This window comes from Chiloscyllium punctatum, chromosome 20 (assembly GCF_047496795.1).
Source record: "Chiloscyllium punctatum isolate Juve2018m chromosome 20, sChiPun1.3, whole genome shotgun sequence".
Taxonomy (NCBI): domain Eukaryota; kingdom Metazoa; phylum Chordata; class Chondrichthyes; order Orectolobiformes; family Hemiscylliidae; genus Chiloscyllium; species Chiloscyllium punctatum.
In genome coordinates this window covers 79746788-80323503 of record NC_092758.1, presented here as the reverse complement: position 1 = coordinate 80323503, position 576716 = coordinate 79746788, and the positions used below count along the sequence as shown (strand labels likewise).

The 576716-nt window shown below is 44.0% G+C and overlaps 1 protein-coding gene across 8 annotated transcripts; it reads right to left on the bottom strand.

The window, feature by feature from the left end:
* Positions 1-109046: 109046 nt before the first annotated feature.
* ebf1a (EBF transcription factor 1a) lies at positions 109047-565468 on the bottom strand. Of its 8 annotated transcripts, none has more exons than XM_072591112.1 (18): positions 565451-565468; positions 564648-564766; positions 563833-563989; positions 563226-563289; positions 562524-562579; positions 558093-558166; positions 544352-544420; positions 345922-346003; positions 314825-314966; positions 277737-277867; positions 260768-260894; positions 188383-188471; positions 135816-135881; positions 134469-134646; positions 128453-128632; positions 122944-123138; positions 121961-122023; positions 109047-112234 (listed from the first exon to the last, which is right to left on the bottom strand). In XM_072591112.1, the coding sequence occupies exons 2-18, from the start codon at positions 564737-564739 to the stop codon at positions 112203-112205; spliced, it is 1797 nt and encodes a 598-aa protein (XP_072447213.1). In that variant the 5' UTR covers positions 564740-564766; positions 565451-565468; the 3' UTR covers positions 109047-112202. The 8 variants fall into 8 exon arrangements, with proteins under 8 accessions (XP_072447213.1, XP_072447214.1, XP_072447218.1 ...); XM_072591113.1 differs by lacking the exon at positions 565451-565468 and adding an exon at positions 565177-565194; XM_072591117.1 differs by lacking the exon at positions 565451-565468 and having other exon boundaries at positions 564648-564852.
* Between the last annotated feature and the right edge of the window lie 11248 nt (positions 565469-576716).

The window sequence follows — 576716 nt, the reverse complement described above, 5'->3', positions numbered from 1 at the left end:
ACACACAGCTCAATACACCACATCTCCATCAAACGCCCTCCTCTCCATCACCCTCACACACAGCTCAATACATCACATCTCCATTGCCCACCTGCCCCTCTATCACATTCACATATTGCTCATTACACCACATGTACATCACCCAGCCTCCCCTCTATCACACTCACACACAGCTCAAATCACCACAACTACATCACCCTCCTCTTCCTGTGCACAGCTCTTCAGCTATTCAGCTCTGGTAAGCACATCATCTATGTAATTACTGATATTTTGACCTCAGCCTTTTGGGAGGTTACGTATAATCTCAGGAGATCCTGTCCCCGGTAACCTGTTTGAGGCGATGATTTTCTGCAGTGTGCCAGCAGCAACAGAGCCCATGGTGTGACATGGCCACATTTGAAGGTTTTCAGATCAGCCATGATCTAATTGAATGGGAGAGCAAACTGAATGGGCCAAATGGTCTTAGAACCAATCCTTATACAGTTACAACAGCTTGGCTGCAGGAATTTTGGTCTGTGGTGTGATTTCCTTTGACAATGAACACAAATTTCCTTTATTTTAATACAAAAATACACTTTTGTTCACATGCACAGATGTGCCAACTCTTTGGTACAGTACACTTTGATATCTGAAATCTCTATTTAATAAACCGTATTTGTTACCAAACACGATTACCCAATGATTTTCATAAGTAGTTTGGATAATCAGAAGCATACGTCCAACCTGCAGACTTAGTTTTACAGTTTTTGACTGAAATGTACAGTCAATTGCAAACCAAATACCCTTAAAACATTAACTGAGAAGATCTAAATACCAGTTAGAGATCAAGTTAACAATGGCTTGGCAGAATGAGGGGGAGAATATATTTTGTATCTGTGGTGTGATGTCTGTGATTGCCGATAGAATTGTATTATTTGAGGTAGATGTGTGTTGGTATATTGCGAGTGCTACAGCGGTGATAGGAGTAATGCACTGATAATCAAGCCCCACTATTCTAAAAGTTTCACATTTGTAGCAGTGTTTAAATGCAATCACCAAGAAGTCAATTGTTTCCTTTTGAACTGATATCCAAAATAAATGGGCCTTTCACCAGGTTTCTTCAATAAACACAAAACCATTATAATACAAAACTTATGCTTAAAACAAAAGTCAAAGCTGGTTAATGTTCAAGTTATAATCCAAAATTAGAATCTCTTAATCTTGGAGAAACACATTCAAACATATAAAACATCACCGTGTCTGCAGGAATGATTTTTTTTTCAAAGGAAAAACAAAACACTCTTGTTTTAAAGCAGAAACAGAAATTGCTGGAGAAACTCAGCAGATCTGGCAGCATCTGTGCGGACAAAGCAGAGTTAATGTTTCGGGTTCAGTGACCCTTCTTCAGAACACTTATTTCGTAGAGTTATAGAATCCCTGGAATGTGGAAAGAGACCATTCAGCCCACACCAACCTTCTGAACAGCATCCCATTTATAGACCAAGACCCTCACTCTATCCATGTAACCCCACATTTTCTATGGCTAATACACCTAGCCTACACATCCCTGGACACTGCAAACAGTTTAGCATGGCCAATCCACATAACCTGCACATATTTGGACCATAGAGGAAGCTAGAACACCAGACATGGGGGGAAACCACACAAACTCAACGCAGACAGTCACCTGGAATTGAACCAGGCCCCTGGTACTGTGAGGCAGCAGTGCTAACTACTGAGCCACCATGTTTGTTATGATGTCAGGAGTCGGTGTTGGATTGGGGCGGACAAAGGTTAAAATCACACAATACCAGATCATAGACATAGAGTCATAGAAATGCACAGCACAGAAACAGACCCTTCGGTCCAACCCGTCCATGACGAAGGGATATCCCAACCCAATCTAGTCCCACCCGCCAGCACCCTGCCCATATCCCTCCAAACCTTTCCTATTCATATACCCATCCAGATGCCTCTTAAATGTTGCAATTGTACCAGCCTCCACCACTTCCTCTGGCAGCTCATTCCTTACACGCACCATCCTCTGCGTGAAAAAGTTGTCCCTTAGGTCTCTTCTATATCTTTCACCTCTCACCCTAAACCTATTGTCTCAAGTTCTGGAGGCTCCCACCCCAGGGAAAAGACTTTGTCTATTTATCCACTCATGCCACTCATAATTTTGTAAACATCTATAAGGTCACCACTTTGATGCTCCAGGAAAAACATCCCCTCCCTGTTCCACTTCTCCCTATAGCTCAAATCCTCCAACCCTGGCAACATCCTTGTAAGTTTTTTCTGAACCCTTTCAAGTTTAACAACATCTTTCCGATAGGAAGGAGACCAGAATTGCACAACAATATTCCAAAGTCCTCCACAGCCGCAACATGACCTCCCAACTCCTGTACTCAATACTCTAACCAATAAAAGAAAGCATACCAAATGCCTTCTTCCTATCTACCTGCAACTCCACTTTCAAGGAGCTATGAAACCGCACTCCGAGGTCTCTTTATTCAGCAATGCTCCCTAGGACCTTACTATTAAGTGTATAAGTCCTACTAAGGTTTGCTTTCCCAAAATGCAGCACCTTGCATTTATCAGAATTAAACTCCATCTGCCAGTTCTCAGCACATTGGCCCATCTGATCAAGATCCCGTTGTAATCTGAGGTAACCTTCTTCACTGTCCACTACACCTCCGAATTTGATGTCATCTGCAAACTTATTAACTATACCTCTTAAGCTCACATCCAAATCATTTATATAAATGACGAAAAGTAGAGGACCCAGCTCCGATCCTTGTGGCACTCCACTGATCACAGGCCTCCAGTCTGAAAAACAACCCTTCACCACCAACCTCTGTCTTCTACCATTGAGCCAGTTCTGCATCCAAATGGCTCGTCCAACAGGCTTATTTGGAGGCACTAGTTTTCAGAGCGTTACTCCTTCATCAGGTTGCTGTGGAGCAGGACCACATGGTTCCAAATAAACCTGTTGGACTATAAACCGGTATTGTGAGATTTTTAGCTAAACCTTCTTTGTTCTGTGTTTTACTAAAGGATAGATGCTGATGACTTCACACAATCCACCGAGCTTCTTGTTGATGAAATCAAATTGCAATTACATACCAATGGAAGATCTTTTAAATACATTTTTCAATTAAATTGGAGATTATACTAGATCCAAGTCCCTGGACAGTGGGCACATTGATTCAGTAATCAATGTCTTTACTGATTCTGGATCAATGAAGCACATAAGGCAACACTTCTACTGTACTTCAGTACAGCTGACAGTTAGCTAGTTTTGAGAAGATTTGTAGCTCAGGTTGAGGTCCTGGATGTAGGTTTGCTCACTGAGCTAGAAGGTTGGTTTTCAGACATTTCATCACCATACTAGGTAATATCATCAGTGAGCCTCCGGTGAAGCACTGGTGGTATGGCCCATTTTTTATTTATGGGTTAAGTTTCTTTGGGTTGGTGACATCATTTCCTGTGGTGATGTAATTACCCATTCTTTTCCTCAAGGAGTGGTCAATGGGATCCAAGTCAATGTGTTTTTTGACTGAGTTCTGGTTGGAATGCCATGTTTCTGGGAATTCTCGTGTGTGTCTCTGTTTGGCTTGACCTAGGATGGATGTGTTGTCTCAGTCAAAGTGGTGTCCTTCCTCATCTGTATGTAAGGATACTAGTGAGAGAGGGTCATGTCTTTTTGTGGGGAGTTGATGGTCATGCATCCTAGTGGCTAGTTGTCTGCCTGTTTGTCCAATGTAGAGTTTGTTACTGTTCTTGCAAAGTATTTAAAAACGTATGGTGATGAAACATCTGAAAACAAATCTTCCAGTTCATCAAACAAACTTACATCCATATGAAAGTAATAAACTAAATTAAATAAATAGATGGTCTGACATTACAATCAACATTTTTCTGCATCTATGATCGACAGAGGGTTCTTTGGGTGAAAATCCGTAGCTCCCTGAAAGTGGCAGCACAAGTAGATAAGTTGGTAAAGAAGGCATGCTACATGCTTGCCTTCATTGGGCAGGGCATTGAGTATAAGAATTGGCAAGGCATGCTGCAGACATCATACTATTGGAAGGATGTGGAGGCTTTGGAGAGGGTGCAAACGAGGTTTACCAGGCTGTTGCCTGGATTGGAGTGCATTAACTGTAAGGAGATGTTGGACTCAACTTGCAAGTTTACTTTGAGAGAATCCTGGACTAGAACCCCCAAGTCTCTTTGTGCTTCAGACTTCTGAATTTTCTCCCCATTTAGAAAATAGTCCATTCCTCTATTATTCCTACCAAACTGCATGACCTCACGCTTTCCCACATCGTACTCCATCTGTCACTCCTTTGCCCACTCTCCCAACCTGTCCAAATCCTTCTGTCGCCTCCCCGCCTCCTCAATGCTACCTGACCTTCTACCTATCTTTGTATTGTCTGCAAACTTAGCCAGACTGCCCTCAGTTCCTTCATCTAGATCATTAATGTACAATGTGAAAAGTTGTGGTCCAACACTGAGCCTTGTGGAACATCACTTGTCACCGGCTGCCATCCTGTGAAGGACCGTTTTATCCCCACTCTCTACTTTGTACCAATCTTCTTGGCACCTTACCTCTAACACCATGGGTCCTTATCTTACTCAGTAGCCTCCTGTGCGGTACCTTCTAAAGGGGTTTCTTGAAGTCCAGGTAGATAACATCTATTGACTAACCTGCTCATTTACTTCCTCAAAGAATTCTAGCAGATTTGTCAGGTGTGACCTTCCCTTGATAAAACCATGCTGACTTTGCCCTATTTTACCAAACACTTCCAAGTATTCAGCAGTCTCATCCTTGACATTGGATTCCAGGATCTTACCCACGACTAAAGTTAGGCTAATTGATCTGTAATTTTCCATCTTACACCTCAGTGCAGGTCTTATTTCAGTCTTAGCTTGTCATATGCCTCAATCTTAAGGCCACTAGTGACATGATGTTCATGATGTTCATGTTGTTCAGAGAATTTTCTTTAAAACTTCCATACTGCACCACCCCACCACCCCACCATCCCCCACCCCCATCCCTCCTCCCACCCCCACCCCTTGCTGTGAGTTGCAGGAGAAGCTCCTGTGAAGGCCTGGTTTTGGCACATGTTACTGCAATGTAGGGTCAGCGTCCCATAGAAATCACCCCCAGGTTCACAGGAATCTTAAGTCCCTTGTGATCTGCAACCTTACACGACACTGAATAGATGAAGATTAAGGTCCTGTTTCTGTATTTTAGTTCAGTGCTGACATGAATAAGAAACTCGCACAATTGGACGATCAAATTATTGGCACAAGTTTGTCATAATTCTAAGTGTGGCAGCCAGTTCTGGATTCTTGCAGATGTATCTGCTGCTTACTATTCAGAATCTTTCCACAGGATGAAGCCATTCAGTCCATCTTTGTGTGCTAGCTTGTCAAGTGGAGCTCTTCCATTCATTTGCCTCAATTTTATTTATTCTTCCTCTTTCAATAGTCACTTATATTGTAAATCACTTTTGTCATTGCACAGTGTCTCAGGGATCCTCACAAGAGTGTTAGGAGACAGGAGAACATTTGCTTGGGCAGTGGGGTTGGTTGTATGAAAAAAAGCTGGGGGAATGGGATTAATTGCACAGCTCTGTCTAAGAGCCAGCACCATTATGATGGGCAGATTGGCCCTCACGCATAGGTTCAGACTCTAAAAACAATCTGTTAACATGCCGTGAACATATCCTTTACAAATACTCCGAGTTGTACAACAACGTCTGACATTTTCATGTTCCGAAAAATATTTCCTTAAAATTTCCAGCCAACATGGGAAAACATTGTGATTTTAAGCAAACGTGCAACCTGTAAGAAAAACATGTTCACTTTATTGAAAACAGTCAGAATGCATCTGAATGTTGTCACTTTGAAGTATAGTTTCCTCTGAACATCACTCGTGTTTATTTAAATGGTAGGGCTGGAACCAGTGTGGAAATTTAATTATCCGAGATCGGCATTAAAACTTGAATGTGTCTTTGCAAGATATAAGCTGAGGTGAGGGAAAATTCCTCAATGATTTGCAGCATGAGTTTGATTCTGATATCCATCCCAGTGCAGGTTAGAATGATGGAGATTGGCAGCTCTCCCAATGGCTCCCAATTGGATGCCCCAGTGGGTGGAAGTAAGCCACACTAACTGGGTTCAAAGAGGCTCCTAATGCAGGGAGCAATACTGCTGCCCAGGTGGACTTGGGCACAGAGTATTGACAAAGCTACAATGCCCAGCACAGGCAAACAGCCATCCTGTGCTCACTGTTCTGGATGGCACGTAGATTTTACATAGACTTCCTACAGTGTGGAAACAGGCCCTTCAGCCCAACCAATCCACACCGACCCTCCCAAGAGCATTCCAACTAAACCCAATCCCCTATTACTCGACATTTATCCCTGACTAATGCACCTAACCTGCACACTATGGGCAATTTAGCATGGCCAATTCATGTCATCTGCACATCGTTGGAGGAAACTAGAGCACCCAGAGGAAACACGCACAGACACGGGGAGATCGTGCAAACTTCACACAGGCAACCGCCCGAGACTGGAATCAAACCCAGGTCCCTGTTGCTGTGAGGCAATAGTGCTAACTACAGAGCCACTGTGCCAGGTTGAGGTCACAATGGGCTGCTGGCTCCCTTACAATCAGTAAAACTAAACAAGGAGGTGCAGATGCTGGAGACTTGAAATAAAATTGGAAATTGCCAGCAAAACTCGACAGGTCTGGCAGCAACTGTGGGAAGAAATGTGCACTGGGTGCTCTGGTTTCCTCCCACTGTCCAAAAATGTGCAGGTTAATTGAATTGGCCATGCTAAATTGCCCCATTGTGTTTAAGGATGTGTATTAGTCAGGGGAAAACGGCACGTAATAGAGTAGGGGAATGGGTCTGGGTGGGTTACTTTTCAGAGGGTCAGTGTGGACCTGTCGGGCCAAATGGCCTTTTCCCACTCTGTAGGGATTCTATGATTTAATGCGGAGTTAACATTTCGAGTCCAGTGACTCTTCATCAGAACTGATAGCAGTGAGGGATAAGTGGCATTTATGCTGAAGACGAAGTTGAAAGGGGTGGAAGGGTAAGGGGAGAGCTGAGCAGATAGGGGAGGTACACCTCAGAGCGTGAGACATATGAAAGGGATAGGGAAGCAAGGAGATTGGGGATAACGAGGCAAGTCAGAAGAAAAACAGAATAAGTGATAATAGCTAAGATTAGAAGAAAATGGGCGAGCTGTGGTGAAAGCAATTCGTATAATCCTGTAAAATCAGAACGAACTGCCGATTCAGTAAATCAGAAACAAAAACAGAAGTTGCTGGAAAAGCTCAGCAGGTCTAGCAGCATCTGTGAAGAGAAATCAGAAATAACGTTTCAGGTCCAGTGACCCTTCCTCAGAGCTCTATAATGTGATCAGAAACCAAGTAGCATGTGAGAATGGGTGACTGTGTTAAAAGCAGCCCATTGTTATAAAGGGACATGGTCTAGGGTGGGTAAAAGGCATCTAAGGATGGAAACAAGTTATTGAACTCAATGGTGAATCCTAGAGACTGCAGGATCCCCAAGTGGAAAATTAGATGTTCTTCTTTGATCTTGCACTGAGGCTTGCTGGAACACTGCAGAAATGTTGGCGTGGGAACACAATGGTGTGTTGAAGTGGCAGGCAACAGGAAGTTCGGGGACAATCTTATTGGCAGAATGTAGGTGTTTTGCAAAGCAGTCATCCAGGCTGAGTTTCATCTCCCCAGTGAGGAAGAGACCGTATTGTGAGCAACGAGTATTGTAGACTAGATTGAATGAAGTGCAAGTAAGTTGCTGCTTCACTTGGAAGGTGTGCGTAGGACCATTCCCATCAGCTCCTCATATCCCCCGTTGCACCTTCCTCTGCAGAAGGTGTAGCTCTTGCCTGCCTACTTCCACCCTCCTCACCATCCAAGGTCTCATATTCCTTTCATATCTCTCCCTGTTTCTGGGCTCCATCTCCACCTATCAGCTCACCTTCTGCCGCATCTCCAACTTGATCTTCACCACAGCTGCCACTTTTTTCTGGCGACTAACTGTTCTGATGCAGACTCACAGATCTGGGAAACGTTAACTCTGCTTTTTTCCCACAGGTACTGCCAGATCTGCTGAGTTTTGTCAGGAATTTCTCTTTTTGTCCCTTGCAATCAGGCCTGGCTAGACTCAGCACCTTCAGGCAAATGTGAGAGAGGGGAAAAGCACTTGAACACTATTATTGAGCTGCTATAGCATCAAGGTATTTGCGTGATGATTAAGTGAGACATATTTATTACACGATTCACAGACATGTACACAGCTGCTTGTTTCCTTATATCCTACTCTCTGATCTTCAAGCAGAGCTAACTGTTCTTATATATAATATATACGTTTTAAAATCATTTTAAAGTACTGCGTTGTTTCATTTATTTGTAAATCTTCTGTTCATAATTTTGGATACACAACATTACATTACCAATTAGCTTTTGCCGTGAATTGAAATGTCTTTCATTATAATTCAATGATATTTAATGGTGCATTGTAAATTTAATTAATAGAAATAAATATATGATTGATTCTAGAGACACAAGCATCAATCAGTTTGTCCAAGTGATGAATAAATAAATTAGAAACTGCTGCTATTGAACAAAAGAGTACTGTGCTGGTCTCCGTCCTTATTTAACTACTTAAGTGCTGCTTTCCTCAACTTCTTATCACTTGCTCTCTGCAACCTTACAAACTGCAACTGGGACCTGGTTAGAGTGCTTTGCTTGTGCGTTACAGGCTGCGATTGAGAGGCAAGATACAGCCAAGCTTTCCCTCACAGTAGCTACCTATAGCTACCTCACTGGAAATGATTTGGAGATGCTGGTGTTGGACTGGGGTGTACAAAGTTAAAAATCACACAACACCAGGTTATAGTCCAACAGGTTTAATTGGAAGCACACTAGCTTTCGGAGCGACGCTCCTTCGTCAGGTGATTGTCAGGTGACAATCACCTGACGAAGGAGCGTCACTCCGAAACCTAGTGTGCTTCCAATTAAACCTGTTGGACTATAAACCTGGTGTTGTGTGATTTTTAACTTTATCACTGGAAATGATAAGGGACATTGATCAGACTTCGGCTCGGCCACAAAGTTTCCACCATTTAATGATCTTTAATGGTGCCATCCCAACCTCTCTCAGGAAAACGGGGGTGGGGGGTGGGGGGTGCGGGGAATGGGGTGCTGAGGAACAGCAAGACTCCAAATTGCCTTTAATGGAAACCTAGAGAATTACATGAGGGAGGAAGTGCTGAAACTTCAGCAGAAAAGTTTACTAAAAGGGAGCAAGGTTAAAGAATTGGGCTGGATGGATTCTTTCAATGCTGTAGATTCTATATGTCATGCTATGCATCTACCAAGCAACACAGGACCTCTGTCATGTGCAAAGGGGTTGTTTGTGGGTAAAATGAGAATGGAGAGAATTTTACTTTGTTCAGAAACCAAGCTGTGCACTGTAGTGGAATAGAATGTAGGCATAGTTTGAGAGAAGGATTTAAGTCTATCTAGGTTATTCAATGGATGACTTTCTCCATAATAGTGTAAGATTAGGAAATTATTCTGTTTATATGAGAGAGATTATTCTTTTTTATATGAGACAGTAATACTAGAAAAGAAGGAATTCCATTAAGGAATTTGTATAAAAAATATAAATCTAAATGTGAAGGTAATGTATTAGAACATGACAGAATTAGGCTCAACTCTTATAAGTCCCCGAATGCCCTGAATTAGCCGCTGTCCTTCTGGTTCCAAGGAGTAATTTAACTGCAAGCTCCAGTAGAAATGATTTACTTGTACTGAAAATTGAGAGTCGCTTTCTGCATCCCCCTGTTCCAGCTCTCTCTTTCTCTCCGCAATGTTCTAGGACAGCAGAGTTCTTCACATCACCGTTCTCCTTCAGTGTTCTCAGCTGTGGCTCAGTTAAGATACTTTCACCCATCCCACTGCAACCGTGTGTGCACTGGGTTTAGGCTAACGTCTCCCAATGCAGGAGTGAGGGACCTTTTCACTTTCAGAGGCAGTGGGCATCCATCGGATCAGGCATGGTACCCAGGCCCAGTCTGCTCAGGCAAGTGAACATTAAAGATCCTACTTCGAAAGCCTGGTGCAGTAGTGGGTGTCCACCAGGGCAACCTGGTCAACATTTATCCCTCAAACGGCATCACCAAAAATAGTCAACCTCATTATTTTGGCAGCTTGCTGTGCATAACTTGGTGGCTACACTGAAAGAGTTAGCCGGGTTTCTGTTTACAGCTCATGACCTCAGTGCGCTGAGGAAATAGGGTCACCTGCTGAGGAGAGGATAGAGTGGAATATTGTGTGCAGCTTTGGTCTCCTTCCCTGTGGAAGAATGGTCTTGTTCTTGAGGGAGTGCAGTGAAGATTTCCCAGGCTGATTCCGGGGCTGGCAGCACTGACGTACGAGGAGAGATCGACTGGGTCAGGATTGTTTTCACAGGAGTTCAGACGAGTGAGGGGGAATCTCATAGAGACTTACAGAATTCTAACAGGACCAGACAGGGTAGATGCAGGGAGGATCATGGGTGTGTCCAGCACCAAGGGGTCCCTCCTCGTACGTCAGTCTAGCCAGCCCTGGAATCAGCCTGGGAAACCTTCACTGCACTCCCTCGAGAACAAGACCATTCTTCCTCACTGAAGGAGACCAAAACTGCACACAATATTCCAGGTGTGGCCTCACCAAGGCCCTGTATGACTGGAACCACACATCCCTGCTCTTGTACTCGAAACATCTCACAATGAAGGGCAACATACCTTTTGCCTTCTTTACCACCTGCAGCCCTTGCATACCTACCTTCAGTGACTGGTGCACAAGGACACCCAGGTCCCACTGCACATTCCCTTCCCCCAATTTATAGCCATAGTTAGCTTCTGCCAATGAATAGGAGTAAGATTTAGTAAAGAACGCACAACCTGTGCCTTGTACTTTGGTAAAACCTATGTGCATATAGAATTGCTTCAAAATATGTTGTAAATTATTTACTTCTAACAGAAAAATAACAAAAAGCACCACAAGGAAATGAATATCATGGAATCCCAGATTAATGTAGTACATAGGAGCCTGTTTGGCCCATCAAGCTTGCTGCTCTTTGGAAGATCAATCCAGTTCGAATCCATTTCCCAGAATGTTTTCTCCTTCATTTATTTATTCATTTCCCTTTTGGAAATTTCTACTGAACCCACCTCTTCCTGTGAACTCCATATCCCAGATCAGGTGCATTAGAAAGTATCCTATGGTGATGTTTACTCACAGTTCTGAACCCATGTTACAGACAAAAAGTGTGATGAAGCACTGGAGACAGTCTGAAAATAACTTCACAGGATGAAACCAGACCTAATATCTATCAGAAAACACTGAGCACAAGCGTGCTACACTCTGCAAAAAGAGATGGTGTTCAGCTAAAGATCATTCAGATTATGAAGGCATTTGAGAGGGTGATGGTGGACAAAGTATTTCCACTTGTCAGGGGCCCTAACCATGTCATAAATATAAGATAGCAACGCATAAACCTGGCATTTTCCCAAGGGACCACTCCTGCCTCCTGCTGATAATTGCTCCTTTTGCCATTACGTGGTACTGGGTAAGGGTTGCTTGAGAGGGTTCACTCCTCCCAAGTCTTTGAGACAAACACAGAGAATGCTTGAGAAGCTCAGCACATCTGGTACTATCTGTGGGGGGAGAATCAGAGGTAACACTTCAAGTCCAGTATGACACTTCTTCAGAACTAAGAATATACCACCACAAAATAACTACGAAACTGACACGGCTCTAAGGTAACAAGAAGGTTGACTATGTGATAGCAATAAATATATATTTATATAGATCGATAGGCCCTGAGGGAACTGCAGCTACTGTAGAACTCAATGCCTCTGTGTAAAAGCTTCATGACCCTGGGGCAACCTTGCAATGTTTTCATAGAGCTGCACATCACTTGATATAAATAGCACAATGTGGGCAGAGTTGAATTGGAACTCGTTGGAAGAAAACAACAGGACTGCAACAGTTGAGACTGGAAGACTCACAGCAGCACATGGATATGATCATTTGAGAAGATAGATTAATCCTTACCTCATGTAATGATGAGTCAGATCCTGGTGAGCCTATGAATACCATGAATGCAATGCTTAGTATTAATATATAATAGTCTACATTGAACTCTAAGCTTGAAGACAGTCCTTGACTTTGACTTCACCTCAACCAGTCTATTGCAAACCCAATCCCAGAGTGGCATTAAACCACAGGACAAAACACAGAATGTGTGAGACAACAGTAAAAAAAAATTCACTCCTTTTGAACTATTGTCTTGTATAGCAACAAATCCAGTAGGGGATTCAGGAGCACCTTCTTTACCCAGGGAGTGGTTAGACTGTGGAACCTACTGCCATGAGAAGTAGTCAAAGAGAAAAACCAAAGTCCCTTAATGAGGAAGCTAGAGAAGTATATAAGGGGCAAAATAATATGCTGATGGGGTGAAATAAAGACAAGCAGAGTGGAAGCTTGCCTTGTGCATAAACGCTACCACAGACCTATTGGGCTTAAGGGCACATTTCTGTATCTAAATATCATTTGATGCACAAAGCAGAATTCTGCTGATAATGTAATCTGCAGTTTAAAATAAGCCATCCCATGAAGATCATAATTCTTGAAAGCTTGAGTTGACTTCTGAGTTTACTTGTTACGTGTTCAGGACAGCGAACTGACTGAAGAAGCCTGTGAGGCCTCAGTTAACAACAAAAGATCACTCTGACAGGGGGAGGAATATGTGGCACTGGGAGTTTGATTGCTGACCATGTGAAGGCATGACCCAGCCCTGAGCTGGCCAGCCCATCACCCTGATTAATCTGACTATACAATGGTCTACACCAGGCACATCAGTTAGTAGGAAATTACTGTTACAGTTAGGGCAGGTGCCAATTCATTTTGAAACCAAGAAATGGCTTGCCTTCTTTTTGGATTTGTAAACAAGCTGTGATTTTCAGGCATTTTTCACAAAGTGCAATGTCTGAATTACAAGATGCATTTGATGGGGAAAGAGGGAGTCATGAAATAGCAGGCACAAGTCAATGGATTTCAGGCTGCACGTTCTTAAATTGTAATCTAATCTTGAGTTCAGAGGATATTCTCATTCTGCATAAACTTCATGCCCACTTAAAAAAAACATGCACAATGATATTTGATTTCCCCATTAAATTACAGGCTTGCAATTCAGTTTCAGGTATCCATTATTCAACATACATTTCATTGAAATTTGACATTTTAGATTCCTGTGTCTCCCTACCTTATAATGCTTTAATCTGACTGAAAGTCACACTGCATATTCCCTGCAGTTAGGTCAACGCTGTACAAAGTATATAGATCGCTTCCACTATTATTGTTTTATTATGCCTTGCTTCTGGCAGAGGCCATCGCTAAATATAATCCTTTGCTTGTTGACTCTGGGTAAACACAGCCTGAGAATTGCTGCCAATGATGTTATTTTGCAATATTACAAATGTGAGTCAATCCATGACTGTTACAGCAGCATCAGCCCATTTACAATGAATGGAGTTACTGTCTCTGTCAAATTGCTGAGGAGGAAATTTGATATGTGCACATTAAACTTTTGTGTGATAATATTGAAAGCAGCATTTTATCAGTGTGCTCATGATTCAAGAATTTCGCAATCAGGCTCTCACACAGATATCCTGCAAGCATAATCATCAACTATTTAGTATTCCACATCCCTTTTTTTAGATTCTAATGATCAAAACTGCCTTTTTATAGAATGCCAGTGATAATTTCATTTCCTGTTTTTTCTTGGAATTCCAATGGACCAAGTCACCCTCCTGAAAGTATTAAGCACTTCCTTTCGTATGGAATTCGAAAGGTTTTTCATCACTTCATGTGGTGCAAATATCCACTGTGCAGTCCCACACAGAACTATTCCCACCAGAGCCTAAAATCTCAGTGGTTATTTAATATGAGTTTTTGTAAAGCATAGCGGGGGAAATCCCATTTCCTCATGTTGGATAGACAGTGATGAGAGGATAGCAGTTTCAATTTCATATTAATATGGTGCAGGGAGAGGTCAAGAAAAGTGTTTTTAATTCAGAGTACTGTTAGAGATTTGAACATTTTGCCAAAGGAAATAGTTGAGTTAGATGCCATTAGTTAAGGAAGATTGCACAAACATGTAAAGCTTAAGGAGGTATTGAGTCAAGAGAAGAGAGCAGAGGGGGCTGGATTGTTGTCGGACAAAATTGATGCAAACATCTTCTATACTTCATATTCCTTGCATAGAATTATAACACAGGCCAATACTACTCCAAATATGAACCTATCAAAGTTACCTGCTTCTGGTTGATGTATAATCCCGAAATGGTTTAGGTAAATTGGCCATACTTAATTGTCCGTAGTGTTTGGTGCATTAGTCAGGTGTAAATGTAGGGAAATAGGTCTGCGTGGGTTGTTCTTCAGAGGGTCAGTGTGGACTTGTTGGGCTGAAGGGCCTGTTTCCACACTATAGGGAATCTAATCTAATCTAATATAGGCAGTATCTAAGCACAAAATGTTCAATTTCTTCAGAGTTTATTACTGAAAACACTAAGATGTATGTTGCCTACTTGATGTTAAGTTATCAAATATAAGAGATTAAAAATAAAAAGCAGTCTAAAGTCCATATTTTCCCTGAAGGGAAGAATAAGACAAAGTTGGTCATTTACAATGTCTCCATTGACTGATTGTTCACCACTTTCCCTCTATAAGCTTCTGCTCAAACCACAGAGAAACCTGTCCATAATCCAGTTGGTAACATCTTACCTGCAAATTGGAAGGTTGGTTACTACATAATATCGATGAACAATCCAGTAACGCTCAGGGAGTGCAGCATTGCCGATGGTTCCAGTCTTCAGAAAAGATACAAGTTGACTTCTGGTGATTTGGATAGATTTTGAAATCAACATGAAATGTCCTGGCCAGTTTTTCTTCCTGGAAGAATATCAGTAAAAATAGAATCACCGGTCATTAATCTTATTGCTGATTGCCAGAACACGATGCCTCCATATAAGAGCAAGGGCTAGATTTGAAAGTCATTCATGGATGTGACATACTTGAAGGTATTTCCATTAAATGAGGTTCCACAGAAAGACAAATCACTTTTGTTCAAGGCTCTTGTTATGGGAATATTTTTGTGTTGGCAAGATGAAAGACATCAGCATTTATATCACCTGTCTTTTTTATACCTGATTTGGAGATGCCGGTGTTGGACTGGGGCGTACAAAATTAAAAATCACACAACACCAGTTTATAGTCCAACAGGTTAATTTGGAAGCACTAGCTTTCGGAGTGCTGCTCCTTTGTCAGGTGGAACTGATGAAGGAACAGCCTTCATCCTGATACAATCATTGAGCTTCTGAATTTAACAGTTTAAATCCTTCATAACATTTTCCTTCCCTTTTCCTTTTACCTCTTTAAGCCCTCTAATTCTCCAAAAAGTCAGCATTCCTCCAATTCCTCATGCATCTCCGAATTCCTTTGCTTTCCCATTGGTAACTATGCCCTTAGTCATCTTACCTGGGCAGCACTGTAGCTCACTGCTGCCCGACAGCACCAGAACTGCACACAATACTCTAAATGTGATTTGACCAGTGTTTTATATAGCCTCAGAAATACATCCATGCTTTTATATTCAAGTCCTCTTAAAATACATACCGTCATTTTGTTTGCTTTCCCAACTACTGACTCAGCGTAGAGGTTTACCTTGAGAGAATCCTGGACTGGAACTCCCAAGTCCCTTTGCACTTCAGACTTCTGAATTTTCTCCCCATTCAGAAATTCCATCTTCTCGTGACTGTGTGGAGTTTGCACATTCTCTCCATGTCTGTGTGCCCCAGTTCCGTTTCACAGTCCAAAGATGTGCAGGTTCGGTGGATTGGCCATGCTAGATCGCACCATAGTGTCTAGGGAATGTGCAAGCTAGGTGAACTCGTCATGCTAATTTGCCCCATAGTGTCTAAGGGATGTGCAGGCTATGTGGATTGGCCATGGGAAATGTGGAGTGACAGGGTAAGGGTAGGATAGGGAGGTAGGTCTGGGTGTGATGCTCTTCGGAGGATTGGTGTGGACTTGATGGCCAAATGGCTTGTTTCCACAATGTAGGGATTCAATGACCAAGATTAGAGTTTCCACTCTAAGTCTCTCTCTCCTGCTTTAGTAATTACTCCTCTGACTAAGCAGTAGGTCATTTATTCTAATGTCTCCTTCCTTAGAATGGTGTCTATCTGATCACGTTCCTGAGCTTTAAGAGGTGCCATAGGAATGCAAATTATTGCTTTGCAAAAGGCTGGGCTACCTCACTTCTGGCAAAGAAGTCCTTCTGCATGTCATTCTAATTGAATAAATCAAACTTCAAAACCCCTGAGCTGTATCTGTCAATTGAAAAGATTCTGTGCTAAAAGTCAAGACTTCAGTTGTGGGACAATGCTGTCACTTTAACAAGGCTATTTTCTTCTTTTTTTTTCAAGAGAGGTTGTAAAGGCAGAGCCCAGATTAACAAAGGTGGTCAGTTCCCCCAATTCAGGTTTTCTCTAGTTTCTTTTAGTTGTAACAGTTAGAAGCCACTGCAGTCCAGAAAGGTTCCAAGCTTCAGCAGATGATTCCTGACTGGTTTTCTCCCTGAAATCTCTTTGAAAGTTTTTTTATCCTGCTTGTATGAACCTGTGATTGAATTTATCCATAGCCAAGGGGTGTATTTATGCGATGTTGCAGGAATTGACGATTCAAGTTGAAGGAACTGAGGGCATTCTTGCTATCTTTGCACATGATACAAAGATAGGTAAAGGACCAGGCAGCATTGAGGAGGTGAGGAGGCCACATAAGGAATGTGACAGTTTAGGACAGTGGGCAAAGAAGTGGTAGATGGAGTGCAATGTGGGAAAGTGTAAGGTCATGCACTTCGGTAGCAAGAATACAGGTATGGACTATTTTCTAAATAGGGAGAAAATTCAGAGATCTGAAGTGCAAAGAGACTTGAGAGTTCTAGTTCAGGATTCTCTCAAGGTAAACTTGCAGGTTGAATCAGTTGTTAGGAAGGCAAATGCAATGATGGCACATATTTTGAGAGGACTTCAATATAAAAGCAGGGATGTACTTCTGAGGCTCAATAAGGCTCTGGTCAGTCTACATTTGGAGTATAGTGTGCTCCATATCTCAGGAAGGATGTACTGACCGTGGAGCGCATTCAGAAGAGGTTCATGAGAATGGTCCCAGGAAGGAAAAGCTCAACATATGAGGGATATTTGAGGACAGGATCTGTATGCGATGGAGTTTAGAAGGATGATGGGAAATGTAAGTGAAACTTGCAGAATACTGAATGGCCTGGACAGAGTGGTTGTTGGGAAGATGCTTCCATTGGTAGGAAAGACTACGACCCAAAGACATAGCCTGAGAGGAAAGGGAAGACCTTCTAGAAGGGAGCTAAGGAGAAAGATCTTCAGCCAGAGGATGGTAAATCTGTGGAATTCATTGCCACAGAAGGCTGTGGAGGCCAGGTCACCAAGTACATTTAAGACTGAGATGGATAGGTTCTTGAGTATCAAGGGGATCAAGGGATATGGGAGAAAGCGAGAGAATGAGGTTGAGAAACTTATTAGCCATGATTGAATGGCAAGGCAGACTCGATGGGCTGAATGGCCTAATTTCTGCTCCTACGTCTTCTGTTCTTATGGCCTAATTGGCTCAACTCCTTTGTTAAGTTGCTATATCAAGTCGGTTGAGTTTTCAAATCGTCAAATTATTCAAAATTCGGTTTTCTTTTGTTCAGCTGTAGTAGTCAAATAAATTCTGGTTTCCTTAAAGCTGAGTGGTTTGACCAGCTGCATCACACCTGGAATATCCACTGTCTTCGAAATAAGAAAACGTTAGGGTCTAGGCTTAAAATATTTTGAGAGGGTCTGGCCAGTCTATAATAGTTGAGACTCATGTGCGTCACTGTAACATTATATTCTTGCCATACAGTCCTTGCAAGGAGTGACAAAGTAGATCATTGCCCAAGTTCAGCAGAGAATGACTTTCAATGTACAACAAATGCAGAGACAGGACACTTAATGCATCGGGTGCCAGTGAGCATTGCCTCACCTCGTCCAGCCCAATCAGCATTCTATTCAATTCTCTCTCATGTATCTGTGCCATTTGTTTCAATTTCTGTATTCTGTGCATCCCACAGTCCCTCTGAGTAAAGAGGTTTCTGTTGATTTCAATCCCAATTTTTTTTAAATGCATTAACAGTCTTTATTATTGTCCATCCCTACATGCTGTTGAGAAGGTGGTAGTGAGCTGCTTTCTTGAACCACTGCAGTCCATGTGGAGTGTAGGGGCATCCACAATTCTGTGAGCGAGTTCCAGGATTTTGACCCAGTGGCAGTGAAGGAAGGGGGAATACAGTCCCAGGGCAGGGTGCTGAGTGACTTGACGAGTTTATTGGTTGTGTTGCTCCAGTCTTTCTGCTGCCCTTGACCTTCTGAAAGAGGTCTTGGGTTTGGAAGGTGCTGTCGAAGGAGCCTTGCTGAATGACTTCAGTGTGTCTTGTAGATGGCATATCCTGCTGCCACTGCAGCCATATTATCAGATTCATGGATCTAAAAATCCAAACCACCTCCACAAGTTATTACAAAAAGGACAACCTTTCACGAAAAGATTTCTCAACGGAGCTTGAGAAATCCGTCCGGCTTTCAAAAAAGAAGTGTCTGTTGTTTAAGAGATCTCAACCTCTTTCAAACAGCTTTATTTGTGTAAATGGTATCTGGTGAGTTTGGCCTGTTAGAGAACAACATCACGTAGAGTTGTATCTATAATTGGACTTTAAAGCAGGCAGAGAATGGAAAGCAGAGTAATCCACCAAACTGTTTAGACTTTTATCAAAATGCTGCATTATTCAGCTGAACAAAAGTCTTTCAGAATGCAAAAGTATTCTATTTATTAGCTCAGAGATTTGCATAGAAGGTGGAATAAATCACACAAATGAACATGCACAGATTATACACACTTTGTATATTTATACAGCAACCTTGAGTTCTGATTCATGGATGTCATGATACTAATGTGCAGCTGCCCACTCTTACTCAATGCTTCACAGTGAAGAGTGGGATAGAAAACACAGGGGTAAAGCCACAAAAGCCCCACTGGCTCAAATGCCATGTTGTAATTAGTATGCAGTGCATCTAGAGCTCTGAAGATTTTGCTTTCATTCTCCAGTGAAGATTGGCATCTGCTCCACATCCACCTCCCCACCATATCACAGCACATCAGCAATAGTTGATACTCCTTCATATGTTCTTTGAATTGTCACAACTTCACAGGTATATCGTGCCAAATATACTTCTGGGATTTAAAAGGTTTAGCAAGCATCTTGGTAATGCTATTTCCAAGAGTTGCACAGAAAATATTCCGCAGCCGGAATCTTATTCACAGCGTTGCAATTTCCATTTCATTGAAGTACAGAGCAACCACTGAAGCGAACAGAAAATTCCTCACTATTTGAGACTTTGACCCAGTCCTTTGCCATTCCTCTGCATTAGAAAATCCCAATTGTTACCTCCATTCAGTGAAGCTGAATATTGTGGAGCCTCCAGGAAGGGAAGGGAATATATTGACTTAAAACAAGCAAGAAGAACTTGTGGTGTTCGTAAATTAACCCTAAAGTCAGGATAAGTCTGATGATGAAGTTGGTTTAGCTTATTATGCTTAGTTTGCATTTTTAGAGTCACTGCCTGAGCTAGAATGCATACAGGCAAGGACACCTTCTGAAGAAATGTGACTAAATGATAATTTTATTCTTATCAAAGTCATCACAATGTCCTATGAAAAGTGCTAGTTCTGCAATAAAGGAACAGAATGTTAGGGAGAGTAGACATAGTCTCTCCTTCCTTAAGCAGTTTCTGAACTACAATGTCATTGCTTGAAGAGTTGAAAACATGAAAGGTTATTTTCCGCAATCAATCCCTGAAAAATTGCCCTTGTCTACTTTTTGGGTATGGGTTCTGTAATCAGAATTACTAGGCGGGATTTTCTCGTCCTCTGTAGCCAATTCAAGTGTTAGCCAAGATCGATACAGATAGACTCCTGTTAGTAACATGGACAATTCTTCAAGTCATCTTCAATTCAGGAACACAAGAAGGTGCCAGATGGTCACACAGGCAAGAGCAATCAAAGAGAGAGATTCCAAATTCAATGATAGACTTTAGAAACAAGATACCCTCAAGGCAAAGAAACTTGGTAGCAAGAAAAACTTCTGAAGCTAAAAGGAATCACAAAAAATTGTGAGAAAATACTGGAGTTGCCACAACCAAAACATAAATGTGGACGTAAATGTAGGCTCAGGTAATCAAATCCTCCATGTAGCACAATGCTTCTCTTAATAATGGGTCAGTGGTGAGCAAGTGATGAAGGTTACATCATTACATGTACGAAATGTGTTCAGTATAATTGATTTGCCCTGGAAGAATAGGTAGGAATGTTTGAAAACAGGTGTGCTAGGTCCATTGGAAAGAAAAAAAACCTGCATTTTTATAGCAACGTTCCCAACCTCAGAACAACGCAATGCATTTTGGTTTGTAAAAGGACTGCAGTCCGTAATCAACTTAATCTTTTATTGGTTCCGCACTTTCTTCAGTCTCACCACTAATGACAAAACCTTTAACACCAACTCAACGCAGGACCAAGAACAAAGCAGTCAAAGGTAAAACGTCCTCTGTTCTCCCAAAAGCAAACATTGGCAGGTTATGTCAACCAATAGGGACCTTGCATCAAGGGGTTATAAAGAATCCCTACAGTGTGGAAACTGACCATTCGGTCCAACAAGTCCGCACCAACTCTCTGAAGAGTAACCCACCCAGACCCATTCCCCAAATTTGCCCCTGATTAATCCACGTAACCTACCCATTCCTCAACATTATAGGCAACTTAGCATGGCCAATTCACCTAACTTGGACATCTTTGGATTGTGCGAGGGAACCCACACAGACACAGAGAGAATGTGCAAACTCCACACAGACAGTCGCCTGATGCTAAAATCAAACCTGGGTCCCTAGCACCATAAGGTAGCAGTACTAACCGTGCAAAGTTGAGGTTGAATTGAGATTGTTAACACTTTAAGAATAAGCCAAAAAAATGTTTGCACTAATTTAGAAGACAAAAAAATTGCATTGCTACATTTTCTTTTCATACTGATCACTGCAGAAAGATTACCAAAACCTCAATTGTGCTAGAGTATTTAAGTATGGATCACTGGTAACGCAGTTGCCTCTCAATCAGATGGTGTGGTTTCATGTCTAACTTAAGCATGTCATCTCTGCTACACTATTGTTTGAGGTGCCATTTGCTTCATGGCATGAGGGATGTTGACTGGTTTTGAAATTTGGTATTCTTGCATCTGTTCTGATGGTAGCAAGGCAAAAAACTTCTCTTTCCAGCAAGAGTCATGTTCTGTACAATAAAGTGACCGTGAACGATTAATCTCCAAATGACATTCTTAAAGCAATCATTCTGAGCAATATTTCATGGCTGTTTGTGGGACCTACGTCGGCACAAAATTGTTATATTTGCAAACTTTGAGGAATTTATTAACTGTAAGGTGTTTTAAAATGTTGATACCTGTTTGCAAATAAATACAAGTTGTTCGTTCTTTCTATGATTGAAAGACAGTTTTGTACAGAAAGCTATATATAACTGATCCATTTATATCCTGTCCACATTTGCATTTTTCTCTATCTGTGTGCATGCAAATAAAGTAGTGAAACAACCATTCCCTCTCGAAACAAGGTTTCCATCACTCATTCGATCTGTACGTCTACATCATGCCCCAACAATATGAAATTAATAACTGCTTACTAAGCAATGTTTTCAATCATGCAGCAATTGATTATGGCTCAGGGTTAGTTAGTCACAGAATAACTGTCAAAATTTGACTTTCTGATCCATTGAATACTCACTGTTTAAGTAATTTTAGTGATCTGAAAACTAAGTCAGGATGGTGAGTGGCTTGGAGGGGAACTTGCAGACAATAGTGTTCCCATGTATCTGTTGCCCTTGGATTTCTAGATGGAAGTGGTCATGGGTTTGGAAGGTGCTGTCTAAGGGTCTTTGTTGGATTCTGGAGTGTATCATACAGATAGTACACACTGCTGTTATTGAGTAGTAGTAGAGGGAGTGGATGCTTGTGAATGTAGGCTTGTGCCTATCAAGTGGGCTACTTTGTCCAGGATGGTATTAAGCCTCTTGACTGTTGCTGTCATCCAGGCAAGAGGTGAGGATTCCATCACACTCCTGACTTGTGCCTTGTAGATGATATACAGGTTTTGAGTCAGGAGTTGAGTTATTCTCTTCAGGTTTCCTAGCCTCTGACCTTGCCTTGTAACCATCATATTTATATGGCTAGTTCAGTTCAATTTCTGGCCAATGGTAGCCAGAACGTTGGTAATAGTAGGGGAATTAGTGATGGTAATGTCTTTGAAAGTCAAGATGTGATGGTTAGACTGTCTCATTGGAGATAGTTATTGCCTGGCATTTGTGTGACGCGAATGTTACTGCCCGCTACTCGCCCATGACAGCCATGTTCAACCTGCCAAATGAATGGAGCAATTCCCTCCTGCAGGATGTGGAGGTGCTGGTGTTGGACCAGGGTGGACAAAGTCAAAAATCACACAACACCAGGTTATTGTCCAACAGGTTTATTTGAAATCACAAGCTTTTGGAGCAATGCTCCTCCGTGAGGTGCAGTGAGACATTTCACCCTGACACAGAGTTTCTAGGGAGCATCAAAGGATCATACAATTGGTGTAAGTGGGGTGAACAAATCTAAAATGGCTGATGGAGAACTCTGTCAGAAAGGAAATGCAAGTTTCGATTGATTAAGATGCAAATTCAGAAACTGTTTTCAGTCACTGACCCGAGATAATTAAATGCTTTATCCAGTAAACTTTCCAAACTTCAATCAGATAGAGATGCAAAAGGCGACATCTCAGGTCAGACACTGAATCCTAAGTGTGAAGCCCTCGTTCAGAATCTGTCTCCGAGTTTGAACTCAGGCTGGTCTTGTTCCAAAAGCAGGAGTTTGTAAAATGTCACACTGTGACTACAAATTGTGTGTGTTTCTTTTAAACAAAATAGAATGTATCTATTAGAATAGAATGCAAATAAGCAAACATCTTGGATGAAGTTAAAAATCACACAGCACCAGGTTATAGTCCAACAGGTTTAATTGGAGGCACTAGCTTTCGAAGTGATGTTCCTTCAGGACAACCACCTGATGAAGAAGCAGCGCTCCAAAAGCTGGTGCCTCCAAATAAACCTGTTGGACTATAACCAGGTGTTGTGTGATTTTTAACTTTGTACACCCTAGTCCAACACCAGCATCTCCATATCTTGGATGAAATGATTCACCCCACAAATTAATATACATGTGATCCAAAGTCAAAGGCAGCAACATCTACACAGGAGCAGACAGGCACAACAAAGGAAAGGATTCTTGCTTCTGTAATCAGAGGCAAAGCTGAAACCAGGGAAGATGATGGCATGAGGAGAAAGTGAGGACTACAGATACCAGAGATCAGAGCTGAAAATGTCTTGCTAGAAAAGTTCAGCAGGTCTGCGCTTTTCCAGCACGATGATGGTATGTCCCTACACACCTCACTTTCTTCTCAGCTCGCACCTTCTGTTCATTTACAAGTTACAGGTTATGCAAGCACACACCAAATACGTTTATCTCCTTCCCTCACTCGCAATCTTCCCTGTGCTTTAAAAAGTCCACTCCATGCTTTGAGCTCTAGATTACAGCACAGTCAGAGAAACAGAGAAAATAGGAACAGGAGTAGCCCATTCAGCCTTTCTAGCCTGCTCTGCCACTCTGTCTGATCATCCAGCCCAGTATCCTGTTCCTGGTTCCTCCCCTTACACTTTGATCCCTTTACCTCTAAGAACTACATCTAACTTTGTCTTCAAAACATTCAATGTTTTGGTCTCAACTATTTTCTCTGGTGAGAGTTCCACAAGCTTCCCACTCGCTGGTGAAGACATGCCTCCTCATCTCAGTCAACACCTGCTTCCTTTTCTCTGAGTGCACACCCAGGCTTAACCAATTGAGCACAGTGAGCATCAACGTGAGCAGTTGTTTGCGGAGCCCAAACCGATTGTCCTCTCTCACAAGGACAACATGCATTTTCCAACCACTGCCACTCTGCCATTGCGCTGCCTGTTGTCTACCAGTCAGCCCAGACCGTCTATGCTCAAGTGAAGTCTAAAGCTTAGCCTTCAAGACTCAGAGCAGTTCTATGCGAGCCAACAGCCCTCTGCCCACCCCAACGAAGTCCTGCATTTCAGCAGCTGTGCTGCACCCTTGGCCAGGCACTGGATCACCCAGGACAGGCAGTGGTTCTCCCAGGATGGGCAGTGGTTCTCCTAGGGCAGGCAGCGGTTCTCCCAGGACAGGCAATGAATCTCCCACGATGGTCATTGGATCTCCCAGGGCAGATAATGGATCACCCAGGGCAGGTAATGGATCACCCAGAATGGCAAGATTGAAATTCACAAGGGCAATTAGATCATGTTTGTATGAAAATAATCTTTTGGGTGAGGTTTATTTGGAATAGCTGCAATGTAGTGACAGTTGATTAGAGCTGTAAAGCTAGAGGATAAAGTAGAGGGCCACAGATAGAGACCCTGCCCTGAGTCTAGCTGATTAACCAATGGCACAGGGGAGTTGGAGGTAAGTGACAGTTGTTGCATGAGGATGGTGCAGGGCAGGTGAACACAGGAGATCACCTGGCAAGAGAAATTACAAGCAGTAGGAATCTGATTGAGTCCAGCAGGGTTGCTCTGAAGCCCCAATGGTGATTGGTGTCAGAGGGACAGTAAGCTGTGCCTTCATTGTACAATGTGGTTTCGGATGTTTTGCCAATGGAACCACATTCCAGATGGAAGTGGGATGTGCTAGTTGTGTCATCCCTTCCTTCTCTTGCTCCTCCTTCTCTCACTCCTTCTGCACTTGCTCCTAATCCTTGAGGACAAGACCTACATTCTCTTGTAAAGGATACAAGATACCAGCAGGAATTGGGACACTGTCCAGATGATTGCTGGTGAACTCTTCCATATCATCCTTCAACTATCTCAAGGATCTACTGAGTGCTGTTTGTCACTCGGCCACTTATGGTTGGGTTGCAGAGTGGGGTCATGAGCCAGCACATGTTTAGAGACATTCAGAAGGGGAAGAGACTGTTCAGCTCATTACTGCTGGCCTAGTCATTAAGCACATATCTCGTCTGGGTCCCCTTTCCCAACGAAAGGCCCATCACCTAGCACACTGTGGCAATTCAAGAGCTCATTAAATGCTGTGGTGGTTCCTGCCTTGACCATCCTCCCTGGCACTGAGTCCCAGATACCCAGCATCTTCTGATAAAAAAAACTTTCCTTCATTTCTCTCGAAACCCCCCGCTCTTTGCCCTAAGCCTATGCCCCAGATTATTGATATCTATAGTCAGGAGGAAGGTTTATCCCTATCTGCCCTGCACATGCTCCTGTATCTATGCTCCTCATAATTTTGTATACTTCAATGAAATCATGCCTTAGACTTCTCTGTTCCAAAATAAACAAATTCCCCTGCAGCTAATCTCTTCATAGCTGACTCACTCCAGTTCAGGCAATATCTTGATGAATCTCCTTTGCACCCTCTCCAGTGCAATCACATGGGATGGCACGGTGGCTCAGTGGTTAGCACTGTTGCCTCACAATGTCAGGGACTCAAGTTCGATTCCAACCTTGAGCGACTGTCTGTGTGGAGTTTGCACATTCTCCCCATGGCTGTGTGGGTTTCCTCCAGGTACTCTGGTTTCCTCCCACAGTCCAAAGATGTGCAGGTTAGGTGAATTGGCCGTGCTAAACTGCCCACCGTGTTCAGGGATGTGTAGGTTAGGTGCATTAGTCAGAGGTAAATGTAGAGTAATAGGGTAGGGGAATGGGTCTGGATGAGTACTCTTCAGAAAGTCTGTGTGGACTTGTGGGGTGAATGGCCTGTTTCAACACTGTAGGATTTCTAATACTAATCTTCCCATAGTTTGGTGACCAGAGCTGCACACAGTAGCCTAACTAATGTTACATCCAGCTCCCTGCTCCTATGTTCAATTTCAAAGATGTGGCATAGAGCGGATACTCTTTGCCATTCAGCGGCTCCACTTTGGTTTGATGTGGTGTCTCAGATTCTGAGATTAGAGTGGACTAGTGCAGAATTAAGTCAGCATGAGAATGGTCATGCACCCTCTGCACATTCAGGGATGAAGCAACACGTAGTTTCAGTAAATCTCTGCATTCATGGTGTGATGCCAAGTTTGTAGATTTGCAAGGATTCCACTAACTGTACACAGAAGGGAACACAGTGAACCTCCCTCGCCTGGCATTGAGATGATTAGTCACCTCCCTTATGAAAAGTAAATGGGGAGAAGTTGGCTACGGCATCTGTTCCAGCCAGGAATAATTCTGATGTGAAGACCTTCTGGCCTGACCATAGCTGCCTTGCTTTGAGGTCCCAAGTTTTTTCCAAGATCACCATGGTGATGGAAAATGCAATTACTTGGCAAACGCAGGAGGTACGGTTAATAAGTTTGCAGATGACACCAAATTGGAGGTGTATTGAACAGCGAAGAAGGTTATCTCAGAGTACAACAGGATCTTGATCAGATGGGCCAATGGGCTGAGAAGTGGCAGATGGAGTTTAATTTAGATAAATGTGAGGTGCTGCATTTTGGAAAGGCAAATCAGAGCAGCACTTATATACTTCACGGAATGGTTCTAGGGAGTGGAGGGCAAAAGTTTAAGGTGACAGAGGAAAGATTTGAAAGGGACCTAAGGGGCAACCTTTTCATGCAGAGGGTGGTGTATGTGTGGAATGAACTGCCAGAGGAAGAGGTGGAGGCTGCTACAATTACAATGTTTAAAAGGCATCTGGATGGGTATTTGAATAGGAAAGGTTTTAGGGATATGGGCCAGGTGGTGGCAAATGGGATTAGAGTAGGTTAGGATATCTGGTCGGCATGGATGAGTTGTACCGAAGGGTCTGTTTCCTTGCTGTACATCTCAATGACTCTATGATTCTATTTGCTCCCCTTTAGAGATAAGAGACATACTTCGGGCCCTGGAATGATCAGGCCTCCTGTTGAGGACTGTCTGTCTCTGTTTTCTGTGAACCTTGCCCTTTCCTGTGTTGCCTCAGCTCCATCTCCTGAACTTGATGCAGGCCACAGGATTTGGTCCCTGGGAGCATGTGACCAGGCCACTCACCGTCTGAACTCGGGCTTTCTTCACGATGCGGCACCCCTCCCACTTTCACCAACTTTAACCAGTTCCCCAAACCACCACCTCCTTCCGCAAATCCAATCCGAACCAGGAGACATTCATTGGCAACTGACCTGCCAGAGATGGAGAATGGTTTCAAATCGCATGTTACACATTCATAAGCACCAGGGATCAGGCTGCAACCTTCCAGTGCACACTTACAAAGCTCTCACTAATGGCCTCACCAGAGTGACGTTTGGCGTGACCCACACTGGAAGAGAGTGCACACATTGGAGATGTCATCTTAATGACGAGTCAGCAAGCATAACACCAAGAATAGAGGCAGAATGAAGTCTGATCTCGTAGCCTTTTTGCACCTGGAGGGCATCTGGATTAGACATGCTAGTTAAAATTTCCAAAGATGGAGAGTCATACAATTCCTCATTCTGAATAGTGTGTGCACCTCTTTAGCCGAAAAGTATTGAGGTAATTTGGACCTGTCCAGTTGCAACCCTGAGTGAGATCAATTTTCTGAGGGCAGGTCAGGACAGGGCATGAGATCTTCGGTGTTTGTTCAGCACTTCAGGAGACATTGCATTTCCTCAAGTCCTGAGGGCTTGTAATTAATGTTACAAAACATGTAAATTTACGACAGTGTATTCTTTTTAATGGTTTCAGTGACATTTCTGTACAGTGAGCTTAAAAAGTATGAAATGGAGCCACCAGAATCTTAGTTCTGACAACATTCCATATGAACACAAAAAAAATTACAGAGGCAGGTTTACAGAGCTTTACAATTGGTCTGAGTCTTTGACAGGCACGCTTACAAGTTAGAGATAGAGAAGGTCAGAGACAGAGTGACAAATCATTGCCACAGTTTTCTGATCCAGGCAGTAAAACATTGAAGAATCACCCACAATATTGCCGCTTTATGCCCTTTATATTTTTTTTTATTCATTTGTCAGTTGTACAAACTGATTCAGAGGAAGATTCAATCAATTATTAATTGTAAAAACACAGCAGGAAGAAATTCGCCTCATCTCTGTGTGACAGAACTTTGATTGTAACAGGAATACCAGGCACGTATGGGACAGAATCTTGAATACAGATAGAGGATATCCGCAAATTCCTATATACTGGACGTCATGAGCACAATGGAAGGTGTTCATGTGAACCAATTTACAATTTTGCCAGCGGTTGGGGTTTCACTCCTGTGTTGACACTGGGATAATCAGCCATTGGAGGATATACTCTCCAAGCACCTGACATTGAGAATGGACAGAGGAGGAATGGAGTGTCAAAATCTTATCCAGAGACAGCTAGAAAACATATTGAAGAGACACCAAACAGCAAGGAAAACGTGCATGTGTTTGGATAGAATTTGCTATCCTGCCAGTTCTCAGTGGTTAGTTGGAACGAGTGAAACCTCTGTCTACCCTCTTTGTGGTTGTGGGACCCCTCCAACAACTTTGTGAATCTCCAAGATATGAATGTGGTCTGACTCCTACGTGCTGAACCAACATTAATATGATCTCAGGCTTCACTCAGTAGAAAGGCATTTGTCTTTCAGTCCGAAGCTTTTGGTTCAAGCCACATTCTGGTGATTTGAACATGTAACCCATTTTAGACCTCCGCACAATTAGAGACAGAGCTGTATAATTGGAGCAGTCTGAGATGTTAAACCATGACCTTGTTTGTCGTCTTATGAGAATAGAAGGACTCCATGGTACGATGCGGAAGGAAATATCGATCCAGCATCCTGACCAACTACTCCAGACGATCTGCAGACTGATTTCCCACAATCACAGAATTGTTACCACAAAGGAGAAGCCTATTCGACGTGCCTGCACCTCGTGCCAATATCTTGCTTTATCCCCATATCCCTGGTCACCAACTCTATCCAAATGATCATCTGAAGCCCTCTTGAGTGCTTCCACCACACTTCCAGGCAGCCCATTCTGTACCCCAACTTCACAATGTGTGAAAAAGTATTTTTTCCCATTGCAAATCATCTTGAACCTTTAACCTCTTGTTCTATTACCACCAGGAATAGTTTCCCCTATCGTCTCTATCCAGTCCATACATGATTTTGAGAACCTCAATCAAATCTCACTCGATTTCGTTGCTGCTTGTGGGAGCTCGCTGTCTACTGCTGACTGCTGCAATTCTCTACATTACGTCGGTGACTACCCTTCAATAGCATTTCACCGGCAGCAAAGGCTCTGAGGCCTTGAAGGGTGCTATGGCAATGCAAGTTCTTTCTTCTTGCTTTCTGATCCCAGGCAACTTTCTCAAGGTGAGTCCTTCCATGGGAGATCTGCCATGGAGAGTACACCTCTTCTTTAATTCCCCATGACCAGTGACTGGCTGAAGCTCATGCCCTGTTGCTATTCACACTCCCTCCATTGGGTCTGTCCACATTATTAAGGTGTTTTACACAAGAAGTGTCTAAAGATGTGCAGGTGAGGGGGACTGGCCATGTTCAATTCTCCATACTGCTCAGGAAATGTGGCGATCAGATAGTGAGGGGTGGGTCTGGATGTGATGCACTTTGGAGGATGTTGCAGACTCGATGGGCTGAATGGCCTCTTTCCGCACTGTAGCTATTCGATAATACTATGATAAAGCCTTCACTCCAGGAGTGAATGGGACACAGAGTGCATGTTCTAACCCTTGCAGCTTTTCACTTGCCTGTTGAATTGGATACAATGGTCCCTCCAATGCCTGGCATCTCTGGTGCGAGTGCCTATTAAAGGACGCAAGTCAAAACTTCAAACCGGGGAGGTCAAGCCTTCTTCGGGTACAAACCTGAGCTTGAGTTGCCGAAGGATCGGAATGCATTACTGTGTGTTCTAGTTTACTTAAACCATGAAATATAAATTGGCATTAGTCTGTACTGAGATTCAGTTCTCAGCACATCTGCTGTTGTCTGCACCTTCATTTAATTTGTGTACTGTGGCAATATGCTTGATGAGCCATCTGTTCCCACATCCATTTTCTTTCTGCTGCCTTTTTTTTATTACACAATCCCAGTTGTTTAGTCGAGTCCTTCATACAATATTTATCACACATTGACTGCAGTTAGCACTCTTTAGTTATGTTTAAACAATAGAATGCAATATTCCGATCTGCTGGAATTAAGGCATTACTGCAGTAAATGCTTTTACTTACTGCCCTGGAGGGATCGCTGTAAGCTCTGAGCCTCAGCTGCTGGTCGCAAAACATACGGCAATCAGTACAGCTCAATACTTCACAAGCATGCCTGTTCCACTCAGCCCTCTGGCTCAGCTACTAGCACACCCCCCTCTCCAATAGGCAGTAGTGTATTCAAGTCTCACTCTGTATCTTGCCTATATTAGCTATGCTGAAAACTCAATGCAGCGTTGAGGGAGTGCTGCACTACCACAGTTGCAGTTTTCAAGTTGAACTGAGCTGCTTCCTGCTCTCAGAGGCAAACATTAAAGATCCCAATACCCTGTTCATGGAGAAAGGGAGTGGACTGGTGCCCTGACCAAACTTTGACCCTCTCTCAAACCCTTAGTCACATCATCTGCTCATGACCACAGTGCAGTTTGCAGTGTGGCTTCAAATTGCTGGCCTTAAGGTGCTTTGGGACGTTGGGAAAGATAATGTGTGAATGCAAGTCACTCCTTTCCTATACCAACAGTTGAGAATGACATTGGGATAACTGACTGAGAGTGTTGAGCACCAGCACAAGTGACTGAGCAGGAAATGGTGCCTGATTGGGTGATGGCCATCAGTCAGTGGGTAGCAATTGCAGAACAAAGTCAGAAACCCTCCAGTTAGGGCACAGCAGGAAGGTCAACTGGAGGTTGAAGAGAATCTGGTACATTAAACATGAGGCATGAAGAAAAGATTGGAGTGTGCAAATGAAACGACTGCGCTCTCAACAGCCCGACCAGGGGAACAACTGGAAAAGGTCCCCTGGCAGCTGTAGAGATTGACAGATGCTGCAGTGAGTAGGTCCCAGCTGTTCTGCATTGACTACCAAAAGAGCCATGAGAGCCAATGTCAGGGATTTTATTGTTTTACATTGGACCTTCTCCTTTGATTGTTACACCTTTAGGAAGCTTACATGAGCGACATCTTGGCATCATGGATTTGAACAGGACGGCATTACTGTTGCTGAACCCAGGCCTTATGTCATGTAATAATTGTCAGCAGTTAGGTGTGTATCTAGCAGCTGATGCTGTCAAGGAACTACAGTCATGTAGTACTAATGTATACAATTCTCTCTCCCCAATTAACCAAGACCATCTGGAGTTGAGGAACGCATGCTTACATTGCACCAGCAAACCACAATGCGCAAAAGCAAGAAATGCAACCAAACCATTGGGACCCCGAGAAATCGTTAACCACCACAACACGTGTTGAGGGGGTCAATTTTGGGCAAGGTCATTGTGATTTTGAGGCCTTTTTTTCAATCCAGCAGGTAAACTGCAGATGTAAAAAGGTTGTCATGTGGAGTATTCAGACCCTTGGGCCTCACCAGATGGCTGGACTGCAACAATATAGGCAGAGGTGGATCAGTGAGGTGACAGCGAGAGTGGACGCAGTTATAACACTAAGGCAGGATGAGAGTAGCTCCGATTATTCCAGGGCAGGGAGGAGGGGGGAAGTGCAGAGCGTTCCCTTTATGTTAATTTTTCTGCTCATTTTTCCATCTAAGCACAAATGCAAATCAAAAGAGCGCGCTTGTGAACTGTGCTTTTTTTAAACCTTAGTTCTTTTCAGGGCTCTGGGCTTTGCTGGCAAGCCCAAAGTTTGTCCGCATCTCAACAAACTTGCTGTAAGCACAGACCAATAGAAACAAGTTATATCTGACAACCTCCGAGCAGCTCTTGATCAACATCTCTTTCAAGAACACATTAAGTTAAAAATCACACAACACTAGGTTATAGTCCAACAGCTACCTGATGAAGGAGCAGCTCTCCGAAAGCTTGTGCTTCCAAATAAACCTGTTGGACTATAATCTGGTGTTGGGTGATTTTTAACTTTGTCCACCCCCAGGTCAACGCCGGCACCTCCACGTCAAGAACAAATAAGATACCGCCAAGATCCAGCTTCAATAGCAGATATCAAATGGCAGGAGACTCTGTAGATAGATTCCTTTTATTTGCATTTGTGTTCAGTTGGAAAAATGAGCAGAAAAATTAACATAAAGGGAAAGCTCTGCACTCCATCCCCATCCAACCCCCGGCCTGGAATAACCTGAGTTATTCTCATGCTACGTTAGTGTTATAACTGCGTCCACCCTCACTGACACCTCACTGATCCACCTCTGGTCTTTATTGTTGCAATCCAGCCATCTGCTGAGGCCCAACAGCCTGACTAGAGTCATAAAGTCATAGAGATGTACAGCATGGAAACAGACCCTTCGGTCCAACCCGTCCATGCCCACCAGATATCCCAACCCAATCTAGTCCCACCTGCCAGCACCCGGCCCATATCTCTCTAAACCCTTCCTATTCATATACCCATCCAAATGCCTACATGGCAACCTGTTTACGATACAATAAGAACCATGCAGCTGTGGAAAATTATGAGAGCCAACTTATGATAAAACTGTCATTAGCCTCTTTGATTAATCAATGCCTGAACTTCTTCAATCAAAAGTTGCTCCAATCGTAGAACAAGCAGTCCAAATAGCAGTGGGAACAAAGAAGCAAATTTAACTCAGCTCATGATGAAAGGTCATTGACCTGAAAACGTTAACTCTTTTTCTCCCTACAGACGATGTCAAACTTGCAGAGTTCTTCCAGCTTTTTTTTTGTCTTTTCTTTCAACATCCGCAGTGTTTTATTTTGATGTGAGAAATAATGATAACAAAATCCAATGGAATGAAAGAAATGAGGCCCATGAATGATACAACTGAAACTATAAGACCTGAAGAACTGACTAGGAGAAAGTGAGGATGGCAGATGCTGGAGATCAGAGTCGAAAAGTGTGGCGCAGGAAAGGCACAGCAGGTCAGGCAGCATCCGAGGAGCAGGAGAGTCGACATTTCGGGCATAAGCTCTTCATCAAGAACTGACACTGAGCAGGGACATAGAAACGCACTCCACACCCCTGGGCAAAACTGGATGTTTTTCAGCTCTGATGTGGAGCAACAAAAGGACCTGGCAGGAACACTAGTACTGCAAACATTGCTGTCCTCGAGCTGCCCCTCATTTGATGAAACTCAACCAGCGCACTCATTTGACAATCACACCTTAACCAACGTGGCCCCATGTCACCCAGCTCAAAGCTGTCCTGTCCCAGACATTTTGTGTAGCAGATATGTCAGGTAGCAGGACAAAATGGGAAGTCAGATGCAAATAAATAAGTTTTAAGTGAATGCAAAAGAGACCAGTAACAGAAAACCTTGACGTTGCTAACATCCCGAAGAGCATATGCATATTGACAAATCTTCCTGTTTCATGGTGTAAACTCTGTGGGTTCAGGCAAGGGAGATGCAGGCTGTACAACCTTTTTGTGTTAACTCATGGGATTAGATTCCTTACAGTATGCAAACAGGCCATTTGGCCTAACAAGTCCACACCGACCCTCCGAAGCTTAACCCACTCAGACCCATTCCCCTAACCTATATTTACCTCTGACTAATGCACCTAACACTATGGGCAATTTAGCATGGCCAATTCACCTGACCTGCACATCTTTGGACTGTGAGAGGAAACTGGAACACCCGGAGGAAACCCACGCAGACACAGGGAGAATGTGCAAACTCCACACAGACAGTCACCCAAGGTGGGAATCAAACCCGGGTCCCTGGCACTGTAAGGCAGCAGTGCTAACTAGAAGAACTATCAGAATCAGACACATTGCTGTGGGTCTGGAATCACATGCAGGCCAGGCTAGGGGAGGACCCTAGTGAACCAGATTTTTTTTTTAAAAAGTGACAGTCAACTATTGTCGCCATGAGTCTAACTCCTCATTCCATTTGAACTCAAGCCCCAAGAATATTGACTTGAGATCTCTGGATTACAAGTCCAATGTCGAAAAGTGTGGTGCTGGAAAAGCACTGTGGGTCAGGCAGAATCTGAGGAGCAGGAGAGTCAACATTTCAGACATAAGCCCTTCCCAATGAAGGCTTTATACCCGAAACATCGACTCTCCTTGCTCCTCAGATACTGCCTGATCCACAGTGCTTTTCCAGCACCATATTTTTCGACTCTGACTTCTCCAGCATCTGCAGTCTTCTCATTCTCCAACAAGTGCAGTGACATTGCCACACACCAACTGCCCTTTTATGCTGGCTTTGACTGCTTTGATACTCATTACTAATATCGTCTGGATATCAGAGTACATATTCAGAGTACACAACAGCTCCAATAATGTCTGCTCCAGATGCACCAAACTGGGCTGTGGTGCAACATCTGGGAGACTGGGAAGATGAAGTTGGGAAGATGTAGTCAGTGACAACTGGGAGCTTTGAACCTGCTTTCACTTTCTTCACCTTTGTAGCTCATACAGGCTTCCTGATGAACAATAAACTGGTGGGCACATCAGCGGGAAAGCAAAGGATTGAGGCTAGCGTTTCGTCAATGCCACGCGAGACTTTGTATTCAGAGTGTACAATCCATTAGCGTGAACCACCTTGCAATCATTTGATTCTGTCTGCAGATGAACAGGGCTGAAGATGTCAGTGCAAAGACCTGAAATTTCATCTCGGTCATACCTGAGCAGAGCTTGGAGCCTCCTGTGTGTCTTGATGAATGAGAACCATTCAGATAAGAAAGTGCTAAGTCAGCACTGCAACATGAACATATTATGAGCATGGCATCATAATCCTGCTGCAATTTATCTCGGCAATAAACAGTTCTTCTTCCCTGAAATATACTTCTTCCTTGTCTTAGCTAACAAGAGAGTCTCTATCTGGGTGCTCATAATCAGCTCTGAGGAGCAGGCTGGAGGCATGGGGGGTTGGGAGGGTGGTGGCACAGTGGCTCAGTGGTTAGCACTGCTGCCTCACAGCGCCAGGGACCCGGGTTTGATTCCAGCCTCGGGTGAATGTCTGTGTGGAATTTGCACATTCTCCCCGTGTCTGCGTGAGTTTCCTCCGGGAGCTCCGATTTCCTCCCACAATCCAAAGATGTGCAGTTTAAGTGAGTTGGCTATGCTAAATTGCCCGTAGTGTTCAGTGATGTGTAGGTTAGGTACATTAGTCAGGGGTAAAGTAGAGTAACAGGGTAAGGGAGTGAGTTTGGGTGGGTTATTCTTCGGTGGTTTGGTGTGGTCTTGTACGGCCGAAGGGCCCTTTTCCACCCTGCGGGGAGTCAATGAATTCCATGGGAGGCACCACATGTGGCAATTGCGGTCTTGCCACTTTGGGAATAAGGTGTCATCCTTCAGTTGTCATCATGGCAGTGTCCCTTTGTACAGTTCTACTAGAATAGACTCAGTCAGCTTACCAAGGTGCTCACTTGCACTGAGTGACTGGGAGACCTGAAGGTCAGATGCTAATGCCATGGCCATTATAAAAGTGCACCAACAAAGGAGGCACAGAAATCCCCAGCTTCTGGGATCCACCAAACACATTGCCGCATCAGGTTTGGTGAGTCACTGAGAGGGTGAGCGGTCCAATATAGGAGTGCAGAATTTTCACCAAAGTTCTATTCCAGTAGAACTGTACAAGCATCTGATTTGGAGGAAAGTCTTGCAGTTGAATCTTACACTCCTACACAATAATGAACAAGAGACTGTCGTGACATGCACAACGAGTTCCCAAACAATGGGACGTAGGCTCAATTAACGACAGGAGCAGGGCAAGGTTACTGAGGAAACCCTTTGTTCAACATTAAATAGAACCATTGTCCCTTTAACACTCACCTGAATCATGAGACAAGACACGAGGAACCTCACATGAACTGAAGGAAGGGTCCTAAACTGCTTGGCCACTACCCTGCAATCCATTGACCACCCCCTAAGAAAAAGAATAGAAAATGACATCACCGTAGGAAATTACATCACCAACCCAAGGAAACCCAAACATATAAATAGAAAGCGGGCTACACCACCAGTGCTTCATTCAGAGGCTCACTGAAGATGTTACCTAGTATGGTGACAAAACGTCTGAAAACGAATCTTCCAGCTCAGCAAGCAAACCTACATCCACTGCCTGCATTGTCCTTAACACTTTTGGCCCAATTTTGGAAATGTGGAAAGTCCTTAGAAGTGAAATTAATTGCACTGCATATAGAACCACTGTGAAGTTAATGAATTATTCATTGGTAATGGTGCACCAGTGACTTTGGGAAGAGGTTGCTTTGTGCAGTTATGCCATTAAGACACAGGAGTTCCTCCAGCACAGTGTGTTGTATCGATTCTACTTGTCCATTTAAAATTAAAAGAATAAAAAATTTATTACTTTATGATTTTTATTAATGACACAAGCTTTCTTTCTTTGGTTCATGACATAATCTAAAGCCTTGATTAGATTATGGAATTTCAACTCATGGCCTTAGCCATTATTTCATATTTATTCAAGGAACTCATGAAGAAGTATTATTTGTTGTTGTGGTATTGTTTATTGTTTGTTAAAGTATTGAAAGGGCAAAAGGTATATTCCCAACTCCCCACAATGCTAGTCTTAAAGTAGACTAATCCGTACAATGTTAAAAATCACACAACACCAGGTTATAGTCCAACAGGTTTATTTGGAAGCACTAGCTTTCAGAGCACTTCTCCTTCATCGGGTGGTTGTGAGACAGGATCATAAGGCATTTATAGCAAAGTGCCTGCTCCCCCTCCTCTCTTGCCTCCCTTTCTATCCTTCCTATAGCATTTTTATCCTGGAACATTAAGCTGCCAGTCCTGCCCATCCCTGAGCCTGTTTCTGTAATTACTATGATATTCCAGAGCTACGTTCTTAACCATGCCCTGAGTTCATCTGCCTTCCCTGTTAGACCCCTTGCATTGAAATAAATGCTGTTTCATTTATCAGTCCTACCTTGTTCTCTGCTTTGTCCTTGCCTGCCCTGACTGTTTGACTCGCTTTGGTTCTCAATTGTACCAGTCTCAGATTGATGTCTTTTCTCCCTGGGTCTCACCTTACTAGTTTAAATCCACCTGAGCAGCTCTAGCAAAGCCTGCCAGTATATTAGTCCCCTTCCAAATTAAGTGCAATCCATCCTTCTTGTACAGGTCACTCCTACCCCAGAAGAGATTCCAATGATCCAAAAATGTGAATCCTTCTTCCATCCACCAGCTGCTCAGCCATGCATTCATCTGCTCTCTCCTCCTAGTCCTGCCCTCACTAGCTCATAGCATCAGGAGTAATCCAGATATTATTACTCTCAAGGACCTCCTTTTTAAATTGCTGCCTAACTTTCTGCAATCCTCCTTCAGAAGCTCATCCTCTTCCCTTCCTATGTCGTTGGTTCCAATGTGTACAATGACCTCCTGCTGGCCCCTCTCCCCTTTGAGAACCATGGGGAAAATTCATGGTGAAAAACCTTTGGGTTTTAAAGTTTAAGAGGTCCCCACTTGTACCAGTTGTACCAGTGCTGGGCAGACTCTTTCACTGGGACAGGAGGTTGCAAGAGGAGCTACTTCCCTGCAAGTCAAGAGCTGGAGAGGTATTTCTGTATTTCAGTGGCGGAATGGCCAAAGTGAGGCTCTCCGCTGTCCTATTTTAAGTGAGACAACTTGCTATGATGTGAAGGTGAACCCTCCTACTAATTAAACCAAACACCCAGAAAAGCTCACCCTAGCTCGTAATCTGTTAAAAGTATAAGTGACATAGAATCCCAAATTCCACCATTTAAAGAAAAAAAACTCTTTATACTTTAACTCTAAAAGTGAACACTAAAACAGCAACTATTTACAGCTCTAAGCTTCCTTTCTCTTAATGCTTGTTATCTACTGCCCACTCTATAACAATATCCTGTTCTGATAAAAACCCACATCAAAATTACATCAACTTAATTTCAAAACCACACAGCGGCTGACGTCAGCATCTGCCTCCCTCTGGCTGAAGATTTGCCCGGGTCACCTTCGATCTTTTGCTGCAAAGGTGTTTCATTTGAGTGTGTTGATAGAGAGTGTCTTGCTGGCAGTTACTCTGGCCATGGCAGTTGGCCGCTCTATCTAACTGTCAAAATGTCTGCTTCTTTCTAACCCCAGCATCGGATCATTTCATAGAACATAGCATATTACAGCGCAATACAGGCCCTTCAGCCCCCGATGTTGCACCGACCGGTGGAACCAATCTGAAGCCCATCTAACCTATACCTTGCCCCTGCATTAATTTTTTTTATATCAAAGGATCACAGCAGTGAGGCCAGAAGTGGGGACTCTGGGAAGTAGCAGTTTCAGAGCTGTGTAAAGGCTTCAGGATTCCATATGAAGGAGGAGCATCTTCCAGTCAGCACACTTTTATATGATGTAGCAAACTCAGAAAATGTTGGAGAAATTCAGCAAGTCTGGCAGCACCTTCTTCAGAGTCATACTGTTCTGGAAACATTAACTCTACCTCTGTCTCCACAGATACTGCAAGACCTGTTGGGTTTCACCAGCATTTTTAGATTTGGTCCAGATTTCCACCATCCACAGTATTTTGCTCTTATTTTCACACAGTAGCTGATCATGCTCTGGTAAGACACGAAAGAAAGAGTTTGTGAGAAGATTTGTAGCTCGGGTGCTCATTGTTGTGATTCTGTTCGCCAAGCTGGGAATTTGTGTTGCAGACGTTTCATCTCCTGTCTAGGTGACATCCTCAGTGCTTGGGAGCCTCCTGTGAAGCACTTCTGTGATGTTTCCTCTGACATTTGTAGTGGTTTGTATCTGTCACTTCCACTTCCGGTTGTCAGTTCCAGCTGTCTGTTGCAGTGGTCGGTATATTGGGTCCAGATCGATGTGCTTATTGATTGAATCTGTGGATGAGTGCCATGCCTCTAGGAATTCCCTGGCAGTTCTCTGTTTGGCTTGTCCTATAATAGTAGTGTTGTCCCAGTTGAATTCATGTTGCTTGTCATCTGTGTGTGCGGCTACTAAGGATAGCTGGTCGTGTCGTTTCGTGGCTAGTTGGTGTTCATGGATGCGGATCATTAGCTGTCTTCCTGTTTGTCCTATGTAGTGTTTTGTGCAGTCCTTGCATGGGATTTTGTACACTACATTGGTTTTGCTCATGTTGGGTATCGGGTCCTTTGTTCTGGTGAGTTGTTGTCTGAGAGTGGCTGTCAGTTTGTGTGCTGTTGTGAGTCCTAGTGGTCGCAGTCGTCTGGCTGTCAGTTCGGAAATGCTCCTGATGTATGGCAGTGTGGCTAGTCCTTTGGGTTGCGGCATGTCCTCGTTCCGTTGTCTTTCCCTTAGGCATCTGTTGATGAAATTGCGGGGGTATCCGTTTTTGGCGAATACATTGTATAGGTATTCTTCCTCTTTTTGCAGTTCTGGTGTACTGCAGTGTGTTGTGGCCCTTTGGAACAGTGTCTTGATGCAACTTCGTTTGTGTGTGTTGTGTTGTATGTTACCATACATCAAGAGCATTTCCGAACTGACAGCCAGACTACCTGCGACCACTAGGACTCACAACAGCACACAAACCAATAGCCACTCTCAGACAACAACTCACCAGAACGAAGGACCCGATACCCAGCCTGAGCAAAACCACCGTAGTGTACAAAATCCCATGCAAGGACTGCACAAAACACTACATAGGACAAACAGGAAGACAGCTAACGATCCGCATCCATGAACACCAACTAGCCACGAAACGACACGACCAGCTATCCTTAGTAGCCACACACGCAGATGACAAGCAACATGAATTCAACTGGGACAACACTACTATTATAGGACAAGCCAACAGAGAACAGCCAGGGAATTCCTAGAGGTATGGCACTCATCCACAGATTCAATCAATAAGCACATCGATCTGGACCCAATATGCCGACCACTGCAATGGACAGCTGGAACTGACAACCAGAAGCGACAGATTCAAACCACTATAAATGCGAGAGGAAAGATAACAGAAGCGCCTCACAGGAGGCTCCCAAGCACTGAGGATGTCACCTAGACAGGGGACGAAACGTCTGCAACACAAATTCCCAGCTCGGCGAACAGAGCCACAACAACTAAAGAAAGAATTAAGGAGTATGAGGTATTATTTGGAGCATTCAACATCTACGTTATCCCCAGAAGAAATTCAGTGACGAAGCAGGAAGGATTTAATAAATTGTCTCAACATTTCAGCAAATCAATAAAAGCTTTTGTAATATTTTTAGCATGTTTATCAGGATGATGTGAGAAAAGATGAAGTATGGATTAATCAGAGAATGGAAGCTGGGAAGGTGTCAGACTTACTTCAATCCAAGGAGGATTTGTAATGGACTAGACCAGAACCCCAAAATATATTATAGCAATAGCCTGGAATCTAACTTTTATTTAAAAGGGCAAGTTTAAGGTAGTGTATACCAGACGTGATCCGATTGGTCCACCACTTAGCTGTAATCGAAACACATTTTATTCTTACAATACAGTTAAAATACAACAAAAAGGAGAATTGACATAACTTTGCTTTATTGAAATGCTTATTGTTGGTCTGGACTAATTGGACCGAAGGGTCTGTTTCCATGCTATATAGTTCTATGGCTCTCGGTCAGCAGTTCGCACATTTTTCACAAAACCAGACGCCAGCAGTGGTACCTAGTAAATACCCATGGAGCAACACTCAAACTTTCTGCTTACATTTATGACACCAGTCAGTCAGTATTGCCTTAATAATGTGGGATCTCTTCTGCACTCAAGATTTTTCAAAGTGAAGGAAAATAAGGAGTCACATGCCACATGGACATCCTAGGATTCCAGGGACATACTAAAGGTACGCTAGAACTCTAGCCTTTCACACAATGAGAAAGCCAGGTCTCTAGAACAGAGACCCAGCCTATTTGTACTTGGGTGCTACATGTAATTTCCTTTCTCATTTGGTAGTATGGTCAGCAAAGTTCAAAAAGATACACTTCGCCACAACAGTAGCAGGAAGAATCCCAAATAATAATGTGCTAATTGAAATACAATTAATAAATATCGGCATTGAAATATGCCAAATTGCTGATCTAAATAATACAATATTTTTTCTTGCCCTTTTGGTTATGAATCAGAGCTTTTACAATTCATATGTTTATATGCCGTAAATAGTAGTTGTGTCCAAAAGATTGAATGTTTTCAAGAAGGAGTCAGACATAGTTCTTAGGTCTAGAGGGAGCAAAGGGAATGGGGGAGAAAGTGGGGACAGGGACAGAGTTAGATGATCAGCCATGGTCATGTGGGTAGCAGAACAGGCTTGAAGGCCTGACTGGCCTACTCCTGCTCCTAATTTCTATCTTTCTTTATATCAATGCTTTGGATGAATAGATTGAAGATATGGTTGTTAAGTATGCCTGATGACACATAGATAGGTAAAAAATGTAAGAGGACATAATTACAAAGGGATGTGGGTGACTTCAATAAGTGGAAAAAGATAATGTGCAAAAATGTGAAGAATAAAAATGAAACATATTATCTCAATGGTAAGTAGTCTGAGATGCAGACAGATCTGGATGTCCAAATGAATGAATCACAAACAGTTCGTGTGCAGATACAGTATGTAATGAGGAAAGCAAAGAAATGTACTTAAAGACCCTCATCACTTCCAGCATGACCTTCCAAAGGACAGCCTGAGAACCTAGGTGGGCCTGGCCATGACCCTCTCATATCTTCCTTCTATTTATTCGCTTATGCAAGCAAATGCAGTGAAGTTTGGATGCATACTGACTCCTGTTGGGCTGAATAGGGAGTGGGGGGTGGTTATACCCATTCCCCTCCCCCAGCTTTCCCACTGTAAGAGGGTCTATTTCGATGAACTCCTCTCCAAATATCTGGCTTGCTGTTTGTTTACAAAGAATCTTTGGAGTGATAATGGAATGCACTAAAAACAATGGATTGGGATTGGGATTGGTCACCTGAGTTAATACCTCCTCGGTTTTTGGTTCATGTCAATTGTCCCTTGTTTGATGATGCAAAAATAGCTACACTTCAAACAAAGCACTCCATTGGCTATAGAGTACCTTAAGAACTCTGATAGTTGTGAAAGGTGCTATATAAATGCAAGCCTTCTGATCCTGCCCCTGTGAAGTGGCCCAGCGCATTTTACTGTGCCAACGATGCTATATAAATACAGATGTTGTTGCTGTTATTACCCTAGGGATAATCAGTCTGACAGCAACCAGTCTCACCAATTCAAAACAACACTCAGAAAGACTCAAGAAGCTACAACCCAAGGCAATCCAAAGCAGCCCTCTTCATTGCCACCACTTCAACATCCACTCCGTCCACCACTGACACACAGTGGCAGCAGTACACCCCATCTCCAACAGGTTACTGCAGTAAATCACCAAGCATCTTTCAACAGCATCTTCCAAACCTGTGATTGCTACCATCCAGAAGGACAGGGGCATCAAATGTCTGAGAACACCACCAACCTCAAGTTCCTCTCCACATCACTCATCATTCTGACTCGGAAATATAACACCATTATATCAGGGCTTTTTTTAAAAAATATCGCATCACGGAATCAGTGCAGTGCAGATAGAGGCCACTTGGCCCGTCGATTCTGAACAAACCCTCCCATGCAGGACCAACACCCCCCAACACACACAAAACCCCACACTAACTGTGGCTAATCCACCTAACCTGCACATCCCTGAACACAATCTATAATTTCCATTGGCTAATCCACCTAACCTGCACATCCCTGAACACAATCTATAATTTCCATTGGCTAATCCACTTAACCTGCACATCCCTGGATACTATGGGCAATTAGCATGGTTAATTCATCTAATCTACACATGCCTGGACACTATCAGCAATTTCCTTGGCCAATCCACCCTTACCTTCACATCTTTAGACTGTGAGAAGAAACAATAGACAATAGACAATAGATGCAGGAGTAGGCCATTCTGCCCTTCGAGCCTGCACCGCCATTCAATATGATCATGGCTGATCATTCCTAATCAGTATCCTGTTCCAGCCTTATCTCCATACCCCTTGACTCCACTATCTTTAAGAGCTCTATCCAATTCTTTCTTAAATGAATCCAGAGACTGGGCCTCCACTGCCCTCTGGGGCAGAGCATTCCACACAGCCACCACTCTCTGGGTGAAGTAGTTTCTCCTCATCTCTGTCCTAAATGGTCTACCCCGTATTTTTAAGTTGTGTCCTCTGGTTCGGCACTCCCCCATCAACGGAAATATGTTCCCTCCTGCCAGAGTGTCCAGTCCTTTCATAATCCTATACGTTTCAATCAGATCCCCTCTCAGTCTTCTAAACTCAAGGGTATACAAGCCCAGTCGCTTCAGTCTTTCCGTGTAAGGCAATCCTGCCATTCCAGGAATTGACCTCGTGAACCTACGCTGCACTCCCTCAATAGCCAGAATGTCTTTCCTCAAATTTGGAGACCAGAACTGTACACAGTACTCCAGGTGTGGTCTCACCAGGGCCCTGTACAGCTGCAGAAGCACCTCTTTGCTTCTATACTCAATCCCTCTTGTTATGAAGGCCAGCATGCTATTAGCCTTCTTCACGACCTGCTGTACCTGCATGCTTGCCTTCATTGACTGGTGGACAAGAACACCCAGATCTCTCTGAACAGCCCCTTTACCTAATTTGATACCATTGAGGTAGTAATCTGCCTTTCTGTTCTTGCCACCAAAGTGGATAACCAGACATTTATCGACATTAAACTGCATCTGCCATGCATCTGCCCACTCATCTGCCCACTCACCTAACTTGTCCAGGTCACCCTGTAATCCCCTAACATCCTCATCACATTTCACCCTACCACCTAGCTTTGTGTCATCAGCAAATTTGCTCATGTTATTGAAACCAGAGCACCCGAAGGAAACCAATGCAGGCATGTGGAAAATGTGCAAACTCCACACAGACAGTAACTCAAGGCTGGAATTGAACTCAGGACCCTGGTGCTGTGAGGCGGTAATGCTAACCACTGTGCCACAGGCTGGCTGAAAACGACTTGAACCTTCCTTTCCAACACCTTTGAAGTAGCTCACCACCACTAACTCCAGGAAAATGACAAATGGACAACAACTGCTGACCTTCCCAGTGCTGCTCACCCCCAAAGAAGGAATTAAAATTCAGCATGTATTCATTACGGCCATATCTTTGATTGCTGTCCATTCTCAGAAGCCTTTGTTCGCCAAATCTACCTCGTTTTCCCTGGCATCACCTACAGCAACATGACGTCTGAATGCCAAGAGCCAGCATTCCTTGCATCGATGGACAGGCACATTCCATTCACTGCAGACTCTCGCAACCTCAGCTTTAGATCATAAATGTCTGGAATCATAAATTGGAGGCCGAGCTCATCTTCTCTGCCGGGGTGGCAAATTGCCGGATCAGGGACTGCCAATTCTGGAAAGGGCGCGATACCTGCAGGTGAACCACTTTGCCCACCCGAGTTGGAGACACAAATTGCTTCTGTCATCTCCTGCTCTATTTTGTTTCTTTACCCAGCTTTGAAAACATGGAGATCACCAGAACCTGGCGAGAGGTTTTCTCTGACATCGAGAGTTAAACTATTTTTCTGAGGGATGTACTTCAGAAGTTTTCTTTTGAGTCAGCTCTGCTGCCAAGCGAACAGAAGCAGGGTAGGAACCAAGCAGGTACTGACTCTGGCTTCAGAATTAATTGTGCAGCTCTTCCGAAGCCAATCACAATATCAGGCTGGCTCTGACACATTTTTCAATGGGTGGCCTGAATTTTCACTGTAGCAGAGCTAAGAATATGAATGAGGTATCTGAAATATGTGCTACCATTTAGTCATGCTCTCAGTCACAAAGTGCGTGTGCAAGGGAGAGAACAAAGTTAGCAACTTGGACTGTAAATCCCCAATGACATTGAAAGTAATGGCCATGGAGAATGATGTTAAAGAGAGTTTAAAACTGGGCAAAAGTTGTCTGTTTCCATTGCTGTTCAGAGTTTTCCATCCATTCTGAAATGTATGCACTGCTCTTAACAAAAATTTAACTTGCACATGTCAACATTCTAGGCTGAGAAAATGCCACGTTATCTGAGGATGGGACTGAAAATGACGGGGAACATTCATCCTCACATTTATGTTTGAATTAAGAAAGACTAGACTGGTCCCTAAACTTAAAAGCACCTCTGAACCTCAGTATCAATTAGCCATTACTCTCGGGGAGTGAGTGGAAGAGCTTTTTCATTCAGTCTCATATCCTTATGAAGAGCAATGAACCAAAGGATCAAATATACAAAAAATCTTGGTCCACTTTGGCGGTAGGGTAGCGCAGGACTCAGTGGTTAGCACTGCTGCCTCACAGCGCCTGGGGCCTGGGTTCGATTCTAGCCTCACGCGACTGTCTGTGTAGAGTTTGGATATTCTCCCTGTGTCTGCGTGGGTTCCTCACACAGTGTGAAAACAAATGTGAAGTTTAGGTGAATTGGTCATGTTAAATTGCCTATAGTGTTCAGGGATGTGTAGGTTGGGTACATTAGTCAGAGGAATAGGTCTGGGTGGGTTTACTCTTCGGAGGTTCCATGTGGATTTGTTAGGCCAAAAGGCCTGTCTCCACACTGTAGGGATTCTATGAACTGCAATGATAAAACCAATGGACCAGATTTCACTTTTTATAACTGTTAGTTTGGTAATAATTCACATGAATTTGCAAAACAACCATGATTAATATGTATGATAAATTGCACATTAAATAGCAGATGCAACAAAGATGGACCACACAGATTAACTGGGCTGTACACTCAGCAGATACAGCACCAATTTCAGGTCCAGGTCATTCTGCTATAATGCACATTTTGTCAACGCAAATTGGCTATAATATGAATGACGAGTTGCGGAAGCTGTTTGGATAATGCGAACTTTGCATTGAACAGGTAGAGCAATTTTCTATTAGCAATCTTCCACAGCATGATTTTCTGCAGCTTAAGATTGCAGAGGAACACAGCTGTCAGGTTATAGCAGGACAACCTGTACAAAGTTCTTCCAGATGCTGGTCTCCTCCTGGGAGACGTTGATATAGTGATAATAAGCCTACTGTTCTAGTCTAGTGGCTCAGACTAATGCTCAGGAGTATGGGTTCAAATTCCCTTATAGCAGCTGGTGGGATTTATATTCAATTAATAAATGTGGAGCTGATAACTAGTCTCAGCAATGGTAGCCAGGACAGCTATCATTGGGTGTTCCATAAAATCTCACCAAGTTCACTGCTGCCTTTTAGAAAGGATATCCAGTATCCCTTATCTGCCCTTCCTTTTTACATTACACTCTGAAATGGCCAGGCTGGCTATTCAGCCTGTGAGAGACAAAAAGAGTGCAAATGCTGGAATCTAAAGTAGACAAACAAGAAGAGCACAGCAAGCCAGGTAGCATCAGGAGGTGGAGAAATCAACGTTTTGGGTGTAACCCTGTTAAGCCTGTGTTGCCATTCAGTATGATCACAGTTGATTCTCCACCTCAATGTCTTTTCCTCACAGACTTCCTCTATCACATTACATCATCAATATTTAAATATCTGCTGATATACTGAACAACTAAACTTCTACAGCCCTCTGAGGTAGAGAAATCCAAAGATAAACTCAAGAGCAATTGAAGGTCATCAACAAAGGTAGGCTTGGTCAGTGATGCCCACATCAGTGGAACAATAAAGAAATAAGCTTCCTCAGCTGGAATTCTTTATCCTTTATAGATTCCCTACAGTGTGGAAACAGACCATTTCGCCCAACAAGTCTACACCAACTTTCCAAAGAGCATTCTAAGCAGACCCATTCCCCTATCGTATTACTTTACATTTCCCCTGAATAATGCACCTAACCTACATATCCCTCAACACTATGGGGTAATTAATCATGGCCAATACACCCAACCTGCACATCTTTGGATTGTGGGAGGAAACCCAAGCAGAGACCGGGAGAATGTGCAAACTCCACACAAACAGTCACCCAAAGCTGGAGTCAAACCCAAGTCCCTAGCACTGTAAGGTAGCAGTGTTAACCACTGAGCCACCATGTCACTCAATCTTGTTGCTCAAGATTTAATCATTAATTCTCATTTGACAGCCATCAATCAATGTTCCACAATGTACAATCTTCAACAAAACTGTACACTTCTCCAGATTATCTTCATCTCAGTCCATGACAGTTTTCATGGTATGCTGCCATCAGTTTTTGATGCATTCATGGGATGTGGGTATTGATGGCTAGACCAGCATCCATTGTCCATTCCTAATTGGACAGAGAGTAGTCAAGAGTCAACTGTATTGCTTTGGTTCTGGAATCACATCTAGACCAGACCAGTTAAGGATGGCAGATTTCCATCCCTAAGGAGATCAGTGGACCAGATGGTTTTTCTGACAACTGTCAGTGATTGTATGGCTTGCCTTTTTTCCTTTTGGATATCTTTCCCTGTATTGAATTCAAATTTCACCATCTGCTATAATGGACTTTGAATCCAACAAAGAACGACAGAAGATTGATACCAAAAAGTGAAAAATTAGAACATGAGAGAAAGCTAGTCAGAAATATGAATATAAAAATAGACAGTTTTTTATAAATATTTAATTCAGAACAGAGTTACCAAAGTAAGCATTGATCCTTTTGGAAGTGAGACTAGAGAATTCAGAATGGAAAATTAGAAAATTGCAGATAATTTGAAGTGGTATTTTGCATTGGTCTTCATTATAGAGATACAAGCAACATCCCAAAAGCAACTGTCAATCAGGAAATAGAAGGGAGAGAGGAAGTTAAGAAAAATCACAATTACCAGTGAAGTGGTACTGAGTAAATTGTCAGAGCTGCAGACTGAGAAAGCCGTAGTCCTGATATACTTCACCCTAAGCTCTTGAAAGAAAATATTTAGAGAAAATAGCTAAGTTAATTTGGAAAAGTGGCCATGGGTGTCAAATGTACTGATGACACAAGGATAGGCAAGAAATAAGTTATGAAGAGGACACAAGATGTTACATGAAGGTATTCATAGATTAAATGAGGAGGCAGAGATATAGTAAATGGATCATTTATTTGGAAAAATGTGAAGTTGTCCATTTTAGAATGAAAAGGCGGGTGTTTAGAGATTGTGGAACTCTGAGAATCAGTGGGTATCCTCCTGCATGAATCCCAAATGGTTAGAATGCAGGTACAGCAAATAAATAGGAAAGCTCAAAGAACGTAATAAGTTATTCTGAAGGAATCAACATTTCCCACATTGCTTCCATTTACTATGTTCTTCCCCATCCTCACCAAACTACCCTATCTCCCTTTTACAACATGTCTGTGTCTCGCGCACAGTTTACTTTTCCACCCTGCATTATCAGCATGCTCCGAAACATTACATCCACATCATCAAAACGTCAATTGGAAATAGCTGAGGCCCCGCTCTGACTTTTGCTTCACTCCATCAGTTTACAGCCATCCAACCTGTAAATCCACCAAGCTGTTCCCAGATTTTATTTCTTTTTCTTTAACCAATTCTCTATTCATGCTCACATACAACCTCCAACCACATGAGCCCTAATATCATGTAACAAGCTTTGCATTTTAGAAGTATGCTAGTTGCATCCACAAAAACTTGTTAATTATAATTTCATCTTCATCTTGTAATTTTCTAAGTGTCCTGTTGCCACTTCCTTAGTAACACATTTTAGCAATTTCCCAGTGACAGATGCCAGACTAACAGACCTGAAATCTCCTTCTTTTCTCTCATCCTCCTTTCTTAAAGAGTGCTGCTACATTTTTTTACATTTCACAGAATCTGGGTATTTTTCGAATATCACAACTGGTATAACCACTTTAACTACAACAACCTCTCTTTTAGAACTGGGGAAAGAGGACTTCAGGCCAATATCAAATTAACCATGATCTTGTTGAAAGGTGGAGCAGGCTGTAGGGATAGAATGACCGAGAATCATAGAATCCTGACAGTGTGGAAACAGGCCCTTTTGCCCAACAAGTCTACACTGACCCTCCGAACAGTAACCCACTGAGTCCTATTCTCCTATATTTACCCCAGACTAATGCACCTAACCTGCACATCCCTGAACATTATAGTCAATTTAGAACAGCCAATTCACCTAACCTGCACATCTTTGGACTCTGGGAGGAAACCCACACAGGCACAGGGAGAAGATGCAAGCTCCCAACAGACAGTCCTCCAAGGCTGGGATCGAACCTGGGTCCCTGGCACTGTGAGGCAGCAATGCTAACCACTGATCCACTGTAGTCTACTCCTATCCTGAGCTATTCTTGTATGTTCTCGGATGTTCTGGGCACTTAAGTCCAGGGAGTTTGCTTGTTGTCAGCCCCATTAATTTTTCCATACCTCTTTCTTTATTAATAGTTTCATATTCCCCATTATAAATCCTCCTGCCCCAGCCTCCAAAGGCTGTTTATTTATTTCAGCTATTTTCTTCCTCTTTGCATTCTTGTAGAAGCTCTTACATTCTGTTTTATGTGTCTTGCATTCATCATCCTTTGCTCGTATCTTGAACTCTCCCTACCCTCAGGATCATCACTCCTCCTAATAATACTTTAAGATTCTTCTTTCAATTTAATATCAACTTTAGTTACCCATGATGGATCATGACTTTTTTTTTATTTCTCAATGAAATGTATATCTGTTAACAATTATAATTGTTTAAAATTAGTTTCCACTGTTTATCTATCTTCATGCTTTAACATAAATTCCAAATTTCCTTGTGAACTTGCATCTTGTACATTACCATTTCAATTGAAAGTCCAAACGGATGTCTTCTTTTTGATTTTGTGTCTTTATTTAATTTTAATTCTATAGTTTTGAATTTACATACATCATTGTTGAATGCTGTCGAATTATGATCACTCTTTCCAATAGAATTCCTTAATGTGAGAACAACTCTGCCTCATTTATTGAGGCAACATTTAACATGGTCTCTTCCTGCTTGGTTCATTATATCTTGCCCAAAGAAATTGTCAAGAATGTATCCTGTGGGCTTTTCCTTCAAACTATTTTTGCCAATTTAAGTTGTAAAATCTAAGTGTTAAGTCTCCCAACTTGTGGTTGCATGTTCCACTGAATAATTATTGATTAACACAATATCAAACTGTAGTGCTACTCTTAAGGGGCTATCAATTTCACCCACCAATGTTTACTGTCCATTGTTATTTCTGGCCTCCACCTTTCCTGATTCTATTTCCTTGGCTTTCTATGCCAAGATTTTTCGTCACAGCAGTCCTAATGTCACACCTTATCAGGACTGAATGCTATCACCCCCTGAAGAAGGGCCACCGGACCTGAAACGTTAACTCTGCTTTCACTCTACAGATGCTGCTGAGGATTTTTCCAGCAATTTCTGTTTCTGTTGCTCTCCCACTTTTTAAATTTGGCTCTTTGAATTATCAAGTCCTCTAGCATATTCAGCTCCCTGGAAAAACAATCAGATATTGGACAATGTTAAAGACTAGATTGGACTCAAATTTTATACTGGAGATATTTATAGTGGAATATCACGCAAGTTAGATACCTCGGTGTCTGGAGTCTTGTTCAGAAAACCATTTCAGAAAAATAACACAATGACAAATAGCATGCAGTCCTTGCCAGAGAATTTTGCGAAGTCTTGTGCTGCTTGCATTCTAAAGCAATAATCATTCTGATTATTAAGTGTAAGCTTCGAAATATGGCTCCTCTTATGTATGGGCTGGTGCCTCAAGGTATTGACTGATCTTTGGCAGTATTGTATGGATTTTTAGACATGATGCTATCTTCTTTGGGGCACATGGGAGACGGGGAGAGTGAAGCCCCTCACCTACCTCTACACAAATCCATTTGACTTGTTGGAGCTGCACTAATTGGGAACAGGTTCCATTTCTCAGCTGTACCTATGATGAGTAGAGAAAGAATCGCCAAACTAAACAAACCAATGATTCTTTCATTAATCTGCTCAAACTGTATGCAGTGTGTATCAGCATGCTGAAGCCAAAGCACAAATATATAAGTGTAGACTAAGCAAAAGATGGAACGTAAAAATGCTGTTACAAGAAAAGACATTAAAAGCAGATGTAAAATTCATCTTGTTTGAGATTAAGTGAGGAATCAGCTCAGGTTTACAAGACTGTTTTTCAATTAAACATGAATAGGTCACTTTAGAAGCTGAGAGTACTGTGCAGGTAAACTGAACGATTGAGCAAATTATTCCAACAAGCAGTTATGTTACAAGAGAATAGATTAGAAGAATTGATGACCTGGCACGCCAGATGAAAGACGTAGGCGAGGGGCATGAAACAAGAACAAGCAACGTTATAGATACAGATCAGCTCCATCAGCCTCTGCACAGAGAAATATGGGCTTGTGTTCCAGCTGCTAATTCTTCATCAGTACTAATTCTCAGTTCTCACAAAAGCTGCCCACCCAAAATAGTAACCTGTTTTTACTCGTTCAATTACTGATGGATGGTTCTGCACATCCAGCTTTCACGAACCTTATTCCAGATTTTCAAAATGTAAATTTCGATAACACCACAGAGCAGCGGGTGCTGGGTTAGGGGGCAGGGATGAATGATTAATCAGTAACCTTTGTTACTGATACAGGCAACAGGCAAACATCATGCTCAATTAAACTATTGCAGAACTCAATAAGCAGTTCATTGTTGAATCGCTGCATGCCTGAGGAAAGCGGGTGGAAAGCCATGAGACATAACGAGAACTCAAGCTAACCTGGTTGGAACCAAAACTCTTGAAGGGAAACTGCCTTTTGGATGGAGAGGATCTAGAAACCGTTTCAGAAGTTGGGCTGAAAAAGAAGAAAACGAAAAACAACTTGGGAGAGTAGACCGCAGGCTCTCTGATTCAGCATAAGAAGCCTGGTTGGAGTGAATAGACAGGAGTCGAGAGGGTCATCGCACACAGATAGTGGGGAGAAATTGGGCATTGCAGATGCTGTCGGTCAGAGTTCAGAGAGTGTGGTGCTGGAAAAGCACAGCCGGGCAGGCGACATCTGAGGAGCAGGAGAGTTGACATTTCAAGCATAAGATCCTGATGGAGGTTCCTGATGAAGGGCTTATGTTTGAAATGTCAACTCACCTGCGCCTCAGTTGCTGCCTGACCAGCTGTGCTTTTCCAGCACCACACTCTTTGACACACAGATAGCTGTTCAGTTCAATGTCACTGGTAGAAACTTAAAGAGTTTGATAACCTTCCACATAATATCTTGCCAACAAAGTTGAAATCCATTGAATCCAAGGCATAATGACACAACACTTAAGCAGCTGGCTAAGTGACAGGAAACAGAGAGCAGAGGCGAGTGGTCTTTCCTTCATCTGGAATATGGTTCAGTAGAATCACATGAGGTTGAATGGCAGGGGACCCACCTACAAATTTGCATTCAGAGGATCTTCAAGGTGGCTGAGGAAGCCCCTATATAACCCAATTTGCTCTCTGTCAAAAAAAAAAGTGGGAGATGCGTGAAAAACGTTTTTGTGTTTCAATTTTTTTCACACCTCACAATAGCCTGACCTTGTACAATAAACAACATTTTTAAAAGGTTAGGCTTTAGCTCTGGGAAAGCTGAGTAATCTTCTCCTGGTTAGTGTGATGTCTTCAGATGAGTGTAATGCAGCCTGCCATGGCGTCAATGGAGTCAAAGGATCTGATGATTCTATGATTCCATGAAGTATATTTTCCATGTTTTTGTGCCATAGTGCAAATTCCCGGAGCATCTCAATGGTCTTCGTGAGCTTCAGCTAAGGAAACAAGTGTGTGGAGAAAGTGAGGACTGCAGATGCTGGAGATCAGAACTCAAAATGTGTTGCTGGAAAAGCAAAGCAGGTCAGGCAGCATCCAAGGAGCAGGAGAATCGACGTTTCGGGCATGAGCCTTCTTCAGGAATGAGGAAAGTTGTCCAGCAGGCTAAGATAAAAGGTAGGGAGGAGGGACTTGGGGGAGGGGGGTTGGAAATGCGATGTGTGACTAAGTGGGCATTGATCGGGTAATTCAGGTTGTCGGGGTGAGAATCTTCCTTTGCTAATATTGACATATTTTGTCCATTTTCCTCATGTATGCCCCAAAAATGCTAGCACTATCTGGATAGTTTTACTCAGCCTTATTTCATGTGAGTAACGTTTTGACATTCACAAAGCACTTGGTTTCTGGACATTCCTACCATGCCGTCCAATTTGATGCAGACCACAGCTTGACTTTTCACCATTACATATTTCATCAGTAAATGTTAAATAGTGATCTGGTAAAAGATGGTAAAACAGTCTGCTCTCATCTCCACTTAAACATGATTCAATGTATACATTTGGGTGAGAGCATTTTGCAGCCATTGTTTTTAGGCTTGCCTCATGATTTCACTCTGGGACACAGGCTAAGCCCATTCCAATCATTTCATGCCACAAGTGTGCCAGTCTGGAACCTTCAGCTTGTCATGGCATTGGATTTCCTGTTATGCCCATAGGAATGGCTGACAGCTTCACCATTACTGCTGTTTTCAGATACAGACCACGGAGAAAGCTGGAGAAACTCAGCAGGTCTGGCAGCATCCGTCAAGAGCGAAACAGTTAATGTTTTGAGTTTGGTAGGCCTTACCTTCTGAACTGATGAAAACTGGGGTTTCAGCTTATCCAAATTGGACTCGGCACAGTTTCGCTGATTGTACTGATAGTCTGAAACTGGTGACACTAGGACCATTGCTTTTCTTGAGAGATATTAATAAACTAGACTTGAGTGCGCAGAGCACAATTTCAAACTTGCACAAAACGTTCGGCACCTCTGCAGAGGATAATGAGGGTTATCACTAGACAAAGGCTGAGGGAATGGAAATAGAGCGTAGGCAAGTAGGAAATGAGGAAGATGGGAGAGGCAATAGACAACATTAATTAAAGAATACAACACTTAAGATGGGTACAAAAGTCACTGAAGATGGTGTAGCAGGTTGAGAAACTGCTTATAAAAGTACATGGGATCTTTTACTGAAATAGAGACATAGAGTACAACAGTATACAAGGTGGTGGTGAGAAGTCCTTATTGTGCATTGAGCATTGCCTCCAATTCAGGGTGCCACACTTTAGGAAGAGTGTAAAGGCATTATAAAGGGTGCAGAAAGATTTTGGAGGATGGTTTCAGGGATGAAGGACAATCAGTAACATGGATAGAGTGGAGAGTCTGGGATTATTCTCCTTAGAGAAGAGGAGGCTGGAAGGACATTTGTTGAGAGGTGTCCAAAATCATGAGGAGCTGAGATAGAGTCAACAGAGAGAAAGCATTCCCTTCAGTGCATTGAAGGGAACCTAAGGGGCAGCGTTTATACACAGAGGGTGGTCCTCATATGGAATGACTTGTCAGCAGAAGTGGTTGAGGCTGGTACACAAACAGCATTTAAAAGGCATTTGGATAAATACCATGCATAGGAAAGGTTTAGAAGGATGTGGGCCAAGTGCAGGGAAGTGGGGTTAGCGTGGACGGATATTTTGGTCAGCATGGACCAGTTTGGGCCAAAGGGCCTGTCTCCGTGCTGTAGGGTTCTATGAGTCTATGAAAGGACTAATAAGGAATGGACGCAGAATTGACGTGATTGCCATAGAAGCAATAGCAATATGAAGAGAATATTGTTACACAGAGCCTTGTTAGGGTCTGCAATGCACTCCCTGACAGTGTACTGGAGGTAAGTTCAATCTAACTTTCAGAAGAGAATTGGATAAGGACCGAAAGAGGAAATACTTGCATATCTAGGGGAAGAGACAAGCTCTGTTGCTTTGCTATTGTGCCAGTATGGTCACGGTGGGCTAAGTGGCCTCCATTGTGTCTCAATCATTCAATGACTTCACATGCATTTGCTTAGAATGTTTGTTTCAATGTTGTGGGTGAGAGGATAGGCTGAAGGTCAGAAAGCAGACAAGGCAAAGTGTGGAAACTAGATAGTTACAGTAATCTACAGGAACTAGTTACTGATGCACTCCACAGCCATAGAAATAGTTTTGAACTGTTGTCATTATCATAACATAAGAATCAAAATCATAGAAGTGTTATGACACAGAAGGAAGCCATTTGATCCATTGTGCCTGCACCGGCTCATAAAATGTACATCATTACCTAGTGAAGAGTGTGGTGCTGGAAAACCACAGCAGGTCAGGCAGCATCGAGGAGCAGGAAAGTCGACATTTCGAGCATAAGCCCTTCATCAACGTTGATTGTCCTGCTCCTCGGATGCTGCCTGACCTGCTGTGCTTTTCCAGCACCACACTCTCCACTCTGATCTCCAGCATCTGCTGTCCTCACTTTCTCCTAGTACATCATTACCTGGTGTCAATCTCCTGACTTTTTCCCATACATTTTCTATATCGATCCAAATAATCAGCCAATGTCCTCCTGAATATCTTAATGAAATCTGTTCCCGCCAGGCAGTGCATTCCATACCCTAACTAATCCACCTAGGAAGGTTCAGTTTCAGTTTGAGAGACAGCACCTTTGACAGTGCAGCACACCCTTTGCATTGTACTGGTGTACCAGCCTGGATTATGTGTTCGCATCTCTGGTATGGGGCTCAATCCCACAATCTTCTAATTGGCAGGCAAGGGTGCCATCCACATGCGATAGTGAACATACCTCGGGCTCCTTGGGGACAGGGCAGTATGCAAACTCACTGCATTACCTGACCTGAACATCATATTGAAGCGCTTTCATTTGTCTGGTGAGGTAAAGCTTTTACAGACTGGTTACACAAGGGACCTCACTGAGACTGCTTGTCTCATTGAAACACTTTACTTTTTCATCCGATGATAATGTAAGCGTAAGTGGTCAAAAAAGCTTTGAGTTTAGGAAATTGCTTTTATAGAGTGGATTTCTGCGATAAGTGCTTGACTATTTACCTTGTGTCCAGATGGTTATGAGTTCAAATCTCTCACTGTCCCTTACGGCAGGTTGTGTGCGAGTAAGGATAAGTGTATTTGACATACATTTTCCATCTGGATTAGAACAACTCAGGCCTCTCCATCCACAATTACATGATTATTAAAATCCCTTTTCTCTTATAAACAAAGATAAATCTTAAAGCTTAAGGACTCTCCATAAACCAATGTATGGGAGGCCAACAGTGAGACACCAAGTGGAGAGCTACAGACAGCAAACCATTGGAGTTTGAAAGTGACTTGCTTCGGTGCATTAGTGAAAAGCTGCATTTGCTGGAACTGCATGGGGCACCTGTGCAGATAATCGCATGGATGTTCACACCACTGTCAGAGATGTCACTTCCTGCCTCAGTGGTTGTTCCTCCATCACTGTAAACCAAATAGACCCATGAACACAGTCAAAGGGAAGAGGAATGGTGGCAGCATCATTATCGCAGAAATACCACAGTTATGTGTTTTATTGGCACACTCAGGAGACAACAGCCCAATGAAATTATCACTCAACCTTTTCATCTTGAAGCTCAGCTAATGCTCTGTGGACCTGGGTTCAAGCCCTGGCCATGGTAAATAGTGGAATTTGAATTCAGTAAGGAATCTGATATTAAGGATTTAACAATGACCGTTGCTGAGTGTTTGGGTGGGAAAGCAACCATGTGCCTCATTTAAGGAAGGAAATCTGCCATCCTTACCTGGTCTGGCCTAAAAATGACTGCAGACACACAGCAATGTGGTTGCCTCTTAACTGTTCTCAAGGCAAATAACCTCTGGCCTTATCATATGATATCCATATCCCTTGAGTGAATAAAAAATAACTGTATCAGATCGAGGGCAGAAATGTCAGGGTGAGAGTCATGTGGGAGATCAAAATGACCAGTGAAAGGCAGTTTGCACTCTTTATTATATCAAGCAATTTTTGTTCATATTTCAGGCGTCCTCTCTCTACAAAAATGGCAATTTCCTGCATTGGCCCATCCAACTGCAAGTGCCCCTTACGTGACATTGGGCCAGGGTTGGACCCCCTTCAGCAAGGAATGTGCTAAGGTGGAGCAGCGAGGAATTATTGCAGGGAACGCAATGAAAAAGGTAGTGGGGAGGCAACGGCCTAGTGGTATTATCGCTAGACGATTAATCCAGTGACTCAGATAATGTTCTGCGGACCTGGATTCAAATCCCACCATGGCTGATGGTGTAATTTGAACTCAGTGAAATCTGGAAGGAAGTGCCTAATGATAACTGTGAATTGATTGTTGGGGGAAAAACCCATCTAGTTGACTCATGTCCTTCAAGGAAGGAATCTGCCTACTTGCAGAACGTTTCAGAGAACACCTCCGGGACACCCGGACCAACCACCCCGTGGCTCAACACTTCAACTCCCCCTCCCAATCCACCAAGGCCATGCAGACCATAGGCAGGTTGTGTGCGAGTAAGGATAAGTGTATTTGACATACATTTTCCATCTGGATTATCGCCAGACCATCGCCAGACCATAGCAACATGACGGCTGGAGGAAGAGCGCCTCATCTTCCATCTAGGAACCCTCCAACCACAAGGGATGAACTCAGATTTCTCCAGTTTCCTCATTTCCCCTCCCCCCACCTTGTCTCAGTCTCAACCCTCGAACTCAGCACCACCTTCCTAACCTGCAATCTTCTTCCTGACCTCTCCGCCCCCACTGCCACTCCGGCCTATCACCCTCACCTTAACCTCCTTCCACCTATCGCATTTCCAAAGCCCCTCCCCCAAGGACCTCCTCCCTACCTTTTATCTTAGCCTGCTTGGCACACTTTTCTCATTCCTGAAGAAGGGCTCATGCCCGAAACGTCGATTCTCCTGCTCCTTGGATGCTGCCTGACCTGCTGCACTTTTCCAGCAACACAATTTCAATCTGCCATTCTGGCCTACATGCAAATCCAGACCCACAGCAATATGGTTGACTCTCAACTGCCTTCTGGGAAATTAGGGATGGGCAATAAATGCTGGCCTAGATGGTGACGTTCTCATCCTGTCACATCAAATCATTCCACATTGCTTCTTAGTGAAAAAGTTATTGTCATGGTTGCGATTTGAGAAAATTGGTTGCTGATATGAGCATAGCGAGCTCAGCATTTTCCAGTCTGTTTAGTGATGCTGCTTGACGGAAGACATTGGCCAGAGCAGAACAGCGCCATAGGATCTCTTATGTCAACCTCAAAGGATTGACAAGATTCAGTCTGAAGTCTCATATGGAAGATGATACCTTTGACAGTATAGCCCTTCCTCAATACTGCACAAAAATCTCCAGTTCAGTCTATGGAGTGAGCCTCCTGATTTCCCCAGCAACACCCACTGGGAGCAGGATGATTCTGCCAATCTAGAGGAAGCTTTGTTTGCCTGTCTTTTCTCCTGTCCTCATTTCTGATGGTTGGGACATGGATTTCCATTGGATTTGGCCACACTCATGGACAACATACTGCAGTAGTTTGCCATTACTTTCTTCAGGGTGGCTAGTCAGGAGACTTTCTCCTACTTTTACTACCTGCCATCAACCACGATGGAAGGATTTGGTTTCTGATAATTGCCCTGTTTAGTAACATGACAGACACAGCTCCCAGGGCCAAAAGTGCTGACATGGGACTTGAACCCCTTCATTTCTAGCCCACAATATTCACTGTAGCACAGGGCCTCCTTATCAAGGCTTAAAATTAACCAAATTCTTCAGCTCAGGCATCAGCTCAATGTGGTTACCTGCCGCCTCACATTCTCAGTTATTTTAATGATGCTGAGGATGACTTCTACATCTTCATGCCAACTCTTGTACAATTCCTTTCATTACGATTGTGAAGTCATCATTGTTATGCCAACACAGTTAATCTCCTCCATATTTGAATGTACTTGGTTATGGGGGGGGGGGTGACCGGTGGGGTGGTAGGTGTGTCCTGTAAGAGACTGGGAATTTTGTGTGAGCCTTGATCTAGTCAGAATCTGGAAATGAACACTTTTCACGTGTGAGGATGCTATTCCTTTAATGAGTTTCCGTTGTCCTTTTTTTTGTCAGAGTGGTCATAAACCCATAGCTTCCAAAATGTCTGGGGTTATCTACATGAAGAAGCTTTTAAGTTTTTAAGCAAACAATTGTACAATGAAAGGAGAGTGGACAATTCTCCCAGCTCACCTTTTTTCTGGTTTGGTTTGGTTTGACAGTCACAGAGTCATACAGCACGGAAACAGACCCTTCGGTCCAACCTGTCCATAACTACAAACTAAACCAGTCCCACTCACCTGCTCCTGGGTCCCTATCCCTCCAAACCTTTCTTATTCATGTACTTATCCATTTGGTTTTAGTAGTCTGGCTGTTCAGAGCTGCTAGTCAGTTGTTAGCCAGGAATCCAAAAGAAACAGCTACATAGATGAAGGTGTGCCATGCTGAATCTCTCTGCCATCTCTCTCTCTCTCCCGGAAGATCCTGTGTTTGATTTTACTTTTTTTTTGCCAAGGGCTGTTTATGGGGATTGTTGCAGGAATTTGGAACAGCATCGTTGATGCTAGGCTAGTCTCTTAGATTATTGGATAGGATAAGTTATCCTATATTCTGTTCTTTTTTGTTTGTCTCTCATTCAGTACTCTGTAAAGAAATTCTGTTTTGAATTAGATTCCCCACAGTGTGGAAGCAGCCATTTGGCCCAACAAATCCACACTGATCCTCCAAAAGGTAGTCCACCCAGAACCATTCCCCTACACCAATTACATTAGACTCCCCTAACTAATGCGCCCAACCTACATATCCCTGAATACTATGGGTAATTTAGCATGGCCAATTCACCTAACCTGCACGTCTTTGGATTGTGGGAGGAAACCAGAGCACCTGGAGAAAAACCACACAGACATGGGGAGAATGTGCAAATTCCACACAGACAGTTGCCTGAGGCTGGAATTGAACCCAGGTCCCTACCACTGTGAAGCAGCAGTGTTAACCACTGAGCCATTGTGCCTCCCACAGTGTTTTGACCAGCCACATTACTCCCAGAATGTCCACTTTATCCCTGCTCAAAACAACCAGAACAATTAGGGTCTGGGCTACCTTCTTGAAATGTTTGGATGGGGTCTGGCCTGGCCCATAACACACGATTCAATCCCTTGTCTGTGCTGTATTAGTGGATCCCATTCAAGGAGACTGACGAGCTGTAGAAAAAGTTGCAGTCTTCCTAAGCTCAGGGCAGAAATGGTATTTAAATAATTAGAATCCATACAGTGGAGAAGCAGGCCATTCAGCCCATCCAGTCTACACCGCCCCTCTGAAGAACATCCCTCTCTTGGTATTTTAGGGACAGAATCAATCTTGGCTACAGTGACATGTCAAGCATGTGTGAAAGGAATAGTCACTTGTACAGAGTATCAAAGAGCAGCCAGCATCTGTACCTCAATAAGTTTGTAATTTGCTCATGGGATTTGGGTTTTACTGACAAGGCCAGCATTTATTGCCCATTCTTAATTGCCCTTGAGAAGGCAATGGAGAATTCTTGAACTGCTGCAACTTATATGATATAGGGACTCCGACTGTGCTTGTCAGAGTGGAGTCCCAGGATTTTGATCCATTGATAGTGAAGGAATGGTGATACAGCTCCAGGTCAGGATGCTATGTGCCTTACAGAAGAACTTGGTGCTGGAAAGACACAGCAGGTCAGGCAGCATCTGAGGAGTGAGAGAATTGATGTTTTGAGCATAAGGCCTTCATCAGGAAAGGGCTGATATCTGAAACATCGACTCTCCTGCTCCTCGGATGCTTCCTGACCTGCTGTGCTTTTCCAGCAACACACTCTCAGACTTTGACCTTGAGCATCTGCAGTCCTCACTTTCTCCTCTTTACAGAAGAATCCTGATGAAGGGCTTATGCCTGAAGATACTGCCTGACCTGCTGTGTCTTTCCAGAACCACACTCTTGACTCTGCATCTGCAGACCTCACTTTCCCCTACTCCATACAAGAAAATTCATGCAGTTTGTCTTTCAAAGATAACGTGAGCAAGTAATGTTGACTCTTTATAATATTTACATCTCTGTTAGTTTGTAGACTGTCTTGACTGACCTAGTCTCTTCTAACATTGAAAGTAGCACAATAGTGATTGATTATGATTTTTGGAGTCCATCATCTGATATTAAAACCTGGTATTTTCATGGACCAAAATAGTTGTAATAAGGGGGAAAATGCTAATCTAAAATGGCAGCAGTAATCAGCTGAGCACACATGTCAGCATGAAACCAACATGGAATAAACTACAGGACGGAAACTAATATTATCATGTTATTAAGAGGCGCCACAACTAGTCCACCAGGTCAGGCATGAAGAAACCCTCATCTCTTCAGTTTACTGGTGTTACCAGCTGCCTCCTGACCAGCTGTGCTTTTCTAGCACCACGCTTTCGACTCTCATCTCCAGCATCTGTAGTCCTCAGCTTCTCTTTAGTATCCACATTTACGATAAGTTGTACAAATTGGAAATGTCAGACACCAAGCATGGAAAGAACAAACTCATCCACAACTTGGGAGTTGAAATTGTGCCAAAGTTGCACCTTCCTATCTCCGATTCTGCAAATGGAAATTGAAGCAAACAATTGGTGGGCATCATGGTGACAAAGCTGAAGTGACATTTGAAAGCATACAGAAATTTTATCTTTACACCAAAAACATCTCATAATCCAAAATCTAATTTTCCTTCAAATATACATAAGAATAGAAGTGTTCATTCTAGGTCATGGGCTAATGTTGTTAACATCTCCTACAGCTACTTAGGGCATACTTAACCTTATACAAAATGGTGTGGTTTCAGTATCTGGAACCCATCTGCTTCAATGACGACCTGGAGGTTTTTTTTCTGTTAACATTACCTTCTATTTGTATAAGTGTGCTTACATTTAATGCTAGGCAAAAGTGAGGACTGCAGATGCTGGAAATCAGAGTCTAGATTAGAATGGTGCAGCATCCGAGGAGCAGGAAAATCAACATTTCGGGTAAAAGCCCATCATCAGAATGAAGGTCACGCCTCAGCCTCCGACGCTCCAAGGAAAACAGCCCTAGCCTGTTCAGTCTCTCCCTGTAGCTCAAATCCTCCAACCCTGGCAACATCCTTGTAAATATTTTCTGAACCCTTTCAAGTTTCACAACATCCTTCCGATAGGAAGGACACCAGAAGTGCATACATTTCATGCTGACACACTAATCTCTAGAATGCATAATGTTCATTAATTGAAGGTTGCTTTTTACTCTATTATAAAAATCTTCACTGAACCATTACAATCTAAAGATCTAAATTCACTCTAACCCCAGTAAGGTCCACTGCACCTCCCACAACTTTCAAACAGCCACTCTTCACAACCAGTTCAAAGACAGAGCTGAAAATGTGTTGCTGGAAAAGCGCATGAGCCCTTCTTCTTGAAGAAGGGCTCATGCCCGAAATGTCAATTCTCCTGCTCCTTGGATGCTGCCTGACCTGCTGCGCTTTTCCAGCAACATGAATGCAGTTTAGATTCTTGACCCCTGTAATGACCAGATGTTAATATTCAAAATATTCAAAATACTTCAAAATATTTTATGATGGTAGCCTGGACCCTAATGTTTTCTTATTTTAAAGATAGATGTGAGGTGGGTGCCCCAGGTGTGATGTAACTGGTTAAACTACTCCACGTTAAGCAAAACAGAATTTATTTAAACTCTGTAGTTAAAATACAAACAGAGAGAGAAATTCAGAACAATTAATTATTGGTAAACTTAACCCAATAATCAAAACAATGTCCATTATTAATTATCTGTTCTAATATCGTAACATCCCATAAACGCGTCCCTTGGCAAAAATGTAAACTCAGACACCTTCTTACATGCAGTTTTCTTATCCAGGAGGAACAGCATGAAGAAAGATTTCAGTAAATGGAGCAGCTAGGAATCATGTTACTAATGATCCAACTCTACTGGGACTCAAACAGCTACTTCTGACAGCTACAGCTAAAAAAAAAAACTGGAAAACCTGATCCGGGAGAACTGACCACTCCCCTTCCATTGTTACAACTGTTTTTAGAAAAACATAAAGACCTGCTCTGATTGTTGACTTAGGCCATCTCCCATAGCCACTTCAGCACCTCTGTCTTTACAACCTCGCTTCAAAACAACAAAATAACCTCTTTAAAGTGATGGCATCGTCACACTCCAGATGGAGACAAAATCACCTCGCCTTCTGGGGAGGGGCAACTTAATTGTTAAATGTTTATCTTGATGGTAAGAAACTGATTTTTGACGTGCAGCCTGGTGACGTCACCACACTCGCCATTATTCTGGCAGCAGGAGTCACATCCGTAATTTGTTGCATGTTAGCAAGTTATTTTCATATGATGGACTTTGGCACAGAGACTGAAGAAGACCAGACATCAGTCCTTCAAGATCCTATGCTGTTTTGCCCATTTGAGACCATCATTGTGTGTGACACTTATATGGCATTCCTCCGTATTAACCCTCTCATACCCCCTGTCTGAAACATAGGCTTTGATGAGGAATTGAAATTGTGCATCACTTAGTATCGTATATAATCCTCGCAGTGTGGAAACAGGCCATTCGGCCCAACAAGTTCACACTGACCCACCGAAGAGGGCCTTGCACCTTCCTATCCCAGATACTGCAAATGGAATTTGAAGCACTCACTGTGGGTGTCCTGATGAAAATGACTTAAAAGAGTAGGGGACACTGTCTGAGACTCTTGGTCTGTGTAACATGCTTCCTTTTAATGGATGGCTGGTGCAGAGGAGCTTGTATGGGGTCTCAGATAGTTACTGAAGGCGTTAACATGTGCAGCTGCCCTGACAGAAACAACATCTAGGACTCAAAAGTGTTAAATGAATGAGGCCTGTATTTAGTAAGCAGCCTTGTGCTTTTTCAGAAAGAGAAAGGTCGGAGAGACAAAGAGAGGGAAATTTTTAAAAAAACAAGCATTTGTACCACTTATGTTTCTTTAGTCTAACCCACCAGGAGGCTTTTATGTTCACCCGGCTCCAATTCTGGAAAACTACTGCCTCAGTTACTTTGATGGTGTCAATAACAATTTGCAAGCACTGACTAAAGTAGTCAGTAATTTATTTGTTGAACGCTAAGACCTGGGGTTTTGGTGCTGCTGAAAGCATTTCCACCTTGTTTTCTGTTGTTTGTTGACAGGCTGATTTCCCTCTGGGCACTTCCATCTGCGTGCGCCTTGTTCTTCATCCTGTGTCTCTTTCCTCCTTGCTGCATTGCTCCTGTGGCCTCCCTCCCTCAGTCCCAGGAGCCTCCCATCACCCTTCTGCTTTTTACTAGCTGAAAGGAGAGCCCTGCTGCTGTCACTCACTCTGCAGCTATTAACCCCCCACAGCATCTGATCTGTCCCCTTGGGAGAACCCTCGCCTCAAAAAAATATTTCCAGGACCCACTCTTAGAGGATTTATTTTCCTTCTCTCTGAAGTCAGTCCTCTGGCACATCAACGTCAGATATCCCCTAAGACTGTTTCCAAACAACATGAAATACTGGTCAAAGAACCAACTGAGCTACTCATATTGTAAACCTTTTATAATATAGACACTGAGATTAATCTTCCCTCGGTGCTGTGGGGATACGAAAGATTAAAATGGGCCAGACGGAATCATACAGTGTTATATGTTTCACTGCTGGTGATTAATTCAGCAAGTCTGTCCTCTGTCCTGGTTGAAGCCAGACAGTTGTTAAGACCCCAACTGAGTGGCAATGTAGGCTTAGAGATTCTAACTACAAAGCCAGAATGGGAAGTGTCGGGGGCTTGGCACCACGAATTTGAGGTGGTACTTGATATTGCCATTTGCTGGGAGGTCACAGGGGTGGTTCTGCTCCCCCTGCTCTCATCCCCACCTCAGTGTCACCCTCTTCACCCGCAGGACAATGTGTCCTAGGCCTTTGCTTCTTTACGCTATCAGTTATATTCTTAGCTCAGAAAACTCCACTTCCTGTTTAGCCTTTGCTTTTGTTAATCATTGATTTTCCTGGTGCTCCACACTTCCACCCTCTTTGTGAGGAAATGCTGCCAACATCAGATTCGTCAGACTTTAAATTCTCTTATCCAAAATTCTGCCTCTGGCATTTTCACACCACAAACCTCAGCCAAAAGGATCTCTGTCTGTCTGTCTATCTATCTGTCTATCTTGCTGTTTATCTATCTATCTATCTATCTATCTATCTATCTATCTATCTATCTATCTATCTATCTATCTATCTATCTATCTATCTATCCATCTATCTATCCATCTATCTATCTATCTATCTATCTATCTATCTATCTATCTATCTGTCTATCTACCTGTCTATTGGTCTATCTGTCCATATATCTATCTGTCTGTCTATCTGTCTACCCATCTATCTATCTATCTATCTATCTATCTATCTATCTATCTATCTATCTATCTATCTATCTATCTATCTATCTATCTATCTATCTGTTGGTGTATGTATCTATCAATGTCTGTATCCATGTATCCATCTATCCATCTATCCATCCATCTGTCTATCTATCTATCTCCCTGTCTATCTGTCTATGTATCTATCTGGCTCGCTGGCTGTCTATCTATCTGTCTATGTATGTATGAATGCATGTAACCATCTATCTATCTCTCTATCGATCTATCTATCTATCTATCTATCCATCTACCTATCTATCCATCCACCTGTTTGTCTATCTGTCTATGTATCTATTTTTCTGTCTGTCTATCTTTCTATGTATGTATGTAGGTATGTATCTATCTATCTATCTATCTATCTATCTATTTATCCATCCATCTATCTGTCTGTCTGTCTATCTATCTATCCATCTGGGAACGTCACCTCAGTTGACTGCAGAGCTGGCTTGCAATGCAGAGTGCTGCCCTGGTTGAAGTTACTATGAAGGTCCCATCTTCTCAACCTTTCCCCTTGGTTCTCCAATGACAGAGCAGTTCTATGTTCCTCTGGGACTACCATGACTCTTTGATTTATACTATTATTTTTCTTAATTATAGAATTCTCAACCTAATCATACCTATCCTGCTAAATTCCAGGTTCTGTACAATATTTTCTAACACATAATTTAACACTTATAACCTTCTGGTACACACTCTCCGAAGCCAATTGTAAGATGTGGTGCCCAGAACTCTACCCAGTACTCTAGGTGTGAGCCAACATGGGCTTTTGTATAGCCACAGGTTAATGTCCTCACCTTGACACTCTACCCCAATAATTGTACAGCCCAACATTAAGATTTTAGGTCTTACTTTGATCCAACAACTATGTTTTAGTCATCTGTGTCTGTGGAATGGAGAATTGTATATGTTATGCTTTTGCCCAAAAGAGGGTGAGTAATATTAGATTACTTACAGTGTGGAAACAGGCTCTTCGGCCCAACAAGTCCATACCGACCTGCAACTCACCCATTCCCCTACATTTACCCAACACTACGGGCAATTTAGCATGGCCAATTCACCTGACCTTCACATCTTTGGACTGTGGGAGGAAACAGGAGCACCCGGAGGAAACCCACTCAGTCACGGGAAGAATGTGCAAACTCCACACAGTCAGTCGCCCGAGTCGTGAATTGAACCCAGGTCTCTGGCGCTGTGAGGCAGCAGTGCTAACCACTGTGCCACCGTGCCACCCACTGCTTAATCCAGAAAAAAAAATTGTGGTGACTTGGACGATTCATAAAGGAATGCAAACATAGATTTGTTAAAGACAAACCTACCTTAATTAATCAATCTGAGTTTTTTTTTGATGAGATAATTAGGAGGATTGTTAAGGGTATTGCAGGTGAAGTGGTTTATATGGATTTCGAAAAGACATTTGTTAAAATACCATCCAATAAACTTATCAGCAAATTTGAAGTTTATGGAATCAAGGTAAAGTTACGGCCTGAATGCAGCGTTGATCGAGTTTATCTTATCCATTCATGGGGTGAGTGCTTTGTTCATAAGGTCACCATTTTGTTCCCATCCCTGCTTGCCCTTGAAAAGGTAGCGGTGAATTGTTTCCTCCAACCATTCACCAAACGCTGACCTGGACTAGACATATGAGTGATGTGGCTACAAGAGCAGATCAGGAGCCAGGAATCCTGCAAAAACTAACTCACCTCCTGACTCCCATTTTCTGATGAAGGGCTCCTGCCTGAAACATCAATTTTCCTGCTCCTTGGATGCTGCCTGACCTGCTGTGCTTTTCCAACACCACTCTAATCTTAACTCCTGACTCCCAAAGCCTGCCCACCATCCATAACATGCAAATCAGGACAGTGGTGGAATACCCCCTATAAATCACCACTTGCCTGGATGGGTGTAGCTCCAACAACACTCAAGAAGCATGACACCATCCAGGACAAAGCAATCTGCTTAATCAACACCACATCCACAAACATTCACTCCCTTCACCAACAATGCTCAGTAGCAGCAGTGTGTATCATTTACAAGATGCACTGCAGAAATTCACTAAGGTTCCTAACACAACACCTTTTAAACCTACAACCATTACCATCGAGAAAGACAAGGGTACCAGATACATGGGAACACACCCATCCGCATGTCCACCTAACTTGGAAGTATTGATTTGGAGGTGCTGATATTAAACTGGGGTGTACAAAGTCAAAAATCGCACAACACCAGGTTATAGTCCCACAGGTTCATTTGGAAGCACGAGCTTTCAAAGCACTGCTCCTTTATCAGGTGGCTGCCTTGAGGAAGAAGCAATGCTCCGAAAGCTAGTGCTTCCGAATAAACCTGTTGGACTAAAACCTGGAGTTGTGTGATTTTTAACTTTGACTTGGAAGTATATCACTCTTCCTTCAATGTCACTGGGTTAAACTACCGGAACTCCCTTCCCAATGGCATCATAGGTCTGTCTCCAACAAATGGACTGCAGTGGATCAAACAAAGGGAATTAAAATTGTCCCTGAATTTGCCTCCAGTTGTGTGCGGGGAGGGGGATGTTGGTTAACAGATCAATCTGGTGAGCATCCCTCCCGGCCCCATGATTACCCCACCAATAAATCCACACGTCCGTGGCTTCAATCCACATTTGCCATCTAGAATCAGAGTCTTAGAGCAGTAGGAGGATATGTCCTCAGTGTTACTTATTTTGATGAAATAAGTTAGTATCCTCATCGAGATTTCATTAGAAAGCCAGTGGATGCCCATAGGAATACAAGATTATTTTTAAAATGGAGAAGGAGTAGGCCATAGGGTCCCTTGCTCCTGATGCATCATTCTGATCTGTTTATAGCCTCAACTCTACCTTCCTGCAACCCCTCCTTCCCGAATAACTCTCACCTTCCTGGCCGATCAAAAACCTGTCTAACTCAGCTTTGAATATATTCAATGACCCCCACCCCTTCCCACCACCACCACCACCCCTAACCCCCCAACCCCATGCAATGCTCTCAAATAAACAGAATTGCAAACACTAGCCCTTCTCTGAGAAAAGCAATTCCTTCTCATTTCCAACCTCAATGGGACAGCCCTTATTTTGAAAGTAGTGTCCTCACATACTATGTTCCCCCATATGGGGGGACATTGAAACCTATATGCCAACTTGTGTTTGTACAATACCTTTAGCAAAAGAAATTATGTTTACAGGAACAGAAGTATATTTACACAGAAACAACAAAGGAAACATTAGGATGGGTGAAATTTACTGAGTAAGAATAAAAATCACTCAACACCAGGTTATAGTCCAATGGGTTTATTTGGAAGTCCTAGTTTTTGGAGCACTGCTCCTTCATCAAGTGATTGATGAAGGAGCAGCATTCTGAAAGCTAGTGCTTCCAAATAAACCTGTTAGATTGTAATCTGGCATTGTGTGATTTTTAATGTCATCCACCCCAGTCCAACACCAGTGTCTCCATCTCCTGAATAAGACCGACAGGTCATTTTTATATATTCAGCTGTGATCTCTTCTAGGGAAATAGCACAAAACGCAGTTAATGTGGAAAAGTGCCTTCAACCAGTTTCTGTTTCGGGTCTTACTCTTTCTGTTGTCCCAACCACAGTAAGCTGCTGACCCAGACCCAGCCTATCTCAGTTCACTAACTCTCGACTGTCCCCCTCATCGACCCAATATCCAGTACAAGCAGCAGATCAGTCAACAGCATTTGACAACAACAGGTGCAGAGCGGGTAAGCAGTTGCTGAGAAACAGGATTGCAATATGAGAGACCCATTTTGTTCACCTGCTCATCTCTCATTTCCTTCAAATCCAAAGACTGCCCGTTAAGTTTGCTCCCTTGGGTGAATACAACAAAGTCATTGGGTTAACCTAAAACCTTTCCCTTTAAGGCCTTCAGTTGAAAGATGATTTCAGACCCTGCATTCCCTTAATATTCCATCTAATTGGAGTCTTAAATTCCTGTCGGTTCTCTCTCTGTTCTGTTTGAGGCCAGCCACTAGGGATGGTCGGGATTAACATGAAAGCTTAATGGTTTAGAGCAATGCTTTGTGTCCTGAGTGAGGAGGTGGTATACAATCAAAATGATTCTGAAGAACCAATGTTGTCCCCTTCTCGGAGACCCCAGGACTCAGGGTGTGCTTCATCAGGTTTGTATCATGGGTGGGTGAAGGAAGAATCATTGTTGACCCACGATAACCTGAAGAAGTCCTTGCCATCCTGTAGAATCCTCCCGCTCCCACTCTGCCAAGGACATGCAAGTCCTGGGCCTCCTCCACCTCTAGATTCCAACCTCCTGATGCCTGGAGGAAGAACACCTCATCTTTCACCCTGGGACCCTCCAACCACACAGCATCAATGTCCATTTCACCAGTTTCCTCATCTCCCCTCCCCCCACATTATCCCAGATTCCATCCCCAATTCGGCACCACCCTCTTGAACTGTCCTACCTGTTCTGCTTCCTTCCCACTTATCCGCTCCACCCTCCACTTCGAGCTATCACCTTCAAACCCCATTTTCAGCTACCTATTGCATCCCCAACTATCTTCTCCCCAGCGGCACCACCCACCTTAGGACCCCCCACCCCCCACATTCCTGATGAAAAGCTTATGGTCGAAACGCCGACTGTCCTGCTCCTCAGATGCTGCCTGACCAGCTGTGCTTTTCCAGCACCACCTTTTGATCCTGTTGATCCTGATGAATGCACCTAAAGCAAGCCCTCTGACGTTATGCATCTTCCTGACTTCACGTACATACTGCACTTAAAAAGGACCTTACTATCACTATTTCTGAAGACAACTCGATGTACAAATACAAAATGTTCTTTTATACGTCAAGGGGATATGATCTTCATTGTTTGGGCGCATCCTCAGTGTAATCTTGAAGTGCTGTAAGATGTTGAAAATTCAGGGTGGCGATCAATCAACAGGAAACTGGAAAACATGTAAAATGGGATGGGTTTAAATAAGTGCAGAGACTGGGGTTGGTGAAGGGTATGTGAGGGGAGAGCAAACAGGATGCTCTGTGAGGCAAAAAGCAGGAAAGATAAGAGAATGATATTGCAAAGCAAAAGCGACGGCTATTGAATCAGTAAAAGGTTGAAAGATGGGTCTAGTGGTGATATAAATAGGAATGACAGAATCTTTAGCTGCTGCTATCCAAACGATTATGGGCAAAGGTCATGACTTACAATTGCTTTCTTCAACACTGACTCCAGAAGATTGGACAGTGTCTAATCGAAAGGTGAGGTACTGTCCCACAAGCTTAGGTTTGTTCTTTATCTTCCATTGATCCATTCTGTTAGACGCATGAGCTGAATCTCAATTAGTCATTACATCCATTTGTTGGTCAGTACCCTCCTTGCCACACCTTAGGTGCTCTTCAGTTGGTTGAGAAATGTTTACCCGTTTGGACTTCCAAAAGGTTGTTGCAGTACCTGTTTGGAAGCTCCAAGTCAAAATGGTATTCGTTTCCTCTATTAAGACAGCTCTATGTTGTATTGTTCCATTTGACTTGCAGTTTATGACCGTCTCTGGACAGTAGTCTCTCTTCTGTGTGATCCCCATTACTGCAAGGGACTGTACTGCAGAATGCAATGTGCTGTGGCTATTAAAGGGAATGAAATGCTCAGTGAGACAATTTGCAAAAGTAGATCACTTCCTGACAAATGTTTGGCAAATGTTTAACTTGCTGAATGGATTTGAGGGGCTGAATGGCCATCTCAGGTTTATGCTCCTTTTATGTTGTTTAGTACATTGACACCAGATCCTGATCATTCAAGAAATAAACATAAAGCAGCCACTTGGTGTGTTATCTGGATTAGTAGCTGCAATTTGATCTGATTTACTGATGATACAGTTGTGTCAAGTTTGTGATGAGGAAGGGGCAGTATTGTTTGGGCCCAAATTTGTCTTCCAACATGGTGTAGGAGAACCAACACACAGATGAGGTTTCAGCTTGCTGATATTGAGACAAAAGCCAGTTTGTTGAACACTCAGGGTGCACTTAGCCTCCTGGTGGGTCACACAGTGCCAGAGGGGCAGCTCCAATGCAGATAAAAGCTGGCTGAATGTCAGAGAGCAGTCTGTAGGGTATGGAGATAAGAGGCTGGTTTCGTCAATGCCTGCAACTCCAGAGGGGCACTGCCATCAGACCGAAATACTCCAATATCACCTGAGAACCCAGCGAGAAGGAATTCCCAACTCTAGAATTTCCATGGCAGAGGTAACAGGGTGCATTCATTGCATATTGCCTCAAAAACTATTCAACTGAAAATTTATCAGTAACTTTTCAATATAAAGGCACTTTGAAAAGAAAAACCCCTTTGATTTGAAGGAAAAACTACAGCTACCAGCCCAACCAATGAACTCCTGGAGAAAGGAGCTGAATCTATTTAGAAACGCGAGTGGGTATGAGAAAGGTAGACATAAAAGATGCAATGAATTATGGTGTATTCGAGTCCCTCAGCTATTCGAGTCACTGTTCAACTACCATTGGATTGGAACTGGCCAGAGGTGAGCAGTGCAGGTTGTGAGATTTCATTTAGGAATCAAAGTTTTGCTTAATTATTGTTGTAAGTCAGAGAGAAGCCTGACAGGGCTTTACCCGTTGTTGGAGATTGACCAGATGCTGATTATCCTCCTCAAGAGACTGAGTTGTGAAGAAGGAAGTGGAGACTCACGAGAGGTCAGGTTGCACATGGTCTGAAGTAACAGCCGGGATAATTGACTGACCTTTACTCATCCCATGCTTTCTCATTAAACCAATGCACCCTCTGCCTTCTCGGGGGATGTAAAAGATCCCATCTCATTACTTCAAAGAAGAGCAGAGGAATTCTCCCAAGAGTCCGAGCCAACCAGCCTCACCAGTTTATCAGACCTTCATCTCAACACTGTTCATGGGAGCTTGCTGTGTACAGATTGCTCACTATTTTTTGTATATCAGAGTTGTGGTAAAGTACAAAAGTACATCATTGGCTGTGGAATACTTCAGGGTTCTGAAAGAAAAGCTCTCTGTTAAAGTAAGTTATTCTTTCTTAATATTTGTATGTCTTTTATTGGGCTGATTTTTGGATTAAAATGCACAAGCTTCCAATATTACATACATTATCAATCATTTACACTGACACCAGTATAATATGTGCATCATACATATATCACAAAGGAATTTTATCCCATTTACACAGGAGGCATTCTTCATTAGTAGTAATTAATAAGTTATATATTTAACTAATTATATCATGACAAAACTCCACTGAGACAACTTGCTTTGACCTCAATAATACATAGTGGAGCAAACCCATTCTAAGAATAGGATTTCAGGCTAATGTTCACACCAGTTGCTGCATTCATATGTATTAAAGAGAGAGAAAAAAAAATCTGCATTTGATTGATAACATGCAATCGAAATGTCACTGCAGGCACAGTTGCCTTACAATTCTCTCTTAGTTGCAAAACTGTTTGACTGGACTACCCTCAATGGTCAGAGGACTGTCTCATGGAATATACATTGTTGCCACATTATTTATGGGGTATCCATTTGTTGCCAGCAACTCTGGGCCGGGAAGTCGACTTCTTCCTCTATTGACTCTCCCTTTCAGGAGTAATTTTAGTTTTCAGATGAAGACAATGGAAATATTAAATCCCAGGGACTTGGGGGAAGGATGTAGGTGATGTTGGTGGTAAGAGGGACACAGCTTGCAGACTGGGCTGCCGGTTGACTTGTGAGCATCTTAACCCCACTGATCAAAGTTAAAATGACACGCCTCACCCCCTCACTTAGTGACTGTATTTTTGTGCGATGTTTGGCAAAACATAGATCGGTGTTTCTTCACTTTAATGGCTTCACTTCCTAAAACCGAAAGCACCTACAAAAGAGGTCACATGACTATGGCAAATGATAGTGTCGTTGACAGAAAGTGTCATTTCAAAGGGAATTGTCTAATAATCAGTCGCTCACCGGGAATTCATAAAAGCAGTGGAGATGTTTATTTAATGTTGTAACCACATTAAAGTGATAAAACAGACATTACAGCAAACTAACTCATTTCTGTAAGGGCTATTTGCAAATCCAAAGCAAACTAATTGGCAGGTAGAGTATGGTTGGACCTCAACTTTTACAATTTACATAAATGGCATGATTGAATGGAATGAAGGCACGATTACTAAATCTAAATCTGCAGATGACGCAGAGATAGTACAAAAGCTAGTTATGAAGATGTTAGGAAGCTCCAAATGATATAGATATCAATGAGTAGGCAACGATCTGGTAAATGGAGCTTTATTTGGGAAAAGACAAAATTGTTCATTTCATCTTGAAAAATAAAAAAGAAGCATATTATCCAAATGGTGAGAGATTGCAGAATTCAGAGATACAGCGGGATCTGGGTGCATGCAACTACTGCAAGTAATTGGGAAAGCTAATAGAATGTTATCATTATCATGAGAGGAATCCAGTGAAAAAAATTGGGAAGTTATGCTTTCAGTAATGCAGGGTACTGGTGAGACCAGATCTAGTGCATTGTATACAATATTGGTTTCCGTATTTAAGGAATAATGTAAATAAGTTAGAAGTAGTTCAAAGCTTTCCTTGACTAATACCAAGAATGGTCAATGTGGTTTATGAGGCAAGTCTAGATAAGCCAGGCTACATCCACTGGAAATTGGAGGAGGTGACTTCATTCATAGAATCCCTATAGTGCAGATAAAGGCCATTTGGTCCATCAAATCTGCACTGACACTCCAAAGAGCATCCTGTCCAGACCCCCACCCTATCTCCACAATCCCCTATTTTTCATGGCTAATCCACCAAACCTGCACATTCCTGAACACTACAGGGCAATTTAGCACGAGCAATCCACCCTAACCTGCAATCTTTGGATTGTGCGAGGAAACCGGAGCACAGGGAAGAAACCCACGCAGGCATGGGGAGAATGTGCAAACTCCACATAGACAGTCACCCAAGACTGGAATCAAACTCAGCTCCCTGGTGTTGTGAGGCAGCAGTGCTAACCACTCTGCCTCCGCGCTACTAAAAGCATTGATATATGTAAGATCCGAAGGGGTTTTGACAGGATCAGAGTGGAAAGGAGTTTTCCTCATGTGGGAGAATCCAGATGCAGAGGCCACTGTTTAAAACATAAGGGATTGTCACTTTAGACAGAGATGAAGGCAGGTGGGGCTAGTCTAGTTTGGGATTATGGCCAACAGTGTTTAGGTGGAAGTGTCTGTTTCCGTGCAGTATGACTTTACGACTCTATGTCTATGATTCTCAGATGTTTTTGAAACTCCTTCCCTCAAAAGGTCAGTGGAAACTCTCGCTGAATATTTCCAAGCCAAAGGTCGATAGATTCTTGATGAGCAAGGGGCTGGAAGGTGAGATAGGTGGGAAGGTGGAGTGAGAGACTAAACCCGATCTTATTGAATGGCAGGGCTGCAGCAAGGGAGTGGCGCTTACTGATGCTCTAGGTTGAATATTGGTCAGTTTCCTCTCACAGATGAGATGGATTGACAAAGCGATAAAAATGAACATTTAAACAAAACCTCCAAAATAACATGGAAAACAGGTCTTGATGATATTTGCACTAATAATCATTTTTAGGAGATTTTCTCCCTAATATGGAAAATATACGCAGATATCCAAAAGAATCTTTTTTCTATTTTATCATCTTCTCCCTCACCTTCATCCACCTATTGTTTTCTCAGCTACCTTCCCCCCAACCCTATCCCCCCCTTCCATTTATCTCTCAGCCTTGACCCACAAGCCTCATTCCTGATGAAGGGCTTATGCCCGAAATGTCGACTCTCCTGCTGCTCGAATGCTGCCTGACTTGTTTGCTTTTCCAGGACCACACTCTCAACTCCGATCTCCAGCAACTGCAGTCCTTACTTTCTCCTTTCTCATCAGACACACAATTATTCCTTGTTAGTATGGTAAGGCATATCTAGAGCTGTGCTGAAAGAGACAGGGTTACAATTCCCGTCCAAGGAGTATGTTTATTTATTTTGTGATGTTTAAGTGGAAGCCACATCAATACAAAAGGGAAATAAGAAGATCGTATGCTAATCGGGTCATATAAAGGCAAGTGGAGGGGGCTAATGGGGAACACAAACATTTGTCCACTGTGCAAGTGTGTGAACCATAGAGTTTCTTTATAATATTGAGCTGAATGGCGGGATATTAAATAGGCGGATGCAAGGTAAGGGAGAGAAGAGGGAGCTGGAAGTTTGTAATTGTAAAGATGCACTGAACAGGATGGGGCTCTATCTCCACAAAGAAAAACTGAGATGGCAAGAGGTTGATTTTCAAAATACCAAGGGCTGCTGTCGGGAAGGTGCAGAGAAGATGTTTCCATTTATGACTGGGAGAACTATAATTCCAATACAGATTTCAAGAGCAAGATTTTGCCAGAGAGTTGTAAAAATGTAGGACTCACTAACACAAGGCGACATTAAAGTGAATGATATTAGACTAGATTAGATTCCCTACAGTGTGGAAACAGGCCCTTCAGCCCAACCAGTCCACACCGACCCTCCGAAGAGTAACACACCTAAACCCATTTCCCTCTGACTAATGCACCTAACACTATGGGCAATTTAGCATAGCCAATTCACTTGGCCTGCTCATCTTTGGACTGTGGGAGGAAACTGGAGCACCCGGAGGAAGCCCAAGCAGACACGGGGAGAATGTGCAAACTGCACACAGACAGTCACCCAAAGCTGGGATTGAACCTGGGACCCTGGTGCTGTGAGGTAGCAGTGCTATATAGGTGTATTTAATGGGAAGCTCAATAACTACATGAGGGAGAATGAAACAGAAGAATTGAACAGATTCTCAGAATTGTTAAAGTGCTGATGTAGGGTATTTGGCCCATCGTGTCTGTTCAGGCTCTCTGAGTGAGTATCTCATTCAGTGCCATCCTGCTGTCTTCCCTCTCCCTTGACTTTGTATAGAGTTTCCTTTTCAAATAATCATCAAATTCCCTTTTGAATGTTGATAAAGTGGGATGAGGAAGGAAGGAGGAGGCCAATGTGAAGCTATATTTACTGGTGTTAAAGAGTTTGAGCTGAACAACCAGTTTCTATCTGTAAGTTATATGCAATGTAAAGGCAAGGCATGAGGAGAGGTCAATGTTTTTGTAGAAACAGGTAGGCTGATATCCAACTTTCCCTCATTAATCAGCAGCGTTGGACTCTCCGCAGGGTGAGTGAAGCATCCTACCTTTTGCAAGAAGTTAGATTTCCACATTTGCAAATTGGGATCCCATCACACGCACAGGGAGCACCAGATTACAATAGTTCGAGGTAGTTCAAGAGCAATGTCTCCAGGCAGTGCATCTGAAGACAGTTCATCAAAAGGAGAGAAGTGGGAGCATTTATTTTGTGCCGGATGAGGTCGCAAGAGGAATGTGGAATAGAGAGGTTCCAGGAAGGAAATCCAGAACTGAGGAGGCAAGGCATGGCTGCTACTCGTGAAGGGATTAACGTGGATACACAACAAGTTGGGATTGGAGGAGTACAGAGATGTCAGAGAGCTAAAACGCTGAAGGGATTTACAGAGATTGGGAGGAGTGAGGCAGAGAGAGTATCAGTTCCAGGAGTGAGCATTCTGGAATAGGGCAGCATGGTTGGCTCAGTGGTTAGCACTGCTGCCTCATAGTGCAGGGACCCGGGTTCGATTCCAGCCTCGGGTGACTGTCTGTGTGAGTTTGCACAGTCCCCCCATGCCTGCGGGGGTTCCCTCCGGGTGCTCTGGTTTCCTCCCACAATCCAAAGATGTGCAGGTTAGATGAATTGGCCATGTTAAATTACCCATAGTGTTAGGTGCATTAGTAGGGGTAAATATAGGATATTGGTCTGGGTGGGTTACTCTTCAGAGGGTCAGTGTAGACATGTTGGGCTGAAGGGCCTGTTTCCACACCATAGGGAATCTAATCTAAAAAAAGACAAGTTATAGAGTAATACAACATGGAAGCAGGCCCTTTGGCCCAAATCCATCCATGCTGACCCATGGTGCCCACTCAGCTAGTTCCAGTTGCCTGCATTTGGTCCATATCCCTCTAAGCCCTTCCCATCCGTGTACATATCCAAACATTTTTTTTTAAACATTGCTTTTGGACCTGCCTCAGCCACTCCCTCTGGCAGCCCATTCCAGAGACACACCACTCTCTGCATGAAGAAGTTGCTCCTCAGGTCCTTCGTAAACCTTAAACCTAGGCTCTCTAGTTTTCAATTCCCCATCCCTGGGAAAAAGACTGCATGGATTCATCCTATCTATGCCCCTCATGATTTTATATACCTCAAAAAGGTCACCCCTCATTCTCCCACATTCCAAGGAATAAAGTCCTATCCTGGCCAACTTCTCCCTATAACTCAGGCCTACTATTGCTGACAACATCGTCATAAATCTTCTTTGCACTCTATCCTGTTTAATTCTGGTTTCCCTTGAACCGGGTGACCAAGACTGTACATAATTCTCCAAGTGTAGCCTCGCCAATGATTCATACAACTGTAACATAACATCCCACTCAATGCCTTGACCGATGAAGGCCAGTATGCTAAATGCCTTCTTCACCACACTGTCCTGCTGTGATGCCATTTTCAAAGAACTATGTACTAGTAGCAAAATCAGAAGTCACAAAAGAATGACAATGACAGTTCATTTTCCAAGTGACAGATGGTGGTCCTTCCTGATATTTTATCAGGAAATCCACATAGTTTCAGGACATCATGCAGAAGCAATTTTCTATGAATGTTGATGATATAGTTTATTGTCCAAGTTAACCCAGGAGCTGACATTTAACTGGAAATAGGGTCACATCAGTGCAGCCAAGGTGTTTTTATTTGTCACTTTTATAAGAAGACTATGATGTTTTTGCACTGTTTAAGCAGTGATAAGGGATTGCATAGTATGCAGTTTGGCACGCATTGAGTGTTTAAGACTGACTTGCCCAGCAGCTGAAGTTGCCTTACTGGAGCAGAGTTTACACTTTGGGTCCATCAGGAAACTGACCAAAATGCACTCAGAAGCATTCTTGTCTGATTACAGTTTAAGGATTCAATAAAATCCATTTGTAAAATCGTGAATGTTAAAATCTGCAATGAACCAGCATCAGCAGAAACTTCTTGCATGTCTTAGACTCCTTTCCATATAAAGTATTCTTTAGTGTACTGATAACCCAGTGCAATTTTATTCATACCACTGAAACAAGTGTTTATCTCCAAAACTAAACTTCCTAAATGAGAAGTCCAATTTAAAATCACAGAAAATATCTTTTTTAAATATTATTTACTAGTTAAATTAGTGCTTACAGATCAGATTCTCAATGAATTTGATGTGATGTGAAGTGGATTTTTTTAAAACCTATCTCTGAAGCTTTCTGTGCCAATGAGGAATACAATCAGTGGGTCGTTCTCCTATAACGCGCATTTCTGAAATGCGATTTGGCTGTAATGTGATTTGTGAATTGCGACTCTTTCTTGATAGAGCAAACTCCCATTCACTGATAAGCGATTCCCATTCCCAGCACTAGGTGTCATGGTGTGCAGAGGACAGGACTCCGCATCGGCATCACGTGGTCAGTCACTTCACGCGCTTTCTGGTGAAGAGCTTCATCTTTATGAATGGCGAAGCACGCTGGATGGGCCAAATGGCCCACTCCTGCTTCTATTACGATGAAACTGTGAAGTGATTTTAGTGTTAAAGTGTATTATTCCATTAAAATATATGATTTTTAAATTTCCTTAGGCTGTGCATCGTTTGTGTTCGGCTAAGTATTATTTTTATTTTGACTTTTATTAATATTGTTGGTTACTCACACCGACCCTGTTTTTCCCACAGCCCCATTATTTATTTTGCATGATTTTCAATAACACAGTGTCACACAGGAATGCAGTTACCGCGTTATATGAGTACAGGGCAACCTCTATTATCCGAACGACACGGGCAGGGAGTGTTTTGTTCAGATAATCAAATGTTTGGATAATTGAATGGTCAGATAACACAGTTTACCCAAGCATCGGGACATTGAGATCTTGTTCGGATAATCCGAAATTCAGACAATCGGTGTTCGGATAACCAAGGTTGCACTGTACTACCTGTAAGCTGACTGAATAGTCAACCAGCAACTCACTCCACACGCATATCGATCTGGGTGCTGAAGGGGAGTTATTAGAGACGTTAACTCTGTTTCTCACAACTCAGATGCTGGACCATCTGCTGAACATTTCCAGTACTTCGTTTTGATTTCAGTAACCCAAGCTTTTTGCTTTTTCTAAAATCAAATCTGTTGTTTTAGTAACCCAGAAACAAAGTAACACTCAGAATAAAGGGAATAGGTCAGTCACTTGCTTGGATCTGCTCTGCTAGTTAATTAAATCATGGCTAGTTGGCTTCAGTTCCTGCCGTTCAACACTCTTAACCAACTTAAATTTATTGACCTTGGTCTCCAAAGCTCTGTTTGTCCCGGTCTCCCGCTCTGAGTCCAGTTGGTGTTGGAATGTCACAGTGTGCATGTACGTGCATGCAACCATGTAAGAAATAGTCTTTTCTGTAAGCGCATCTCATTCGCTTGCAAATTAATTTTTTTGATGTTGTTTCCTCGCATACCGTACAGAAGCAAATTAATCAACAATTGACTCCAACATGTGGCTCGAAATTGCAGGTAGTTTTGCTCTCACCACAATCCTGACTCCAAGAAATGGGATAAGCATTCAGTTTTGCTGCAATATTTGAGATCTGATCACTGGTAATGTAGGTCCTGAATTATTTGCATTCTGTTGTCGTTCAAACTGGCAAATGGACTCTCTCCACTAATCACAACTCGTCGGGTGAAGTCGTTGCTTTTCCTGTAACATATATAAGAAAAATGAATATTTCCGCAACAATGGTGGCTTGCGTGACCTAGGGATGTCCCAAAACACATCAGACAATTAAATACTTTTTATACTTTGGCCATGTGGGAAATGCTGCAGCCAATTTGCTCAGAGAAAGCTCTCATAGAGAGTGAAGTGATAAGTCAATATCAATTTCAGTGATCAGTTGAAGACAAATGTTAACAAAACATCAGGCAAAAACTATTCTTCTTCAAATAGTACTTATCTGACAGGGCAAGAGAAGTCTTAGTTCAATACCTTATGATAAAATTGGCATCTCTGATCATACAGTGCTCCCTCAATGCTGTGATGTCCTAGTGGATTTGTTTTAATTCATTGGATGTGGCATCGCTGGTTAGGCAGCATTTATTGTCCAAACTAAACGTCCAGAGAGCAGTCAAGAGTGAATCATGTTGCTATTGGTGTTATGAAGGTATAGAGGTGTACTGTACCTTGAAGAGAGTTGAAAAGCTAGCAAGGACTTAAGAAAGCACAGAGAGTACGGAACAAGGAAACAATGGAACATTTGGTCAAAACAACCAGAGCAGATAGGTTGCCATGAGACAAAAGCAAATTCAAATTTGGCCAATCAGTTTGAATTATGCCCTAAGATAGGCAAACTCCAATCAAGTTTGAATTTAGTACTTTGATAATATTAAAATCAATGAAATGATCCAATGTTTTGGGGTATAAATATTAGACATTTTGAACAGTTAGCCAGAATGGCAAAGAACAGCTAGCGCCAACAACTAGAGAGAATGCTTGCAGATAGCTCTGCTCTCTTAAAGGTACCTTTATCTATCAACGACCTGTGAAGCAGAATCCTTAAGAAGAAGAAAAGAAGACAGAGGAAAATCCATAGAGGACACTCGGCAAAGCTGACTGGTTTTGAAACGTGATTTGTTTTGTAAATCGCAAGCTGGAGTTTTATTGGACTAACATTGTAGAGAGGAAGGTACCAGATAAGTTTAAGAGAAATGAGTTGTAAATAGTTGTTAGTTAATTATTCTATGTTAGACTTAAAGAAAAAAAGTTGTTAATTTTACTTTAAATAGTGACTTTAGGGATAGTTCTTTGCCTCTCGAATTTTAACAAATTACAGCACAGGGTGAATCTTTTCTGTGTTGCTAGTTTAAATTAGCAGAGGGGTTTACCCCATGTCGTAACAATGGTTCTGGAGTCACATGTATGCCAGACGAGGTAAAGATAGCAGATTTCCTTCCCTAAAGGACATTAGTGAAGTAGGTAGATTTTAAATATCAGTGGTCATCATTAAGTCACTTTATTTCAGGTATTGATTGAGTATAAGTTTCACTATCGGCTACGAACCTGTGACGTGAGGACATTAGGTTGGGTTTCCATTTTATTGGTCAGGTGATATTATCACTATAACGCTGCACCTGCCCTCAAGCAGTGGTCAAAGTCTCTGGAATGGGAATTGAAACCTCAATATTTTGACACCTCAGTAAATGTGCTGCAATTGAACTGTGCTAAGAATGGTGCTTGTAAAGTAAAAATGCACAAATGAAATACAAAATAAGTCCAGAGTGAGCCAAAACCACTCAGCTCAGAAAGATCACTCCACCCAGAGGCCATCCTGTTACTGGTCCATCGAGCATGCCCCTTCCACACCATCTGCTGACCCCATTCCAAAGGATAACTGGCCTCCATCTGAACCCTACTTCTGTCGAGTTCAACCTTCAAAAAATAAATTCAAACATCTCCAAACCTCAGTCCACCTTCAATTGAATTGAGGAGATTTGTATTGTTTAGGTAGTAGATATGGAGGCATGGTAATAGTGAGAGTGCAGTCATTACAGTTAAGTTAAAAATTACACACCAGGTTATAGTCCAACAGGTTTATTTGGAAGCACTAGCTAATGAAGGAGCAGCACTCCAAAAGCTAGTGCTTCAAATAAACCTGTTGGACTATAACCTGGTCTTGTGTGATTTTCTTAACTTGGTCCACCCCAGTCCAACACCAATGCCTCCACATCATGGCTAGCATCATTACAGCTGTAATTTCTTCCTCTTCCAGGTCCTTCATGGAACTGAAGAATAAACACAAATGTTTTTGACACATTACTGTCGAACTCCTTTGAAGCTGCTCAGGTTGGAGTGAAGGAATTCTGAAAGCATCCCAGTTCCCTTAGAAAAATAACACTTGCATTAATTCATTCTAAGTTTATTTTTCCCTTCTTAGAAAGATTGTTCATGCCATGCAAGGCAGGTTGCCAGTTGAAGTCTATGGGGTATTGAGTCATGAATTAGCTCCAAGCCCGTTGAAGGTGAATACGGCGTTTACCTCCCACATTGAATTAAATTCCCATAACTGTAATAATAAAATGAGGAAAAGATTCCATTTGCAGTGGGCGTAAGAGACCTACAGGCCTTGTCCAGGTCCAGAATGTTGGCAAAAGTTTAGCACGACACTTGCAAAAAGCACTTGAGAAATTTTGTGGCTAGAACCAAGTGCAGTCAATCAAAACAGAAGAGGAAGAATTCTTCCTCTATTGTGTGTGATTACCCAAGGGGAAATGGAGAACCTGGCTACAATCATCTTGCTGAATGCTGAGAAAGCACTTACAGTGGGGGATTGGAACTATTTGCTCCCCATGCTGAAAACTATTAGGGGGGTTTTATATATTCAGGCAACAAGGCAATCGTGTGCTGTCTCTCTGGGAAAACCATGAATTACGCCCACTCTTTCCCCACAGCTCTCAAATATTTCTTTCTCCCCCATATAAGAAGAGATCTGGTTTCTTCCTGAGCTTCTGTCACCATTTCACACAGTGCAGTCCAGTTCAAGGAACAACAAGTAAGGAAAATGATTGGATGCTATAATGGTCGGGTGTCCTATTCACCACGAATAATAATGGAAGTATGTCCAGTGGGATGAATATGAAAGGGCACATGAAGGACAAGTGAAATAAGATGGGCAATGTGATAATACTAGAATGCTGGAGTAGATTGATGGTTGATATCAAATGGAATCCAAAGTTCCTCTGAAAGTTGACCGACTATCAAAAAGTTATTGGAAGAGACATGGGTCCAATGTGAGACCTAAATGAAGGTAGATTGGTGGAGGAAGTAGATATAGCAAAGGAATACCTGGCTATACCAAGGCAAAGGGGTTTGCTAAAGCTCCTCTGAATGACTAGATTACCAGGAGGCGGGATGGGGGTGAACTGAAGGTACTCAGATAGGTGACATGAGCTTCAAAGAAATTAAGTGAGCTGACCTGGGAAGGATATATTCTCCATTACTGTACATGGCAAATGAAATTAATTCTATAAAGTGTGAGACGATACGTTTTGATAGGAAACATGAAAGGGAGAACACATGCTAAATAGTGCAATCTTAAAGGGAGGTGTAAGAATATGAGACATGGACGTGTTTCTGTACTAGCTTTGAAGTGATATGCAGGTTAGTAATGTACACATGACCCTGGATTTTATAAATAGGGAATGGTGATCATGGAATGATGTTAAACCTATATAAAACTAAAAATATATAAAAGACATGGATAATGGATGACATAAAATCAATAGATTAGAAGAGCTATGAAGTTTGGATGTTCTTCAAATTGGCCACTTGTTACTCTTTGACAGGATGTGGGCATCGTTAGTTAGTCCATATTGCCCATCCCAATATGCCCTTGAAAAGGGATGTAATTCATCCTATGTTGCTACAAAGGGCAAAAATTGCAGATGTACATATTGCAGTCTTCAAATCTCCTAATCCTTGCTGAATGTGTCTTGCTTTAGGAAAGGTATGAAGACTTTGGGGATGGCCCAGCAGAGGTTTACTCGACTAGTTCCAGTGATGAAGAATCACAGACACATGGATGGGACATAGAAACTAGACCCCTCAGAGCAAAGAAGACTGAAAGGAGGTTTGACAGAGGAACTCCACCTCATGAATGGCTTTGATAAAGTGAGAGTCTCTAACAGTAATGGTTTGATAAGCTGAGGTGACAAAACTAAGGTAGGTATTGAAGGAATTGGAGTGGTGAATTATTTTTAACCAATGATTGGCTTCAGTATTTGCCTTCAAAAGAGAATTGCATAAATATTTGAAGGTGACAAAATTGCAGTGTTTGGGAAAAAAAGGCATTAAATCAATCACTCTGCAAAACATGAGCACAAACCCAATAGACTGAATAGCTTTCTACTCTATTACACTATTTTAAGACTCCATGATTGTGCTAGCTCAGATAACGAGGGATGAGTAAATAGTTGATAGATATAGCATTTCAATATTTGACTATGATTCAGTTCAGAAATGTCATATACAGTATTCAACCAATTTAATACTCCCTGACTCATTGTAAAGTTCTACTTTGGCTTCATTTTTTCATAGTTTTAGTTACTGCAGTGAACTTGTACGTTTACTCTACCTTTAGTCTTTAGACCTCATGGTTTCCTGCCCTCGAACACCTGGACCTAGGTTCACCCATTCCATTTTTATATGTGTGCTTGCAAAGTTGGCCCAGAAATTAGCACAGGCGATCATTTTAGTAACAGTCAAAGGTTAACCCAGATCTGAAACCTTGCAGCAGCTGCCCACCCTCTACAAGGCACAGGTCAGGAATGTGATTGAATATTCCCCACTTGCCTGGATGGGTCCAGGCTCAACAACACTCAAGAGCCTCAACACCATCCAGGACAAAGCAGCCCACTTGATTGGCACCATATCCATAAACATTCAGTAGTTCCACCACTGATAATCATTCGCAGCAGTGTGTACACCCTAGAAGATACACTGCACAGACTCACCAAAGACACTTAATCATTATCAGTAAAGTGATGGAAGGTGTCATCAAGCAGCACCTGCTCACCAATAATCTGCTCAGTGACGCCCAGTTTGCGTTCCACCAGGACCACTCAACTCCTGACCTCATTACAACCTTGGTTCAAATATGGACAAAAGAGCTGAATTCTGGAGATGAGGATGAGAGTGACAGCCTTTGACATCAAGGCTGCATTCAACTGAGTGTGGAATCAAGGAGCCCTGGCAAAACTGGAATCAATGGGTTATCGGGGGCAAACTCTCCGGTGGTTGGAGTCATAACTGACACATGGGAAGATGGTCATGGTTATTGGAGATCAGTCATCTCAGCCTCCAGGACATCTCTGTGAGAGTTTGACAGAGAACAATCTTCAGCTGCTTCATCAATGACCTTCCCTCTGTAATAAGCTCAAAAGTGGGGATGTTTGTCGATGATTACACAAGGTTTAGCACCATTCATGAATCCTCAGACCCTGATGCAGTCCATGTCCAAATGCAACAAGATCTGAACAATATCCGGTTTAAGCTGAAAAGTGGCAAGTAACATTCGCGCCACATAAATGCCAGGCTATGACCTTCTCCAATAAGAGACAATCTAATCACCACCTCTTGACCTTCAATGGTGCCACCATCACTGAATCCCCTACTACCAACGTTCTGGAATTTGTCATTGATCAGAAACTCAATTGGGCTCATCACATAAATGTAGTGGTTACAAGAACAGGTCAGAGGCTGGGAATACTGCAGTGAATAACTCACCTCCTGACTCCCCAAAGCCTGTCCACCATCTACAAGGCACAAATCAGAGTTTGCCTGGATGGAACAGCCCCAGAAGCACTCAAGAAGCTTGACACCATTCAAGACAAAGCAGCTTGATTGACATTGCATTCAAAAGCATCCACTCCCTCCACAACTAATGCTCAGTAGCAGCAATATCTACAAGATGCCCTGCAGAAATTCACCGAAGGTCCTCAGACAGCACCTTCAAACCCAGGACCACTTCTGTCTGGAAGGACAAGGGCAACAGACATATGGGAACACCAGCACCTTCAAGTTCCTCTCCAAGCCACTCACCATCCTGACTTGGAAATATTTTGCCATTCCTTCACTATCACTGGGTCCAAATCCTGGAATTCCCTCCTTAATGGCATTGTGGGTCAACCCACAACAGATGGACTGCAGTGGTTCAAGAAGGTGCCTTCTCAAGATGACTGACAAACTGTGGGCGAGCAAGCCATGCCGGATATAAAATAGTAAATACAATCAAAGCAAAGGTCATGGTTTTCTCAAGATTCACCTGAATATTAGTGACATTGTTGATTGTCAAATCTAATTTAAACTCTGCAATGGATTTCCATTCTTCCCTTTCAAACACTAACATTTGGACCTTCCTCGAAAGCTGTTCTGTTGAGGATTACCTTACAATTACACACATGTGGTAGTTCATCTTCATCTGCTAGCCCCTGGATTCTGGAAACTGCTCTCCAATACTTGGTCAAGTACAACTCCAGCTTTTCATAGACAACTAGCTTCACCAAGGCAGCCCTTCCCTGTTCTTTTCTTTCTATCCCTGTTCTTCTCTCTTCTTTCCCCTGTGCTCTCATCTTATTCAGCTTCACAAGCAAATACCGCTTGTGGGCTTACCAACCTCCACTCTCTGCTGCACTGAAGTTATTAATGGCTCACAGAAACAGAGATCGCTGGAGAAACTCAGCAGGTTTGGCAGCACGTGTGGAGAGAAAGCAAGATTAATGTTACAGATCTCATGAAGATTTATCTACACTCGACGGTTAAAAAGCACACAACACCAGGTTATAGTCCAACAGGTTTATTTGGATGCTCTAGCTTTCGGAGCGCTGCTCCTTCATCAGGTAGCTAGTGGGGTTATGATTCTGCCCCACTAGCTACCTGATGATAGAGCAGCACTCCAAAAGCTAGTGCTTCAAAATAAACCTGTTGGACTATAACCTGGTGTTGTGTGCCTTTTAACTTTGTCCGTCCCAGTCCAACACTGGCTCCTCCACATCATTGTACTAGAAATGTTTCCTTGCTCTCTCTCTGTGGATGCTGCCTGACCTGTTGTGATTTCTAGCATTGTTTGTCTTCCACATAGCTTCCAACATCTGCGGTAATTTGTTCCCACATTAAAGCCTCCGATCCTGTTAACTCTGCTTTCTCTCCAGACCTGGCAACTTTTTCACACAAGAGGGTGGTGCATGTATGGAATGAGCTGCCAGGGGAAGTGGTGGAGGCTGGTACAATTGCAACATTTAAAAGGCATCTGGATGGGTATATGAATACGAAGGGTTTGGAGGATATGGGCCAGGTGCTAGCGGGTGGCACCAGATTAAGTTGGGATATCTGGTCGGCATGGACGAGTTGGACCAAAGGATCTGTTTCCATGCTGTACATCTCTATGACTCTATAACTCTATGACCTGGTACTGCAAAATTCCTGTTTTTAGTTTCAGATTTCCAGCATCTGCAGTTCTTTGTTTTATTTTAGTATTAATACCTTGTTGTCTTCTTCCGAATCTGTTATGGTTTCCCAGACTTTCCAGAGTCCTGGCTCCAACACCTTGCCGTATCAACTTGCTTGTCGGACTTCTGTAGCTGTAATTGTGCTAACCTTTAAAAACCTATCCTGTGTTCTTCACAACTGAACAGCAGCAGCATTCTGCATGGAGATTGCTTCTCTCTCTCCTTCTTTGGACTTTTCTGCATTTTCAAATTTGTGCATGATACAAAATAAGTGGAAATGTGTGTTATGAGAAAGATATGAAGCAGGATTTGGACAGACTTAGTGAATGGGCAAGAACATTGCAGGTGGATTATAATGTGGGAAATGTGGGGTTATCCACTTTAGTAGGAGGAACACATTTGCAAAGTTTATCTATAATATTATGAGTGGAAAAAGTGTAGATGTTCAAAAGTAACGAGTTATCCCTGTCAATAACTCACTGAGCATTAACATGTAGGTGCAGCAAGTTAATAGGAAAGCTAATGGAATGCTAGCCTTTGTTGAAAGAGTAGTGAAGTTTTGCTTCAATTGTACAAGAGCTCGGTCAGTCTGCACCTGGAGTACAGTGTGCAGTTTTGGTCTCCTTACTTCAGGAAGGATATTATTGCCACAGATGAAGTAAATGGAAGTTCACCAGGCAGTTTCCTGAAATGGTGGGACAGACCAATGAAGGGAGATTGGGAAAATTGAGCCTGTATTCTCTTGGGTTTCAAAGAATGAGAGATAATCTCATTGACACTTAGAAAATACATCAAAAGATGCACAGGGTAGATGCTAGTAAGATGTTTCCCTTGGCTAGGGAGTCTCAACCAGGGAACACAACTTAAAAATAAGGGAGATACCACTTTGGGCCAAGGTGAGAAGGAATATGTTTACTCAGAGTGTTGTGAACCTTTGGAATTCTCTACCACAGAAGGCTGTGGAAACTTAGTCTTTGAGTCTGTTTAATGTAGAGATCGATATATTTCTGGTTATCAGTGGTGTACACGGTTATGGGAAGGAGTGAGTGAGTAATTTCATTATCCATGATTGTACTACTAAATTGTGGGGCTGAATAGGTTGTTCCTATGATCTCTCTCTCTCTTGATCCCTCTTCTCCCCTTCCCCATAGTTTTGCTCACCAATGACCTGTAACTCTTGAACTGTTTTTCAGTGATACTTGACTTGCTTTCAGTCAAACCTAGCAACGTGTGCCACCCTTATTCCAAGACACAACTGAATTTGGCACCCACTAAAATTCAAATGTAGCAACTGCCTGTCCCTTAAATGTTATAATGTTCATATCTTTCTGGCTTACACACTACAAATTGCATAAAATCTCAGCAAAAAGAGGATTTCATCATACTTTGCACTTTGAAATCTCCAAATACCTGTAAATGATGATATCACATGCACTTCTTTTTCCTAAATATTTGTAATAGAAAGCTTGAAAACAATCAGAGCGATAAACAGGATCTAACAGAAGTAGCAGAAATTCTAGAAAGATTGTTAATTACCCAAATGTGGATACTGATTCAGAATAGAAGTCTTGAATTTGAACACGTTTATTTCGACAGATTCTTTTTAATGGTGTGGGGAATGATTTCCCTTGTCAGGCACTCCTGCCAAACTCCATGCCCTGAGCAACCTATTGTCAAAATATTTAGTTGAAAAAAAATGAAACCCATACCAAGAGTGAATCTTTCTATGAAGTTTATGTATATTTGTTCAAACGGTCCATACCTTACAAAAATAGAGAAGAAAAAACAGGCACCAGGCCACCCTAGAGTGGCTAAGGGATAAATTATAAACAGTGTTCAGGGTTATTAGGAGTTTTGATAAGCGTATTTAGAACATAGAACATAGAACATTACAGTGCAATACAGGCTCTTCAGCCATTGATGTTGTGAAACCAATCTGAAGCCCATCTTACCTATACTATTCCATTTTCATCCATATGTCTATCCGATGACCATTTAAATGCCCTTAATGTTGGCGAGTCCTCCACTGTGCGAAAATGAGGACTGCAGATGCTGGAGATTAGAGTCAAGATTAGAGTGATGCTGGAAATGCACAGCAGGTCAGTCAGTATTTGAGGAACAGGAAAATCAACGTTTCAGGCAGGAGCCCTTGGCCCCGAAATGTCGATCTTCCTGTTCCTCAGATGCTGCCTGACCTGCTGTGCATTTCCAGCACCACTCTAATCTTGAGTCTTCTACTGTTGCAGGCAGTGCGTTCCACACCCCTACTACTCTCTGAATAAAGAAACTACCTCTGATATCTGTCCTATATCTATCACCCCTCAGTTTAAAGCTATGTCCCCTCATGCTAGCCATCACCATCTGAGGAAAAAGGCTCTCACTGTCCACCTATCTAACTCTCTGATTATCTTATGTGTCTCAATTAAGTCACCTCTCAATCTTCTCTCCAACGAAACAACCTCAAGTCCCTCAGCCTTTCCTCATAAGATCTTCCCTCCAAACAACCTCCATAGAGTGGAACTGTTTTCAAAGACAGCAGTGCTGGAGAGATAGAGAAAGTCATAGATTAATATAAGCAGCAAAACAGCAAGAGGGGAGCTGAGGGGAAAATTTATTTGGACAAAAAGGTGATGCAGTCTTTATCAACTGAATGACCTCTTCTGTACTTCATTATTCCAGAAAGCTAACTTCCCATATGTTTGGCAAAGACATCAATGCTGTTACCTGTTCCGACAGTGGGTGATCGAAATACAAGTTACTTTCCTGAGACTAACCAAAGTGGTTTACTTGTTAACAGTGTTAAATTCCATTACAAACCTCTTTCCAAACATTGTTTTTTTCCCTTACAATATGCAAAATCTAAACAATAATGAAAGAAAGATTTTTCGGGGGATCTGCCAATATAAAAATAGAAACATTCACTTAATATTTCCTGAGAACAACTATAGGTCATTTATTTTTCTTTCCTATGATTTTTTAGTGGAAATTTTAAATCCCTCAAAGTCTATTGGAATAAAAATGTAGAATGATCCATTCTTTTGCAGATCTGGAACAGAAAGAATTAGCTGTTCAAGAAACTTTCCCGGACTTCAAACTCTGAAGCCACACCAAGTTGTGTTCATTCATTTACTCATAAATCTACATTGATATCTCAGGTTAATAACTTGCAAAGCTTGTTTCCAAATCCTCCAAGGCCTCCCCTGTCCCTATACCTACTTGTAGCCCTATAGCTATCCAGACTTCCACATTCTTCCAGTTCAGGCCTCTTTAACATCACAGCCATTCAATTGTTGCAGCATTGCTCACCACATCTTCAGCTACACAGAGAGTCGAGAGTGTGGAACTGGAAAAGTGCAGCAGGTCAGGCAGCAACCAAGGAGCAGGAGCATTGACGATTCAGGCAAAAGCCCTTCATCAGGAACGTTTTCAGTTACCTCTTACCACACTCCCCTAACCCCAGGGTAACTTCAAACTTACCTCTTTGACACCAATTACCTGGTTTAGGAAGAGACCCCAGATAAGGTTACCCAATTCAGTCTAGTTTGCACAGGTTACCCCAAACTGTATGGTTCCAGGAAAGGGGCAATGAAGGGGCTTCTCATTGTTATTCCCTCAACCCCTCAGTTGACTGCAACAAAGGTTAGTTCAGAAAGAATCCCTTCTATTCTGAATACATTTCCCCAGACCGAATGAGCTTGTGTCTTAAAAGGAGCCAATTTCATGAATTGAGAAGGTACTAATTACTAATCCCAAAAAGATTAGGGAAGATTACAACACACTGATATGCAGATTTGAAATAAGAGGTGAGCTTAAAAGGATAAATGTTTTTTAGAAAAGAATGGGTTGGTCTCTGAACTGTTTGCAGGAAGTGGATGATTGAATGCTGCAGGAATTGCACATAGGTTTTCAGAAGTGCGAATGTTGATTTTTGACATTATTTGTTTTGTCGTCTCATGTAAGCTCCTTTGCCTGGCTCCATTTATCTACTGGATAATGACACTCAGACTGCGACTAATGTAACTAGGGGGATAGTTCTTCCAATGTGATTTCTCAGTACACTCACGCTTGAACCCAGGATGGTTTGCAGGAGTGTTCAGTGCATTCCAGCAGAGTTGAAATTGGATTTTAACCCTGGTTTTGTAAATTCCTGGAGGCTAAAGCAGACATGCCTGCAAGAAGTGACTTACTGGTGAATGGCGATAGGCATTAAGACTCCCTTATTTGCTCATTTTGTTCAAGTTGTTTCTGTTTGAAGTTTGCTTGATAATTTACGTGACATTGCATGGGCTTCACTCAAGACTTTGCAAGACAGTCACTGAATTAAAATCAACAGTTTATCTGTACCAACCTTCCTTTTAGACAATAGACAATAGACAATAGGTGCAGGAGAAGGCCATTCTGCCCTTCGAGCCTGCACCACCATTCAATATGATTATGGTTGATCATCCTTAATCAGTATCCTGTTCCTGCCTTATCTCCATAACCCTTGATTCCACTATCCTTGAGAGCTCTATCCAACTCTTTCTTAAATGAATCCAGAAACTGGGCCTTCACTGCCCTCTGGAGCAGAGCATTCCACACAGCCACCACTCTCTGGATGAAGAAGTTTCTCCTCATCTCTGTCTTAAATGATCTGCCCCGTATTTGTAAGCTGTGTCCTCTGGTTCAGCACTCACCCATCAGCGGAAACATGTTTCCTGCCTCCAGAGTATCCAATCCTTTAATAATCTTATATGTCTCAATCAGATCCCCTCTCAGTCTTCTAAACTCAAGGGTATACAAACCCAGTCGCTCCAGTCTTTCAGTGTAAGTAAATTTTAAAGTAATTTTTAAATTTCACAAATAACATGTTTTGGAATTAATCATAAAAGATGTTTACCCAATAAATTGAGGTTCTGATCCATCATCATAAAGTCTGTTTTATATTCTGCTTCTCTAACTAATTTGCCTGACACACCTATGAAACATTTTGGAATATTGCACTGTGTGCAAGATGTTACATTTTAATCCAAGATGCTGTTGCTCTTCCAGTTTCAAAACTTTACCCACTTATCATAACAGATATGGTTCTTCATTCTCGATGGTAGTACTCATTGTGCCATTCTGGGACTGTGGATGAAAATACACATGCTCATGCACACACTTCTGACACTGAATGTGTTTAATAGACCCCATCCTATACTGAGCTAAGTTACTCTCTGCGAGGGAACTGCTGAGAGATGTAACCAGTTTTTGAGAAGATTTGCAACTTAGGTTGATGATAAGTATTAAGTTAGCTCACTGAACTGGAAGGTTTGTTTTCAGACATTTCGTCACTGTACTAGGTAATATCAGTGAGAATCTCCGGTGAAGTGCTGGTGGTATGTCACGCCTCTCTATTTATAGGTCTTGGTTTCTTAAGGTGGGTGATGTCATTTCCAGTTTTTTTTAATGGAAGGTAGATAGGGTCTAAATCAATGCGTTTATTGATGGAGTTCTGGTTAGATTACTATGCCTTTAAGAATTCTCGTGCATGTCTTTGCTTCACCTGTTCTAGGATGTGTGTGTTGTCCCAGACAAGGTGGCATCCTCCTTTGTCTGTATATATGGAAACTAGTGATTGTGGCCACCAAAAGACATGACCCACTATCACAAAAACAATCACAAGAATTCTTAGCAAATCCGATCTACCTAATATGATGATGTTACCCAGTATGGTGACGAAATGTCCAAAAAACAAAACCTCAAGCTCAGTGAGCTAACTTACATACTTAAAGTTAACCAAGCTTAAGGAGACAATAGATTAGCCAGATTTCTTAGATTGTTGCCATCTCTGATATCCTCTACTGGAAACACATATATCTGTGTACATCTACATTCAATTAGGCATGTGCTTCTGTAAGTGTGTTGGGTGAGGAGTATTGACCTAGTTAGAAGAGATAGGTCACCATCTGTCACTAAAACTTTACATTGGTGTCGCACCATATTATATTTCTCAGGATGTCCCCACATGTTCCACATACAATAATTGAAAGTGCAGTCACTGTTGCTAGACAGTCAGATCTCAGCAATTGAACCTAGGTCCCTGGCGCTGTGAGGCAGCAGTGCTATCCACTGAGCCACTGTGCTACTTGGACACTGGCCTTCGAAGCCAGTAACTTCAAGGCAAGTCAGGGAAGGTCAAACAATGCTGGCAACACCCCCGTCCCATGAAAGATCAAAACCAATTGCAGCGTGGGCATGGTTTGATGCCAGCACTGTCCTTATGATGCTTTCCTCTCCACCTCAACCCCTCTTAAACTCACATTATTGAAGATACAATCAACAGTAAAGAGGAAATCCTCCCCCTCCACCCCACCACCTCCCCTCCCCTCCCCGCCCCAACCATCAGTGTCATGTAAAGGGATCATCAACTAATTTCAAGTTCGCTTCTGATTGATGTTCACTGGATCTTGCCACAACTGTCAAAGCATTTCAAGCATTGCTTGAAGTCACTGAAGGCTGCAGGCAGTGCTGAAGACCTTTGTCCTCATTACAAGATGCCACATTAATGTTGCTGGAGACAGGTGCAGGAGTAGGTGTCTCTCTCACTTCCTTGGGCTACAGCAGGAGAAGGAACAGAGGAGACACAGAGCAGGATAAGCTGCTGGAGGAAGGCAGGGATAAAAGGTTCTCACCAGACATCCACAAACCCCCTCCCTTGAGTAATTCTCTTGAATCTGTGTGTCAGACATTTACGCTACAGTAAGGGACTTCTAACTGATCCGCATTAGGCAGAGCTGTGACCTCAGGGTTGAGTAAGGACAGTGACGATGAAAGTGAGAGGGTTGTGAATTTCAATATGTCTAACGACATCCAAGCTGAAGCACTTAATTGTTTTCCCAGTTTGCCATCCACTATAAGTTTATTAAGATCTGGTTTTTTTTCTCTCAGAACTGAGGATCACAGTGTACAAATAGTTAAAATAACATTGCAATTCAAAATCTGGAACAATATTGTTGGCACAAAAAATGACTGCCAGCTTTTATTTTTGGACTGCAGCATATAGACAGATCAATGACTGTTTCACTACCTAGTGCTCATTGTTAAGTACTGGACTGTGCAGCAGCCAGCCAGGCATTCCAAGTATCATGGTTTGTTTCTATTAGTTCCTGACGTTCCTCTTCCAAGGCTTCATATTTGAACCTTTGAGGGAGAGGCGTCATTCAGCCAAGTTATCACAGGAAGGGTTAAATCTTCCCTCCCAGGTCAATGCAAAAGATCCCAAGACACGACTTGCAGGAGAGCAGAGAAGCCCTCACTACTTGTGCTGTCAATGTCTATCCCATAAATAGGATAACGAGGACCAATTATCTAATGAATAGTTCATTGCTGGAGCCAATTCTGTGTACATTTTGGCTCAAGCATTTTCTACATCATAGCAGTGAATACATTTCGATTCCAATGCTTTAAGGCGGCCAAGGTGCTACATAAATGCAAGGAGTTACAAAAATGCAAGCTTGCTCATTTTTGATTTAGTTTGATCTTTCATTAAAATTTCACATCTGAGATCAACTTTAATTCCGGTGGTTCGAATGAACAAGCCAATAAACAGCATAAAAGCTCTCTCTCCACGATTAGGCAGCACTTGTTAAACAATCGTAAATGCGTTCACATCTTCGCCAACAAAATGATCAGTCGAGCTCATAATATGTTATGTTTATGTTTGTCTTGAACTACCATTATTTTCGTTGTCTTTCATTAGCCAAATAGTACCATCGGGTATTTTACTGGTATCTGTTTTTTCTCATTTTCATGATGTCAATGTGCACTGGAATTCTCAGACTGCTGCAATGAGTTTGGAACGCACCTTTCCTGGGTTATTAGCCCAGGACCTCGGATCATAAGTGCACACTGTGCCCAGTGCTGACCTGCTGAATGTCCAGCTGCTCTAGTGAGCACAGGAGAAGCTGACCACCCACCAGCACACACTCCCTCACTCCCTCCCCACCCCGCCACACGCCCCACCCACCACCACAAACCAAGTCAGTCCACGAGTCAGGGATTCATTTAACACCCTTCAATCCAACTCACCAAGGGTGATCAGACGTCCCAATTTGGCCGAGTCCCCTTTGCCAGCACTTGACCTATATCCCTCTAAATTTTCCTTTTGATATACCCATCCAGATGCTTTTTAAATGTTCTCATTGTACCAGTCTCCATCACTTCCTCTGCCAGCTCCATACACTCGTCACCCTCTGCGTGAAAATGTTACCCGTCAGGTCCTTTTTAAATCTTCCCCCCTCACCTTACACCAAAGAGAAATCTAACAGATGAACGTTCAGTTGAAGAGCCTTCATTAAAACCTGAAGTCTTAGTCCTTAACTCTGTATCAATACTTTCCAATATTGTAAGACTTGACACACACCCCATATGGGGAGATGGTGGTATTCTGGTATTGTCTCTGAGCTAGTAATCCGGACATGGGAGTAAGGAAGAGAGAGTCAGGTTCTGTTGCAGACTAACTGAGAGATTGCTTGTCTCAGGTGACTCCTATGCAGTTTGTGACGGGCAAGGGGTTGGAATGTGAACTTGATGAACTCTTTCTCTTTGAAGCAATTCCTTGCTTCCTGACCTGCTGTTTTTATTTTGTGTTTTCAACAATTGCAATTGGTTTCTCTTCCCCTTTAGAGGATAATTCTTCCAGATTAATAGTGCTAAACTTCGATCTTACCCATCATACGCTTAGCTGATTCCTCACCATGTGAAAGATAATCAAGCATGTCCCTTGTTACTTCATATGGAATGTATTTTTCAAATAGAATCATAGAATCTTTGAAATATTTATTAGAAGTAAACAATTTGGCCCATTCAGTCTACACCAACCCTCTGAAGAGCTGATTAACATTGATGGATAAAGCAGGATTTCTTTTGGCATGTAGAAGCTCATGTAATTAATCCCACTCACTGAACCAGCTGGGTTGTGATGCTAGCCATGGCTCCAACCACCTTCTCGGACTCTCTACATTGGTTTATCTGCATCTCTCTACTCTCCACAACAGCATGACCACCAACAAAATGCAACAACAATGGTTCAACAAAATGCAGAGTCAAGCACTTCTGCCATTAAAAAGCACGTGTTTCCCAGCTCTCCCTAACCTCTCAACCTAGCATCTATTCGCCATGAATCTCCTGAGCTGTGAGTTGGGGAGGGTGGGGTGTTACCAAAGGTTTTGCAATATTAATATTTAAGCCGTCATTTAGCAGCCACCCTCTTGCACTTTGAAGCTTGTCATGGGCTGGGGCTGAGGAATCTGACCGGCTTCACTCTGCACGCATGTGGGAATCCAGTGTGGGACCTTCCATAACTCAGGTACTCAGGGTTCAGCAGACAAACACAGCAGGGAAAAAGTAGGACTGCAAATGCTGCAGATCAGAGTCAACAGTATCGCTCTGGTAAAGCAGGGAAAGTCAGACAGTATCTGAGGAGCAGGAGAGTCGACGTTTCAAGCGCAAGTTCCTCATCAGGAATGTCTCTGCAGAGGAGACCACATCGAGAGCAGCGGACACAGCAGATGAGGTGCAGGAAAATCTCTACCAGATGTGGAAGAATCCGTTGGGGTCTTGGAGGAGGTGAGGGGGATAGGTGTGGGCACAGGTTTTACACCTTTTGCAGCGGTAGGTGAAGGTCCTGGAAGTGGAGTGCGGGTTGGTGGGGAGCAAGGACCTAACGAGGCTGTCGCGGAGGGAATGACTCTGCAGAATGCTGATAGGGGTAGGGAGGGAAATAGATCTCTGGTGGTGGGGTCTGACTGCAGGTGGCAGAAATGGTGGAGGATGATGCATTGTATCCAGAGACTGGTGGGGTGGAAGGTGAGGACCAAGGGGATTCTATCCTTGCTGTGGTTGGAGGGGTGGATTCAAGGGCAGAGGTATGGGAAGTGGAGGAGATCAGCACAAGACACTACTTAGAACCATTGAGAGCAAGAGTAGTACAATAATGGTTAGCCGTGGAGAGTTTACTCCAGTGTGCAGTGAAACAAGCTTCACTTCGATAATGAGCTTTCCTCTGCGATTGGTCCATTGGATATTTGGACTGTTTTATGCTGAGACAAGACAGAAAAGTTGGCATAGCAGTCTAGTTACTGCTGATAATAGAGGGGCCTAGACTTTTAATGTTGAATGGAATGAGGGTCTATTAATCCTCCATAAGAATTTGTATTCCGTTTCAAAAACTAAGACAGAAATTAAAAACTGGCAGCAATGGAAGTGACCATGAAACAGTTAGGTTGCTATAAAAGTTCAAGAGATTTGTTAATGTCCTTCTGGGTCACAATACTGTCATCCTTACTTGGCCGGCCCATTAAGTGACTCCAATCTCATATCAACACATTTGCCTCTGTGGTGGCTCAGCAAAAGAACTCAGTTATGTGAAGAGACACAATCTCGCCTTGAAGGACAAGTGATGAATGGATTGCATCCCGAGTATTTTTTTTTGAATTATGGTAAAGAATTCCATTCCCTATTATCCACCATCCCAGGATAAACATCCAGATTCCTGATACATTTAAAAAGAAAACAAACAACAATCTTCAAGAATTGATCGCATGTGGAGCTGCTTGTGTGAATAGTTTATATTGAATGAATGATTTATATATTTAAATTAAATATGTTGTGCAATGTTTGGGGCAAGGATTAACACAGTATGATCTAATGTTATATGCCACAAACCAGAAACTGATTAAACACAGTTCCTTTTCGCAAACAGTCTAAGGATGATGTGCCTATCTTAGCAAGCTGTTAGTCAATAGGACAACTAAATGAAGCACATTTTTGTAACTATACTTATCCACTGCTATGAAGAGGTGCTATCTAAAATATTCATTTCAAATATTGTTGAAGGAATATATACTATATCTTGATTTTTTTTGGAATGAACAGTTTGCAAAGTAAGTTGGAATTGCTACAAGCAGGGAAATGCAAAATTTGCAAAGATCACAAAGTGCTTGACAATGTGGGTGCAACACTTTGACAGAGAGGTCACATGACCCAGTTATTGGGTGTAATAAAACTGCCTGATCTAAACACAGACAGGGAGAGGGATCATTTGCCTGGAGAAACACATATCCTTTCTCTGCCTTTTCTCTTTTCTCTGAAAACTCTTCCATCAAAGTTTGCAAGTTGAAAACTGACTGGAAGACCTCATCACCATGAGTGATGTGTTCTTGAAGGATAATTCAAAATCTACACCACCATCTCATCCTGAAGGTCTCGACCTCCATTAGCAAAGCTCAATTATGCAGATGCTGGAAATCTGAAGCCACTTCAGAAAATGTTGGAAATGCTCAGCTGGTCTGACAGTATCTGAACAGAAAGAGAAACAAGGTTAATATTTGAGATTGATGATTGTCCTCCTGTAGAACTCCTGACAAATCTTTTCATCTCCTTAAAATTTCAATTGCCGTCTAGTCTCTCTGTCTCCAGTGAAAAGGTGAATTTTACATCAGCACAAGATGTGGTCTTTCTCTCCAAATTCTCTTTCCAGCTCTTTAAATATAGAAACACATTGTTAGGAGTGATCCGAAACTAATTCCCTGTTCTCCCATACACCAGTTTCTTCAAATGGTCAAACAATGTTCATCTTTAAACTGTCTGACGATCTGGACCACAGCACCTCTATTATGCTGCTAAAATTTGTCGAATTAGAGAATCCCAACAGTGTGGAAGCAGGCCATTCAGCTCATCAAGTCCATACTCACCCTCTGACGGGCATCACAACCCATCCCTATAACCCTGCATTGCCTATGGCATCTACCTAGCCTGCATATCTTTGGGCTGCGGAAGGAAACCAGATCACCCAGAAGAAACCCACCGAGACACGGAGAGTGTGTGCAGGCTCCACACAGACAGTTACCCAAGAGTGGAATCAAACTTAGGTCCCTAGCACTGTAAGGCAGCAGTGCTAACCATTGGGCCACTGTACTGCCCTGAAAAAATAAATTTTCTTCTATTCTCTCTGTTCACTATTCCAACAGCATTGAATGCCGAACCAAAGGAATTAGCATTCCCTATTCATTCTAGCCAGATACTTTTAATTTTTTTTAAACATACTGAGTCACTCTTTCTTGGCCCTCCTTGTTCAATATCACAATCTCCTCTCCTAACTTAGGGCATCGACCTGATCAATCTATGCTTGTGTGCATTCTGCACAATAAATGTTTTGCCATAAAAGGACATGCAAAGCAGTGTTACATATGCCAAATGTCTTTTGCTTTAGAGGCATAGCGTTTTAATTTTAAAAGTTTAATTCTAAAAGTAAGGACAGTGAGAAAAAGAAACACCTGGCAAACATCCAGAGGCTGACTGAACACACAGACTTACATTAGTTACAATTCAAAATGTGATTTGTGCTTGTTGGATAAAGTCACAATAAAGAAGATAATAGAGAATTCCTACAGTGTGGAAACAGGCCCTTCGGCCCAACAAGTCCACACTGACCCTCCAAAGAGCATCCTACCCAAACCCATTCCCTCATCCTATTACTCTACATTTACCCCTGACTTATGCATCTAACCTACACATCCCTGAACACTACAGGCAATTTAGCATGGCCAATCCACCTAACCTGCACATCTTTGGATTGTGGGAGGAAACCAGAGCAAACTCACGCAGACACAGGGAGAATGTGCAAACTCCACATAGACAATCGCCTGAGGGTGGAATCAAACCTATGTCCCTGGCGCTGTGGGACAGCAGTGCTAACTACTGAGCCACCATGCCACCCCCGACCAAAACACACTGATAACAGCACATGAACTAACTTAGCTAAAGAGCTGGAGCAATGGCATCTGCAATTAATCGCAGTAAAAGAGATTTTGTTCTTTATACAGTTCCCAACATTTTTGAAATTAAAAGATAGACCATGGGCATTTCTACCTGGGAACAAGGGCATGTGTGCCAGATCACCATGGAGGTGAATGGCCCTTTGGGAGATGCTTTGTTTTGAGTTTTGAGTTTATTGCTGTAAATTCAGTTCAGGAATACTCAGAAAGTTGATGATTGGGAAAGCATCTCAGAGACGACATCAGCTTTGGATATTATATATCTCCTCAAAAATCAAGAGATAAAGACAGACCAATGTCTGAAGTAAAGTAGATCTACTATCCAAGAAACATCGACAAAAGGGCGGCACCCTCACTATGCTAGGGTTCTAGGTTTGATTCCATCCTCGGGTGACTGTCTGTGTGGAGTTTGTACGTTCTCCCTGTCTCTGCATGGGTTTCCTCCCGCAATCTAAAGATGCGTAGGTTGGGTGAATTGGCCATGCTAAGTTGCCCAAAGTGTTCAGGGATGTGTAGGTTAGGTGCATTAGTCAGGGATAAATGTAGAGTAGTAGGGTTCAGGGGGTGATATGAATTTGCAGGGCCAAATTGCCCATTGCCACACTATAAGAATTCTATGAAAAAATGGGAGCTCATGTTGAAGAGAAAAAAAAAAATCAGAAAGGGGAAGAACCACTAAAAAATTTATCTGGCTGCAAGGAGGAAATCTACAGCAATCCTCTCCAAAAAAGGTAGCACACCTGGTCACACTTAGAGATGAGGACGCATTTAGATTGGTTGCAGTTTGAAACCAAAGCAGTGAACCATCAGAAATCGGAGCTGGTTTCTGATATGTTAAAGCAGGATTCACAGAGAGGCCAGTGGTAGAGCTAGGGAGCTCAGGCCGCGAGGTCAGTACAGAAATTAGAGTGTTGCTTGTCCTAGAAATCCTAACACCACAACAGTGACTAAATTTTGAAAATATTTTGGCACTTGACTTGCTTGTCAAATGCTTTGAAATTTCCTGTTGTTGTGGAATGTGCAATATAAATGTAAATAGTTTCTTTCAGACTCGGTAAACAATATTGTCCCTTTAAAAACACATATCATTACATAAAATGAATTGATCTTGACAGAAAGAGTTATTGAGATTTTGTCTGACCACACATTTTTCTCCCTTTCTAGTCTGTCATCACTTTCCCAAGCCCTCTGGGTGTTTGCCAGTACATTCCAAAACTTGTATGTTTTAAAGCTAGTCCCTCCCCTCACCTCCCCCATCTCTAAAAAATGGCTGCCTGTTTACATGGAAGTGGCAGCCTTCAATGTGCTAGTTAACTGTACAGGTTTTACAGGGTTCAATGCTGAGGGGGGTGTGGATGGGGGTGGGGGTGGGGGTGGGGGTGGGGGGGGTGGGGGTGGTGGTGATGGTGTTGGTGGGATCACCATTAGAGTGGACATTACACTCCCTCTCTATGGCAGCCCTTAACAAGCTAATGGAATTTCAAAGCTTCAGTCTTAGAATCAGATAGTGCAAAAGAGGCCCTTCAATTCATCAAATCTGCACCACCAAAACTACACTAAACCGACACTCGTTCTCCTTTCTAGCACTTTAAGAGTTCATCCAATCGATATTTTAAAATGGTGAGGTTGCCCACCTCTAATATGCTCAAAGGCAGTGCCTTCTAGACCCCCATCACCCTCTGGCTAAGATGAATCCCTGAACTGATAACTGGGATTTACTGAACTGTCCAGTGATGAGAGATTGATTTGTGTGGTAGCGCTTAGAAGGATGAGAAGGGGATTTGATTGAAACATATAAAATTCCAACAGGCCTGGACAAACTAATTGTAAAGAGAATGTCTTCCCCTCATCAGGAAGTCTAGAACCAGAGGACACAATCTCATTGGGTAGAATATTTAGGATTGAGATGAGGAAATATTTCTTCACTCAAAGAATAGCGAACCTCTATCACAGAAGGTTGTGGACGCCACATTTTCCAGATAAAAAATAATTAGTTTTGAGATAAAAAAAGACATTGGGAGAAAGCAGAAATATGTCATTGAGGATCCACCACAATAATATTGAATGATGGAGCAGGTTTGAAGGGTCAAATGTCTTCTCCTTGCTCCTAGCTTCAATGTTTCTATTACATGGCAGTGTGTATTCTCAAGCCCTGCTCCTCTGCAGACCATCTCTGCACTGTCTGTGATCCCACACCTTCTAATTTAGAGGGTAGAGCATCACCACTAAGCTCAGACTGTCAGCCATAAAGAATGGTATCTGAAGTGCCATTTTCTCCAATTTCTCTAGCTGAAAAACACTTGGGTGCAAAACATGAGGATAAAGGAACAATGTCACACTTTAGCAGATCACTGGGAAGTGGGTATATTGTCCCTGGGTTGATTTATCAATTGAACATCCACAAACATGGCACTACATCAAGCAGATGTTTACTAAACTCAATTTCCCTGTCACCATCACTACACTGAGGCTTCAGCTTGTTTAATACATTGAATGGACACCAAGATCCCTTCAAATGCATTTCTGACTTCTATTTTGTACCAGGTACCATCACATCTAAGTTCCTCTTCAAGTTGCTTGCCCTACACCACCTTAATTTTCACTGGATCAGAATCTTGGAATTATCTAATATTACTGTGAAGTGTGGAATGCAGCAGATTATACAGAAGACCCACTGCCATTTCCTCTGTGCCACTAGACCGGTTACCAAATGTCAGCTTCACCAATGCTGTCACTCATGGGTTAAAGGTAAATTTCTGTTTTTAAGAGTCAAACTAAAACTTACTGCCTCTCCATGAGTTTTATCAGGACCTGCCTGACAAGCAGGATCATCCATTGAAAATGTGTTGCTGGAAAAGCGCAGCAGGTCAGGCAGCATCCAAGGAACAGGAGAATCGATGTTTCGGACATCAGCCCTTCTTCAGCAGGATCATCCAGTCTGATTGGCAGATTCCTGAAGATTTCATCCCAGACTTGCCCTACAATCCTGCATTGGTCACCCGACATCTCCAACCTCATGAGGCAATGCTTTCACATACCAATTAGAATGGGCACAATGACTGGTTGCTACTTGGTTGAGTCATTCTTGACTGACAGTTATGAAGACCTTCGAACAGAACGTTAAAAAGCCGGCCAAAAATATTTGGAATTAGAACTGATGAGCTGTTCAACTTGGATCCTTCTGTATTTATTATCTCTTCCTCGCAGACATCCTCTGCTGGTTCATACATATATGGTAGCCTCAAGCTGACAAAACGCACAATGCCATTTTCAAAATGCTAGTCAAATCCATTTTTATATAGTCAAAAGTCTACAATGAAAATTAAACAAACTAAATACCCCTCTACAATCTTCCCCTGTAGGGTTTGGCAGTCACACTGTATTTCCTGAAAATGCAAAGACAATACTAGGGAGTTGACAAGTGTTAAAATTAAAAGACAAAGCATCATAAATAGACTGGAACCCACTGAGAAGCTAACCAGAATGAAGGTAGCGAAGAGCTTGCCCCTTTTCAATCCTCACTAGACAGTTTCATTTATTTGCCTCTTCATTCCAACCTAAGATTTGATGGTTCCACTTTTATTTACTGTCATTATAGGCATCAGGATATCCTCTGATGTCAGATGGAACACCTACATCTCACTCACTAAGACAGCCCTCCACAATAACTGCTCCATTTCTCATGTTAGAGACTTTCAACTGTTCCTAAGCCTTTATAAGCCCACATTTAACCAGGAATTCTGTGCTGTCTGCTTACCGACAGATGCGCTTCTGACAGAACGCCTAATCTTCACAATAAAAGCTGGAAAAAATCTGGCATTTGAAGAGCCAGTCAGAGAGTTAGTGTTTCAGGTTGAAATTAATTCTGAGAACAGGATTCTGAGTCATTTCGGACATGAAATGTTTAACCCTGTTTTTCTCTCTAGAAAGAGTCAGAGTCATAGAGACGTACAACACAGAAACAGACACTTCAGTCCAACTCATCCATGCTTACCAAGATATCTTAAATGAATCTGGTTCCATTTTCCAGTATTTGGCCCATATCCCTCTAAACCCTTCCTATTCCTGTACTTAGCCAGATGCCTTTTAAATGTAATAATTGTAGCAGCCTCCACCACTTCCTCTGGCAGCTCATTCCATACATGCACCATCCTCTGCGTGAAAAAGTTGTCCCTTAGGTCCCTTTTAAATCTTTCCCCTTTCACCCTAAACCTATGCCCTGTAGTTTTGGACTCTCCCACCCTAGGAATAAGACCATAGCTGTTCATCCATGCCCCTTATGATTTTATAAACCTCTATAAGGTCACCACTCAGCCTCTCAGCCTCCCATGTGCCATGACCAATGAAGGCAAACACTGCTTTCACCATCCTGTCCATTGCAACTCCACTCTCAAACCTATGCCCTTTGTTTTTGAACTCCCCTACCCTGGGCGATAGACCCTGGCTATTCACCCTACCCATGCCCCTCCTGAGGGACATGCCCAGCATTTCCAACATGATTTAATTTTGGACTTCCAGCTTCTGCAGCATTTTACTTTGAAGAAATCTTGGTGACTATGTAACTCTCGGAAATATCCCAAAGTGTTCCAAGGAGGTTGAGTGACGATTGTTGCAAACTAACCTCTGTATTTTCGACACAGCAATGAACAGAATAACCTGGTTCTGATGAAAGGAGCTGTTTCATTTGGGAGGATCTGGTAACACCTGCCCACTCCCTCTTTGCTTTCTCAGAACTGCGGAAGGCACAAGATTTCCTTCTGCTACTTCTTGTGCAATCCCAGCCTTTCTCCGGTAGAAGGTTCATAACTTTGGCACTAGCAGCGAACACAGAAAAAATATCCCAATATGCATCAAACATTGGCAACCAGCTGAAACCAACCCCTCCCCTTCAAGAACTTTCTCTATCTTAGTGGACTATCTTAATTTCACTTTTAGCTGTTCATGGTGCCCGTACTTTTTTTTGAGCTTTTCGCCAAATTGTTTGGAGAAATTTCAACAAACCTCCTTTCATCATTTAGATAACTTCCTTTGGACCCAACAGGAACAGACCCAGCTTCCTCAGGCTTTTCTTTTCAATTCCCAAGACTTGCTACCAACTATATGAGCCAACAAACCACCCTCTGCAGGGCAATTACTTCCTCCCTTAGGAACAGTGGACAGACCACCACTGATAAGATCTCATCAGATCATTACAGCACTTTTCTTTAGATCTATCTAACTATGTTAACTATTTGAATATTAGTTCTTTTTCCTATTTTTTGGACCTTTGAAACCACAAAAAATACATTTAAATCAGCTCCCAGTATGAAAGTTTGATTGGTAAAATTAACATGACTGTCATCTAGAAGTTTAATGACTTAAATAGCCTTGCTGCCTTTGTGAGTCCAACTCTCCCTTCCCCTGACTTTAACTCCATACACATCTCTTATTTCTTTGTTCCATCACTGATGATCATAGTGATGCGGTGACTCAGTGGTTAGCACTGCTGCCTCACAGTGCCAGGGACCCAGGATTGACTCTACCCTGGAGAGAGACTGTCTGTGTTGGTTTCCTCAGGGTGTTCTGGTTTCCTCCCACAGTCTAAGAATGTGCAGGTTAGTTGCATTGGCCAGGCTAAATTGCCCACGTAACCAGGGATATGCAGGCGAGGTGGATTACCCATGAGCAGGGTTACAGGGATAGGGTGGGTCTGGATAGGATGCCCTTTGAAGGTTCGGTCTGGACTTGATGGACTGAATGGCCTGCTTCCACACTGTTGGGATTCTATGATACCTTCAGTCACAAATGCTACATGTGATAGAACATCCTCACTGGATCACTTTGCTTCTCCAGCTCCTTCTCATCCTTCAGGATCCACATTAAAACCCACACCTTTCTTCATCCCTTATATCCTTAGCTCTGTGTCCTTTTTTCTTTGAAGTCTGTCTCTGTGAAATAACTTGGGATGGTCTCTTAGGTTTGGGCTAATGGGCTCAAATAATTGCTTTGAGTGGACTTCTAAGAACTGTTAAAACTTTATATAGACACTTTATACCTGTGTTTGTGCGTATGTGGCATGTCACACTTTATTATTTCACAGTTCAGTTATATTACATGTTATAAGTATTTTGTTATGTTTATAGTGGCTCCTTAATGCTGATCTCGTGATTATGTTTCCATTGAAATGTGATGTGGCTGCGCGCAAAATTAAACTTTTTTGTTAAGGCCGAATAATGGATTAAAAAGAGGGGAGCTTATTTCCCCCTCCTCATCTGGACACAATAGATTGGAAAATTTATTTTCTGTTAAAACTGTGGGAAACCAGTACCAACCTATCCCTGTTGGATAACTGTTAGTTGAGGATGCAACTAGACATTAACATGCAATGAGAGATCATGAAGAGATTGTTACAGAATTTGAATTGGGCCAGTGTAATTTTACAACTTACTGCAGTTTCGGTGATAGTGGAATAACTTCCAAATGACGTGATGTGCAGGAGATGGATTTGAGGATATTCTCAGAGCAGCTTATATTTTAGTGATCTCCTTGGAATCACCTTGGAATCTGCAATCTCCTTGGAAACTATCACTCATTTGGAAATCTCAACCAGACCAGTGGTGAGTTGAATACAGCGAGAAAGTCACACAGAGACAGAAACAGACAGATAGATAGCCAGACAACGAGGCTCATTGTTGAGGTAGAGTGGAGAGAGTTTTCCTCTGTGTTTATCCAAGCTATGCCTGACCTGAGGCTGAGATACCAATGTCCGGACAGGAATATCTGTCCCAACCATCACTTAGTGTGATATGCTTACCACATCATTCAGTTATCGGGCTGAATTTATTAGTTCTGAGGAGCCCGGACCAGGCTGTGCTTATTGCCCAGCCTGATTTGTGATGTGTTCACTTCCTGGCAATTGTTCTTGCGCACTGAGTGTCTTGCTTGGACACTTCAGTCAGTTGGTTTTCAAAGCCCATTGGTGTCGACCTTTGCCCCTGGAAAATATTACAGTCAGCCAGTTGGATTTTCCTCAGATGCTGGGAATGCAGAGGAAAGCTCTGAAGAAGTTTCCAAGCAATGCCCTTTCTCTTCTCCCAGCCCATGCCCACCCAGAATGACAAACATATTTAAATTTTGCCACGGGGAGTTTTGAACTTTCAACCTTTGGATTTGCTGGTCAAATAATCAAACCATGAATAGATATATAATTTTCAACTGGTTATTTTCCAAGCAAAAGTGACCTCTCACTTGGTTACGGGGCACCATTGCGAAGACCAAAGTAGGTCATTAAGTGGCTTTGAGTCAGTCAGTTAAATCAGAGTTGCTCTGCAACTTAACCTTAGCCAATGTGCTTCATTTCCATTACGCTTCATAACAGAGGCTACCAGAAGCGTTCATTGAAGGAGATGGTGGTATTGTGGTAACGTCACTAGATTCAATATGCAGAATCCTGGTTTAGTGCTCTGGGAGTGTGCAGTTCATATCCCATCACAGCAGCCAGTGGAAATTAAATGCAATAAATAAACCTGTGAAAGTGAAAGTTTGTCCCATGAATGGTGACCATGGCAACTATCATTAACTGTTGTGAAAGCCCATCTTATCCACGGACACCCCTGTAGGGAAGGAAGTCTTGAGCTCCACGTGTTGCTAGACTTACCTCAATGTATTTGCCACTGTAAAATTGCTCAGGATGCCACTGCATTCAATTCAGAATGGAAGATGGTGGGGCAGTGGTCATACAATATCATAGAATTGCAAAAGTGCAAAAAGAGGACATTCAGCCTATCGACCAACCCTCTGAAGTGCTTCCCATTCAGCCCCATCCCTATCCCTGTAACCCCATGTTAACCATGGCTAATCCACCTCGCACATCCCTGAACACCACAATCTTTTAGCAAGGCCAATCTATCAAACCTGCATACCTTTGGACAGGGAAGGAAACCAGAGCAGAACAAGGAGAGAATATGCAAACTCCACACAGACAGGCACCCAAGGTGGAACTGAACCCAGGTCTCTGACGCTGAGAGGCAGTAATGCTAACCACTGAGCCACTGTGCTGCCCATTGGACTGGGGACATGGCTTTGAATCCCATCAGAACAGATGGTGAAATTTGAATTTGAGTAAAATCTAGAATGAAAGAAATAGCCAGACTAATGGCTACCATGTAACCATTATCAATAGTCGTAAGGACCTAATGTTGTTTCAGGAAGAGGAAATCTGCCATCTTTACCTGGTCTGGCCTACATAAGACTCCAGAACCACAGCAAATTGGTTCACTTTTAACTGCCCTCTGGGCAATTAGGGATGAGCAAGATACACTGGCCTAGCCAGTGATGCCTATGTCCTGTGAATGAATAAAAATAAATGTGACAGAATGAAGTAATGTTGAGGCACAGTTCAGGAACACGTCAAGAATTGAACACAGGTGTCCAGTTTCACAGACAAGAAGTAACTTTAATTAAATATTGTGTAAGTTGAAAAGTTTTTTACAGCTCAAATTTCTGCAAAAAATTTATAACAATCTCTACAGTAGTTTGTTTGTCTAACCATTTATCTGTACAGTGTGTCCAACAGTTCACATAAAGGAATTGGAAGGCAATCAGTTTAAATGAGACTACGGCTGACATTGGCAACTGGGAGGCATTGCTTCACATTTTCCATCACCCAAGCTTTCCTTTCCATTTCAGTGTTCACGTCTGAAGTCTCTAGTCGACTCCTTTACATATCGTCCATCACCAGTGCTTACACAATAGCTGATATCAAACATGTATGCACTAGTTCAGCCAAGGAGACTGAAAAGAGGTTTGGACAAGGACAGTTTATCACTTGGTCAAAAACGGCAACTCTTTTTGCTTTAACCATTTCCCAAGCATCAGCTTTTGCTTGTTCTCATTCATCCCCTAAGAAAAATCCTCAAATTTCTTCATTTTGCTTTGCTTCTCACTTCGCAAGTGAGACTCCAGGTGTCCTTGTAAAGCCTTTGAAATATTAGACTGGGAGCTTGACATGACTGTAGCACTTGTCATACCCTGTGGGGGTCATATGGCAACAAAAGAGGTACATTTCTTAGGGTAACAAAACAGTTAAAATTGTGCTTTTTTTTTAGAAAACAAACACAAATTCCTCATTTTAACAATACTTAACTGTACGATTTCCCTTTCTTAATTTTTATTTTTGAAATTTCAGGTTCGGGTACCTGAAATGAATAAGCTTTGTATTGTTAAGGCATCCGAACTGCTGGTTTATAGAATTTTGATTAATGTCAAAAAGAGGGAGCGAGAGAGAGAGAGAGAGAGCGCGCAAAGAGAGAGAGAGAAATACAAGCAGGTGAAAATTTTATTTTAAATGATATTTTTCTTCCCTGTATTAATGCAGAAAGGAAGTGGCCATCGCCCAGAGTGGAGAGGATACCCCATGCACATTCCTATACTTAAAACAGCGCTATCTTTCAAAAGCTGAAAGAAACCAAAATTTTACCATCTTAAAATCTACAGAAGTAAATGCTATTGAATACGATGCTGCTTTTCTCTGCCACATAACATTTTTTAAAAAAAACTTGACGATTCAGTTCGACTTACAAAAAAAAATATAAAAATAGACGATGGCTTTTTTCTGACATGACCTTTTTAAAAAAAAAGAGAAGGATGATCCAAACCAATACTTAGCACAATATCGACTCAATTGAAAAGAAATGCAATATGATATATTTATATATATATAAAAGGCGAACAAAAACTTTTAAATCACATTTAACAAGTTCTTACTCAGGTACAATTGCAAATGGCTTAGTCTGTTGACACCTCCCATGTCTTAGCGCACGTACACATTAAAATTAACCCAGGGAATAAACAAATAGAGGGAAAAAAACACAATCCAAACAAAGCAATGTACAAATTTCCAGAGATAAATACATTATTTATAAGCATATTTTACAAAAAAAAAACACAAATCTCATTTTTAAACCAATACATGTTTTAATTATGCAAGGATGTGCAAGCAGATGAAAGAAATGAATGGTAGTGAACTCCTTGCAGTAACAATAAATGGGACGCAAAAAAAAATACGTTTATGCAATAAAATTCCTTGTTAATATTGGAAATTGTATTTAAGACATTGAAATGTATAAATATTTAAACAACAACTTTGGCAAAAGAAAAATTCACAAAAAATCTACAATATTTATAACTACATACAAACACAATATAGCGGAAAATTATTGGATAATGCATCATCAGACCCCTGATGGATCCTTGATAAAGTACATTAAGAGCATTCTCAATACAGTGCTAATAAAATAGCAATTTTCAAAAAAAAACTCCCCCTTCATGTTCTGTCTCCACACAGCACTGGTACTTTTGATTCTGTCTACCTTTCAACCCCTGCAAATACAGCAGCTAAATCTATATTGCATGTTCCAAAGTCCTTCACAATGTACAAACCCTTTCTTTTAATGAAGTGCTGGTTGTGTTATCTATAGTTGCATCTCATTTTCCTGATATTTTTTCTGTTCAGGAAAGAAACAAGACAATGGGACCCTACCGAAGCCATAGCGCGGGCATTGGGTCAGGTGCGGCAAAAGCTGGCTGGCATTGGGATTGGCAACACAATGAAGAAAGTGTAAAGAAAAATCCAACATTACCAGCTGATGCCGTTCCTTCATGCCTCCCCCCTTTCCCTCACCCTTAAGGGACAGATATAAGTGACTGAAGCCATTTAAACAGGGCCAGTGCATCCCTTCGGAAAGAACCTACAGTTCCAACCCCTTATATCACAGCATCGAACTGCTCCTGAAATAGCTCCAGGGTTTGGTTTTGCCTTTTGGGCTGTCCCACAAGGCAACTTATTCCTAAAATGTCAACCATCATCATTAAAACATGTAGGTTCTCTGCGTGTAAATCCTAAGTCCTGTTTTGGGTTTTTCTTTTCTATCTACAGTTCAACCAGCCCACAAGAAGAGGACTCTCCTATGAAACAGCATTAGCACTGTAACAGCTGATGCTGAATTTGGACACAGTTATATCCAGACTCAACATCTTTCAATCCATTTACAGTTAAAAACCGCACTGGCAATTCTACTGGTTGTAACCAACTATCACATTCTAAACTCTCTACGTTTTTCCACTTAATAATTATCGCTACTCGGTTCATCCACCTTCAAATACTTTTTAATTTCTCTCAGTCAAATCTTTATAAATTAAGTATCACATTCTGTTACAGCGTTCCTTCCAGAACTTTCTGACTCTAAAAGGCATTTTTTTTGTTAAAATGAATAAATTGGGTTTAAGCATTTGGAAAAAAGTGAACATTCGTCAACATAGAACAAACAATTTCTTTTAGTTTTCCCACTCAAATATATGGGACCTAACATGTAAATTGCCACCATGCATTCAATTCATCAGAATTGGCAAGGTTGAAGGTTTTACAAAGTGTTACTGTGATTGTTTAACTCTACACAATCCCTCTCTGAAAGGCCTGAGTTAAAAGTTCCATTCGTCTGTGGGACTTGCATCTCATCTCCTCACGGAGCACAAAATTCATCGCAATTGTCAACATATAGATGCAGTCTTCAAGGCATGGGATCTATCTACATTGGAGGAACTATCATGCCGGATATAGCTGTAAAACATAAATGGGGAAAACAGACTTTTATTGAAAAGGGAAAGACACAGTCAGAGCATAAGACAATAAACTCAGAAGAACATGTTTATATTGACTTATTTTCTTTTCTCTCTCTCTGTGCTGCTATACTAAGGTACTGAATTATACTTGGGTAGTATTCCTTAGAAACCATCTCACAAGTGAGTGCTGGCAGTCCATTCAATGTCATTTAGTACCCCATCCCACTGCGTCTAGTCCATGTGGGGAACAGAGGGCAATATGCCACCAACAGCTACAAGATGAGTGGTCTGTGGCCTTAGTTTCTCTGGTTGCGATCGGTTGAGGTGAGATGTGAGGCAGCAAAATTCCAGAGTCTTAGGGTACACTTTGAACTACTACAATAGGATGGATGGTCCTTAGTTAAACTTCTCTTCTGAAGCATAGCAGAATGAAGTGACCCCTCAAACCGCAACTGGAAACTATAGCAGACACTCAACTGCCTCCTTTCAGTCACAATTAATCCACCAGATGATTTATTCCTCAAAAAGTTCCAGTCAACAAGCTTTGTGATAATGTAGTGTCAAATAATGTGTTTGGTCACAAAGTATTACTGTGCAGCAGGAGACCATTCAGTCCATCGTGCCTCTGGTTTCAATGCCAATTTCCTGCCTTTTCCTCATATCCCTGCAGACTATCCATAAAAGTCAGCCAATGCCCTTTTGAATTCCCAATTGACTCTTCTTTCCCTCCCACCTTTAACTCACTGTTGAATGAGACAAGGCATGAATTAAAACTCTGTTCTGTGATCCTTTCAAGTTGAAATAGCTGCAATTGGAAAATCAAAAGGACTATTAATAAATCACAGTGACTGTCCGCTGGTATTAATAATTGTCAAGAAGTGGAGGGGCCGGTGTTGGACTGGTGTGGACAAAATTAAAGATCACACAACGCCAGGTTATAGTCCAACAGGTTTATTTGGAAGCACTAACTTTTGGAGCGCTGCTCCTTTATCAGTTAGTTGTCCAATGAAGGAGCAGTGCTCTGAAAGCTGATACTTCCAAATAAATATGTTGAACTGTAACTTGGGGTATTGGACGATTTTTAAAATAATAATTGTCGTGGTTCCTGATGTCCATTTCAATGGGAGAGCTATTAAAAAGGCAAAATCAGAACACCAGCAAACTTATTTAATCTAGTTATTATTGCAAGTTATAAGGCAGTATCATGTAGGAAGGTGCAGAGTGTTACTGAACCAGGTAAAACAAGTTCATCTGTTCAGTCAAATGGTCTCGGTCAAGCTGGTAACTGGGCTATAGTGGTTTTTGTCAAGGTTTGTCCTGAGCAGCTGTGTGTGCAGGACTCTGTGCTCTACAGCCTGTTCCCTGTAGCGCACACTGAGACAAACACCTAGTTCACTGATTAACTCGGTGAAAGACGCTCTTTGGTCTGCCTGAAACCTGTTGGTCTTCCAGAGCAAGGAGTTGACTTTGGCAGAGTGTTACAGACAGGCACGTTCCAAGGACCAGGACTTATATGCTGAGGGGCGTAGCTTGGGTTAGCTGCTGCCGAGGTGTAGTGGGGTAAGACCACTGTCTGAGGTCTTTCTACCAAAGCTAAACGGGGGTTCAGTGAGGACTTTCTCAGTGCCCCATATGGATGTCAATATAATCTCTTATAAGTGAGAAATACCTTGGGGTTTTTGCTTCGTTCTGAATATGCTAAGAAGAGAGCCGCTCTAGTGACGATATCTGTAAAGATATTTTTATGAATAAAGCATATTTTTGAAATTTATAAAAACGGTAATGGGACTATCTCAATCAGCATCAGACCAGAGAGGGGAAGGAGGCCTGAAGATATAACTGGTTTTCAGGTGATAGCTTGTCAATCCCAGAGTTGACACTCATTGGCTGGCTCAAATAGGGCGAATGGTGAGTCAGGGTGAGGCATCAACATGAAACTTCGGGAAGAAAAGGAGGCATTCTTCAAGATTAAAAAAAATGTAACAAAAATAATCCGAATCAGAATAGAAGCTGACTCTGGGGAGCCTGCTGAGGTGTGATGAATTGTGTTAAATCTGCGGCTTCCTTTTTAAAGAAGGAGAAAGTGAGGACTGCGAAGAGCTTGAAACATCGATTCTCCTGCTCCTCGGATGTTGCCTAACCAGCTGTGCTTTAACATCACACTTTTATGTGACACCCAAACCAAGTAAGCTTGAATCGATTATATGCCAACCCACCATTCTGAGGGACAGACAAAAGCTTGGGGCAGTTGCCACTAAGGTGCAGTGGGGAGACACCACCGTCTAAGGTCTTTCTGTTAAAGTTAAATGAGGAGGGGGGGGGTCACCCTCAAACAGATAGAAATGTAATCTTGTGCAAGCAAGGAATGCCTCTGAAAGATTTCCTCTCCTGCTTTGAAGAACCGGATGCCCTATGTGTTTCGTTTTGATGTGAACCTATGTCCGAGGGTCGAGAGGAGCTGAGTCTGGAAACAAGCTGAGGCCTTTACTCCTGAGGGAACTGGCCTTGGTGACAGCTAAGAAACAGAGCGGCCCAGTGAAAGAACCTGCCCAAATCCCACCAGTGACGGCCAGCAGCCTGCTCTCCTTTGTTTTGCAGCTGGAGCTCCTTCCTCACACCTCACCTCCCCTCCCCCGCCCCCCCACCACCCCCTCAACTCTTTTGGCATCTGATATTTGTTTACCATTTCAGCTCTATCAGAATCTCCCATCTCTCAGCCCTGGTGGCCCACAGACGTCAAAGGACAGGAAGGTGTTTTTTTTCTTTCTGGTTCTCACCACCATTCCCCTCCCCCCACCACCACCACCCCCACTTTCCTAATTTAATGAAAGTGTAACTAGAAATGGCAGCAGAATGAGATGGTAACGGAGGACTTCTAGACTTGCTGCAAATTGTTTCTGCGGTTCTGGAGTGCGGCTCCGACCAATTGAAGGAATGTGGTAGCTCTCCAGCTTATTCATGGTCACAATGTCTTACTTTTGTGACACATCTCTGCTCATTTTGCTCTGCAATGAATGGATTTTTTTCTGAGGATTGTTCACTGCTAAAGTCTGATTGTTTCCTCCTCTCTCTCACTTCCTGCTCTTCCAAGCATGCACCCGCTTAGAGTAATAGACTCATAGAGATGTACAGCATTAAAACGGACCCTTCAGTCCAACTCATCCATGCTGACCAGATATTCCAGCCGAATCTAGTCCCACTTGCCAGCACCCGGCCCATAACCCTCCAAACCCTTCCTATACATATACCATCCAGATGTCGTTTAAATGTTGCAATTGTACCAGCCTCCACCACTTCCTCTGGCAGCTCATTCCACACATGCACGCCCAATGCATGAAAAAGTTGCCCCTTAGGTCTCTTTATATCTTTCCCCCCTCACCTTAAACCTATGCCCTCTAGTTCTGGACTCCCCCACTCCAGGGAAAATACTTTGTCTATTTATCTTATCCATGCCCTTCACGGTTTTATAAACCTCAGTCTCCGATGCTCCAGGGAAAACAGCCTTAGCCTATTCAATCTCTTCCCTTAGCTCAAATTCTCCAACCCTGGCAACATTCTTGAAAATCTTTTCTGAACCCTTTCAAGTTTCACAACACCCTTCCGATAGGAAGGAGGCCAGAATTGCACACAATATTCCAAAAGTGGCCTAACCAATGACCTGAACAGCCACATCATGATCTCCCAACTCCTGTACTCAATACTCTGACCAATAAAGGAAAGCATACCAAATGCCACCTTTGCTATCGTATCTACCTGCGACTCTACTTTCAAGGAGCTATGAACCTGCACTCCAAGGTCTCTGTTCAGCAACACTCCCCAGGACCTTATCATTAAGTGTATAAGTCCTGCTAAAATTTGCTTTCCCAAAATGCAGCACCTCGCATTTATCTGAATTAAACTCCATCTGCCACTTATTAGCCCACTGACCCATCTGATCAAGATCTCGTTGTAATCTGAGGTAACCTTCTTCACTGTCCACTACACCTCCAATTTTGGTGTCATCTGCAAACTTACTCACTATACCTTTTAAGCTCACATACAACTCATGTATATATAAATGACAAAAAGTAGTGAACCCAGCACCAATCCTTGTGGCACTCCACTGGTCACAGGCCTCCAGTCTGAAAAACAACCCTCCACCACCACCCTCTGTCTTCTATCTTCGAGCCAGTTCTGTATCCAAATGGCTAGTACTCCCTGTATTCCATGAGATCTAACCTTGCTAATCAGTCTCCCATGGGGAACCTTGTCGAACGCCTTACTGAAGCCCATATAGATCACATCTACTGCTCTGCCCTCATCAATCCTCTTTGTTAATTTTTCAAAAACCTCAATCAAGTTTGTGAGACGTGATTTCCCACACAGAAAATCATGTTGACTATCCCTAATCAGTCCTTTCCTTTCCAAATACATGTACATCCTGTCCCTCAGGATTCCCTCCAACAACTTGCCCACCACTGACATCAGGCTCACTGGTCTATAGTTCCCTGGCTTGTCCTTACCACCTTTCTCAAACAGTGGCACCATGTTTGCCAACCTCCAGTCTTCCGGCACCTCACCTGTGACTATCGATGATACAAATAGCTCAGCAAGAGGCCCAGCAATCACTTCTCTAGCTTCCCACAGAGTTCTAGGGTACACCTGATCAGGTCCTGGCGATTTATTTATCCACTTTTATGCATTTCAAGACACCCAGCACTTCCTCCTCTGTAATATGGACATTTTCCAAGACATCACCATCTATTTCCCTACATTCTATATCTTCCAAGTCCTTTTCCACAGTAAACACTGATGCAAAATACTTGTTTAGTATCTCCCCCATCTCCTGTGGCTTCACACAAAGGCCGCCTTGCTGATCTTTGAGGGGCCCTATTTTCTCCCTAGTTACCCTTTTGCCCTTAATTTGTAAAAACCTTTTGGATTCTCCTTAATTCTATTTGCCAAAGCTACCTCCTGTCCCCTTTTTGTCCTCCTGATTTCTCTCTTAAGTATACTCCTACTCCCTTTATACCCTTCTAAGGATTCACTCGATCTATCCTGTCTATACCTGACATATGCTTCCTTCTTAACCAAACCCCCAATTTCTTTAGTCATCCAGCATTCCCTGTACCTACCAGCCTTTCCTTTCACTCTAACAGGAATATATTTTCTCTGAATTCTTGTTATCTCATTTCTGAAGGCTTCCCATTTTCCAGCCGTCTCTTTACCTGCGAACCTCTGCCCACAATCAGCTTTTGAAAGTTCGTGCCTAATATCGTCAAAATTGGCCTTTCTCCAATTTCGAACTTCAACTTTTAGATCTGGTCTATCTTTTTTTCATTTTACTTTATAACTAGTAGAATTATGGTCGCTGGCCCCAAAATGCTCCTCCAGCCACCTGCCCTGCCTTATTTCCCAAGAGTAGGTCAATTTTGCACCTTCTCTAGTCGGTACATCCACACACTGAATTAGAAAATTTTCTTGTACACACTTAACAACTTCCTCCCCATTTAAATCCTTAACACTATATCAGTCCCAGCCTATGCTTAGAAAATCCCCTACTGTAACCACCCTATTATTCCTACAAATAACTGAGATTTCCTTACAAGTTTGTTTCTCAGTTTCCCGCTGACTATTAGGGGGTCTATAATAAAATCCCAATAAGGTGATCACCCCTTTTGTATTTCTCAGTTCCACCCAAATAACTTCCTTGGATGTATTTCCGGGAAGATCCTCCCTCAGTACAGCTGTAATGCTATCCCTTATCAAAAACGCCACTCCCCCTCCTTTCTTGCCTCCCTTTCTGTCCTTCATGTAGCATTTGTATCCTGGAACATTAAACTGATGTGGTAGGTTCAGTGTATAACCATGGTTAACATGGGATTATGGGGATAGGGGGATGCTCTTCAGAGGTTCAGTGCAGACTTGATGGGCCAAATGCCCTCTTTCGGCACACTATGCTTTCTGCATAGAATGTATTATAGATTCAATGATATTAGATTGATATTCTACAAAGGCATTTCCAATCATTTTTAGACAGTGGGAGGAAGAGTCGATAAAAAGTGGCGCTGGAAAAAGCACAGCAGGTCAGGCAGCATCTGAGGAGCAAGAGAGTCAACATTTCACACATAACCCTTCATCAAGTCCTTATGAAGGGCTATGTCCAATACATCGACTCTCCTGCTCTTCAGATGCTGCCTGACCTGCTGCGCCTTTTCCAGCACCATGCTTTATCAACTCAGACACTCCAGCGTCTGCAGTCCTCACTACCTCCTGACTGGGGAGGAAACTCGCAAAGCCGGGGAGAGAACACGCAAACTCCCTCAGGCAGTCACCCAAGGCTGGAATCAAACCCAGGTCCCTGGCACTGCGATGCAACAGTGCAAACCACTGCGCTGCCCAACTCGTGATGGATTTCTGGGAGGCCAAGCTGCCTTCACAGAATAGTAGTAAATAATTGATGCGCTGATACAAAATATCAGTTCAATGAGTCATTATGGAGCTTTCACTTTGAGGCATTGAGGGCATACAGCAGACTGAAAGATCTCGCTGAGGTGCAGACCAAAAGGACACAAACACAAGACAAATTTGGTAAGTGAGTCTCCTAATTCATAACCATAGAATCCATACAGTGTGGAAACAGGCCATTAGGCCCAACAATTCCACCAAGACCCATTCCCCTACCCTGTTACTGTACATTTCCCCCAGACTAATGCACCTAACCTACACATCCCTGAATACTATGGGCAATCCACCTAAACTGCACATAATTGAACTGTGGGAGGAAACCAGAGTACCCGGAGGAAACCCACGCAGACACTAGGGGATTGTGCAAACTCCATACAGACAGTCACCCGAGGCTGGAATCGAACCTGAGTCCCTGGTGCTATGAGGCATCAGTGCTAACCACTGAGCCACCATGCTGCCCTATAAAGGAAGCTATGAAGAGCCTGCACACAGCCTTGCAGTTAATTAACACGTGCTTCCAGTTCTAAGTCTGTGAAGTTCACATCATTGAAACTCTGCGATATTTTAGTCAGACATCCAATTTGGACGGATACACCTAGTCATCACCTCAGGTGGACAGTGTAGGTCAAAGCCACCACAGCATTAGCAAGAGGGACAATATTCTCACACTGACTGCATCCCCCTCCCCCCTGTCACACACCCACCTTAATTCCATCCCAACCCACTTTTACTTGACTTTTTCTGTCCTGTTTGATATCTTTAATCTGAAACAATTACATAAATCAAATCTCCGAAGACAGATCTTTATCAGAAAATTCCTGCGGGCTTTCATTTTCTTCACCGCAACGTCGAGAGGAAAACAATTTCAAACCCCAGGATGGCCTCACGAGCCCACACGCAAAGGTAGCCTGCTGCTGATCCAGTCTCTCAGCACTCTCTTTCGCCTTTGATGCTGACGAGGTACAATTTCTTTTTAAAGTAATTGTTTCCATCAAAAAAGGATGTTTGTTTGACCGGGGTGGGGGGGTGGGGAGGCGGGGTTCATTAGAGAGGCAAACAACTCCGTGTCATGAATGTAATGTCCTCTCCCCCTCGCCGCTCCCAACATGCCCAAACCCTCCGCCATCTCCCTAATTCCTTCCAGATAAGGAAAATGGCTTCCCATTGTCAACTCGTGTGAATAATCAGTCCCTTGTGTAAGAGTTGAGGCACCATTTGGTGGCTTATTTGAGCACAGGGATGAACTTGAGGGTGAAAACCAACCACAAGGTCTTCAAAATCTGCGTTCTCCAAACAAGCGCCACACATGCACCTGCCCCCAGGGCTGTTCCAGCGTTCATTTTGATTCACCCCACCCCCTCCCCCATTTTTATCCAACAGAACCGTGACTGTACCACTGCGTTAGAGCTACCCTCTCCTGTTCATGTCTCAGGCTATTGGGAGACACTGCGTCACTGCCATTTCGTAAAGGACAGAATACGTTCCCCTCCAACAATACCTAAAGCCAGTTTCCGAGGTCACCTGATGGTGCACAAAACGGCTGCCATGCTTTTGATGTGTCATCAGTGGCTGCAAAGTTTTTTGGGATGAACAGAAAGGTGCTACATCAATGTAAATTTTGCTTTCTTGTACCCCAACTAGCCCGAGATTAGCTAACAGCACAGATGTGCCTGTACTACTTACAACTGAGCAGACTCCTGCCAGTGTTTAAATGCATCAACAAGGAGCAATATTGTAGGAGTCCTTGTTGACATCCTAGCAACATTAACCAGGGAATTCAAAATGGACACAGACAGTTCAAAAACAACTTCAGCAAACAGGATTCCCACGATAATCTCTTAGACTCCAACATGTGGAGAGTCAGCAGTTAAGAAAACCTTTGTCTCAAAGTCTTGAAAATCTGACTTTGTCTCATTGTGTACAGTATGAACAGTATAGCTGCTGTTCACAAAATTATGTGACTGTCAAGTGAACGTTATCTTTTTAATTACAGCACTGTGCATTATGAATGAGCATCGTATTTTTGCGTTCTCAATAGTCACATTTTAACAATACAAGCCCATTGCAATGCAATGAGGTGGTACATGTAATGCTTCCCACCACCCCCCTCAACCAGGTTCTCATCCTGCCTAAATCCCCTTCCTCAGCACCTGCCTACGCAACCGACTGATCTCGCATGGACTCCAGACTACACTCAGTCCATCACAATTTGGACCTGACCAGGGCAACCACTACCTGCAGCAAATCCAAAGCCTCGAGAAATGGTTCTCCCTCCAGATCCTCCATTAATTCTAGCCACCCGACGCCTGGAAGAAGAACAACTCATCTTCCACCTTGGGACCCTCCAACCCACACAGGATCAATGTGGATTTCACCAGTTTCCTCATCACCCCTCCCCCCCACCTTATCCCAGATCCAATCCCCCAACAAGGCACTGCCCTCTTGAACTGTCCTACCTGTCCTTCTTCCTTTCCACCAATCCGCTCCGCACTCCTCTCCGACCTATCACCATCACCTCCACCTTGATCTATTTATCGCATCCCTAGCTACCTTCCCCACAGCTCCACCCCTTCCGATTTATTTCTCAGCCCCCTTGCCCCCCCCCCCAACCCAAATCCTGATGAAGAGTTTATGCTGGAAATGTTGACTCTCCTGCTGCCTGACTGGCTGTGCTTTTCCAGCACCACATGTTTTGACTCTCATCCTGCTGTTTAATCATGAAGTGAACCACATCTAAAATCCAACACTGTTCTCATTCAACATTTCCCCAACTGCATCCTCCAGAGTGGTGGGAGTGGATCAGAGGAAAACAATCCAGACTCAGCACCTTGACTTCCCATCGCAAACTCCGTGACCCCCTGGTCCCAGATTCCACCTCCGTCTTCCTGGAGGGCCAGAGAGCAATTGCAAAGCTCAGCCACGGAACTCACTCCACACCCAGGAACGACGTCCTGGTCAAGACCTTTGAACCGGAGTCTGTGTCGCATGCCGCCTCCTCAAATCGGTTTGAGGAACCAAGAGCAACACAAGTTGGGGGGAATGTGACAAGTCTTCAGCACCCTTTCTCTGCCCCACACCTACAACTAGTGAGACTTGGGCGCAGAAAATTAACATGACTACCCTTGCTGTGTTGGACCCATAGTGTGTTGGACTGTGCCTCTCAAATGACATCATTCAGCTAATCATACTTTGAACAAATCTATGGCAACAGAGTCAGCGAACAAGGTTATTAGTTGGCGTCTAGTGAGTTGGAAGACAGAGGGAAGTTGGTACTAACATAATTCAGGAGAAGGCCAGACCTTGGAGAGACCCTGGTTGCTAGAGTCCACAAAAGACTGGTCTAACGGTGGGAAGAGAGTGGGAAGGAGACAGGAGAGGGGGCAGGGTTGGGGGAAGAGAAAAAGAGATGGTGGTTAGTGATTTCCAAAGACAAGAGATACCATTCCTGCCATTCATTCATTGTCAAACAGATAAAGCCACAGAGACAGGACAACACACGGACAAAGATGCTGACTTGGGCTTAATTGCACTGTGTTAGCTTTACAATTGTGATTTGCTTTCCCTTCTCTTTCAGGGTGACCTCTCAAAAGATCCTGCTTGAGAAATGTATGTGGCAGTGTTGGCATTGGAACTGTTTTGAGTTGATCCCAAAAGACAGCACTTTTTCCATATTGTCCAAGCCCACTGAAATGTTGTTGCCTTTACCAACCCTTGAGAGAGTGGACGGTGACTTAGGTTTAGCATTTATGAAGGCTCCTACTCTGCCAAACACACAAGAATTATGTACAGCTGTCAGTCAGAAAGTTAATGGTGGGGTCTTTCAGGGTTAGCATTATGGCTACGGCATTCCTGATCTTCCTCGATTTTAATCATCCAGTCTGTGTGCTTGCGACACAACTTTCACATTTCCTCCACAATCAAGGTGGACAAAATGGAGTCTCGTGGGGTGGGGTTTATGAGGAGGATAGTGGAGTGAAACGATACTTTAACTCTAATCCAACGGGAAGGTTGGCTCATGGAGATCGTGCATTATGTGACCGGGCTGTGTTACAAATATTGCAAAGCTGAGGAGAAACCTCCAACATTAGACCCAGGGGCCCTGCTACAACAGCCACTCATACACGCATCCCGCCCTGTGAGAGTGTTTGAATGCGGACTGAATTTTGCTTGTTTTTATTTTTGTTTTGTTCTTCTGGTAGACGCTCAGCCTGACCGCACTGACCGAAATCAGCCTATGGCCTATCGTGTACGTGAGCTCACCTTGGAGACTGTTAGCGTTGGCGCTGGTGCAGGTCGGAGGAGGGGAGGTCTGTGGCCTCACCACCGGAGCGAAGGCGCTTTTTTGTTTCACTGCAGAGACCATATTGGCTGGCGAGAAAGAGAATATGCCAGAGGTACTGCTACAATTTGAAGGAAGGCTGGTGGAGGAGGCCATGGTTGGACTGGACGGCACTACTGCAACAAGAAAGGAGGAAATATGTCAACCATTTGGGTGCCATATATATATTTTGTTCATATACATATATATCTCTATATATAGGTATATGAATTTGTAACAATTCATCGACTTTTTTCAGGATATGTAGTCAATGATGGAGCAAGACAATTTGAGTCATTTTTTTTTTTAAGAGAAAAAAAAGTAATTGTGTGACCACAGCTGGATAGAACGATTGGTTGTATCTCCACTGGGTCACTTACCTGGCGACAATGGTGGCTTAACCCTTTCAAACCCTGAGTTTGCTGGTTAACACCTCTTTTTTTTTGAAAGGTTCGTTTGTCAGCCACGGATGTGGCACGGTTGACAGGTCGAGGATGTTAAAACAACCAATGAAAGAAAGGTAGGACTGGGGAAGGGAGGGGGTGGTGAATCTTTTTAAGTTATTTTTGTCAAGAAACACAAGAGCAAAGAAAACTATTGGGGGCGGGGGGGGGAGCAGGGAGGTGAGGTCTGGGGAAATGGGATTGGACGGGCAGATCCAGTCAATGTAGAAGTGCCAGAAACAGTCAAATGCCATTCACCTCACACCATAGTGTAGTTACCTCAATAGGCACAGCGCCTTCGCTTGTTTTTTTTTAAAATGCACAAGTGCATCATTTTCTACGTTGAGGGATTGCTTTGGCATGTCAATAGTTTGCCTGCAGTGTGCATTCAGTTTAGACATTTCCCCCACCATCCTGCTGCTCCCATGTCTCTTCCGTGGCCCAGCTTGATTGTCAATGGCAAGGTGTTTTCAATCAGACAGCACACTCGTGGGTACAAGAGAAAAGAAGTCATCGATTGATGAAAATTAGAGCTAGGCAAACCGCAGCCAGAGATAGAAAAACGTCTTCAGCTAAGGTCATCTCAGCTCCTTGTAATGCGAGCAAAGTGCTGCTTGTTTAATCATTACTTACGCAATTAGTTTATTGATTGAATTAAGAATGACGCCTTTTAATTAGAGAGTCTGACTGAGATGGGACAGGTCAGGCAGCTATGAGAAATAGTGAACTATCCACCAACCTCCCCTGTGTTTTAAGGAGACAGTGTCCCCCTTTTGGCCAGCCCGTAAGAAGCAGTGCTCTGAACTCCCTGCAGCTGAACACCAACCCCTTCAGCTGTGAAGTTCAATCGAGCCCAAGAGCAAATATCGAAGTGTAACAGATCAGCTGTAGTTCCTATGCTTGGACATTATAGAAAGCTGAAGCATTGAGTTACACTGAACAGGCTCCATTGTAGAATTACAAAACCATCAGGTCACTGACACCATTCTGTTAACGTGCAGCTCGGCTCTACATTTTTACTTGGCATTAATCAACAAGGTGTTCGAAATTGAGTGCTAATTTGATTTGGAAATTTCAAGGAATAGCAATGAGACTCCCTTGGTCGGTGTGTTTATGAGGGGATCTAAATTGCTTGCTTAGGTTTTGTGATACAGTCAGTTCTGCTATAAGGCAGTAGTTCCATTGTCATGCAATCCCGTGTTATAAGAAAATCACAATATTAGCACCATTTAAACTGACAGGGCCGGAATCACATTATAACCAATACCCGCTTTAACACTTCACGCTTTAGAAACAGTGTCCCCAATTTGACAATCGCGTCACAGCAAACACGTGTTAACAAACGTGCATTACAGCAGAATGACCTGTAGTTTTATTATAGTGATAACCCAGTTATTTTAAATGGTTGCTAAACCCCTAATGTTGCAGGTGAGGACTCGAACATTTAACAAACTCCTAGTCACAGTGCAGTGCATCGGAAGACAATACATAAAATAGTAAACATTCAACACTGACAGCAACAATGGAATGAAAATGGTTTCTGCACATTACTTTATCAATGAGCCCTTCTGTGTAAGCTGAGAAATTCCTGAGAGGTGCTGCACAATTTGATAGTACAAGGAGGTCTCCCTGATGTAGCAACGGCAAGGAATCATCTGAATCCTTCCAGAAAACTTGTCCCATTTTAACATAAGGCCTGAATGTTTACTGACATTACTGGTGAGGATAAATAATTTGAGATGACATAGGCTGATGGATGACAGGAAGGTAGGGCCAACAATGCTTGAGAGCCAACTGAGTATATGGAGCGATAAGTCTTTTCCTATGATTTTCAGGTTTCTATGTAAAATGATGCTGTCACCTGTTGATACACTTCATTGTGGCTCATTATTGCTTCTTCTCTAGAGGGTAGGATAGTTCTCCAATACTCCACCTAACATCTGCATGTAATACACTCACACACATGTAAATCATCAGAATTCAATGATTATAGAGTTATATAGCATGGAAACAGATCCTTCGGTCCAACTAATCCATACCAATCAGACATCCCAATCTGATCTAGTCCCATTTGCCAGCACCCAGCCCATACCCCTCTAAACCCTTCCTATTCAATTACTCATCCAGATGTCTCTTAAATGTTGTCATTGTAATTGTACCAGCCTCCACCACTTCCTCTAACAGCTCATTCCATACACGCACCACCCACTGTGTGAAAAGGTTGTCACTTAGGTCTCTTTTATATCTTTCCCCTCTCACCCTAAACCTATTCCCTCTAGTTTTGGACTCCCCCATCCCAGGGAAAAGACTTTGCCTATTTACCCTATCCATGCCCCTCACCATTTTATAAACCTCTATAAGGTCATGCCTCAGCCTCCAAAGCTCCTGGGAAAGAAGCCCCTACCATGCAACAGCTTGCCATTCTCTAACTTAAACTCCACCTTCCATTCCTCGGCCCACTGGCCTGTCTGATTAAGAGTCCATTGTACTCTGCAATAATCTTCTGCACTGTGCAAAACACCACTTATTTTGGTGTCATTTGCAAACTTAGTAACCATACCTCTTATATTCACACTCAAATAGTTTATATGAATGACAAAAAGCAATGGACCTAGCGCCGATCCTTGTGGCACACCACTGGTCACAGGCCTCCAGTCTGAAAAGCAACCCTCCCACACCACCCTCTATCTCCTACCTTCAAGACAATTTTGTATCCAATTGGCTAGCTCTCCCTGAATCCCATGTGAGCTAACCTTAATAACCATTCTACCACACAGATCCTCGTCAAACACTTTGCTGAAGTCCGTCGAGGCAATGTCTATTACTGCTCTGCCTTCATTAATCTTCTTTGTCACCTCTTCAAAAAAACTCAATCAACTACATTGGTTGAAATGAACACGTTCAGCACAGAATGGGAATATTGAAAACCACATTTGGTTTTTATCTTCCTTACAGATCCAGTTTTGGCCCTTAGTTATTAGATCCTGAGTTCAGATTTTCTAAAGCCTACTACATGTTAAGTTAATCTCACCACTGGAAGTCAGAGGATGATACAAAATAGTTCTATTGTAGTCACATATTAGTAGACAAGATCAACTCAATGCTGAGTCTTTGCAGGTCTCACTACAAAGAGTGCAATTGCTGACTGCTGGATGAACAAAAGGACTGATTTTCAGGTGTGTGCTGTCAGAGAGAAGGCCTGGCTGGTGGGTGGCCACAACTAGACACACCTCCTTTGTTCACTCATGATTCATTCAGTCGTAACTACAAGCTTAGGGTGACTTCATTTCAATCCCCGACCCTGCATAATGTTGAACAACTCTGTATTCTACCTGTTGAGGTCATATGTGAATGTGTGAGAGGAGAAGGTGTATCATGGTAACTCTCACTATAGTCATAGTCCAACACCCATGCTAATTCCTTGGCCACTCAGGTTCAAATCCCAACATGCATTTAGTGGGCATTAATAAAACCTGGAATTGAAGTTTGATTCCAAATGGTGCCCACTGACTTGCTCTAAACATCCAATAGAAATACTTTTGGGAAAGGAAATCTGTCAACCTTGCCCCATGCGGACTGTATGTGATTCCAAACCCACAATAAATTCTGAAGATGAATCATACTGTACTTGCAATGTCAACTCTGTTTCTCTCCACCGATGCTACCAGACTTGCTGAGTTTCTCTAGTATTTTCTGCTTTTGTTTCAGATTCCCAGCGTTCACAGTAATTTGCTTTTATCCTACAGTAATGTTGTTGGTTCTTAATTGCCTTCTGATGGCCTTGCCAAGTCATACTATTGGAGGGCAATTCAGGATGGGCATCAAGTGATGGCCGTGCATGAGAGAATATTTTTTACATGTTAAGTCTCTTAAACTAAGGTGCTTTATCTTGTTCACAAAATTGTTCGAATGTTTATTGCAAGAGATGGCTGTTAACTTTGCAGAAATTCTGGTATTGGACTCTTTTTCTAAATCCCCTACTAGCCCCTATTGCTCAATCAATCCAAAATATAAACTCTGTATTCTCTCCAAGAGGGTTGCCCTGACCTACTGAGTATTTCCAACATTTTCTCATTTTATTTCAGAAGTCCAGCATCCACAGGGTGTTTTGATTTTCCATCCCTCACATCCATGTCCGTTTTTAAACTGGATCAACAATTTATTTGTCTCGATTGAGCTGGGTCATGGTTGAACAGGTCAGGTCCTAGTGAACATGAGTTGGAGAAGCAGTCTGAATCTCTGCACCACTCGCAGGAGAGAAGGTCGCCTTTTGCAAACAGACTCACACCCAATGTTCTATTAGACTTGACAGAACAATCAAAACTCGATCTAAATCCTCACTGAGTAAATCTATACCTGAGGTTGCAAACACATGCCTTTTATCTTCCCATTTTACCGACAGTCCCGTGGATTTTTTCGGAATTTCCTCAGGGATTCTTCTGATCCCCACAGGAAACTCCCAGGGATTGTTCTGAGCGGATGATTGCATGTAAATGCTGATCTGGTCCCGAAATCAGTTTGAGTTAACCGTCTCCAGTCTGGAGTTACGAGGAATGTATCTCATCTCTGCACTACTTCTGTTCTGAATCTGTGATAAAGTGCACCATTTGGAACACAATGTCCTCAATGGGACTTCCTGGTGGATAACCTTCTAGCTGAGAGCTTGGCTCTTGCCCAAAATTGACAAGAAAGGTTCTACTTTAAAGTACAAATGGTTCGGTACTATCTATCAAAGTTCTCAATTCAGGCACAACATGGTTCCCGATTAAGTAACATGATCCCCTTGCTTGAAATAGAAGAGAAACTTTACTTTAACAGTTGAGCCAACAATATAATTGAGTGAGAAATACAGAAAAGATGTTGGGTGTGTCCATTGTGCATTGTGGGGGTCATAACACTAATGCCGCTTCAATTGAGTGAGTACCCAGCAAGAGAAGATAATGGACAGATGGTGCGGCCAATTCTAATAAGGGTAGGGTCTGGTATGTGCCTGTTTTTTTTTACTTACTGGCATATGGTGAATTGGCAGCAGATCCATTGAGAAAACCTGGAGAGCCACCCAGGTTGGACATCCCAGCGTTCCCATATCCATTCATACTCGTTGTGACAGAGTTATAGCTTGTCTGCTGTGGGGTGGAGCTCGGCACATATCCATGAGGAGATACACTGCTCGTGTTGCGAGTAAAGCCTTTATTGAAGAAAGGATACAAAAGCACACATCGTCAGTATCTCTCTCTCTCTCTCTCGCAGTTATTAGTGATCTCAGCTATATTCTTGTTCTTTGTTACTTTAAAGGGCTGGTAGCTAAAACACAATAACGTTGATAAAATTGACCAGGCATCATTTGTTAATTCATAGAATCCCTACAGCGTGGATCTAGCCCCTTCAAGTCCACACCAACCCTCCGAAGAGTATCCCACCCAAACCCATTCCCCAACATTTACCCCTAGCCTACACATCCCTGACCACTAGGGGCAATTTAGCAAGGCCAATCCACCTAACCTGCACATCTTTGGATTGTGGGAGGAAACCAGAGCAAACTTGGGGAGAATGTAGAAACTCCACACAGACCCGAGGCAGGAATCAAACCTGGGTGCCTGGTGCTGTGAGGCTGCAGTGCTAACCACTGAGCCACTTTGCCATTCACAGAACTGCCACAATGCAGAAAGAGGCCATTTGGCCCACCCAACGCACTGAGCATTTTGATCTACTGCCAACTGTCCAGCGTCTACCTGTTCATATTGTTTTTGATAAATAATCATTAAATGCCTTCTCCAGTAACCCATTCAAAGCTGCCTTAGCCACACTCCCAACCCATGCATTCTAGTCACTAACAACTCACTGTGTCAACACGTGTTTTTTTTCCCTCACTTCGCACTTGCTTCTTTTACCAAATCCTGTAAACTTACTCCCACTGGTTCTTGATACTTTCTTGTAAAATGAAGAAATGAACAGTTTCTCCCTATCTGCTCTCTCCATCATGATTTTGAAAATTTCTATCACATCTCTTCTGAGCCTTCTCTCCAAGGAAGTCAGTTCCACCTTTTGCACTCTATCCTCATAACTAAAGTGCTTCATCCCTGGAACCATTCTTGTGAACCTCTTCTACAGTTTCTTCAATGGGTTCACATCCTTTCTATACAGTGCTTTCAGAACTGCAGGCATTGATATAGCTGTGGTCTAACTCATGTCTTATATGAGTTCACCCTAACCTATTTGCTCTTGATTTGGAGGAGCCAGTGTTGGACTAGGGTGGACAAAGTTAACAATCACACAACACCAGGTTATAGTCCAACAGGTTTATTTAGAAGCACTAGCTTTCGGAGGGCTGATCCTTTGTCAGGTGGTTGTTGAAGCAGCCCTCTGAAAGCTAGTGCTTCCAAATAAATCTGTTGGACTATAACCTGGTGTTGTGTGATTTTTAACTATTTGCTCTTGTACTCTTATGTCTCTGTTAATAAAGTCTAGAATACTGTATGCTTTATTAACAGCTCTCTGTACCCGTCCTGCCACTATTAACAATTTGTGTACATCCAACTCATGAATAGGTCCAGGTCTCTATGCATCTGGTACTCATTATTATATATTGTCTCTACATTTTATGTGTAAGGCACTTGTGACACCTCATCTGAAGTACGGAGCACAGCATTGATCACCTTGTTGAAAGAAGAATGTGAAGACATTGGAGTTCAGAGAAGGCTGGCTAGTCCCAAAGCTGGAATGGGTGGACTGGTTCATGAGCAAGGGCTGGATTTGTGCCACAGAAGTACAGAAGAGTAAGAGGTGACTTCAGTTTTAACACATCAGAGGGTACTTGATGGGAGAAGGTTTCTACTTGCAGGAGACTCGGGAACAATGGGTCACCATTTAAAAATAAGGAGTTGTCTATCTAAAACAGTTAAAAATCACAAAACGCCAGGTTGTAGTCCAACAGGTTTATTTGGAAGCACTAGCTTTCAGAGCAGAGCAAGATCATATCCAAAATAGAGCTGAGGTAATATCCCTCAGAGGGATGAGGAACACTCTTCTTGGAAGCCGAGAGCTTTTTCATTTTTTACTAAAAGCAGCGGTGGACGGATTCTTGTTGAGCAAGGGTTGGAAAGATGATCTGGGGGTGGGTAGGCAGGAATATGGGTTTGGGGTTGAATGGCAGCCTAGAGGGGCCGAATGGCCTACTTCCTAATTCATGTGATCACGTGCAAGTCTGAGCTCAGTCGCATCACAAAAAAAGTGCCAAGAATGGAAGAGTTCAGAGGGAGACCAATCGAAGTAAAACACACTGCAGTCACACATCGTTATTGTAGAGAAATAGCAATACTGATGCTACACAGGCAGAGTAATTACTCACTGCCTAGCTACAGCAGACTTGTGAAGCAGCATCTAATATACCACGTTAGGTACTGATCAATCCTTCTCTTTGGAGTTTAGTGAATCCTGACTTTTCCCCAGTTTTATATATAAACATTTGAAATGTTCTAAAATCTATTTTGAAGTTGCTGCCTGGGTTGATGTTGCTATTCTGTAACCCCAGAATGTCCGGCTGGAACTTCTTTCCTTTCCTTGGCATTAGGCTACAGTGGACTTGTCTATTTAAACGGAACCATTTTCACGACTGAAAATGATGAATTGGGGTATGCAATTGCAGCAAAGCAGAGACCCTCCCTTATGAAAAGAGAGGAAGAAAGCTGTTCTTCAACCAAGATCACCCCAAGGGATGGAAGAATGGAATTAACTTATGCTGTTACCCTTTAGTTCAGAGAGTGGTTTCAAATCTCACCTGGACAGCTCTGATGGGAGTTTCTCCTCTCTCGATCCTGCTTTTAGTGGATTAAGTTGAAACAAGTTTGAAAATTTCTCAACTCAATCCTTTTTGTGAAGCCCGCACCCCCCGTTCACAAAAGCGATTTGACACTAATTAGCCATCACCTCCAAACAGGGGTGTCAGATGGAAAAAGGACATTTGTCCTGGCACAGATGGACTGTGCCCTACTGAGGTTACCACTGAGGCACATCAATGGGCTACAATAGACTTGACTCTGCTCAGAGTTCTGAGGAAGGGTTGCCGGACCCGAAACGTTAACTCTGATTTCTCTCCACAGATGCTGCCAGACCTGCTGAACTTTTCCATCGATCTCCAGCATCTGCAGTCCTCACGTTCTCCCTTTTCCATCAGTGCCTTCTTTGGCTCTGCTTTACAACTCTGGCTTAGATAGCATTCATTTTCACAAGCAAAGTAATTCACAAAAGGAAGCTCCTCATTCATGTCAAATTTAACATTTGTTTTAAAAAAAAGAGAATGCAACATGGCATAATTAAAAACGGAGGAACCTCAATTATCTGAAGGACACGGGCAGGGAGTATTTTGTTCGATTAATCGAATTCTGGATAATCGAATGCCGGATAACACAGTTAAGGCGCGCGTCGGGACCTTGCGATCTTGCCGGATAATCCAATATTCGGATAATCAATGTCGGATAATTGAGGTTCCTCTGTATTCAAGTTTGAGAAGATGGAGCTGTATCTCCGAGGATGGGAGTTTCCTCATCAAAGCTGTCCTTGATGAAGGGATTAACGGGTTTGTCTTATGCGGGAAGGTTGAGCCGAAATCACTGGAGTTTAGGAGGATGAGAGGCAATCTAATTGAAACATAGAAAATAACTGAGTGGACATGACAGGGCAGATACTGAGATTATCTCCTCATGGGGCAATTAGAAACAGGGGACATGGCTTAAAGTTAATGGGCTTCCAATTGAAGGCCTAGATGAGGAAGAATTTCTTCTCTCAGAGGGTCATTAAGTTTTGGAACTCTCTTCCGCACAGAACAGTGGAGGCTGTTGAAGATATCAAAGACTGAATCAGGCTGTCAAGGGTAATGGGGACAACAAGTAGAAACGTGCAGTGAAGGCCAGATCAGATCAGCCAAGACATTACTGAATGGGAAAGCAGGTTCAATGGGCCAAATGGCCTTTTCCTGCTGGCATTTCTTATAATCTTATGACTGTCGACAAATTGTTGCATCGTGATTTAACATCATGGAGTGGAGAAGTGATGTTAATCAAGGAGATAGGAAGATATCCATCAGAACCCACTAACGTATTCAGCCTTGACTGGTTTATTTCCTGGGATGTTTGCATAATTGGAGCATCCTGGAAGCCAATGTGGTCCAAGGAGCATATCCATGGACACCTTTGTATCTTTGGTTGGTAGTTAAGAAAGACACAAATGTCCAATTCCCTCAATTTCTGCTACATTGGGGATTCCACAGTGTCCCTCAGCAAAATCCGCATTGATACTTCGGAAAAAAAAACTATTGGCTAATGGAAAATCCAAGCCTATCTTTACAGGCAGTTTCGCTGCTGACTATAAACTTGTCCTTGTTTTTTTGCTGGCGATGGCAATATGGGGCTGCCCTTCAGTTTTACATTTTAGCCTCAAAATCTAGTGAGGTAAAGAGAGGGCTATATAAAGAAAATCACTAAAAGTCAGTGTTTATACGGAGCATCGGTAAAGCCCCAGAAAGGAAGCAAGAGACTAAAGGCAGTTAAACTAAATAACAACCTACAATTATTGACACGATTCGCAAGCACCATGATCACATTCCAAAAGTCGTGCAAATTTTCACCAAATCCTGTCGAGCTATTTTAGTAGAAAGATCTATTTATAGCATTTGTCAACAGAAAGTGTTTACAAAATGCTCACTGCTAAAATTAAATCTTAAAGTAGCACAAAACTCTACTGTAATCAAGTAACCACCTTTTAAAGTCAGGTATTATGCTAAAGTTTAATCTGTGCTCCAAGGGGTGTATTGATATTACTGCATGTAAAATTTCTATGCTACAGTATGGACATTATAATGACCGTATGTAGGGTATTCAGTGTACAATTTGTATGATTACTGCTTACAATAGCATCTAATATGTGCTTTAAGTGATACATTACAAGCACTTGTATAAAGTTATGTTATACAGTATAACTGTTTAAAATTATCCATTTCACTAGTAACTTGCTAGTCATTAACAAGACAAAACAACCGAGCCTAAATCTCAGGGAATACAACCTCCAGATCGAATCTTGAGAAAGGAAATTGCTTTTGCTTGCACATTCAAGAGAAAACCATGTTAGAAATACAGAACAAAGAAGAATAATGGCACTGAATAAAACCACTTGGCCCATCTTTTCCCTGCGGTCTAAAGAAAGAATTATCCTTCCAGCTCTTCACTCTAGAGCTCTGGAGGTGACAGCACCTCAAGGGAGCTAATGCTTCATGTTTCTTTTTAAATGCTATGACAGTTTCTGCCTCTACAACTCTCTCAAACCAGGAGTTCCAGAACCTAAACTGAATGAAACAATTTCTCATCAATTCCCTTCTAATCTTTCTCCCAATTACTTTGAACCTATATCCCTTGGCTATTGACTGCTCTGTTAATTGAAATAGGTTCTTCCTATCCACTCCAGCCTGGCTCCTTACCAGTTTACTTTTAGCACATGCACTTAACATCCCTATGTCCTCTACATTTCTCAGAATCCCACCATTTATTGTATACTCCCAGACGTGTCTGTCCGTCCCAAATGCATTAGCTCACTCTTCTCTCAATCGTTTTCCATTTGCTATCTTTCCACCCACCTGACCTGATCATTAGCATCTAACACATATACATTGGCGTGCTCCGTCGCTGTCAGTCATATGATCAGTTTCTACTTCATTTGTCAACATCTTTATGCATGAACCTAATCATTGGTATAGATAATGAACAGCAAGGGGCCCTGCATTGAGTCTTGCTACACTTATTCACTTCCACCCCCACTTCACCACCCCTCAGAAATAAAAATGTGAGCATATAATCACAAAACTGATTTTGACTTTCTGTAAAAATGGGCAACCTGAAAATTCTCAGTGGCAGTTTGTGGAATCACTTCCTCCAATGAGAGGAGTGCGCAAGATGGAGCTGTTTTGGAAGGTGGGAGGGGGCGGGGGGGGGTGGTGGTGGTGCGAGACAACTCTATTCAGTGTGTCAAAGCCTTACCTTGATTGGCAGCTTGAGAGGACTCGGACACATTGACTGCCAGCTGCCCACTGAAGGAGTTGACCCCCATCATCCCTGCATGGACGGATGTGTTACTGAGAGCTGGGAGTTGGTTGTGGTTCCGAGGCACACTGTACAGGGCCTCTGCAATGTCAGCTGCTCGCTTCAGGATTATTTCCTGCCAGGCATTTTGAAGAAAAAGAAAAGTTGTTAGCTGCAAGCACAAGAGAAATAAGCTGACTGCCAGCAAGGTAGAAAGTATTTAAAACAAAGATATATTGGTGTGCAAAAGCATTAATCAGTCGCACTGTTAACCTCCTGACCTTATTCTTCCCCTCACCAGGTTTTGTTTCCATACCATTCATTGGCTGTCAAGGTCCCTAAGTCTCCGATATCCGTCAGTCTGAGGCATATTCACAAGCCTGGCCCTCACTCCCACATCCCTCAGAATCCAGCCCCTCATCCCCACATCCTTCGGAATCCTGTATCTCACTCTCACAGCCCTCAGAATTCAGCCCCTCACTCCCACATACCTCAGAAAATTGTACCTCACTTCCGTACCCATCAGAATCCAGCCCCTCACCTCCACATCCCTTAGAATCCAGCCCCTCAATCCCACATCCCTCAGAATCCTGTATCTCACTCCCACTTCCCTCAGAATCTAGCCCCTCACTCCCACATCCCTCAGAATCCTGTATCACCCTCTCAGCTCCCTCAGAATCCTGCCCCTCACTCCCACATCCCTCAGAATCCTGGATCTCACTCCCACTTCCCTCAGAATCTAGCCCCTCACTCCCACATCCCTCAGACTCTAAACCCTCACTCCCACATCCCTCAGAATCCTGTATCTCATTCCCACATCCCTTAGAATCTATCCCCTCACTCCCACATCCCTCAGAATCCTGTATCTCACTCCCACATCTCTCAGAATCCAGCCCCTCACTCGCACATCCTTCAGAATCCTGTATTGCCCTCCCAGATCCCTCAGAATCCAGTCCCTCACTCCCACATCCCTCAGAATCCTGTATCTCACTCCCACATCCCTCAGAATCCAGCCCTTCACTCCCACATCCCTCAGAATCCAGTCCCTCACTCCCACATCCCTCAGAATCCAGTCCCTCACTCCCACATCCCTTAGAATCCTGTATACCACTTCCACATCCCTCAGAATCTAGCCCCTCACTCCCACATCCCTCAGAATCCTGTATCTCATTCCCACATCCCTCAGAGGATGCCCTATCCCTCAATCACCCAGTGCTACGTATTCAGATTCCTCCTTCCCACATTGCCCAGCCCTTGCTGCCAATGTGTTATCCTTAAACAATGAGATACAGAGCCCACCATTACCTGGTTGTTATGTGGCATTCCATAAAGCGCCTCCACCAAGTCAGCCGCCCTCTTTAGTATAACCTCCTGTGGAAGAAAAGGACAATTGGCAATCAATCATTTTGATTCACGACTATTCAGATTCGTGGATCATTTTGCATCTAAGTGACACAGTGAGAATGGATTGGCTCCAGATCCAAGTCTGGTGCCCGTTTGGCATCAAATCAGATTTTATTCTCTGCTCGACATCACACACAGAACCCCATCAGCACCCACATTTCTGCCAGACCTTTCTGAGATTGTTCCTGCCCCCAAGACACATTCACAAGCAAGGGGTTGGGTCTGGATTCCTGAGTCGTTTTCCCCATATTTAGCAGGAGGATGTAAAAACGAGCCCGAAAGCCGCTGTAACCGCCAGTTGGGCTGACGGCAGCTACGTCAGCATAGGCCCGGGGCTGGCAATGTTCAGGCCTGCTTGACTTATCGACACTCAACAGGCTGATGGGAAGCCACGAAGCCAGACAAACAGCTGCCCTCCCAGCCTGTGTGCACGTGTGCATTCTGCAGACAAAGCAATCCAGACTTATTATTGCAGAGTACAGGCAATTGGCTGACAATCCCTTTTTTTTATCAATGGAATAACTCCCCGTGGTTTGAAACACTGAACTGCTTAAAATTAAAAGGCCAGTGGGGACTGTATGAGTGGTTATTCATAATTGCGCCTACATTTTAATAGATGTTTTAAAATTATTGATACGTTCACACAAATGCATGTATATCCTGATTTTTCAATTTAACATCCAATATATCTTCTCTTTATAATTTACCTTTTTGTTTCTTTTGTGATCACTTTTGGACAACTTCCTTGTGTATTAATATTCCCCAGCATTACAAGAGGTTGCATTTCTCGATATGCAATTGCACCTTTTCATCTCCAGGGTGTTATTCTGAAAGGCAGTCACGGCTATCCTGTGGTCCAACACAGCGTGGCATGCACAGTAAGATCCCACAAACAATGAATATCTTTAATATTGCTGAGAGAGCTCAGTCGCACCAGGGGACCTCCTTGCTCTTCAGGTGGTGCCACAGATCATTCAAGAGCAGGCAACAGACAGGGTCTGCCTTTCACATTTCATCCGATGTTCATTCAGTATCTCTGACAATGCAGCACTCTCACAGCACTTCACTGAGAAGTCAGAATAAGTGCTGCATTGCCAGAGTAGAACTTGACCGACAGACTTGGCACCACGTGGTGGAGCATCTAGTTACGTGCCAGGCCTTACCTCTTGCCACTCCAAATATCCCCCCCCCCCCCCCCACCCCCCACTACCACCATCACTTCAAATAGCCCATCCTGCTGTCATTTACCCCATGGTGGTCTGGCAGAAACTGGGCCTTGGGTGGATACACTAATAATAGCAGCCAGAAACTTCCCAGACTTCCCAGGCATTAACTGACTGCCAGTTCCCAGGATTCGATGGACTGAATGGCCTTTTTCCACACTGTAGGGATTCTATGGTTCTATATCGGGTGTGTCGTATCTGCACCAGTATCAACTCCATCTCACCACATTCCTCCCACCTCTCACCACCACCACCCCCCGCTCCCACCCCGGTCTTCCATCCCACTTTCATCTCATTCTGGTCCAGTTAAGTGTCCAACTGGCATTTGCTGTGCCCACCTGAATACAGGCAACGTGGGTCTTAGAAAGCAAACTGCCTCCATTAAATGCCACCCAATTAAGTTTTAAGCGAGTTTATCCAGACAAAAATACAAAATCAAAAATACAAAATCAAACACTCCAGTTCTCACGTTTAAACAAAACAGATCTAAGCTCTGTCACATTATCGGCTAATGAAATTCAGAACAACAATTCCTGATATTGAACTGAATAGTTGAGATGAATTCACAGAATGCCCTTGCAGTGAACACTGACAAAATACTGGCAGTTGTATTTACACACGTTAACTTTAATAAACGCATTCCCAAAGACAAAATCACCTTTTGAAACAAAAGCATCCTGCTGTCGATTTCACCATCACGTACCCTGGATAAATCAGCTCCATTTTATACGACAGGTTAGGATCAACAGAAGAGACAATTCCTCTTGTCCCTGTCCGGTTAAGTAAGAATTTCCACTCAGTTTGTGCTATTGATCTGCAGAGCTCCTGAGGAACAGCAACAGTACGGCTACTGTGTTGGACCTATATCTGAGGAAAATATTGGCAGCAACACCTCCTTCAACCCTGTTTAACTGGACTTCTCAACAAAGCCTTTCAGTGTCATTGTGACAGTTCTTTGATTTTGTTTTGATTTATTTTTTGTCACATGTACCTCGGTACAGTGAAAAGTTTTGTTCTGTGGGCAGTACAGGCAGATCATACCTGCATTTGGGACAGAACAAAGAAAGCAATGTTACGGCTGCAGAGAAGATGCGCAAAGGGCGAGGTCAATGATACATTTAAAATTTGAAAGGTCCATTCAGAAGTCTCGTATCAGCAGGGAGGAAGCTGTTCTTCAATCTGTTGGTACATGTGGATAAGTTTTTGTATTTGCCCGATGGATGAGGTTGGAAAGGAGCCTTTGACAATGTTGGCTAGACAACATCACACAAAATGGCTACCCCAAAGCTGCATCTTAAAGTCGGCTAAGAAGGGATGATTGAAAAGCATCAGTAATCATTCATGTATCATCCCTTGTATACCCCTTGTATAGGGGTCAGGATAAAGGAAGAATTCAGTCACCTCATTCCAAGAGAGATGTCGGTATAGTGGTCACATCACTATTATCCACAAGCACAGGGAAGTAAGTGTGAAAACTACCAAGGCAGCTGCAGGAATTTAGATTCAGTAAATAAATGTTAAATTGTTTCAGGATTTGAATCCACGAACTTACTGTCAATTTTCACAAAAATTTGATTCTCTAGTGTTCTTTAAGGAAGGAAGGAAATTCACAGCAAAGCACTTGACTCTAATCATTGATAATAGTCTGGCAAGCCACGCTGGTCCAGGACAATTATGGATGAGCAACAAGTCTTGCCGGCAATGTCCCATGAAAAGTAAAGACTGAAGAAAATGCCCTTTAAGACCCAACACTCCCTATCTCTTCTTTAAGACCCAGAAAGACTTTCTGACTCAAAGAAAAACCCTTATCCTAAACAGCTCATATTATGATTTCTCCTTCCTGCTTTTAATAACTTCCTGATACAAATTACTACATGCTGCAGTGGGTAAATTGCTTTTAGCCATTTAGAGCGACTGTATTCGCTACTAAACAGCTTTTGGACAGCCCCGGTCCCAAGAGCACAATGAACTTTGTGAAACCTCTACCACTTTGGATGTTCAGGCAAGACTATAGTAGCTCATCTTGTATCATCTTTCAAACACCGAGCTACTGCTGTAATTTTCCCACATAAAACAAATCATTGCTGAGAAAACAGGCACCTGTTGTGAAGCTGCTGCCTTGTCCTCATCAGAACAGGATCACAAGAACACCTCGATGAGAACAATAATTTACACTAACATATCAGAACAACTTATAAGACTGTCTACTGCCTCATTAAACAGGACTGGCAAGATCAAGATCTGGATTGCACTCTCAGCTTGCTCTTTATATTGTTCAGGTATTTATACTATCTATATCTCTTTAATACAATGCAATTTTTCTTCTTTGTTTCCTCTATTTTTCGGGTTTTTAAAATTCTTTAACAGAATGAGTGCATCGCTGGTCAGGCAGCATTTACTGTCCATCCCTAATTGCCCAGAGGGCAGATCAGAGTTAACCACTTTGCTGTAGGTCTGGAGTCACAGGTAGGCCAGACCAGGTAAGGATGCAGTTTCTTTCCCTAAAGGACGTTACTAAACCAGACGGATCTATCCGACAATTCGCAATGGATTTATAGTAGTCGTTAGATTCTTAATTCAAGATATTTACTGAATTCAAATTCCACCATCTGCCATGGCGGGATTCAAACCCCGTTCCCCAGAACATTACCTGGGTCACTGGATTAACAGTCTAGTGATAATACCACTAGGCCATGGCCTCCCCATTTTGTAACTAAGAGTTGTGCCTAGGCACTTTGTACTTAATATGGTGCCCTGTGTTAGCAACAGTGTACACTTTTCACTGTACTCCTGTTCTTTTGTAACTTGAGTACCGTGGCAATAAATCTAATTCTAATTCAAGATTACATTGTTCTTTGATTACAGTGGGAATAGTATGACACAAATCAACGGCGTCAAGTGAGGGTGATGCAACATGTTAAATACAGACAAATCATTTCCTCTGAAGGGGGAATCGAGAAAAAGGCAACATCACAGTCAAAACTAAATCCAGGCCATTTAGGATTGAAATCAGAAACATGATTGCAAGGAACAGACATCTAGAACTGTAGAAATCTAGAAAACAGACAGTCCACCAGAAGGAACCCAGGGGTGGGCAACAGGGAGACCACAAATGGGCAGGAGATAGGGCAGGGAGCTGGAACAAACTACAGGTGTGGAAAGAAAGATGGGCAAGGAGCGTGCAGGAAAAAGGTTTTCTGGTTGCAATCCGTAGCACATTCCAGGAATCTCACAATGTGTGCGGCGCTGCCCAGCAGGTATTCTTACGTTTTGTGGAGACCCTGGTCAACTGACCTTTCTACAGGGCACTATGCTGCAAGGTTTTTTTGTGCACATTGAGAGATGAAAACCAAAGTAGGTGAGAGCAGACACTTTAGGCAGGTCAGTGGGTAAAATACCAGCAGTGAGCTGAACAGGGGAGGTGCTGGAAGGAGGTGCTGCAGGGATGTTGGCAACTTAGGAGGCAGTGTGTTATTTAGAGTCATAGAGATGTACAGCATGGAAACAGACCCTTCGGTCCAACCCGTCCATGCCGACCAGATATCCCAACCCAATCTCATCCCACCTACCAGCACCCAGCCCACATCCCTCCAAATCCTTCCTATTCATCTATTCATCCAAATGCCTCTTAAATGTTGCAATCGTACCAGCCTCCACCACATCCTCTGGCAGCTCATTCCATACACGTACCACCCTCTGTGTGAAAAACCTGTCCCTTAGGTCTCTTTTATATCTTTCCCCTTTCACCCTAAACCTATGCCCTCTAGTTCTGGACTCCCTGACCCCAGGGAAAAGACTTTGTCTATTTATCCTATTCCATGCCCCTCATAATTTTGTAAACCTCTATAGGGTCACCCCTTAGCCTTCAACGCTGCAAGGAAAACAGCCCCAGCCTGTTCAGCCTCTCCCTGCAGCTCAGATCCTCCAACCCTGGTAACATCCTTGGTCTCATCAATAACTGAAGCAGGATGTCCTTACCTTTGTGTTCAATTCCGTTCAAAATAAAGGATAGTATTGCATTTCACTTTTTAAGCAGGATTTACAAGGGGTGGAGGTGATATGGTAGAACATGAGCTGGGAGGGTGTAATGTGGGAGTGGAGGTATCGCCTGTTGTCAGGAGTAGTCTACAGTCAAGTGGATAGGGGTTCATTAAATGACCACAATTGGACTGACAGGGGCAGGATGGGAAGGTAGGCCGGTGTAGACACAGATACATGGGTTGGGAGGGGAACCTTGGTTGCGGGTGGTGGATGGGAGAAGGAGGGAAGATGTGATGTCTGTGGGTCAATGGGATGAGATACTGAGAAGGAGATAAGGCTGGAAGTTACTGGCTCATCATTAACCTTTCATCATGCCAGAAATTGAAGCGGCGCAATAGAGAAGAAAATGGCCACTCTCTGAGCGAATGGGGTCAGCAACTCGTGACTGTGGTGGGAGGGCATCACAGGGCTATTGAAAGGGCCGCTCCACAGCAAGGATCCTCCCTAGAGGTCGCACAGCTGGCAAACTGTTTGACAGCTACACCTTTGCGTACACTGAGAGAGCCAAGCATTAGAGATGTTGAACAAGGAAGGACAAAGATGTCACCATGAACCATGTCGGCACATTGATTCCCCTGCTTGCAGTGGGCTATCAGCGCAGACTTTGCCTGTGGTCGTGACCTACTGACCGATGGTACAGAAATGCTTTTGGTGCCTACTCATAGAGACTCACAAATGCAAGAAAGTTAATACCAAACACATGAGAATGATGTACAGGCCTTTTAATGGGGAATTATCAAACTAGTGGGCATTTGCAGGAAGAAAAAGCATAGAGTCATCTCAAAGCACTGGGTTCTAGTGGAACTGAAGAGAAATACTTATTTAAAAGTAAGACTGCTTATATGCAATTCTATAATAAGCATGGTACCAGAGGAACCCAGATAAGGAGATGCTTTCAGTCAGAAATGCTTCTTCTCGAGCTATTTCTTGTTGGAAAACTAAAATGTTTCAAAATGATATTTACTGACTGCCTTGGGAGGATTTGCAGTTTCTCCCTCAAAGATGCTGTCACTCGCGGAGTTATGGAATCTGGCCTTATTCACGTGACCCCTTGTCACTTGAGAGCCCAGAAAGTGAGTATCAGAAAAGTACTGAGGCCTGGAGGGTGAAACGGTCCAGTTTAGTTCACGTACACAGCCTTACACACATCCTAACACAGTCAGACACAGATACATAGATATAGACTCACACACAGAGACATATACAAACATGCATTCCTGAACATAAACAGGCACACAAATGTACATATGCAAAAACCCATAATGTGGACTTGCATATGGACATCTATATGGGCGCACACATATGTGCAGACGTAAATACCAAATCCACGCTAACAAGCACATACAGGCTCACCAGATACATGCAAACACAGACACACTTACACACATGTACACACATACATAAAAACAAACACAGGAACTACTGGGGAGAGGGGGAGGCTGGAGGATCCTGCTCTGTAATTAACATCAAGTGTGCCTTCTGTGTGGTAGTAACCAGGACTTGCCCTTCTCTCCCATTCTGCAGACTCTGCCACACAAACAGAGATTTCTAAAAGAACTCAGTCGCTGCACCTTTAAGTGAGGCAGTGTGTGAGAGAACGGTGTTTGAGTCTGAGCAAGTCTGGGCCGTCAGGCACAGCAAATGTTACAAATAACACTTTTCACAGTCTGTGTGTAAGCAATGCATCAAAGCATGAAGATAGCAGTAAAAGACTTATAGGATTTATTCTATATTCGAACAACAAGAACATTAATTATAGTTAAAATTCACCTCATATAAAATAATGTAGTCACTATAGGCAACTTAGTAGTTATGGCCAATTTCCAGGCACTATTTAAGTGTTTGTATATATAAAGGCCCCTAGAAAGAAGGTAAAACACTTTAGTAACATAATTACATTCATTTAGCTGTCAACGTCAACATTTTCAAAAATCTTTCAGTCTATTTTCTGATGACAAGCTACTGGATTTTTAAATCCTGAACAGTACACAGTGAAATTGTTAGCATTTCCACTAACAGCCACTTACAATTCAAAGAGTTCTTTATGCATATCGAATGGCTGATGCTTTCTGCCTCTTATTTCTTTCAATTTCTGTGATTAGGGGTGCAACCTCTCTGGCACGCACCCCCACTGCCCCATCATCTTAAAACAAAACGCGCTCCCCTCCCCTCACACCAGTGACCTGGAGCTGGTAAGTGTCAAATGCCCTGCCGACTGCTCCTGGCCCAAGTGCCCACTCTCCATCAGTGAATATGGCAGTGCGTTGCCATGTGACTGTGCACACTCTGCTGTGGGTGAGGAGGGGGTCAGTGCCAATGCATTCAGAAAGCTTGGTTGGGCACCCAGTTGACTGCATTGTGCTGGACCAACCAGCACCGACCATCTGGGCCACGCAGAACATCTTACCCACTGCCCAACCTGGACTCAGTACCCATTGCCCAATCAAGAAATACCATCCATTGTCCAACTGAAACATGTCGCCTGGACAAACGTCATGCACAACCAACTGAAACGCTTTAGTCACTACCCAACTAGGACCATGCTGACTGGACAAAGCAGGAGACACTCTCCGATCAAGAAATGCTATCTGTTGCCCAACTACCTCATGCACCAACTGGGATCATGCTACCTGCAGCAGAACCAAGACCCGCTACCTGGTACCAACCAGGACAAGTTGTCACCCTGGGTAAGAATGGTGCTTTCCACTTAGTTACACATGCTAACCACGGCATCCCCCATCCTGTTGCTGTTGCCACAGAAGAAAGGCAGAAATTCCTAGCTATTAGCTTTTGAGCCACTGAGGAAATTATGTAGTAGATAAGCTGGACGCTGGAAGAACACAGCCGGCCAGTCAGCATCAGGAGGTGGAGAACTTGATGTTTTGGGTGTAACCCTTCTTCAGACATTGACTTCTCCACCTCCTGCTGCTGCCTGGCTTGCTGTGTTCTTCCAGCCTCCTGCCTGTCTACCTTGGATTCCAGCATCTGCAGTTTTCTTTGTCTCTAATTGAGGAAATTATGTCAGGGCTTTCAAGCTGCAGTGGCCACAAGGTTGTATGAGGATGGAAAGCTCAGGGAACACAGGGACCTGGTAGATGTCAATTGATTCCCTCGCCAATCTACAGTTGGGCTGCACAAAGTGCGGTGGGTAATCCACTGGCAGCAATGACAAGCTATGGCGAGGTCTGCAAAGTCGTGATTCTGCTCATGTACCATTCCAGACCTTGGTACTAATGTGAAAGGAGAGCCCACACTCAAACTGCTGACAGATGCCAATTAATCTACAGTGTTTTTTCGTGTGTGTGTGTGTGTGTGCGCACACGCAGGTATATCATATACACGAATAACATTTTTGCATCTTGGAGTTCTCTACCACAGACTCAGGCGACAGGGAGGAGGAACAGAACTTCATTCGAAACAACTGAAAAAGACAGCAAGCTTAGAAGGGTGAGGCTGATCGCTCATTGTGACTTGATTCAAGTGACTTTGCATCCTGTGGTTGTCAGATAATGAGCACTGGAGTTGAAGGCGAGCAATGCAGTTCTATCCTTTTCTGATACCTTCTCCTGCGCACTGGATACTGGCAGACTGGAGTAACTCTGGATGATTCATTATTGCCCTTCCTACTCCAAATGAGTGGCTGCACAGCCACTATCCACAGTCGCTTGTTCCACAGAGTGAAACCCTTTTGTACTCTGCAAGCAAGTGAGCTCCATTACCTATGTTCTGCCTCATGTCTGCGCTAACCATGAGCATTAGAGATTTAACATGTGCAGAATAACACTGACATAACAATTCCCCACACAGAAGACCATTGCTAAGAAAGGCTGATGGAGGAATAGTCCCGTGCTCTCCACCTCTCTCAATAGTTATCTCAGTCTAAATACACATTCTCCACTTTTTGTAGACATCATACATTATGTAATCACTGGCGAAACAGACATGTTTAGTTTAACATTTGTGATTGTAATACAGTTGAGAAGCTGAGAAAGGAGGGAGAGAATCAAATTTGGAAGTGCCATTTAGGATAAAATGCAGTGTAATTGCTGATGTCAGTTTAGGCTCTGATAGTAACTCTGTAAGGCTTGTCTCACGATGTGGTTCAAATCCAAGTTTCCATTCCAGAGGCCTGAGTGAGTTCTCTTAACACCAGTGCATTAATGAGGGAGCAGCGCACAATTCAAGGTGCTGTCTTTAAGATGACACACTAAGGCAAAGGCCCTGTTCACCTGCTGACAAGGAAGTTAATTATCCCCAGACCACAGTTCCAACAAGAGCAAGTTTGTTCTTCTAATGTCCTGGCAATAACCGACGGGCTCTTAAAAAAAACAATTATCTGTCAATTTATCTAACTGCTCTTTTGGAGACTGTGCTGTGTACAGATCCTGGGAGCGTGGTGCTGGAAAAGCACAGCAGGTCAGGCAGCATCTGAGGAGCAGGAGAATTGATGTTTCCGGCATAAGCCCTTCATCAGGAATCCTGATGAAGGGCTTATGCCCAAAACGTCGATTCTCCTGCTCCTCGGATGCTGCCTGATCTGCTGTGCTTTTCCAGCACCACATTCTTAACTCTGATCTCCAACATCTGCAGTCCGCACTTTCTCCCTATATAGAGATCCCACCAGGGATGTCGTGAGAAGGTGACTGGCACTATATAAATGCAAGGTATTTTTGTTTCATTGACCATTGTTCCATTTTCCTGTAAGTGGATGAAAAGAACTCATGCTTGTTATTCCTTAGCACTCATTAAGATGTTAAAGCAGAGTGGGTTCTGGGAGAGGCCGTGCTGTAAAATTATGTAGCAGCTTTTGGTAAATATTAATCATCTTGAATAAATTAGTTCAAGGTGTATTATCGGGAAGACCTTTTGAGCATTCATTTTCTAAAATATGAGCATTTACACTGTGAAGACATGAGTTAAACCTCTAAAAGTGTTCTGAAACTGAAAATACCCTCACGCCAGGTAATTTGTCACGACAAGTTCAAATATCCACTGTTAACTTTTGCAGAAATGATTGGTGCAAATCTCCTGGACAAAATATCAACAGCTTCTCCCAAAAGCATGGCTGCATATCAATAAAGGTGCAAGTCGCATTTCAAGGAGGTTGGGTGGGATTGAGCAACCACTTGGGATGTCTTACCGAACATCAATATGAGCACTGAATTGTCAAATTAAGTGAAAACTGTCTTGCTGGTGATTTTAAATTCTCAGTAAGGGAATGAGGAAAAGAAGCTACAAGACATTTCTTTCCACACAGAATTGTTAAGGCATAAAGTGCTTTGCATGTGGCAATATTAAAGTAGAGGCGATGCATCTTTTAAGAGAAGGCTCAATAAATACTTGAACCTTTTTCATAGATTATACTTGATAAGAGAATTTGAGGCAAAAGGGTGAGAGTTGCTGAATTTTTGATGCAATACATTTTTCTTTTTGTGAAGTCACCTTTTTAACCAGAGTGAGCTTGTCTTACAAACTGCTCGAAGAAGAATCACGTTTCAATTCAGAAACTTTAATTGTCTTAAAAAAGAACTGCGGATGCTGTAAATCAGAAACGAGAAACAGAAAGCTCAGCGGGTCTGGCAGCATCTGTGGAGAGAAGTCAGAGTTAATTGAGGAGTGCTGAAGAAGGGTCACTCAACCCGAAACGTTTCCTCTGACTCCTCTGCACAGATGCTGCCAGACCTGCCGAGTGTTTCAGCAACTTCTGTTTCTGATGCTGTTGTGGCCACCTCGAAGTGTTCTCGATTCTGTCATCTCTAGCAATAAAGCTGGTTCTGCCTTTTGTGTCAGATTGAGACCCTGAGGTTTGTGTTTTACACAAAGCCGGGCTGAAACCCCAGCAGAGTACTGACGGAGTGTTGGATTACCCAGTGATTCAAGTTAACACCAAAGTCTTAACAGCTCCAACAGGGAGAAGAAAACGCAGGAAATTCTGGAGTCTTGACCAAGCTCCTGTCTGTCAACGTCAACACACCGCTGTTTATAGCTTAGTTTCTGATGCAGAAAAGCTGTTGCCTAAAGAACAGCACGGTTGCTGGATTCTGTGCATTTACAGTGCGGTACAGTGGAGCTACTGTTTTGACCAGGCATAAAAACAAAAGCATTACTTGAACTCTAACCATCAGGATGTCACCCAAGTGTTATACAGGAGCCACTCCCTCCCAGGGCACATCCATGTTGGGGAAGATGGAATCCAGAATCATACTAGGTGAAAGTGAGGACTGCAGATGCAGGAGATTAGAGTCGAGAGTGCGCTGCTGGAAAAGTACAGCAGGTCAGGCAGCATCCAAGGAGCTGGAGAATCGACGTTTCGGGCAAAAGCCCTTCATCTCTGCTGAGTCCTCATCCCAGATCATGCATCATGACCGGGAGATGGTTCACCCTCTCTGACGTATGCCTGGGCAACTCTGCTTGTGGCAGAGCATCAAGGGCCATTGTGCAGAAAAAGCAAGAAGAATCCTGCGAGAAAGGGACTGCAGCTCAAGGGACCATTGTGTGTTGAGTTGCAAACACAAGCCCTGGGCCTCCTTAAAGCCATAATATTATGTGAAATGGAATAGCAGAGTTAGACGCCAGCCAGTGCAATTGAGAAGCTTGGGAGGTGATGGGGGGGGGGGGGGGGGGGGGGGCGGCGGGGGATAAAAATCTTTCATGTACAGTAACAGCCATTTGGGTGACATCACTGGGTCAATGGCAAACACAATTACAGCTGGGCACAGTGCACTTCATTTAGGTCACAGAAATTTATCATCTATTTTAAATATGGATTTCAGATAATCACAGCACTTAAGCCAAAAGAATATTCTGTGCATTATTTATTACCGAATTTTAAACTAGAGCTGAAAGGGTAATTTTCCATAAATTTATAACACTGGTTGACATTTAAATACGTTTTCATAACTTTTCAAATGTATTTTAAAGACCAGTTATATTTAGATGACAGGGTAATACAGGGACAGATGATAGTGCTTTATTGCTTGACTTTAATGAGCATGTGAAGTCTGTCACTGTCCTTGGCAATGCAGCCCTTACATAGTAAAGTTAGCATGTTAAATATCAGCCAATATTCTGCCTTTTACAGCACTCAAATTAGCAATAGTTTGAGAGCGAGATGCTCAGTCAGTTACAGCTCAAGTGGGTAAAGAATGACAATTACTGCCAGCTCTCTGACCACTCCATATTCCTCCCCTCAAGCTCATATCTTATTATGTCATATTCATAGATATGGGAAGCAACTTAAGGATCCATTCTCTCATCATGACCCGCTAGATTTTCTGTTCCATTGTCCACACGACACACACAGACATACATGTGTGTGTATATACACACACACACACACACAATGATTCATTCTGCTATCTTCTTCTGGGAGATGGCTCTTTAATATTTCGGACGGAGTGAGATAATTTTCCTCTTGGGTGATCTGCACATTAATAATAACACTTGGGCTATCAACAAAACAAAGAATCCTTTGAAAAGCAAAAAATAAAAATGTTTTATAATTGAGTAGTTAAAACCATTGTGAAAAAAAAACAATTCGAAAGTAACTACAAACCTTTTAGTGAACATTTCAACTAAGCTTTCTTCAGACTCTGAGCTTCTGGTTAATACCTGATTATCTGACTACATCATTCTACACAGCTCTTGTTAAGTGAATAAAATACTTTGTCTGTTTTATTACCATCTATAAGATGGGATATTACAATTATCAGCAATCATTCTCTTTTACATATCCAAGACTTGTCATCTTTTCAGAATATTTTAAGTAAATTTAGTCAAGGCAGATGACAGTAGTTCTGTGCAAATCAACTGCCATTTATTCATTTATGAGCTCTTAAAAATTACACCGCAGTACTCAAGGCAGAACTACTTGGAACTTATTCAGCAGGGGAGAGGATTCTCTCACATGAACGCTGAGGAAACAACTGACAGTTCGAAGCAGTACTCAAGTTGAGTCAAAGCTAAAGAATGGGCAGCAGAGTTAATGGCCCCCAGGTCCGTAGCCTTGGCAGAGTCTGACCACTGGCTTCAATTTGAACTGAGACATGAAGCCAGTTTAACTAAATGAGTTAATGCATCAGTCAAAATCACAATCTGAGGAATGGCACAGGGCAGCACAAGTTGCTGGAGTAATAACCTCAGCGAGTACGGTCACTAGCTGGAATCGTTTTGATAAGACATCGTGCTGATAAGAAAATACTAATGCATAGTATTAGGTGCATTAGTCAGAGGGAAATGGGACTGGGTGGGTTACTCTTCAGAGGGTCAGTGTGGACTGGTTGGGCTGAAGGGCCTGTTTCCACACTGTAAGGAATCTAATCTAAATCTAAAACCCTTTTTTTTTTATTACCCTTGTAAAGCAAGGAGACCATGGAGGCACAGAGAAGCTGAGGGGAGGCACGAAACACCTTCGTTTATTATTTTGTTGGTTAGGAAATTGCAATGCAGGATGACACTGCGTGTTATATTGAAAGTCATAGTCAGGGCCCCTAATGACTGTGCCAAGCAATTGACAACAGCAGTGGAGCAGTAAGACACGCAGGGAGGATGACAGTGAATGGGTGCAGCATTGGTTTGGGCAATCAGATTCAAACATAACTTTCAAAAGCCACTTAACATTTGCATGGCAAAATGGGAAGGACAGGGAGTACAGGCTAATTGGATAGCTCTTCTAAAAACTAAGCTCAAAGAAAGATGGGCCAAACAGCCTCCATCTGTGCTGGCTCATTCTGCAAGACAAGATTGTCGAAAGGAATGTTGACCCCACAGTGGTTTTGATAAAATAGAGAAAGTCTTGAAAGATTCCACTGCAGAGCAGCATACTGAAAGAAGGGGAGGGATGGAAAAATTCATAGAATACCTACAGAAAGTAGGCCATTCAGCCCATCAAGTTCACACTAACCCTCCAAAGCTCATCCCCCCAGACCTATCCCCCTACAACACCCATGGCTAATCCACCCAACCTGCACACTATGGGCAATTTAGCATGGCTAATCCACCTAACTGTACACCTTTGGACTGTGGGAAGCAACCGGAGCAAACCCACGCAGACAAAGGGAGAATGTGCAAACTCCACACAGACAGTCACCTGAGACTGGAATCGAGCCCAGGTCCCTGGCGCTGTGACGCAGCAGTGCTAACCACTGAGCCACCGTGCCAACCTTCGTACATTTCCATGGGCTGTAGGAGGTGGAACGAAAAGTGCTTGGTTCGCTCACTTGCAGCACACTGTCTCTGTGCTTCCAATCAACACTGGATTCTTTTGCTGCTCTTTTGCCACCTTGTTATAGCTGCTACAGTTAATGCTAGTGGAAAGATATCAATAAGAGGAGAGCACGAGGGGCTTCACACACCCAATTGGCATGTTGTAGAGAGGCTAACATATAGTCAGTTCCAGCTCAAATTGTCAAGGCCCACTGCTCACAGAATCGGTATCTTATTTTATTGAAAACACAAGAAAGTCCGAGAAATGTCCCATAAAACATACAGACTCTGCCACTCTGCCGAGGAGATAAAGCTACACTATTCAACCGTGATCTCAGTGCAGACTTTCTGTGCTGCTCTTTTGTCACCTTGTGATAGCTGCTGCAGATTACTCGGACAGATTTTCACCCCTGACTCCTGAGAAACAACGCAGCTTCCAGCCAAGACAGAGCGGCAGTGGATTAATAAGTCCAGTTTTACAGCTTAGATTTTCCTAACCGGTGAGTGGCCTGACAAAATCCACACCCTGTCAACTTCTGTCTTTTGGGAGATTGGCATGATGTGGTCACTCTGCCAACATGTTATCATCGTAATGATGAATTTGACTTTTGTATGAGGTGAAGGAGGGGGGGGGAACACACACCCAGTTGTAAGATCCACCTAAGTCTGCTGCTGTACCTCCCTCCCCACTCCAACATGGCAGACGCTGCAACTACTGTGCTGCGCAGAGATAAAGATCGAGTTTTCTTTACCGTTTGTCAGATTTGAAGAATCTGCTGGAAATAAAATAGAGTCATGGAGACACACAGCACAGCAACACATCCTTCGGCCCAACTCAGCAAGGTGACCAGGTTTCCCAAACTAAACTAGTCCCATTTTCTTGTATTTGGCCCACAGCCCTCTAAACTCTTCATATACCTGCCCAAATGTCTTTAAAATGTCAAAACTTTATCTGCATCTACCGCTTCCTCTGGCAGCTCATTCCATACACACACCACCCTCTGGGTGAAAACGTTGCCCCTCAGGTCCCTTTTAAATCGTTCCCCTTACACCCTAAACCTATGCCCTCCAGTTTTGGACTCCCCTACCCTGGGAAAAAGACCATGGCTGCTCACCATATCGATGCCACTTATGATTTTTTAAACCTCTATAAGGTCACCCCTCAACCTCCTACGCTCCTTATAACTCAAATAGTCCAGTCTCGGAAACATCCTTGCAAATCTTTTTTGCACCCTTTCCAGTTTTATAACATGCTTCCTATAACGGGGTGGCCTGCAGTATTCCAACAGTGGCTCACCAGCCACAACATGATGTCCCAACTCCGATACTCAATGCTCTGACCAATGAAGGCAAGCGTGCTAAATGCCTCCTTTACCAACCCGCCTGCCTGCAATGCCACTTCCAAAGATCTCCAAAGTAAGATTGAAGACTCTGGGAAGCAAGCAGTATAGCACAAAACCCGCTTGATGTAAATGTGACCTGTACCCTGTTACATCGACTTAAGAAACAACCCATCCCTTTAATTCTGTAACATTTTTTTGGTTGGATCGGGGAGGGGAAAGTTACAGGAGAGCTACCACAATGATGTCCAGTGATGGTGGTGGTGAGCTTTGCTGCTCTGGGTCTGTCAGAGCTAAAGTGAATTTATTGCAACAGATTGCTTTTTTTTTTGTTTGAAGTGGTATGGGAAGGGCAACAAAATGCTGCTGATCCTTCTTTAAATGGAAGCGAATCGCACAAAGGTCCATCGATGAAAATGTGTTCCAAGCCTCCGAGTGAGGCCATCTCTGGTGACAAACTGAGGAACCAGCCAGCGTTTATAACACGAGTCCAAGCCTTAACATCTCCTGAGGTACCAGCATTGGCTTGGTTGTTAGCAGGCAGCCCATTGACACGCAGTGTAAAGGGCTAAGTAACACTACACGTGCTCTATGTTTCCTGAAGAGATTTTAAAAACACAGAGGCTGCTGAGGGTGGGGGGAGTTTGGGGAGGGAGTCTGGGAGGGGAGTAGTTGCCGGTGATGGTTGGGGGTGGGATTTAGTCTCACTAATGGAGAAGGGTACTGGCAGAGGAGAGGTTGTAGGGTGCATGCCATACAAGGGAGCTCTGCTTGTAAAATATGACAGATTCTTCACGCGGCTTGCATTCATTAGCAGTTTTATCATCATATAATGTTCAGTTTAAGCCCTAACTCAAGAGCAACGAGACAGCCTTTTGTCTTGTGTGACAGGAGAGGGTGGTAAATGATGTCATGGTTCCTGGACAGTCCAGCTGCCCAGTCCCAGGCCCTGAATGAATTCTTGAGAACTCCAGTTTCACTCATGGGTCTTTAGTTATTGTTCAGGTGTCAGTTGCACTGCCCGGCTTTTGTACACATTTGATGCTCATGGAGGGAGTGCTGGGTATTGATGATGACCTTTCAGTTGAGACCTGTATCAGCAGTTTCAGGTGGTTGTTACAGATGCAACACCTTAAGTGTAAAAGAGGGAACAAAGCCTTCTCATATCCTGGCCAATCTTCCTTATTCTTCCACAATAACCACTGCAGACGGTCATTCACATCACCATCACCAAGTGTCCAAAATCGGCTGATCAGTATATCAGGCTTATGCCTGAAATGTCGATTCTCCTGCTCCTCGGATGCTGCCTAACCAGCTGTGCTTTTCCAGCACCACACTCTCGACTCTGATCTACAGCATCCGCAGTCCTCACTCTCTCCTGCCAAGTACATCTGCCTGACAACAAATACTCAACATGCTTTCAGGTGAGGTACTCTGTGGAACAGACTTGATGGGCTAAATGGCCTTCATCTGCCTCTTATATCTAATCGTCTCTGAGAGCTCATGAGCTACCTGATAACGCAGTGTGAAAATACCAGTCTTTCCTTCCTTTTAATGTTTTCTCATTGCATGTTTTCTTCCCTTTCAAACTGATGGTTGTAATCTAATCTGTAAGGCACAGGAGCCAATACAGTGGAAGTTTGAGCCTGCATTGGAGGCATTTCTGAGCAGGTTCAGACAATTAATTGCAGAGAGAAAAGGCTTGTTTTATGAAGAGACCCATTTTTACCTAAGTTTGGAAGGGTGAGAGTGAAATAACTCCATAGAGGTCAGTACCCCATCACCAAGTCACCCTTTATTTACACATGAACAGTCCTTGACTTTAGTACTGCCTCTTCTGAGTCAGCTGAGCAGCAGCATCTCTGACACTCCCCTTCCTACCTGTCAGCCAGGGCTCCCTGATTGGACCAGATGACCAGCCCCAGTCAGGGAACTCCTATTCAATGAGGTCCAGATGACTGACCACGTTACAGTCACTGCGAGAAGAGATCTGATTGAGGTATACACGACGCTAAAGAGCATTGACAGAGTCAAAGTAAATTGGATATAACCCCCTGTGGGACAATCCAGAACGAGAGGTTATAGATTTAGGGTAAGGGCTAGCAGATTGAAAACAGGAGGAATTACTTCTCTTAAAGGGTTGTGAATCTGTGGAATTCACCCCCACCCCCAACCCCCAAAGTTAGCTGGATGCCGGGACGCTGAGTAAGTTTAAGGAGGAGAAAGACACATTTTTAACTGGTCACAGGTTAAAGAGTTACGGAGAGTGGGCAGGGAAGTGGAGCTGAGGCCGAGATGAGATCAGCCATGATCGTATTAACTGTGGGACTGGCTAGAAGGGCTGAATGGTCTACTCCTGCTCCTCATCCACATACTCCACTTACATATGCACAGCTGGTAGACCCTGAATTGAATGTGAATGTTAAAGGGTGGGTGGTGGGCACACAGGGCAACAGCAATCACATGGCAGGAGCGGGCAGGAACTGGTCAAGTCCGCAGTCAGGAGATTGCTCTCAGCTCTGGGTTTCTATACGATACCATCCCCTCAGGGCAAGCACACAGACTCTCCAGGCACAGAGAAGCTCAGCTTACCTCAGCTTAACTACCCCAAACCCCTCATAACTCTGTATCAGATGCCCCATTGCCCCCACACCCCTCCACAGTCCAAACACCTCCTTGGACCCTCTGTCCCTGCTTCTTAAGGGACGTTGCCTTAAGTAAAGCAATGTCTGTCCAAGGTCTTGCAGCTACCGACAGTCTAGTTCTGCCAGGATTCTCCTGCTCCCCTCTCCTTCCCCTGTTCAACAAAGAGGACCACTCAGCTATGTTCCGAATGGGCTTCCTCTCCAGGTGCCTGACACCTTCAATCAGGCACAAGTCAGGGACCGTCCCTTTGTTGTTGGCCCAATATTGGAGGTCTTATTACATTTGGGGATGCATTGAGCATTTATGGCTCATCAATGTGTGGAAGAAAGGTTCTTGACATTGGACTCAGAGTCCTGACCCACTCCAGGTACGCCTCTGACTCAATCCCAGAGACTCTACCCACTGTTGAGAGCAAGAGGTGGAGGAGCCAGTGTGGGACTGGGGTGGACAAATCACACAACACCAAGTTATCGTCCATCAGGTTCATTTGGAAGCATTAGCTTTCAGAGCACTGCTCCTTCAACAGGTGGTTGTGGAGCAGGATCATAAGACACAGAATTTTTGGGAAGAGATTAAAGTGTCATGCAACTGAAATGATATATTGAACAGCCAAGAACTCAGCTTCTGCCTATTTGAGTCACCCCACCCACAATGATTCCTCCGCTTAATAGTCCAGTTAATAAATACAAGTACTGCTGGTGCTAAGTCAACGCAGGGTCAGGTTCTCGTAGGCCGCTGAGCCACACAGATGCACAGTTACACAGATTGGTTTAACTGAGTGCCACAAACCAAAGGAGACCTTGTGCTTCCTTAAGTGCAGTAGTAAGTGTCTGTAATGGTAGACACGTACGACTAGACAGAGCCCTGCTCAGTGTATTGACGAGCACGGAGCTCGTGTGAAGCCAAGGAGTTGTCTGTCGGGGGGAGCAACTGGGGAGCCTGAGCGACACGCTCAAAGGCCGAGATATCAGTGACATCATTCTCGGCCCCGACCACTCCCCCAACATTTCCTCAATTGTCGGAACGGCCTGCAAGAAAGAATCGCATTTTCCCGTGGACTGGGTGGCGGAGGTTTGCTGGCCCATTACACCAGCTGGCTGAACAGACGCTGCCTTTAACCCTTCAGGTCCTGCACAACAGGCAAAAAAGAAGGCAAACACCCAGCAGTAAATGGCACACCAAGACGTCCTTTTTTTCCTCCTCTTGTACGCCATCATTAGTTCTGTGCCATCCTGCCAGCTGGATTTGTATATGGGGTGGCCTGTGTAGGGGGGAGTAGGTGGGAGGGGAGGGGATGTTTCATCTGCACCCCCACCCCATTTAAGAAGCCTTGGGTGGTTTCCAATAGCAACAGCTATTGTTAATACCATTTAGCTAGCACCCAAACAGCCAGAGTCAAAGGTAACGTGCCCACAAGTTATTCCTATACAACAAATAGAAACTTTAAAATGGCATACACCCTCCCATTCCCATTTAAGAACAGTGACGTGAGTGATTCAGAGCAGAATCGACATATGCTGTTTGGATGTCTCTCAGGAGCAACAATGAGGCTAAGTGACATCGGAGGCTGAGGGGTGACCTTATAGAGGTTTATAAAATCATGAGGGGCATGGATAGGATAAATAGACAAGGCCTTTTCCCTGGAATGGGGGAACTTGAGGGCATATGTTTAGAATGAGAGGTGAAAGATATAAAAGGGACCTGAGGGGCAATTTTTTCACACAGAGGGTGGTGTGTGTATGGAATAAGCTGCCAGAGTAAGTGATGGAGACTGGTGCAATTGCAGCATTTAAAAGGTATCTGGATGGGTATATGAATAGGAAGGGATATAGGCCACGTGCTGGCAGATGGGACTAGATTGGGTTAGGATATCTGTTTGGCGTGGATGAGTTTTTGTGCTGTATGACTCTATGACTCTATTTACACTCTTACCAGGAGATCCACACAGTTGTATCTCTTTTCAGTACCTCCACAATGTGATCTCCTACACCACTGCTGACATAACTTATTTACAGCTTTTGTATTTGTTTCTTTATATTTTTAAATAATAATCCTTTACTCCGTGCACACCATGTAACTGGTTAAATGAATTAGGTGGGTAAAGCAGATTCACAAGCTGTTCACGTCTAACATAGGCGTGCCCTGTGATCACAAGATAAATACATTTGGCAAAGACCACCCAACCCATTCTAACTCAGGCTCCCCTTCTCAGTGCCAAATAGCACTGCAAGATTATGTCTCTACTAGTTAACCAAGACCACTGTGAGCATTCTTGAGATGACAAAAGCTCTTTAAACTCTAACTTTAACTTCTGACAGAGTCACATATAGGCCAGACCGGGTAAGTATGGCAGATTTCTTTTCCTAAAGGGAATTAGGGAACCAGGTGGATTTTTACAACAATTCTTGGTAGTTGTTATGGACACCATTACTGAGACTACTTCCACATTCTAGAGTTATTAAGTGAATTCAGTTTAAAAGTGACTGCTTTGTTCAAGGATTTTTCAGGTTTACTGCTGATTATTTTTAACAGCTTATACTTTAAATTGCTTTTATACAAATCAATTGATATTAATCAATGCGTTTGTGAACCTTGATGACAGGAGATTTGTTCAGTATCGGGTTTTCCAGAAAGGGGCTGGATTGTAACCTTGTGCAATTTCTACTCATCTCGACACGCCAAAACCTATTACAAAACAGAATAATGACTTTTTAAAATTATACCGACGCGCTCAGTCTCACTTTTCCATCCATGCAGGGAGAAATATCATCTCTCTGGTGGTGCATCATCAGCTACACTCTCAAATGATGTAGGGTCCTAATGCTGTGACTCCTCCAGGCCTGAATACTCCAACATGGATTTACAGTGCTCTCTTAACTCATTGATCTGCTCTGAAGTTAGCAATGCCTGTCCAAGGTCTTGCCAATTCGTCACATCCCAGTTGAGATGCCATGTCACAGAAGAACTTAGCCCTTGTTCCCTGTCATTAAAGGCTGTTTCCATTCGTTTTACACAGGTAACCTCTTAGACTACAAACTGAACAGACCTTTATTCCTGGGAAAGTCAGGTATCATCACAATTCAGTCCTAAACCTGCTCCCCCTAATCTTGAAGCTGTGCCTTCTTGTCCTAGTTTCACCTGCCAGTGGAAACATCTTATCTATTCCCTTCATAATTTGATATCTTTACCCCTCATCCTTCTGAATTCCAATGAGTATAATCCCAGTCTACGCAGCCTCTCCTCAGAAGCTAACCCCCTCAACTGTGGAATCAACCTAGTGAACCTCCTCTGCACCCCCTCCAGTGCCAGTACATCCTTTCTCAAGTAAGGAGACCAAGACTGCACACAGTATTCCAGGTGTGGCCTCACCAGCACCTTGCACAGCTGTAATATAACCTCCCTACTTAAAACTCAATCCCTTTAGCAATGAAGGACAAAATTCCCTTTGCCTTCCTAATTACTTGTACTTGCAAACCAAGGCCTATGCTGGACTCGGGCCTTTTTGATATTCTGTCGTGAACAGCAAAACATGAACCAGCCTCAGTGAAAGCGGCGCTTCTCACACATCTTAGTGACAATGTGCAGACTTTGAATTGATGGTAGGAGACACTACCATCGCCAACTACCACTGTTCAGAGCTGCTAAAACTGCCCATGTGGCTACCTCCCCTATCAGCGTGGACAGACCCTCAGGTTAGTTCAGAATGACCCCTTCAGATCAGACTCTTGTACAGCATTCCCCACTTTCACTGACGCCATGTTTACAGCTGATCTCTCAGTTTGATTTGCAATAATTTACTGAGCCTGATGTGCTTTAAGTGCAGGACCTGCTGTGTAAGCTAATGGTGCTGGAAGGGGTCATGTTGAACACTGCATTGAGTTTTGCCAATTATGATGATTTTATATCGGAAAGAGGCATATCTTCTTAGCATTCCATTGATGCAAACCTGTGTCTAAACTATGTCAAAAAGTGGGGTAAAGGAAAAGCACAGCCAGTCAGGATGAGCAGGAGAGTCGATGTTTCGAGCATAAGCCCTTCATCATACCCTGCTCCTCGGATGCTGCCTGACCGGCTGTGCTTTTCCAGCAACACACTTCTTGACTCTGATCTCTAGCATCTGCAGTCCTCACTTTCTCCTAAATTCAAGCTAAGCTACCTTGCATCTGATTGCTGTCGTGCAACAAACTAGAGCTTGTTAAGACAAAAGCCAGTTAATCCTCTGCCACTACTGGCCAAACAGGCCTTCAGATCCAGTCAAGGAACGTGGAATGGTCCCAGAGCCACTATACAGAAAAATACCACATGGTGATCAATGGGGAGCATTACTGTTTAATATTATGAGGTAGAATGGTAGGAAAGTCCATTGGATCTAAGGGGAGAAATTTCCGGAAGACCAAGTGAGTCAAAGTATTCAAAGATTTGCCATGTTCAAAATCAGAGTCAGCAGCTGCAAGTGTTTGAACAACCAAGCAGTCAGCAGGAGTTTGAAAGAAGGCTAACAAGGGAGAAATGGCAATCCAGGCTTAAGTCTTAACTTCCGATCTGGTAAAGACGAACAGCTTGGGCTAGACAGAGCTTCAAGATTAGTCTGAATTGCCAGATACAGATTCCACTGGGAAATCATGATCTGTAGGTTTTCCCACTTAAGAGATACAGCCAGGAGATGAATGTATGTGAACTCCACACATCAAGTTAGAAGTCCCATTGGGTAAGGAGAAGCACTTCAAATCACTGGCACGAAAAACAAGCTGAGGTAACTGAAGATAAGCAAAAAGGGAGTTCTTAGTCCATGGTGGACATTGCTGCAGGAGGGCTAGCTACAGTCTGGAAATTAAAGGCTATCAAAGTAATTCAGGCTGAGGTTACTGCACTAGTAACCAGAAAATCAACAGGCCAGTTTAAAAGCAAGAACAGACAGACTCTCACAGAGGAAGGCAATTATGAGACTGGTGAGGGCATAACAAGAATGGTACATTCAGAACTTAAACGATGGTTCAAAGTAGACAATGTTTATTCAACCACTAAAATGGAAATCATCTATTTTAATTGCAAAAGTGTGGAAAAACCCCAGTACGCAGATCAGGATTACTAGTTAATAGAATTTAACACTTTAAAAGAGAGAAGTGTAGCATACCTAAAAAACACAGATTAAAAGCCTTATGTCATGGAAATAAAGCAGCATTTTTTTAGAAGTAAAAGTTTTAAAGGGAAAGAGATTACAGCAGCATTGAAATACTGAAAAATTTAGATGCTTCAAAGTATGAAAAACAAATAATCTAATCACGAAGACATGGAAGAAGAAATAATATCTGTAAGCTATAATATGAGAGAAGGGCCAAACAGAACACAGGATTGGACATCTTGGAGAAAACAGTTCTTAAGATATTAAGTTGCTTCAGACTTAAACACTGACTCTCAGTTGAACAATTAAACACCCAATTACATTCAATGGGACCTACAGCTGATGATGGCGTACACTGCCAAAATAAAGACAAAACACATATTTTTGAAGAAATTCTGTTTTTAATAATATGCTAATCTGAGAACAAATAATATTTTTGGAAGAGCAAGATTTAACTCAAGAGTTCAGCATTCAGAGCATCCATAGATAACAACTAAAGATCTCTACAGATCAGACAAAAGCTGCGGCTACAGAGTTTTGAAATCAGAATTTATAAGAGAAAATGTTATTTTGGGAATTATTAATGAGGCTATGCCAAACTTATTACAATTCAAAAAAGATCTGATTTTGGAGAAAGCTATTCAGATCATACTGGAAGAAGAATCACAGACAAATCCTAAGAGGAGAAGGGCAAATTTATCACAGAACCTATCCACTTTGCAAGGTATAAACATGCCAAAAGTACATCTATAAAATCATGGGCCACGTCTACAGGAAGTGCAGAAGTAGGATGTAGTTTCACAGCAGAAAATGTCAAAAGCTTATCCGTACAAAGATGCAACAGTCACCAACATCCTTGAAGTAGGTGTTCACTTCGATCCAAGAGAGATTTAACAGGTCAAGAGAAACCATGTGATGCCAACTTTATTCAATGAGAAATGAGTCAAACAACAACTAATCCAGGAACAAACCACTGCATTCCAATTGGTCAAATCATAGAATCTTTACAGTATGGAAGCAGGCTATTCAGCCTTACAATTCCATACTGACCCTCCGAAGAGTAACCCACCCAGATCCATTCCCCTACCCTATTACTCTACACTTATCCCTGACTAATGCACCTAACCTACACATCCCTGAACACTATGGGCAATTTTGCATGGTCAATCCACCTAATCTGCACATCTTTGGACAAGGGGCTACCAACAGAAGATTTCACTGAGCCTTCTGAATTCACGGCCAAATCCACCAAAAAGGAAAAATATCTATTGCCATTATATCTGTTGGTATATGAGAATTATTTCATACTGCCTACAGGAAGGAAATTTGTGACCATGCAGAACTGCTTTCCATTCCTGTCTTCACTGAAGAAGCTTCTGATAAAAATCAGCTAAGTCAGAGAGCAGAAGCAAATACAACCCACTCAAGCTCACTGAGAAACCTTTAACTAAAAAGCCATCTCCACAACAAATAGCTGCAGCAGACTTCACATTCGATGTTAAGTGATGAGGCCAGATAAAGTGAAGAAGTATATTTCAGTTCTTCGTCTTTCAAAGCAGAATTCTCAGTACCTTCCAGAGATAACAACAAGTAATGAGCAATCCTCCAGAAATTCCAGTATCTCTGGTGTATGAGTACAGCAAATACTAAGAGAAAATGAGCATCTCCAACCCAATCAAGTTGAAGTCAAGAACGCACATACTTCAACACAAGATTGAGAATAAAGAGCCATTATCCGTAATGGAAATTCATGAGATTAACTTTCAGGTGCTGTCATGAAGCAACTATCTGATTCAGCACATAAGTTTCTTGATAAAAGAAATTCACAAGAGTAAAGGTCTTCCTTTAATACATAAGGTAATGGGCCAGCCACGTAGGTAGCAGGAACAACATTCCCATGAAGGACATCCAAGAGATTGACCATGCTTGGTTGGGAGGCGGGGGGGGAATGCTGGAATTAGTAGTGAGGAGATGCTATAAAATGTCATGTTTCGTAAAGGCTTAATGTTGGAGACTGGACTAAGCTTCACCCAATGTGATGGTGCCATGCAGACTTGGGTGGGAATAAGGCAGAACATCTGAGAATCCCCTTATTCCCTTGTGAGCAGATTTACATGTGCAGGCCCCTTCACAGACCCTGTATGTACGTCTAATGAATGGATATAACTCACACCTAATTGTTAACTTTCAATAAACACATCTTGATGCAACTCTAGTCTCTTCTTGTTCAGACTCCAAGGGTTCAGAAAAGATTTGCAAGGATTTTGCCAGGGTTGGAGGGTTTGAGCTATAGGGAGAGGCTGAATAAGCTGGGGTTATTTTCCCTGCAGCGTCGGAGGCTGAGAGGTGACCTTAGAGAGGCTTATAAAATCATGACGGGCATGGATAGGGTAAATAGACAAGGTCTTTTCCCTGGAATGGAAGAGTCCAGAACTAGAGGGCATAGGTTTAAGATGAGAGGGGAAAGTTTTATAAGGGAGCTAAGGGGCAACTTTTTCATGCAGAGGGTGGTGCACGTATGGAATGAGTTGCCAAAGGAAGTGGTGGAAGCTGGTATAATTACAACATTTGAAAGGCATCTGGATGGATACATGAATAGGAAGGGTTTAGAGGGATAGGGGCCAAATGCTGGCAAATGGGACTAGATTAATTTAGGATATCTGGTTGGCATGGACGGGTTGGACCGAGGGTCTGTTTCCAAGTTGTACATCTCTATGACTCTATGGCTCACTGGTGTTCTTCCTCTACCAATGTTAACCAAATGGGCCCTTTGTCAGGGTGAAAAGAAAGAGAATTGGTGACAGCATCCTTGAACCAATAAATGTCACTGTTACACTGATACCACTATACAGGCAAATCCAACAGTCATTTGCCAAAGTCAGAAGTCACATGACACCAGGGTATAAACCTTCGGGACTACAACCTGGTGTTGTGTGATTTCTGACTTTGTCCACCCTCATTCAACTCTGGCATCTCCACATCAGTTGGCAAGTCTAACAAACAACAGATAGCCAGTTGATATGGATATGGTGATGTCGATTGAGGAAACCGTTTGTTATTAGAACATCAGGACAAATATACCTCCCCACTTTGAAGAATGGTGTGAGGACTTTGGTATCAACATGGGGACCAACACAGCTGCTTTAATTTCTCACCCAAAGAAAAGCCTCTTCAACAATGCCATAAATCCCTCAGGACAGCAGGGAAGAGTAAGCCTAAACAATATTTTAAAATACTGTCTCTCAACATTCAAACTCCGAGGTGAGAACACTGAACTACAATTGGACCCTTGTCTGTTCAGACTGTTGTCTCATATGGTCTATCCAATTATGTTCTGCCTAACTCAAGATGTGAGATTCTTGAGCCACGTACAGAGATTACAAAGATCATTTAGGTCTGATTTACCTATGGAACCGCTCCTGCTGGGTGGGACTGAATGACCTCTCCTATGCTTTAGAATGAGAGAAAGGCTACCCACACTCAATTGCAGACCAATCCGCAGACAAATCACCAACTGGGTCTTTCACGCAGGCTGCTACGAAAACCAATCCCTCTGACCCAGAGGCAGGAGATCATCTCTGAACCAGCCATCACTCCCAAGGATGTAAAAACACCACTGGATGCCCACCCAGAATTTACAGGCCGTACTTCAGTCTCTATCACAGGGACTTTCTGGAATGGGGTTCGAAACTTCCGCCTACCCAGTCAGAGGTGGGAAATGCCGCTGAAAAGACACAAGCTTCCTTAGCCAACCCCTTAGTTGGCACGGTGGCTCAGTGGTTAGCACTTCTACCTCACAGCACCAGGGACCTGGGTTCGAGACCAGCCTCGGGCAAGTGTCTGTGTGGAGTTTGCACATTCTCCCCCTGTCTGAGTGGGTTCCCTTCAGGTGCTCTGGTTTCCTCCCACAATCCAAAGATATGCAGGTTAGGGTGAATTGGCCAGGCTAAATTGCCCATAGTGTTCAGAGGTGTGTAGGTTATGTGCATTAGTCAGGGGAAATATAGAGTAATAGGGTAGGGGAATGGGTCTGGGTGGGTTAAGTTTCAGAGGGTCAATGTGGACTTGTTGGGCCAAACGGCCTGGTTTCACTGTAGGGATTCTATGAAATATTGGACTATGTGATTTGGTAGCCCTTACCCTGGAAGCAGTACCAACAGGAAGTTAAAGTATGAAAGTTATGTGACCAGGCACAAAGGAGAGCTGTTCCTAATGAGATTAATTATTTCAACTCCTGCTTGTCAGTCATCCAGAAATTTTAAGAAAACTAAAAAATCAGTAAAGGGGAAATGTAGGTGAATGGGTCTGGATGGGTTACTCTTCGGAGGGTTGGTGTGGACTTGTTGGGGCAAATGACCTGTTTCCACACTGCAGGGATTCTATGATTCTTCTTGCCAGCCTGTCAGAGAGAGGGGAACTGGCCCAGGGCTCCTCTCCTCAGCTGAACAGGGATGTTCCTGAAGATTGGACATGAACAAGAGACTGGGAATTGTGAGCTCATGCCTTTAAGAGTGGAGGAGGTGGGGGGGGGAGAATAAATTAAAGCTGGAAAAAGCGAGGGAGCCTCTGCATATATGTAGCCTTTAACACATCCTCAGGCCATCTGAAAGTGCCACACGACCAGTGAACTATCTTTGAAGGGCACTCACTGCTTACAAGTTGAACAGTTAGTTACTGATCTTCACTGCAATGTCTGGGCTGTGCCTGGCTGTGAGTCCTAGTTAAAGGTTGCATGGCACACAAAAATAAAATCAACAGAGGCACAAAATGATGAAGAGAAACTCTGGTTCCTATTATTGATGCCGATGAACTAACATAAAAGGAGGCCAATCCCTCGCACTGCCTCCATAAATTGAGCATTTCCAGATAACCGCAGCTCATAAACCTACTTACCTCATTTCACCACATGCATTGTCAATTTAAATATTAATAACCATCTGATATATAATCCAGATAAATCATTGCTCACTAATGGCTTGCCGGGATGTACTTGCTCAGGACTTCATCAGTAATTATTTAACAGGATCCTCCATTACGTAGCCATGAGTGACCTGGTCTCTTTTTCAATTAAATACTCTGATTACCAGCAAACAGCCAGAAGGCAAGCTAGCTGACTGCAGGTCAAGAAGACTCGGTTTCTGTACGCGCTCTCAATGATGTTCTATCGCTACATAATTCATAAATCATCCATCTGTCTCAAAGGTAACTTACTCCCCTTAAGTCAATAACCCCCCACTGCAAATTACAACATACAAAACTCTGTAAATTGCTTGGTCAAGTTCCATTTGCCTGATTCAAGCTATGTAATGGCAATGAGTTAGTGCCTTCGCATTGATAAACATGTACTGTTTGAAACTTCATTCTCCAACAATATTGTCACATTTTTCGTAATGCAGTGGGACTATCTTTGATTATTGCCGTTTGCTCATTTGCACTAATATTGTCTCAGTGAAGGTTAAATTAAGCAGCCTCCAGAATATCATTATCATTTGATCATCATTGGTTTCTCTTTGTTGTATGGAACCAAGTGATCTTTAAGGAATGCACAAGAAGTGATTCTCCATGTTTTATTTTGGTTAAAATATAAACACATTTTACCTCAATTCCAGTCAGGTTAGCACTCCAGTAAGGTCGGAGGCAATGTTGCAAATGAGGAGACAATAGTCTCGTGGTATTATTGCTGGACTGTTAATCCAGAAACCTAGGCAATGCTCTGAGGACCTGGATTCGAATTACCCCAAAGCAGGTGGTGGAATTTGAATTGACTTGAAACAAAAATCTGAACTTAGGAGTCTAATGATGATCATGAATTGATTTTGTTGGGGAAAATCCATTTGGTTCACTAATGCCCTTCGTGGAGAGAAACTGTCATCCTTGCCTGGTCTGGCCTACATGTGACTCCAAACCCAGAGCAATGTTGCTGACTCTTAATTGCCCTCTAGGCAATTCGGGATGGGCAATAAATGATGGCCTGGCCAGTGGCTCCATTTGCCTGGCCAAAAAGAGTAGGCCGGTCTCCTATTCCCAAGCATTTTGTTAAATGCCATCTCGTCTGTATTCCAGCCTGTAGTCCGAGTCCTGCTCACCTGTGCTGACCTGCAGGAAGCTCCCCCACCCCCACCCCCAAATACCGTTTCATTATTTAAAATTCACATCTTCCTGCTAACCTTGCCCACTCCCAACCCCTTGTCTCTGATTTTTGTAACCACAATTACCACTCCTCCCATCCCACCTCCCTTCTCTGCACCCATACCCTCAGCAACCCCCTCTCCCCACCTCCTAGACATCTCTTAGAGCCTGAACTCTGGCCTTTTTCGTTTATTCCCCTCATTGGAATCAACACTGGTAAACACACCTTCAGACACCCAGATCCTAAGTCGGTCACAGACAGTGCAGGGCTTTGAGCAAGCAGATAAATGGGTGGTTTTATATTTCTCCGACACCATATCTGCTGTTTTTTGCTGCTGGTTCCTTAACTTGCTACCTCCTCCTCAGTCGCATTTAATCAATACTCTCTCAATAATATTAAGTGCTGCTATGTCGACACTCAAAGTCTTTCAAGCCATGATTTGTTAAATATAGGTCAGAGAGTGTTTTGCTTTCAGGTCATTGATTTTCTCTGGAATACTTGCAATTGTATTTAACAAAACTAAACACAAAACATGTTTTTCCTGTCAGGGAGAAAAAACACAACACATTAATGAAGCCAAAAGCAAAATCTTGCAGATGGTGGAGAGCTGTAGATAGAATGCTGGAGAAACTCAGCAGGTCTGTGGGCAAGGAGAAACAGAGTTAATGTTCCAAGTGCAATATCAATTTCCTTCAGAAGTGAAAGGTGATAGAAATGTGACTTGGGTTTTCTGCCACTGAGAAGGGGAAGCCAGGAACAATAATAGGAAAGGTCTTCAATAGGATAGACACAAATGACCAAGATGCCATTGAACAAAGGAACAGCTTTGGTTATCAAGCAGCATCAAAGCATTAGCACGCAGTCAGTGTTAATGGCCGAATAATCAAAAGCAATGTATGAAAGACGAGATCGAGAGGAGCAAACGAGAGGAAAACTGAAATAAATGCGGGACAGAATTCACGGCCTGAAATCGCTGAACTCAATCTTTGAATCGAGAAGACAGTGAAGACTGCAGATACTGGAGACGTCAGAGCCAACTATCTTTCCCCTCAGCCCCACCACTCCCCACCCCACCCCCCCAAACTTATTTCTCAGCCCCCTTCCCCCTCCCCATTCCTGATGATGGGCTTATGCCCAAAACGTTGACTCTCTTGCTCCTCAGATGTTGCCTGACCTGCTGTGCTTTTTCCGGCACCGTGCTTTATTGTATCTGAGTCTAGAAGCTTGGAAAGGACCTAATCGGACAACGAGGTGCTGTTCCTCCAGCCTGTGCTGAGCGTCATTGGAATAGGCCAAGCTGGGGATCTTGCCTGAGGACTGAGTGCTTCGGAGATATCCTCCTCTCCCACTCAGCAGGGATACCCTCTCCCCCACCCCAAGTGACAGGGTCAATCCAATTCCCATCCGTCCACTTTTCCCTTCCTTCCAAGAGCAACAACGGAATTTCCTTTACCCTCACTTTGCATCAGCCTCACCCAATTCTGGTGCCTTCAGTAAGATGCCACCACCCTGTACCATCTCTCTGCCTCTCCAGCTCTGGCTGGTCACTGTTCTCCCCATCCTCTGTCTTCAGCTGCCAGCTATGCCTCATCTCCCCACAAGCCCCATGCAGTGCTCAGGCAGCGTTCATACCTCTGAGCCAGGAGGCCCAGGCAGAGGCTCCAGAGGTGTGTCGTAACATCTCTGAACAATTTAATTACAAACCACCCAAGGGCCATCAAAGGACAGCAAAAGATAGCCAGCATTAAACTGACAGCCAGCATTCTTGTTCAATCATAGAATCCCTACAGTGTGGAAACAGGCCCTTTGGCCCAGCAAATCCACACCAATCTCTGAAGAATAACCCACCCAGACCCATCCCCTTATCCTATATTTACCCCTGAATAATATACCTCGCCTACACATCCCTGAACACTATGGGCAATTTAGCATGACCAATTCACCCTAACCTGCACATCTTTGGATTGTTACGGGAGAGTCATCAAAAATTCAGATAAGTTGCAGATCTTTACACTCTCCTAGCCCATGTTTAATAAAATATTGTGTGTTTGTGTATGCGTGAGTGAGAGAGAAAGAGAGAGAGAGAGAAAGAGAGACCATGACTGAGTGAGTGCGTATGTGTGTGCGTGCATATGTGTGTGTGCGTGTGTATGAGTGTTGGATGAGCAGGAACATTGATCATCACTGCAAATGTGAATCGTGATTTAAGCTCAGGGTTATTCTACCTAGTTACGTGCCACTTGAAGCTTAAAATCTGTGACTTGGTGCTTTTTTTAAAAAGGAAAATAAACCCCAGCTGGGGTTCAATGAGAATCAAACTCAACTTGATCGCAGCTGTGTGAGAGGGTCAGTTTGTTTCTTGTTGGCATCACAAGGGGGGAATGTAGAATTGGGCACCAGGTCTGCAGTGCCAGGCCTCGTGAGAACTGCACCATCAGTGCAGCAGACGCACGCTAATGAGCCAGTTCGGGTCCTCAAATGGCTAATTAATGAGCCACCCAATGGTATCTTGCTGGGATGTTACCAAATGCAGAGGAACTTGGTGGTGAAGCAGTTGGGGGGGTTGGGGCATGGCTCCCTGTTAGGTCTGCTGTGCTAATCGAAGACCCCAACCTCATCTCCTCCCCATTCCCAAGGTATTGCCACTCTCTCCTGTTTTCCCCACCCCTGAATTCCCTTCCCCATGCTCCACCCTGCCTTGCTTCCTTCCTGGGACAGCCCTGCTCCCGGAGATGCTGTCAGGGTATAGGAGAGATACCAACTGGAGATGGGAGCCCCACTCCAGCAGTAGACTTCAGGCTGATTCACGGTTGATCACCAAAGTGGGGGAGGGGTGGGATGGCCAGCCCACAGGGGTTGTGGGATGGGCAGTCGAGGGGAGGAGTAGGATGCACAGTTGAGGGAGGGGTTGGCACGGCCTGACGAGGGGGAGAGGTTGGGACTTTTACAGCAGGGATTGGTGATCCCAGCCCCAGAGTAATGTTCAGCCCCAGGTGAGGGAAAACATCCGGTTACACAGAATAGGGAGATAGACAAATCTAGAGGCACGATATTCCTCAAACATATAAGTGGGTGCAGCCACGAGTACATGAGACTGTGAGTGTGTGTGTATGTACAACTTTGCACAAGTGAAAGGAAGTATGTTTATGTGGGTGCGTGAGCGTATGACTGACTGTGTGTATGAGCGTGAGAGTGTGGGTGAGTGTAAGTGTATTTGTATGAGTGTATATAAGTGAGGGGATCTGTATGTGTATAATTGTGATTGAGAAACTCTGTTTGTTTGTGTGTGCACGTGTGTGTACAATCATTATATACAACTAAACTTAAAGCCTAAAAACAATTGTTAAGCTTTCAGTGGATTGAACTCCAAACAGCCTATTACCCCATTTCAATCAGTATTAACATGTTTGCTTTAAACTGAAGTAATGACATTATAAACATTTATTGGCCAAATATCCATAGTCATTGCTTTGCGGTCCATTCTCATTAATTCTCTCAAACAACAATGGCCAAAACTTTCTAACATCTACTGCATCCCTGTCTTTCTTGGATGACTTAAAGGCAACTCATCATATGCACATTAGTAACAAAGCCTTCAATTAATTGTTTGCTTTAAATGAATACAGAAGGGTAATTGGACTCTGCTTTCTCTCCACGGATGTTGCCAGACCCGCTGAGATTTCTCCTGTGAACCCACTTTCCTGAAGTGCTGCCATTTCTCACATTTTCATTCCAGCTCCCTGAGCAACAACAACATTGTGTGTGCCAGCAATTCAATGAGGAGACCTGAAGCCAGCCAATGTTGGACAGTGTTGTGTTGGTCTATCACACTGAAGCCAGGCTCACTGCACGGGAAGGGAGTAAACTGTATGGACTAATCCTGCCTTCAACAAAGAGGAAAATGGATCCTTCAAGATGCAACAGGCAGTCTTCAATAATCCTCACACCTGTGCACTGCAGTTGAGTGGCACTTTGCAACAGTGACTGACAACGGTCTGCTACTGATTGGTTAGATTCAGCACAAAACCTTTTAATACAGCCCACCCCTCAAGTTGGTCAGTGAAAGGATTGGGATTTTAACTGTTCCTATCCCAGCGTGTAGACTAATGTCCCTGGAGGTGAAATGTTACAAGTGACTGTTCTCTTTAATCAACAGCTCACATGAAGTACAAAGTGCCAAGGCAGTCCATGAAGATCACAAGTAGACCCTGGTCCAGCAGGAGTAATGAGGCACTCAGGACTCAGATCCTCTCTCAAGTATAAGTGCATTGAGTATAAGGGTTGAGAGGTCATGTTGCAGCTGTAAAGGACATTGGTTAGGCCACATTTGGAATACTGTGTTCAATTCTGTTATAGTAAAAATGTTGTGGAACTTGAAAGGATTCAGAAAAGATTTACAAGGATGTTGCCTTGTAAGGGTTGAGGATTTGAGCTACTGGGAGAGGCTGAATAGCCTGGGGCTGTTTTCCCTGGAGTGTTGGAGGCTGAGGGGTGACCTTATAAAGGTTAATAAAATCATGAGGGGCATGGATAGGATAAATAGGCAATGTCTATAGTGGAGTCCAAAATTAGAGGGTAATAAGTTTAAGGTGAGAGGGGAAAGATTTAAAAGATACCTAAGGGGCAACCTTTTCACGCAGAGGGTGGTGCGTGTATGGAATGAGCTGCCAGAGGAAGTGATGGAGGTTGGTACAACATTTAAGAGGCACCTGGATGGGTATATGAATAGGAATGATTTAGAGGAATATGGGCCAAATGCTGGCAAATGGGACTAGATTAGTTTAGGATATCTGGTTGGCATGGACGAATTATAACGAAGGGCCTGTTTCCATGTAGATCTCTATGACTTTAATTGGCTGCTCAAATCCCCCACTGTGTAGGCAATTGGAAGCCAGTTATCAGCAATGGAGCTAAATTTAAATGGTGCATAGTCAGCAGATATTTTGAACACGTTTTCCAACAAACTGATTCAAGGCAGCTTATGCGTCCATTTCTATTCATCCCAGGACGAAGTGATGACAATGTGCTGCAAGCACTCCTTAACCAAGACTCTCTCAAAGTGACTGGTAAAGATCACACAACAAGATGATCAGAGAAATTCTTCTCATATTCTGCCCCTCAACAAAATCATCAGAATTATCTAGACATTAGCTCATGGCTGTTTGTGGCTGTTCGGGAACAATTCAGCCATTTTCTCATTTACTTCATTTCAACAGCGATTACACTTCAAAAGTATCTGATGGGCAATGAGACACTTTGGAACATTCTGAAACTGTGAAAGGAGTACTGCAAATTTATGTTCCACTGTTCATTTTGTTAGAATGCTGGGGGATTCAGGTTACCTTACAGAGGTTTACAAAATACCAAGAGGCATAGATAAAGTGAATGGGCAGGTGTCTTTTCCTTTGGGTGGGGGTTTCAAGACCAGGGGGCATATTTTTAAAGTGAAAGGAGAAAGATTTAAAAAAGACATGGGGGCATTTTTTTTTTTACACAGTGTGTGTGGAATGAACCTCCAAGAAAGTGGTGGATGCGGATACAGTTACAACATTTGAAAGATGTTTAGATAAGTACATGAATATGAAATGTTTGGAGGATTACGGACCAAGTGCAGGCAGGTGGGACTAGTTTAGCTTGGGATTATGGTCAACATAGACTGGTTGGAACAAAGGGTCTGTTTCCACTCTATGACTCAATCTTTTTAGCTCCAGATGAGAATTGCTCTTTCTAACAGTTTCTGAATTGTAGCCTCTTTAACCCTGGTAACATCCTAATATGTCTACACTAGCAACATGGTGGCTCAGTGGTTAGCACTACTGCCTCACAGCGCCAGGGACCCAGGTTTAATTCCAGCCTCGGGTGACTGCCTGAGTGGAGTTTGCACATTCTCCCTGTGTCTGTGCAGGTTTCCTCCCACAATCCAAATATATGCAGCTTAGGTGAATTAGCCATGCTAAACTGTCCACAGTGTTCAGCGATATGTCGTTTGGGTGCATTAGTTAGGGGAATGGGACTGGCTTGGTTACTGTTCGGTGTGAACGTGCTGGGATTCCGTGATCTACGGGCTGTTTTTAAATTTGAGTTTAAATAGCACCCATCCATGGGGCACCTATAACTCGACCAAGTAGGCCAGGTGTATCCAGAGTAAAGTCTTGTTTAAGTTCAACATTGCCCTCTCTTACTTAAGCTATACCCCCAGATACAGGTCAAGGATTTTGGTTGCTCTTTTATGGCGTTATCAACACGTTGACCTGCGCTTATATGCAGCATGGGATTCACTACTCCCTCATTCCCGTTCACACCACACCATTTCAGAAGTGATTTAATTCCACATTCTCACTTCTCGCTCCCCTCCACCAACGTTCTTATTCATATTGACCATTTACAAACACGACCATCCATGTTCTGAATGGGCAGTGCATGACTCAGCTCATATCACTGACTTGCTAAGTGACTTTGAACTATCAGTTTAAATCAAATGGGTAGGTTGCTGATTTTGACCTCTGTTCACCCGGTAAGTTACGGGTGTCAGCTCAAGGTGGGCAGTAAGATGCTAGTCCAACCACCTGATCTACTTTATGTGCCCCTGCCTTCCCAGTTCCACCCTTGTCATAAACACTTGCTGTAAATTCTGTGTCTTAAGATCCTGCTACCTGATGAAGGAGCAGTGCTCTGAAAGCTTGTACTTCCAAATAAACCTGATGGTCAATACCTGGTGTTGTGTGATTTGTAACTTTGTCTGCCCCAGTCCAACACCGGCTCTTCCACATCATAAACATGCATGGCATGGGTACTTGAAATCAAGCCTCAATTTGGTGTGGGAATCATAGTCACATATTAGATTAGATTCCCTACAGTGTGGAAACAGGCCCCTCAGCCCAACCAGTCCACACCAACCCTCCGAAGAACAACCCACACAGACCCACCTCCCCTCTGACTAATGCATCCAACACTATAGTCAATTAGCATGGCCAATTCACCTAACCTGCACATCTTTGGACTGTGGGAGGAAACTGGAGCACCCGGTGGAAACCCACGCAGACACGGGGAGACTGTGCAAACTCCACACAGACAGTTACCTGAGGCTGGAATCGAACCTGGGACCCGGGTACTGTGAGGCAGCAGTGCTAACCACTGAGCCACCGTGCTACTCCAAATAAACCAGTATGGCAAGGCTGACGTGTTTTCTTCTCTACAGAACATTAGTGAACAATCTTGGAAGTTGATCATTTAATAGCTTTCGTGGTCACTTCTGGTTCCACCAGATTTTATTTAAAGAACAAGTTTCAGTGGAATTCTAACTTCCATATCACTGGATTATTAGTCTTGGCTTCTAAGTATTCAATCCACTAATATGACTGCTACACCAGCCAGCCCTCTACACTGAACTGTCTGTCCAACTACTGGCCCACCCAGTCAACACATCTACTCTCGCCCGCATCTCTTGTTACAGATTTCACAGCTCTTTCTAAATTTTTCTGTCAACAAATGTCAGTTGTTGATCCTCAAGTCACTAGCATTTCAAGGTGCTTTTTTATTTAATGGAGAACCGAAATGTTGAAGCCCAGGTGGAACGAACAACCATCTTCAGACAAGCATCTACCCATTTGGATGTCAGTGACCAAACCCTTGAGCTTCACTTGATGCCAACATTGTAGATGCTGTTCCCAGGGAGCCAGTCTGGCTGGGAACTGTGAGAAATTTATCTTGATATAGTGGGTTACAAAACTTCACAACTCAAGGTGAGAGACATAGGGAGAGGGAGAGACAGAGAGAGACAGAGAGACAGAAAGACAGAGAGAGAGAGAGACAGAGGCAGAAAGAGAGAGACAGAGAGAGAGACAGAGAGAGAGAGGTATAGAAAGAGAGAGAGAGATAGAGAGAGAGAGAGAGAGAGAGAGAGAGAGAGAGAGAGAGAAAGAAAATGTGGCAAAGTGGGTTAACTAGAGTTTGTAGCATTTTGGAAAGTATAAAATGTGGCCAGTCACTTCGACATGTATTAAGCCATTGATAAATGCACTTCATATCCAGCGCAAACTACAGCTTTTCCTCCGCATGATTAACTCCTTCTAAAAATATATTTCAAATGATATTTATGTATATTAGAAAGGGCAGAGATGAACAGGGAAGCAAAGGTATATTTAGATTAACCCTTTTCTCTCCAAGCTGGAGTCTGGAATATTTATCTTTTCTGTCCCTCACTCGACTCTCTCCCAGAAATTTAAGTGCTGTACTTTGCCGAATTGTCTCCTCTTCAATGATAAGTCAACACGTTATATTTATATAGTGCCTTTAACATAATGAAACATCTCAAAGTACCTCACAGGAACATTTCAAGTGATACATAAGGAAATATTAGGTCAGATGACCAAAAGCTGAGTCATAGAAAGGGAGGTTTTCAGGATTGCCTGTTTTTTAGATTAGATTACTTACAATGTGGAAACAGGCCCTTCGGCCCAACAAGTCCACACCAACCCTCCGAAGAGCAACCCTCTCAGACCCATTCCTCTACGTTTATCCTTTCACCTAACACTACGGGCAATTTAGCACAGCCAATTCACCTAACCTGCACATCTCTGGACCGTGAGAGGAAACCTGAGCACCCGGAGGAAACCCACGCAGACAGAGGGAGAATGTGGAAACTAAACACTGACAGTTGCCTGAGGCAAGAATTGAACCCCGGTCCCTGGTGCTGTGAGGCAGCAATGCTAACCACTGTGGCATCGTGCTGCCTTAATAAAGTTAAATGAAGGTAATGAGGTTAAGAGGTTTAGGAGGGGAATTGCAGAGCATGGGGCCTAGGTATTTGAAAGCATGATGAACAATGGCACAGCAATTAAAATCAAGGACGTCCAAAACACCCAGAATTAGAGTGGTACAGATAGCCTCAAGGTTTGTGAGGCTAGAAAGAGTACAGAGAGTGGGCCATGGAGAAGTTCAAAAACAAGGGTGAGAATGTCAAAGTCAATGCATTATTTGACCGGGAGTCGATGTACGTGAGAGCATGGGGCTGAGAGGCGAACATGACTTATACGGTAAAACATTAGCAGCTGTGTTTTCGATGACCTCAAGAATATCGATAGCAGGATATGACAGAGCAGTCACAAGTGTGTTAGAATGGGCAAATCTAGAGTTAACGTAGACAGGAATGAGGATTTCAGCAAGCGTTGAGATGGGGCAGGAATGAGATTGGGTGACGTTAAAGAGGTCATACTGGACCAAAGAATATGAGGAGAGTCCTGGCAGATTCCAGCATGTCCCTGAGACAGGTGAAAGGGTGCTAACTGGTGCCTTAACTTGGCTTCTGGTCCTTTTATAACCAGAAGATTATAATCATTAATAGAGCCAGTCCAGCCCAGACTGCGTGGCTTGTATAAAATCTGGATTCAATTGCCTTCGAGTTAGGTTTTCATTTAAGAGGTTTGGGCAATTCCAGAAAGTGGAATGTGTTAATTGGAAAGGACAGGAGAGGTGAACCACGTAGCCACATAATCTCCCACATTATAATGGTGACTAGACTTCAAGAACTACTTCATTGCCTGCAAAGTGCATGTGAAAATGTCTCGAGGTCCTGAAAAATGCCTTATCTATCCACGGCTATCTTTCCTTCCCTGACACAGCATCTTTTCCAATACAGTCCATGGTCCTGGGGTAGCTCAATGATATACAGCTGGTACCAGTGCTGTTGATGGCGGTCATATTTCATCGAGGAACTTTCGGTCTTGAGCCATCTACTTAAAAAGCAATTGGTATTACAAGCAGCATTTTTTTCTTCACCCGTTCATGGAAGGGTGTGGGCGTCACAGGCTCAGATAGCATTTGCTGCGATCTCTAATTGCCCTTCAGCAGATGAGTAGAACTGCAGTCAGTTCTGCTATAGTCCCATTCTCGTGCAATCCTGTGTTATAGAAAATCGCTTAATAGTGGCACCATTTAAACGAATGGGGTCTGAATCGCTTTATAATCAGTACAGACTTTAAAAGTTTGCACTATAGAAACAGTGTCCCCAAGTCGCCAGACACATTTTCGCGAATTTGCATTAATGAAACATGTGTTATCGCAGTATTGCAATCCTTGGTGCACAGGTACATCCACAATGCTGTAAAGGAAGGAGTACTAGGATTTTCACCCAGTGAAGGTAAAGAAACGCTGATATACAGTCAGACCCCATTATCCGCGGATTCGGTGTCCACAGTTTCAGTTATCTGTGGTTTACCGTGGCCTGAAAGTATGACATGGAGCACTCTGGGAATAATTCCAGGGGGTTGCCAGGGAGGTAAATTTTCCACAGTTTTGGGCATCCACGGTAGGTCTGGGAATGTAGTAGTTGCAGATAGAGGTGGGAGGGGGGACACCTGTCATTCCTAGTCAAGATGGTGTGTGGCAGATTGCAGGTGGTTTGTCCTATAGGCAAACGGCATTAATGCCTTCTACAGCTCCAGCTTCATTTTGTCTTCCTGTTGGTTTTGTGGATTTAAGTCGCTTTGTTGCTCTTCATTCGGCTGTGGAGCTTGCAATTATTCCCTTGCTAAGGGGAAGGAACTGCCCCAAATTCTGCATCGGTCATCACGTTTAGTGTCTCTTGTTTCCCGTCAGGTTGTCCAAATGAGATGTGGCCCAGCCTTGATGGGCTGAACGGCCCCTTTCTGCACTATATGCTACTACAGAATGGGAGAGTGGGATCCTCCCAGCAGCAGCAGTTGGCTGCTCAGGAGACATCATCCTTGAGCAGGAGTACTGTTGGGAGCTCCTCTCGCTAAAGAGCCACAATGCTGCCTTATCAGCCCCTGACAATCCGACTCAGCCAGTGGACCGCCGGCCTTGCACACCAGAGATAAGACTTCAATCTTCACAGCTTTCACACTGAAGCCACCAAATCAGCCAGCTTAATTTACTGACATCTGCACATTTCTCTTTTCCCGTGGCAAAAATCGCTATATAACCAGAGGTCGGGAGAGCCTCTGTCACTCAGACTGAAGAAAGTGGAACATCTCTCTCCTCGACAAGTTTGCATTAAGTGCAGAATTGAAAGGTCGCAGGGTCAATACCCTGCCTGCACGACGTTAACTGATCCCCAGTCAGGGGAAATGCTGAGGTTGGGGGAAGGTGGGCCGATAACAGTGCATTCCAACTGGCACTCACTGGCAAGGTAGAGCAAAGAGAGAATGCCAACACTGGTTTTAAAAGCACAGAGTCCAATCTGGGAGGGGAGAGGGGATGAGGACATAATTGGATATATTGACCAATACCATCCTGCTCTCCCCCCTCATCTTGTTATCTCACACTCAATGAGAATGGTTACCAATAACAATGGGCCTACTAAGACTCAATACTTTCAAAGAGAGTGAGATGGGTTCACTCTGCAGCAAAGTGACTCCACTGATAGACATGTTTCACGTGCCTCTGCTAACGAGCTCTGACTGCAGCCCAGTTCTTCACCGATTTGTTGGTAATGATTTTTTAATTTGCCTCTGTACACTTTTCCCCCACCCCCTCCCATCGCCAGCTCATAAATAATTGGGGAGCGGGATGCAGCCAAACATTGCACTGGAAGACTTCCCTCACATTTCCACTTCCCTTATTCTTTTCTCTTGCAGAATGCTGGGCTAATAGCAAAATAACAATGGAGACTAACACGTAGCCATCAATTTCAATTTGGCAAATGCTTGCCAATTGCGCTAAGTGAATAGGTGCGATTCACACCCTCAACAAAAGTCACACAAGACAATAAAAGCAGCCTGCAGTATGAGAAGGTTACCCTGATCTATGTTTAAGAGTAATTACGCACTGTGCCCTCACTGCTCCAATTACAGACACTGTCGCTGTTGATATTCATGACGAGTTTGAATCATTACCATTGTAAAATATTCCAAAAACAGAAGCCATAAGTGATCTGCTGGAGTGAGACTGCAAACAATCACTTTAGCTAAAGCTGGAGGGAGATTTAATTGCATCAGACCTCGTCATTTACGGAACCACACAATGCTGGTGTAGTTCCTGTCACACTGATGTTTAAATGTGGCTGACACAGAAATTAGGAAGGCTGGAATATGTTATGGGAGTGCAGTTGCCATAACTACACTGCCAGCAGCTGATGCTCCTAAATTAAGCTTCAGGAGAGAAACAAGCTTCTCATCTGTCCATCAAAATGGATACAGGTCACATCAGAGTTCCCCATATGGAGCCTCGGAATATTTTGTTGGGTCCCATATGGTGAGGGTTTGGGGGGGGGGGGGGGGGGGGTGTGTTTAAAATGAGCGAGAAATGGGGAATGATTCAATTGCAGGTTGGGACATGGCTGTTTGTGGACAATTGTGAGCAGTCTTTCAAAGTAGCACAATGGTACTTGGAAGTTTAGCCTTTATAAGCAGACTTAATTGTGGAAAAACAGCATTACAGACTGTAATTTTGTTCCAAAACCTTCCTCAACAAATAAAACCAAGTTACTCAAAGTTCTTGTTTTAATATACTATGACATGAAGAGGTTGAACTGCAGATCCCTGTCAGTAAGATCTTTTTTTTTAAAACAAGCCAAAAACGTGCCTTTTGCACAGGTCCCTAGAAACAGAAAAGGCCATTCAGCACCTCGTGTCCCTACTTGATCAGACTGTGGCTGAGCTGAATCTGAATTTCGATCGACCCGTTTAGCTCCACACTATTTGATTCCGTCACCGAATGAAAATGAAGAGTTCGGTCGTCAATGCTTCAAGACTTTTTACTAGTCTTTGAGGAAAAAGATCAGATCAAGAGCTCATAATTTTCACAATGCCGCAGGATGCCCCTAATGCCTTGTGGCAGATGCAGTTCTTTTCATTCATGATTCTCTTTCAAACAGTATCCATTCTAACTCTTCTTCCTGGGCAGTCAAGTGAACTTGCTCTTCATGATCCACCCTGGCAGCTTCTTGAGTTTGATGTTTCGATCACCACTTCTGCAGCCAATTGGAATTTTACCATCTTTCTCTAAATCCTCATCAAGTAAGACTTTAAAAAGAATTCTGGATGCCCCACTATTTAAAGTTAGGGGTCTGGTGTCGACTGTAAAATGGGGGCAGAGGAAATACACAGAGGTGGAAGTTCTCAATCTAAATCCTCCTGAAGTGAGCAACAATCATAAGGTGATATCTATGAACCAACAATAATTTTCCACAAGGAATAGTTCAGATGAATAGCACAGTGACACTTAAGGGGAAGTTAGATAGTCACTTGATGGGGAAAGGAACTGCTCATCCTGATGGCTTGGTTGAAGCTGAGTGGGTAGAGGCTAGTGTAGATAACAAATGCCAACACAGAGCTATTGGGCCAAATGGCCTGATCCCAACTTGTACATTCAATGCAATTCAGTGTTTGTACAAGCAGCTCCCATAGAGATGGCCTATTCTTGGTGCTAGGATGAAACATAGAGAGAAAGGTAGTGTTGACGAGATGGGAGACTGCAGAAGGACCTGGACAAGCACAGCAAGTGGGCAGACGGGACACAGTATGGGAAAGTGTGAGGTTATGCACTTTGGTAGGAAGGACAGAGACAGATTATTTTCTCATCTGTAGCACAAAGGGACTTGTGAATCCTAGTTCAGAATACTTTTAGGTTAAAATGCAGGTTCAGTTAGGAGTTGGAAGGTAAATGCAATGTTAGCATTCATTTGAAGAGGGCTAAAATGCAGCAGCAGTGATGTACTTAATGCTGAGGCTGTATAAAGCTCGAGTCAGGCTGCATTTGAAATATTGTGACATAGTTTTCGGCTCCATATCTAAGAAAGGATGTGTTGGCCTTGGATGAGGTCCACAGCAGGTTTACAAGAATGAGCCCAGGGATGAAGGGCATTTGAGGAGAGGTCAAGGATTCTGGGACTATACTCGATGGAGTTTAGAAGGATGAGGGGCATGTGATTCAAACTTACAGAATATTGAGAGGGTTGGATATAATGGATGTCAGAAGATGCTTCCACTAGGAGGAGATACTAGGACCTGAGGGCACAGCCTCAGGGTGAAGGGATGACCCTTCAGAACTGAGATAAGGAGGAATTTCTTCAGCCAGAGGGTGGGGAATCTGTGGAACTCATTGCTGTAGGGGGTTGCGGAGACCAAGTCGTTGAATGTCTTTAAGACAGAAATAGATAGCTTCTTGATTAATAAGAAGATCCAAGGTTACAGGGAGAAGGCAGGACAATGGGGTTGAGAAACATATCAGCCATGATCAAATGGGGGAGCAGACTCGATGGGCCAAATGGCTTATTTCTGCTCCAGTATCTTATGGTCTTATCACAACACCTTGGAGCACGAGCTGACTAACAGTGTCATATTCTCCAATGTAACCACAGTAAACTAGTTTTTGCAAATACAAAATATTAAAGAGCGAGTCTCTAATTACTTTGTGCATTTGATGACTTTCATTAGCAAATTAATAATTCAAATGCCCTGACAATGTATAAATTTTAAGTGGTGTAATAAACCAGATGTACAGTTACAAAACATGTGAACCCTTGATGTGTCATAACCTCACAACATACTTACATACATCTAAATACGCACATATATTCACTATATATATAAATGGTTTGGAGTTTTATATCTATATACACATTGTATAAATTATATTCTATATAAACACACATAAAAAGTTGTCACTGAGATTACAACTTCCGCTAGCAATTATCAAATAATCATTTGGTAGAACAGAACATTGCTGAAATAAGCTATTTTTAACTGTAATAAGCTGTACTCATCAGGACAGCCAGCAAGAATTGTCCTTTCACATTTCTCTTTACATAAGCAGTTCTTGCAAATTTTCCTATGAATGCACAATGAAAAACTTCAACAACACGTCTCCTGTTCTTAGCAGTAATTATTAACGCTTCAGTTCAGCACTAACAGCAATAGTATATAAACTTTTGGAATGATATTTGGCTGAACATGAGTTTTGCAGGCCCAAAATAACTCATGGAAGTGGAGAAAAATAGAATTTGGAAATCCTTACTATCAAGCATTTTTGGGACACTGGAATTGTGAGAGTGTTCCTTCATCAGTAAAGCCCCATGACAATAGTGCACGTGCATGTCATACAAAGGTATCACAATCAGGACAGCTATCAAAGCTGCATAGAAAGTAATTTCAAAAGATGCTCTTTACTTTATCTGTTTCTTCCTTTAATTCAGCAATGTGTTTTGTTTAATCAGTTGGTGCTAATGACATAATCAAGGGAATTTGCTTGGAGAGTTGCCCAGCAGTGAAAGGGAAGAAGCTGCATTAATATACAGTCAAGGAGCATGGAAAACCTCACATTTCCTGCGTTAATGACCACGACTCTGTTGATGTCAGTTTCTCTCCCTTGTAAAATTTACCCCAGTAATTCCACACATCCAACATTATCAGCAAACTCGTAATTACACACCGGTTCTACATGAATTCTCCCTTAGTTTAAAAATCTAATGAAGGACACATTAATGTTAATTGCAGAAAATTTTGGAAATACTTTGTAGATCAGGCAGCATCTGTGGAGGGAGAAACAGAGGTAACATTTTGATTTGGTGACCTTTCAAAATAATTAGTTCTGATGTAAGGTCATCAGCTGTTCACAGATGCTACCTGGCCTACTGAGTCCTTCCAAGCATTTTGGCATTTTTCCTTCATATTTCCACTTATATTTAAGTGTACATATGCAATGAAATATATTTCTATATAGATGAAAAGAAAATGTCTTGGCTGTAGTGTATTACGTGTTGTGACATTTGGATTAGGCTACAAACTACAATAATTAATGTCAGTCCCATTTCAAATCATTACCATCTCTTCAATGCTTGTATCTCTCCCCTTCCCCTGGATGCATAATGGAGAGTGTTTATCATTTTGGTGCATTAATATCTAGGTGAAGAAACAATGCAGACGAGTACAGCAGAAATAACAAAAGGCGAATTAAGTTCCTTTATCGGCCAGGATGCGTTGACAGTGCAAGCAACAGAAGAAGTTGTGAACTGAGATGACAAATTGCAAAAGGCTTTATCTTTGTCTCTGTCACGCAAGACATCTTGAGGGCAATTAGAACTTGGCACATGGAAGCACGCTGCCTCACTTTTTATACTCCAGTTTTACCCATAGTTGTCTTTGATTCTGAAAGCAGACAGTGATTGTTGATCAGTGCCTGCATGTGAAACACACAATAAGGTTGGTGGTAACAGCAGAAATCCGTTCCTTAACAGTCAACAGCAAATGTTGGAGATTTGAATTGACAAAAATAAAGTGAACATATGGTTAATGGGGGATGTGAAGGGGTGTTAACTGAATACAAGCTCCTAGTCTCCTTCACCCATGTATCTCAGTTCCACCATTCGTGTTGACCAAGAAAACCATCGGGAACCCTTTCCATTTTCCCAATGACTTGCACGAGTAACAATCTGGAACAATATCAAATGACAACTTTGGGATGCAACGGGCTCATATCTTCAAGAACTTGCCACTAACTCTCCAGTGTGAAGATGATATAACACAGCCAGGCTGCATTATGGAACATGGACAAAAAAATGGAGAGTGGCAAGGAAGAGCAATAACCTACCGGCTAATTATCAAACTCTTAAGTGTGTGGATCTGTCACCCTTTGGTAGTGGTAGTGCCTCCTTGGGAGCAGCAAGAAGGATTGTCGACCATCAAGTGATTGGAATCAAGTCAATATCACCTGGAAAAGGTAGGCGTCTCTACCGAAACCAGATAGATGTCCCAGGAACTTGAGATCTTTGATGGACCAGGAATGAAAGCTGGAGGGATAGATAAGGAAGCTGAAACTGGAGCTAGGCCCCTGAAAGGATGATGGCAAGAGCACTTCCTTGTGAGCTGTCTTTGGTAAACTGCTGAGGCACGGGATCAGTGGAAAATTGCAAAAAAAACTGTGATCAAGAAACAGAAACTTGCCACTAATAAATCTGGTGGGAGAATTCAAAAGAAACATTCTTCCCCACAGGATAGCTGGCACTTGAAACCTGCTGCCACATGAAATCATTGAGATGAAGCAGCTGTATTTGCCCAGGATCCAGAACAATGGATTTGGGAAAAGAGGAAGAGGAGGTTCTGTTAATGGGATGTTGGATGAAATGAAGACAAGGATGAAATGAGGGTTGTGTAGGGAATAAGCACAGTCTCAGAATGGTTGGGTCACTGCTGCATTCATAAGCCGTTCTGCATGGATAATTTGTTAACAAAGTGCAAGTATTAAGAAAGGCCAGTTAACTGAAGCAGACATTAATTATCCCCTGGAAGAAGGCATTCCTTCTTATTAGATTAGATTAGATTAGATTACTTACAGTGTGGAAACAGGCCCTTCGGCCCAACAAGTCCACACCGCCCCGCCGAAGCGCAACCCACCCATACCCCTACATTTATCCCTTACCTAACACTATGGGCAATTTAGCATGGCCAATTCACCTGACCTGCACATCTTTGGACTTGAATCTTGAATACATTACAGTTCTGCTAATTTCTCCAGGTCATAGGTGGTAAATAATTGAGGCCCTAGGACTGATCTTTTAGCACTCTACTACTCACACAAAAGGAGGTAGCTCCAGTTGCCAAAGTCATGGGAACACACCGAACATCCTGCATTAGTTAAGTCGTTAAGTGTGACCATTAGACCCATATATACTTGAAGGTCAATAACGTTTGATTACCTTGAAGGTCAACCTAAGCTTTGGACTACATCCTAAATTGGGTGAGTACTGACTATGTGAGACAAAGAACTCAACATTTATTCCAACTATGACCCTTAAATATTTCCCATCATGATCCCATCTCATTGCCTGTCTCTCTCTTCTGTATTTCCCATCAATATCCGAAATCGGTGACTCTCTCTCTCTTGTTTTCCATTGCTATCCCATCCCAGTGACTATCTCTTCTGTTTCCATCTCTTTCCTATCCTAGTGACTCTCTCTCCCACGATTTCCATCATTATCCCATGCCAGTGACTCTCCTACTTCCCATCTCTTTCCCAGTCTCTCTCCTATTTCCCATCACAATCCCATCCCAGTGACTCTCTCTCTTGTTTCCCATCTCTTTTCCATCCTAGTGACTCTTATTCCCATGTTTTCCATCACTATCCCATTCCAGTGACTCTCCTGCTTCCCATCCCTTTTCCATCCAAGTGACTCTTTCTCCTATTTCCCATCACTATTGCATCCCGCTGCCATTTTGAATCTTCACTAACCAACAACAGTCAATGGCTCTGTTTATCAGACATCGAATCTCTAATGGGATATCTTTTTTTATAACACCGGTGTAAAATTCTTTGACAGGTGACATTAAGAAAAGGTCATGTATCACTATACACTACACAGACTATGCAAATTGAATCAAAAATGTAGCAGCCAGATTAGCTGAGGTAAAAAGTATAAGGTCACACAAAGTCAGTCAAGCTGGAAGTGCTGAAAAGATGCTTGTAATTACTCTTTTTAGTCTATTAACTATTGTTGTTCTATCAGGATTCAGGGGTATATGAAAGCCATGGACATGAAGTACAAGATAAAGTAATGTGTATTTACTACTCCCAGAGGATCAATTTGCCTGGTATTTTGCAGCTTGGAAGAGCAAAACACACAAGCGCTGTTCGCCTTTCTCTCCACTGAATTTTGTCTTTTATCAAAGATTATTCAGAAGACAGCCACGACACCGGGTACAATCCATCCACTTGGAACAGAATCGCTCTGTGATTCCGCTGCCATGTAGCGATCAAATCACTGCCTCCTGACACAACATCGGAGAGACCCTGTATCCTCTTGATAAAACCCAGGAACACGCGAGGATCAAAGCCTCACCTGCCAACTGATTTTTCACGGAGGCGAACGCGATGCAAATTTGTCGATGGGATCTGACGGAAATTTACCCAGCCCTGCCCCTGTACAATCACTGCATGAACTGCTTGACAAGTAAAATATGTCTGTCAGCTTGATATGAACTGACCCCTTTTTTTTTCTCTATCTATTCATCGCATTTTGTTTCCTGTCAAGCGAGTACTGCTAACTTTAGCGTAAGCTATAATTCACTCGTAATTCATCCTGGGCACACGGGGGATTGGGCTTTTGGACAGAAGTGCAGCTCAATCATACAACAGACCCTGATGTGTTTGAGTCCAGCTTCTCTGAGGCCTCCCAGTTCATTGCTGGCAATTGGGTTAGTTTGTTTTTAAATTAAAACATTTAAATGTTTATTTCCCCTGTGGGCCCTCGCACACAGCAAAACGAGGGTTTGAAAACGATTACATTATACTGTTTAATAAAATATATATATCTTCTTACTGGTTGCTCCTCTAGTCTATGAATGCCTAATAGCAGAGTGCCCTTTCGGGCCCCTTCTGAGTATCCCACTGCAGCACGGAGGGACAGCTGTATTGTCAGAGATGCCTCACTTCAGATGAAACATTAAACTAAGGCCTTGTCTGGATGCAAAAACTTCCATGCCGTCATTTTGCACGTGGTTTTCCCTGAATCCTGTCCAATTATTTCACCCTCCGCCTCAAACTGATTGCAATCGCATTGGGAGATGCACCAGCACTGGGCAGCTCCAGCTTTATAAACGTGACTGTGCTTTAAAGACACTTGGTTCCTGAGGAGCACCTTGGAACATCCGGGGGGAGGAGGGGGGATCATGGAAGGGGCTACGTGAAGGCAGGTTCTTTGCTTTCTTCCTCCTAGCACAGCACAGAGCCAAAAGGTTTGGAGGTTCCAAGGAAAGGTCTAGAGGATGCAAATTCCTTGGAATTCCTGGCTGTTAACAGGGCAACTGGAATTAAGTGCGGCTAGTTAGACCCAACACAAGCAATGTTCACAATTGTCCAGGCAGTCATGTGGCAAACAGACTGCGCTCTAGTTGTAGAACACCTCTCGCTTTTGGCCCATTCACGGAAACAGAGGAAAGGCGGGTGGTTTGCCAGAGTCTGCCACGATGGCACCTTGGTGAACAGGAGACTTTGGGCGCAGCTGTCGTCCAGGGTTTTCACTGATTTCCTTGGCATCCCTGACATGGTCAGTATGAGAGCCAGCGCTGCCCAATACTTATCCCTTAGCCAAACATCACAAGGCAGACAATTAGGCTGTGAGAGCTTGCTGAATACAAATGGGCGCTGTCCCGTTTCCCAGCAGCGCAACTGCTGCAAAGCACTTTGGGCTATACTGAGCATGTGGATGGTTCTATCAAAATGAAACTTTCTTTTAAATTAAAACACGACAGTTACCAGCGACCTCCAAAGTGAAGACGCTTGATTGGATGACAAAGCACCATTAAAATAAACAGATAGGTGGGTGCAGTTTTGAGAGCCCACCAAGAGGGGTCACTAACAGGTTAAACACAGCATCATATCCCGAAGGCACCTCGTGCTCAACTTTCCCCAGTCTCGTCTGAAGCAACTGCTTCTGAGGTCCAGCAATAACAATTTGGAACTGACAAGGAGTGGTTAAGATGAACAGGAGAGTCCAGCCTTATGCGGCTGGATAAACATGTGAAGGAGGGATTGAGTGGGAGAGTTTGCCATTAAAGTGAATGAAGAGAGTGGTAGAAGGTAACTACGATAACAGCAAATGGTCTGAGGTGTACCTTTCATTGTATTCCCCCCCCCCCCCCACTTATTATTAAGGAATGTGTATTGCTTAAAAAACAAAATCTCTTTCCAGATATCTTGCGTTTCTACATTGCAGTTTCCAAATGCATGTCATTACTTTGTCCTGTTGTACACAAGTGTTGCTCCTGAAACGTTTACCCTTCTTTCCTTGTTACAATACTGACTGTCCATTCATTTACAATCATCAGCTTCTGTTTCTCTTTCACAAGTTTTTGTTGCCTCCGATTCCTCAGAGTGTATAGTGAGCAGGTGTTCAGTCCCAACTTTTATTCAGTCAGCCAGGATAACCTTGTATTTTAATTGTTGCTCTAGTGTCTTTCCGTAACTTCAGAAAGAGCTTGACACAAACGTCTTGGGTGATTAAGTGGAAGTCAAAAAAAGGTAGTGCTGGAAAAGCACAGCTGATCAGGTTGCATCCGAGGAGCAGGAGAGTTGACATTTCGAGCATAAGCTCTTCATCAAGCACATTCCTGATAAAGAGGTTATGCTTGAAACATTGATTCTCCTGCTCCTGGATGCTGCCTGACCTGCTGTGCTTTTCCAGCACCACACTCTTCGACTCTGACTCTACAGCATCTGCAGTCCTCACTTTCTCCGAGTGATTAATGGAAGGTTTGTGAATCATTCCCTCTCTGTCCCTCTCTGTCCCTCTAGCCCCGGCTTCTGTCACACTCGGAATGGATTTCTCTGGTACCTCATGGTTGTCGCGTGCTGTCAAGCTTTGTGACCAGGAAGGGCTGAGCTTCTGACCTTCTGTAATGCTTAGCTCGCAAACTGGGAGTCAGCATCATCATGGCATCAAAGGAAGACATTCTGCCCATTAAGTCCACTCCAGCTCTCTGTACAGCTATCCAGTCTGTTCCATTTGCCCATCCTTTTCCCATAGCCATGCAAGTTGACCTCCTTTAAGGGACCATCCAGTTTCCTGTGCAAATCACTCACTGACTCCGCCTCTACAGGGCCCATGTTGACAGTGAAGCCCAGGTCATTACAGCTCACTGTTTCTTCACATCCTTAAAACTCATAGCTCAGAACTGAAACTCTGTCCTTGTATCACCAGCCAATGGGATCAGGTTTTCTTTGTCGAATTTGTACGTCTCTATCAGGCCACGTCTCAACTTCATTTGTTTCAAGGAGAAGATGCACCAACCTCTCCAATTTCATCTAACCTTGTTGCTAAAATCCCTCATCCCTTCTAGCAAATTTTCTCTGCGGCCCCTGTAGGACCCTCACACCCTTCCTATCATCGGATGGACCGGAAGTCACATACAGACCCAGAGTTCATGCTGAAGCCTGGCGATGCCAATAACTCATCACCACTGCCTTCCCTCGAAGCTGCGCCACTTGTGAGAACAGGGGGTCAGAGAATGACTAATGTCTGTGGCTGAGCATTGGCAACCAGGGCTCCCCTCTGGCAGGCATGGAAGATCCCAAAGTGCTCCTTCAACCAAGAACAGGGGAGTTCTCCTCAGCATCCAGTTCAACGATTATCCTGTAACCCGTGTCGATAAGATGGATTATCCGCGCAGTGTCACAAAGCTGTTTGTGGGATCTGGCTGTGCTCAAATTCACCTCCACCCCAACCCCCACCTTCACCGCATTACAGCATCGACTACTGTCAGGAATTAATGGAACCGTTGGTGCATTTTGGGATATCATGAATGTCAGGAGAGAAGAATGGGATAGAGCATTGACTGTAATGGATAGGTTTGCTGGACGGTTGGTTTGCCAATCAGTGTGATGCCTACACCATGGGTTCAATTCCCATCACCAACTGGGGTTACCATGAAGGACTCGCCTTCTCAACCTCTCCCCCTCACCTGAGGTATACTTGTCCTCAGGTTAAATCACCACCAGTCCTTCCTCTCTCTCTCTCTTTCTCTCTCCCGCTATGATCTGGTAAGACATGACAATACCATGGGTGTGATGTTTTATAGTGACACGACAATACCATGGGTGTGATGTCTTATAGTGAAGGGAAGAATTAATCTTATCTTCAACACAGATACAACACAATAAAAAGAGAAGAGTTTTATATGCCACATTTTGCACCAACAATCTCATTTATGCTTGGATATTCCTGTCAGCGCAAAGTAACGTACCAATCAGGCTTTTGATGCTTTAGTGCTTCCAAGTAACTTACTGAAAAGGGTTTAAATATGTAACTGACCTTTGGCAATCGTTCTGGGTCACCCGGATGTCTGGGGATCACCTTCTGCAACCGCTGGAAGCCATAATCAATGGTGGGCTCGTTCAGAGCTGTGAAAAGGAAGCAGAATTGAGATCAGTGAGCATGCCAGCACTAAGACACCAGAAATGAGACTTACACAATTAGGCAACAAAGTGGCAACTAGCCAAGGTTCCTGCGACTGACTCCTGCGAGGCTTGACCTGTGATCATCCTCATGGGCCAGGGACCTTAATCGTTTGAACAGGCTCATGCATTTAGAATGGTCACAGAATGGAGGTACATGAGGAACACTGACTACCCTCCCTGAGGAACAGCCAAGACCAACTGAAGGGGTCTCCTCCTGTTGCCGTGGACAGTTAACAGTGAATTGCTGAGCAGTGTTTGGATGCTTATAATTCCTCCTCTCACTCAGGGTACTGAGGGCAAATGAGCCACACCCCCAAATTGTTGTGCTGTTCAAAGATGTACCAATAAAGCTGGAATGTCCCTATGCTCAGTACTACACAGTACAATCCATGAGGGAATCGGTTTAGCTCAGATGCCTGGATTGTTGGCTCACAGACCAATGTGACACCAACAGCGTGGGTTCAATTGCCATCACCGGTTTGAGGTTACCACGAAGAACTCTCCTTCTCAACCTCTCCCCCTCACCTGAGGTCTGGTGGCCCTCAGGTTAAATCATCCACCTCCACCCCCACCACCCACCACCCACCACCCACCACCATCCTCCCCCGCCCACCCACCCACCCACCCCCAGTCGCTTCTTTCTGATAAGAGAGTAGCCGCTATGGTCTAGGGCAACACAACAATTAACCTTAAAACTGTAGAGGGAACATTATGTTCTGTGTTACTCCTTTAAGAAAAACGTTGGGCTTAAACAGAGAATCAAGGTTTTACACCACAACTGTGATTTCAAAGTTGTGCCACAGCTTCTAAAAATTCAAAAGCAAAACACTGTGGACAGCAGAGATCTAAAATTAAAAACAGAAAGTGCTGGAGAAACTCAACAAATCTGGCAGCATCTGTGGAGAGAGAAACAGAGTTAACCTTTCAAATCCACTTTGATGACCTCATTCCAAAGGAGAGCCATACCAGACTTGAAATGTTTATTCTGTTTCTCTGTTCAAAAATGCTGCCAGACTGACTGATTTTCTCAGGGACTTGTTTCTTTTTTATTATTTTTGAGCATTCAAAGTCTGCAAAATGAATTATGCAATACTTTGAATTAAGTGACACAAATAACAACAGCAAGATGTGCTAAAGAAAAGTATCAGAAGAGCTGACTGGGACGATCTGGAAAGCAGCCATGAAGATCTGTTAAAACCTGTTAACACATCTTAGCGGATAAAGTCACTGCTTTATACAGCGTCAAGTCGAACAGCAATCCCATGTTTGACTCACAAGTCAGCGCTGACTGAGCTATGGCAGAGATTTCAGAACCACCTTGGCCATTGAGAACTACCGCAAGTCAAAGATACTGCTCCTAATTCCTGCCCGTCGTGTGAAACTGAATGTGTGTCAACATTGGAGGACAGAATTAGGCTGAGTTCACAGTACAAAATCCCACTGTCCCTCACTGCTTCTGTGGGACATCAGTGTCCACTACAGTTAGGGGTCAAGCCGATTTACCAGTGGGTGAGGAAGGAAGATTTAGAAGTAAAGAACACAGAGGAACTTCCATTATTATTCAACAATAACCTTTTTTTTTCAAATGACAATCCATAGAGGAGTATGATTAAATTAAATATCTATACATAAATATTAAAATACTCCACTGTTAGAAATAAGTTACAAAATTTCAAAAGAAAGGAAAAAAAAATCTTTGTAAAATAAAACGTTGACAGGTGTGTTCCATTTTCAGCATTAGGCATGGGGCTGCCAGAACCCCCTACCAACAGCTGCTACTGTTACCTCCAACATCGCCCACCCATTCGCCCCTCCCCTCGAAAAAGTGAAAAAGCAGCAGCAGGGGATGGGGGGGGGGGTTCAGCTCGACGCTTAGGAAACAGCATAAAAGAGCTGTAATAAGTCTGGGATGACAAGAGTGGTTAGAGGACATTTACATCTGAGCACCTTGAATTCAGTGCATAATTGCACCACTAAACCCCTTAACTTGTCATCTGCCAAAAAAAAATCCCAAATTGTTGTCAGTCATCCGCCACGCGGTACTCATCCCAGCAAATTCCCGAGTGACAGGGCTTCAGCTATGAGCACTGCAAGTGACGCCTTATCAGAACACTCTATTCAAGACAAGTAAGTGGCCGTTATCCCACTCAAATCAGCTTAATGATTAAGGTTTTGTTCAATGTCAGGAAAAAACAGCAATTTGAATATAAACATGTCTTCATGACATGTAAATCATCAAAGTTGAATCTATAGAAAGAGAAAAGCAGCATCCAATGTCCCCGGCCTCTTTAATCTTATTTTGATTTTCTTTTTTTAATCTCACTGTTGTGTTGAGCGACTGGGGTGAGCCAGCAGAAGGCTTTTCCCAAAGCACAGCAAAATGAAAGCTTTTGTTCATCATCACCTTCAGGTTCACCCCATGGACTAGTCAGAGCCAGACGACCAGGTGGCTGTCTGTCTGGAGTTTGTTTGACATTTAAGGCTGGAAGTTCAAACAGAAGTCCAGGTTTTTGACTCCCTGCTAGCTTCTATGAGTGTGCATGTGAGGGCGTGTGTCTATGTGTGCATGTGTTCTATCTGCGTGTATTGTGTCTATGTGTGTGTCTGCATGTATCTGTGCATGGTCTGTGTGTGTTGTGTATCGGTGTGTTGTGTCTATGTCTGTGTGTATCTATAATTGTGTGCTTATGTCTGTGTATGTGTGTGTGTATGTCCACGTCTGCGTGTATCTGTAATTATATGTCTATGTCTGTGTGTATCTCTGTGTGTTGTGTCTATGTCTGTGTGTTCTGTAATTGTCTATGTGTCTGTGTGCCTATGTCTGTGTCTCTAATTGCATGGCAATGTCTGTGTGTGCACGTGTCCATATGTGTGCACGTGTGAAAGAGAGAGAGATGCAGACATCTCAAGAGTGAAGGTGAAATCTCTGATCAATCCTCAACAGTAACAAGGCAGAAGGGGGAACCCAGAATGACTTTGTCTGGGTTGTGAGATCCATTCTCTGCCCTGCCCCAGAATGTGAACAACAATCAGATTAAAGAGAGCGACACAAATTTAAAATCCAAGTCGGGAGTGTCTGCGAATTTCTTCTTCCCAACTTCTTGCAAAGTACCTGACCTGGGGTGGGGGTGGGCGGGGTGGATAGGGAGTAGTAGTGTCTAATCTCAGGGAGGCAGAAAGGTTTCTGCAATTTCACACAATATTTACGCCCCAACCAAAGCCAGAGAGAAACAGGTCATTACAGTTGCTCAGGGGAGCTTGCTGTCCATAAATTGACTGCTGCATTTTATTTTTTAAAATAGCAACTGCACTTTTAAAATATTTAATCAAATGTGAAGGGCTTTGGGAAGACTTGAGATTGTGAATTGAACTGTGTAAAATGGCGAGCCTATCCTTTATTTTTGGCATTTTAAATTATTTGGATTTTCCAAAAACAGCAGGTTTTTTTTGGTCAGATCTAAGCTATCTGACTTGGTTCTGCTGCCTCACTACCCTTATGTGTTTATCTGCATGTTATGCTCTCAGCAGAACCTACAACTTTCCCTTCACCCATTCGGACTTGGAAATATATCACCATTCCTTCAGGGTCACTGGGTCAAAACTCTGGCACACTCTTCTTAACAACATGGTGGGTCTGCCAATAACAAGTGGACTATTGAGGGTCGAGAAGGCTGTTCATTGCCAACTTCTGGAGGGCAATTAGGGATAGACAGGGCCACATCCCATGGATTTTCTCCCATGGTGCATTGCAATCTGTTTGTCTAACGAACCAAAGTAATTTCAACAGCCTGGACTGTCAAGTACAGCAAGTTATTGGGAAGGCGGTCAGAATATTAGCCTTTCTCACATAAGGGTTTGAGTGCAGGAATAATGAAGTTGTATGAGATCTTGGTTAGACCGCACCTTGAGTCTCGTTACCTCAAGAAAGATACTATTGCCATTGGGCGAATGCAATGGAGGATCACCAGATTTGTTCCCTGGAAGGCAGGACTGTACAGTGGAAGGAGCTTGGCCAACACGTGGCCTGTAGAGTTTTGAAGAATGAGAGGTGATCTCATTGTGACCTACAAAACCCTTAAAGGGATAAACAGGGGTGGATGCAGGTAGGATGCCCATTCCTAATGAAGGGCTTTTGCCCGAAACGTCGATTTTTCCTGCTCCTCGGATGCTGCCTGACCTGCTGTGCTTTTCCAGCACCACTCTAATCTTGACTCTTAAGCTCCAGCATCTACAGGACCCACATCTGCCTGTGTCCCCAGATTGCAGAGTATAAAACAAGGTGACGCAACTTAAAATTAAGGGGGATGCCACTTAGGACCAAGATAAGAAGGAACATTTTGACTCCAAGGTTTGTGAACCTTTGCAATTCTGTCACCCAGAGGTCTGTGCAAGCCCAGTATTTAGAGTGGAGGTTGATACATTCCTGATTATCAATGGTCTACAGGGTTATGCAGACAAGCTGGGCCTAAGGTAATGAAATATTCAATCAGCCATGATTGTATCAGATGGTGGAGCAGGCTCGAAGGGCTGAATGGCCTACCCCTGTTCTCCTGTCAGTTAAGCAATCTGTTTAGACTGGGAAGCTCCCAGCTCTCTGCTGAGTTGACATCTCTCTGCCAGACAGTGGTGGGAAAGGCACAGTTTGGAGGGTGCAGAAGAGAAACAGACCAGCTCCTGAGTAACACAAAGCCATCAACAAGCCGAGCCCCTTCAGTGAATGCAAATGCAACAAAAGCACAAAATTGATCTAAAGCTCCTTAAATGAATAGGGCACTCATACAAGAAACAAGATGAGAGCATACGTTATCGATCTAACGTCCCTACTGGAACCTGACTGCATATATAACAGGAAGCGTGGACCCAAGCTCAGCTTGACTCCCGTCTTTCAAATACATGAGAATATTGACCACTCAGGTGAGGCTAGGAAATGGTATGTGAGCTATACCAGCTCCTGACACAATGTTGCAGGATATTCAGCACCCAAGCTTCAGAATAACACATTCAAAAGAAAGCGTATGTTTTAGAAAACCATAGGCTTTTGACCAGCTCAGTCTGGCTGGTCCAGACTTCGAGAAGGCAACTTGATCACGTCTTGATGTTAAGCGCTTTCACCCCCTGGTCTGTAAGTCACAGGTTCACATCCCACTCAGGAGGTCTGAGCTCAAAGCCTTGCCACCATGTACATCCCTTTAGCCGACTTCAATCTCCATTTCATTCTTCATCGCCTCAAGACAATGGCTCCCGCTTCCACATTGCCCATCCAATGCTGCTGCCGTTTGCTGTGCCTCTCAACCCTGGCAGAGTTTTTGATGGACTGCGTCTCAAAGGGGGTCACAGCCTTAGTCAGACCTTCCACTTCAGAGTCACAGATCATGGTTCAAAGTCAACCTCAGGACTCATACCCAATAGGTGTGCTGTCAGAGCTGCCTCATTCTGAGGTGACACTGTGGAAACCCAGGTGGACAAAGACATTTCAAAGAAAGTTCTCCAGGACAGTATTAATCCCTCAAGCAACATCACGCAAACAAACAATCTGGTCATGATTTCACCGCTATTTGGCAAAAGTGCTCCCCACATTACGGCAGAGTCAAAGAATTGTTCTGGCACAGAATGAGGCCATTTGGCCCATTGTGATGGTTCTATTACCTTGTGCCAACCTCCTGCCTCTTCCCTTGCTTACCATCTCTATCGAAATAATCATTCAATCTCCTCAGCATTGGAGCAGTGATTGCATGTCCAAAGAAACTGCAAAGCACTTTTGGGTGTCCTGAGGTTTTGAAAAGTGCTACACAAATGCACGCTCTTCCCAACGATTGCTTTGAGCTCCCTGTACACATCCCACAGTAAAAGCAAAGCTATACTCTACAGCCCTCTGTTCACGTGAACCAATTTTTTATAATTTCGCAATAATGAATCCTAAACATGTCAACAGAGCTTCAGTTCTTAATCAAAAGATTGTCTGATTTGACTTGGGGAGGAATTTGTTTTCTTGAGTTGTGCTGCCAAGAGTGGCAGAATGATCGACACTTCATATAAGCAATTAAAATAACTTGTTTAAAAACTCCACTGATCTAGTAGCCCATGGGCATTAAACAGTACACAGCCCTGAATTGCAAAATGTAATAAAGTGCTGCACACATGGAGTGCTTATCCTGTGACACATATTAATGTCATTCTGCAGGAAAACAAATATGTGCTGGGCCGGGTCACTGAGCAACGGGATTGTCCCGGCCTCCCGTTCCTCATTCTGTAGCAGGATGGGGAGAGGGGGACCAGGCTGGATTGCCCTGAAGGAATGTCCAGCAGGAAGCGGGAACATGCGGGCGGCAGTGCGGTGTCCGTCAACACAATCCAGGCAAAGGCACAGGCAGCGCAGAGCTGATGTGCCAGCTGTCCCAACAAGTGAATCTGGCCAAGATACGGCCTGTAGAACCTTGAACAATGAGAGGTGGGAGTGTGTACGTGTATGTTTGTGTGTCTGTGTGTCTGCGTGCATGTGTTCTGTTTCTGTGTGCGTTGTGTCTATGAGTGTGTATGTCTATGTTTGTGTGTCTATGTGCATGTGTTCTGTCTGTGTCTGTTGTGTCTATGAGTGCATACATCTATGTTTGTGTGTTCATGTGTCTGTGTGCATGTTCTGTCTGTATGTGTTGTGTCTATCAGTACCTACTTGTGTGTGCATGTGTCTATGTGCGTGTTCTGTGTGCGTTGTGTCTATCAGTGCGTACATGCATATTAATGTGTGCATTTGTCTGTGTGCGTGTTGTGCCTATGTGTGAGTCTGTGTCTGTGTGTGTTGTGTCTATGTGCATCTATGTCTGAGTGTATCTGATTTTGTGTATGTGTGTGTGAAAGAGAGAGAGATGCATACATCTCAAGAGTGGAGGGGAAATCTCCAAGATGGCAACATCTGAGGGAGTGGTTGTGATTCGCCTTTGTCCAAGAACAGACGCACTCCTGGATGTTTGATCGATTCTTTCAACAGTGAAGTGGTTGAACTAACGAGTCTACTCTGCTGGGACCCCAGACAATCACTCAATCCTCAGCTGAGCAAAGCATGGGACGGGGAAACACGCTTGCCAGCTCTACCTGCTCCTGACCAGGGTGGCCAGCTGTGATAAGCATATTCCTGGAGATCTCATCAAACAATGTGTCCATTCCCCTGGCCCACTCTAGCCAGTACCACCCATCAATCCTTCAATGAGAAAGCAAACAGACTCATGACCTAACTGAAGAGTACTTGATTGTCAACAACCGAAAAGCATATTGAGCCCATGTTTTACGCCTGGTCACGAGAAAAGTTCAAATAAAATGGCAAAACAATCTCTTCCAACTAAACAACCACAGCAGTATCATAGGGGCAGTACAGTGGCTCCATGGTTAGCACTGCTGCCTCGCAGTGCCAGGGACTCAGGTTCAATTCCAGCCTTGGGCGACTGTCTGGGTGGAGTTTGCACATTCTGCCTGTGTCTGCATGGGTTTCCTCCCACAATCCAAAGATGTGCAAGTTAGGCAGACTGGCCATGTTAGCTGGGGTAGCCATGGGAAACGCAGTGTGAAAGGGAGAGCAAAGGGAGGTGGGTGTGGGTGGGATGTCCTTCGGAGAGTCGGTGTGGACTCGATAGGCTGAATGGCCTCCTTTCATACTGTAAGGATTTGTGGAGAGCGGAACAGAGTTCACATTTCAAGTCCAGAACAGCTCTTTGTCAAAGCAGTCTCTCCCCAAAGGTGCTGCCAGACCTGCTAAGTTTCTCCAGTATGCTCTGCGCTTGTTTCAGATTTCCAGTATCTAAGGTATTTTGCCTTTACGTCCATTTTAAAGGACCCTGTAATTTTTCTCCAGGATTGCAGCCAGTGTCCTGCGTCCAGTGGATTAACTTCCACTTCTGGGAAACTCCAGACTAATCCTGGAGTATTGGCTAAACATAGAGGAATTATAAACTGAGAAAAACACAAAACGCACACAATTCACCTCTTCCCATCTCGTGCTTGCACAGTACAGTGACAATGAGTGGAGTAGTTGACATATCCAGCACTTGCTAAGTATCCATTAGTGTATTAGAGGCTCAGAAAAATACTAAAGACAACTTATTGAAGAAGAACAATGGGGACCTAAGTGGTCCAACTTTTAAAACACACTGCTCTTAAAATCCACCTCAAATTCATCTGCAATGTTGCGAAATGCCATTTTCTGAAGTGTGTAACGATGTATTTGAATGAACTAATGCTAATTCCACCTAGGGTTTCCCGGGAGGCCTAATCCTGGCAGAACCTCCCAAATATCTTCCAATCACACTCCTGATGGCGGGGAAGGTTGAGAGGTCAGGTGGCAGGCTGCAGTCCCAGCAACGGCCACCGCACGGGATGGCACTGTGATGACTGGCGAGCAGCCAGCCCACAACACCCCCCCCCCCCAGCCCCCCTGATCTCCTGACAGCCCGGGGGCAGGGGTGACGTGAATGCCCGTTGTCTAGGGGGGGAGGGGATCATCAGATGAAGGGCAGGATGGGCCTTAGCCTATGATGTATTCCACAGTGGAACAGCTTACTGATGAAGCTTACGCGTGAATGAGAACCATTTGAGTGAGATGCCAGATCTGGTGTCCATAGAAATCCACCTCAACCTCCAGCTCACTGGGAATCTGGACCTTCCTCTCACAAAAGGTTACAGGTGACAGGGCAATGCAGTGTCTAAATTGGCATTTGTTGGATACGGGCATTTAGTGTTATGGAATTAAGGCAGGTAAGCGAGGGTGATTAACTACAATCTAGTTGGCTGGCAGGCTGAGCTTGAGGGGATGAATGGCCTCCTGTCCCTACGTTCAGGATACAAAGGGAGAATACACAGAGTCAAAATTAATTTTATTCGAAGCGGGCTGGGCGTATTTTGTTTGAGATTGTCAACGTTGAAATATAACTTGTGCTAGCTGATGAGAGAGACTTTTCGTTTGACAGGGTACAATAATTTTTCATCCTTGATAGCTATACCATATCCTGAGTACAATATAAACCAACTAACAATTTGGCAGGGCCAATGGTGAAGTCGAACCCAGGAAACAATAGTGACTTGTTAGCCTGACATTTGTTAATTCAATACATGTGATAATCTGGCACATTCTCATAACATCTGCATTATTTCCAAACTGGAATGAAACAGATTGCCTTTCTCTCCCCTTCCATCCCCCTAATATTTTTGGCTGATCCACTTCGAAACTGCCAAAATAACAGAATTTTTCTAAACATTCAACATTATTAAGAGGTCCCACTGTGTCAGAGGGGAAATTGGAAAAAAAAACGAATTTAGACGCATCGTTTTTCTGTTGAGGGGTGCAGTACAGAAGCGAGTCTGACTTACACTACTTGGCTGTCGTGCGCTGTAAATCATCCTAAATCAGGATTTCGATTGCAGATTAGTGCAGTCTGTCACAATGTGTCCTGGCATCAGGTGGTGCTCAGATTTCCAACTCCATTGGAACGTAGTTGAGGTCCTGTTCTCTCACAGGATTGGATTTTACAGGACCAGTCAGGTGAGCGGGCTCGATGGGGTGACATTGTGGTAATGTCACCCAGCAGCCCAGGCTAATGTCATGGGGGAGATAGGAAGGACAGCAGATGCTGGAAGTCAGAGTCAATGAGATTTGAAACTGGAAGAACACAGCCGGTCAGACGAGCATCCAAGGAGCAGGAATGTCAATGCTTCGGCCCAATGCTTGTGCTGTTTCAGCTTCACATCTACTGACTCTAATGTTACGGGGGCATGGGTTCAAACCCCACCCCGGAACATGGTGAGATTTAAACGCAACAAAAATTCGGATTGAAAGCCCGCCTAATGCTGATTGTCGTAGAAATATGGGCGGCACGGTGGCAGAGTGGTTAGCACTGTTGCCTCACAGCGTCAGAGACCCAGGTTCAATTCCCGCCTCAGGCAACTATCTGTGTGGAGTTTGCACATTCTCCCCGTGTCTGCGTGGGTTTCCTCCGGGTGCTCCGGTTTCCTCCCACACTCCAAAGATGTGCAGGTCAGGTGAATTGGCCATGCTAAACTGCCCGTAGTGTTAGGTAAGGGGTAGATGTAGGGGTATGGGTGGGTTGCGCTTCGGCGGGGCGGTGTGGACTTGTTGGGCCGAAGGGCCTGTTTCCACACTGTAAGTAATCTAATCTAATCTACTCTAATCTAAAAAAAATCCATCCACTTCACTAATGTCCCTGAAGGAAGGCAATCTGCCATACTTATCTGATCTGGCCTCCATCGAACTCCAGACCTACGGTAATGTGGTTCACTCTCAACTGCCCTTCTGGGCAACTGGGGAAAGGCAATGGATGCTGCCAGTGAGGCCCACATTCCATGAGCATAAGGAAAAAAAAACGTCTCGCATAAATGTCAAATATGGCACGATAACATCAGGTTAATGTCATTACACCAGCATTCGCTATCACTGGGGGGGAAGGCGGTGTACCAGTCAGAAGCTCATCCATTACTATCACAAACTGACAAGCTATTGAGCCTGTTAAAACAACCAAGTGCATGGAATTGTTTTGTTGTCTGAATAATACAGGTTGCTCTGCTATAACGTGATGGTTGTGTTCCTCTACAACCCAGCGCTACAGAAAATCCCGCAATAGGAAACCGCTGTCGAAGATCACTGACAGAAAATCACTGTACCCATTCAGTGGGGAGATCGTGTTATCCAAACAACGTCCACAATCCGTCAATCATGTTATAGGCAATCGTGCTGACCAAAAGCGCGCTATAGCAGAGCAACCTGTATTATTCAGGCATCAGACAGGAAGTGTGCTGGGAGTGTGGTACAGCACATGTGAGGGGCTAGCAGAAGAGAAGAGGAATGCCACGAGTTGGCTGCACGCCTTCACAGAGTCTGCGGGTGAAGGTGGCAGCCTCTGTAAGGTTCCAGGCATCACCTGTCAACTTGTTTTGAACTTGCTCTTTGAAATGCAGGCAGGTTCTGAGAGGCGGGGGCTTTACATTTGTAACCGTGCTCGACATCCTGTTCGTTGCACCCACCCTGCACCCCACCCACACCCCCCTCCACCTCCTCCCCCCCACCCGTCTTCTCCATAATGCCCAGACTCCCAAATTAATTCCACCTCAAGCCAGTGACATCCCGTTGCTCGACACATCCATTACTATGGTAACATTCCACTGCCCATCAAGAGCAAAGCAAACACATCGTTGCCTGCCTGGTCAATTCTCAAGTGTCAGTCAAACAGCCTCCCTTCCTCACATCTAATGTTGTTAAACTCATTAATAAATGTTTTGAAAATAAATAATAACAATCCGCTTCTAAATGCCCATTCTCTCTTGTTGTGCCTGGAGATCGATGTTTAATACCAAGAGACTCCAGAGGGTTGGTAACCCTGGGAGGCATTGACAACTCAGGACACGAGCTTCAGTCAGATGAGGTCTCCAATTTCAGCAGGAGGGTTGCAACACACTGGTGATTCCAAAGTCACCGATCTGCTATCTGTCCCAGAAGTCACCAACAGTTTTGCCTGCTTCATAAGCAAAGTTAAGACAACGTTGCTGGATCCATTCAAATTCACATCAGTGAACCGAGGGACCCGCAATGAAACCCAGGAAAGAATCTTAAAACACATTAAAATTTCAACATGGAAAGGTTGCTCAGTCGAACCAGGCCCCGATAACGTTTATTCATCAAATCAGTTCTGGTGAAGTGTCACTGGACCCACAACATTAACTCTTATTTCTCTCCACAGATGCTGCCAGATCTGCTGAGCTTCTCCAACAATTTCTGCATTTGTTTCAGATTTCTAGCATCTGTGGCTCGTTCAGTTTTCAGTCCTTTGATGATGTTTATTCATCATTTAAGCAGTAACCCTACCCTCATGTGATATCCTCATCCCCGTATCCCCTTTCCACTTCTATCTTGCAACTACAACATTGATACAATGTCTGTTTCAATCACTAACCCTAGTAGTGTATTCCACAAGCATCAAAACCTTCTGTGTGATCAGAGAACTAATCAAACAGATCAATTTCTTCACGTCCTTATATTCTCACTGCAGGCAGTGGAAGTCTTGTGGTTCAGTGATAGTGCCCCTAACACCAGACAGATGCTCTGGAGTCAAGTTCCACATCAGGACTTGTTGACTGTGAAAGTATGTTCATGAAGCAGTCCACTGGGTTAACAATGAAATCCTTTGAATATTTACCAAAGTGATTGAGGTCATGCTTAATTGAAATACAAGGCGTCTCTGAGTGAATTGATGTTGCGTTGTCCTGATTGCTTCAACACCCTTCCAATGGTTGTTTCAGTATCATCCTTCTTTTCAAATCCCTCCATTGCCTCATTCCTCCCTATGTCTGGAAACTCCTCCAACCCTCGAAGTTTTGCTCATTTGCCAAGTTCTCGCCTCTTGCTAAATTCCAGTTTGAATGCTCCAATGTAGCTCCCACTCAGCAAACTGGAACTTAAAGCGTTGAAAATCTCTATCTTTCACCCTTCCTTTAAGACATTTCTTAAAACTGAGCTCGTTTGGTCACCTACCCTAATATCACCTCTTCCTATTCATTCGCAGAATGTGGACATTGCCGGGAAGATCGCCCATCACTTGTTAGTCTTGGGAAAGTGCTGGGGAGCAAACTGAAGAGCTGGTCTTTCTAAGGAGGTACCCTCCAAGTGCTGGCTCTCCAGAATTTTGATTCAGCAACAATGGTTTGATGACAAATATCATTTGCTAACGCTGCTGTGGAGCACCTTGGGACCTCTCAAAAGAGCGATAAAAACACAAGTTGTTCATAAAGCCTAAAATCCAATCAGTTGTGGTATTAATCAAGTTTTGCATTTTCTATTCTCGTTGCTGTAAAATCCTGTTTTCCCCTAATTTGATAGCCTTACCCACTCCATGTGCTACTTCTAATGTCTTATCACCTCAGATCCTTATAGCTTTTCACCTTATGTGGCTTTTCCCACTCAATGTGTCATTATCACCAGTTTTTTTTAACCACAATGCACCACATGTCGAGAACTAGGCTGGGGTAGAGGCTGGAAAACGAACATCAAAATCGCAAATGGTGGGTCACACAGATGCCTCAGGGTTTTGCTTGCTATCTACCTCCACAATTCTTTTATAGTAGCTTGCACAGGATAACAGATATCACTCTATACTCGAGCATTCGCAAACGCATACACATCGTGGATGGACAATGGTTTCTGACATCAAGAGGATGGGATCGAGCTAGTGTCAGTTCACAGTGATGCAGCACTCTGGCTTGAGGGACCAGGCAGTCTTTTCATCTTGCACATCGGAGTCACAAGTCCAGTCACTTGTTGCCCCCTGACCCTCAGCAGATCTGTTCTCCAAGTCTCTCTTCTTGGTGGGTGGAGCTAAGAATCGACGCTGCTGCCTCATCATCCATCCTACCCAGTGCAAAAGATTAACCCTGCAAAGGCAATCCAAAGCAGAAAGCAAATGAAGGCACTTCCATTCCCTTGAATGCACTGACGGCCCCCATGGCTGTGGGTTCCCTTGTGACTTTCATCCTCTTTCCTCTCCAGTAGATCCTAAACGTCCAGTAGATCCTAATTGAAAGAAGAGCACAGAACCTGCCCCCAGAGTCTCGGCCATTATTTCCTCATCAAAGTAAAGGTAAAGTCACCATGATTCTATCAGACCAATAGGCTGCTATTTCATTAGAGAAAGAGAGAGAGACAGAGAGTGACAGAGAGAGAGAGGTGGTGGTTTAACCTGGGGGTCACCACATCTCAGGCAAGAGGAGACATCAAGAAGCAGTAATCTCAGCTAGTGCAGGAATTGATCCAACATGGTCGACATCACAAACTGATCCCCCCCTAGTTATTCATCAACCAACATCATTAGTGCAGATTACCATTTTGCTGTTTTGTGGAAGCTGTGCACAAAACTAATATTACAACAGCACAGACAGAACACCTTAACAAGTAGTTAATCAGTCGCAAAGTGTCTTTTGACGTCTTCAGGTCACAATAGGTGCTACAGAAATGCAGGTTCTTTCTACTTCTCATTAAAGTGGACGTTATCAACACTTTGCACCTTGACAGTGTGAGGCCCCTGGCCCAGCGATTCCAATATACATCCTTCAGTCTGTCTTCCAAAACACAAAGCCCCAAACTGCACAATCCCACATTCGGGAATTTGTGAGTGCAAATTCACGTCCCATCATTCCCAGCACTGTGTTGCCACGAGCAATGTCTCCAGAAAACTCATAGTTTGGGAATGTGGCACTCAATAAAGAAAGTTCTGGTGAGAAAGACCAGTTTGGAGGAACAGCCAAGTAAGGACTATGTCCTACGACGTCAGTGAATGCTTTAAAGTGCTGAGTACCCACATAGAGAGCTTAATAATATCCTTTTCTGTGGACAAAGTTGCTGATGTTCAAATGTACTTCTCAATTAAGGGGAAAATAGGTTGTGGCCATTTGTTAAGTTTAAAAATGACCTTTAGCTGCTGGCATGTTCACTTCCTGCACTGAGTCCAGTTCCTTGCAGGTTCCAACGTCAGGCCACTGGATAAGTATTGGGGGCTACTAACAGCCTGACTCCACATTTCCAATCTGCTATATCCCAATTAACATCCTCAAAATATTCCTGCTGATATTTGGCATGGGTTTTCTTTGAGGGGGAGGGGTTGTGGGCTGTTTAAAGGGATATGAACTATTTAATGAGTAGAAAAAATGCGCAGCTCTTGAAACAAAAGACTATTGAATTTCTCGCTCTGTGGGAAATAAGTAATTCTCTTTTTTTTGTTATTTTTGCTATAAAAGAATCTGTCCTTTTAGATGAAAGGATAATGCTGGTAATTAAATTGGGTAAAACAATCCAATTTGAAATTTTGTCTTTTGGAGTCTTTTGGTTTGTTTCCTTGATTTAATTAGTGGTGTTGCTCCTTTGATCTATAAAGAACTAGTTTGTTATGTTGTGAAAGCTTGTATGTTCAATGTGAACATGCAAAAGTGTTCATATCTCCCACCAGATGGCCCGGATAGTCTTCATTGTCCCAGTGACATCTGTTTTCTATTGTCAATTGGATGCGTGTATGAGGGAAATTGTTCAGTTTGTCTGGGAACCTATACATCAAGAGCAGAAGTGTTGGTTCTGACATGTAAAATGTACAAAGGGCTTCACACAGTCCAGGGCTGCTTTTTGAACACACAGTTACTGAAGTGAACAAGAGTTAGGAGGCAAGAAGTAAGTACAGCCTGAGGATGAACAATGAATTGAGTGGAATAGAATGAAAAGAGATTGGATTGACAACCCCAAGACAATCATTTAGCTATGTAACAATGACTGCCAACTCAATCAGAAGACATTCTTACAAAGATCTACAAACATATCATGCACTTTCCCATTGTGCAGACATTTGTATTTGCATTGTGTCGTTTATATTGGCTACTCCATTCAATTATTTATTTGTGAATAAATGCATTGTCTTCATTGCTAAGAGTATGTTAGCTGTACTGAACCTAATAAATCAGGACGGTTATGTGATGGATAAGAAGCAAGGAAATTCAGAGGCTCCAGCTCATAACCACCGCAGACTGAACCGAGCAGTAAGTCAAGATTAAGTTTGGCTATGATGTCTAACATGGCTTGATATCTTATCAACGTTCACTGTTAACATTCACAATAAAAACCTAGTGTTACGTAGCTTTGCATTTTTGAAGCTGCTTTGTACTTGTCTCCAACTTCCTGCAGCTTTGAGGATTTACAAGCCGTCTACCAACCCCCCAGCACAGGGCCTGGGCACAGCAAACCTTTCAGAAGATAGCTGGATGTGGCAGCTCAACCATACCGAGAGGCAAGCCCCAGCTTGGAGTGATAACACTGAAATGGCAACCACTGCTGGGCTCGGGTTGTCCATGACCCAGGGAGTGATGAACTTGTCTTCTCAGTCCTGGATCTCCAGACACTGGGTGAGAAAAGAGTTTTGACTGCAGTGCCTTCAACATGACAATCTTCCTGCCCTCATTATCAGAGTCATAGCGATGTACAGCATGGAAACAGACCCTTTAGTCCAATTTCTCTATGCCGACCAGAACCTAATCTAGTCCCATTTGCCAGCACCCAGCTCACATCCCTCCAAATGCGTCCTATTCGTATACCCATCCAGATGCCTTTTAAATGTTGTTAACTGTACCAGCCTCCACCACTTCCTCTGGCAGCTCATTCCATACACTCACCACCCTTTGCGTGAAAAATATGTCCCTTAGGTCCCTTTTATATCTTTCCTCTCTCACCCTAAACCTATGCCCTCTAGTTCTGGACTCCCCAACCCAGGAAGAAAAGACCTTGTCTATTTATCCTATCAATCCTCCTGATGATTTTACAAACCTCTATAAGGTCACCCCTCAGCCTCCAATGCTCCAGGGAAAATAGCCTCAGCCTATTCAGCTTCTCCTTTTCGCTCAAACCCTCCAACCCTGGCAGCATCCTTGTAAATCTTTTCTAAACCCTTTCAAGTTTCACAACATCCTTCTGATGGGAGACAGACCAGAACCAGAACTGCACACAATATCAGAGAAAAAGAAACAGATGTTAAACGACTGCGGAATGCTGGCTCAGCTGCAACTGGGGAACTGGACATAATTCTGGTCACCACACCTTTGGAAGGATCAGAAGTCTTCAGGGAGGGAGGCAGAAAGGTTTTGGGAGATTGGATTGTGGGATTGAGGGATCAGCAAAGTGGATAGATTGCAGAAACCAACATTTCTCTTTGGAGAAGGAACAGTCAGAGGGAGATTCAATAGAAGGCGTTCAAAAGCAAGCTGTGGGCAGAGCAACTGTTCCCATTAAGTGGAAAGTAATTAGCAAAAGACAAAGGAGGAAAAACAATTTTACACAGCGAGCGGTTCTAATCTAAAGCAAACTATTTGAATGTGTGGTGGATGCAGATTGAAAATAGTGGCGTTAGCGAGTTTTGAGGAGATTTGTAGCTCAGGTTGAGGCTCTCGCTGAGCTGGAAGGTTCGAAAAAGAACTGGATGAATCATTGAAGGGAAGCCGTGCCAACAGTGGACCAAATGGACCTCCTGCCGTGTCACTGCCATCCTTGAAGGAGGGCTACACCTGAAACGTCGACTTCTCCATCTCCTGGTGCTGCCTGACTTGCTGTGTTCCACCAGCCTCCTGCCTGTCCACTTGGGATTCCAGCATCTGCAGTTTCTTTGTCTCTAACTATTTTTGATTCTACAGCAGATTTAAGAATGGGCGACTGGGTGAGGAGCCGGAAGGCTTCTGACATCCGTGGAATTAAACACCGGTGGGGGGCAGTGAAAGCGGAGAGCAACAGAAGTTCTGAAAAATCAAGCTTCACCCACATTCTACTGGGCTGAGAAAGGGTACCCTGAAGTTAAAAAAACAGCCACATGGGAGCATCGTTCCACTCCTCACCAACATGGGAGACTCTCCTTGATACACGGCGAGTTGAGGTCTATTTGCAAACTGTTAGAATCAATCTGGCGCAAAATTGCTGCTGTCGCTTTAACTTTAACATGCTTCACTTGGGAGCGCCTATCTCAAGTCTTCCTCTGACACAACCTCACTCAGGCAGTTGTTGCATCGGCTGGAGTCTCCCCACCCTCTGAGCTCCCTTACGATAAACGCAAAAGCCATTAACTTTCCGTAGGTCTTGTACCCGGTAAAAACAAAGATCAGAATCGTTCCAGGATGAACAGGCCTCCTCCATATCTCTCTCTATCCCCTGTGCATTCAGTCTGAACAGAGACCCCCAGAAGTTTTACAGATCTGCAAAACGCAGGCCAAATCACTATCAAATTGAACCAATTTGGAAAAAATATAATAAAGGATTGTGATTCAGTTTAGCTGTGTGTTCAAGGGGAAGAGGCACGCTTTGGTAGAGCATCATTAGAGAGGTCAGCCAGGGGTCAAAGCATCCTCCTGTGCAGCCAAGAGCAGGGGCGAAAAAGCACTTTATTACTTTTCCAATGAAAACATGCCCTGTTCCACTATTTAACACGATCATTGTCTGCACTCTATTCAACAGTGACACTACCTGTAATAACTTCATCAAAAATTAGATATAAAAGAGTAGCAGAAGAACATGTGTTCCCATGGTCTCACAGCTCACTGAACATTGTGACAATATACTTATATCAGCTACCTCGCCTCGAAATGAGCCCAGCGTTGGTTTTGCTGGGGCAAGCCAGAAGATAAATGGCATTGATTTAAAGCATCTTGTTCCCCGCATGCTTGGATTTTCAAAGCACGCATTTTCCCTGTACCCTGCCTTGTAGCTCACTCGATTACATTCGAGGAACTGATCTCTCTTTTTCGGCGGAAAATGAAAAGGTCAGACAATAAGACATGGTTTACTGGAACTCACACACTGCAGAGAAGCAGATCAGATAACTGCTGTCAGACATAATGGGTCTGAAATTTCTACAACCGACTGCTTTACGATAATGCAAATTGAGGGGAGGCCATTATACTGCGATCGAGCCCTCATTACTAAACCTATGAACAATGCGTAGTGTTTCTAACAGGACCACTGAATACCAGCACCCCCTCCCGAGCCCCCCTAACGCCACTGATGGAATGAATGAAATCTATAGAGCACAATATCAGAGACAAGCTTGCAGTCAATGAATCTGACTGGGTTTATGACTTCTGCACCTTACATTAATGCATACTGGCATCGGGCTGTCGGGTAAATATTAAAAGGAAGAACTCAAATTTACACAGTGCCTTTCACCTCCTCAGCAAATCCCAATGCTTTTCACAGCCAATTAAGCACTTCTGAAACGTGGACAATGTTGCCTTGAAGGGAGCAGGGGAGAGCCAGTCTAAGCATCGTAAACTCTCACAAGCAACACACAGATTTGTTATTTAACGCATCAGTTGAGGGATAAATGGTTGCCATGTTAGTCGTGTTGGAAGGGCCACTTCTCTTAAGGTACCAATGCCTGGTAAGTAAGTGATCGTTCTGGGAAACAGTAACCCTTTATGTCGCCAATGACTGGAACACAAGGTAAAAGCCAAGTGCACCCATGGAGTAGCTTGGCATCGTAATGGAGCACTGTAACAGAGCACTGTAATGGTGCATCCTGTAACTGAGTATTATAATGAAGCACTACAACGGTGCACTATAATAGTATTATAACGGAGCAATGTAATGCTGCACTGTAACAGAGTATTATAATGGAGTAATGAAATGATGCACTATAACAGAGTATTGTAATGGAGCACTGTAATGGTGTACTATAACAGTATTATAATGGAGCACTATAATGGTACACCATAACAGATTATTGTAATGGTGCAACATAACAGAGTATTGTAATGGAGCACTATAACAGAGTATTGTAATGGTGCAATATAATATTGTAATAGAGCAGTGTAATGGTGCACTATTACAGAGTATTAAAATGGAGCACTGCAATGGTGCACTATAGCAGAGTATTGTAATGGAGCAGTGTAATGGTGCACTATAACAGAGTATTAAAATGGAGCACAGTAATGGTGCACTATAACAGTATTATAATGGAGCACAGTAATGGTGCACTGTAACAGTATTATAATGGAGCACTGTCATGATGCACTATAATAGTATTACAATGGGGCACTGTAATGATGCACTATAACAGTATTATAATGGAGCACCGCAATGGTGCACTATAAGAGAGTATTGTAATGGTGCACTATGACAGTATTATAATGGAGCACTACATTGGTGCACTATAACAGTATTACAATGGAGCAATGTAATGTTGCACTGTAACAGAGTATTATAATGGAGTAATGAAATGGTGCACTATAACAGAGTATCATAATGGAGCACTGTAATGGTGCACTATAACAGTATTATAATGGAGCACTATAATGGTGCACCATAACAGATTACTGTAATAGTGCAATATAACAGAGTATTGTAATGGAGCACTGTAATGGTGCAATATAGCAGAGTATTGTAATGGAGCAATGTAATGGTGTACTATAACAGAATATTGTAATGGTGCAATATAACAAAGTACTGTAATGGTGCACTATAATAGATTATTGTAATGGAGCATCACAACAAAGCAAAGTAATGGTGTACTATGAGAGAACATCATAACAGAACAGGCAACAGAATTGGCCTTCTTCAAGAATGAAGTGGAAGGTGTTAAAGGAACAATCATTGGCTGTGCTTTCCCTGCTGTAGACTGTCTCTCAATACTCACTCTGCTCACACAGGCTGGTCATTGTGCATAGATCCATCACAGGAAGATAAAGCAGGTGTAAAATAGCATCACATTTAGCAATCCTCAAAGAGCTGTGACCATGCACCAGTGCAGTGCAGCCAGGTCAGCTGTCCCTCAGAACCAGCATTATTGCCTCCAGGTTCGAGGTTCAAGTTTCATGTGTAAGGTCTCAGCTAACACTCCAGTGCAGCTCTGAGGACATATGTCTTTCAAGTGAGATATTCAACTAGGAGCCTGATTGTGGTCTCAAGTGGATGCAAAAGATCACATATTACTGCTTCTAGGTACAGCAGGGCAGTTATCCCTTGTGTCTTAGCTAATTTGTATCTCTCAACAAACATCACTGAAATTATTATTGTTTAAGGGAGTTGCTGCTTGCACACTCATCCCTATGGTGTTCACATTGTGACAATGTCAACACCTCAAATGTCCTTCATTGCCTATGGTGGTGGTGGTGGGGGGGAATGTGCTCTGAAAGGTGCTATGCAAATGCAAATCATCTTTTTCTTTTGCAAAAGGCTCAAATGCCCACCACTGGAAGTCTCAGACCTTGCAGTAATACAGCAATCTGCAAGGGAGTTCCTCAACAGCCCAGTGAGATACTGTAATGTAAAGCACCAAGTCACAGAGGCAGCAGGGGTTCGATGCTCAGGTTGAACGAAGTTAGCAAGGCTGTAGCCATTGACCACAGTTGTGTAATGGAGCACTGTAATGGTGCAATATAATAGAGTATTGTAATGGAGCACTGTAATGTGCACTATAATAGATTTTGTGAAGGTAGAAAACAGGAGCAGAGGAAGGCCATTCAGCCCCTTTCGACCTGCTCTGCCATTCAATATGATCATGGCTGATTCCTTTATATTTCAAACTTGGCTTTCTTGTCAAACCTCAATAAGCTTGGATCCACTTGTCCAGCAAGAACCCATCTACCTTTGAAACATTCCAAGTCACTCGCCCCTTACGCCACCTTCTGAAGCAGAGTTCACACCTTACAAAAAGAAACCATTTCTCCTCATCTCCCAGTACTCTCTCAGACGCTGTCTCCTGCACAGACAGTAACTGAGGAACAGTATGTGATGCTGAACTGAAATCTGGAGATCCTGCATTGATGGCCTGATGCAACACACACACACAGTTAACACCAGAATCTAGGTCACAGCCACCTGGCAGAGTGAAGGCTTGCTCAGAAGTGATGTGGTTTGGTATTTGCATGTTGTTCCTCAATTTTCTCCCGCTGTTCCCCTCTTCCCTCCCCCTTCACCATTATCTCATCTGCTTGCAGTCTGCTGGTGAGGCTGTCAAGACAGCTTGTAAATGTAACTGTTTTCAGCTTCTTACACAGGGAAGGGGGTTGATGTGGTCAGGAACCACTGAGCGGCGATAAGGCAGGCTCAGTTTAAGTATATTTCTCAATGCTGCATTTTTGCACTGGTCATCATTTAGTATAGTTCCATTGACCAGAAACTGAGACATACAGGAATGCAATAACATGACAACTATCGCTGTAATCTTGGCAGTGGTGAACTAATCACCCACAGATTAAGAGTTCAAATCCCACTATCGCTGTTCAAAAACTACAAATTTTTTTTCTTAAAAAACTGAAATTAAAAAGCTGGTTTAACTTCAGTCAACGTTTTTAAAGCTAAGGGAGTTTTTTTTTAACAGTAAAGGAATTGAGGGTACAGTGAGAGTGCGGGGTAAGTGGATCGGATGCCACAAAAAGATGAGCCATGATCTTATTGAATGGCGCAGCAGGCTCAAAAGGGCTGTTCGGCCTACCCCTGCTCCTAGTCCTTATGTTCTTTGTGTAACAGTGATGGTAAAGCTGTCAGATTTTTATAATCGAAAATCAAGCTGGTTCACTTGAGGGAACATGCTTTTTTGACTCAGTCTGACCAACATGTGATGTCAATCCAAACTAACGAAGCTCGCTCTTAACCACTCGCAGAAGAGGCAAAACAAGACATGTCAAACAGTTTGAGAAGGTCCCACTACTGTCTTCCCAGGACAACTGGGAACAGGCGATAAATTTTGGGCCTCACCCACATTTCAAAATTTATTTTTTTCTTCAGTTCCCTTCTCGGGTGGGCAGATAGTCTTCAAGGAGGAGGAAGAGGAGGAGAAGGAGGAGTGGGTGGGGTCATAACAAGTCCAATTCTGCTCTCACCCAGCTTCCAATGGGGGTGACTGGAAAGTAATGAGGAATGGGAGACTGGACAGTGATGAGGAACGGGAGTCACAAGACAGCCACTGGAATGTGACGGGGAGTGGGATTCACTGGATAGTCACTGGAATGTGATGGGGAGCAGGATTCACTGGATAGTCACTGAACATTGATCAGGATCAGGATTCACTGCATAATCACTAATTATGATCAAGAGCAGAGTGTACCAGATACAGATAAGAAGCATAATGCACTGGATAGTGACCACATAGTAAAGAGGAGTGGGATTCACCAGAATGTAATCAGGAGCAGGAATCACCGAAAAGTGATGAGAAGTGACATTCACTGAGTAACAATCATCGGGATTCATTGGACAATGATCAAGAATGGGATTCACTGGATAGCAATAAGAGAGGGATTCACTGGATACTGATCAAAACAGGGATTGACTTGACAGTGATCAGGAATGGGATTCACCGGATATTGATCAGGAGAGGGATTTCCTGGTTAATATCTCTTTCCTTCCTAGCCTGGCCTTCTGACAGTAATTACCTGGCCCCTACCACTAAGCCAGCAGGAATCAGCCGACTCTTGCCAGGATTCATACTTGATTTCCCTCAGGTTGTTTTAATAGATCGAGTGCTTTTGTTAGGGGACATCGATTTGACTGAGTGAGATTTATTGACCTGCTCTCTGCCAGCCACTGGGTGTTCTTCAGACGGAGAGGGAGTCTGTGTAACTGTTTTATGTTTCAGAGACCATACCCAGTGCTCACTGCGTTAAAGTCTCACTCATTTTGAAGGAATGCACACAAGCACCAGTCCCCAGTCACCATCACTTCACTGAATACCTGAGAAATGGCTGTTTCTGTTAAGTGAACACAAATGGAAAATCAGAACCCATTTCTTATCTACAACCCTTCATGTAGAAATATAACCAAACCACCCTGTTAAAGACATATTGTTCCTTGAACCATATATACAAGTCAGCTTTTGTGTAATGTATTTTGTGTAATTCAATTATTTTAGGAATGTCTCTGCTTTACAGTTTTCCTGAGTGTTATAAAATGCCTTATAAGTTGTCTGTGACATTACAGTGTAAATCCTCCATTTATATCGGAGGATGATGAGTGACTGGCTCAGGGCAATTTGACCAAGGTCTGTAATGTCATGAAGGGGGACTCAATTCTGTTTCCATGGAGCAATCATTCCCACTGGATAGGACAGGACAGATCAAAGGCTACGCTGACAAATCAGGCGAGGACAGATCCGTGGAATTTCTTCATCCGAGGACACGTCCACCTCGATCAAAACTTTAACCTGCACCGACAGAGTAGCCGGAGGGGAGTCGTAGCCCAGTCAGTGAAACAGGGAGGAACTGTACGGGGCACATCACAGAGGTAACAATGTGAACTCAATGGGCTAGAATAAAGAGATCAGAGTCCCAATCGGAAAAGTGAAAGCAACGATGAAGGCAGCAAAAAAAAAACCCACTGTCAGCAGCAAAAGCAACGTCAAAATTCTTCTGAGTCATCCTCACTTGTGCAATGCAGGGCACTCATTGTTCAATAAGAGCTTTCCTGTCCAGTAACAGGGGCGATTATAAGACAAGTGGCTGGGCAGCCTCAACACTCACTGTGCTGGCCCCAGCTTATATTAAGATGGATAAGGTTGGCTTTAGGTAAACATGTGCTGCAGTTTGTGCTGGCTGTGTCTGTTTGCTCAGTTTATTGCTATTGATTTCCAGCTTCTTTGCAATTTGGTCACTAGCCAAGCAGATAATTAAAAAAAAAGGACCAGTACTAAAGAACTTGTATGTGAATTTGATCTGATTTCAAATTTCGTACAAAAGGAATAACAATGTTGACACCATTACGCAGGCCCTGTTATGATTAAACAACGTTGGTGTAAATATGACAGGATTTACCGAATTCCCAAATGTTGCGTCAACCCAGTCTCAGAAGCACATATATATATATAAAGCTGCACAGGGAATCCCTCACATACTCACCCAAAATACAATTCTACATAAGAAATAGGAGAGGAAGTAGGCCATTCGGCCCTTCAGCTGGTCACCATTCAACTACACCATGACTGATATTTCTCAATGCTTGTGTCTGCACTATTCCTGTATCCCTTGATAGTTTTAATATCTAGAAATCTGTCAGTCTCTGACTTGAACAGACTACATGATTGGAGCAAAGAATACCAAAGATTCCGCATCCTCTGAGCAAAGAAATTCCTCCTCATTTCAGTCCAAAGTGATTTGCCTTTTATTCTGAGAATGTGTCCCTGTTGCTTTTAGACACTTCCACCCCTTCCCCACCAGACAGAGGAAACTTTGTTGCCACATCCACTCTGAGTGCAAACAGCGAGGGCTGACATGCTGTTTGACCATGGTAGCCATCACAGCTGTGCTCCCTCCGGCAGGGAGATGGTCATCCCTAGTTATTTTCTACCCTCTCAAATACCAGTGAGAAGGGACAAAAATCGCCATTTGGTTTACCCTCTCGGGTCTATAAATCTCATATGATCGACAAAGTAAGAATGGTTTCAAACATATGGGACTCCTAATCAAGGCAGTTGAGCATCAGCTGTAGCTCAATAATTTTTTTTAACCATTCACAATGAGAGGGCATCACTGTCTAGACCAGCATTTATTGCCCATCCCTAATTGCCCAGAGGGCGGTTAAGAGCCAACCACATAACTGTGGGTCTGATTCATCATTCCTGATGAAGGGCTTATGCTTGAAACGTCAACTCTCCTGCTCCTCGGACATTGCCCGACCGGCTGTGCGTTTGCAGCACCATACTCTTTGACTCTGATCTCCAGCATCTGCGGCCCTCACTTTCTCCTGGAATCACATGTAGGTCAGACCAGGTAAGGATGGCAGTTTCCATCCTCAAAATGAATCAGATGGGCTTTTCCTGACAATCGACAATGAATTCATTAGACTCTCAACTCTAGATTTTTATTGAATTCAAATTCCACCATGTGCCTTGGCAGGATTCAAACTCATGTCCCTAGAACATTGTGTGGGCCTCTGGAATAACAGCCCAGCGATAATACCACTAGGCCATCACTTACCCTCGACAATTGAAAGTTGTGGATCCTGACCCTGCTACAGAAAGGAAGTGTGTAATCTACGCTGATTTTTCAGATCAGTGCTGGCAAAGTGTGGCACTGTCAAAGGTATCGCCTTTCAGAAGGGGGCATTAATGAAAGCCCCTTTTGCCCTCTCAGGTGAGCACAAAGATCCCACAACAGAAGAAGAGTAATTTGTGGCAGACAACACTTATCCCTCAGACAGCATCTAAAGCGTAATCTGGTAATTTATCACATTGTTGAACTTTTTGATACTCTAACTGACCATTGCATTTCCAACATTCCACAGATGACTGCAGGTTAAACCTCCTCGGCTGGCAAGCACTTTGGGATGTCCCAAGGATTTGAGTGGTGCTATAGAAAAGCAATTCTTTCTTCTGCACCCATCAACACTTTTGAGAAAGAGCCAACTGTGTCTGGTTAAAAACAGGAAACATTAAATAATTTGCATTGATGTAGCACTTTACCCTGTTTCTCAGAAACATCCCAAAGCACCTACTCAACTTCATGATTTAGACACTGGCTACAGGCAAACACAGCAGCCAGTTTGTATCCAACTGACACCACAAGCACGCAATAAGGTGAATGATCTGGCAATCTACTTTTTTTTGCAGTTGAGGGATAAGCAATTATTGAGAGTTCTCCCTTGCTCCTCCCAGCTCATGCCAGATATGTCAGTCAGAGAGCTTCTGCCAAAATAGCTCACCACCACGTGAGCCAGTAAACATATTCATTGAGCAATGTGGTGGGTTCCATGGTTAGCACATTCTTACAAGTCTGCAGCTTTGAGGGATCATTTTGTGTTTGCTGCAGACAGCAATTCGGGTCATTCATAACCCATGAACTAACCATGGGTTTCCATTCATAAAACTGCAGGCAAGCACTTTCGCTTCCCTGTCAGGGTCACCATCCCTACCAGTCCTGGGTGAATGGTTAAAATAATTCAGTGATATTAATAACTTCCAAGCTACTTTGAGCAATATCCTGTAATGCTATTTTGAAGGTCTAATATTGGATACAAAAGTTCTCAAAACAGTGGTCAATGGACTGGTACATGTCTGGAACCTAACTTCCTATTATCTTTTTAATGGAGGTCCATTATAAGTGGGGAACCAAAGAGCCAGCCTTGGTGAAATGTTTGCACAATCTCAGGAAGTCCCAAAGCACTTCACAGAAAATGAAATACTTCTGAAGTATTGCAACGTAGGAAGCATAGCCCTAGTGTGTTCAACAAGGTACGACAAAAATGAGACATGACCAAATCACTTTCTGTTATATGGCATTTCTTTTCCAGGGGAAACTGCTGTCCAGGAGACTGGGGATCTTGCTGCTGGCCTTCTTTGAAGTAGCACCATGGGATCTTTTGTATCTCCTCTGGCTAGCAGGTAAAGCTTTAGCTAAATACCTCTCCCAAAACATGGCAGCTCTGAGAAAACAACACTGCCTCAGTGCTGCACTGAAGTGCCAGCCTAGATTGTGTGCTCAAGTCACTGAAGTGGGTCTGAAACTCAACCTTCTCACTCAGACGAGACAGTGCTGCCATTGAGCTGAAAACAGGCTCCTCTGGAAGCAGTGTCAGTGTGTATGGTCTGTTTGTCTGTGTGAGTCTGTCTGTGGTGTGTCTGTATTTCTGTGTGGAGTGCCTGCCTGCCTGTGTGGTGTGCGTGTGTGTGTATATCTCTGTCTTTGTGCATGTGTCTGTCTGTCTGGGGCATGTTTGAGTGTGTGTGCGTGTGTGTCTCTGTCTCTGTGTGTGCCTGCCTGTCTGTATGTGGCATGTATGTGTGTGTCTCTGTGTGTGGTACACGTGTAGCTGTGTATGCGCCTTCTGTCTGTATGTGGTATATGCATGTCTCTCTCTGTGTACCTGTCTGCAAGTGGTGTGTGTGTGTTTGTATGTTTGTGTGTGCCTGTATGAATGTATGTGTGTGTGTGCGTGTCTCTCTCTCTGTCTGCCTGTCTGCATGTGGTGTATGTATCTTTGTGTATGCCTGTGCCTCTGTATATGATTTGTGTGTATGTTTGTCTCTGTACCTGTCAGTACATGGTGTGTGTCTTTGAGTGTGCCTGTCTGTATGTGGTGTGTGCCTGTATGTCTGTCTACATGTGATGTGTGCGCCTGTCTGTCCACATGTGTCTATGTTTGTCTGTCGTGCGTTTGTTTGTCAATTGATCCAAACTTGTAATTGTCAAACTGTAACTAGAAATAGCCATTAATACTCAGAATGGACTCTCAGCTGGGGACAGTGCAATGTGGGAATCATTAGAAAGACAATGCTGCGATAAAGAGACCATGGTCGTTCTGTAAGACCTGACTGAGTCAGAATGAGGAATGACTAACACTACTGGATACAACACCACTGCTACCACGGTTTGTATCGCCTGCTCTTCGAGGGGCAAGAGGTACCGCCCACAATCTGGATGTCAAATAAAAAGACAGGTCAGGTCAGTCCTTTGTAGCTTGGTGATCTGTTTAAGTTCACCTTTCGGACACAGCTCACCTGCAGAGGACACCCAGCTCCTATTGCGCCTATGTTTCCACCAAGGAGAGAAATCTCTGGCTCTGCTAAACTAAAGAGGAAGTGAAATTCTCACCGGCCACTTGAGTTGAAAGATTTTCACTGCTGAGCTCTTAGAATGTGGAACTGTTGAAACCGCATGCGTATTTATAGCCAGCCAGCTTTGTTGTTTCAACTGTGTTTTTTTTTACTGCTGCCGCTTCCCTCATAAATTAAAATTTCGGAAAGTGAAGTGCCAAGTGTGGTTTCAAGGCTTTCACTTAGCTTTACGTTGTTATTTTTGATGTCAGTGCTGGAATTAAAATTAGCAGGAGGTTTTAAAAATGAATGGCCTTTCCATTAAAATGAACAGAGATCCAGTTGTGGGATAAATCTGGCGTGCACATCGGTGTGTCCCGAGATAAGGTCTCACCTTAATGGTGGAGGTGGGGCAATCTCAATGAAACCCATAAAATTCCAATGGGCCTAGACAGTGTAAACGCAGCAAGGACGTTCCCCATGACTGTGGAGTCCAAAACCAGCGGCCACAGTCCAAGGATATGGGCCAGGCCATCTAGGACTGAGATGAGGAGAAATGTCTTCACTCAGAGAGTGGTGAGCCTGTGGAAGCCTCTGCCACACAAAGTGGTTGAAGCCAATGAACATTTTTTTAGGAAGGAAATAGGCTAAAAAAGGTCAAAGGGAGAAAGTGATAGGAACAGGTATGGAGTGAGATGATCATATTGAAAAGTCGAGCAGGTTCAAAGGGTGGAATGGCCAACTCCTCAAAGAATCATAGATTCCCTACAGTGTGGAAACAGGCCCTTCAGCCCAACATGTCCACAGTGACCCTCCAAAGAGTAACCCACTCAGACCCATTCCCCTAGATTTATCCCTGACTAATGCACCTAACCTACACATCCCTGAACACTATGGGCAATTTAGCATGGCCAATTCACCTAACCTATACATCCTTGAACATTATGGGGCAATTTAGCATGACCAATTCACCTAACCTACACATCCCTGAACATTAAGGAGCAATTTAGCATGACCAATTCACCTAACCTGCACATCTTTGGATTGTGGGAGGAAGCTGAATTACCCGGAGGAAACCTGCTTCTGTTTTCTACGCCAGACCACCCAGAGCTGGGAAAGGTGCTTGTGTCTCTTCACATTCAGCTCTGCTCACAGGTACTCCTAGGGATCTAATCTCTCGGCCTCCAGCCACAAGACCCAGTGAAAACAATCTTTCTCTCTTCTTTTACTTCAGTTCCCACTGAGGGGAGGTACATGGACGCAGACCTCTCTCCATCACTGCACTCAAATGGTCACTTACAGACACACCCCCATCCACCACGGAATGCCACCTTTCAATGAGCAGTTGGTTACAAAGGTTCCGTATAAAGGCAAAAACCTTTTGAGAGGGTGGGGTTTTTGATCCTGATGCCAGCTACAGTGCACCAAGGGCTTGTCTCCTCGCCTTGTTCTGTCATAAAGTCACAGCCTTGAGCTGGGAGTGCAACCTGGAGGAGGAGGAAGAGATGCCAGGAGCAGTGAATCACTGAGCACTTGACCAAACAGTCCTAGACTGTTCTGAGCTCAGCCAAACCAAAATGTCAAAACCGATCTTAGCCTCAGCTGCAAGAAGGGAACCAGTCAAGAATTTATCGGGCCATGACAGGAACCAGCTCTGACTCTGGGCAGCTAGTCTGCCGAGGTGCAGAAAATGAGGACTGCAGATGCTGGAGATCAGAGTCTAGATTAGAGTGATGCTGGAAAAGCACTGCAGGTCAGGCAGCATCCAAGGAGCAGGGAAACGTCGATCTTCCTGCTCCTCGGATGCTGCCTGATCTGCTGTGCTTTTCCAGCATCATTCTAATCTAGACCCCAAGAAACATTATTGGCGGACTCAGTGTTTTTTGTCTTGCTAACTCATTGCATGTTTGGTCAGAGAATGTCTGTGGGAGTGGAGCACTGGCAGCACTTTATATTGAACCAAATTGAGAATTATACAGCTGACCTAGTGGATCATGCTAAACCGAGGTGTTGCCCAGCAGTAAAAAGATAGAGTGCAATTTTCACATTCCAAGAGAAGGCAAAGAGGGAAAATAATTGGGCACGCTGTGCCTTAGACAGAGATTCTTCCCCCTCTTCTCTCCGCCTTCCAAAGCGAGTGATGAGCAGGAAGGTCAACTGGGGATCAAATTGCCAGCAATTAAAGCCCTTCAGTTGTCAAACATGACTATTTGAGAGCCTCCTCCCTGATTTCCTCCACGTGACTGGCTTCCTGACTGGGTAACCAAGGCAACCTGCCTCGGTTTTGGGAAGGGAGGGGCCCATTCGCCCCACTGAGACCAAAAGCCCTCACGAGAAGCAGAGTTAAAAAATACTCGTCACCTTGCCATTGGATCCACCTCGATGGACAATCTTTGGGATCCAGTGGTTGCCAGCCTCTGATTGGCCAGCAGCTCCTGGCAAGCCGGGATGTCACTGTGAAGGCCAGAAGTAGGCCGGGATACTCAGTAAAGCTCACCAGTCAGCTCTAAACCAATCACCGAAGCACGATTCGGCAAGCCTCCTCAGTGGTGGAAGTGCCGAGTCAGTCAACACATCCTTCCCCGTGCTTAGGCTGAGTCAAGGAGAATCTTAGCTAGAGACTTCACAGCCGGTCAATACATTTTCAGAAACGCAGTGCAGGAAACGCAGCCAATCTCAGCTCTGTCAACTTCCACAAATAGCAACATGACAATGACCTGATTGTTCACTTTTTTTTTTAGCAAAGTTGGTTGAGAAATAATTCCAATACAAACAAAACAGTTCACATCAGGAAGTGAAGAACAACCAGTTGAGGTAAGACTCAGGATGCCAGGTGAAAGTTTCCATGCTGATGTCATTACCATTGTGTTTCAAACACTTTTCAAGAAATGGTTCATCCACAGAGAAGATAGCAACAATTAACGTCATCGGCCAGGTCAGTCTAAGCTGTCAGCTCCTCAGATGAAGCTCACATTCTGTTTCAGACATTAGGCCACATCCATGGAGTAAACACAGATCACACATTGCAAATCCCCATCACTAACTGAACTGTTTCTCAGGCTACTTTTGCATCACATCACTGCAACCAGTTCAAAAAGAGTGAATGAAGCTTGCTCCTTCAAGAAATAAAGCCATTTTTCATGCAGCTTTGAAGAGAACTTGTGAAGCCCTCAATGCACAGGTATTAGTATTTATAACAACGGCATGAGTCTTATCAGGACTGGATGGTGGGGAAACATTCAGTCCTAGAAAACAATCGGCTGCAAAGGAACTGCCAGTTTCACTGTGAAAATAAAACGGTTCTTCCTTCCCACTCCCATGTCATTAACTGTCATGCGCAAGTGTATGCAAAGTCAACAAATTTCTCAAACAAAGGTTTGGCATGGAATTCGTGAAAGGATAACTTGTGAAGTGAACACAGGCCAATCGTCTCAAAAAAATCACCAAAGAAATTCACCAAAGATCCTTAGAGAGCACCTTCCCAACCCACAAAAACTTCCACCCAGAAGGACAAGGGCAGCAGGTACTTGGGAGCTCCACCATCTGCAAGTTCCCCTCCAAGCCACCCACCACTCTGACTTGGAAATACACCGCCATTCCTTCACAGTCGTTGGGTCAAAATCCTGGAATTCCCTGCCTACCGGCATTGTGGGTCCTCCCACAGCAAGTGGGCTGCAGCGATTCAAGAAGGCAGCTCACCACCACCTTCTTGAGGGCAACTAGGGATGGGCTATCAATGCTGGCCAGCCAGCGATGCTCAAGTCCCACAAATGAATAATAAAATAAATCTCATTATGAAATTGCTCGAACCTTTCCTTACTTTGTCCCTGCACCATCATTTTGTTGTCATTGAGTCTGGAGATAGGGAATGGAAAAATCAACTGCAGTTCCTTCTCCTGGTTGTTACAGAATCCCTACAGAATGGAAACAGGTTCTTCGGCCCAACAAGTCCACATCGATCCTCTGAAGAAAAACCCACCCAGATTCATTCCCCTACTACTCGACCTTCATACATGACTAATGCACCTAACCTTACACATCCCTGAACAGTATGGCAATTAAGCATGGCCAATTCACCTAAGCTTCACCATCTTTGGACTCTGAGAGGACACCAGAGAACCTGGAGGAAACCCAGGAGATTGTCAAAACCTCACACACACAGTTGCCCAAGGCTGGAATTGAACCTAGGTCCCTGGCACTGTGAAGCAGCAGTGCTAACCACTAAGCCACCTTGCCACCTGGGGCAGATTTCCCATTCCCTGGAACTAGGGGATGGAAAATCAGCCACAGTTCCTTCTCCCGGTCATTATCCTCTGACCGTTTTCGGCAAAGGTGTTTATATGAGTGTGAGAGTGTTATGCTGAGGTGTGCTGAATTGCTCCCCTGTATTCAGCTTACCCATGCACCACAGTTACTTAAAGGGTCACTAATCCCATCCAGCCAGCAGTACTGCCGGCTTCCCTGATGCTGGATTATAACCAGACGTATCGCTTCAACAGCCTGGACAGAATAGACATTGGGAAGATATTTCCATTGACAGGAGGACAAGGACCTGAGGGCACAGCCTTAGAGTCACAGAGATGTACAGCACAGAAACAGACCCTTCAGTCCAACTCATCCATGCCAACCAGATATCCTAACCCAATCTAGTCCTACTTGCCAACATTGGCCCACATTCCTCTAACTCTACCTATTCATATACCCATCCAGATGTTTTTTTTAAATGATGTAAAGGGAAGACCCTTTAAAACTCTCTTCAGCCAGACAGTGGTGAATCTGTGGAAGTCATTGCCACAGAGGGTTGTGGAGGCCAGGTCATGGAGTATATTTAAGACAGAGATAGATAAGCTATTGATTGCCAAGGGGATCAAAGGGAGAAAGAGGGAAAATAGAGTTGAAAAACCTATCAGCCATGATTGAATGGTGGAGCAGACTCGATGGGCCGAATGGCCTAATTTCTCCTCCTATACCTTATGGTCTTCCTTCAACCCCATCACAAGTTTCGCTTGAGTTTTAGCTTTGAGTCAGTGCTCCGCCCCACTTTCATTTGAGCTGACTTAATATTACAGACAAAGCATTTCACGACTGGCTGAGCAATGGGAGTGCAGTCATCGATGTCCTGCAAGGAATGCACCACTCAACTTGTGCAAAGGCGTACAAACAACAACGCGAGCATCACCAGATAATCTTTATAATCATGCCAGTAGAGGGATAGACATTGGTCAAGGAAAATAAGGGAATGCCTACAGCATAGAAAGGTGTCATTCAGGCCCTTGTGTCCAATGCTGGATCTCCAAAGGATCTCTTTGCCTCTTGCCAGTGCCCAGGCTTCAACCATGTGGCCCAGCATATTCAAATCATTCTTTCGACTCTTACCCTCATACCCTTGCTAAATTACAGCACCAGTCTGAACATTCCAGTTGACACCAAAGACATGTTGTATACAAGGTTAACAGCCTTGTTCTGTTTCAGATTATACCATGTAGCTCTTTTTACCTCCACCAGAGAGAGCAGACAACACCTTAGTTCAACATTTCATCAAAACAATGACATATCTTGCAATATCTCTGCACTGCATGCAAGTATCGGCAGAGATTTTGTGCTCAGGTTTAAAGGGGCCTAAGCCGACAAGTTTAATGAGATGAGGCCATTCAGCTCACTGCTGCTAAATCACCAGGGCAACACGGTCACCATGGCAGCATTCAACAAGCCTGGTGAGGAAAGTTGTGCAGCACTAGATTCATTTTTGAGGGAATCATTGGAATTTGGAAAGTGCCAACAGATTGGATAATGCTTATTTTACTGTCGGTGTTTAGATTAGATTAGATTCCCTACGGCATGGAAACAGGCCCTTCGGCCCAATGAGTCCACACCGAACCTTCGAAGAGTAACCCACCCAGACCCATTCCCCTACCCTATATTTCTGCCTGACTAATGCACCTAACGCAATGGGCAATTTAGTATTGCCAATTCACATCTTTGGATTGTTGGGAGGAAACCGGAGCACCCGGAGGAAACCCACACTGACACAGGGAGAATGTGCAAGCTCCACACAGACAGTCATCCGAGGTGGGAATCGAACCTGGATCCCTGGTGCTGTGAGGCAGCAGTGCTAACCACTGAGCCACCATGCCATTTAAAAAGGGAACGTAAGGAAAGGTATCATAAGTCAACCATTCAGTCTATCTAACCTCCTCGGCTGTTAAATAAGACCATGGCTGATCTGATTGTGGCTTTACCTGCATTTTCCTGTCTATGCCCTGTAACTGTGACTCCTTTGTCAGTCAAAAATCTATCTAACTCAGACTTGAATATATTCAATAATCAGGGTCCACTGTCTTCCGGGTTCAAGAATTCCAAAGCTTAACAACGCTCCCCGGCTGAAGAAATTCTTCCTCACCATCAACTTTAATGGAAGACCTCTCATCTTGAAAATGTTCTAGATTTCTCCAGGGGGAGGAAACATCCACTCAGTATCTATGCTGTCACGTGACACTTAAGAAGCTCATATAAAGCAGCCCGTTTCTTTGGCATCACTCTCTCCACCAGCAATACCCGGGAGCAGCAGTGTGTACCAGCTGCAAGATGCACTGCAGATGTTCAGCAGTGCTTCTTAGACAGCACCTCCCAAGCCCACTGCCACTTCCATCTAAAAGGGCAAGGGAAGCAGATTCATGAGGACATCCCCAACCTGTAACTTCCCCCCAAAGCCACTCACCCTCCTGATTTGGAAATATGTCATCGTTCCATCATTGTTGTTGGGTCAAAGTCCTGGAACTCCCCCAACAGCAGTACAGGTGCTGACAGCATAAGGACTGCAGTGGTTCAACCAAGACAGTTCATCATCACCTTCTCAAAGGCAATTAAGGAGGGACGATAAATGCCAGCCCAGCCAGTGACACCCATGTCCCATTATATCTTTTATAAACCCCCCTCAGTATTTTATATGTTTCCCTATTCATTCTTCTAAACTCCAAAGAGCAAAGGCCCAACCTATCTTCATAAGACAATCCCTTGAACATAGAGAATCAAGTCAGGGAACCTTGTCTGAAATGTTTCTTTAAATAAGGAAACCAAAACTCTATTCCGATGCGGTCCCACCAATGACTTGCAGAATTGCAATAAGCCTTCCGTATGTTTATGTTCCACACTCTGGCAACACAACTGAATCAATCCAACTGCAGATCCATTAGTCTTAATTCTATTATTTTGCATGGGACTGAAGTATAAGGAATAAAGTTGAGGATTAGCTACACAGATATCAGCCAGCTTGGAAGAAGAAAACACGTCTGGCCCAACCTCCTCGATTTTACTGAGGACGAGACAGTTCTATTTGACGGCTGAAAACTGTACAATCTTGTGTACTTAGGCTCCCAGTAGGCATGCGATAAAGGTCAACACAAAAAATTTCTAATTAAACTCAAACTGGCGGAGATTCCAAGCAAATGTTGGCAACGCACAAGGAACTGGCTGCCATTTAGAAAGCAACAGGTACTGGTTAAATGGACACTGGTTAAATGGGTCCTGGTTAAATGGACATTGGTTAAATGGTTACTGGTTAAATGGTTAATGTCAGGGTCGATGAATACACAGCAAGAATGTCCAGCTTTTATTTACATTGACTCTGGTCACAAAAACTCAGCGCAAATTTGTTACAGTTAGAGACAACGCTGAACTAGGTGGAGCTTTCTTGTGTTATATCCAGACATTGGGTGCGGTGCCCCAGATTGATACAGTTCCAAGTAGGTTATCCCAAATCAATAGTCTCCTGGCTGGGGAGGGGCCGGGGGAATGAACTTGGTTAGAGACAAAACTCTGCAGATGCTGGAATCCAAGGGAGACAAGCAGGAGGCTGGAAGAACACAGCAAGCCAGGCAGCATCAGGAGGTGGAGAAGTCAACATTTAGGGTGTAACCCTTCTTCAGGACTGGGGGTGGGTGAAGAGGGAGCTGCAGATAAAGGGGGTGGCAGGGGCAGAACAATGAAGTGGGGATGGTTGAAGACAGGTAGAAAGTGCGACCTGGTTGGTCAATTGGAGGAATGAATCTGGTTGGTGGCTGGGAACAGTAGAAGGGAGAGGGAGAGGCTGGGAAGGGAGTCGAGGGATGGGAAGGCAGGTTGAGTTCTCCAATTTCAAATAACCTCCCTTCCCATCCTCCGACTCCCTTCCCAGCCCCTTCCCCTACCTTTCATTCCTCCCATCGACCAACCAGGTCGTATCCTCTACCCTATGTTCACCCATCCCCACTTCACCACCCTGCTCCTGCCTCCCCCTTTATCAGCAGCTCCCCCCACACCCACCCCCAGTCCTTAAGAAGGGCTACACCCAAAACATTGACTTCTCCACCTCCTGAGAGGGGATGAACTGGCGTTCTTCTTTATTCACCCACCTCCTTGGTTGGTTGCACCAAGATTCATTTGAAAATGGATCCATTCCCTTGGACATAGCTTTCCCCCAAGCCCAAACAAACTTTTGTTTTAAAAATAGCCTATTTATCTGGGTTTTCTCAATTCAATTTGGAGAAAGTGAGGACTGCAGATGTTGGAGAGTCAGAGTCGAAAAGCATGGTGCTGGAAAAGCACAGCAGGTCAGGCAGCATCCGAGGAGCAGGAGAGTGACGTTTTAGGCATAAGCCCTTCAACAGGCTTTTTCCAGCATCACGTTTTTTTTCAAATTAACAAATAGTGGGTTCATTAATTATGATAAGAACTAGAACCATTCACATGTACAGAGATTATAAAGGGAGGTGATTCTAAAAAGTGCAGGTTCATTGCTCCTTGAAAGTGGAGTCGCAGGTAGATAGGATAGTAAAGAAGGCATTTGGTATGCTTTCCTTTATTGGTCAAGAGTATTGAGTACAGGACTTGAGAGGTCATGTTGCGGATGTATAGGACATTGGTTAGGCCACTGTTGGAATATTGCATGCAATTCTGGTCTCCTTCCTATAGCAAGGATGTTGTGAAACTTGAAAAGGTTCAGAAAAGATTTACATGGATGTTGCCAGAGTTGGAGGATTTGAGCTATAGGGAGAGGCTGAACAGACTGGGGCTGTTTCCCTGGAGCATCAGAGGCTGAGGGATGACCTCATAGAGGTTTACAAAATCATGAGGGACATGGATAGGATAAATAGACAAGGTCTTTTCCCTGGGGTAGGGAGTCCAGAACTAGAGGGCATAGGTTTAGGGTGAGAGGGGAAAGATTTAAAAAAGACCTAAGGGGCAACATTTCATGCAGACAGTGGTACGTATATGGAATGAGCTGCCAGAGGAAGTGGTGGAGGCTGGTACAATTGCAACATTTAAAAGGCATCTGGAAGAGTATATGAATAGGAAGGGTTTGGAGGGATATGGGTCAGTTGCTGGCAAGTGGGACTAGATTTGGTTGGGATATCTGGTCGGCATGGACGAGTTGGACAAAAGGGGCTATTTTCGTGCTGTACATATGACCTTACTTCATTCAACATTGTGCATTTGCCAGTATGCAGTTCAATGTGCAGCCCGTCTCCCTACTTGCATAATTAACCCACATCCCTATTTGCATAATTAACCCACAGGGTGGCACAGTGGCTCAGTGGTTAGCACTGCTGCCTCACAGCACCAGGACCCAGGTTTGATTCCAGCCTTGGGTGACTGTCTGTATGGAGTTCGCACATTTTCCCCGTGTCTCTGTGGGTTCCCTCCGGGTGCTTCAGCCTCCTCCCACAATCCAAAGGTGTGCAGGTCGGGTGAAATGGCTGTGCTAACATTGTCTAGATTAGAGTGGTGCTGGAAAAGCACCAGGTCAGGCAGCATCCGAGGAGCAGGAAGCTAATGTTTAGGGATGTGTGGGTTGGGTGCATTAGTCAGGGGTAAATATCGGGGGAGGGGAATGGGTCTAGGTGGGACACTCTTCGGAGGGTCAGTGTGAACTTGTTGGGCTGAAGGGCCTGCTTCCATACAGTAAGGATTCCAATTCAATCCATCTACGATCCCCAAACTATAAGTTGATTCTTATTTTCAGTGTCATGCCTATTTTAGATTTGCAGCAGATCTGTGGAATTTGTCAAGATTTTAATCATCAATCCTTCGCAGCTATTAATTATTTTCAAATCCATTATTAGCCACCTCCCACGCTACTCCTGTAATCTCCTCCAGCCGTTCAACTCTTGGAGGTCTCTACACTATTCTAATTCTGGCCTCTTGTTTATCCGTGGCTCCAATCACATGCTCCATTGTCACACAGCCCTACCATGAAGATAGTATCAACTCCCTTCACCTCTCCACTTTATTCCCTTCAATCCTGCCTCTCAGCTGTCCTGATACCCTGTTATGTAATTCCAGTGAAGTTGTGCCTCCTTCCCTAAAGGGGAATTTTCATCTATATCCACACTTTCATCCATATCAATTCCGTGTATAAGAAACAATAAGGATCCCAGTACTGATCCTTGTGGTACAGCACGGGACAATGGCCTCCAGTCAATTGAACCCTCTGTGTCCTATAGCTAAGCCAGTTTCTGATCCATCTCACCACATTTTCCTCAATTCTGTGTGCTTTAACCTTCTCAATCAGTCTCTCACGCAAGACATTGTCAAAAGCTTTGCTCTAATCTATATAAACAAAATGTCTTCACTCAGCGGATGGTGGGAATCTGAAATGCACTGCCCCAGAAGGTAGTGGAGGCTGGAAACCTTACAACCTTTAAAAACAAAATCTGGATGAGCACTTCAAACAACATAACATTCAAGGAACTTGGACAAGTGGAGGAAGTTGGGATTAGCATGTCTTGCATTGAATCTCTGCAGGCCATTCGGCCCAACAAGTCCACACCAACCCTCTGAAGGATAACCCACCCAGACCCATTCCCCTACCCTATTACTCAACATTTCCCCTGACTAATGCACCTAACTTCACATCCCTGAACACTATGGGGCAATTTAGCATGGCCAATTCACCCTTACCTGCACATCTTTGGATTGTGGGAGGAAACCGACGCACCTGGAAGAAACTCACGCTGACACAGGGAGAATGTGCAAACTTCACACAGACATTCACCCAAGAAGGCTGGAACCAAACCTGGTTCCCTGGCGGTGTGAGGCAGCAGTGCTAACCACTGAGCCACTGCGCCACCCTTTAGGGGTAATGATGTTGGCTCAAACTTAATGGGCAGTATACGCTGTGTGACTCTATGAAAAGACGGGCTGCCAACTGGCTAGCTTTTACTGCAATCAAATTTCATCTGATACCATGGTGGGATGTGAACCCATGCTCACAGAACATTATCCTTGGGCTCTGGATTACTAACCAAGTGACCTTACCACTACGCCACTCTCCTGGGGTGGGAAGGCCGCTTAGTGGAGTCAAGAGCGTGGTGCTGGAAAAGCACAGCAGTCAGGCAGCATCTGAGGAGCAGGACAGTCGACGTTTCGGGCTTTTGCCCTTCAGCACCTGAGCTATGAGAGATGGATGCCTGTCTGCTCCTTTAACGTGAAGCTAGTTCACAAACTGTTAGTGGGACATTGGCTTATGGGAAGAGTCCGTGGCTGTGATGTGATGTGCAGCGCGCGCTGTGTACTGTATTGACTGTGAGCATCAATTGACCATACTTTATCAGCGGGTGGGTGGGGGTGAAAAAACAGTCAAACTTTACAGAAATTACAATTTCAAGGATCCGCAGAAGGGCAACGCAATCACATGGATCAATGCTCATAGAAATTTCATGAACACTGATCCACTAAGAACACTGTCAGCTGCCTTCGGCTCATATTTCAAGATAATGACCAGCAAGGAAGCAACACTGGCCTCAGGGCAGCTACAGAATAAAGTCTCCCCACAAGTGCAAACATTCGCCATGGCCCACTGTGAATTGGAGCCTTTTTATTATTATTTATCATTACAATATGTTTGGAGACTGTGCACGTCACAAATGGTAAACATATTGGCACTGCGTTATTTTCTGCACTGGACACTGCTATAAAATAACTGATGGAATCTGGAAATATAAAGAGGGCTCCATGGTAGCCGACTATTTTGCTCTGATCCAATCTCAGTGCGATCTCATATACTAAAGCACTGGATCAATACACAAAGAGGAAAGCCTGATCGATAAGGCTTGAATTATTGCTTCATTTTTCTTCTTATTATAGATGAGTTGTGTTATTTTCCCCCGATCAATATTTTACAACCTTTTTTTATCAATTTCTCCATAAATTTTGTGATTAGTTTTAACTGTGTATTCCGACAGGACAAATAAGCCCGAGTTGGAGTTTTCTCCCCTCCCTCTTTTTTTTCAAAAGACGTCAGGAAGACTTTTATGAGTCTGCTGAAACTCAGGTTGTTCTGTGGCTTGTTGTGCTGTATAACTGAAAGCCTGCTTTCTGAGAGATTAACTCACCCACCCCCCCTCAGACTAATGCCAAAGCCCCCCCAGTGAATGTTCGATACAATTAAAATGCCCCAAACAAGTTTACTTTCGTAACATACAGTTTGCAACCTGCCTTAACATGTAGCTAAGTCTCTCAACCGCAATATAATGTTTTTATTTATTCTTTCTTGGAACACAAGCGTCTCTAACGATGCTGGCATTTGTTTTCTGTCTCTAAATGACCTTTACCATGCGAGGCTGCTTCAGAGGGCACTGAAGAGGCAACTACATTGCTGTGGGGTCTGGATTCATACGGATGCCAGACCAGATAAGGATGGTAGATTTCCTTCCCTAAAAGGAATGTAGTGAACCAGGTGGGTTTTACAACAGTTTATGGCATTTGGCATTAGTCATGACAATGTTGACTAGCTAATGTTGTACTCCAGAGGTAAGTTCCGCCAGCAATTGTGACAGGATTTGAACGCATGCCCACAGACCTGCCAGTCCAATGACATTACCACTTTGCCACTATCCGATTCATTTATGAAGTCGGCAATGATCCTCGGGGCACTTTTCTTTATGCTTGGTGTCCTCCTTCCACCAGACAGGCTTCCCCAGCTAACAGGGAGAAAATGAGGCCTGCAGATGCTGGAGATCAGAGTCGAGAGTGTGGCGCTGGAAAAGCACAGCAGGTCAGCCGGCATCTGCGGAACAGGAGAGTCGACGTTATGAGCATAAACTCTTCATCAGGAATGTTGATAAAGGGCTTATGTCCGAAATGTCGACTTTTCTATTCCTCAGATGTTGCCTGACTGGCTGTGCTTTTCCAACGCCACACTCTCGACTCTCCCAGCTAACAACCAAGACACAAGCCTATGGCATCCCAATAGAGCCTCTCTTCCAAATGTGCCTTTCCTTTGGCAGCAAGTCAACGTCCGCTCACACTCCGACAATGAGTAATCCCAAACCTGGCTCTTCCCTCACCTGGCAGCCAATGGCCATCCCCCCCTCCAGTTCCACCCCAACCCATATCGACTGATAAATCGGGGGTAAAGTTTAATCGCGGTCCCTCGTCCTTCTTATGATTTAGCCATCACTTGGCTATGAATTTCAGGGTGACAAGGTTTACTTCACCTTCATCAGTTCATTCATGGGAACAATGGGCTTCGCTGACTGGGCCAAAATTTATCACTCGCCCCACGTTGCCTGGAGACAGTGGTGGTGAGCTGCCATCTTGAACTGCTGCATTGTAGACATACCCACAATGCAGTTAGCGAGGGATTTCCACAATTTTGACCACATCTACACAGAAGAAACTTGCTTTTGCTTTCTATCTGACGTTAGTTACAGGCTGTTTTGAGTCAATTCAGGTTCAAGTCAGCTGCTCTAAGGTGGCCCTGATTTGATGGTAATTTGCCCCGCCATTTAGAGTTACCATAGAATAGCTAGTGCTTGGAAAAGGAGGCAAAAATGATGCAGTGAGGAGCACCGGCACTGAGGCTGGGGCGAGAGTACACAGGCGGAAGAGAGAACAACTTTCCCCTGCATCTTTCCCTCAGGTAGTGGAGTCCAAAACCAGAGGGAATAGGTTTAAGGTGAGAGGGCAAAGACTTAAAAGGGACAGAAGGGGCAATTATTTCACACAGAGGTGATGCGTGTATGGAATGAGCGGCTGGTACAATTACAACATTTAAAAGGCATCTGGATGGGTTATACAAATAGGAAGAGTTTAGAGGGATATGGGCCACGTGCTGGCAAGTGGGACTAGATTAGATTAGGATATCTGGTCAGCATGGATGAGTTGGACCAAAGGGTCTGTTTCCATGCTGTGCATCTCTATGATGGGACTAGTTTAACTTAGGATACTGGTCGGCAGGGGTGAGTTGGACTGAGGGGTCTGTTTCCATGCCGTACAGCTCTACGACTCTATCTGGCCCTGCTCAATCCAATCTTTGACTGCCTGAGGGTGAAAGGATAGATTTGGTTCACTGACATGAACACCTTGCTCACACCGAGGGGAAGGAAGGTACGGGGTCCACCATCTCAATGCAACCCACTTAACGCGATCATGCCATTTCAGCCAATAGCAAAACGCCGCCCCCTCAGATAGCCGTTGCGAAATATTGGATCGTTGAGGGAGTGGTGGGGTGTGGCTGTGATTAGAAGCAATCACAGGCGGGCAGACATAAAAAAAAAGAATGGATTGTTAAAGAAACAAAAACACTTAAATTGGAAAACGTCCTTCAAATTTATGGAAGGCCAAAACCCAGAGGGCTAAATCTGGATTGATTTGGTGAAAAAGCATGATTCAAGATTTTACAGTTAACAGCCTATTGCATACATTAGCATGCTGCTTGTGGAGCTTAGAATCCATCTTCCCTTCACCTCCCCCCAGTGATGGTCTGTTGACTAGAATCCATTGAGCTGAATATTTTTTTTGTGCATGTGAATATGGAAGAACTTGATTACTTCCCAGTCAGTTCCTCCGTGGCTTTTCATCTAGTAATGATGAATAGGATCCAAGTAAAAGTACATGAATTGGTCTGTCTGATTCTGACTGCACATCCTGTGGTTTGACTTCATTTATGTCAGACTAATATACCTACTGAATACAGGATTAAAAATCTACATGCACAAGCTCAGCTGTGGCTTCAGCAGAAAAAAAAATGTAATTTGGGCATTCGAATGGGACCAATAAATCAGAAACCCTTAGCTGGAAGTGGTTCAGAAAAGTCTGTTCTGAACGGTTCTGACTAAAAGTGAGGGTGACTTCCCCCCGCCCCGTGTTTCACCATCCCTTTCCAGGCAATTACCCCTCACTAGGGGTCAGGTGGCACACTGCAATCACACACACAGAAGAATCATAGAATTCTATTGTGTGAAAACAGGCTCTTCGGCCCAACAAGTCTATACCGGCCCTCCGACGAATATCTCATCCAAACTCAATCCCCATTACTCTATATTTACCCTGACTAATGCACCTAATCTACACACCCCTGAACACTATGGGGCAAGTTAGCATGGCCAATTCACCTAACCTGCACATCTTTGGACTGTGGGAGGAAACTGGAGCACCCAGAGGAAACTCATGCAGACACTGGGAGAATGTGCAAACTCCACAGAGTCACCCACGGCTGGAATCGAACCCAGGTCCCTGGCACTGTAAGCCACCATGTCGTGCACCTTTCCTTCCTTTAAACCCATCATATAACCGAACAATCTCGCTTTTGAAAGGTTCAGTTGAACCACGAAGCCTCCGGGTCTTGCAAGAGATGGGTGCACTGGAGAACTCAGAGGAAACCTGCACAGACATGGGAAGAGCATGCAAACTCCACACGGACAGCCACCCGAGGCTGGAACTGAACCCGGATTCCTGGTGCTGCGAGGCAGCAATGCTAACCACTAAGCCACCGTGCCACTACAGTGAATGAGGCCTTTCAGGCAATCCAGTCTGCACCAGTTCTATCTCCCTAGCGCCAATCTCCTGTCTTTTCCTCCATTTCCATCCACCTCACCAATGACTGATTTGCGCTAGGGACCACCAGTGACACAGGGGTTTAGTAGTACACAGTTATGTGCCACCTCCCCCCCCCCCCCACTCCTCGTGGATACCTGTAGCGGGTGATGCAGTACAACAGGGAGCTCAGTCTACTTTCCACTCCAACCGCCGCCTCGCACTCACGGAGGTCAACTGCAGCTTTTCTCTGCCATCAGTCCAGCTGACATGGTTAAACCAGCAACTGGAGCCTGGATCAGCGACCATCCTTTCTCCCTCCAGTAAGACCCCCTAAGCCCAGCAGACAATTAAACCTGCCCCGTTTACTCCACATCTCAACGCCTACCTCAGGGCAAATCCACTGAGCAGCCAGTGTCACAGCCTAATCCCAGGCCGTGGTTCTGGTGAAATGATGAATGGCAGCGTTGACACTGACTGTTATCTGCTTGGCTGCGGTCAGTATTTTCTCCTTTGTGAGGATTTAAATGATTGATCTCCTCGCTGTGCTTTGCTTTATTAACTCCCTGACTAGTGAGGTGGGGGTGGGTGGGGGGGGGGGGGGGGGGGAGGTGGTAGAAAGGGAAGGGCATGAAGGAGAGGCCCGTGAGCCTTTCCCAGGCCAGCTTTCCCTCAGGACAAGAGCTTCACTTAATGAGTGGCAACGCCAGGAGAACCCAACACTCGCTAATTACCCAAGACGATGATTAATTCCAAGACTTTAGCGCCTGATCACCAGTGAGCCGATATGAAAAAGCACTCCACTGACTTATTCAGGCCCTTTGATAAAAGTAGACTACGTTGGCTTATGGTTTCATTTCTCTCTTGCTCTCCCTGCTCCTTCTCCTACAATGGTATGCATCATTCCACACCAGCCTTCTTTAATTTCTCCCACTAATCGGATGTCGGCCTCCAAAGTAAACACAGTTCTGATCCAAGGATAACTCTGAGACCAGATGGGGAATTTTAACCTTGTGACTCTCACCACCTCCACAGTACTATATTCCCAACCTACCAGTCAGACAGGCTGCAGATTCAGACAAATGCATTTGCCCATTACTCACTCACTGTTGTAACTGCGATCAAGCCCCCGTATTTTTCCTTTCCATATTTTTTTCCTGCTCTCCTCAACGAACTAATGCAGTTCCAAAGGACCATTCTTCTTGTGAGGAAGTTACTCTTCAGAAGACTGAAGGGCCTACGTCTACTCTTACATCTGCTGGTCTTACAAGATTATTTAAAGTTAAAAATCACACAACACCAGGTTATAGTCCAACAGATTTATTTGGAAGCACTAGCTTTTGGAGCGCCACTCCTTCGTCAGGTAGCTAGTGGGGCAGAATCATAGGACACAGAATTTATAGCAAAAGAATATAGTGTCATACAACTGATGCAGTGTATTGAACAAACCTAGATTGCTGTGATGTATCGCATAGTCTTATGACACTATGATCTTTTGCAATAAATTCCATGTCCTATGATCCTGCCCCACTAGCTACCTGACCAAGGAGCAGCACTCTGAAAGCTAGTGCTTCCAAGTAAACCTGTTGGACTATAACCTGGTTGTGTGATTTCTAACTTTGACCACCCCAGTCCAACACCGGCACCTCCATATTAAGATTATTCAAGGTTAAATTAGGCAAATTTTTGATCACTAAGGATAATAGGGAAAAGGCAGGAGAGGGGAGGTGAGAATGTTGAGATGAGCTGTGATCACATTAAATGGTAGGGCAGACCCGATGGGCTGAATGGCCTACATCTTATGGTCCAAACCCCTTTTGGTACCTCAGCCAAGTGGCCATATCCCATCCGCCCAATGCAAGGTGACTCAGAGCAGAGGATGCACCGTTAGAGTTTGATCACCAACCTGACGAAGCCCTCCCAGCCACATGTTCTAGCAGGGCTCTCGGATTGACAGCTGGGAGTGAGAATCCATGCCCAAATTCCCTGCTGTAGTAGCCCGGAAATACAGAACCCAACACACTGTGACCCATGACTCCAACCCTAACTGACTCTGAAGGGCCAGTATCGCAGACTGTTCACTCCATGGCAGAAGGCTGTAGATGGAGAATACTTGTCTCTTTTATCAAATAGATCTCGTTTAAGATTGACAGGAATGACATCAGTTGGACAGTTTATTGTAGGAATCATAGAACATTGGTCTCCAGTCAAAAATTGAGTGAAAACAGCAACAAAGAAAGGATAAAGGATTGTATCCCACAGCTTCTGGTGCTATGGAGAATTTCACCTGGGTGCACATACCCATTACAAATACTGACGTTGGTGGCACGGTGGTTCAATGGTTAGCACCGCTGCCTGACAGCACCAGGGACCTAAGTTAAATTCCAACCTTGGGTGACTGTCTGTGTGGAGTTTGCACATTCTCCCCGTGTCTGCATGCGTTTTCTCCGGGTGCTCCAGTTTCCTCCTACAGTCCAAAGAAGTGCAGGTTGGGGTGGATTGGCCATGCTCAATTGCCCATAGTGTTCTGGGTATGTGCAGGCTAGGTGAGTTAGCCATGGTAAATGTGGGGTTACAGGGATAGGGTAAGGGGCTGGGTCTGGGTGGGATGCTCTTTGGAAGGTTAAATGGCCTCTTCCAGCACTGTAGAGATTCTAAAACCAAAGACTCCCTGAAGGTACTGCCCTACACCCTGGGATTCACTGAAATAATTGTCACTCACCCGTACGAAACAACAGAAAATAATGGGAAATTCCAGGCATCCTCTGCAATTATTCATGAGTCCCTAGGATCCCCAGAAAATATTGATGAACCTCTGGGGAGACCTGGAAAATAGAATGACAACTCCAGAGACTCCTTGCCTTGCAGGCTCTTCGCCAGGGACATTCTGTAAATACTGACACAATTCCGGGCGATTCCCTCCCCGTCTCCGTAAACGATAAGACTCTTCCAGAGGTATCCTGCACTACATTCCCCAGGATCTCCTGGATAGGCGGACACTGTTCCAGGAAAATCGCATGTTGCCAAAGAGTCCCAACACCTGGCGGTTCAATAGGTCCCTCAAAGCTGAGATCTGGTGAGAGGTATATCACCTGGGATCTGCTCTGGGATCTCTCTGTAATAGAGTGGGCCTTTGGTGTGAACAATTTGACCGTCCACTGCAAATGGAGAATCTGGTTAAATAACAGCATGCAGGAGTTATAGGCTATCAATCAGTTAACAGACTGATGAAGTTATCTTCAGTGCTTGCAGAAGTTAGTGTTTATTTTGTTATCGTGGATGTGCAGGTGGAATCTCTTTAATGAAAGAAGCCAGTTTTAGTCTCTCAACGCTTAAGTCTCCTCCCCTGGGCTTATGGTCAAACACTCCAGCCTGTTACACACATCCTGCCTCACAATTTCCCCACCGAGAATCCACTGACCGCACTCTCCGCACAGAATTCATTTACAACCCTTATCACCTCGTCACCTTTCCTTTCCTATGACCAACTCCCCATTAAAACTGCTGCTCTTGAAACATGTCAAGCTTCTGCGTAGAGACGAGTCTGTTTGTGGAACCGACGGGGAACTCCTGAGACATTCAAAGAATGTGTACAGTTCTCTTTTTCTTAATATATATAAATATATACTAGGAAATTCTGCTTTCAAACTGCGAGAAGGAAGAGTTTAATCTCTTCAGAGTTTCAAACATTGCAGTACAGGGGTGTCCCCCACTCGGGCAGGGAGTTGAATGGAACAGGAAGGTCCCAGTTTGTACCCTGGTGTATACTGCCTTGACAAACCTCAGTCAGACTGATAGAGTTCACTGCCCCTTCATTCAGATTCCAAAACAAGAGTGTCTGATGTTAATATTAGACTTCAGAGTGAAAGCAGGAAGCCCCTTCTTCAGGTGCAATGGAACACTCACCTCTGGCAAGACCCAGAGGCTTGGGAGTTCAACTGAACCTTTCAAAAGTGAAAAGTCACACAACACCAGGTTATAGTCCAACAGGTTTAATTGGAAGAATGATGGAACAAGTAGAGAAGGACATTAAAAGATATGGAGCCAATGTGGGAAAATAAAACTGATGGAGATCAACTGAAATACAAAAAAAAAACTCAATGGGCCAAAGAGTGCCCTGTTCGAATGATTTTTGCTTAATCACCACCCAGTGGTTTCTTCATTTGGCAGTTCAAGTTATAGACCAAAGTCTAACCTAACACAATATTTCTGCGCTTTCAGTGGGCAGTACCTGTTAGGTGAACCTCCCATGGTATTACTAAAAGGAAGAGTAGAATCCTAGAATCCCTACAGTGTGGAAACAGGCCATTCGGCCCAACAAGTCCACACTGACCCTCTGCAGAGTAACTCACCCAGACCCATTTCCTTACCCTATTACTCCACATTTCCCCTGTCTAATGCACCTAACCTACACATCCCTGCACACTATTGGGCAACTTAGCATGGCCGATTCACCTAACCTGGAGAAAGTGAGGACTGCAGATGCTGGAGATCAGAGCTGAAAAATGTGTTGCTGGAAAAGCGCAGCAGGTCAGGCAGCATCAAAGGAGCAGGAGCATCGACGTTTTGGGCATAAGCCTTTCTTCACCTGACCTGCACATCTTTGGACTGTGGGAGGAAACCGGAGTATTTGGAGGAAACCCACGCAAACACGGGGAGAATGTGCAAACTCCACACAGACAGTTGTCCAGGGCAGGAATCAAACCCGGATCCCTGGCACTGTGAGGCAGCAGTGCTAACCACTGAGACACAATGCTGCCCCAAAGTAGAGAGAATTTACCCAAGCAGTAAAATTCTTCTCAGCAACTTGACCAATATTAATTCCTCAACCAGCATCACTTGTTTAAAAAAAGCAGATGGTCATTATCATGACAGAAATTACATAGAGCACTTCCTACAACATGCTGCAAATACTATTCCTATTGATTGGCTGAACCGCTTTCAAAGATCATACAGTCATGAAAGGAGCAAGCCATTTCCAACCGACCACCATTAGAACTGAAACCACGATTCTCTACTTTCTCCACTTTTGACCTGGGCATCTTTAACCCAATCTCAGAAGAACAACCCCTTGCGCCAAACTCTGAACCAGATTAGTGCTGCGAAGTTGAAGTGAGACTGTCCAGATGAAGAAGATGGGCCAAACGGCCTCTGTCTCTGCTCTATCAGTGATCTAACATGGTGACTGTACAGCCTGGAGAGAGTGAGTCTTTCCACGTCATTGATGTGAAATAGGCTTCGATCCCAGAGACCAGGGTGAAAGGCCAGTGTAATAAGCCACATACCACTTAGTCCCTGAGAGGAAACATCTCAATAGCCACGATAATGACACTGATTAGAACATTTTAACAAGCGTGCACATACAATGATTTATACTTTAAATGCTGCTTTACATTAATATAATAACACAGGAATTCTTAGGATTTTTTTGAACAAGCATATGTATGCCACTAATTTAGAAAAATGCTGTTTAGCATTTACAACAATAGCAGAGTTTAGGGACCTCTAACAAGCACATGGCGTGCAATTTGTAGTCGAGAGATTGTAGCAGTCTATGAGTAATGAGGTTCTAACCTGACCTGCAGAGGGGGACAATAACAGGTGAGAACTGGCCCATTAATCTGCTGCTTAATTGCGCATGGAAAAAAAGTGCACTTAAAACAAGCTTTGCCCTTATCATTACACAATTAACAGAAGTCTCTCCCACAGGAATCAATGAGGTAAATTTGTTTATATTAAAAGAAATAACTCTTAAAGGGGAACATACACTTAAAGCAGCACTGACTGTGAAACTGCCTTCACAGAAATTGTTTCTCACTCGAATTTCTTTCTCTTCCTGCTGGGTTTCTGAGGTGCAGTCCTTCTCCCAGATGGCTTTTTGTCCTGAAGCTAAATGATCCAGATTAGTTGACAATGAGGGGGAGGGGGGAACGATCAAGGCTGATCAGCTGACCCATACTCCGATGCTGGATAGTAAAAAGGAGCAAGGAATCCAAATTGGTTTCTTTACAGTCTCCAAACCTAAGGCAACTGAGACCGATACAGTGCAAAACAGGAATGGAGTCACGATTTCTCAGTCTGTACGCCTGGCATTGCACGGGATGATACCTATCATCGAATGATAGGCGTGTGAATGAGCCACATGGAAAAAACGGCACTTTCTCCCCTTCCCCATATAACCTAAGCCTGCTTCCTGTGCCCGTAACCCCACGTCACCACTGTCCAGTGGGCAGCACTCCTGTCTTTGAACTGAAAGTTTGTGGGTTCAACTCCACCAGCAAAGCTTGAGCTAAACATTGTTGAACGTGCTGTATACTTTATTGAAACAGAAATTGCTGGAGAAACTCCAAACAGTACTGACGAAGGGTCACTGAGTCTGAAACGTTAACTGTGCCTCATCTCTACAGGTGCTGAGAGCTTCCCTGGCAATTTCTGTTGCAGATCTCCAGCATCTGCAGTTCTTTGTTCTATTATATACTGTACTGTCATGTCCTCACAGTACTGAGGAGGGTGTGTATTTTCAGAAAAGATATTTAACGAGGCCCCCTCAGGTGGATGTCAGAGATTTCATGGTATTGCTTTAATGAAGAACATGGGAATTCTCCCTAGTATCCCAATCTATATTTATCCCTCGACAAAATCACAGAAAAGTTAACTTCTGGAGTCCTCCTTCAATTCTGAAGGAGAGTCTTATCAGACTCTAAACATTACCTCCACAGATACTGCCAGACCTAACTTATAGAATCCCTACAGCGTGGAAACAGGCCCTTTGGCCCAACAAGTCCACACCGACCTTTGAAGAGTAATCCACCCAGACCTTACCTTATTACTCTACATTTCCCCCTGACTAATGCACCTAACCTCCACATCCCTGTACACTGTGGGCAATTTAGCACGGCCAATTCACCATAACCTGCACATCTTTGTGACTGTGGGAGGAAACCGGAGCACCCGGAGGAAACCCACGCAGACACGGGGAGAATGTGCAAACTCCACACAGTCACCCGAGGTTGGAATCAAACCAGGGCCCCTGGCGCTGTGAGACAGCAGTGCTAAGCACTGAGCCACCATGCCACCCCCGTTTCCTCGGGCTTCTCCAGCATTTTGCAGATTTCCAGCAGTGTTTTGTTTTTAATTATAAGAAAGTAATTATCCAGTTATCACCAGTTGATGTGAATTGTTGTCATACGTATTTTGTTATAAAATACAGTGAAAAGTGTCATATAGAGTCACTACTCTTATCTTGCTTTGGTGTTTGAATTGGCTGCTGCACTTCCTGTGTTACAGAGAGTAACTTCAAAAGTACCTCTCCAGCTAGAAAGATCTCTGACCTAAAAACCGAAAGAACTGCGGGTGCTGCAAATCAGAACCAAAACCAGACGTTGCTGGAAATGCTCAGCAGGTCTGGCAGCATCTGTAGAGAGAAATCAGAGTTAACGTTTCGGGTAAAGTTGCCCTTCCTCAGAAGATTTTTGAGATGCCTGCTGATTACAAGTAGAGTCGTGGAGTTCTACAGCACGGAAACAGACTCTTCGGTCCAACCTGTCCATGCCGACCAAATATCCCAACTCGATCTCGTCCCAAAAGAGAAAATGCTGGAAAATCTCAGCATGTCTGGCAGCATCTGTGAGGAGAGAAAAGAGCTGACCCTTTGTCAACACCTGCCAGCACCCGGCCCATATCCCTCCAAACCCTTCCTATTCATATACCCATCCTGATGCGTTTTAAATGTTGCAATTGTACCAGTCTCCACCACTTACTCTGGCAGCTCATTCCATACACGTACCACCCTCTGTGTGAAAAAGTTGCCCCTCAGGTCTCTTTTATATCTTTCCCCGCTCACCCTAAACCTATGCCCTCTCGTTCTGGACTCCCCGTCTTTGTGAAGAAACATCTTTCATTAATAGTCTTCTCTCTGTGCCAATGATTTAATTCCCCTTTTTACTTCCTTGGGTTTTCAGATTACCAACGGAGTTTGACCAGTCATTTTCTGCCAATTCTGTTCATTTCTGAAACTTTGAGTCAAACAGCGCCTTTGTCATTAGGGGATGTTCATGTCACTCATCTGTGACTGTACAGTAAAAGTGCCACGTTATGAATCAGCCCCTCATGAAAACAGCATAATACACAGACATGTTGGCTACCCTCTCCGCTACCCAAACAGACACTTTCTCTGGAAGTTGAGGTTAAATGAGGTTTCAGGTTCGAAACCCATTACAGCCCATCTAGCCTGGCACTTTGGTGGGTTGGTGAGAAAGTGCTGTTTTGTCAGAGGTGCCATTTTTCAGATGAGATGTTAAAGTCACACCTGCCCGTTGAGGGGATATTAAAGATCCCAGGATATGATTGAAAGTAGAGCAGCAGTATCCTGTTCAATGTCTCTTCTACATCCAACAACACAAAACAAGAAGCAAAATACTGTGGACGCCGGACGTCCGAGGTTTGGAAAGTAAGCAGAAAATGTTCAGTGGGTCAGACAGCATCCGTGGAGAGAAATGGAAATAAAGAGTACATGTTGGTGAGCTTTCTGCAGAACTGGAAAATGTTTTGGATGCTTAAAATCTCAGCTTTTCCCCGTCCTGGTGAAAGGACATCAAGTTATATTTTAACCATCACTCGCTCTCTCTGCAGACGTTGCCAATCCTGCTGAGTAGTTCCAGCATCTTCCATCTTCACTATCGAAGCAGAGAATTTGGGAATCATTCTTTCATAGAATCCCCACAGTGTGGAAAAAGGCCATTTGGCCCAACAGATCCACAACAAACCTCCGAAGCGTAAACCCACATGGACCCATTCCCCTACCCTATTACTCTAAACTTACCCCTGACTGGTGCACCTAACCCATACATCCCTGAATGCCATGGGCAATTTAGCATGGCCAATTCACCCTAACCTGCACATCTTTGCAATTGTGAGAGGAAACCCACAGGGATAATGTGCAAACTCCACACAGACAGTCGCCAGAGGCTGGAATCAAACCCGGATCGATGGCGCTGTGAGGCAGCAGTGCTGATCACTGAGTCACCATGGGAGGCTTGTGACATCTGACTGCGCTCAGAGTGACAGCCATGTTCTATGTTGAGAACCACACTTTCAAAATACATCATTGGCTCTGAAGTATCTTTTAGAATGTCCGCACAGTGCAATCATGCTGTTCTTTCTTTGTCTCCATTGAAAACATTTGCTATCTCCCCAAAAAAATGTCAACTTTTGAGAGGGGACTTTCCCTGGGGCCTTTGGAACAGCACTGTCAGACTCTAACACAGATGAGAAGCCCACATGGGTTGAAGGGGGGGGGGGGGGGGGGGGGGGAGTGGTTGGGAGAGTGGTTATTGTTCACTCTGTGATTTCCCCCCCGGGCAACCAAATACTCGTGAGAGGGTGGACTTGCCATTAGTGGGTACATTCTTCAAGCTGAAGGCCCAGACTGAGGCCAACCAACATCTGGGCAGGAACTGCTCCAGAGAGGATGATGGGAAGAGATGAAGGGACCACAAGGGAGGGAGAGAGAGCAAGAGGGAGGAAGACAGCATGGGAGAGAGCAAGGGATAGTGAGAGACAGGGGAGAGAGTGGTGGGGGTGGGGGGGGGGGAATGAGAAGGAGGAGCAGCCCTTCGAAATGGTGGTGCCCTCTTTTCGACTAATGTTTATTATTTTACATTGAAAACAAGCAATGGCTGACACATTGCAGTGGGATGGAGTGAATCCGCTGTCTCTCTCCAGGATGGCCTGGGCCTGCAGCCTGTAGGCCACTCTGACCTGTCTGGAGTGATAGCCCCACGGTCCCGTGGTACCAGGAGACCATTTCTCAAGCAGTGAAACTAGCCCCTACCAGCTGCTGGCAAACCCCAGCGCGGTCTCTTCACTTGGGTCTTGAGCACCCCTTGAGAGCTGGCTCTTTGCCACCTGTGGGCGGGTAGCGCTGACAATCCCCCACCTCCAACCATCTGCACTCCAGAAAAGAGTGGAGGTGGGGTTAGTGTCAACGGAGCCAAGGCAATTGCCACAGTGAACGCTGGGACTATCTTTAGAGCCCACCCACCCACACCACGTGACCAACCTAATGACTCAAAGTCTAGCCTCATTTCTCCATCAGCTTTCCTTTCCCCCTCACGCCACCAGTCTACGCTGCTTTACGATCTGCAGTGTGACCTACTTTGGACCAAAGCTGTTCGATTTGATCTCGTCCCTCCAGTCCTTGACTGGACTGTCCTCCCATAGAGGACCAACCGTTAAAAAAATGACGATCCTCAAATTTGTGCTCAGTTTGATTTGACCGCTAGCGTGAAATCGGGCAGAATTTTATTTTCTCAGCCTCCATTTTAGACCAAAAGGCTAAAGCAGGAGAGGTAGTGTTACAACAGGACCGGAAACACCAAAGATATAAGCTCAAGAGCTGCAGCTAGAATAGAACCTTTCAACACCGGCTATTTTTACAATTAGTTCTTACCTAAAAGTAGTAACAATCTAAAGGAAACTTGCCCCATAGGAAGCCACAAGACTATCATTATGCTGCCCGGTGTTGTGTCACATAGAGAAGATGCAAGTGCTTCACGGTTAACAGAACATCAGGGGCTAACCACACACGCACACATCTGTAATGGGTACTTGGGTTTTTTTTTTAAAAAAGCACTTCTTCACAACACGTGTAGCACATGTGAGAAACGAGCTGCTGTGCTTGAGGAACTCTGATCTTTCAACCGTCCCGCAGAATGCCGGGAGCCCGGAGCGGGGGCAGGGAGCGCTGGTAGCCAAATCGCAGCCGGCCGCAGGTCAAGGAGAGGACCCCCCCAGTCTGTAGGTCCTGAGATGAACTGGAGAAACCAACCTCCCGCTAGGGTCGAAGGACAAGGTTCAAGTCCCACCTCAGGAGTTGCTTACCCACTGACAGTGTGTCGTAGCCAGGTCAATTAGGCCAGTTATCAAGCTCCAAATCTTGCATCAAGCCTCCAGCCCGTGGAAAGAGCAGGAGAGAGACCTGGTCAGCTGGGACTGTGTAGTAGCTGTGGTGTAACAGGGCCAGGACTGTGTCGCAGCTGCGATGTAACAGGGCCGGGACTGTGTCGCAGCTGCGATGTAACAGGGCCGGGACTGTGTATTTGCTGCGGTGTAACAGGGCTGGGACAGTGTCGTAGTTGTGGTGTAACAGGGCTGGGACAGTGCTATAGCTGTTGTGTAACAGGGCCGGGACTGTGTCACAGCTGCAGTCTAACAGGGCCAGGAATGTGCCGTAGCTGTGGTGTAACAGGGCCAGGACTGTCTAGTAGCTGCGGTGTAACAGGACCGGGAGAGTGTACTTGCTACAGTGTAACAGGGCCGGGACTGTGTAGCAGCTGCAGTGTAACAGGGCCGGGACTGTGTCGTAGCTGCGGCCTAACAGGGCCAGGACTGTGTAGTAGCTGTGGTCTAACAGGGCCAGGACTGTGTAGTAGCTGCGGTGTAACAGGGCCGGGACTGTGTCGTAGCTGCGGTCTAACAGGGCCAGGACTGTGTAGTAGCTGTGGTCTAACAGGGCCAGGACTGTGTAGTAGCTGCGGTGTAACAGGGCTGGGACTGTCTAGTAGCTGCGGTGTAACAGGGCCGGGACTGTCTAGTAGCTGTGGTGTAACAGGGCCGGGACTGTCTAGTAGCTGCGGTCTAACAGGGCCGGGACTGTCTAGTAGCTGTGGTGTAACAGGGCCGGGACTGTCTAGTAGCTGCGGTGTAACAGGGCCGGGACTGTGTACTTGCTACGGTGTAACAGGGCCAGGACTGTGCCATAGCTGAGGTGTAACATGGCCAGGACTGTGTTGTAGCTGCGGTGTAACAGGGCCAGGACTGTGTAGTAGCTGCAGTGTAACAGGGCCGGGACTGTGTCGTAGCTGCGGTCTAACAGGGCCAGGACAGTGTCGTAGTTGCCGTGTAACAGGACCGGGACTGTGCAGTAGCTGCGGTGTAACAGGGCCGGGACTGTGCAGTAGCTGCGGTGTAACAGGGCCGGGAGGGTGTACTTGCTGCGGTGTAACAGGACTGGGAGGGTGTACTTGCTGCGGTGTAACAGGGTCAGGACAGTGTCGTAGCTGCGGTGTAACAGGGCCGGGACGGTGTAGTAAATGCGGTGTAACAGGGCCGGGACTGTGTCATAGCTGTGGTGTAACAGGGCCAGGACTGTCCCGTAGCTGAGGTGTAACAGGGCCAGGACTGTCCCGTAGCTGAGGTGTAACAGGGCCAGGACTGTGCTGTAGCTGAGGTGTAATAGGGCCGGGACTGTCTAGTAGCTGCGGTGTAACAGGGCTGTAAGGGTGTACTAGCTGCGGTGTAACAGGGTCGGGACTGTGTCGTAGCTGCAGTGTAACACAGCCGGAACTGTGTCGTAGCTGCAGTGTAACAGGGCTGGGACTGTGTAGTGCCTGTAGTGTAACAGGGTCAGGACTGTGTCGCAGCTGCGGTGTAACACAGCCGGGACTGTGTAGTGGCTGCGGTGTGATAGGGCCGGGAGTGTGCAGTAGCTGCGGTGTAACAGGGCCAGGACCGTATAGTAGCTGTAGTGTAACAGGGCCGGAAGGGTGTACTTGCTGCAGTGTAACAGGGCTGTAAGGGTGTACTAGCTGTTGTGTACAGGGCCTGAACTGTGCCGTAGCTGCGGTGTAACAGGGCCAGGACTGTGTCGTAGCTGCGGTGTAACAGGGCCGGGACTGTGTACTTGCTACGGTGTAACAGGGCCAGGACTGTGCCATAGTTGAGGTGTAACATGGCCAGGACTGTGTTGTAGCTGCGGTGTAACAGGGCCAGGACTGTGTAGTAGCTGCAGTGTAACAGGGCCGGGACTGTGTCGTAGCTGCGGTCTAACAGGGCCAGGACAGTGTCGTAGTTGCCGTGTAACAGGACCGGGACTGTGTCGTAGTTGCCGTGTAACAGGACCGGGACTGTGCAGTAGCTGCGGTGTAACAGGGCCGGGAGGGTGTACTTGCTGCGGTGTAACAGGACTGGGAGGGTGTACTTGCTGCGGTGTAACAGGGTCAGGACAGTGTCGTAGCTGCGGTGTAACAGGGCCAGGACGGTGTAGTAAATGCGGTGTAACAGGGCCAGGACTGTGTCGTAGCTGCAGTGTAACAGAGCCAACACTGTCTAGTAGCTGCGGTGTAACAGAGCCGGGAGGGTGTACTTGCTGCAGGTGTAACAGGGCCGGGACTGTGCAGTAGCTGCGGTGTAACAGGGCTGGGAGGGTGTACTTGCTGCGGTGTAACAGGGTCAGGACAGTGTCGTAGCTGCGGTGTAACAGGGCCGGGACGGTGTAGTAAATGCGGTGTAACAGGGCCAGGACTGTGTCGTAGCTGCAGTGTAACAGAGCCAACACTGTCGAGTAGCTGCGGTGTAACAGAGCCGGGAGGGTGTACTTGCTGCAGGTGTAACAGGGCTGGGACTGTGTCGTAGCTGCGGTCTAACAGGGCCGGGACTGTGTAGTACCTGTGCTGTAACAGGGCCGGGACTGTATACTAGCTGCGGTGTAACAGGGCCAGGACTGTGTCGTAGCTGCGATGTAACAGGGCCGGGACTGTGTCATAGCTGTGGTGTAACAGGGCCAGGACTGTCCCGTAGCTGAGGTGTAACAGGGCCAGGACTGTGCTGTAGCTGAGGTGTAACAGGGCCAGGACTGTGCTGTAGCTGAGGTGTAATAGGGCCGGGACTGTCTAGTAGCTGCGGTGTAACAGGGCTGTAAGGGTGTACTAGCTGCGGTGTAACAGGGTCGGGACTGTGTCGTAGCTGCAGTGTAACAGAGCTGGGACTGTGTAGTGCCTGTAGTGTAACAGGGTCAGGACTGTGTCGCAGCTGCGGTGTAACACAGCCGGGACTGTGTAGTGGCTGCGGTGTGATAGGGCCGGGACTGTGCAGTAGCTGCGGTGTAACAGGGCCAGGACCGTATAGTAGCTGTAGTGTAACAGGGCCGGAAGGGTGTACTTGCTGCAGTGTAACAGGGCTGTAAGGGTGTACTAGCTGTTGTGTCCAGGGCCTGAACTGTGCCGTAGCTGCGGTGTAACAGGGCCAGGACTGTGTCGTAGCTGCGGTCTAACAGGGCCGGGGCTGTACCGTAGCTGAGGTGTAACAGGGCCGACACTGTCTAGTAGCTGCGGTGTAACAGAGCCGGGAGGGTGTACATGCTGCAGTGTAACAGGACCGGGACTGTGTCATAGCTGTGGTGTTACAGGGCTGGGACTGTGTAGTACCTGTGGTGTAACAGGGCTGGGACTGTGTACTAGCTACGGTGTAACAGGGCCGGGACTGTGTACTAGCTACGGTGCAACAGGGCTGGGACTGTGTACTAGCTACGGTGTAACAGGGCCGGGACTGTGTCGTAGCTGTAGTATAACAGGGCCAGGACTGTGTCGTAGCTGCGGTGTAATAGGGCTGTGAGGGTGCACTAGCTGCGGTGTAACAGGGCTGGGACTGTGTAGTAGCTGCGGCGTAACAGGGCCGGGACTGTGTCGTAGCTGCAGTGTAACAGGGCCGGGACTTTGTAGTAGTTGCAGTGCAACACAGCCGGGACTGTTTAGTGGCTGCGGTGTGATAGGGCCGGGACTGTGCAGTAGCTGCGGTGTAACAGGTCCAGGACTGTATAGTAGCTGCAGTGTAACAGGGCCGGGACTGCGTACTAGCTGCGGTGTAACAGGGCCGGGACTATGTAGTAGCTGTGGTGTAACAGGGCCAGGAATGTGTCATAGCTGCGGTGTAACAGGACCAGGACTGTGTCATAGCTGTGGTGTACCAGGGCCGGGACTGTGTCGTAACTGCAGTTTTACAGGGTCGGAACTGAGCCGTAGCTGCAGAGTGACAGGGTTTGAACTGTTTAAGGAGTGGGTCCTTACAATCTGCAACTCTCATCCTGAAAGCTAGATTCAACGGCAAGTTTCAAAAGGCATACATTTGAAAAGCTGAACTTCCCCGGGCAGTGAGGACATAAGGATCGATCTGCTTGGACTTCCAGAGAGCCACTCTGAGCCAAATGGCCTCCCACACTAAGATTCTCATAGAATTAGTACCTATTACAGTGTAAAGAGTAAAGTAAAACCAATTTACTTGGAGAGTCAGGGTCGAGTCGTATGCGACCTGGCCTCTTCAACTGCACTGACCGGGTATTGTTACAACAACCAAAAATGATGGAATTACAGCAGAAACAACCCCCAATGTTCATTACTGTGATCTACAAAGTTGGGCTGTCAATAGAGAGTGCTCAGAGCCTGTTAATAAACACAAAGTGACAGCAGCACCGTCTTTGACCAACTCGCATCACGGCTGTTTCTTGTGGTGACCCGTGGCCCCGTTCGTTCCTGGAATCGTGGAAATTCCAGCTCGGATTTCCACAATCCCGAGACTGACAGCACAAACAAAAAAAAAACACAAGCACTCCTCGCAAACTTCGTTTTGAAAGAGAAAGGGCAGCACATTCCTATCCTGAAGTTTGAATCACGAATACTGGAATAGTTGGTGTGTGGCAAATGATTTTTTGCTTTTATATATGAACAAATCTGATCTCAGCTGTGTCAGTGTGTGGAGGATGTGAATTTACCAAGACTGCCCTGAGATAAGGGACTGAGGGAGCGCTGCAGTGGATGCGCAAGTGGAGATGGCAATGTGGTTCAAAGGAGAGCAAGCCAGCATGAAAAGCATAGAGAGATCCTGGTCACTATTTAGTTACCTCTGCTGGGAAATCTCAGTCAAGGCAGGCTCAACGGTGAAGGCTTTCACAGTTGAATCACCTCACTTAAGCATGAGCAAGGCAGTTTTGGGGTTGCACTAACACTGAGAAAGCAACGCAGCAACAGAGGAGGAACACAGTATATGCATTTCTACGGACTGCACAGAAGGAGCTAATGGCCCACCTGATCGAGAACAAGCCTCCTCCCATTCCGTCTCCCTCTTCCCACCCTGTACCCTTTTCCCTATCCTTCTGCTTCCTTAGAATCCATGATTCAACCAGGCAATAAACGTTGGGATTGTCAGCGACTCTCATGTACAATCTCCCCAAGAACTGGCAAACAGGAACGGAGGGCTTGGAAGTTAGAGTAGGCCATTCAGCCCTTCAAGCCTGTTCTCACCGTTCAGTGAGATCCTGGCTTCACTGACTGCAGTCTCAGTTTGACATTCCTGTCTCCGCTCGACATTCCTGTCTCCGCCATTACTTCTCATAACCCTGGATTCCCTTATCAATCAGAACCCCATCTAACTCAGCCTTAAACAAATCAACTTAGCACTGAAGAAAAAGTAAAGACATGTCAACTAATTTTATACCCTTCAGGACAGAATTGCAAGAATGCCAACCCTCAAAGGGAGAAACAATTTATACTACATGAGAAGAGGGTTCTGATTGGCAAAGGTGTTTTGTTGCCAAGGAGAATGCACCAGAGAAGGATGTGGAAGCATTGGACAGGTTGCAGAGGAGATTTACCGGGATGTCGCCTGTTATCGTTAGGGAGAAGAAGGTTGAGAGGTGACTTAACAGAGACATACAAGATGATCAGACGATTAGATAGGGTGGACAGTGAGACCCTTTTTCCTTAGATGATGATGGCTAGCATGAGGGGACATAGCTTTAAACTGAGGGGTGATTGATATAGGACAGATGTCAGAGGTAGTTTCTTTACTCAGAGAGTAGTAGGTGTGTGGAATACCCTGCCTGCAACAGTAGTAGACTTGCCAACTCTAAGGGCACTTAAATGGTCATTCGATAAACACATGGATGATAATGGAACAGTGTAGGTTAGATGGCCTTCAGATTGGTTTCACAGGTCGACACAACATTGAGGGCCTGTACTGCACTGTAATGCTCCATGTTCTAAATCTTTTTCATCTTTAACTCTGAGCCAGCTGTCCTCAACTGCTAAGCCTTTATTCAAATTCAAAATGGGAGAAATATCTCGCACAGATTAGTAACAGGTAACCCTCAACAATTTTAACGGGACATTCACGTTTTTGTGTTGGAAGCAAGTAGCCATTACATTTCATCAGAATGTTTCTTACTGAAGGTAAGTTCTCCAAACCACTATCACGGACCTGATAGGCTGAATGTAACCTTTATCAATCACTGCCAGACAGACTACACATAACTGTTGCCTGTGGACTGTTGAGAGTATGGAGTCATCCACTGAGACAGGGACTAGGAGGAATCTTTTTCTCTTTGAGGGTAGTGAAACAGTGGAATTTGTTACCACAGAAGGCTATCAAGGCTGGCTTGTTAAGTATATCCAATGCTGAAATGATCAGTAAGGGGATCAAGGGAAAAGGCAAGGAAGTGTACAGTGGCTCAGTGGTTAGTACTGCTGCCTCACAGCACCAGGGACCCGGGTTCGATTCCAGCCTCGGGCGACTGTCTGTGTAGAGTTTGCACATTCTCTCCATGTCTGTGTGGGTTTCCTCCCACACAGTCCAAACATGTGCACATTAGCTAAATTGGCCATATTAAATTGTCTATAGCATTCAGTGATGTGCAGGTTAGGTGCATTAGTCGGGGTAAATGTAGGGTAAGGGGATGAGTCTGGGTGGGTTACTCTTCAGAGGGTCGGTATGGACTTGTTGGACTGAATAGCCTGTGGAGTCTATGAAGAGGAGGAGCTCAACTATGATCTTCTCATGGAATGGTACAGCAGACTTGATGGGCTGAATGGTCTACTTCTGCTGCTATAGCTCATGGTTTATATAATTGACATTCTGGCCATCCCACCCACCATGGAGGGAATCAGTGGGGCTGAAAGCCGGTGAGCAGCTTGACACAAGTCACTGACAGAGTGACACTTCTGTGCAAAATCAACGGAACAAAATCCTATTCTTATCAAATTCCACAGATACAATGCTACCGTCAGCATATGGTCTGATAGCTGGGTGGCACAAGAGTAGGAGCTGCCAAAGCCTTACTGCCACACCAATACACCAATGGCATTGCCACAGGGACATCAACCAAATCACCACCTCTGCCACCTCTTAGGATACTGCCAACATTTCTCTTATTCACTCATAGATGTGGACGTCACTGGCTGGGCCAGTGTTTATTCTCCAAACCTATCTGCTCTTGAGAAGGTGGTGGTGAGCTGCCTTCTTGAACCACTGCAGTCCATGCCCTCTAGGTAGACCCACAATGCTGTCAAGGAGGGAGTTCCTCAGCAAGGATGAAGGAAAGATGATGTATTTCTAAGTCAGGATGGCGATGGATAGGTACTTGCAGATGATAGTGTTCTCATGTGTCTGCTGCCCTTGTCTTTCTAGGTGGTATTGGTTGTGGGTTTCGAAGGTGCTGTGTGAGGACCCTTGGTGAATTTCTGCAGTGCATCCTGTCGATAGTACACACTAATACTCCTGAGTATTGATGGTGGAGGAAGTGGATGCTTGTGTATGTAATGCCAATCAAGCGAGCTGCTGTATCCTGGATGGTTTCAAATTGTTTGAGTGCTGTTGGAGCTGCACTCATCCAGGCAGATGGAGAGCATTCTATCACACTCCTGACTTGTGCCTTGTAGATGGTGGACAGGGTTTGGAGAGTCAAGAGGCGAGTTAATCACCGCAGTATTCCTAGTCATTGACCTGCTCTTGTAGCCACTGTGTTTATATGGCTGATCCAGTCCAGTTGCAGTTTCTGGATGTTGATAGTAATGCCATTGAATATCATCAGCTTTGGTTAAATTCCCTCTCACAGGAGATGGTCATTGCCTGGCACTTGTGTGGTGTGAATGTTACTTGTCAGCTCAAGCCTTGACACTCTGCAGGTCTTATTGCATTTGGACATGGACTGCATCACTATCTGAGGAGTCACAAATGGTGCTGAACATTACGCAATTATTGACAAGCATCCCACTTCTAACCTAATGATGGAGGGAAGGTCATTGATGATGCAAAGATGGTTAGGCCGAGGACACAACCCTGAGGAACTCCTGCAGAGCTGTCCTGGAACTGAGATGACTGACCTCTGTGCACCCAAATCATCGATTCGATGCTGCCTGACCTGCTGTGTTTTTCCAGCATCACACTCTCAACTCTGATCACCAGCACCTGCAGTCCCCACTTTCTCCTGACCTCTGGAAACCACAGCCATCTTCCTATGTGCCAGGTATGACTCCAAACAGTGGACACTAATGTTCTCCCAATTCCCACTGATTCTAGCTTTATGAGAGCTAATGGATTGACACATTCAGTCAAATGCAGCCTTGATGTCAAGGGCTGTCACTCTCACCTCACCTCTGGAATTCAGCTCTTTTGTCCATGTTTGAACCAAGGCTGTAATGAGGACCTTCCAACACAGTAAACTGATAGGGCAGTAATTGGCCGGGTTGTATTTGTCCTGATTTTTGTGGATGACATACCTGGAAGTTTGCCACATGGTTGAGTAGCTGTCAGTGTTGTGGCTGTTTGGAACAGCTTGGCCTGGGAAGCGGCAAGTTCTGGAGAAAGAGTCTTCAGTATTATTACCGAAATCTTTCAGGGCCCTGACTCTTAGCAGTATCAAGTATCCTCAGCCAATTCTTTCTTTCATCACTTGGAATGAATTGACATGGAGGAATACTAATTTATAAACCAAAGAGGGAGGATGAATGGGAAATACATGGGAATCAGTAGGAGGTTTCCTTGCCCATGTTTGACCTGAAGCCATGAGACTTCATGGAATTGGAGTCAATGTTGAGGACTCCAGAGCAACTTCCCTCATGATTGTATTCCACTGTGTCACTGCCTCTGCTAGGTTTGTTCTGCTGTTGGGATGGGGCTTAGTGCTGCTGGAACATTGCCTGTAAGTTATGATTCAGCGAGTCTAACCTTGTCAGGCTGATGTTGACATGTCTCCCATTTTTGGCATGAGCACCCCCTGAAGTTAGTAAGGAGGGTTTTGTAGGGCCAAGAGGACAGAATTTGCTCTTGTCATTTTCATTGCCTTAATCAATGCCAGATGCTTTGTCTGGTTTCATTCCATTCTTTGAGATTCTTTTCAGCTGTTAGATTGAACTGAATGGCTTGCTTGGCCATTTAAGAGTCACCTCTAGGCCAGACTAGATTTCCAATGGCAGATTTCCTTCCCTAAAGGGGGATTAGAGATGGTCTTCAGAATTGGACTTTTAATTCCAGACTTCTTTGACTTTAAATTGCATCATCTGCTGTCATGGGATTCGAACCCAGGTCCCCAGCACGTTGTCTGGATTACTAACCCTGAGGCTTGTCCCAGGCTGCTTTGAGAAACAGAGCCCTGTCTCCACTGCAACTGGCTGGCCAAGGGGTACAAGTTAGACATGCCTGTCTACGGTGCACCCTTTGTCTAGGAGAAGGGACCATCCATTTCATGTGTACACGTTTTGAAAAACCCCAGGAATTTAGGGAAATGTGTTTCAGATGAACCTGAGAGGTAGCTCACAGATTAGATGAATACAATAGAATAGAATAGGAAGATAGATAGAATAGGATAAAATAGGAAGATAGATAGAATAGGATAGAATAGAATAGATAGATAGACAGACAGACGGATAGATAGACAGATAAGTTAGTCGCAGGGTATATTTTGATCCACAACAGTTAAACCTATTTTTTCCTACATGAGATCTGAACACAAGCATTTAAGCAGTATAAGGTGACAAGCAGTTCTAGAAGCAAGGAAAACACGGCTGACTGTGCATTGAACAGTCCTCTAGACAATAGTAAAAACCAAAAGTTGTAGATCAGTTTTCTCTCTCTCCCACACTACACCATCCCGCCCCCCCATCTCCCTCTCCTTCCTACTCACCCTGCCCCCAACCCCCCCCCCCCCCCCCCTTTAGGTCAAACGAACAAGCAATGCTTAAGTATTTTAGCTGAAGGCTTAAGGTCTCTCCCCTCTGAGAAAACACATGGCCACTGTGGTTTTATAATATGTCCCAGAACATTGAGTTCGCTGTGGAACATTGCAGAGAGAGAGAGAAGGAAAAAAAACACTCCAGTTTTCTGGAATGTTTAATGGAATGTGTTTGGATCAGAACTTCCAATTGGTCTATATCCTGTAGGAGTATAATGAGGCTTGTTTAAAAAAAAATCAGAGTACGAATTACGTGGGAGTTAAAACAAGTTCACATGGGAAATATGAATGGCCTGCACACAGACCTTGGATAGCTCTGCTGAACAGCTAGTTGGGTTGTTATTCAAAACCTACAAGGGACCAATAAAGTCAATTAAAAAACAGCAGTCTACTGGGTGGAGAATACGACAGGATTTATGCTTCATGCACTTGCGAGGCTAAAGATTTTACTATTAAACTGCATTATTTCCCCTGCCGAACAGAGACAAAGTACGCGTTTCCCAATTTTCCTTTTTGCAAAAATGCTGACTGTCTTCATTAAATGGAGCAAAAATTGTTTGGGGATTTCTTGAACTCAGTGTGAAACCCCAGCTAAATGGTTTGTGACCATTTTCTTTAATTTGATGTTAGAATGATTGTATTACAAACAAATTTTTCTTCCACGGTCATGCTTATGATTTTCAATTAGGTGCAACACCAGTGTAGGCACACAGCAGTCTGCAACCATCCTATTGTGCAGGGGGGTAAGGCCCACTAAAATACTCCTTTCAGAGGTACGGCAACAGCTACCCACCCCCTCCTCTCCCGCACCCACCTCAAACCACACCGCGCCCACCACCAACCAATACAAAGCACAATTCACCAACTGGTCTTTCTCAGCGATGGTGACACAAAGTGCACACAGACAGACTGGCCAAATCTTTTCAGAGGTTTAGATTTCCTGTGGATGTAGTTAAGGACAGCACCTTCACTTGGATTTAGCTCTGTTGGGTTTCTTCCTCAGTCCTTTCAACTGTGTCTTGCCCCAAGTGGTTGTTGTCATTTTGGTTGGCTCATCCTGGACAAGTCCACTTCCCAGATCTTTCAGATGAGACGTTAAACTGAGGTTTACATCCTGAGCTGGAATCCGTGGTCTCACCCTCTCCTTAACCCAGAAAGACTGAGCCCTTCCTTTCTTCATTCATGGGATGTGGGCATCACTGGCTGGCCCTAACTGCCCTTGATGTGGAGGAACCATGTTGGACAAAGTTAAAAATCGTACAACACTAGGTTGAAGTCCAATAGATTTATTTGGAAGCACTAGTTTTCAGAGCGCTGCTCCTTCATCAGGTAGTAGGAGCAGCACTCTGAAAGCTAGTGCTTCCAAGTAAACCTGTTGGACTATAACCTGGCATTGTGTGATTTTTAGTTAACTGCCCTTGAGAAAGAGGTGGTGAGCTACCTTCTTGAACCACTGCAGTCCACCCACCCTGCTGTTAGGAAAGGAGTCCCTAGATTCTCACCCAGCGACACTATGGTGATACATTTCCAAGTAAGGATGGTGAGTGGCTTGGAAGGGAACTTGCAGGAGGTGGTGTTGCCATGTATCTGCTGCTGTTGTCCTTCTAGATGGTAGCGGCCATGGGTTCGAAAGGTGTTTCTGAAGGAGCCTTGGTGAGTTATTGCAGTGCATCTTGGAGATGGCACACACTGCTGCTGCTGAGTGCCAGCGGTGGAGGGTGTGAATATTTAGAAATGGGGTGCCAATCAAGCAGGCTGCTTTGTCCTAGATGGTGTCGAGTTTCTTGAGTGTTGCTGGGGCTGCACTCATCCAGGGAAGTGGGGAGTATTCCATCGCATTCCTGACTTGTGCCTTGTACAGGCATTGGTGAGGCAAGCGGTGAGTTACTTGTCACAATATTTGTCTAGCCCACTTTCAGGGGAATGGTAACCCCAGGATGTTGATTGTGGGGGTTTTAGTGATGGTAATGCCACTGAACAACAAGGTAGGATAGTTAGCTCCTCTCTTGTCATTCCACATAAATGTCAGGCAATGGCATTTATGTAGAGCAAATATTACATGTCACCTGTCAACCCAAGCCTGGATACTGTCCAGGTCTTGCTGCATTTGGACATGGACTGCTCTGGTAGCTGAGGAGTTGCAAAAGTTGCTGAACATTATGCAATCAATCCCCGCTCTGACCTTGTGATGGGAGCAAGGTCATTGATGGAGCAATGGAAATGACTCTGTCTAGGACACCACCCCAATGAAGTGAGGTGAAAATGGGTACTGCAGATGCTGGAGATTAGAGTCAAAGTTTAGAGTGGTGCTGGAAAAGCACATCAGTTCCTGCTCCTTGGATGCTGCCTGACCTGCTGTGCTTTTCCAGCATCACTCTAATCATGACCCCAATGAAGTGAGGCTATCTAATGTTTCCAGTGTTAGCAGTGGTTCAGTTGGCATCTCTATTCCCTCTGAGACAATGGAGGTTGTCAGTTCAAGACCCCCAGTTAAACATGAGACCTAGGCTGACACTCCAGTGCAGCACAGAAGGAGCGCTGCAATGTTAGAATTCTGTCTTTCAGATGAAACGATGAACCAAGGTCCCACCTTCATTCTGATGTGCATATGTAAAGAAGACTTTGAAATACATTCACGGAGCTCTTGGCCATATTCAGCTCAATAGTTACTCCTCCATCAACATCACAAAGACAGATTATCCCATCGCTGTTGCTGATAGTAGATTGCTGTGCGTAGATTGGCTGCTGGGTTTCCTATCTTAGAACAATGGCTACACTTCCAAAATATGTCACTGACTGCGAAGTATTCTGGGATGCCCTGTAGTCACTCAAAGTGGTACATGAGTGCAATCCTCTCCTTCTTCCTTCATCACCATAGCACATGTACCTGGGACTAATCGAGCCTGGATGGCTCAGTTCCACATGGGAAAGTGTGTAATTACTGCACCGCCACTAGAAGGAGTGAGTTGACCACTTCCCCCTAACCATCAGGAAACACAGTGCTTGATGTGTGACACCTACCTTGATGTCTTATTAACTATTTCTGGCAGATGTGAATAGTCTTTGTGACATAAAGCCTTTCTAAAGCCAGCCCAACTGTGCGTCAGAAATCCCTTTCTCCCTGGCCAGGCCAAGTAAGGAAAACGGAATTTCTTCCCTAAAAATACACTGGTGAACCAGATGGGTTTTGACATCAACAATAGTTTCATATTTCTTGAATCCGGGTTTATTATTTGAATATAAATTCCATCCCCTGTTGTCGCGGGATGTGAACCAATGTCAGCAGAGAACTAAAATAGAACAAGGAACTGTGCATGCTGTAAATCTAAAACAAAAACAGAAATCGTTGAAGAAATTCAGCAGGTCTTGCAGCATCTGTGGAGAGAAAGCAGAGTTCTGAACTGGACTTTGAAACATTAACTCTGTTTTCCCTCCACAGATGCTGCCAGACCTGCTGAATTTCTTCAGCAATTTCTCCAGCAATTTCTGTTTTTGTTTCAGATTTACACCATGTGCAGTTCCTTGTTCTATTTTAGTTCTCTGCTAACATTATTTCAAATCCTTGCTACAGAGTAAACAGAACTTTGGACTCGAAACGTCAACTCTGATTTCTCTCCACAGATGCTACTAGGCCTGCTGAGTTTTTCCAACAACCTCTGTGTTACGTTTCAGTAGACAACTAACCTGGTCCTCTGGATTACAGGTCACAGTCTCAGCTTCATCCCCCTCGATTGATAAATAATTCGCAGAATAATTCAATGTGCTTAGTACCCTGTCAGCAGGTATCAGCCCTTGAACAGACCTTTCTCAACATCCACTTTGATTGTACAGTCTCTGGTTGCACCACATCACAGTTTAAAAGTCCCCGGACAGGTGTTTTTCTCAATATGCAAGGACAGTATGTGTATTTCCAACCTCACTCTCGGAATTCAGGTCTTTCCGTGAGTCTAGATATAGTGCTGGACATACTCCAAACATGTGCATCATGTCCCACTGGCCTAAGACTGTACCAAAGTGAACGAATTATGTTTAGCCTACCTCTGCCTGTTTGAACGACATCTGATATATTTTTAATATTGTGATTTTTTGCAAATTAGGAAATTAAAATCTCTATTTGTTTTAAGAAAGACTGCGAAACTTAGCTTTTGTTTCTTCATAAATAAAAATAATAATAGTCTTATATTTATGCCAGTGTTTAAATTGTACTGACGGCAGGCCTAATTTTATCTGCAATACAATTATAGGAACTATTAGTCAAATACTTTCATTACAGCCCATAATTGGCTTTTTATTTGTGTAATCATGTATGAGAGATTCCAGCACTATTAAACTTAAAAGTCAGAGTGATGGCTTCACGTTCCATTGAATTAACCCTTCACCCGCTGCATTTCTCACCATCAGAACGTAGTCTTTCCAAACAGGATCGCTGTTTTGCATAATTTGCGATGTCAGTAGAAGGGATCTGATATCAGCATTCTAACCGATGTCTGTCATGTCCTGTACGTGTCCACATGCTGTGCATCAACAACTGTGTATTCTATGTATCCGTTATGTGCACATACATGTATGTGCCAGTACATGCCGCTTGCGTGTTTAAGGTATCTGAGTGTGCATATGTCTTAGTCCATACATTTATATGTCATTGTGTGGGCTTTGCACTTGTGTTATGATACAACATGAAGAAGTCCCACAGTCTCAGTGTGTTCAGAAGGTCTTTGGGGAGACAGGAGGGGTGATGGCTGATGACACTGCCCTCTGTAAGCTCAATGACCTCTGGCAAGAAAACTAAGTTCACAGGAGAAGTAGGTCTTCACTGCTGGAGGGCACATTTAACCCAGGATTGCCAAACCTATGCAACGGGAGTGAAGGGTAGAATCATTGAAACTTACAGGCCAGAAGGCGGCTATTCGGCCCATCATTCCAGTGCAAGAGCATTTTGAGCAATTGAAATGGGCAAGGGAGGAGTTTCAGGGTATATGGTAATCTTCACCAGACCCACCCCACTCTGGACTATTGATATGAGGAACTGTTAACCCAACATGGTGACTCAGTGGTTAGCACTGCTGCCTCACAGCACCAGGGTCCCAGGTTCAATTCCAGCCTTGGGTGACTGTCTGTGTTGAGTTTACACATTCTCCCAGTGTCTGCGTGGGTTTCCTCTGGCTGCTCCAGTTTTCTCTCTCAGTCCAAAGATGTACAGGTCAGGTGAATTGGCCATGCTAAATTGCCCACAGTGTTAGGTGCATCAGTCAGAGGGAAATGGGTCTGGGTGGATGATTCTTCAGAGAGTCACTCTGGACTTGTTGGGCCGAAGGGTCTGTTTACCATCTGTAGGGAATCTAATCTAATCTAATCTAAGAAACTGAGCTCAAATGGTGAGATGAGTGGGACATTAAACATCAATATCCCTCAGCTCTGGCAGTTTCTGACTCCAGATCACATGAGTCCTGTTGACCAAGGGAAGGATGAAACATCACAAGGAAATTTCTCCAAAATCAAATACCGAGGCTGACTCAGGATCTAAAGCTGGTTGAAGCAGCTATCGATATGTTGCTAGTACCTCTAATCCAGTAACTCAGTGAGAAGGTATGACTGTCAAAGATTGTTTCCTTTCCCTCATCCAGGTACATTGAGGACAATGTAGTGCACTCTTGCCATTAACTAATACACAGCACACTCGGGATCAAACCTGGTAACTGCCTGGATGACGTAGCTCAAATCCATATGGCATAGTTATCTGACTCATCGAACTAATCAAGAAACCAATAGGTCCAGGGATGATCCAGCTAGATTTTTTTAGGACACTTAACTCCTTTGACAGCCTGTGGAGAGTTACATTCAATTGCACTCTTTCAAAAGCTAGGGGATGAGCTCTACATTTTACATAGCAATAATCCTGAAGGGACCAGAAACACTAATATCTCCATGTGATAAACTCTGCACAGGCTACATCCAGATACTGCTATAATCCACACTCGTCACAGCCTACCAATGCCACAACAGCAATGGTGCAATTTCCTTTTATTTTCAACTTGTCTGCCTTCCCCCTTACTGCCTCCTGGTCCTTGTTCCTTTTATTCTTCCATGGGATGTGGGTGTCAGTTTGATACCCATCCATAACAGTAGGGTGGCTCAATGGTTAGCACTGCTGCCTCACAGCGTCAGTGACCCGGGTTCGATTCCAGCCTCGGGTGACTGTGTGGAGTTTACACATTCTCCCCATGTGTGTTTGGGTTTCCCCCAAGTGCTCCGGTTTCCTCCCACAGTCCAAAGATATGCAGGTTAGGTGAATTGGCCATGCTAAATTGCCCATAGTATTCAGGGATGTTTGGTTAGGTGCATTAGTCAGGAAGAAATGTTGAATAATAGGGTAGGGGAATAGGTCTGGGTGGGATTCTCTTCGAAGGGCCAGTGTGGACTTGTTGGGCCGAAGCGCCTGTTTCCACACTGTAGGGACTCTATGATTCTAAAGTCCCTTGAATAGAGTGGTTTGCTCTGCCATTTCAGAGACCTCTTAAGAACCAATTACGTCACTGTGCATCTGGAATTACAGATCAGTCAGATCCAATAAGGACAACAAAATTTCCTTCCCCAGAAGGACATGAGTGAGCCAGTTAGTTTTTTTTTACAATAATCAAGAATAGTTGTCACGGTCACCATCAGAGATTGGCATTGAGTTCCAGGTTTATCAACCAAATTTACATTCTACAAGTTGTCAATATACAGCCAGTTCTGAGAGTACATGGAGCTTAAACCCCCTCCCCTCCCAACCCACATACATACAGCATACTGTAAGAAAACAGGCCCTTCAGCCCACCTCATCCACGCCAACAGGTTTCCTGATCTAGTATTATTTGCCAGCATTTGGCCCATATCCCTCTAACCCTTTCCTATTCAAGTATCTGTCTAAATGTTTCTTAAACATTGCAATTGTACTCACCTCTGCCACTGTAGGCTACCCTCTGTATGAAAAGATTGCCCCTCAAGTCCCTTTTAAATCTCTCCCCTCTCACCTACATGCTCTAGTTTCAAACTCCTCTACCCTGGGAAATAGGCCTTGGCTAGTTACCTTCTCTATGTCCCTCATGATTTTATGAACCTCTATAATATTATTCCACAATCTCCTACACTCCAGAGCAAAAGGTCCCATCCTATCTAGCCTCTCCTGATAGTTCAAACCCTCCATGTTGGTAACATCCTTGTATATTTTTCCCAGTTTAATAATATCCATTCTACAGCTGGGCGAACAGAATTGTGTACAATCCCTGAGAAAATGTCACACTGGATAGTGAACCTTGAGAAGAGCAATGCTTGATCATGGGAAAGGACAGTGGACAAGGCTAACTCTGTCTTCATCCACTTTCTAAATACACAGGCATCCCTGTAATGGACTGATCCTGGAGAGGGGGGTATTGATGGAGGCCACAGAATTTCCATTGTGGCTCAGCATGGAATGGTGTGTGCACTGATTCAGGATTAAGCCTTGGGAACTTGGCAGTTCCTCCGGAAGCAGTGCACTTCTCACCCGAGCCACTGGGAACAGCCACCTCATGCTCAACAGCACCAACCCACTGACGATGGTTATAAAGGATCACAGGAGCACCACCATTAGATTCCAGATCACCCCAGTATGCAGGATTCCTCACCTGTGTAGATGAATCGGCCTGGAGTCCCTTTGCAGAACTGCTTCGACTTGTAGGACAGTGTGACCTCCACCACGCCGGGGATGTGCCGAGGAGGGGTCTGCACTCGAATTGCGTGCGGGGTGATGAGCTGCAATAAAACACAGTAACAATGCCATCAGACTATCAGGTGATGTTCTTTAGCAACACTTCAGTGCCAAGTTTCAGTAAACAGGGCTTTCTCAAACCTGCAATAAATGTGTCACTGCCCTAATACTCTGTTGATAGAATGCACATTAAAATGTACTGACAAGAGTATTAAAAGTGTTTTACAACACAGTTGTAAAGCAATTAACTCTGTATTCTCCTGGCCTGATGCAGCTTGGCTGACTCCATGCCCTGAACATAATATGCAACAGGGATAAGATTCATAAAAATGCCTTAATACAACTGGTTACTTTATTTTAAAATACATCTTTGAGGGGAAGAAGTTGAGGGGATTGATTTCCTTTTGTATATGATACCCATTACTTCACACTTTAGCCTGCGTAGGCCACTCCTGCTGCCCTTCAGGACTGTTTACAGAAGCTGAGAAAGCCCCACTAGATGGTTAACGTCACAAGGCTGTGAGCAACTGCTGACGAGCAAACTTGTATGTGCCCAGATGTTAAAGTCCATTCTGAGTCTGACCAGCAGTTTAATCTGGATGGATTGGGTCGTGAGCAGACCAATTAAAATTCAAGCAGTAGACGCTCTGTTGCCTGCCTGGGTAACATCGCCCACGCTCACTCGCGTAGACAGAGGGTCAGAAGGTTTCTCTATTAAGATATTGTATGGAGAAACCAAAACACAAAATGAATCAAGAAACTCAGCCGACAATGCAGCTGCGTTTCGAATGAACCTCATGTTCCTGTTTCTGTTAATCGATGCAGCAGATCCCTACAAACATCTAGCCACTATTTTAACACAATCCACATCTCGAGTGTGGATGAAGGAGACAGGTCTGAAGCCTGTTGCACATTCTTTGCCTGATGAAATCAGCAGAGTATAAACTTGTGGGAGTTTCGGGGAGTGTAACAGGTGCACAGCCCTAATCCTTCCCACTTGTTGGGAGAGGGTTAGATTAATACCCGAGCCGAAATCAAAGTGAAACCATCGATTCTAATTATTAGTTCTGAATGTACTTTTCACAAATTGAAATTTATGTTCTCAATCTGGCTGGGTTAATGTCAATGTAATAATTAGGGTTGATAATATTCTCATTTTAATATGTACCAAGGAGCTGCAGATCTCCCATGATAGTGTTCATTCAGACTCGGAGATTGGCTGCTTTATAACAGTATTGTTGTGAATACCCAGCAGGGGATAACAGCAGGGCCACTGACTTACAAATTTCATCTATATTAAATGGTGATCTGCATTTCTTTCTCCTGGGGCTTCGGGGACTGAAGTCTAAAAATCTGTCTTTTACTCCTTCAAATCTATCAATGAGTTACTTTACAAACATATTATTTTGTCTATGCATTGCTAAAACTGCAAAATCTCATGCAAAATTCAGCAGTTTTGCTTAGATGGTACATTGCATGATCATGGGCTAGTCAATTAAGTGGAGAGAAAAAAAACAGGAAGTCTTTCCTCATCCTAATTTTATGTCTTTAGCAACTCTCACACAACAGAACCCCGCAGAGGTTGAAAATCTGAAACAAAAACAGAAAATCCTCAGAGGAAAATTCAGGTTTGGCAGTGTCTGTGCGAACAGAGAGACAAATTTAATGTGGCCCTTCATCACAACTGGGAAAGGTTAGATTAATACTCTATCCTGTACAGGCTCCCCAGTTATAGGAAGGATATTGTCAAACTGGAGAGGGTTCAGAAGAGATTTACCAGGATGTGGCCGGGTGTGGAAGGCTTGAGTTATAAAGAAAAACTGGATAGGCTGGGACTTATTTCACAGGAGTGTTGAAGGTTTGAGAAGTGACCTTCATAGAATCCCCTACAATGTGGAAACGGCCATTTGGCCCAACAAGTCCATGCCGACCCTCAGAAGACCAACCCACTCAGACCCATTCCACCACCTTATTACTCCATATTCACCCCGAACTAATGCACCTGTTTATAAAATAATGACAGGTCCAGAAAGAGTTGATGGAAGCTGCCTTTTCCCCAAGATGGGGAATTCCAAGACTAGGGGGCACATTTTTAAGGTAAGAGAAGAGAGATTGAGAAAGAAGATATACGAGGCAAATTGTTTTACACAAAAGGTAGTTCACGCGTGGAATGAACATTCCGAGGAATGCAGGTACAATTACAATGTTTAAAAGACACCTGGATAGATACGTGGATAGGAAAGGTTTGGAGAACTATGGGCTTAGAGCAGGCTGGTGGGACTGGTTTAGTTTGGGATTATATTCAGCATGGACTGGTTGGACCGAAGGATCTGTTTCCGCGCAGTATGACTCTTTGAGTCTGGTGACAAAAGATTGAGCAAGGACGTGTGGGCCAATGATAAAAGGAGGGTCCATGTTTGGGTGGAAAGCAGGACAGACCAAAAGACAGAAGCGTTGGTACTCCAGAGGGAACAGAGATGGGCCAAGAACAGAAATGAAGAAACAAAAGATGTGCCTGAACTAGGTAAGCTGCTGAACCATAGTATAAAGAACCCAGAGAGATAAAGAAATGGAAACAAATCTTTACAGTCTGAAATTCTGGATGCAAGTTTGCTCGCTGAGCTGGAAGGTTCATTTTTCAAACGTTTTGTCACCATACTAGGTAACATCATCAGAGAGCCTCTGGTGAAGCACTGGTGTTACTGCCTGCTTTCTATTTGTGTGTTTAGGTTTCCTTGGGTTGGTGACGTCATCTTATATGATGTCATTTCCAGTGCATGTGATGTCACTTCCTGTTCTTTTTCTCAGACTCTAAATTGTTGAGCTCAATAAGTGTCTGACTATAAGATGAAGTGCTGTTCCTCCAGATCATGTTGACTTTCACTGGAATAGTGCAAAAGACTGAGGTGTGGGGCATAGAGAGGTCAGCACAAGAGAAAATTAATATAATAGGCTACGGACCTTTCAAGGGTAAAATCAAGAGATACTTTGGCTTAGGAGATTTTACACTCGAGGCAAGTGGAGAGGTTTAGGCCAAACTATAGGAATGCTGAGAGGTGAGGGTCAGGGGGTTGTGTGAACACTATCCAGACTGAGGGAATAGTGATGGGGGATGCAGGGAAATGGTAACTCAGGGGCTAGCGAGCCTGTGGAAGGAGGCTGCACCCTGGAGGAAGCAGGGGGGGGGGTTGAGGGGCAGCAGACTGTGGGCTCCAACCAAGGAAGCAGAGTATATGCTGGTTATGCGCAAAAAAAAATCAGCAGCAATCTGAAAAATGGCAGAGATACCACACAAACCCCAGGGTATGGGAGAACCACCTCAGATACAGGGTAGTCCTAATACACCAAGGAAGGCTGGACATACTGGTGCAGTCAGAAGAGAGATAGACAGAGAGAGAGAGAGAGAGAGAGAGAGAGAGAGAGAGATGAGTATGCAAGGGTCCGAAAGGTTGGATGATGAGCAGTATATTCAGCACTTCTGGTTATGTGAATGTCATAAGAGACTTGGAGGTGGGAGGGACACCTTTCAACCTCAAAGGAGTAGAACCAGACATTGAGGCCTCCCTACTAGTAACAATACCTATCGCATCAACATGACTTTTTCCTCATTGCTTTCATGAAATAAGCCACACATTAGGCTGCCAAATAGCTTGTACCATGGGGGCAGCTCCGGGGTTAGCACTGCTGGCCACACAACAGGTTCAAATCCAGCCTTGGGCGATTGTCTGTGTGGAGTTTGCACATTCTCCCATAGGTTTCCTCCGGGTGCTCCGATTTCCTCTCACAATCCACAGGTTAGGTGGATTGGTCATGCTAAATTGCCCATCAAGTCCAGGGATATGCAGGCTAGGTAGACTAGCCATGGGAAACGCAGGGTTACAGAGAAAGAGTCGGGAGGTGGGTCTGGTTGGGATGCTTTTCAAAGGATAGAGTGGACTTGATGAGCCAAATGACATGTTTTCACACTGTAGAGATTCTATGATGATACCAGAGTGGGCGGCCTTGCTAATTCCAAGGAAGAGGATAGCGATCCATTGTACAACATGGGCCAGTGGTGAGCATCCTGTTTTTAACTAGAGAGCAAGTAGTGGATGCCTTTCAAATACTCCAACACGGAAAAGAAGGTTGCTGAAGCAGATAGACAATAGCGGAATGGGCTGGTCTTCCAAGAACCCTGTGGAAGAGAGAATCTCAGCAAGATTCCACATGGCAGAATCTACAGTCAATGTTAAACAGTATTTCAGTCCCAGTGAGAGGTGTGCAGCACTGAGTGGGAGCGACAATTCCCATGGATTGGAATTTATTTGGTACAGCCATTAAGAGAATGGGAATTGTTTCTGAAAGCCAAAGGCAAGTGTGGATTCATTTGGTACAACTGTCAAGGGAACAGAATTGTTTTGTTTTTAAAGCTGCAATTAGTGGGATTTATCTGGGAAAAAATGCAAGCAGAGCAGGAATTATCCACTTGGCTAATCAAAAAACAGAAATCCCCTATTTCAAATGCAAAAACAAGGAAAAGGCTTTTAGTGCAACACTTATTGCTATCCTGCAGAATTAAAAGCACTTAAACCAAGGGTAAGGGATATTCACAATAGGAAGACAGAGCAGCAGGAATAATATTGCAGGAAAGCTATCATTTCAGAGGTGGCCAAATAGAACTACAAATGGACATCTTGCAGAAAATAACTCTCAAGATATAGAACAGTTTCTGATTAGATACTAATTCACAAGTTACTGAACAAGCTAATACACAGTCATATACACAGTTAGGCATTTAGCTGATGATATTATAGCTCATCAAGTTGCAAAAGAAGCATCAGTCACTTTTGATCAAGTTGTGCGGTTTTTGGCAATTACTTTAGTCTTAAAACAAATTAAATCTTGCTGTTTCAAGAATGTTATCAAAAAATTCAGCATCAAGGAGAATCTAAAAATTATTTTATTTCCGATCTCTACAGATGACTGGGGAAATTAGCTTATAGTCAGAATTCACAAGAGACAGAGTTGCTGTTAGAATTGTTGATGAGTCTTGGTCAGATTTATTTCAGTCAAGGAAGATCTGACTTTGGAGAAAATTACACTGAAAATTACACAGTGAAGCTGAAGTCTGAAAGCAACACAGATGAATCCTAATAGGATAGGAACGACGTTATCACAGCCAATCAGCTGAACCTATTCAGTTCTTAAGCTACCAAAACTACAAAGGCACAGTAGAGAGAGTAGTCAGTAGAGAAAGTAAACCCATTTGAATGCTGTGCAGTAAGGAGTGTCACAGGCATAAACAGTACCCAGCTATTTAAAAAATCTAAAAAAATCTATATCATTTTCAAAAGATAAAGTGTCAGAGCAGCAAATCTTCAAACAGCTACTGACCAGACATTCATGAAAAAGAAAAGGATATAATAGAAGCAAAGCCAAAGGCTTTAAACCAAAAGTGAAAAGAAGGAGGTGACTCAGAACTAGCCTTTTGGCAAGAAGGTATTTATGGCACTAATTTTAAGCTTGATCCAGGCCGAGTGTCATTATATTATCAGACAGTGAAGGAACACTGTTTACAACATTATATACTGCACTGTCATGGTCTAGGAGTATACCACCTAAGATTAAAGGTATGCTACAAGCAACTCTGAAACACAAGTAGTTTCGGGCAGTAGAGAACATATATGTACTCACTCTTAAGAAAGAATGTACATGTTACCCTCAACTTACTTCAGAAGATCAAAGAGATTAACCAGCAAAGATTACAAGATCCTCTGAACAGGGTTCTACATCATTTACAGGATTGGGGAAACTCAACAGCGAACACAGTATCACACAAGGAGCAATGCTAAACCATTGTGACATTTATCAGACAATTCTCTCGTCTGAATTCTGAAAGAAATCTATTCACTTTTTGGGACACATTGACAACAATGGCACACCCACAAAAAACAAAGGCCATTGAGGAGCTTCCACTCCAAAATCAGTTCAGGACCTGCGAAGATTATTTTTTAAAGAAATAGAAAACCAACTGCCATTTTGTTTGTATAATTTGGTAAAACAGAATGGCGGCCACACCATAAGAAAACACAGATCTACACCAGGAATGTACTTTTCACAAAATCAAGGGCATGGTGATATTCCCTGCTGTCCTGGCCCACTACAATCCATCCTTTCCAATCATCCGATGTCATGAACCTGCACGTTATACCTCATGGGCATTTTAGAAACAGACATCATAAACAATGAGGCTCTCTCGGTCTCATGGGCTTGTGAGAGAGTTTCAGACTACATGCTCAGCCTGAAAGTGCTCATAGGGACAGACCACAAACTCGATAAAGGGTTGGTAAGGATGCCTCCACAGACAGAGAGCTTCAGACTCTGCCTCATGTGGTCCACTTACAAGTGCAGGAGAAACTACAGATGATGATGGATGCACTGTCCAGAATAACAGGCAAGGTGGATCTTGTTCATAAAGTTGAGTCGTACACTCAGTCCATGCCACAAAAGGCTCCGACAAATAGGAACAGAGAAGAAATAGAGAATATATCATGTCAAAAGTTGGCTAGACCTCAGGCCCAATGGGTTGGCCATGGAAACCCATCTTAAGACCTAGGAGCATTTCACCATCATAGAGGGCTCGCTGGTGTTTGATGAAAGGCTGAGCATTCTAGCTTCACTGCAGGAAGATATTTTGGTTTAAGATGGATCAGGGACACCTGGGAATCTCCAAGTGCAGAGCTTGTGGTGGTCAGGGATCAGAAAAATGGTTGAGAATCTCATAGCCAACTGAGAGACTTGTGCTATCCAGCAACCACCCAATATAATATCATACAAACTCTGGCAGGAAAACACCTATGGACCAGGAAGGAGTAGGACAGAAAATGGAGAACTCCCTCATAAGTCTGTGTAACAATGTCTGCCATATTCATGTGATGACCAGGGCATCTTCATGTTTGACTACCAAGTGGTTTACAACAGAATAAACAGGGTCTGTGTATGTGTAAACAAAGCACCTTTTCTCCTAATTGGAAACATAAATGAGTTAAACTCTTAATTAAACTAAGAGGCATTAAATGCAAACACGTCTTGCAGTTAATTATCTGTTGGGCTAGGCTGCTGTGGTGTATTTTTAGGAACAAGAAATTGTAATAATAGATTGCATATTTTCCCTCTCTTGTCTGATTTTGTAAACATTCACTGATAGTTTTAAATACATAGAATTATGCATATTGCAACTCATTTTCCCCTTTTCTCCACAGAGGTGTCAGCTGGGATTTTCCTCCACTGTCCCACCCGAGTGTGTTTCCTGAATCCTGGTGAAGTGAGGAAAACAAGGAGGAACACAACCCTCACACAGAACAATCGCCGACTTCCACCTTCATAACACTGTTCAGCTCTGTCCCTGCCTCAGCCCGTCTGCTGCTGAGGAGCTCAATTGTCCCCTTGTGACCTCGAAACTTGACAAATGCCCGTCCTCCAGTCTGGCCTCTCCATTTCCCACAAACTCAGATTTCCGTCCCAAAAGGGGATCAGGGAACCAAAAGGGTTTTCACAACAAGCAACAGGACAGCCGCTATTACAGGGAAGAGCTTTCAATAGTGGATTGGGTAGTTGAATTTCTGTTTAACCGTGGGGGGAATGGAACCCATCTCCCCAAAGTGTCAATTGGGACAGACAGATTACTCGTCCAGTAGCATTAGCACGACACAGCCTGCTATTATATTTGTGTTGATGACTCTTTGTGCATTATGAATAAAGGGGCCTTTTTCCAAGGTAACAGGGAACACCAGCCATTGCTAGCATGCACCAGTATCTTGATAACAGGTGATCAGCTTTCAACATCTTCAACATGAAGAGGCTAATGCTCAACTTCAGCTCCCAGCATAGGACATGTCAGCCATACGTCCACTGCTGGAGTCTTGAATCAACGGCTCTACTCGGAACTCAATTGCAGCAACAGAATCCCAGGAAGAAATGTTTTAAGGATGTTCTCAGTGCATCCCCAAAAACGTCAAGCCTCCAGGTGACACACAGGAGAGCCAGTCCAGGCCTGAGCAAAGCAGGGAACAGGAAGGCACCGAGTACATCAAGAGATTTCAGCGGGAATGTGCAGAGGCAAGAGTCTCGGACCCGGTATTGGACTTGATCAGCCTTCTCAGCAGCTCGCTGAGCCAGAGTGGAACCTGGTCGTCCTTGATGTGGGGAGACTGATTAAAAAGGAGACGTCCAGAAAGTGCCGAGTGAGAGTCAGGTCACCACAACAGGGAGAAAACAAAACTGCACAGAAGGAAGGGAAACCTCAACTGACAGGGCAGCATGTGGACTGATGGGACTGTGTTTATTCAGCCCATTTGATGTTAATGCCCTGTCTGCATTACAGGGGTCATCTTAAAATGATCTCATAAACGTCCACCTCGTTACTGTCAGGTCATCAACTCTCCAGGAATGCTCTTGGGTGTCTCAGAATATCAGGCCCCAAGATCTCCTTTGCATTGTTTCTAAATCATCTTTAAATGGCAGAAACTTCTCCCCTTCTGAGACCAGACCCATTACCCGACAGTGCCATATACACTCCCCGGTATCAGACCCATAACCCCACAGTGCCATATACACTCCCCGGTATCAGCCCCATAACCCGACAGTGCCATATACACTCCCCGGTATCAGACTCATAACCCGACAGCGCCATATACACTCCGCGGTGTCAGACCCATAACCCCACAGTGCCATATACACTCCCCGGTATCAGACCCATAACCCCACAGTGCCATATACATTCCACGGTGTCAGACCCAAAACCCGACAGTGCCATATACACTCCCCGGTATCAGACCTATAACCCGACAGTGCCATATACACTCCGCGGTGTCAGACCCATAACCCAACAGTGCCATATACACTCCGCGGTGTCAGACCCATAACCCGACAGTGCCATATACACTCCGCGGTATCAGACCCATAACCCGACAGTGCCATATACACTCCCCGGTATCAGACCCAAAACCTGACAGTGCCATATACACACCCCGGTGTCAGACCCATTACCCACTGGTGTCATATACAATACATTAACTATGATCTGAACTGTTAATCATCAGGGTCAGATCTATTAGCTCCATGTACACCATGATTAGACCTGATAGCCACTAAAAACAGTCCTGTATTATTTGTCAGTCCTATGTCCATCAAGATCTGAACAGTTACCCACTAGTGGCAGAGCTGCTTCCAGAAGTGAAAGTCTTAAAGATACCAGGAACATAGCTACCAGCCAGGAGAGTCAGTCTTGTTCCAACCAGGGTCAGACCTGTACCCACCAGGATCAGACCTGTACCACCAGGGTCAGACCTATACCCACTACAGTCAGACCTACACCCTACAGGGTCAGTTTTAAACTCAACTACACCCACAAGATCAATCCTCTCCCCAGTAGGGTCAGATGTGTTCCCACCGGGGTTAAATCTATTCTTCACTTGTAGTGGACCTGTGCTAGTCTCTCACTGTACTTCACTCACAGTTTAAAATGCTCTCTCTCCACCCAGCTTGGAAGTACATTGGTAATAATTATACTGCTGGCCATTTCTCACAGCCTAGTGTGGAGAGCATTACCCATCACAACTGACTGAAAATCCCGGTGATAAACACTGCAAACATATTTCCTACAAATGAAGTAATGTGAGAAATTGAATTGATAATCAGAACCTTTCCAGAATGTAATTTGCAAATCCACTTGAGACACTCTGTCACAGTTGCTGTAGAGGCCCTTTAGGGTGCGACCATCAGCATGTATGTAACACTTAATTTAACTGGCCGATCAGTATCTGGGGACCCTGTGATCAATATCAGCCTGGCTAAGATACTCCTTATCAGTCTTTGTACAGCTTGTGCTGTCAGATAAACAAGCCCTTATCAGGTACAAATTTAAGCATAATTAAATTTAAATTGAAAACTTGCCTGCTGTTCAACCTTCCTGATTCCCCTCTAGCCAAATTTACATCTGCGGGGCTGGGGGAGGGGAATTGTCTCCTTGTCCTCCCCCACCCACATCCTGAACTCTTACCCGGGTACAGTCTCAAAAGGCAGTCATCAAGAGATGCCCTCTGGCATCTCATCCAAGTTTCCTAACTGATAGGTGCCAATCCAGTCACTAGCAGCTGCTATTCGACTGTGGGAAGCATACAGACAAGGCCTTAATCCCGCACCAGGAGTAACATTTTAAAACTTGGGTGGGGTGGGGGGAACATTCCTGACAAAGGGTTCATGCCCGAAACAGCGACTCTCCTGCTCCTGCCTGTCCAGTTGTGCTTTTCCAGCACCACACTCTTCGACTCTGACCTCCAGCATCTGCCGTGCTCACTTTCCCCCAGATCAAAGACCCGCTTGGCACCACAGTTTTGTGACAGGCCTCTAGGGGAGCTAGCGGGACACATCTCTCCAGGTCCAGCACCCATTGCAAAGCGATAATCCTGATTCCTCTGGGACCTAGGTGGCATGATGAATAACCAGCTGCTTTACAACACAGCGCAGACAATGTCCCCAAGCCCCTGTCTTCCAGCGCCCTGCCATCCGAACGAAGCACAGCTGAGGCCATTATTGGGTTAGCAGGACACCTAACAATGGCAAACTCTGCCTGGACATATCCCATGGTATAACGTCTAACTGCTCCGCCCCCCACATTCTTGTCTTTGGTCACTCAATACATCAACCTTCAAATGGAATGCAATCCCTGATTCTTCATTATCCTGATTGGATGGTTCCTGCCTATCTATCAAGCCCACCTCCAACTCACAGAAATGGAAGTAAAATGATTACATTTCCCCCTGCCTGCAGGATTATTCTCTCCTGGTTTCGGACAGCAGTATCCCAGAAATTAATTCATAACTCCTAAAGAGAAAGGTTTGAAATAATTGTGAACCATGAGGATAGCAACAAATGTATTGGTGGGATGTGCTAACAGATAGCAGAGTTCAGTGTGGAGAAATGTAACCTGATTCATTTTGGTAGACAGAATATGGAGAGATTATACAAGGAGATGCATGAGCAGAGGGACCTGGGTCTATATGTACATATTGTAGATAACAGAAGGTATTGAGAGACTGTATGTAGCGCAAATAATAACCTAACTTTTATTAATAGATGAACAGAGTACAAGAATAAGGAGGTTATGTTAACTTGTCAAAGACTCTCACCTGGAGTACTTTGTCTGTTTCTGGGAATGCTCTTCAGAAAGAATCTGAAAACACTGGAGAGAACTAAGTTAGCTCACTGAGCTGGAAGGTTCATTTTCAGACATTTTGTCACCATGACTAGGTAACATCGCTGGAGACTCTCACTGATGATGTTACCTAGCAATTGTGACAAAACATCTGAAAGCAAGACCTCCTTGCTCAGCGAGCTCACTTACATATTTTTCATCAACCTGAGCTACAAATCTTCTCAAAAATCGCTAACACTGGAGATAGTTCAGAAAGGATTCACAAGGATGGTTCCTGAAATAAATAACCTCAGTTAAGATGATCAATTGGAGCAGTTAGAGCTGTTTTCCTACAAAAGAAGGCTGAGAGGGAATAGGAAGGAAGTGTCAAAATGAGGAGGGGTCTGGTCAGAGTTTAACCATCCAGAATGAGAGCGCGTAGATTTGAAGGAATTGGTGAAGGAAGCAAACGTGATGTGAGGAAAAATCCTTTATACTAGTAGTTAAGGTCCAGAGCACACTGCCTGAGAGAATGGAGGCAGACAGGCTCAAGTGAAACATTCAATCGGAAATGAAAGAATGTGAATTGATTATTGGGACAGCAGCACAGACAGAATGTGTCGAATGGCCTCCATCAATACTGTAACAAGCCTGTGATTCTGTGACATCAGGGCAAGCCTGGAGGTACACAAGGTGTGCACATACACACAGACACACACACACACACACAGGATGCTGCACATGTCTTTACACACCATGTGTCTTTGAACACACAGAAATGAGTACACACAAAAATATTAAAGTGAGGGACACAAAACATCAGTTACTCCAACAAGCCTTCTCCACACCTATAACAGTTGGGTGTCTGAACAAGGCTTCCATCCCCATAGTCATGTGTTCTCCTGCGGATTGTAGGACAACTGCATAAAACTGTGAAGAGCTAGTTATCGTTTTCTTAACAAGTGAAGCTGTGTGTGTTTCAGTGCAGTTTTGGAGCATCACGCTGAGCACCTCTGAACAGAATGTAGTTTGTCGAGCAACTTATCTCATAAAGGTGTTGTTCTTTCACATATTGGTGGGGATTACTTCTCGGACAGCCTCTTCCTTCCCAGTGGAAAGAGCCCAGAAATACAGCACAGGAGGAGATAATTCAGCCCATTCATGCTGGCCTAAGGTATCTCTCCAGTCTAACACCACTTTCTAATTCTTGATTCACACCACTGTGGGTAGTGGCATTCCTGCTTTTTAAATGTAATGAAGCTTTCTTCACCAATTGCCTTTCCAAACAACAGGTCCCAATTTCCCATCACTGTCCAAGTGAAAACATTGCTCCTTTGACTCCCGTTAATGATTTTGACAATTACTTCAGCTCTACGATCCCTGGCTATTGACCTCCCTGTTGAGGAATTAGGAGTTTCCTATCCACTCTGAGCCACTATAAGTCTCAATTAAATGTCTCCTCTGTTCCAAAGAAAACAATGCCCAGCCTATCCAGTCCTTCCTCCTCCAACCTCCAGCAATGTCCTTGTGAGCGGGCTTGTTGGACTAAATGGCCTGTTTCCAGGAGCGATAATACAATAGAGTCACTTCGCCCCTGCGGCCGGGCAATGAGTCAACCCTCGTAGGTAACACTGAGCCCGAGGGGAAAAGTCCCAACAGGTAAAAACAAATAAAAATAAAAACGCCACGTACGTGAGTTTGGTTTTTGGGGAACCTGGTCTGAAATATAAAACATTCTACTGGTCAAAAGTGATCTTGAACTCACTGCATGGAAAGTTCTGGAATACCCATTTCGCCATTTGTGCTGGGACGTGAGGAAACCTGAGAATCAATGTTATATTGACTGTAAAATGATTCACTTTTTCTGTTGTGTGAAGTGGGCAGAAAAATATACCTGAAATAATGGTCATTCACTGGCTGAACAACACTTATTAACAGCAACAGTTTGAGGAATGTGTAAGTAATCAGCACTTCTGCCCAATTTAATGAATACTGAGCTATAATTTGCATATGTCTCAATTCTAACAAAGCCAATAAAGGCTTGGCAGCATCTAGAAGTTCAGGTTCCCGGGTGTTATAATCTGAAACCCTTCCAGGATCCACAGGGTTAAAGAGGTCACCTCTAATATAAATAATACAAAATCACATCTAACCCCTTGCTGCTTAGGCTGGGATATTGAGCCATTCAAGCCTCCCTTTTGTTAACATATGGTGCTGGGTGGGCCCCAGGCTTAAGAGCGAGAGGTGAATTTTGTCGGTCTGAGGTTTTACAGGAACGGCCAGAGGGTGTCATTCAAATGGAAATTGCTGCCATATGTCTGCCTCCACCAGCCTAGGGGGGTGGCCAGAGAGACTGAAAGAGAGTGGGAGACTGACAGACAGGGGGACAGAAATGCAGGGGGAGCAAAGGACAGAGAAGTTGAAACAAAAATGGGATGAGAGAAGGAACAGTCAAAAAGGACAGGGGAGGTGGGAGAAAAAACAAAGAGGCCTTACAGTGTGAGAAACAGAAACGAGGGGTAAAGAAAGAGATAGCGTGAGAGAGAAGGGGTATTAAAGAGTGGATAATGCCAATCATAGGGATGTACAGCATGGAAACAGACCAGATATCCTAACCTAATCTAGTCCCACTTGCCAGAACTTGGCCTATATCCCTTTAAACCGTTCCTATTCATATACCATCCAGATGCCTTTCAAATGCTGCAAATTGTACCAGCGTCTTCCGCCTCCTCTGGCAGCTCATTCCATTCCACTCTGTGTGAAAAAGTTGCCCCTGAGGTCCTTTTTATATCTTTCCCCTCTCACCCTAAACCTAGCCCTCTAGATGTGGACTCCCTCACCCCAGGGAAAAGACTTTGTCTATTTACCCTGTCCATGCCCCTTATGATTTTATAAACCACTAAAAGGTCACCCTTCAGCCTCTGACGCTCCATTTCGCCTTGCTTCAGAATGCTGGAAATGGGGTTGTTAGAATGATAGGAGTAGGTGCCCACGCCAGCACTGGCACCAGATCCGTGGGGAGGGGGGTGGTTTGGCGGTTTCCTCAGACTGGTACATGACAATCTGACCAATGTTGTGAAAGTGACAGTAGTGCCCATGGCAGGGTGGGGCAGGTTGCCCTCTCGCTGGCACATTGAAACATGTTGGCTGATTGCTCTGGGATCGATTGCCGATTGAACACTGTACAAAGGAGGCCACACACGGCAAAACATTTGGCAAGAAGACTGGCTTTAAGCTGGCCGTGCACTTCTGACCTCACAGGCATAGAAGCAGTAGGTCCAGAGTGCACTGTGAACAAAACATTCACTCACCAAGGCCCTGACGAATATCAGCAACAAGACTGTTTGCTCCACAGTTGTGCCTAGTCTTTATTTTTTAATTACTAATCAGGTAAGCAATCAGCCACATCTGGATTTCCAATCAGCCACACACAGTTGTTGGCTCGTACAATGGTCGACACAGGGTTAAATAGCTTAATTTGGATTCCAATCTCAATGCTAATGCTGGAATTTCCTCCCTTTGGTGCTATCTGAAACACACATCTCCTAAGTTAATATTCTACCATTCTATTTAAGTCAGACTGGATTCCCACCTGGGAATGAACAGGATGGCAAAGTCTCGCTCACATCTGAACTCCACTAAGGCGCTCTTGTCACCAAGAGATTGCAGACATGTGTGGAGTGCCATGGTGGGATTCGAACCCAGAACATTAGCCTAGGGTTCTGCATTATGAGTCCAGTGTCGTATCCACTAATCCACACCTCCCTTTCTACTCGCAGGAGGATCCCAGGATCCCCGTAATGTGACCGACTGGACTCCCCATCGGACGATCCTGATGGGGAGCTTTGGGAAAGCCTTCCAGCGGGAAGATGAGCAACTTCACTGGAACTGGCGAAGGGAGCTTCTTCCCACAACCATGCAACAAAGCTGCGTTCCGGTTGAGTCTTACCAACCCCCAATGGATGCAGCCAATCCTGGCGGTCACATGCACACTCATCATTCACAACTAATTGCTTACGGGGTCGATGCAATCTGAGGTTATTTCCCGTGAAGGGGAGAGCCCTCCTGTAAAGAGAGGTTCCGATAAACAATGTGTCTTGCTTGCCGCAATCTACTGCTAATGTGACATTATAAAGTTAAATGCCACTAAAGCTCCAAGTGTTTCTTATTAGTGTTATTCGAGTAATTGTTTCTGGATGCAGTGCCAGCATTGAGGCTTTGAGTTAAGCTCTCCCAAAGGCTCACTTTGCATCTTCACTGCCCAGTTCATTGCTGGCAGTCGGAGCAGAGGTCTAAAAGTCACCTCAGTGCCTTTGAGCTGGCATGGGCTGGGAAGAAACATCGGTCAGGGATCTTGCTTCCAATAATTCCTGCACATGTCGGATGAACCAGGGGTGCAGGTTTAGCTGTGACAGCTCCTTCAGTCGCACAGCCTAACTCAATTCCACGCTTCCATTTGAAAAACAGATGCTTCGGGTGAAGGACCCAGAGCTGGGATAGCCAGGGACCCGTAGTCCAGCCAAAGTCAATGATCTCAGAAAAGTGAAAGATATTGGGGTGGGGGTGAAGAATGATTAATCCAAATGCAGTGCCTGTTCTGTCCTTATGGCAAACGAGTAAGTCATGTGACATCCTTCTATCCTCTCCTCCTCATAAACATATTAAATCGGGCTCAATCATGCCATGGAATTAGATAGGTCTTTCAGAGAGATAGCAGCAATAGGGAGAGGTTGAATAGGCTGGGGCTGTTTTCCCTGGAGGGTCGGACGCTGAGGGATGACCTTATAGCTGATTATAAGATCATGAGAGGCATGGATAGGATAAATAGACAAGGTCCTTTCCCTGGGGTGAGGGATTCCAGAACTGGAGGGCATAGGTTTAGGGTGAGAGGGGAAAGATTTAAAAGGGAGCTAAGTGGCAACTTTTTCATGCAGAGGGTGGTGCGTGTATGGAATGAGCTGCCAGAGGAAGTGGTGGAGACTGGTAAAATTACAGCAATTAAAAGGCATCTGGATGGGTATACAAATAGAAAGGGTTTAGAGGGGTGTGGGCCAAATGCTGGCAAATGGGACGAGATTAGATTAGGATACCTGGTCGGCATGGATGAGTTGGGCCGAAGGGTCTGTTTCCATGCTGTACACCTCTATGACTCTAAGTACAATGGGACGAATAATATCCTTTGCTGCTACACCATTTGAAGACCTAAAAATAAACCATTAAACAATGAGGAAGAAACAAAATTGAAGGTGCACTGCTCAAGGTGTGTAACCCTTTCACAATATCCATGGCACAGCACCCACTCTGCCAACGGCTGACATCTTTTCTCCTGCTGTGCCACAGTCCGAGCTGCCTGTGTGTATGTGTGTGTGTGTGTGTCTGTCTGTCTGTCTGTCTGTCTGTGTGAGAGAGAGAGAGAGAGATGCTTCCAAGTGAGCCTTTGGGAGAACTTAACTTAAAATGTAGAAGCTGTCACTGCATCGAGAAACAATCACTCGAACAGCACTAATAAGAAACACTTGGAGGCTTTAGTTGCATTGAACTTTATAATGATCACTGTCACATTAGCAGCAGACACAGGCGGACAAGCTATGTATTTATTGGAGGCAACTCTTGCAGAATTACTCTCGCTTTCATATTAGGAACCTAAGTCAGCAGAGGATCAGAAGCCAATGATCCCTACTAAATTGCTGGTATATGCATTTCCTTCACGTACCTCACTCCAGACCAGCATGGTGCCGAATATGACTTGCAATCCGTCAAAGAAATTATCTCCAATGATGATGACAGTGGCTCCTCCAGTAGTCCAGCCCTCGCTGGGACTGATGGCTTTGATGCAAGGGGTGGCTGTTGAGGAAGGGGAGAACAAGAAAGGAGAATAAAATCAAGCTTCAACATAAAAACATTAGGGGGCTTTCAACCAATTCCTAAAGTCACCGCGCAGGAGAAAAAATATGTAATGCAGTCTAATGATGTGAGAAATCTTAGCAGGGCTTTAGTTATGAGGCTTAGGTGATTCCCTATAATTGAGGTGCTGGGCTTAAACTCTTAACTCTTGTCCAAACAAAAGCCATGAATTAACCTTAATTCCACACTCAGTGGAATTTCCATTGGAAAAGCCCAAGATGAACCGATGCCCTCTGCAGAAAAGCTAATAAAGAGTAAGTATTATATTACTGTGAATGTGTAACTGGAACCACCAGGGTTGTAGGGTTCAAAATCATGTTGGTGCATGGTTCAGAGGAGCTCTCTTATTCTTAACTGAATCACAACTTCCAGGACCAGCTGGAATCAAACAGAGGGGAAAGGGTAGAAAGGGAAGTTGGCAAACTCCTGAGAAGAGATGGAAACGAGAGGTCACATTTTCTGGTGATTAGTATTTGAGAGGGTGGACGCTAGGAAATTGTTTCTGTTAGGTGAGGAGACTAGGACGCTTGGACACAGTCTTAGAATTAGAGGGGGTAAATTCAGAATAGAAATGCGGAGACATTTCTTCAGCCAGAGAGTGGTGGGCCTGTGGAATTCATTGCCGCAGAGTGCGGTGGAGGCTGGGACGCTAAATGTCTTCAAGGCAGAAATTGATAAATTCTTGAAGTCACAAGGAATTAAGGGCTACGGGGAGAATGCGGGTAAGTGGAGTTGAAATGCCCATCAGCCATGATTGAATGGCGGAGTGGACTCAATGGGCCAAATGGCCTTACTTCCGCTCCTATGTCTTATGGTCTTAACGTGGTGCTGGGTTACCCGTATCCAAAGGGAGCTGAGCGATCACTGTTGCATCCAGTTCAGGGGTCTGAGGAGGTGGAAAGGTGGAGAATTCAGTGGGTACTCATTTCCCAATCACCCATGGGGTAATCGCTACCGCAGAAAGCGTGCATGTGATCCACATTGAACAGTTGGATTCAGCTCTACTGTTCCCCACTGGTTGTGGTGCTGTAAACTGGGCAAGAAACAAGAGGGCAGACAATCCCTTTGGAACCACTAGCCTTCCTCAAGTTGTCATCACCCAAGATCAAAGTTTTAAAATGTTTTAAAAGACTTGAGAATTTCAGAATGGGAATGAGACTTATGACAAATGTATTCCCTCTAATTCCAGGAGCAAATGGACTGAGTCAAAGCAACATGGGTCTTAGGAGCAGAAGTGAGCGATTCACTCCTTCAAGAAACTCATAACTCATCTGATTGTGATTTCAACTTTACTTTCCTCACTGGCCACCATAATCCTGAACTCCCTCATCTATGGAAAGTCTACCTCAGCCATGAATAAAATCAATGAGCCAGCCTCCAGTGCTTTCTGAGGAGTCCACAACGCAATGCGAGATTTTGTTCCACCACAACTCTCTCCGAAAGGGAGAACTCTCATGTTTGAACGGTGGCCCCTTGACCCGGTCTCCTCCCACAAGGGGAAACATCCTTTCGGTATCAGCCCTCCCAAGTTCCTCGGGATCTTACATGATTCCATAAGATCTCCTCTCACACTTCTAAATTCCACTGGAAACAGACCATTTTTCATAACGGGAAGCTTTTCATCCCGGGAATGAATCGAGTGATACGTGTCTGTATGCAAATATATTCTTTATCAAAAGAGGAAACCACCAAAGAGCTTGATTAGTTGATTTGCAATGCAGAGTGACACTAACAGTTTGGGTTCAATTCTCACACCGGCTGAGGTTACCATGAAGGACTCTCGCTCTCAGCCCCTCCCCTCACTTGAGGTGTGGTGACCCTCAGGTTAAATCACCACTAATCTTCCCTTTCTAATGAGGAAGCAGCCAGGCATCTAGGACTATGTGACTTTAACTTTGATCTCACCAAAGCCCGGTACAGCAACATCATTACATTCCCATTCCATTCCATTCCATAAAAAGGACCAACATTCTACGTGCCTTCTTTATAACTTGCTGAACCGATGTGAGATTCGGATACCGGGACACCCAGATCCCACTGTATCACTAAGCTGTGCGATGTCACTCCATATAAACAGAATTTTCAATTCTTCCTTGTGAAGTGGAGAAGTTCTCATTTTCCCACGTTACGTACATCATCTGCCAAATGTTACCCCATTCACTTCACCAGCACTTTGCATATTCTCTACCGCCTCCTGACCATTTACTTTCCCACCTATCTTGGTATCATCAGCAAATTTACCTACCGTACACTCCGTCCCTACATCCATTTCACCAACAAAGTTTGTAAATAGTTGAGGCCCCAGCACTGATCCTGGTGGCACTCCATTAGTTACAAGTTGCCGACTCCTCAAAAAAAAATCTCAATTCTCTGTTTGCTGTTCAATAACCAATCCTTTAGATATGCCAATATGCTACCTTCAATATGACGAGCATTTATTTTGTGTGATAAACTGTGATTCAGCACCTCATCAAAACCCTTTTGGAAATCTAACTTCATCACATCAATAAGTTCCCCTTTATCCACCTTTTCTGTTACTCCCTCAGAGAATACTAATCAATTAGTTAATTACAATTTCCATTTCACAAAACCATGTTGACTCCTATTGTAGTTTCTAAGTCTCCCTAATAATTGATTCTAGCAGTAACCCTGTGACAGCTGTTGGACTAACTATTTCTCTAGTCCACTCTTCCAGATGAATTTCCAAGTCTCAGTATCAACTCAGTCGGCATGCTCCTGACACAGTGTTCAAACACGTAGGGCATCTGTCTGCTTTCATATTAGTACAGCTCCTTTATCACACTGTGAAACTGTAGACTCACTCATGTTCCAGTGGGATTATAATTCGGCTAGTCCTAAAGAACCAGGCATTTGTTTAGATTATGGAAGTTAGTCAAGGCACTGTGTCTGTATCCAGATAGGATTTTCATCATGTTAAGAATAGTGAAGAATTGGCTATGTTAAATTGTACCACACCCTGTTCCCAAACAGCAGGGCTGGGCAGAACTAGCAGAGATAAAAACAAGAACTTTATCCTAACCATGCCTGGTGAAAAACTGGCACAATTATATTAGAGAGATAGAGCTGTACAGCATGGAAACAGAACCTTTGGTCTAATCTATCCATGCCGACCAGATAACTGAAAGTGATTCAGTCCAATTTGCCAGCATTTGGCCCAGATCCCTCTAAACCCTTCCTATTCACGTACCCAACCAGTTGCCTTTTAAATGTTGCAATTTTACACAATACCTTCTCTGGCAATTTGTTCTAACCACGCACCAACCTCTGTGTGAAAAAGTTGTCCCTCAGGTCCATTTTAAATCTTTATCTTCTCATCTTAAAACTTCACCCTCTAGGTTTGGACTCCCCTACCCTGGGAAAGAAGATCTTGGATATTTACCCTATGTCCATGTCCCTTATGTTTTTACAAACCTCTAGAAGGTCACCCCTCAGCCTGCAACACTCCAGGGAAAAAAGTCCCAGCCGATTCAGCCTCACCTTATTGCTCAAACCCTCCAATCCCAGCAACATCCTTATAAATCTTTTCTGAACCCTTTCGAGCTCATCTTTCTTACAGCAGGGAGACCTGAAGTGAACACAGTATTCTAGAAGTGGACTAACCAATGCCCTGTACAGCCGCAACATGACTTCCCAATTCCTATACTGTAATCAAGACACTAACCAATGAAGGCAAGCATATCAAATGCCTTCTTCAGCACCCTGTCTTCCAGTGACTCCACTTTCAAGGAACTATGCACATGCACCCCATGGTCTCTTTTTTCAGCAACACTCCCTAAGCCCTACCATTAAGTGTATAATTCAGGATAACCTGCCTTACCAGAATGCAACATCTCATATTTATCTAAATTAAACTCCAACTGCCACTCCTTGGCCCATTGGCCCATCTGATCAAGGTCCCATTGTATTCTGAGATAACCTTCTTCACTGTCCACTACACCACTAATTTTGGTACCATATTCGCTGACAAGCCAAGTACTATTAAATAAGTTTCACTAGTGCATTTAGAAAATCATTGAACATTTAGACAAAATCAATATACTTTTGCAAATGAAAAATCCATTCGACAAGTTCATTACAATTTTCTTGGGGATATAGCGAGCATGGCAGATTAAGGGGAACCAGTTGATGCAATATACTTGGGATTTCTAAAAATATTTGCTAAAGTTCCGTACAAACACAAGGTAAAGACTCATGGAAGTGATATATCAGCACAGATGGAGGACTGGTTAGAGGAAGAAAATAGTAAAAATAAATGTCTCATTTTTCAAGTTGGCAGGTTTTAACTAGGAAAGTGTCACAGGGCTCAGCGTTGGGGCCTCAACCATCTAAAGCTTACATTAAGAACTTGCATGAAATATGGATATTTGCTAACCATACAAAATTCAATGGGAAGGTGAATGTTGCATAATATATTGAAGGAAGGATACACTTGCTTTAGAGACAGTACAGCAAATATTCACCAAATTAATCCCAAACACGATGGTCATCCAACAATGCAAGACCAAGTAAACTGAAGCCTGAATAAATGAGATGTCTTCTCATTGAATCACACAAGGTTTAGAACAGACAGGACAGGCTACATGTTGATGGGTTCTGTCTGCGGGCTGGACAATCGAGAATGCATGGGCACTTTCTCAGGAGAAGAGGCCGATCATTCAGGACAGAAGTGAGGACAAACTAGTCATGAATCTTTGGATCTACCTACTTCACAGCATGGTGGATGCTTCTTAATTCAATATGGACGGACAGATTAGTTGTCTCCATGGGAATCAGTGGAGGAGAAGCAAACAGGAAAGTGGAGTCAGGTCGGAAAATACTGAATGGAGAAAACCAGGGCCATTCACATTCAACCCACTCCGGCTCCTATTTCTGTCATCATCTGAAAGCCGTGGAGGCTGGGGCGTTGAAATTACTCAAGGCTATTACAATTTTAACAGACAGAAGAGTCAAGGGTTAATGGGGAGGGGGTGGGGAATCAGACAGGACTTGAGATCACAATCCAATCATCCATGATCTATTTGAATTTCAGAGCAAGCTCGAAGGGCCGAATGGCCTGCTCCTACATTCTTATATCCTAATCTTCTTAACTAAGACTGACTTGGATTTCTACAGCACGCTCCCAATCTCAGTATGTGCCAAGGCATTTATAGCCAATTAAGTACCTTGGACGTGCAGCGACTATTAAAACTTTGGAAAGGAACAGCCAATTTGTGCACAGCTAGCTGTGAGATAATGACCAGATTATCACCTTTAGAGCAGTTTGTTGATGAATAAATATTAACCAGGACATGGGGGAGAACGTGCTGTCTCCTCTTCAAAAGTAGTGCCATGGAATCCTTTACAATCATCAGAGAGGACCTCATTTTATGTGGCATTTTAAAGACCTGAGTATCAGTTCATTTTGGCTGCTCAGCTCTCCGCAGAAAGACTTGAACCTTGTGTACAGGAAGGTATAGCGTTCTCACTGGCTACACAACCATGGCACTAAGTATAACCTGGCGACAACTTTATTAACACCTAAGTACAGGCTGAGTGTTCTCATGCTGTGAGAGAGACAGGGTGAATCATGACAAAGAACTAATTTCACTGGCGGATCTTGCAAATCTACTGAATACAGTTTGCCAAAAGCAATTTTTGACTCGATTGATACCAATAGCTGAAGAAGTCATTGGATTGCTGCTAATCTCAGTCACTTAGTCACTCCAGCTCATTTTGAAGAGATACTCCTGACATAAAAAACAAGTTTAAAATCACGCTTAGCTAACCTTTTTAGTTAAACTCTCCAATATCAGAAACTGAACTGAACTAGCCATAAAAATACATTGGCTACAACTCCATATTAGCAGCTGGGAATGCTGCAGTGAGTAACTCACCCCCTCGACTCCCCAAAGCCTGTCCACCATCTACAAAGCAAAAGTGTGACGGAATACTCCCCACATGCTTGGATAGGTGCAGCTCCAACAACACTCAAGAAACTTGACACCATCCAGGTCAAAGAAGCCATTTGATTGGCACCACATCGACAAACATTCGCTTCCTCCACCACAGACGCTCAGTAGCAGCAGTGCATACCATCTACAACATGCACTCCAGCAATTCATCCAAGCTTCTTAGACAGCACCTTCTGAACCTCTAACATTGAGAAGGGCAAGGGCAGCAATACATGGCAAAGCCACCACCAACAAATTCCCCTCCAAGACACAACTCATCCTGACTTGGAAATACGTTGTTGCTCCTTTACTGTTGCTGGGCCAAACTCCGGGAACTTGCTCCCTAACAGCACTCTGGGTGTACCTACATTTTAAAAGCTAGGACAGTTTAGGAAGGTAGCTCACCACGACCCTCTCTAGGGCATTAGAAATGGGCAGGAAGTGCTGGCCTACATGCCACAAATTATTTTTCAAACTCATTGCAGTATCTAATTAGCTCCAAACTATCTCAATGTACAATCCGTATGTTGGTAGTTCCTTGCGTGAAGAACTCCCATGACTTTGGTCTTTAATTTGTAGTTTACCCATTTCAACCTGCATTCTCTTGCTCCAGTCCTGCATGTTGGGCAGCACAGTGGCTCAGTGGTTAGTACTGCTGCCTCACAGTGCCAGGGCAACTGTCTGTGTGGAGTTTGCACATTGTCTGTGTGGGTTTCTGCGGGGCGCTCTGGTTTCCTCCCACAGTTCATTGAGGTTACGTGGACTGGCCATGCTAAATTAGCCATAGCGTTCAAGAATGTGTAGTGTAGGTGCATGAGCCATTGGGAATGTAGGATTATATGGTACAGGGATGGGTCTGGATGGGGTGCGCTTCAGAGAGTCGGTGTGGACTCGATGGGTCGAGTGGCCTGTTTCCATACTGCAGGGATTATATGACGATAATGTTGAAGTCACTTCATGGATTTGCTTTCTCCAGGCACTTAGTCTAAAGCAAGTTGTGGGGTCTGGGCAGCCACCTCAGTTTAGGATCAGTTCGGCTCAAACAGGGGGACCTTGCAAAATAAAAGGAAAGTACAGCGGATGCTGGAAACCTGAAATAAAACATGCCGGAGTAACTCAGCAGGTCTCACAGCATCTGTGCAGAACTTTCTCTTCAGAAGAAGAATCATATTCAGCTTGAAACGGTAGCACTGATTCTCTCCTCATGGATACTGAGAGGCCTCCTGAAAATTTCCTTTCGCCATAATGTGACTGTTCCAAACTGTACACATCACATTCTCATCTGTGAGCATGTGTATAAAAAAAACTAGCTTGAGCCCCTGTTTGGGTCCCTTGATGTACTCTGGATGATACAACAGGAGTCACTCTTGGAAGAGTATGATGGGAAAAGTATGACAACAGGAGTCTAGTCTGCCAATTACAGTTACCTCTGAAATGCTTCACAAACATGGTGAGAGTTGAGATATGCTAAAGTGTGGCATCCAGTGTATGGCAGCCTAACGGTGGCATGTGGTGTAACACCTACAGGAAGCACATGCAGGACTTTTAATATATTAAGGTCGTACACTTAGAACATAGAACATAGAACAATACAGCGCAGTACAGGCCCTTCGGCCCTCGATGTTGCGCCGATCAAAGCCCACCTAACCTACACTAACCCACTATCCTCCATATACCTATCCAATGCCCGCTTAAATACCCATAAAGAGGGAGAGTCCACTACTGCTACTGGCAGGGCATTCCATGATCTTACGACTCGCTGAGTGAAGAACCTACCCCTAACATCAGTCCTATATCTACCCCCCCTTAATTTAAAGCTATGCCCCCTTGTAATAGCTGACTCCATACGCGGAAAAAGGTTCTCACTGTCAACCCTATCTAACCCCCTAATCATCTTGTACACCTCTATCAAATCACCCCTAAACCTTCTTTTCTCCAAAGAAAACAACCCCAAGTGCCTCAGCCTTTCCTCATAGGATCTTCCTACCATACCAGGCAACATCCTGGTAAACTTCCTCTGCACCCGTTCCAGTGCCTCCACGTCCTTCCTATAGTATGGCGACCAAAACTGCACACAATATTCCAGAAGCGGCCGCACCAGAGTCTTATACAACTGCAGCATGACCTCAGGACTCCGGAACTCAATTCCTCTACCAATAAAAGCCAGTACGCCATATGCCTTCTTCACTGCACTATTTACCTGGGTGGCAACTTTCAGAGATCTGTGTACATGGACACCAAGATCCCTCTGCTCTTCCACACTACCAAGTAGTCTACCATTAGCCCAGTAATCCATCTTTTTATTACTCTTACCAAAGTGAATCACTTCACACTTAGCTACATTGAACTCCATTTGCCACCTTTCTGCCCAGCTCTGCAGCTTCTCTATATCCCGCTGTAACCTGCCATATCCTTCCTCACTATCTACAACTCCTCCGACTTTCGTATCATCCGCAAACTTGCTCACCCAACCTTCTAACCCTTCCTCCAGGTCATTTATAAAAATGACAAACAGCAATGGTCCCAAAACAGATCCTTGCGGAACACCACTAGTGACGGCACTCCAAGATGAATCTTTGCCATCAACTACTACCCTCTGTCTTCTTCCAGAGAGCCAATTCCTAATCCAAACCTCCAACTCACCCTCAATGCCATATCTCTGTATTTTCTGCAGTAGCCTACCATGGGGGACCTTATCAAACGCCTTACTAAAATCCATATATACTACATCTACCGCTTTCCCCTCATCTACCTCCTTCGTCACCTTCTCAAAGAATTCAATAAGGTTTGTGAGGCACGACCTGCCCTTCACTTGTATGAAGTTAAAAAAGTTAATGTCATACACTTGTATGATTTTGCATCCCATTAATCTGGTGTATTACTTTTGCAACATACTAACTTTCGGTCTGGAGGCTGCAACCACAGTACAATTTATCTCTTGGCTACATTGCAAAGTTATCAAACACACTGCACTTAACTGAACTGAAATGTAAAATGCATCAATCCATCAGAATAGTGATTAGTTGGGCACTGTCTTTGCGCACAGTTGGTTTGTAAACCATTTATCAGACAGGGAGAGTGAAGCTGACCGGGAAAACTACTGGAATTAGTGCAATGATGCATGTTAATGCAGCTTACAGCTTTTCACCACATGTTTATGAGCAAACAAAAAATGAGATACTATTTGTGGTTTATAATACATGAGCCCATGTAATGGAACACAGATAGTTGGAGGTCTATTGAGTCAGATTTCTTGAAACTTATTTACAACACTATTTACAAAGCTATGATTTCACAGATTTACACAGACAGTTTGGGTTCTGTGCTTACTGGTGTTATTGTACAATGCACAACTGACTGACTGATTAAAGACGTGATACTGACTACGATGCACAGAGCGTTGCACCTTTAGACTGGAACAGCAAGTGCCATTTGTCATGCAGCTGTCTTAAAAGTACAGGCCTAAGTAGCTGGAAATCTATGCTATAATATATCAGAAAGGTGTGGCCAAAGACAATGTGCATGAACAGCAAAGACCCTTTAGAGGCACACCACAGACACATGGCTTGTGAGATTTTGAGGTTAGAATGGGGTGAAGAGGATGAAGGAGTAACACAGCAGTGCAGCCACAGGATCAATGAGAACACTGTGTCATTTTGCAGGCTGGAAATACATGAAAGTACTCAAGATGCTTGAGGGTTAAATCACAGACTGTCATTTAGATAATCTTTCCTATTGGAAAGATGGCCTCAACAATACATGGCTCCATAAAATCCTGTGCTCTCAGAGGTATTACATGGCATAAAATGCTAATTCAGGTTATTATAGACAGGCTTTTATTAAATATAACTATGCCCCAGTTGTTTAAAAGCTTTGCAAATTTGATTGTTTTATGAGTGTGGTGTAAATGTCATCTCAAGCTTTGAAGCACTAGGCAGACAATCAGGACTCTTGCAAGACTGATCTGAGTCGATCAAAGGCCAAGCACTGAGGGAATTGCTGGGAAAACATGGAGGAGCGATAAAAATCTAACAGATTAATTGGTTTAAATTTCATTTCGGGATGTTGAACTTTGACTCGAAATCCTAATGCCGTTTCTGTAAGTCAGGGTCTAATTACTAGAATTCCAATTTTCCTGCACACAAAATGAGAGAGGGGTGGGGGGAGGGTCTAAGCATTGAGCCCAGAGAATACATTTTACATCCAATTTCATCTGTCGACATGATGTCACCCGGGACTCTCTTTTTTAACCCTGTGTTGTCTCCAGAGTCATCTCTGTTTGCATCGGCTATGCGCTGGGAGTGACAGCCTTTAGAGTGAGAGTGTGCCCTGCCAATGGGGTAAAGGCAGGTTTAGCAAACTACTGTCAGCATTCCAGGCTGGGGCAAGGAAATCAGCGCAGTCGCTCCACTCCCAGTCAGCAGAGGCAATCTCCTTTCCTCAGGAATCTAGAGAGGACTGGAATTTTCTTTCAATTTCATTTTCGGTTTGGTTGGGGGGATTCCTGATGAAGGGCTTATGCCCGAAACATCGACTCTCCTGCTCCTCGGATGCTGCCTGACCTGCTGTGCTTTTCCAGCACCACACTTTTTTTTGGCTCTGATCTCCAGCATCTGCAGTCCTCGCTTTTGCCAATTCAGTGCCGGTCCATGCCAAGAGGCAGATTTCACATTATTCACACCTTTCCTTACCCAAGTGGTAACTTTACAGTGCCCCAACATCGAATACCAATGCAGACTGCTCCAGCCAATGAGGAAAGTGAGAGAGGACAGGAAATGCCAAGTCCTCATGACAGGAACCGGGCTTCCGTCCGGAAGCCACGTGGGTTTACCAGAAGGGTACCAGGATGAGGGCTTTCGGTAGTGAATCTCTCATGTTACATGCAGAGAAGTACGGAGAGATGCTCAAAGTTAAAAGGTATCTTTTTCCACTGGCAGGAGGCTCAGAAACCAGAGGGAACAAATTCAAAACAATTGGCCAAAAGAGCACTGTAGGGAGGCGAAATATTTACGGTGAGGGTTTTCTTTTGAAGTAGCAAGTTCAGACAATCCCAAGAGGGATTGCATAAATGCTTGAAAAAGGAGATGCTTTCAGGGTTACAGGGGGAAAGCAGAAGAGTGGGGGGGAGGGGCAGGAAGCGAGATTAATTGGATATTCAAACAGTCAGCACAGTCACAATGGGCTGAATGGCATTCTTCTGTCCAATAGGATGCCACAATTCACAGGCACGGGAAGGGGCATCACAGGTGAGCTTATTCACGTAGCTACCAGACATTTGCACAGTCATGCGGCATGTTCCAGCAGTTACAAGATCAGTGAGACAGGCATGATGGACGGGGAATCCTGCCTTGACCTTTTTTGTCTCACGAAAGCCATGACGGTAACAAAGAGCATGTGATCTCGGACAGAAAATCTCAATTTTCAATGTAAGCAAATTTCACACTAACTTATTGCATATAGTTCTGGTCACTGCATTACAGGAAGGATGTGAAGGCACTGGAAAGGGTGCAGTGGAGATTTACCAGAATGTTGCCTGGTATGGAGGGAAGGTCTTATAGGAAAGACTGAGGGGCTTGAGGCTGTTATTGTTAGAAAGAAGGAGGTTAAGAAACGACTTATGAGAGACATACAAGAAGATCAGAGGGTTAGATAGGGTGGACAGTGAGAGCCTTTTTCCTCAAATGGTGATTGCTAGCATAAGGGGACATAGCTTTAAACTGAGGGGTGATAGATATAGGACAGATGTCAGAGGAAGGTTCTTCACTCAGACCCGTAAGGGCGTGGAAATCCCTGCCTGCAATAGTAGAAGACTCGTCGACTTTAGGGGCATTTAAATGGTTATTGGATAAACATATGGATGAAAATGGAATAGTGTAGATTAGATGGGCTTCAGATTGGTTCCACAGATCGGCACAACATCGAGGGCCGAAAGGCCTGTACTGTGCTGTAATGTTCTATGTTCAATTTGGGGCCCCCAATTCTCCAAGTACTATTGCTTCTTTGAGCAGCCCTGGCCTGACAGTAATTTTCAAAGAGTGACAATCTCGAACACTGTCAAAATTTCTGGAAAGGCACATCAGACCAGTCAGTGCCTACAGAAAACTGAGGAGCACCTCAGCAGATTCTTTTTGCTGACTCTGTAAGCATCTGACCCGTCTGCTGCCCAAGGGCAGCTGTGCCCTGCTTCACATCCCCAGATTTTCAGTGTTTAACCTTGGAACAGGATCTCATCATAGAGAGAAAGCTCCAGACCTAAACTGAGACTTTCCCGATTGAAGGCTTCCATAATCTCATTGACCGTTTTACCGAGGCATGAGAAGCTGGGGCAGGCAAAAGGGTGAGGGTGTGAAAAGTGTTTCGCACACTCATTTCTTCCTCTTTGTGAGAAAGATACATGTGCGCGCCCATGCAGTCACCTGCACAGAAATCTCAAAACATACTCAATAATGTAAATTAAATGCTGCTCACGAATGTGAAAACCCAGTCTTCTATTAGTCGACAGAAGAGAGTGGAGATTTGGTTTGGCCTTTCGGGAGACTGGTGAGGGGATAGATTAGGTTAGATACTGGACCTTTCATCTTTGGAATACAGGTTTGAATCCAGCTCCGATCCCATAAGAAAAGCTAGTTCTCTTCTTTATTTAATAAGCATGCGAATTAGCAGTAGGCCATTAGGCCTGTCTAGCCGGCTCCTGTTCAGAGCTGACATGATTGTAATTCCCCTTCTCACCTCCCTCTGATAGTCTTTCAGCCCTTTGCTTATCAAAAATCTATCCAAGCTCCACCATAAAAATATTCAAGAACTCTGATTCCAACACCTTTTCAGGAAGAGAGTTTCCAGAACTCTCAACCTTCAGAGAAAACAAAATAGTCTAACCTCCTTCGAGTAATCAACTTCTGGTTTTAGATTCTCCCATTGGAGGAAACATCCTCCTCACATGTCTGCTGCTACGATCCCTCAGCATCTCATACATTTCCATCAGTTCACATCTGAGGGCTGGGCACTGTTTGAAATGGATGCAAGCCACCTCAACCCAATTCCTCATGGTCAGAGGTGCAACAGCATGGAATAACACTTCCAATTTGTCACTCTAAAGGGGGAAACCAATTCTCTTCCATGACTGAAGGACTCTCTTGCGCCCAGAGTTCAAGTGACTGGGAAGACTTGCTATTGACGGTGGTATCTTAAAATGGGAAAGTCTAAAACAACATAGGAGGACGTAGGAGTTATCATGTATACTCAGTGCAGGTAGCCCCTTTTTCTGGGGTGTGTGCTGGAACATGAGAGGAATCCACCATCAGTGATAGTTACATTGAGGTGAACGATACTGTGTGCCTTAACTTCATCTCCATGCTGATCCCCAACACCGATTCAGTACCCCATGCATTCTCCTGACAGCACCTGACATTGTTCCCCGATGCACTCATCTGTTAGTCTGAATCGTGAGCGTTGGGCCTTTTGACCATGGGATCCACCAAAGATGAGCCAAGTCCTATCTTGTACATCCGAAGGCATATTTTCCAGCAAGCTTGGCATCAGCAGCAGGAGAGGATAAAGCCTGCAGCAAGGACGTGAGGTGAGGTCGCGTGGAGAAGGCAAGGGGTGAGCTGGCCTAGCAGAATGATGTTGACATGCCAAGGGAGGGATCAGCTGCGGAGTGCTGGAATGGGATGGCATCGAGTGATGAAGCTTACAGCAGAATGAGATGGGGTGTGCCGCCATGCTGTAAGGCTAGAATATGTGTATATAGTGATTGGAATAGGATATAAGATGATAGACTGGGAATGGCAAAAACATTCAGGACAAGAATTGACAGCTGCAGCTCCCTGAACTACATCTGGTCCTAATTGGAAAGGATCAGCTGTATAAATATTCACTATTTTTGTTTTAATAAGGTGGGGGACTTTTTTTTAAATTAGTCATTGTCAGGCTAATGATCAGTCTTGATGTTAATGGTTTTAGACACACTCACATCACACAATAATGCTTGAATTATTCAATAGGATTGTGCAGAGCAGCACCTGGACCAGATTATACCGACTACGTAATATGAGGTAAGGGTCCCTGGAGGACTCTGAGTGCTCACAGCCTTGAGATGTTTGTCATTCCTCTCCCAATTTCACTTTCCCCTACCTACCCACTCCCCACTCCCCACTCCCCCTCCCCCCCCCCCCCCCCCCCCACCCCCGATGCCGATGCTGCTTCCTGATTTGCAGATCCAGCTGTGGGGACTGACCCAGTGGCCGTCCTTCATGTGGAAGCTTTGAGGTCAAGTGCCAAATGCTGTTCAGCTGTGGGATGCATCATTGCCAAGCGCAGTACTGCTCTTAGCGTGCTTTCACACATGGAAGCTGTCCAACACCACAAGGACAGAGCTTCAACTGGGTAGTATCTGTGACCACTGTAATTACCCTCAATGGATAGGGCTCATGTACTGCAGTGATAATGTTCCTACCTCTGATCTGGGAAGTCCCTGCTTCAAGTCCTGCATGCTCCCAAGGTGTGTAAATACATCTCTGAACAGGTTTCTTAGGAAATCTCATTACCCTCAACGGGATAATCTGAGGGGCCTTTTCTGTTAAAGTGATACCAGTTGAAGATCATCTAAAAATGAGGAGCTTCCCCCACTACAACTAACTCTGCACGTTACACTGCAGACAGAGCCTGGCCTCAAAAAAGTAACTTTGATTGGATTGGGGATCGTTGCACATTACTCACCTCAAAACAAGTTTTTGTTTAACTGAGGTTACAATCTGATTACTATGTGTATCATGATTGCACATTAACAGGACATTGTCTATGTGATTTATAATAGCAAATATTTGTTTTAAATCAGCAGTATCTCCTAGCAAACAGAACTAAATAAAAATCACATCCAGCCTAAAAGCGCAGCAAGGACAGCATCGGAGTTGATTTGAAATCCTCATTTGAAAAGGTTACCTGTACTCAGTGCTTTAGCTTTGACATGACGTACCTGCAGGAACCATAATCCCACCAGGAATTAGTACCCGCACCTCTTAAGGAAGTGGGGGGGGGGGGGGGGGCAAAATCCGTGTTTAACCCGAAAGAAGGCAGAGGAGCAAACAACTACATCACGTGTAAACAGAAATCAATTCCCTCAAGAATCTTACAGTCCGCTTTCCGAAAGGCACAAACGCGACAGCAAGGCAATTTGAACAAAATCATTTCTCTTCGTTTTCACTTTTTCTCTCTCAACTGAGCAAGTTGGTAGCCTTAGTGCCAATTTGTAAGGGGGATAATTTGGCTTTATAAAATCTGAGACTGAAAAGATGCAAGGAGTGACGCAGAACTGTTCCAAAGACTAAGCCTGGCCAAAGTCGAATCCTTCACAAGGTTTGAAATTGTGCGTGGATTATCCAGATGGTAGGAAGAGGCTCCATCTGATAGGATTAGACCTTTGTGGCTCCCTCTGTTCCATCTGTTCTTTCCCTAGAGCCTGCGAACACCACGATCCAACAACCACAAATGCAGCTTCTGTCCCCACTGCCTGCACATCACAACAGACAAGGCTTTATTATTATCGCAGCACTTCTTGCCTTATTTATTTCAGAAAAAAAAATCTTTGTACCTTAGAATCCCAATGTGCAATCATGCTCTTTTAATCCTTTGAGTTTCTAACAGAAATTTGATTTAAATATCTCTCCCCAATTACAAGAGATGTTATTGTTTTTATTTTCATCCGTATGGGGAACAAAAGCTTCCTGCATTCATTGATAGATTGGGAAGGTGCTCCCTTTAGAAATATGGGATTTGCATTCCAAACAAATTATTTATGAATCACCCACTGAATCTCCGAGATTTAAGCCTTCAGTCTTGTTACCAATTTAACACAACCTGTACCTGGCATTAACCACTCACCCCTCCAGACCCTTTATGTGACCAGAGATCCTGAACACAGAATGCAGCAACCACCTTTCCCTAACCCATACCACCATGCATGTCAAAAGTCATCCTTCACAATGCAGAAAGGTCCATTGTACTGAGGTTACTGAGGGGAAAGAGGAAGAGGAGGGAAGCCTGGTGAAAATGGGACACGTCTTTGATACACAAGAGGAAGGAAAAGCCTGAAAGACCAAGAATAAGGTGGGATGGGCAGAAGCAAATGGCCTTGATATCAGGGCACAGTGGATGGAGGGAGTGACGCAGATTCGGGAGGAGAAAGAGGAATTGCTCCACCAATTCAGAACCATCCTGAGAAAGTATTTTAATTGAGAGAGAATGGTCTCCCTTTTGGTGCATCTGTTTGCACAGTGCCTCACAGTTCCATGTCTCCCAACTGTAGGGACTTCGGATCGAGGTTTCTGTGGTTCCTGCGCACAGACTGTGCACAGAATAATATTATGCTCCATCGGGAGAAAGCTAGATGTGGTAAAGAAAATGAATCCCACAGTAACCCTCTTTGCTGCTTTTCAGAGGGTCTGTGCCAAAGCTAATAAAACTGAAATCTCTATAACGTCCTGTTTAAGATACTTACAGCTACTTTCCAATTTGCAGCCAGTATATATTATTATACACTAACACTGAGGCTACATTATGCATCTTGTTTAGATGTTAACTCTTCCACAGCCACACTGCAGTCAGAACCACCTTCCTCTTTCATTCATCCCCTCAACTGAAAATGCTGACTCCGCCTGGGGAGGGAAATAGTTTGAACTGAGGCCCCCTGCGTTACCCGATCCTCACGTTCTGGGTCTAGCCTTTGCTCAATAAATGAACCCACTGCACAGCAAACACATTGTCCTGACTTGGAGCCATACCACCGATCTATTGCTAGGTCAACAGCCCAGAACTCCCTTCCCAGCAGCACACCAGATCCAGATGTGGTGCAGCAGTCCACTAAGACTAAGGAGTTTGTACATTCACCCAGTGTCATTGTGGACTACTGCACTGCATCTGGTTCAGTTGTTCTGCTGGGAAGGGAGTACTGGGATATTGACTGTGGGTAACCTCCCACAGTCCAAAGATGGGCAGGTTAGGTGAATTAGCCACGCTACATTGCCCATAGTGTTCAGGGATGTGTAGGTTAGGTGCATTAGTCTGGGGGAAATGTAGAGGAATGGGTCCAGGTGGGTTACTCTTCAGAGGGTCGGTGTGGACTTGTTGGGCCGAAGCGCCTGTTTCCACACTGTAGGGATTCTATGATTCTTGAAGACAGCTGGTCACACCCTTCTTGAGTCTGATTCCAGACGGTGTAACCAGCAAGGTTCAAACCCCAGGAATAAATAAAAGAAAATCTGTGCCATCCCAGTACTGGAAGCACTGGGTGGGGGGGGGGGGGGGGGTCAGAACCACCAGGACAGAGGCAAAATGAACACAAGGAACTGGGCAAGACAGGCTGGCATAGTACTGAATGTCACTAACGTCTGGGTGTGCAATTGGCTCAAATTAATTATTTGGGAAAAGCCGGGTGGGGTGCATCTCATTTTCACTCCACTGCCTTTCGTCCTTTTGGGGCTAACAGTGTTCTCTCCACCTACTTTGCACAGTACAGAAGCGAGTTTTAAATTCTTCCCGTCCCCGAGGTTGCTTCACCCTCTGCAAACATCATTTTTCTTTCCAGCCCCTGCTACTGATAATGCCAGGGATTGTTTCACCATCAGTAAACTCTCTTGACAGCTCTGTGAGGCATTGCACACTCGAAACTGACCGGAGGAAACTCCGAAGACCATAAGGTCCGTGTCTTGATTCCTGGCTTTGTCACTGGATCAACAACAATTGACCTCTGAGTACCTGGGTTATCAAGTGAAAAGGAATCAGCCAGAATAGCTTTTGACTAGCCACTGGCTTCCTGCTGCAGAGGATTTAGGATTTCAGGTGAGGGTGAAATTGAGCTCAGCAGTAACAACTCGATACAATTGGACAACTAGCAACAGGCTATTGTGGCACATGGCAGTGACCCTCCCTCTCAGCTAGAAGGCCTGGGTCTAAGTCTCATCTGCTCCAGAGATGTACCATAACAAGCCTGAATGGGTTGGTTAAAAATATTGATGAACATGAAGACAAATTCTTTTAGAGAAAAGGAATTGGCAAAAGCTGGCCAAAAGCTTTATGAATGCCTCAAAAATGTTGACAACTCGAGACCAGCCCAGACACAGGGCAAGATGTTGATCACAATGCCTCTACCCATCAATACTAATCACAGTGTGATTAGCACAAAGATTTGCTTATCTGTCATCCCTTGTGCTGGATGTGTCATGTTGGCCAGACAGTCCAGAGACATCTCGAAGTTAAGATTTTCATTCTTGTTTTCAAATCTCGCTCAATGTTTTCGATCTCTTCCAGCACTACAGCTCTCCGTGATCCCAGCATTCCTCCAATTCCAGCCTAGCAAACATCTACAAAGTTTCTACAGCCCATCACTGGAGGTTATGCCTTCAACTGCGGAGCCACTAAACATTGGGATCGCTTCCTACACCTCTCCACCTCACCCACCCTTTCCTCCTTTAAGAAGCTCGTTAAAATCTATCCAGGGGTCAGCCATTCAGCCCCTCAAACCTATTCCTCCATCCAATCAAATCAAGCCTGAAAGGATAGCCCAAATGTTGAGAGTCAAAATTAAAGGTCCATTCCTGGGGGAGTCCAGCGGCTCATTTTCCCAAGAATTATGTTGAATTTTTTCATTATAACTGCGCATGGGAGTTTATTACTCTGAATGTTCTATCAGCAAAAGCACTTGTATTCTTTGCATTTAATAAATCTTTTCTCTGAAGCAAGGAAGTGGCATTTGATTTGCCACTGAGCCACACAGCCTTTCAATTACCAGTTACTCTCCCTTACCTGGGATGTTAAGCATATTCAAGGCTCAGATAGACAGATTTTTAATCAGTAAGGGAATAATTGAATGGTGGAGTAGACTCCATGAGCTAAATAACCTGCTTCCTCTTCAATGTCTTCTGATCTTATCAATCTTCCACTCCCTGCAATGGAGGAAGACATTGAAGGATTTTCTTTACAGACCTATTGTCAAATGTAGAAACAAACTTATAGAAACATGCCTGGACTTGAGGGCACTGACTATGTGGAAAGGTTAAAAAGATTAGGATTGTTTTCACAGAAGGAGACCTAATCAAAGATTACAAAACTATGAGAGGCGCAGGTAGGGTGGATAGCCAGAGACATTTTCCCAGGGTTGAAGTTTCAATTACAGGGGAGCACAGATTCAAGGTGAGAGGGGTAAAGTTTAAGGGAGATGTGCAAGGGAAGTTTTTCACGCAGAGCGTGGTAGGAGCCTGGAACACATTGCCAGAAGAGGTGGTGGAAGCAGGCAAGTTGGTGACATTTAACAGGCATCTGGATGGTTCTTGAATAGGGAGGGAATAGAGTGATATGGACTGAATAAGGGCAGAAGGTTTGTTTTTTAGTTTAGTTAGGTCAAGATGATCGGCACAGACTTGGAGGGCCGAGAGGTTTGTTCCTCCACTGTCACTTCTTTTTTGTTCTTTATGCCGCGCAAGAGGCCATTCAACCTATCTTGCCTGGGCTGGCATTTTAAAAAAGCCATCCTATTCATCCCACTCCTTCCCTGACTCTTCCCAGTGCCCTCCCACCATCTTGGGTGGCAACATGAAAAGCCTTGCAGCGAATGTCCATTAACATCTAGAGATTAAGTCCTACTGACGGCCAAACTGTTTAAGTTTGTGGTGAAATTCCCCTCAGTTGGGGCGGCACGGTGGCTCAGTGGTTACTGTTGCCTCACAGCACAACAGACCCAGGTTCGATTCCAGCCTTGGGCGACTGCCTGTGTAGAGTTTGCACATTCACCCCGTATCTGCGTGGGTTTCCTCTGAGTGCTCCGGTTTCCTCCCACAATCCACAGATGTGCAAGGTTAGGATGGATTGTCCATGAGAAATGCAGAGTCAAAAAGGGTAACACTGGAAAAGCATAGCTGGTCAGGCAGCATCCAAGGAGCAGGAGAGTCAATGTTTCGGGCATAAGCCCTTCATCAGGAATCCGACATGAGAAATGCAGGCTTACAGGGATAGGGTGAAGAGCTGGATCTTAGCAAGATGCTCTTTGGGGGAGGGGGTCGGTGCAGACTCAATGGGCCAGAGGTAGGTTCTTTACGCAGAGAGTGGTGGGTGCATGGAATGCACTGCCAGCGGTGGTGGTATTGTCAGAGACATTAGGGACACTTAAGCAACTGCTAGGCAAGCACGTGGATGGCAGTAAGTTGAGGGGTGCATTGGTTAGGTTGATCTTAGATTAGGATAACTGCTCCACACAACATCGGGGGCCGAAGGGCCTGTACTGTTCGATGTTCTGCACTGTAGGCATCTGATGATTCTAAATTGTACCCACTTGCCCTCCGAAGCCTGACTTTCTGCTGGCATTCTGTGTCTGTGCTTGCACATGAAGAACTGCTGCTGGGAAGTTCTCCGTGCCTGTGAAACCATACCCCCAGCAAGGGGCAGTGGCTTCACGGGAATGAGACCAGGTGAAAGAAAGCCATTGACTGCAAGAAGAAGAAAAGTCAAAGTCCTGGTATCTGGTGAGGGCAAAGAGTTCACAAGAACTAACCGCCTCTTAACAAATCACATTGCAGGCTGTCTCTGGGACATACAAGGCAACACACACATCACTGCCCATATCAACTAAATACAAGCACACACTCCTAATTATTTATTTTTCATCACCAGCAGCCAAACTGTCTCCTCCGGTGTAAAGCTCACACTGTTGCCTGAATTATTGCACATTATAAATAAAACCGGCCCCAGTCCAGTTGTGACATGGTGTTGTGTGTGGCCTGTGCTGCTGGGAGTAAAACTCAGAGCTGAGTCCTGGAGGGGTTCTGCCCTGGAGCCCTGACTCTTCACTCAACAGTGTCAAAAGGCGTCTGGATGGGGATATGAATGGGAAGGATTGAGGGGGATATGGGCCAAGTGCTGGCAAATGGGACTAGATTAGGTTAAGATATCTGGTCAGCATGGACAAGATGGACCAAAGGGTCTGTTTCCGTGCTGTACATCTCTATGACCATAGACCCTGTAGCACAGCTCACCCATGAAGCTAGTGCTGGAGGTCAGTGCATCCACGGGCTACTCTCCACCATAGAGATCGGAGGATACCCCGTTTGCTTCGGGGGGGGATGGGAGGATGATGGGGCCTCACCCAAGATTGGTACAACACATCCAATCGTTCACTTCCAAGGCATTACTGTCAGAGGCTGGAACTCTATGGGAGAAAGTGAGGACTGCAGATGTTGGACATCTGAGTCGAAGAATGTGTGACTGGAAAAGCACAGCCATGAGCTTTTCATCAGGAGTCAGGATGGAGGGCTCATGCTGGAAACATCGACTCCCCTGCCCCTCGGATACTGCCTGACCAGCTGCGGTTTTCCAGGGCCGCACTCTCGACTCTGCAACCGCCTGGGTCTGAGCGACCGAATGCACACCAAATGCTGTCCTGTGCAGGCACACAGCAGGGAAGTGGGAGGTTTAACTCCCTGTTCCCCCATGCTGGGCTGAACTGGTTGCTCAGGCTGCAAATGATGCAATAGTTGGGCCACCCCACTCCCAGGCCAGGGTCTCTGCTCCTGATCTCTGACCAAAGCCCCACCTCAAAGGCCCAGGCACTGGGTTACCAGAATCAGTCTTCACAGTCAAACGGGCACACATGCCAGTAGACAGCAACCAAGTGGCTCTTCACTGGGGCACCACGGACACTGACTGTAATGGAAGGAAGCTAACATGTCAGTCCAGTGTAGAGAGCTGGAATGACAGCTAAAGGGAGCACCACATCCAGATCTTACCAAGCCTATCTAATTCTTTAACTGCAAAGCAGCAACCAGATCACCTGGATATTTCAAAATATGGGAGCTCTTAATGGCTTTCAAAGTGAAGCAACAACAACTTGCAATTATATAGCATATTTAATGCCGGGGAACGTCTTGCGGCTCTTCACAGGCCAGTCACCAACCACACTAGCATTCAAATGACATCAGGTAACGTCAGGACAATTTGGTCCGAGTCGTAATATTAAAAGGAAGGTTTTGAGTGAGGAGTCCAGAGTTTAGGACCAGGCACAGTCAAAATGGTGGAAAGATTAAAATCGGAGATGGTAAAGAGGCTGGAATTTGATGAGTGCACATTAAATAGAGATGCATAGCTGTTTATTCTGGCTGTACAAATACAGAGCAGATTACTTGGAGTTCCACTCCTTTTGTCAAGCTTTGTTCACGAAAAGCATGTATCAGGAATCGAGGGTCAGAGGTTGCCGTGCTCCATAAGATTTTCTATCCACTAATTTAAATTTGCAAAATCTCCCCAATAGAGCTTACCCAGGCTGACATTGAAAGCACACAGCTCTGCTGAACCCTCCACTGCACTGCCTATGTTATTGAGCGAGCGATTTGCATCTGGCTAGCAGTGCATTCCTGGTCGCTTGTAGCAGTAATGATACATAAACTGATGGAGCTGTTTCGAGCACACTGCCTGTCAGAATGATGTCCTGGCCTTGCCTGGATGTGTATGAGATCATTAGATAATAAAGTGTTAGATCAGGCCAGACTGACAGGGTCTGTAACTATCATTTCCTGATGGAGCAGAGCCTTTTAGTCAGACAGGAAGACGCAGAACAGAAGTTGTGCTTATTCTGATTTCTACTTCAAAGAGACTGGCCACTTTTAACACTCTCTGCTAATTTTCTCTCCTACTCTGCTAAAGGTGCTGACTCATGTTTGGGGACAGGGAGGTGTCGCCCATGTGACTAGTTGTGGGTGGGTTGTTAAGATCATCGAGGACACCACAACCATGGCCTCGGACAATGGAGTGTGTCAGCACCCAACAACCGGGATCTGGAGAGACCACGAACACAACTAGAAGGCTCCCCAGTCAGCAGTCAAGACCATTCGATTAAAACTACACTCCATTAGGTTTCACCCAGTGTCTCCACTTAACTGGTCAAGTATCACGTAGAACTTTTAAATCAGCCTTCTCGACATGTCTGGCCACTTCAATTATTAGTGTATGAATACTCCCAGGATTTCTCTATTCGTTTCAACATGAAGTCACGATAGTCTTACCAGATCCTATGGCTACTCCCTCATCAGAGAGAGACAACTGGTGGTGGTTTTAACTTAAGAGGTCACCACATCTCAGACGAAGGGAGGGGTTGAGGAGCAGTGTCCTTCATTGTCACACCAGCTGGGGCAGGAATTGAACCCGTGCTATTGGGATCCCTCTGCATCACAAACCAGCCATCCAGCCAACTGAGCTGACCGACCTGCCCCATTACAAGATTTCATTTATGCCGCCTCTCTGCCTTTGTCTTGCCAAAACACAGTAACTTCATGCCTCTCTACTGTGCACGCCCTCTGTCTCATGCCTGCCCGTTTATCTCACCACGGTTTGTAGGACTTTATGGTGCACACTTGCTTGCCAGATTTACAAAGGTTCACCAATGCTACAGAAGTACTGCCCAGTTGCAACATACTCTCAATGTGAGGATTGCGCATTCCGTCAAATTTTCACCTGGACCACTCAGGATAGCTCTACCCTTTCTCCCCACTTGAGTTTCCTCTCCTGCTCTCCAGAGTTTCTCATCACCCGGGGCTGCCCTTGTGTATATACCCATAGACGTATATACACAAACTTAGACAGCGAGGGAGTCAGGCAGTTTCTGGACGCTTTCACTGTGCTCTTATGCTTCATCCATCACCCATCCTGACCAACAAAAGTCACTGGATAGTGGTGCTAGTTTGCTTAAATGTAGCAACTTTTGGGTTGCCTCCCGTAACATCAGAAACTGGTGTGAACATTGTGGTATTGAAGAATCTAACAGATGCTTCTTACAAGTAATGTGCACAAACATTACATTCCTCAGGCTAACCCTAAGAAAGTCACTTACAACAAAGGAGCATGCCTCCTGTAGAGGGTTATGCTTCGAACGATCAGAGATAAGATGGAGTCTGTGATCCCAGTCTCATGCAATGATACAGTGATGGTGACATGAGCATGTCTCTCAAAGGTATACTGACTTTAAAAAAACACACAGAAGGTGCATTTTCCAGAAATCCAGAAATGGATTTTCCCCTTGTTTGACTCTAAACCACAGTAAATGATCACAGAGATCCTCATTAGTCTCACTGATAACAGCTATCCTAGCTCTGACTGGGTTCTTTCTTGTCTCTGAGGGTCCATACCAAGTTGAGCAATACATTTACTGTCCAGAGCCTCGCAGAATCAAAGGGAAGGTTATGGAATCCCTTAGCTAAGGAAAAATAATTGCATCTTTGAAGAAAACAAATGTACATTAGGTTGAAATTATTCTGCAACATTTTCCAACAAACCTTTAAATAATTGTAACACTATTTTGGAGCAATAATGCTGAAAGTTCTTCAACTGAGGGTTTCAGACAGTAATGCAATGCAAGGATACATCACTCTAATTGGTTTCACTAATGAATAAATCTATAAGACAAAGAAATATTGCTTCCCCAATTGTTCAGAAGAGATATATACACATATGCAGTTAAATAGAAATGAATTTGGATTAATGCATTAACTTGTAATAAATACTGAGAGTTACTAAATTAGACAGCAGGAAAACTGATTGTCCATTTCTCCTGTTTGGTCATCCCTCTCAGTTTATTCCTACAACTATATATTACTACAACTGTTTGGCTGTGATTTAAGTCCCATTGAGTAAAGAAAGCACAATGAGTAATCAGCTCAGGAAATTCTTTAAATTATTACACCCTCAACAAGAGGGGAAAATAATCACTGATACTTTGCAGATACTGTCCAGACTTATTGCTTCACATCACTGAGAGGGATTTGCTGAACTGGCAGCTCCATACAGAGATTCAGTTTGGGGAACCCTTTACCTCAGAAATGTACAAAACAGGAGCAGGAGTAGGCCATTTGGCCCTTTGAGCTTGCTACACCATTGAATACAATCATCAGACTCAGCACCCATTTTGCACCATACCCTTTGATTCCTTTAGGCTGAAGAACTATATCTGTCGTCTTCTCGAAAACATTCGATGTTGTGGCCTCAACCACTTTGTGCAACAGGGAGTTCTACGGGCTTATCATTCCCCGAGTGAAGAAATTTCACCTCATTTCAATCCTAAATGGCCTTCTACTAGACGATCACGATAAGACTACATGAGTAGTGATGTCTTTCAGCTTCTCCCTTTTTAAAGTCGTGCAGGAGACTCCTCTCAGGTGAAGGTGAGGAAACTTGGAGGGGGAGAGAAAGGGAAGACTGGTAAAAAGTGGCCGCAGTCCTACTGGACCACAGAGTTGCTCTCTCATTAGAGAAAGAGTCAACTGGTGGTGGTTTAACCTGAGGATCACCATGCCTCAGGCAAGGGGAGAGGATGAGAAGGCAAGACCTTCAGGTAACCTCAGCCAGTGTGGGAATTCAACCCAGGCAACTGAGCATGGTGGCTCAGTGGTTAGCACTGCTGCCTCACAGTACCAGGGACCCAGGTTCGATTCCCAACTTCAGGTGACTGGCTGTGTAGAGTTTGCACGTTCTCCCCGTGACTGCTTGGGTTTCCTCTGGGTGCTCCGGTTTCCTCCCACAGCCCAAATATGTGCAAATTAGGTGAATTGGCCATGCTAAATTGCCCAATAGTGTTCAGAGATGTGTAGGTTAGGTGCATTAGTCAGGGGTAAATGTAGAGCAATAGAGTAGGGGAATGGGTCTGGGTGGGATACTCTTCAGAGGGTCAGTGTAGACCTATTGGGCCGAAGGTGATGAAGGTATCCATAACGTTTTCACCTGTACCACTTAGTTAGAATCATAGAATCCTTACAGTGTGGAAACAGGCCCTTTGGCCCAACAAGGTGTAAGGGAGGTCTGCAGATGCTGGAGTGTGGTGCTGGGAAAACACAGTCGGTCAGGCAGCATCCAAGGAGCAGGAGAATCGACGTTTCGGGCATGAGCCCTTCTTCAGGACCTGCTGCGCTTTTCCAGCAACACATTTTCAGCTCTGATCTCCAGCATCTGCAGTCCTCACTTTCTCCTTGTGCACAGTCTTGGCCTCCGAAGAGACAGGTCGGAGAAAGCGAGGAATGCCAATGATGGAGAGTCAGAGTCAAACAGAAAGGCTTATAGCCGAAACGTCGACTCTCCAGCTCCTCAGATTCTGCCTGACCAGCTGTGCTTTCTCCAGTGCTACACTTTCCAACTCTCCGAAGAGGCAGCAGCACTCCCAGTGATGTGACCTCACAGCGTTTCATACTGTGGGCATTTTATTGAAACCACAGCTGCACACCATGTCAAACCCTGCCAGCCAGCAATTTCTGAGGTAGCCACCCTCGCTGTCCAATCTAGCAACAGCGGAGGAGCTGGGAGAGGTGCAAGAGATGGGAACCACTGCGACTTGGGCACAAGTGTGGAAACTGACGTGGCGTTTCCGCAAGATGTCACAAAGGGGTGACACATCAGCAATAAACAAAAGGGGGAGGAGTGGGGTTGACTCAGGAATAATGGTGTGAGAGCAGGAAGAGAAACCATGTCTAAGGATTCACTGACTACAGTCAGAGGAATGAGTGTGGAAGCTGAGGGAGAGTGGGCAGACCTTGTCAGCTCACCAGGGAGAGACCTTGGGCAGAGTGACCAACCATGTCAACAGCTGGAGCTAGGTCAAGAAGGATTGGGAGATAGACTACCTTTGACTGGTGGACTACCTTTGACTGGTGGACTACCTTTGACTGGTGATTCTCCTGTTGTCGACAGGAACCAATTTGGATAGAATAGGAGTTCCCTGATTGGACCAGAGTAACCAGATTCCCAATCAGGAAGCTCTGGCTGACTTATATTTTAAAAAGCCATAATGCGCAAGTGCCGGTGTTGGACTGGGGTGGACAAAGTTAAACATCGCACCATACCAGGTTATAGGCCAACAGGTTTATTTGGAAGCACTAGTTTCGGAGTTCTGATAGCTAGGAAGGAACGGTGTTCTGAAAGCTAGTACTTACAACTAAACCTGTTGGACTATAACCTGGTGTCATTTATTTTCAAAAATATTTAAAAGGACACGGCTAGAGATACCTGCCTCTGAAAGAGGCAATACTAAAATCAAGGACTAAAACAAAATACAATAAAATACTAAAATCAATACCGGGTAATTTGGTGACGGATATCAGCCTCTATGGAATTGTTTCAGTGGCAAGGGATAAACCTGGATTGGGGAGATTCAAGCCCAATATTCTAGAAAAACACACACAGATATGTGAGGCTGCAGCACATTCAATCAGTTTGAATATGAAGGGAAGACTGAGGTGGAGTGTCAGGCTGGAACAACTATGGAGTGAGGGGTTCATTTTTAAAAGGAGGGGAGCAATGACAGCACAGTCAAAGGAAGAGGGACAGTACCCAAAACAGATGTAGCTGTTAAAGACATCCAGTAACAGGCAGAGATGCTGGATGGTCAGCATCTGAGTGAGAATAGGGCTGAGGGAGCCAGAGGTCATCTCACGGACCTCAGAGTGGGTGTGAGGAATAGTTGGATAGAGGAAATATGGCCTGGTGGGCTCAGAAAAGGGGACCAATGATCAGATGGGTCTAATCCACAGTCTTAATGGCACCCGAACCTACTAGATACATTTCCAATTTTTGAATTTTTACTTTGCCTAATGACAAAGCTTAATGGAAGCACCAAACTTCACTGGGGGCAAGGAGTATGTTGAGAGTAGAAATGACTCTGCAAGACTTACATAAATGGGGTAACTCTGAACTCAGAGCCCCTGCTTTACACTCTACTTCTCCTCCATGGGGAAAAAAAAGACAGGAGACACTGTCAAATGTATTCCAACACTCTGTGACCTGCATTGCGATAGCGTCCAAGACCAAATGCAATTTGAGTGAGCAAGGTAGGACTTATGTATCAGTGGACTTTTGTGGTAAATGGTATATTGAATATCTTCTGAATGACTGAGAACTAAAGAGACTTCTGTGTGTTCAAACAACATAAATACAATAGGTGGGCGACTGACTAGTCTCTCCTTATATACCAACACAGTTTAGAAGAATTGTGTTACTGGGCTCGTTCCAGTTCAGAGAGTATGGTTCAGCACAGCTTGATTTACTGCCTCTAAAAGGCCAGTTATGTTTTAATACTAACATAGTGATAATAGCTGCTTTAATATCTGACATGAATAATCTGTTCCCTCCTAACGTTTTGCAGCAGCCCCTGGTAAAAATTGAAAGATTTGCAATGAGCACCTTCTCTATTAGCAGCTGATTCAAAAGCTGGCTTAAAGGTTCAAATATGGAGCCATCAAACTACAGGCGCTATAGAAATCCAAGTTGCTGTAGGATCTATTATCCAGATTTTAGCTGGCCGGTTTGTTTTCCCCCACGCTCTTTCTGAATGCTGACAGACTACCTGCTTTTTCTTTCAGATTTTTTTTTGACTTCACCTCCATAAATCACACTGTCCCAATACTACACAGGAACACCATGACTTCTGTTGTGTGTGCACCTTGCCGCTAAAGGGAGTTCACCTTTCAGATCTCCAAATACTGCATGTATACAATTTTGTGACTCTGCCTGACAGTTAATCTGCTGGGGGTGTACAAGCTGGACGCACAGAAATCAGTCAGTTTACTCTCATGTTTGTGTTATAATTTATGATGCGCTTACTGTTTTAAACAAAACAGCGAGAGACGTGGTGGCTCTGCAGTCTGCATTGCTGCCTCACAGCGCCAGGGATCTGGGTTCGATTCCAGCCTCAGGAAATTCTGTATGGAGTTTGCACATCCTCTGTGTCTGTGTGGGTTTCCTCTGCGTGTTCCAGTTTCCTTCTACAGTCCAAAGACGTGAGGGTAAGGTGGATTGGCCATGCTAAATTGCCCATAGTGTTCGGGAATGTGTAAGTTAGGTGAATTAGTCAGGGGCAAATGTAGGGGAAGGGGTCTGGGTGGGATACTCTTCGGAGGGTTGATGTGGACTTGTTGGATCGAATAGCCTGTTTCTACACTGTAGGGATTCTATGATTCTAACCCACTGAGTTTATAAATCACTTTAGACAAATTGGTTATCAGACCATTATCATTAACATTAATTCCAGCTGAAGATGACATTACACATCTTGTTTAAGTATGAATCACTCCAGGTCCAACTACACCACACGGTTTTGTAGTGGGGTGAGGGGAGGAGGTGACAAAAGGTCATTGGCAGCAAGTAGAAAGCCATCAAGACAATACAGAATAATTGGGTTTGCACTGAAAGATTCCTTGAACGATTTAGCATATTGATGGACAGTTAAAAATCAGGCAGTCGGTAGAATAGATTCACCATCTATTCCAGGAGAAAGTGCGAACTGCAGATGCTGGAGATCAGAGTCGAGACTGTGGGGCTGGAAAAGCACAGCAGGTCAGGCAGCATCTGAGGAGCAGGTGAATCGACATTTTGTGCATTCCTGAGAACAGCTTATGCTTGAAACATCGATTCTCCTGCCCCTCAGATGCTGCCTGACCGGCTGTGCTTTTCCAGCACCACACTCATCGACTGGCTATGAGAAGGGCAGTGCATTGTGAGATTGTGGACATCTTAGGTGACCAATGGCAGTTGGGTGGCTTGAGTCATGTGATAATATCGCCAGGAACTTATCCAGCTGAAGTTGGCAATCCTAGGCAGCACTATTATATTGCGTTGTAACGAACAAGACATAGAGAAGATTCTTAGGGAGCTTGACAGGGTCGACGTGGAAAGGTTACTTCCCCCTGTGGGAGAGTCAAGCACCAGAGGTGGGCTGCACATTTCAGATAGGGAGAAGGAGGAAGTTCTTTTCTCACAGAGTGGTAAATCTGTGGAATTCTTTACTGCTGAGAGCTGTCAAGGCTGGTTCATTATAGTCAAAGCTGAGATAGATAGACTTTTAATCAGTAAAGCAATCAAGGGCTATAGGGAAAAGTCAGGGAAGTGGAGTTTAGGATTGAAGGTCGGCCATGATCTCATTAAATGGCAGAGCAGACTCATTGGGCTGAATGGCCTACATCTGCTCCTGTGGTTTTATAATTTCCTAGTTGACAGAATGTGGATGGGAGGAATTGGTGAGTCGCTTTTATTCATTCATAGGAAGAGAGCATCAATGGCTGGGCCAGCATTTATTGCCCATCCCTAACTGCAGTTAAGAGTCAACCACATTGCTGTGGGTCTTGAGTAGTCCAGACCAGCTAAGGATGGCAATTTCCTTCCCTGAAGGACATTAGTGAACCAGATGGGGCATTATGACAATGGTCAATGATTTTACACTCATCTTTAGATTGTTAATATCAGATTTTTGCCAAATTCAAATTTGAACCTGGGTTCCCCGAACATTACTTCGGTCTCTGGATTAACAATCTGGTGATAACACCGCTCAGACATTGCCTCCGCCATCCTCAGTCAGAAGATAGCCATAGTTTTATGACACTTGGTTAATTTAACAAGAACAAAACATTGTATCTTTTAAGCATCTTTAATGTCATAAAATGTCTCTAGGTGCTTCAGATGTTATAAAACAGAAAGTGTGCTTCCTGGTTTAAACCTTTCCTGTCCTGACAACTGACACTAGAGTTTTTCCATCTCCGCTGTCTAAAAATAACTTGTAACAATTTCAAGGTTAAAGACAACGTGATACACTCAGGAAGGTACTGGGAATGATTTTAGCTAGTTCACATCCACGGTTCAAAACTAGTTGTTATTTTGTCATTTCCAGGGCACGCTTATGTGTAAGTTAGTGTAGGTGGATGATACAAGCAAGTGGAGACGATGTCAGGAGCCACAAAGAAAATACCAGCTAATAAGGTCAAAACAACCAAAAACAAACTGCGGAGAATGCAATTGACCAGATAATGTTACATTCCCTGTAACAATGACAAACAGCACTGATGCAGTTTGCAAACGATCAAGTGAGAAAGGACTTGTGTGTTTGAGTGTGGGTGTGAGCAAGTTTGTGTGTGTGTGAGAGAGAGAGAGAGAGAGAGAGAGAGAGCAGCGCATGTGTGAACATTCCTGTGTGTCTGTGAGACAGTAAGTGTAATTGTGTGCGTGTGTGACAGAGCACATGTGTCAGTGCATTCGTGAGAGAGCACGTGTATGTGAGCGCATTATGTGCATGCAAGAGAGAAAGTGTATGTGTGAGAGAGAGAGAACATGATTGTTTAGGGGGGTGTGTGTGTGTGTGTGAGAGAGAGAGAACATGATTGTTTAGGGGTGTGTGTGTGTGTGTGTGTGTGTGTGTGTGTGTGTGTGTGTGTGTGTGTGTGTGTACGCGCGAGCATTCCTCCCAGAAAACAGACCAGTATAAATACAATGCATTTGCATATTCATGGGGCATCTTTTATGAACAGGAGATTGGTGTTGTTCGAAGCCAAGTAAGAAATGATAACAGCTCCATAAATGGAGGCACAGGCCAACATTAGTTAAAGGAACAGGGTCTTTTCTGCTTGTGCAAACCAATTGCCAATGTATATCAGGTTCTCAGCTTCAATGTGCTTGAGAATGAGCCTTGAAACATCTCCCATCCCACTAACATTTTACATGAACTTCAGAGTTGACTTTAAAACAGCGTCAGCAAATTAGCAGAATATCTTACAACCCCAGCAGCTGACTTACAGGAACAAAGGGTCTAACAATTCACAGTGTGATTTTTTAGCTTTAGTTGACACTGGTGGGGTGAAATGAGTACTGCGTCTCCTCATTTACAATGGCACAACTGAACCAGTTTGCCAGCTCTGACAGTATTCCAGCTGCTTCAGGACTGGGACTGTGTGAAAACAACACCCAGCAGCACCGAGCATGCTGATCCTCCAGATGTAGCAGTTCACAGGCACCTCACCTGCAGAGAGAAGCAATGAACATCTACAGGCTACAGAAATGGCATTATTGCTGGACTATGCATCCAGAGAATCTGGTGATGTTCTAGGGACCCGGGTTCGAATGGTACAATTTGAATTCAATGAATATCTGGAATTAGGAGTATAATGATGGCCATGAATCCACTGTGATTTGTCAGGAAAAATGCCCTTTTCAGGAAGGAAATCTGCCATCCTTACCTGGTCTGGCCTATACAGGTATAAAATGACCCACAGCAATCTATCAGCATAGAATCCCCACAGTGTAGAAACAGGCCATTTGGCCCAAAGAGTCCACAGTGACCCTCCAAAGAGTAGCCCACCAACATCCACCATCCCCCACCCCACAACCCACAACCCTGCATTTCCCATGGCTAACCCACCCAGCCTGCACATCCCTGAACACTATGGGCAGTTTAGCATGGCCAATTTACTGAACCTGCACATCTTTGGACTGTGGGAGGAAACTAGAGCACCCAGAGGGAACCCACGCAGACACTGGGGAGAACGTGCAAACTCCACACAGACAGACAGTCGCTCAAGGCTGGAATCAAACCTGGAATCAAACCCGGGTCCCTGACAATGTGAGGCAGCTGCACTATCACTGAACCATTGTGCCACCCTTAATTGACACTTAACTGTCCTCTGGGCAATTAGGGATGGATAATAAATACTGGCCTAGCCAGTGACACACACATCCCGTGAGTGAATATAAACAATTTGGGAAAGGCACCAGCACTCAGCCAAGTCCTGCTCTCGCCCTGTACTTCTCAGCAGAGATGGGGCAGGCAAAATCATAGAGTCCCTACAATGTGGAAACAGGCCTTTCGGTCCAACAAGTCCACACCGACCCTCTGAAGAGTAACCCACCTAGACTCATTCCTTTACCCTATTACTCTACGTTTACCCTGACAATGTACCTAACCTACACATCCCTGTACACTACAGACAATTTAGCATGGCCAATCCACCTAACCTGCATATCGTTGGACTGTGGGAGTAAACCAGAGAGTACCAGAAGGAAACCTACGCAGACATAGAGAGAACGTGCCAACTCCATACAGTCACCCGAGGCCAGAACCGAACCCAGGTCCCTGGCGCAGTGACGCAGCAGTGCTACCCACTGAGCCACCATGCCGCACCTTACCGAATGACTTTAACCCCACCCTACCCTCAGGCACCGACACCACGAGCAGTGCCTCTCCTGTGGTGCACCTTGACGCGGGAACGGGGAGTCACATCATGTGGTATCTTGGCTACAAGGTCATTGTGTGGCGCAAAGCAGAGAAGGGAGAGACAGCAGGTGAGACTCCAGGCCTAAATGAAGAACTCTGAGCTTAATTTTACCCCATTTTCCATCCAGAATGCTACACAGGACAGAACATCAATTGCTGTGTGCAATCGCGGAACCAGACAGCAATCCCAAAAGATCTGAAACATATAATTTAACTCTGTGGCAGTGAAAATTCAAATGAAATTCCCCAAATCTTTCCCTTATCCATCTCCAATAATCTAAACCATAGGAAGCTGTAGCATAGATCTCCACCAGGACTTTTGTCAGCCCTTTCAAACTTTATCACGGTTTCATGCACAACTCACCATTTGAAATGTCTAATTCTTATGAAACCAGGAGGGTATAATTGTTTGCCTAATTGGGATAACATATCAGTGCATTCTGCTAATTCAATCTCATTTGCCTATGCCAATTACGTTAATAACAAAATAGACTTTGCTCCATAATAGAAGTGCATAAGAACAATCTTTATAAAACTTGAGAGTATAATTGTTCAGCCATTATGGATAACTTATGAAAAAATTATGCTAATTACATCTAATTTACATATGAAATTGAACCAATTAGAACATAATTTTCCCTTACACGCAACTTGAGAGAGCAGGTATGGCCAAAACGCTCCTAACTTTCATGAAGTAGAGATTAAATTAACCCTAGCCTTTCTTTTTTAAATTAATTACAAAGTGTCTGGCTTGGCTATTTGTGGGGCACCATGTTTGGCCCTACTGAACAAAATGTCAGTTGTGTAACCTGATAAATCATGAGGCATGTGGCCCTCGAGTCAATTAGATTGGAGCTTTGGTTTTAATAATCACGGTTTAAAGGCCCAATCTAGGGAACCTGGGTGCATCATTTAGTCATGCAGTCCCGAGAATGCTGTACAGTAGGAGGTGCCATCTTTGTCTCAGATGCGAAACCATATGAAGCAGGAGTTGGCCATTCAGCCCCTCAAGCTTGCTCCACCATTTAATAAGACTGTGGCTGATCTGACCGTACAGGTTTCCACCACTATCCAAAAGCAGAGCATTCCCATAAAACCTTGTGTAAGCCGAAATGGCATGTAGCGAAGAAGCATTAACTTACAACGGGAAAAATATTGCCTTTTCTCGTAAAAGCAAAAATCCTCTTTGGATTTCTTTCGGTTAGCGAGAACAGGTGCTAATGTAGCTCTTTCGTAAAAGCCAAGTGGCGTAAAGCGATCTTTCAAAAATCAGGGGATACCTGCAACTGCAAATCCATGTTCCTGCCTAGACCCCCTTGGCTCAACAAGAATCTATCCATCTCTACCTCGAAACTATCTAAAAACTCTGTTACCACTTATGTTTAGGATGAACGTTCCAAAGATTTACAACCCCTTGATAGAAAAATATCACTTCATCTCTTGTTTTAAATGGGTGACCCCTTTAGTTTTAAGCAGTGACCCCCTAGTGCTAGGGCGAACACCCTCTCCAAATTTTCCCTGGCAGTGTCCCTCAGGATCGCACATGTCTCAATCAAGTCCGCCCCTCCTTTTCTACACTCCAGCCCAGTCCGTTCTACTTTTCCTCATGAGACAATAGTGGCAGCAGGTTCACAAAAGATTCAGGTCATTATCCGAAGCAGAAACATTTGCCAGTGTACAGGAGAAAAACTGGCAGTGGCATGAGATGAAGTGCTCCTGCAGAGAGCTAGCAGATTCTCAATGGACCTAACGGCCTCCCTCTGTGCTGTAACCATTCTACGATGAACAATCATTATTTCCCTTAAAGCTGTTTATGGGACCTCACTGTGTAAACTAGTTAATGTATTTCTTCACATGATAAAAGTTGCTAAATGGTTCGAAAGTACTTGGGGGCCTGAAAAGGCAATATATAAATGGAACTTGCTTCTTTCTGTAATATATTGGATGCTTGGTTCTACATTAAATCATTGAGTCTCTACTATATTGGATGACTGGATCTATAGTAGTTTGGACAGTAAATGAAAGTGACTAATCATCACATTTTGCTTTGAAAGCTGAGGTGGTAATGGAAGTGGGTAATATAAAGGAACTAACAGATTCAGTTCCTGGTCTGTGTTATCTCAGTGTAGGAGCTAAGCTATAACAGTTAGCCTTGGGGATAGTAGGCTGGAGTGGGAGGGAAAGGCCTCGGTGTTGGACTTGCTTGAAAATTAAATTTCAGTGCAGAATCAAGGCGATTCCAGGACAAGAAAACAGTAAGAATGTAGCTGGAAGGGCTATGCAAGGAACAGCATTGAACTTATATTAAAAAAAAGACAGAGAGAAAAGGCAAAATGAAGTCGGGGGTGGAGTGACTGTTTCAAGTCTGTGGAAATGAATGTTATCAATAGGAAGATGATTTTACACTGTTATTCTTGTTAGAGTGTAAAGCTGTTTCTACTCAGTAATATACAACAGGGCATAGGTTTAGAATGACACGCAAGCGAAGGAAGGGTGATGTAAGAAAAATCTTTTCACACAGTCAGTAGTCAGGATACGAAATGCATTGAAATGTGGTGGAGGCAAGTTCAACTGAGGCATTCACGAGGGCATTGGAGGGGATCATCTGGACAGCAATGGTGTGCAGGCTTATGGGGAAAAGGCAGGAGACTGGCAGTAGGTAACAGACCGATGCAGGCATGAGGGGCCGAATGGCCTTCTTCCGCGCTGAAATAAATCTGTGATTCAGCGTGCACCTCAGTGTCTGAGGGGAATCATCGGCAAAGTGGTCTGTCCCCAGGTTCAAAACCAGTCAGGAACCTTAATGATGACAGCAAGTGAGTTGGACTGCAGCTAAATCCTTCAACAAGCCCCACACAGTTTTACAATTAGCCCTTACGACAACGTAACTCCCAACAAATTTGCAAAATCACGATAGGAAGAGATACTCCCAGCTCCTAAACAGACCTGAGCAACAGCAAGTCACAATATCCAGAAGTCAGGTCATTTCAAATGATCAATCTTTGATTTGTTTGTGTACTTGTAACCAATTGAAATTTATTCTTACGAGTATCGTACGAGACTTAAGGGGGTCACCTATTGGGAAGGATCGAACACATTGGCACTCTTTCCTTTACCTTAAAGGATGACCTGATGGAGGTGCTGAAGATTATGAAAGGGCTTGATGGGGTAGGTATCGAGTAAATGTTTCCACCAGTAGGGGCTTCCCAAATGAGGGCTTTCAACATAACAGAGTCACCAATAAATTTGAGGAGGAATCCCAGACAAACTCTTCACCCAGCGAGTGGCAAGGACCTGGATATCAAGACCATGGGGAACAGTTGAGGTAAATAGGTGCATTCAAGGGAGCATGCAGGTCAGATTAATGCTAACAGCACAGGGCTCAAACACTGTTCAGGCTGAATGAGAAGATCCTGCCACTTTGACGTGGTTTGGTGAATAATGGGCAAGGGTCTGCCTTTGGACAGGGAACCCAAGAAGAAGAAGAAATTAAACCTACAAGGGAGGAAGGGATACAGGGTTCGATGAAGGAGATCTGGAAAACACGTGTGGCAACCATAAAAGCCTAGTTCAGACCAGTTATAGAGTCATAGAGATGTATAGCACAGAAACAGACCCTTCATCCAACCTGTCCATGCCGATCAGATATCCCAACCCAATTTAGTCCAACCTGCCAGCACCCAGCCCGTATTCCTCCAAACCCTTCTAATTCATATACCCATCCAGATGCCTTTTAAATAAGGGCTGCTTCTCCACCCCATTGTCTGTATAACGGTTACCTAACCAAGGTCACAAACAGCTGTCGAGATGCAGCAACAGGAACTCCAATATAAACATCGACAAACTAAGTGCTAGGGTGGGGAGTTAAGCATTAACCAACGAAAATGATGTGCCTACCATGTTCCAGATAAGAGGGCGTACCTTCAGAGGGATCGAGCCTTCGAGCCCTCCGACCGTGTTTGGAGTTGTTGTGGACGAACATGTTGTCGGAAATGGCCAGCACATGGCCATCCACGTTCACCGTTGTCGAGACGACCACCTGGGGTGGGGAGAGATCAAAAGAGCCATTAGGAGAGTCACTTTGCAATGCGAGAGACAAAGGGCATTCTGGAATAAATCCCACCTGCTGAATCATGTTATTCTGGAGAAGAAGAAAAACAAAAAAAAAACAAGCTTAGAGCTAAAAAAGAAAATCAATTGGGAAACAGCATTTGAAGCCTGGGTAAGGGAGAAGGAAATAGAAATGAAATATTTTATCAGTAGAGTGAAAGTAAACCTGTAGCATCACTTTCAGAGACAGGTTCATTAAGGGAAGTTTACGCCAGGTCTGGGGAGGATGTCTTTACACAGGATAGCTGAAAGAAGTTTCAATAAAAGACAGTTGAAGTCTGGACACTCCAACATTTGAAGAAACAGCTCCAAGCTGAATTGGCTTGGTTTTTAGGAAAGGGTAGTGTGAAAATGGAGGCTTCTCATCTGAGCCTTTCTTGAGAGCATTTGTCCCAGTTGCAGTTGACCAGTTTCAAGTACCACTGAAGTGCTGTGATATATCACTGAGCTGGTACACATGGCACAGGTTCACTGCTCAGTCAGCACAGAGATTGTTCAGCGCTCCTGGAACTCGGAGAAAGTAAGGACTGCAGATACTGGAGAATCGAAGGGTGTGGCACGAGAAAAGTACAGCAGGTCAGGCAGCATCCAAGGAGCAAGACAGTCGACACTTCAGACAATTCCTGATAAAGGGCTTACGCCTGAAACATCGAATCTCCTGCTTCCCGGATACTGCCTGAGTGGCTGTGCTTTTCCAGCACCACACTCTTCGGCTCTCCTGGAGCATTCCTGAGCCAGGAAGTGGAAGCTTGACTCCTGGCCAAAGTGCAGAACTCTCCTGGTTGCATGTGTACAAATTGGGCAAAGGTAGCATCCCATGACTGCACATCTTTCCCATGGCAACCATTCTGACTCAAAGCATAGAGAAAGCTGCAGAAACTCCACAGCTCTGGCAGCATCTGTGGACAGAAAGAGAGAACAGAGTTAATGTTTCAAGTCTGGCATGACTCCTTCAGAAGTGTTCAGAATTCTTCGCTTCTGAAGGAGTCATACCAGACATGAAACATTAATTCTGTTTTTTTTCTCTCTCACTCTCTACAGATACTGCCAGACCTGGTGAGTTTCTTCATGTTTCCCTGTGTTTCTTTCAGATTTCCTGTGTCGACAGTACCTTGCTTCTGTTAGCCATTCTAACTCTTTGTGAAGGGGTTCACAGAAGACAACACAGAGGTTGCAGACAGATGGGAATATTAATGCAAACAAATCAAAGAGTACTCGAGAAAAACGAGGGAAAAAGAAAATTTGGTGGAATTTTCTCACCTACTCTAAATGTCCACTTATCCAACACTCGGCAGCCAAAACAGTGTCTGCTGAACTGCACTGGCTCCAGAATTGACATCATCCCGATTTTACAACCATATCCATCACTGCACCCCTACATGCTCCCACACCCACCCACCACTCCTTGTCCTCGTATCTCTAAATTCACTTTAAACCTCACAAACCTCAAAGACTGATGCACTCCTCTTTTACTGGCCTCCTGAACATTTTGATCCCTCCAGCACTGGCAGTCATCCCTGAAGCCACCCAAAGTCTACATTCGCCCCTCAAGTGTTGCTGCCTCTCTGACACTTTACCACATTTTCAAACCGACCACTGCGAGGAAGGTTTCTCATCATGCGTCCTCAGGCAGCTGTGAAACTGTCCTATAGGGTTCACATGGAGCGACTTGCAGTGTTTCAGTGCACTGAAGGCGTTGTACAAAGACAACTTGATTTTGAAGGCAGCATTCCACAGGCACTGGAAATTTTCTGTTCTCTTAAATCAAATGGCCTCTCATGTTTTGTAAGTCTAGACCAGGCAATGTGAGCTGCCTGATGGGTAGAGGACACCCATCTCACTGCCTCCTCAAATCCTCTACTACTAACTCAAGCACACCTCCTGGCTGGGATTGGTAAGCTGTCCCCTTTTCTTCAATTGCTTTCCTGCTATTAAGTCCCACTTAGGCCAGTTGTAAAAAGAAATAACTTGCATTTCTCAACTTTCAACCTGAAAGCCAATGAAGAAGCACCCTTGGTGTATTGTGGGAAACGTGGCTGTCAATTTACACACAGCCGGCTCCCACAGTCAACAAAAGACTGCATCACTTCTTCGTGTTGGTGGATGCCCTCCTCCTACTCTCGGGCGTAAGTGGTTTTGCATTCCACATTGGGAGGGAGCCAAATCAGACAGATACTTCCACGTACAATACTGCGTGTTTTGATAACAGTCCATTTCAAAGGAAACAAACAGGGTGCAAGGCAATTAGGAATTTTCAAGGACAGTTGGAAGTCCTGATGTCGCACAGTCCAATTAAATTGGTGTGAACTTCAATGAGGCAGAACACGATGTTGCGACATAGGCTTTGCTCTACATTTAACGCTGCACACACAATCGTGTTTATTTCGAAAGGCTCACCAATTTAGCTACAAACACATATGTGTTTTGTGCATGACTTGGTCGATAAAACCTTGTGTTCTGGATCAATGCAGCAGAGGTCAAGTACAGAGGCACACAGTTAAGGAAACTGATTGAGGATGGTCTGTGTGTTGAAAGGGACAGTTCTCATACATAAACCCCCCTGTGATCCTCAATCAGTGGTGCATCTATTAATCCCAGCATAAAGTAGGGCTTCCCTCTGTTCAGCCAGAGCAGATGATCCATTAACCTATTAGCAGAACACAATTACAATTTAATACATCAAATATTTTAAAGGTAAACCCAGTTCTTCCTCTCCTGCTCAAATAGCAGCACTGTCACAGATTTCAAATAAGGTGAAGCCCCTGGAGTTTATCCAGAGTGCCCTGCTCTCCACTGGTAACATGCTACCTCAGCCAATCAGGTTTGAAAGTAAATTGAGATTATTTTGGATTTCAGTTAAAATTCCAAGTTTAGTAAAATGTCCACAAGTTATTTAAAATATCTTAAAGCAAATCAGAACTGTGAACATCTACCTTGTAAAGTATACTGCTGGTGACTCACTTTCTGTCTATAAAATACAGTCTGCTGGTGACTCTCTCTATAAAATACAGTCTGCTGGTGACTCTCTCTCTCTCTCTCTCTCTATAAAATACAGTCTGCCGGTGACTATCTCTATGAAATACAGTCTGCTGCTTTTGCCCAGTAGGGATTTGGATTCTGGATATTTAAAGGATCCATAAGTGAGAGGCTAGGGAGAAACTTACACTTATGCTTACTTCCAGTTTAACAATGAAACGGGAGAAACTCCCACGAATAACCAGCTGCCTTATTGAATATAAGAATGTCAGAGTGCCAAACCTGGGAGTAGATGTTTAACCTCAATCCACTCAGGTTGGGAGATAAAGAAGGGAGAAAGTAATCTCTGTTTCTGACAAAAGCAAGGCTCCTGATGTGGCTTTATTAAAATCCAATGTCGGAGTCACACTTGTTAACTATGAGTTATGAGAATCAACTGGTGTTTTCTGACTCATGCAATGGGAAAATGAGGTGAAGATGTGGAGCTAGGTCGCTTCTGCAACCAAGAAGAAACAAGATATGTCTCTGGAACTCTCTTTACCAGGAAACAGCAAAATTAGAAATCAAGTATTTTTGGTGCCTCACTTTAGATACTGAAGAGAGATTGACAGCTCCACCACAACTTATGGACAACATTTACAGAAAAGATTATTTCTTGGAAGCTTATGGTCAATATTTATTTACAAGATGGAGAGTCAAGGGTTTTGAGAGTTATACGAAGGAATAAAGAAATTCAGTCCAGGAATTAGAGTCTGTAGGGTGTCCTGGGACAGGCTATGCAAAGGCATGCCAGAGAATTCCTAGAGGCCTGGCACTCCAACCACAACACCATAAACAAACACATAGATCTAGATGCCATCTATCAACCCCTCAGAAAACAAACAGGAAATGACATCACCACAAACCCCAGGAACCCCATCCAGGAGAAAGATATAAATAGAAAGCAGGAGACAACAGCTTCGCTTCACTTAGAGGTCACCACTGATGATGTTACCTAGCCAGGTAACAAAATGTCTGGATATCAAACCTACAGCTCAGCGAGCAAACCTACAACCTAAATCTGAACCTGAGCTACAAACCTTCACAAACCTTGCATTCAAACTGTTAGACTGTGCACACATCATGCAAATGGATAGACTTCAGGTTTTGACAGGTGTTCAATTTTGTGGTAATGACTCTCTTTTTGAATAAATGATGCTGTTGTAGAAAGATTTTCAGCGGCACAATCATTTCCAGCTACTTCCCATAAAACACGGTGGGAATTCTGCAGCGGTATATGGAACAGAGGACTCCGCGACTCCTGACACACAAAATTGCAGAGGGTCGGGTCATAGGTGGCTGTATCGAGAAGGAACCTCAGAAAGAGGTTGTGAGGCAGATCTCACCTTGAATAGATTTCCGAGTCAAAGGGAAATGCAAGACTTTGGTGAAAACTGGCAAAGAATAATTTCTAGAAATCCACGAGGAATAATTAATCATTGTTCCCCAACTAATTTTAAATATCATGTCAGAAATTGTCCAAGAGGTGGTTCTGATGATGAATATTCTAAATATCATGTCAGAAATTGTCCAAGAGGTGGTTCTGATTATGAATATGACAAAGGTGAACTTATTGCATAAGAGACTGAAGACTTCATTCAGCCCATGAATATCCTAGCTGCCGGCGCACTCAGTTGTGCTGTATTAGGTAAGGTCTGCACCTCAACAATGTTGAGCCTGACTAACTAAACTGTCGTTAAGAAAAGCTTGGACAAAGCAGATTAAGAAGAGAGGCAAAGGGTATTGAAGAACTCCATCCTTTTGATTCATGGTTGATATTGTGTTCCCAGCTTTAAAGAGAGCAGTCTTCCCATGTGAAATTGGAGGACTCTGTCATCCTATCAACACAGATGTGGTTCATAGTGACATGTCTTTATAGTTGAGTATGTCCTTGATTAAAAAAGGCAGTTTAAGTTGAGGCATTCAAGAGGGGTACTGGATATTTAAATAGAAACAACATACAAGTCTTATGGAGTAAAGGCAGGTGAATGTTTCTTGGAGTCACAACATTTATTTGAGACTGGTGCATTCATGATGGCTGAAAATCCCCCTTTTGTACTGTAATAATTCTGTGATCTGAAATCTGGGCCTGTCCTGTTGAGGTAGAGGCCTAGTTGGCAGTTAACATCTGTGGCTTGACTCACAGTTGGGACTGAGGCCTAGTTGGCAGTTAAAACCAGGTACTGATAGGACATCGAGGGAAGCTTGTGGACTTTCTTTTTCACTCTGTGTTGGAAGCTTTCTGGATAATTTTTGCAGTCTGACCTCTGCTCCCTGTGTCTCACAACTCTCCTTCAGATCACATCACGCCTTGCTGATGCCTTTAACCAGCAGTGCGAGGTAGCCAATCAGCAGCCACCAGCGGCTACATCATAAACATGGAGAATGACAAAGCACTTGTCATTGGTAAAGCAGTAAACTTGCAATTCCTGGAATCTGGGCATTATTATGTTTTTTTGAGAAAACTAGGAGTTTCCCTTTCAAGAAGTTCAAGAAACGATATTGACTTCTGCAGGAAAGAGTCTGATAAAATAGAAACCTGATATGTTCTAAATATTGAAAGACTTAACTGCACCCGATAATGTGCGTTTCCTTGGCCTGACAATGTAATGAAGTAGCAGGCATGGATCTGAAGACACAAGACAAAGATTGGAATATTTATCTGTTACATTTTGTAGATATGACAGCCAAGTTCAGCACATCCATGGTGATAAATAACAAGGACAGACCGACAATTGTGGATAAAGTCATGGAAAAATACATTGGCACAGGCCTTGAGTCAACAACGGGATCCTTCACAACTAATGAAGGTGAATCTTTACATTACAGGTTCAGGGATGTATGTGAGAATCCTACATTTTTATAGAATACACTCCGCAGCAATAATTGCTTAAACTTCGCACAAAATACTGGGAGAGCAGTTGAGCTGTTAAGTTACAAACAGCACTGGCATGGATAGGCCACAGAAGAAATTCCTTAACATGACTGGGAGGGTATAGCTTGTGCCAATTAGTATCCAGCTGGAATCCAAAGTTGCCTCCAATGCTGCATGACTACCCTCCAGCACCAGAAGGAGTAACGATTAGCTCCATTATTTCACAATCCTAAATGGGCTACGTGCTGGCAGAAAAGTATTCATTAAAGCAGAGGGGACAAAAATTATCAAAGAGCCTTGAGACATTGTTTAAGACCATCCAGGGGAGGTTTCTGTTCTCTGACATGTTTTACTGGAACACAATTGAACAATTGGAGCGATAAGAGGCAGGAAAGTTATTGGACGTGACGGGAGAGCTTGAATAATAAATTAGATTACTTACAGTGTGGAAACAGGCCCTTCGGCCCAACACGTCCACACCGACCCGCCGAAGCGCAACCCACCCATACATTGACCCCTTCACCTAACACTACGGGCAATTTAGCATGGCCAGTTCACCTGACCTGCACATCTTTGGACTGTGGGAGGAAACTGGAGCACCCGGAGGAAACCCACACAGACACGGGGAGAACGTGCAAACTCCACACAGTCAGTCGCCTGAGGCGGGAATCGAACCCGGGTCTCAGGCGCTGTGAAGCAGCAGTGCTAACCACTGTGCCACCGTGCCACCCAATGTGGGGCATCAGACCAAAATAGTACATTCTTCACAAGTTTGGAGATGAATTATGAATGTTCCAACTCTGAGAAGGTGGGAGAAGGTGATGATGATGAAGCATCTCAGATTCTGCATACCTATGAATTCAATAATTTGGAACCTGCAGGCCAAGCTCAAATCATCCATACCAATAGACATACTGATCATGTGGAACGTGGAAAAGTAACCTTGCACAGGCATTATTTGTCTAAAATAGGCTATTGATTTTGTCCCGATCAGCGGAGTCAGACAACCGGAGGGTGCCCATGATAGTGGGACACACAGGGAGCGTCTACAGGGGGATATAATAACTGGCTAAAGGTCCAAATGAGTGACAGGAGTTGGGGACCACAGATTGACAGCAAAGTGGAGAATTGGAAAACGCTTGCATTATTTCAGGGAGTAAATATTAGGAGCTAAAGTTGAGAGGATTTCTAGCAGAGATTTTGACAGTTCACACCAATCTCAAGGTGACAGTGGTGTGTGTAATGGACAGCCTTCTTGGGCAAAGGTAAAAGTAGAAGTAATCCCCATGATGGAGAATTGTGCTAACAGAACAAAAGATAGTTTAGCCCCTTTCATCACTCTAAGGAAGTTTGAAAACTCGAAAGGATCAGACCATAAGACACAGGCAATTCAGCCCATCGAGTCGACCATGGTTGATCTGACAACCTCCAAATCCCCTTTCCTGCCCTGACTCTGTAATCCTTGATTCCCTTACTGATTAAACCCCTGCCTATCTCAGCCTTGAATATACTTAACGACCCATCCTCAACAGCCGTCTGTGGTAAAGGATTCTACAGATTCATTCCCCTCAAAGAAGAGCTTTTCCTTCATCTCAGTCTTAAATGTGGGACCTCTTATTCTGAGATTAGGCCTTCTGGTCCGAACGTCTCCCTCAAGGGGTTCCACATCTACCCTTTCAAGAGCCCCAAGAATCTTATACATTTCAATAACATCATTTCTCATTCTTCTACATTCCAATGTCCAACCTACTCAACCTCTCAGAAGAAACCCCTCCAGATCCAGAATCAATCAAATGAGCCTTCTCTGACCTACTTCCAATGCCAGAATAGATAAAGCTAGCAAAACTGTTTACGGTATTCTAGGTGTAGTCTGATTAGCATCTTGCTTAGTTTCAGCAAGACTTTCGCAGTTTTATACACCATTCCCTTTGAAATTAAGGCCAACTGTCCATTTGCCTTCCCTATTATTTGCTGAACTTGGATCCTAGCTCTTCAGTATTCATGCACGAGGGCCCCCAAGTCCCTCTGTGCTGTGGTTTTCCACAGTCTTTTCATGTGAGTAACATTCAACTCCTCTGCCAAAGTGCAATATTGAGAAGTTGATGATAAAGGAAAACTTGGTCTGTCACACAGTTGCCTGCTTAAGGAAACATTCCTAACAGGTGGGATCCGACAAGGTCAAGGATTGGTCGGTAGCTTGAGGCTTTGAGGAATATCTCCCACCCCTGAATCACCACTAACTGCAGGCCATCTACTTCCATTATGTTCAATCCCACCATTTGTGTCATTGCAAGAAAAAAATATCCCTCAAGGAAGACAGGGAATACCTATGATGGAGTGGCCCTCACTCCACCCAAAGAGAAAAGCAAGGAACTGGCTGGAGAATTCATGTGGAGATGATCAGAACACCAGGGGCAACATATTGAGTGAGCTTCACTGGGCTGCTTTCCTATTAACATCAGTGTTAACTTACTCTTATTTTTAACAACATTGGAGTCCTTTATCACAATTAATTCCCATTCTCAACCTCTTGTGCAGATACTAGAGGTAGCCAACAAACAATGGTGAAGAAGTGGCTAACACACACTACCCTTACCTCCACTTGCACTGCTACCTGCAAGGAGGAAGCCCTGGGGATGGACCAGCAAGGCTTTCATCTATCCTCTCCACCAGCTCAGAGACTTGCAGCTCAGTGAATACTTGACCTAGATTAGGCATGGGAGTACAGTCTGGCGAGCAAATCACTGGCACGTGTCTGCAGCTGGTCAATGAAGGAGCACACCAAGCCGTTGGCACTCAGGTGACTGCCAGGCACAAGGCACCTGCTCAGCCACAGACATGAGGTGAACTCGGCGTCACAGCCACTTTTCTTCAGAGTGCACAGAGGAGCTCAGGAACAGCAGCCAGGGCTGGTCAGGGGTAGGAAGCAAACCCGAAGGGTGGAAGGAGTGCAGCCTTGATCTCAGGACTGCGCTGGCCTCCTTGTAACACACTCTCTTTCAAAAAAAACCTGTTGGCGATTGTGTCCATGTCTCTCTCCCTCTTTAAAGTACATCCTGTTGTGTTCTGTCTCAGAGTCGATAGGAGATGTACCTCTAAGGGACATGTTCATGATATCATCACTGATTTATGGCAATGTGACCTAATTGGATAAAATCCCTCAGTCTCCATCTTCCTGAGCTCTGTCCCCTTGCAGCATGACATGGTGAAAAATGTGTACTGCAGTACATCAGAATTCCTTAGCATAAGCCCAGGCATAGAAGTACCTGTCAGTTTGATTGACATGTGCAAATACATAAGTAGTGTTGGAAGCTCATTGAATTCTTCCAGACTCTATGCCTCACACCTCAATCACGTATCACTGGAAGCTAACAAAAGAATCACATCATATCATGATGACAGAAGATCAGTAGCTCTCATGTCATATCACGTCAGAACTCTCGAACTACTGGTAAATCTCTCTCACTTTAAAATACTAGCTGCTGTTGATTCTCTCTCTTGTTAAAATACACCCTACTGGTGACTCTTGCAATCCCTTTATGATCTAACTTGCTGTTGGTTCACTCGCTTTAAAATACAGACTGCTGATAACATTCTCTCTCTTAAAATACAGTCTTATAGAGTCTCTCTGAATCCCTTTAAAATACAACATGCTGCTCATTCTCTCTCCTTCAACTACAGTCTACTCGTAAACTCCATTATAAAATACTGCATGCTGGTTTCTCTCTCAATTCCTTTCAAATACAGACTGCTTGTGGCTCTCTCTCTTTAAATTACAGCCATTTGCTGACAATTTCTCTCTTTCTAATTCAGCCTGACAGTGACTGTCTGTATCTCTCTTCTCTCTCGCTTTCAAAAACAGCATGCTGATGACCCTCTCAGATCACAGCAGTTTTACGGGGGGGCAGGAGGAGGCCATTAGGCCCACTGGATCTGTACTAGCTCTCGGAGTTCTAACTTAGTGTTAATCTCCTGCCTTTCCCCTGCACATTGTTTATCTTCACATGATCATCCAATGGCCTTTTGAATGCCTCAGCTGAATGTGTCTCTGCCACATTTCAAAGCGACACATTCCAGAACCCAACTACCGCTGTGTGAATACCTTTTTATTTTACCTCATATTTTGCAAATCACTTAAAATCTGTGCCCTGTGTTTCTCAATTCTCTTACATGCAGGGACAGTCTCTCCCTATCCACTGTCTGGATTCCTCATGGTTTTGACAATTCCTATCAAATCTCACCTCAGCCTTTTCCTCGAACAATCCCAACTTCTCCCATCTATCTTCCTCACTGAAGTGTCTCATTCCTGGAAATTCTCACATCCCTCTTTTGCACGCTATCTAATGCGATCCAATCCATCCAATAATGTGGTATCCCTTACTGTACACAACACAGGTCAAACAAATATCCTATATAAGTTAATCAAAATCCACTGGTGTTATGGTCTATGCTCCTGTTAACAAAGCTAAGGACACCGTACGCTTTACTAACAGCTGTCTCTACTTATCCTGCCACCTTCAATAACATAGGCACATAAAGACTTCTCTCTCCTGTTCACCCTTTTGAGTAGTACTCTTTATTCTGTGGCTGTGTTTCCTGACACCAAGGAGCATGCACATTATCAATAATGTCTCTGATAAACATTGTTACAAATATCTATAAACACTAATAAATGATCATATTTTAAACAAAAGGAAGATTGGGCAACAGAAAGAAAAAAACTAAGACAAAGGAGAACTTTAAATTTCAAAAAGCACTGTGATATTGTGTATGTGTGGATGCATGTACAATTAGAAATAATCACAGTGCTTTAGTTAAAAAATTAGTTAATGAGTATGTTAATAAACCACTATATTATGATAATAGTATTTGACAGTGCTTACATTAATAAAGTGTATCACAAAGTAAAACCTTTCCTTTAACATCCAATAATTGTCTTAATATCGTATGCATGCGTGCAGTGCATTACAAACAGATCCTTATTTCTTACTGTCTTATGTTCTTACTACCAAAGTGTATTACCTCAAATCTCCACACTGAACACCACCTGCTACATAGCTGCTGAGTCCAATAACTTTCCAGTTGAAATTCTCCTAACAGTTTACAATTTTCCCCAGTTTTGCACCATCCACAATTTTTGAAATTCTCCCTGCAGACGCCCCCTACCAGCATCTAAATCATTCACAGATATATTAGAAAAAAGCAAGGGTCCAAAAACTGACCCCTCGGGAATTCAGCCACAAACTCCCGTCTGCCCTAAAAACACCAATTAACCATTACCTCTGTTTCCTACTCCTTGTCCAGTTTTGTTTTCACATTGCAACTGTAGCTCATGTTCTGACACATAGTTTTGCTCACAAGTCTGTTGTGTGGCACTATAGCTAATGCATTCTGGAAGTCTGTGTACACCATATCAATCACATTACCCTCTGTTACCTCTACAAAGTACTCCAGCAAATCAGTAAGACAAGAATTTCCCTTCACAAATCCATGCTGACTTTGCTGAATGTATACATTTTCTTTCCATGTGGCTATTAATTCTATCCCGAATAATTGCTTCTAAAAGTTTCACGACTACCAAAGTTAAATTCAAAAGTCTGTAATTCTGGGTTCATTTCTACAACTTTTTTCTTGAACAAGGGCACAACTTTTGCAATTCTCCAGTTCCCTGGCACTCCCGAGTCCAGCAAAGACTCAGAGATAATTGTCTGAGCACTAGCAATTCTCATTCCCATTTCCCTCAACATCCTCAGATGCCTCTCAACTGGTCCCAGTACCTTCTCAATTTTAAGTACCAACAGTTCATCCAATACCTCCTCTTCATCAAATTTAAACACTCCTAGTGACAAAGTTTCCTCCTCTGTCACCATAGCCAGGGCAGCTCTGCCTCATTGGTAAAGACAGATGCAAAGTATTTAATACCTTGGCCAGTTCGACACCTCCTGCCTCCATACAAAATCTAGCTTTTGGATCCTAACCCTCTTAACCTTTTACGACCGTTGTATATGGCTATGGAAGCCTCTGGAATTTCACCGTATGTAAGATGCTCATTTTTTTTATTTCTTTCCTTACTTGTTTCTTTAACTTCTATCTCCTTTGTCATCCAGGGATTTGCATGCCCTACTTTTCCCTTCTGAGGGAATATATCATGATTGTGCCCAAGCCATCCCCATTATTCACTGACTATGCCACCCTCTGGTTCCAGACTAACCAGCCCAGCTATGTTAGGCCTAGTTGAAGTCATCGCTCACATAGTTGATCATCCTGACTCTGAATGCTTCAGTGTCAATCTCCACCATCACCTCAACCTCATTATCATTGTTCCCAGAAAGTTCCCTCACTGTCACCTGATACACTTGAACGATTCCCAAGAACTGAATCTAACATTGCCTCCTTTCTCGTTAGACTGGACGCACAATGCTGTGGGAAATTCTCATGAACACAATCAATAAATGCCTGTTCCTCACTGATCCTTACATGACCAGTGTATATGTGGGCAATTAAAGTCCCCCATTATAACTATGTTATGATGGCTACACACTTCTGTAATTTCCTTGCAGACTTGTCCCTCTATATCCTACCCACTTCTTGATGATCTATAGATTACACCAAGTAACATAACTGCATCCTTATTCTTTACCTCCTCTCAAATTGATTCTGTCCTCAACCCCTGCGAAACACCCTCTATCTGCAGCACCGCAATGCTCTCCTACACTGTAACCAGGAATGTTTAACACCCCTTGTAATCTCTTCTTGTGCCAAATCTCTGTTATTAATGGAACCTCATAATCCCATTAGATAACTTGTGTTTGGGTTATAAAATCCCCAGTCTTATTCACGGTGCTTTTTATATTCAGATACATAGTGTAACCCTGATTTGGTTGTCATTTCTTTTGCTCCCACTCCAACTCCAAATTACTACTCTCCATCTTAGTGTAGGAGAAAGTGAGGACTGCAGATGCTGGTTCAGGGCTGATGAAGGGCTCTTCATCCTGAAGAAGGGCACTTGCCCGAAACATCGGTTCTCCTTCTTCTTGAATGCTGCCTGACCTGCTGTGCTTTTCCAGCATCACACTCTAGTTTAGTGTAATTTACCTCTCCCAGTATCTCTCACATCCTGGTATTACTCCGAATATTCTGTCTTAGTTCCCATGCTCCGGCTTAATTAACTTAACCCTTCCCTGACTGCACTTGCAGACTGCCCTGCAAGGAGCTCAGTTTGACTCTGTTATAAAGTGCCATCTCTCCCACAGCCAGTCCCAGTTCCCTCAGGAATTGAAAGCTCTTCCTTCTTGCACCACTTTTCCAGCCACACATTGATCTGTCATATCCTTCTGTTTTCTGTGCTCACTTGCTCATGGCACTGGGAGTAATCAGGAGATGACTACATTTAGGTTCTGCTTGTCAATTTTCTACCTAGCCCCATAAATGCTGATTGCAAGACCACATCCCTCTCCCACTTGTATCATTGGTCCAAGGTGGACCATAGTCTCTGGCTGCTCATCCACCACCCACCCCCCCCCCCCCCCCCCCCCCCCCCCCGCCCCCAAAAGATATCATTGAGTCTTACAGCAAAAAAACAGACTCTTCTGTCCAATATGTATATGCCGATCAAACATCTGACCTATTCTCATTTGGCCCATATTCCTCTAAACCATTCCTATTCATATATCCATCCAAATGCCTTTTAAATGTTGTAATTGTACCAGCTTCCACCACTTCCTCTAGAAGTTTGTTCCATAAATGCACCATACTCTGCGTGAAAATGTTACCCCTCAGCTCCATTTTAAATTTTCAGCCTGTCACCTTAAACCTATGCCCTCTAGACTTGGACTCCCCAACACTACGAAAAAAGACCTTGGCTTAAATCTATCCATGATTTTATAACCTCTATAAGGTCACCCCTCAGCCTCTGCTGGTCCAGGGAAAAAAGGCCCCAACCTATTTAGCCTCTCCCTACAGCTCAAACCTTCCAGTCTTGGCAACATCCTTGTAAAGCTTTTCTGCACTCTCTCAAGTTGAATAACATCCTTCCTATAGAAACTTAACCAGAATTGTACACAGTATTCCCAAAGTGGCCTCACCCATTTCCTGTACAGCTGCAACATGACATCTCAACTCCTACACTCAATGTTCTGACCAAGGAAGCCAAGTGTGCTAAATGCTTCCTTCACCAGCCTGTCTACTTTTCAAGGAAATATGCACCTTCAGTCCTCAGTTTGGGAACATTTTCCAAAACCCTATCATTATCTATACAAGTCCTGCCCTGATTTGCCTTATCAAAATGCATTTATCTAAATTAAACACTCCTCAGCCCATTGGCCCATCTGATCAAGGTCCCGTTGTACTCAGACATAATGTTCTTCACTATTCACGACACTACTTTGGTGTCATCTGCAAACATACTAACCATACTTCCTAGATTCACATCCAACTCATTTATATAAATGGCCTAACACCCAACCTTGTGATGCACAGCTAGTCACAGGCCGCCAGTCCAACAAACAACCCTATCCCACCATCCTCTGTTTCCTACCTTCAAATCAATTTTGTATCCAATTGGCTAGCTCCCTCTACCATGTAAGCTAACCTTACTAACCAGTCTACCATGCAGAACCTATCCTCCAGCTGTTCTGTGACGTCCACGACCCCAGCATCTGGGAGACAAAAAAACCATCCTGGTTGCAAAGTCAGTGACCACAGAAACGCTTATCTGAATTCTTAACAGTCCTTATGCCAGTTTAGAAATTTCTCTTTTTTGGAGTTTCTGCATTGAATCACAGTTCCCAACAGCTGCTGCCCAACAACCAAAGAACCCACAGCTTTCATTTGACATCATTGTTGCTCTGGTTCTCTGAAGTTGTGCTCCAAAGGCTTCACTGCCTCTCTACCTCCACTCCCAAAGTTAAAATCTAGTCTGTCGGTGACTCTCTCCCTACAAAATAAAAATTCCTGGTGACTCTCTGTACAAAATAAAACCTCCTGGTAAATCTCTATGTACTAAATAAAACCTCCTGGTAACTCTTTGTAAAAAAAACAACTTGCTGCAGACTCTTCAGACTAAGGACAGGTTATGCGACTTCCCTTTTGAAATAAGCCAATTTGAAAACAGGCTCTATTAGAAATTCTCCCTATTCAAAAGGGATACTTCTCCATGCAAGTAGACATGTTTTCTTTGAAAGAGGGGTCTGATGGTACAACTGTCTCTCCAGGACACCTTACTGATGAGATCCTGCTAAAAAAAGGAACACTAATGACACATTCTGGCAATTGGATACACCCATTAGATTAGGTAGATAGATTCTTGATTACCAAAGAGGTGAAACTGGGGATGTACAGGAATGTATGGTTCAGGTTAAAATCAGATCAGCCATGATCTTAATGAATGGAGTAGGCTTGAAAGCCCAAGTGGTCTATTTTTTCCCATTGGTCGTGTTTGAACTATCCTGCTGATGGGATACCAAGGCTGTTGAGATGCTGGCCTAGAACAGATTTTTGTGGAATTACTCATAACCTTGAAAGAGTTCAGAAATAATTTACATGGATGTTGCCAGGGTTGGATGGTTTGAGCTACAGCGAGAGGTAGAATTGGTTAGGGCTGCACTAATTCAGGCAGGTGGGGGGTATTCCATCACACTCCTGACTTGTGCCTTGAGGATTCAGGAGATGAGTTAATTGCCGCAGTATTCCTAGCTTCTGACCTGTTCATGTAGCCACCGCAGGCATCCCCACCAGACCCTACAAGAGGAACAAAGTTCTCCTTCTTTCTTTTTAAAATAAATTAATATGCAATAATGAAAAAGAAATGAAACAAAAAATTACAAGATAATAACATATTGTGCAGAAAGGCAACATATTATACTCCTGTCTTTTCAATGTACATTATCATTGCAAACATGCTTATTCCAGAATTTCTAGCAGTTTCTTGCTCCTTTCTTCTTAAAGCAATATGGTAGTTCAGTGGTTAGCACTGCTACCTCACAGCGGCAGGGACCTAGGTTCAATTCCAGCCTCAGGCAACCATGTGTGGAATTTGCACATTCTCCCTATGTCTGCATGGGTTTCCTCCGGTTTCCTCCCACAGTCCAAAGATGTGCAGGTCAGGTGAATTGACCATACTAAATTGTCCATAGTGTTCAGGGATGTGTAGAATAGGGGAATGGGTCTGGGTGGGTTACTCTTTGGAGGATTGGTGTGGACTCGTTGGGCCGAAGGGCCTGTTTCCACACTGTAGGGATTCTATGAAAGCAATCAGGTAGCTGAGTACAGCTATCCAGTTTTATTAAGACAGACCTTACTCAAAAGTATCAAACTCTCGAGACACCATTTAGTCCGCATGCACATTTATACTCCAGAAGTACTCCACTACATTTGGTGCCTCTTTTTCAGGGTGAAGATCGGTGAAATAATGGTAGTAAGACTACCTTGTTTCATTTCCGCTAAGTAAGTAACCTAGGTCCTCAAGGCACATTATTCTTGCACAGGTTCACATTTAACAAATAGTGACAAGTTATCACAGCCTGATACTTTCAGTTTAGATTAGCCATTTTCACCAAATCACTCTTTGGTTAGAATTATGATTCGTTTTCAATCATTAACTTCGAAGCTACCAATCATCCTCTGTTCCCAGTGTTAAGTACCAGAGCTAAAACAGATTCCTGTTGTATACTTTTCCATTCAGACTTTTAATTTAGCTCTTACACTATAAACTCCAGTCCATTGCTTCTTCCCCATTATATATACATACCCACACACATCCCCAGTCAACATTGTCCCAATATCCCTTAATTAACTAGCTCCCGAGCACAATTTGCCCTCAGGCAGACGCTACTAGATGGTAACATCTACATGTCAAAAGTTCTTCAATGGCTTTCAAATAGTTTACAAAGCCCTGATAAATGGAAGTAGTTTCTTCCTTCAATGACCTTGGTCCATTTGCCAGCATCTGTCAGGAGTGAGTCCTTGCTGCAGTTGGGTGTTACCCTTAGTCATGTTCCCAGCAGCATGAAAAATACTGGCTACTCAATAGAAACGATGTGCAGTCCGTCAGTCTCTCCTGATAGTCACTTTTGCATGAACGCTGTGTGTCACCAAATGGATGTCTGTCCTCAAAGGGGTGACCCTGGCATAAAAATATAAAACAGACAGAACCCAGATTGAAATGATACACTGTGGGGCTCTCAAGAGTGGAAAAAAAAATGGGCTTCCTCATATAGTCTTCCAGAGGTAGCATGGTGGAGGTGGGGAAGTAACAGGAAATGGGAAGTGGGGTGGGGGAAACCAGGCAGGCCCCAGTGGAATCAGACAGCACAGAAAGAGACCTTTCAGCCCATCATGTTTGTCCATCTTTTCAAAAACTTGACCAATTAGTCCCACTGCAACCCACTCCCGCAAGCTCCCCTTCAATAATGACAAAATATTGAGATGCTCAAGCAGCTCTTTAACCTGCAAACAGAAGGTCATGTGAAAGAAAATGTCCAGGAATGGTTGACAATTCTATCAAATTGCTGATTTTTTTAAAAATTGTTCATTTTGTGGGATGTGGGCATCGCTGGCTGGGCCAGCATTTATTGCCCGTCCTATTGCCCTTAAGAAGGTGATGGTGAGTTGTCTTCCTGAACTGCAGCAGTCCACCTGCTGTGGGTTGACCCACAATGCCCTTAGGGAGGGAATTCCAAGATTTTGACCCAGTGACAGTGAAGGAAAGCCGATCTATTTCGAAGCCAGGATGGTCAGTGGTTTGGAGGACAACTTCAACATGGTGGTGTTCCTATATACCTCCTGCCATCGTTCTTCTAGATGGAAGTGGCTGTGGTTTGGAAGGTGCTGTTTGAGGATCTTTGGTAAATTTCCACAGTGCATCTTGTCGATAGCACACACTGCTGCTACTGAGCATCGGTGGAGGAGTGTTTGGATACTTGTGGATACAGTGCCAATCAAGTGGGGGCTGCTTTGTCCTGGATGATGTAAAGCTTCTTAAGCATTGTTGGGGCTGCACTCATCCAGGCAAGTAAAGTATTGATTGATTACGTCCCATGGTCAGTACGTCTTCACCTTTATATCTTTGAGACACGTGGTCTTGACATCATCACCGCATCAAAGCACGTGACCTGAAGGTATAATGATCTCAGACTTCATCTTACCTCAAATTGCTGTAAGCATGATACTCCACTGGAAGCTTGATCCTCTATTGTAAACTATAGCTTAATATGAGTTTAGATACTTTGTCATCATCAGCAATCACTCACTAATGAGTATGATTCACAATTTAGGAAACTCCATGTCACTGGTTATTGGATTCTGTGGATTCTTGTGTGAAGACCCGATAACGTCTCTTGTTTGGCAAGTGTTTGCAGGAAGTGGAATTAGTCAATAGACAATAGACAATAGATGCAGGAGTAGGCCATTCAGCCCTTCGAGCCTGCACCGCCATTCAATATGATCATGACACTTATGTGCCTGAGGACGGTAAATAGCTATATGTTTACATATAATAGTTGAAACAAATTACCCTTGGACTCTTCAATACCATTATATCTGCACTCTATTGCTTAAGTATGGCAAGTACCATGAGGATTACAGAGGCATAGAGTCATAGAGATGTACAGCATGGAAACAGACCCTTCAGTCCAACCCATCCATGCCGACCAGATATCCCAACCCAATCTAGTCCCACCTACCAGTACCCGGCCCATATCCCTCCTAACCCTTCCTATTCATGTACCCATCCAAATGCCTCTTAAATGTTGCAATTGTACCAGCTTCCACCACTTCTTCTGGCAGCTCATTCCATACACGTACGATCCTCTGGGTGAAAAAGTTGTCCCTTACATCTTTTTTATATCTTTTCCCTCTCACCCTAAACCTATGCTCTCTAGTTCTGGACTCCCCCACCCCAGGGAAAAGACTTTGCCTATTTACCCTATCCATGCCCCTCATAATTTTGTAAACCTCTATAGGGTCACTCCTCAGCCTCCAACATTCCAGGAAAACAGCCCCAGCCTGTTCAGCCTCTCCCTATAGCTCAAATCCTCCAACCCTGGCAACATCCTTGTAAATCTTTTCAGAACCCTTTCAAGTTTCACAACATCTTTCCGATAGGAAGGAGACCAGTATTGCATGCAATATTCCAACAGTGGCCTAACCAATGTCCTGTACAGCCGCAATATGACCGCCCAACTCCTGTACTCAATACTCTGACCAATGAAGGAACGGATACCAAATGCCGCCTTCACTATCCTATCTACCTGCGACTCCACTCTCAAGGAGCTAGGAACCTGCACTCCAAGGTCTCTTTGTTCAGCAACACACCGAGGACCTTACCATGAAGTGTATAAGTCCTGCTAAAATTTGCTTTCCCAAAATCCAGCACCTCACATTTATCTGAGTTAAACTCCATCTACCATTTCTCAGCCCATTGGCCCATCTGGTCAAGATCCTGAGGTAACCCTCTTCGCTTTCCACAACACCTCCAATTTTGATGTCATCTGCAAACTTACTAACTGTACCTCTTATGCTCGCATCCAAATCATTTATGTAAATGACAAAAAGTAGAAGACCCAGCTCCGATCCTTATGGCATTCCACTGGTCACAGGCCTCCAGTCTGAAAAACAACCCTCCACCACCACCCTCTGTCTTCTAACTTTGAGCCAGTTCAGTATTCAAATGGCTAGTTCTCCCTGTATTCTGTGAGATCTAACCTTGCTAATCAGTCTCCCATGGGGAATCTTGTCGAACACCTTACTGAAGTCCATGTAGAACACATCTACTGCTCTGCCCTCATCAATCCTCTTTGTTACTTCCTCAAAAAACTCAATCAAGTTTGTGAGACATGATTTCCCACACACAAAGCCATGTTGACTATCCCTAATCAGTCCTTGCCTTTCTAAATACATGTACATCCTGTCCCTCAGGATTCCCTCCAACAACTTGCCCACCACCACCAGCTCACCGGTCTATAGTTCTCTGGCTTGTCCTTACCACCCTTCTTAAACAGTGGTACCACGTTAGCCAACCTCCAGTCTTCCGGCACCTCACCTGTGACTATCGATGATACAAATATCTCAGCAAGAGGCCCAGCAATCACTTCTCTAGCTTCCCACAGAGTTCTCGGGTACACCTGATCAGGTCCTGGGGATTTATCCACCTTTACCCGTTCCAAGACATCCAGCATTTCTTCCGCTGTAACATGGACATTTTGCAAGATGTCACCATCTATTTCCCTACAATCTATATCTTCCACATCCTTTTCCACAGTAAATACTGATGCAAAATACTCATTTAGTATCTCCCCCATTTTCTGCAGCTCCACACAAAGGCTGCCTTGCTGATCTTTATGGGGCCCTATTCTCTCTCTAGTTACCCTTTTGTCCTTAATGTATTTGTAGGAACTCTTTGGATTCTCCTTAATTCTATTTGCCAAAGCTATCCCATGTCCCCTTTTTGCCCGCCTGATTTCCCTCTTAAGTATACTCCTACTTCCTTTATACTCTTTTAAGGATTCACTCAATCTATCCTGTCTATATCCTGCTTCCTCCTTTACTGGAAGAAAACTCACCCCAGAATCTGCTGCTACCATCTCTCTAGGCAGTCTGTTCCACATCAGCAAGCACTAACTCACTTGTGCTTTCTCTACACTCAAGACATTGGAATGGCTCTGATCGGACGAGCTAAGAAGGCTCATGTTGTTTTGTTTTATCATTACAGTGGCAGGGTCTTTCAGAATTTAACAACGGAGCCCAAATTAGTCTTCCTGTATAAACAGAATGGGTTCCCAGTGAATTTCCTTTTAAACGCACAGTGACAGGATTAAAGAAGAAATCCTTCCAGACATGTTCAACCTCCCTATAAACAAATATCATAACAGCCAAGTTAATTGCTGGCAAATCTCTGGACTCAGGAGCTGACATCTGAAAGTGCAATAAACTAGGCGCTGTTTAATCCACCATTATGCAGGCTAATTGACTCAATTCACAAGTATATTCCTTTTTTTCATTATCAGACCCTGTCAGCCTTTCACTGGCTGTCACTGAAAGGGCCTTGGAACTGGTGATTGATCATTGATAGATTGACAGTCAGATTAATTTAATTAAAATCGCCTCACTTGAGAAATGAAAGACAAAAAGCAAAGTGCTAATAGATTTGCTCTCACAATAAATGATTCAGCGGGGCCATTTACAGGGAGCTTTGCCCAACTTGCCCAAAATTCCCAAGTCACTCGCAGGCTCTTGCATTAATCACATCGTGTCTTGCAAAAGCTTTTCAGACACACGAGGAACGGGGGCCAACACTACAAGAACACACCTCCCCTTGTTTCCGTGGAGACAGGCTGCTCAGCGGGATCAGCTAAAGTGAGGGCACTTCAACCACCTTGCTGCCAGTCACCCTATCGTCCTCAGGCGCCAACACACATTTTGGCAAATCTGTAATCTTCACAGTGGAACAACACCTAACCTGTCGTCATTGGTTCAGCACAGACAGGGTAGGGTTGGTGTCGTGTTAGTGTCCGTGCCTTTGGACCAAGAGACCCAGGTTCAAGTGCCACCTGCTCCATGTTATAACATTGCTCGATTATGAAATATCTACAACCGGGAGCAGAGGGAAGCAGAATGTAGGTTAAGGAGGGGGGGGTGGCAGGGGTGGCAGGAGAGAGGGCCAGAGAGGATAGGGGAAGCAGGAAGGAGTGGAGTGGGAGACAAGAGAAGGGAGATGGAAGAGAGAGTGCAAAAGAAAGAAGGAGGTTTACTGGGGACCGGGGGGTGGGAGAAAGAGTGGAGAAGGGGGGGACACAGCCCAGAGGGGGAGAGTGGTTTATATAGGGACTGTCGTAAAGGGGAGCTGTTGGGGGGGGGGGGGGGAAAGAGATGGGAGCAAAAAGATGAGAGACAGAAAGAAGAGAGGGGGAGACAGAGAGTTGAGGGTCGGGGGGGGGTGAGGGGAATACGGAGGAGGAGTCAACAGAGCCGGGGACAGGGAGAGAGTGATTAGTGAGGAGTGAGAGTTTGAGGAGAGAGCTAGAGTTGGGCGAGAGAGAGAGATGAGGAGGATGGAAGTGAAAGTGAGGGGACAATGAGAGATGTGAAGAGGAGAGAGAAGGGAGACAGGGGCAGCAAGTAACATTGGTCTGCTCCTGAAATAAGATCCAAGCTCCTGAAACGTTTAACCAGTTACTTGGTGGAAACAACTTTTGTTGACATTCAGGAGTTTGAAGGATGACTGAACTGGAAAGGATTTTTTTCTTTGGTCTGTTCATCTGGGAAAGAAGTCGCACAGTCTGTGGTGACTTAAAGGAAGGAGCTAGTGATTGGAAAAAGATTTCTTCCAAACATGTGCTGTTGCCTGTGGAGCAATCGGGGTTGTATTTGGGACAAAGAACAAGCTCTGATCTAGTCAGGGAAGCTAAGGCAATTAAAATATGGCAGTGTAGACAGAGCAAAATTTACTGTCTGGTAGGCAGATTCAGAACAACTATGAGAGCGAAGCAATTCGGGAATACCTTTGGGAAAGTGTACTTCGTACAGAGAGTAGTTCCAATCTAGGAGGTCGAATAAAAGTGAGATTAATAGATTTTTGGCAGCTCGGGTTATTAAGAGTTGCAGAACTAAGATGGGTAGATAAACCCGAGATACAGACCAGCTGTGATTTACTGACTTGAGTTGAATCTCAATATCTTAATCCCTTTCATACTGTCCTAAGATTGCCCATGACACCCATCCCGATCATTCATCATGGAGTGCTGTGAGAAAGCACCGGCCTTGGAAATGGACAGGATTATGTCCCCACATTGACCAGCCAGCCTCCTTGGCTCACCAATAAGGAATGGCCTCTGATTCACAGCAATAGAGTGACTTCTGACAAACAATACTTGCCTATAGAGAGGAGGTTGGATTATCGAGAAAATCTGTGAAGTGTCAAAGATATTTACATTACCACTGCACCATGTATGGTGAGTCTAAGGATCTATCTAATTAGCAGTAATAAAGGATAAACTACTACTGATTCTCAATGAGAAAAGATGCTTGTCTTAATAAGAAAAGGTAGTTAGAGAGACGTTTGAGATGTGACTTAATAGAGACATACAAGATGGTCAGAGAATTAGGTAGGTGGACAGTGAGAGCCTTTTTCCTCATAAGGTGATGGCTAGCATGAGGGGACATAGCTTTAATCTGAAGGATGATAGATATAGGATAGATGTCAGAGGTAGGTCCTTTACTCAGAGTAGTAGGGGCGTGGAATGCCCTGCCTGCAACAGTAGTGGACTCGTCAACTTTAAAGGACATTTAAATGGTCATTGGATAAATATATGGATGATAATGGAATAGTGTAGGTTAGATGGGCTGCAGATTGGTTTCACAGGTTGGCGCAACATCGAGAGCCTGTCCTGCCTGTACTGTATTGTTCTATGTTCGACATTCATGATAGCAATGGGTACAAGTTATGTAAACTAGTTAGTCTTTGTAATTGTGCCTGTCAGAGGCCCCTTGAGATGACATTTTATTATGGGACAGCCCCAGCCTATTAAACCTATCCCTATAGTTCAAATCCTCCAACTCGGGCAACATCCTTGTAAATCTTTTCTGAACCCTTTCAAGTTTCATGACATCTTCCAATAGGAAGGAGACCAGAATTACACACAATATTCCAAAAGTGGCCTAACCAATGTCCTGTACTGTCACAACATGACCTCCCAACTCCTGTACTCAATGCTCTAACCAATAAAGGAAAGCATACCAAATGCCTTCTTCACTATCCTATCTACCTGCGACTCTACTTTCAAGGATCTTTGAATCTGAACTCCAAAGTCTCTTTGTTCAGCAACACTCCTTTGGACCTTACCATTAAGTGCATAAGTCCTGCTCTGATTTTCTTTTCCAAAATGCAGTACCTTGCACTTATCTGAATTAAACTCCATTGTCAGCCCATTGTCCCATCTGATCAAGATCCAGTCGTACTCTGTGGTAATCTACTTCGCTGTCCGCTACACCTCCAATTTTGGTGTTATCTGTAAAATTACTAACTATGCCTCTTAAGCTCACATCCAAGTCATTTATATAAATGATGAAAAGCAGTGGACCCAGCACCGATCCTTGCGGCACTCCACTGATCACAGGCCTCCAGTCTGAAAAATAACCCTCCACCTCCACCCTTTGTCTTCTACCTTTGAGCCAGTTCTGCATCCAAATGGCTAGTTCTCCCTGTATTCCATGAGATCTAACCTTGCTAATCAGTCTCCCATGGGGAACCTTGTTGAACCTTGTTGATGACATCTTACAAAATGTCCATATGACAAAGAAGGAAGTGCTGGATGTCTTGGATAAATCCCCAGGACCTGATCAGGTGTATCCTAGAACTCTGTGGGAAGCTAGAGAAGTGGTTGCTGGGCCTCTTGCTGAGATATTTGTATCATCGATAGTCACAGGTGAGGTGCCGGAAGACTGGAGGTTGGCTAATGCGGTGCCACTGTTTAAGAAGGGTGGTAAGGACTAGCCAGAAAACTATAGACCAGTGAGTCTGACATCAGTGGTGGGCAAGTTGTTGGAGGGAATCCTGAGGGACAGGATGTACATGTATTTGGAAAGGCAAGGACTGATTCGAGATAGTCAACATGGCTTTGTGTGTGGGAAATCATGTCCCACAAACTTGGTTGAGTTTTTTGAGGAAGTAACAAAGAGGATTGATGAGGGCAGAGCAGTAGATGTGATCTATAAGGTGTTCAACAAGGTTCCCCATGGGAGACTGATTAGCAAGGTTAGATCTCATGGAATACAGGGAGAACTAGCCATTTGGATGCAGAACTGGCTCAAAGGTAGAAGACAAAGGGTGGAGGTGGAGGGTTATTTTTCAGACTGGAGGCCTGTGATCAGTGGAGTGCCGCAAGGATCGGTGCTGGGTCCACTGCTTTTCATCATTTATATAAATGACTTGGATGTGAGCTTAAGAGGCATAGTTAGTAATTTTACAGATAACACCAAAATTGGAGGTGTAGCGGACAGCATCTATTTCCCTACAGTCTATATTTTCCACATCCTTTTCCAGAGTAAATACTGATGCAAAATACTCATTTAGTATCTCCCCCATTTTCTGCGGCTCCACACAAAGGCCACTTTGCTGATCTTTAAGGGGCCCTATTCTCTCCCTAGTTACCCTTTTGTCCTTAATGTATTTGTAAAAAGTCTTTGGATTCTCCTTAATTCTATTTGCCAAAGCTATCTCATTTCCCACGCACAAAGCCATGCTGACTATTCCTAATTAGTCCTTGCCTTTCCAAATACATGTAAATCTTGCTCCTCAGGATTCTCCCCAACAACTTGTCCACCACCAATGTCAGGATCACTGGTCTATAGTTCCCTGGCTTTTCCTTACCACCTTTCTGAAATAGTGGTTCCACGTTAGCCAACTTCCAGTCTTCCAGCACCTCACCTTGACAATCAGTGATACAAATATCCCAGCAATCACTTCCCTAGCTTCCCAAAGAACTCTAGGGTACATCTGATCTGGTCCTGGGTATTTATCCACTTTTATGTATTTCAAGATATCCAGCACTGCTTCCTCTGTAATATGGATATTTTTCAAGATTTCACCATCTATCTTCCACATTCCATATTTTCCATGTCCTTCCCCACAGCAAACACTGGTGCAAAATACTCGTTTAGTATCTCCCCCACCTCCTGTGACTCAACACATAGGCTGCCTTGCTGATCTTTGAGGGGCCCTATTCTCTCCCTAGTTAGCTTTTCTAACAAGCACAAGGAGCTGAAAGGCCATAATCCAGTTTGGAACGTTCTGAAACAAGGCTTTCTTTTCACAAGGAAGGACACAATATGGAGACGCTTGTTGGAAGATGAAGGCAAAGTTGGATTCACCTCACGGGCTTCTGAATTTGAGGGCAATCTACTCACCTGGTTAGGAAATTGGCTGAGACGCAAGATACAGAAGGCTGAATTCTCAACTATTAAAATGGATGGGTTTGGGTCAAGTGGGACTCTGTTATAGGTGTGAGAGGTGGTTCACATCTCAGACATCTCCTTCCTTAACCTAAAGCCATATCCAACCTCACCATTCCCTGGCTCTGAGTGACATTTATCAGAGAACAAGTGAACAACCTAGTCCAAAAGGTGCCTTAGAACTTCGAAGGAACTTCACAAAGTCAAGTTGTTGGTGTAAGGTGCCAAATATAGAATAGAAGCGCTGTTACTGTGCCCATTCCCCTTGCTCACAAAGAATCTGGCACTGTACTTCTTGGATAATGCCCCTACGATGCACCTCAGGGCATTTTTCCAAGGTGCTATACAAATGCGAGCCATTGAAAAAAGGTGTGTGTGCTTATATTTGTGTGTGTGAGAGAGAAAGTATGTGTCTGAATGTGTGTGTGTGAGAACGAGTGTGTCTGAATGTGTGTGTGTGTGAGAGAGGGAGAGTGAGTGTGTCTGAAGGTGTGAGAGTGAGTGTGTGTCTGAAGGTGTGTGTGTGAGAGAGAGAGCGAGAGTGTGTGTGTCTCTCTGAAGGTATGAATGTGAGTATGTGTCTGAAAGTATGTGTGAGTGTGAATGTGTGTGCGCACGCGCGCATATTTGAGTGTATGTTTTTATGTGGATACGTCATAGGTGAGCAAGACTGACCTCACTTTTGCTGCCCTTCCCATGATTGAAAAGATCAATCTCACCGTCCGGGTCGGGCTACGTAAGAGTGACTACATGGCGTTTAATGGAAGGAGCTGACCAATAGATGTGATATTGTACACTTGCACAAATCACGGCCTTCGGGAAATAAAATCGTAAATAACGTATCCGTCGAATGTAGCCGTTTAACCGAAAGAGACCACTTCAGATCAAACCACTGCTCAATTTGTGACTTCAGAGAGAGATACTTGGCTTGGTTTGGCTGAATGAGTGCTAAGGAGATGACATTCTGCCAGTAAAAATTTTCAGAGACAAACACAGATCTTCCTTTCAATAACCATCAAATGTTGCGAACTAACAGCCAGCTAGTTGTTGAGAAATACTTGATATCCAACAGGACAGGCTTAAGAGGCACATGAGCTGAGACAACAAAACATCTGTTTGTCTGAGAGCTTTTCATGTCTTATGTTACTGAGATCTGATGGCATACATTATTAGTATTTTTAAAGTTTGTTGAAACTGACAGACCACTCCAATTTGGAAGCTTTATCTAAACACTTCAATGAAGCCCGTCCATTCATTTTGTTTCTTTGCCTCTCCGTTTGCATAAGCTAGTCGTTTTCTTCTGCCAAATGCTAAGGTCACACTAATTGACACAGCACAAGTAATTAAGCAGTAACTGTTCACATACTTGAAGGCTCAACTACCACACGGGCGCACGCTGCTTTGACAGGAACACTTCTAAGAGTCAACAGATCAGCAACCTTCCCTGGATCCAGCCAATCGCACACCAGAAGTGCTGACTGCGGAACCAAGATAACGTGAAAAGTGATTACCATATGGAAATTAGCCTGAGCACTTATTAGGTGAACCAGCGTACAGATCACCCTGTGGACTCTGGTAAACTCTTATGTCGGCTTGTCAGACTACTCCAGGAGACAAGTATCTCTCCTCCCCAAGTTGACTCAGGTTCTGCACTGCCAAAAGACCTATTGTATCTTACAAATGACTTGCTTTTCCTGATGACTTCAGTGCAGTCCCTGAACCTGCCAGGTTTCACTTGGAGTGAGACTCGCAGCGCTCACAATTCTAGTTTCTTGTGCTGATTAATGTCAGATTCTTACCCCATTTCACCCCCTCCCAAGGCTCTGCTTCCACCTGCTCTCACTCTCGTATTTCATTTGACTTCACGGCCTCGATCCTCCCCTCCCGCTGTAACTTCCTCCAGCTCTATGTCCCTCCGAGAACTCTGTATTAACCCCAAATCTTTCTGGTCTTTCGACCACCTCCGACTCCCTTTGTCCAAACAATATCAGGCGTGCCTTCAGGCAAGCAGGTCTCTCTTTTCAAACACGCTTCTCTTAATGACAGAAAGTGAGCACTGCAGATGCTGGAGAGTCAGAGTCGAAAAGTGTGGTGCTGGAAAAGCGCAGCAGGTCAGACAGCATCCGAGAAACAGGAGAGTCGACGTTTCAGGCATAAGCCCTTCATCAGGAATGTTTGGGAGGGGGCTGAGAGATAAATAGGAGGGGTGGGGCTAGGGAGAAGATAGCTGGGAATGCAATAGGTGAATGCAAGTGGAGGGTAATTGTGATAGGTCAGTGTGGAGGGTGGAGTGGATTGATGGGAAGGAAGGTGAAAAGGTATGGCAGTTCAAGATGGCGATACTGAGCTGGAGGGTTGGATCTGGGATGAGGTGGGATGAGGGGAGAGGAGGAAACTGGTGATGCCATATGGTTGGAGGGTCCCAAGGCAGAAGATGAGGCGTTCTTCCTCCAGGCATCAGGTGGCTAGGATTTGGCGGTGGAGGAGGCCCAGGATTTGTATGTCCTTGGTAGAGTGAGATGGGCTGTTGGAGTGTTCGGCCACAGGGCAGTGGGGTTGTTTGGTGTGTGCGTCCCAGAGATGTTCCCTGAAATGTTCCGTGAGTTGGCGCCCTGTTTCCCCAATGTAGAAGAGACTACATCGAGAGCAACTGACACAGTAGATGAGGTGTTAGGTTTGGACTTCTCTCATTGTTCGTCTGGATACTTAGTTAATGCCTGTGTACAGGAAACTTCACTATGGAGAAGGGACGAAGGGGGAGATCACAATTAGATCAATCTTGCCCTCGCTCAAGATCCCTGCATGTAATTCCCAATGTGGTTCAGAAGACCAGATCCTCGTTTAAGTTAGAAGGTAGCACTCAGCCATTATTTGTGAGAACTGCCTTTATATTACTGGGACCTCTGTCACAGATTAAATTTTGTTTTCATTCAATTTCCCTAATCATTTCTTTCTCTCAGCAACCCAGCTAACTCCTCACAAATTAATGACTCAACCTTCCTGCCCCATCTTGGGTTTTGCTCATTCACTGACCCATCATGGGAGATCAGAGATCGGTGCTCAATGATGTTGAATAACAAGTATCCAATGAGGAACCTTTTGCGGTCAATAAAAGCATGACTCAGGAAGGTTTCCTATTGATTTTATTGCCAAAGTGGGAAATATGAGTGGTTGCTCATTGTAGGAAAGGGCTGATCAGGATGCACTTATTAGCAGTCCAAAACTGAGAAGAAGCAGTTTCAATGATTCAGTGTTTGACTGGGGTGAGTTCTCCATGGCAAGCTCAACATCTCTGGCTTATCCACTATCATGAGTAGCTGACATCACTGTGTAAACACTGCATTCTGTTAGGGTCAGATAAAATGTCAACACAGCTGGACAATGTCCACTTGTGACTCACCAGCACAGACAATTTGCAAATTTGCCTGAATATTATTTTTACAGAACTCCTAGTGTGGAAGCAAACCATTCGGCCCATCAACTCCCTGAACAACATCCCACTCAGACCCAGACCCTTACCCCATCACTGTAATCCTGCGTTTCCCATGCCTAATCTATCTCATCTGCACATTCGTGGACAACTTAGCATGGCCAACCCACGTAACAGCCACTGTGTATGGGAGGAAACCAGAGCCTCCGGGGGAAACGCACAGACATGGGAAAATTGTGCAAACTCCGCACGGACCGTCACCCAAAGCTGGAATTGAAACCGGGTCCCTTACGTTGTGAGGCAGCAGTGCTAACCACTGAGCCACCATGCCACCACATAGATATGCTAAGAACTGCAACGCCAGGTTTTAATCTGTACATACAGAGGGTCATAGATCGGGAGAAAGGTGTGGGTGCCTCTGTTTAGTTTTTGTCCATCGAAAGCTATAATCTGACCAGCCTGAGTTTACATTAAGTGGCACGCCCATCACTCAGTGGCCCTGATCACTAATGAGCCTCTTAGCATCATTCACCAGGATTGAATTCTGGAACAGCGAGCTGGGAAGACTGAGCAGTTGGGAAGGGGGAAGACTAAGAGGTGACTCGGTGGAAGACTTCAAAGTTATGAAGGGGTTCAGTGGGGAAGACAATTTTCCCAAACACGTAGAGGAGGCCAAAACAGGACCCATTAGCTGGGTTGCTGGGTAACGGGTGAGGGAGGGGTGGGTGTCAGTGAGGGAGCACTGCTTTATAATTCTCACCAAGACGGTGAGAAAATAGGATGGGGCAATGCTTTGAGTAGGAAGTCCTGGGAGATTTGGCAACTGACATGGTTGAGGTGGAGAACAGTGCATCCATTAGGAGAAAAGGCAAATGTATATTTGAAGTCAAGGAATATGCTGTGCTATAGGCAGAAAGCAGGGCTGTCTGTGGTTTGTTAAATCACTCTAGTGTATAGCCTGACTCTGTGTTGGAACTGACTACAGCACTTTGACCACCTCCCTTTTAATTGTCTCCCAAGTCCTGTCAATGTATCCAATCCCACCGGTGAACCTTTTGCTAACATTGGAATTATTACTAAGCACTTTCTTTACCTTCCCTGTTTCGGCAGAAGGTGGGTCACCCCACACGAATCAAACCTTCAGTGCAAAAGACAAGGTGACATGAAAGGCAGGGCAAAGGTTTGGCACAAAGCATCGTAAACGCTTGTGAGGAACGTGCACACTAGCTGATGGATGTGAGGCAGCCTTCAAACGTGGCCTGGTTAAATGCTACATCCTCTTCAGTGAGTCTGAATTGGCCCATACTTGAACTTTGCAGTGTATACTTCCACAGGTTCTTTGCTACAACAAAGGACTCTCATCAGGCACCAAGTCAAACAGTTAGAAGCTTTCACTGTTCAGAAGGGACATTTAAACAGTACAGACCTTTTATTTCTTTCGTCTCCCCTGTGAGAAATGAGTCAAGTGAGGATAGACTTTTTTTAAAACATTCTAAGCCATCGAATACATCTCTCTCCCTTGCCATTACCACTTAGAGCTAAGCCTCCACAAATGAATCATTATTTGTTCACAAATTAGCTTTCAGAGGAGATGGCTGCAGAGATAAAACCCATACTCACCTGGAACCTTCGCATGTCCCTTGGGTTTCCTGCATTCTTCAGGCAGTTCTGATTGCATTTCAGAAAGAATTTCAAGAAGAACCTGAAGTGGGAAAGTGAGAGGGAGGAAATAAAAACAGAATTTCATTAGAACTCTTTTACTGAATTAAAGGAAATGTCCACTTTGTGAGTGAATTTAAACAATTCTATTTCCATTGATTGAGTATAGTGCACAAGCATTAGAATCATTGCTCCTTTTATTTCAAGTGCATGTGTCAACTTTTTAAACCTTCTGCTCTGTTTTACCATATTTTCTGCCTTCAATTGATAATTTCACTAATCATAGGGAGAGAGGGACGAGGTCAGTTCAAACAAAAACAAACCTGCAATTAATTTAAGAATATACGAACCTCATGTCCAGACTGTGAGGCACTGGATTAGAGTGGTGCTGGAAAAGCACAGCAGTTCAGACAGCATCCAAGGAGCAGGAAAATTAACATTTCGGGCAAAAGCCCTTCATCAAGAATCCTTGAAGCTGTCTGAACTGCTGTGCTTTTCCAGCACCACTCTAATCCAGAATCTGGTTTCCAGCATCTGCAGTCTTTGTATTTACCCAGACCAAGGGAGTTCAGATCATTTCTGGTTTATATCAAGATCTGTAAATGTATAAGTATGTTTGATTGTATGCATGAATATGTGTGTTTGTATGTACGTGAGTGCTTGTATGTACATGTGGGTGTGTTTGTATATATGTGTGTGTTTGTATGTGTGAGTGTGTTGTATATATGTATGTGTTTGTATGTACATGTGCATTTGTATGTATGTGTGAGTGTGTTGTATATACATGTGTGTTTATATATACGCGTGTTTGTACATATGTGTGAGTGAGTCCGTTTTTATGTTGTGAGAGAGTTTGTATGTATGAGAGTGTTTCCATGTATGAGTGTTTGCATGTATGTATATGAATGTATGTGTTTGTTTAAATGTGTGGATGTGTATTAGTATGCACATGAATGTGTGCGCTTGTATGAACATGTGAACATTTGTGTTTTGTCTTACATAATTCCCGTGAAACACCCTGGGGTATTTTTTTAACTGTGAAATGCATGATATAAATCCAACTTGTTTTTGTGTGTATATCTCCAAGCACATCTTTGTGTGTGTACTTGAATGTGCATGAGTCTGTTCATATATGTGTTGGTATGTGTCTGTGGCCCTAAATATATGCATTTGTGTGTGTTTGTGTACATTTCTGTGTACATGTGGGTATGTATGTGTCTGTTTTGGGTACAGTTAGATGTGAATGGGTCTGTGTTGCCATGTATCTGTGTGTGCTTGTGTTTGTGTGTGTACGCACCTGCATGTAATCTCCTGTCTATTTGTGAAGGGCCTGTTGCAAATTGGACATGGCCAACTGTGACAGACAAGTCCCATTCCTGATGAAGGGCTTTTGCCCGAAACGTCGATTTCGCTGCTCGTTGGATGCTGCCTGAACTGCTGTGCTCTTCCAGCACCACTAATCCAGTATTTGGTTTTCAGCATCTGCAGTCATTGTTTTTACCAAGTTCCCCTGATAGGTAAGTTAAAAGAAATATTGCCTGGTGTGGGACTGACCATGAAGTCAGCAGGTCTCAGCTGAGAAGCAGCCATGCAACATGTAAAGCTCTGACTACAATTCAGTGCATCCCGTGTGTCAGAGTGGGCATGAGATTGTCAAATCAGAAAGCATTGAGCACTCCTAGTCTACCCCTATGCAGGAAAACCAATCATTTACATAAATCAAGGCACCAGAGGGTTGCTGGTGTCTATGGAACTGCAAACACAGATTATGTAGATATAAGAAAGTGTAATGACACTGCACTGATTGTTCACACTGTGCTACTAACAACACATTCCCTGCCTCCAACCTCCAGCACAGATGCGACTGACCATTCTGTGAACACACTGACCTCTGACAGCATTTAGTAATGATGTGGAAGGGCCAGTGTTGGACTGGTTAAAAATCACACAACACCAGGTTATAATCCCAACAGGTTTATTTGGAAGTACTAGCTTTTGGAGCACTGCTCTTTTCAATAAGGACATGAGCATCATATTCCAGGCTGTTGGAGTGCCCCAGATTAAAGTATTATCCAAGTACTGTCTCCACAGAGGCTGTTTGGGCTTTTATTTGCACTCTCCAACATTTTTTCTAACCCACTTTCTTTGGCAAAACACATTTTCAGTCATTTACAAAATAAGGGCGGGGTGGGGGTGGGTGGGGGAGGTGTTGAGTCTTGTTGCTGTTTGATTCCTGTGTGTTAAGAGTTTCCTTTTCATGGCTCCCTATTGTTGAACTGCTACACCCAACTGTGCCAATCTGCTCAGAACTTGCAGGCCATGATGTCAATATAAACGTTAGTGTCTGAATGAGAGACAAATGTGTGGCCCTGGGGGAGGTGGGGGAGGTGGGGGAGGTGGGGGGTGGGGATGAATTTGATCCAAGAGAGCCCCTTGAAAGAGGTGGTGGTGGGGGGGGGGGGGGGGTCGCGATGTGCTGAATGTGACAAGAGTCTTGCCAGGGAGAAATGAAACGCAGTGTCACATAACTTTCCACACTCTCGACATGCCGATGACTCCTTGGCTGTCCACCCCCCTACACAGACACACACATACACACACACACACACACCCCAGCTCTGTCAGCAGCTCGTCACTTAGTACCCAGAGCTATGAAGGGCACGGACACCAGATCCCTCAGCCTGACCTGCTGCAGCCGTCAGGAATGTTGGGTTTGGTCCCCTGAGGAAGGGGGCGGCTGCAGCAATGAGTGGGCTGTGGAAATCAAGAGACGCACCATCTGTCGGGAGGCAAAGACAGCCCTGTCAGCCGGCTCCTCGAACAGACCCTTATGTGGTGATCTCTCTCAGAAACTGCCGATTCAGAGGGGAGCTGCTGGAGGCTCCAGGGACCGGCCCCTGAGTGCATCAGGCGCCTATGAAATGCACTCGCCTCTGCAGCTGCCCACTTTGGCCACAGCAGCCTGACAGAATACTTTTCAACTGATGTAGATCAAACAGTTAAAAATACCTAGGCGCACACACTGACCTAACAGCTCCCACCCCTCCCAAAACTGGGTACTGGTGTGTGAGCCACTGACATCTTTTCTTTCTGGGATAAATGTGCCTGGAATCTATAAACAGAGGAACATGTGGCGATTTGCTGATGCAGTGGGTTTTCTCAAACATGGGGAGGGTGGGAATGAAAATCTGTTCAGAGGGAATGTCAACTACGGTACTCGCTGTGCAACTATCCTGGGTGTCAGTTCCAGGCCAATTTTACGCAATCAGCACCAAACCAGGTCAGTTTCCTTTCTCACCCCTTCTCTGTCTCTCTCTGGGATATTTGGTCAATGCTGAAGCCAGGCCCCAGAGTGTACAGCAGCGAGAGAACGAAACAGCACTCAAACAGCAGGTTGACAGTCAGTGCAAAGGGGCTGTGTATCTGCTGAGCTGCAAAAGGCACAGTGGGAGGTTAAATTGAGGCACAGTTACAGCTCTCTTTTAGCTGTGGGACCACATCCCACAGTGAGACAGCTATAATTATGTATGAAGTGAAAGAAGCCCTTCACCTTCAAGTGAAGGAGTCTCTCTCCAGCTTGTTGCCTCAAATCCCACACCTCCCCTCACATTTCACTCGGTGAGCAACAGGGACTTGCAAAAGCCTGCGTTGCTGATATTTGGTGATCACCCTGTTACATGTGTAGCCCTGTCCGACAATGTAACTGGAAACCTGCCTCAGGATCTGCCCGTATTCCTTCTGACCTCAGCTGGTGTTCGCAATTATCATGAGGTCCAGGCGGTCTGTCTACTGGAAGTAAATGAGGATCATGTGTACAATCCTCATCGGTTTGTTACTGGGAATGGAGCAGTTGCATCCTGGGTCTGGCAACATTGAGCCACGGTCTGATGTGAGTCACTGGATACAATCCACAATGAGCTTATTACTCCGTTTCTCAAACCCATTCGGCCTATGCAGTTACGTGCTTTGCTCTGTTCAAACAATGAGGTTCCACAGGGATTTGCATAAATGCCATTGAGGGGGAAGGCATCAGCCAAGGGACCCTTCCCCCCCCATACATGGATCAGTTGGCCCCTTGGTGGACCCAGGGAAAACCCAAATGAGGTTGGCATTATTGTCCTCAACACTCTTGGGCTGCCAGGGAGAGGCTGATTTGGAATTCAAGCCCTAATTCAGATGGCCCTGTGTTGGGTCAAGTTGGATCCAGATCCTGTTGTGAAGCTCTCTGCAAATGATAACCCACCAAGACTTCTACATTCTGCCAGCAAACAGGACCCTGAGATTCCAGCTGCCCACCACTTCAGCACCCCACCCTGTTCCCTGGCCAACATCTCAGGCTTGCCGTGGTGCTCCAGTAAAGCTCAGTGCAAGCTGGAAGAATGATACCTCACTTTCCGCATAGGGTACCCTGCAGCTCTCCGGACTCAGTATCGTGTTCAATAATTTGAGGGCCTCCTGTGTCCTAGCCTCCAACCCCACACACCAGGCCTTGTTATCACAGAGCCTGCCATTATACACGACCTATTGTTAGCCACTATCAGTCACCATTAACAGCCACTTACCCTCCCAGCCAGATCGCTATTGACTCCTTTGACCATCCAAATGTTCTTCTCTCTCTTTGGGCTCTATCCCTACCTATCATTTACTCCTTACCCCCTCCCTCCACTCTATCTTCTGCATATAAACCAACATTTTGCAAGCTACTATCAGTTCTGAGCAAGGGTCACTGGACCTGAAAAGGTAACTCTGATTTCTCTTCACAGATGCTGCCAGACCTGCTGAGCTTTTCCAGCAACTTCTGTCTTTGACCTGCCGATACTTGTTGTTGATCCCATCTTTCACCCTCCTTGAACTTGAGCTGATCTGAAACTCTGATGTCTGAATCCCAACTCGCACCAAGTCCCATGCACCCATTCACCCTTTAATTCTCATTTTGGTTCCCAGCTCATCAGAAGGGATGATCCTTTAGAGCTGAGATGAGGAGGAATTTCTTCAGCCAGACGGTGGTTAATCTGTGGAACTCATTGCTGCAGAAAGCTGTGGAGGCCAAGTCGTTGAGTGCATTTAAGACAAGAGATAGATAGGTTGTTGATTGGTAAGGGGATCAAGGGTTACAGGGAGCAGGCTGGAGAATCGAGTTGAGAAATGTAGCAGCCTTGATCGAATGGAGGATTTCTGCGACGATATCTTAACAGTAATTTTTGTGTTGAAACCTCTCTATGCTCTCACTCCATCCCACTCTCACTAACCTCCAGCATTCAAGCTTTCTGCATTGCTCCAATTTGCCCTCAGGCACATCCACTGACAGAGATGTTTTTAGCTGCCTCAAACCTAAAGCTCTGGAATTCTCCCTCTGAAACTCTCTCTCATTTCCTCTTCCTCTGTGCGCCCACCCCCAACATCTTTTCTTGCATCTTAGAGATGACCTTAAATGTGTTAGTGCCTACACGAGGGAAAGCTGAGTGAAGTCATTTTTTTTTAACATTAATTCATGGGATGAAGGCACCACTGGCCAGGCCAGCATTTACTGTCCATCCAGAGGGCAGTTCAGAGTCAATCAGCTTGTAATGAGCCTGTAGTCAGCCAAACCAGGTGAGGATGGTCATTGAAACTCACTAGTGAAGCAGGGGTTGGGGGTGGGGGGGGTTTCCTGACAATCAACAATGATCTCATGGTCATTATTAGACTCTTAACTCCAGACTTTATGGACTTCAAAATCCACCATCTGTTGTGGCAGGCTTTGAACCCGGTTCCCCAGGGCATTACCTGGGTCCCTGGATTAACAGTCCAGCAATAATACCATTAGGCCAGCACCTCCCCCTAAAATCTGTGGTGAGTTATCACAGAAAAAGGGTGAGGTTTGAGGTTCCAAATCTCATCATAATATTAACTACCAGCTCAGCATAAATATGTCGACATTAATTAATGAAATAGCCGCAATAAATGATATGAATATTCAAGATTACATATTCCAGACATATTCTGTGTGGCCACTAGAGTGTGATTTTTAAACTCCTGTACAACACAATTCTAATTATCAAATTACTGATTTCTTCCACTTGATATTCACGTACTGATTCAGCTCTTTGCTCTGATCAAGCAGTTTCTTCCTTCTGCCGACAAAGCAATAATGTTGTGAGAAGTTAAAGGTCAGATTTGGAGTTAGGCCTGTGACAGGCCTGGTTAGAACGCTCACAACACAGTGACTTTGAATCAGAATAAAAAATCTGGTAATTAATCTGACTCATCTTCATTTACTTTCCGGCAAGCACTAAGTCTGTCAGCTTATAATTGTTTCCCAGACTGGAATGTTCCCTCAGCCTTGTTCATTTCCTTCCCACCCCTGGCCCAGTTTTCCCCACTTCCACTCCTGATTTCTGAATCTGGCTTTGTTGCAACTCCAGCACCTTCAGGGTGTGCTTCACTGCTGTAATAATCTGGATGCTGAACGCAAAAGGGCAAATTGACACCAGGTCTTTTCAGCTGGATTCAACCCAGTCTTCAGCTCATATCCATAAACACAGTAGAATCTGCTCAATCTCACCGCAATTTTGTGTTTTCTTGCTGTATCATTCCAAAATCGCCTCATTCATTATGAGTTACATTCCTACAGCACCTTCCTCATTCTATTCTCTCTCTCACAACAAAGTTATCTGCTGACACCTGCCTGAACTTCCCAGGATTCCCAGTACTGGCGCCATCCTTAATGCCCAGCCACACACCCGGTTAAGTGGCAGCAGTTTAGGCATGGTGGACACTAGCTAATTGGTATCCCACTTTGCCAAGGGGGACTTGGATCTCCTCCTATACTGGGTGCATGCTGCCCTGAGAGGCTGATAGCTGATAGGGGAGGAGCGAGCAGTCGAACTGGAGTCACCAGGTACTTGCTCTGACTTGCAAGTTGGGAATTGTTGCTGTCTACGTTCTATCCCTCAGCTGACAGATGCGAAACTGCACATCAAACAGGAGAGATGGGGATGTTAATTCCTGGAAACAGACCTCTCACCGCTCACGGGTGAGAATCTCGTCTCACCAGTTGATATTGGTGCAAAAAATGGGACTCCTTGTTGCTACAGACAACAAGTCCATTGCTGCCAATCTCATGCGGTTTTCTCATCAATATTCAGGGGCTGAGGAGATTCTACCCACAGTCAGTTCCAGCAGGAATGGGAATCAATGCCAGCAATGCCAGAACCATTTGCCGACCAAAAGCCAGGGATTGTCAATATTTACAGCCAAAATCAAACATATTGATTTAGCTCGAGAACCCAGACATTTTCTTTTGCTTTTGCAATAACCGAGTTGGCCACACCTCAGCAGTCTCACCAGTGTCTTGGCCAAATGGTCATGGGTCAAGTCTCATTCTTGAGGCCTAAGCACAAAGCTTATGGTTAACACTTTGAGGTCGTACAGAGGGAAGGCTGGATTGTCAGAGGTGCCATGTTTCAGATGAAATATATGGGCGGCACGGTGGCTCAGTGGTTAGCACTGCTGCCTCACAGCACCAGGGACCCGGGTACAATTCCAGCCTCGGGCAACTATCCGTTTGGAGCTTACACATTCTCCCAGTGTCTGTGTGGGTTTCCTCCGGGTGTTCCGGTTTCTTCCCACAGTCCAAATGTGCAGGTTAGATGAAATGGCCATTCTAAATTGCCCATAGTGTTTAGGGATGTATAGACTAGGTGTATTGGTCATTGGTAAATATAGGGTAGGGGAACGGGTCTGGGTGGGTTACTCTTCGGAGGGCCAGTGTGGGCTTGTTGGGCCAAAGGGACAGTTTCCACACTGTAGGGAATCAATGATTCAAAGCCCCTCGTTGCCCTCTCAAATGAGTGTAAAAGAGCTCCAGGCACTTCCAAGGAAGAGCACAGGATTTACCCCAGTGTCTGGTATATATTGATTCCTCAACCAATGCGCTGAAAGCAGATGATTTGCTCATTATCACATTGCTGTTTGTGGGAACTTGCTGTGCACAAATGGGCTGCCATATTTTTTACATCACAACAGTGACAGCTTCATTGGCTGTCAGTGGCTTTTCTGTGGTGATGACGGGCACAATATAATATTTTTAACAGGCAGTTCCATTTTCTTTCATTTTTAAAACCTATTTTCCATTCACTCACGCGGTAAGAATTTGCACCATCCATTTAACTCACGCATTGAACCCCACAGAAATTATGGTGCTCCACGATACCTCCCTCAGCAGTCTGCTACACATATTAAATGCTCCCTACATAAAATACAAGGGTGTGCGAGAAACCTTCACTCAGCCTGGAAACTGCAGTTGGACTTTCCATTCAGACTGCGGTTTTCAAATGCAAACATCTGAAACCGTGGGGGTTAATTCAATGTTCCTGAGATAATCCTGAAGCAATCAGTTTGGAACGGATTTGTGGAATACCCATAGCTGCTAATGAGCCTCCGCCTCACCGTTAAATGCAACAGCTGTAATTGTCTCAAGAAACATTTTGCACCGTGCAACACTGAACACTAAAGTTTGCTGTCAGTAAAGAGGAGTCCTTTTTTTTCTCTTCAACAGCAGACGTATGAGATCTGCCCTGGTCACATGAATCATTACACTTCAGGGTATCAATATGAGCTGCTACAAGTCAGACAGCATCATCCACTTCCAGTAAATGCAGTGTCCTGGCTGAGCTTGCCTTCACTAATTACAACCCTACAACAGGATAGGTACAGACTAACAATGAGCACAGACAAATGATTAGATTTAGCACTGAGCTAGCAATTGTATAATAGAGTAATGCACAAATGTGACACCATGCTCATCCAAGTGAGACATACAGCTAAATATAACGCTTGTGTATTACGGGCATATTCGACTTGCTTAAATATGACATTGGACTAGGGCATGTTCCAATGAGGCAATTACAGCCACAATGACTTTATCAACAAGTGTCCAGCTCTCCCAGCACATTGACTTGCTGGACAGAGTGCAGGGTGCAGGGATGAGATTAACATGTCAGCCAGGGTTCAGTCAGTACACAACTCAGAAGGCTGTGGGCTTGAGTCCCACCTCAGTGATTTAAACAACGTCTTGGTGTTCTTGTTAATATTTAACCTAAAACCTGTGTAAGTAAAAGGCACATTTTCAGGACACTTCTGCATTCCTACTTGCAGGGACTTGCTGTGAGCAAACCAGGTGTTGCGCTTCCCCCAGCTCAGAAGTACCGAACTGGTATGAGGCCTCCTGTGGCACTGTAAGGCATAACGTAAGTGTCTTTTTCTCATTCTCCTGAAACTGCCAGTTGTATCCCTGCTGAACTTCACCCTCCAGCAGGAATGCAAGATGGCTTCAGCTAGGGGAAAATAAAGAAAGCACACCTCATATCCCTGGGACACCTGGGTCAATCTACCAGGGCTTTGAGCTATAGTCTCTCTGAGGATCATACAGTCACAGAGATGTGCAGCATGAAGACAGACTCTTCGGTCCAACTCTTCCGTGCCAACCAGATATCCTAACCTAACCTCGTCCCATTTGCCAGCACATGGCCCATATCCCTCCAAACCCTTCCTATTCATATACCCATCCAGATGCCTCTTAAATGCTGTAAATGGACCACATCCTCTGGCAAGGTCAGTGTGTACTTGATGGGCTGATTGGCCTGCTGCCACACTTTTGGAGTTCTATGATTCTAAGATAAGATTACAAGTTCTTGGCCCTTTGAATCTCTGCCGTTATTCAATCAGACTTTAACCTCAACTCTACATTCCTGCACATAATCTTTCATCTCCCTGGAAACCACCCTCATCAAAAATCTGTCTCCATCTGCCTTTAAAATATTGTAAAGTTCGGCATCGAATGCCTTTTGAGGAAGGGAATCTGATCGGCGAGATAGATACATTGGCCAAGCGTGCAACAGAACACAGGATCTTCCACATTGCTCCCGAACAGGTTGATAAAGGTTTCAGTCTAATATATCATTCTAAAAGATGGCACTCCTGACAGTGCAGCACTCCCTCAGTACCCCACTGGAGCAATAGTTTAGATTATACACACAAGCTTCTGTAGTGAGGTTGACATGGTAATTAGAGTCAAGGGGGCTGACACTGACACAGTGATCCCGAGTACCCACTGAGTTAACGCGACTGTGGTGTTCTTCTGCAACCCCACACTATAGAAAATCACATGACGGAAAACCGCTATAGAAACTTCCAATGTAGAAGATCACTAATAGAAAATCACTCTACCTATTCAGTCAAAAGTTTGCGTTATCCAAATAATGCCCACAATTCATTAATGGCGTTATAGCCTATCCACGCTGACAAAAACCGTGTTATAGCACAATGACCCTGTCCTGACCCAAGTCAGTCAGGGCAGTAAAGTGGCTGGTTCGACAACAAGTCTGTGCTGAGGTTTCTGGTGTCAGCCTCCGCAATAACTGGCCTTTGTGACGCACAATAACAGTGGAGTGGAATAATAACAGAGCAGCCTGACTGACAGCACCTTGCAGTGACTCCTATACAGAATGTACAGTGTGGGGGCAGTGAACAAGGCAGGTCCATCTAGGGAGGATGGTGTACTGAAATGGTCAGTCAGCAACATTTGGAAATGACAACAGGTGAGTCAGGTCCTGAGGATCTGCCTGGTGAGCACGGTTTATCTCCTGGATACCAGGCATGTGGAAGGTGCCACCCATCCATCATGGGTCAGTCTGGGTGCATACGGAGGGGCTATCCCACCACAGGGTTAATCAGAACCAATTTCAAGCCTGTGCATTTGGCACCTTTACACAGCGAGCAAGAGGATGGCTCTGACCCCTCCGAGCTCCAGTCCATGATGTGAAGCTGTCCTGCAAGTGCAGCATGAACCTGGGGCGAGAAGAGAGGGTATTCCCTGTGCACGTGGGTCAGCCGTGCATAGGTCAAACAGGCTGGGTCACAGTGCCATGGTCCCTGAATTCCTGATGCCACCAAGCCCATTCAAATCGGCATTTCAGCTTAAACTGACACCGGGTGCCACTAGAACGCGCTTCTTCATTACCACTGGAATGTGTACAAAGTCAGGAGCGGGCTGGACAGGGTGAAGCTGTTGTTAAAGGCAAAAGAACAAGATGGCGTAGCGTAAAAGCAATGGGTGTAAAAGTAGCTCGGCTGATTTGAGAAAGAAAATGCAGGTAGTTAGGGTTCAGAATGCATTCCTGGAAATGTGGTGGGGGCAGGATCAATTGAGGCATTCAAGAGCACACTGGATGGCTTTTCTTTTGGATAGTTATGATATGCGGGAATATGGGGGAAAGGCAGGAGATTAGCACTAGATGGTAGAGCTGGATAAGATAATAGAGCTGGTGCAGATATAAAGAGCCGAACGGCCTCCTTCTGCATTGGAATACTTCTGTGATTCGCCTCCTGGTGAATTTTGTCCCATTTCCAAAGGTTGCATTTCTCTGTGTACACAGACTAAACTCCATAGGATCAGCGGATCTCTGCTGCCGCAGGGTATCAGTAACACTGGGAATGTGAGAGATTCCACCAGCCATGAGGCTTAACCTTTATGCTGACACCCAGTTTTGCTTTCAGCCACACTAAATCCCCCGTAAATACTCAACAGCTTCACTTGATTTATAGGGCACATGGCAAGGTTGATCTGCAGGCAGTTTTGAGCAGAAACATTGGCTGCTTATTTCTGCCATTAGTTTTTTCTGACACAGGATTTGCATTCTATACAGGATGACAAGGCAATGAGAAACCTTTACTTGATGTCTTCCACGATCAACACCCAATCAAGTATTTCTTTTTTCACAAGTATGGTCACTGTTGCGATGTCAGGGACAAGGCCCACAGGTGCCCATTTGAGGAGCTGCTACAGGCATGATAGGGCGAATGGCCTCCTTCTGTGGCCACGACAATTCTGAGATTCTTTCAGCCCCACAATCTCCCACACAAACAGCAATGTGATAGTGATCCAGGTAATCAGCCTTCAACAACATTAGTTGGGGATAATTACTGGCCCACCGGACAGAGTACCCCTACTATTCATTGAAAATTGCCATTGGATCTTTGACTGAGAGCCAGGTAGGGAGCTTAGTTAAACAACTCATCTAAAGATAGCACTTCTGACAGTGTAGCTGTTGGGCACTTATGCACATTGTGTGCTCAGACCTTTACTAATTTCCGATCATCAAGGTCCTTCCTCACTGATGTCCTTATCTCATCCTTTGCAATCAAAGCTACCCCTCCTCCTTTGGTGTTCTATTTTCCCTTTCAAAATATAATGTACCCTCAAGTATTTATTTCCCAAACCTGGTCACCTTGTAACCATGCGCCTATATTGGCGATTTGATCTAAGCCACCTGTCAATACTTGCACCGTTAGTTCACCCACCTTAGTGTGGATACTTCATGTATTCAGATAAGAGCCTCAGGATTTTGAGCACTGATACACAATTACTCTTAGACTCTCCGACACTTGCTTTTGTACTTGGCTTTTTATCTGAACTGCCACACTACTCTGTCACTTTGACTTTACTATCTGTATGAATAAAACATGAAAATATTAAATAAATGCTTGACTGATTCATCCTGCCTCCACTATGGCATCAGTCAACATGTGAAGAGATGCTCTCTGACATCAGTCCTAAGGTACATTTGTCTGCATCATGATTAGATTTCAAAAGTACTCCTTTGGCAGCAAGACAGGACATACTGAGGTTGTGAAAGTTGCTACGTCAATGTTAGATTCACAAACCCCCTTCCCCAGTTGTATCAATTAACGCAATAGTCACAGTTTAATTTATAGCCAGTGCTTGAGATTATCTGTTCCTATTCTTTCCACTCTTCAGAGATCTTTTCTCATCATTCTAATCCAGAGCTGAGGATTTTTTATTTTAACCACCTGCCATAACTCTTGTCCCTCAGGACTGAAATGTCTGTTGAATAAACCGCACCCCCGCCCCCCCAAAAAAAAAGAATCGTAGCTAGCTTGCAGTGGATACTTCGACAGGGTTTATTTAAAGCATACTCTCTCACGCATCGCCTATTGATTGCCAGCTGATCTGGTCAAACTCGCGTTTGTCTAATGTGTTTTATTAAATTCACGAAACAATCAGGGCCAATTCCAATACACCAGTTCCTGAACAACCTGCTGACATCCAGGCAAAGTGCTCTCAATGGTACACAGGTCAATATGTATTGGATTTCTCAGGGAAGAAAGAAAAAGCCAGGCCTGCTGATGCTGCACAAGGTTCAAGCCCTTTTCCTAGTCATTAAGCTTTGATGCAGTGAGCTCACATCCTCAGTACAGAAGCTAAGAGAAGCTCCATCAGATTAGGCTGATTTATTTCTGCAATAAGGCCTGACACTTCTTCTTTGTGCGAGCTTATCTGATTGCTACTGCCTTTCAAGCCCATTCTTCTGTAGTGCTGAGGGCTGATTTCCACCACCTCATAATTGCATTAGCCAGGGTCGGGTGCCTTTTTATGCTATGCTGCTCGTTTTTATCTTCAAACAGCCGTATCTGGTGATTTGCTTGAAGGTGGGATGTGTATTCCAATCACAGCCTGAGAGCACATTAAAAAAAAATTCACTTCATCTCATAATTAGCGCAATGGCCAAGTTTAACTGGTCAAATAGTCTCCAGGACAGATTGAAGAACAATTACATAGGAACCTCGATTATCCAAAGGACATGGGTGGGGAGAATTTTGTTCAGATAATCGAATGCCGGATAATCAAATGCTGGATAACACTGTTTAGCCAAGCATTGGAACCTTGCAATCTTGTTCGGATAATCCGAAATTCGGATAATCGGATGCCAGATAATCGAGGTTCCTCTGTATACAATGCCTAAGCCTTAGCCCGCACCTAAACTCCTGAACCTCAAAATGACTTGTCAGAAGCACAAGTTGAAGGGTTTGAGTGGCATTCCTCTCTGTTTTAATGTTGACACTAACAGTTATTTAATTGAATTAATGGAGATGCTGTGACATAAGACAGGGGAATATCCCTTAGATGTCTTACTATGCAGCATTGGTATTGCCATCACTCACTCCAATTCCCTCATTGTTCACATTGAATTTTCAAGGGAGTCTCCAACAATTATTCACATCTTTTTTGTTGAATCCTTAAACCAAAACTACTTTATGTCCTCTCTAGGGATGTTAAAAATCCCACAGTTCCACTTTAAAAAGAGGATGGGAGCTCCCTTCATTTTTCTTTATTCCTCCATGGGACCTGGGCAACACTGGCAAGGCTGGTATTTATCACCCATCCCTCATTGCTCTTACACTCAGTGGCTTGCTGGGCCAATTCAGAGTCAACCACATAGCTCTGAAGTCACATGTCGGCCAAACCTGGTAAGGACGGCAGATTTTCCTTCTTTAAAGGACATTAGTGAATTAGATAGATTTTTACAGAGGATAGTTTGATGGCACCATTACTGGGTGCTAGGGCAGATTTCTTAATTACATTTCAATTTCACCAGGTGCTGTGCTGGGATTTGAACCCATCTTCCTGGAACAGCAGACTGGTGCTCTGAATGTACAATCCAGTGACATTACCACACCATATTTATTATTCCTCAACCAACAAATTATCTATTATTGTCAAGTTGCTGTCACTGGGAGCTGGTTGTCAGTGAATGAACTGCTGCATTTCCTCAATGACACCTCTGACTAAATTTCCGAAGCACTGTGTTGGCTCTGAAACACAGGACAATCTCCTGAGTTTGTGAAAGGCGGTATATAAATGTAAGCTAATTCCTTTCATTAAAACTCAGTATGCAGTTCCTTTCAATATTTTCTACAACAAAACATTCACAACAAAAATTGCATCTTGATCAGATGGGTCAATGGGCCGAGAAGTGGCAGATGGAGTTTAATTTAGATAAATGTGAGGTGCTGCATTTTAATGTAAGGTCCCGGGGATGGTTGTTGAACAAGGAGACCTTGGAGTGCAGGTTCATAGTTCCTTCAAAGTGGAGTAGATAGGGTAGTGAAGAAGCTATTTAGTATGCATTCCTTTATTGGTCAGAGAATTGAGTACAGGAGTTGGAAGGTCATGTTGCAGCTGTACAGGACATTGGTAAGGCCACTTTTGGAATACTGCGTGCAATTCTGGTCTCCTTCCTATAGGAAGGATATTGTGAAACTTGAAAGGGTTCAGAAAGGATTTCAAGGATGTTGCCAGAGTTGGAGGATTTGAGCTATAGGGAAAGGCTGACTAGGCTGGGGCTGTTTTCCCTGGAGCATCAGAGGTTGAGGGGTGACCTTATAAAAGTTTATAAAATCATGAGTGACATGGACAGGGTAAATAGACAAGGTCTTTTCCCTGGGGGTGGGGTAGTCTAGAAGTAGAAGGCATAGGTTTAGAGGGACAGGGGAAAGATTTAAAAGGGTCCTAATGGGGAGCTTTTTCATGCAAAGGGTGGTGCGTGTATGGAATGAGCTGTCAGAGGAAGTGGTAGAGGCTGGTACAATGACAACATTTAAAAGGCACCTGGATAAGTATATGAATAGGAAGGGTTTGGAGGGATACGGGCCAAGTGTTGGAAAATGAGACTAGGTTAATTTAGGATATCTGGTTAGCATCGACGAGTTGGGCCAAAGGGTCTGTTTCCATGCTGTACATCTCTATGACCCAATCTGTAAATGTATCTCACTGTAATTGCACCCTTCTATCCCATGAAGGCGCTATACATCTCCCGGGATGTAATTACAATGTGACAGGCTTACATAGTTTCCATTTTGAGAATTTTCTATAGAAACATTGACAGGTGGTATACATATAGTATTTCTGATATAATTAATAATAACAAGTAAGTTGACTTTGAAATGGATATTATGCCCTCCTTCTAACTCTGCTTCACCTGAAGCTATACTTGGGTTTTGTTCCATGTAGGTGATGAGTTGAAAGGTCAACCAGCAGTCTTGTCAATAATTGAAACACGTTTAGTACCTCCAGTGCATGATGGTGAATAGAATCCATGTTCTATCACTTGGCAAAGGACGCAACCGTCTGACTCATGTGCTTTTCAGGAGCTCTGAATGTTTAGCCATTGCTAATAGTATCCTTACCATGAACTTGGGAATTCTGCAGCTCTGATTCACATTGTCTGGGCTGTGATTGAGTGAGATTCACTCCAGGGGTTCACAATACAATCATATTTTTCAACCAGTCAGCTTTCACAATTTGCTTTTCTCAAAGTTGTGAAATCCCGCTCAGTTGCAGCAGACATACCCACCTCCTTCCATCTGATATGAGTGATTGTTCCTCACAATGGGCGATGGGTAATGAATACTGACAAGCTATTTGGCTATAGAAGGCATCGACAATCAAGCTTCTTTGAGGCTTCACCTCCTCTAATCCACAGGCATATATCAACAGATGTGGCAGAGGGAGGCGGTGATGAAGTGATAATCTCACCGGACTGGTAATCCAGAGCCCTAAAGTCTTGGGGGGGCAAGGATTCAAATCTTCCTACAGCAGATGGTGAAATCTGAGTCCATGAAAAACTGGTACTAAAGGCTTGTTTAATGGTGACTGTGTAAGCTTTATTGATTTCTGTTTTCCTGGTTCACTGGTGTCCTTCAGGGAAGGAAATCTGCCAACCTTACCCCTGTCTGGCCTACATGTGCCTCCAGAATCACAGGAATGGCAGTGGCTGACTCTTAATTGTTCTCTAAAATGTCTATATTGTCCTAATTACACAGACAGCCAATCAGTACAAGAGCAACTGGGGAAGGGCAACAAATGCTGGTCTTACAAGTTACATCCACATCCTATACAAGAAAGAAAACTTGGCTAGTTGTACAAATCTTCTCAACAGTCACTAATTGTACCCCTCCCTGAGTCCAATGTATCACCTTAACAGAGACCCAGAATTAAACCCAACGCTAGGTTTCAGAGGAAACTCACTGACCCTTTTCTCACTCTGAACAGTAAACTTTCTGTAATCTTGGAGCTGTGGGTTGTGGGTTCAAGCCCCATTCCAGACACATGGGCATCGAATGTCAGTTGGCTTTCCAGTACTGCCAACCTTCAGGAGAGTCGAAAACAAGTCACACATTCAAATGGCTGTAAAAGATCCCATGACCCTATTCAAAAAGGCAGGAGGGGTGACTTTCCTGTATCATGACCAACAATTCTCCCTGAAACAACACTATTAAAGAGAGATTTTCTCATTGTTTACTGGATCATGCTGTGACCAATTTGACTTCTGTATCTGCTACTGTATTAAGTCTAACTCCACTTCAACCTTCATTGCTTTTAGGTGCTTGGAAATGTCATAAGACATAAAAGGTACTTTGTAAGTGCAAGTTCTTTCTATTTTTTGAAAAAAAAATCTGCATTTCTAACATAAAATGTCCTGTGATTATCATGTAGATTGTCCTCAGCACGTTCTGTTACACTCAAGTGTCACAGTCTGGAAATATATAAATCATTTCAAGTAATATACTGAGAAAAAAATATTTCTGTCTCAGATGCAGGTAAGGTCATCCAGTCCTCGCAAGGTCAATTATTCCTGACATTGTATTGATTCTGTCACGATTTCTTTTACCCCCTTGCCATCTTTTGACAGCCACAATCATATGAGATTCTGTCAGATGCGCAGCTGAGAGGTGTCAGGATGCATCTCAGAGCACTCTGCTCTCTGGAAGCAAGTTGTCTGCAGAGAATGACAGGGAACTCAAATTCCAGCTATCTTTTCTCATCAAAATCACCCCATCACAACCAACTTCACACCTCTGACCCCTGCCCCCCTTCTTCACTGGCAATCCAGCTTCTCAAATAGTTCTTCAGAACCACCACTCAAATGTGAGGCAAGGGCAGTGTGTGTTGGCGTGCACTAAAGCGGGCAAATTTACCAAGTCCAGTTTTTTTGGATTCCCTACAGTAAGGAAACAGGCCATTTGGCCCAACAAATCCACACTGACCATCCGAAGTGTAACCTATCCAGACCCATTTCCCTACCCCATATTTACCCCTGACTAATGCATCTAATACTACGTGCGATATAGCATGGCTAATTCACCTAACCTGCACATATTTGGACTGTGGGAGGAAACTGGAGCACCCGGAGGAAACCCACGCAGACACTGGGAGAATCTCTTCTGGCTCCACAGTAGCCTCAGTGCACCCTACAGCCACTGACCAGCAATCAAAACGGCTTTTTGGCCCCAGTGGCACTTTACTACTGACCTGTCTTAGGTCAATTTGCATCCTCCCTAAGCTGGTTAGCTTGGCAACAACACTCCTCATGGCGAATTTACCTTCACTCCCTTTACACAAATAAAAATTGTTCATTGTTTCTGATGCCACTGATGAACTTCACAGGCTTCCTGTATGTGATTGCTGAAGTTGAGATGTTGCTTTTAAAACTATGTGACCTTCTTGCCATCACACAAAACACTGTACAAATTCTTTTCAGCTTCCAAACAGGTCCTGGGGACCAAGGATGACAGAAACATCTCAGAAAATTTAGGGATTATCTGCTCTCTGACTCTTGCAAATGAAGAACAACTTTGTGCCTTCAAGTAGATCCAAACTTTCATCTAATTTGCTAAACATGGAGTGCCTTGGAACATTTTTCTGCATTAAAGTGCTAGATAAGTACACATTATTTTATTTAACTACCATCCGCTCTCAAAATCAATTCCTCTATCTCTCCATCACTCTACCATTCTTCCTACTCAACTCTGAAATATCAGTGTCACATTTCAGAAAGCCAACATCGAAGTTTTAATTAGACATTGTGTTCTTAAAGTGACGAAACAAGTCAAAATTCACAGCAGAATAAGCCAACGGCATAGGAGACCTGCAGTGGACGTTTCCTCTTTTACAGATCATGCTAAATTAAGGCACTGTTAACAAACAACAGGACCTTGGAAGGCACACGTGGCAATTAGACGAGGGATCTGTAATTCTGCAGATGGAGCTGTGTATAATCACAGAAAGGTCTCCCCAAAACATCAGTACAATCTCAAAATCTACATGTTATACAAAACAAAATTATATCTCACTCAATTAGTGGCCCTTCGACAAAAGCTGAAAATCTCAGGTCATTGTGTATTTTTTTAAACAGGGTGGAGACAGAATTTTATTTAAAAAGCAGATGTCAGAAAATATGCTCATTAAGAACACCCCCGTAACAACAGGGTTGTTTTAATTCCAAACCAAAACCGACTTGTACAGCTCCTCATTGGTAAAATTTCGACACTAGAGTGAATAACTGTTCCTTGAAATCAATTCTGCAAATGACAGAATTAACTTTTTCGGCTGTCAGTCCCTGAGGATGTAGATACTGTCGAATGGCGGTGGGCTGGGGCTTTCCAATCACTAGGATGGTTCAGGTCCCAGTACATTGAGATTAAAGTCCCCATTGACTGCAATTTGCACAGACTCGAGACGTTTGGCAGCATAGATCAGGTGCTGACCGAACATTTATTAAAACATTATGAATGATTAATACAGGCAATTATTACTATTAATGCATCTAATACTGAGTAATGAGAGATTGAGACACGTGCTCAGATCCCACAATCCTGACCTGTCAACAAATCACACTCAACAGCAAGAAGAAAGGAGCGAATCATTCCTCACAGCAGCCAGCACTCCGTGTTAGATTTTACTTGTCGCTTTTAATAAGTCACTCAGCGGCTATAAATTAATGTAACATGTCACAGTTTATGATTGTGGCTTTGTCACTGTTAACAAATAAACTGACCTCCTCCCTCCAGGCTGTCATGGTCACAGAAAGAGACACACACACACACACAAATGGTTTTCACCATCAATGGAAGCACTGCCAACAGAAAATATAGATTTCTTTTAAAATCATGCTCTTGTCTTTTGGTCAATGGCCAATGACTTTAGTTGGTACTTTGATCGCTCCCAAATGCTTCTCCACCTTTGGCACACGTGTCATATTTCCTTGAAGACAATGGAGACTTGCCATTTTGATGCCTTTTTTTAAACCCTGTTTCAGTTAATCTGCCTCATGTGGCAATTTAATAGGGCATTATCAACTTGTTCAGATAACAACTTGGAGTTCAGATTTCCTCAGGTCTGATTGATATTAATTGTTGGTCTGTGGAGACACTGCAGGCCACCCAGCACAATTCTGAAAAGGTCAGCATCAAGCTGCTTGCCTCACAGTGTATGGGGGTCATCAGGCAGTGACGTCACAAAGTCAGGCTAAGCTGTCCTACCCGTGATGGTTGAATAGTCTGCTGACACTCTGTCTTGGCTTACACATGGGGCAATCTGATGGATGCGGAGCCTGTCAGTACCCAGCCCATTGCACTGCAGTAAAGGTCACCTCCGTCAAGAGAGACCCGAAATACTGGCAAGGGAACAAATAAGCAAGATACACTGCAAATCCCGTTTGACCTATCGGAATTAGCTGGGTTATTTTTGGCACAGTTCAGTCCGCTAAACTGTCTCTTCTCCCATTACTGGATGCCTGTCATCACATTTCCCAGTGGACAGGGTGGCCTTGGCTAAGAATCTTTCCAAACATTATTCCGAACAAAGTGTCAGAAAGATCAATTGGCACAAACAAAACTTGACCATTTTGTCCCCAAGCCTCATCGCTCTCCACCCGACCTGCTGAGTTAAGGGGTTACAGAACTGACTGAAGGCAAACAAAGGATTTGGATTCACGGTGATTTTACAATGGGTTTCTGAAGTTGCTGACAATCAGTGTTACTCCTGCCATCGACACCACATTGAGGTAGAAAGAGGCAATGATTGTTCTCTAGGCTTAGTCTGTAGAAACTCAAAGGCAACTTGAAACACTGTCCTCAATTTCTGCATGGAGTACATTGGTCTTCTATCAGAACACATAACTTAAATGGAAATACTGCAATTTTCGATTCCAGCCTTGGGTGACTGTCTGTGTGGAGTTCACACATTTTCCCCGTGTCTGCATGGGTTTCCTCCGGATGCTCCGGTTTCCTCCCACAATCCAAAGATGTGTGGGCTAGGTGAATTGGCCATGCTAAATTACCAATAGTGTTAGGTGCATCAGTCAGAGGGAAATGGGTTACTCTTCAGAGGGTCGGTGTGGACTTGTTGGGCTGAAGCGTCTGTTTCCACACTGTAGGGAATCTAATCCAATTTAATCTCACAGGTCACAGTGTTCACTCCATTAGCCAATGCTCTCAATAACGGAATAATATGCTCAGTTATTCACCTCATTGCTGTTATTGTACAAAATTGCTACCAGGATCATGAGTACACCTAGTCCAGTCTACATATCACCAAATAAAAACTTACTGACTAACAGTCAGTCCTGAACTTATGAACTCTTGGTAAAATGTTTTCACTTAACTGGAGTCCGCATATTTTCCTTTCAAAACTGCTGCCAGTGACTTTTTCTTGATTTAATCATGGGATGTGGGTGTCATTGGCTAGGCCAACATTTATAGCCAATCCCTAACTGAAGGTGGTGGTGAGCTGCTTTCTTAAACTGCAACAATCCGAATGGGGTGGGCCCACCCACCATGTCAGTAGGGAGGGAAAAGCTTATAAATGCTTGGTAATGGAAATAACTGGAATACTTTTGATTCCAACATCGGTACTCCGGGTGGATCATTTCCTTGGGAACCCAAGCCAATTTCTTTCCAAAAAAGATGCGATATCAATATAGGTCAAGAATAGAACCATCCTTCTCTGTGTAGTCATTCCTACTTAGGGAGTGCAAACCGAGTCTTTCTGCTTTAGAGTTGGGTGGGGGTGGGGGGGTGAGCAGCAGCTAGCAGACTTTGACTTCAATTAATAAAAACAAGAGTATAAAGCTGCTCTCGATGGTGCTGACCATAGAACCATCATTGCTTTTTGTTTTAGAACAATCTGGTTCACGAATACCCCATCGGGAAGGAAAGTGGCTGTCCTTATATGGTCTGGCCTACATGTGACTCCAGACCCACAGCGCTGCGGCCGATACTTAAATGGCGTGGGAAACGGCATTGCCGATCAAGGACAGTTAGGAACGGGCACAACTGCTGGCCATATCGCAAAAGGCGAAAGTAGGTACTGCAGATGCTGGAGATTAGAGTGGAGATTAGAGTAGTGCTGGAAAAGCACAGCAGGTCAGACAGCATCCAAGGAGCAGGAATATCGATGTTTCAGGCAAAAGCACTTCATCAGGGCTGCTGTGCTTTTCCAGCACTACTCTAATCTTGACTTATATCAAAAAAGTCCACACCCCATGACAAGGCTACACAGAAGCTGTGCTCTCTTTCCAAAGCTTGGTTCACTTTTCCAAAATATTTACTAATTTCACATAGGTCTAAACTATTGAGTGATGTGGGGTTGACCTGTATTTCTCCTGTGGATGAGGGGTTAAATGAATGGTTGTTTGCCTGATCTGGTATGACAGACACAATTTCAATGTACCTCCAAGTTCTCACAGTGTCATGGCCCACTTAATTCCTTCATCGCCAGATTAACCAGTCGTTCACCGTACATCTGTCTCACTGTTTAAGTGCCTACCAAAATCATAGGAAGGGTGACTGAACTTCAGCACATTTCATGGACCTTTCTGAGAAACCAGGACAAATAAATCCATCTTTCTTTACATAAGAGTAATACCAAGGACTCTCATCTGCTTTAACATCGAAATCAAGACAGAAACTTCTGCCCACTCATCTTTCACAGATTACTCTGTTCTCGGAAAATTGCAATCGAAATTAGGCTCAAAGAAAGGCAGCTCCGATAATAATGAGTCAATCCTGCTGTCAAATTCCAGCCAGTTTGTGGTCATGAGATTTTTTTAACCATTCCACGACCCTTGAATAATTACTTGTAACTTGTCCAGTGATTAGGTAATCGGATTCTCTGGAAAGGATGAGGTAAAGCTTTACAAAGACAAAAGAAACTGCAGATGCTGGAGTCTAAAGTGGACCAGCAGGAGGCTGGAAGAAGATAGCAGGCCAGGCAGCATCAGGAAGTGGCGAAGTTGACATTTCGGGTGTAACCCATCTTCACGACTAGGGGTAGTCAGAGGTTCATCTGCCTCTCTTCCAACTTAGTTTACTGCATCAGGTGCTCCCAGTATGATCTTCTCTACACCAGGGAGACCGAATGTAAATCTAGGGAATGGCTCGCCGAGCATCGCAGCTGGCCAGACCTCCCAGTCACTGCCCAGTTCAATTCCTCCAACCACTCCCTTTCTGACATGACCATCCTTGGCATCCTCCATTTCCAAAACAAACCACAGCACAAATTGGAGGAGCAACACCTCATCTTCCGACTGGGCAGCCTACAGCCCGGAGGACTCAACATTGAGTTCTCCAATTTCAAATAACTTCCCTCTCCATCCCTTCACTCCCTTCCCAGCCCCTCCCCCTCCCTTCCACTGCTGCCTGCCATCTACCAGATTAATTCCTCCCATCGACCAACCAGGTTGTACCCTCTACTTGTCTTCACCTATCCCCACCTCACCACCCTGCCCCCGCCACCCCCTTTATCTGAAGCTTTGAGTTTCATTTCTCCTGCGCTTATTGACACTATCTGCAAGGCGGACGGTCACCTCTGTTCCGACTGCTGTTTGGAGATCATGTTTCAGGCTTCTGCAGAACATCAAGAATGTCCAACTGCAAGTGGGACACAGCTCCCAATAGACAGGTGCCAGCAATATGGCTGCTCCAGCCTGGCCTCCAGCAACAGCGCCACCCAACAATGGCATCCCAGTGGTGTTTACTACATTGCAGCACCAACTTGTTTCAGGATCAATGTGACTCTGAATATTAGTCCAAATTTGCTGAGACTGGAAGTTAAAGGAGTTAGGGAATTTCCATCCCAATGGAAATTCCCCATCTCCTCGACACCATCCCATGCACGCACCACTGCAAGTTAACAAACGTACTAGGAATTTGAAGAAAACTAATCATACCCCAAATTTCTCTGCTTCCCACTCGTCCTGTAGCCCAGCTCACTCATGCTGCACTGAGACTAACCCAGAACCAGCTATCTGATAACAGAAGATGTGTAGATGTCGGTGTTGGACTGGGGTGTACAAAGTTAAAAATCACACAACATCAGGTTATAGTCCAACAGGTTTATTTTGAAGCACTAGCTTTCTGAGGGTCGCTCCTTCATCAGGTAATAGACGAAAGCACAACAGGTCAACCTGCCTCAATGCTCAAAGCAATGCAGATGCAACCACAAGCCTAGGGTTTGTATATTCAAATATATGCTCATTCGCATTAGCGAGCTGTCCCTCTGACATAATTCTTAAAGCAGAACAGCACAGCAAGGGTAAAAAGGTAGACATCAATATTATGTACTGGTGCAATACAGCATCCCCGCATTTCAATCCAACCTGATTTAACTAATGCAGCATTTACAGAGAATGGATATTTGTATTTCAAACTCAAAGAGGCATTTCCTGTCCCAACACTTTATTTCCAGGCAACATTTAAAGCTTATAATACTGCAGTGAACACTCAGTAGTGCGCCACTGAGAAACTTTGTCTAGTAAGAGAAACACTAACGGCGACCCCCATCCCCCACCCCCACCCACTCCCACCAAATCTGGCATACAAAGCAGGGGGTCATTTGTACAATCCCCAGTCTTGTGCTGTGTTATACTCTACAACGAGGCACTTGGCCATGCATCAAATTGTTCCTCACTCTGCTAGTGAGTGAGGTGGAGAGGAAGGGCAGATAGGGGAGGGTGAAGCAAGTTGAATCAAATCCCATCCCCGCATCTGACAATGTTCCCCTGTAATGGTCAGGAAAAAGACACTAAATGTAACTAGCCTAGATGATGAAGCCATTGCTACCCCCCAAGTGTGCACTGACAATAATTCACTGACAATAATTCTATTTCCAAAGTGTGATAAAAAGCACATTTCTCTTCTTTCTTTGACAGTCAGCTCTGAGGTTGGTGTACTGAGACCAGGGAACAACCCACTTCCCGCATTGTCTGTCACATTAAGCCACACAATGGCCTGTGGAACCACCAGGGTCCCAGACCAGAATCCTGACATCCCTACACTTCAGATTTCTACCTGTCTTGGGGGCCATACCCAACAGACAATATACTTCCATGACTTTCTCCTTACCTTCAAAGACCTCTTATCACCTGATCTCCACCAACCATCAACTAGGCTCTCCCTCCCACTAACCAGATCACTCCCCATGGCCAATCTTTTAATTGTGTGTATCCTCCTTGCTGTCAACCATTCTTGTATGCTCAGAGGGCAAAAGTAGCCAGGTGTGGCAAAATTCCCATCTGTTTGAAGAAATGGCTTCTGAATGTCACAAGGATGGTAGGTCAGAAAATCCGTCATTTCACCGAGATCACTTTCAGTTTCCAGAAATATAAAGAAAAAGCAAATGTGCTCTCTACTTTCTCCAGCTGGATCAACATTTCTGCCCAGGCTTCCCAAAGCTGACAGCTAGGCAGGAAAGACAAGAGGAATGAGTCACATGCGTTTCATAAATACTGAAATTATACCAGTTCCAGGGTGCGCAAAATGCTCAGAGACCACAGCCTCACACCTTGGGTAATAGAATCCTGCTATTTAATGCAAAGTAGCAGCATTACAGTGTTAGGGATCCACTTGTTCGGTGTTATCCAAGGTATCAGCAAATGAGCCTATCTGAGTGGCTCACCCTATAAATAATTCAAGGCTGAAGATGGCAATTATGAAGCCCGTCCACAGCCAGAATGAATATTTTATGAGGGCTAAAGCAGCCCTCAAAATGAATCACCAATATCTGAGCGTACACAGGCCTCAGCTGCTGCTCACTGTCTCTTTGCCAGATTGTTTCTTTTCTCCCTCTCTATCCCTCGATATCTCAAAATTCCCTTCCCTCGCTGCTGAAGTTAACTTGGAATTCGTGTCGGTAACATTTGTCAGAATTGTGCTGTCTCAGTTCGGGAGTGACAAAGACCTTGGTCCTCTGTTTGCCTTGCACCAGCATCTCCTGTTCGGTTACAGTGTCCCATAGCAGGAGCAGTGACCTGTCTCTCTGCCCAAACAGTCATGTTGCTTGCAGGAGGGCATGGTGAGGTTGAAGGCGAGGTTGAGTCGGTGAATGCAATCTAGCTGATTGCCCGTGGGTGGCATCGCTGCCAGACTTGCTCCTGTCCTTAATCCCTCCCAGAAACCACGCCGGTATAACCGAGAGCAGGGTCCACATTGTTGCTCTGGCTTTCTGCTCTTTTCTGAGCAAGGATTGTCCGTATATCGTCCGCAGATGAGCAGAAGTAGTCCATTTAGCCCATCTGTTTCTGCCCTTCAGTGAGATTATGATTGGCCTGTATGTTTTTTTTTCAGATTGCTGTTTTGGAAATGGACTCTTCCTTTAACTTCCAATCTCAGTAAATTTGAACCAATATTCGGAGAATCTCATTGATCCCAGTACAGGTCGGTGCTGCAATGCAGTTAACACTACCTCACCAGGGCGCATCTCCCACCCAGCTCATTGGCTGCACCCCCCTTCCTAAAAGAGGAACATTAAAGGCCTTCCTGCCTCACTCTCCACTTGAAACTGGGAGTTCACTGGTTTGGAAAGCACACTCCAGTGTCTGTACTTAATTCAAGAATAGTTTTTAAAAAAGCTTGGGAGCAGTGCAAGCAATGACCCAACCTATCCTAAAGGCAAGCACCACTGTCCAGGGGAAGAGACCCTTTAACTTTGATGGATCTGGGGAGCTACACAAAAACAGGCAACGCTATAAAGGTTCTTCCAACTGATAACTCGCAACTACATCTTCTGCTGGCTTACTGTATTGGCACAAAAGGCAAGAAGAAAGAAATACTTGGAGAGACATACAGCAGGCTGAGCAGAGGTGTTTTGACATAGTTAAGGCAGGGCCCACAGCTTTCAGCCATTGTGAAGAGCACTGTTTTGTCCATGCTCTGTGGTTGTGTCTCCAACACTAGAAGTGCTGAACCATTAATCCAGAGAGGATTGCAGATGCTGGAGATTAGAGTCGAGAGTGTGATGCTAGAAAAGCACAGCAGGTCAGGCAGCATCTGAGGAGCAGGAGAATCCACGTTTCGGGCATAAGTCCTTCATCAGGAATGCTTGTGGGCCGGTGGGGGGGAAGAAGGGGCTGAGAGATAAATGGTGGGGGGGGGGAGATAGTTGAGAAAGCGATAGGTAGGTGAAGATGGGGGAGAAGGAAGCCTCATTCCTGATAAAGGAAACGTCGATTCTCCTGCTCCTCAGATGCTGCCTGACCTACTGTGCTTTTCCAGCGCCACATTCTCGACTGTTAATCCAGAAACCTGATTTTGGGGACCCAGTTCGAATCCCACCACAGCAGATGGCAGAATTTGAATTCAATAAAAATCTACTGATGACCACAAAACAATTGTCGAAAAAAAACGCATGTCGTTCACTAATGCCCATTAGGGAAGGAAATCTACCACCCTTACATGGCCGGCCTACAGATCCATAGCAATGTGTTTGATTCAATTGTCCTCTGGGCAATTCAGGATGGGAAATAAACGCTGGCCTTAGTCAGTCAGCCCCTCATCTTATGAAGGAAGAAAAAGAAATTGACCCACAGTGTTAAAGTGATGTCACTCCACCTTCACCCGAGTGCCATAGGGAGTGCTCCACCAACTCTGGTTGGCAATATACAATCACAAGTCCCCCCAACCACCGCCACCCTTCACCCACCAGCTAATCCTCACGGACAGCGGCAGGAACAGAACAGATCCCTTGTTGTCTGATTGGATTCATCTTGATTGCTTATGAAGCTTCATAATCTTCAGGCTTCATAACAAATCAATAAAAGGTGACAGGATAGATGAAAATGAAGAAAGGAGACATAATTTTGTTTTTATTTACCTTACGGTTTGCCTGGTTACTCCCAGCAGTGTCTCAGAGGTCACTCTTTCATTCCCAGAGACTCCACAGGGCAGTCTGGGAGGGTTTGTACACCAACCCCAGCTCCGATGGCCCCAAGTTGAGGGCCTCTGTGCACACAATAAAGACTGCTTCACAAAAACTGTCAAAGGTTGGCGGAGCATGGAATACAGGGAACGGTCAACATCTCCCTCCATCTGAGGGCGAATCAGATAAAGATGTGAAGCAGAGAAAGGACTGTGGGTGCAATGGGACTGAGTTTTAGACTGCTCAACCAAAGAGGTAGTACAGGTGTGATGGGCCAAGTGGCCACCTTCCTTGCTCAAAGGTTTCGCCTCCCCCACCCCTTGTCATCCCTGACAACTTGTCTCAGCTTGGTCCTCATTACCAGGCTATGCGTTCACTCCCCCGGATTTAGATCTCATTAAATGCTGTTTGTCATTGTGACTTTTGAAAGGCTGATAATAGACCAACAACTGAAGACAGTTTAGATCTGTACTGGAAACTGAACCTTTTTCTGTTTATTAAATATTGCCTCAAATGTATGCTATTGTTTGATTTCACGGAATTGTAGAGCCCCTACAGCGTGGAAGCAGACCATTTGACCCATCAAGTCCACACTGACCCTCTAAAGACCATCCCACCCAGATCCACCCCTCACCCTATAACTCTGCATTCCCCATGGCTAATCCACCTAACCTAACATCCCTGGATACTGTGGGAAGTTTAACAAGGCTTATCCACCTAACCTGCACATCTTTGGACTGTGGGAGGAAACCAGAGCACCCAGAGGAAACCCATGCAGACACGGGGAGAATGTACAAACTCCACACAGACAGTCACTCGAGGCTGGAATCGAACCCAGGCCCCTGGTGGTGTGAGGCAGCAGTGCTAACCACTGAGCCACCGTGCCATCCATTCACTGAGTCACTCTAAATTCACAATATCTATCATAACAACAGACCTTATAATCCTTCCAAAAGTATTCAGGCTGTAATAATGACCCTGTTATCCAGCACTTCCCCAAGCATGAGAAGTGGTTGATGTCTCTATCCACAAAGCTATCAGTGTTAAATTATCCACACCTTCACAAATCGTCCTCCTTTTCTACTCAAACTTTTGACAAATTCAATACCACCTTCCCACTTTCATAGAGTCCAACTTCATAGAATCATAGAATCCCTACAGTGCTGAAACAGGCCATTCGGCCCAACAACTCCACACCAACCCTCCGATGAGTAACCCACCCAAACCCATTCCCCTACTGTATTATTCTACATTTATCCCTTACTAATGCACTTAACCTACACGTCCCTGAACACAATGGAACAACTTAGCATGGCCAATTCACCCTAACCTGCACATCATTGGATTGTGGGAGGAAACTGGAGCACCCGGAGGAAACTCACACAGACACGGTGAGGATGTGCAAACTGCACACAGACAGTCATCTGTCACCTTGCCTCTCTCACCTTAAACCTAGTTTTGGACTTCACTACCTGGGGAAAAGACCTTGGCTATTTACTCTACCCATGCCCCTCATGATTTTATAAACCTATATAAGGTCACCCCTCAGCTTCTGAGACTCCAGTGAAAGAAACCCCAGCCTGTTCAGTCTCTCCCTATTGGCTCAAACTCTCCAATCCTGGCAGCATCCTTGTAGACATCAACACATGCAGCACCTTTAAGATATTAAAACCTCACAAGGCACTTTTATTTCCATGGGACAATTGTGAAACAAGATCTGACAGGGAAGATGACCCTGGCGCTTAAGGGCAGGGACAAACAGGGGGGTTTAAAGGAGTCTTAAAAATGGAAGAAGCTGAGAGAAGCAATGCTGGAGCGATTAGAATCGGAATTAAAGGAGATTATGGGAGAAAATCCTGGGTGAGGGAGGGGGTGTTCCAACTGTTTCTGGATCAGTTCTGAAACAGTTAAATTCAACAAGAAAAAAAACATGCAAATGCTGAAATGAAACTAAAACCATAAAGCTAATGAAAACACACTGCACATGCTGGAAGACCTAAGCACGAATCTTTCCCTGTGGGCCTGTTCCTCAGATCCTTGTTTCAGATGCCAGTCTGCTAATATTTCTAGCATTTTCTGTCTCTATTTCGGGATGCGATGAGCTCACTGGTCAATTAGAGGAAAAGTTGTTACCTAATACAGAGTCACAATCTGAGTCTCTCTCCCTGTGTATGACAAACCAGTCAGCCACTCGTTTAACTCAGCATACCCTGGCAAAAAGACTGAGGTGGGGGGGGAGGTGGGGGGGCGCGGTGGGGAGGGGGAGAGAGAGAGAGAGAGAGAGTTGTCTTGCCCTCCCTCAGACAGGCCCTTCTCGGCTCAGTGAGACCAGCTGCAGTTTGCACCAAACTTTCTGCTGAATGACAAAGCTTGAAAAAAATATATCCCGGGTTTTTACAGAACAAGAGACACACATACGAGAGAGAGAGAGAGAGAAAGCTGCATCCTGGCCTCCAGGGTGAGGGCTGGGGTCAGCATTGTTTTACATTACTGACACTCCATGTTGCAAATCGTAACTGATAGGCACCAAAATGATAGGGAATGAGGCCGGCATTCACCCAGACAGGCTGTCAAATGTAGCCCGTTCGTTACCTGGCTGACAGACTGTTCCCCATAGATGATAAGAGTCAGGCAGTTCCTAAAGCATCCTCTATTTGGGTCAAGTTTATGACTGTACTATGATCTGTCAGGATTCTCTTCCTCCCACTTTTTAAAACAAAATCTTGCTGCATCTCCTAACGTGAAGATAAATATTTATTAACTCGCAAATTTTTAACTTCCTAATTAGGTTCCGAGATGATTGAAGTAACGCTTTCATTGACTGAGTCCATGAGTCAAAACCAGCTTCTATCAGGAAGACTTTTCCCCCAGTTTCCCCCATAGCTCATGGCAATTATAGGGTTAAACCTCAGGCCTCCTGTATTTGGGCCCCAAACAGTGCCTATGGTGCAGAGACCCATACCAGCAATAGTCAAGCATTAAATAGCAGTTCTTCACCGTAATACTCTCTTTTGGGAGCTGTAGGAAAGCTCCATTACACTGAAAGCTACGTTATAATGAGGGTCTTTTGCACACTTTATTACTGTGGGAGCCATAAACAATGCATGTTATGTACAAGAGGGCATGAGGTATCAGAGCTCTGCAAAATGAGGGGCTTATTACTGTACTCCACCATGCACTGCGTTTTTTTTTTCTCTCTCAGCAAGTCAGCAATTAAAGGCACAACATTATTCTGTTTTATATTAAGTCCCCTGTTCACCCATCACCCCTGACCCCACAGTGGCTTTTGGTCAGGCAGTATCTCAATTTTTTTAAATTCTCATCCCAATTCTCAAATCTATCCACCATCTCACTCCTTCCTGTTTCTGTCACCTCTTCCCGTCCTACTTGGTCTCTGCTCTCCTCCATTTCTGGTCTCTTGCCTTTTCTCTGCTTCTCATCAGTGCATCACTGCTGGCCATACTTTGCTCTGGAACTCCCTTGTAGAACATTCCCCCACTTCCCCGCCTTCATCCATTTGTGACAGTATTGAATTTTATAGAACTCTGCTCCCCTGAAGGAGGTTTCACCAGGATAAAGATGCTTTATAAATGCAGCCTTTTGTGTTATAACAAGAGGAATTCAAATTGCATAATGCTTCTCTAAATATATTACAAAGAAAAAATCTTGTTTAAACAAAACAGCCCTTAAAAATTTCCTGAGCCGTTCTTTGCTTTGACAATATTAAATATATCGAGGGAAGGAAGAGGCCAGTTGTTAAGCACTTGACCCTGGGTCAATTCTCAGGCCTGACTGACTTACTTCCTAATTTCCTTCCCTTCCTGAGCTGTGGAAACAAGCTGTTGCTGCCCTCCATTCCAGCACAATAATTTTCCACGTGTGCAGATGGACAACAAGTAACAGTGAGCTATTCAACCGAGTTATTCTGAAAGAACCACTGTGATTGTGCTTTAAAAGTGCTTCAAATAAAGTGGTTTTTTTAGGATGTTTCTGAGGTCATTGACGGTGCAATACAAATGCAAGTATTTCTTTTGCCAAGGGTAATGTAAGTGAAGGAAATGCTTTCCTGGTCTGATCTCAAGTATACACTCAGTCTTGACCAGCCCAAAGAGCTTCTGCTTCAAATGTTGACTCTCTTGCCCCATGGGTGCTGCCTGACCGGCTGTGCTTTTCCAGCACTACACGTTTTGACTGAAGGACTCACCAGTCACTGAGATCCTCATATCTCAGGCTGAAGGAACACATGTGAAGTCATTTTAACAGAAGATGTACAAATATTAACGGAGGTTGCATCTTACCACTGCTCCATATTGCCCACTTTTTTTTTCAGTTTCTAACTCAAATACTGGATAGTATCTAATACTCAAGTCATCACTCTGACAAATCAGGGGTTTGTGATTTTGCTCCCTCTCCCTGGGAAGATATCTGTGCAAATTGTTTGCCCAGTTGCTGTTTGGGATCAGACTCAAACAAAAACTGAGCAGGACAGTGGGAAGCCTTGCTTGTTCAACAAACCTGAACAGTTTTAAATCAGGCACCTCTGCCCTGCTTGGTCCAATTAAATTGCTGAGTCACTTTCCGAGGACCCAAGTCTCAGTGTGTCAGATAGCTTTAGTCTAGGATTCCTTCCAGCACCAGTGTGAAGGGCTGGTAATGTACTGGAGGACATGTGTGCAACTTTGAGTCATAGAGACGTACAGCACAGAAACAGACCCATTGTTCCAACGATCAACTAGATATCCCAAATTAATCTAGTCAGCATTTGGCCCATACCCTTCCTGCTCATCTAGGTGCCTCTTAAATGTTGTAATTGTACAAACCTCCACTACCTCCTCATTCCAGACATGCACCACCCTCTGCATAAAAAAGTTGCCCTTTGGGTCTCTTTTATATCTTTCCCCTCTCACCCTAAACCTATGCCCTCTAGTTTTGGACTGCCCCACCACAGGGAAAAGGCCTTGTCTATTTACCCTATCCATGCCCCTCATGATTTTGTAAACCTCTGTCAGGTCACCCCTCAGCCTCCAACGCTCCAGAGAAAACAGCCCCAGCTCAAATTCTCCAACCCTGGCAACATGCTTGCAAATCTTTTCTGAACCCTTTCAAGTTTCACAACATCTTTCCTATAGCAGGGAGACCAGAATTTAACACAGTATTCCAATCGTGGCCTAACCAATGTCCTCTGCGACTGCAACATGACCTCCCAACTCCCATACGCAATGCACTGACCAATGAAGGCTAAGCGCTTTCTTCACCACCCTGTCTACCTGCAACTCCACTTTTAAGGAACCATGAAACTGCACTCCAAGTCTCTTTGTTCAGCAACACTACCACTGGACTTTGCCATTAAGTGATATAAGTCCTGCCCTGATTTGCCTTTCCAAAATTCAGCACCTCGCATTTATATAAACTAAACTCCATCTGCCATTCCCCAGTCCTTTATCATGAGTTGATACCTTCAGCAGAAGCAGAGGGAGAACCAGAGAGGAAGAGTATCAGAAAACCAGGGACAGAGCACTGGGGAAAAGCAGAGGCTTAAACACTTTCCCTTTTTCCTTAGCCCTGCTGACCCCGATAAAAAAATAACATCAGACTGGTGAGTAGATTTCCAGCAGGAGAAAATAGCTGAGAAAAAAAATCCCAACTTTCTAAGCAATGTGGAAATTACAGAGATAATGCTGCGTAGGATTAATTTTTGATAAGTTTCAAGTTTGTCTTATGTAGGTCATTCACAAGCATTGCTTCAAAGTAGATCCACAAAAATGACTGAATTCAAACTGCAAGGAAATTTAAAGAAGGCATGTTAAAAACAAACACAGGAACAAATGCAAGGATCTGACCATTTTCCCGTAAAAATAAACATCTTAAAGCATTTCACAATTACCTTTTGCACACAAAAAAAAACTTTGCAGAGCCTTTTTTATTTATTTATACACTGTGTGCACTCGCTGAGACCAAATACAATTCCCAGCGATGCTCCCTATATATTTTCGAAGGCCCAAGCCAAACATCTGAATAATTCACAAGGAAAGGATTGATTTTTTTTAGAGGGGGGGGATTTGCAAAGCCCAGCTCCTTTGCTAAATGCTCAAGCAGAAGGAATCGTTAGTGCTGGGATCTCATGTAAAGGGTCTGCGGAATGAGCCTCAGCTATTCCAATACCATTTGTGAGAGCTAACACACTGAACCCCTGCTGGGCAGGAACAGAGGAATTGGGTTGGGGCAGTGTGTGGGTGAGGGGTAGGGGAAGGGAGGGAGGGTGGAGCTACACACAGGGAGTTACCGACGGTGGTGCTCATGCTAATGCAAGTGGGTGAGGTGACAGCTGAATGGAGCAGCCGGAAATCTCACCAATTATTGATCTGAGGGAGGGAGGGAGGAGAGGAACGGGTCCGGCGTTGACAAGTGAAGTTTTTCTTTTTGTCTCCTCACCCATTCCACTAGGTTGCCTCTGTGAAACAAGAGGACACTATCGTAATATCGCCACAGTGCAGAAAGGCCCTATTCAGCCCATCATGGCCATGCTAGCACTCGTGCCATACCCCCATTCAGGAAATTCCCTCTTGAACGCCTTGAGTGACCCTGCCTGCAGTACACTTTCAGACAGAGCATTTCAGAATCTAACCACTCACTATCTGAAAACGAAACCTCATGCAGTTTTTAACCAATCCATTTATATTTCTGGTTCTCGATTCCTTCACAAATGGCTACAGCTTCTGCACACGCTTCCAGTGTTGGATAAATTGCAGCAAATCTCCTCTGAGCTTTCTTTGCTGCAAGGGAAATGGTCCTAACCTCTACAATCTATCCACACTCACCCAAATCATCAATAATTCGCTACTTTGGAAGAGCTAGTTAAAGAACAGCAATGTATGAAATGCACACAGTTGGTACTAAACTGGTTACAGAGTCATAGAGATGTACAGCACGGAAACAGACCCTTTCGTCCAACTCATCCATGCCAACCAGATATCCTAACCTAATCTAGTCCCACCTGCCAGCACCTGGCCCATATCCCTCTAAACCCTTCCTGTTCATATATCCATCCAGATGCCTTTTAAATGTTGTAATTATACCAGCCTTCAGCACTTCCTCTGGCAGCCCATTCCATACATGCACCACCATCTGCATAAAAAAGTCACCCTTTAGGTCCCTTTTCAATCTTTCCCCTCTCATCCTAAACCAATGCCTTCTAGTTCTGGTCTCCCCCATCCCAAGGAAAAGACCTTGTCTATTCACCATCCCCATGCCCCTCACGATTTTATCAACCTCTATAAGGTCACCCCTCAGTCTCCGATGCTCCAGAGAAAACAGCCCCAACTCAAATCCTCCAACCCTGGCATCATCCTTGTACACCTTTTCTGAACCCTTTCAAGTTTCACAACATCCTTCTGATTATGCAACATGTCCTCCCAACTCCTATACTCAAAGCTCGGACCAATAAAGGAAAGCATACCTTCTTCACTATCCTATTTTCCTGCGACTCTACTTTCAAGGAATTATGAACCTGCGCTCCAAGGCCTCTTTGTTCAGCAACATTCCTCAGGATCTTACCATTAAGTGTCCTGCTCCATGACTTTCAGAGTTTGGTCTATAATATAACAATGCAGAGTCAGTGCCTTTGGCTATGCAGAGTCAGGGCAGACAGTACCTTCCCTGCAATAATCCCACCTCTGCTCCTGTACCATTGTCCACATGACTACCCTTTGAGTGTGTGACCAGAGGAGAAAGTGCTATTTGACTGCGTGGTTTTCGCAGCTTGAATCCAACTCTTTCCCACACACCCCAGCCTTCATGTGAGCCTCTTCCACTATGTGTCACTGGGTAGCACCACAGAACAGGATTCCCCACCAGCTAGAGATTTTACTGGAGTATTTCAAAGAGGGAAGATCTTGGAAAAAGCAATAGCCGTAATATAGTCACAATTTCAAAGTATGAACTTCCTGCTCAATCCGTGCCAAACCCTGGTGAGACCATGTTTAGTGTACTGCAAAAAAGGTCTGGTCGTCATATTATAGAAAGGATTACAGAGGTACAGGCGAAGGTGCAGTGAAGATTTGCAGGGATGATACTAGAAGCTTCGGGATACAAATCAGGAAAGGATCGACTGGCTGGGTCTCATTTCTCGTGATGAAAGAAGGTTGATGAATGACCCAAGTCAAGAGTGTAGTGCTGAAAAAGCACAGCAGGTCAGACAACATTCAAGGAGCAGGAGAATTGATATTTCATCAGGAACTAGTCCTCTCGAAGGGCTTATGCCCGAAACATTGATTCTCCTGCTCCTTGGATGCTACCTGACCTGCTGTGTTTTTCCATCACTACACTCTTGATCCTGAGCTCCAGCACCTGCGGTCATCACTTTCTCCTGATGAGTGACCCAAAAAATATCATTAAAATAGTGAATGGCTTTGACAGAGGGGATACAGAGAATATGTATTTCAATAAAATGTATGCAATAAAATTAGTGGCCATAAATAAAAGATATTCGCCAAGAACTCAAATGGAGAGTTTAAAAGAAACTTATTCACCCAAAGATCGGTGTGTACGTAGGATTTAAAACTATATATAAGTAGGAGGAACAGAAGCAGGCCATTTGGCCCCTCATGCCTGCTCTGGCTTTCAATAGTATCTTGTCTGATCCAGCATTCCTCAAATCCATTTTCCTGTCCTTTCTCCATAAGCTGTCCTTCCTACAAGGAGGCGCTACCACAGGAAGAGGTTGTAGCAAACACGGGGCGTCTTAAATGAGTTCACAGAGCAGAGGGGGTGGTGCCACCACCTTTGAGTGAGGAGGTCTGAGTTCGAATCCCATCTTCTCCAAACTGGTGTCATACATGTCTGGACGGGTTGATCATTTTATTGGGGGTCTTGGCAGACAGTGAAAGAGCTGTGTTCAAGTCTCACCTGCCCCAGAGGTGTGTCATAACATCTCTTAAGCACCTTTATTAAGACTAACTATAAGGAAGAGGGGTGCAATGGTTGACTTTAAATGGACAAAGGTGGAGGAGGCTGAAGTCCAGCATAAATGAGCTGTTTGGGCCAAGTAGCCTGTTCCTGCACTGTACGTTCAATTAATTTTGCACCAGTTATATTTCAAAGTGCCATCAGGGCCAGGGAAAGTAGGCCTCTGCAGGTAAGTCTTCCAGAAGTATCAGTCAAGCTGCCTGCATTCTGTTTAAGTAGGTAACAAGGGTGCTATTCCTAACAACAAGGATGAATCATGAAAGATCCCTTTGCAGTGTAAGGGTATAGTGTTTAAATAGGTGAGTGGATATGGTGTTAGTGGCATTCGCGTCATTATAGAGAGTGACCACTAGAGGATGCTCCGAAATGCTATGCCAGCACAGAGAGAGGTAACTACTGTTGCCAGGTGACCTGCACACACACAAACACACACACAGTCTCTCTCTCGCGCACACACACAGACACACACACAGAGCTGAAAGGAAACCAAGCAGGAGTGGGAAAAAATAATACATCCACCTGTTTTGAAGTGCTGCTCCTTCATCAGATGAAGGATCAGCACTCTGAAAGCTAGTGCTTCCAAATAAACCTGTTGGACTATAACCTGGTGTTGTGTGATTTTTTTTTTCTTTGCCCACCCCAGTCCAACACCGGCTCCTCCACATCCTGGCTTTTTTTGAGTGTACAGAGGAGCACAGTATACATCTTTATTCCATGCCAAGCTACACACAGTTCATGTTGTCATACGAGAGATGTCACTAGTCGCTGAGATGGAGTGACAAAATAGAGAAAACATTTTGTTGCAAGTTGTAAGTCAGCATTGAAAAGCTGAGACTATTGAAATGTGACTTTTCGGAGTGAGTTCCAACTTCGTCTCAAAGCTGGGGCAAACACTCAGACTTACAGAGACACATTTCACATTTCTCTTGCTTTCTTCTCGTTAAGAGGAATCTTGACTTTGCCCCATGCAGGGAGTGAGAATCACACGACTGTGTAAAACTTTGCAATTGGTGCAATGGTGCAATTCCGTCAGCTAGCCCTTAAAGGACTGTGACTTATTATTCTGGGAAGCAGCATTTTCAGGTACTCACAACCCAGATTCCATCGCACAGTATGTGAGTGAACACAGCTGATCTAATTGGCAAAGGGCTCAGCCCTGAGAAGGCACCAGTTAAACATAGGGAATTACGTCTGGAGAGAGAAGTCATGGAGCTTTTCTTCACTAAAGGAGCTGCTGAATTGAGTACTGAAGCAGAAAACTGTGGACAGGTGTGCAAAACAACTAGATGTGTTTTGAAAAGGAAAAAGAGAATGTTGCAAGATTTGCTGAGAAAGTGGATAGGTGGAACTGAAGAGTGAAAAATGAACAGGCATGTATGGATTGAAATGCCTCTTGCTGATCTTTCAAAATCTTATTAATTTCTTATTTATTGCTGGTTTGCAGTGGATCTCAGAATTACAGAATTGCTAAGACTTTTTAACTAGATAAAGGAGATAGCTGGCAATTTAATTTTTGACGGTTGTGACTTCAGCATTCAGCTTTGCTTCGAGTGTCACATCATGTCAAGATGGGAAATCCTGTACACTGCTTAAAGAGATATTGAGGCAAAGGAAAATGGTTGGCAAGCATTTTAACTTTTGTCACTGCCTTTCCATCCATTTTGTCACCCTCCCCTTGTTCTAAACCTACTACATTTCTGACTTCTTCCAGTTTTGATGAAAGGTCACAGGTCTGAAACGTCAACTCTCTACAGACACTGCCAGATCACTGAGAAGTTCCATAACTTCTTGCTTTCATTCCGGATATCCAGCTTTTTTTATTCATTGACTTTCTTCTTCGCTTTACAAATGATTATTTATTTGTTTAGTGAACAGAGATCCCAAAGCCAAGCCACTGTCTCCTCATTTGCGGAGTTGAAGATGATTAGCAGTCTCTGGAGGGGACGCACCTCAGTAAAACACATTGTTTGTGTCTCTCCTTAACTGCGGAACATACAACAGTACAGCACAGGAACAGGCCCTTCCGCACACAACGTTGTGCTGAACGTGACACCAAATTAAAGTAATCCCTTCTGCCTGCCCATGGTCCATATCCCTCCATTCCTTGCTTATTCCCCTGTCTATATAAAAGCCCCTTAAACACCCCTATCATATCTGCCACTACCCCTGGCGGGGTGTTCCAGGCACCCATTACTCTCTTTGAACTTTCACCTTTGAACTTTCCCCCTCTTACCTTGAATGCATGCTTTTTGTACTGAGGCCCCAGTAGTTGGAGTTGGCTGTGTAGGTGCTCTGGCTTATCCCAAGATAAGAACCACTCTGACACCCCGCCATTCGACAGGTCACAAGGGATCTGTTGATGTCTTTCTACATTTCATATCCCTTGACCTAAAGGGTGTGTGCTGGTAGCTCTACCTCAGGAAGGACACTACGTATGGAGCACCGAGATATATGGTGATCGGGGCGGGGGGGGGGAGATTGAAGTGAGTGAATGATGTGAAGGGTCAATGGTTTCATCCAGCCTTTGGGTTCTCATCTGTCGCCAGTTGTGGTGGAGAGTGATATCTGTGAGGACAGGAAGCCAGGAGCGGAGAGGGCGCCACTTACGGTTGCACATTGTTACATTCAGTGTATTGACAAGCTACATGAGCAGTCAGAATGATTGAATGGCCTCACTCTTAGCAACCTGCAGTCTTGCCTCGTGTGCACTCAAAACAAAGGAAGTAAAAAGAAGACCTCACCAAGTGCACCTTCCACAGACAGAAGAATCCAAAGGGGACCATCTGCCTCTGTTTTGTGTGATGGTGCAGCTTTACAACAGCAGTGCTAACCTCTGACTGTTCCCTGCTCTGAAGAAAGTCTCGTTGTCAGAGTATTAACTGCCACGGTCTTCTTTATGGACACAGACTGTCCTTCCAGCACTCCTCTGACTTTTTCTTTGAAATTTTGGGTTTCCTTCATTTCTAATGAAATTTGTGAGGGAGGGCAGCTGTGTGTGGTCAGGTTAGGTGACAGTTCGTGGATGAGAGAGTGCTTCCCATCCCTCCAGCACTCCCAGACAGCAAGTTATTGAACTGCCTCATGCAGTAATAGGGCCAACCAAGTCACGGAGCAAAGCACTGGTCTCAGCCGATTCAGCAGTTCTCCACAGGCTCCTGGGTTTTGTGGCAGGCCCCAGCAACCAGGCAGTAAACAGGCGAAATATGACCCAGGCCTGTCCAGTGCACAGGGCACAGAGAGGATGGAGTGAGGATCTGGAAATGTGTACAGTGCAAATAAGCCCAACACTATTAAACAGTAAAGAAATTAAAATGGTCAACTTGGAACTGGAGAAAGGTCAGAACGACTCACAATGCTGCCTCTTTGCCACTGTACTCTGTGAAACTGTGCAATGAGTCAACAGACTGGCCCTTGTGAGTGCCTCCGCCTTCGGTGATACAACAACAACATTTCACATTTATGTTACGCCCTTATTGTAGTAGAATATCCTGAGACAGTTTGCAAGAGTGCTGTCAGACAAACTTTGACACCAAGCCACATAAGGAGGAGACAAGTAAGGAGAAATGGATGAAAAAGAATGAGTTTTTAATGGAGAGAGAGAGAGAGATTGAGCACGGAGAAGTTTAAAGAGGGCACTGCTTCTCATGAGGGAGCAATTAAAATCAGACACCAGCAAGAGGCCACAATTGCAGGAAAGCAGAGATGGCAGATGGTTATGGGGCTTGCTCATACACAACCAGGGAGTAATAACAGAAATAGTCTGATGAAGGGGTAAGGGGAAAATTGGTGCTGGCAGTTTTGCATCATTGTAATATAATGGTTTACGCCATGATGGACAAACTTTGTACTAAATGTCCCCTGGTGCTGGCACTTCTTTGGCATGGCAGTCTATGTCACTCAGACTCATAGAGATGTACGGCACAGAAACAGACCCTTCAGTCCAACTCATCCATGCCAACTAGCTATCCTAAATTAACCCATTCCCATTTGCCAGCACATGGCCCATATCCCTCCAAACCCTTCCTATTCATATACCCATCCAGATGCCTTTTAAATGTTGTAATTGTACCAGCCTCCACCACTTCCTCTGGCAACTCATTCCATACATGCCCAACTTTTTGTGTGAAAAAGTTCCCCATTAGGTCCCTTTTATATCTTTCCCCTCTCACCCTAAACCTATGCCCTCTAGTTCTGGACTCCGCCATCCCAGGGAAAAGACTTTGTCTATTTACCCTATTCATGCCCCTCATGATTTTGCAAACCTCAATAAGGTCACCCCTCAGCCTCGGACACTCCAGGGAAAACAGCACTTGCCTATTCAGTATCTTCCTGTAGCTCAAACCCTCCAACCCTGGCAACATCCTTGTAAATCTTTTCTGAACCCTTTCAAGTTTTACAACATCCTTTCATTGGTTACAGAGGAAGACAGTTGGTTGAGTCAGTACCCAATTCACTGGCCTTTGTTTCCTCTCGGCCCTAGTCTCAGCCCCTTCTACATCCTTCCAAACAGTTTGCCTGGCAAGGTCACAACCGTCAGTGATCGTCTCCCAAACAGCAATCTCAATGTCTGCCATCTTCAAATCTCACTGGCGGGCATCCTTGTAACAAAGGCATGGATGCTCAGAAGGTTGTCACCCAGTTCACCCGACAAGAAGTCTTCAGGATACATAGCACCATCCATCCAAAGAACATGGGTCAAGCCAATGGAGCCATCGCTAAGTCAACAATGAGTACATGAAAGGAGAAAATGCAACCCAAGAGTGATGCCTTACAATTGTAATCAAAGCAACCAGAGCGGCAATGCAACAGCGCACCTCTTCAGACACTGCTCAGTCATTATCTGTGCTCTGCAGAACTGAAAGACAGATACAAGAGCTTGTTGGCTTCTTGAGAAACAATAGTTTCCAGTTGTAAAGCAGAGAAGTCCAGGAATCTTGTAAGCCCTTTAGTTACAAGGCTTTGCTAAAAACCAAAACACAAGGGAAAACTTGCTCCTCTGCTCCCCTTTCTCACTTGTTAGGTGGTTTTGAGTTTATTACCAGCAGAATCTGCTCACTTAATCCCATGTCCAGACCAGGGCCAACTGCCTTTGCCATAAAAGATATTGCAAATAAAACACAAAGAGGCTTTAAATGCTCTAGTTGCAGATGAAAAACACTGGTGGAGAAATGCAAATTTAAGTGAAATCCCCACAAAGTGGCAGAATAGAGCATGCTCCCAGATGTGTGCCACTAAATTACTGAGCGTGATAGCCAAACAATCTATCTTTCGCTGCTTCCTCGGCCAGCTGTCTGAGGTGGGCAGGCTAGGCAGTGGCTAAAAAGGCCTTTAGGGACTGAATTACCGTTTCAAAATTGTTCCTGAGCTCCGATGATACAACAGCGTTATCACTCAAGAACTGAAAGATGTTACTTACTGGTTGGAGTAGGGAAGGAACTAAAACTTTTCAAAACAGCATAACACATGTAGCATCTTGAAAAATCGCTGACTGCAATGCAATAACATACTCTTGCCAGAATTCCTCCTACTGGTACCATTCAATTATTCAGAGATGCTACATTTTAATAAATTCAAAATTCACAAAATTACATCTTGTGGAAATGTACATAGAAAACTAGACTCTTAAAAATACAAATACAAAATTTGAATTCCCCCACCATAGTTTCGCTGGTTTTTGTGTATGATTTCATGAAATATTTACCATCCACTTGTAATTTTCCCATCCACTGAAATCTTCTAGCTCCACAAACTGACAGACAGCTGTTACATTTCTCTGCAGAACTTGCATTTGTATAGCACGTTTCAAGATTTTGAATTGCCAAAAGTGCCGACAGCCAGTTAAGTATTTTTGAAGTTGTAGTCATTGTCAGGATGTAGGAAACAGAGCAGCCAGTTTCCACACAGCAAGCACACCAATGAGCAGCAATGTGATAATGGCATGATTATCCACTACAAATGGAGTTGGTTGAGGGATAGATTCAGCCAGAGCATCACATAAGTTCTTCCTGCTCCTCTGTGAAATCATGCCAAAGGGATCTTTCACATTGACTTGAAGTAGTAGACAGGTACCTCATTTAATGTCTCATCTCAAAGACAACATCCCCAACAGTGCAGTACTCTCTTTCGTGCTCATGGCTGTCACTTCAGGCTTCATGTACACATTTAATGCAATCGTGTCTCAGTTTTAACCAAGCTATCGTCCCTGTACGTAAGGTGAGCTGGTGTCCTCATCTCTGCTAAACCTGACCTCTGCCAGCTTCCTCAGCCTCAGCCAGCATTCCTACTCAGGAGATCCAGTCCTTTTCACACTCGCGCAGTGAGACGAGGGCACTGAACTTTCAAGGTCACCCAGGCAAAAGGATACCCCAATCACAGGTTAGGCCGAATCCAGACCGAGTGCACAATACTGCCAGCAGTAGAACAGGATGCTGGATAAACTCACTCATCGAGAATAGTATACAGAACCCCTCCACTGAGCACCAACAACTCCAGCAGAGTGGCGGAGATTGTTGAAATAAAAAGGATTTCTACAATTCCACACATAATCAGTATCAATCGCCCTCTACTGAGTAAAAGGATAAAAGCTTTGCTGAGCACCTTCGGTCTTTACGCAATCAGGTCCCAGACCTTCCTGTGGCTTGCCACTTCAACACACAATCCTGCTCCCATGCCCACATGTCTGTCCTTGGCCTGCTGCAATGTTCAAGTGAAGCTCAACGCAAACTGGAGGGACAGCGTCTCATCTTCCGATTAGGCACGTTACTGCCTGCCGGGCTCAAGATTGAATTCAACAACTTCAGATAATTTTATTCCATTTATTTTATTTATCTTTTTAAACATTTTTTTCAATGTTCTGTACCTCTTATTTCTTGATTGTCTCTCCTTCTCTCGCTCCCCACACTCTCATCACCTTTTTCTCTCCTCTTCCCCCTTTGCTACCCTTCTCCCCTGTTTTCCATTTTGACCCTGCTTCACCCCCTCCCCCAATCCCCCACATATTTTGTCACACAGCGCTGGCTTCAGCCTTGGTCATTCACAGCTCCTAATCTCTTTATAATCTCTCTATGCACTGTCATTATCATCTCTTTATTGCTACTTTTGCTTCTGAAGCCATGACTCACCTTCTCTCAGCCTCGTACAAATACCTCCCTATTTCTCCCCTTTTCTTAGCTTTGACAAAGGGTCAGTTAGACTCGAAACGTCAGCTCTTTTCTCTCCTTACAGATGCTGCCAGACCTGCTGAGATTTTTCAGCATTTTCTCTTTTGCCCTCTAACGATTCTTGCCACTTATAATTATAACAGTGCAGTACTATATGGGATATTTGTCAACATATGTACAATACAGATGTACCACAGTCTGTATCAACTATTGCATATTGCCGAAGCCAGGAATGCCTTGCTTTCAGTTACGTGGGAAAGATTAGCCAGGCAGTTTGTTACACAATTTGGTCAGTCACTGCTCAATGTGGTGTATAAATGGGAAAGATTAAGCCATTTCTCACCCGCTTTGGCAGAGGCTTTTATTATTTACAATATTTACTTCGGGGGAGTTGTGACTTATGTCATATTTATCTTGGTGAAAAATGAGCTCATAAATGAACATCACCTTTTGAACAAAGCAATGCATTGTGATACTAATTTGGTTCATGAAGTGTGTAATTCAGTCGCAGCACCGGGGTAACATTCGTCTCCTGCTTTATTAAACTAATATAAAACAATTTTTCTTCCTCGTTACTGAGCCATGCATGCACACCGCGACTCCAGAGAGAACGTGTTCCTGTCTGAATGCTACACACTGGCGTGTTTGAATTACACATTGTCACCGTGGAACTCAATGGCTGCAAGACACTACATTTCATTCCCGTTCGCACAGTTTACAGTCTCCCATGTATAAATCCCGTGCGTTACACCCTGCGTTAATGACCACTGAAATACAGAAAGTTTATTTCTCTTGAAGGAAATTCTGGGGATGCTCATTCTCTGTCGATGGCTTATCGTAAATCAAGAGTTTGCGCGCTCGGAATAGTGTTGCTGAAGCAGGAATGGGGTCAAAGGTCTGCAGTAGCTGTCGTCTGATTGACAGCTCGTATCGACGGAGTCTCTCCTAGTTAGCAAGGCAGCTCATGAGGACGTACCAAGTGTTACTGAGACCTCCGATCATTTGGAATTCCTGCAAAGCACCACCGAGTGCAGTTAACCCTTAGCTGCTCAAGTTTGGAAATATATATTTTGACGGGGTGATCTGGTCTCTGATTTGCACTGGGTCAGCTGTTCTGACCATTTGGAAACTACAAGTGACCTCAGTGTGATCTGGGAAGGTGCAAGGGTGAAATAAAATCAGCCCGGGTTGTGGTCCTTTGATCATGACTGGGATGAGGTGAGAGTCAGCTTTGTGCACACATGTGCAATACACACGACACACATGCAACAACATACACTGCATACACTAACATGCACGGTGCATATTTGCAACATGCAGCAGCACAACACACCATGCACACACACAGCACCTACTCAACAGGCTAACCATACCACACAACACATACACAACAGGGACGAAGCTGAAAATGTGTTGCTGGAAAAGCGCAGCAGGTCAGGCAGCATCCAAGGAGCAGGAGAATCGACGTTTCGGGCATGAGCCCTTCTTCAGAAATACATAACAGGTACACCACACACAAACGCATATTTACACAACACATGCACACACAGTACATATACAGACGGTCTAATGGCCTGATTAGAATTTCACCTGAAAAATGGTAAACTGGCTTAAATGTTAAACTGTACTCCCACATCTGAAGGACTGTACTCACCGTTGGGACTGTGGGACTGTACCCCAGCACTGTCAGGACTGTGGGACTGCACCCCAGCACCGTCAGGACTGTGGAACTGCACCCCAGTACTGTCAGGTCTGTGGGTCTGTACCCAGCACCATCAGGAATGTGGGTCTGTATCCAGCACCATCAGAACTGTGGGACTGTACCCTAATACCACACCTTAGGACTGTGGGACTGTACCGCTGCACCATCAGGACTGTGGGACTGTACTCCTGCACCGTCAGGACTGTGGGACTATACCCCAGCAACATCAGGGTTGTGGGCCTGTACCCCGGCAGAGAGAAAAATAACAGCTGTCAAAACTAGGCTGTTTAAAAGTATCTGAGTGAAGCAGCAGGTATTTCAGATATTACGTGGAAGGGGTCCATTACTTGCTTCTCCTTAGCAAAGTAGTTTCCAAAATGATGTATGGATTTGCATTGCTTCTTCCTGCTCCTGACGTTCCTGTCTTGTGTTACAGTAATGATCTGCCACTCCTACCATCCTGTATGACCTCAGACAAATATCTATTCCTGAACATTGCACGTTAGCTGGCTTTTCGGCCTGTGAAAGCGTCACTGGTGACTCTGATTCCACTTGCCCCCAGCACTCAGACATGTTTACTGCTCAGCGGGTAATAGTGGGATGGGAGGGAGGAGGTCACCGATGGGAAACCTGGTGGATTTTCCATTCTGTAGCCAAGGGGTTGCCACGGTAACTGCCTCTCCAAATATCCCACTGTGATTGCCAGCTAATAGCAATGGGGACTAGGGAAAGGATATATAAACAGTTCCTGGTCTGTCTAGCTCAGTCGAACTCTAGGCAGGGTGTGGATTAACAACCACCACCACCAACAGACCCACATGAGATTGGACTTGAAAGACTGGGCACACCCCTACAATGAAGAAATTCTGTCACCACTAATTTCAATAGGAATTCATTCTGTATGAAGGATATCTCTTCCCCTTTGACAGTGCACCAACATACGTATACTGAGTCTCTGTTATACTGCAACACAGAGTCATCGTAAGGAGAAAGCAACTATCATGTTATCTTTTGTGGCAGAGGTAATCATAGAGCCACAGCAACTGAACAAGGGCTGACAATTCACAATGAAGAGTGAGTGAAGCACAGAAGATCTTTGTCAGTCCTGCACATCCTTCGACTGAAGATGAGCTATTTCTTAGCCCCACGCCACAGTTCAGACACCAATACATAATCTGGAGAGCTGCACTGGTCGGCAGTTAGCTGGGAATTTCAATACTCTTAGATTTGCCACCTCAGCTGGCCAGCTACTCTCCTCTGCAGCCATCATACGGCCAGGCGTCACACTCTGTTCTGAGATCGGCCATGAGGTCTGAGCGTCCGTGCAACAGAGTAGGGCATGTGGCAGTGACGGCATATGCCCAGGGCCTAACACTGGAAGCACACTGGCACTGTGGGAGAATGCCTGCACTTGTGGGTGCAGTGTGTGGGCAGGGAATAGGGGAGTACACTGGCACTCTGGGCTCAGTGGGGGGGTGGGGAATAGGGGAGTACACTGGCACTCTGGGTGCAGTGTGGGGGTGGGGAATAGGGGAGTACACTGGCACTCTGGGTGCAGTGTGGGGGTGGGGAATAGGGGAGTACACTGGCACTCTGGGTGCAGTATGTGGGTGGGGAATAGGGGAATACACTGGCACTCTGGGCTCAGTGGGGTGTGGGGAATAGGGGAGTACACTGGCACTCTGGGCTCAGTGGGGGGGTGGGGAATAGGGGAGTACACTGGCCCTCTGGGTGCAGTATGTGGGTGGGGAATAGGGGAGTACACTGGCACTCTGGGCTCAGTGGGGTGTGGGGAATAGGGGAGTACACTGGCACTCTGGGTGCAGTGTTGGGGTGGGGAATAGGGGAGTACACTGGCACTCTGGGCTCAGTGGGGTGTGGGGAATAGGGGAGTACACTGGCACTCTGGGCTCAGTGGGGGGGGTTGGGGAATAGGGGAGTACACTGGCACTCTGGGTGCAGTGTGGGGTTGGGGAATAGGGGAGTACACTGGCACTCTGGGCTCAGTGGGGGGGTGGGGAATAGGGGAGTACACTGGCACTCTGGGTGCAGTGTGGGGTTGGGGAATATGAAAGAACATTGACACAGTGTGTACCTGTCCCACTAAGGTCAGTACTGCTGCTGGGAGGATATAACCCTTACAGGAACGGAAGCCACTTTTAAAATTCATTAAGAGTTAGATACTGAACTGCATTATTACCTAACAATCCACTCATGTGGCTGACAGCAGTGCTTACAGACTGTTTGCCCAGGCATCGGTGAATGCGCTCAATGGACATTCTTCTATTTCATATTAAACATTTAGGTGGGGGCAATATCATAAAAGCTAGTGAAATGTTGCCTTTTAATGCGTCAAACCGTAACCCGACGGGTTTTGAATCCATCAGTGACTGTCACTTTCTCCATCAACATGAAGAAGGCCTTGAGACTGACCCCCATGGTTGTCAGTGTACCCCAGCTTGAATTCACCAGCGTAGCAGGAAAGGTAGGGGAGAGGGAAAAACTGGGAATAGGCAAGCTCTATCTCCTTTTAAAGAGGAGAAATCCCCTCATTTAAAGGTGATTTCTAAACTAGTATTTTTTTTTGTGTTTACCTTGTGGTATTTTGGCTATCTAAGCTAATTGTACGTGCGGGGGAGACGCAAATTATATTGCGTACAGATACCTCCCTGCCACAGTGAGGTTGCTTCTTTTGCTATGCATCAATGCCAACTCAGACAGACTGACTGCGTGCTTCCTCTATGACCCTCGCAGCCTGCGGTATTATTTAAGGAGATTTATGGTCACATGCCTTGCGCTGAGAGAAACACAAGCTCTGACCCCGAGGTAGGGCAACAGAAGCGAAACACATTAATATTACAGCACAGGAGATGGTAAACCGGCAGGACCTCAAGGTGTAGCAAACAAGTGCTCCTCTGCACCTCTGAATGGAGGCGAGGGTTATTGATTGAACAGTGAGGGAGAATTCAGTGACACATTTACAATGTAGGAAGAAACCATGCTATCACCGTTACTGCCCCTCTCCTGCTCAGACTGCCTCAGCTCCCCTGAAGCTGCTCTTGTTGGTCATATACTTATCGAACGTCCAGTCAGGACTGGCTGATTTCTCCTGCCCAATGGGCAGCCCAGGACGAGGTGAGTTAATGCAGCACAAGCCTGGGCTAAAATGGGGAACAGTGTGACAGAATTGGCTGGCACGGTGGCCCCAAGCTTGATGGGAAAGGTCACTAAACAAACCAGCACTTTGTGCGTGAATTGTCAAGTACTACTAGTTGCTGGGTGATTTATGCTGCTCCACTGTTAACATCAATCTCACCTCCCCACAAGTTTGTCCCTGGACTACTAACTAGACTTGGAGAAAGTGAGGACTGCAGATGCTGGAGATCAGAGTGCGGTGCTGGAAAAGCACAACAGGTCGGACAGCATCCAGGGAGCAGGAGAATCGACGTTTCGGGCATAAGCCCTTCATCAGGAATTCTTGGTGAAGGGCTTATGCCCAAAACGTCGATTGTTCTGCTCCTCGGATGCTGCCTGACCTGCTATGCTTTTCCAGCACTACACTCTCCACAACTAACTAGTCCAGTTCACTAGAACTCCAGGGTTTCTTAGTACGGACCAAATTACTCAAACATAGTGACAATTTGAGCTCAAACTGCTGGGATCTTTTTCAAACTAGGACTGGTATCTTCAAGCTCAAGGAACCTTTCAATTCCAGACCACAACTGCATTATGCAATGGAGCCGTATGCATCTAATAAATGGTCAGAGCATTGTATAGACAGAGATATGCAAATGTGGAAGGACCCGGGTGGAGTGTGACAGTGAAAGGGTATGTAATAAAGTTTCCCAATACTATTTGACCTCTCTGGCTCAGAAAAAGAACAATTGAATCTACAAAATGCAAGAACCAAATTGTTTTTGTATTTTTACTTGTTACTGGTACTTTTCGCATTTCAAATCAGTTTCTTTTCCCTTTTCTTTTTTTTCTCTCATACATTTCCTCCAGGTGCTCCGGTTTCCTCCCACAGTCCAAAGATGTGTAGGTCAGGTGAATTGGCCATGCTAAATTACCCGTAGTGTTAGGTGCATTAGTCAGAGGGAAATGGATCTGGGTGGGTTACTCTTCGGAGGGTTGGTGTGGACTTAGATTCTTACATTCCCTACAGTGTGAAAACAGGCCCTTCAGCCCAAGAAGTCCACACCGACGCTCCAAAGAGCAACCCACCCAGACCCATTCCCTTACATTTACCCCTGCACCGAACAGTCGGGCAATTTAGCATGGTCAGTTCACCTAACCTGCACATCTTTTGTTGGGCCGATGGGCCTGGTTCCACACTGTAGGGAATCTAATCTAATCTAAAATTCTTTCCCTCGCTACTGAATTTTGTCTACCCTAATCCGACTCGAATTCACTCCCTAAATCTCGCTGGTTGAGGTGATGAGTTTTTTGGTCCCACCGTTGACAAAGATGCCTCAACAAGCTCTCCACGTTGGCGAGAGTGAGGACTGCAAATGCTGGAGATCAGCATCAACATTAGAGTGGTGCTGGAAAAGCACAGCAGGTTAGGCAGCATCTGGGGAGCAGGAAAATCGACGTTTCAGGCAAAAGTCCTTCATCAGGAATGAGGCAGCAAGCCTCCAGGGTGGAGAGATAAATGAGATGGGGGTGGAGCTGGGGAGAAGGTAGCTAAGAGTACAATAGGTGGATGGAGGCGGGGATGAAGGTGATAGGTCGGAGAGGAAGGTGGAGCGGATAGGTGGGAAGGAAGATTGGCAGGTAGGACAGGTCATGAGGATGGTGCTGAGCTGGCAGGTTGGAACTGGGGTAAGGTGGGGGAAGGGAAACGAGTGAAGTCACCACCTGACCTGCTGTGCTTTTCCAGCACCACTATAATCGTGACTCCAAGCTCTCCATATTCTCAGTCCTCTCAGCAATTTGCAGCTCCATCTGAGGTGACGCTCACCACGAGATGCCGTACCCCAGAAAACGGGCTTCCAGAAATGGCTCAGTGCCACTCCATCATAGCAACCCTTCCAAGATACCATCGCTATTACACTGGCCCAACCACTCCACTAAATAGAAGCGCAAATCCCTCTCTCCGCTGAGAGAGCTGAGCAACCATAATGACAACAGTCCATGTTCAGACAGCTGGCTCCTGTCACAGGTCGAACAGGACTCCAGCACCGATGAGCTCATTCAGGAAAGAAAGCAGGAGGAGAAAAATATCAGTCAGCTATGAGTCAGGGCAAGTGAGACACCACAGCCAAGCTGCAGATAGACCGTTGTCCCTCAAAGTGCAGACAACCAAGCTTCTCTCCTGATTATAGCCTATTACGCTTCTAATGGCTAACACTAATTGAATAATGTAAGTGTTTTATTGCTTCCCCGTGATATATAATACATACTGATAATGCACAGATCCTTAATTAACTGCATTATGCAATGGAGCCATATGCATCTAATAAATGGTCAGTGCATTGTATAGACAGAGATATGCAAATGTGGAAGGAATTGGGTGGGGTGAAAGGGTACACAAAAGGTTCGATCATGGAAGTCAGCTGTAACCAGCCCAAACAGGTGGCAAAGTGCAGAGATTTTGTTTCTCTTTCCCCCAATTTATTCACAGAAGGTGGGTGCCCCTCACGGAGGCTGGTGATGAACCCTCTTTGTGAACCAATTTATGATCTCTGGGATACAAGCACATGTACAAGCTGTCAGGAAGGGACTTCCTGGACTTGGATCCACCTTTTGCACAGACCAGGAACTTCTTACCTCCCCCCACCACCCCCCACCCCTACCCCCAGTCAACACAAGTGGCCACTGCTGGCTAGTATTCCCTGGCTAGGCTCACAGAGGGACAGCGCTTACTTGGACAGGATAACATATCCCAGCATCATTCACCACCTCGAGAGAAGGAGGAAGAGATTCAGAGGTAGTGCTTTTCTTTTTAATGAATTGCTACCCTGATTACTTCAGTTGATTGTACGCAGCACTTCCTTCAGAAATCAGTGGGACAAAGTGATGGATGGATGGACAGCAAACCATCCAATAGCAATATCCAGGACAGAAGCCTTCACAAAGGAATATTGCTCGCTCTTCCCTATAAAGATACATCACAATATAATTCCCCTTCATTTGGTTTATTTTGTCAACAGAAAAAAAAAAGTAAAAGCAATCAGCCTTAAAAATGTTTGTTGCAAATAGCTAGACCTCCCAATGGAAGGTCCCAGGGGTCCCAGGCCTTGGAAACAAGCTATTAAGTCTCAATGTTTAGACAAGGATTTCCGAGACCCCCTTGTTACTCAGTCTGTTTAGCCAAGTGTCCCTCTGCCACTGGGAGACAGTGGTACACTGACAGTCTTTGCAAGTTGGATTAAATAACACATTAGCAAGATGTGCATTTCCGCCGTAGCGACTGTTTTGAAAAGTAGCCTTCTGCATTCCAGCTGCTGAGAATGATTCTGATTGATGGCAGCTGATCTTACCCACAGCCTCATACGCCACCGATCCCCAACGCTCCAATCAGAGGTTGTGGTGCAGGTATCAATGATACATTAATCAATAGGCATCCCCCTCAATGCTTGAGAGACGCTCTGGTCACTATGTCACTATGCTGTGTGCAGAGAGAGAGAGAATTGTTCCTCATTGGCACTAACACTGAGTTCTTAATCTGTTTATTTTGTGTACATTAGATGTGGAGAGGTCTTTAGCTAAACTGTTATTTATCACCCATCTCTAATGGCCTGGAGAGCAGTTTAGTGTCAACCACATTGTTGGAGTCACATATCCAGGCCAGACCAGGTAATGAGGGTAATAGTGAACCAGATGGGTTTTTACATCAATCGCCATGCTGACCGTTTGACTATTTATTACAGATTTTTAGTGAATTCAAATTGCACCATTTGCTATGATGGGATTTAAATCCCAAGGTCCCTAGAATATTAGCCTGGGGTTGTGGACTACTGGCCCAGTGACTATACCATCACACCACTACCTGCCAAAGGCTGGGTTCTTGGTCTTGTATTGAATGAAGCTCCTCTCACACAGTTTGACCAAAAGGTGCAGGGATCAGTGGTGCCTTTGGAAGGGCCCCTTTTGCCCGTAGGTCCTAGGTGCAGCCATCAGCTGAGACTGTCAGAGAAAGACAAATCCCCTGCCCATGACTCACCGTCCACTGGTGTCAGCAGGTGAGAGAGCCAAACCAGGTGTTTCAGTGGTACCTCTGAGAGCACTGCTCTGCTACACACTTAGAAAATCAGCTCCTGTCCCCACTTCCCACCGGAGCTTGAATCATCATGAGAGGGCAAAACTGAATCATCATGAGAGGGCAAAACCGAATCATCATGAGAGGGCAAAACCGAATCCGGCAGCTTTGCTTCCACCAGCACAGAGTAACTCATGCTGCAGGTGGGAAAGGACAATGTGGGCTTTGAATCTGCCCAATGAGTTCTCCTCTACCCTTTGAAAGAATAACATCCATTCAACATTACACTGATATATGAGACAATATTCGGAAATATCTAAATCAGCAGTTTAAAGAGCCAAGGAATGGGAGCATCTCTTCTCACTCGAGGGACATAGATGTACAAAACTCTTTCACAAAAGTGTAGTTAACTCAATCCATCTTTTTAAATCTGAGGTTTATAAATTTTCACTCAAGGCGTATGGAATTAAGATGCAGATCAGCCACAGTCTCAGTGAATCGAGGACCTAGTTTGAAGGGTATAGGCCAAACACAGGAAAATGGGATTAGTTCAGTTTAGGAAACCTGGTTGGCATGGACAAGTTGGGCCGAAAGGATTTTTCTTTGTTTGGCCTAAAACCCGCTAAAGATTTCCTATCCAAGTAACTATCCAAATGTCTTTTAAATGTTGTAATTGTTCGTGCCTCCACCACCTCCTCTGGCTGCTCATTCCAAACAATTGAGGAATTCTGCATTGCCCTAGGATTTTCTCATTCCCACTGTTGCAATCTGAAACTCAGAGTAAACTGGGATCAAACAATCATTTCTAAACCCAGCGCTACACAATGGGCCCATTCTCTTCAAGGGACTGTCCACCTCTTTGCAAAATTCCAATTTTGCATAAGTCTCCAGGTACTCACAGGTTTAATGACACATCAGTCAGGTGCACCATTGTTTTTAAAGGAGGCAGAGGAGACCAGACAGGACAGTCAACCATTAACACACTCCCACACATAACAGTCACAGAGATAAAATGTGAACTCTGGCTTTGATGCTGAGAATTTCCAGCATTTTCCATTGCACTTCAGGTTCGTAAGTCGACAATCATTCATTTATTTTCCAAAAACAAATCTACCCGACCTGTAAATAAGCAGGTTTCATGTTCATCTGATATCACCTTGACAATTCTGTGCATACTTGTCAGATTCCAAACTAATACATCTCATGGGTCATAGAAGCTGGAAAGAGTTAAAAGGAGGTCTGGTGTATCCCCTCACATAATTGCAGCTTTGTGCATCCTCAAATCGAAACTCAAATCCAAATCTCAAAATTCATTTGTCACTTCTTGTACAGGGTCCACAATTGCAAGTTCTAGATTTCTCTCCAATTTTCACTGTCTCCTGAAAGCATCTTTCACTGAGATGTTGCTCCATAGGTGAGCCTCCCCTACCTCCATGGGTGGCACGGTGGCTCAGTGGTTAGCACTGCTGCCTCCCAGTGCCAGGGATCTGGGTTCAATTCTAGCCTCGGGTGACTGTCTGTGTGGAGTTGGCACATTCTCCAAGTGCCTGCGTGGGTTTCCTCCGGGTGCTCCAGTTTCCTCCCACAGTCCAAAGATATGCAGGTTAGGTGGATTGGCCAGGCTAAATTGTCCAAGTGATGGTGGATTAACCACGGGAAATGAGAGGCTACAGTGAGAGATTGGGTCTGGATGGGATGCTCTTCGGAGGGTCGGCGTGGACTTGATGGATCAAAAGGCCACAGCTGTAGGGATTCTATGATACCTCCTCTGAAGGACCACCACTCCTGTCTTAGCCTCAACAACACATTAATGGTTTAGAAAAATGTAAGAAATGGCAATACTTGGCTACTCATTCCTCAGTTCCTGCTCTGATTTACACTGATATGCTACTTCTCATGTAGTGTACTGTGCAATTAAATGGCACCAGAACTGGAAATGCAGGAATAAGATTGGAAGAAAAGTTAACACCAAATGTTTGTTACAAAGCAAAATAACTCCAGTTTGTAATATATATGTTACTAAAATCCTCAGCTAACTCTGTGCCTTTCTTCTGTCGTCCAGTGCTCCATTTCTTTCCTCCTCAGAGGTGTGCAAGGTTTCTCAGTCAAGTTATGAATTGCTCACAGTCCTGCAAACTCTACAGACCGACTCTGTTTCTCTCTCTGCAGATGCTGCCTGACCTGCTATGCTTTTCCAGTCTTGTTTTCTCTTGATTTCTAGCATCCATAGCATTCTGCATCTCTTTTATTGTTTCCAAATTTATCAGATCAATAGGCACAGGAGGAGAATATGTCATTCTTGTTGACAGCTGCATGCATCTCTAGAGAATCCCACTTTAGGTAAAAACTCTCTCTGTGCTCCTGGCATAGATTGAAAACACAATTGGCATCATGCACCACCTCCCCCCTCCCCACCCCCCCCAACCCCCAAAACCGCAGAACAACACCCGTCACCAAGTGTGAATTTTTAATAACAACCTACATTTATATACTGTCCAGCCTATAACGCAGGGAACCATCCCAAGCTGCTCCACAGAAGGGGATGGTAGAACAAAAACAAAAATGAAGCAGAAGCCAAGCCAAAGAGGGCTTTGAAAATTTGGTCCAACTGATGAGCTTTGAGAAGATTTTTAAATGCAGGAGGTGACGTAGAGAGTGTAGGAGCTCTGGAGGATAGGAGTGAGACCAGCTGTGGAGTTTGTCTGCATCAATAGTGATCCAGGGAAGGGACTGAAGCAGCAGTGGCTGGAGGAGAAATGGGGAGGTCTGGATTGTTTTAATGCTGTGATGTAGAGTCATATCAGGCTCAAAATGTGAACTCTTGCTTCTCTCTCCACAAAGGATGCCAGACCTGCTGAGTTATTCCAACACTTCCTGTTCTTTTTTTTTTGGTGCATGGGATGTAAACATCACTGACATGATCAACATCTAGTGTCCATTCTGAATTGACCTTGAGAAGGTGGGGACGAGCTGCCTTCTTGAACTGCTGCAGTCCACGTCCAGTGTGCTGTGAGGGGGGGTTTGGCAAGATTTTGACCCAGCGCCAGTGAAGGCATGGCAATATATTTCCAGATCAGGATGGTAGGAGAAAGTGAGGTCCGCAGATGCTGGAGATCAGAGTCGAGAATGTGGTGCTGGAAAAGCATAGCAGGTCAGGCAGCATCTGAGGAGCAGGAGAATCAACGTTTCGGGCATAAGCCCTTCATCAGGAATGAGGCTTGTGGGTCGGGGCTGATAGATAAATGAGAGGTAGCTGGGAAAACGATAGGTGTGGTCAGAGGGGGCAGCGATGCACGGGTCCGGAGGGCAGTGCCGAATTGGAGGCTTGGGACTGGGATAATGTGAGGGGAAGGGAAATGAGGAAGCTTGTGGGGGGAGGGCAAATGAGGAAGCTTGTGGGGGGGGGCAAACGAGGAAGTTTGTGGGGGGGAAGGGGTCAGGATGGTGAGTGGTTTGAAGGGGAAGTTGCAAGGTGGTGTTGCTCCCATGTATCTGCTACCTTTGTCCTTCAAGATGGGAAAGATTGTGAGTTTGAAAGGTGCTGTCAAAGCTGCTTGGCAAGTTGCTGCATGATAACCTTACAGATGGTGCACATTGCTGACACTGTGTGCTGATACTGGAGGCAGTGAGTGTTGAAGGTAATGGAAGGAGGTGCTGATTTCTCCTGGATGGCGTCAAATTTCTTGACAGTTGCTGGAGCTGCACTCATCCAGATAAACAAGGGATATTCCATCACACTCCTGACTTGTAGATGGTGGACAGGCTTTGGAGGGGGTTCTCTCAGTGACTGAGAGAGATATGGTGGGTCGGGGGGATTTAAGGAAAAGGATTTTAAATTGGGGTACAAAATGTGCTTCGGCCAGCGAGGACGGGGTTTGGTTGGTGAGTGAACACAGAACAAAATGTTTGTAGGTATGATGTTGCTGATCGTTGTTTCTGGTGACATAACGAATTACAGACGTGAAGAGTTATTAAAAACAACTTTCATTTCTTTTCTCCAACACTTTCTGTTTTATTGTTGTGTTAGTTTTGTCACATCAAAGAGAGAGGTTTTCTGACGAATGTCTAACTTAATACTGAATAAACAACACTGATTACAACATCACAGACCTCTGTCATCACTGACAAACAGATTTCTTTCTATCCTCCATGCCGATTCCCAACTGATGTTTGCTTCCATCTCCTCCTGTATGGGTGGAAATTGCTACCAATCCCACTAGTATCCCTTCAGCGCCATCCCCACCTGGCAAACACTTGACAATTGGGATTAAAGGGAGAGGGTTGAGAGTGTGGTGCTGGAAAGTCACAGCCGGTCAGGCAGCATCCAAGGAGCAGGAGAGTCGATGTTTCGGGTAAAAGCTCTTCATCAGGAATTCAAGGGAGAGGATCAGGAATGAGGCAGGAATGAAGGGGAGAGATACAAAAGGGTCCGAAGGGGCAATTCTTTTTCCAGAGAGTTATAAGTATCTGCAATGGGCTGCCAGAGGTCGAGGTGAAGGTAAATACAATTTTGTCCTCTAAGAAACATTTAGTCAGGCAGATGCACCGGATAGGAATGGAGGGATGTGGACCAAACGCAGGACTAGTTTAAATTATGAAACCTGGATGGCATGGATGAGTTGGGCTGAGTTGTTTCCATGCTGTAGACCTCTGTGACTCTATGTCTGACTATCCTGCTGTAACTTAGAGACACACTCTGAGGAAACAGCAGTGGTGAGAAATGTACCCCCATCTGCATCGGCCGGTCTATCCAACTCAAGGGAGCGTAGTGCCATTAGCTGACCTGAAACCCATCTTACTCCAGTTGGAGCCACTGCTAAGTGATCAGGGGCAGACACCTTCACTTACCATCTCTCCTCTCCCTCAGGGACCACTGTGTGAGTCGGTAGCAGGGGATGGGGGGAAAGTAACACACCAGCTGCAACCTGAAGGGGTTGAACTAAGTCACTGGAACAGGACACGTGAACATCCAAATAGGGAGCAGGAGAAGACCATTCGGCCCCTCAAGCCTGCTCCGCCATACAACACGGACAATGGTCGACATGAGGTGGCCTGAACTCTGCATTCCTACCCCCCTCCCCCACTAATCGATGTCACCCCTGCTCGTCAATGTCAGAACCTCTGGATTCACACAGCTCAGTTGCCCACTTCCTGCTTTCACCAAATCTTTCATATGTTAATAATTTTTTTTATGACTACAAATGCAACGCCTGGAATTGATGAGTTCAATCTCTACAGCAGCAATCACTGCTGGTTGTTTTGAAGGTGTCTCCCTGGTTTATACCTTATCCTGTATGAGCATGTTGAACACTTACGCCTCCACCTGCTGTGTTCGGACCATTAAAGAATATTAAAAAACGGCAAACCTATTACAAAACATACAATCTGAGCTGTAAAATCGCTGATTTAGTAGCTCTGCGCTGACAGTTATGGTCAGAGCAATCGAGAGCTTTTGTTTAACATATATATCTGTTTATACAGAGTTTAGTTAGACCTACAAAATGGGTTTAACCGTCCTCAGATATGCACACTCGGACATCCCATTAGTGGGTTGTACATTTGCACGAAGGCATCCCAGCCAGGAGGACAGGTCTCATGTTGCATTTTGCCATGCAAGGTGGTACTGCCAAGGACCCAGACTGGCGACCTCAATGGGTGCAAGACTGACAAGCTGAAGAAATTAAGATTGTGGTAATAGATAAGGAGGAATCTCTCAATCAGGCTCCCCAAGCTGTGCTTTGTGTCACAGTGGCTTGGCTGAACTGCAATTCAATGCATGTCTTTTCAGCTGATCAGGGGACACGGGAAGGCTGTGGCTATGACGGGGAAGGGTGCGATGGAGAGCGAGGGTCTGAGAGGATGGGGGTGCGAGGACGATGAAGCAGGCTGGAGACATGCAGGGAAAGGCTACGCTAGCAAGGGCAGCAGTGGTCTATGCCAAAGGACAAGCTTCAGCCCCTGTGTGTGCCGAGCAAATTAAACACATTCAGGATTTCACCTGCTCAAACAGCAGTGGTGCATATGGCCTAGAAGTTAAAAATAAGGAAATATGCATATATTATCATACTTAATGTACGACCCTCTCCATTTAATATGCAAATTTCTTGAAATATTACTGAATGCCGTCTGTTCTAAATGAATAAATTTGAATTGCAATTAGAATAATCCTTTATAATTAATGAAAACTGTCAATTTCGGTTCATAAGTAATTTGATTAACAGGATGATGGGACACTTATCAAGTTCACTGGACTGGTAGGTTACAGAGAGCTGACAGTGAATGTGGGCAGCCTTGTTGTTCAGTAGTATGAAGGAAAAGGCCCCTAAATTATTGATAACAAACGCTGATGAACCTTTGCAGGCATCCACTAATCTATACTTTGTCGCTAACAAGTGCGCACAAGAAAGCATGACCTTTCAGGGGAGGTGGGTTAATTTGAAACAGGGCAAGGAGGACACAGCATAGTGCTCCTTGCCATTGATTTCTTGTAAGATTTTCACAGCATAAACCTCCAGTAAAGCAGTTGGCTCCAATGGTATTGCAAGCAGCAAGCACTCATCCCGTGACTCTCCCCTAAGGGCTCCTGGACTCTGCTGTTGGTGCACTATTCCCAACAATAGACTGGTGAGTGCGAATGTAGGGGACATGCAACTAGCACAGCAACACCATGCTTGCCTCCTGCTGGATTGATCAGAGAACAGAGGTGCATACTGATTCAGTGCAATATGAAATACTACAGTGCGAGTGTCAGGATGTTTATGTTGCAAAGTGTGAGGGTCTGTTTATATTAATTAGAGTGAGAGTCTGTGTATGGAGCAGAGCATAAGGTGTGTTTATGTTAAACAATGTGAGGCGCAAATTGTTTACAACAGACAGCAAGGTTTGTATTGTGTTTTACAGTCTGAGGTTCAACCTGTTTACATTGCACAATGTGCAGGTCGGTCTATTTATATTGTACAATGCGAGGGTACAGTGTGAGGGTCTGAATATATTTTACAATGTGAGAGACAGCATTACATTTTCAATGTGAGGGTTTGTTTACATTTTACAGTGTGAGGATCAGATTGTTGACATTTTACAGTGCGAGCATCTGTCGATTTATACTGTACAAGTTGAGGGTCTGAATATTTACACTTTACAGTGAGAGTCAATCTCTTTACCTTGTGCCATGTGAGGATCTATTTAAATTGTACAGTCTGATGGTCTATATGTTCCTGTTGTATGTTGACAGTCTGTTAACATTGTGAAGTCTGACAGCTAGTCCGCTGATATTGTACATTGTGAAGATCTGTACAAATGGAACAGCATGAGTGTTAACAGTCTGCAGGTCTGTACTCATTGTACAGTGTGAAGGACTGTTTATATCATAGTGTGAGGATCAGCATGCTTATATTGTACAGTGAGGGTAATTTCATACTCTAGACTGAGGTTCTATTCATGTACAGTGTCAGTCCATTTTTACAGTGTAGTAAGGGGCAGTCTGTACTGGATAGTGTGAAGATCAGTTTATGTTGTGCAATATGAGGGTCAGTCTCCCTATATTGTAGCATGAATGTCAGTTGCTCATAATGCACATTGTGAGGTTCTGTTTACATTGTACAGTCAGACAGTCTCTCTCTTTATATTTTGCAGTGTGAGGGTCTATTTGTATTGTGAATTGTAATAATTTGTTACTTTATATTGTACTTGTGTGAGAATCTGTCTTTTCATATTATAAAGTCTAGGTAACAGATTGTTTATATTTTACTGAAAATGGGTCTGTTTGTATTACATGGTGCAGGAGATTGTATATATTGTACAGTGTAAGTATTAGTCTGTTTCCAATCTATAATGCAAGCATCTATGTATACTCTACAGTAAGAATGTCTGTTTTTTTTATAGTAGGCAGGTATGTATTATTATATTGTTCCATCTGAGGATCTGTTTATTACATACAATGAGGATCCGCCTGTTTATATTCTACAGTGTGAGCATTTAGATTATGGAATGGGTTATGAAAATGCTTCACGTTAAATATTTTTCGGCAGTCTTGAGGTTTGAAGGTTTGCGGAAAATGTACTTCAAAATTTGTGAAAATGTCTGGATTAGTTTCTTTAAAAGAGGTTATTAAAAAATCACTAAGTACATTGGACATTTCTTTTTAACAATGCTTCCCAGAAGTTACATGACTGATAACTGCTTTTTCTGCTTTAGACTGCTGCTGGAGTTGTTTGAACAGTGACTGGGTGGAAAGTACGGTGGTATCAAGAATTAGTTCGGGAATTAGAAACCTGTGAGAAGGGCTGCCAAGCTGATTTTTCATATTTTCTGTGCAGAACTATTTTATTAAGCTCAGTATGAAACCTAATTGTTCTTCTGAAAGAATCAGTAAAGGAACTTCTCAATATCGTATTTCCTGAGCAAGCTGTGTCTGCTAAGACTCCAGATATAACCATGTATGATCAGTGACAAATGTGCCAGAACATCAGAAGTCAGAATATTGTCCTTTTTATCCTTTTTCTTCAAGAATAATCCTTATGGCCAAAAGTTTTTTTTTTAAAAGTAAAACTCTACAAGGGGAGAATTTTTCTCTCTCTCTTTTTCTGAATTGTGAATCAGGTTATATATATTCTAGTTATTTAAAATGGTAGACATTTATACTTCCATATTATTGTACTGACTGTGACTGTTGACCAGTTTTTCCATCTTTATTAAGTAAGATTTATTATGATCGTATACTAATAATTACTTAATAAGAAAATTTAATACCCAGTTAATCAATCATTTTATTTAAAACCTGATGTAGATGAGGTATTTAATAGCCTTTTTGGTAAATGGGTATTTTATTTGCGACCCATGGGAATATTGGGATGAGAGCAACAATGCACCCCTTTAATCTCAGTTCTAACAAATCCAAGGGTCAATCTGTTAACATTGTACAGTTGGAGGTGAGTTTTTACTATACAGGGTGCCAATCTAACCCTAACCCAAAACCTATTGCAATCAATAAACATCATACAGATTTAGAAACAATTTATGTTGTCCAGGCAGTGCCAGTGTGTTGATATTATACAGGAAGTGTAGGTCTAATAATATTATAGAGTGTCAGGGTCATCTGTTTATACTGTAAGGATCAGTCTGGTTATATTGTGCAATATCAGGGTTTGTTCATATTATATAACAAGAGGTCAGACTGTTAAAATCAGCCTGTTTCCATTGCAGTGTGGGAGACAGTCCATTTACACAGCAGAGTGTAAAGGTATTTTTATACCATATATTGAGGTTGTGTTCACACTGTACAGTATGAGGTCCACTCTGTTTATTTTGCACAATATGAAGGTCAGTCTGATTATTTGATACAATGTGCATATCTGTCCATCATACATCCCACTTATATTACACATTGTGAGGGTTAGTCTGATTACCCTGTACAATCTGAGGATTTAACTGTTCATGCTCTCTTGTCTGACAGGTTATCCCCTACAGTATGAGTTCAGTCAGTTTATATTTTACAATGGGAATCCTTAACTATAATGTACAATGTTAACGCCCATCCATTGACGCTGGACACACTGAGGGTCAATGTATATTGTGCAGTAAAATATATTGTACAGTGTTAGGTTGTTTATATTTTGCAGTGTATGGGTCAATTTGTTATTTGTACAGTCTATATCACACAGCTATATATCAGTCTGATAAGAATATATAATGTAAAGGTTTATTTGTTTATATTTTACAGTTTATTCTGTGAACATTGTACTGTGTGAGAGTCTTTTTGTTTATAGTGTACAGTGAGGATCTGTTTGCATTGCACATTGTGTAGGTCAGTCTGTTTTTATGTACAGTACAACAGTAAGACTCTTTATATTGTACTGTCTAAGGGTCTGTCTTTTTGTATAATGGGGCAATCCATTTATATTGGACAGTGTCATGGTCTATTTACATTGGTGAGTGTAATGGTCAGTGTGAATATACTATATACTGTGAAGTTCTGTTGACAGTGTGCAGAGTGAGGTTCAGTCGGCTTAGATCATGTTGTGTGAGGATCAGTCGATTTGTATTGTATAGTTTGAGGATCTGCTTATTCGTTTTGTACAGTTTGAATTGCTCTTTATCCATACAATGAGGATTCAGTTACATTTTACATTGTAAAGTTCAGTCTGCTTATATGTTGCAGTGTGAGGATCTGTTTGGATAACACAATGGCCGGTCTGTTTACATTACAGTATACACCTTGAATTTTAACCGACATTGTAAATATAAGGTCAGTTTGCATGATCCAATATAACATCATTCTGTTATATTGTACTGTATTTGTTTGTATTTTACCATGTGTCTGTCTGTCTGCTTATATTGTAGAGTGTGAGCCTCTCATTATATTGTACAGGACACGTCTATTTATATTGTACCATGTGAAGATCAGACTGTTTTTACTCTACAGTGCAGTGATTTGTTTATGTTGCACAATGTCAGGGTCTGTCCATTTATTTTGTCCAGTCTGAGAAACTATTTATATTGTACATTTAAAGTCATGTATTATTTTTATACAAGTGATTATATTGTACAGTGTGAGGATTTGCCTCTTCATGTAACACAAGTTGAGCATCTGGTATATTGCGCAGCAAGAGTCTGATTATATTAAACATTTGGAAGTCAGTCTGTTTGTACCGTACAGTGTGTGTGGGTGTGTTTGTATTTTACAGTGTTTAATTGCTCCATTGTATAGTTTTGAGGTCTGGTTATGAGGAACAGTTTGAGGGTCCGATTATATAGTGCATTTGAAAGTCAGACTATTTATATTGCATCATGCACATCACGATTGAATGTTTATATATTACAATGTTAGGATCTGTCTCTTTATAATCTGCAGTCTATACCGTACAGAAGCTTCGTTTACAATGTGCGGTGTGAGGGTCACTTATACTGTCCAAAATCAAACAGCCTCTAAAGAAGATCACAGTCATTTCATCTAGCACAGAAAGTGAGGACTGCAGATGCTGGAGACCAGAGTTGAGAGTGTGGTGCTGGAAAAGCACAGCAGGTCAGGCAGCATCAGAGGAGCAGAAGAATTGACATTTCAGGCATAAGCCCTTCATGATGAAGTGGTTATGCAGCAAATGATGAGTCACTGGCAGTAAGGACAGGGGCAAAGGACAGATCATTTCCCAACACGCCAGAGAGCAAGCTACCAGGGAACTGATTGAGCCCTGGAATGGCACAACATAGCTCGGCATCCAGGAAGTGTATCATCACTGTCATGAGGAGTCAGGTTGTGAAGGTACAGAGCCTTGTGTCATTGGTTGCCCACCCCTCATTGCTGGTTGGTGCCTGCTCCCATTTCCACTCAGTCCTCCTTCCAGTCTGTACACAGCTCGTCCTCCCTCCAGCCTCGGCTCCAATTTCCTGTGATGGGGCATTCCGGGGGACTGCAGCTAGACCTTCCACTGGGTAAGTGCCTCCAACCTCCCAGTCAGGAGGGAGCCGCAGCAACCCCTCCCAAATCCAGCAAGGTATGTTCACTCTACAGCAGTGAAGGGAAAGCATAGACACCTTGCCTGAAGTTCGGACGGTCAACCCATTAAATTGCACCTCGGTCAGCTCGCTGGGACAGCCCTTCTTGGAGCTGGCTATGTTCAGCTGGGAGCATTCAGGGGAGGGCCCTGGTGAAGCTTACAGACATCCAGCAGACACATGGCACGTGTGCACTAGCCAACTCTGGGTGCCAGATGAGAAGTGACTGGCAGATTTTTGCCCATTTTGAGGGCCCTCTATCCTCTACATCTTACTTTTTACACATTGCTATTCAGGTTTTCTTTCAAACAAACAGTCCATTGGAAACCATGATGGTGTTGAGTTAATAGAAAACAATCAGTGTAACTCACACTGCATTCTGCACACAAGAATCCACTGATAGACAGACAGCAAAATCCAAATAAAAATATTCCAAAGATTTTCTACTTTAAATCTGGACTTCAGTTACTACTTCATTCACTTTTCAAGCCCACCTTTCAAGTCCACGGTTGCAAGAACAAGTCAGAAGCTAGGAATCCTGCAGCGGGTAACTCCTGACTCCCCAAAGCCTGATCACCATCTACAAGGCACAAGTCAGGAGTGTGATGGAAGACTCCCCACTTGCCTGGATGGGTGCAGCTCCAACAACACTCGAGGAGCTCGACACTATGACAAAAACCAAAAGAACTGCGGAACTCATAAGGGGCATGGATAGGATAAATAGACAAAGTCTTTTCCTTAGGCTGGGGGAGTCCAGAACTAGAGGGCATAGGTTTAGGGTGAAAGGCAAAAGATATAAAAGAGACCTATGGGTCTCTTTTTCACACAGAGGGTGGTATGTATATGGAATGCGCTGCCAGAGGAAGTGGTGGAGGCTGGTACAATTACAACATTTAAAAGTCATCTGGATGGGTATATCAACAGGAAGGGTTTGGAGGGATATGGGTCAGGTGCTGGCAAATGTGACTAGGTTAGATTGGGATATCTGGTCGGCGTGGATGAGTTGGACCGAAGGGTCTGATTCCATGCTGTACATCTCTGTGACTCCATGAGTCTACATTGGAAACCAGAAACAAGAGCAGAAATTGCTGGAAAAGCTCAGCAGATTTGGCAGCATCAACAGAGAGAAAGCAGAGTTAGCGTTTCAGGTCCTGTGAGCCTTCCTCAGAACATAGAGCCCATCTGATCAAGATCCTTTTGTAATCTAAGGTAACCTTCTTCGCTGTCCACTATACCTCCAATTTTGGTATCATCTGCAAACTTACTAACTATACCTCTTATGCTCGCATCCAAATCATTCATATAAATAATCATCAACATCATTTGCTTGTTAAATATGATCGGTTATTACCTCAGTTGAAATGAAACATGGAGCAAAACCATGTGAAAGGATCGAGCATTCCCCTACTAATTCATACACCAGGCCCAGTTTTTAGCTCTCTGAATGGATTTAAGCGACTTAAGATCTTGACCAGACAGTATTCAAGTCAATAACTGAACGCAGTGCAATTTAATGGGCTGACCATCTGAACTTCAGGCAAGGTGCCTATGTTTTCCCTTCACTGTCGTAGAGTGAGCGTATCTCACTGGATTTGGAAGGGGTTGCTGCGGCTCCCTCCTGACTGGGAGGGACTGAAGTAATTCCACTTCTTGCTTCTTCCCCCTAGCTCTGCAGATAGTCTTCCCTTTTCAAATCTAGATTCAGTTTCCTCACTGAATGATATCACAGAATTGTTATGACACAGGAAGAAGCTATTCAGGCTACCAGCTCTTCAAACAAGCCGATGACCAAATCCATTTCCAGTAGGCATCCAGGTAATGCATTCCAAATCATAACAACTCAAACCGTTCAAAGGGCATCTCCCCTCAGCATCCACTCTGAGATGCCTTTTGTTTTATCTGTGAGACTCCTTTGTACTGCACGTGTGATCAACTACGCTGGATTTTACTTTAATGGCACTCTATCCCTGGGGAAATGTGAGGACTGCAGATGCTGGAGATCAGAGTCAAAAAGCACAGCAGCTCAGGCAGCGTCCGAGCAGCAAGAGAGTCGACATAAGCCCTTCATCAGGAATGCCCGAAACGTCAACTCTCCATCCAGCTTTACCAACACCGCAGCAGAAAGACAGGGAATGAGATGCTCACTGGGATTCAGCCCAATCATCTAACATAGGAGCCGGAGTGAAACCACTGCCCACCCATTAACACGTGGTTCTGTAATTTACTGGAGGAGAGAATTCCCTGGGCTATGAATTGAACATGGTCTTCAGCTCAAAGCAGGAAGAAATTGAAGGAAAACTCCAACAGCTATCTGCTCTGGGGTCTAAAGGGTTGGGTGAAGGCTACCATGGTGAAACCAATGCCATTTCTTCCAAATGCACCCAACCATGATGCCAATGGCCCCATTGACATTTTGAAGCCCACCTTCTAGATTTAATTTTGAACCACCTTTTCCCCTTTCTGTTCTTCTTCTTGCACCAGTCTTGGGAAGTGGGTATTCTCACTGGACTGTTTATCCAGAGACCTGGGTATTGTTCTAGGATCCCGGATTCAAATCCCACCACATCAGATAGTGGAACTTGAATTCAATAAAACTCTAGAGTTAAGAGTCCAATGAAGACCATGAATCCATTGTCAATTGTCAGAAAGTTGTTCATTAATGTCCTTCAGGGAAGGAAACTGTCATCCTTACCTGGTCTGGCCTACATGTGACTCCAGACCCATGGTCATGCAGTTGCCATTTTGGGCAAATAGGGACAGGCAATAAATGCTGTCATCCCCTGAATTAATTCAAAAAAAGTGTGGTCTCCTACAGTACGCACCTTCCCCAAACTTTGATCAGTTGCTACTTCACTGGGCTGCCTTCAATGGAGATGAATATTCTCACAGGGTGTCATAATCAGTGTGACATACCGACTTGCCCCATTTCCCCATGTAAAGGTTGGACCTCCCCATTTTGTAATTCAGTCCTAAGAGGGTGTCCGTATAAAAGGTGACCCTAAAGTATTGCCAACGAGGCTAACAACAGCGGCATGCCCTCCCCAAAGTAACTGTGGTCAAACCCTCAGGAGGTTAAGGTATTGCAAAGTTAGTCAAGTGCCCCCCAACTAGTGGTACGATAGCATTAATGAGTCATCTCAACTGGCACCATCCAGCTTTTGTTTATGTCCTTCATGTTTAACCCCGTCAAATGCGTACTTAACACTTGGTACCTCTTGGCTTTTATTCGCGTGCAACATTGACTGGCAAGGGTCAAGATTTGGCGATGGTTGCAAACTGGGTGGTGGAAGGTGGTGGGGGGTGGGAGAGGTTTGGTGGTGGTGGAAATGTAGCAATAATTGTACAAGCGGGAGGCTGTGTTTGAAGGTTTTTCCCTCAAGGGGAACGCACGTTGCACCCTTCTGGTGAGAGACAGACTGCTCCTTGCCAGTTTGCAAGCTGTGCTTTTGACAGTGACCCCTCCCAGTGCCTCCCCATTTGGGCCCGGTGATGATTAGCTGGTGCGGTGAATAATAGGCATTCGCTTGCACTGCTCACAGCTGTTCCCAGGCTGACCAGTGAGACCTTGACTGGGTTTTAAATTGGTCCATTTAGAGGATATCAAGAAAGCAGCAAGGGAGTATGCCCTTCCTTTATTATTGCAGGCACGTTCCAGGAAAAGATCTTGTCGAGATCGGAACACAACCATGAAAGCCCTGGATACGGAACTGAGAGACCTAATTCCAAAGCAAGGCTTTCCCTTGCTTGTCTGCAAATTGCACTGCAGACATGCTGTTGTACATTAATTAGAGTTGGCTTGAACACACTGGGTTGCTCATTAATATCCACAGTCGCTGGTTCGAGACATGGTTGTGGTGGGGGGAGGGGGGGGGGTGCGGGTGTCTGATTGCATCATTCTTTATTGCCTATCATGGAGAGCGCATTGATTTCCTTTTGCAAGGGTGGGAGAGTGGATATGCCTGCTTGTCCATCTGCGAGGCCGACACATTGATTTGTACTAGTCCCCCATCTGTCCCCAGCTCTGTGTTGGGCCAGCAAGGTCAAATGACAGCTTGCTTCTTCATTGGCCACAGGGTCCCCACTCCCATCCCCTCCCACCACCCCAACTCTACCTCCTTCCCCATAAGCAAGTCCACATGTTGTCCCACAAATGTAATGTTACCCCCTGCTCAATCTGCAGACAAGTTGTTAGTCACCCCCTTAATGAACAGAAACGTTCGCATCAGTACAACTCATTTGCTTGGAGTTTTGTGCAGTTAAACTAGGCAAAGTTAAATGGAAATTTACAGGTCACCACTCGTGCTTGCTCTATTGCTAATGCTTAATCTTTCCAAACTACTGAAGATTTTTCCTATTGGTCCCCATGATGTTTTTCAGCTCAGGCAGATGGGGGGATCCTCAAATTTCTACATCGCCATGCAATTTATTTTCCTATTCTCATTTTATAGCTCTTGTAAACTCAGTGCACACTGTCAGAATGCTGGGCCGGCCGAGGCGAATTACTCCGATGCCTTACCAGACCTTAAATTCCAGCTATGCATCCCCCCTCCACCACCACTCCCTGTTCCTGACAAGCCCAGGTGCATGAGCACAAAGTTCTAAGTCCACACTCCAGAGCAATGCTGAGGGCTGCACTATCAGAAGCACAGGCCCTTCATGAAAGTGACTGACCCATCGGTCTACTCCAGGGATGCACTTCCGTGGATCGGTGCAGTATTGATGGGCTGAATGGCCTCAACCTCCACTGTCGGGTTTCTATGGTCGAGGGGGACTGCAAAGCTCCTGTGGCAGTGTCAAAGGATAGCGAGGAAACTGCCAGTAGGCTTGGTCAACATTCCTCCCACTACCAAGCTCCCAAAAGCAAGTGTGAGCGCCACTTGTTGAATGCTCCTGGTGATCTCGCTGTGTATACAGCAGATACGGTGGTCATTCAGGTCAGAAGAGTCACAGCACTTCAAAGTAATAACCTGAATGCAAAGGAATTTGGGCTGTTTCTAGCAGGCAGCACTGAAGTCAGTTTTACAAGGTGTGTCTGTAGTGGGGTAGGCGCAGCAAACAGGAAAGTGGAGTTGAGGCCACAAACAGACCAGCCATGGCCTTACGACACAGGGCAGCAAGCTTGACGGCTTACCCCGATTCCTAATTCCTACGCTTTTTCTGCCATTGTTTCTTTAGCTTCTGTAACTAGCAACATTTCATATCCGTATCAAAACTTTTACCTTGCTTGCACCCCCAAAAAAAATGAAGAGTCAAGTGTTGACCACTTGTGGGTGGCATGGTGGCTCAGTGGTTAGCCTCAAAGCACCAGTGACCCAGGTTCAATTCCAGCCTCGGGCAACTGTCTGTGTGGAGTTTGCACATTCCCCCCATGTCTGTGTGGGTTTCTTACGGGTGCTCCGGTTTCCTCCCACAGTCCAAGGATGTGCAGGTGAGGGTGGGTTGGCCATGTTAAATTGCCTGTAGTGTTCAGGGATGTATAGGCTAGGGGCATTAGTCAGGGAAATTGTAGAGTAATCGGGTAGGGGAATGGGTCTGGGTGGGTTACTCTTCGAAGGGTCATGTGGACTTGTTGGGCTGAATGTCCTGTTTCCATACTGTAGGGATTCTATAGCAATCTTTCTACTGTCAATTGTCAGGTTCAAGGTCTTTTAAGGAAAGGAGGAAGAGAAAGGGGAAGGTTTAGGGGATAGCGGGTGCTGTGAATCTGAACGGACCAAACGGTCTGCCAGGGGATGGACTGCAAACCCCTACCTGATACAGGTTCACTGTAACTTTGGATGGGAAGGATCAAGAGTATTTGCATTTCTCTAAACCTTAGACTTTCTTGTCACATCCCAAAGTCTTTTACAGTAATGGAGTCCTTCCAAAATGTTGTCACTGTCATAATGTCGAAACTGACATACCAGCCTTATACTTCACTCTTGAATAGTCCGGTGTCATTTTAAGATTACGCCCTCTTGTTCTGGAATCCCCTGACCCCTACCCACCAAGGTTACTGTCATCACCAAAGGAAGTGAAAGTTGTGAGGGGATTCTGTGACAACTCACTGATACCTACTGTTGACTCCACACCCAGTCCACTAAGACAAACACCTCCTCGTCTCTACAAGCAGAGAGTTATTATTAATCAGGAAATCTGGGGGTGTGAGGAGTGGGGCCAACCATGACTTGGAAGGATGTTAGGTGCAAAGATTACTAATGTGAACAGTGCACTGGGTTTAATGGGACAGTTCATCTTCACTCATTCACTCTACCCTGGTACAACACATACACACAGTCCACAACACTCTCCATCCATAGCCCAACATCCCTCAATCATTATGAGGGGTATTGATAAGGTGAATGGCAGCTGTCTTTTCCCGAGAGTGGGGGACATCAAGACTAAGGGGCAAGCTTTTAAGGTGAGAGGAGAAAGATTTAAAAATGGCACGAAGAGCAATTTTTTTATTCAGAGTGGTTCAAATGTGGAATGAATTTCCCAAGGAAGTGATTGGTGTGGGTACAGTTACAACATTTGATAGACATTTAGATAAATACATGAATAAGAAATATTTGCTGGGATATGGCCCAAGCGCAGGCAGGTGAAGTAGTTTTGTTTGGAATTATGGCCTGGATGGACGAAAGAGTTTCATTCCATGCTGTATGACTCAGTGCTCAACTAATCCAAAGTAAGATTGGACCTATGTCCTGTTCTCACAGTCAGTTATTTGTATTTACATAGCACCTTTAACAATAGTAAATTGTGCCAAGGCATTTCAGAAGAAAAATATTTTCAAGGGGTAGACAGCCAGAGTGGATTAGGAACTTTCCGCTTTCACAGGCTCAGCAAATGGTGGCTCATGCTCAAGGATTGGGGATGGACAGCACACCAGATTCAAAGGAAGGCAGAGATTAAGATGGTTAGAAGGCTGGAGGGGGTCAGGGTGTTTCTGTAGGGTGGAAGGGTATAAAGTTTAACTCAACTGGGCTAGCCATATAAATACAGTGGCTACAAGAGCATGTCAGAGGCAAGGAATACAGCAGTGAGTAACTCACCTCCTGACTCCCCAAAGCCTGTCCACCATCTACAGGGCACGATCAGGAGTGTGATGGAGTAATCCCTACTTGCCTGGATGAGTACAGCCCCAACAACACTCAAGATACTTGACACCATCCAAGACAAAGCAGCCACTTAATTAGCACCACGTCCACAAGCATCCATTCCCACCACTGACACATCAGTATCAGCAGCATGTACCTTCTCCAAGATGCACAACAGAAATTCACCAAACGTCCTTTACAGCACCTTCCAAACCCATGACCGCTTCCATCTGGAAGGACAAGGGAAGCAGACATGTAGAAACACGACCAATTGCAAGTCCCCTTCCAAGCTACTCACCACCCTGACTTGGAAATATATCGCTGTTCTTTCACTGTGGCTGTGTCAAAAGCCTGGAATTCCCTCCCTCAGGGCATAGTGGGTCAACCCACAGCACATGGACTGCAAAAGATTCAAAAAGGCAGCTTACCACCACCTTCTCGAGGGGCATCTAGGGAAGGACAATAAATGGTGGCCCAGCCACCTGTGCCGACATCTGATGAGTCAATTAAAAAATGGAAATTAACGTTCCCTTCCGGATAGAGGCACTCCAGAAGAAGAGTGACATGACACAGAAAACCCAATATGACTGCCCTTGAACCATCCACAAATGGATGACAAAATGCGATTCTAATGCAAACTATCATTTTTGCTGGGTTTTACTTGGCTATAATTATATCAAAGTCACATTGATTGAGCCATAACACTGTCAGTCACAACAGCTGAAAGGCAGTCACACAGAAGTTGAGGAAGGTTCTGTTAATTACAATGCCTCACAGCATAGCAATGAGTACAGTCTGTACATTTCCCAACATGATTTACTATCATGTGTGTGCCATTTAGACCTGAAGACTTGCAAGAGGATTTGCTTTAAGTGACTGCAACACTGGACTAGGGCTCCTTTACTTCTTGGATTAAGCATGCAGACCCTCCCTCCTATCCCCTTGGTAAGATCTTTGGTGCGATTCTCCAATACTATTACTACAGCTCACAGGACAACAAGGTACTGCTTCTGTCCAAAGCAAACAGGTCAACGAGTAGGAATGTTTTAAGTCTTAATAGTTTAAAAAAAAGTTCATAAAATAATCAGCTTGGGTGTAGAGATGCCCTTTTCCTGCAGTGCTCTTTATAGAGCGTGCGAGGGCAGATCATACACTCAATGTGTCCAAACCCAGTCCAAATGGTGAGGCAGAGATTCCTGCTGGGATCTGGTAAAGTGCTGCCTTCTTGGCCAAATCAGATTTTAGATATAGATTTTTAGTTTTATCGTCACATGTACTCAAGTACAGAAGTATAAGAGTACTGTGAAAAGTATACAATGTCTTCACACAAGGCACCAACTGAGGTGCTAAGTAGTAAGAGAAACAGTTAAAAAAAGTTTAGCATTCCTTCATAGAATAAGTAGAAAAACAAGAAATAAGGCAACCGTTATCATTAAAGTCTTTTGCCAAAATTGCCAAAAATCATTTGCCAATTCAATCACAAATCTCGGACAGTTGGTGGGACTGTGTCCTGGTCACAAGGAGTGTGTACAATTGTTTAAAGAGTAGAGAAAATTGCAAGACCTTTTTCATTTGGATGGAAAAGCACCCCCTCACACACATATCTCCCTCCCCAGATAAAGTAAGGAAAGTGAACACACGCACACATAAAATTCCATCAACTCTGTTACAAATATTTTTTGACACAAGTTCAAGATTATTATTTTTCTGTCGCAATATCAAAAGAGAAAGAAGGGGCAATTAACTGTTTGCAGAGAAATCGCAACGCAGGACCCCATAATGGTGTCATTTGCACTCCAGTCACAAGTGCCTAACGCTCAGTCCTCCCCGTAATTAGGGAGATACACTGTACTGGCTCAGTGACTAATTAGCAAATTATGTTGAAAATAGCATCCTCCTAATTAACCGTTATTATGGCATTTTCTGAAGTTGTGGCTTTAATTAGCAAGAACCTGATGCATGCGCTTTCAAAACTGCGTTAAAAACATGATCAATAAGCACTAGAGATTATTATGAAGCGAAAAGCACGGGCAGCTGATTAATTTGCTTTATGCAAAGTTGCTGTGTATTTAATAATATTTTATCTGAGTTGCAAGAAACAGGTATAATTCGGTTCCATTAGAAATTGCTGCTATTCATTAGCGCAACTAGCTTTGTGTCGGTCCAATCAGAATTCTATTTTTCGGGCTGCAACAGCATCAAAGTCAAGTACTGAAAGTTTTAATTAACTGACACTAATGAGGTCATTGAAACTGATATATCAGCAATTCAGCACACCGTTAAATGTGTTTATCCAGGGACTTGTCAAAAACATTTCTTTACCACAAATATTGTCCATTAAAAGTTTGCTTCTTGCGTCTCCAGCTACAGTGGTGGCTCCCAACAGCTTTCTGATGTCAAATCTGTACTCATCGGGCCATTTGCTCTCTTCATCATTTCCCCTCCACCTTGTGTCTCTCACTTGCTCAAATCTCTCTCGGGCCTTGCCCCTCCCTCTGCCTGCAATCTCCTTTATACAGAAACCAAGAACAGGAAAATTCGAGCCTGTTCAATCTGATTATGGCTGATTCTATATGTCAGTGCTATATTCCTGCTTTCTCTCCCTAACCCTCAGTGCCTTTAAAATCTGAAATCTCTTTCTTGAATATATTCAGTGATTTGACCTCTACCGACTTATGTGGTAGAGAAAGGTTCACTACCCTTTGAGTGAAGTATTGTTTCCTCATCTCAGTCCTAAGTAGCTGAGGCTGTGTTCACTGGTTATATCATCTTCTTTGCATCTGGCGCATCCAATCCCTGTTAGAATTTGATACATTTCAATCAGATCCCCTCTCATCCTTCTAAACTCTAGTGAATACAGGCCTCACAAATCTCCGAGGCCTCTACCCTGCACTAATCTGGCCTCTTGCTCATCCTTGATTTTCATTGTCCCATTGTTAGCAGTTGTCATGTCAGCTGCCTGGGGTCTAACCTCTTCAATTCCCTCCACAATCTCTCTTAGATGCTCCTTAAAAACTACTCCTTTGACCAACCTCGTATCTCCTTTTGTAACTCAGTGTCAAAATTTAATTTAATAACTCTCTTGTGAAGCACTTTGGAACATTTTGCTAAGTAAGGCATTATATAATCACAGGATCACACAAGAGTTACAGCACAGGAGGCCACTGGGCCCTCTATGCTGTTCATGTCCCTCTATTCCCTGCCTATTCATGTAGCAATCAAGGTGCCTCTTAAACGTTGCTATTGTATGCACCTCCACCTTCTCTTGCAGCACATTGCAGACACTTACTCCAGCCACACTGGTGCCTCTCATCTCTTTTAAACTTAGCCCTTTTTAACTTAACCATTTGTTAACTAGTAACTGGCATTTCTGCTTGGGGAAAAAAGATTCTATCTGTGCCCCTCATGATTTTGTAAACTTCTTTCAGGTCACCCCCTCATCCTTCGACGTTCAAGTGAAAATAACATAAACCATACAAATGCGATTTGAGGATGATGTTTTGATAGCTCAGCCAAGAGGCCTTTCCTCATGTCTGAGGCTTGACTATGAAGGCTATGAGAGCACCAGGAGTTCACCTGAAGTCAACACACAAGCCCTTTAAGCACTAGGATTCTGTACTATGATTTACTAAGAAAATAAAAGGCCAGTTTTCACCTATGTTGTGTAATGACATCAAGCCAATTGTAGTCACCCAGAATTCAGGCAACTCAACATTTTGGTTTTCAGTCAGTGCTTAGTTAATTTGGCATTTAATCAAATAGCAATCCACCCAGAGGGAAGAAGCAGTAGAGGAAAAAAAGTAATGTTTGGGAATGAACATACTGGAGCTCCAATTTGAAGTATGCAAGCAGAGTCAGACCAGTAAATATCATTTGCAAGTTTTGCCAAGGGTTTTTGCTGGATAATGAGAGTTTGTAGTGCCCAACAGCAAAATATGCAAAAACACCCAATCTTATGCCCAAGACAAAAACAATCCAAATGCAGTCTGTTCTGACATAACACGATAGTTCCCTTCCCATATGATCCAACGTTATAAGAAAATCGCGTAATAGCAGCACCCTTTAAACCAATGGGACTTTCTTTCTTTATTCATTCATGGGACGAGGGTGTCGCTGACTAGGCCAGCGTTTATTGCCCATCCCTAATTACCCAGAGGGCAGTTATAAGTCAGTCACATGGTAGTTTCCCTCCATTAAGGGCATTAACGAACCCAACGGGTTTACCATCAATCGACAATAGATTCATGGTCATCATTAATTTCACATTTTTGTTGAATTCAAATTCCACCATCTGCTGTGGCGGAATTTGAACCCAGTCCTCAGAACATTCCCTGGGTCTCTAGATTAACAGTCTAGCAATAACACCACTAGGCCATTGCCTCCCCCCGGAATCACATTATAGCCAATACCGGTAAGGAAAGTTTGCGTTCTTCAAATAATGGTCTAAATTCTTCAATTGCGTTACAGCCAATTCTCATTGAAGAAATACACGTTAGAGCAAACTTACTGCATACAAGAACGCCAATGGAAACTGATATCTTCCATTGAGGAGAGATGGAGAGAAAAGTCAGGGTAAGGTTATGGGGTGGGGAGGTAATAGAAATTAATGCTCATTTATGTTTGCCTTGTTGTACAAACTAATGTTAATGCAGAACATTTTCTAATCTACTTTCCTCGGATTTGTTCATGGACGGTTGAAGTCCTCGGTGGATACTGGAAATCCATTAGCTTTCTTTGCCAAAGATTGTCCAAGTGTCTTGTTAGACTAGTGGGACTGATGATAATTTACTGCCAACCCATGACCTGATTGGCAACAGCCTGTGGAGAGCTTTCAATGAGAGAGCACTTATAATTTAGTGGCTGAGCGTAAAATAGACAGGGACAATCTTTTATACGTGGGCCGAGGGAGGGGCGGGAGGCTGGTTGACAACATGTGCCACCCTTCAAAGAGACAGCAGCGAGGTGTCTGGGTCTCCAGGCCTTTGACCTCTGATTTGTTTTCCCACAAGGCCTTCGACCACCTCCCCCGCCCCACCCAGCAAGTGGTGAAGCTGTTTTGCTGTCTGAATTAGTCACATAAATGAATAAGCCTCTAAGTGTTTCCAAAAGGCAATTGAGAGGTTGGTTCATTTACACCAAAATGTAGCCCCGCTGGTTTAAAATTAAAACATACACCCAAGTTAAACCTTTCCCTTGTGCCCACTGACCCATGGGATAAGTCTTGAACTCACATGAAAATAGATCCCAGCCTCTTGCATTCACCTAACAAAATCCTTTTCTAATTCCTTTCTTCTTCCTCTCTCGCCAAGGTTCCACACTGACTGAGATGTCACAAATCTTTTGAATGCTGAATTCATTCACTTTGCACTGAAGTAACATCCCTTCCTACCACACAGTGGCTCTAGAGAAGTAGAAAATTCCTGACATTAGGCATTTCGGGTCAGAAGGTCTTGACAGCTTAAAGGGCCACCTCTAAGACTGAACAATAAACCTTCTATTACTGATAAGATGATTTAAAGGATTCACTGTGTTGTGTGGTGTCCTCACAACTGAAACTATTCATTTGGCATTTACTGTCAATGACAAGTGGACTCATATGTCTGTCAGTGTTAACTTGTCACCAAACATGCTACTGAGGAATGATCAAAGAATTCACGGCTTGCAAGAGTTTATGATCTATAAACTGACTAATCATCTGTAGTTAGTGCAGTATTCATAATATTATTGAACTTACGTGACAACAGCCCTTTATCCTAACGGTCTAATCCTTTTTACTGAGATACAAGGGCCATCAATGACCATTTCCAACAAAGGAGAATATGACCATCGTCCCTCAACACTGAAGTGCATTATTGTTGTTGAAAACCACACCATCAATTGGGAGGGTTGTGGGGGGGGGTGTGATGGTGGTGGCTTAATCAGTACAGCCATATTAATACCTTGGCCACAAGCGTTGTTCAAAGGCTGGGGATTCCGTGGTAAGTAACTCACCTCACCCGACTCCCTGGAGCTTGTCCACCATCTGCAAGTCAGAAGTGTGATGGAATTCCCCCCCCTTGTCTGGTTGAGTGTAGCTCCAATGACAGTCAAGAAGCTTGATACCATCCAGGACAAAGCAGCCCATTTCATTGGCACCCCATCCACCATTTTCAGTATTCACTCCCTCCAATAACTCTCAGTAGCAGCAGTGAGTGCCATCTAGAAGATGCACTGCAGAAGCTCACCCAGACTCCTTCTACAGTACTTTCAAATGCATGACCTCTAGTACCTAGAGGTATAAGGATAATATACTCATTGGAATACCATGCACCTGCAAGTTTGCCTCCAAACCATACACTATCCTGACTTGGAACTGGTGTTGTTTTGCCCCCACGTGATGTTTTACCGAACACACTGTTGCTTATGTTATCTTCTGTAGCATAAGAAACTGGGTATGAATACCGTGGTACTGAAGGATCCAATTGACCCAGGTATTACAGGTAATGATTATGCACAAGTATTTTATTCCTCAGGCAAATAAATTACTGGGCTATAACTAAGGTATTCGTTTGCAACAGAACAACATTCTTCCAGTTGAGTATCATGCTTCAAGTAATCCCTAGGTTAAGATGGAGTCTAGGATCTTTGCTGGAAATACCTCCCTCCCACTATGAATGGAGTAGAGATGGTTTACCAGACTAATAACTAGCTGGAATGGGGCAGGGGGGGGGGGCATGGTGATTGTATGAGGAAAGGCTGGACAGGCTAGGTCTGTATACACTGAAGTTTAGTAGAATTAGACATGACTTTGTTGAATCTTATCCTGAGGAGTCTTCGAGTCATAGAGATCTACAGAACGGAAACAGTTCTTTCGGTCCAACTCATCCATGCCAGCCAGATATCCCAACCCAATCTAGTCCCACCTGCCAGCACCTGGCCCATATACCTCCAAATCCTTCCTATTCATATACCCATCCAGATGCCTTTTAAATGCTGCAATGGTACCAGCTTCCATCACTTCCTCTGGCAGGTCATGCCATACACACCACCCTCTGCGTGAAAAAGTTGTCCCTTAGGTCCCTTTTGTATCTTTCCCCTCTCACCCTAAACCTATGTCCTCTAGGTTTGACAGCATACGGTTTAAAAAAATTAGGGGCTGCCCATTTAAAATGGAGATAAAGCTGTTTTTCCCTCTGTTAGAAGGTCATGAGTCAATGTACTTCTCCTGAAAAGATGGTGGAAGCACAGTCCTTGAACACTTTTTTATAAAAATTGACACCGGTTCATCTTAAGCAAGGGTAGGAGAGATGTGAATGGTTAACAGGGTTAGGTGGAAGACTGATTTGAAATTGCAATCAGATCAGCTTTGATCTCATTGAATAGTGGAGGAGGCTCAATGGGCTGAATGGACTCTCCTGTTCCAGATTCAAATGGTCCTGCGTATTCCCACTACGTAGCAGTTCAAGAATGCAGTTCTCCACCATCTCATTGCCCCAAGGGCAATCATGAATGGACAACAAATGCTGACCCAGCCAGGGACATCATGCGAGCTAATAATATAACAATGAGTCTAAAATTGCTTTTCCATAAGGTTCAATGGGCAGCACACTTTGGCATACAGGTCTTGCCCTCAGTAAATAAAACTAACCAGGTTTACCAAGGAAGAAGCCTGATTTTGGAGGTGCATTTAAGAAAGGGTCAAAAGATAGGTTGATGAAATGTTTTAGAAGATACATTACAGAAAGGAATACCAAAATGTACAGTTGAGGAAGGGGAAGTATCTGTCACCAAAGATGGAGTAGGTGAAGGGAGGCTAGAATCAGAGACAAGGAGGAAGTGAGGACTGCAGATGCTGGGGATCAGAGTCGAGAGTGTGGTGCTGGGAAAGCACAGCAGGTCAGGCAGCATCCAAGGAGCAGGAGAATTGACGTTTCAAGCATAATTCCTGAAACATCGATTCTACTGCCCCTTGGATACTGCCTGACTGTCTGTGCCTTAATAGCACCACACTCTCGACTAGAGTCAGAGACTGAATGGTACGGGTAAAGATGACAGGCATGTGAGTGGAATGAGTTCAACAAGGAGGTTTGTTGATCAGAATGAGAATTTTACACTCCATCAGATACAGGACAATGCTGTTCATTGAGAAGGATGTGGTGATGATCTGGCAAGGCTCAGCACAGGGCAAGAAGAAAGCAATAGAGTTTTAGAGGCTTTGGTAGAACCAGAGGGTGTAAGATAAAAGGTCCACAAGAAGCTGCCAAGAAATGGACTTGAGAAGATAACATGTACTTTAGAGAGTGCGAGTAAATTGAGGCACATACTCTGGTGTGGTATTCAGATCGTGCTAATCGGTTGTGGTCAAAAAGTGTCTCACAGCAGGTTAGGCAGCATCCGAGGAGCAGGAGAATCGAGGTTTTGAACATAAGCTCTTCATCAGGAATGTGGGGGAGCCCAAGAGAGCTGAGAGTGCGATAGGTAGATGAAGGTGGGGGTGAAGGTCATAAGTCCGAGAGGAGGGTGGACCGGATAGGCGGGAAGGAAGATGGACAGGTAGGACAGTTCAAGAGGGCCATGCCGAGATGGAGGGTTGGAACTGGGATAAGGTGGGGGGAGGGGAAGTGAAGGAACTGGTGAAATCCACATTGATCGCGTGGGGTTGGAGGGTTCAAAGGCGGAAGATAAGGTGTCCTTCCTCCAGGTGTCAAGAGGCTAGAACTTGGTGGTGGAGGAGGCCCAGGACTCGCGTGCCCTTGGCGGCCTGAGAGTTGAAGTGATCGGCCACATTGCAGTGCCGTTGTTTAGTGCATGTGTCCCAGAGATGCTCTCTGAAACCCTCCCATTTATCTCTCAGCCCCCTTCAGCACCCCCCACGTTCCTAGTGAACAGCTCAAAACATCAACTCTCCTGCTCCTCAGATGCTGCCTACTTGGCTGTGCTTTCCTAGCACCACACTTTTTGACTCTGATCTCCAGCCCTCACTTTCTCCTGCTCTGTTGTCGTGTTCAATTTTGGACACTGGGCCCAGCAATCCCTCTCTGGTGCACTGAAAGAATCTAAAAACTTTGTTTCAAATCAGAACAAGCATAGGTATCTCGGTCATCACTAACGTATCAACCAACAGGGTGGCATGGTGGCTCAGTGGTTAGCACTGCTGCCTCACAGCACCAGGGTCCCAGGTTCGATTCCAGTCTTGGGTGACTGTCTGTGTGGAGTTTGCACATTCTCCCTGTGTCTGTGTGGGTTTCCTCCGCGTGCTCCAGTTTCCTCCCACAATCCAAAGATGTGCAGGCCAGGTGAACTGGCCATGTTAAATTGCCCATAGTGTTAAGGTGCATTAGTCAGAGGGAGATGAGTCTGGGTGGGTTACTCTTCGGAGGGTCGGTGTGGACTGGTTGGGCCGAAGGGCCTGTTTCCACACTGTAGGGAATCTAATCTAATCAACACTGAAATAGTGCCATTCGTGGTAGCTCGCTGTGTACGATTTGGCTGAGGTTTTGCCTACATTACAACGGTGTGTACACCTCACCACTTAACCGTCTGTGGAGTGCTTCGGGACTGTGAGAGGTGGTATAGAAATACAGGTCCTTTTTTGCGAGTGGCAGATTGCAGCTGAGCATGCTGCCCTTCTTGGCAACACATGATTTGCTGTTTCTCCTCACTGCTCCAGTGTGTCCTTCAGCTGGTAATGTGAGGATTGACTCGAACATCCCCCACACCGAATGCTCATATCAGTTGTGAGGCTTATAATTACACTGCACACTCTTTGAAATCATTATGTGAAAAATGTAGTCGCTTAAAAGGAGAACTCTGCCATAGCCTTTGACTGGTGTAGCGATCAGAGGGTTAACTACAGAGCATTAATATTTCAATGTCAGGTTAGTTGTTAAGCTGGACAATTAAATGGCAATCACTTGCCTTAAACAAATAACTCTCACTTGTGTGTGTGTGTGTGCTAAGGTATATGCCCAATGGTACTATTTTTAAATGTGAATCAAAATGAAACCAGTTCAAATATGAAGAGGGCAGCTTCAGACCATGCTCTGCATAAAGGTGGGTAAAGGAACTTTCTTTCTCTCGAAAAGAAAAATTGCCATAGGTGTACATAGCTGACTCATGTTCTGTGCTGCTCTATCCTGCCACATCTAAAGAGCAGCACTTTGTAGCATTGCTTCTCAAAGGCTGCGCTGAGTGCTTCTCTGTGCCTTTTAGTGGTTTACACCTTAATCTCGTTTGTTTGATCCGCCAGAATTGGGTTACCCCCCCCGAGTGATTGATATCCAGCATCCGAGAGGCTGCTCGCTGTCATAATTATACGGCAGGAGTACACACAACAAAGCCACATGCTCTATAGCAACAGAAAATGCCACAGAATGATGAAAAATGCAAACAGGTTTGACAGCTGGAGATGTTAAGGAAGCATGATATCAAGAATCCCAGGCAGGGGAAATGAATTATAGAAAGCTAGGTGGCTTTGTTTATTGTTCAGCTTTTCTGTTTTGTTTTTATTTTTGGTGTCCCTGAGGGAGGAAAGAGCTAGTGGGGCTGTCTTTCTTTTAAAAGAAATAAAGAAAAAGGATAGCTGAGGTATGCGGACAGGGTGGAGGGGGTGTCAGGGGTGGAATGCCGGTCGCTGTATCTGACGCCTTCAACCCATTCATCCGGACGACTGTGGGAAGTGAGGAAGAGGGACAAGAAATGGCAATGGTACAAACAATCCTGATGGCTTTTATTCTGCTCTTGATCTACCATCAGCCTTTCTGAGCTCTGAATGACAGCTGACATTCTCCACTTCATGGATGGGAACTCCGAGCAGTTTGATGGTTATCGACCCAGACAAGTGTAGGAAAATGTCAAGCTTGGAATATTTCCACAGCCTGCCTCTCTCTCTCTCTCTCTGTGCCACCCCCACCTCCAAATCCCTTTATATTCAAGCGTATTCCGGGCTTGTGTGTTTCTGGCTCTTTATCGCTCCTGAGAGAAGGGGGGAGAAAAGCAACCTCTTTTTTGTGTAACGCCAAAAATGTTAATACTCTTCTCAATGCCCCTGTTACATTGTCATGTCAAAACCAATTTAATGGGGAGGGGTGGGGGAGGGAAGCATTCTTGATATACAGAAAAGAAAATTAAACAATTAGCAAGCAAATAGGCTCTCTGAGAGGTAAGATCCAACCCACCAAGTGTATTGGATTTTCATATGAAAGGGAGTCTAAAGGTCACATCTCCTCACTGCTGTAAGGTTCCCAGCAACATGAGATACCTATAGAAGGCCTTTGCATGCATAAATGGTCATACAGAAGGTGTTGCCGATTAAACTATCGTATTTCAAAGGACCTACAGTAAGCCAGAAAGGAAGAAAAGAGGCCTGTGTCTTTTGTTAGTCAAAGAGCTACAGTAGGTGATAATTAACCCATTTTTTTGTTAAGAAATCCCATGGACAAAAGTCAGAGGATTACCACCCAATCTATTGTTGCCTCAAGATAAGGATGTTTTATCCCACTGTACAATAGGCCCAGTGAGCCCTGTGGAGATGGCGATTAGAAAGCAAACTGTTACTATTTAAAACGTTATACAATATAATATTATTTTAAATATAATTAAAAGGATTGTACTATATAAACGCATTCCTGAGAGCATTGGGAACATTATTAACAGCAGTTTTGTACAACTAAACAGCATCAGTCCTAATTTACGGCTCTCGGTGTTTGGCTAAAATATTTATTGGGCAAGATACAATTATTATTTCATTAATTAGAGCTTAATTAATGCAAAAGTAGGATATGATTCATGAGTTTGATTGATTAGCAGGGTTTCTAGCTGAAGTGTAAAAACAACATTTGAAAACATGTTTGAATAGTGAAAAGAATTATTCTTCATACCGAAACTTCCTCACGACTGTTCTAGTTTGATCTAAGTACATCAAAAATTTGGTAAATATTAATTTCTAACTGAAAACCCCCACATAATATTAAAATATACAGTCATTTCAAAAGTAACATAATATTTTCTCAAAGTCTTTGTTTCTTTTCCTCTCACTTCCTCATCTCAGAGCGCTATCGCCCACTGAAGTGCAGTTTAATTGTCATCAGACATCTCACCCATTTCCAGTGAGTCAAGTCATGGAGACATGTAATGCATCAGTTACTTATATTTATGTAGTTCTTGTAATGTATTAAAACATTAACAGCAGCAAACAAAATCTGAGACAAACAAGGGGATATTAAGAAAGGTCACAAAAGGATTATAGATTTTAGAGAGAGTCTCAAAGCAAGAAAGAGTTGACAAAGAATTATAGGGATGTCCGGAGCTTAGGGCCTCAGCAAACTAAAGGAGTGGCCTCCAAGCTGGGAACTGTGTTTCAGATCTCAACTAATTTCTGTGTCAAAGAGTTATAGAGACATAGAGATGTACAGCACAGAAACAGACCCTTCAGTCTAACTTGTCCATGCCAACCAGATATCCTAAATTGATCTAGACCCATTTGCCAGCATTTGGCCAATATTTGTCCAAATCTTTCCTATTCATATAACTATCATGCCTTTTAAATGTTGTAATTTTACCAGCCTCCATCACTTCCTCTGTCAGCTCACTCCATACACACACCACCCTCTGCATGAAAAGGTTGTCCCTTCAGTCCCTTTTAAATCTTTCCCCTTTCACCTTAAACCTATGCCCTCCAGTTTTGGACTCCCCTACCCTGGGGAAAAGTCCTTGCCTATTCATCCTATCCATGCCTATCATGATTTTATAAACTTCTATAAGGTCACCCCTCAGCCTCTTTATTTTCTCTCTCTCTCTCTCTCTTACTCTCAATCATTGTAGAACACCAAAAACTAAGTCCAGTCCTGGCCTCCATGGGCATAGGTCAAGAATATCCTACTCAAGAGCCACAAATATCCATTTTCACACCCTTGCCACTGCCTTTGCTAATGGAGCACAGGTCACACACCAAAGATGTTACCTCAGCTCGAAATGGGCACAGGATCCATGCAGAATCATGTGCTGCATTAACTAATGGAACCAGCAACAATGTAGAAAAGCCCACGCACTCTCCTCTAACCTAACCTCTTGCCAAACTAAGCCAGGACCCTGACTGGGAGGTAGTAATAAAAAAAAAGACCAAATCTCTGGCCTGCTCCTATTTCACGGTCCACCCACTCTATCCTGTGTCTCTTTGGAGGGCTGTTGTGCCTAAACTCGACAGAACCTCTTTGACTAAGACCTTGGTTCTCCCTGACTCTCTGACTACCATCCGTTCTGACTGACAGTTTTGGTGGATAGGGAGTTGGAAGAGAGTAAATCCACTGACACCAAACCTCCCCATCTTTGTACCCTGCACCAACACACATACACTATCATCCTACGTGCTTTCTATAATTGCTGCAGCGGAGGTCTCTCTAATGGTGGATCCAGAGCCACCTCGATAGTGAAGTCAGGCTTTGGAAAGGTGAGTTATGGAGTGAACTGGCTCAAAGAGCTGGTCTTCCCTTTGGTAGCACTGTGGCTAGCACTGCTACCTCACTGCACCAGCGACCCAGGTTCGATTCCAGCCTCGAGCAACTATCTGTGTGGTTTGGGTTTCCTCCAGGTGCTCCGGTTTCCAAAGGTGTGTAGGTTAGGTGAATTGGCCATGCTAAATTGCCCCCATAGTGTTTGGGGATGTGTAGATTAGGTGCATTAGTCAGGGGTAAATGTAGAGTAATCGGGTAGAGGAATGGGTCTGGGTGGGTTACTCTTCAGAGGGTTTAGGTGGAGCCACAGTGTTACTGGGGAGAATTTCAGGATTTTGACTGAGGGACACAGAAGGATGGGTGATATATCTCCAAGTCAGGATGGTGAGTGGCTTGGAGGGGAACTTGCAGGTGGTGGTGTCTCCATGTACCTGCTGTCTTTGTCCTTCCAGTTGGAAGTGGTAGTGGTTTTGCAAGCTGCTGTCGAAGGAGGTTGGTGAATTTCTGCTGTGCATCTCGTAGATAGTATACATTGCTGCTACTGAACGTCAGTGCTGGAGGGAATGAACATTTATGGAGGGGGTGCCATTAAGCAGGCTGCTTTGTCCTGTCAAGGTTCTTGAGTATTGTTGGAGCTGAACTCATCCAGACAAGTGGGGAGTATTCCATCACACTCCCGACTTGTACCTTGAAGATGGTGGACAGGTTGTGGGGAGTTCCTCGCTTCAGGATTCCTATGCTCTGACCTGCACTTGTAGCCACAACACTTACAAGGCTAGTCCACTGGTGGCTCACAGTCTGGATTCATCTACAGAGTGCAGGAACAACAAATTATAGCCATTTGGGTACCAGAAGTGTTGTGGGATGACCATAGGATACCAAAAACGGAGGAGATACCCATGTACCATGACAGCAGAGCTGGCAGCTTTGAAAATCACAGAAGGGGAGATGAGAAGAAAAATAGTGAAATAAGAATAAATGAATGAAATCATTATTCACCCTGTCAGATGGGGGGAAAGTTTGAAATAAAACAAAATGGCACAAAAGCAGGACACTTTTTTCTGTAATGTTCCTATTAGCTGGTGATTAAAATACATCACAAGTGCTTCAGTAATGATGTGAATTATTTTACCAATTAATGGACATTTTCCTCCTCATTATCACTAAATTAAAACACACTGCAGTCTCAACTTGCAAAGATTTGCTGATATGCTATTTTCTGACATTCTTCCAAAATTGGTCGAATTTCCATCCCCCTGCTCCCCGCACGGATTTTCGCAAATGACAAATTTGCAGAAATATTGCAGAATATTTTGCAGGAAAAGAGCCTTTTTTGTTTGCACATCAGCACATTCTTCTGCTCAGAAATCGACTGAGGTAAACTTGTCATCAAGTTTGCGGTTTTATATTTAAAAAAAGACATATTGCTGCAGTAAAGCCTGAATGTTTACTTGGGTCAGTAAGACCCTTTTCTCTTTCCTTGCACTACAAACCCTTGAGCCCCCACCCATCTTCTGGCAAATCCAAAGAAGGTTGGTCGACTGTGAGGTTCCACAGCTCCAACCTTCTTCATTACTATTACAACATGATCATCCAGTGGAAAGGGGACAGAATATTTACCAGTGATAGCTATTTCCTCTCGCCTCACAGAATTACACACAAAGAGGCCATTGTGTTTGTACTGGCTCTCCAAATGTGTGATTCACTTAGTGCCATTCCCTGGGCTTCTACCCTGTAATCCTGCGCACCATTTCTTTTCCAATTGCAACTGAATACCCACTTGAATGGTTCGACTGAATGTGCCTCTATCGCACTCTCAGGCTGTGCATTCCAGACCTTAACCACTCACTGCATAAACAAGTTGTTCCTCACGCTGTTTTCTTTTACCAACGACATTATCTGATGTCCAGGAAGTCCGTCAAAACATTATTCTGCTGAAATATCATATTCCTTCTCCTATTGTCTTAACTGGATTGATACAAATAACCAACCCCGCTTCAACATGATGCTGGAGTTGTGGTATGGTATAGTTAAGTGGCAAGCACACAAGCATAGAGCTGCTTTAACAGGAAATTCAATGATACTCTGTGTTGCTAGATTTGAGTGATTGGACCAGGCACATCGCCTCATTGGGCTCCGTGATCTCAAACACTTCAGCGGCTCTTATGGCGCACTGGTAATGTCCCCATCTCTGACCAGGAACCCCCAGGTTCAAGTCCCACCATAACAGTTCTGAACAGACTCAGGACAGAATACCTCAGATACTGCTTTCAGCAGTCTGGGCCCATCCTTGAACTTTCCTTTTGTAAATTTTCACCCACACCACCCCAAACGGAGGCAGCAGAAATATAACATGGCAACGACATCGTGTAATGGACCATATCTCCATTTCAGGCAGAAGTGAGGACTGCAGATGCTATCTATTCCTGATGAAGGGCTTTTGTACGAAACATCAAATTTCCTTCTCCTCGGATGCTGCCTGACGTGCTGTGCTTTTCCAGCACCCCCCATATCTCCATCTCAAGCAAATGCACTCTTTTCATCTCTCCAAGAGTAGACTGAGTTAACATCATAGGGAAAAGTGAGAACTACAAGTTATGTCAAATTGCACTAAATAAATTGACATTGTGATTTATCAGTGCAAATCTACAAAAATAATGAAACAACCTCCTATGCTCTTTGTATTATATCTCCCCCGTGTTGGCTTCCATCTGGGTTCAAAAGGGGACACTGTAAGTCGTAGCGAGAGAGTGAGTCTTCTTGTACCAATTATACTAGCCCAAGGGCAGTATGCTAATGAGGAAATAAATCGTGCAAAACACTAAAATCACTGTCATCACTGGGTTTTAATATGGCAATTTGCGTTGTAATGGAGTCCAAACAGCAATTGGGGTAAATAAAATTCATATTGGTCTTTTTTCTTTTGGAAGGCAGGACAGCTTGACAGCTGAGAGAGGTGGGAAATGAGAGACGGTGGCAGTTCATACACCCTTCCGCTGCCTCACAGTTCAGCTTTAATAATTACTCAGTGGGACAGACAAATTCCACCAGTCCCTTAAGAAGGTTCGGCTTCATATCACTTCACCAACAAAACTTGCACATTTCTCTTGGCAGGTTCGAGCCACCTTCAATCAAACAGCAACAGGTCTGTTAACCCTTCACTTGCATCAAGGGGGAAAGAAAAGCAAAGACAGATAAGTTATTTAAAGAGCTATCTGTGCGGCTGAAGTTCCAGTCTACCACACAGACCAGAAACCGGTACATCTCCCAGTCACTTTCCAGCAGACAGTTATTCATTATTGGTATGTTGCCTTTGTTTCTTGCTTTTCTCTCCTTCACCTCTTCTTTCCTAAAGGCATGTGAGTTGACCAGTGGAATTGTACATGGTAGTTCGCCACCAAACAAAAAACACACACACAGACACAAAATGCAGTTGTCGATTCCATTGGATCTCAAAAATCAGCTCGGCACGGAGAGAAAAATCAGAGTTGTCTCCAAGCTGATCTCAACTATTAGAGAGTTTTTCAGCAGTGGTCACTGTGTAGTGACCAGGAGCAGGAACCCTGGCTGGTTCCTGTTCTTCCAAGCTCCAACACGTTTAGGCCCTTGAAGTCTGTCCAATTGTAGCACCAGTTGGCATCGATAAACTTGCGTCAAGATTAGAGTGGTGCTGGAAAAGTACAGCAGGTCATGCAGCATCCGAGGAGCAGGAAAATCAATGTATCAGGCAAAAGCCCTTCATCAGGAATGAGGGGAATCAATAAACTCACCACTGGAGAAGATTTGAACCCTCTGAATTGGCAGCATCTTTAGCCACTTCATGGATACCGCTGGGTAAATCGTACAATGCAGAAGGGGGCCATTTGACCCATTGTGTCTGTCTTCTCCTTAAAAACTCTATCCAATTAGCCCCACTGGCCCTGCTCTTTCACCACAGTCAAGATAGATCTCTCTCTTCACATGTCCAACATTTGAAAATTTTTGTTGCCCAATATCAGGAGAGTGTCACTCATGCACAGGCTCTCAATATCATGTCACTCACATTGTTGAAGTGCAGCTAATAGGTGATGCAGCTAATTGATTAATTATCTTGAAATATATAATGAGAACCCACTATCTGGCTCTCTTTCCTGGTTATATCCACACAAGAATGTCCCCAGAAAGGGAGCATGTGGTGTGTGCTGGTTCACTTGAACTTTTCCATGACCAGTGAGCACTGCAGGAGTTGGAGTGCATCATCTCGCACATTCCCCAAACCAAATACTAGTTTACAGTTTGTCACTTATCTTTGGCAGTTTGACTTATGTTCCAGTGCTCCTTTAAGAGTCAGTCCTTTAAGTAATTATTTAAATTGCTCTATTGGCTTGCAAAAGATTACAACAAATGCACTCGGGATGGTTGACGCATAATGGTTCCTTGTTTGTTAGTTGACAATCAAGAGAGTGAGAAAAGGGGTAAGAGATGAGCCGTTGAGGTCCATTGCAAGTGTCTCTACCAATGAGCCAGGAATCCTGGATTCAAGTCCCACCTGCTCCAGACATGTGGAATAACATGTCTGAAGAGGTTGATTAAAGAACAGCTGTAAAGTGGAAAAAGAGTTGTTAGACCTGGCTACCAACCTCTCTTCTATGGTAACGTCACACCGGAACATCCTGGAGAGGGAGTGTGCAGGGCTTATGCCTGAAAGATCGACTCTCCTGCTCCTCGGATGCTGCCTGACTGGTTGTGCTTTTCCAGCACACACTCTTCGACTCTGATCTCCAGCATCTACAGTGCTCACTTGATTGTAACCTTACTGCGAAGCCTCTTCCAAGGATGCCTACTTTGAAGAAGTTCTCCTCCCCCTGAACGGCTTATGCCCGAAACGTCGACTCTCCTGCTCCATGGATGCTGCCTGACCAGCTGTGCTTTTCCAGCACCACACTCTTCGAGAGAGTGTACAAGGTCCACCAACTCACTTGAGGCCTCCTGCCAAGTTTCCATTGAATGTTATCCTTATGCTACAGTGTCCTTTAAGGGACAGTCAATAGGTAATTTTGGATTTCAAAACAAAAAGGGGTAGCAGGGATACTGGGGGCAGTAAAAGGGTCAGGAGCATAGAGGGAGAATAACGCTAGTGTCAGGGGAAACCTCTGTGTCCTAGCTCCTGGTTCACTTCTTGGATGGCATCCATTTGACATTGGCTCCTTGAATCCACTGTCAGGACAGTGATGAATTGTAGAAGTACCCACAACCAGCGGATTCCCCAACCAGTGGCTCTTTAAATAAACAGCTCACATTTCCATGAGACAGGATTATGATTTCAAATGCAGGAGAACAGTAATCCTGCCAGACTTGTACAGGAACTTACCAGTATTCTCGAACACTGTGTGCAAAATAAATAATCTCGCCCATCCAAGTAAATAACGACTCAATATTCCATTCAAGTTGAAAATGAAAATTTGGAATCTAGAAGCAGAAAACTAAATGCCCAGCTCCTACGTGAATACTGTTCCATAAGTGTGTGGGAGCCTCTCAAAAGCTAAGGTTCATGGTCCGTCTGCTGCAACACAGCTGCAGTCTCCTGGCATTTACTTCCATTAATATTCGCAGTTTGGCAGGGATTGGGGCAACAAGAAAAAGAAAGACCAGGAAAGGAGTCTGTAGTGTGCAAGCAATTTGTGCCAAGCTCACAAGATAGAGGTACCTTTTTTTGAGTTGGATTAGTGACTACATTTCACTAAAGAAGGCTTCCTGCCTACCTGCTATTGGGGCAGAAAACCATCATTGCCAGTTGAACAAACTTGATGGTGTACAAATTAGCTACTATATTTTCTCACATTACAAAATGTCTGAACTTCAGAAGTACTTCTATGGTTGTACAGTTCTATGAGAAGTCTTGACATTCAGAAAGACACAATCAAAATACAAGATTATCTTCCTTTAATATACAAACTATATAAACAGCAAACTGAAGCATATAGGAAATATAATGAAGCATCTTCAGCACACTTAAGAAATGTTGATGGATTAAGGGTTAGACCAAGTTTTTAAAAATATTGATTGTAAAACAATGGAAAAGTCAAGAGATAAGGAGAAAGGAAAAGGAATCAAAAACTGAAATTCACACATAGAGAAGGAATAGAGAGAAACAGAGAGTGTGACAGAAAACAGGAAAGGGAATGAGACCATAAAGAGTGAAGTAGCTGTGGGTAAAGAGGTTGTTTCAGTGGATGAAAAAGAACAATTCGCACAGCAGGATAAGTCAAACTCACTCAACTTAAACACCACCATAACTCAAACAATATACAACTGTCTGAAGACACAGAAACCGACATATGTATCAAGCATGAAAATATTCCAATAAGTTTTACATTTGGGAATTTTCTGCTCCCATCTTCAATTATTTGTATGATATGATTCCCGAGTAATGAGCTCTCTTCAATATCTCAGCTAATCATGTCCTTACCCATGAACACTTGCCCACCCAGCTCCCCTCCCCTCCCACCCCCACCTCTCCCCTTACAAGAGACAGGAAAGGACCCTAGCATCAACTAACTCTCTATCCCTTGGGTACTGCAGCCAGGCCACTCAGTACTTACAGGTTAATGTAACGTAGGAGAGCTGGCACTTGTTTTAGCCACGGCATGGTGGCTCAGTGGTTAGCACTGCTGCCTCACAGCACCAGGCTCCCAGGTTTGATTCCAGCCTCTGGCGACTGTCTATGTGGAGTTTGCACATTCTCCCCATGTCTGCATAGGTTTCCTCTGGGTGCTCCGGTTTCCTCCCACTGTCCAAAGGTGTGCAGGTCAGGTGAATTGGCCATGCTAAATTGCCCATAGTGTTAGGTGCGTTCGTCAGAGGGAAATGGGTCTGGGTGGGTTAATCTTCGGAGGGTCAGTGTGAACTGGTTGGGCCGAAGGGCCTGTTTCCACACTGTAAGGAATCTAATAATCAAGCCCGATTAGCTAAAATCCCTTTTGCAAAAGATCAATGCTCCGACAGCTTCACCACTGGGTTGACTGGAAGGACACCATCTCCACTTATTTTAGGGCAGCACGGTGGCTCGGTGGTTAGCGCTGCTTCCTTGCAACGCCAGGGATCCGGGTTCGATTCCAGCCTCGGGCAACCAGCTGTGCGGAGTCTGCACATTCTTCTTGTGTCTGCGGGGGTTCCCTCCAGGTGCTCTGGTTTCCTCCCACAGTCCAAAGATGTGCAGGCTAGGTGGATTGGTCATGCAAAATTGCCCTGTAGTGACTGGGGAGGTGTGGATTGGTTGCGTTAAATTGCCCTGTAGTGGCCATGAATATGTAGGTTAGGTGGATTAGCCATGGGAAATGCAGGGACAGGATGGGACGCCCTTTGAAAGGTCATGTGGACTTGATGGGCTGAATGGCCTGCTTCCACTCTGTAGAGATTCTATGATATTTTGGTAAAAGATGCATTTTGCATAGCGCTATTTTCATTGGGGTTGGTTGGACTGTGATGTGGAGCAGGATCTCTGATTGACAGCGACTAATTCAGCACAGAGCACTGATTGAATCTTAAAGCCCCCTAGGATGTCTAGCTCAGCATAAAAACGCATGGTTATGTGTCCACTCGGACTTTGAGGATTCTTCATTGCAAGGGTACTTCCCCCCCTCTTTTGAAAGTATCAGTCTCTCACAGCAAATAGTGAAAGTGATTGAATGTTTGACTCCTGGACTCGAGCTAACTGCATGGGTGTGAAGCGTGTGGAACACCCATGGAGAAATAAATATCAGTCAAATCAAGTCTGCCACTGGCCGGTCAGAGTCAAAATCCAGACTTCCCAGATGGCCATGCCTAACAAGATACCAAAGAAACCAAGTGGGGCAAAGAAATGCTGACAAAATCAAATCAATAGCAAGTTTAGATTCTGGATTTAAAGATACAACAGAGGATGGAATTAGGAGACAAGAGGTCCGAGCAGCAATGTACTATGCGTAAGCCAAAATATTTCTCACAAAAGGACTCTTCACTTGCTGTGATTGATGACGGAGCCACTGTTATTCAGTAACCTCCATTTACAACTGGATTTAGCTTTGCAAATTCGGCATTGACTCTTTTCTTTTCCCTCTCATCCCTGTAGGCTTCAGACCAATTTTGTCATACAAATTGACTGGGAAATCCTCCAGTTCCTTTCAGCTCTTCCAATTATCAGTCACTTGCACAGAATCGTATCAAGAAACATTTGAGGAGTTTCCCCATACAGTCTGTCCTGACTGGTATCAGAGGGCAGATAAATTGTACATCGATCAAAAGGGAGGCATCACAAAAATAGACAGGAAAATAGAAGGCAAAATGGAGAGAATAAATGGAAGAATGGAGAGAAAGAGAATGGAGAATAAAAAAAGAGAAGAACAGGAGCAGAGAATGGAGAGAGTAAGAAAGGAGAAAATGAGAACTTAAAATAGTGGAAAGAGTCAGAAAGATAAGATACAGTTAAGAGAGAAATGTTGATTTTAAAAAATTGAGTAAAAGAGACAGAAGAGAAAAAATGAGAGAATGAGGGAGAGAGCAGAGAACCAGGACAATTAACAAAAGAAAGTGCAGAGATTAAGGGCTAGAGTTAAACGTTTAAAGTGGTCATATCACAACATGCTACCCACGATTTATGACCTTTTTGAAATTGTAGGCTAACGTTTGAATAGCAGAGAAAGAGATTCTGAGAGGGAGAGTCAACCACTCGTTCAGTAATATTGCACAAAGTTATATCTGCTCTGTATGGAGGGAAACAAAGAGAAAAAAAGTAAAGCAGAAAATGAGGGAGCAGTGAAAAGTACACATACAAAAGGAATTATGTATACATTTTGAAGGTATGGATATAGTTATCAATAGGCATATTAGAAAAGGTGAGATAATTCTGATTCATATATACACAATCACTATACATAAATGTATACATATGTTTCTGTCTGTTGCACCCCCTTGGTTCAGACAGACACTATTCCTTCTTTCTGCTGCCAAGCACTGATCTCAACGTAATGGGGAGCGAGCTCACTGCTCATCTCGACCTATCGATTAGCTGCTACTCTCTTGAAAGATGCTACACTTTCTCCTACCGTCTAGTTCACAACGGGTAAAAATTGTCCGAACTAATTAATGTCATGAAATGTCAGTTTGACATGGCGTGACAGACTGCCTTTCAGACTGAGCTCCTCACTGCTATTAAATGATATGAGCATCAGACAACTTTATTCATGGGTTCTCCCCTCCATCCCTGCATTTACTAAAAAGCATTTTCTAGTTAACAACACATTCAGAACTCAAATTCTCTCTATATATATAATTCCATTTTACAGAGCATCTGATCCCTTTATGTCAGATCAACACAGGTTGACAACACAGAGACATCAAATCCATAAAATTCTCTTTTTCCCCACTTTAGTTGCTGCTCTCTGCTCCTGAAAACATCAGCCCTTCAGTGCAAACACCCTGGGGCATTTTCCACTGCCCCCTGCAGGCTGGAGGTGTAAGTGAGGTGGATGTCATGTGAGGACAGAATTGGCCCGACACATGGAGTCATAGCACCGAAACAGACCCTTCAGTCCAACCAGTCCACCTGCTTCCTTCACATGATGGCGTTTGTTCTTCAATAGCCCAGACACTGACAGAGGGGATTCAAAGCATGCCATGGAACCACTGATGCCATTTTGATGCCAAACCTTCCAGGGAAGGGTTAGATGGAGCTATCTTCTGGTATCACTTGCATTTAATGCTGATCTGTGGGGCAATGCCCATACTCACACCAGAATATGCCATCTCATTCTACACTGTTTTTATCAGAAGGATTAAGGGCAGCCATGTACCATTTTCCTTATCTGACTGTAGACCAGAGGAGAAAGTGAGGACTGCAGATGCTGGAGATCAGAGCTGAAAAATGTGTTGCTGGAAAAGCGCAGCAGGTCAGGCGGCATCCAAGGAGCAGGAGAATCGACGTTTCGGGCATAAGCCCTTCTTCAGGACATTCCTGAAGAAGGGCTTATGCCCAAAACGTCAATTCTCCTGCTCTTTGGATGCTGCCTGTAGACCAGAGGACCATACCACAGAAACATCTTAGCACAAACCAACAGATCCTACCACCAACCAGTACACCTAATAACAAACCGGTGCTCCCTAAAACAAGCTACCATATATACTTGAGCAATAGTCTCTCACATGTAAAAGTTGACCCCCTATTGTTGGCCAAATAACCTGGAATTTTCCATATACCTTGTGTAAAACCCTTGTTCTTCACAGATAACAGATCAACGTTTATGAGTCAGTGTGCAAGCCATCACATCATGCTCCAGCATTCCAGTCTGCCGGTTGTTCTGCTCTGCTCCCAGTCTTCCAGTCCACTGGTTGCTGTTTTCCACTCCAGGTTTTCAGAATTAGCATTCCGCTAATGATACGATATGAATTTTGACAGGCATGAATTTCAGCCCCTCAAAAGTAGTATCCATGTAATAGTCGACCCCATAAAGTTAACCTCAAAAAGTAGTCAAACAAATTTGACTATTACTCAAGGAGGTATGGTATCAAATTGAACGATAAACCTGCCAATCTCTTTATAAATCAGTTCATCTTATCACAAACCAGTTAACACGCCCAATGTCATACACTTTCAGATACCCTCAACACGACTCATAAATGGGTTTCAGCTCTTTCTTTTATTAAAAAGAATCAGCATTTACATAATTGAACACATTTACTTCATAACTACTGGCCTGGATTCTTTGACTGAACTGTCAACAGGAATCCAAGTAAAAGGAATGGGATAACAATCTAAAGGCCAGGCTCCTGATCGACTAGCATTCCATGACAAGCAGTGGACCCACAGCGGCAAGTCCAGGTGTGTGGATTTGTTAGTTAACTGATTCAGCCCCCATTTAGCAGAGACACTGGGTGCTGACCCTAAGTGAGAACCTCTACCTTGGCTCAGCAAGGCACACAGGCCCATTGCTCTGTTCCAAACTCATTCCTGCTAAACAAGGACAACACCAAAGCAGAGCTTCAAACCTTCATATTTAATATCATTCAGATCCATGCTGTGTGCTTCATGTACAACTGAATCAGATGGCACCATATTATGTAACCGCCTTTAATGTAACCTCGGCAATACAGAATTTGGTGTTCTAAACTAGAAAACAACATTAACAGTGACTGCATCTCAAAATTAATTCTTTAGGTTCAAAGAGGTTAAGAATGAAAAAAAGATACATAATGTAAATGCAAAAGGTCCTTTCTTCTTCAGAAGTAGAACATGCAAACCTTAACATACAAACCTTTGTGTCCATGATACAGACTATTCACAATAGCACAGACTATTGTTTGCTCCAACTTTTTTTGGAATTTGACTTGATTTTTTTTGAAGACCTTGCATGTTGACCAGTATCTGGGTGGTCAACCGGCCATGCGTTCCTTGCTGTAAGGTTGCAACGACTTTGCGAGAGATGAGTTATGCTGAAGATTCGAGTTTGAAGTATGCGCCGAGGAGGTCTGGTACAGGTCAGTGTGAACTGTTTGCAGCTGTTCGGACAAATGAGCTCACTTCAAGCTGCAGGCCAACATCACGAGCATCATTTAGCCATCAGGAAAAGGCAGGAACGTTCATTCTGAGTTTTTGCTCTTTGGCTGGGCATAAGGTGCTAACAAGATGACTGCGGTGGGGGTAGGTTTGGATGGAGAGTGTAGTTTGGTTTGGATCACCCAGATCTGAGCACACTAGAATCACTGTCAACGTATATTGCTTCTTGCTCAGTTGCATTGCAATGTTGTTACAATATCAGTGTAGGCAGACTCCTGTTCAAACACCAGCAAAACTCTCTTTTGTAACTAGTCAGTTAATCTTTGCTGTTTCAGGAGTTATTGGCCAGGGGGGTGATGATGGACGGATATCAATGCCAACAGTGTAGGCTGAAAATATGGGAGGAACCAGTTACTTTTCTACATGACCTAATGTGCACCCAATCTGGAAAGGGTACGACTTGCCTGTGATGAACCCAATGCTCCCCCAGACATAATGGTTAGCTCAACAACACTCACATGCAAAAGAATCACCATTTAAAGAGGAGAACTGGCAATGTATGGGGAACTGAACCCCCGATCAAGAGGAGGAGGCAAGAGAAAGTGGGTTCTGGGATAAGACATAGGTTGAATTTTAGGGCAAAAACAGTGATGTTCCAATAGGTTAACCATAGTTTAGTGGATACCACCCTTGTCACTGCAACTGATGGTTTATGTTTCACACCAGAGGTTTGAGCTCTAGTTTAATATCACATTCTAAAGTGCAGAACAAAATCCTCACTGGATTTGAATGAGAAAGATCTCATTCTACTGTTTTGAATAAGGCAGGCAACAAATAGCTGGCCAGGAGAAAGAAAAAGTTGATTTTATCCATTGCCTTTCATGATCTCAGGACATCTCACAGCACTTCACTGGCAATGAATACTTTCAAATTAATTTCACTACCATAATGTCATAACCCAGCAACCAATTTGTACATAAACTCCTGATGTGACAATGGCCCAGATAGTCTGGTTTAAGATGTTGATTGAGGGATAATGACTGGGCAGGATTCTAGGAAAAATTCCCCTCTCTTCTTCAAACATTTGCATCTACCTCAAAGGGCCAATAAGACCTAAAGGTTTAATACTACAGCTCAAAGACGTACCTCTGACAGCACTGCAATGGAATGTTAGCTTTGATTCTGTGCTCAGGTCCTACAGTGTGACTTAAGCCCACACATCTTCTGACTCAAACAGAAATACTACCAACTGAACCATGACTGACTCTGGTGTCCAGCTATACCAACAAACTTCAACCAACATCACTCGAACAGATTACCTGGATGTCACATTGCTATTTGTTGAACAAACTTGATGTGCACAAATTAGCTACTATATTTTCTACATTACAAAATGTCTGAACTTCAGAAGTACTTCTATGGTTGTACAGTTCTATGAGAAGTCTTGACATTCAGAAACACACAATCAAAATACAAGATTATCTTCCTTTAATATACAAACTATATAAACAGCAAACTGAAGCATATAGGAAATATAATGAAGCATCTTCAGCACACTTAAGAAATGTTGATGGATTAAGGGTTAGACCAAGTTTTTAAAAATATTGATTGTAAGACAATGGAAAAGTCAAGAGATAAGGAGAAAGGAAAAGGAATCAAAAACTGAAATTCACACATAGAGAAGGAATAGAGAGAGACAGAGAGTGTGACAGAAAACAGACAGTGCCAAGTGATGGTGACAAACAGAAAGACACAAAACAGGAAAGGGAATGAGACCATAAAGAGTGAAGTAGCTGTGGGTAAAGAGGTTGTTTCAGTGGATGAAAAAGAACAATTCGCACAGCAGGATAAGTCAAACTCACTCAACTTAAACACCAACATAACTCAAACAATATACAACTGTCTGAAGACACAGGAACCGACATATGTATCAAGCATGAAAATATTCCAATAAATTTTACATTTGGGAATTTTCTGCTCCCATCTTCAATTATTTGTATGATATGATTCCTGAGTAATGAGCTCTCTTCAATATCTCAGCCAAAGATCCACTCATCTAGATATTGGGCAGCCTGTTCATTCACATCCTGAGTGGATTCATTCCGGGCTGGAGACACAGTATATGCACTTTACCAGCAGCAGTCTTTGGAGGTTGATCAGAAATTTGGGATTATGGATGAGGTTTTTATCCTCTCTACTGTAGTAGAGACACTGAAGCAGTAACAATTTGTATAGGCACCCCAGTCGATGTTGGAGTCTCCGTAGAGTTAACCAATAAAAATCTTGCTGGTTAGTCTGATGGAGCTACATCAAAGTAGCTTTCAGAATGAAGCCTCCCAAATGATGTAATATCCCCATATGCAACTGTTGTCTTGAGAGTTTCAACCTTTTACAATAGACTGAAGAGAAGGCTGTAAAATATTAATGAGATCAGTGGCTTGCAATGGGAAATAGTACTTTCTCAATCAACATGTTCCATGTTACTGAAAGGATTGACAGACTATCTATTCTGTTCTGGATCTGTTCTCTACACCAACTCGCAGTGAATTTAAATGTTTCCAAATGTGTTTCATAAGGGTCCTTGCTCATTCAGCCTTCTTAGAACAGGCATCATAGCAGGACTCCAGCTGCCATGCACAGGTTCCCCATAAGTGATAGAACTGGCTCCCTAAGATGCCTGAGTTTACAATTCTATCAAAGCCAATGTAGTTGTGGGCTCCTAAAAGCCAAACCAGAAGCTGGGGCTGTGTTTGTAATAGTGTCATTGCTGTATTAAGTGGGCAGAAACAAAGCCTGGATTATCTCACCAGCCGGTGTGTCAACGTCAAGTGGTAACAGGAACAAGTTGGGCTGTGTTACCCTTCCTTCTCGAATAGCCCGCTGGCATTCTTGTTGCAAACACCACCACTTGATGGAGGGAGCAGAAAGATACAAGTGAACAAGGAAGTGTTCCCAGCTGAGGGAGTCAATGTGGTCGGGGAAGGAGTGAGAAATGAAGGAGAACATCGGAGAGTGAAAGGTAACAGTTGCCATTTCAAATATGGGGAATGCAAGTAATGTAATGGTCTGTTCATTCAGGCAATGGTAACTGCTTCTCTTTCTTCAACAATAAACCCCACCCCTGACACCTAACAATTTAACACTAGAATGGATGTGAGAAATGAGAAATTTGGGGAGATCCCATCTTTAAGAAGATATGTGTCTTATCTGAAGAAAGATACATTGATATTGGAGGCAGTCCCAAGAACGTTCACCAGGCTAATACCAGGAAAGACGGGATTGTCTTCTGAGAAGAGATTGAGTATGTTGGCCATGTTCTCACTAGAATTTATAAGAATGAGAACATGGCCTTATTGAAATATACACGATTCACAGGGCACTTGGCAACATAGATATAAAAATGTTGTTTTCCCCTCACAGGAGAATCTAGGACTCAAGAGTTAGGTGGCACATTGGCTCAGCAGTTAGTATTACTGCTGCTCAGCATCAGGACCTGGGTTCGATTCCAGCCTCTATGGACTCAATGGGTGGAATGGCCTGCTTCCACACTGGAAGGATTCTATGAAAGGGTCATCCATTTAACACATGGATGAGGAGGAATTTTTTTCTCTCAGACGGTAGTGAATCTGTGGAGTGTGTTATCGCAGATGGCTGTTGAGTACATTCAAAGCTGAGACAGACAGGTTTTTAATCAGTGAGGGAAACAAGGTGACTGGGGAAGGATAGGAAAGTGGATCAACCATGATCTCATTGAATGGCAGAACAGAATCGATGGGCTGAATGGCCTACTTCTACTTCCACATCTTACAGTTTTATAAGATGAATGGCAGCTTAATATGTAATCGAGTAAACACAGTCAAGTCACTGACAGTAGCAGGCATTTTTCCTTCACAATAAGCTGTGTCCAAGCAGCTTTCTCCCAACTGTCATCACTTGTAGATTGCTGTAATACTCTGTGAAAGGCTAGCAGCCAATAAAAGATGTTTACAATCAATCAAGTCATTTGCTAATGCGTGATAGTTGCGATTACCAGCAGTCTAAGGTCATACATGGCCTGCTCATTACAACAACTGGCCAACACTGAAGGTTGGGCAGGGGAATTATGCCAGGTACTAGTGCTGGCAACAAGACAGCTTTCCCCACTCCTGATCTACATCGAGAAGCCAATAGTTGTAGCAATAAGTGACGATGGAAGATAAGGATAGCAAAAAATGCAAGAGTCAAAATCTTGTATCTCCCTCCCAAAACTGTCCTCCCTTCGCTCCCCATGGATGGACTTAAACCAAATGGACCGCTGCAGTTCGAGAAGGTAGCTAACCACTGGCTCTCCAGGGCAATGACCAATACATGCTGGCATCCAGCCAGCAATGCCCATATCCCATGAGGGAGTCAAGAAAACATAATGGCAATATCAACATCGTTAAATTGCATGCTTCTCTTGTTAAAAACACTGACTCAATAGAGGGCCAGCACGTGCTATTTTGCCCAAGTGACCATTTTCTACACGAGAGCCAAAGCAGGCAGAGTCAACAGGCAATTTGACTGCAACGGGCATCACAACTGAGTCCAACACCACTCCAAACCTGGCCAAAAGGAATCAATTGGATAGGGGAAAAGCTGCGGAGAGACTAAGGCTGAATTCTTTCGAGCTACTTGATCGATACTGCCAAACACGTGTCAACTGCTCACGACCTCATTACCGTGTGTGGGACCTTGCTGTGCACAAAGTGGTTGCCACAATTACTGAAACAGCAGCAGGGGGGCATGTGCTTCAGAAATGATCCACTGGCTGTGAAGCACACCTCAAGTGCCGCACAAATACAAGTGTTTCCTTATTCTTTGCAAACTCTGCGCCAGCCTGCAATTGGAATAAAGCCTTCACTTTTCACAAAAGAAAAAGATCTGCCTGTTGTTTTTTTCCTTTCCCCCCCGACCAAGCTGGAGGGGATGTTGGCAGATTCGAAATCTCCCAGGCAAGTGTGGATGTAAAAATAAACCCAAGGTAGGCTAGCTATGGGAAGAATCCAATCAAATCACAGGAAACACTCATTTTCTGTCATGCAAACAGAGACTTGTGTGACCCACCAAAAACATATTATAAACCCTTCAAAATATTCCTTCCAAACGTCATGGTCCAATAGGCAATATTGCAAAGCTTCGCTTATTTTCCACGAACTGTTGGTTTCCTAGGAATTAATTAGCATCACCTGTGTTAATTAAACCAGCAAACCAATCAGCGAGTCTTTTACTAATTAGGTTCCCTCATTAAGGCCGGAAATTACCATGGCGACACAAGTCACCTGGGGAAAATTATGAGGTAACAAATACTTGTGCAGGATTTAATAAAAAATATTTTTAAATTTTTTTTGAAGGAGCGAAACAGCTTGTTTATCTCTGAAGGAAAAAGGAACAAAATATCCAATTAGCTTTTTTTTTAAGGACCCTGGGGTTTCCAAACTCATTGGACTCTTCTGGCAATTAGTCATTTTAATTTTAAAAAAAACTTTTTGTAATTTGATTTGTCACTGGGTGTTTACAAAATTGTTCTCTCTGCATTTAGCAGCCAGGATTCCAAACAGATGAATAAGGCGTTTCCCCACAATCTGCCTCGAGGTTCAACCATTGCTGAGAAGGGTACTTTTCTCAACTTTGTACTTTGAAGGTATCTATTCCCATTTGTCAATGAATTTTAGTTGGGGATATAAATGTTACCTTATCCTTTTTGTTCAAGTTTCTTTTTTCTACATTTTTAATGGGAACGGTCCATGGAAACATCTCATGCTGTAATTATATCCTTCTCCTACAGGAGGCATTACCACAGCACAATCTACTTACGTTTTAAATGCAGACACAGAATAATATCAGGACAGAATGCATGACCCTAAAATGACAATATAATAAAATATGCAAGAACAGCTCCAACTCTCTTTAGATGCTTGATGACCAGGTGCTAACACAATGGATGAAGGGGTTATTTTCATACCGTAAAAACTATATGACTCTAACCTTACTTTGATATTTAGAGTGATCCGTGTGCAAAGTGGCCCTGATATGTTTCAATGTGAGTATTAAGCACTTTTCTTTTAAGATTGCATTCTTACTGAAATCGGCATTGCCAGCTAATTCGTAAAAAAGAATTCAGCCATCGTCTGTCCTTTCCTACTGATTCCTCTGGGCCGAGTTTTGAGTGCCATTTATTGCCTGTCCCTAGTAGCTGTTGGGAAGATGGCACAAGCTTTCTTCCAAAGCAGAAGTCTGACCGTGCAGTGAAGATTCACCCAGTGCTGTCGGATGAGAAAGTTACAGCATTTTGACCCAGCCATGATTTTTAAAAAAAGAGGGATGTACCAGGTGAGGTATGTGTGCGACTTGGAGGGACCCAAGTACTCCATCTTATTACTCTTTCTGAGTACTGAAATGGAGAGGTATTCCAAACTAAATACAAAATTACCAGGGGTAAAACATCTCGTCTTCTACCTCACTCATATTTATAATGAAAACACAAAGGATATGAATGAGCGACACCAAAAGCAGGCAGTAACAGACTGATCACTCATCATGACCCTGTGTAGATAGTAAAATTGGGCAGAGTATATGTGCTGGATAGTGATGTGCTATTTGAGTCTTCGAAGTTAAGTACAATTTTGGGCTGTTAGTGACAATGATTTACAGTTTAGCTTCTGATTCTGGGAAGGCAATAAGGATGTGACAGTAATGTCACCACATGCTACTACTTCTCTCACCTTAGTTAACCTCAGACTCCAAGTTCAACTTGTTGGAAATATCAGCGCAAATGTTTTTTGGTTTTTTTTGTCTCCTTATTTTGACAGAAAAGTTTAAACATATTTGCAAACGACAATGCCCACAGAGACACTTGTCTCTGGCTCCCAGTGTAGCCATGGGTGATTTCAACTTGCATCCCTGACAGAAATTTATCTGGGTTCAAAGTTCTTATAGCTGGAAGCATATTAATTATGCTGTGATTGACAGAAAGCAAGTAGGTGACAAATAATTATGGTTTTATGTATGTTTAGGTGTATTATCCTTCTCTCTACCCTTATTTATTGCTATGTTTTCACTTGAAATCAAATGCCCTCCTCTCTTGATGACGCAGTAATTCCACGTGTACAAATTATTTTAAACCATGCAAAAGGGACTTTGCTCTAGGGTCAGAGGAATGGCAGGTCACTGGCAATTGGTGAGAGAGATCACATCCCAACTTGATCCGATCCCCTTACAAATAGACAAACCCAAAATGACGTCACCCTGCAGCAGAATGATGATATATTTCTCCCCGTTACCCCCCCCCCCCCCCCCCCCCACCAACTCATTACCTCCAGAAGGCTAGGGGTCAATTGGCAGATGCCCCTCTTATTTTGGAACGGGTGTATCAGTTGGGAATCAAATGTGGAAGGTGTCTGGCTCGCTGCCAAAGCCAGTCCCTAAAAACACAATTCCAGAGAGATCCCAATAATTGTCCCTGTATAATAGCAACAGCCGAAATTTAGACAGAATGGAGAAATTCTCACAAAAGCATGAAGCCCAGAGCCCGCTAACCGAACCACTGTCCCGTCTCACACACGATGTCCGTGCCTCTTCTATCCCACTGAAGTTTGGTGCCTTCAGAAGAGAGGAACGAGGGTGGGAGATTGAGAAGGAAAAGGAATCTCAGTGACGGGTGAAACTTGGAAGTTCACGGTGATTGGGCGAAACAGCCACACGGTCACATTTGACACCAATTTCTCTTCAGTCGCTGGAAAAGAACTGCTATTGTTTCTTCCGTGCTCACTCGCCAAGATGGATATCAGTACCCCTGCCCCCTGTCTCACACTGGTTTTGAGTGTACATTTTTCAGCCAGCCCCCAGATCTGTTCTATTCCAGTTTGTACGGAACAAGGCAGTGTACTCTCGCCATCAGGCATTTACTAATAGGAACATTAACAGGATTAAAAAAATACATGAGCTCCAAATTATTCAACTCATTAAAGACTGCAGATAACAAATTGTTCTCTTTGTCCCTTTTCTCCTTCCAGTTGATAGTGCTGAGGTTTAAAAAAAACAATGTCACGTTTGGAAATATTAATTAGTTAGGATTGTATCATTCTGTTTTGCAGCATGTCAACAGACACGCACTTAATCTTACAACTGTACACTTCCTGAACCAAATACTGCATCCTCTTGGAAATACACCCAGAAAAAAAAGTCTTAATTGGTACCATCTGGAATTCGGTCTCAAAATATACTTAATGTGAAACAATTATCTTTTTTTTGTTTTTGTTCCATAAATCTTATTGTTTAAGAGACTTGTGATTATCTGAAAGGGGGTCCTGAGTGATTAAGGGGGAGCTCGACTCGTATCAATAGAAATACAGTCACAGGATGCTCGGGAAAGGAGTTCTTGAGTGACAATGTGAGAGCGCTGGATTCATAACAAGAGATACAGTTAGTACATTCCCTCCCTGACAGTCCTATGGGTCAACATACAGTACATGGGCTACAACAGTTCAAGAAGACAGCTCACCACCACCTATTCAAGAACAACTAGTGGTGGGTAATAAATGCTGGCCAGCCAGTAATGAATTGAGATGCAGTCACTAACACAGGATGCTTGGGGGGGGGGGGGAAGGACTACTAAGTGATAGTGTGAGGGAGCTGGATTAACATTAATACAGTCAGTAACTAAGGATGCTGGGGGTGGGAGAGGGGTTACTGAGTGACAATGTGAGTGAGCCAGATTAACATCACTACAGATACATTCAGTACCACTGGATGCTGGGAGGAGAGGGGTTTACTGAGTGACAGTGTAAGGAACTGGATTAACGTCAATCGAGATACAGCCAGCAACACAGGATGCGGGGTGGGGAAGAGGGGTTACAGAGTGACAGTTTGAGGGAGCCAGATTAATATCAGTAGAAATACGTTCAGTAACACAGAATGCTGGGAGAGAGGGGTTTACTGAACTGGATTAAAGTCGATAAGAGATACAATCAGTAAGGTAGGGTGTGGGGTGCGGGGAGGAGGACCAGGAGTTACTGAGTGACAGTGTAAGGGAGCTGGATTAATGTCAATAGAGATACAGTCAGTAACGCAGAATGCTGGAGGAGGGGGGTTACTCAGTCTGACATTAGGAGAAAGCGGATTATATGTATAGATATAAATCTAGGAATTACTGACTGCAGTGTAACCTCACTTCCTGCAATGGTAACTGTATTTCTGATGCCCCAGCTTTTACACACAGTCAGGTTCAGGAATTATTCATCAAGTGCTCCGATATCATCATTAACACTAACTGTTTAAATAAAAAAAATTCAAGTGGCAATAATTGGGATTGTCAAAGGAACGTTAAAAGTTAACCACACATTACAAACTAGTGTTTGAGTGTGATATTCTTAGGATATTTTACTGGCCTTAAGAATAACGGGGTGTCGACTTTAAGTCTTCCTGCTCCAATTAGTGTATTTGCTTAAATCTCTTCTCCTACCCCCTCCCCCCCCCCCCCCCCATACCCACACATGCCTGGTGAAAATGCTGGACCTCAGCTGACTCGTACATGACCGCTTCTGCCAGTAAACAGGACTGTGCACAGTCACCGAGCCTGCACAGAGAGAGAGAGAGGAGCAAGGAGCGAGCTCTGGTGGGTTCAGTCCAATTTGACAGTTCTCCCGATCTGGAGTGTTCAGCCTGATTCCGACAGCCCCTGATGGACCGCCGTCATACAGGGGGAAGAGAGCGCACTGACGCTTCCCACTTATGGCATGATTGATTTTCCTTCAGCCGCCTCTCAGACAGGTCTTGGTGGTACCTGCCTGACTGAACCCCTGCTTCATCCTGACCTCAGCATATGGCCGGCTGTGCTGTTCAGAACTGATGACGGCACAGCACTAAAGAAAATCAATAGCATCTGTCACTCAGACCCCGAAACAAACAGCTTTTAAAAAAACAATCACGACACAGGCTGTCGCACAGCACCTCCATGCTCTACACTTGAGAAATCAACAAATTCCCTTATTTCAATGTTTCTATCCTCTGCATTACTGTAGTAGCCAAGCGCACTGTTATTCCATTCCAATATAAATGTGTGGTTTTTTTTGTAATTCTTTCACCATCCCCCTCTCCTAGTTTTATCTTCCAAGCCAATTGGCTGTATCTTCTCACACTTTCGGCCCAGACCCTTTTATAAAGATTGATCAATTTCTAACCTACTCCGGAGATGGATCACTTTAAAGTGCACCCGGTTTTCTGGAATCGAGCGAGTGCAGGCGTGGCCATCAAAAAAAAACAATATATCTCCTCTCGCTCAGGGCATTTCCACACTTTCGGAGTTTTTGTTTTGTTTATTATTACTGTCTAAATCGCTCATTTATCGAAAATCACAGAATGTTTCCAACGCAGAAGGAAGCCATTGGGCCCATTGTGTTTCTGCCAGCTCTATGCATATGTGATCACCTTCCCCAGCCCCTTCTCCCTATCAGCTCTGCAATCTGCTTCTCTTTGTTTAATTATCTAACCCCTTCTCTCCCTTTGAAAGATTGACTCTACTTTCACTAACCTCACAAACCAGACCCATTTAGACTCATAGAGATGTACAGCACGGAAACAGACCCTTCGGTCCAACTCGTCCATGCTGACCAGATATCCCAACCCAATTTAGTCCCACCTGCCAGTACCTGGCCCATATCCTTCCAATCCCTTCCAGATGCCTTTTAAATATTGCAATTATACTAGCCTCTGCCACTTCCTCTGGCAGTTCATTCCATACATGTACCACCCTCTGTGTGAAAAAGTTGCCCCATAGGTCTCTTTTATATCTTTCCCCTCTCACCCTAAACCTATGCCCTTTAGTTCTGGACTCTCCTACCCCATGGAAAAGACTTTGCCTATTTACCTTATCCATGCCCCTCATGATTTTGAAAACATCTATAAGGTCACCTGCAGCCTCCGACACTCCAGGGAAAACAGCTGTAGCCTATTCAAACTCTCCCTGTAGCTCAAATCCTCCAACCCTGGCAACATCCTTGTAAATCTTCTCTGAACCCTTTCAAGTTTCACAACATCTTTCTGATAGGAAGGAGACCAGAACTGCATGTAATATTCCAAAAGTGGCCTAACCAACATCCTGTACATCCGCAACATGACCTCCCAACTGCTTTACTCAATTCTCTGACCAATAAAGGAAAGTACATCAAACACCTTCTTCACTATCCTATCTACCTGCGACTCCACTTTCAAGGAGCTCTGAACCTGCACTCCAAGGTCTCTTTGTTCAGCAACACTCTCTAGGACCTTACCATTAAGTGTATATCTCATGAATAAACTTCCCTCATATTACCATTGCTGCCTTTCTTGTACTTGATCCTTTCACCAATGGAAACAGTATCCCCCACCTATTTTTTTCCAGATTAGTTCTCGCTTTTGCGCACTTCGCACCACTTTCTTTGCTGGAAAGAGAACAGTCCAAGCTCCTCTGACTTATCCATGTAACCAAAGTTACTCAGACCAGGAACCATTTCCATTCGTCTTTTCCGGGCCCCCTCTCATACATTTACAACATTCTTAATGCGTGCCCCATGCTGGGTGCAATCATAGAATCCCTACGGTGTGGAAGCAAGTCATTTTGCCCATCAAGTCCACAATGACCCTCAAAGGCGGCCCAGCCAGACCCACTCCCCAGCTGTGTCCCCATAACCCTGCATTTCCCCTGGTTAATCCACCTAACCTGCACATCTTTGGATTGAATGAGGAAACCCATGGAGACACGGGGAGAACATGCAACCTCCACACAGACAGTCACCCAAGGTTACAATCAAACTAAGGTCTCTGGCACTGTGAGGCAGCAGCACTAACCACTGAGCCACTGTGCCACTCCAATACTCCAACTGATGCTGAGCCTGTGTTTAATACTGATTTGCCACGACATCATTGCTGCTAGCCTCCACGTCCCTATTTATAAAATCCAGGAATTTGCTCATTTGCCTCTGAAGGGATCTGGGATCACAAATGTGTACATTCTCTGTGGAGTGTTCAATTTTGTGTGTTTAATTACCTGAGTCTGTTTACTATTGATGTTTACCGTGCTTGATGTGTTAAGCCTAGGTGTAGACTCAGAGAGAAATAAACAAAGCAGTTGATTCAGCTAGAATAGGCAGAGTACTGTATAGAAGTCTTGTAAATCAAGTTTCAACACACAGCTACCAGTATCATCTATGGATATAAAACATACAACACCTTTAAACAACCTCAACACTCCAACTGATAGTTGAAATAACCAACAGGTCATTTAACAGTGGAAGGTATCATGGCCAAGCCTGATTATATCATAGAATCAACACCATACAGATGAGGGCCTTCGACCCATTGTGTCAGCACTGACTAAAACTGCTCCAAATCTACACTAACAAAAGCAGAGTGTGCTGGAAAAACTCTGGCAGCATCTGTTCAGAACAAAACAGATGTTGCCAGACCTACGATGTTCTCTCCAGCACACGCTGGAGATTTCCAGCGTCCACAGTCCTTTGTGTTTATCTAATTCTATACTTGACCCACTTGGCCCATAGCCTCGAATGTTATGACAGTTCAAGCGCTCCTCCAAGTACTTTGTAAAAACTTGTGAAGTTTCATGCCTCCACTGCCTTCCCAGGCAACGGCATTCCACACCCCCACCACACTCTGGGTGAAAAAATAATTCCTCAAATCCCTTCTAAACCTTTCATCTTAAAACGAACACCCCCTTGTTATTCACCCTTCAGCTAAGGGGAACATCTGCTTTCTCTTCAATCTCTCCATGCCCCTAATAAACTCTGACATCTCAATCTCAGCTCCAAAGAAAATAACTCGAGCTGATACAGCCTCCCTTCAGAGGTCCATCACGGGTAACATGTTATGTTATTGAATATATGTATTTTGATAATATTACATTAATTGACTAAAATATCAGCTTTCTGGAAGCAATGGGATTATAATTAGCAGCAAAAAACACTTTGGCTGGCTTTTTATTTCCCTGTCAAAAGGTGTGGTGCTGGAAACACACAGCAGGTCAGGCAGCATCCGAGGAGCAGGAGAGTTGACATTTCGAGCATAAGTTTATGCTGAAAACGTCGATTCTCCTGCTCCCCGGATGCTGCCTGACCTGCTGTGCGTTTCCAGCACCACACGTTTTGACTCTGATCTCCAGTCCTCGCTTCCACGTCCTATTTCTTTCCCTGACTGATAAAGTTGATTTAAATGCTATGGTGGAAGATCAACTTACCTCGCTGGTCAACTTTGTAACTTAAAGAAATAGGCCTTAGATGTTATGGAATCCGATTGGTGCCTGATAACCAGAGGTCAAACAGAAAAGGAGTCGAATTCATTTAGGCTTTGTCACAGGTACACATTAAAGCCATATATAATTCCAAATCTGGTTAGATTATTTACAATGATAAAGAAAAACCTAGCTACCCAAAAATTCAGTGTTTTATTTATATTGCTCAATGATACGATAGTTCTAGGAGATTTTGATTCTGTTCTCATCCACATTAACTCAAACCAGGGTTAGAGTGGCAATATGTATAGCTGGACCAATGGGTGAAAAATATCAATCAGGGTTACTGCCCTCTTGAACACTGAAAGGACCACGGTTGTGAGCACTGGACCAAAGGCATGACCAGCCAACACCCACCTCCTCTCTCTTCCCCACTCTGCAGCCAAATATTTTGGCTAAACTCAATGATGACAAAGTGGTCATGAAAGCATTTGACAGAAACAATGCGTGCCGAGTGTAAAAAAAAAGCACTATCCATTTTACAAGACACAAGGCTTTTGAGAAGCAACATTCCCATTACCAGGTGTCCTGTACATTCTACAGTCAATGGAGCCCTTCTTGAAGTCAAGCCACTGAAATGCTAAGGGCAAAATGGCAGCATATTTGTGTACAGCAAAATCCCAGAAACAGACATATGATAAATGATCAGACAAATCTGAGTTGAGTGCTGACTGAGGAACACATATGAGATGGGGGGAAGTAACCCCTTTATCTTCTTCCCGTTGTGACAGGTGATCTTTCGTGTCTACTTGAGATGGTAATGTCTCAGTTTCACAGCTCATCTGAACGCTGGTATCTCCAACAATGTAGCACTCTCTTAGTGCTGCTTGGAAACATAAACTAAGATTATTTATAAGTCCATTCGCAGAATACAATGTTCCTCCCGACACACAAAAAAACTTGCCAACTAACAGTAGGCAACAGAACAACACTCTAGTCTCTTCTTAAAATCTTGAAATCACCTGGTATTGGTTTCAGAAATGTTTTTACAGTATCCCACACAATATAAATTCAGATAGGGACATCAGAGCCTCCTGCCACAATTAACCTCTGACACAAAGGCCCCTACAGAGCATCTGCCGGGCCATTTCTGATTTGTGTCACTGCCATTAAGCCGCATCCGTCAACACTAATTTATGTACATCACAAATCATTTGGTGCCTGAAAAAAAGTCCCCAACAAAAGAATGTTTTCTTTCCCCTTTTTCCCCCTGCAAACAACAGCCCCCAAAAACACAAGTAACTGAACACATTCCCATTAAGTGCTTTATCAGAATTGAATTTATCTCAATCTCAAGGCCTCACAGGCCGCCTTGTTCTAAAGCAGGCACTGTAACTGTGCGAGAGGAAATTGGAAAGAGGAACAGAAAATGGTATCAGCACTGCCAAGAGAAAGGACAGGCTCACATTTCAGATGTTAGTGCATTTGTCAGAACATGCAATATATTAACCCAGATTTTCTGATTGTGACACTGACAGATCTGTTGTGGACTTCCAGTTTCTCTTTTCCTTTCTTTTTGGTGAAAGGAATGTTTCACCTGAAGACTTTCAATATCAGCTCTCCGCACTCTCTTCCCTACACCTCTCCTCTCAATGGGTGTCTGCGGTGTTTGCATTTATTTACTTGAATATCACTCTCTCTAACCAAACCCAGACAGCAGCTGACTGTGTACATCAAGATGGAGAGTCTTAACAAGCTATTCCATTGGAGGGAACCAGGAGGGGGACATAACTGCTGGGCTGTGGTATGTCCTGATGTGACATTACACGCTGCACTCTCTGTCAGGAGCAGAGGACAGATTGGATGGTTGAAGTGATCACTGAATAACAAATCGGCAGAAGGACATGCGTGGGAATTCCTAGAGGCCTGGCATCCAAACCGGAACTCTGTTGTTAACAACCACATAGATTTGGACCCCATTTACCGACATCTCAGAAACAAAACTGGAAATAATATCACCCACCACAACAAAGCAGGACATATAAACAACAAGCAGGACAGAACCCCAATGCTTCACTGGAGGCTCACTGATGATGATGCCTAGCACAGTGACGAAACATCTGAAAACAAACCCACCAGCTCAATGAGCAAACCGACAACCAGAGGGATCTTCACTTACTTTTTCCTTGCAGGAGTATGAGATTAGACGTTCAACCATGTTATCAACATATGAACTTGGAGCAAAAGTAGGCGGAGGTGGGTACTGCAGATTCTGGAGATTAATCAATATTAGAGTGGTGCTGGAAAAACACAGTAGGACTGGCAACATCCAAGGAGCAGGAAAATTGACGTTTTGGGCAAAAGCCCTTCATCAGGAATGAGCAAAAGTAGGCCACTCAGGTTCTCCCAGCCTGCTGTGCCCTTCAATAACATCATGGCTGATCTGATTTTTAAACACAATTGCATATTCCTGCAATTTTTCGTTCCTTGTTCTTACACATCAGGCCGGATTTCAACTCAGGATTGGAGATTCTATTGTGGGTTTTCTGAATTGACACTTCCCCAGCAGCCAGATCATGTCAGCAGCCTTTCCAGATTGGTGGAGCCTCCCCGACTGGTTCTTTGCATGCCAAAACCCTGTTAGGACATTGGGTAGAACCAGAGGTCACAAAGCTCAGACCCTTTGGTAACCTCACCCCAGGAGAAGCAAGTACTGCTGAGGCAGCTCAGAGAATGTGAGTAGTAGAGAGGCCCTCTGAGGAGTGACTTTAATATTCCAGGTAGCTGAGGGATAAGACTCTTAGGAAGGAAATGGCCTTCCATTGGCTACAGGGAGGTCCCTGTTCTCAAGGGGCCCCTGGCAGACACAGAGAGGCACGGTGGCTCAGTGGTTAGCACTGCTGCCTCACAGCGCCGAGGACCTGGGTTCGATTCCAGCCTCGGGCGACTGTCTGTGTGGAGTTTGCACGTTCTCCCTGTGGGTTTCCTCCAGGTGCTCTGGTTCCTCCCCCAATCCAATGTTGTGCAGGTTAGGCGAATTGGCCATGTGAAATTGCCAATAGTGTTCGGGGATGTGTGGGACAGGCGCATTGGTCAAGGGAAAATGCAGCATAGTGGTAGAATGGGTCTGTGTGGGTTACTCTTCGGGGGAGGTCAGTGTGGACTTGTTGGGTCAAATAGCCTGTTTCCACACTGTAGGGATTGTAAGCTACATTAAGCTGTATAGCTCCCACCAGCAGCAGGTCAGCCTGGCCCACAGCAAGTGGTCAGAGCCCCCTAGCAAACTTGTATCTCTCAATTATTTCACCTGGCTACTTGCTTCCATGTGTTGTGCAACCGGTTGGCTCCCAGTCTCTTCGTTCCAGCAATGGGATGGCATTGGGAGCAATCCTGAGAGGGAATCCCCACAGCTTTACTCCCAAGTCTGGGGGCTGTGAAATTCTGCCAAGGTAATTTTGGTGTGAATTGCTATTTACCCATTCTCCCAGCAAATGCTGACTGACCCGCGGAGTGCATTTTTATTGCTTGACTCTGAGGTTTCTGAGCTAGTTCCACCCTAGCCTCAGATCCAGGCCCCGAAGAAGTGAGGACTGCAGATGCTGGAGATCAGTCAAAACATGTGGTGTTGGTAAAGCACAGCCAGTCAGGCAGCATCCGAGGAGCAGGAGAGTCAACGTCCTGATGAAGAGCTCATGCTCGAAGCGTCGACTCTCCTGCTCCTTGGACACTGCCTGACTGGCTGTGTTTTTCCAGCACCCCACTCTTCGACTCAGATCAAGGCCCAACTCCAAGGTGCTAGCAATAAATGAGGCTACCGATGGAATGCTGCATTGTTGAATGTGCCATCATTCGTTATAAATGGAGGTATCATACCCTTCCAAACACTGGAGAAGGAAAAGATCCTCCACATTATGTCAAAGAAGCATACACTAGGTGTCCCCAGTGTTACTCAACCAATATCACCATAAACAGATGATCTGCTGACTTGCACATGACTGCCTTGAGCATTACCTACATTACAGCTGTGACTACTTCAATGGCTGAGGTTGTTTATGGCTGTATATGTTTTTTTATGTGTATACAAACACACACAGCACCATTACAAAAAGCACTGCTTTGTACAATGTGCTTTACACAGTCCTGTTAAATGAGTGCCCCTTATAATTGCACGTGTAACTGTCAGCCACACTCTTTAGGAAGGATATTCTATACATCAATAATTGTGTAACATCACTGACACATTAATAGTACTGTTCTTTCTTCCCCCTGAAAATGAAGATTTCTCTCTCCCAGCAGAAATGCTTTATCATTGTCTTCATAAACCCATTTTGTGGTGATTCATCGCAGCTATCACACAGTTATCATAGTTGCAATTATTAGGATAGCGAACAAAACAGATGGTGCAATTGTCAGGGCTTTATTCAATGAGATATATTGGCTGTACGTATATATAACATTAAGACATCCCCAATATTAATAGTAACAAATAATTCAAAGCAAATTTATAACTCACAGTTGTATTTCTCATTGCCTAGCAGAAGTGATGGTAAATTGACTGGCACCTTCCTTTAGACAGAAGTGGGTACTGCAGATGCTGGAGTTTAGAGTCAAGATTAGAATGGTGCTGGAAAAGCACAGTAGGTCATGCAGCATCTGAGGAGCAGGAAAATTGACAGTTCTCCTCCTCTGTCTATAAGGATCTCAGTGAGATTACCGTCAACAATCTGAATATGTAGTTTATTTCACATCCATCCTCTTCCTAAAGGTATTAATTCACAGATAAAGTAAAAGAATCCACATTCACCCTTCTGGAGCTCATGCAATTGATTTGCGTGATTCTAAACACTAAAAGTCTGCAAGAAATCCTACTACAAAGGATATTTCATCCAAGCCCAATTCCAGCCTCAACCAATGTTCATATAAAGATTGTGATCAGGTGTAATCAGGCCGTCCCTTTTTAAGGGACATGAAGATTAACATTGCAGGATAATCTCCCGAAACTACCACAAGCTGAGATCAATAAATTCAACATGGTCAATTCCTGACCTTTCTGATCTGAACGATTCATTTCTGTGGTGGACTCAGGCACCGAGCCTTCACAGTCGTCTGATACAATAAATCTCTTTTGGACAGGGTTTCCAAATGTGGGGACTGGCACCCCTCATACATTCACAAATTGATATTTTGGGGTCCCGAACGCTGAGAGAGCCGAGGCTGCTGCCGAATTCCAGCTAGGTTATAACAACCCTGCTCCTGCTCAGACAGACCCATCTTCTCACACACGCCCCACCCCCCACCCCCATTCTCTCTCTCCCTGTCTCAATGATGGGGTGCAACAATTTTCAAGCCCCAATATGGGGGTCACACAGACATAATTTTGGGATGGGCTGCTCTTGTAGCTTTCAGAATACGCCTGCAAAATAAGTGCCTTGGCCAACCTTTCCGATCAACCATGAGAACCACCCACCTATCACCATGTCCGTTATTAATCAAAGGTTAAAAAAAACTTCCATTTATGTAGCATCTGTCATAAACTCATGATATCTTCATGTTCTTTGCAGTGAGAAAATTCCCATTAGGTTGTAATTCGATAAATGACGAGACTGTCAGTGTAAGTAATGTGGGACAAGAGATAAAAATTGACCTGGTCACTAGAAAGACCTTCCCTCCTCTACAAATACTAGGATGGGATAGTCTACATGTATCTAAGAGAGTAGTGCTGCCAAGTCAGATTGGATATATTCATGGAGGGAGCTACTAATGGTCTACTATTACCTCATTCATTGGATTGAATCTTGGAGGGATAGATCACATGGTTGTCTATCACTCCAACCCGAATCAACCTTGTCTTTCTACAACCTCTGCTGTTTTCCTAACAAATAAGCAAAACTACTTGTACAAAACTGTAAAGCATTTTTATTGTACTGGGGCTCTGTGATTTTTCTCCAGGAGTTGCTCCCACCAGTGTCCCCAGGATTAATTCTGAATTGCAAAACACTCTCCACTACCATTCAGGAGTATTCATAAAGTTATTGATAGTTTCAGTTCAACATCACATCAAAGATCAGCACCCACCAACAGTGAGGCACTCCCTCAATAATGCATTCAGAGAAGATTGTACACTCAGGTCACCCTGGAATGTGGTCTGAACTCTCAACACTCAGCCAAGTCCAAAGTTGAACTGTTCCTTGAAAATATTCCGCTTCTTAGTCACAACAACAAGAAAGATACTGGCCCACTGAAAATGAACAGGTCATTGCCTCATTTAAAGTGACAAAAATACAACCCAACAAACTGGTATTTAGGCATTTAGGTATTGGCTTTTTGGTCATGGAAAATGCATGATCTAAAACATGTTTACAGCTATTTGTTACAAACACATTACCTGTCGGGGGGCCAATGCTGTTCTATGGGCCATTGTCTCCTTCCCATTTCCCCTGAAAGCTAGTGACTCTTGCTCTTAAAGTGTGACTTCAGAACGACCAGGCTATTCAGCAATGTGGGGGAAGGAGGGGCTCACAGCTGACCTGAGTGTTTCCTGCATACAGGTCTTTCTGCTATAATGTGTATTCCATCAGCATGAATTGGCTATAACACAACTGATGAACTGTGGACGTTGTTTAGATAGCGCAAACTTTCAATTGAACAGGTAAAGTGATTTTCTATTAGTGATCTTCTACAGCATGATTTTCTACAGCGGTTCTATGATTTTCCATAGTGTGATTTTTTATAATGCAATGTTGCAAAGGAACACAACTGTTGTGTCACAGCAGAACGGCCTGTAGAGTGTCCACTTGGGTATATTGCCCATCTTGGCTGACCATTTACTTCCCTAGTCCAAATGAATTTCAAATGTGACATTATTAATGGATACCCTGACCAAGAGCAGCCGACATAACAAAGACAAAGGTTCAAATCCTGGGCCTTTTGTTCTGAATTGTCCATTGCCATATCAGGGACAGCTGTTATGAAATAAGCACAGAATGGTTTTTGTTTATTCATTCACAGAATGAGAGCATCGCTGGCTAGTCCAACATCTTTTTCCCATCCCTAATTGCCCAGAGGCCAGTTAAAAGTCAACCACATCGCTGTAGGTCTGGAGTCACATGTTGTCCAAACCAAGTAAGGATGGCAGTTTTCTCCCTAATGTACAAAATGGATTTTTCTGACTATCAGCAATGGCTTCATGGTCATCACTGGACTGTTAATTCCACATTTCTTTTGTGGAATTCAAATTCCACCATCTGCTGTGATGGGAATTGAACCCGGGTCCACAGAATATTATCTGGGTCTCTGGATTATCAGTCCAGCGATAATACAACCAAGCTATTGCCTCCCTCTTTAAAATTTCATAGAAGCACAATTCTATTTGAATGCCAAAGCAAACCTTCTAGATAATGAAAGTCTGAAATAAAAACAGAAAATGGTGGAAATGAAACATGCACTAAACAACCGCACTGCCCTGTAGCCACCTCTTCAACTCCCCCTCCCACTCCACATACAAGTTCTGGGCCTCCTCCACTGCCAATTCCTAGCCACCTGACAACTGGAGGAAGAACACCTCATCTTCTGCCTTGGAACCCTCCAACCACACAGAATCAATGTTGATTTCACCAGTTTCCTCATCTCCCCTCCCTCACCTTAACCCAGATCCAACCCTCCAACTTTGCATGACCTTCGTAAAATGTCCTATCTATCCATTTTCCTACTGACTTGTCTGCACCAACTTATCACCGTCAGCCCCCACCACCATCTACCTATCACATTCCCAGTTACCTTCCCCCCAGTCCCAACCCCCTCCCATTTATCTGTCAGCCCCTTTGGGCACCCCCCTGCCCCAACATTCCTGATAAAAGCTTAAGCTTGAAACATCGACTCTCCTGCTCCTCGGATGCTGCCTGACTGACTGTGTTTTCCAGCGCCACACGTTTTGATGGAAATACTCATCAGGCAACATTGTACAGGAGGATCCCACTATGGAATAAACGCATCCTCAAAACAAGAGGCATGTCACTGAAGACTACAGTTAGGAGGAATATCTTTACTCAGAATCTCTATGCGAAAGGGTTGTGGAGGCTTCATTATCATTTAAGTTTGACAGGGATTGACAGATTTCTAGTTACTAATGACATCAAGAGGTATGAAGAAATCAGTCAGGTAGATGATCTAGAATGGAGGGACAGGCTCAAAGGGTTGAATGGCCTACTTTAAGTTCCTACAGAGTGGCCAAGCTGGATCCAATCATTCCCCGCTCACACCAGGAACCCACCTCTCCGACAACTAATGAGGTCCGCAGGCAGAGTGGGGTTTTCCAGTCAGCTGATATAAATGGCCAATAAAGACTAAATACCTCACTCAATTGGCTACATGCTTCATGAGCAGGTAGCATTTCCACTTCTGGGAAAATGGGGCGAAATGATGCCTGGAAAATGACATGCTTCCAACGTGAATCTTTATGCATTTCAATCTTTGTGGTCTCACCCACACTGGGGCAAATATACTCACCATTACCACCGTTTCTCTCCAAGAATTCTGCCCAATGAGCTTTTCTAGCATTTCCAGCTTTTATTTATTGACAACATTTTATGTTACGACATGAAATAGCAATATATAAATTTAATTCATGTAAACTTTCTTCTCAAAGAAATGAAAAACCAAGAGGCTTTTAATTGTTCATTAATCCATTAAGGTGAACAAATCAGTCCCTTGTCACTATTTTGAATTAAATAATTGCTCTTCAAATTGTTCCAAGTATGAAATGAATCTGAATATGAAGGGACTGCACAAGAAAAAAGAAATTATTTTAGCAAGGCTCTTCAAGAATTCACCTGACTGGCCATTAATAATGCATCTGAACCAAAGGATCAAGCTTTGAAAAGCACTAAACTGAACCCAATTAAAGCCTACTTCGTTACGAAGGCTCAAGATGTAAAGGCAAGTCTAGCTTAAATTTTTTTCCCCTGTTGCAGTCTGTCTTAATGTAATATTAATGAGGCTGGATGGAGGGGCCATAAAAACTGATAGGTTTGCGATTGTAAATTATAAATCGCTATTGATTTTTCCTGGCACTAACACAGTTGGCTTATTGTAAGCTACTACAGGCACAGTGCACTTTATCAGATTAGGCTGGAGCCTGGTATCAAATATACATGAGAAGGATGCATTCCTGACACAGTTGATTCTGAAAAACAACAATACACAGATGCATGCTTGTGCACACACACATGCACGCACACACATAGCTCCTTCACACAATCACACTCGCTCGTTTACTCAGATGCAAAATAAATTGCAAGAAAACATACAGTCAACAGATTTACCAAATTGCTAGAAAAGAACTGCAATAAAATGCGTGGTTCTTAGTCGTTATACAATAGCTGCATTTCCTTTCTTTTCACTCCTTAGCAAAAATATCACTGATATTTCGAGCAAAGTTAAAAGCATAAACTAGAAATCAGATTAATTCAAATGTCTTTACTCTCTCTCTCTCTCTTTCTCTGTTTCCATTTTCATTCTGGGGTACTGCACTGGAGGAGACACTTCACCCTTTCCCTGTCACTGTGGAATACATTGTGGCTGGTCTCCACTTCTTCCAAGACAGGCAGACCCACACTTTCCAGCAGTGCTTACAGCACCAAAAATGTGTCGGCCATTCAACCAGGCTAACTCATACTTCAACTGAAACCATGTCCTGACATTAAAGTACTCAACTAATTGCTGAAGAATCCAGAGTGGATAGCCTTCACTATTCTACCCAGAGAACCCCTTCCATGTACTGATCATAGAGTCACTATGTTGCAATGATTGTGTTTCCTCTCCCCAGCCAATGGGCAGTGGGAATTATTGGGGCACCCTTGATCCTACATCTGCCTGATAACAGCTGCCTCACATCAATAGTGTAAACTTTGACAATGTTCATTACATACATCACCAGGCAAGTGAATGACAAATGAAGCAGCAGGCAGAGAATACAGGACAAAGGCTCAGGGGACATCCCAAGCAATGCCAAAGATGAGCTTCTTGAAGAAGTTTTGGAAACCACAGAGGGAAGTAGCCAAGGGCAAATAGACTAGGAAATGGTAGTGCAGCAGATAGCACAAGGGACATGACATTGGCCAATGCTGGAGAAGAAGACTTTGCATAGAGGGGCAGAGATCACAGAAGTTAGAGGGGATACTGAAGGTGGACACAAGAATATTAAGGTCAAGTTCTGGCAGTCAGGTCTTCAAAGGAACTCAGTGAAGACCAGGCCAACAGGGATGTGAGCATAAGCAAGGTCATGGCATAAAATGTTCTGGATGATTTGACATTTAAGCCCAGGAGAAGCACTAAGACCAGCAATCGATCAGTTGAAGTGAGGTAACCAGAAGGTGCTGAGAGGGTGCATGATGTTTGAGTAGCAAAAGAAGTGAATTGAGAGGCACAGTCAAGCAATGTTTTGAATTAAAAACCAGGAATACCGATACCAGAATATTCAAGTTAGGGAGGTGTAAATATGATTACTACAATTACACACTAGGTAACACATTATCTTACTGTGCCATATAAAAATTGTTAAAAAATCACACAACACCAGGTTATAGTCCATCAGGTTTATTTGTAAGTACAAGCATTCGGAGTGCTGCTTGTTTGTCAGGTAGCTAATGGGACAGGTTCATAGACCCTACAAGCTACCTGAAGAAGGAACAGTGCTCTGAAGGCTTGTATTTCCAAATAAACCTGTTGGACTATAACCTGGTATTGTATGATTTTTAACTTTGTCCACCCCAGGCTAAAACTGGCACCTCCAAGTCATATAATAATTGAAAACAGTCATAAAGAATGGCACAGTGGACCATCTCTTGTTACCATTCAACGGGTGCAAATTTCCAGTCTTGAGACAGAAAATGGTGAAATATTCTTTGTTGCATTGTTCTTTCAAAAATTAGCAATAAAAACATTCAAATGACTTTTTGTAAAGAGACAACTTATTTTGGGATAATGATCAGCTAAGGACAGATTTGTTGATTTTGCATACATTTTGGATAATAATTTGCCCATTCTGACAGATCATGTGCACTAAGAAACATATGTCAAATCTAGATTTTTTTTTTCAGTGTTGCATTTTGTAAATTGAAAATGATGACTTTTTTTTAAAAACATTAGCCTTTCTCTGCTGAAGGCTCAATTTGATGTTGCAGTACTAACTCAGCACCACATCCAAATGTCCAATTTATACACATTAGTCAACTTGGTGGTTGTCTGCAGGCTGCTGAATTGCAGTAAGAGTCCAATTCTTCCTTTTCCATATGATTTTCCAACAGATGTCACTCGGTAGATTGGGTAAGGAGACAGACTGAGTTACTGATGCCCTACCTCCTCTCAGTGCTGTAGTCAAAGAACCCATCTTGTGTAACATCTTGACTGGCCCTCAATCCATATCAACAAAACCTGGGGTTGGGGGAGGTGATTGGGTCAGAGTTAGTACTTTTGATCAGGACATATTAAGTTGTCAGGCGACTTCCCAATTAGCACTTTATCACCACCAATGTTACTATAATTGGAAGTAGTGATAGTAACCTATTGTTGCCAAGCTTCAATAAATTACATGCACGAATGCTATAGCTGGAGCTGAGCAAGTAGGGTTTGCTGTCAAAAGCTTTATTATAAACTAATTTTTGGGATAACTTTTAAAATATCCCAGCACGTACTTGAACTCCATATTTGGGGATTTAGATTAGATTACATTACAGTGTGGAAACAGGCCTTCGGCCCAACAAGTCCATACCGCCCCGCCGAAGCGTAACCCACCCATAGCCAACACTACGGGCAATTTAGCATGGCCAATTCACCTGACCTGCACATCTTTGGACTGTGGGAGGAAACCCACGCAGACACAGGGAGAACATGCAAACTCCACACAGTCAGTCACTTGAGGCGGGAATTGAACCCGGGTCTCTGGCGCTGTGAGGCAGCAGTGCTAACTGTTGTGCCACCGTGCCGCCCAAATAATGATACTGATATTTCCTGTGATAATGATACTGATATTTCTCTGTAGACTGCACCAATCCTTCAGTCTTCACAGCTTTTTAGACAGCTGAGGTACAATCGCTAATTCTGACACTCACTGAACTTCAAATGCGTCTGAAGATTAAAACCAAGGTGATGCCAAATGGTGTTTCCTGGAGACAGACACAATCTTGACCCTCTGAGAGACTTCCATTCACTGGCTCTATCGAGAGTTGTGAACGTCAGTTAGCTGAGGCAAATGATAAGCTTCGGAAAGATAGACTGGGCTACCACATTCAGTAACTTCATTTTGTAATGGCTGGCAATTCCATTTAGGTCCATAATGGGTCTGGGGTGGAAATGGAATTGCTGGACCATTTAGACCTTAGAGGACTCAGTAATTCTTTTCATGGTCCCTTTGATTTCAAAGTTGTTGTTATTCCCAGTAGTTGTGGTGATGATTAATTAATATCAGAACAAAGGAATTAAGAGCAAGGGCAGGCCATTTGTTCAACCTTTCATCATAAAATAAGATCATCATCCAGGAATTAATTGAGTGAACTTTAAATTAAATTTAACTCATTCATACATTGATAGGAGGATGTGTAACCATATTGCTGACAACAATTTCCAGCCTCTATGCAGATTCAGTAATAAAATATCTTAAATATCTAGAATGTGGAGTTGCCAGTGTTGGACAGGGGTGGGCAAAAGGTAAAAATCACACAACACCAGGTTATAGTCCAACAGGTTTATTTGGGAATACTAGCTTTCGGAGCACTGCTCCTTCATCAGGTACCTCCAAATTGGAAGCTAGTAGTTCCAAATAAATCTGTTGGACTATAACCTGGTGTTGTGTGATTTTTACCTTTGAATATCCAGAATAGTATTGGGTCAACATACAGTGCAACAAAGTGCGAAGGCATAAGTTAGGTTTTGCTGTTGAAAAACAAGTCCAAGGTAGACAAACAGTAGATTGGCAACACAATCAATTCAATGATGCTCTTGCATCAGATGATCAAGTGAGCAGCAACAACTCTTCAGGAACCTGTTAGCAAGTTCCCTACCAGCTTTTTCAACTGTGCGAGCAGTAACCAAGGTGAACATTACACAGCAGAGGGAGCGAGGAAACTTTTGAAGAGCAAGAGGACTCGATAACAGGTATCTTTCCTTTGGAATGATAAAATATCAAAACAGTACAGCCATGTACAGAGCTGATTTACAGCTTTCACAAGTGTCAATCAATCACTATTAATTCACTCAATTACTACCAGTTGAGTTATAAAAGAGAGATACTTCAAATCAAGTGGCTTTATTCCAGCCAGCAATCCTTTGTGTAACTGCCTGCTTTTGGAAAGTGAACCAGCAAGCATGTTTAGTAGCATTCCTCATCGCATGCTAATGACTATTGGCACTCCTTATGTAAACATTTTAACACTTCACAGTCTCTCCTAGCTTGTCGCGACGTGTTGCCACCAAGCCAGTCACATTCTTTTGTGAAGTGCCACTCAAGACTGGGAACTGGCAATGGGGGCTTTCCACCTTATAAAAGAACAACTCAAGTATCTCAGCTGGCATGAAAGACAGACGCAGTGCGCCAAAACCTGGCGAATTCCGCCCACTGCCATTTGTTTATTGGCAGGTCATTAACAAACAAAATAATTATCACAAAAATCCCTGGCTTCAGTTCATTTGCACTGGTGTAATGTGTCTGTGGAAGACTGAGGAGTTGCAAAGAGAAACAGCCAAACAACAATAATCATGCCAGACTGTGATGTAAAAATCCCACTCTCTATAAACATCAAAGTGCTGAAGAATAACATCATTAAGTGCTTAGATCCCAGTCAGATGAGACATCCCGCTCCGCAGGGGCCTCCCTCAATTAAAACCTGCTGGATTTCTTTGACTTGTCGCAATTGTTGTTTTTAAAAAGGTCACAGTATCAGAGATTTTTTATTGGCGGGAGGAGACAATTTTATTCTGCGTTCTCTCCTGTTCTCTTAAATGTTGTGACTGCTTGGCAGTCAGTTCCACAGGCATCCTCCAAGACTAAATGAGCATCCTTGTGTCCATGGGCCTAGACAATGAACCTTGACAAACTATTTGAACTGACAGGAGTGGCATTGTTACTTCAGATCACAGAAACATTGGAATTAGGAGCAGGTCACCTCAGAAGGAAAAGTGCTGACTGATTCTTTTACTAAGTACTGAAATCAAGGCTTGCACCCCTTTCTCTGGATTAATGGAGATTAGGTGGCCCTACACAAAATTGGTCTCTTTCAGTCTCAGTGCCTTACTCAGGTGGGGAATTTTTTTTTCCTGCCAATTCCTCTGCAATACAAGCTCACATACCGGATTGTTACAGGGGTTAGAATGCAACTTAATGTTTGCAATGCAGACTGGCGTCAGGAGGCACCAAATAGTGTATCTTAGGAGAGGTTGCTCCACTTGCCCACTGACCCATAGCCCTGAGACCCATAAGAATCTCTCTTGAATCCTACATGCAAAGCTAAATTCAATCTTACAGGAAACTCTGGTTCTGCCAGATGCCACAAGACAACCTTTAGCCAGAAAGGGCTTTTCAAAGGTGCTGCATTAACATTTTTAAGGATTTGGCATGGACATATTAAACAGTTCCTATATCTTACCCCACTCCCAGCCTCCACTGCAATACATCAGAATAACATCACCCTCCTTTAACACAGCAACAATACGGCAAATGCTCTCAAAAAGACATCCCTCACAATAGCATTCTTTGATACTCCCATGATCTTACACATGTTTTTCTCTTTCCATTAGGGCAACTGTATCAATGCTGTCTTTATAATGAGCTTTTTGTAAATAAAATTTAAGATTCAGGACAATTTCGAATAAATTTACTCTCTCTGCAATTTCAGAATACAAAGGAAAATTACACCACTTAGCTCCTGAAGGGAGTGGGAGTCAGAGACAGGGCTACAGGAGTACAGCACCAATCCTTCAATATTATTTGTTCCAATTCTCAGGGGAGGTGCAGAATCATTCGGTTTATCTATAGTCTGATGGATAAATACATATCAGTCACCGGGAGCTATGATTAAGTCCATCATTAAGGTGTACTACACCAACTGCTAGGTTCTAGGAAAGTGGTTCTATATCAACTTGCCAGTACAGTTCTCCCCACTTAATTCCATCCCATTCTGAATTTATTCTTTTAGACCAATACAGCAGATGACTGGAAAAATATGGAGACTCGTGTTGCACACACATTCAGGGAATTATTATGGAATATCCTTTTGGCGCTAAAACGCTATCATTATCAGACGCTAAACCACCTTTGTGTACTTAGCTAACTCACTAGACCCTCAACAAATAGATTGCAATTCATAAATGGGAGAACTGCCTTTTTCTGCTGATTGCATCCCACTCACACACAATCTCCTTCAAAACTTAGTGTCCAACCTCTTTTAAGAACCTGCAAGACCAAAGTAAAAAGCCAATGTGCTTTTTTGTTTTGGAGGACAGACTTTATCTAAGATTAATGCTCCACTCAGCAACCGAATAAAACAGGATGATTTGTACAGTGTAGGCATCAATAAAATATACAGTAAAATTCCATAGACGCCTCTATTTTCCACATATCAGGCTCATGCATTAAAATGCTTTGCAGACTACTACATTTAAGCAGATTTCCACTGTTACAATTTACTACTGAATCACTTTCCACCTAATAAACCAACTATACTCAAAGAAATAAACTTCAATTAAAACCACTCATTATATTTTCTTGCCTGACAAGATTAATGGCCAGAGTTTTATATAACTGTTGATACATTTATTGGAACTATTTTTCTAAGCTTAAAGACTGTCCGGATTCCACCTCAAGGCAGTCAGATCTGTTTCCATTATCAGTTGAGGGTTCTCCAGAGTGCTATTGATTGGGCTGTGATGGGACATTTCGAGGACAAAGCAAAACTAATTAAGCAGTGAGCACAAAGAATTGTACCTTCAATACTGTTTGAAGCTGCATTTAATTACTGTGTGGATAAAACAACACAGACCCCAGCATGCATTTGTAATGGTATAAATGTACTACTCTGTAATATTGACTGGAAACCTGCTGCTTGATCTAACACTGGGGACTGCTATCCTGGAAGTGTCTGAAAAAAAAAAGCAATGAAGCAGGCAAAGATCTGGAATGTTTGTGTGTGTTTATGCACATCAGAAATTCAACAAAACATATTAAACACAGCTATGGACTGCTGAGTGAGAGGAAATGGGTCACTTCCACCAAACACCAATTCTGTGTCTCAGTGACTTCAGATTTATTCCTCCTTTCTCTGAAGGAGGCAGTGTTCAGTTTGGGCTTTCAGAGAGGAAGACTGTACCTCAACCAAAGTAGCAATTCTTCAAGGGGTGACACACACAACAGAGGGTATTGAGTTGATCAAGGCTGTGTTGTGGCAGATCGGGGCACAACTCCACTCCACTCCACTCCACCCAACCTCACTGTCAATCAAAATACTGGACTACTCACACTGGCCCCACACACCCCATGATTGAACCACCCAGGGAATTGCAAGGAAAACATTATTAAAACATGTGCATTTGTGTTCTAGCAACAATAGCTAGTTCATGAAATATGGATGATATTTCCTTCCCCTATATGTGAAGGAGAATTCAGCCATGCCACGTGATCAAGTGTCTAAGTGGTATCCATGATTCAGTCAGGGTATGAGTGGTATCAGTAATTCAGTGAGGAGTATCTGTGATTCAGTGAGAGATATCAATTTTTCAGTGTGATTTTCTGTGATTCCACGTGGGATTTCTATGTTTCAGCATTGAATAGCTTTGATTCAGTGCAAGATATCTTTGATTTAGTGTGGGATATCAGTGATTCAGTGTAGGATATTAATAATTCAGTTTAGGATACCTGTAAGTCAATGTGGGATATCTGAGTTACAGTGTGGGCTATCACTGATTCAGTGTGGGATATTAATAATTCAGCATAAGATATCTGTAAGTCAGTGTGGTATATCTATGAGTCAGTGTGGGATATCGGAGTTACAGTGTGGATATATGTGGTTCAGTGTTGGATATCAGATTCAGTGCCTATGTTTAAGCCAGTGTGGTTGAGATTTTTATGTTAAGAGGATGTCCATTTTTAAGTAAATCACTCTGTTTGATTTGTCAGCAGTTTCTTATATCCTACTATTGTGATTTATACACTGCAAAAAAAAGCAAGTACCAGCTTTCTTTAGTAACAGCAGGTAATAACATCAAGCTGGTGTTAATGTTGTAAACCAGCCTTGTAAGCAAACTGCAACTTCATGAGATTGCGAATGAGAAGTGACAGGCAGCAATCAAAAGTGCTTTTACACTCCAAGAGTACAGCCAGCTGCGGACCTTGTGCATCTCCACCAGAATGTGAGTGTAAGCTTCTGCTGTTTGATTTGTGTAAGGGAGCAAATCTGAGAGGCATCTCTCATCTTTTCCAAGAGAAGGCCTGCTCCCCAATCCATGCTCAAGAACAGGAGAAATGTGCAATGAGGTGCATCCCTCTTCCAAGCCTGAAAGCATTAACTTAGCAACCATATACCCCTTAGAAATAAAGGAGTCCTGTGACATAATCTATACAAGAGGCATTGTTGAGGCAAATTGCCAGCAAACAATCAGCAACTAATTAAATAACTAATAAATAGTCAAGCAAGTTATTAATATGACAATTAGAGATATTGGGGAAAACAACTTTATCGAGGGGGTGATGGTATTGAGGAACTTGCCACCATGTGGAGTGGTTGACGTGACTGGCATAGTTGCGTTTAAATGAATCCAGTGGTGATAGAAACATAGAATTGCATGTTCAAAAAGGCAAATGAAATAGAGTGGGGAGGCTTGATGAAGACCATAGGCACAAGCATCATCATCATAGAGGTTGACAAAATCATGAGGGGCATAGATAAGTTGAATAACAAAGGTCTTTTCTGTAGGGTAAGGGAGTTCAAAACTAGAAGGCATGATCTTAGGGTGACAAGAGAAGATTTGAAAGGGACCTGGGGAGTCAATGTTTTAATACAGACAGTGATTCATATGTGGAATAATCTGCCAGAGGAAGTGGTGGATCGGGTATAGTTACAACATTTAAAACACATTTGGACAGATTCATGAACAGGAAACGTTTTGAGGGATATGGGCCAAACACAGGCAAATGGGATTAGTTTCATGTGGGAAACCTAGTCAGCATGGACATTCTGAGGAAAGGTCACCAAAACATTAACTTTGATTTCTCTCCACAGATACTGCCAGACCTGCTGAGCTTTTCTAGCAACCTCTGTTTTTGTTTCTGATTTACAGTATCCATAGTTCTTTCGGTTTTTATTCAATATGGACGAGTTGGACCAAAGGTCTATGACTGTATTTGGGCTGAATGGCCTATTTCAATGCTGCAAATGAATGGTTCAAATAGAATGCAATACTCTGTGCAAGTACAGGTCCCACAAATGCCTTCACCTCAACAAAGAGGTTGGGTACTTTCATCTCAGGCACTTTTACCAGCGATGGTTAAAATGAAAGTTTGTTCTCACAGTCCAGTGAATAACCAAATTGCACAAACCAAAGAGAGATCTCTGGTAATATCGGGTCTCAGTGGGACAGCTGCTGTTCAGAGTGTTATGGTTCACCACAGTGGCCATGCCTTTGGAGGGTGAATCAAAGTGGAAGCAAGTTCCTGCTTCCAACTCCCAGCTCTGTGGTAAGGATTAATGTATCAGCTGAAGTACAGCAGGTAGCGATCATGCTGATTATTGTGCCTGATCAAGAGCCAACACTCTCACTGGGCATTCTGTATTCCCTCAGGTTTCTCAGACTAACTGCAGCAGAAACCACAAGGAGAGTGATGTGGGAAGGGAGTTACTAAACTTAGATTAAAGATGTTAAAGTGATCAGACTGATCCTCAGCCTCACACAGATTCTTATCAAAAAGAAATCAAACACACATATCGGAGTCAGACAGGGATAGAAATGGGGAGAGGCAGTTACTTATTGAAGGTAACAATTGGAATCAAGCACTTGAATATTACTCTTTAAAACCAGCCAGCAGGGTAATGACACCAATACAACCAGTGAAAGAGTTAAATGAATAATTCCAGTTTCTATATGGTATAGGACATTTCATTTCTCTTTGTAGTCACCATGTCTTTCGTACCACTCAGAAGGATATCTGGCAAGAACCTGCTTACAATGCTGTTAAGATAGCTGAAAGATCTTCTAGACACTTGAGACGTGTTGATGTGAACATTATAGATAAAGCATTTCCAAGTATATCAAAGTACATGGTTCATGGTGTGGACAATTTTCCAAAAACCAGCCCAGCAAAGGTGAATAACTAAAAAAACTCAATAGAAATTAGCAGCTTGAAGCAGTCATCCCTTTGTTCTCCACCCCCACACCCTACTCAGCCCTACCAACAACTGTAGAATAATTCATCCTGGCCAGCCTTATGTGTGCAGACAAGAATGCAACTGGAATAAACAAGAATGTACACACGATGATAAATAAAGAAAGAGTCATGGACACAATGGGCTATTGTGTTTGCTTTGGGTTTTCCCATAACTTTGGTGAGCTAGTGATCTGTTCCTATTGACATGCCTCATGAAACCAGTCAATCACAAGTTACTGCTAATCGAAACCACATGGCGTCTAACAGGAATTGTATAATCGCATCACTAAGCTTCAAGGTACAGCCAGCAAAGCACAGCACCCTGAAACCAATTATATTTTATACATTTACACAAAATAAACTGGACGTATAAAGGTACATTCTTCAGGGCTGACGGTGAGCAAGTATAAACTTACATAAATATTCAATTTCAGATGAGATTGCTACAACAGAAGAGTTATGTACCTAATTCTTTCATTCTATTTGCTTTAATTATCTTGATGTGTGTTGGCTTGGTCTCAGCCAATGTACCTCACCTTTAATGTGCCCTCAACTTCCCTGTGTCTCTAGTTCCAAATTCCTTTACGCCCTCCCCCCAATTAAGCCTTTTATGGGTTTCCTGCTATGATAGCATATACAAGTGGTTTGCCAGTGACCTCTGTTTGCACTGAGGGCTGTTGATTCATATTGAGTGTGAAGAATGTGGATTTAAGGCAGTAATGAATGTGCATGTAAGCTACCTGGGCAAAGGCGAGGAGGTGACCAATGGACAAGACCAAAGGTCATGCCGAGCAATCTTAAGTCAATCAGTCCTCGTGTTCAGCAAGACAGTTTTACACATGGTCCATCCTTACTGTTCAATCACATTTTCAGTCATTCCTTCCAGTTGCAACACTTATTCCAAAAATAACATTGCGCCAATGTTTGATTCAGGACTGTATTTCCCAGAGAACCAACTGCACTAACTATAAAAAGTTACTTCCTCCTGTATTTTGCTGCACTGGTTACATACTTTATCTTTCTCGAAGCTCCATTATACGAGCTATTGATTTATTTCAGATTAGTTTTAAAATAGTTGACAGGGGAATTTGTTGAGATCTCTTGATGAATCCCCCTTCCTATTTACTGATCCTAAAAGACTTGAGTTTTTTTTTATTTCACACTGGACAGGTTTGCCTTAAGAATGTCGATGGCTTTTAATGGAGCCTTTCAATTCTGTTCTATCGAGTGAGATATCCCATTTCTTCTTTTCTTGCTTTATAACAGCCAGGTTTTAATGACACAATCCATGAAGTCTGGAGATCGTACTTCTGAACTGGGAGCCTGGTAATATTCACTACCCCAAATCATGAATGGAGACAGGCCTCTTGATTATTGCCTGCCAGAGGTTACTACACCATAGTGTTTGTATTCCAGATACTTACACTCAATGATAGCAGAAGGATCAAAAAGGACAAAGCATATTCTCTTTCATTCCATCTTCATGGTACAGCAAAAGTACATTCCTCAACCACGAGCTGCGAAATACTAGAAACACTACAAAGAGCAGGCCTTACTGCAACCAATTGCCAGCACTAAAATATCTTCCTTTTAAAGGACATAGTTAGGTGGCTGTTTAAGACCAGCGCAGATGCAATGGGCTGAACGGCCTTTCTCTGAGCTGAAGACCTCTAAATCTATGACGCATGAACATTAGGTCTGAACTAGGGATCTGAGTTGGGAAGCCTTCGCCATGCAACAACCCCCGAATCATGTTTAGCCACCCAGAGAAGAAGGCTACTGGGCCCACTCCCCATCATAAACCATATAGCACTGCAGCAATCTTGTATGTGGCAAGGTCACTCAGTCAGCAATAAAGTGTTCAGCAAGTTGTAAAGCAAGTTTATTTGTTGTTCCTCATGCACAAAGAATGCTAGACCGCCAAGAGAACTCCTTGTTCTTCTTCATTCCCCCCACCCCACCCCTGACAGTGCCATGTGAATTGCGAACACCAAACTGAACCAAAGGAATAAAGGCACATTTCCCAGAGGAACTTGCGGCTAGTATGAGCAGCAGCCCCTGAACAGAAGGGATGTGGAGATACGGAACCTTTCTACCCTCACGTCGAGAGATGAAGAAACATCTCAAAAAAAAGCTCAAAAATGGAATGAGGGTTATCTGGTCAACATATGGGCCATTTTTACCAAACTGAGAATTAGTTGTGCACGCAGTGAAGTGCAGGCCCACAAGCCCAACTCTAGCTGCCATCTTTGAATGAGCCGAAGAAGAAAGGATTGACATGAAAGGATTCAATGTTTGTATAAGGGTATTTGTGCGTAGGTATCTTTTTATATTCTTAAATGTACCCAAGGGAGACAAACAAAAAAAGAGGTATCCCACCTTTTTAAAAAAAATAAAGTTCAATGTACCTAATGTCTCAATTTGTAAAGTACTAACAATTTAAGTGAAATATAATTGTGTCTAACAACACCCTTTAACACTGCTGAAACTTTTTAACAATGAAAATGACATTAATGTATGTGCTTCTTATATAAATTATTACCATAATAGAAAGAAGCTGGAGCTCTCTTGACTATAGAGCAAGTCACTTAACAGTAATTTACGCCCAGGCACCAATTTGGGAATCAGATCTCAAACAGACAAAAGTCCTCATAATACCAATTTTGGGTTTAAGAGCAAGTTGTTTTTCTTCCCATGCACTAGTCTAATTGCTTCGAAAACAAATTGTTTAAATACTGGTGTGCTCGCTCTCTGACGTCAAACTATGCACATCAACTTGACTGAGCTTCTTTCATATTTCAAAGACTCTGAACGTGGAGTTGTAGGCTTCTGCTCTCTCATCCTCTGTCTACCACCCTGATTAAGTTGCTATTTCCTTTCCAGCAAACTGACATCAGTGACCTGAATGGCCTCCTCTGCACCACAACAATTCTGGGAATCCGTGATCAACCTCCCATCCCTATTCCATTTGGGCGCACCAATCAGTTAGCTAAGAGTGAGTATCATAACTGAGCACCAATGTGTTTTCATGCAGTTAGAATAGAATAGAATACAATACAATACAATAGAACAGAACAGAACAGAACAGAATAGAATCCCCACAGTGTGGAAACAGGCCCTTCGGCCCAACAAGTCCACACCGACCCTCTGAATTTGGAGCACTTTCCAGTGCATAATTAGAACGGGAGACCCCGGCAGGGCTTTCTGCCTCCCAGCCTGACCAGACCACAGTCAGATATAGTTCTCCTGATACTGTCCAACCTGACTTTAGTGAACTCAGCAGGGAGGGAGCCAGGATATTTGAAGCTTCCAATAGTAGAGATATCACCTTCACTTGCAGAACGCATCACTGCATCCTGAACACAGCAGCTGCATTTGCAAATTGAATTTATTATTTCTAACTTTAGCCAAATGTTTAAAGTAAGATTAGACTTTTATCATGGTAGGAATAGTTGATGACAAGCTAAATTATCAACAAAAATAAAATCAACACTTCTTATAACCTTCAATCATTTGGTTAACCCAGTGAGTGACTAAATGCATTGCATTGGGCAATATTAGAAGTATTCTGATTATAAGTATTCTGTAATGAACCAAGGAATATGAGGATTTAAGAATATTTAGCTTCTCAAGCCTGTTCCTCATTGGTGGTTCCTCCTATAGGAGAACCTAGAACTAGGGATCTCTGTTTAAAAGAATCAGGGCTCGCCCATACGAAACAAGGATTAGACAATTTCCTTTCCCCTCCGAGACAGTCATGAGATTTTGGAACTCTGTTCCTGAAAAGGTGGTGGAAGCAGAGTCCTTGAATATTTTTAAAGACAGAAATGAATAGTTCTCTGTTAAAGAATGGTGTGAAAAGTTATCAGGGCTAGGCAGGAATTTGGATTTGATGTTACAAACAGATCAGCCACGACCTTATAGAGTTTCCAGACTGTATGCAGGCTGAATGGCCTCCTCCCCAGATTCACATTTTCACCAATCAACAGGATCATGAGTGATCTGTGATGAAATTGTATAAATCTGCCTTTGCTTCATATCCCCTAATATCTTTGGGTCGCACAGTGGCTCAGTGGTTAGCACTGCTGCCTCACTGCACCAGGGACCACTCTTGGGTGACTGTCTGTGTGGAGCTTGCATGTTCTCCCCGTGTCTGCACAGGTTTGCTCCAGTTTCCTCTCGCAGTCCAGAAATGTGCAGGTTGGGCTGTATTGGCCATGCTAAATCACCCATAGTGTCCAGGAATGTGCAGGCTAAGTGGATTAGCCTTGGGAAATGCAGGGGATGGGGTGGGTCTGGGTGGGATGCTCTTCAGAGGGTCAGCGTAAACTTTTATGGCCTGTTTCCACACTGTAGGAGTTCTATAATTCTATGACAACGAATACCTATCAATCTCAGATCTATAATTTACAATGGATCTAACATCTATTGCCATTTGTAGAAGAGAATTTGTTGCAAGATGCCCCCAGACATCCAAATTACCTGAGAATTTCTCTCTTTCTATTCCCCTTACTGAACATATTGACCTGAGTCAGAGAGGACTTGGGGCCGATAGTCATTTGCCACTTGGTTTGGGGAGAGGAAAAGAACTAAGATCACTGTCAAACTGCCCTAACTGGAAATTAAATATGTACAGATATTGCTTACAGGAAAGATCCGCTCTAGCTGTGGTGCTTTCTGTAAGGACACATTATCTAGATTTGCAGAAGTCAAGGATGGCCATAATGATGGGGAGGGAGTGTTAGCACCCCCAGAATATTGTTCCAGAAGCAGCAGCACTTTTGAGATTCGGGAAGTGGATCAAGTAGATTCTTCCATTCAACAGCAAGCTCTTGTTGGTTAAACATGCTTCCAGACCTGCTGAGTTTCTCCAGTATTCTCTGTGTCTTTTTTTCAGATTTTCAAGGTCCGCAGCATTTGGCTTTTATTTTACCTGCTTTACTCTTTCCTGGAAGACAGATTAAGCTGGAATGCCATAAAGTACAGCTCACTTGAATATCATACAACTGCGCTGGAGAACACTGCCTGTCTCTAAGAGTACATTGAAACTGCCAGAGGTAAGAATTGTGACCAGTTACAGGTTCCAGTGAGCGCACGGAGAATTATTAATAAAACAGAGGAAAAAAAAACACTTAACAATTACATTGCCCCTTCCTGTCTTGTCTTGACAAACCCCAAAGGAATCCCTATCTACCCAGACACTCTGGTTTCACAATAGCAACTTCTGATCCAACATGGTTTCACACACACACGGCTTCACTCATGGCTGCATCTCTCTGCTTACGCTTGATTACATGTGTGTTTCGATCAGAAATACATATTTAAATCAACTCAGTGTGCAGGAGGGTGGGGGGGCTTTGCATTTCTTTTTATATTTCTGTCAGGAAAAGCTGACAATTGTCTGACATTAAGTCAACGACATCATTAATCACAGAGATGACAATGAGCGGAAAAAGCGCGGTGTGTTCAGAATTTTGGCCATCCCCCGCTATTCTCAGCTTTTACTTGTGTGGTTTGGCACTATAATTGTGTGAAGCAGGGGGGGCAAAAGAAGCACAGGGAGGTAAATGGCAGGAAACAGAAGTGTCACACAGCCTTCACATTATTAATGCTACACAGGCTGTTAACATTGTACTCTGTCTGATATCACACTAGCTTTAATATTACATTGGTACTGTTACATTTGTTTGAACACGTAAACTATGACAAAGCAAGTCACAAATAAAATATAAATTACATGACCAAACAAGTTAATTTTGTCACCTCCAACGACAGTGACACTTGCTGGGACACCAGGATTTCAGGCATTTCTCCACTAGATGTTATCATTCATGTAATGAATGCAGATACCAAATGCCATTAGGTTATTTAATAATGAATGATGATATAGCTGACCCTGTTATTGACTTTAATGTCCATCTGTAGAGCTTCCATACGGAGGTCTCTGACTACTTAACCCTGTGAAACACATACTGACCAGAAAAATTACAATTTTAATGTAAGCCACATGGATTATGACAGCCAGCCAGTAACTGATTAAATCAAACGCCATGATAGACTAGCAATCAAAATATTGTGTTCCAACTCTCGACCAGCATGGATGGACAATAATAAACAGGCCGCTTATTTTTAATCATCTTTCTTTTGGGAATTGATGTCAATTCTAGTGGTCAGCTGCTATTCCAGATGACATTAGAGTTAATTCAGAATGAACTGAGATGGTACCTGCAAACTCCACCTGCCATCATGGCTCTGTTCTGCACACATCCCCTTACCCACTCACAAACAGAGCTGTAGACAGCCCTTTCTCTGGACACTTCTGGAAGTTCAATCTTCCAATATTTTATGAAAAGTAGCCAGGTCACATCATGCCAAAGGGGCTGTTGACATAAGTTAAGGCAAGACCATAAAGGGGGAAGGGTGGTAGGAAACATTTTGTCTCACTTCATCCTAAGGTAATGCCACCAAAGCCAAATCTCTTTTGTCAACCCTGCAGCAAGATCTCTTTTTCACTCCCCATTCACAGTTACCACCCATTTCCCAAAATTTCAACTCAGCAAGTTCAGAGGTGAGGGGATGGATTTTTTTTTGCAAGGGGAGGGAAGGTGTGGAGAGGAATTGTGATGACAGACAGCATCTCTAGACAGCTTAGCACCCTCCTTATAGCAGCCTATGGTTTCGAGGCATTTTCCTGCAAGCTGTCTTGGTTTCTTGGCCTGCCCTGTGTTATTTATGAGATACCTTTCCTTCTCATTCCCCTCTCCGCAAAGGAAAATCTAATACAGTGGATTGTGAAGAGTATGTGCATGAACAGAAGGAATGAGGAAAAGTTGGACCTCTGCCATCTACTTTAAAGATGCAATATGATCGTAATAGAAGGTGATTATTGATGACTTGCAGACAGTTGATGGATGCTTTCCTGTGTGAATGACACTGCTGCTATATATCAGGATTCATCATGTGGTACAAAAAAAGCCCTGTGCAGTTTATTTTTCTCCCGGTGATGGAAAATAATCTTTTAACCATTTAAGGCCTTCCTCAGAGAAGTTATCGTCATTTCAACGCTGATTTGTGTCTGTATCTTATTTGCTGCTTCCAGACAAAGCCTTATTTCCACAATATGGGAGCCCCCCCTAACCCTTTGCCTCTGTCCAGCATGGGATCATACTGAGCTGCAGGGAAGAGCAGCCCTCCAGCGCCTCATGCTGGCAGCTGTTGTGCGTGCATGAGAAGTGATGGATTGTTAGAATGGGCTGGACAGTTTAGATTTTACAATCCAAATTTGACACTACCCTCAATTAACACCACTTCCCTCTTTCGCTCCTGAAACTGTCAACTCTTTTTTTTGGCAGCCATGGATATAGGTGTCCTCCAGAACCTCAATTACATCAATTATTCACAAAGGCGGGTCTGGACGGTGAGTACGGGCAGGTTATTCAATCACGGCACACCACAGGCCAACACGTTCCTGCTTCTATCACTCACTCACTCACACACACATACTTACTCACACACTCACTCTCTCTCACACACACACACACACACTCACTCTCTCTCACACACACACACACACACACTCTCTCTCACACAGACAGACACACACACACACACACTCACTCTCACACACAGACACACACACTCACTCTCTCACACACACTCACTCTCTCACACACACACTCACTCTCACACACTCACACTCAGACACACACACACTCACTCTCACACACTCACACTCAGACACACACACTCAGACACACACACACTCACTCTCACACACTCACACACAGACACACACACTCACTCACACACTCACTCTCACACACAGACACATACACACTCACTCTCACACTCTCACACACACACACATACACACTCACTCTCACACTCACACACACACATACACACTCACTCTCACACACACACACTCTCACACACACACACACACACACACTCTCACACACACACACACACACACACTCTCACACACACATAGACACACACACAGACACATACTCACTCTCACACACAGACACACACACTCACTCACAGACACATACACACTCACTCACAGACACATACACACTCACTCTCACACACAGACACACACACTCACTCACAGACACACACTCACTCACAGACACACACTCACTCACTCTCACACACTCACACACAGACACACACACACTCACTCTCACACAGACACACACACACTCACTCTCACTCACTCTCACACAGACACACACACACTCACTCTCACTCACTCTCACACAGACACACACACACTCACTCTCACTCACTCTCACACAGACACACACACACTCTCACACACACAGACACTCACACACAGACACACACACAGACACACACTCACTCTCACACACACACACAGACACACACACTCACTCTCTCACACACACTCACTCTCTCACACACACTCACTCACTCTCTCTCACACACACACACTCACACACTCACTCTCACACACTCACAGACACACACACACTCACTCTCACTCACTCTCACACAGACACACACACACTCACTCTCACACACGCACACACAGACACACACACACTCACTCTCACACACACACACTCACTCACTCACCCCTGGATTACTGAGTGTCTCTTTATTTAAAAAGCTCACCTCCCTATTCCAGGTGGCACTCATACCTATCGTGGTAACTCTATCAGGCTGTCATGCAGGACAGGGTCAATGTGTGACCAAGAGCTGAGGGAAGAATCACAGCCACAAGGGCATGACCATAACTCCTGGGCACTCACAGTCTGGAATCACAAAGAACTGCCACCTGGACCATATGGAGTCGGACTGCTGGCGCTCATAGAGCAACATCTCGACAACAGACTGCACCTTCAAAGAGGAAGGGAGAAAACTGGAAGGGAGGGAGGGAAGGAAGGAACTAGGCAATTTATCTTTGCAACAATAATTCGACAGGCTTACGAGTTACTACTTAAAAGCCTTTAGCGGTTTCCTGATATAAATTGTTCAGCGAGGAGAAAGCTAAGTACCACAGCTCACTGCATGATGGGGGCAATGCAAAACAGCCAGTGAGCACGTCCAAAAAACAAAAGCACCGGTGCACTTCAAGAAAAGCAGACTCATGGATTGAAAAAGTGTGACCCAACAAACCACAGACCCATTCTGTCAGAGGGGCCTGCTGTCCCTTGCAGGGCAACATCTCTGCAAATGAGCAAGAATTTCCAGGCCCCTGCCTTCTGTCAGCCTCTGACAATGCACCAGAATCCACCATACAAAAAGGAAATAATCCAGAAAGATCGGGGAATTTCATTAGTCAAATCCCATAAGTGTCTGTATGTGACACAGCCACAATCTCCTCACCTCAGTGTTTTCACTAAATAAAACCATTTAACCCACTGCAAGGCTGCTCACGCGCAGCTCAAGGGCTGTGTCAAAGCCCTGGCTGTAGCTGTCTGATTCCAAGTCGTGCTTGCCCTCAGCTTGCACCACACGCCATGTCAGGGAATTGACTCCACAAAAAGATAAGCGATTGTGAGTGGGGGCTTAAGTTAAAAGATAAATTCCCGGAGACAGGAAATTTATTTTGTCACCATCTAGGTTTCAATGGAAGTCAAGCTGTTGATCCATCTTCATGTGCTGTGATCTCTAATGCTCAATTACCATCTCTTCCTCCCACTCCAGTTTTCTCTTGTCCTCAATGTGTTTCCACTTGCACTTAATTGCTCCACGTAATGTTATCCAGACTTCTCCCAGCATTATCCAACAACTATTCCTGCTTGACGTCCTTCTCTTGAAAGTATTCAGGCACTTGAATCTCAAACTGCTGATTAGAAATTTAGCACTTTACTGGTGCTGGATATGGCAGTGAGACCGCTCACCTGTGGCAGTACTGAGCCCAATCGCGGGTCATAGAGTCATGGAGTCCTACAGCACAGAGACAGGCCCTGTGGCCCAAACTGGTCCATGCCGACCAAAACGCCCATCCACGCCAACCTCATTTTCCCTGCACTTGGCCCACATCCTTCTAATCCTTTCCTATCCACGTGTTTGTCCAAATGCCTTTAAATATTGTAAATGTATCGCCTCATCCACTACTACTGGCAGCTTATCCCATATTCCTCTGTGTAAAAAAGTTGCCCCTCAGGTTCCCTTTTAACCTTACCCCTCTAACCTTAAACTGATGCTCTCTAGTCCTCGATTCCCCAACCGTGGGAAAAAGACTGAGTGCATTCACCCCATCCATGCCTCTCATGATCTTATATACCTCTGTAAGGTCCTCCATCTGTCTTCGGTGCTCGAAAGAACGAAGTCCTAGCTTGTCCAGCCTCTCACTTGTATGTTACTGAAACCTGTAGCCTGGCATGACACAGAACATTTAGGTCTAAATGGCACTGAGCCTGTTGGCCTAGTATGGTACAGAGGCCTAAAGACTGGTATTTCCCAGAAGGAAAAACCAATAAAACTTGCAAATGACGGATATTCATTTGTATACCTCCAGTATGCCCAGTACCTTCATTTCCAAGTATTACTGTTTTTTAACTGTGTTTTTATTCCCCTCTGGGTATACCAGATTGTAATGAGGTCCGGTGGCTCAGTGGTTAGCATTGCTGCCTCACAAACACCGGGGATCCAAGTTCGAATCCACCCTCGGCCGCCTGTCTGTATGGAGTTTGCTCATTCATCCACTGTCTGCATGGGTTTCCACCAAGTGTTCCTCCCACAGTTCAAAAATGTGCAGGTTAGGTGGATTGGCCATGTTAAATTGCCCATAGTGTCCTGGGATGTGTAGGCTAGGTGCATTACTCATGGGAAACACAGGGTTACAGTGGGAAGGTGGGCATGGATGGTCTTCAGAATGGCCTGCTTACAAACTGTAGGGTTTCTATGAGTACATATTGATGTTGGACTTGACTTTGTACTTGAAATGTTGCAATGTTGAATACCTGCAAATAAAATCGTGACTACTCAGAGACAGAATGCACTTTATTGGCTCGAAGACCATAAGATGATGGGGCAGAAGGAGACTATTCAGCCCATTGTGTTTGCTGTGTCATTCAATTAGCTTTGAATATCCTTAATGGCCCAGCCTTGACTGCACTTTGTGGTAAAGAGTTCAGGGAGAGACAAAGTTTCTCCTCAACTCTGTCTTAAAATGTGCAGCCCCTTAATCTGAGACTATGTTCTTTGGTCCTAGACTCTCCCACAAGAGAAAGCAATCTTTACACATGTACACTGCCAAGTTCTCTAAGAATCTTATGTTTCAATAAACCTCCCATTTTTATAAATTCCAATGAGTACAGGCCCAATCAACTCAACATCTCCTCATAAGACCGTCCCTTGATCCATTATATCAGCCTATGGAGTGTTTTGGGTGTCCTGATGTCCTAAAAAAGAAAAATATGTATGTCTTTCTTTCATTCTTATGGCTCATATAGTGCTTTGGCCAAGGTTTTGGAGAGTGATTGGCATTGCTGAGTCCGAGTCTAATGTCTGAGTCTAAATCACAGGCTAATATTCTGGAGAAGTGGGTGCAAATCCCACTGTGATAGATGGCAAAATATGAATTCAGCAAAATTCAGAAATAAAAGGTAGCATAAGTTAAAGTGTTACCACTATCAATTGTTGTGAAAATCCATCTGTTTCACTAACGTCCTTTAGGAAGGGAAATCTGCCATCCTTCTCTGGTCTGGCTAACATGTGACTCTAGACCCACAACAATGTAGTTGATTCTTCCCTGTCCTCTGAGAAATAAGAATAAGCAATAACTTCTGTTACCTGCATCCCATGAAAAAATGTTTTAAAAAGTTGGTAGGGGAAAGGGGTGGAGTCTGAATAGCAGCGAGGAAGTTGGCATTCGAATCAATTGCAAAGTCTTGCCTTACAACTATAGGGAGCAGCGCACTTTCAACAAAAACAAGTCCTGAAATCTCGCTGCTCCTCCTTTTCATTGCTCGAGGAACATCGCAAACTGTTTACTGGACACGTACATATTCCTTTGCAGCCCTTGTCCCGCAGCTGGGAGACAGACAGCTGATCAGAGTAAGCTCTCTGCCCCTCTGAAGACACAGTGTGAGGGACAACAGCAGAGGCCCGTGCCAAAGTCCCATTTTAGACATTTTCAGCAATACAATATAATACATGTTTGTGTTAGGAAGAAGGCAGACGGGGGCCTTTCCTGCTACTTTTATGGATCACCCTGCAGCCTCCGTTTTTAGAACATCACGACAATAATTGCTGGAACCCGACCAGATGCAGGGTGCAGTTCAGAAACGGAAGAGAAGGTCCAAAGTCTACTGCTGTGACAGCCGTGCTGCTCACTGGCCTACATCCTCTGATTGTATATTTTCTTTAGTTAGCTGCCCGGAAGCTCTGCACTGCTCAATTTGTTTTTGATCCTGTGAAGACCTTCCTGAGGCTGATGACAGCAGGGGCTTCAAAGCTGTGGACTGTGTTGGCGACAGGGGTGGGGGCTGGGGATGGGGAGGGGGTATGAAAGGGAGGGTGCGGCAGAGTGGGGCATGTTAGTGGAGACAGAAGCAGAGGGAGGAATCCTCTCTTCGAAATATATTGCAGAGCTGAGCTTTAAGTCATCTTAGAAAAACAGATGAATGAGTGCTCCTACTTTACAGATGATTTATATGGAACTCTCTTTCATTAATAAACTTAACACCTTCAGTACGCTGCCAAGTTGGCCTTTATCCGTACAGTAAATTCACAATGTCGTAAAACTGTTAAGATTATATCGAAAATCCCTTTCAAGGCATCCTGCAATCTTTGGCATTGATGAGAGTAAGTCAAATGGTCATTAAACAAAGATTTGTTAACCTGACGGTTACCCAAAAGAAAACAAGCAACTTGTTAATAGGTGACTGAGTCAACTATTACAACCATAAAAGCCAACTTTAACATCCGGGAGACTGCAGCCAAAGAATAAAGGGATACATTGCACATGAAGAAAATCTTCTAGTTCCATTCCCTAATTGGGGACAATCCCCTGCGGTATTAAAGGGTTACTGTATTGGCAGATATTCTATCACGCAGATGACACAATAAACTCATATTCTTTCTATTAAAGGGCCAGGGGTGGGGATTTTTAAGAACCCAAGTTATTATTTGAAAAATTCTGCTGCGGTCCTGGCCTCACCCACGGAAAAGTGGTCAACCATCTCACTACTGCTCGCGGGAGCTTGTTTTTCTGCAAAATGTCTGTCAAATTTGATGCAAATGCCAACCAAAGCCACTTGTCAAATCAATCTACTGTGATTGACATATTTCTAAGAAAGAGGCACAAATAAATTCCAACGACTGAGGAGCCCAGAACCAGTATCCACAGTCTAAGGACAGAGAGCAGGCCATTTGGGACTGAGATGAAGAGAAATGTCTTCATCCAGAGAGCCTGTGGAATTCCCTTCAACAGAAAGAGGTTAAGGCCAAAGTGTTGAATGTTTTCAAGGAGGAGTTAGGTACAGTTCTTAGGGCTGTAGGGATCAAAGGATATGGGAAGAAGGTGAGAACAGAATATGGAGTAGGGTGAACAGCCATGCAAATGGCCTACTCTGCTCCTAGATTTTAAGTTTCTAAATGCACATCTTCCTCTTGGCCCCAGCTGTGACTGCAGTTCCAAACGACTTTCTTCCATTTGTGAACAGGACCTCAGGAAGTCTATTCAACCCAAGGGACATCACAATTCAATCTGATCCTCTCTTTATCCAAGATCTGTTTGTGAACCACTTCCACCCAATGCTCCCAGACAATCCGGTTCACAGATGACCAACAGGGGAAACTCTGGTTAAGCCTTCTGGCTGACCATAACCCAGCGACATTAAGGTTAATTATTCTAGTCAAAGTGTGTTTAGGTGGGTTTGAACCCAGGATCCTCCAGTCTGTCTGACACAGTACACAGCATGGAGGCATGTATAACATGCTGATTATAGATGTTGCATTTCTGCATTGAAAATCAAAGTCATGGGTGCTCTTCCAAGACACTTTTATGCAGATTCAAAGGCAGTATCTCTCTTTGGTAATTTGTCAGAATAATTCCTTATTCCTCAGCACCCCCACTCTTAAACATGACTGAAATGCTCCCCCCACCTTTTTATTTGACAATGTCCCTCTCTCATATTCAAATACTACACATTCCGTTATTGTTCAGAAAGATTTTTAAACCCTTTCCGTTCATTGGAAGTGGTGGATATTATAGGAAGAGTTCAAGTTCTCTCCCCTGGACATTGGAATCAAGCAAAGATGTCAAGTAAAATTTAAACAGAAGTGGTCTCATTCTTTTAATGGGCCTTATAGATGTGGATGCATGACTGAGAGGACTTCACTGTTACCAGCTCTAAGCAAACCAACATTTAATCCAGCCCAAACTGACAAACTGTGGGTCCCTGCCACTTTATAAAGTAGATCAGAAGGACCGACTTCCAAGACTCTTCCATAATCTATCGATAGTCACACTCCAACTTCCAGTTTTTGGCACAATTACAATTGTCAAAAGTGACAAAGCCATTATGACTCTCAGTAGAGGCCAATGTGTCACTGCTCCCTGTTCTCAGGATCAGAGGTTCTGGGGTCATGATTTCTTTCAGTGAGTGTCAAATACATACTTCAGTTGAGTCTTATTGCATTAGTTTGCAGCGTTGTATCTTGTTACTTTGTCAGTTAATGTCTAAGCTATCATAAAGTATAAGCATTAAATTGATTAACAAGTCACACATCTTTGAAATGCCATTTGTAGTACTTATTAAACATACTCAGGATCTGTAAATAACATTTCTAACATGGCAAACACAGCTTCATGTGACACTGAACGTTACTCTGGTCCTCACCTTTAACATCTTCTCCTTCAATCTCCAGCATCTGCAGTCCTCACTTTCTCTTCCTATGTTCAAGGGTCAGCCCTGGTTGAGTGAGTTTATCACTCTTCGCCTTTGAGTCAGGAGATATTGGATTCAAGCTTCTTTCCAAGAACCCAAGCCTATCATCTGGACTGAGACTCAGGTGCATTACTGGGGGGGGTGTGTCACTGCTGAAGATGCTGTTTTTTCCAGAGGAGTTGAATGACTGCCTGCCTACTTTCTCAGGTGGATTTAAAGGAGAACACAGCATTGAGTAAAGAAGCGTTCACTAATTCTCCCCACTTCCTAAACAGTGGAAACTTGTCTCAAAGTTTCCTACAATACAAGAGACTACATATCAAAGTATTAAATTGCCTGTAGAAAGGTCATGAGGGGTGCTGCATAAATACAGGCTGTCTTTGATCTATATATGTAAAAGTATGAAATATATTGTAATAGATTTATTGAATGGACTCCATTCCTCCAAAAGTGTTACAGTTCTGTTTCAGATGAAGTCAAACAAGAGCCGTGAGTTTTTATGCTGGTCAGTTTTCTGTTCTTTCTTCTGTAATGGCGTTTGCTCCTGTTGGTGTCTGATGTGATTCTAGGGGGTCCGCTCGAGGCCCTCTTTCGGGTTTTGTCCATCTGGTCCGTCCTGTCCTGGGAATACAGCAGCCACAGACTCTGGGAGTAAATCCAGTCACAGAGGATATCACAATCGAGCCCGATCTCATCCCCACTCAATGATTAATGAACTCCAAGACATCAATTTATTGATTAGGTATTACTAAACCAGAGAACACCGCAATCCAAGGTCACCAGCACAGCTTACAATAGTGAACCATATGCCCATCTCATCAATTTTCCCGTGACAGATAACGAAGGAGGACGGCCTCATCACAGACCCTGCTCTTCCAGTGAGAAGTGATCTGAACATAGGGGGCTCAGACATTCCAATCTCCGTGAAGATAGGGTTGGAAGGTGGGAGACAATGTGGGTGCAATTCCAGGACACATCCCTGCCAGCAAAGGTGGGCAGAGAGGACAGACAGTGTGATTGCCCACACCATAGAGATGGGGACACTCCTGAGATGACTTAGGCTGCAGAGTGCCTTCCTGACCCTTCCTTGTAGTTAGCCATTGACTGTTTAAAAGAGCCCACAACTCTTTTCAAAAAACAGCAAGATTTCTTGGTATCCTGCTCAGCACTTTTCCCTCCACTTATACTATAGTCCCCTAAAGAAGTCAACTAATTCATTTATCTTGCTGCTTTCTTGCGCAACCTTGCTGCCTGGTAGAGAGTTATCACATTTATTTAAGTAAATAATATAACTGTATTAAATCACTATTAGGAATGTCTAAAAGAAGTAGAATAAGTTTCTGTACCAAGGCATTTACTTTCATTATGCAAGGCATATAGACCCACAAATTACATTTTGTGATATCAGCTTACAGAGATTTTAGATTAGATTAGGTTCCTTACAGTGGGGAAACAGGACCTTTAGCCCAACAAGTCCACACTGAAGAGTAACCCACCCAGCCCCATTCCCCTACATTTACCCCTGACTAATACATCTAATCTACACATCCTTAAACACTATGGGCAATTTAGCATGGCCAATTCACCTGACCTGCACATCTTTTGACTGTGGGAGTAAACTCATGCAGACATGGGGAGAATGTGCAAACTCCACACAGACAGTCAAAGCCAGGAATCGAACCCAAGGCCCCTGGCACTGTGAGACAGTAGTGATAGCCACTGAGCAACCACACCATCCAAACCTACTGCACTAATAGTTCTTTACAGTAATTTCTAGGCTATATTGTACTGAATAGTCAATATGTGGCACGATAGAAGTCACTGATCTGTAATGTTAAAAGGGTGCTGTAAAGGTACAGGAATTATGACTTAAATTATAAAAGGAAAAGATGTTTTGTTGTTAAACCATAACACCAACCTCCAGTCTCCTGTCTAAATGGAAAGTCTCAGTGCCTCAGTCTCACCCTCTGTGAGTGACCAGCTGGGCCCTGTATTTCGACACCAAACATATGGAGATGAGGCAAGCTTAGTGGCAATGCACAAGGCTGACCGAGTAATCAATTATACATAATAACCATGCAACCTCACGGCAACCATCCATTTCCACACAAGATTACAGCGGCCCACCACCACAACACACTGGGCTCCAAGGCCATGCACACCTGACTCTCCACTTTTACACAGAAATCCATATTTATTAGCCCAAGTTTTAAACAGCCTTCAGTTGCTATGGATACTCCAAGCACTGTCTGTTTAACCTTATTAACCCTTGCCAGCAGTTGACATCTCGACAATCTCCATTACCTTCCAATATTGAACAGTGTGCTTGAAATAAAAATAATGGCCTCATTTTGACTTTTCTCTTTTAAACCAGTAATCTTTGCAGTCAATCTGAGATGGCCTGAAATGCACTCCAGGATCAATAAGAGCTCATTGCTGGGAGGGGTGAAAGTAGATCTGACAGAATTCAGCACTGTTTAATCTGGAAGGCCAGTCTAATAGAGGGGTCACAATTATTAGCTGAGTGATCGTAAACTTCCTAATTGGGAAGGGTACGTAAGAAATGACTGAGCAGTTACCCACCCACCCCGTTATGCACCTCTGCTGTATGTGAACTGCACCCACTGTTTCTCATCAATTCAGTTCCACTTCATGAATTTAAAAAGAGACTACTTCTGAACAGTAATGAGATTCATTTCAACTTTAAATATTACCACAGTGATGTCTGCGTTGGCTCAATGAACTGGACACCTCTCCATGCTAACCACCCTACAGCTTCCTCACTCTGTTGTGAAACTATTTCCTCATTAAACACCATCCAGTCCTTTTCAAAACAATACTCTTCCAAAGTTTTCTATTGCACCTGTCCATTTTCTTTCTCCCTCGTGAATAAAAATATTGCTTCAGTTGCCTATTACATTCTGATACCCTTTTGTTTTATTGTGTCTTCCCAATCCTTACATACCAAAATACCAGTCAGATCCTAAATTCTTCCAACCAGTGTCTCACTCTCATCCTTGCCTTTTCTAATGAGCAACATTCCAGTGTGTAGACAAATCTTCTCCCATCCAGTCACTGTTGGAGTTTAGGAATCAGCCCCGTGACCCTCTGCAATAATTTGGCATCATTCCTGTAACATGGAGACAATGAGTAATCGCAGCACCATGGTGTTTATCTCACTCAGGACAGGTACAACTTCAGTACCACCTCCTCACTTATCAGCCATGTTCAAATCTATCTCATGATTTATTGTTTTCATCAGTGCCCACAGTGATAATTCAATAACTCAGTCAAAACCTCTGGATCACTTTCCTACTGTACTAGAGCTAGCCATTTGGACACAGAACTGGCTCGAACGTCGAAGACAGAGGGTAGTGGTGGAGGGTTGCTTTTCAGACTGGAGGCTTGTGACCAGTGGAGTGCCACAAGGATTGATGCTGGGTCCTCTACTTTTCATCATTTATATAAATGATTTGGATATGAACATGGGAGGTAATGAACACAGTAAGTTTGCAGACGACACCAAAATTGGAGGTGTAGTGGACAGCGAAGAAGGTTACTTCAGAGTACAATGGGATCTTGATCAGATGGGCCAATGGGCTGAGAAGTGGCAGATGGAACTTAATTTAAGTAAATGCGAGGTGCTGCATTTTGCAAAAGGAAATCTTAGCAGGACTTATACACTTAATGGTAAAGACCTAGGGAGTGCTGCTGAACAAGGAGACCTTGGAGTGCTGGTTCACAGCTCCTTGAAAGTAGAGTTGCAGGTAGGTAGGATTGTGAAGAAGGTGTTTGGTATGCTTTCCTTTATTGATCAGAGTATTGAGTACAGGAGTTGGGAGGTCATGTTGCAGCTGTAAAGGACGTTGGTTAGGCCACATTTGGAACATTGCGTACAATTCTGGTCTCTTTCCTATCTGAAGGATGTTGTGAAACTTGAAAGGGTTCAGAAAAGATTTACAAGGATGTTGCCAGGGTTGGAGGTGTTGAGCTGTAGGGAGAGGTTGAATAGGCTGGGACTGTTTTCTCTGGAGCATCGGAGGCTGAGGGGTGACCTCATAGAGGTTTATAAAATCATGAGGGGCATGGATAGGGTAAATAAACAAAGTCTTTTCTCTCGGGTTGGTGAGTCCAGAACTGGAGGGCAGAGGTTTAGGGTGAGAGGGGAAAGATACAAGGGCAACTTTTTCACACAGAGGGTGGTGCGTGTATGGAATGAGCTGCCAGAGGAAGTGGTGGAGGCTGGTCCAATTGCAACACTTAAAAGGCATCTGAATGGGTAAATGAATAGGAAGGCTTTAGAGGGATATTGGCCAAGTGCTGGCAAATATCCCAGCTTAGGTTGGGATATCTAGTCAGCTGGGATGGGTCTGTTTCCGTGCTGTACATCTCTATGACTCTATAAGAGATTAGGCAATTTTTGTTTGCACCCAACTTCCCAATTTGTGCTGAGCAATTTCTGTTGGTTTACTTGATCACACTGGATTATTGGGTGCCATTCTTGAGCCATTGCAGCCAATTCACAACCAGAAATGCCTTGGAGGATATTTCACTCTGCAAATCGTTCTTAAAATTGATGAACTATAAATAAGCATGGATTTAAGAACTGCGTGTGTGTTACCAGTGGAGAGCAATCAATCAATGACCCTTGGAAGGTTGGGCCAGTTGCATGAGTTCCAACTCCACAACCATTTTAGTAGCAAATCAATCCACTCCAAGGTCACTCCACCCTCCCCAAAATGAAACTGGCCCAAATGATCACACAAAACAGGTCAACTGATTTGCATACTTATTGAGAAAATCTTGATTGAATTACTTTGCACCAATAATCACTTCAATGAAATCACACAAAGATTGCATTTTAAAAAAGAAAGCAGATGCAAATTCCTTTCCAATGGTATGGATTTACTAAAATTAATTTACTGGTCTCCATATAAATTTGCCTGAATGAATTAAATTATTAAAATATTTAGCAAGCAATATGAAATTAACCTTTTAAACAGAGACTTTCATTAGAGTTGAGGAAAAATGTAATTTTGTCTACACCATTTCAGATGTTCTTAAAGTCTTTAACATTTTTCTGAGAATATATTATATAAGAGATTCTGTGGAGTGCAGCTGGAGGTTACTGCCAAGAGAACAGCCGAGCAGTAAATTAAAGAGTAACAAAGAGATTTATTGAACACGAGTTAGTTATAGTATGTTAGCAAGCCAAAGGCTTTGATTACCAAAGGGTTTATTCACGTGTAGCACTGCGTTCCACTGCATCCCACAATACAGTCCATTTGTCCCCTCTTACTTAGTCATGCTTAGGTGTGAACCCAGAGTGTGTGTGCCTCATGTGGCCATTCTTGGCACTTGCACTCAGTCCTGACAATCTCAATTTCAACTCTGCATAAGTGAATGCACTTTGAGTGTGGTAAATGTGTCAGCAGGCAATGCTACCAACTAGCCAAGTTTGAGTCTTGATTAACGACCACTTGCACCCTCTTGGACTGAGTCAAAACCAGGAGCCTGGGCTGAATTTTCTCACTAGCCATCTAAAAGCCAGCGAGCTCAAATGAAGGGCTTATGCCCGAATCGTTGATTCTCCTGCTCCTAGGATGCTGCCTGACCTGCTGTACTTTTCCAGCACCACCCTCTCGACTCTGATCTCCAGCATCGGCCGTCCTCACTCTCTCTAGTGAGCTCAAATGTGAAAGGTTTCAGCAATGCCCAGGCCATGAAGCCCATATCAAACCTCTGAGACCCTCTGAAAACCATAGAATGTAACTCAAACATCCTCCAGGCTTTCAGAGGAACCAGGTCAGTGCCTGAAACTAACTTTGTTCAGAAAGGTTTGCACAGACTCATGGTTTGATCAGGTTACATTTTATTTTAATCTGTAGACTGAGCTGTTAAAACTACTTTCTTGGGAACTCAAGGAATGTTAAATAGCAAACAAGTTTTACGACTTGTGTTTCAGTTTATGCATGTCTATGTATATAGATTTAAATCCCTGTCTGCATGTATGTGCATGTCTCTGTGTGCTTGTGTAAATGTTTAAAGGTCGGGGTATGAATGTTTACATCTCTGTACAGGCGCGTGTCTATATGTGTGCATTTGTGTGTGTGTTTAAATCTGTGTGCCCGTTGAGACACGTGTCAGAACCTCACTGCACATCCCACAGTCCTCTCCAGAAAAATAAGTTACAAATGAATCTCATTGCCCCACTAAACAAAAATGTAATTTTAAGTTATTCAGCAGAAAGGAACACATTCTTATTCTGACCAAGATGTCCACTCACTATATAACCTGGTGCTGGGAATTTAGGAATTACAACAGCCTTTCATTTTCTTATGTCCCTAGCCCAAGGATGCAGTGACCAATTTTAGTTTCCCAATTGTGATCAGCAGATTCGGGAAAAATCAAGGAATCCTGTTCAACATGAATGTTCAAAGTGTCATTTTGAGTTGAAGCAAGGTTTAACAAACTGATGCCTTTGATGAGCAAAGACTATGGCGCTGGACTCATATGACCTCCATCACCAGGCCTGCAACATGATGAGGCAGTGCTGCTACAGTATTTGCAGCTCTTGAACTATCATGGCAAGTCGTCTTTACATTCCCTGTGCTGCTGGACCAGGCAAATCACTGAGTACCACAGGCCCCCCGAGATTAATCAGTCAGCTCACTCACATATACCAACCCACATGCCACTCCCCCTCCTCCAACTGCCGGGCAGCTCTGGCTTTCAGAAAATTAACCTCTCTGTTGAACATTTTCAACTTAAGATCCATGACAACGTTTGGGCGTTTTAAGGCCCAAGCTCTACAACCGTGCCCAATCTTCTAAATTTCCTCAAACATTTGATGACACCTCCATAGCAGGTGGGATTCGAATGCAGACCTTCTGGCCCTGAGGTAGGGACACTGTTGCTGTACCACAAGAGCCCCTACTTCCTTCCGTTGTATTATGCCTTATCAAGGATTTATCCCAGTTTCCCTATTCATTAGTATTATGGGTTGCTACCTCATTTAGCCACTTGCGATGAAATATTCTGTGTGCAACTAGCTTGTAGAAGAATATTAGATGACTTCCTCTTCATTCATGCAGTAATAATCTGGAGTCTATGTCCCTCACAACCAACACACCTGTTCCTAGCACTCTGGCAACCGCAATGTCGTGTGACTGCGAGCTGTAAATGGAGGCATTTCTGACACCTCATTTTGTGGATGAGCCGTGGGGAGAATGACAGACCTGTGGCCTACAAGTTTCATTATCCTTGCTTTTGCTTGCAGTGCACTGCCATTCAGCCCAGCAAAAACCTACATGGAAGAGCTTCCTACAGCAGCCATGCGGATGCCTCAGCTGCCTTCAGTGGCAGGATTTGCCGGGATGCTACTTCAATTTGTCGTAAAACCACCACCAATCCAGGCTGCCGCAGAAGGCTTGAACCTTTCTGAAATCCCAGAGGGCGGGTACACTGCCCTGTTCAGTCTCTCTGAGAGCTGTGGATCCAGCATGTTTCCCCTCTTGGCTATCCAATTATTTAAAGTGTTTAATCTCCTTTGCAAGGTCTTTACATAAGTGTAGGTTTTCTCTAATGGATTGGCAGGCGTATCTCAGATGCTGCTGTCCCAATTCCCACATGATGCGGGAGGCCCTCCCTTGTAACCAGAGCCTTTGTCTCTCTCAGTTAATTAGGGACATTAGCCACTGCCTAATAAAGGAGATTCAAACTCCGGTTCAGATGGAGAGCAAACTGGGAGGAAGCTTTGATGGGCTTTAACATTCCCCAGGATCTTCTGAATTCTACCGGGAGCTTTTGGCTGACTGATCTAATGACCACTGTCCAGTAAGCCCTGTATTTCATCAATGCCAGAGGGTTCTCCTAGCAATCAGTTCTAATACGATATACACTAACTAAATCAGTAATAACTAAATAACTAAATAACTAAATCAGTAATAACTAAATAACTAAATCAGTAATAACTAAATAACTAAATCAGTAATAACTAAATAACTAAATAACTAAATCAGTCCTGTGATGATTACGTACATTAAAAGTCTGTGCCATTCCCATCAGTGACATCACCTCACTGTGTGTCGGACTGCCAGGAATTCTTTTTCACGCATGTACCACTTGGAAGTGCACAAGTCATTAAAAATAAAAAGCTAACTCCAGTCCCGCGGCTTAGCCTGTTATTACTGTCTGCAAGGTTTGAAAGGTACCGAGATTTGCTCTTTGTCTGCATCAAGTTAGGCGATCTCAGCCGTGTGGGTAGCGAGCACCCTGTAGCTGATCCGCCTGTTGTAGGGGAGGGGGAGGGGAAGGGGCAGGGGTAGAGGGGAAGGGGAAGTGCCCCGGGTGAAAGAGTTAAACTGTTGGGTCCTCCAAGGTTTCATGCCTGGCTTCGACCTGTGATCCACCAGGAAGCAGTGCTTTCGGAATCAGAAGGGTGGCAATTGATGAAAGAATTAAAGGGGCAGTGTCTCGGTAAACAGTCATTTGTTTCAGGAGAACAAAGTGGGCTGCACTGCTATCATGACAAGGTTGCATATAAATAACACATTGCAATGCAAATGGCACAATTACGTGGTTATTAAATGTGCAAAAGGCATAGTGCATCCTATAAGTGAAGACAGAGATCGTTGAAAAGCAATAAAACCACCTGGATTTTTAAAATTCACTCTCGGATCTGGACGTTGCTGGCTGGGCCAGCCCTTAGTGCCCATCCCGAGTTGCCCTTGAGAAGGTGGTAGTGCTTTGTTTAACCATTGCAGTCCATTTGGTATAGATATTCCTGCAATGCCATTACGGAGGGAATTCCAGGACCAAGAAAATGTTCCAATTTCTCCCAAAAACGGCTTAAGCATTCACTGTCTCAGTCCTGTTATTGTCTCAACTCCTATATATAACTTAAAACAGGGGTGTTAACGCCCAGTGATCCACTGCTCAGCTCCACTGAGCTGTACAGAGCATGGAGACATCATAAACAAAATAGCTGCCAATATCCTGTTGGATCAGGGCCACTGGTTTTAGGAAAAACAGAGAGCTGGTCCTACACCTATCCATGAGGGCCTCCAATGCTTGGCAGATGTGGACCCCTCATGTAAGAGAATAGTAACACCTCTCCACTGCATCAAGAGTTCTGGTAAAATGTCAAACTACTGTTGGGGCAGCATGGTGGCTCAATGGTCACCACTGTTGCTTCAAGCGCCAGGGTCATCACGCCTTAGAGAAGGGGGCAAGATGTAGAAGGTGGGGTCTTCGTACTAACCTCAGCCAGTGCGGGAATTGAACCCATGCTGTTGACATCACACTGCAGTGCAAAGCAGGCAACTGAACTAACATTTTAGATGATGTATTAAAGAAGAAAGATCAAGAAGGATGAGAGGAGACCAAATTGAGCTAAACAAGATGCTAAAGAGAACGGACAAAGTAGACACAGAAAGGATGTTCCCTCTCATGCAGCAATCTAGAACCAGGGCTCACGATAAGATTATGATAAGGGGATTGAAGATTTAAAACAATGATGAGGAGCCATTACTTCTCGTAAAGGGTCATGAATCTGTGGAATTAATGGTGGATGTCAGGACATTCAGTGAATTTAAGGAAGAAATAGACAAATTTTTAGTTGGTAAGGGGTTAAGGGGTTACAGAGATAGCTGTAAAGTGGAATTGAGGCTAATGTGAGATCAGGAGAAGGTGAGGACCGCAGATGCTGGAGATCAGAGTCAAAAAGTGTGGCGCTGGAAAAGCACAGCTGGTCAGGTACCATCCGATGAGCAGGAGAGTCAACAGTTCAAGCATGAGCCCTTCATCAAGAATGTTGGGAGATTTGAGAGGTAAATAGGAGGGTGGGGGTGGAGCTGGAGGGCAGGTAGTTGGGAAGGTGGTAGGTAGGTGCAGGTGAGGGGTGGTGGTGGTGATAGGTCGGAGGGGAGGGTGGAGCGGATAAGTGGGAAGGAAGATGGACAGGGAGGACAGTTCAAGAGGGAGGTGCCAAGTTGGAGGACTGGATCTAGGATGACGCGGAGGGAGGGGAGCTGAGGAAACTGGTGATGTCGACGTTGAGAGGAGATTAGCCATGATCGTATCAAATGGTGGAACAGGTTCAAGGGGTTGAATTGGTACTCCTGCTTCTAGTTCTTAAATAAGTGTTTTCTTTTTAACTCATTTGATGCTTCAGTAAGTAGTTATACTATGAGAAGGTGTCACAGTCTGATAAGTGATCTCCCACCTTTCCAAGAGCAATGAGGAACAGGTGATCATGCCCCTGGCTAACTGCCCCTTGAACTGAGTGTCTGGCTCGACCATATCAGAGGGCAGTCAAGAGTCAGCCTATTACTGTTGGTGTGGAGTCAGACTAAAGTAAGGATGGCAGATTTCCTTCCATAATGAACGTGAGCAAACTGGATGGGTTTTTAACAAGAGCTGTGACTATCACTGAGATTACATTCCAAATTTGTCACTGAAATTAGCTTTCACCAGCTGCTGTGGTGGGATTTGAACTCAGTTCTCCAAAGAATTACTCAAAAGCCTCTAGATTACTAGCCGAGTGACAGTACCACTATCCCACCAGCTTCCCAAGGACAATGGTCTCGTACATTTCTATTAGTGTGCTTCTTCAGGCTTCTATAGTTTCCAGGTTGGCTCCCTCTCAATAGCCTGGGAGGCTGAAATTTCCCAGCATTCACCTCTGAAGGTAAAAGGGAGCCACCGTTACCCACTCGAACCTTTCGGCTAAAACAGTCATCTGGGCCGCCAAAGACACCTCCTGTAGGCTGTGAAGAGATCCACAGCGCGATCGTTTAAAACATGCATTTGGGCGCTTTCGGGTTCCATTTTATTTCTGCCTGATGACATCATTTGTTTTCGCTTTTTGAAAGGAAGAAACTCAATTTTTTTTCTAAAAGTACAATTCAAAGGAGTCACTGGGAAAAGGCCAATCACGTCATTATCACCTTTCCATAGCATTCGTCCAAGCTTCCTTCCTTGCACATTGTACGTATTGATGGCAGACCATATTTTCCTGTATTTTCCTCAGAGAGAGCAAATTTCTACTGTAGATTGTCACGTGGCAGCCACTGACTGCCCTCTAGCTTGGATACAGGGGCAACATTTGCTATCAACAAACAAGGTACATCACGCAACCACTGAGCACACAATCCTTTCCTCCTCGTCTTCACTGCTGAACTGCCAGTGGTTTCCTCCCAAAGACAAAGAGAATCTCCGCATTTGAAGTTCACATGAAACAATGAATCCGGGTGACTTTCCATTCCAGGGGATGGGTGTGGGGGTTTGGACACAGGAAAGGCAATTTTGTGTTTCTTTCCAAAATATCAGTAAGTATCATGAGTGAGGAAATGGTGCAGGAAATGTATTTTTTTTTCACCTGCCCCTCTGCCAACAGCTCCCTGCTCTGCTCTAAGCCTTCAAACCACGCTAACAAAGACTTGCTGGAATTGTGAACGTACGAGGACACATCATGAGATCACACAAAGTAAGATCTGTCCTGAAGCCTACCTTCTTCACTGGCAGCTTCCCAGGTTTTGGCTGTCCAGATCCACTAGTCCATTGGTACCTCATACTTGATCAGTTAACTTAGTCCAGTCCTTGTGCCTGGGAATCCCTCACTCTATACAGTTCAATATCAGACAGACAGAGTGCACAACCTGGCAGGGAGGTTTGGAGCAGACCCAAGACTCGTGATTGCCGCTTCCCATTCCAGCCGATGTTGAGAAGCACTGCTGCCATCGGTCCTTAAAATTAAAAATCTCCCAACCTCGGTCACTCAAATTATCCTTAGTACTTGGAAGTGGATCTTCAGCTTCAGGGCTAGGTGTGTAGGGGTCCAATCCTGTCCACTACTATTGAGCTGGTGGAACATATCCCTAGGTCTATCAAGAGCCAAAATCCCAAAGCTCATTCATATGGATTTATGAATTAGAAGCAGTAATATGCCACTCGGCCCTTCAAGAATGTTTTGCCATTCAATAAAATGGGGGTTGATCTGATTACTCCGCATTCCTGCCTATCCCAATAATCTTTTATCTCCTTGCTTATCAGGAATCTCTCTACCTCCACCTTAGAAACAGATTTTTGAAGATTCTGCTTTCACTGCCTTTTGAGAAAGAGTTCCAAAGACTCAAGACCCTCTGTGATGAAATGTTTCTCCTCAACCTGGTCTTGAATGGACAACTCCTTATTTTGAAAGTGGTCACTCTTGTCCTAGATTAGAGAATGTAAGAACTAGGAGCAGGAGTAGGCCGTCCGGCCCTTCAAGCCTGCTCCACCATTCAATAAGATCACGGCTAATCTTTTTGTGGACTCAGCTCCACTTACCTGCAATTTCACCATATCCCTTAATTCCTTTATTTTTCAAAAAAAGTATCTACCTTAGCTTTAAAAGCGGTTACTGAAGTAGCGTCAACTACTTCCCTGGGCAAGGAATTCCACAGATTAACAACTCTCTGAGTGAAGAAGTTCCTTCTCAGTTCAGTTCTAAACTGCTTCCTCTAACCTTGAGGCCACGCCCTCTTGTCCTAGTTTCACCTACCAGTGGAAATATCCTATCTATTTCTACTTTAACAATTCCCTTCATAATTTTATATGTTTCTATAAGAGCCGCACTCATTCTTCTGAATTCTAATGAATATAATCCCAGTCTACTCAGCCTCTCCTCATAAATCAACCCCCTCAACTCTAGAGCCAACCTAGTGAACCTCCTCTGCATCCCCTCCAGTGCCAGTATATCCTTTCTTCAGTGAGGCGACCAACCCTGCACACAGTACTCCAGTTGTGGCCTCACCAGGACCTTGTACAGCTGTAACATTACCTCTTTGCTTTTAAACTCAACCCCTGTAACAATGAAAGACAAAGTTTTCCAACAAGATTCCCCCACAAGACAAAACATCTTCACCATGTTCACCCTGTTAAGAGCCCTCAGGGTTTTACCTCAGATCTCAATCAAGTTGCCACTCACTCTTCTGAACTCCAGAGGATACAAGCCTGGCCCGCTCAACCTTTCCTCATGAGGCAACTCACCCTTTCCAGGTATTGGTCTGGTAAACCTTCTCTGAACTACTTCAAAAGCATTTACAATCCTTCCCTAAATAAAGAGACCAAGAACATATATAGTATTCCCCAGTGCTCTGTACAACTGAAGCATAAGCTCCTTATTTTTGTATTCAACTTCCATCATAATAAACAATTGTGTTCTATATGTTTTCCTAATTACTTATGTTTTGCAATTCATACATCAATACTTGAATACCTCAATCCTTTTTTTTTATCTTAGAGCAGGCTGAGGGGTGTCCTTGTTGAGGTTTATAAGATCATGAGGAGCATGGAGAGGGCAATAGATAAAGTGATAAAAATAAACTAGGTGATTTTATCTTCCGCCTCGGAACACTTCAATCCCAGGACACCAATGTGGACTTCACCAGTTTCCTCATTTCCCCTCCCTCCACCTTACCCCAGCTCCAACCTTCCAGCTCAGAACCATCCTCATGACCTGTCCTACCTGTCAATCTTCCTTCCCACCTATCCACTCCACCCTCCTCTCCAACCTATTACCTTCATCCCCACCTCCACCCTCCCATTGTACTCTTAGCTACCTTCTCCCCAACCCCACCCCCCTCCCATTTATCCCTCCACCCCGGAAACTCCCTGCCTCATTCTTGATGAAGGGCTTTTGCCTGAAACATCGATTTTCCTGCTCCTCGAATGCTGCCTGACCTGATGTTGCTTTTCCAGCGTCACTCTAAATAGACAAAGTCTTTTCCCTGGGGTGGGGTCTCCAGAACTAGAGGGCATAGGTTTATGATGAGTGGGGAAAGATATAAAAGGAACCTAAGGGGCAACTTTTTCACACAGAAGGTGGTGCGTGTATGGAATTAGCTGCCAGAGGAAGTGGTGGAGGTTGACATAATTGCAACATTTAAAAGGCATCTGGATGGGTATATGAATAGGAAGGGGTTAGAGGGATATGGGCCAAGTGCTGGTAAGCGAGACTAGATTAGGTTGGGATATCTGGTCGGCATAGACAAGTTGGACCAAAGGGTCTGTTTCCGTGATGTACTTCTCTATGACTCTATGACTCCAATATCTTACTGTTCAGAAACTATGCTTTCTTTAAAAAGTTTCCTGCAGAAATGGACAATTTCATATTTCCCACATTAGTTGTCAGATCTTTGCCCAATCGTTTAACCTATCAATGTCACTATCTAGCCTCCTCATTTCCTCTTCACATCTTGCTTTCCTTTGTGACATTAGCAAATTTAGCAACCATACTTTTGGTCCCTTCATCCAAGTCACGTGGTTGTTCTTTAAAATGGCACAAACAGCCGTCAATCTTTGAAAACTAAATCATTAACATAAATGAATTGTTTAATCAGATTCCACATGTCAGCCAAACCTGATCATCTCCTTGCAGCCATTCCACAGGTAATTGAATTAGAATTACCCCCAAACCTCGATAATTAGTGGATTTATTTAACCACAGAGAGACGTGTTCCAAACGCTAACTGAATTAGCCCAGACAAATGCAGAATCAATACCGCACTTGGCAGTAATTTTTGTTTTGTTTTGTCTTTCATAAAAGGGTGCACAAGAAGGCATCTAGCAATTATGGAGATTGGACCCAAACGTGGTGTGCAGTCCTTATCCCACTTGAGAGACTGGCACTTCCTTGATAACTGATCGATTGCTCTTGTGAAGGTAGCCTTAAGACCTCTGACCTCCTTCCATCTTTCATCCTAAAGGGCAAAGGTCACCTCAAGCTGATTGAATTAACCCCCTCCAAAAGCTTCTGTGCAAGGTTTTAAGTCACATTTACAAGTGTAGAATTTGTGTTTCAATTTAATGCTCTGTCTTCTTTTTCAACAAAACACCTCTACAACGTGATTCCAGTTATTGTAACTGATTTCCAGCAATCCGTGAAACCCAGTACAGGATTCAGTTCCAAATAGTTTCTCATTTAATGGTAGATTTGCTTTCTTTGAAACTGCAGACAACATGTCAAGCAACTCATTACCCAGGGACAGACCCAAACGAATGCCATGTGACTTGGAAGAAAACCTGGAAATATGCCATGCAACCATACGTTTGAGACAATGATAACGGTTAAGTATACTGAATGTTTAATTTGTTTGTAGCACCCACCCCTACCATTTCTCCTATTTCTCCGCTTCTTCCTGGGAAACCTTGTTAGGGTACAGCTGGCCAATGTCATTCATTGCCACTCCATTGCCACTCATTGAGATCTGCAAACTCAGCACAGACCAAAGCTAGGATCTTCCTACTTCCTACGGTTCTGCTATTCACACAAATGGATAGACATGAGAGAGTTAAGAAATTCGCAATCCTAGCGGAGCAGGGAATTAGATTTCCAACAACGGCTGAAGCGCCTAATCTGACCAGGGGTAATGTTATTAAACACCTAATGTCTTAAAGAGATGGCTTTGTATGCAGGCCTGGATTGAGGGGCAGGAATTTCCCTCTGATTTAATGCCTGTAGGATTGGTAGGAACATCCCAAAATGATGGAGAGAAGAGGGACCATGTTTGTAGGCCTCAGTTTCTTGCATTTTACCTCCAGCACGGATGAAATCCTGACCCTCTGTTGGAATCATCCTGGAATCTTCAGGAATTGAAGGTTCTGATGCAGGAAAATTCGGGCCCAATTAAAAAAAGTCACTGGTGTAAAAATGCAATTGTGTCTTGGCTATTTGGAAGAACTCAAGTATAATGGTTTTTAAATGATTGAAGAGGGGGAAGAAAAGGCCATTTGATTGCGTGCAAACACCAACTATTCCAGTCACAGTCCAATGACAGACAACTTGTCCACTCGGGTCATTATTCACACCTGATTGGATAACAACAGTTAACTCAAATCAACACGCTCTCAATCTCCCAACCGTGACTTCTGTTGTAAAGCCTGTGCACATCTGTGAGAGCAAGACTGGGACCGGATGGCACTCCAGCTAACTTGCTGGTGCTCACCGGGAAGCGAAGGACTGCAGGATCTAACTGACAATATCACTCAATATTGCATGATCTGGAAAATCTGGGATTATTCTCCAGAAAGCAAGCTTCTTTGGATTATTGAGTTAAAAACCACACAACACCAGGTTATAGTCCAACAGGTGTATTTGGAAGCGCTAGCTTACTTAATGAAGGAGCAGCACTCTGAAAGCTAGTGCTTCCAAATAAACCTGTTAGACTATAAGCTGGTGTTGTTTGATTTTTAACATTGTCCACCCCAATCCAACACCGGCATCTCCAAGTCTTGGATTATTGAGTGCAGTTTACTACCGTGCACCATAGCTGCCTTGGAGACTACTCCCAGTAAAGCTGCCTGCCTGGGTTACTCAAAGGTCTGATTTCATAACATTTTCCCAGGGCCTGGTAAAATTGTACCCTAAACACATGCCTCAAAAACACCTCAATTAACCCTGCACTGACTTAAACATATTTTAAAATTCACTGGGGCTTTCTTCCAATAGATCCCAGATGTATATTTCCAATAGTGGAATCTTTCAATTCATTGCCGTGTTGCAATTAGGGAGCAGCAGTCCTGGAGTAACTTTAACAGTATGCTGTACCTAACCTAATCTCAGCTTTATTTGAAAGTAAATACATTTTCAGTGTACTCCATGAAATTTGATTTGCAGCTAAAATTTCAGTCTTCTCATTAATGTGGCTACTGTTACACAGCTGATTAGCATGGAAAATCATAGAGGATTTAAGGGAGAAATTTTTGAGTGCTGTCTAGGACACTGATATTTCACTCTCCAATGCCTCCCTCACAGGTTAAGGGTCTTTAGAGATCCAATAAAGGGTTAATACAGTTCTCTCTTCTAGGGTTTACCTAGCTGCACTGTAACTATAAGGACAATAGAACACAGTAGCAACAGATCCATCCTGCCCTTTTCGTTGTTGAGTCTGAGCCTAATGTAATTACCATATGATTGTCTTTCTAAGAGTTTGCCTGAAGATCGAATTGGTATAATTATAAAGGAGATGCAGCAGCTTTAAAGCATTCGTATTATTACTGCTGATTCACCATGTAACTGATATGCAACCTGAACTGGAATGATGTCAGCAGTGAGCAGCCGAAGACCTGAAACTGCAGTGAGGCAGCTCGAGCAAGTAAATAATTAGCACTGAAGGCACTGGGTACAAGCCGACACTACGGGTCGTGGAATTAAAAGGGGAGAATTTTGGAAAACATTCGGGCATCTTCCATGTGGAAAAACAGATGGGGGGGAGGGGGAGGTGTTAACATTTCATTGGAGCTGGTCAGCAACCCAGAACAGGGCTGTACAAACAATGGGCCAAATGGCCTTTTCAGTACTCCACAAACACGGTTTCATCCTCCATGGTTGCACCGCTGGCCATTCTCCAGCATTTTCCATATTTACTTTAAATATATGGAGTCCACAGGATTTTAATTTTATCTACTCCTCTCCTCCAATGTTCCCCCATTCCAGGCAACATGTTCCCCACTACCAGGCCTCAATGCATTAAAACAAAACCCACTCTGCGCTGTCATTACTTCACTGAAGCAGGCATGATGTTAGTTCTCCAGCTTTAATTCCAGGCCCGTTTGCCCAGCTACCTGATCACCACTGACTTTGTGTCATTAGCTTCAACGGTTCTCCATAGTGTGGGAGAAAGAGGCTGAATTGGGAGGCGGGCAATGTCCCTACTCTAATACACTGACCCCATACTTGGAAGTCGACCACGCAATGTGAACTCTGAAATAAGGTGTGGAGTGGTGGCTGGGTGGGGGGCAATATATGAGAGAAGGGGATAAGAGAGCAAGAGGGCAAAGGAGAAGCGATGATCAGTGGTAGTCATTGTGGGCTCAGAGTCTGCACTCCATCCCCACCACCCTCACACTTTGGGAAATCCATGGCTCTGTGGTTAGCACTGCTGCCTCACAGCACCAGCCTTGGGAAACTGTGTGGAGTTTGCACATTCTCCCTGTGTCTGCATGGGTTTCTTTCCACAGTCCAAAGGATGTGCAGGTTAGGCTGGATTGGCCATGCTAAACTGCCCATGGTGTCCAGGGATGTGTAATTTAGGTGCATTAGTCAAGGGTAAATATAGAGTAATAGGCTAGCGGAATGGGTCTGGGTGGGCTACTTTTCAGCAGGTCGGTGTGGACCTCTTGGGCCAAATGGCCTGTTTCCACACAGCAGGGGTTGTACAAATGATACTCCTGGCCATCTAAGTGAGCAGAGTCCCTCTAAGATCTGTAAAACTTAAACCCAAATGGTATTTGGACAAATGACATTCTCCCCTCACCCCCTTGTCTCCTGATGCTGTTACATCTTCAGGATGTTACCTTGAACAGGAGACGGGGAGGGAGTTATCCCAGGTGGCGCTGGCTAAGACTTATCCCTCTCACACAAGCAGGGTATCTTCTGATTATCACATTGATGTTGTGGGAGCTTGCTGTGTGCACATTAAGCCGCCCTGTTTCCTGAAATGAGAACAGTGATGAGGTGCATCAAGAGCATGTTGTCAGCTCTACAGCACCGTTGGATGTCTGGGGCCCGTGAAAAGTGCAACATAAGTGCAGGGGTTTATTTACAATTCGGGACAGTTGCATTGGTTCTCGGTCAAGAGAGAAGCGTGTGGCAATAGGATCAATGACGTTGCTGTCTTCAGACCCCAACTCTGTCAGTAACATTTTGCAACTGAAGGCGCTCTCGGGTTACCAATCCTACCTGGGCATATTCCTGGAGATCTTAACACTTCACCTCCCACCTTCAAGTGAAACTGCCATTTTATTTTAAACAACTGAAGGCGTTGAAAAAATGAAAACCAAAATACTCTTGTTTAATGCTATTGATTTTCCCTGTTGCTTGTCACATGTCCAGGCAATTATTTATTAATACTTGCCAGTCCTAATCCTAGTTGAGACCAGGAATCACTCTAAGGTGAACACAGTCTTATAATATGCCGACTCTCATTTCCACATTCACACATGACAAGTGACCTCTCAGATGAGGTACCCAAGAGAGTGGAGCTGGAGTGAGATGTCATAGATTCCCTATAGTGTGGAAATTGGCCAATAAGTCTACACCAACCCTCCAAAGAGTATCCCACCCAAACCCATTCCCTATTATTCTACATTTACCCCCTGACTAATGCACTTAACCTACACATCCCTGAACACGCCGGGCAACTTAGCATGGCCAATTCACCTAACCTACACATCTTTGGACTGTGTGAGGAAACCAGAGCAACCAGAGGAAACCCGTGCAGACACAGGGAGAATGTGTAAACTCCACACAGACAGTTGCCTGAGGCTGGAATCGAAACCGGGTCCCTGACGCTGTGAGGCAGCAGTGCTAACCACCGTGCCGCCCCTAACTGTGGGGGAGAGTTTAAGGCGGGGGGGAGCTGTGCAGAAGATGAGGGGGCCAAGATACTGGAATCTGGAAAGCTGTATTCCTGCCAACAATCAGCAGGGAAAAGGAAAACAGGAGCACTGAACTCAGGTGGAGAAAGGGTTAAACTGGACTGGGAATTAAAGTTGAACGGCTCCAAAAGTGAGTCTTTAGTTTCAAACTAGGACGTCTGCAGTCATCTGTTAAATCTGACAAGGTCTGCATTTTATTTGGACACCGTTATTAATAATACAGTGATATATGAGTGCTGCATCCTCATCCTCTCTAATAATAATATTTATGGTACATTTCCAAAAGGTAATATGCAGTGCCTACCATGTTAAAGAATTCAGCATTCTGAGGAACGAGGGAAGATAGTGTGTGTGTGTGTTGCAATCCTGTCACAATATTGACTTCGGCTCACAGTGCAACAGAATAGATACTGGCCACCGCACAGAAATACAGAAAAATAGAATGTCAATTTGTGTTTCACACACAATTCCTGAACAGTTCATAATATCGACCTGAAGCAATTTGTCTGTTCTCATTCCCTTCCCACCTCTCTGTCTGGGTTCTCTGTTCAAGATTCCACTCCTCAGATTCTGCTTAAACTTGAGTGGCTGCTTCAATTCCCTCGGTGAAATGTACTGCTCCTTCACACCACATGTGCAAGCAATGTTGCTGCTTTCAGTGGCGACAGGCTGGAACCAGAGCCTTCCGTTTGAGAGGTGGAGGGGTGGTGGTGGGGGAGGGGAGGTTGGTGTGTTCGTGGTAGGGGGAGCCTTGCAACGTGTCAATAAGAACAACACCAACACTAGCTGCCCCCAATCCACACTGAGCGCTTCCCCGCCCCACCGCCCCAACTCCGCGCTCCACTGCCCACACTGAACTCATCAGTGGGCCTGAGATTTATTGCTGCTGATGGCAAACTAAGGCTTAATTCACAGCTACCTACAATGACACCAGTGATGGGAAGCACAACACTGCTTTCATATTCTGTTACCTTTTACCCTGCCTGGAACTCTCAACCCATCCCTTCACCCACTCCCCTTCAGTTCAAGTCAAGACCGTAAAAGTTTCCCTGCCTGGTATAACGTAAAAATAAAACAAAATCAATTTTTGGATTATAAATATTTTCTCTCCGTGCCCCTGACATGAAACAAGTCGTTAAGCCGGGCCTTTAGAGAAAGCGTTGTACAGTGTATAACCTCAGGGTTTGACCTCTGAATAAAGCAAACACAAAGACTTGTAATTATACAGCAATTTCCACAGAACAAAATATCTTTAGGTGCTTTACTGGAGGACACCAAAACGATGTGAACTTAGCAGAATTGGCCCACAGTAAGGACGGTGGAGGAGTGAGGGAGTGGGGAATTCAAATTTGTGGAGGCTCCTCAGGGAAGCTGAGAGTCCTGGAACCTACTGACTGAGGGCTTTGTCACCAAGGGCGGGGGAGTTTTGAATGGTTGGTATGCCTGAACTAAAAGAATGAAAGACGTGTATGGCCACAAATAACATTGGTCAGCAGCTTCCATCTCGTTCAAATTTATCCTGCTTGGGAGGTTCATCGTTTGGAGTTACTTCAATATTTTCTGGATGAAATGTAGAATACATATTTTGCTTCTTCATCCATCCATTTTCCTTTGTGACTCACACTGGCATTAGGTTCTCCTTTATCTGAGTGCCTCCTGCCTGTCTACCTTGGATTCCAGTGTCTGCAGTTTTTTTTGTCTCTAACCAAGTCTTCACATGTCAGCCTGGTGTCTTCAATCAGGGTGGAGGGTAGGCAGGATGGTCAGATGTTGCCAGGAATCCCAAACCCCTTTCAGAGAAGGCCCTCATCCATCTGCACCACTACTGTCTGGGAGAGGGAATCCTACCACTCACTCCCACTCCCAGTTTTCCTCATTTCCTTCCCTCTCCCCATCCTGAAGAAGGCTGGAACTGACTGGAGCCTCTTCCCTTTAGAAAAGAGAAATTTGAGAAGTTGCCCGAGATAGGTCTAGAGATTATGAAAAGATAAACCAAAAGTGCTGGAGAAACTCAGCAGATCTGGCAGCATTTGCGGAGAGAGAAACAGAGTCAACACCTTGAGTCCAGTATGACTATTCTTCAGAAGATTAGTCACACTGAACTCTATTTCTCTCTCCACAGATGCTACTGACCTGCTGAGTTTCTCCAGCATCCACTGTTTTTATTTCAGATCTGCAGTATTTTGCTTTTATTTGAAGGCTATGAAATGTTTGATAGGGTGGATAGGGAGAAGATGATTTCATTTGCATGTAGATTTAAGATGCACTAATAAATCCAATAGAGAATTCAAGAGAAACTGCTTTAAACAATAAGGTGGTAAGATTGTAGAACTCACAACCACAAAGAACAGCTAAAGACAGTAACATGTACAAGTTTAAAGCAAAGCTTAGTGAACAGGAGGCAAAAGGGAATAGAGGATAATAATAATAGAGCATAATAATATTATGCTTAATTATAAGGATAATAATCTATATGAGGAAAGATGGGAGGAATATCACTTGGAACATAAACACCAGTACAGCCATAGAGTCACAGAGATGTACAACACGGAAACAGACCTTTTGGTTCAACATGTTCATGCCGACCAGATATTCTAAATTAACCTAGTCCCATTTGCCAGCATTTGGCCCATATCCCTGTAAGCCCTTCCTGTTCATATACCCATCTAGATGTCTTTTAAATGATGTAATTATACTATCCTTCACCACTTCCTCTGGCACCTCATTCCCTGCAGCCATTACCTTCCACATGAAAAAGTTGCCCCATAGGTCCCTTTTAAATCTTTCCCCTCTCACCTTAAACCTAAGACCTCTAGTTTTGAACTCCCCTACCCTGGGAAAAAGACTTTCACCTTATCCACGCTTCTCTTGATTTTATAAACCTCTATAAGGTCATCCCTCAGCCTCTGACACCTCAGGGAAAACAATCCCAGCCTATTCAGCCTCTCTCTGTAGAAAGTCAGGACTGCAGATGCTGGAGACTAGAGTCGAGTGTGTGGTGCTGGAAAAGCACAGCAGGTCAGGCAGCATCTGAGGAGCAGGAGAATCGACATTTCGGGCATAAGCCCTTCCTTGCTCTTCGGATGCTGCCTGACCTGCTGTGCTTTTCCAGCACCACATTCACAATTATTCAACCTCTCCCTATAGCTCAAAGCCTCCCTTCCTGGTAACAACCCTGTAAATATTTTCTGAATGTTTTCAAGTTTCACAACACCCTTCCTATAGCAGGGAGATTAGAATTGAATGTAATGTTCCAAAAGTGGCCTAACCAATGTCCAGTACAGCCACAACATGACCTCCCAATTCCTTTACTCAATTCACTGACTAATAGATGTAATCATACTAAACCTTTTCATCACCCTGTCTACCTGTGACTCCACTTTCAAGCAACTATAAACCGGCACTCCAAAGTCTCTTTGTTTGGCAACACTCCCCAGGACCCTGCCGTTAAGCGTTGAACCACATGGCCTGTTTCTGTGTTGTGCATTCTATTTATTTCTATGCATTCGTATGCTTCAGATCAAGTAATTTGTATTCTATAAGGCAGGCTGTCTTAAAGGACCTGCAAGGAATGGCCACTGAGGCATGGATCGCACCCCATCAGATGGATAGCTAATGAGAGAACCCACTTCAGTAAAACTCTTTACAAATAAACCTGGTGAATGATGGTAAGCCTCCAGACAAGCCAGCAGCAAAAAGCAATGAGAGGCCTCGTTTCCTACACACCACAGGAGCTCAAAGTAAGTACACAATCAGATAAACAATCTAACCAATACAAACGTAACATTGCTTCAGCTTTTTTTCAGGAGGTTAACGCCCTTTGTGAATGCATGCTATAATATGAGAAACAGAGGGTTCCATTGGCTCCTACAGTGTAGGGAAGTTGACAGATGTTGGTGAAGAAAAGGAAACTTTTAAGTATGTTTCTTACCAGAATCATTAAAAGATTGATTTCCTCTCTGAATTGGCTGGTATGAGCAGAAATTGGTTGGAGTATTACCAGTGTTCCCTTGTCATGCCCTCTCTGACTCTCCACAGAACAGTCACTCCACATTAAAAGGGATTTACACCATGGAAAAGCTTAGTGGTATTATCGCTAAACTATTAACCCAAAGATCCAACTAATCATAGAATCCCTACAGTATGGAAAAACGGCCATTTGGCCCAATAAGTCCACACTGACCCTCCGAAGAATATCCCACCCAGATCCAAGTACCCTACATTTACCCCTACTAATGCACCTAACCTAAAGTTAAAAATCACCCAACAACAGGTTATAGTTCAACAGGTTTAATTGGAAGCACTAGCTTTCGGAACGCTGCTCCGAAAGCGCTCCAAAAGCTAGTGCTTCCGGTTAAACCTGTTGCACTTAACCTGGTGTTGGGTGATTTGTAACTTTGTACACCCCAGTCCAACACTGGTATCTCCAAATCATCACACCTAACCTACACATCCCCAGACGCTATGGGCAATTTAGCATGGCCAATCCACCTAACCTGCACATCTTTGGATTGTGGGAGGAAACCAGAGCACCCGGAGGAAACCCACACAGACACAGGGAGAATGTGCAAACTCCACACAGACAGTTGCCTGAGGCTGGAATCGAACCCAGGTCCCTGACACTGTCAGGCAGCAGTGCTAACCACTGAGTCACCGTGTTTTAGGGATCCAGGTTAGCACCATCTGCCATGGTGGGATTTGAAATTCATAAAAATCTGGAATTATGAGTCTAATGGTGACCATGAAATGGTTGTCAATTGTTGGAAAAACCGATCTAACTCATTAATACCATCCAGGGAAGGAAATCTGATATCCTCACCTGGTCCGGCCTACATGTGGCTCCATATCTACAGCAACGTGGTTGATTCTCAACTGCTCTCTGAGCAACTAGGGAATGACGATAAATGTTGACCCCGACATATCCCATAATAATTTTTTTAGAATTCAACAACATTCATTTTTATAGCATTTTGAGTAAAGAAGAATTTGAGAAATCAAAATTCAACACCAAGTCTCTAATGATATTAGCTCAGATAATTAAGCATTTGGCCAAGTCAGCAGGTTTAAATGAGCATCTAAAAGGGGGAAACAGCATCAAGATGTGAAGAGATTAAGGGCAGGAGTTCTAGAATTTTGGGCATTGGCAGCTGAAGACAGTGTGGGCGACAGAACCTCGTGTGCCCGAATTGGAAGAGAGCCGAGATCACCAATGATTGGTGACAGGATATCATTGAATCATAGAATCCACACCGACCCTCCAAAGACCCATTCCCCTACCCTATTACTCTGCATTTCCCCTGACTAACATGAGGTATGTTTGTGCATTTCTGGAATGCCTAACAAGGCAAGAATTCCATTGTGGGCAAGCAACCCCTGCTAGAAAGTGAGCATCAGTGAACAATGTTGGAGGCGGGTGGGGAAAGGGTAGCTGCAAAGTTCTGCTCAACCATTGATGAATCCACTGGAACCCGCAAGGCATTGGTGGTATTGCTCCAGTCCCTTGAGGAGCCTGGTGTAGACAGTCCATCTCTCACAGCCATGTAGGGAGGTGGGAACCACTACAACCCTATATACCACCAGTTTGGTGTCAGATCAGATAGTGTTGTCCTCGAACACCCTATCCCTCAGACGGCTAAAGGCTGTGCTAGCACACTGGACGCAGTGCTGTATGTTGCACTCACACACAAAGCAGGTTAGGAATGTGGATATCTGTGAAGTTCAAACTGTGCAAGAGTCAGATCTTTCAGCTGAGGAGGCAAGAAAACTGGAGACAATCCACAGAAGATACGCCTTAAGCCGAGGACCATGGGGTTTACACAACCTAGGGTAAGCCACTAACCAAACTGCCAGGAAGATAAGTATTCCCTTGGAAAATCAAATGGCATTTGGTCAACAATTCCTGAGCAGAGCAGATGAATGGCTCCTTCCCCTCTTTCACTCCTCACCCCATGCACACATTTCACTGACTTAAAGAGATCTTTGAATAACAAGGGCTAAAGCCTGTCAATTGCAATGCAGCACCATTAGTTTGACAACATAAAGGGATCCCGTGCCTTAAAGTGTGTGTGGAACTTGTAAGAGGTGAAATATTTGATCAGTGAGGGAGGACACTTATTCCAGCATCGTAGAAAAGGGGGGAGGGTTAAGGTGAATGGGGGGGTTGGTGGGTAGTTGAGAGCTTGACAAATCTAAGTTGAAATGTGTGAAAAAGTTTAATTCCAGACATTGAAGTGTCTTCCCAGCTCGCCTGAGCTGCTCTCCTCGGCTGGTTAGCGGTAAGAAAACACACAGAGAAGGCTAGTTCCTACGTTCAGGCCTTTTTCTGTCAGATGCTCTGACTTGCTGACAATCCAGTGACAGGAAAGGGTTTCTCCTCAGCTCGTGCCTCTGCCCATTTCTGCACTTGCTGTCAAAATATTTTTTTATCTCTAAAGCAGGAGCCTGTCAAAATATATGTTTTCAGATTTTTTTTAGTTAAGAAAACTGGCAGCGTGTGTGTGTGTTTGCTGGCTAAGAAGTGAAAAAAACAACTTTGAAAATATCTGGTGGTATTATGCCACCCTTAGCCCACAGTTTGCTACAACAGAACATCTAGAGTGTGTGTGTGGATGTGCCGGTGAGAGCTCTTTTCACTGTTGGCATTGGGCCCATTATAGACTCCAGTGTTAAACATGGCATAAGGGTTCTTGTGGTGCAGTGGTAGTGTCCCTATCTCTGAGCCACGAGACCTGGGTTCAAGTCCTACCTACTCCAGAGGCAGGTAATAAAATCTCTAATATATGGTATATCTGTTGACAATGTGTTACAGAAGCAGAAACATTTGAGAGCCCCAAACTAATCTTTGATGTCTGCCGGATCAGCTGATCTCATCTGGGGCCTTTTCCCATTGTAGAAAAGTATTGAAGACCTTTCCTTAATTTCTTTCAGCGACTGTTTAAGTTGCCGTGCTGCAACTCGGTGACAAGATGTTTGTTCACCAACCCGAAGGTAGCAGCCGGTGATGTGACTTGAGGAAGGCAAGCAAATAGGGCAATCTGAACATGGAGGCCATCACACTTTGTTAGCCTGAAGCTAGTCTCACTCGATGGGCAGAATTTCATGGGGCTATTGGAAGCAGGAATCGTAGTGGGTGTGCTATCTTAATCAGGTGAGAGGCAAAATCTTGACTATCCAACAATGGACGAAGTCTCAGGGATTTAGTCAGGGGTGTTCCTGCAGTGGATCCGGACTCGTAGTTTCCAATGACGGGAGCCATTTCTCCCCTGACGTTTACGTGCCATGAATACTTGTCACATCAGACCTTTAATACTGGGAGCAGGACAATCCTGGCAAAATTAGCTGCAAGGGTGAAACAGGAATGGGGGTCCCAGGAAATGACTGGACTGCAGAGGGTGTGGGGGCAATGGGGCTTCTGATATAGAATTATGAGGGGGTGGGGTAGAAGATTTTGAACTGCAAAGGGAGATGTCATCTGGGTTCCAAATCTCTCCTTCCAAATCTGCAACTTCTGTCCTTCTGAGCTGAGCTGCTCTGTGCCTGGAGAGTCTGTGTGCCTTGCCCTGAGGGGACAGTATCATATAGAAACCCAGAGTTGAGAGCAATCTCCTGACTGTGGATTTAGCTAGTTCCTGCCCGCTCCTGCCATGTGATTGCTCTTGCACTGTGTGCCCACCACCCACCCCTTAACATTCACATTCAATTCAGGGTCTACCAGCTATAAGCGGAACGTGTGGATTAGGAACAGGAGTAGCCCATTCAGCCCTTCAAACCTTCTCTGTCATTAAGGTCATTACAGAATCCCTACAGTTCAGATAGAAGCCATTTAGTCCTACTGAAGAGCATTCCCCTAACTCTATTAGACCAGATTAGATTCCTACAGTGTGGAAACAGGCCCTTCGGCCCAACCAGTTCACACCGACCTTCCGAAGAGTAACCCACCCAGACCCATTTCCCTCTGACTAATTCACCTAACACTACAGGCAATTTAACATAGTCAATTCACCTGATCTGCACATCTTTGGACTGTAGGAGGAAACCAGAGCACCTGGAGGAAACCCACGCAGACACAGGGAGAATGTGCTAACTCCACACAGACAGTTGCCTGAGGCTGGAATTGAACCTGGGACCCTGGTGCTGTGAGGCAGCAGTGCTAACCACTGAGCCACAGTGCCTATATTTACCACAGTTGCCCCACCTAGCCCACACAGTGAGTAACTTCCCATGGCGAATCCACCTAACCTGCATATTTTTGGACTGTGGGAGGAAACCAGAAGACCCAGAGGAAACCCACACTGTCATGGGGGGAGTGTGCAAAGTCCACATAGACAGTTGCTCGGGAATCAAACCCAGGTCCCATGGCTGAGCTGATTACAACTCATGCCGGCCAATTCTCCGATAACTTTTCACCCACTCACACACTTCCACATCTGCCACTCAAACTTGGAAGTCACTGTAAAATTCCACCTGAACCCTCCCCCATCCTACACACGAACTCACAAGCTTTCCAGTTGGAATCACCAAGTACCAATCTGGAGCTGAAACCCTGGACAGTGGGAAAGTAAACATCTGAAGGCTGGTGAAGTGGAACAGAAGTCATCCCAGGCCATTCTCAATTGACTCCAAAGGACCAGGTATGCAGCACATTTGACAAGGCCCAGGAGCAGCTTGCTCGCCCAATCTCATTGCCAAGGGCAAGATCTATAATAGTTGGAGGAGTTGGGGGTGCTAAGAAAATACTCTCACCCTCTAAAAAGGGGCTTAATACTTCTGAAGCTAACTTAGCCTTCATAAAATCCTTACCTAATTGAATTTTAAATTGCACTTAACTGTCAAAAATGCACAACTCAAGTACTTTTGCTTAAATGCTTTTGGTATTTTTGTAACTACGTAAATTTGCAATCAACGTTTAAAGGGATATTTTAGTCTAAGCCACCTAAAATGTTACTTACACAGCTGTTGGTGCTTAGTGTTATCTTGAAAGTCCAATCTGTGAAATCTGATCTCAAAGTTCGTCTTCATTTTGAAAGGCTTATTTAACAACTAAAACCTTGACACTGTTTTTTTTCATTTCTAAATCTCAACTGTTTTCAATGACTGTCTTGAGGTCACACTGAGTTGTGCCTGCTTAAGGACCTGGCTCACAGTAACTTTTAACTGTTTCCTCAGCCAACCGAAAACGAGATGCATGATATCTTCAAAATTAAGCTCCTATCTGCTTTCACTTTGACATGAATTTCAGTTTCTCCTCATCTCCTTAGGGCAAGGACATGGGACACAGTTTCACAGATACTCCAGCCTTTAAATATATCACACATGATTGGACAGTAATTGTTGGCAGCATATTCAACCTTGCAGATCTGCACAGCCAAGTCTGATTCTGCACACACACATGCACTTACTCACTCGTGCTCACACACAAAGCCACAGGTATAGGCTCAGACACATGTGCATGCTTACACACAGAATCTCTTGCACACTCACTCACCCAGACCCACACATGCATACACAGACATCCACGGATACTTATTAGAAACAAGATCCAAGGCTGATTTTTCTCCCTCACCTGTGACTAGGTGTGCAAAAATCTTGCTCTCAGCAGACTCACTGAGATCACCGCAGACTAGGGGGGGTTAAACCTATGTTCTACCTGCTCCATAAGCCTCAATACCACACCTCACAGTGTGGACAGCCACTGAGACCATATTATACCTTAACGGAGTACAGTACATTCCATTCTTGAAAGGATCGGAGAAGGTGCTTAATTGTGAGAATGCGAGGTCTTCTAAATCATTTGATTTTGGAAAGGGAAGGACATTGTTGTACCATTGTTTCTGAATAATGTAAAATTCAAATCAGCTGAAATGTGCCCAATTGGCTTTCAGCAAGCTGTGTAAAGGGGAACATGAAGCTGTTTGATTTATAGGCTAGTGTTTCCAATAATTGCAAACTAACTCAATATGTAATCCTGGCATCTGAGCTACTTCAGTTCAATGTAAACTCCTGCATGTCCTGTATGACTCTACTATAAGTAGCACATTCATTCTGAGGTTCAGTGTGGAACTACACACTTGCCTTTTTGATTGTGAAACAACACTCAATCGAAGCTGCAACTTTGGACATCGGTGAGTGGAGGGAGGGAGCAGGGTCTCCTTCATTGTGCTGTGATATATTGTACTGAGCTTATCGTGGTATTTTCGTAAACTTGGGGAATGAACAATGTGTTTGATCTTCACATGAAGGAAATTGATCCTTCCAGGGCAAGTTCAAATCCTACATGGTCATTTCAATTAAAAAGAAAACTCAATGCAAAAAAGCTGGCATCAGTGAAAGTGACCGTGAAGCTGTCAGATTGTTGTTAAAAACCCAACTGGTTCGTTAAGGGTCCTTAAGGACAGGAAGTCTGCTGTCTTTAATTAGACTGGCCTATGATTCCAGCCCCGTATCGGTGTGACTGACTGACTGACTGTTAAATGTGTGCTTTTGAGAAGACCCACCAGAATTTCTCAGAATGTAGGAGTGAGAGTAACTTTGCCATCCTGAAAGTAAACTAAATATGAGAGGCCATTCATGTAAGATAGTAATTCATAAATCCCAATGAACGCAATTCAGGAGAAGTCACTTTACTGAGGGAGTCATGAGAATATGGAACCTGCCACTGCAAGGAGTGGTTGAGGTGAACAGTATTGATGCATTTCAGGGGAAGCTGGATAAACATGAGGGGAAAGGAGTAAAAGGACACGATGACAAGTTTAGACAAAGAGCAATAGAGGAGGCTCATGTGGAGCATAAACACTGGTGTCGATCAGTCTAGTCCCGTGGCCTGTTTCTGTGTTCTGTACACTCACTGGGGAAGAGGAGCTCAGAGCTTCAACCAGCCAGGAATAATTAGACTCAGCAGGAAAGCAGGGTGGGTTTAAAGGAGAACATGAGGAGTACAAGGACAAACCTTACCTGCTGACAAAACATTTCATCCAGTTTCAATATCACTGGAAAGTAACAGTCTCTGGCTGGATCCCAATTTCTGCAGGGCTGCTCAATTACACTTGGGTGGAATGCCAGTGGCAAAAGGCAGTTTAAATATATCAAATGTCGTCAGGTTATTCGACTACAAGGTGCATCAACACAAAATTTGCTTCTGGCCTGAGTGTCCTCGCATGCACATTCTCCAAAAGGAACCATTGGAATTGGGAGGTCAAAACAGAGTCTAACCCGTGGTCTAACCATAGTTAGTGATTGATACGAAACATAGAAGGAGCAAGACTGAGGCACCCTCTGAGTGCAACAGTACTTAGCACACCAACACTAACCTCGTTTTCTTCTCTAAAAGCAGGTGCAGCCTTTTTCACCAAATCTGTATTTTGAATTGCTTTACCCTGCCGTCAACACTGTGCACAGCCCTAAGTCAAAGTCACTGGTCACATCTGCATTGTTGCTTTTCCTCCACCACCTTCTAGCAATTATTGGTAAGAACCTCACTAACTGGCACACACATTGCATCTTCTAGTTAAATATCTCGCATTGCTTTATCTAGCTGCTCTTCTCTACTTTTCAATGATACGACTGTGGCTTCCTCAAAGCAGTGAGTACATCCATAATCATGTGTCTTTTCACCCTCACACATGTCACCTCCGGAACGACTTAATCTTCATTTACATCTGGCTTCTCAGGGAGGTTACCTGGATATAGGGATTCAGTTTCACAATGTGTACTCCATCTCACCCTGACTCTCCTTGCTCTCACAATCATCTATGCTGTCAAATTACCAGTTTCACATGAACTCATCAATAAGGTAAAATGTTCTCCAACTGCATTGAGTAAAGGAGTCGGGAGGTCATGTTGCGGCTATACAGGACATTGGTTAGGCCAGTTTTGGAATATTGCGTGCAATTCCGGAATCCTTCCGATAGGAAGGAGACCAGAATTGCATGCAATATTCCAAAAGGAATGGATCGGTAGGATGTTGTGAAATTTGGAAGGGTTCAGAAAAGATTTACAAGGATGTTGCCAGGGTTGGAGGGTTTGAGCTATAGGGAAGGCTGAACAGGCTGGGGCTGTTTTCCCTGGAGCGTCGGTGGCTGAGGGGTGACCATATCAAAGTTTATAAAATCATCAGAAGCATGGATAGGAAAAATAGACAAGGTATTTTCCCTGGGGTGGGGGAGTTCAGAACTAGAGGCCGTAGGTTTAGGGTGAGAGGGGAAAGATATCAAAGGGACCTAAGGGGCAACTTTTTCATGCAGAGGGTGATGCGTGTATGGAATGAGCTGCCAGAGGAAGTGAGAAGACTGGTACAATTATAGCATTTAAAAGGAATCTGGATGGGTATATGAATAGGAAGGGGTTAGAGGGATGTGGACCAAGTACTGGCAAATAGGACTAGATTGGGTTGGGATATCTGGTCGGCATGAATGAGTTGGACCGATGGGTCTGTTTTCGTGCTTTACATCTCTATGATTCTTACAAACACTCAAGACCATTGTCATCTCTTCAGTCCACCTTGTGAACTTGTTGCCACTCAACCTGAACTCAGTCCCAAGCCTCTCCTAGATTGAATTGGTCCATACCAAACATTGTTGATCGCTGAGTTTCAACATCACAAAAAACACATTCTTTCTACTCCATAATAATGCCTGCGCCAGTCCCTCCCTCACCAGCACTGGCACCAAACTCTCACAGATGCTTTTGACTCTCTGTCCCAAAGGATTTGATGCTGGATTCCAATCATCCATTTTCTGTAATTCATCCAAATTACACAGCTCCTTTTCTAATCAAAGGTCCATTTGTCCACATCCTTTCACCCTCGTGACTCTGGCCCCCAAAACCACTGGACTTTAAACTCCTGCATCGATCTTCAAACCACCCACTGTGGCCGCATGTACCCTATCTCAGTAAATCTCTCTCCACTCTTCATTCCATCATCACTGTAACTGCTGCTGTCCCCTCCCATCCAGTTGATAAACCTTCTTCAAAGCCTTCCTAATGTTTCTTCTCCCTACGCTTTTACGGGTGGGAGAACCTTCATTCTGACCAGGCCTTTGCACTAAGCCAAGACAGCGATATCAATGGAAGCTGAATTCCAGCAGTTTCAGCTTTCAAATCCCCTCTCATTCCCCCTCCTGGAGAAGTGTGATGACGAATGAAGAGCACACAATCATAGAATCCCTATGCAGAAAGAGGCCATTTGGCCCAGCAAGACTGCACCGACTCCCCAAACAGCATCGCCACAATGCCACATGGGGTTTTTAACCTTGGTCAATCCACCTAACCCTATGCATCGCTGTGCTGTAAGGAGCAACTTTTAACATGGCCAATCCAACTAACCTGCACATTGCTACACTGTATGGTGCAATCTTTAGCATGGTCAATCCACCTAATCTGCACATCGCCGTACTGTATGGGGCAATTTTTAACATGATCAATCCACATAACTTGTGCAACACTGTTCTATCTGGGGCAATGTTTAGCATGGTCAATCCACCAAGCCTGCATACCGCTGTACTGTACGGGGCAATTTTTAGCATGGTCAATCCACCTAACCTGTGCATCTTTGGACTGTGGGAGAAAACTGGAGCACCCAGAGGAAACCCACACAGACACAGGGAGAGACCAGCACCTTGCGAATTCCAACAGAATGACACCCTCTCTGCTTCCAAATCCTTCCCCAAACCGCAGCTATCCTGTCAAAACTGGAGGGAGGCACATCATATTTCAATCCTGAGTATTTGACTTAGCTTCCAGCCTGGCTAGCGATCAAGCCTGTATCCTGCCTGGTGTATACTGTGCACAGTGGGGGAAACACTCCGGGAAAAAAAAAGATATGCAACAAGTCAATTGAGAGAAAAGAAATGGATTGTTTCATTTAACTGTGCTTCAGTAATGTCTGTGATAATCTTCTCTTGTATAAACACCCTTTCTGAGTGTCTCTTAAAGTGACTGTATAAATATGATAAATGATGCCACCATTAAAATTAATCTCATCCATATTATGTGCCTGAGCAGCTCCATATTCCAATAATAAACTGTATCACTGCAACCATACAAGCACTAGAATACTACACTCAATCTGCAATAACGCGGTCTTCGTTCCCAGTGTTGCAAATGACCACGTTCATCCCATGCACTGTTATGCAAACAAGTCTCACTTGCTTTCCCAGTGACATTCATCTTTACTGGTTAATCAAAGGAGAAATAATGCATTGCAATCGCTGTTAGGAACAAGCTCAATCACATTCAATGTATTTTTTCCTGCATCTCCAGGCAAGAGAGGCATGAAAAGAAAGAAATCAAGTTCGGGCCAATTCAATATCCAAACTCTCCATTCCAGACGACTGTGAAGACAATACAGACTGTGGTGGGATACCTCTCTGCCTCCTCAAGTATACACACACACGCGCAACATTCATGCACATATCCACTACAGCAGCACTGCTATTAGACAACACCATTTGGAACCTGACACCCTGGAGATTGAAGAGGAGCTCTGGTTTTATTACAAGCCTGCAGGACACATGCTGTTCAGCCTTGACCCTGTGGCTATAGTATTCCCGCCCCTGAGGCAGGAAACTGTGGATTCGACATCCCACTCCACAGCTATAAACACACCAAGGACAGCAACAGTTCAAGAACTGCATTCTCCAGGGCATTTCAGGATAAGCAATAAGTACAGACCTAGCCAGCGGTGCCCATAGAATGACTTTTAAAAACTGGACTTGCAGGATTGAGGGAATGCTGCACTGCCGGAGGTTCCATCTTTCACAAGAGGAATTAAACTGGGTATTTTTGCAGCATCACTCTCTGCAGTAGACACTGCTCTATCCAAGGAAAAAAAAGCGAGGAACCTTTATTAATATTTGTTTACTGAAACCAGTGATCTGGTTGTTTATGTCATTGCTGCCTCGTTAAATAGAGTCATAGAGTCATGGGGATGTACAGCACCTTCGGTCCAGCTTGTCCATGCCGACCAGATAGCACAGAAACAGACCCATCGGTCTAAGTCATTCATGCCAACCAGATATCCCAACCCAATCTAGTCCTATTTGCCAGTACTTGGCCCATATCCCTCTAAACCCTTCCTATTCATATACCCATCCAGATGCCTTTTAAATGTTGTAATTGTACCAACCTCCACTTCTTCCTCTGGCAGCTCACTCCATACATGCACTACCCTCTGTGTGAACATGTTGCCCCTTAGGTCCCATTTAAATATTTCCCCTCTCACCTGAGATCTAAGCTCTCTAGTTCTGGACTCCCCCAACCCAGAGAAATGACTTTTTTCCCCTGGGTTGGGGAAGTCTATGTCTATTTACCCTATCCATGTCCTTCACGACTTTATAAATCTAATGCACAACATCATGACACCACTTTTTAGGATGACCTGGGGATGTAATAAACACTATACAAATGCAAGTGTTTACTTCTAGTATATACTTTGCCAAGTTTAGCTGTAAAGTCTTTGAGACACAAGGCCCTCAAGAGGCATCATTGCTGTTTTGTTCAAGCTTTAATATGTACATGCATCAGACTGGACACTCTTCAAGAATGAATCAATAAAATATAAACAACTTAGCTAAAACAAAACTTGATATTTTGTCCAGCGTGTACAATGTTATAAATGGCCCCCACACAATGGCAACGCAAATCCACTTCCTTGTGGTTCCTTTAACCAATCACATCTAGATGAACCATCTTTTCACCAGGATTGCGGAACATGTACGGTGTCTCAGTTGAAGACTGTACAGGCAAGTCAGCGGCAATCCCCCAGGCTTAATGCAATGGCCCACAGCCCAAACGCTATTTTTTTGTAAAAACAAACTGGCAGGGGGAAATTGAAACAGCGAGAACAACCTACAATTTGCTCGCAAAGTTCTTGGTGTGTTTTGCTTTGATGTAGACCCCTTTCATGCCTGGTCATGCAATTTCCAAATTGGCCCTTTAATGGGGCCAACAGAAGAGTGCAGCAAATGGCATAATGGATTAGGAGGAGCACTGCAGTCACCTACTTTCCACAAAACAAAAAGTGCATTTTGTAACACAAGGGTTGATTGCACAGTGCAGAACTCGACATGCTTCCTGAAACGCCGCACTAATTGCTTATTTTTCAATCAGGTGTAATTTTCTGTGACTCCTGTCTAAAAAGAAAATCTGTGGATGCTGGAAATCAGAAAGAGAAACGGAAATTGCTGGAAAATCTCAGCAGGTCTGGCAGCATCTGGGGAGAGAAATCAGAGTTAATGTTTAAGGTCCAGTTCTGACAAAGGATCACTGGACCTGAAACGTTAACTCTGATTTCTCTCCACAGGCACTGCCAGACCGGCTGAGATTTTCCAGCAATTTCTTGTTTTTTTTTAAATGTGTGTAGAATCTATTCTTTCCGGGCTGCTGAATCTGTCCTAATTCTATTCTAATTCATGCTCCCACCTAGTGAGACTCAACGGTGGGAGCAGCACTTTGAAAAATTACCACCGTGACGTTTTAAGGCACAAGTATAACTGCTGCTTAAAGCTACAATGAGGGCTACATGTATAGGTGAATTGTCACACATTGACGTATTTCCATGAATAACAGCCACACCAGCTTGTTCCCAATTAAAGGCAAGTCACATCATTTTAACCTTACCACAACAAGATCTCCACTGCCTTTGTGACAACATTGCAAATCAGTTCAGTGCACACATACATCAGTCAAAACTCTCAGCCGAATCTACCTGATCTATTTTATTTTTAAATACTAGAGGCTGCATAGAAACATCATAGCTGTCCTTCATCCTCATGGACAGAGGTGAAAGTGCTGATGAGAATGTGAACTGCAGGTAACTAAAAATTAGGCTTTCCCTGGCTAACAAATAAACAAAGCAAAAATAGACCAAGTTTGTTTGTTTACTGGGTAGTCGGAGAGAGAACGCTGTTCGAAAATGAAATTAAGAGGGAAACCAGTCCGATACTGTAACTAAATTAGCATCAAATGCAAATCACTGGGTACTTAGTGGTAGAACAGGTGCAGGGAAGGCCTTTAAATGAGACAAATGAATAAAACATCCCTTTGCACAAATGTGTACGCTGACACAAAGTCAATTGCATGAATAATTCAGCAACCTTGCTGCTGATGCAGAGGTCACCCTGCCTCGACCTTTATGACAGGAAGTGAAATAAAAATAAGGTATGGGAGGGAGGGGGAGAATGGGTTGAGCAATACACTGGATAAAGCTGCTGCTAACTGAAGAGTTGGCTGGAAATGTTGTTTGAGAAGTATCCACACCGATAAACATACCAAATCCTATTGGGCACATATTGCTATCATCTTGATGATATGGCTCTGTTACAACCACAGCTGTGTTTTCACTGATATTCAGAGTTAGGCCTGGCTCTCCATATACCTAAAGGTTTCACCACATGATCTCCTAGTACATCCAACCTCTCAGATGGGTTAAAAAAGATTTTGTGTATTTCCCCCCTCTATCTAAAATATTTCTATGAGTAATAATTGAAACTTATCAAAGGACGTCATTGTTTTTGTCTGTTTTGCTGCCTGGATGGGATGTCCCCCCATGATTTTCTCATGTCCAGAGATCAATCTTCAAAATGAAAACCTCAGCTCTGAGGAAGGGTCACTGGACTTGAAACGTTGACTCTGATTTCTCTCCTCAGATGCCATCAGACCTGCTGAGCCTTTCAAGCAAGTTCTCTTTTTGTTTGCGATTAATCATCAAATACTGGAGACGTTGGCAGAGCAACTCAAGAATGGAGGAATGTGAGCTCAGGAACGCGGGCGCCTTCACCTACAGTCTTTCAACAATCACACGGGACCGAATCTCATGATATCACTTGAGGGCCATTGTTGCAGAATCCTTGCACCAAGGGACTTTTGGGGAGTCCAAAGCCCGGGCCCATAAATAGACACTAGTTATGAATAAATCTAATTCCACAAAACAAATCAGAGAAACATCTTCACTGAGAGAGCTGTTAGAATGTGGAACCCCCTAGCACATGGAGTACTTACATCCAATAACAAGTGTTGTCAAAGGGAGGTTCACGAGGGGAAAAGGAGAGAGGTTGCAGATAGGGTGAGATGAAGTACAGTGGAAGATGGCTCATTTGGTAAACACCAGGACAGATCTGTTGGGCTGAATGGCCTGTTTCTTTGTTGTAGTGCTATGTAATTAGATGAGCTCTAATTGCTTATTTATTTATGTACTCTCCGATATTTTTTCCCATCTCGGGAGATGTGGTAGGCCAAACATTCTCAATCCAGGCTCAGTGTTAAAACCAATTTGAGGGCTCAGAGCTTGAACGTAAATGTGCTACTTTCACTTTAATTCCCCTTGTGCATGCCAAGGGGAGCTCAGATGGTTCCAATTTAAAAACTAACAGTTTCCCTTATCCCCAAGTGCTAAAGAAAATAATCCACTGACGGGACTCTTTCCTGGGAATAGTAACGAGAGTCTGATCCCTGATACAATTTAAATCAGTCATTTATGTTGCAGAACAAAACCAGAGGAAATCTTGTTTAAATTAACCGACGTGTAAGCTCTTTATCCCACTCAGCAATGATCATTCACAAGCTCCCACAGAATTAACTTTTTCAGAAATGCTTTCCACCATCTCTCTCATCGCTTTGTACAGAATGAATGTCTCACTTTCCTCTCCTGAGAGGAACTGCATTAACGTAGTAACTCCTCACAGCACTGCACATGAATCCAGTTTAACTTCTGCGTGTAGTTACGTGCATGACTATAGCAACCTCGCTGCAAACAGAAATGCATAGTACCTGGTCTGAGTGATCCTGGTAAGGAGAGGGAGAAATGCTGGCCAAGATGCTGGAGAACACCCTGCTCTTTTTAAATACTTGGATGGGATCTTTAATATCCACCAGAACAGGTAATCAAGACCCACCTTAGCCCAGGGAAAGGCACTGACTTCTTTTTGCATAGGGGTGGCACGGTGGCTCGGTGCTTAGCCTTGCTGCCTCACAGCACCAGGGACCTGGGTTCGATTCCAGCCTTGGGTGATGGTCTGTGTGGTGTTTACACATTCTCCCTGTGCCTGTGTGGGTTTCCTCTGGGTGCTCCAGTTTTCTCCCACAGTCCAAAGATGTGCAGATTAGGTGGATTGGCCATGCAAAATTGCCCACATTGTCTGGGGATATGTGGGAAATGCAGGGTCGGGTGGACCTGATGGGCTGAATGGCCTGCTTCCACACTGTAGGGATTCCATGATCTATGGGTTGTTGCACTGGTTGACCAAGAAAACCTCACCCAAGTGGCCCCACATGAAATGGCCCCACAGAGTAGGTGGAAGCAGGACATTTTCCCAAGTAGGGATTCACAGCCCTGGTCCTCACACCAAGTACTGCTCACCCATCACATACTGAGTTCTAGTTCAGCAATGCCTCCTCCAATTCCTCAATGTCATCACTCCGCCCTACCTCAATAACTTCCCCCAGCCTCTCAGCATTCTGCACTACTGCCCTGGTGTCAATTTCCAAATTGCCTCCTTCCTCAAGGGACTCCCTCCCTCTACCGCAGATTCTTTCAAGAGATTCCCTGACCAAGCTTTTGACTGTCTATCCTAATATTTCCTTATGTGACAACACTCCTCAGTAACACGATGGGATATTCTACAACATTGATGGAACTGTATAATTGCACGTTCTTATTCCCGTCGAACAATATTCACCCCTGCAAGTACCAGGAAGACTGTTCAAGGAAAGAATTCTGATGCTCTCATGACCAAATAGGCTAGTGCCGTTCACCACATTGACTCAAACCTGAGCAAAGCAATTGAGAAAATAGTTGGCAAGCACCCGAATAGAATTCAACGATTTCAAAAGAGCAGGGGAGGGAATGATCAAGAGAAACACTCTTAAGTATTCTTTTTCAGGCAGACTACTATATACAGGAGAATGCTGCACTGATAAAATTGCTGATAGTTTTACACATTGTACATTCAGAAGAGCAGAAAGGCTTTATGACAGCACAAACGTGCATTAAAACTATACAAAAGCTCCATTAAAAGCCCCAAACTTGACTCTCTGAAACTCAGCTCAATCAGCAAGTTAAGGGAAAGCTGAGAGATAGCAGCAATTCACCAAATCCAAAAGACAAACAAAGCTGTCTAAAGTCAGTGCTTCCTTCTTTAAGTGGACAGATAGTCACTAAGTACACCATTAAAGCCAGCTGAAAGCAAATCTCCCACCATAATTTGACTATTATCTCACTGGGAATTGCTGTATCTGTATCAAAATCTATCAAAATCAGAACACTCCTTTCCTCAGGATATTTACTAATATCCAGCTTACTCCCATTCCTGACCAAATATGCTCAGTCAAGAGCTGTGGGTTGGATTCCACTTGTGTCCACTGGCACCTTACCCAAATCAGTGCTCTCTCTCGTATGTGGATCATAAGTGGCCAGTACAGTGTATGGAGTAGAGATGATGCAGGGTCCCCATTGCTGACGGAGATCCTGCTACTCCCTATACACTGGACGAGTCCAGGATTGAACTTGACTGCAACATTTCCTTCTGATGGAATGATCAAAATACTGCCAGGTTAATCGATGAAGAGCAGCCTCATGGCTGAGCAACTGGAGGAACAATTCTTCAATTTCCTCACAACAGTCTGCTGCATTCTGCCTCACAACTTGGTCCCTCAGCGTTCATTCTCTGGATTCAGCAATTCATCTCTCTCCCGTTGCACTTCTGAAATTTTCCCTTTGATTCCAAACTGCAAACAAATCAATCTCAACCTTCGCCCTTTCATGAAAACTACCACAACAATTAGTCCATTAAGGCAGGGTCACGCGACTGCCAGCTCAATTTGCAACAAAAACTGAACATTTTGAGCCAAATATCATGGCTTTTTGGATGGGCAGAGGTCAGATCATTTATCCCCATAAAATGTTGATTCATATTAATTATGCAGCACTATTTTTACTCAGGCAGCCATTAAAAGGTTGTGATATATTTAACTGTTACTGACTTTATAGAGACTTAAAAAAGTCAATAACCCTAATACTCCACCTTCCTTAACGGCAGCAGTTTCCAATGCTTTCTTTAAATATAATGCTGAAATTCTGTACAACCTCAAGCCTTTACCTCTTCCCCTCCCATAATCTGAAACAAAAATGAAAATGTAGATCACTTTTGAATGAATATCGATTTTTTAGTAAATGTAAATGGCAATACGTCTAAAACAAAAATTTCTACAATTTTCATGCAATCTGTAGATTGTGTGGAACACATTTAGGATACTTGCAGATTCCATGCTTTCTGGGAGAACCAGAGTCGAAAGCACTTCTTTATTGTCTGTTAGCCCAATGATGAGCTTGTATGTTTATCCAAAGTATTGCTCAAAATTGAAATGAGATAAATGACGCATTTGCAATTATTAAGGACTGCACGATGCAGGCAAAGATATTCAGTGTTTCAGTCTCACCTTGGCTATAATTCCCACATCCCAACCTTAGGTCTGGGATTCTCCCTGCCAATTGCTGTTGCAGTTACTCTCCACCCCATAAGACCATAAAATATCGGAGCAGAATTAAGCCATTCAGCCCATCAGGTCATTTAATCATGGTAGATATGTTTCTCAATACCATTTTCCTGACTTCTCCCTTAACCCTTTGATCCCCTTACCGATCAAGAACATATCTATCTCTGTCTTACATAGCCTCAATGTATTGGCCTCCACAGTCTTGGGTTCCTTAGCTTAACCACCCTCTGACCAAAGAAATTCCTCCTCATCTCAATTCTAAAGGGTCACCCCTTCACTCTGAAGCTGTGCCCTCAGGTACTAGTTTCTCCTACTAATAGAAACATTCTTCTCCATGTCCCCTCTATCCCGGTCTCTCAGTATTCTGCAAGTTTCAATCAACCTGCCTCATCTTTCTAAACTCCATCAAGCACAGACCCAGAGTCCTCAACTATTCCTCAAATGGCAAGCCCTTCAACCCCAGGATCATTCTTATAAATGTTTTCTGTTTCCCTCCATTGCCAACACATCCTTTCTTAGGTACAGGGCCCAAAATTGCTCACTCTCTACGAAATACAGTCATACCAGAACCTTGTACAGCCTCAGCAATATATTTCTACTCTTGGAATCTAGCCCTCTGGAAATGAATCTTGACATTGCATTTGACTTCCTAACTGCCAAATGAACCTGCACGGTAATTTTAGGAGAATCCTGAACTAGGACTCCTGAGTCCTTATGTGCTTCAGATTTCCAAAGTCTTTCCCCATTTGGAAAAGAGGCCGTCTGTGCCTTTGTTTGTCCTACCAAAGTGCATAACTTTATACTTTTCCACAATGTATTCCACCTGCCACTTCTTTGCCCACTCTCCTGCCCTTCCATGCCTTTCTGCAGTCTTCCTGCTTCCTCAACACGACCTGTCCCTCCACCTATTTTTGGATCATCTGCACACTGAGCCACAATGCCCTTTACTCCACGCACATGTGCGCACGTTAACAGAGAACAAGCTTAGAAAGAAATTCAGAGAATGCTGGAGAAATTCCTCTTTTGGAGATAGTAATAGAGTTAATGTTTCGAATCTGGAATGACCCTTCTTCAGTTACAAAAGTGTCATACTGGACTTAAAATGTTAACTCAGGTTCTTTCATTTGAGAACAAGAATGGGCCTCTCTCCATCACAACCCACCCCCGCAAAATTATTTTATAAACGAATGTGCTGTGATACCTCTCCAGACCAGGAGACTGAATAAGCCTAACTGCCGATAAAATAGTTATTGTCTTTGTCAACACTTTAAGCACAAGATACTCAATAAAATCTTGGCCAAATCCAAGACAGGTATCCCCCACTATCCGAAAGTAGAGTGTTATGGGTACCTTTCATATGTCAAAATGGCATTAAGTGAAGAAGCATTAATTTGTATGGGAAACATTTCGCCTATTTTTGTAAAAGCGAAAAACCTCTTCGGGATTTCTTTTGGTTAGCGAGAACAGGTACTAATGTACGTCTTTCGTAAAAGCAAAGTGGCGTAAAGCAAACTTTCAAAAAGCGGGGAATACCTGTATTGTCAGGGAGAAGGGAGAAAAGACAACAAAAGTCTTAAAGTTCATCTACTCATTCCTCCCAAAACTGAACAGACTGTCTTTTTAAACAGTGAAATCTAAAAACAAAATTGCTGGTTGCCTCAGATGAGAATTGAAATCAATTAAACAGTTTTACCCTTCCCTGAGCCTCTCCAGCTTTAACAGGAAGGAAAGGTCAGCTCATTGACTGCTGCTCAGGGCTCTCAATTAACCTGATTAGTTCAACAAGTGGCTCTTATGAATGACACCTTATCTAAAATAGAAGGAAAAGCAACTTCCTTCCTATATGAGATAACAACGGCCATCTCCAATCTGTCAGTACTGGCCTCCTGAAAGTTACGGAACAGTCACTGAACAACTCTGAGTGCGCTTGCTCTCTCTGAGGTCTTTGGATCTGCCTGGCTGGTACACGGAGAATCCAGAGGAGATAAAGCTGTGGCCCACGGAGAGCTCTAAACTCCTCCTTCGGAATCATGCAGCCAAGGATTGTTAGGAAGTTGGCACAAGCTTTCCAAAACAGGCTCCCTGCTTGGAATTCTGCCATGGCAAACAGTGACAAAGGAGGCAGAGGAAGGGCATTCCAGAAGCCTCCCCGATAGAATGTAACATTCCCACCCACCTGTGGGAATCTCTATGTCCTGGACCACCCAAACTAGAGAAGGAGTGTCCATGAAGGTGGCAACCATTTCAACCCTTCCCAACAGACCCAGATGGATGTCAAGCACAAGGAGATGAGGAGTATGTGAAGATCTAAGCATCCCACCCACCCACCTCCTCAAATAATATTTGTCCCATCTGCGGTGGCAGGGTATGCAGATCCAGCAGTAGACAGTTTGGTCAGCTCAGGACTCTTAACTCCAGAGTGGAAGCTAGTCATCATTGGTCCTGAAAGTGTGCATAAGAAGCAGGAGGAGAAAAATAGTCCATTCCCTTCAGGAAAGACAAACAATAAACAATAAAAGGATGAAAGTGACATTTAATCCTGATCGGGCCAATGCTTTCAGGCTTATCACGAGGCAAGCTCTCTCCTTTCCATATTTCTTGCTGAGATTCACCCCCACACTCCCAATAATAACAAACGGATGCTAAGGGACATGTGTAAGCTTTGTATCAGAGAGAAAATAATATGAAGAACAATGGAAATAAAGAGGAAGGCTCCAAAAAAAATCTATCAGCTGTCAGTGGCCTGTATGTCCATTTGAATGACTCCAGATTAAGATAATTGAAGTAATCTCATTGAGAAAAAGTCAAAGGCCCCAGAAGTAATACTTGTGCACAGCTGCATTTGGATGAGATGGCAAACAATATCAATATTAAACAGGTGTCAACTCCCAGTCTTATGCTTTTATTAAAAATGTAATGCCTTGGACACTTTTAACCAGATTTTAATCCCTTGAAATTCAAAGTTAATAGCTGCCTTGAAAATATTGAGATAGATTCCAAAACAATTTACTGTCTGGCTGTCAGTTCATTTTGCCCTCAATCCTCCCCCTGGAAGGTGTCAATCTTCAATTCATTTGTTGTTCTTCTGTCACTGTTTCTAATTTAATCTGAGTTTCAAGCGTGCTTTACAATTCATGAATCAAAAGATGTTTTGGGACCACATACTAACTTTGTTGTCATCGATTACTGATAATCATTAAATTCTGCAGTGAAGGGAGGAATGAAGGCCTCAGACTTCATGTGAGGGGCTGTCTCAATGAAAAACCCCAAATTCTACGAATAACCAACTGAAACTGGTTTAAGCCCCTTCCCTCATGACTTTGAGTGCCCTGGAAAGGAGATGTTTTTCAAAGGTTTAGGGAGTCATACACATGAGGGCAATTAAGAGTCAACTGCATTGCTGTGGGTCAGGAGTCACCTGTAGGTCAGGACTCAAGAGTTTGAGTTGTAGGGAGCAGTTAGTCAAGCTAGGGCGTTTTTCTTTATAGTGTAGGAGGCTGAGGGGGAACCTTATAAAGGTGTCAAAGATCAGGAGAGGCATGGGGAGGATGAATGCACTTAGTCTTTTCCCCGGGGTTGGGGAATCGAGGACGCAAGGACATCAGTTTAAGGTTAGAGGCGAAAGAATAAAAGGGAACCTAAGGGACAACTTTTTTTACACATAGGATGGTACGCATATGGAATGAGCTGCCAGCGGAAGTGGTTGAGGTAGGTACATTAACAACATTTAGAAGGCATTTGGACAAATACATGGATAGGAAAGGATTAGAAGGATATGGGCCAAGTGTAGGGGAATGGGATTTGCGTGGACAGACATTTTGGTCAGCGCTGACCAGTTTGGGTCAAAGGGCCTGTCTCCATGCTGTAGGACTGTATCATTCTATAACAGGGAAGAACTACAGATCTGCTTGCCCTCAAGATCATTAGTGAAACAGGTTTGGTTCACCACACAAGAAACCAATTCTTTTTACATAAATGAACAGTGGTTCCAGGCTCACAATTAGGCCTGCTCTTTATTCCTAACATTTATGGAATTCAAATCTCATCATTTGCAATGTGTGATGTGAACCCATGTCCCCAGAACATTAATATAAGGGTCTGGATTACTCATCCAGTGACATTACCAGTACACCAGTGCTTCCCTTCAAGGGAGGCTTATCATCCAGGCTTTGCCATGGAGTCACCACTCATTTAAAGATTAATCTCCGAGACACCCTGTGAGCAAATTCCATGAGAAAAATTGCAAGAAAATATTTGAGATTTCATTTTTGTTGGATACTTATACAAATATTGGCAATGGTCATAAAAGGATATTTGACTTGATGGGGACAAATTGTGTCATCGATTAGTGAACGGTCTGTTGGTTTTCCATTGGGAGCCAGTTCTCTACAAAGACGCTGTTTGATCAATAATGATGGCAGGGAATGGGTAAGGCAGTTGGAGAGACAGATGAAACTCCCATCCAGAGATGGCAACCTGAGTTGATGAGCACTCACGATCACTGGGTGCCAATTGAAATGTTCCAAATATTGGTCAATGCCTTCAGGAAAGGGAAATGTTGGCCCATAAACAGAAGAGTTGGAGCCAGCTAATTCTTCAGATAGGAAAGAGGAAAATGCAAATATCAGCAGTATAGTCCTCCATGATGGACGGTGTCCGCTCCCATCTCCATAACCCCCTTCCATCAAAATATTGTTGATTTCCAACTGTAAGACCATGATATATGATTGGGATCAGCAATCTTTCTCAAAATCAGATGCATTATTGAGAGTTGTGGGAAAGAGAGATTTAACTGGCTCCCCCACCACCTAAAGGTGGATTAATTCAAAAGAAAAAGACAGTAGTGGGTAAAGGCATTGCCCATTGCAGTGTTAAATTATTGAAAGCGAGAATGCCAATCCTTGGGTGTTTGCCAAGATGGTCAATCTAAGCTAGGCAGCTCTGGATTTGATTCGACAGCCTGGATTAAGCAAGGGAGAAATAGTATAGGCTCCCTGTGCCAGATCAACATGCCAATCCTTATTGAAAGTGTGCGCTTAGGGACTGCAGGTGAGCAACAGGAATGGCTGTAATGTCGCCAAGCATTTGATACCTTGTTAACAATCACTTGAACATAGAAGTGTGCTCACTTAGCTGAAGTATTTTGGAGGTAAACAGTGACTGCACGTAGCAGAGAGGATTGGAAGAGGGCATATAATGGAGCGAAAACATAACATGTTGAGCTTAATAATTAAAAATAATAATTTCAACGTGTGTGTCTGGTTTGGTGATTAGGTTCATTTGTTTAGTGACTGTCATGGTTCCAGCCATATCCAGTGCATGTAAAAGAAACCTAATTAATAAAAGCTCCTGTCATTAGTTCTCCAGCATAATTAGTACAATGTATGCTAATTACCTGTGCAAAAAAAAAGTCTATTAAACCTTTTGGAATGGCAATATATTAGCAGCTTTTACAGAGTGGTTATTGGTGTCTTCCAGGCATAGTAGTGTGAAAAATATAAAGCTTTGAATTGACTGGCATTTCTAAACAAACTCTCTTCACCCAAGACACAGTCAATCTAATGTCTTTTTCATTATTTATTTTACCAAGGGATTAATTGGCAAAGCCAGCATTTGTTGCCCATCCTAACTGCCCTTGAACTGAGTGATTAGTTAGGCCATTGAAGAGACCAGCTAAAAGAATCAACAATCCACGTGGAGGCCAGAGGAGATAAGTTTAACAAGTGAGGAACGTTTGAGCACTCTTGGTTTACACTCAATGGAGTTTAGAAGGATGGGGGGGATCTAATTGAAACATACAGAATACTGAATGGCCTGGACAGAGTGGCTATTGGGAAGATGTTTCCATTGGTAGAAGAGACTAGGACCCGAGAGCACAGCCTTAGAGTAAAGGGAAGACCTTTTAGAACAGAGATAAGGAGAAACTTCTTCAGCCAGTGAGTGGTGAATCTATGGAATTCATTGCCACAGAAGGCTGTGAAGGCCAGGTCATTGAGTATACAGTATTTAAGATTGAGATAAATAGGTTCTTGAGTATCAAGGGGATCAAGGGTTACGGCGAGAAAGCGGGAGAATAGGGGTTGAGAAACTTATCAGCCATGATTAAATGGTAAAGCAGACTTGATGGGCTGAATGGCTCAATTTCTGCTCCTATGTCTTATAGTTGTCATAGACTCAAGTATGGAGAATAACTGCTGGTACAGTCAGTGAAGCCTAATTCTTATGAATAAATAAAACAGGCCACCATTATTGAAACTAGCTTTGTAAGTCCATATATATTTGTTTTTATCTAACTGTTTGGACATCTGTGACACATCTCCAGAGTTGGTGGGATTTGAACCTGGACTAACTGATCCAGAGGTTGGGACATTACCACTGTCCCTCAAGATCCCCTTAAATCTGTATGTACTAACTGAATTCAAGTATCACTAGCAGCTGTGTGTGATCTGAACCATGGCCCCAGAATCCTTGGATTCTAGGTTACTAGCCCAGTGACATTCCTACTGCACTAAAATCTCCCTATAAATCTTACTGAGTTATCCTGATAAGCAGTGAAATGGGGCTCAATGAGGACCATCCATTAGTGACAGGTTGGCGCATGTACTTTCAGGTCAGGTGACATCTTACAATCCAATGCCCCATTCACCTAGGGTCCCAAAGAATGCACATTTTCACGTTGATGCAATCTAGATAAAGCAGCTTTCAACAAGGTGCTAATGGGCATTCCCAATCTTGACACTTAGGGTGATATTTCCACAGGGCTACTCCTGATGGTCTGTTAACTTCAAGGGAAGAGATGTGGATATCCTAGGAAGAAATGCAATCAGAAATCCTGATAAGCCAGTGTAAACATTGTCCCAGTCTTAACTGGAACTGGCACCCAATGTCGGACCCACACTTTAAGAAAGAGCTTTGAAAATATTAGAGACAATGCCAAAAAAAGATTCACAAGAGTGGTTCATGGGTGTGAGGTACATCAGTTATGTGGATACATTAAACAAGATGAGGCTGTTTTACTTTTACAAGGTTGGGAAGAGATTTGATCAACGTTTTCAAAATCATAAGTGGGGCTACTCGGAAGATGGAAAGAAACTGTTCTCATTGATGGCAGCACTCAGATAAGGAACACAAGTAGGTAAAAACAATGACTGCAGATGCTGGAAACCAAATTCTGGATTAGTGGTGCTGGAAGAGCACAGCAGTTCAGGCAGCATCCAAGTAGCTTCGAAATCGACGTTTTGGGCAAAAGCCCTTCATCAGGAATAAAAGGATTTCTGATGAAGGGCCTTTGCCCGAAACGTCGATTTCGAAGCTACTTGGATGCTGCCTGAACTGCTGCGCTCTTCCAGCACCACTAATCCAGAATAAGGAACACAAGTAGGCCATTCGGTCCATCATTCAACACAAGCATGCTGACCTGCCCCAGCCTCAACTCCACTTTCATGCCAGTTCAGAAAAACTGTCAACTCCCTCATATTCCAAATCTCTCCTCTTTAAATATTTTCATCAATCTAGCCTCCATACTCTTTGGGTAAGAGAATTCCAGTTGTTCACTACCCTCTGTGAGAAGAAATTCCTTTGTGCCTCAGCTTTAAATGAATATTCCCCTATTCTGTAACTAGTTTTGAGATTCCCCTCCTAGTGGAAACATCTTCTCAACATCTATCCTGTCAAGGAATGGGAACCCAGGGAGATAACTTCAAATCCATGGGGAAGGAGGAGGTAATCCTGCCCTGAATGCAGTCCATAACATAATCAGGGATCATATCTAGAACCTTTCCAGTCTGGCAAGGTTTTTATGGTTATTCAAAGAACACAAGCTAGGATCTGACAATGTTCCAGGAACATTCTGGAGTCTTCAGGAACCGAGGATTAATCTATTGGACAGTCCTACAGGTGAAAGATCATTGCTCCAATTGTTTTGAACATTTTCACTTGAGAGTTATAAAGATATTGAGAGGCAAGTGTTTTACTAGGTGGGCCACTTTGAGACTGGTTGTTATATGATGAAGCCTCCACAAACCTGAATTGGTAACTGAAGGCAGGGCCCACCATTTGCAAAGAGGAAAAATGTTACAATAGCAAATAGCTTTGAGCCAGCCTATAATCAAATAGTCCCGAAAATAGCACCATCTCCTGCACGGAAAGCACAAGCCAGAAGTTAAAAGGAAGCCTTATTGTGTTCAATTTTGCAAAATACCACATCTCTTTGGCACTGCTCAACCAGGGCTGACAATGGAAAAACAATTACAAAACTTCAAAACATAATAAGCAAGCTCAGTGAGGACTTAAGTTGTTACACTACAAAAAAAAGAAAAATAGTCCCCTCCACTCTCTTGCCCTCACTCTGTCCCTCTCAAAGAAAATGCCATATACTCCTGGCAGGGAGACAAATATTGCAAACTGTTGGCAATGGTTAGATTACTAATGCATTGGGGGGTCAGCATTCTGGCAGCTCTCATACATTCCTGGCAAAGTAAACAGAGAACCACAGCATCAGCTTTCTCCTGCGAACAATCTTGCTTAAATTGGCAGGTTAGCCAAGTCTTAGGAAGAGTTTAATTATCCGACTGGGGCAAGGGCTCATCAGGAACAATAGGAGCCCCACTAATTCGAAACAGGTAACTCAATCCAGATACACAGTGCGCATACATACATCACTAATCACTCAAAGTTGTTCTCTCACCATATCATTCAGCAGAGAAGTCTGGAGCAGCTAAACTCAAAAAATCTGTCTCTCATTATATCTTGATCTCTGGATTTCATTCATAACTTCTCACAGTACCAGCTTTACTGGGATACATTATAAAAATTATACCCTCTTTGCAACTATCCCATGCAGTTCACATAAAATTAAGTTTGAACGTCACCAGGTATTTGTTTTTTTTAAACTAACAAGGCTTTCTCAGCTAAAAAGAGCAATTTGCGTTAATTGTTTCCATGCCTGCATCACCTCCATCCAACGTTAATAGGGGCTAGTGATTTAGAGAAGATAAGTCAGCAAACTTTTTGTTTTACGTTGATGGCTCAATATTAAAAGGACGCTGTTTGCAGGATCGTGAGGGGTACTCAGCTTTGTCAACAAAGACTTGACATTGGGATGAAAATGAAGAAGAATTCCAGTACTTGATTTGAAATCAGCGTGGCCATGATAATCAATGCTTCCCTTCTCTTGTCTCTCTCCTTTCACTCTCTACCAATTTCTTAGCGAGGAAGAGAGCTCTTCAAACTAGGTTTAACATGTTACAGCTAATCTATTTTGCTTAAACGTGGTATCATGTCTATACAACAATATGTAAAGCAGGGATTACAAGAGTCCTTCTTGTTGATCAGTACCCACTTCACCACCAATTGTACTGCTTCATCCAAAGAGACAAGGAAGAAACAGATGCCCTTTGCTAGGCAATGGAGAGTTCATTGATGTCATCCAGGGCAGCATGATAGCTGGTCTCAGTGACCCTGGGGTTCCTTCTCTTGTTCAGTGCCCAGTGGCCCCCTGCGCTGACAGCCAGGATGCCAACTATGGGACAAGTTGGTGCAGTTCCATAGGGTGGCAGAATGCCTGTGGGACCAGACCCCCCCCGGAGAGGCAAAGATCTTCAGCGGAAAAGATGACAAAAAGAAGTTTATTGTTGATGAAAGACACCAGCTGTCAAAGTTTTTCACCATGATCTCATCAGGACAAACACAAGAGGGCCAAATTTCAAAGGGAGCGACAATTTATACTGCGTGAGAAAAGGATGCCAATTGGTTGGCATAGACAATACGCCAGGGAAATCCTGTTTCCACCTAGCCCACCCCCACCATGTTTTTTTTGTACAATTCAAAAATGGTACATTGTCTCAACTTGTTCTTTCTTTTTGCAAAGGATAGGTCCCTCCATAGGAACATATGTCACTTCTAGACTCACCAGGGAGGAGAAAGTGAACACTGCAGATGCTGGAGATCAGAGTCGAGAGAGTGTGGTGCTGGAAAAGCAGAGCAGGTCAGGCAGCATCTGAGGATGCTGCCTGACCTGCTGTGCTTTTCCAGCACCACACTCTCGACATCTAGACTCACCAACCGAGTGTATGTTGGACAAATCTGGAAACATCCAAGCCAAAAGAGAGAGAGACACACACACAAAACTCCATGTGTGGAACACAGAACAGCTTCTACCACAGTTGTACACCACAAACAACTTCACAGCAATTCCATGTAAATCCCAAACGTCACATCCATCATAGATCAATGACAAGCATTAACACCCAATGTCCACCTGGTCACAGAAGAAGACAAACTAAACCCACATTAAAATCAAAACAGTCAGCATCATTAATAAATAGCAGCAGTGAGGTGCAAGCCTGGAATCCCACTGCAGTGAATGGGGCATGAGGAAAGTGTTAAAGGGGTAAGTTCAAAGAACTGGTGGTGGTTGAACTTCTCAATCTGATGTTTAGCTTGACATTTCTGAAAGATGCCCCAGTGTCCATGCTCTTTGTAGAATCGAGAGCTTAGCACTGGCCTTTTGTGTCAATCATCCAGACTTCCACATTTGTAAGGTGTTCTCTGGCACTCTTGGGTGTCAGCAAAATACAGTGAAGGGAAACACTCATTCCCTGCCAGAAAACAACTTAGCTCAGTGACCCCCAAACTGTCTGCAACATATGGACATTCTGAAGGTGTAGAGCTGCCAGGTTAAGATATCATCCATCCTGTACGGTCAATGAGTAGGGCTAATTCCACACCCACACAGAAACCCCACCCAAAGGGCACCCAGATCCACCCAGTCTGCCCTTCACACCACACCATCCAGCAAACACTCAACCCAATATCATTTCCTCTCAACGAGAGTTGACAGAACACATTGAAGGGAAGAGTGTAGAGCATCCAGTGGTCAGCGCACCCACCCTGAGACAGGAACAAATCTTTAACTGGCTCTGAAAGCACTTTACCAGTGGTCAAGCGATGCCCTGTCGGACCTTTAGGACCTGCCAACAAAGGAGCTCTTGCAGCTGAAAGTGATTTTGACCCCTCGCCAAGTTTCCCTTCCATTATATCTGCATCCTTTTTAAAATTTCAACAGAGAGGGATAAGATCCTTTTAGTTCATAACCCAGTTGGTTTATTTTGTTCTCTCAAATGCAATGCACCCCAGTCATCGAAAGCCTAAATTACTTTGTCAGATCAGCAAGTTGTGGCAGTATCAGCGGCCGGCCCAGGCTTAATAGACCAGTGCCAAAATCCATCGGCACCAGCCAACACATCACCGCCTGTCTCACAATCGGGATTACCCAAGTCCTGAGACAATTTCTGCAGGGGGGGGGGGGGGGGGTTCTTAGTGTGCAAGTCCCAAACAAGGCACCAGAATAGAAACAAGTAGCATTGGCCATTTGGGGCTAGCTCGATTGCAACATGGTATCTAAGGCCTTCAGCTACCCAGGTTTGACCTGCAGCCTACAGCAAAGCTAAATAGCTGCTTTTGCTCAGCGAAGGACTTCCACAGGCCACCTGATTTTCCTGGTCAGGCCCCAGGGAAACATAAAACCTCCTCTCTCTGCAGCCCAGCAATGGCATTTCCACACTTAAGGCCTTTGCAGGTCACGTTATGGACAAAGTCCAGCACATAAATTGATCACTCGGCCTAACTGATCAACGTACAATCCCGCAGGGTTCTCCTGCCAACTTAATTACCTCTTGCAACCCTTCCCCATGTTCCAGGGGAGAGCCCACCATGTGTGAAGTCAGGAATTTCCAGCCTTAGGCAGGGTTCTATATCTCAATTTCATTGGAATCCAGTTTTCCCATGGATTCCCAAAGTGGCCTGTGTCCATTCTGGGGGGCGGGTAGGGAAGTCAGTCTATATCCCTTTATTCCCAGCTAGTGACAATGGGCACAAACCCATGATCCCAATACTCAAGCTATGTCTATGCAAAAATGTACTGCTAGTGGTCCTGACCTACGTGGAAATCTGCTTTTACATTTTTAAAGAAAAGGAAGGGATTTGATTTAAGCATAAACAATATTTGCAAGGACATTTGGTGACCCAACCAGCTCCACTGTTCAATTGCTAAATAGTTCACAGTTGCACAATAGACCTGACCATCTTCTCAGAAGGAGAGAAATACAGTCTCCTCTGGAATATTCTGCCTTGGATTTTTTCCCCAACCACCTACCAGCCCAAATCCAGGTAGAACATGAATGTGAAGCCTCTGGAAGTAGAGACTCATCTTAAAACAGAGTCTCATTGGAAGTGGCACTTTGCTGATAGATATAGAGTCTCCATCAGGCTGTCACTGCTCCGGGTACCCTCTGGTTAGCTGAACATTGAGCCTACTGATAACAAGCCAGTAACATGGTCTGTACACCACTGCCCTGTCTCCTCAGTCTGGCCAATGTCGGGAAAAACAAACCAACTTTTCCAATCTCTGCCATGAATAACACATCGGTCGAGAGAAGTGAAGGAATCGTGCTTTTGATACGTTAAACAGCTGTGTCAGTCTGCAAATGTGACCAGAATGGGCACAGATACTTGCCATAAAATTCCACTGAACTGACACCTTCAATTCCAGCTTTCCCTGTCCCACACCTGAGTGAGTGTGAGAAAACAAGACTGCAAACACATGGGATGTCTCTCTGCATGGTGCAAAGCACAGGCCACTCTGCTCATCAATCTTACTGCAACAACACAACCTGAAAGTGCAACTTCACTCTTCAAAACTTTACACTTTTTTTGATGTCCACGCATCTGTTCTCTCCTCCTTCAATGAAGCTGCCAGCCCCTGCTGAAGTATAGCGTCCTCACAGGATACTACTCTGCTGGTGCCTTGCCCAAGTGGCTGCTTACTGTGTGTGAGTGCCAATGGGCAATTCAACATGAAACTCATCACAGCATCAACCTGGCCAGGCACCCAGCCAACATCACTCAAGTGTACCCTCCGGTATGAATCACTTGATTGGCAAGCAGTAGCGAAAGGCCTGGCTGCTCTCTCTTGCATGTGCCCCAGGGACACAGGAGCCAATTGCAGCAACCTTCTCTGTTGCAAATCAGACTGAGCTCACACGAATCTGGCATGGACCAGGGACTCTCGTACTTAGTGGTGCGTTCACTAAATTGAGCCAACTGAGAAGCCAGTTCTAATTCTACAATGCTTACAGTGACAAAGCACAGCATCAGGTTAAAACAAAAGGCTCTTCCAGGAATTCTAAACCTTGCACTTAATACCTGTCCGACATCTGCTGATTACCAGCCACTCAGGTCTACAAGGTAGTGGCTTTGTGATAACGTTGTGTGTGCGTACATTCAGTCAGCTGATGCAATACTAGTGTAAAACCACAGAGAGGGAGAGTCAGTACGATACAAATGAAAAAGGATTTCCTCACTTTCAGGAGTCAATAAGGTCTCAGCTTTTAGAGGACGCAAAATGTCAGCAAATTTCCAAGCCCTTTGCATGTACATCGCACAATAACAGCATGCAAGACAGGGCAAGAAAGACCAAGAGTTTATACACGCTCAAGATAACACACAGCCAGCACGTACACTCCTAACAACAACCGGGCAATATACCACAACCCAGTTGCACAGCGGCAGGTGTCACACAATGATAAAGGGCAAACAAGTGATCGTACCTGTCAATTATCACTGGATCCGAGGGCGTCTCATTCCTGTTACCACAACTTTTCTTGTCACAGCAGCGACTGTGGGAGGGGGAGAAGCGGTAGAGAATTAGAAATCAGTGTGGAATAATTGCTGCACATGCCTCTCTCCCTACATGAAACAAATAGAGCAAGTCCAATTTAACAACCACAGAATGGTTAAGTAACTACTGCCAAACCTATCGCAATGCGACACAACAGGTAGAAATGAGTAGGAGACTGTGCTTGTATTGAAGGCAAATTATTACTTTCCACTTCCCCTAGACAGCTGGTGATAATTAGGGAGGCAAAAGGTGCCTTTGTAAAGGTGAGCAGTGAAGCAGGACTCACCTGAGGCAGGTAAGCTGCCCCACCTCCAAACAATAGATGCGACAAACCTCCTCAACACTGTGGTGTCGGTCCCCTTGGTTCTCATCTTACAACCATCACAGATGGCAGATACAGAGTAAAACAGTCACAAACTGAAATCAGTCCCTTCTATGATAGAATGGCAAAGGCTGGCTGGAATCTTTGAGTTTAAATGGATTGTAGGAGGAGGCGATCAGAATCTAAAGGGTTAAAATCCTGTAAAAAAAATAGAACTGAGATCACCGTTGCCCTTGGACAATTTTGCTACTTCCCCCAAATGAATAAGCAATATACTCTCCTGTAAGTTGAGATATTGCTCTGGCCTCTCATCATTAACATGGTACATTACAATTGCTCTTTAATATTCCATCTGCTATAGCCCATTTTCTCAAAGCTCAAAATGATGCAATTTTTTACTTATGATGGTTGTAGCCCTCGAAAGTTGAGCATTTATTGTCTCTACTTGCTCTTAAGAAAAAGCTAGTCAGCTGCCTTCACGTGCTGCTATTGTAGATTCGGAGGGGGAACACCTACAGTGCAGTTAGGAGAGAGTTCCAGGGTTTTCACCCAATGCCACTGAAGGAACAGTGATATATTTCGAAGTCAGGATGGTGAGTGGCTTAAAGGAGAACTTAGAAGTACCCGCTGCCCTTGTCGTGATTTTAGGGAGTACTGTCAAAGAAGTATTGGTGAGTTGCTGCAGTGCATTTTCTGTTTGTGAGTCCACTGTCCAGTTTCAGTGCACCTCTGGTGGATGGAGCATGATTAAGTGTCTGTTTTGTACTGGATGGTGCTAAACTTCTTGAGTGCTGTTGAAGCAAGTGGACAGTGTTCCATCAGATTCCTGACTTGTGTCTTGTGGATGGTGGACAGACTTTGGAGTGTCAGAAGGTGAGTTAGTCACCACAGTATTAGCAGCTTCTGACCTGCTCTTTCAAGCTCTACATTTATGTGGTTGTTTCAGTTCATATTTAATCTATGGTGTTCTCTCAGGATGTTAATAGTAATGCCTCTGAATGTCAAGAGGAGGTGCTTAGATTTTGTTTTTACAGAGATGGGCATTTAACCTATGGCACAATGGCTCAGTGGTTAGCACTGCTGCCTCACAGCACCAGGGACCTAGGTTCACTTCCAGCCTTGGGTGACTGTCTGTGTGGAGTTTGCACATTCTCTCAGTGTCTGCGTGGGTTTGCTCTGGGTGTGATGGTTTCCTCCCACAATCCAAAGATGCACAGGTTAGGTCGATTGGCTATAGGGAACGCAGTTTTAGAGGGCAGGGGGGTGAGTGTGGGTGGGATCCTCAGTGTGGACGTGTTGGGCCAAATGGCCTGTTTCCCCATTGTAAGGATTCTAAAGTAGTCCTTGTGTGACTCGAAACGTTACTTGCCACTTAGCAGCCTAATCCTAAATGTTGCTGATTATGGGCACAATTGCCTCAATATCTAAGAAATTGCACATGATGCTTGACACAACACAATCATCAGTACATGTCCTCACTTCTCTCCTTGTGCTGAAGAGATGGTCATTGATGAAGCAGCTAAAGATGGTTGTCTAGGCCACTATCCTGAGGAACTGTTGCAAAGATATCCTGGGACTGAGATGATTGTGAATGATTTAACTCAATTATCTTCCTTTTTGTAATAGGTACATTATTAATGTAGCACTGGACAAAGCATTGTACTTCTGCCACCTGATGGCACTCAACAGAACAAAATAAACTCGTTCCCTTTATGTCCAGGACCTGACTTTTTCCAAGACCAAAGCAGTGCTCAGAATAAATGGGAAAGGTCCAACTCCTTCCAAGAGACCCCATCAACAGCAATGGAGGGAGTAATTCCCAGCTCTAGCTAGTACAAGCCCTAGGATGTAGCATTTCCAAAGAATCAAATGCAGATACACACTTGGCATTCACTCCCAGTCTAGCATAGCAGGTTGTAAGTTAGCGGACTTGGGTGAAAACCTCAGGTACTTATCATAGGCTGTTCCAAACTTGTAGTAGGAGGTTTGTAAATGTTCTCCCTGATTGTTCCTCCTCTCCCAGGGCTTGGTCTGCTGAAAGCAGCACAGCCACAGTAAACCATTATTCTACAGCTCATCTTTCTTTATCTGTTTGGGAGTTTTCCCTACCTTTTTACCTTTTGTCTGTTACTTTCCCCAAACATTAGCTCCCCCCCACCCCCCCCAGGATGGTTAACCAAACTTGCCACAACTTGGAAGACTTAAAAGTTAATGGGAATGTTGCCAATTTTTAGGACTCCAGTTAACTGTTTCTATTATTTATTTAGTGCTGGGAAAATTGTTCTGATGTCAAAAAACAATTTGAATGTCTTGGAAGCTTGATCTGACATGAAAACCTGCCTCTTCTCCTCACAAACTCCTAACCTATTTCCAATATCTCCAACATCGTAGAACTCTCTTGTGTTCTTCAGTCACGTTCCTTGCACAATCACCAAGATATTTAACCTTAAAGTTTGGGATCACAAAGTCAAAGGTCTCTGAGCAAAATCTATCTTTTGTTTTTAACAATAGGGGTGCTGCAGTGTGGAAGTGAGGACTGCAGATGCTGGAGTACCAGAGTTGAAAAATGTGGTGCTGGAAAAACACAGCAGGCCAGGCAGCATCCGAGGAGCAGGAGAATCGACGTTTCGGGCATAAGCCCTTCTTCAGGAACTGCAGGTACTGCAGTGTGGGCCTGGACTCTTTCCCTTCAATGTACGAGCAACCATTTAGGATATTTTTCAAATGTTTAGGAAGTCAGTGAGGCTTTCACTTCAGAAGATATAAACATCATCAGGAGTGAGCTATGATAGCACAGTTTATATCACAGAACGATGAATATTTATCAGTATTAGTCAGCGATGGCTCTCACGAACCTGATGTGAAGAGGCAGATAGTGTTCATACTACACTGGAAGCAATACTTGATTAAAATATAATGCCACGGTCTAGTGAGTACAGGCACCCAGCATCCAGTTCACAAGCCATAACCTGCCTAGTTTGACTCCCAAGCTTTGCTACATTAGCTAGCTCAGCAATTTATGGGGTGACAATTATCCTATGTTTCCAGAATTCAGGGATAACATCCTGCTGCTGTTTGCTGGACAGCGGCCCAAGGATATCAGCAGGTCCATTTGTGAACTCTCATCAGTCGAGGGTAGAAAACCTACAGTGATAGTGGACACTGGAATGACAGCCACTTAAATATGGGAGACTGAAATACCACTCAAAATGGACAGCCAAGGAGAAAGTAAAACATTCTTTGAAAATAATGGGTTTTGTTTTTGATTTGTCGATGGGGGATATGGGAGTCGCTGGCTTTATTGCTCATGTTTAACTGTCCTGGAGTGGGTGATGGTGAGCTGCCTTCTTAAAACTCTACACTTCACATCGTGCAGATCCTGCTGTTGTGGAGAGAGCTCCAGAATTTTGACATGATGACAGTGAAGGAACAACGATATATTTCCAAATCAGGATCATGTGTGACTTGGAGGGGAACTTGCAGCTTTCGGTGTTCCCATATATCTGATGCCCTCATCCATCAAGCTGTGGTACAGCTTGGACGGTGCTGCTGAAGGAGTCTTGATGAGTTACTACAGTGCATCTTGTAGATGGTACATACTGCTGTGCCTTGGTGGTGGAAGGAGTGAATGCTGAAGGTGTTGGATGGAGTGTGAATCAAACGGACTACTTTGTCCGAGATGGTGTTGAGCTTTTTGAGTGTTGTTGGAGCAGTACACAACCAAGGAAGTGCAGAATATTCCTTCACACACCTAGGGACCTAGTAGATGGCCACCAAGTTTTGTGGAGACAGGAAGTGAGTTAATTGCTACAAACCTTTGAGCATCTGATCTGTTGTTGTAGGCACAGTATTTAAATGGCAGTCCTGTTCAGTCTGTGGTCAATGGTAACCCCAGGGATGTTGATAATGGGGGATTCAGTGATGGTAAGCCATTGAACACCAAGGAGCGTTGGTCAGATTCTCACTTGTCAGAGATGGTCATTGCCTAGCATTCTTGTGGCACAATATTACTTGTCATTTCTCAACCTTTACGGCTGAATGTTGTCCACAAGTGCACCTTCACTTAGTTTAATTAATTTGGTTAAGGTGAGGTATTGTTCTCTACAATATGACATTTAACTAGGTTTCTGGCCCAGGTCATACACAGTTACATTCAGTATTATCTCTAATGTGACTGCTGTCGTTATTGCTACAGTACCATGTATAGAATGAGCAGGGACGGAAGTTTCACACAATGTTAGTAAACTGGTATATTTTTGGCCTCATGGACAATGCCACGCAGCTTGTACAAAAACTCGAGGCTGACCACACCCATGAGTACTCAGTGCGGATGTGAAAGCTGTCACCCTATTGATGCAATTCATGGGCTAACCCTGTGTGTGCTTAAAGGGGAGTGCTCATTGGCAAAATATAACCAAGTCCTCATCCCCTTCAATCCTCAACCCCTCCCCTCCACCTCAATACCTTATGTGCTGCAGTGGACCCCAAACTCTGCAGTTCCCTTCTACAGCCTCTCTGTATTATTATCTCTCTCTGGCCATTCTGCAAGACACACATAAAAAACTGCCTCTTCCACCAAGCTTTTAGGCAGAGGCCCCAGACATAGACTGGTGTCAGAATCGATCCAATATCGTTTCCGTGAAGCGACCTAGAATGTCTTACAATGGTTTCTACACAAATGCGAGTTGTTGTTGTCAGACAGCCTCTTGCCACTGTCCCCCAACCAGGAGGCAACAGCCCGTGTCGAGTTCTGATTCCACAGGCTTCACAGCAAAGAGTAACCCACCCCATCATGGCCATTCTCCAGTTGGGTTTTTGTCAGCTTGTGGGGCCTGTGTTGGGGAAGTGGGGAGGGGAGTGGCCAGCACGAGGAGAAAGAGGAGCAGAAAGAGCCCCTGCTGTTCTGTGCTGCAGCCTGGGCAACATCCACATCGAAACATATTCTGGATGGATAATGACCATCAGCAGGGGTCCCGAGCTGATTTATTCTCCTGCAAAACACAGGGGGCTATCAACAGATATCCCCAGCCGAGAGCAACTAATGTCAGCTCAGACTGCCAACGAATAAGAGGCAGCTGTGACTGGAGGGGTTGGTGTCTCATCTTTGAAAGAGAGGGTGGCATTCTGTCCCTGGGCTCCAACTTCAGGGCCAGCGTGGCAGAAATTTACAAGTGTCTTCCTTTTAAAATCTGGTTTGTATATCTGACAATCGTTTTACTCTGATTGCCCCCTCATTAATGAGTATGATTCAGTCGTTGAACCCATTTAAATACCAGCCGAAGGGTAATCGAGCCAAGGAACAGAAGAAACAGACCTAAATCTGACAAGCAACGAGGAGGCACACTGGCCTCTCACAGCCTTTGAGGGGGGTGGTGGATGAGGGGCACACGTGAAGTACTGAGTACAGTAAGACAGAGAATTGAAAACTCATTGTGAATTATTTATACACACTCAATGGGCTCTGGCCCAGGGTTGATGTGATCTTACTAATCATACTTTACCATCTCTAAATAATATATTGTAGATAATATTCATGCTTTCATATAATGTACATTAGTGCTATAAAGTCACATCATTTAAAAAAGAAAGTTAAACTCCCAGACCTTGACTAAACCCATGGCTGTTTTTCTTTTGGCGACCAGAAGACAAGCTGGTTTCACACCATATGGAGAATGGTAGTTGCATAGCAATTAGCTGAGGTGATTAATGGTGAACAGACTCTCATTTTATGCTTCTAACGGAGGGCACAAATGCACCCTAGTGCAAAATCAGCACATCCGAACTTCTCCCGACAATGATGCAGAGTAAGAAAGTGGGTTTGCAATGTGACAACCAAGAGAAGCAGGCAGAGAGGAGTCCACTGCCCTGTGTTCAGGAGCCACAAAGGATTTGCAATTGAAAAGAGCATTAGTGGCACAATGGTTGACAGCTCTCACATCAGCCTGGTCACGTCTAGTAATAAATAAACAGCGCCCCAATAAAACCTTGCTTCAATAGTCAACAATGAAACCTGTAATCTCCCTCATCAGCTGGGTGACCTTTCACAAGGCGCCTTTCTATTTCCAGCCCCCTCACCACACTGAAATATATTATCCATGTGGTGCTCTGTTTCCTAGAATCTGGACCATACGCTGGTGGGAATTTTGGGCACCCTCCCTAATCTGACCTGACCCTCACCTATGGAGCACTGCAAATCCACAACACGCTAACAGATAGACAAGAGAAGCAGGCAATCGATAGTGTGGGCTCGGCTATTCACTGTGGAAGATAAACTTAACATTATGGAGCAAGGTTCCCACAAATGGAAAAAAAAATCAAATAGCTGAGGGAATGAGAGTATTCCCCCACCATGGAAATGTCTGGGTGTTTGTCCAATGTCTCAAGCGATTAAGATGATGAGCCCCTGGGCCATTCAGATCAGGATAGATCCACATTAACTCATCTCAGTCAGGCCCTTGCATTGGAGTGGGAAACTTCATTGCCAAAATCCACCGGAATTTGCACCCAGGTGGTAGACAACTATCTGAAAGACCCTATCACTCCCGTTCCCACCTCCTCCCAACACCAAACAAAGAACCCCAGAGTGAATAGCAGCACACTGTTAACACTCAGAGAATCCTGGCCCAACCAGGAGTCAACACCTTCAGATCAAGAGAGGAAAGTTATCAACTAAATGTTAGCCCTGTCTAGCCTTCCCAGGGACTCTCCTGTTTCATTACAACACCTCTGAAAAGCAACAATTTTCACCTCACATCAAACAGAACTAGAGTGGGGCAGACTCCCACAAGAATTCCAGTTCTGAAAATGTACGTAAAGTTTTCACAGGGTTTATTTTGCAAACTCAAGGATCCAAATTGACAAACATTCTTCGACCCTCTTAGCAGATTCAGACTCTGGTGTAGGTATCAGCAAAACATCATATTTGTTGCAATGACCACTCCCTTTACACAGCCATTTTGATTGAGCCTTTTGTATTTCACAATGTTTTGAGACAATAAAAAGAATCAGACATATTCTTAAGATACAGCTATCCTACTTTTGATGCAAAATTTTGACAAACATAACCTGAAGTTTAACATCTTAGGTGATAAAATAAAGTAACTTTAAAATTTAGCCATCATTTTCTGGAAACAAAACTGGAACTGTGCTCATCCAGGTTTAATGGGATGTTTTGTAACAAACATAAAAAGATTCACAGTCAGCACCCAGTTACTGTCCAACCCAGAACATGCTATTTATTTGCAGCACATTAGCCTATTAAAACACCTATTCCCTCTTCTATGAACCAAAGCACTTGTAAAGCCTTGAATAAGTCTGGTCTCACTTGGAGAAATATTAAGCATAGAGTTGCCCTTTTAAAATACAATCACTTCTGCCTTTAGATCAATGTAGTATTATTAGAATCTCTTCCCTGCAAATGTTTTCCTTCTGCAATATTGAGCTGACCTTCTCAGGTATAGAAGGATACTCCAGCTGTCTTGAGAATCTAGCTTTTTGAGGAGCACAGGGGCACTTATTTTTTGAACAACCATAAATCTAAATTATAACAGCAACACAAATGTCTTGTTTTCAATTTTTGTTTCTCTCTCCATTATGTTCCCTAGCTTATTCCCTGTCCTGTAAATGAATACTGAAGTTTTATTTCATAGGCATTGATACTTCATGAGTGTCCAGGCAGTTTTAGATTACAGCCCAGAAAGTTGACATCTGTGTGCTAGCTCAGAGCATTTATGGTGCTAAACATACTCCTCATCCCCCAGTGGCAGACTTGTACATCATGTTATTGTACATTTATAGATGCTAATATTCAAGGAACCTTACAACACAGAGATCATTTCGCCAATCATACATTTGCTTTGTCCCCATAGGCCCTAAATATGTTTCCTTTGAAAATATTTGTCTTTCAAAGGAAACACTTTCAAAATCCTTTTGAAAGGACAGCACGGTGGCACAGTGGTTAGCACTGCTACCTCAAGCGCCAGAGACCTGGGTTCAATTCCCACCTCAGGCGACTGACTGTGTGGAGTTTGCACATTGTCTGTGTGGGTTTCTTCCGGGTGCTCTGGTTTCCTCCCACAGTCCGAAAACGTGCAGGTTAGGTGAATTGGCCATGCTAAATTGCCTGTAGTGTTAGGTGCAGGGGTAAATGTAGGGGAATGGGTGTGGGTGGGTGCACTTCAGCAGGTCAGTGTGGACTTGTTGGGCTGAAGTGCCTGTTTCCACATTGTTAATAATCTAGAAAGCTACTACTGACTCTGCATCCACCACACTTTCAGGCAGCACACTCCAGCCAATACAAAATAGTATCAGGTAAGCTCCAGAACCATTCAGACCAGAGTTAAGTACATTGTGCCCTTCAGTGGATACATGCAGAGAGAATTCCCTCAATATCCCTGCTGCCAACACACAATGCAAGCAAACCAAACATGTACACACATGTAGGCTCTCAATGTAGAAACACACACACACACACACCATTCTCATCCACGTCTGCATGTGGTTTTCCATCAAGGACCTGTGGATACCCAGGTCAAATTATTCTATGTTCCTCTTGCTCCAAGAATATTGGCTAGAACATAAGGACACCCGGCTTCTCACCTGTCTAAGCATGCACCAGGAACATTGTATTTTCAGCATCATTCAGTACCATTTATCTGTCTTTTCATGGACTATTTGCCACAATTTATATTTCTTATATGTCAAGTACAAAATTAGAACAATCGGTTACATAAAAAAAGGGACAGTATTGCCATATTAAATGCTTTGAAACCTAGAAATGATTGTTGTGATGATATTCCACTGCCTACTATTTCAAAAGAAGGATTGACCTATTTATCTTAAATGGGTTAACTATACTGTTAAAGTACCAGTTTTAACAGTATAGTTAACCCAGTATAAATGATGTAAAATCTCTCCATGGCACCATGCCACTCCATAGCCATGATGATCTCTCATCTTTGGATGCGAGTATAAGAGATACAGTTAATGAGTTTGCAGATGACACCAAAATTGGAGGTGTAGTCAACAGTGAAGAGGGTTACCTCAGATTACAACAGGATCTGGACCAGATGGGCCAATGGGCTGAGAAGTGGCAGATGGTGTTTAATTCAGATAAATGCGAGGTGCTGCATTTTGGGAAAGCAAATCTTAGCAGGACTTATACACTTAACGGTAAGGTCCTAGGGAGTGTTGTTGAACAAAGAGACCTTGGAGCGCATGTTCATAGCACCTTGAAAGTGGAGTCGCAGGTAGATAGGATAGTGAAGAAGACGTTTGGTATACTTTTCTTTATTGGTCAGAGTATTGAGTACAGGAGTTGGGAGGTCATGTTGTGGCTGTACAGGACATTGGTTAGGCCACTGTTGGAATATTCCATGCAATTCTGGTTTCCTTCCTATCGGAAAGATGTTGTGAAACTTGAAAGGGTTCAGAAAAGATTTACAAGGATGTTGCCAGGTTCGGAGGATCTGAGCTACAGGGAGAGGCTGAACAGGCTGGGGCTGTTTTCCCTGGAGCGTCGGAGGCTGAGGGGTGACCTTATAGAGGTTTACAAAATTATGAGGGGCATGGATAGGATAAATAAACAAAGTCTTTTCCCTGGGGTCGGGAAGTCCAGGACTAGAGGGCATAGATTTAGGGTGAGAGGGGAAAGATATAAAAGAGACCTAAAGGGCAACTTTTTCTCACAGAGGGTGGTACGTGTATGGAATGAGCTGCCAGAGGATGTGTTGGAGGCTGGTGCAATTGCAACATTTAAGAGGCATTTGGATGTGTATATGAATAGGAAAGGTTTGGAGGGATATGGGCCGGGTGCTGGCATGTGGGACGAGATTGGGTTGGGATATCTGGTCGCCATGGACAGGTTGGACCGAAGGGTCTGTTTCCATGCTGTACATCTCCATGACTCTATCTCATGATCCTCGAATGTCTGTGGTTCATCAATCCCCAAACCCTCCCCTTCTCATCTCACTGTTACTGCAAGAGCCACCAGTGAGGGAATCCTCCATTCTGAAGCTTCTCCATGCCACATCTGTCCCAATACCTCTCTTCATCCCTTAAAACCGATATTAAAAGAAACGTTTTTCAGTTTTCTCTGATTCCTATCATCCAGTTCAACTTAGTTTTTCCAAGAACTTTTCCAACTTGACAAGTCAGTTGCGGCAGTGAAGACGTGCTGTGTTGTCAGAGACGCCATCTTTTGGGTGATCTATTGGATCACGTTTATCTGACTGGTGAAACCGTATGATACAGATCAAGAAGCAACCAAATTCTCCAGTGTCCTGGCTAATATTTTGCCTCCACCCAGCTGCAACTCCACCCGGTATAAACCAAAAAGTCATTTATCTCATTAATGCTTGTAAGCCTTTGCTGTACTCAAATTGACTCCCATTTAGTATGTTACAAGTAACTTCACTTCAGAGGTAATTTATTAATTATAAAGTACTCTCCTAAAAATGTGATCATGCATTATTTAAAGACAAGTTCTTTAATTCTATTCAAATGTATTTTATAGCTGCTGGTTTCATAATTAGTATTTTCCTCACGATTATAGGTAGTTTTCATTAAGTAAACTAAATAGTGTGTAATTCACTAAGTGGAACAATTTACCTTTTTACCAGGTTAGCACTGATTATCGTTAGCTGATGTTTATATTGTCGAAAACTATGTAGTATTTTTAAATTGCAAATTAATATTTTAAAAGTTTTTTTTCAGAATGGCAAATAATAGCTTTTTTTTTCTGGAGCCCAAAAATAGGTTCACCAGAAGCTTAGTGTAGCATTGAGAGGCGCGGATGCCTGATCAGGTAATTGCATTAGAATCTACTCACTGGTGAGACTGCGGGTTCCTGCTGTAATATTGCCAACAGTTATCATTACACTTAAAAGGTAGAGAATTAATTTTGTTTAACTTTTCCTGAAATCAGGACTGCCCGATATTCAAATTGAACGTATTTTTATTTCCTCAACTTTCCTTCATTTCCCTTCTGATGATAGCGGCTGTGGAAATCAGACAAATGGACAGCCAGGCCATTGCAATAATGGGTCTTTCAAACCTCACTAAAAGCAACTTAAAAGGCATGCAAAGCACGCCAGTGAAAGGGCATAAAATGGTTTCCAGAATCACTAAGTGTGTTGTCGCCTTGTTTATACACTTGCTGATCTAACGCTGAGTCTATAATGCAGCCGTATACAACTAAAATGTTACAAGTTAAGAGACATTCACTGGTTGGTTACCAGAAAGCAGTGTTACGGGTCCATTCTAGCATTTATTATTCATAAGGACCCATTAGTGACTTTAGCAAATGGGTCAGTGGGGTTACTCTGTGCCTGTCAAATATAATGATTTAAATTACTATTTTACTGCTTGTGTTATGGAAGCAGGTAACTATAAAACAATTGTTAGAGGCAATGAAGTCCACTTGCACGTACGCACTTAAAACCAATGTCCAAACGTAATGATTTCACCGAAATGTAAGAAGCTTGTGATTTTTACCCTTCCTCTCCCGTTTTACGCCACGATTGCTAATTGCCTTCCACTGAATAGGTACGACTGGACACACTGAGATTCTTTGCCTCTGGGCAGTCAGGCCGTATCCAAGGTGCCACGTCCACCACAGCTTCCAACAAAGAGGGTCCATTGGACTGCAGGGGTCGCCTCTCTGGGTGTCCCCTCACCGGGACCCCCCCCAAAGGCAGTGGACGCCTCCGCAAATATTGACCAGTAGGGGTCACTAACCAGGACTGGGCAACTGGGCTCGTTCTGAATGAAATGTGCATCTCAACATTGCATTGGAGGGAGTGCACCGATATTTGACCCGCTTCATAGAAACACACAAAATTCACCGTGGAATAAGTTCAAGGCGTTTTCGAACTGCATAGCAATGCAAGCATTTTTCTTCTTTAAATGACATACTTTGGAACAAGGACAATTTCTAGGACAAGCTCCTTGCTGTGTTGTGATTATAGCGACATCATTTTTTTTTGTCGGCGCCCCCATAGCTGCTTTAAGCCTGCGGACCCCAATTCCTGCCATTACACACTCTTTATGGCTTTCCTACAACGTGAGCCAAGGAGGTCACGTTCCCGAGATTCCCAGTTACTTTCTCCACGTTATTCCCTGGAAACAGCCTGCTGCGGTTTTCCGACACTTAAATTTGTGCTGGAACCACATATGGGAATTTTTTTATTTTGCTTTTTGTTTGACGGCATTGTCCACTTCCTGTGACTGCTAAAATAATTACAGCTGTTGTAGTTATTATGGGGCAGTTGAAAACTTAGTAGGAATGATACTATGGAACCAGACTGGAATAAATCACTCTCTCTTGCAACAAAGTTCGTCTTAAGCCGCGCTTTGGACACCCCAGGCTTTAATGCAGTCCAGCTGGGAGCTGGGGAAACATTTATTATAATGGGAGGTTTTTTAATCCCTGAATTTGTTATAATGAGATAAATGTCATTAGTCAGTTGGAATAATTTGTCAAGTCTCGCAAATCTTCCAAGCCAAACAGTGAAATCAAGACCAGAAGGTCGCAAGTCAGATTCCCGGTCTGTTATGAGTTAGGTGGTGCAGTGGAAGAAATTGGTCTCAGTGCCCCTAGGGTTAAAGAGGGAAAATAGCAGCCAGGTTTCCTGTTCCTGACCAGTGTTGGGTGACTCCTGCTGGATGGTGCATGCATTAAGGCCGGCAGAGGACCTTTGAATAAGCCCCAGCTCAACTGTTCGGCGTGTCTGACATGTTCAGTTGTTAGTTCCCCCGCCCCATGCATTGTGCCGGTCCGAAACATGAAACAATAATGTAAACACGATTTGGAAGGCGGGGTGGAGAATTTGGACAACCATTGAACGGGCACCAGTGAGAGGAATAAAAACAAGAGAGGTTGTGGAAAGTGGAGATTATTATTTAATCGAGTTATTTTTAAAACCAACAATAATATTTGGGATGATAGTCCACCACATACGAGGTGACTGGTATTTAATATTCAGTAAAAAAAATTGCAACACTCCAGGTGCAAACTATTGGTAAAATTAATGTGAATGTTAAAAGGTAGTTTTTTTAAAAATAGCAAAGAAATAGACTTCCAAATAGTTTAGGAGGATATTTCAAATCCTACAGTTACTCTTCTGAGGAGTCGGTACTTTGGTGTGTTTCTTTAATGAGTACACAGAACAGAGCAAAACAAAATACTGTGGTCGAGGAGGGTACAGTGAATGTAGCCCAGTCTATTGTTTATGCAGTTCAATTGCTGCTGAAATAGAAATTAGTCAACGCTTTGGAAGAAAACAAACAAGTTTGTTGGGATGGGCGGGGGGGTGGAGAGAGAGTAGGGGACATCTCTCAGCTTCCTTACCTGCACATGATCTCATGCGTGAGAAGAACCCGACACATCTCTGGATTCTTATCCTGTCCCTCATACACGATAGCCTGGAAGAGAAGGAAACTATTATACCCTGGACTGCTGTCTCACCTCTCCCCTCAATCCTCTCGCAGAACCTACGTTTTTGTCACCTAATGTCAGGATTTGAACATTATTGACAAAGTTTGCATCTATTTTATCCGCCCGGACATAGTGAAGAGTCTGCAAATGCCGATTCAGAGAACAGTCTGGAGGCAATCAAATTGGCAAGAGACTGGAGACCCCTTTCAAAAAGAAATTATATACAAATTCTTAGCTCGCAATGGTGGGGTGTTGAACTCCAGTACACCGGGGTTCACCAGTTCTCTGGTCAGTAACATAACCACTTTATTGTTAAGTGTAACAGCATCGAGATATTCCCAGTCATTGGTCCTGAGGTTAGAATTCTCTCTGCATCAAATTACTGAGTGCCAGAAAAAACATTTTTAAAAACATTTTGTAGGACAGAAATGATTTTTTAATGAAACACAGTAAGTAGGGTTGCTCGGAAATATCCAACTTAACAGGCTGCAGAAGTATTTTATTATAATGTTGTAACTGAATGTTCCCGAAGAAAATGAACAAAACAGGTCAAAATTTGCAGTTTCCTTTCACCGTGTTCCCTCTCTGTTTTTTTTCCCCCTTTGCATGTTAACGGTCTGTATTCATGTTCGTTCTAGTATTTACTAAGGATTTCAGTCCCTAAATCTACGCTTTTTCCAATGTCCGCCCAACTTGCTCAAGCGCGGTAGGACTTTGAAAACAAAACAGGGTGAGATACTTAAACCGGAGACTTCCCTAGACTTCACCCTGGCGTGTTCCCGTTCACTTGGCCAACATTAATCGCCCGGCTATTTCTCTCGGTTTATTTATTTTTGCGCTGGCGAATCCAGAGTTCCTACTGAGTTCAAACTGGCTCACATTTCCTGGCCAAATGAAGGGACTCAAGGCTAGTCCGGGTCACCGAGACTGGGCTGCAAAGGGCACATTCACATCTCCCTGCTGCCGAAGGGAGCATTTTACAGATGGTCCATAAAGGGAGGTTGCGGGAGTTGGCAGTAATGTTGCACGCCCTGCTGCAGCTATGGTTTTCAAGAACTTGCCGATTTAGCAGCATCTCTCCAGTGATCACTTACTCATCTGCCTTTGTTGCCAATCTGCAACACCCAGTGACCACTGGGTAACAATTCAATGCTGAAAATAAGTGCCAGTTAATGTCGGCAGGCTCTGAGTAAGTCAGGGCATCTCAAGAAGTTAAGGGAGTGTGGGCCTCCCTTTAATATAATTCACTCACTAAAAGGGCCACGCGAATTGTTCTGTCATGTTACAGTGATAAAACTCTTGACTGCAGATACAGTCGGTGAATTCCAGCTCCCGTCTAATTCTTAGACTTTGCAATGATCCTGGTGAGGTATTTTACACTGTCCAACTTGGTATAGTTGCCATGTTATACTAACGTAAACAATGGAACGGAATGGAAATCCAGTACACAATGCTCATGTCACGGCTCGCTAATTTCACGTTAATTTCCACATTTGCAGAGAGAGAGAAAAAATAAACTCTTCACCAGAGTGATACATCTCACTGTTGCCCAAATAGAATGCAGCGTCGCGCCTGTGTGTGTGTCAATATTGAGGCCGAACACAATGTCATGTCCTGTCGTGTTTTTGTTTTGAAAAGGGGTCTTTTGAGAGGGAGGAGAAGGGGTCTTTTGAGATCTCTGGCCATCGCAGTGACTTCGGGGCTGGGGAGGGTGGTGGCAGAGGGACCGGGGGGGTGGAGGGGAACCGGGGACGTGTTCTGCTGACTCCGGGCTGCAGACAAAGCTGAGCTGAGCTGAAGAGGAATAGGGCAGCAGATTTGGAGAGATATTCGCCGACAGATGGTGAGCTGTGTTCAGTATGCCACCCCAACTGTTCCCATGTGTTTTATTGTTGTTTCCGCCAGCTCTGTTTTCGTGTGAAAGCTTAACCTGGTTCCCTTGTAGACACACAAGAGAAGCTAACAACAGAGGCAAAACAACACTCAGGAAAAATAGCGAACTAATCACCTTTCCTGGTGTGGCTTTAACATAAATAAAATAAAATAAATTGTAAAAGCAATATATTAATAAATGATTTAACAAGAGAAATATATTAAATCCAGCAGTGGGAATACACGCCTTGAAAGCAGCGTGTTTGATCAGAGTGCTATCTGGGATTTTTTATACTTCATACATTTTTAATACGCACAGATAATTATTCTTACATTACACATACCGTCAGAGCATGTGAGTAGGCATTTAGAATAATATTCCGACTGACTAGATTTATGTGGGTTCCAAGGCCCCCCCTCCCCTCCCATACACACACACGCACCGCGATGGTTTAGAGATGGTACTCTGTGTGTGTGTGTGTGAGAGAGAGAGAAACGGAGCTAGAATTAAACAAAATAAAACATTAAGTTTGGTGGGTTCAGGATCATCAAACCCTTCGAGGTCAGGCACAGTCGTGGGACCTTATTTTACGACAAGCGAAGTACTCAGTGAAATCACTGTGATTTAAAGGGGATACTATCTCCCGTCCCTAACAGGAGGGAGAAGAACCAAGCTGTTTCATTTCGGGCTATCCTCCAAAGGCAAAATGGATAATCTATTTGTGCGCGGGGTGATGAGATGGGAGCGTGTGGGGGAAAGGGGGAGCAGAACATAATTGTCCAACAACAACAGAGGGTCCACATCATTATGCAAAAAGTTAACTCGAGTTAATTCGACCTTCTGGCAAGACTACACTCCATCCAAGAGATAGGGTGTAATAGGGAAACACTCGCCAAGAAGTTGATGTTGCATTGAGAGTAACAGCGGAACGATCAGCTTAACAAAGATCTTAGGTTTTTTTGTGTGGTAGTTCAAAACAAAACAAACATTTGTTTGAATGCGGGTCAATATTTTGTAGAGTTAGAATTGGTCCTTTTCTCTGACTGAGTAGCGCCTCTCTCTCTCTCTCTCTTAGACCTGGTCTGACAGACCTCAATAGCAGGAAATCGCGTTACAGAGAAAAAAAAGTATCAAACGCTCCATGGAGACATTTTCATCACAAAGAGTTGTGTGTTGATCTTCTGGTTTGTCTTAGGCAGGAAACGAGATACATTCAGAAGTAAACGTGGCGGGGATGTGAACATGAAGATTTCACACACACACACACGCAGAAAGTAAAACAAAACGTTGCTACATTATAAAATGTATATATTTTTTAAATCGTCTAAACTGATAGCCGTTTACAACCACCCTGAAATTGCGCTTTTAAAAGGCATTTGTACTGATTTGGTGTCGCTGACAGAATTGAAATCTGCTGTACGCTTTGTGGGGATCGAGTTGACAAACTCCAGCTAATAAACCGCGGGAGCATCCTGGGGCAGAGTTGTTTTTGAAATCATCATTAAGGATATCAACTCCGAAATTAAATTGGAATTAACTCGAAAGCGTTACTTGTCGTTCGGTTAAAACGCTGCCTGTTGACTAACTGAATCTGGGAGTGATTGTACATTCACAGTCGCTGCAGTCTCCAACAAACTGGACTACTCAGTCCTTGGGGCGGGTGGTTAACGATAACGGGAGAGCCAGCTAACCTGGCGAAACGCACAAAAGTCAGTGAAGTCAAAGTGCCCGGCGGACGTTGTTAGAAAAAACAACTTCTTCAGTTTTGTTCGGAGACGTGGCTGTTTCGCGCACCCGCTTTAAAACACACACACACAAACACGCACACACCCACACACACAGCCCGTGAATTGGAGTGAAATTATGGGTATCGGTCCTGCATAAATACGAAAGCAAAACAAAACAAATCCTCCAACGATTTACTCTCAAAGTGCCCTGAAATATTTGCACGTTTTAAACTTCCTCAACTCGAAGGGGGTCGACCCTGAAGGGGACATTCCAACAACTGTCACCACCTCCAACGTGAAGAGGAGTTTTCTTCCTTCTCTCTCTCTGTGGGGGTGAGGCCTCCCTCTGGCAATGTTAACAGCGTGGAGAGACTCCCTCTCCCCGCCACATCCTTCTCTCAGCCCTCTCTGCCTCGTGGGCTTGTAAAACTTTTTTGTTTTGTTCCAGGTAAATTTATTTTTGTTAAATTTTCAATCAGAAAGATCGGACCTCTTTCGGAGTCTAACTTGCTCACAGCGCAGCCTGAACTTCCCCAAAACAGAGCCATGGTTTCCTTGGCTTTGACCGTTTCAGAATAATTGTAAGTTTTGTTTCAATATATATCGGAGGGCCAATCGCCTCGCTATCCCCAGGACGTGTAGGTTAATTCGAACCCCTCTGGACACAATTCAAACCTTATTCTTGTCTTACATGCTTCTATTTATATACAATTCCTGATCATTTTACGTCAGATATCAGCTTACCTGCTTTGTCATCGAGTCGATGAGGCGTACGTACAAATCCTGCTCGGTCCTTATCCCTAAATATTAAAACATATTACAGATTGTCAATATAAAGGCCTCACTCAGAAAATGTCATGTCTGTTAGCAGGTCTTTAATTGTGGCTTTCACTTCAGGGGCGAACATTCCCCAACCATACCCAGGCACAGAGCAGTAAATCCGGGTGAAAGTGTTGATCCACATGGATAAAGGGATTTGTGGAGATTTTTCAGAAGGTTGGGGGGGGGGGGGGAAATTGAAGGCGGATAAAAGGGGGGGGGGTGCTTTTAAGTAACATGGGCAGTGTAAATACTTCACTGATTCAAAACTGGCTTTCTGGAGCACTCTCCAAACCTCCCTCAAACGCAAATCGAATGATTAAAACTCATTTTTATAGAAACAATGCTAAGCCTCGTCGAGAGACAGATGTCGGGAACTCCGATGAGACAAATGACCCTAATGTTTTTTCAAGATAAAATGTATGATCGAGAGAGAGAGAGGCTTGGGGTGGGGGGGGGGGGGGGAGGATAAAGTGTGAGTTTAAACTGTTTGAAGCGACATGAAATGCAAGGTCTGGTACACGGGACAAGTAACAGAGGACGGACGTGCACGTTACTGGGTGACCTGGGTTTGAACGATGGAAATTGCCCGCACCTATTTCCCGAAGTTAGCCGAAAGCCACTTACCATTGCTGTAGAGAAGCTGTAATCTGTAGTGAATCCCGTTATTGGTCTTTTCACCACCGATTTCCTGAAACATTATTTTTTAAAGATGCCGGATTTTAGACAGAGAGAGAGAGAGAGAGAGAAAGTCGTGCTAAATAAAGCCAAATTTCAATTAAGATACCTTGTAAAGTTGTCAGGTTTTAAACACGCGAGATTCTGATCTGAGCACCCAATCCCTCATTCAATCAGTCCTTGGTAGATTTTATTATATTTAAATCTGAATGTTTTGGTAAAAAGATGATTCCCCCAATTTAATATAACGGACGGGTCAAAGTTAAGCATCTGTCGACTATGTGTTTATATCTGTTTACGTAGAGGGCTCTGTACAGATAAATATACACTGCACATGTAACGTTACAGTTTTCATTATACCCAATACATTTCTAAGTCCTTTTTTTTGCATCAGGTGGAGAGTTAAGCTAATGTTGGGAACAAATTTTTTAAACGCGTCTTAGTTCAGGCAGCTGTATAGTTCCACCCCCAGGAACTTGGCCCCCGGTCGTTTCCGACAAACTTCTACCTTCCGAGCACACACAACAACACACACACACACACGAAATACACTTACTTTATCTTTCTCCACGAAACCCACAAACGCTGTCCGCTCAATCTCCACCGGCTGGCCTTGACGGTCGTATAGGGCCAGCACAAAGTGGAAGAAGTTGGATTTCCGCAAGTTGGAGGGCGGCTGTTTCTCGAAGTGAGCCCGGGCCAGACCAACGCCACTGCGGGCAGACAAGACCGAGATGAGCCGGGAAAACACAAAGCAGCCGGAAAAATTAAAAGGGCCTGCAAAATCGCCCCTTCCAAAGAGTAGGTTAAAAATACAATCTGCATCTTTTTTTATTCAAAGAAAAAGAATTCTCAGTAGCACTAGAAAAGAAGATCCCAACACTTAACCATTCACTAATTGAGTTGTACTGTAGTGTCAGCGTAAATGTTTAAAGAGCGGTTCGGGCAACCAACTTCTGGTGTGTTAGAAGTCGCGTTAGCGGGTGTGTTTTTCTTAAAATAAAAGAGAATGGGTATTTTTAAGTTGAGCGGTTTAATTTAAAGTTAGCGTCTTGACTGAAGCAGCCAACATAACGGGGAAAGAGGGAATATAGGGGCGTTCAATTGTTATCAATTCATCGAAAGTAAAACACAGAGAAAGGACAACCCAGAGCAATAAAAAAGACACGCACACACACACACACACACACAAAAACCCCCCACAGCAGGACGGCAAATGATGGGAAATCAAAGATGTCAGAATTTGAAAAATATATCTGGCCCGTCTCTGACCTGCAAAGAGCTTCGCCAGATCTACGATAAATAGATTTGCGACAAAATATTGTGCGCGCGTGTGTATGCTCAAAAACTGAGGGAAATATCATTGCTTACCTCTGAGCGGCCGAGGTTGCATCCATGATACCGGTTCCCTGCATCCAAGAGCGGACAGTGTTCATGCCGCTTCCCAAAGGTTCCTCCTTCATGTTGCCTCCGCTTCGCTGTATGTTTTCCTGAATACCGAACATGGAAACACGCTTTTCTGTTTTGGTTTGGAATTCTCTTTTCCTTCGCTTCCCTTCCACCACCACCACCACCAACAACCCCCCCTCCCACCCCCCCAACTCTCTCTGTGCTCCTCGCCGCCGCCAGAAACGCGGCTGAAGATGTCCCGACGCAAGTCTCTGCCAAGAGGGTGCGTGAAAACACGGAGCAAAAATTGCGGGTGATGATATCGGAACTGTGTGGGTCCGCCTGCTTCTCTCTCTCTCTCTCACACACACATACACACAAACACATACACACACACACACACAGAGTTGTGGGAGGGGTAGGGAGGAGGGGGTGGAGGGATGAGAGAGAGAGAGAGAGAGGAGGGGGAGACAGAGAGAGAGAGAGGAGACACACACACACACTCACTTACTACCGGTTGGTGATTCGCAGAAAGTATTTCCTTAAACCACCCCTCCCTCCCCCCCACCCACCCACCCCCCACCCCGAAGAGGGGGTGAGAATGGGCTGGCGAGGAGGCGGTAGCAGGTGAGATTTGACAAACACAAAATTAAAGCCGAGCTTCCAAACACCCAAGTGTCATCATCCAATTGGAAGCCCTAAGTTTATTTTCTCTCTCTCTCTCTCTCTCTCTGTCGGTGTGTGTGTGTAATGTGTGTGTCCCTGTGTATTCACAAACGTCGTGCCTGCCAGTCCTAGCGAATGAATGAGCAATGTTGCTCCGCCGAGTTCTTCCCTTGTGAATGATGCTGGGTTTGGATTTTTTTTGGAAAAGGTTGGGGGGGGGGGGGTTGTAGAGAGAGAGGGAGGTGTGGGTGGGAGGGATGGGTGTTCTCTGATTTCGGGTTGGGAAGACGGAGTGGACACAGAGGGAGTGGGTAGTGAGGAGACAGTAAATGGGAGCCGATTGTCCCCGGAGGAATTCACATTTCCCCCTGCCTCAGATATAGCACCAAATACCTCTCTCTCTCTCTCCCCTAAGGCAACAAAATCTCGCCCCCCCCCCGCCCCCACCCGAAAGGGTCAGAGCTGCTGAGGGTGTGAGGGGAGGGGGGGATGATGAAGAGGATGGGCGATGACTACCAAACATGGCGTGGAAAACCCCGCCCTCCCACTCTCAGCCAATGGGTTGGTGTGCCTCTGTATAATGGACAGGAGGAGCTGACAATAGGGTAAATGGTGTTTTTGTTCTCTTTTTCATATTTGGTGTAACGAAGCCGTAAAGGTACGCAGCATTTACCATTCCAAAATGCGGAACGTCCCGTCGGACTTTTTCCATTGCTTCTCCGGGGCTGGACTGATTGAAACTCGCGCACACACAAAAAAAGAGGGGATGAAACATTTTAATATTTTGTTGTTCTGAGCCACACGTTCTCAAACTGCCCTCCCCGGGGCTCGGAGAATTGCTGAAACTAAATCCCACGAGGTTGGCCGGGTATATTTCACTGAACTGATACCACAGAAAGCAAAAGTAAAATCATTCCCCCCCCCCGCCCTCCCGCCCCCCAACCCGAAAAAAGCCACTTCATGTGGAGTTCCGGCTCCCTGTCTGGGAACGGGTATACTGACCAGCTTCATGGGATCTGTGCGGCAGAGTTTAGAAAATGCAGAAATCCAGCTTTATATTATATGTATATTTATAAATTATATTGTATACTTATATATATTTCTTTTAAAATACTTTTTATAAAAATTAGGAAGTTCTTTGGACAAGTAATAAGCAATGTAATTATTTATCATCAATGAGAGCGGTTCACAATGTAACAGTAGGAACTGCCGACTTATACATTCAGGGCCTTAAGGTGATGGGACGTGTCTGGGGTGGGGTTGGGGAAATGTTGGAGTGAATCCAAGTAATGTATACACACAGGTATATGCACACACACACACATACACACAGAGAGACACACACATGCACACACATACGCACATACTCACACAGACACAGACACACACAGACACACGTACAGTCACACACACAGTTACACTATGTTGCTGGCGATGCTATGGCATCATGTAACTGGGTGTTTAAATTGGGGATTGTTTTTAACAAAAAATGATAGTGTCACATCTGAATTGCAACCTTCGAAACACAGGAGCTCTATACGAAATTACGGCGCCCTTCCCCGCCGGCTGACACAGGGCTAACTTGAAAAACAATCTTTTTTTGACAACTGTTTCAGAACGCACGCACCTCTCCTCAATCTAACAGGTAGCCACATGCAACGTTGTCCTGCGTCCGTCGCCGTTTCTCCCACTGGACTGAATACAAGTCAAGCAACAGACTGGAGTCACTAACCGCTCTCCCCAGCCCTGGAAATGACACCCTCCACCCCCTCCCCTCCAGACCCTGAGAGAGAGCATTTTGAAAACCCAGTTTCTCCTGTCTGCAGCCTGTAGTTTAACACAGACTTCAAATACCTCGGCGGCAAATGAGCAACAAATTCTGAAGTGCAATCAGTTGTAGATACTCGTATTTCTGATTTGGTGTGTATGAGTGTGTGTGTGTGTGTGTGTGAGAGAGAGAGAGAGAGAGTGTGTATGTGAGTGTGTGTGTGAGAGAGAGTGTGTGTGTGAGAGAGTGTGTGTATGTGAGTGTGTGTGTGAGAGAGTGGGTGTGAGAGAGTGTGTGTATGTGAGTGTGTGTGTGAGAGAGAGTATGTGTGTGAGAGAGTGTGTGTATGTGAGTGTGTGTGTGTGAGGGAGTGTGTGAGAGAGTGTGTGTGTATGTGAGTGTGTGTGTGTGAGAGAGTATATGTGTGAGAGAGTGTGTGTATGTGTGTGTGTGAGAGAGAGAGTGTATGTATGTGTGTGTGTGAGTGTGTGTGTGAGAGAGAATGAGTGTGTACGTGAGTGTGTGTCAGAGAGAATGTGTGTGTATGTGAGAGTGTGTATGTGAGTGTGTGTGTGTGTAAGAGAGAGAGTGTGTGTGTGAATCCCCTCCGACCCCGATTTCAGGGGAAATGCTGGAACATTAGCAAGGGGCAAGCCGCGGCGTGGCATATCTCAATGGGACTGAACCTGCTAAACCACGGAGTTCAGCTTTCCCAGCCTTGCTGCATCGAATTCAGACAGTTCTGTAGTCTTCACTTAGAGAAAGGGGCAAGAGACCTGAAGGTCCAGTCAACAACAGGGAACAGCCTTTGTACAGATACAGGTTTAATGTAACAGCTTCCTTGGAAAGGTCTGTGAGTACAGGTGGAGGGGTGGCGGAGAGCTGGAAAGGTGGCCCAATACTAACACTTCTAACATCCAACTCTTGCTGAGAACTATGATGTTGCAGGCTGTGCTGTGTGCTGTGTGCAAACTGGTGCTGTGTGATTTTTAACAATGTTGCAGACAGCATTGGGACTGGTGGGCACTGCGTTAGCCACGGCTTTGTGGATTTGAGAGGGGGAAAGGCTGTTCGCGCTGCCATAAGGACTGACATGAGAGTAGGGTGTGCTGTCTCGATGTAACGATGGATAGAAAGGTTTAATAACAAAGGGAAACAACTACATTCCACTTTCAGGCAATATTTACGCGGGCACCCTGAAAGGCCACATCAAATAGTAGCGCAGAATCTCGTCAAATTAAATTAATCTAAATTCATTCGCAACTTGCATCATAATTGGACTAGACTGTTGTTAAACTCTCGTTAAAATCTCCAGAATCGACAACGGGAGACTGCTATCACTGCATTGTATCCCGGGGAATCTTTTTTCCTCTTAAAAAAAAATGACTTTATTGCGAATTTGGTTCATGTTACAACCGATTGGAACCAGAGCGGGTGTTACAGATTCCATTTGTTATTGGAGTCATTCTCCAGGAGAGTCACAGTTCCACTCTCCTTATCAAAGCTCCAAACAGCTTTGTCAAATGATTATGATGTTTGAAATGTATAAAAAAGGTGTTTTTCTTCCCTCTCGACTTGGCACGTAAATGGAGGTTTTGTATCGAATAGTTACTTTCTCTGCCCTCTGAATTTATTTCAAACACACCAAACTATTAAACGATAGTTACTGGTCAATAATATTGGAAATGAAGTGACTGCTCCCAGCCAACGTTAGACATCAAATTCCTTCCTGAGAGTCGAGTAGAGGGTTGAATGAATTGTCTTCTTGGTTAACGGGAAATAGCCCTAATTTTCCCCCTTCATTGGAACTGAGCAAAGTGGCTATTTCTCGAGAATATTGAATTGTGTCGAGATCCTCTGAATTTTAAACGTGACAGTGGCGATGCACAAGTTTGTAATTCGCCCTGTGGCTGAGGGAAACGCTACCTCTTCCGAAATTAACACGCCTCGAGTTAACTCCCCGAAAGTCAAAGCGTTAGAAATCGCAGCGCCGTTCGGCCCTAAGACCATCCTCAGTGCTGGACCTGGTTGGTTTTTGTTTGCTGCCCGGCTCGTGGTAGCGGGGGGAAATTCTGCTGGCGAAACCACGGCCCCCACATTGCCCCGCGATCCGTCAGGGACCAGTCTTTTTTTCTCTCAAGACTGCAGTCAAGTATCTCGCCCTGTTCGCCCAGAAAGGCTGCTGGCTCCAGGAACCGGTCTCAACATCCCCCCCCCCCCCCGCCCACCCCCGTATTCTCCACTCCGTTGTTGCCAATACAGCTCTTGGTGTTAGCTGGAACTGAACTCCTGTCAGCGCTTGGGTAGTGATCCATCCAAGGGACAGGGTACTGGATCCTGGTCAGTGATCCATCCCAGGGAGAGTGGTCTGGATCCTGGTCAGTGTCCCACAGGGTGAGGGACTGAACCCTGTTCAGTGATCCAACACAGGGAGAGGGCACTGGATCCTGGTCAGTGTGCCCCAGGGAGAGGGGATTCGATCCTGGTTAGTGATCCATCCCAGGGAGAGGGGACTGGATCCTGGTTAGTGATCCATCCCAGGGAGAGGGGACTGGATCCTGGTTAGTGATCCATCCCAGGGAGAGGGGACTGGATCCTGGTCAGTGTGTCCCAGGGAGACGGGACTGGATCCTGGTTAGTGATCCATCACGGGGAGAGGGAACTGGATGGTCAGCGACCCCAGGGAGAAGGGACTAGATCCTGGACAGTGATCTATCCTGGGGAGAGGGGACTCCCCTAGACTGCTCGCATTTCTTTTGATTATGTTCAAATTGAGTTGTCAAGCCGAGAGAATACAATTTAAAAACAAACATTGTGTGAAATAAAATATGACATTTTAAAAAAGAGTTTTTGGCAAACTGCAGTCACCTAGCACATCCGAACCCCTCTTTAACAATCCAACATCAGTAATCTAGTCCTTGCTGAAATCAGTGCAGGTACAGAAAGTTCATTTGCAATGGGAGCTCCAAGGTCCAATCACAAACCACCTCAAGATTTGGGAGAGGTTGGCCAATAGTGGAAAGGGGAGCAGGGCGATCTGGGAAAACGGGAGAAGGACAACGACATGGGCTGGGGGTTAAGGGAATTGGACACGAAGGAATGAAACTCCAGAGAGGCTGAGTGAAACGTCCGCGCCGGTTACAGGTTTGGGTACCAGAGAGTTAGAGACAGAGTTGTTTGTCAGCGACAGAGCATTCTGTGCACAAGCGCGCCATCTAACGGCTAGCTGGACCCAATACACAGCAAGAAAGTTGTCCCAAAACTTGGAGCCTTGCGGACCGAGCTGTAACTAGCAAGATACGATCAAATCAAAGGATCTGAAGAAACAGGAAATGTTTGAAAAGAATAAAACATTCTGTAAATAGCGTCTCCTTGACAATTCCTGGTACACATTGGGTCAGGACTTCTTTTGAAGCGCTTTGAGCACCTGTAACCAAGGCCACCAACGCCAAATACCGGGAATCCGATTTCACAAACTCCCCAACCTTACAAAACTGAATTAAATTAGAATGTACTGTTTACCAAAAACAAAGTTAATGAATCAAACAGAAACAAGGGAGAGCAGGCAGGAGAATTATTGAGATAGGACAGTTCAGAAACCAAACAAATGAATAATCAACAGGGAGGTTAAAAGGGCAAGTTTTGCTTGGTCAACCGCATCCTGTTGTCTTTGAAGAGGTAAGAAAGTTGACGCGAGTAACACAGTAGATGTAATATAGTTGGATTTCCTTCAGTAAATTACCACAAGGTAGACAAGTGGAGGACGTGGAGACAGGGCACACATATCATAATGGATAGTTAGCTGGACGAAGGATAAAAATCAGAGAGTAGGGGTCAAGTGTAGTTATTCATAGTAGCCAAAAGTAGGAAATGTAATTCCACAAGGATCAATGTTGTATGCAATTTGTAGCAATAATTTAGATTTTGGAGTCAAACAAAATTGCATTTGAAACTGAGGAAGCCAATAACAAATTAGAAGACGTTAATAAACTTTCAGAATTGATTTAAACGTGGTAAATTAATTTCAATACAGGTGAGTATAGATTATTACACTCCTTTAAGAGAAATATGGAAGGTAAGATGTAAGTGACTTGGAGAGGAGGGCAGGGATCTGGAAGAGCAAGGCCTTAGATAAAACAGCCCAAGTACTTGTGGAGACATATAATTGAAATGCTGAGATGCAATACTAAACTTGTATCAAATCTTGATTAGATCACATTTGGAACACGGTGGACAGTTCTAATAGCCATATTATAAGCTGTACACAGAATCACTGCAGTGGGTGTAAAAACACATACTAGGATGAGACCAAAAATACAAGGTTACAACTAATAGGGAAAGATGAGCAAGTATCTTTATCCTTGAATGAGAAAGTAGAGAGGTAACCTATTGGAAGCCTTTACAATTTGCAGTGCTTTACTCGATTAGATTTAGTGTGTTTCTAATCCTGAACAAGAACAAAATGAGATGTCATCAACATAAGATAGTCACCAAAAATGAAATTGGGATTTCAGAAGAAACTCCTTTATTCAGAAATGGTGAAAAATGTGGAACTCATTCCCCCACAAGGAATAGCTAAAGTGAACAGTATAGATGCAAGTAAAGGCAACAAAGTCAAGCCCATAAAGGGAAAGGGGATAGGAAGATGTACTATTGCCGTCCAATAAGGAACTTGACATAAGAATTGACATTCAAATTTATAGAAATACAAATACATATAATTTTGCAAGATTACATATACAACCATATATAGGAACACATCCAGATGTGCACACGTGCTTTCATATGCACACATATAGCAGCCTATGCATTTAGACTGTTACCTAAATAAAATGCTGGAAGTACAGAACGAATACAGCTATAACGTTTAGGAGAACAAATTAACCATTTAGTGCACTTCTACCTATGACTGGTACGGACCGTTGACAGACAAATGAACCACTTTTTAAAGATTAAACAAAAAGGAATAGGGATCAGAATAAGAAAAAACCATGAGGCAAGTATTTGCTTATCATGAACATATCAATAAAGAACAAGAGTCGGCCACTCGGCCCCTCGAGCATGCTAGGCCATTCAATAAAATCATGGTTTTAATCTCAACTATACATTCCTGCATGTCTCCAACAATCTTTCACACACACACCCTTGATAATCAAGAATCTTTCTAGCTCTGTTTTTAAAGTATTTAAACATCACCTGAAGTATTTAGTGGATTTAATGATTGTTATAAAAATGCCGTGAGAAGATTTATAAGAGATGGATGATGCAGTAGTGTTATCTCAAGTTCGGAAGTGAAATAGCATTAATAAGTTTAAAAATAAAAACAGTTCCAGAGACTATCTTGAAAAATCAATGAGAGAAAAGGCCAAAAGAACAGGGAAGACAGCTGGGGTCAGGAAGTTGCTGTATTCAATAGTATTAACAGAGAGAAGAACACAGCTCCTAAAGCTGGTGATGAATGTGTTTAAGGAGCGACAGAGGGCTTAAGGTTGGAAGGTTGAATGGAAACTGAGCACAGGTGTGTTGAGTGGTGAGGCATGTAGATGGATCCGGGTGGAGGTATACTGTGTTGCCGTCAAACAAGCTGCCTTTGGTCGACGGCTGAAAGTTGACTTTAAGGCATATCCTGTGTTCACCTTGATTCTTACAAATCAAATCTCCCTTCAGCCCAGGTATTCTCTCTCTCCTTCCCTCCAATTCCCCCATCACCGCCTTCCTCCTCGTCCCAAACCCCCTCACACACCCTTTTGCAATCCGACTTCCCGTTCACTAATTTTCTGTCCCAATATTTTGGGCTCAAGAGATGGGATTAATTGCGCCTCTAATATTAAAGAGAAATTCCGGGAGGATAAAGCGCAGGATGGGATAAAGCAGATGGTAATTTGGAAAGGGACTGAGGGCTAAGTGGTGAAAGTTATCGTAGTATTTCCCTGTGCAGCTCCGTTTCCTGGCGGCTGTGCCCGGGAATGCTCACCTCCCCATTCCCATATCAACACTGACCTCCAGCGGCTGAGTCTGGCTACCGCAGAGCGAGGACTCCGAGGGGAGAAACCGGGGGGACATTGGCTGGGGTCGCTTCACAGAGTGCAATTTGATCTGTGCGCCTGAATGAGCATTTTTAACGGGCTTGCTCCAGACCGGTGGACACAAGCCCCTGGCCACTCCACTCCCCTCTCCCCATTTCCACGTTTCAACCATCAGCGGGAACAAGGTAAAAACAATGACTGCAGATGCTGGAAACCAGATTCTGGATTAGTGGTGCTGGAAGAGCACAGCAGTTCAGGCAGCATCCAACGAGCAGCGAAATCGACGTTTCGGGCAAAAGCCCTTCATCAGGAATAAAGGCAGTGAGACTGCCTTTATTCCTGATGAAGGGCTTTTGCCCGAAACGTCGATTTCGAAGCTACTTGGATGCTGCCTGAACTGCTGTGCTCTTCCAGCACCACTAATCCAGAATCAGCGGGAACAGCTTCGTTATCGAGAACTCAGATAAATGGGGGAGATGCCATTCTGTTATTTTAAACCCCTGTTCGTTCTTTTTTTAGAGGGTCTTAAGTTGCCCATTTAAAATTAATAGACAAGCCCCCGCCCTGTAAGGACACACAGTCCGTCCCGCAGTGCACTATCACTGTAATTTAACCAAAGCAAGATGAAACTTCTGTCAAGACCAAAGTGTATGTGCAGACCGCGGGGGTGTGGGGAGGTGGGGAGGGGGGGGGGGTGCGGTTGTGTGGGGAAATTGAGAATATTGCCTGCAACGGGTGTCAATAAGAAAGCATCTGCCTTATTGACTATTTCCAGCGAGTAAATAATACCCCAGAGTTGTGTCTGACTTCTCTCCCTCTGTCTAGCTGGTTGCCCACGCAAGTTCCATTGTGCGCGTTATTTTAATGAGGTTTGAACTGGCCTGGACGAGGATAGTGGGGCGGCCTTGCAGTAATACAATGTGACGGCTGTCCCTGGGCTGTGTCCCGCAGTGTGTCGGAACACCATAGCCCTCAATGAACAGCGAACAGCCTGCACCAAACATCTCCTCCCGTCAGAATGCCCCGCTCAATGGTTGATACATGCTTTGCAAACGCTCATGTGGGGGGGGGGGGGGGGGTCAAAAAGCTTTCAAACTTAAAAAAAAGGTTGTCTTGACAGCGTCAGAAATCGCAGGCGAAGCTCAGCAGAGGAGATGACCTGGGGGTTGCTGTGAGAGAGACTTCACTGAAATCCTTTTGTCGACGCTCCTGCTCCTCGGATGCTGCCTGACCTGCTGTGCTTTTCCAGCATCACTCTAACCTTGACTCTAATCTCCAGCATTTGCAGTCCTCACTTGCGCCTGGCGAAGCTCAGCAGATCCGGGCAGCGGGAAGTGCGCGGAGTTAACGTTTCCGAGTCCGGTGAGTCTCCTTCAGAAATTCTGTCCCCTCGGAGCAGCCAGATCACCGGGCCTGGTGGAACCCGCAGCGGAATTCGTTTTCCCGGCCCCGTCACGCTGTTTTACCGCAAGGCCGTCCCAGACCAGGCCAATTCAAACCTGAAATTAAAATAAAGCACTCACTTTTTGGCGTGGGCAGACTGAGGGAAAGAAGTCGGACACAATTCTGGGCCTTTTATTTACTCGCTGTGTATAGTCACCGTTTGCAAACCACGCAACCCAGCAGCTAAATTGTACACAACATGCTCTCAAAAGCTGCAACGACATCGGTTTTGGCGATGCTGGTTTGCTGGAGACCGAGCTGAGCTCTCCTGCAATACTGTCCTTGTTCCTCCCCTCCAAGGACCTCCGTTTCCCTGGAAATAGACTGGCAGCTTTATCCAAGCCGCTCCCCGCATCCCTCTTTGCCCAGGGTAGAATTTGTCTCAGCGGCTTTACCCTCAATGACGAACTGCGCTCACAGCTCTGATGTGAATGAAGGAGCGTCGCTCCGAAAGCGTGTGCTTCCAAATAAACCTGTTGGACTATAACCTAGGGGCTGTGTGATTTTTAGTTGCGATGGGGGGAATGGTCAGCTTTACCCAGGCGAGGTTACAAAGCAGCAGGCCCGGAAGATCCAGCGTAATTCTCAACAAAACGTGTTGACCGTCCGGCTATGTAATCCCCGGTCCCAAAGTCGCTATTACAGACGGTGTGACCCCTGTCGGATTCCCCCATGGGATGGTCACGTTTGTCGAGGGCAGTTTGATAAAACCACTCTGTCTGGACAGTGTTGGTTATACAGACCCCGAGCACGGTGGAGGGGAGTTGGAATACCATTTAAACACTGTAGACCTTTAATACATTGTGAGCTGAGACGTCACTTTTTTATATATAAAACCTTAAGTTATCTCGAGAATGTGACTTAAAATAAGTTCTGGGATTTACGTATTAATGAGCTTGCAACACATTCTAAAACTTGAAGGACTTATTTAACAACAATCTGGGTTTGTTTAAAACAATATATCGTTTTAATTGTGATCTTTTGCTATAAATTCGGTGTCTTATGATCCTGCCCCACTAACTACTCGATGAAGGAGCAGTGCTCTGAAAGCTAGTGCTTCCAAATAAACCTGTTGGACTCTAACCTGGTGTTGTGTGATTTTTAACTTTGTACACCCTCGTGTAACTCCGGCATCGCCACGTGATTTAAAACTCGAGCAACTCATCGAGGAATGCCATCAAACTTAACAGAAATAACAACGAGAGAATCTCAGCAAGTCTGGCAGCATCTGGAGGGGGAGAGAACGGGTTAACGTTGCGGGTCATGAACATATAGAGAGGCATTTGAAGTTTTGCAAACGTGCGTCGAGTTCCCATTTGCACGTCCACAGCCAATCGCAGAGTTAAAGGCACGGTGACATTTTCTTTTCTTTTGTTTTCTGACAATCAACGGGCTTCTGTTAGAGTAAGACAATTGCTCCAGTTGTGCTCCCCCTGCTACAACTTAGGTCTGATGGAGCGAGAACAGAAAAGCTCGTGTATCCAGACGCAAACCCAACATTTATTTCGATGTATCACGGCATCCAGTCTGTCAAAGTCCTCATGGTTCTTGGAACCATTTCTACAGACCGGCGGACAAAACAAAAACTCAGCCCTGTCACGGAATCCATCCAGAAAGGAATGACTATGAGAAATGTCCAGGAGTCACTGCCGAGGCTGATGGACACAAAGTCTCTTTGATTCACTTTGTAAAAAAAAATCAGTTTCAAAGCTCTGCAGTGCCTCAGTGACACGGGAAACAAATCTGGGTGTGGTGGGGGGGGGGGGGGGGGGGGAGTAAGGGCTAGTTTCTGCACATGGCATTCTGAAATGAATAGGTCCTCTCCTTAATGCAGCCCAGACACCGGGGTATAGTGGCCCGTGTTAAACCAGCGCCCCACGTGGAAGGCAGATCGACTGCTTCCGTCCGGACCCCCACGCCAGCCCGACCCCCCCCCCCCCCCCCCCCGGCAACCCATCACATCTTCAGTTCGAGTCTTTCAACTGGGGAGGGTCTCTGCAATTGTGAAATCCAATTTAACTGTGCGGTAAGCTGGGAGTAAATATCTATGCATCTCTCCAGACAGGAGCCTGTGCACAGTTTCAGAAAAAGTTGAAACGCTGGTTTCTTGAAGAGGGGCCGGCGCAGATCTGAAACCATTCGCCAAAT

Bases quoted from the DNA above. Each gene is read 5' to 3' on its own strand.
- ebf1a (XM_072591117.1), bottom strand. From the start codon at position 564,781: ATGTTCGGTATTCAGGAAAACATACAGCGAAGCGGAGGCAACATGAAG. The intron at 563,990-564,647 runs GTAAGCAATGAT...GTCTGCCCGCAG, and splicing joins GCAACCTCGGCCGCTCAGAG to TGGCGTTGGTCTGGCCCGGG. The intron at 314,967-345,921 runs GTGAGTATGGGT...TCCCCACCCCAG, and splicing joins GGGACATGCGAAGGTTCCAG to GTGGTCGTCTCGACAACGGT.